The 554336-nt window shown below is 39.4% G+C and overlaps 3 protein-coding genes across 5 annotated transcripts; 1 reads left to right on the forward strand and 2 right to left on the reverse strand.

Annotated features, from left to right (window-relative positions):
• Positions 1–94711: 94711 nt before the first annotated feature.
• HIBADH (3-hydroxyisobutyrate dehydrogenase) lies at positions 94712–179735 on the reverse strand. The gene is made up of 8 exons (XM_032182883.1): positions 179662–179735; positions 173087–173247; positions 167541–167650; positions 164289–164410; positions 108457–108590; positions 108010–108086; positions 100716–100872; positions 94712–95704 (listed from the first exon to the last, which is right to left on the reverse strand). Exons 1-8 carry the CDS (start codon positions 179723–179725, stop codon positions 95546–95548), a joined length of 984 nt encoding a protein of 327 aa, XP_032038774.1. The 5' UTR covers positions 179726–179735; the 3' UTR covers positions 94712–95545.
• Positions 179736–194646: 14911 nt separating this feature from the next.
• On the forward strand, positions 194647–250387 carry TAX1BP1 (Tax1 binding protein 1). 3 transcript variants are annotated; one of them, XM_032181392.1, is made up of 18 exons: positions 194647–194729; positions 197155–197338; positions 211083–211185; positions 213493–213680; positions 214738–214896; positions 225969–226117; positions 226255–226345; positions 227852–228037; positions 230288–230515; positions 230750–230896; positions 231676–231769; positions 232979–233097; positions 234533–234658; positions 236624–236695; positions 241244–241418; positions 241759–241907; positions 249161–249246; positions 249923–250387. In XM_032181392.1, the coding sequence occupies exons 2-18, from the start codon at positions 197162–197164 to the stop codon at positions 250122–250124; spliced, it is 2451 nt and encodes an 816-aa protein (XP_032037283.1). In that variant the 5' UTR covers positions 194647–194729; positions 197155–197161; the 3' UTR covers positions 250125–250387. The 3 variants fall into 3 exon arrangements, with proteins under 3 accessions (XP_032037283.1, XP_032037284.1, XP_032037285.1); XM_032181393.1 differs by lacking the exon at positions 227852–228037; XM_032181394.1 differs by lacking the exons at positions 231676–231769; positions 232979–233097.
• Positions 250388–253817: 3430 nt separating this feature from the next.
• JAZF1 (JAZF zinc finger 1) lies at positions 253818–437558 on the reverse strand. The gene is made up of 5 exons (XM_032181958.1): positions 437388–437558; positions 337566–337638; positions 281600–281796; positions 261108–261277; positions 253818–254522 (listed from the first exon to the last, which is right to left on the reverse strand). Exons 1-5 carry the CDS (start codon positions 437500–437502, stop codon positions 254346–254348), a joined length of 732 nt encoding a protein of 243 aa, XP_032037849.1. The 5' UTR covers positions 437503–437558; the 3' UTR covers positions 253818–254345.
• Between the last annotated feature and the right edge of the window lie 116778 nt (positions 437559–554336).

A 554336-nucleotide genomic window follows, 5' to 3' on the forward strand; every position in this document is an offset into this window, starting at 1 on the left:
TGCTGAAAACACTGGCTGACAAATTTAATGTACGTCCCTTTAAATAGCCATCAGATGGTAGCATCATTGACTGTTATTGTTAAAAAGAGAAATAGACAATGAATGCTCTACTGAGAAATGTATTTGAATTATTTTAATAAATTATGCATTTTTTTTTAATGTAGGTGATCATCTGGCAAAGGTTAGGTTGAGCCCATCACTCATTTCACTTGTGGCCTGTCAGGCACATTAAAATACTAACATCTACCAGCAAAAAGCTAATGCCTTAGACTACAGCAGCTCCTCACAGCATACTCTGAAGTTCCCAAATGAAATACCAGGTCATTTCCAATAATGGCCACACAATCAAATGATCAAGTATAATTAAAACAAGAGATTCATCATTTTTGCCTGCGTCTGCACTCCTGCTTAAACACTGTCCACACGCCGCTATGTAATTAAGCACCTAACTGCCAAACTCTCTTTTTGAAGCCAGCATTTCTCTCTTTATCTCTCCCTCTCACCCTCCTGACTTGCATATTAACATCAGATTGGAAACCGGCATAGAACCAGTGTTTGCCCTCATAGAAGCAATGGCAAAACTCCTACTAGTTCCAAAGCTTACTTCCCTGACGTGTACATGCTTACCTGCCCATGGCTTCATAATTAAGATAAGTATTTCTCTAAAATACTTAGTTATATCTAATTTAAAGGGAAGACACAAACAACCATACAGCAGTCTTTGTTGTATCTCAGCAAATGCTATTCTTTTTAATAAAAGATTAAGATCCATTAACCCAAGAACTGTCAAATCTTATCCAGAATAACAGTGCCTAATGCTAAAGCTGGCTTATAAAGTGTGGGAGGACAGACAAACTGTCTTTTCCCCTGGGGTCTCTCTTTTTATTTCCCTTTCCTTTTCAAATGACCCTCCCCAAATAATAGAACACAGCGCTTTATGTTTCAAATGTACCATATGGCATGACGTGAGTGCAGTTTAATTACATATTAGCATATTCTTACAACGAGGGTTGGCTGTTTAAAGCAGCTTGACAAAACATGAATTAAAATATTTGCATGAACACTTTTGGACCAAATCTGTCTTTGTTATTATGAATACTTTTAAAATTGTGAATGTGTGATGATCTCACTAAACTTTCACAGCATGATATTGTGAAACAACAAGAGAAATTAAATCATGCTTTTCCTGTTTGGTATTTTAACAGTTATATTAAGGGCCACTGAAATACACAAATGACAGCAGCTCTCAACTCAATATGATTATATGATTTTAACACTTTCTTCAGATTCTAAAGTAAAAATAAAGTAAAATTAATGCCAAGGTCAATATTCCTTTAAAATACAAAGTATGGAAATTTGCTGGTCAAGATTTTCCCTGCTTTCTGTCTCATTAAGAATGTTTCTTTACTGATACATTTAACCATCCTTGTGCTGTCCTCAGCACTTGCAAATGATCAATGGCATCATTTGGTGTCTTAAGAAGAAGGAAGCAATTAGCAGCAAATTTATATGAAAGATTTCTCTGAACGTGAACCCTCTCCTACACTCTGCCTTCTCTTCTATTATTGCCTCTACTGTTGCTGAAGCATCACATCTTAAAATACCTTTTAAACAAAACAAACTAAAAAATACCTACCCAGACTGCCTGTACATTGTGGGCTGTCCTCAAATGTTACTGGGAACATGCTTCCTTTTTCTGACTGAAAAACAGTTCTGGGCATTTTTATTGCAAATATTTATACACGAGTTTCATGGAATTACTGATAATCACTCACACAAGTAATTGTTTGAAGGCTCAGACCCAGTGTTTGTTAAGTGGTCCAGCTCTTTCCCGTACTGACATTTCAACTCCCCAGTGCTCAATGAATTAGGGGCATTCTCCAAACATGCTCCTGCAATCCTTTATCAGTGACATTTTCCTCACAGTTTGTCTTGAATTGTTTTTATTTTGCTCCCCATGGGTAAAATTCTTGGTTTTCTACAGTCTGGACAAAGCCTATATACCCCTGAAGCTTACAGAAGAGGGATTATGTGGAATTCGTACAGTGCATTGGCCTGGTGCTGGCTCCATGTGCATGGATGAATGGCATCCATGTCCAATTGTTAGTCTCCCCAGAATGCTCTCTCCAGTGATAAAGATGACTCATGTTTCATGGCGATTGGTGGGCCAGCAACATCTGATCAGACTTTTCCCATCATTTGTTCCAGCCACCCTTGGGCTGAAAGTTATCTTCAGAGATTTTTTTTTTTTTTTAATATAAAAGCAGCATTCAAGAGTTTGCCAGTAAAATGTATATCTAATTCAATTTATGGGATAATTTCCATTTTAAACCTGATTTTAGCCTTGTCTAATTTTCTGAAAACAAAATAAAAGCTACTTTTTTTTTTTTTTCACACAAGCCTTGCAAAAATAATACACTTTCCACTGGTAAGTTGTGTGGGAAGAGGAGCACTGCTATTGGAAAGAGTCAGCCATCTTAGAGTGACCCCTTTATAGGTGATCTTGGTCCTAATTACATAGGTTTACAATTTAAAACTTGTTCTTTGTCCTCAGCCTCTAATTAGTACAGTACATTGATTTTCCCAAACCTGAGGTATATATGAGAGCAATATTCTTTTCTTTCCATTCATGTTTGGGGGTACTGTCCTTCCATATGGTCCATGTGTGGTGTGATGGGCAGGGCTGGAGGCAGGAATTGAACCAATTTGAAACCACAGTGCCAGAGCTCTGCCTCTGTTGGCAGAGAAAGGGGAAAAGAAAGCAGAGCCTGACAGGGCAACGTTTGTAGCCCTTGGGACAGAGCTTCCTGGTAGTTTCAATCTCACTCCTTGTCCCCACCCTGGTAGAGCAACAGGCAGTCTGGGCTCTGGCACAAATAGCAGGCTGTGGGGTTGCTGCAAACGCTCTGCCATTTTCTGTCCTGTCCTCTTTCCCGTAATCTGGAGGCAAACCTGGTTAAGACGTCTCTACTCAGAAAGGTCATGGTTAAGACATCTACACCTCTGAAAAGCCACTCATAATCATGGCAAGCCAAATTCCGTTTCCTCTTTGATAGCATGAACTAGTACTAGGGTCGTGCTTGTTCTCCTAGAGGACAAGGCCAGGGAGCACACAGAGGCTAGAGGGTGAGGAGAGGATGATATTTCCTCCCCATCCCACCCTCAAGTAGGGAAGAGCACTGGCATATAGGGCTGTGTGACAGTGAGGGCAAATGGGTAAGATTTTCTGGGAGACCTTGGCAAAGTGCTGTGGGGCTCTAGGTTGGATTAGAAACATCACAACTCATCCAGGAAAGACTCCAGGTAATTGTGCATCTCTACCACCTCTCTAGGTATGTAAGGCAATGAGATATATGGAGCCACAGGACCATCCACAGGGCATCAGATCTCCATGGTCAGAGAGGGTATACCTGAATGTGCTCACAAGCACAGGGTATGCTCAATATTTTCCCCTAGGAAATACCACTCAGGTCCCTAGGGCTGTTGCTCTGCAGGTAGCTGTGCAGACTGCCTCCAATATCATCCTCTGGCCATATCTGCATGGCGGACCAACACAGGTTCTTCCTTTAGGACTTCTCCACCAAAACTAATAGGATCTCTGAGCAATTGAGTGCGTTCACTATCTCCCTTCATGCCAGGGAAGATAAAACTGTTTCTTTGGACAGGTTGAAGTGTTAGTGGGGCCACGCTTATCAAAGAGTCACATTACTAAAAGTTCAGCTAAATCAAGTTTTACATTAGTAGAGCTTTGAAAATGGGCTGTATGTGGGCTGTACAGTTTGACTCAAGCACCACTCAGGAGTATTCGAAGTTTAAAGTGGGGTTTCAGTTCTACAGTATATTTCTGAGACTTCTGCTTATGACAGCAGAAATCTCACAAAGTCCATTATTTATTGAAGGATGTTAGAGACACCTAAAGCTGAACCAGAAAATATGATTCACAACTGAAGTTGTACCAGTTGGTTCATACCTGAAAGTTTGCAGGTGAAATGTCTCAGCTCCTGGAAACACAGGTAAATTCAGGTTTGAAGTTCTGGCTTTGACCAGTTTCTTTGTAAATGGTACTTTTTAGTGGTGTAAGTTATTTGGAGAGTAAAGATGCAATAATACTGAGTTATAGACCTTATTTTTAACTTCTGAGGTCTCAAACAAAGCCATAAATGTGCATTCCATAGTTCCCAGACAAAAATAAACAGAGCCTGAAATTTCTAATCCATTCCTCCTTTCCCTGGGTGCTGATTAGATTGCATATCCTGGAAGGGATGAATTCAGGCTTTTCTGAAGTTATTTCTTAGAGGTTCATTTGTGATTTAATGCAAATGTTTTGTAGATTTGAAATATATATGGAACAGCTGTTCCTTCTGCATAGGGCAACTTTTGTGTAAACTCTTCAGAAGGAAAAAAAACAACAAACAACACCACCAAAACCTCACAGCTATTCAGTTGCCACAGGACACCATGGCCTTCTTAAAGCCTGAAGAACATCCTCTCATTCCAGAGTCTCAGATAGGGGATGATTTTGACCATCACTTATCTGACACTAATTCCATGTTTAGAATACTGAGGGCTGGTATGTTTTTATCTTCTCTCTTAAAAAAAGGAAAGACATTTCCTGGGCCAAAATGAAATATCTTGCAATGAGTTCTGATAAGCCCAGAGTAACTAAATAAATTTCAGGGCTTTACAAGTAATTCAAATATCAGTGTTTAAAATAAAATAACACTTAAGAATGTTTCCACAAAAACAATTTCACCATGTGACTGAGCTGAGCCTGTGCTGCTGGCAACTGTTCATGTTCTCCCCTTAGATGTTACATTTGTGCTTCAAACCCAAGTGGTTAACACCAAGCTTTCTGTTTCTTCCTTTGTGCTCCTGTCAACCTATTCAAATGCAAAATAGCACTCTACTGCCTAATCCCTGATCTGCATTGAAATCCAGAGTAGCATTTTCAGGTTTATGGGTCATCTTTAACCTGGTAAAACTGTGGGTGGTGCGTCCAGAGCCTTTTCCCACTTAGTAGACCTCTAACGGATTATTACATTAATAACACAAGGGGTGTTTTATAAAGGCCAGTGCTCCCAGCAGTCTGAAGGTAGATGGGTGCTTCTTTACCCTCAGTGATCTGACTCATAGACAATATGGGTGTTTTGACTTTTCCTGGTGAGAATCAATATACATTAGACTGAAGGACAAAAGCATGACACAGCATCAAATGCCATTAAACAATACATGGATTAAAATAATTGAATACATCATGGGAGTGGCAAAAATCTCAGGCTAATAAGTTATGTATACAAAGGCTTATTCAACACTTCCTATCTGAATAGACCTTAGGGGCCAAAAAGCATTAGAATTTGGTGACATTTAAAAACATGCATTGATAATACGAGAGCACTTATAGTTGTGCTATAATCGTTGCAAGCACAGGAACTTTATGGTTAAAATGTGCTCCAAAGCTATACAAACACATAAAGATATGTAAATACAAGTCTAAGTAACAACAGCTCTGCTCTTTTCTAACAGTAACATGATGGAATAATGAAAGTTATAAGGAGGACAAAATTGTGTTTTTAGTTTCAGGTGTACTAAAAAGATTTACAGTGACTTTTTGGAGATACCTCTCTCTTCTCTGAAGGAGCAGAAGGACAATCTTTGATATTTAACTGCAAACATTCGCAAAAGCTACCTGAGATATTAATCTGATGCTCATCTCTTCTAAAATGATAACAGTTAGCCAAAGTAATCATTGACAGCTACCTGCTTCCTCCAAATGTAGACTGTATCGTTGACTTATATTAAATTGAATTGCATTTGTAATTTAAGATATTGACACTATTCTGCTTTTTACTACCTTTGAGACTGAAAATACCTGACAAGTATTCCATCATTTACTGATTTATTTAACTGTTGATTAGCAAATGGTTAAAAGAATTGCTTGAAAATTATGACAAAATCATCCAGTTTCCAGAGTTATAGTACCACAAATGGAGGCCAACATCTGAATGGGGGTTTGGATTCTTTCTTGGATGATACAGCAGTAGACTACCAAAAATAACTAGCTACTCCAGAGTACGTGCTCTTTGCCTGTGACGACATTTTCCCTTGATCTTATAGGCCCTGCTTTGCATCAGGTAAATTCCCCTGCCTCTCAGGCAAATCAGAGTAAACCTAATTAAAAATATATATACTTAAATTTAAATTTTAATTTAACTTTTTATTGAGAGGGGAAACTCAAAACAGAGGGAGATGCATGTTTCATACTGGAATTTTGGTGGTCTAAATTGTGTTAGTAGTTTCTAGGATCCTTCTCTAGGTGCCTCCTGAAGCACCTATATTACTAAATTATGAAAAGAAAAGGATTCCTGAACCTTCTGGCATGGAAACAGCTGTTTCCATACATGCTTTTTCTCAGCAGCATGGAGAGACACAGCTCTCATAAGCACTTGTGAGCTCTACACTTTGTTGTGTTCAGAAAGAAAGGAATCTGAGGTTCTGTCTGAATTTCAGAAAACACTTTTTTTTTTTTTTTTTTTTTTTTTTTAAGCTGTGAAGGTGACTGTGCACTGACAGTTTGTCCATAGAGTTTATGGAGTCTCTATCCTTGGAGATATCCAAAAACTGCTTGGACATGGCCCCAGACAAGCAGCTCTTGTTGGCCCTGCTTGAGCAGGAGGGTTGGACAGTATGACGTCCAGTGGTCCCTTCCAACCTCTACCATTCTGCAAGAAGATTTTGGCACAGGTGTACTTATTTTACACAGGTCTAATTCAAGATTCCAGTCCTACTTTACAAAATCACCCTCATTTTGAGAACTACCAATCATTTCAACCTGAAAATTATATTATTTTACGTGAAGCTGTGACAAATATCTTTTGCACAGAGAATGTGAATATATGGGCCTGTAATATTTCTTACACAAGCAATGGTTTTGTCTTTGGTCTTTGGGTGCTTTGGTTAATGCTCATGGACTGTGTTGGAATCATGCATATCATTCACACCAAGGTAGGTACTGGCTATATGATTCACTCCAATTAATCTTCTGAAAGCCTTTTATTTCTCTATTACATCAAAAAAAGTCACTGTAGTATTGCAAACACTGACCTCACAGATAAGTAAATTCTGGATCTTAGGTTAGTTTTTCTGGGTAAATAAAGTAAGAAAACACATACCCAAAGAAAAAATATAACAATTTACATGGGATAAGAGCATGTTAATGTCTGGTTACATGTACACTAAGGGACTTGATTTCACCTGGTCTTAGCTCATTACAGTATTTCTTTCATGTATTTTACTTATTGCACTTTAATTGACCTAGCCAAATGCTGCAAAAATGGTTCACACAGCTCAAAATTAGTCTTGTTCTTTCTTCTTCACAAGCCAGAGGATGAAGAGAATAATTGTAGAGGCTTAATCCTGTGGAAATGTACTCCATTAGATACTAGCATTAGGAAATAGCTGGGAAAAATTCCCATACTGACATGAGAATAGAGCAAAAGCATGTGTTTTATTAATTCAATCTAATTACATTATTCACCCCTTATCTATGCAGCTAGTCAAAATCACTGTTATGCTCCACAAAGACAAGAGTCTTAATAAAAACCAAATATTAGAAGTGTTGTTTGACAAGATGCAGCTTATGACAGAAAATGGTTTTCTTTGCTTGAAAAGGATGTCATCATGGTCATGTTCAGTGATGATTAATTGTAATTATTGTGTTTATTTCACTTAATTCCCTCTAGATGGGCTCATTGGATTTCTGCTGTGCATGTGTGTCAGTGTGCATGTGTGTGAATTTATTTTTTTGCTGGACCTCTCACTCAAATAAGAATGATGTAAATCTTCTATGTCTCTGTTTGGAAATGGTAGCCAGCTTTGTTGAAATGCAGAACATCACCCAGCTGGCATAGTGAAAGCAAATGACACTCAAGCTTCAGAGTCTTTCTGAGTATGCTAGAAAACCATTTCCTTTATATTTTCTAATGCTTCACAGCATTGCCTCTAATCATAACTAACACTTACTTTGTGCCTAATGGTGCAAATATCATGTATGATGGCATTTTATCTGAGGTGGCATAAAAACAGTGCAAGAAATCATTAAAGAAAATGCTAAGCAAATGTGAAAAATCAGCAAAGTTTAAAATGAAATGTTCTCTCTTGATTTCATACATTCCTGGCATAATAATACTGTAGCATATCATTATCATTAGTTGTGCTGCTTGAATTAAGGTTATATAAACCAGTTGGATATATCCTTGTGTTAGGAGGCGTTCTTGTCGGTCTGATTCCATCACAGCTGTCTGAGCTGCACTTTTATAAGAAGGCCCAAAATGAAAGATAATATATCTAACCACCAGTTTGACCCTTCCTTCATTTTGGTTGTGGGTTTGATGCAGAAAAAGATGGAGAGAAAACTTGCATTTTTACAACTCTTCAAACAGGCCAGGAATGGTAAGAAATATGTTTGCTACAGGTGATTCAGAGACTGCTTGTAAGGAGATGACCCAAGTACCCGGGTGTTATAGCTAAAATGGCAGTCCTAGCTGGGAAAGGAAAGATTTAATTATGATGACTTTCCTGCTTTACTTATTTATTTATTCATTTATTCATTCATTCATTCATTCATTCATTCATTCATTCATTCATTCATTCATTTATTTATTTTTCTAATTCCAAACTGTGGTGAACTTTCAGTTGAAGTCAATGTAGTCACAGGAAGAAACTGGTATGATTGTGACTTTGTGTGTTTATTTTAGCCTTTGCAAACAACAGCTGAAAGAATAATACAGTAGTTAAATCATATTTCCCCCTCTCCTCTTTTCTGTTTTCTCTCCTCAGAATTATCAGGAATTTGTTCTTATGTCCATAATGCTGTTTCATCGCATTCAGCCATTTCAAAAAAAAAATAAAAAATAAATGAAATAGATAGATGAGCTACTTTGAGCCCAGAGTTAAAATTCTTATCTTCAGACAACAATCCACGTACCCTCTTCATATAATAATTTCAAAGTTAATATTTCTTTCTACATAAACATTTAGTACACTCATAAATGTAGGAAGGTGTATATTACTAGGAGAAAACAAAAACAAAACAAAACAAGCAAAAAACAATACCCCAAAAGGTACCATGCTTCTAAATTACTGGTGCTGTATTATATGTATTGTCAGTGTGTCATGAAAGTTCCCTTCTGAGAATAAACACAGATTTGCACACAGACAGAAACGTATAGGACTTTCCCAGGATATTAACTTGTCTTGTCACTCTTACACATATACAGATAAGGCATGTGCTCAGATTAGTGCTCAGCAGGTATCACATGTACTTCGACAACATCACTTGAGATAGTTCTGTTTGGTACAGGATCTTTAAAAGAACACTGAATTATTTTGTTTCAAAATAGTTTTCTCAGATTTCAGTGCATTTGCTGCACTTAACAGAACCTGCTGGCCTAAGCATAACGAGGCAGTGAGATGTTGATAGTGGCCTCTCAGAATCAGATCAAGAAGACAGCTGTAACGATTAGCCAGACCAGCCTTATAGGCATAGAGTAAGCACATACACAGAACAAGTATTCAGGAATGTCAAAGCCTGTTGGATTCATTCTTGTGATGTTTGTATATGTATGTATACCAATATATTTACAATGACTCATTTCTGTTTCACAGCTTTGGATGATGTGGCAGAGAGACCACTGATGTAAGCTGAATCAGGTCTTCTGATGAAGGTATTGTTGAAATGGAAGAACTGGTTTTAAATGGGATCTGTATTCTAAGTGAGGCAAGAGCATGTTCAAAAGAAGCAGAGCCCTATTAAAAAACTCTGTTTGTTTTGCAGAGGAAGTTTATATCAAATAACAGAGCTATTTTCTTTTTGTGGTAACAATATCCATGGCAAAGTTTTCAGAGCTGGAAGTGCTGAAGAACAAGGAGAGGAAACAGAACCTGCAATGCAATTCCTTCGTACACACTTTTGGCTGAACTTAATTTTAATTTTATGTAGAAAATACTTGCACCATATCAATACCTTGTTATATTCCCAGGCATTCTCTCAAAAAGAAAACCAACAGCACAATGCAAATTTTTATGCACCTAAGTGATATGTGCTCAGAATAGTGATTGGCCCCCTGTGGTATAGAGAAAAAATGAAAATCTTTGCTAATTAGACACCTTTATAATAAGGAAATTTAATGGTTACTGTTATGCAATCAAGAATGAGAATCTCTTCCATTACAAAGAGCTATTCTTCACAACTATGCCAGAGCAACCACTAATTTTATTTTCAGATCAATAGCTTGTATGTTGAGTTAATAAATGTGAAATGTTAATGCAGTATCAAACAGCAATCTAGGCCTCTGGGTCCTAGTAACATCCCTTCTAATCAGCACATTCTGCAGTGATATATAGGGCTATCTATAGGGACAGATGAATCATACAATACAGAAAGCTGCTGTTAGCTCTCATAATAATTCCAAGCTGGACAGGAATCTCGAAAGAGGAGCTGACCATACATGCTTTTTATCTTATTTGTCTAATAAAATTTGTGTAATTGTGAAACTTGTTTTCTCAAGAGATATAATGCATATTCATTCTCTGTCTCAGGCCAGTTGAGCTAATAATGATTGCAATCAATAAGAAAGTCTTTCATCAGTATAGTTTTCTAATAGACACTTTAAGGGTATCCAGCTATCAGATGAACCCACTTATATCTTGCGGGTAATTTACCAGAGATATCTTGCGAAAATTACTTAGAGGAGTTAACACTTATTTTCATTTGAAGCTTGTGAAAACCCTGTGAGATCAAGGGATAGAAAACTGTTTTATCTCTGCAATAGAATGGTAACTAGCAGATTCAGTTTTCAAAGGCCCCTCTTTACAGCCTCTGAAATTACACGAGGAATGGTCTCATGCCAGCTTTCACATGCCTCTCAACACAAAAACATGAGTTTTACACAGGCCAAAAACTTTCATATGAAAACCAGGCATGCAACTTTGCATTAAAAGTTAAGGGAACACATTTGAAAATTTGCCCCTAATTGTCTAGTTTGCTGCGCTTGCAAATGGATTCATTGCCAAGGTATATTTATGGGACACGTGAAAGTCATTGTTATTCTCTTTTTATTCCTTTTGTCTGCTTTAGTAATTTGGGTTCTCTAACATTTTCCATATGTAAGCAAGGGCAGCAGAAGGCCTCAGTGCGAGGCCTTGGGAGTGCTTCTAGCTCTTATTGACAGCCAGGTTCTTCCTTGAAGTGCAGCAGTGCTCAGAGCACACCCATGGACTACATGAAGTCCAGGTTCGCACATTGTATTATAGATAAAACTAATACACATAAAGGTTTCATGGTGCCACATGGCTGCTAGCTTTCCTGACTACACTGTGATTTCTGTAATGTTCTATGTTTTATTTAAAGCTCCAGGACCAAGAGGGTGTTGGCTTTTCTATGCAGAAAATGAGTTTCCAGTCCTCTTCTTTGCTAAGGAAAACTTAAAATACATTCAAAGGCATACATTGAAGTGTGGAGCTTGAGACCAGAACATTTGTTTCAAAATTCCATTGTTTCTAAAAAGATCTCATTTTTAAAGACTAACTCCTGATTTTGGAATTATATTCAATAATGATACCACAAGGTTTATAAGTACATCATTACCTTTCCTGAGTTGTTTTTATTAATATATTTTTTTCTATCTCATTGTTTATACTAGTTCTTGAAGGGCAGCCAAGCTGAAGTTCGTTCACATTAAATTTTATTTAAACAATTGCAAATAATGATCTGTCCCAAATGTATTCAAAAGATACTATCTAGGATTTCTTATGTAAAAATGTCTCTTTATGTCTTTTTCTTATGTAAAATTATGTCTTTTTTAATGAAAGATGAAAGTAAAAGATGTTGATAAACTGAGCCAAAGGTGCAGACACTCAACCTGCATGTGTTGCTGTGAATGCTTTTCCCCTTACTAATGAAAAAAAAAAAAAAAAGGAAAAAACACCTTACATTCTTTAAACAGAGCAAGCAGAGGACTTGTCTTTGCAGAACAAGTCATTTTAAAACCATTTACAGTGTTTCCATACAAATTATAAGCATGTGTTTGAGTTTCAGTGGGAGGGCACACACTTCATTGTGTACAGGATAGCACGTGATAGATGAATTAGAGTGGAAAGAAATTCACACTTAAATGTTTTATTGATGAGAGACCTCAAATATTAAATAAGATCAAGAAGGTATTACATAATTATATAGACCAAGTTAGTTGAAAACAGAATCATTCAGAATATTTGTCATTCTCTTTTTAAACCTGGATAGTAGGCAAAAAGCTATCAAGGAGAGAGAATTTTCTATGTTAAATACAGGGAATATAAAGGCTAAATATCCTCACAAGCAGAGGTAGATAATTTTAGATAACTGAAATCAAAATATATTCCAAGCTCCAAGTGCTACAAATTCAGTGTTAGCTTTGTAAATTAGTACAATTCTAGCATCATTACCAAAGAGGTACATTTTTTGCCTGTGTGTTATTTTTGTAGAGATTGTTAGGATCTTGTAATAGTGATAACAGAAGATGCAGTTGAAAGTGTAACTTCCCTCCTCTGACTGTATGAGTACTCATGCGGAGCTCAGACATCAAATTCAAAACTTGATGGCAATTTGAGAAAAATTACATTTCAGTCTAAGTCCAGGAGGAATCAGCCATTGCAATAGTCAATCAGAACACCAGCACAATATTTAAGCCAGCATAGCATAGCATGATAGCCCTGTCATCATGCTAAAATATAAACTAATGACAAACTTTAAAAGATAGAAGTCAATAATACAACTTTAGGTCAGCAAAATGATTTTGAAAATTATCCTTGGAGATAATTTTTCTCATGGAGATCTGAGGCAAATATTTGCCTCTGAGAATGGCTGCCTGTGTAGGATGAATCTTCACATAAAACAATGATTCCTGCTTATTTACCCACTTAATAATAACACTAATCTCCAGTGGAGCTGTACTGACACTTATTCTAACATGGTGGCTAGAAGTACCTTAGACCACAACAATAGCCATTTGTAGGCATTCTTCTTTATAACCTTTAGACCTACATTTTATGGTCTTTTGCTTACATAATATCAAACTGTGAAATTAGAGTCCTGGGTAGGACCTTGCTGCTTAGATTAACTTTCCCTGTAAGGGCCTTCAAACATACCTGCCTCTCACCACTGAGACAGTGATATAGATAACTTAGGCTCTCATTTTAGATTGTCTATATTTTGTGTGAGAAAGATACCTGAATGCAATTAAGATGCTGGTTAGGTGGACTCCAACCCAATTGTTTTCCTGCTTTTACATGAAGATGTAGACACTGAAAGAGGAAACCACTGCTAAATATTAATTAAGCATTGATGTATAATAAGGGGAGTAATTGAAAAAGAGATTTATTATTTATAAATTACTGCATTTTAATTATACCTAGAAAACTCTAATATTTCCTTTGAAGGTTTATGAGCTTTACTCCTGTGCAAATAAGCATTCAAACATGTCTTTCCAACATGTCTTTTCCACAGGCCCTTTGGTTTAATAATTGTAAATACTGGCGCTCTTTTTGTGTCAGTTATCTGCATTAGATCTTGCAAAGTCTGGGTTCAGTTGAAAATTTTTTGGACCTTGCTTGCATCTCCTGTGAGAACAAGACATTCATACTTTGAGGAACATAACATTGAATATCATGTTAAGTATAAATAAACTTTCTACCTGGAGAGTATCTATGATAAGTCCTTTTGTAAAAAATATTCCTTAAAAGGAAGATTCTAAGGAAGGAGATCATCAGTTTGTCAATGGGCTTGCAGAACAAAGGCCATGTTTGTGATAATTGGTGAAAAGCATGGACAACTTTTCAGACTGCTCTGAAATAACAGCAGTCTTACAGACCAGTTCTCAGAAGATATTAGGTTTTATTTGGACTGGAAGGGATGTAGTCTGGGGATTGGCTGCTGAGGGCTTTCTCTTGAGAAGATATCCCAAGATCTGACCAGCTCTATGGTAAGGAAATCGTCTTTTGGTTTCTGTGGGCAGGTGTGGCATGCCAAATCTCTGCAGTGTTGCCAGCTTTCTGAGTGACTTCATTTTCATGGGGCTGTTTGTGAAACCAGCACAATTGCGTCTTCCTCTAAATACATAGTTAGAGAGTAGGGAGAAAGGAGTGTCCCACCAGGTGAAGGTTTTGGACAACTGCAAAACATGTGACTGGCAGATAAAGAAGAACCTGTTAGCTCACATCCTTGCAGATATGGGAAAGGCAATATAGAAGAGGTTGAAAAATGGTACCATCCCTTAAACTGAGCAAAATCTTGCCTTGTTTATAGTGGCATCATGGATCCAAGACACACCAAAAATAGGCTCTATCTTCCCCATGCAAACAAGTCTTGTTTGAGATGGAGAGAGGATGCCTCAGTATGATGAAACCCCTTTAAATCATGCTGAAAATGGCAGCTGGGTAAGCAGTAGGTATCACACTACAGAGAAGTGAATTGCAGATTTCACAGGTGTCCCAAGGCTTTCTATGATTTTTATTTAAGAGTAAGAATAAATTATAGACCAGATTTTGAGTAAACTGAGGAGAGCTCACTGAGCTGGGAAGAAAAGGTGTTATGAGGGATCCTCAGCAAACTGTGCTGTCATTACACTCCCCTCCTAATCTGACTTTGAAAGAAGACAGAAGATAGTACAGCCCTTTCTCTACACATGATGAAATCCTTCCCTTTTCCCATCATATTTTATGTTGTGTTTTGTTAAGGGCATACATTCCTTGTTTAGGAAAGAACTTCATTTAGAAGCCTGCCCTCCTGATACAGTCACATCTGGGAAATCTGGGAAGCTGTAGCTACATACCTTAATCACCATTTTAAAGACAGTGCTGAGGTTAAATTTCCAAAAGTAACATTTGAGCAAGAAATGAACAAGAAAACCAAGAAAACTACTTTTTTTTTTTTTTTTTTTTTTTTTCCTGCACCAACTGGAAGGAAAAAAAAAAAGATCAATCATTATGACTAGTTTATTATAAAATGTGGTACTCCTTGTGGAGATGCACATCAGCAAAAATTTATTCTGCCACCAATCCTTTGATACATTTGTAGGAAAATATTTACAATGAAAATACTGCCTATTCAGTAAACTGTAATTTTACAACAAGAACAACACTGCTGCAATTACTTTCCTATCAAGTAATTCTGTGGATTTATACCATAATTTAGCAGGTGGCCTGCCGACCTTCAACCACTGGATAGTTCTATGTGGTGTAAAGTGGACATCCTTAAAACATAACATCTACCTGCTGAGGACAACATTATGCTATTTATGAAACCATATAATTTCAATAGCCAAACTCAGCAAGATTTTATTGCTCTCCCCACCTGTAATTGAGGGAGAGCTGACATCATTCCATAATCACCCCTCACCAATGAATGGCTTCACTAAAAGTCTTGAAGTGACTTGTTTTCTCATTATTCCTGTGCCCATTGTCTCTCCCATACAAGACCTTCACTCAAAAAGTTATAATTAATTACAGTTCAGATTAACACCAGGGAAACATCCATGTGAAAAACTCTTCACTGCCTTGTTGATCAGAACAATGTATACTTTTAGTAGCATGAAGATAATTAAAATTCATTAATATATATAAAGAAATGCAGCTGTTTTAACAGTAAACTTCCCTTTTGTCTAAGATGTAACAATGTAAACATTCCTCCAAGGATGGAGATATTTTCCTCTGTTTTTCCTCATTAACTATAGCTCTTTATTAATACAGGACTGTAGTCAAGTCCTGCTTCAGGGTTTTCGTGAGTTAGTTGCAAGGATCAGGAAGGAATACTTGGCACTATGGTATGCAACTCGAATTTGGATTTGGATTATTTTTCCCCTTCTGTTTAGGCATTTGCTTTGACAATAACTGGGTTGGGCCACTAGGTAGGACGGCACAGCACTTTGAGCCTCCTTTCTCAGGTGTTTCCTGGTACATGGCCTTATGGCTTAGACAAACTAGTAACCCAAGCTGGAATGAGGGAAGGGCTGGCAGAAACCCCATTTTTTTCAACATAGAATATAGGTCACCTGTCAGAATAATCTGATTCTAACAAATTCCCTGCCCTGCAGCAAGACGAACTGTTAAACTGAAGAGCATGGTCATATCTGCAGAGCAGTAAATTAATGCTCTTCAGCAGATAAATGGTTGGATAGTTCACCATAAATACCTCAGACTACCTGTTTTCTACTTATGGCGTACAATCAGTGTGTGACTGATGAACTGAAATGCTTCAGATTCACCTAAGCCATTGGACTCAATCTGTCAACAACTGTACTAAACTGCCTGGCTTGAGCTCTGCAAAAGGTCAGGCTGAACAATGCAAAAAATCCCCCATGGCAAGAGGCTCTGAGTCTGGGGGATTTGTACAATAGAATTTTAATCTCTTGTTTATGGTTGCAAGGGAAGAAGAATAGGATCAGAGGGACTAAAGAAAAGCCACAGTAGAATTCAGCATGGATGTCTCAGTTAATACAGGATCCTGGCTTCAAGAAGGACTCTTGATGCCACAGCAGGGGGTCCCCTTTCTCTCTCTCTCTCTTTTTTTTTTTTTTTTCTTTTTTCTTTTTTTCAGTAGAGCATATAGCTGTTGCACTTGACCAGATCATCATGTTAGATATGTCACTAAAACCAAGTAAGGGTTGGTTATTGCTTTGAAAAGTGATACCTACCTTTTTAGATGTTTTCCTAAACTCACCCTTTAACAATGATTGCTTGGAAATCTTACTATTATTTTTTCGATAGTACTGCTTGTGAGACTGGGCTTTTCAGGTAAGTAGGGTCTTGTATTGGCAGAGTGTGTGAAAGAGCAGTTTGCTGGAGCTGAGAACCTCTCCATGAGCTCCTTGGCACATCTTTGTCTCTCAACCACACGCCTAAATCAGAGCAGTTTGCCTCCTGCTCTAGTCAGTGTCAAAGTGACACCCACAATGATCATTTTATATTTCACGCTCCTTCCTCCTTCATCCCATACCTTCTCTTGATAAGGGGGAGGTGATGTTTGACTTTTATAATTTTCTTGCCAAAACATCTCTGAAAATAACAAACATTATTTGTTTTATTCCCTTCACAAAATGACATATTTCTGTGGTACTGGCTTGTGACACATGGCTCAAATAAAATAAGATGAATTTTATTTGAGTCATAGCTACATCTGAAGTGCTAAGTGGTGCCTAAAGGAACAAAAAAAAAGATGGATAATACAGATGGGGTCAGACTCTCAGCAAGTAAAATTGTCATATCCTCACTGCTTTTGAGTGAATTTGCACCAGCTGAAGATTTGACCCATGCATTAAAACTGCTGGGAAAGCCAGTTTATTAGTCATCTCAGGTAAATGGAAAGAATGCTCAGAAATGAAAGACAACACTCTTTATTTGACTTCTTCAAAACATTTTTAGGCTTTATTGTTAATAAGATTAAAAAGGAGATGAGCAATAAAGATATTGGAGCTGAGTTTATTATGAGAAAAAGTACACTTCAGGAAGAGTGCTCTCCCACCACTTAGCCTGAAAGTTTGTGTACACATCCTTCCATTCACATTTTTTTATTGCTGTTTGCCTAGAAAAAAAGTCGCCATTAAAAGAATGTGAGCAGGAGTGCATTGCCTCCCTTCTCCAGGTTACTCTAGATGCACTGATCCACGCATTTCCCATAACTATGTAATTTTCTGCCAGTCATGACTGTAGACCCTTCAGTGGGTGAAACCCTATACTTCCTTAAAAATAAAGCAAGTCATCTGACAAACTGTATTCCTCCTTCCTTTTGTGGGCCATTCAGTGACTTTATTTTACTGAGGGAACAAGGGGAAGTTTATAATAGGATCAGTTTTGTTTGCAATTTGTTTCTAATAGATGCCAATAAGCCGGTTAACTAGGCTCTAGTTAATGGAAATTTTATTGTTTTTCCCCCTGCAGTGCACATGACCTTTTCTTACAAGAGTTTGTGATTCTTGAAAACATGTATCTGCTGCCTTGCCTCAGGGTCTGCTTACAACAGCAGGGATATGACCATAGGCTCTTCTGAACTTGTTCACCAGCCCTCTGCTTTGAGTAGACCAAAATACTTTGATCATCCTGTCAGTGGCAAATTTACAGCAACATACTGGCTTTTGTTCCATGCGTATTTCTCCAAATATAATATCTCCCTCAAGAAATCAATGATAAGCTGTTAAACTAAAGAGCATGGTAACATCCACAGAGCAGTAAATTAATGGTCTTTTGTGGATAGATGGTTACAGATTTCATCATAAAAAATGGATAAAAGATTACATATCACACAGAGCGAAACTTTTAATAACTCAACATGACTTTTCTTAATGGGTTTTATTCATTTTAATCATTATAGTGTCAATGATGATTATAGCCTTATTAGATTCTGGTGATTGAGGAGCCTGTTTATGAGATATTGAAAATCTTCGTCTGCTCAGAAGTGGAGTTGCAGGCTTTGTAGGTTTGATGTGTAACTTCATCTGTAGAAGTAGGGCTTGCCAGAAGAGTTTCAATTAATACTTTTACTAAATTGCTCCTGTCTGTAGTGACCTAGGTCACAGATGACTTAAGGATTCCACAACATTGGCTTCTCAAAACAGTAGACCAGAGACAGTGTAAATCAAAGAGAGCTGAGGAACTAAAAAAAAGAAGAAAAGAAGGGGGGGTGGAGTAACATCGTGGCAAAAAGAAACTGATCATCTCTCTCTAGCAGCCACACAAGAATCTAACCTTATGCTATCACTCCAGGTTAACTTTCCTTCCTAGTGATGGAGCTTTTCACATAGACTTGAGCACGTATGAACGTTCAAAATTAGAATGGCTCTTAATATTATCTGGGACATGAACAGAATAAACAAAAACAGGTGTAACAATGCTGTGTAATTATCTTTGCATTTAGAGGAAGAATTACAGTATCACTAAAAAACCACAGCTTTTAAAAAAGTACATATCTATGTTAACTCCCTTTAATGTGGACCAGAATACAAAAGGCCACCATTTTGATTTTGTTTGGCTCTTGCTTAAAGCTGGTTAAACGAACCCTTTTCCTTGTGAGGGCACAGTTATGATCTAGAAGCTACCAAGTGAAAATGGTGTCATAAGTTCATTTATCATTACAATGGAATATTTCTACTAGTCACATATCTCTCTCTCTCTTTCTCTCTCTCTCTGCAAGAGGAGTTACAACTTCCTCCTACAAATCCACAGCGTAATTAAGTAAGGTTTAGATACCACATAGATCCACATACATCTATCTAAATCATCCTGAATTGATTCATCTTTTGAGTCCTGAAAATGTGAATACTTAGACATATCCTGCCTCCTAGCCTTACTCTGCCTTGTGGCACTCTATCTCACTGTCAGATGTGCAGAGCTTTCAGGCTAGCTGGGATCCTGCAGGTGCTAGCCAGACACCTGGCTTGGTCACTTCTACCAGCTCTCAAATATTACAGGAGCTGGGAAATCTTTCTTTACTAGGGAAATTAGCAGGACATCTCAGAAATGCCCATGCCCTCCTCCTTCCTTTTACTTTGCTGAGTATGTTCCAGGAGCAACCATGGCCAAGTCCCTAGCTTCACTTCATTGTCCGGCAGCTGGTTCTGGGCAGTGTCATGCCTCTTTCAGAGCTCAGACTAAATTCTGTGGAATCACTGCAAGTTCATCCTGAATAAGGATTTCAGGATTTGTCCTACTAAAAATCCAGTAAGATCTTGCAGTGACACTGGATTAATTCCCTTTTGCTTCTTTTCATCCCTAAAGCAGCACTAGCAATCTTCAAAGATGTAGGATGTAGGAGGCATGTCTGACAGAATTGCAACATGACTTATAGAATGGCTAAGGTTGGGAGGGACCTTAAAGATCATCTAGTTCCAAACTTCCTGCCATAAAAAATAACATTTTCTGTGTCCATTGGGGATAAAACAGTGAGTGTTGGGTTTAAATTACAGGAATGATGTTGACTAGGCAGCAGAACAAGGCAGTATAGATGGCTAAGAGTGCAGACTGTTAGGGATTGCTGTTGGTTATGTAGGGAAGTTGTGGAAACATCATCTCTGGAGTTTTTTTAAACCATTAGGGAAAGAACTAGACAATTTTCGGAGTCCCTTTTAGCCCTGTTCTTGATGATTTCTAAGATTTTCTTCCTTGTTCACAAGTTTGCACTATTTTTTTTCTTCTTTTCATAAAAATCCAGGTAGGCAAACATGTTCTTAGTAAATTACCTAAACTTACTCCAGATTTGAGTTTTTCAAATCGAGTTTTTCAAGTATTGTATTTTCTTTTCTATCTGTTCAAACTGTATGAATCATCACAATTGGCTATCAGTACTTTCTAAAATCACTGTATTGGTAAATGAATAACCATACTTGCATTAGAAAATTACAAAAAAAAATTTCTCACATTTCCTAAGAAACAGTGACACAAACAGATGCTGGAGGAATCCTATATGAAGAAGAGTCTGTCAAAAACTCTTTGACATAGTCAGTATGAGGTCACAGTTACATACAAAAGCTAGGTGGGTCTGTTGTTCTTGATTCACTCTTCTATTATGCCATTTGCATTGCAGACAATGCTCAAACTGCAGACCAAGGAAATCAGTGAGCTAGCATTTGCTATATTCTTACAGATATCAAGGGCTGGCAGGAGATAAAACACAGACTGAAATCCCACTGTTCCTTTTCACCGTTCCCGGTGTCATGCATTGCTTCAGACAGCCAAGAAAACATCATTCTTGCTTTGCTGTGTTAGGCAACACACAAGCACACAATCAAGGTAAGGAAGCAGGCTTCCAGAATTACCATTTCCACAGTTCATTTACTTGATTCCTCTTTTCTTTCTAAGTGTATCAGAAAGGTAACAAACTTCTCAAAGGACAAGAAGAAATGACAAAGCATGTTTGTTTTATAAATGTCTGGGGATTTTTTTTTAATTAATATGACGATCACCTAGTGAGCTGCAGGGCAGACTCAGTAGCCAGGACAATCCAAATAAAGCCCACATGCTCCTGTTTTAGTCACCTCCCTTTCCGCAGGGCAAGCTTATTAACTCATAAATGGGAAATCAAGGTTTAAGGTAGTGCTACACCCTTAAAAGCAGAAATCTTTCTAGCACTGCACAGATGAAAAGTTGGGAATCAGCCTGGCTCCCTCTTGATGTCTCTATCTGGGCCATCTGGTAGCTTCTTTGCTAATCCCAAGTCTCTCCTGCTCCCTTCTATCTGCTCTTGTTTCGCTGGAAAGCTGTTACACCTTAGGAAGGGCACGCAGAAAGGACCAGTAAATATGCCTCACAGTTTTCCATGCCCCCTGAAACCCCCAAAAAAGGGGCAAAGAGATTTTGTTGCCTTGGAGCTGTTGCATGGCTCTGTCTGGATCCTTCCCACCCTGCTCATGAGGCAGCGCTCCCTCCCCAAAGGCAGCAGAAGAGCTGCTCTCAGCTGTGCTGCCCCAGGAGCCGGGCAACGATATACTTTAGTCTGTGGTTCTCCCATTAATCAGAGAGAAAAGCAGACTGCTCCTGGCCCGGATCACCAGTAAATTACTTCCCGCTGCGTGCTGGGGTGGGGGAGCAGCAGGCTGGGGCTCTGCTGGCTCCCTGGCAGCCTGCTCTGCCCGTCAGGCACAGACGAGGGATGCACAGAGGCCACCCAGGGAGACTTTCACTTCCTTATTCCCTGGCGTGGGTGCGTGGGGCAACCTTGCCCTGTACTAGCAGGAAACATTCAGCAAATATATCAAAAGCACCAAGGCAGAAACTTGCAAACCGCAGTCTCTTTATCCTTATGGGAAAGGCTGATAGCATTTAATAGAAAACAAATACCTTTCTGAACTCTCCTATCAAGTTTCATAGGGATTTCTACAGACTGGGCTTCACAGACGAACATGGAGATTAACATGGCTACAGGACTCATCAGAGAAGTATGAAAGCCAGATACTCTTCTTATTCTAACCATCTATTGAGTTCTCTAAGTTTTGTCTTCATCAGACATTAGGATACACCAACTTCACATCATCCCATCAGAAGATGGACCAAGCTTTCCTGGCGTGGATGTATTATATTAGAATGCACAGGATTTGGCCAAGCATGCTAAGTCTACATGTAGTAACTAGCCAGGGTACATTTCCACATGTTCTACACAACTGCTTCCTTTTCATGTGATGTATTAGGAGACTTTTAATGCAAGCAAATAAATGATGATTTATCAAAGTGACTAATCAAAGCCTTTGTATCAATATAAAAATATATCTGTAGTAAATTGGGTGATTAAAAAAAAAGGCATTAATTTATTTAGAGAGATGCACCAAAAACATCTACCCCCAGTATTTGTTTGTTTGTTTGTTTGTTTGCTTTTCATTAAGGTCAAACAGCCTATCTTGTTTCCTGGAATTTGGCTTGTAGGTTCACGGTCCCATCTTTTTTTCTTTTATTGAGGTAATAACTAATCGTTTCTACTCCATACCTTTGTCATATGTAATTGCTATTTTATTGTTCCCTAAGGTCAATTTTACTAAGACTTTTAAAAAGCTGAATTTAAAATGACTAATGCTGATTAAAAGTAGGAATTTGAGGTTGCAAAGCCTATCACAGCCTTATGCCATTTCCTGTGGCTGTATTTTAAGGTAATTAAGAGCAGATCTCCCTGTAGTGCATCTTTGTAAAGTAACTGCAAGTGCATTAAGGCACTGGCTGACCTAGTAAATATTCACACTTGTTTGTGAGGTGGGAAGCTTTTCCCTATTTTTTTTTTTTCTCCTAAGTTCTTCAGTTCTGCATGTCTACCTACAAAAGTTCTTCCAATTGGCTACCACCAGATTTACTTTAAACCTCCTCCTCCCCTGCCTCCCCACCTCATAAAATCCAGGGACAACAGCATGTCATATATAGTAGCGGTGTAATCCTGCCATCTCTTACTCACATGAACAAAGCCGACACAATTTCTGGTGGGGTGCCAGTGGCTCTTCTTCTACTCAGGATGGGGTGGAAAGATCCCTCTCCAGATCTTCCTATTCAGCTGCTTTCAAACTAACATCTTGGCAACTTCTCTGGATCTGCTAGTGCCAGCATCTTTGGAAATCAGAACTACTGGTTTACAAAGGTAGTGAGGGGTTTTGAACCTTTGAAATTCTTAAACTGAGAAAAAACAGTCTGTAAGTAAGCTTGACGGAGTTAATGAGCCCAGTCTCTGGGTGTGGAACTGTTAGCAAAGGTAACGAGTTTTACCTTTCAGCAGAGCTTGCCAGATTTTGTCTATTTCTGCTCTTACTCCAAAGGTTTTACTTCTCAACCCAGAATTCACAGCTGAGGAAAATGAAGGTACATACTAAAAGCTTCTGGAAAGACACTGGTCACCCTGTGAAAGAAAGCTGGCTAAAGTATGATATAGAGGAAATATTTTTTATCATAATTATTATGATTTTTTTTTTTCAGTTCTATGATGCCTCTTTTTAAAGGTACTATAAACATTATTTGAACCAGGTTTCCATTACTAGGAAAGGTCAAATCTTACAGTAGACTCACAAAGTCAGGCTAGCCATTAGTAAATAAGGGTTTATGGAAAACTCATAAAGCACCTAAAGTGCCAGCTTATGTAATGTATCTAACATAATAAACACTCTGAGGGGAGTCTAGGAGTGGAAAAAATGCAGTTTTTTATTATGAAATATTTGAGCATAGTTGAGACTTTACAAATTGATGAAACTGTGTGAGCCAGAAGGCTTGAATCCATGAAGCTTGAAAACTCAGGAGACCTTTAGCTTGCTGAGAGGAAGAATTTTAACAGACCCTACAGGGTGAATTGTTAATACAATCATATTCACTATGTGTTCAAAACTTGTGTAGGAGAGTTATCTGGCACAGACTTTGTGAGATTCACGTTGCACTAACTAGTGTACAAGCAACTGCATGGTTTTAGATTACAACTACTACACTGTACTGCCAGTGAAATGTGGGTAGAATGGAGCATATCACTCATTTTGTTGCATAGATGCCTTTTAAAGAGAGCCACTGAGAAAGCCAGTCATTGATGGCTATTTGGCACCGAATTGGACTGTTTTCCTGAGCGAGGGTATTCCCACAACAGTTATAGTCACCTGGTATTGTACAAACTACCTGCACAGAGGCGTTTGATTTGACACACCATCATTGTGCTATTTTTGGCACACTCCTTCCTAATTTGTGATTAACAAGGATTAGGTTGTTTTCACTTTGTAAGGGCTATTTATAGTTCAATAGAAGATTTCCCCCCACCCCTTCCTGCCCCTATAGTGCTTCAATGGCACGATTTAGTCTTAACATGTGACTACTGTTACACAGTCATGTTATGTAATTAGAAAAAAAAAAAAAAAAAAAAAAAAGAGCTGTTTATGAAATACAAATGACTATGTCAATGGCATGCTAAAATATACAGATAACTAAAAACATATGAACAATACACTACATATACACAACATGTATTTCACCTAAGAGAACCAGATCCTGACAAGATTTTGCACAATGCTTTCACAACTAACATGCCTTTTTAAGTGGCATACACCATTTAGCAGGTCCAAAACAGGAGCAGTAGGATAAACCTGAACGTGAAATAATGAGAGTTTTATGACTGAGTTCAGTGGGAGCATGAGCAAGCCTGGAAAGTAATTATCTAAAATTGAATTTGACTGGGAACAGAGAGCTATGATGCATTTGTAAATTTGCAAGAGAGATCCATGTGGCATAGGAGAGTGCCCATAACAAATTAGCTGGGAGATATTCTAAGTAACCAGTACACAATCTTGATTAGGATGAAATTATTAAAAGGACTGAATGCTGGACCAGCTGTACACCCACTGAAGTCAGTAAAATTAAATCATTTTATTGTTTCTTTAAAAGCCGAATATTTGTGAATCTTCAAATACGGACAGAAAATTGTGTTTAACCTGCCTTAATCTATAATGCAATCCCCTAAAAACAACACTGTCATGTGAAAGACATCCAAAGAATGGCTCTACCCAGAAATTACTGCAATATACGGGTCATCTATTCCGATTACTCTTATCAGTATTTTCCAATAGAAAACAGTTGTATCAGCCTGAGATACTTAGCAAGTGAGCATGAGAATAGCAAGAAGAAACAGCTGTGGAATTAGAAAAAGTATCATATGTAATGAAGCTAAGTATTTTATGTAATGAAGTCTTCCCATCTTCTTCCATCACTGAAGTAAAAGGGCTTTCAAAGTAAGTCGTGTGATGCAGAAGTGATGGAGACAGTGGCCACTGTCTGAGAGAATTGTCAGTAGCAGGCTGCTGATATAAATGGTTCTGACTTCTTCAACAGGTCAGATGTGTGTACTAAGGATGAGATCCAAATCTGGTAGAGTCTCCTATGTAAAAAATTAGGTTTCTAGTCTAGCTAACAATTGAGAGAGAGGTGGCTTTTCACTCCTTTGCAAGACCAGCATGAGAAGAGGTGTGATGTAATGTTTTCTGAAAGCGCTTGTCTCCTTCCTGGGACTACTATAGGACTCTAGGCAGCCAAGATGCCAAGATTCTGGACTGGTCATGGTGCATGAGATGCACCTAACGCCAATAGCTGCAAAATGCCTGCCTGGAATTTCCCTCCTCCCTTGCTGTGCATGCTTGTCTAGTTTGCTGCAGCCATATGTTGTTAATGGGTAACTCAAGCCTGAACAGCTAGTGAGCTGGATCTGTACTTGCCTGCTTAGATTCCTGTCTTTGTTTGCTTTCCCAGTTGTGCTATCTTCATACCCATTTAACTGCTGCATGCAATCCGTTATGCTTGCCCTACTGAGCCAAACTTGTGCTGTACTGTTGCAATTATCATTTACTCTTCCTCTGTTCCTCTGTCAGCAGATGGGTCTGTTACCAAGGCTGCATGTGTTGGTGCCAGATACCCTCTTTCCCCATCATTGTTCTGTACAGGGATGCAGTATGCTTTGCTGGAGGTGTGCTCCTTTGTTGAGCCCCAGGAATACACTGAAAATAAAGCACTGGGGCTTCAGAGAACAAAAATCTGTTGGACAGCCCTACATGTGATTGACAATGAGCATTTTAGTTCCTTGCAGTCCCTTTCTCCCAGTTTCCAGTTCTTCATCTCCTTTGAGTATATTTCTCTGTTCAGCCCTCCCGTTTTTCTTCTGGGCTTTCCTCCCACACTGCACAGCCTGTCTGGCAGCCTTCAAACCAACCCACTTTCTACCTCAGGGTCTTCTGCTCTTGTGACAATTATACTCGAAGAAATGCAGTGGCCCTGGAAAGTCAGTATCAGGCTGCAGACCAATAATAAAATGGCCACTCTTTTTATCTGCTACAAACCTTTCCCCTACTTGCTCCTTTTCTGTTTTGTCCTCTTAGTAGATACGCCCTTTGGTGCAGAGATGCAAATCTCAGCTAGCTTTGATGTCATGAATACAAATGTCTTTTTTATTAACCTTCCAAATGACTGTTACTCTGGGCCGCATCCTGCTTTTAGTTAGTCAAATGCAAGCAGTGTTTCTGCTTGATTTCCTTCTGTTTTCCAGATTCTTGTGTTGCGCTGATATCATTTTACACAACAATGTTCTTATTTTCATGTGTCTTTTTGATTAGTTGGTCACTTACATATTATTCTCCTTCAGTGATAATTCCTTTGCCTTTACTGTATATTTTCCTACCTTTACTAAAAACTGAAACATGAATAAAAACCATTAAGCATAACCAAATATAATGCAATGTACTTTAGGAAGTCATTACACTTGTTCATTTGCATTCTTTATTGCTTGTTTTTCTTACAAAATATCAGGAAACATGTAGATTACCATTTGGTTTTATTACTTAAGAGCTCCAGCTATCCTTACTTAAGATTAAAGTCATTGTTGCCACAATAGCTCTTCCACTTCACAGAAAAGAATTGAGCTTGCAGAGAAACGCACTCAGTATAAATGGGTTCTGCTGGATCTCCAAGTCTCCTGCCTAGATTAGAGCAGGGTTTTAAGTTGGGAAATGACATATCTGAGCTGTGATCAGTTGTGCTATCCAGGCAAGTCTATTTAAAAGCACTTTCCATTTTAAATATGGCAATAAAATACCACACTAGCAAACCTTCTTGATAAGGGTAAAAGCAATACATCCAAATCCAATCTAAATTTGACATTGCCTAGAACAAGAATTCACATTGATAACTCAGGACTCATTTACAAGGCCATAAATGGGTGGGTAGCTATAATTTGGGTATTAAACTTGTAAAATATATTGATGGCATACAAGGGCTAAATAAATAATTTACTACAAGAAAATTGGAAATCTTTACACAGTACTTAATTGACCAGCCACTCTCCCATGTTCTTGATAGCTTCCTATTTTGCATTTTTTTTAATTTTTCACACACTGAAATTTCCCCCATGTGTATTTTTTCCAACTTCAGTGAATGTTCATAAGTTGCTATATATCTGCAAACATAACCTGTTTCCATCCTTGTTTCATCAGTCAATTACTTTCTTTTTGACATTTTCATTTGTTTGTTTAAAGGCTTGAATTAATCAAATGCCTTCTCTTAGCATGGCTCAGCTGGTGTTATTCTTAAAACTAAAATGAAATCGCCTCAGTGATCAGCCTAACTTTGCATGTTAGTTAACACCATTTTCAGTGCAGAGCTGATTGAGATATTGTAGTTAATGGGTATTCCAGTGACCACAGTTAGGGTGATATTGGTGACTTTATACAAGCTTATAAAAATTCATATGACCACTTCACTGGCCAGTGCAAGCCAGGGTAGTTACTGTAAGGCCAATGAATTTAGGCTTTAAAGGAGATTTGCCATCCGTAGATATTGCAAAGCTGGTTTTGAGTTTCCACACAAGCCCTTGGTTGACCCTGCTCTCCAAAACACCCCCATGAGTCATGAATCTGATCCATGAAATTTATAAGATTTTATTTTTAACATCTAACACTTGCTTTTTGTTAGAATTTTACTCTGAAACCAGACCTCTGGGGTACATTTCCACTACCTTTTCCTGTGACCCCAGGAAGAAAAGCTTTCCACCCCATCTCTCTAGCTCTTGTGGTTTCCCTGGGGGACCATAGCAGTACTGTACATGCTCGTATCCTTTTGATGTTCCTGTGGGGCCTCTCCTCTCTGCCACAGCAGTGAGAGGACAGAAATGTGCCTTTCTCTTCCCTGTTATGGGTGCTATGGTCTTTCTGTACAGTGAAATTCACTGAGTACAAATAAACAGTTATGTGACATAGCATATTAGAAGGCTTTTTAGGGGAAGAGGAAGTGCATTTGAAGTCAGGTTCCTCCTAGCCATGTTTTGTCTCATTCTCATCTTTAGCCATCCACAACAACCTATAGTGCTCTAGACTGGCAGAGGTCACGCTTCTTTGTGAACACATCCATCTTCTTACCAGGGAGCTTCTTACCAGAGCTACTGCTCATGTGAGTAGCCGAGTTATGTTGTTGGTACACCTCGTGCAAGTTTCCCAGGATATATGATGCAGTGTGCCAAAGGAGTCTTGGCCATTAGTGCTTCTCTGTGAGGGTTTTTGCCAGGATGAAATGCCATGATGAAACTCATGCCATAACACCCTGAGTCATATACCGGACCCAAGCATAGGTAAACACCACAGAGATAAAGGAGCAGATCAGGAGGGAGCAAGGCAAATTCAGGTTAACTAGAGTGAGAGTTTGCTCCAGCTGCTCTGGGCCACTGCCATCTACTTCCCTGTTGTTATAGGCACCCTGAGACTCCCATCTAATTCCACTTTCCACCTGCCCTTCCCAATAAATTCCTTTTAAAATGGTAGTTATTTTTGCTCAAAATATTTCCATTGTTTCCTCAGGAATGTCACCCCCCTCCCAGCTGCCCCCCGGGTTGGTTGACAGCACTCTGCTTAGCAGCCTTATGACCATTTTGGAGCCCAGGGGTAGCTTCACAGTAAAATACTTGGGGGGAGGAGGGAAAAACCTCTATTCAATGGACTGTGATAAGGTGGGATGAGGGTTAAGGTTTTTAAGCAAGAGCTGCTGTACCCAAGTTCAGATGTGAAAGAAGTCTCTTGGCTACAGGAGAAAGGGTACATGCTGGCGTAACACACGTGAGAGAGCCAGAAGAAAGCAAAACTGAAAGGCTCTGCTTTACATGTGTGTAGTATGCTGATGCCCGAGGGAGTAAGAACCCGCTTACAACCCTACATGGATTACCCAGGCTTTGTCCAGGTGCATGAAACAAGCAGGGCCACACATCTGCTTATTTCCTCTCTGGGGATTAGAAATTGGAGGGTGGGAAATGAGTAGAGCCTGGGGTCCATTCTCACTCGCCAGCTCAGATGAGCTGGTGAGTGCTTGAGGGGGCTGGGGGAAGAAGGGGGGGCAGTATTATTTTATTTCTGGCTTAGGCCAGAGGTAAATGACTGCCTGAGGGAATAGGAGAGGAGAAGGTGTGCCGCTGAGTTACGGTGCCTCAGGGGGCTCCTGCTGCAATGGCACAGCTATGTAACGTGCTCCCTTGGGGACTGCATCTGAAATAAAAATGTAGCCTGTTACTTATTGGCATTAATGTTCACTTACTAACGTCTTTTATTGCTTAACTCTTCTATTTTGGCGCCTGGGTAACTACTTAGGCTCTTTTAAATTCACTGGACCAAATTCAGAGATCACATATCCAGAGATCTAAGTAGAGTTCACAGCTGGCAGGGTAGTGTGGATTAAAAGTAGTATGTTTAAGAAAGTCTAGAGAGAGAGTCATAATTTATAAAAGGGCCAAGGTAGGTAGGTTTCCTCCTCCCACCCTTTTTACTTTCAGTGAGCTTGGCTTGAGTGTGGCATTGTGTCTCCCAGGCCCTTTTAAAAAGTATGAATTTGTTTTGGATCTGAGGTGTCTCTCAATGAAGGAGATTCTGACTGAGAGTCAGGAGCTGCTTGTGGTCTCAGCACACTCAAGAAACCTTTGCATAATGCTTTGTAGTGTAACATGGAGACACTAGCTCACCAGTAATGCAAAGCTCACAGGCAAAACAACATTATGATGACCTTATATGAAGTTTATCTTGAACTATCCCACCAGTAAACCCGTTCTCAATCTGAAAAAAATGAGTCCTTAAAATATTCAGTACATTTCCAGAACATAATATCTAAGCTCTATTTCCTTATTTAATTACAGGAAGCACATCACCACCCTGGCTGGGCTCTAGTCCATAACAGACACTATTTTTTTAGTAGGCATTTCTCTGTGTGCTTGCATACAGACTACATGCAGAGAAAACCTAAGGAACAGCCTTCCTCACCCAGTTCTCATGTGACTATTACAACAGTGGCGTTGGCTCAACCCCAAACACTCCCCATGCACAGCATGGGCATGAATGCCAAGGCAGGGTTGTCTTATTTCCTGGACATAGCCAGCAGACTTGTGGCTGGTTATTGGCCATCAGGAATGCTGCTGTCAGGTTTTCTTCCACAGCCTACTATTTTTTTTCTATGACACCTGCTGAATATCACCCATTTTCATTTTCAGATACCCTCACACGATGTTCTCTGTCTTTCACATCACTTTCTAGTACTTCCAGCTCCCATTTCCCGTCAGCATGCCTTCCTTACAAGTATTGTGTGCTTTCTCACCTATTTTCCTTCAGATATAGAAGGTATGTCCACATATCCTTACCAATCTACAGTTGAATATTGTCTCAAAGCTCTGCTCTGCCACTCTATTCTCAGGAAGTGAGGCAGCAGAGAGGATGCTACTGGACCCACCACCCACAGTGAGCACCCCTGCTCCCCTATTTGTGTCTACCCAACTGCTGCCCCATGTCCTGTGAGAGACAGAAAAGACCATCTTTTCACTGCTTGTACAGCTCCTTGCACCATGGGACTGACCTCATTGCTCTAACCACACAAATTGCATGTAACTGTATCTTCCTCAAAAGCCATGGCCATATTCCATGAGATTTAAAATTACATGCCAGCCCCAGGATCCTCCCTTGCTGCTGAGCCACGGCACGGCAGCTGGGAAGGAGAGGGAGGGAGAAGAACCAGCTCTGTATATTTAGTTACAGTTAATTATAAGTTTATGACCTTATGATGCAATTGTTGTATCCCTTGCTCAATATATTTTTCAGGCTGAACATACAGAGGGGGTGTATTTTATGGCTGCAGTGTTTGCTTGAGCTGTGCAGATAAGAGAGCTGCAGCGAGGTCTCTGTGCAGGATGAAGCAGAGACATTATGGCCTTGTAGTATTGGCAGGGTCTGAATGTCTCTGCCAAAAGAGCTCACGAAGCGTAGGTGTAAGCCATGCTGATCTGCTGTCCCCTGCTTTCTCTGGCAGCAGGGGTTGAATTATCTTGCACTTTCAGAAGGGAGGAAAGCTAAGGAAGGGAGTAGGTGAGTAGGTGTCATTAACGTGTAAGGGAAACTAGAATAGGATTTTTTTTTTTTTTTTTTAAGGGACGCAGCTTTGGAATTTGACATTCGCTTCACCCAAAGATTTCCAAATATTGCACTTTTTTTTTTTTTTTTTTTTTTCCCACACACACTTCATTCATATTATGCCTGTTTTATGGATAAATTAACTGATCTCAAAAGTGAACAGTAAATAGAGAGTCCTTTGCAGGTCTATGAATAGATTCAAAGACCCTTGAAACCTTAATCCACTTGATCCCACTTAATGCTTTCAAGATGCATTAAAAGGACAAAAAGAAGTTTAATCAAAAAACATTAAACTCAATTTAGGAACTGTAACCCTTCTGCTTAAAAGAGCAGCAACGTAAAGAAAAATAAAGAAACATCAGTTTGCATTTCCCTGGAAAATAAGTAAGCAGGAATGTATGCCTTATTCTGGCTGGCATTTTAATCTCATCAAAACTGAGCTTTAAAAATGGCTGTTCTCCTACTGTGCTTTCCAGGATGCACAGCACAAATGTGCTGTGAACACTACAGAACTAATTGAACAATCACAGCAAAGGAGGTCAAAACCCAACAAACAGCGTAGCATCTAAAATGACTCTGGAGGATTTTAACAGATGGACACTTGTAAATCTAACAGGATTTCCTACTGGTGAGAATGCCTTAGGTAAAATTCAGAATGTCTCATTAAATTGTCAGCCAGCTATGAGGCATTGCTCATGTGAATATGAACAGCTATGCAGCTTTACTGTAAATACACACAGCCATACATTAACAAAGGCCTGAAGAGCAATGTTTGGATGTGAGTTCGGTTAGAAAACTCTTTCAAAACTGAAGGAAGATCAGATGTAATGTTTCTGGATAGGATCCATTGGAGATGCAGTAAGGGAAATGAAGCCAGGGGTCAGTTTTTTTTCTGTCTTCATTCTTGAAGTCGTATAGTTTTGCCTGTGTGTGCACTTCCATGCAAATTTGCAAATCAGTGCAGCTTAGACTTCTCTGACTGCTTTTTCTATTGCTTTTTTGTAACCGTCTGTGTTCTTGCGTTGTTGATAAAATGCATCAACAGACCCAACACAGGTATAAATACATTCTGTGTCTCCCAAGTAGATGCCCTCGTGCCAAGAATTTGAGTGTGGGTTAGTACAATGCAACAACACAGCAGTTACACATTTCCATTTTTACACGTTTGTTTTACACAGTGCCAGCAATCTGGATAAGAGCAATTAGTCTGTTTCTCACCAAAACGCTGTGTGTGCCCCTTTACCTCATCCAGTAACCCTACTGCTCACGAGATCTGTGAGCCTGTTGTTCAAACCCACATTCCTGTACAGTCCCACTTTCTCGGTAAGAAATAGTCTCTGCTGGGTTTATTGGCATTTCTCACAGTATCTGAGTTCAAAGAAAATGATTACAAGTTAAGACAGAGCTCTGTTCTTTAAAGCGCCACAGTGTATAGATCTGTTGAGTGATATATAACATGGAACAACTTCCAACTGAGGAAAGCTTAACACAGCTCGGGCTAGCTTGCTGATAGCTGCTCAGCTCCTAGAATTACTGCTTACAAACCATAAAGGCCCCAGCTTGAGTTTCATGGCGGGTGGGGGGGGTGATGTGTGTTGCACACACCGCAAATACAGCCACAGGGCGGGTAACCCGCCAACTCCCTAACCTCAGCCAAAAAATCTGGCCACTGCCTGACAGGCGGAGTGTGTGAATTTGCTGTCTATCAGTGGCAGCAAAACAACTTAAAGTCAAAAAAGAATCGTGTGAAACCACTGAGTTCACTTGTGGGAGTATTTGTGTGCCAAATCGACAGGCTTGGTATCTGTTAAAACTGCCCTTCATTGCTGTGATATTTTTGGCAAGGAAGCAGCCCATAAATATAAACAGATCGCTCCTCTCCCTACTGAAAAGCAGGCACCTCGGAGGGAGGAAGCACAGTGCATGTTTATCAGAGCCATAAATCCTGCACGAGGTTTTAGAACCAGCACGCAGGGGCAAATATCTTGATGGAGAGAAGACAGTTGACGAAGGACAAGTTAACTACAAGAGAAAAACATGTGCAGTGTATCCCACAGACCACAGAATACACCTCTGTTTGCTTTAAGGTGAGTGGGGGAATTGTGTCAGGACAGGACACATGGGCCTGTGATTACTGACCCAATCCTTCATCAGAGAACAGGCACAGCCGTCCTGGGCTGGAGTAGTAACTGGAGTTGCATTCCCATCCAGCTGGAGAGCCTCCATATCCCTGACACTCTTCTCCCACTCCCAAGGCTCTTGTGTTCGATCTGACACTGGAGAAAGAGCATTCAGTGTGTATGCATGCAAATGGGTTATGGTCAGATGCCCACATCAATATGGAAATTGTGCATGGTGACACTGTAACTCCAAGGGAAATAGTGTGTAGTGTATTGTTACAATAAATAAAGCAGATATAATCTTGATTAGAGCTTCAGCAAAGTGGATAGACTGCAAAAGTTATGCAAGATATGTCACATTATGTTATATGAATACTTCGTATTTACTGCAGTTGATCAGAAGTACAAAATATTTTTAACGGAAAATTGTAGGAGGCCATGTATTCCAAAGGATTTTGCTTAAAAAATTAAAAAGTTTTGAAAATCAGTCATTTAAGAACTATTTTCTGTAGAGGATACTATTTTTTTCAAGTTTAAATTTTAATATTTTTCCCAATTTTCCCCATATTAACTGCTCACCTTTGTTTGAATTCTGCCGTCATCAAGCATACACTTGTATTATTGTGCATTATTGTTATATAAGAAACTTAATGTCTTCAACTAATCTATGCACCTTTTATCTTTCATCATCCTTCTCCTTTCTTCATATTTAAAAGTGTCTTTCTTCCCACATGTTTCTAGAATGAGCCTGAAGGAGAGAAGAAAGAAAATTACTAGAGTATTAATGACAGAATATATACTAAACTTTTAAAATGAGAAGGTTCTAAAACCAGACATAAATGTGGAGTTCCTATATATGTCTATCCACGCTCAGTGTGTTGAGTTCCTCTTCATGAAAACCCCCTCAAAACTTTGTGTCTCTTACACTGAAGCAATCCTTGCTGATGTGGATATGAAGTTGCAGTGGCAAAGCAAGAGGGAGTTAGGCACCAAACCTCTGCAGTGGAAGAAACACCTCCAGCAGCCCTCAGACCTGCAGCTGTATTCTGCCCTGGCATGCTGCTGTCCTGGGTGTGCTTGACAGAGGACAGAGCCACACACTTTTCTCTTATACTTAAGCAAATCAAAGAACTCTAAAAGATTTGTGAGATGTGACTTCTTCTAGAAAAGCCTTGTTGTCTCTTCTCTTTATGACACATTTACCTGCGTAGCTGCTATCTCTCCCCTGTTTTACAAACTTTAGCAGGGTGCATGGCAGATAGGTCAGACCCACTGATCTGTAATTCCTATGATTACCCCAAGAAACCTTTCTGTTATCATATTTGCTACTTCATACTCATCTGGGATAAAGGGTATATGATCAGTAAATTACCTGTACTGCAATTAATAAAGAAATTTCACACTTAAGTTCATTTAGACCTCGTCTGACTTTAGCAATTTCTTGCTGTTCAATGTATTGGGTTGTCCTATAGCCTGGATTATTAACACTATAATGTAAAAATACTCCTTAGATTCATCTCCTTTAAAGAACAGTTCTGTTGTAAGGACCTCACTGAGCTCCAATTAGTGAGCACAAGAACAAGGGGTTCATTTAGATTATCAGTAACAGTCCTATCTCTCCTAACTGTTCCTTTTATATTTTGTTAACGTTTTCACCATGCCAGGTCTCTGGAAGGCATCCTGTTTCCGATGACTTTGTTATTATTAGTTTTTATGGCTGTAGCATAAAATCTGAATCCAGATCTGAACTTTCCCAGATTTTAGAGGTTCAGATTTGGACTGTTATAAAAATAGGATCAAGATGTGGGGCCTGAGGCATAGCCTTGAGCCTAATGTTTCTTGAAAACATGGCTGTGCTTTTCAAGGTGAGTCAGTAGTAGGGCACGGTGTAGATCCATTTGTGGTGCTCATTTTCAGCTTCTTTATTCCACGTTGGACTTCTCATAAGAAAAAATACATTTTTCATGCCCTGCAAATGAAACACAGAACCTGGGTTATTTGCTCTTTAGGTGTAAACATGATCAGGGTTGCACAAAAACAAATAACAAACAAACAAAAAATGAAACAAAACAAACAAACAAACAAACAAACAAAAACAAACAACCCATGGAGTACAAGGTGTCTGGAAGTTCTTTACTATTGATGGTCACATAGGAAAAGCAAAAGACCCACCTATGAGACAAAGCCTTTGTGTTTGTCTCTTGCAGGTCTGTTGGCCAACAGGTGTTGGATCATCTACAGAGAGAACCTACCCATTTGCTCTGTTGTGTTACAAGTCATTGTCAGCTCACTCCAGCCAACTTCTGAGACAGCTACCAGCCATGCAGCTGCAGGGAGGATAGTGCCGTAACTAATTAAAACCTTCTGAGACAGGTATAATTCCAGTAAATTGTGATGACACAGCTTTTAACTATTTTGTGGTGTAGTCTTATACCTGTGGACTTACACTACTTAGGATATTCTGCAGAGAGGTTTATGAACCCACCTTTAGAAATATGGCTGAATGACTGACTTCTGAGGCTGTCGTCCAATCCAGCAACTTTGTGTTATTTTTCTACAATCTGCTAAAAACAAAAGATGACTTCTCAGATGAGTGTCTGTCTTTTTTCTTTGCCATCTTCTCCTTCACTGTTATATCATGTGCTTTCACTGTATGAAGAATATGTAACTTTATATTCTTTCCTTAAAACAAGCACACAAGTGGCAAAAGAAAAAAAATGAGATGGCATTGTGTTTGTGAACGGTATTATGATGAGCTGTGCTCTTTCTTTCACACCATTTAACATGGAAGGTAAGGAGAAGTTAGACTTGCTCCTAGGAAGCTGGCTTAACAAAAATCAAGGGTGGAGAAGGTTAAATATTGATGAACTATTTTTTTTCCTAACCATATACTTCAAATGAGTAAATAAGCTCAACAGCAAATTCTCATTGTGTGACATTTCCCTTGCTTGTCCTATTATTAATTGTTAGAAGAATAAGAAGGAAGAAGTGAAGAAAGAAAGGAGGATAGAAGCTAGTCCAAGAGGGCTTATTCTGGGGAAAAAAAATGCTAATTTGCAACTTCTGCTCATGCATTATGTTTTTCCTGAAAACTCATGGCTTAACACTAAATACAGGAGAACCAAAGACCTGATTTACTCTGTACATCAAATATAGCGAATAACTCCACTATGTAAAGAGAAGAAAGCTTTTCTGTAATTGAACTCTCACTGGGAAAAAAAAGTAGAAAAGACAGGGAAAGATACTATTCCTGATATTATTCACTTATTATAGCCAAATTTAGAAGATTATGCAGCTAAAGAACCATGATTTTTGCCTATGTGTTTTTAGAAAAAATTGACCATTCTATTGGTGGAAAATATTCAAATACAAAGTGGCAAACTTTGAAGAAATACATTGTGTTTTTCAGTAATGGTATTTTTGACCATTAATTAAAGACAGAAAGCTTTATCTTGTAGGAAAAACAGTATGTAAAAGCAATACAAACAGTATGAAGCAGAAAATGCTTGGATTGGGGTGGAGAAAAGTGTCACAAACAACTCAGTTTGTACTGAATAGATGCCATTAAAAAGACACAATACACACAGGCAGATTTTTTTCTGATTAAATCTAGGCAAGCAGCATCTTTGGTGTCCTTACTCATTCAGTGTCTTGTCAAAAAGAAAAGTAAGAGCTAAATTGTATGTCTAACATGAATGCAGTTGGAATGGATGCATACTATCTTTGCAAAACAAATACATCTCATTTGGCTTTCCCTGGTTAGGAAGCATTCTCCCAAGGAGGGTTGATCCTTAGAGTGGAAAGCCAAGAGAAGTGCCATGCATCCTGAGACTCCTCCCCACCATGTGTTTATGGTGAGAAAATGTTGGGAATAGGGAGGACTTGCATGGCCATTCTGCATTGTTCATTGAGCAAAGTCTTCTAGCTGCTGTAAACCACTGTTCATGTGTGTGTTAAGCAGGTCCTACTTGGTGACAACATACGTTTTTTCTTTGAGTATTGAACTGGACATGCCAGTAAACTGTTCCTTTGTGGCCATCATAAGGCATGCAGTGGAAATTTGTGACAAAAATATTTTGGCAATCTATTGATGCTTGTAATAATCCTTCCAGGTAGCACTTGTGGGAGAAGACCTGATACTACCCCATAGGCCAGCCTGGCCCTCTGATTAAACCCAGTAATAGGAGAAAATAAAATGTCGTGAGACTGTGTTGGCTTCACCAGGTTTTGGGACTTGGATTAGAGGAGCTTAACTAGACCCCAGAACTGCAAACTGGTGCAAAGTCCGTATCATCCTAAAGCTTAGTAAGTGTTGCATATTAAACATTAACTAAAAGCTCTCTTTTAATTAAAAGAACATTTAATTCTCCAGGTGAAATCAGTCCCCTACTTGTACTCTCAAACTAAGTGGGTATTATAAATGCTTAGTATTTAGGCCCCTTTCCACTCACTCTGTGCCTGAGCATATCCAGTGTAGCCAGCAAGGGTTGCCACTGTTTCACACTTACCTTTTGGTCAGGAAACGAAGGAATTTGGGCTGCCTGCTGAGAACTGAATGACCTTGGAACAAATCCTTCTTCTGCCCCCTGAGACAAAGAGTCTTAGAATTACAAAGATTGGAAAAGATCTTCAAGATCATCTGGTCTAACTATTACCTTACTACCAATGTCACCCACTAAACCATGTCCCTAAGCACCAGGTCCAACCTTTCCGTGAACTCCCCCAGGGACAGTGACTCTACCACCTCCCTGGGCTACCTGTTCCAGTGCCTGACTGCTCTCTCTGAGAAAAAATGTCTCCTCATTTCCAACCTAAACCTCCCCTGGCCAACTTGAGGCCATTCCCTCTAGTCCTATCACTAGTTATCTGTGAGAAGAGGTCAGCCCCCAGATCCCCACACCTTACTTTCAGGTAGTTGTAGAGAGCAAATAGGTCTCCCCTGAGCCTCCTCTTCTCCAGACCAAACAATCCCAGTTCCCTCAGATGCTCCTCACAGAACTTTTTCCAGGCCCTTCACCAGCTTCATAGCCCTTATCTGGATGCGTATCCTCTCTGAAAGAAACAATTACCCTAGGCTATGAGGGAAGATAGATTTATCTACTTCTGCTGAAGCTGTTCTGTTGTACATAGGATGGCTAAATATGCATGGTGATGAAGGAGGGAGAAAGACTATACTGGACTGACTGGACAGGGTCTTCAGCCCAGGGTCTCTACAGGTTATCACAGCTTTTACCAGTAAGGAGGAGAGTTCATTATCCTAAATGTGATTTAATTCAAATACAAAGTGCATCTGCTTTAAGAGGAGAAAGTGCAGCTTTCGCACCTTTGAGCCTAAGAGTTGATGGACAGAAAGGGCATGCCCTGGGATGATATGTATCCAGATCCCCTTGGGTTTGAGGTACTTAATGTAGCTGTGGCACCTAAGTCCTCTAGCAGAACCAGCTGTATTTCCCTACTAGCTGAAAAACAAACCCATTTCAAGTAATTATACATGTGTTTACAGCTTCCAGAGGGAAAATAAATACAGCAATTAATGTAATTTATGAAAACAAAGCGACTCATTCACATTAGGAACAACTCACTTGACAAAAAATATTTTCTGAAGCGATCCATTTTTAATAGTTCAGAAACCATAGAAATAATGAAGTAATTAATTATATTCTTTTGTTTTAAAAAAGGGGTAAAATTACTTAATGCCATCAGGATAACAAAAAAAAAAAAAAAAAAAAAAAAAAAAGCTGAATTTTTACCTTACAAACATTTTACTTTCAGAGATTTTAAAGTCTCTGAAATTAGTAGAAAATCTAGCATATCCCAGATTCGTGGGCTGTGGCACATACATCCGTAAACAGCTATCAAACACAATGCATATATAGAATCTTATGCAGTAATCCTGCATCAAGGGAAATGCTCTCTTTGACTTCTGTGGGAATCAGAGACTTCCTTAAGGAGTAGAAGAGTATACCATAAACGAAACAAAGCTTAGTTTAGATGTAAATCACAATGCTGCCATTGAGTTTATGCTCAGTTTAACCTATTAAACAACGGAAGATGGGCAAAAATTACTAATTTACATACTGCTGATTTTGCAGGCTTCAGAAACCCTGAGTGTGAAATAAATAACTTGCTCTTAATAAATGTCTACTTTCAGTGTGGATAATATATTTAAATGTAGGAAGATGTAAATGATGTTTTTTATTGCATTGCTGGTTACATTTCTATATGAATTCAGATAAATGCAGAAGTTTAAAATTACAGTGAATGGCCTATTTTTTTTTCCATTCATCACAAGTAGCACATTGGCTACAACATGTTATAATGGAAAGTTCTGAAGATTGAGTCAACTGTATCAATATAATCAGTACTTTATTTCTTGAATGTCTGGCCTGGTTGTATAGCTATGCCTGTATCACAAAAAAGCAATGATAAAATTGCACAGAGGAAAAGACTAATTCACTGCACACAAATTTAAGCAACATTCTTCTACATTATTCTTCATTAGATGGATTTCCTGTATCAGTATACCATGTTTATTCCTACAAAGAATACTCTGAAAAGACAAGATCATTCTAAAGTGTTCTTAGCACTTGAGAAGTGTGTAGCTTCTGGATCAATATATATATATATATATTATGTTAAATGAACATTTCTTATAACCAATGCTTTGGGAGTCTAAAAGATAAATTATTCATATTGCAAGACAGGATGTAAAGAACTAATTTATCTGACATATTAGAGAGCAGTAGGGAAATTGGTGATTATGAAATTTGTTTGCTTTTCTGCTGGCTACTTTGCTGCTATGATAAATTTTTATGAAATATTCTTTATGCTTAGGTAAAACTGTGGTCACTTGCTGCACAGCTGCTTACCTTTGTGAAGTCTTTTCACCTCTTTTTCTTCTAGTCATAGTCTAGGATCCTTTTCACTGTCAAATCTCAATTCCACTTACAAAACTCACTAAATAATAGAATACACAAAAGCTTCTAATCTCTTCTAATTCCTCTCATCAGGCATATTTTATCTCTTTTCTTCCTTTTAATATGTTTTTCTTCCAACTTATTTTTCCTCTACATGTTTTTTCTTGCCCTGATCATGGATTTGAATTGAGAGAGGGACAAAGATGTGCTCAGTATCTGCAAACATAAAATCTCTATGCAGAGCTGAGTCCATCACCCCCATTACCATCTTACTCCAAAATCATATAATCATAGAATGGTTTGGATTGGAAGGGACCTTAACAATCAAATAATTCCAACCCTCTGCCATGGGCCTCCCACCAGACCAGGTTGCTCAAAGCCCCATCAAGCCTGGCCTTGGACATCTCCATGGACATCCACAGCTTCTCTGGGCAACCTGTTCCACTGCCTCTCCACCTTCTGAGTAAAGAATTTCCTCCTGGTACCTAAGATAAACCTGCCCTCTCTTAGTTTGAAACTGTTACCACTTGTCACTACACTCCCTGATAAAAAGTCCCTCTCCAGCATCTTTCCTTTCTAGTGTTCCCTGTGAATGTAGCTGCTCTGGCAGAGGAAAAATGGTTGATAGGTTCTTAGGAAGCATTTCACAAACAGCCCAAACTATCAGGGGACTACTAGTATTATTGGAGGCCATTAAAATGTATGAGTCTACAGTTCAATGTTCTTCTGAATAACTGATGCTTGGAAATGGAGCTGCTGCATTTGTTCTAGTCTCCATGTAGCTTCTTTCCATAATTCCAGTGATCATACATTTCTTCCTCCTGAGCTCCTGCACCAATAGATCTGTATCTGTTTTGAGGTTTGTTCTCTTTGGCTTTGGCTTACTAGAAAAATGAGTAATTTCTAGCAACAGGAGCTGGCAGTGGAGGTAACAGTTCTGTGGCCTCTACGAGTTCAGACAGAGGTTCAAACTTCATAGGCACACAAAATCCTTCCATGAGACACTGAACAGCACAGACTTGTTTCATGTAGGTAAAAAAGCTTTTGGGAAAACTGTGATTTCCAGAGCTTTGGAAATATTTAACTTCTTTCTGAGGTCAGGGCACAGCAACCCCCTGAACTGAAAATGATCTGTTCCTGGATATGAGCTTCTTCAGTGGCTTGCCATTGTGGAGGAGCTGAGCTCATGCACAGTAACTCATTCTGCATGACCTATTATTTCTGAAAAAGTCAACATTCAGAGGGTTGAGAAAAAAAACCACAAATGATAAATGGCAAGTGAAAAAAAAATACTTAATGTGCTTCTAGGATTTGGGATTTGAATCTCACTGAAAAAAGGAGAGAGGAGCAGAAAGATGGAGGGGGGAACACATTGCCAAGTCTACAATAATAAAAGTCCTCCTGAGCTTTCAAACTCTCTCCTCTCAGTGTGACTTCATTGTTTTATTTACAACAGAAATACTGGATTATAATGTGGATTATAATATGTAAACCAACCTATAAACTTAATAGATATCATATATGGGCCATCTTATACCAAATCTAGTTATCTGGATCAGTGCTGTAATCCACTTGGGTAAGGATCCAATTATTTGGGAAACAGATGTTGATTTTATTTCAGATATGATTCTGGAATTATTGCTCCCTGTTTACAAATAATAAATTAAATTGAATTTTAAGATACAGCATGTTTTGTTGTGATTTCCATTGTAAAACATGTGGAATACATGTTAAATTCCTGCTTTCTTATTAGGAGATATATATACATTTTTTTTTTGTCAATATAGAAAAAAATGTATGAATTAACAGCATGTATGAATTAAACTTGGAAACTTGGAATCACCTTTCAGAATAAGCTGGGAAACCTATAGCTAAATGAATGACAAAAAAAATCTGCAAAAGTGTCGGGAGATGAGCTTAATAAGACTGCAAATTACATAGCCTTTTTATTAGTAGTGACTAATATTTTTTGGAATGGATGAAGATCTGATTTGAAGCAGTTAAATCATAACAGATATATTAAACAAGTTTATATACAAAGACCACTCTGCATTAGCTGTTGCTTCCTTAAAGTTCTTTTTGTTTTCCATCCGCTTTTTATCTGATCAGCAAGTGCATAATGAGAAGGGTTGTATGAAAGGCATGTAGCAGGAGCTTCTCCGCCCCATTGAAAAGACTCAGTAAATTGGGCCAAATGTTAAGAGCTCACTGAAAAAGTTTTCAGCATTCTGTGCTGTTACTTTCAAATCACCATTTCCAAGTTCTCACTTCTCTTACTCACTCTTCTTTCCTAAACTGGCTTTCTGAATTGTGAGTGTCAAAGCTCTAAGTTGTTTCAGCCTGATCACAATATAAGACCAATTTTAGCTTTAGGTGACTGTGCAGTTTCCATTAGGCCCACAAAATCACTTTGATCCCCCATTCTTAAATGATAACAACAAATATTTGCAGAGGTCTTTAAATGCTGCCTTTTAAATAGAGGTGGTTCTGTTAAGCAAGACCACAGTAAAATCAAATGAAATTTTGTTCACAAGACGTGTAAACAAACTCAAGAAATAGCTTCATATATTTCCTACTGTATTGATCCCATGAATATCCCCCATTAATGACCATGTGTGTATGAATGCTCCTCTGGCCAGGATTTCTTTCTACATGTCATTTAAAGTGTGTTCCTTCCATGGCCTCTTTGGTACTGGGATGGGGGGCTGACTGGTCCCAGCAGCATGAGACCCTTCTCTGCTGCCCCTGTGGCTGGGAGGTAAGGCTGTGGTATGTCCTAAAGCTGACTTTAACTCTTACTGAAATAAAAAAGTGGACTTGGTGGCACTTGGTGATCCAGAGGCAGACTGGAGAAAATGTCTCACCTTACCAAAGAAGCTAACTGGTATACTTTTTGTTTTGTTTTGTTTTCATTTGGGCTAGGCCCCCATGCTTATACTGATGCTATTCTCAAACCTAAAAGATTGAGCATTTTCTCTGTGCCTTCAGGGACAACTACAGTTCAGAGCATGGAGGCTAGTCCTATCTTTCCACTAGCACATGTGCTGCTAAGCCCCATATGAAGCTCGTACCAGCTCGCACATTGTCCCATGTTTCAGTATGGACAGGGATTGCCTTCCCAGGCTGATTCATGGAGCTAGGCAGAAGCTGGCTTTAGCCTTCTGTGTCATAAGGAATGATATCAAAAGGATGAAAATATCCATCAGAGTGATGATCCTCCCTAAGATGAAATCCAGCATGTTCTGAAGTCTGAAATAAAGGCACTTTCAGCTTGGCAGTGATCTCTTACACAGACGGGTTAAGCCTAAGAATAAAAGATAAGCCCAAGAATAAAAGACAGGGACTAGACATTAGGGGGTTATCAGGCATGACAATTTTCACATTTTTAAGGTAATCCAATATATTTTTTACACTTTATGTACAAAGCTGCATGGTTTACTATATATTTGAAAATCTCTTCATGTTACCAGCCATGTTCGTATGCATTTTTTTTCCCTTGGTGAAGCAGACAAAATTTTAGAGAGGAAAGTTGCCTTCAGCAACAGAAGATAAAGTTATCTGCAGTAACAAACCCTAATGTTTCCTGCTGCTGCAATTGCCATAGAAACAGAAATGCCACCGCTCTCCCTCGTCTGTAATGAAATTTAGAGGGTTAGATGAAAAGACCTTGATCCTACCAGGTGCTGAACACCCCTCGTGAGGTGCTGTTCACCTTTTAACACTTGCTGAAAGGGCTGAGGGTTTAGGATTTAACTTGTTTTCCACTGGTACTGTCTGGGACATTTGCTGTTCAAATGATAATAGGTCCAGGCCCTTCATAAGTTTACCTGGTATTTTTCTGAGGTCAGAGGCATTTATCTGAGGCAGCCACTGAGGCAACACAGACATACGTCGGCATAGCCCTAAGCATGTTGGTTTAACTTGCCCAGTTCTTGCTATTTTCATATCCTTACTTCAGTTCTATCCAGTCAGATGGCTGAGGCATGATATATTCCATACTTAATGCTGATAGTACCAGAAACTATCCAGAACAAGTGGCCAGATAACAGTCTACAAGTTAAATAAAATCTGGGATTTCTTTTAGATCCATTAAGGGATCTCATTTTTTACAGAGAAAGCAGACTGGGGCAATAATAATCAAAGTAAAATTTACCCCTTAATAACTGCCTATTTTTATACTGGTGCTAGAGGTTAATAGCACTGTTATTTACTCCTCTGCCAAAAAGTACTGAAGGATGTGAAATGTAGCAGTCAATAAAGCTGAGCCGTCAGATAAATAACATTCATATTACTTTTTGACAAATTCTTTTGCTACACGGGGATATAAATAACACTAAGAAAGCAATTCCTACATTACAAGTTTACTGATGTGTAAAATGTAATTTTAAAAAGAGCCCAAAGCACCAGGAGCTTGACTTGCCGTAACAAGATGTATAGAAAGAGATATATGGCAAATCTAGCACCTGTAATGAGAAGAAACAGGGAGAGTGAGACATCTTTGTGAAGGTGGGATGCAGCACTAAGGCAGAAAAGGTTGTAAGAGAGCAACTCCCATTTAGAGAGGTAAAGATAGCCTTATGTACTGAACAGAGCTTCACAGCAATAATGATAACGTTTCTGTGCTCACAGTCCTCAGAGAGACAGACTGGCCAGCAACAGACTGGCTCTCAAAGCAAAACTGCATTTAAGTTGTGTTTATACTCAGAAATAGAGGGAATTATGAGCTCCTGGCACAACTCAGATTTACATCCAAGGGCTTTCTCTTCCATAAGCACCCAGGGATGGATCAGACTGCACCTCCAGCAGTGAAGAGGCTCAAGGAGGGACACAGTGGTGCTGTTGTGATCAAATCATCTGACCTTGGAATAATACCGCCTGTTCAGCCACTTGAAAAGGGTGGCTGTAGAAAAGCATGCTGTTTGCAATTTTACGTTGGGTTCTTGAGTGCCTCAGTAACAAGAGATGTAGGTATGTAGATAGATAGATAGACAGACAGACAAATAGATAGATGGTTAGATAGATAGACAGGTAAATTGATAAACAGAGGAGTGTGAGTCCTAAACTAACCAGGTATACAATACTGCTATCAGAAAAAATGGATGTGGAAAACGGCAACATACATGAAATGAGTGTCAGGGAAAGAAAGAAATGTGGGAATGGTCTTCAGTGTTGTAAATGTTTCATGCAGACCTGTATCCCTTGGCAGTCTGTGTGATGGAGAAAGAAGGAGTCACTTCATCCAGGAGAAAAGTAAAATTACTTTTAATTGGTCTGCCTTCTGTTTCTCTACTGCTCACTCTTTCAGAAGGCTTTCCTTGGAGTCCATTGGATTCAAAGTTACAGTGACTGAGCTACTTATGTGGAGAACATTAAAAACCAGTGAAATCTTTAGTTTCATATAGCATAGATCATTGAAATTATGTTCATACCATTAGTATGGAGAAGCCATGCAGTTCTGCTTGCACACTTCTGTGCCTTCAGTCCCTGGCTGGGGAGAGCCCCTGTTGTCCTGATCCACATCTGTCCTGCCTGGGGACAACTGAGCAGTTTGGCAGCTCCATAGTTCCAGAGATACTCTGCAAGATGGCTTTGTGGCCATGCTTTAAATGCTGTATAAAACTCCACCCATTGGATGACAGCTTCTAACAGGTTTCTTTTTAGAGCTTATTGAATGACTACTTTCCCTGGCAGACTGTGTGTTGTGTATTTACAGGAGTTCTTGTCCTGCAAATGGGTGTATGTTGCTTTGTGTCATTAAAGAGAATTTCTACACTGTGTTACCTATCAATATGTGTAAATTATAAAGCTTTCAACTTCCTGAAAATCTGATTTGGGAAAATGTCAGTATTGTCTAATGTTTGGTGCAATAAACAAGCTTCTCTGCTGTCACCCATCAAAGGCTCCAGTGACATCTGCTCAGTGCCTGTCTTTTGTAGGATAGACAGAGAAGCAAGAGAAGGACAGAGGGAAAAAAGAACGGTGGACTGTCTGCTTTCAACTGACCTTATAGCTGAGCTTGGCTGTTGCTGAGGTAGATGGACATTCTTGAATAGCCCTAGATTATTCTTATTTTTTTATGAGAAATAATAAAAAGATAATTTGGGCTTGTTGTCCACAATATTAATATTTTGAATCTTCTTGGAAATATTATGTTGACATTTTAAGGTTTATGTTTCTGGAACAATTGTATGTGTCTCCTCTTGGATTCCAAATGATAATCCTAAGAGCATTAACAATCACCCAAAGAAATGAGAGTAGGAAAGCCATTTCTAAAATATCAGAAATGTCCTTTTCCAACTAAGAAAATTTGTAGCACAAACCAGAGGAGTATTTAAACCGTAGTAGCATAATGACAAAAATTGTCATGTCATGTACTTATACATGTAGTTTGCAGTAAATATTTAAGCAATACATTTCAATCAGATCTTGATGTTGTGGGATAATTTAGATGCAAGTGGAAAGATATCTTATCAGAATTTTCCTTAATAATTGCAAAAGCATTTTTGTAATCCAAACAAGTTTATGTTGTATCTTCTTCCAAGAAAATAGAAATTACTCAAATTATAATTAATTAAGGGTGTGTGGGAAAATACTTCTAAAGCAGAGGAGTGAGACCTCTCTAATTTTTAAAAATGTGTTTCATATATGGTAACTGCCATAACCAAAAGGACAAATTTTGCAGACATTAGGAACATATCCTTTTGGGAAGTCAAAACAAATATCATGTGGATCAGGCTTTTGTCATAGATAAATATATATATATTTGTAAACCCTAGAGTATTTAGAGCAACCTGGCAAAGTCCAATGAAGTGTCAACTCAAGCCAGAAGCATTATTATTTATTGTCAGTTAGTACCTTCATCACTTTCAGACATCACTGGAAATATTACTGGTGATTGATACTGATGGCAATGATGATTACTCTTGCAATAAGCTTAATTAAAATAATGAAGTACTGTTGCACAGTACTTGGTTGCTGCCCAGGCAGGATAATGTATAAGCAGCTCAAAGAAGTCATCAGCTCTGAGAATGCTTCACATTTCAAGTGTGGCATGGCTAGGGAATCAAAGAGGCATTGTGTGTTGTTTCACCACTATTCATGCTCCATCTCCTGCCTGTGTTCAACAAATAATTGCTGGAGTAGACAATGTGGAGAAGACACTGCAGTGATTGCCTCTTACATGTTAATCATAGAATCATAGAATAGTTTGGGTTGGAAGGGATCCCTTAAGTATCATCTGGTTCCAACCCCCTGTCATGGGCAGGGACACCTCCCACCAGATTAGGTTGCCCAAAACCCCATCTAGCCTGACCTTCAACACCTCCAGGGATAGGCCATCCACAACTTCTCTGTTCCAGTGCTTTGCCACCCTCTGAGTAAAAAACGTCTTCCTTATATCTAATCTAAACCTATTCTCTTTTAGTTTAAAGCCATTACCACTTATTCTATTACTACACTCCCTGCCCAAGAGTCCCTCCCCAGCTTTTGTAGGCCCCCTTTAGGTACTGGAAGGCCGCTGTAAGGTCTCCCCAGAGCCTTCTCTTCTCCAGGATGAACGACCCCAACTCCCCTAGCCTGTTCTCACAGGAAAGGTACTCCAGCCCCTTGATCACTTCTGTGGCCCTCCTCTGGACTCATTCCAATACATCCATGTTCTTCTTGTGCTGGAAGCCTCAGAGCTGAACACAGTGCTCCAGGTAATCTTGACTCTCTGCTATAACAAAGGGTGTATTGGTCATAATGGGGGTATTGCTGTTTTTATAAGATACTGCATGTCTCCAGTAACTATTTTTGGTCATTATTGTTCAGGGAGTTCTTCTTTGAGCACTTGGTTGTGACAGTTTAATTGATCTTCTGCCACAATAAGTAATCCATGCAATCAAAGGTTATAAGATACCTAGAGTGAGGAAGGTCATTCCTGACCTTTCTTGTTCTAGGTAGCTGATGTCAGGAAAAAAACAAGCAACAACGTGTAACATCACCTTATTATTCTTTTATAGGCAACTGAAGCTACTAGTACTGCAGTTAGATGCTCAGCATATGGAAACTCTGTAAACTCTGAACCATTCAGGCTGTGGGCACAGGTCTTCATTGCATGGCAACTCTAGAGAATATAGGCAGCTCCAATCCCAGAATAGGAGGGTGTGCATTCATAGAGCCCTGCATTCTAGGCTGATTGGATTGTGTTAATTAAAACAGTAAGCTGTATAAATATTTAAGGTCAAATTTTATTATAAAGGTTTCTGTAACAAGATTTGTACTTCTGTCTGGTGTGGCCTAATTATTCAAAGTGATGTAGGGAGCATTTAGAAATCCTTTAAAGAATGACACATCTGTTTTATCTAATAAGACAAGTATATACACTTAGAAGGAAATTTCATAAAAGCTTAGAAAAATCATTTTGTGAACAGGTGAAATGCAAACATGCAGTCAAATTAGGAGCTGAGTCTGGAATAGGTACCACATTTTGTCATTGAGACACTCTAATTTTGGATATTCTGTCACTTGTCCTTCCCTTTTCTAGGTCAAAGACGGATGATGTTTAACATTTTGCATGGAAGCTTGCACCTTGTCCCTTTGTCTCTCCAAAGCTCATGAAACATGTCAAATGTTTGTGTTTCTTCCCTGTTACTTTCAATTTACTTAAATTCACTGAGCACTTTCCTTTGCATTCACACCAAAGTTTTGAATATAACCTTCCTCTTGAATGAGAAATACTGTAAAGCTAAGCAGTATTTTGTATAAATTACACACTCTGCAAGTGAAAAGGAAAAGAGACAGATGATGTCCAGATGAAGGCAGAAGGGCATGACTTAGGCACTTGTCTTACTTGCATAGACCTGCAGGGACTCCTCAGGCACTGCTGGGGATGCGTCCCCACCAGTACCATTCCCATTCCAATTCCTGTGGCCCCTATGTCCTCTCAACTGATACCAATAAATGATCTTGCCCAAATAAATTATCTTTTCTTGTTAGTTAAGCCTCAATCCCATCTCAGTTAAGAAGAAGGGAGCTACAAAAGAGATATGCAATCAGCTGAACAGAGTTGGTTGTAAAACTGGTTTCACATAAGATGGTATCAGGGCTCAAATTATCTTGTGCATACCAAGAAAATATATTTGCCTTTTCAATGAGATGTTTTGCCTATTAAACAAGATAAAAAAGATAAAATGCCAGTTGCAAAGTGGGAAATCACCTGAAACCTCTCTTCTAGTTGTTACAGGCAATCACGCACGTTGGGGTCTAATATTTCTTAAGTAGGGGAAGAATTGTTCAATTAACACAGATGTAGTTTGCTAAGCATCCTATTCTCAGCAGAAAGCAGGGTGACATTTTCTGAAATTACATCTGACCTATTTTTGTAGGAAAAAAGATTTCTGTGGCTTTGTGTCTTGACATATCAGAAAGATGTTGAGAAAAATATTGCCCCTATTAGGCCATTTGAAAAACTTACAGGGAAATGTATTCAGCAGTAGTTTCTAAAAAATTGTGTCAGGATTGGAGCAGCAGAGAGAGACAAGAAGGGAAAGAGCAGAGGAACATTGGTATGTGTGCCCAGGTATGGATATAGGAAGCAGGCATGCCTGCCATATTGATCTCCCTAACCTATTCCAGCTGAGACAAGACTCTTGCAAGCAGAAGTACTCAGAGGAGAGGCACAAGAAGAATATGAAATTTATTTGGTTAAAGTACATAAGATCTGTTGAGTAAACCAAAACTTAAAGCTTTGGCTGGTATGGGGAAGGAGTTGGAAAAAAAAAATCAAACTTCTATGAAGCATCTCTGCTCTCAAGACTGTAAGTTTGGTGACAAGATAAAGCAAGACCACAGTCACAAAACAGGCAGGAGACAAACTTTAAATAAATATGCATAATGTTTTATTGAATGTGGAAGAAAATAGGCAATATTTAAATGTCTTCCTACTCAGCATATTGGTGCATATAATACAAATAAGATTTCAAAGAGATTCAAAAGAAAATGTAGTCAGCGTAGCTAAGGGAAGGATGGGACTGCACAAACCTTTCACTGCTCACTGCTTTCTCCTCTAGAGGACCAGAGATGGTTCCCATGAGCTACAGCTGTTCCCACTTGTCCTGAGTTCAGCTGGGATTGAGTTAATATTCTAGTAGCTGATACGGTGCTGTGTTTTGGATTTAGGAGGAAAATAATGTTGATAACACAGCAATATTTTAGCTGCTGCTCAGCAGTGTTTGCACTAAGTCAAGGAGTCTTCAGCTTCTCACACTGCCCAGCCAGCAACGAGGCTGGGGGTGCACAAGGAGCTGGGAGGTGACACAGCCAGGACCACAGGGATATCCCATACCATGTGGCATCATGATGAACAGTAGATCTGGGGACTTGGCTGGGGGTCTGCCATTGCTTGGGGATGGGATGGGCATTGGTCAGCTGGTGGTGAGCAGCTGTGTTGTGTATCACCTTTATATATATATATATATATATATATATTTTCCCCCTCCCCCTTCTTATTAAACTGTCCTTATCTCAACTAGCGAGTTCTCGCCCTTGTACCTTTTCCGATTCTCTTCCCTATGCCACTTGTGAGGAGTGAGCGAATGGCTGCATGGTGCTTATCTGCTTGCCAGGTTAAAATACAACACCACCTCTCCCATTAGGGTTAGAGTTCAGTGAGTGACAAAGCTTAGAGCTGCAGGGCCCGTGGGGCTGGAAAAGGGAAGCTTGGGTCTCTGTGAGTCCTATTTTTTATTGAAATTCATGTATTCATTCATACATTTTTTTCTTCATTAGTAGAATTATGACTGTGTAATAGATTTTTTAAAAAAGTCAATCACTTTTTACTCTGACAAATTTTGAAAGGAAAAATACTACCAGCATTTTTTATTGTATTTTATTTTTTTAACCCCTTTGGTACAGGATATTCACATTTCTTGCAGTCCTGTCATTTGAAATCAGGTCTTAGTTGAAGATCTTGAATATTACCTAACAGTATTATCTCAAAGCAGAATTTTAAATGAATTATGAAGAACATGTGAGAGTGTTTCTGGCAGAGCTCTGTGGGAATTGGTTCTATGTTAAGAACTTTTTAATTTAGTACACAAAGAAATACTGTGAAACATGTCCAATAAGAATGTACATTTCTTTATAAGAAAATTATTATAACATGGGCAGGTCAGGTGCTACTGTAATCTTGATAATGTGATGAAAAAGTATGCAGTATAACATAATCATTTATAAGGTCATATATGTAGAAGGAAATGTAGAGTATACTGTTAACACTTAGAAATGTTGTTTTGGAAAAGACTGAGAAGTCACAGCAGACAGATAACTAAATATGATTTCTCAATATAAAACTATTGCCAAAAAAGATTATGTGATATTTTGATATATAACTGTGAATAAGAGTGTAATATTGTCTAGAATCATTTCAGTTGTATCATATTGTGTCTCTTTATCAGTCTTTCCTCAATGAGGATACGTAAGCATTGGTTAAGAGTTAAGAAAATATCTACAAGGATAATCTGAGGCCTGGAGAGTTTGGCTTATGAAATAAATTCCTTATATTTAGCTTATGAAGGTGAAATTTAAGTGCTAACATGCTAACATAGCTTTAGTTTATAAACATCTACCAAAAAAAAAAAAAAAAAAAAAAAGGAAAGAAAAAAGATCCAGGTAGCAGAAGACAAAAGCAGAAGTGAAACTAGAAGCATGCAGATTTTATGGTGAAAATGGTAGCTCTTGCAACAGCTCTTACAGGCTGACAATAAAGGAAAAAGTTTTTTATCACCTGATGTTTCTAAATTGAGATCAGATTGTTCACTACAATTTGTGCTCTAGTTGAACCAAAACCAGGTATCACCACCTGCGTATCATACAGTCTATCCAGAAAAGACAAAATGATTTAGGAACAGGAGATAGAGTCCCATTCAAATTAGATGAAAAAGCAGTATGCTGATAATAATTCTAAGTGATAAATATGAAGTAATACATATAGGAAAGATTAATATGAACTATACAAACATACCTGATTCTGATCCCACTGTAGATATTCTGTTATCACTCAGCACTACCTGAAATATGGAAAAAAAAAAAAAGAAAAAAAAAAAAAAAAAAAAGAGAGGATAGAGACCAGAAAAATGGCAGGATATAAATCTTACTAGGATACTTTTTTTTCCAATCCGAAGTATGACTTAAAAGAAATTGGGTAACTTGGAAATAGCTAAGGATGATAAGAAGTATGTAAAAGCTTCTTATTTTGAAAGGATTTACATTATGGAGAAGATGAACACTTATAATACGATATACCAGACATGATCCTATAAAGAAGATGGGACACTGCGTAGCTTTGTTTACCATATATCTTAATTAAAAAATGAAAGGTAATCAATAAAATTAAAGGGCAACTTTGTGTGTGTGTATGTGACAGACCCTCATTTTAACTAAGTACTTGATAGCACTGAAAAAGTTAAGACATATATTGCCTAAAAGAATGTGTAGCATCAACTTAAGCTGAATTTTAAAAAATATTTTTTCTTAAGCACGCAAATAAATCCTGATACCCAAGGACAAAAGCCAGCCGGCAGATGTCAGAGGCTAACAAGCGGCATCCCTAATGGAGCAGTTACTCCATAAGCCCAGCAGTTTGTCACTCTTTAGGAAAACATGTTGAGTGGAAATTTTCAAAGGGGTAGAGAACAACGAGGTGTGTAACTCCCATTCAAAGCTGGGGGGAGGAGAGGTGAATGCCAGACTTCCACTTAGGCTGTTGAAAATCTTCCCATAGCTAAAGTTAAGCATGTGCTTAAACACCTTGGACTTTCATGGTACAGACAGGACCCTCGATTAGACGACTCATGGAGTGGATCAAGTATGGGGAGACCTATGCTGCTGTACAATAAATTTGAAGTCTCCTTTCCTGTTGTTAATCTCTTTCCTGTCTGTTAGCCTCAAGGCACAGTGAAGAGTTAATTGATTTTCATCCAGGAAAAGAGGACTTCACTGAGAAGTGCAGTCATGGAATTTTTTATTTTATTTTAAGCACCAGGCACACCTGCCAGGCCTCCAATTATTCCTCAGGAGGAGAAAGTCTACTGTTTTTCCTGTGAGGAAACCCTCTGATCCAAGCACTTGTCAGAGGTTTGTACTTCATCTATGCACTGTGTTAATCTGTCTTCCCTTTTAAAACCCAGCTGCTGGTGGAGGTTTGAGGATGCCTGTCCTTTTGTGTAGGTGTTTAGTGGTTAGAGTATTTAACCAGAGAAAGAGAAAGCCAGGGCTGTTTTCCTCAGCTGGGATGCTAAAAACCTGGGGAAATGTCCCCTGGAGGCCTGCGGGTTGCCAAGACTCTTTTTAGTTGTGCCCATTGCCAGGACAAGAGGCTATAGGCACAAACTGGAACACGTAAAGTGCAATTTGAGTATCAGGGAACACCTTTTTCACTGTGTAGGTGACTGAACACTGGCATGGGTTGTCCAGAGAGGTTGTGGAGTCTCCCTCCTTGGAGATATTCAGAAGCCATCTTGGCATTGTCCGGAGCAACCTGCTCTGGGTGGCCCTGCTTGAGCAGGGGGGGCTGGACAAGATGACCTCCAGAGGTCCCTTCCAACCATAATATAGTTCTGTGAGGTGATGGGGGAGATGAGGTTTTTGAACCCCTTGGGCCAGGTGGTTATCTAACCTGGTCCCATCCTTCCTGGGGAGGCTAGCCTGCTGCAGAAAAGGGGCAATTCTTCTATAAAGTATCTTCAAATAAAAAAGCCTTTTGTGAGGAACCTAACCCTACTCCTGAGGGTTGGGAGACTCATCATGCCTCCTTGTCGAGATAGGGAGCAGACCTGATGCAAACACACACTAGGGCAGAGCTAAACTCAGAGTCATGCAAGGAGAATTGTGATCTGATGACTGGGAACCACCATTAGGAACCAAGGGCTGAAAAGAGCAATTTTGCACCATTTTGCCCAGCAGCATTGTCCTGCTGTTTAGCCCCAGAAGGGATCATTGAGTCTGCCTCTTCACAAAACCTGGACCATTTTTAGTGAAACCAAACTGAAAAGTGTCCTCCAGAGAGCACAGAGCACTCCAGTCACTCATGGATGCCTACTGCACAGGAGCATTGCTGGTCTGAAAGCTCCTCAATTTGTCTCCCTGATATGACATGGACACTGGGTCCTCAGTATCAACAATTTCTCACTAAGGATCTCACTAAGGCTTCTCTTCCACTACCTTACACTTAGATTAAGTCTTAGGTGTTCAAAATCATTCCAATTCTTATTTGAGGTACCTCTGTGATTTTTGTTTAGTTTTCAACAGTTGTATTTTGAGTCACTATTGCAGTGCTCTGCCAGAATAATTTTTATACTACTATATGGGGAAATGAGACCCACTCTGCTGAGGTTTGAAATAAAGTTAAAAAATAAAAATAAAAGTAAAAACAAACAATGAAGAAAAAAAAAAAAAAACAAAAAACATACAACAACAACAAAAAAACACAACACAAAATGTTTGTACTGAAGTCAAAATTGCACAGAAGGCTATAATGGTTCTACATTTTTTTTAAATACCAGCATGAGTTCTGTTGTGTGTCCTGTACCCACTAATGGATTTTAACTTTATTACTATCCAGTTTTATTGGAACTAATCAGAAGACTGTAGGAATGAAAGGACTCCCACATTACTGAAACAGTTAATTTTTTTAAAGCCAGGCTACTGAAGTGCAAGTTAAAAGGGAGGAGCAGATCAAATCCATGTGCAGGTCATTTAAGAGCTCAGTCTCATTTTTGAGATATAGATTATCCAGGATAACATGAATTCAGCATTTCTATGTAATGTTGTTTCATTGATTGATCCCTTAGGCCAACAGGATTTGGCTGCAGATAGATACCTAAAAATGAGGTTTAAAATTTTACCATCTTTTAATATTTATAACCTGCCAAAAAAAAAAAAAATTCAGTCAGAAGCTCTGCTTTTTCTCAAGTTCTGATATCACGGCAGCAGATCTTTAGCAGAAATAAGTTTTTTTTTTCATGCAGCTAAATGGTAGTTGCCACAGAGGCACATCGTGAGTCATGACTCCAAAGAGATTCCTGGATGAACAGTTGCAGAGGTGAAACGAATGGCTAACACCTGCCAAAACCTGCATGTAGAGTGCTGATGTCATCAGCTGGGCCATCATTTCGCAGGCAAAGCCTCCGCTCAGGTCTTGACAGGTAAGGGTAGGAGGCTATGACCTTCAAATGGTCTATTTTAAGATGCATTTTCTGTGTGGTCTTTTTAAGTCTCACTGAAGCCTGGGCAGGACCCAGCCTTTTACTCATCAGGTCCTTATTTATGTTTATTTATAAGCTTTTCCATGGAGGTCATCCTGGTACTATGCGAGTGCATTATGTATATTAATGGCCTTGTCCTTAAGCTATGCTGGGAGTGATGAAAGTGCGATGCCTCCTTTTAACCGCAGGGAACTGATGCAAAGAGGGGTGAGGTGACGGGCCAAGGTCATGCACAGCATCTGAGGAGGCATCTCCTGTGCCCCAGCCTCAGCCTTAACTACTGCCCTCATTTTTGTTAAGTTACAGCTATTCACTTCAGTGGGAGATGGAGGTTTTCATAACATTTCCCAGGGTCAAGTCTAAAGTGGTTACAACAAGTCAGTAATGAGCTAGATGGATGGATAGATGGATGCACAAACACACACATGTGCCATGCTACCCCCGAGGATTGAAGTCTCACGACCAGTTTCACAAACATCCCTTGAGCTCTACCGGTAGATGGATGCACAAACACACACATGTGCCATGCTACCCCCGAGGATTGAAGTCTCACGACCAGTTTCACAAACATCCCTTGAGCTCTACCGGGCACATTGTGTGAGCAAGACGGAGTCAATGTCATCCAACAGGCAGCACTGGGGATAGATTTCTGGCTCTGCCATAGGCCCAGCATGAGAGGTTTGGCAATTCGTTTAATTTCACTGCAGCATACCGTAAAACATAAATACTGACACTAGAGCCAACCTGCCAAAACTTTTTTGATTCAGGTTAAAAGCAGTTGTTCAGATTTTTGGTATCCTTCAAGAAACAGTCATCTTTTCAAACCTTTGTTTCCTAAAAAAAAAAAACAAAACACCACAATGTATCCCAGAAAACTATCCACCTGAGCACTGGGAATGCCCCATGCCTCACAATGATGCTTAATGCAGCTTAGTAGCAGGAGCAGCAACAACAATATTGTGCAATATTTGCCCGTTTGCCAAGGCCACCACTCAGGACAAACCTGCACATGGAAGTAGTTAACCTGCGTGACAGTAAAATACTAGCAATCTTTATTATGTTGACTTTTAATAACCATCAAGAAAGATGAGAAAACACACAGGAAATAGCAATCTGCTCTGAAGTATACTGAGAAGAAACACGTATTGCTCTCATCTCTTAAAAGCCTAGAGTGTTACAGCGTCAGAACAGATAGCCCAGGTTAACTGGCAATGGATTTAAGATTTCAGGACACACATCAGCTGAAATTGAAAGTAATGTGAAGGAAGGTGATGTGTTTAGCCTCAGGAAGCATGGAATTAAACTGTCTGCTGGTAGGAGGTGAGAGGGGGAAAAGCAGGGAATGCAGCAGTCCCTCGTTTCAGCAACAGCAACCCACAGGAAGGTGGGAGGGGGGTGGGAAGAGGGGGATGAAATCACAGCAAGTTTTCCCTTCAGTGTACCTAGCAGGAGATTAACAAAGAATATGCTTAATTATTGCTTCCTGCCCACCTGCCTAGCTCCTTCAAGAACCAGAGCTCGCTCACTCAAATAACATATGCTCCCTTGGCAAATGCCCTCCTAATGGAAGCGGTTACAAATTAACCAAGTCCATTCACTTCTTTTACCTAAAAGGCATTACAATTATTACCCTCTACCTTTTTTTTCAGACCTGCTGGTGGACTTTCAGTTTTCATGGATCGCAATCTAGACGTCATGCTGGGGTAAATCAGCATAACTTTTGTTCAAGGCAGCGATATCATACCCATTTACACCAGTCAGTCATCTATCAGTTCTGGATGATCAAACTCACTGTCCTAGTTACTGCCTTCAGTAATTCTGTTGTATCCTAGCTGGTGCTGGATTTATTTTTTTAATAATTCATGTGTTGCCTTCAACTTACAGCTCTCTGTGCTACACGAATGATGTGGGATAATTAAAATACCTTTAAAGCACCTTGAGTGCTGTTGGCAGGAACATTGGCAAGTATTTAAAAGAATATTTAATATCATACACTATCGGCATGCATGCTGGGAAACAAGCTCACATCCCAAAGCCTACCCTGGGCCAATCATAGGAGAATGGCTTAATTGGTTAATCATATAAATTACAGTCACTTAATCATTTTAATCACCATCAGCCAATTAGCTCAGAGTTATGGGCTCTGAGGTAACAGTTATGCAAATGTTTGTTCCACTGAAAGCTATTAACAGCCATATTTTCTATATCAAGCTGACAGTGACTGATGTGAAGAGGGAAGTGAATGAAAGTGAGCATTTGTTTAATATAAACTTCTCTCTTTCTGCTTAGAATGAAGCAAAATACAGGAATAGTCTTAAAATGGAACAGTTGTCTTTTCAGCATGGATAGCAGACTACGTGGGTTGTGCTGGTGTGGGCGTGCTAAGGTGCTCTCCTCGTTTTTGCAGAATGCTACTGTGATTGTGTCAGTGTCCTAGCATTGCTGTCATGCCTAATGAACTGCTTCGCTACAAGGATGGGAATAAATGTTAGCATTTGGCTGCTGGAAATCTGCAATACCAAATGAAGGCTAGTAGTTCAACAACACTGGATAATTTTAAAAAAGAGAGACATGAAATCTTCACTGAGTGGTTTTGGGTTTCACCTGCTCTGTTTCTGCCAAAGTCACCCCAAAACCTCATCTCCATTACTGCAGAAGCATCATGCTGGTTTGAGTGGAGATATTCGCTACTCAAGGTAGGTCTTAGCCCCACATCACAGCTGAAAAAGCATGCATGAGATTTTTCAGTGCAGTATGGCTCCTTTACACTGTTTGGGTAAAAGTGGGCAGCGCAGCAAGAACACATACAGGAAGTACAGATCAAGAGAAGTATGTCCAGTACAGTAGGATCCATGGTGCATTGGAGGTGGGACATGCAGGTCATGACCAGAAAACCAGTGGTATTAGGTCTGTTCAGGAAGTACATGGCCATTCTGTCCCATCGCCTGTTTGGTCTCCCTTGATAGGTAGCTCTGAAACTTCTGCACGCATTGCTATAATAAAGCTAATATGGAGGAGGGGAAAATTTGGTGATTTTACTTCCAACAGTATATATTTATCAACCAAAAGTACGCTTAGATACCTAGCAGATAAGGAGGGTGCAACTGACATGATTCTCTGGACTACGCACAAGTCTCATCTCAGTTTGTCATTAGTGGAATGACGCTACCTTGGAGAAACACTGAGGAGATGCAAAGCCTCATAGGAAATGCAGTTGTTATACCTAATGTGAGAAGACACAAACTATTCATTCTCAAAAATGCCTCGCTACTGTCGAGAATCTGAGCTAAAAGCTACTCCACTAGCCTCATACTATTTTGGTTTGATTTGTGTGTGCTTTTGTGTGTTTTAAAAAAATGTGGGTTGCAAACTTCCATAATTGAGGCACTAAAAGTAGTGACTAAATATATACACATATCACAGCCACCAGAGTTATGTATTATGGCTTAGATGAAATGTACATATGAAGGACATCAGCAGACGGGGTTATAAACAGTTTTAAGCCATGGTTATTTGAAAGCAATTAACCTGTTGGTCTTTGTAATACTCAATTAACAAATTATTACATCTATTAACCGTTTATTAGTCCTTTATCAGTTACTCATAAATAGAACCTTAACATAAAGCACAACTTTTTTGGCCTTTTAGATTAACAGTTAGTTTGGGGAGATGATGTATGAGTTAATAGTAACATATTTCTGGACTGAAGGGCTGATCTTGTCAGGTACAGAGAAGAAAAATCAACCCCTCCACTGATTACTAACCAACATAGTAAAAGTTTTGCACAAGGCGTTTCCTCTTGGGTGCTGGGGAAGAGGAAAGAAATGTTTTCTGAGTCTCAGCGATGCTGCAAATAAAGGGGCTGTGCATATACTTGAAGTACCTTGATGAACAAAGAGCTACAAATAGGTTGCCACCTCTGACATGCAAAAATACCTGGCGGAGCTGGGGAAAAATGGCTGCTACAGCTGCAGATGGGTCTGTACATGCAGAACGCCTCTGATGCCAACCAGTAAAGTCTACAGTAAAGGCAGCCAAGCTAAATGGCAACCACCCAGAGGGCAATCTCATTCATAATAGCTCTGTGAGCTAGGAAAATATTTGCATACAAATTTTATGGAGGAAACTGAAATTGAGATTAAAGCCTTGATCTTATAAAGAGACTTGGCCAAACAGTGGTCTGTGCCTATAGAGACAGGATCTCTGTGGTACTCCACACACACAGGGCATGGCCCTGAGCAGCTGTGAAATCAGTACCACACCTGCAGGAAAGCCTAGACCCATGGCTCAATCCTGAAAAAGGAGACCAGGTTGGAAGTGGCATGTCCTGTCCTTGCAGATGAATGAAATGCTTCAGGTCATTCTCTGGTGTTGTTATATCTTTTGATGATATAATTTAGGAGAAATCCTGATAAATACTTAAGGATTACTTTTACGTTTGTGTCTTTGAGCAAAACCTTATATTTCTGCAGTACCAAAGAAGCTACCACTGCTGGCATTGTCTTTCAACTGTATTGACAGGGTGTGTTGGTCTTTGCCATGCCCTCAGCGGAGATACTTATGCCTGGTAAGCACTGCTTCCTGTCAAGGTCATTCTGCAGCTTCACAGACACACTCTGCCCAAAATAAATTAATAACAGAGCACACCTATCAATATTTATTACAATTACTCAGGCAGAATATAAAACAAAGGCTTCATCCCTGAGCAATGTCTAGTCAGACAAGCAATGACCCCAGGACCAGGCCCCCCAAACCTTCACCCCCTGTAAACCATGTCATATCCCAAGAGAAACAAGGATTGGAGCTGCTCTTCTGCTTCTGTAAGGAAGATGGAGCCAGGAGGAGATCTTCCCACAGAAGAGGGAGAAAGCTGATAGGGCTCTAATTAACCTTTCAATAAAATATTTCCTGGTGCCAAAGAGGATTGTTGTCTAGGATATTCATTTATGCTGTCAGGCTGAAATCCTCTAAAACCTTTCTAAGGCCATGACCCACATACCAAAGGATACGTTTAAGATGGTGGTTGTACAAAACTGCTCTCTTCAGTAACTAAGTGGTCATATTACAGCCTGTTGCTTTTCAAATTTAAAAAATAGGTACAGCTGTGATTTTGGTGTGTAGGTTCACTTTTTAAAAGCACTTAGGAGAAGAAAAAAATGTATTGTTGTTAGCTTATCAAATGATGACCAACTTTCATATTTTGTGGATGCTACTGAAAAAAAAGCTTTTTTTTTTGTGGATGCTTAAATAGTTGTTTTAATGTCAGATTTTCTTTACCAGCTCTATTGTTTTTGTAGTTCTTCATTCACTTCAGCCAAGCACTGTGCGAGGAATGCCAGATCAGGCTTCCTGAAAATTAAGCTCAATTAAGCCAGGTGGCCTTTGATTGTTAACGATTGATTAGAAAGGAAAAGACAGATTTACAGCAAATTAGTCAATAACTGAACATTTTTTCTTAGTAAGAGAGATCTCCTTTCTGCCTGTTGTTATTTTAGGTATTCCATTAAGATCCCTTTATTTATGTTGCCATGCCGAGATAGAAAGGCTTTTTTTATTCTATTGACAAACCTGTCACTTAGAAAAGAACATAATGCTGCTGGTGGCTTTACTGATTAGTGGTGGCGTTGACTATATTAAATACGATAATGATGTTAATATATTGCCATTTAGGTACACAGTGGTGCTTGCTTTCTACGTGAGGGGAGGTCACACTCAACCACACTATTTGTTTTCATTAGTGCGGTGAGGGCGGAGAGGTACATCAGTGCGTAACCCCAGAGCAGGAGCAATCTCCAGGCAGGAGCAGTGCTGCACAAATGTTTTCCCTCTGATATTTCTAACCTTACAAAGAGCCCAATGAATCTTTGACCTGACTTAAGCAACAGTGTGCCTAAGGAGTGGCTTGCATCACAAACTCGATCAATATTTGTTTCAGGCATTTTATTCCAGACAGGCAAGTTTTCTGAGGTTGTGAATAGCAGCAAACACAGGTGGATGGCTAAACGCAAGGAAAGGCCATGGCAGCAAAGTGTACCACCAGTAGAAGCTTAGGCACCTCAGAGAACAGCATCTGAATAGGGGCTTTCTGAATCTCAGTTTTGGCCTGAATTCCTGTTTGAGTTGAAGCTTGGATGCTGCTACATCCACTAACCATAATACCAATCCCAACTTAGTAGCAAAGTACCTCAGAGAAAAAATGCTAGCCACTTCTGGTTTTAGAAGCCTAAATACTTTTGAAAAGTTGGCTCTATAATCAGCTGCACAGAGAAGCATCTTGCAGCCCATCACCAAAGCACAGTGAGTAGACATGTACAAGATTTTTTCTCTGTTTTCCTCCCTGTCCCTTTGTCTCTGGCATCTTCACCAGGCTGAGGGAAACAATGAGCAGATGAACCACACAGAAACCCAAAAAATGCATGAGTGGGAGCAGATAATGAAATGTGTAAGGAAAACAGTTGGAGCCTGGTTTTCAGTCAGAGTCAGTACCAGAACCTTAAAGAACCAGTATGGCTGGGTGAGCCTTATCCAGGGCTTGTCAAGGTCTTGAGTGTACCCAAGGACCATTCATTCCACTTCGGTACAAGACACATCTTCTCTGCTGGTAGTGCTAAAGCAGTGTAGCACAGCAATTTTCTTTAGGCCACCAGAAGCCGCAAATTCTCCTTTTCTCCATTTGTAGTTGTTGCATGTATGGATTTGGTTGTTGTTTAAGTGTGACAGGGAAACTAAGACAAAATCACAGCTGTATTGCTTAAGAACCATAGGAATAGAAAGGACATGGTTAAATTAATAGGGGTGTTCTGTTGTTCAGATCTGGGAACATGGAATACAAGCCAGGTCTGGGCAGTGAATGTTAAAGCAGCAGTAAAATGGGCAACATTAAAAGTATAAAAGGACTATTATAAACTCCTGATTTAACCTTCTTAATAAAAACTGAAAGCTGGCATTGGTTCCAGTAAGGGCTACTGAAAGTGTGACTGTGTTAGTACAGGTGGGGCCAGAGAGAGGGAAAGGAAGAGAAAACAGAGCATCAGGCGAAAGTGTGCTTTTATTGTCCAATTTTGTTTTTTTATTAACAAAGCTTGTAATGAAAAAGGGGTAGGTGGACTCCTCCACTTTATGTAGTGAAGAGGAGTCTGAAGAGTCCCCACAAAGAAGGACCTTGTCTTTTTGACATGCTCCCTTTTCCATCTTTGACTCCAGATGTTTCAGGCACTGGGTATCTGTCAGGTCAGAAGTTAAACTGAGAAGACGGAAAAGCTTCCCTTCTTGTCTTTGCACTGTCCATAAGTGATATGTCATCTTACTTCTCCTAATGTTCTTTTATTTTTCATTGAGGTAAGTCAAATGACATTGCCCTACCTGTGGGCTGAAAAAAAAAAAAAAAAAAAAAAACCAAAACAAAAAAAACAAACAAACAAACAAAACAAATACACTACTCTTATCCCACAGAGAATTGACCTCATTCTCCAGAGGGTTCCTTGCTTTTTCCCCCATTGACTACATGAGGGCTCTTAGCTACATGCCCAACTAAGTTGCTGTGAACCTGGAGGCGCTGAGGGACAAAACATAACCTCTTGGTATGCTGTGAGTGGTTCTTGTCAGTGCCATTTCTATTGAAGATGACAACCTCTTCTGCTTGTACACTAGGGTTCTGGAAACATGTCACCAGTCAGAAATTCAGAATGCTGAAGGCCTGTTCCTACCCCAGAAATTGGCTAGAGACTATTATTAACTTATTTCCAGGAGAACCCTGTTCTGTCCGTTCTTTTCTCATATGCCATATATTTAACTAACTGATGAATTTTCCCCTGAAGATCTCTGTCTTCTTCCCATTGCTCTTTCTCCTTTAACCCTTAAGCATAACATCTAAAATGATTGAGAACTAGAAATAAAATGTCTAAAAATGAAACATCTGTTGACCGTGATCTCTCAACTATTTCCTTCAATTTTGGTTACTCTTGTAAAGACCTTTAATGAGGGACATAATGTATTTTTATTATTTTAACTAATTCCAGTGATTTTCTTAGTTGTGTCATGCAGTGTGCTGCTACTGATTAAGTTAATGCAGATTTTTTTTTTTCTCAGAAAGAAGTAGGCTAGATACATTTGTGTCTGACTGAGAGATCTGAAATGTAAGTAAACTAGAGAAATAATTGGAAGACCATTTCATAACAGGTTTGAGTTGGATAATGGATTGACCTAAGTCTGAAGTACTGCAGATGTGAATTAGGATCACTGTGTATGATTTATTTCTGCTTCTTCAATGAATGATAAAAACCGTATTTTTCTGTATATATTTCTCCATTTACAGTGTAGGACTTCATGAATGAATTGTCAGATCAGGTTCAGATAAATCATGTGATCTGATGACACAAAGAATGAGGTAGGTGGAATAGAGTACATCCCCTCCCACTCAGTGTGCAACATCTTGCAGGATTAATCCCAAACTGAGGGCTGTTATAGTTCACGTTTATTAGGATGAGTTGGTCATTATAAGAAACAAACAATGTGTCAAACTTGATCAAAATTAACTTGGCTGCTGGCCAGTTAAACAGAAATTAGATCATTGCTCACTGGGCCAAAGACATCAACAGTATGTTGACGCATTTCTCAATAGCAATTTCTTGAAACCTCTCAGCTGTAGTCAGAGAAGGAAAGGGTTTAATTTCTCTGCTTTCTTGTAGCTCTGTCCCATGCAGGTCCAAGAGAAGGCAGCTGTGATGGCACTCTGGTGCATGGAAGCCCTGGAGATGTGGGGCTCTGCACAAGGAAATCTGCATGATGAATGGAAGGAATAAGGTGACAATTTGCAAACAGTGTTTTCTTATGCTACACTTGAGCAGGGTCTCATGCCTCCCAGGCTGGAAGAAAAAGTCTGTTTTAAGGAGCTAGATTTAACAAAAATCTCACTGTGAGGTAGGGTGTGGAGACAAGAGTAAGAATTTCTTTGGATTTAGCCCCATAGAGATGAAAAAGTGTGGTAAGGCATCATAGGAGAAAATGTCCTAATCACTCCTTAAATTTTAACCAAATAAATTATGGGAAGAGGTGAGGAATCAGCATCAAGGTCACCAGTGCAGTAAATACAGTAATTGTTCACTGAGGAGTATATTCATGTCAGGAACACTTTGTACAGGGCAGGAAAAGCAACCGTTTGATCCTGTGTTCATGAGTAATACATGTCTTTCAGGTCTGTGACTGCTTACTATGCATCATGTTCTCTGTATTTCCATTTTTATTTTATTCCAGATAATTAAAAATGGCTAATATTCCCACAAGTACAAAGCCACGGTGATGTACTTTCATCTCCTTCTGAGGGCTTCATGTCATTTTAAAAATAAGAAAACCTCCCCCAGCTGGATCAAGTGTTTACTGCAGGAAAAAAAAAAAATTAAATATATATCCATAACTGTAAGAGAATGTCTCCCAGTCCAAAGGCTGTCTGAAGATTCCTGTCAAAGATCAAAGGACTGTGCAAGGGGCCAGGCATATATGGGAATCTATGTGCAGTTTATGCTCTCTGCTGGATAAGAAATGCTGTGAGCCAAGTTACAAAGAAATTAGAAATTCCCTTTTGATTGTGTTAACCTGGTTTGTACCTCATATATCATCATCTTACCTTTGCTTTGAATTGAAAGTGGCAAGGACTACAGGTAGAAAAATAATATTAGAGAATTGTTAAAATGAACAATTATCCACTAGAGGCATCCATTTCAGTGACCTAGGAATTGCCATGAAGATTCAAAAACCATGTATCACCATATTTCCAAAAAAACCCCACCACCCTACCTCTGGTCAGAGTTGTGTACCAAGGTAAAGGCAAAGGTTAAGCCAGGATAGTTCAGCATCAGCGACCGTCCTTTCTGGCTTTATGGAAGAGGGAGGAAAGGATGTTTGGGGGAAAGTGGAACAGTGGTTTTAATACAGACAATTTGGCATTGGAGGCTGGTGAGGAAATGTGGAAAAGTATCTGTGAAGACAAGGCAGAAGGCAACAAGCTGCCTAGCTGAGGGATGAGGGTCCTGGGGTTGGAGGATACTGCAGTCTGACAGGGAGGCTGCAGGAAACCTGGCAAAGGGTTGTGCTTGAGAAGAGGAGAAGATGAGGAAGATGCTTACAGAACCACAAGTGGTACCTGAGTTCTTACTCCAAGGCTCGCTATTCCTCTGTCAGCAAATAACTAAAAAAAATGGTAAATATTTCTAGTACTGGTCTCCCAGAAGGATGACAGCTTAGTAGTATTATCTGTTACTCCATTAACTCACTTGCCAGAGGTCTAAAGGTCCAGCTCTGCTGATGACCCATAGGAGTGTCAGTGTGACGCCATGTGATGGAGTTTGTTTTTCCTTGCACCTTCCTTAAAGCCCTAGGAAATTACTCTCATGAAAACTTATTAAAAGGACTTTATTAATATAACAGAGTTAATCAGAGTATAAGCTAGGAAATACCAGAAGTGCCACAACCAGCCGACTGTTACTCCTCTGGGGTATCGCAGTCCCCACTAATAAAATATCACAACCAAAATTATAATAAAAAAAGCAAACAGATTTGTTTTGGTCAGTCATGCTGTGTTCGCTTTGAAAATGACTGCATGGTAAGGCGAGATTTTAAAAGTTCCAAACAGAAGCAATTAAGTTGGTGAAAGAAAATATGGCTATTTGCAAATATGCCTTATCCTCCTTCACTCTCCAGTGCAAGAGTGCTCCTAAGGGACCAGTTAATTTCTGCATGTGTATGTACTGTTCTTTAGGTCACAGTACAGCAGACTGAGACACAGAAGTTCAAGCCAAAATTGTTTTGCAATTAAGAAAGTGTTGCAAGGTGAAGTTGTGAGGGGAAATAATAAAAAAGGAGGTCTTCAGTATCATGTGTGTATATATACATATATATATATATACATATATATATATAATATATATACTTCAGTGGGTCTGAAGCATGTGTTTTAACCTGAAGTACATGCTTGAGAAATACTGTTTTGAATTTGGCCAGATTTGGCTGTTTAAGAGAATTCATAAACAAGAGGCAAAGCTACATGCTACACATTTTATAATGCTTTGGTTTAAGGGTCTCTGGCTGTCAGAGGATAAAACTGATATGAATCGTGTTAGGCACGTACATGAGGAGGAAAACATGAGAAAGGACTGACTGAGGAGCAACCTTCATTGCCTTACAACTAATAGAGTCCTTGCCTTACCACAAGAAACTCTTTTCCAGCATGCCAGTGAGATACCAGCACAAATTAAGTGACTTTTCCACTGTCAGAAAGAGCACTTTGGATTAAACCAGGGTCTCCCAAGGCCTAGCCCAAACTTCACAGCTCTAAGTAGTTGTACGTAACCCCCTCCGTGCTAACTAAAAATAAGCTAAATATATTTTAAATGGCAAGCTTTTGAGAATTGTATTTTCTCAACAACCAGCCATGGAATACAGAACAAAGCAGAGCCCAAGTGTTAATTGCTCCAACCCCATAATTAAATGCAGACGTACTGTACTCTGTGATTCTTGAAAGCTTGCCCACTTTTTTTTTTTTTTTGTCCAATAAAAAAGAACACCATCAAATTTTTGTTTGAGTAAATGCAATCGCTGACGTGACAATAGGTCATTGGCATAATTATGATTAGAAATGCCTTCATGCGTTAGCCACAAGATTAAAAAAAAAAAAAAAAAGGCAGTAGTCAAGCCACTGCAAATTATTCTGCTTATTAACATCCGGTATGCTTTAAAAAGCAGTGAATGCGCATGTGTTTATTTTGCGGTTCTGTCGGGGAATGGCCTTGGGATCTGACTGGGTGCACGCCTGCCCGCATGAGCCCGTGCTCTTAGTTGGACGGGTGCAAGGCTGTCTGGCCCAGAAGCCAAACCCTCACATCAGCACAGTATCGGGAGCAACCTAGTGCACGTCGCTTCTTTACTGGCGTGTCTTCAGAGCTCTGGACCAAAGGCCAGGCTGCTTCCATCCGGACCAAAGTATCTGCAGCTAGAGGCAGTGCCACTCTGCGTCCATTCCCGCCCTGTGATCTGAGCCAACGTGAGCAGTTTTCCCCCAGCCCACAGCAGGTAGGTCCTGCTGTCCCTCTCCAGACCTGACCTTCACTGTTGGCCCCGTTTAGGAATTAAACGCATGTTGAATATTTATGATTTAGACGTGCCAAGACTGAGCCTTTACTTCCCAGTAAAAATCAAGTGGCTGGTTTAATAAACAATAAATCTGTTCCAAAAACTGAATCAACACATTATACGCCTTCAGGGCTTGGACCCCCTAGGCTACCTTCTGCTTCTTTATTATTAGCAACCTGCACATTTTCTTTGCAGACCTAGACACTTACAAACAAAACAAAAGCTGAGGTTTTCTTAGCATCTCTCATGGATTCTTAAATCAGACACCAAGTTTGATAGGCCACCATAAATTGACAGCAATCATTTTCATTTCAGGACATTGATCTCATGACCACCTGTAGGTCAGTGAGTCCCTTGGGTGGGTAGGAGGGCAGGAGTACTGCAGGTCTCACTGCAGGGTTCATCCGAGGGAATCCTGGAAGCCTTGCCCCAGCACTGAATGGAAATGCAGGTTATCCGTGCCCAAGATCCGCCTCAATCCCTCACTGGCAGCATCTGTCTTTCGGGCATTTACCTTCTGCCTCCAGATTCCCATGCAGAGAGGTGCTAAAAGCATTGCTACGCTCATCTTATAGTAAACGGACCTTGTACCACAGTGGTAACTGCTGTGCCCCAGCAGCACTGACTGGTAATTTGAAAGGTGCTTTACGATCCCTGCAGAGTGAAATAAACTCGTAAGTGAGAGGTAAAGCCTTGAGCCTGAATAGCGCAATAAAGCTGTTTAACTCTAGCCAGTTCGACAGTCTCAAATAATATCCCCTTGGGGGCCGAGCACATTCCTGTGGGAGAGGAAGAAGAGGATCAAGATGCTCTCTAGGTGCTGTGCTGCCGGCGGTGTTGGTGCTTTGGCCGTCAATGCAGAATGTGCTGCCCTTTGTCCCCAGATCCACGGGCTACCAGGCTGTATACACACCAGTCACAAAGCCACCCTCCAGGACAGTGACAAGGTCTTCTGGTGCTAATTCAAATCTCCAAAGGATTTCTCAACCTGATCTGCTGATTTGCTGACTATCCCAGTATACCTGCTTTTGTTTTTCTTGTTTCTTTTTTTCCCTTGGTATCCAAATATAATACAAGTGGCGGATTAATTGATTTTTTTTTCCTTCTATATCAGTACTGCATCCTACTGTCACATTTGCATTCTGCCTTAGATATTCCCTTATAAATAAGATGCTCAATCTGAGGAAGCTGTGGTTGTTTTAGGGAGCCTCTGACACACTTCAAACATATTCCCAGAAAAATATAAATTGTTCCTTTCTAAATTTATCCTGCAGTTTCAGACCAGAAAAAAAATCATTCTTCTGAAGCCATTAAATATGATGCAATTACTAAAAGGCTGTGGTATGCTCAACCAAGACACAATAGCATCAGTCTGAACAGGTAAACCAGCCCTGCAGAACGTCTTAGAGATCCTTATAAATAAAAGTAAATAATTAATATTGGTTCTATAACCAAACTGTTTCGGGCCCATGGGAATACAGGGAGAGAGCCGACTTCTTCAGTGAGAGCTGTAGCCATTATTTTGGCAGCATTGAACCTAGATTTATGGTATTCCATTAAGAAGGAATGCATTAACTCTACAACTGTCACCACTGCATTGATGTCAAAGGAAGTGCTCTGCCTGGCTTTGCTGACTTGATTGATGGAAAATAGTATATCAGTCTAGTTGCTTTATCTCTGATGAGAAAGGCAAGTATCCTGGATCCCTGAAGCTACAGAGAAACTCCATTTTTTTTTTCTTACTCTTGGATAATTTTCCTGCATTCTTTGGCCCTGGTCATGGAAAAGGAAAAACAGGACAGTTGACTTTTTTTTTTTACATTGCCCAGAAAGGAAGCAACCCAATAGGCAGGGCAATGAAGTTGAACCTTTCTCCCCTTCCACTCCAGTTCCAAGCTCGAACATTGCACCAGTGCTCTCACCACAGCAGACCAAACTGAAGCAACTACAGATTCTGAGGTAACCACAGATTGAAACCCAGTCAAAATCCTGATTGTAACACAGACATTTCTCACCATGTATCCACTGTCCCAGTGGGCTGCAAAAAATATTGGATTAATCTCTGGCAAGCACTTAAAATAACACCTATTCCTGCAGCACATTAAAAAGGCACTTATTTTTTGCAAAGCAGGGAAGTGCTGCTATTGCTCTTGAACAGACGGAGAATTAAGACACACAGGAAATGTCTAGTAAGTAAAATAACCAGGGACCATTCTGCAGCCCCGAGGCCAAGCAGCACAGCATGGCTCAGCTCTACATACCGTGGTCTCTTCTTTCCCTTCCCCACCCCCTCCAAACCAGGGTATTTGAGACGAAATTGCCTGCTGGGAGCGGTCCCTGGCACATGCTCTCCCCTGAAGCGTGTCTGTGTGTTGTCTGGAGGAGCAGCAATCAGCACAGCCAGAGCTGTGGTGCTCGGGAGTGTGCTAGCAATTAAAGAGCACGGACAACCACCAGCCTGTGCTGCCGCCCCGGTCCGTCTGGCAGGCTACAGAGAGCAAAGGAGAGGCATGCCTTGTTACAGACCCATAAAGGACTTGGCAGGACAGGGGCATTCAAGTCCATAAATGCAATCCTTGAAATTTACCTCTAACCCTATTGGCATTTAAATTTTTGACAGCAAGCTGCCCCAGATGGGTAACATCCTGCATCTGTGTGTTTTCCCGGCTGCTTTGGCTGTGGTGACCTGGGACCTGAGCCTTTCTGCTCTGAAAGACTTTGGTCAGGGTACTCTTTTTGTCAGGGAGCAATGTAAAGAAGAGATTGGAGCCATGATCAGCTTGATCAGATCTGCAAATGAGATCCCCAAGCACACACACATGTGCACAAGCACACACAGACCTGTGCACACATGCATGCACAATCTGAGCGACATTGCCAGGTAAAAATTTTCAGATGCACCTAATATAAACACAGGCAGACACGTCTTGCACGAAACAGTGCCCAAGTCTCTTCTTGCCCCAAGTACCAAGTGATGTCCCCAGTGGCATATTGGGGTTTTAATCCTTCCCATGTCTACCCTTGCTCCTGTCTGAAGAAGGCACAGTGGTGATGGTGCTGACTGAGGACTTGAAAAACCTGAATTCCACCAAAAAATAAAAAAATAAAAAAATAGAGCCACACCTAAAATACATACAGTACATAAGAGACTGACAGATCAACAGAACGTGGTTTTCTTTTTTTTTTTTTTTTTTTTTTTTAATTTTTATTTTTAAACTTTGGGCCAGAGAAGAAAAGCCATATTGTGAAAGATACAATTTTATCAGTATCTTGCCCATTGAGGTTTTGATTCCATTCAAAAGGAAATCAGGATGCTTTCTGTTCGTTTTCTTCCTGTGTTATTATTAGAAATTGTCCCTGTAGACTTAAAACTAATGTTCTCTTTACAGAAATAATCTCTATTATTCATAGTTTTGGCTTGAAATTAGTCCTTCCACAAAGCCTTCCCATCTCAGCTGAAAGATTAGTCTCTCTACTGTCTTGTTTCACTGCCCTCTTCTGTTACTCATCTGCTCATACTTCATCTCATCCAGAGCTTTTGCAAAATCAAGGGGCTTACAGCGAATTCATTAATCAATGTTTCTGGAGTTTAGATGTGGGGAAGTCTCACCCCTGCACATCCTCTCATCATTGCTGCGCTTATCATCATTTTAAATTGGTTTGTCAGCCAGCCACTCACCTCAGTTGCTGTTTCTTTCTATGCCAGCATCACATTCCCTGTGAGAAATCACAAATTATGGTACGTAGCAAGGTTCATATACCATTCAGTCAAAATAATCACTTAGTATTGTTACCTACGTCCATAGATTTTTTCCCTCAAAGACTCCTGAACAAATAGACATTTCTAACTCAAGATTTTGCATTCTCTATCAGCCAGTTTTCATTCCAGTCTCATCCTTTTATTAAATGTAAGCTATTGAACTAACTCAGTTCACTGCGTTATTTCACAAATGATTAACGCAGATTATTCTAAAAACCATCATCCCTTAACTCCTTACCATCTCAAATGCATTTACATATTCGGTTTCTCTGAATTACTCCTGTGTAAGAATTGAGACTGCAGCTTTCTGGTGGTGCTACTGGAAGAACACTTGTATTCACAGCATGGGAAATTCAACATAAAAGATCATAGACATAGCCATGCATAGAGCAGTTAAAAGACTGGAGTTTTCCACTACAGGGAGCTGTTTTCTCTGCATTTGCTGGACTACCATCTTGCCCTTTCTAATGCACTTAGTCATCACTCTTTGAGAGTACCAGGCAATGTGATTCAGCAATCTTCAGGCGAAATGCAGCACAGATGTGTTTGGTCAGTCTGCTGGCTAATTGATAATATATCAGCTGGCAGCCTGAGGGGGAATTGTCTGCAGATGTCTTGTACTGAGAGCCATGTAGCTGTGATGACCATTAGGAGTGCATTAAACTTCCCATTTTGTATTCTTGTAAGGAACTCTGATAGCCTGATAGGCATTTAAATATTCTGAAATAAATATGCTAAACATATTCCTGACTATCAGGTTTTATTATTGAAAACTGCAATTTTCAAGGACTTCTTTTTAATGTAGTCATAGGAGGTATAGATGGAAAGAAGTATAAGCTTTATTTGATAGTATATATTTTTAATTGTTTGCATAAACCCTAGTAGGAAACAACTCTGCACAAACTCTCATCTTTCAGTTTGATTGCAGACGTCCAAACAACCATTGGCAGAACACAACAAGCATCTGTGTCTCTGCTTCAGTTTCTATTGCCATGACAATTATCTGTGCGAAGCTGGTTCTTTATGATAATATGTGCTCTACCATAACAGACCCAGTCAGTTTGTTACAATGACTCTTCAGAGGATTTAACTTTTTATTATATTGAATCAAAAAGAAAGAAGCAATGTGACTGAATAGCTGACTCTTGAGCTAAAACATGTTTTATCCATTCATTTTTCAACAGGCTCTCAAGACTGTACTGCATAAAGTTTATTTTAGCTATCAAAAAGGCTATCAAGATGTGTTACTCATTTTAAACAAATGCTCCTATTGTAGTGTCAGATTTACATGTTTTTCTGACTCTATCTGACTCAGATGCATTCTTCATGGGGATCAAAGTGATAAAGTTCCTTACATCAGAAAACTCACTTAGATCAACTTACAGTACTTCAATGAAAGCGGGTTTCCTTTGCTGGAACAACTTAAAGTACATGCATATATTTTGATGTTCCTGGTCCTAGTCCTGTGATGTTCTCAGCCCAAACACTCAGAGACAAAGTCTCCAGAGACACAGGAAAATTCATGCAAATATTCCAGAGTTATACCCATATAAACACAGGACACGATATTGAAAGCTTTAACAGAAACTGAAATTAACATTCTACCAAGAGTGCAATATGTCATTCAGGATGATTTTTACTGTCTTCAGTGGGTTCATGATTTTGTCAGAATACAGACACAGATTAGGTTGCATATTTAATGAGCTATATAATTTTTGGTTTATTACAGCCAGTTTTTCCTACAGAGTATTGTCCAAACAGTAACATATCTTCACACATACTCACCTATTTATGGAAAAGGAAGTAAGATCAGGTAAATAATTTTTTAGGTTGTTTTTAGTGGTAAAAATGCAGATATATCATTCAGAATGTTTTGTGAGAAATATGTCATTTACATAAATATCACAAAGACTGGGGGCTCCAGAATGGGAATGGCCATTGAGAGGGAACAGAATAATTTGTGAACATACAGGTTTAAATCCCTGAACATCTATACTTGCCAGGTTTGCCTCAAGATTGAAATGTTGGATCTTCTAAGCTGGATTTTTTTTCCTTGTAAAGTGGATTGAACTTGAAGCTTCACTCCAATGCATGACAAAAGCAAATGCCAAACATTTTTGTTGTTGTTGTTGTTTGTTTGTTTGTTTTCCCAAAAAACAGAATTCCTTTTTTTCCAGCCAGTCCTACCTAAGTGAGTAAAACTGATAGCAGAATTGACACCTTAATCTTTTTATTTGCACAAGCTTTCTGATTTCATACCACATTATTTAGTTGGAAAGTATTTCTACCTGAGCTGATCACTGTAATTCATGATTTACTAGTCAACTATGTTTCCAAATAGCCAAATATTTTCTTAGCACTCATGTAGACTATGATACAGCTGTCTGAGTTATCCTCAAATTAGCCTTTTACACCACATGCTCCTTAACTGCTGGAGGGAAATTTTCTTTGACATGCTTACCTATGAAATCACTCTCTGGCAATTGCCATTTAGCAATTCCATTTTGTCCCCAAATTTCAATTTCTCTGCCACAGATCCTACAGTAAATGGAGGATATGAGGCAAGGACAAGCTTGAGGCACAGGCTGTTTCATGCCGTGATTACAGATAATGTCGATCCAGTACTATATTGCCCAGACAAGTACTGCCAGCCCGTGTGACAGAAATGTGCTGACCTGTGCAAAGACAAGTTAAGTGCTCAGCAAAATGGATTATTGCAGAGTTAGAAAGTGATGGGTTGAAGGCATGTGTTTCAATGTGTTTCCAAAGTGCTAGCTGTGAATATTTTTAAATGATGCGTAGATAGTTTAGATCTAAGCCTAAGCGCTGTCTAAGCACCTACACAGTTTTGCTTACCAAGTGGCTCTTAGAAATGGCCAGTGAAGACTTTGAGAGTTATGCTAAATAGAGAGCAGCCAATCTACATGATATTCTGTAGCACTTTCCCCTGTTTTTAATTCCAAACCTATTTCTATGTCTGGCATTAGAACCGAACCTGAGTGAGACTACTGGCCATGAATCCCTTCCATCCAGATCTTAGTGTTAAGTCTCATTCAAAGATATTTGTTTTTCACAACCTGGGGAGAAGGATCCTTTCTGAAGATGAGGGCAAATATGAGAATCTCAGGAGAACAGGCGATTTTGTGAATTTTTCACAATATTGAGATGAAATCTTATTGGACACCCTTAGGTGATTTCTACAGCATTAAACTACAATGTGAACCTCAGCCAAGGTTCAGCCTTTAACTTGAAACCCAAACCCTGATTTAAAGCTGATCTTGACCCACATCTGGTCACGATCTTCTGAGTTTGCATGCTGAAAAAAATCAAGCTGGTTTTGTTCTTTGTAAAGGTGATGTGCTCCTGTTTGAAGAGCGAAGAGAATGATTTCATTTTATTATTATAGGAATTTACATTTATATAGTATGTTTTCATCCCAAAAGATCCTAAAGTGCTCTAGAAAGCATACAAAGGGATCTCTTAATCCAGTTCTGAAATACAACACTTAATGCGATACCATATAACAGTTTAGGAGAGGATGTATGCCAGAAGTCTTTAATGACCACAGACAAACAGGACCTTGGTTTTAAGTTTCATCCCAAACACAGTAGCTCCATTGGCATGGTCTCGTAAACTCCAGGCTCAGTTGGCAGTTCAATTCTGACTCCAAAGATTTCCACCTACTAAATCATGGATGCCAGTTCAGCAGCACCGATGCATTCCACAGAGCCCTTCTGCTCAAGACGTTCTTGGCCACAAATACTCTCTAAGCTGTAAGACATGATATGCCTACACTGGAAAGTGTAAGAAGGAGTGACAAAGTGGGAAAGAGTATCAGAGAAAAAATGCTTGCCACCCAATCTACATTTTCTTCTTGCCAGACTGCAGTCAACCTGCCAGATCTACTTTCAGTTATCTTGTTTACAAAAAGCCTAGAAAGAAACTTGCTTAAAACACAATACCACTGAGGCATAAAAGTCAAGCTGTTAGCAAATAAAGTTTAATCAATAAATTACATTAATTCACATATTGATCACATCATCTAACTTAAAAATAAGCATAACAACCCCTCTGGTAATATAAAGTGTGAACAAAAAGAGTATACATTTCATATGGTACCTGAATTTTCTCTCTCCCTAGAAATCCTAGATTCATCCAATAACCCTGGAAATTCGCTGAGACTGTCTTCATCTAAAAAATAATTTCCTCAACCACAATGAATATGTTGATGAACTCTAAAGAACTCTACAAGCATTGTGATGCAACTCTGACTTAGGTCCTTAGTATTTTTTAGTTACCACTCTTCGAAAAAATATGCAGAGATGAAAAACAATCCACAGAATATTTATCATATATGTGAATACAAGTCCTACCACTGAAGTATTACAAAAAGCAAAAATGAGAACTGACAAAAGGGCAGATGAGGAGACCAGCAAACAAGGCCAAAATATGTTTCAAACAACAAGAGTTTCATTTGCTAGACCTGAAGGTTAAGTCTTCCAAGAGTGACTAGCAAAGGGGAAAGTCTCATTTTTGGTATTTCCAACTAGATATGCCTCTAATTTTTGCTAGAGATCTTGAATTTGGCACTCTAAATTTTAAATACTATTTGAATATTTTAGCTGGAAAGTGAGGTAAAATAAAAGAATGAGTTATTTTTGTGGATCGTATCTGTGATAAGAAAGTGGAAGGAACAAACAAATATGAACATTTTCTGCAAGTTTCGGACTCAGCCATTTTCATTTTCCTAGTAGATGACCATGAGGATAATAAAAGAATTGGGTCCACTTGCATGAAACTGGAAGGCTATGACCACAATATCAGGCTAAGGCAGCTGCAGAGGAAGAGACCCAAGCAAGAAGCAGGAATAATGCTGGAATTTGAGAGCTAATGAATTTAGTCTCATTTAATTCCCTTCAAATTGATTGTATATTTTTCCTGTAAAGTAATTTCAGAAGAGCTTAGCCTGGCCCACAAAAAAAAAAAAAAAAAAAAAAAAACAAAACACGAATACGGCACTAAAATAGGAGCAACAGAATCAAGTCAGCTTTTCTCCTTGGTAAACAATGCAAAACCTTATTGTACCATTAAGGTACACAATCCAATTACTAAAATATGTAAAATTGAAATAATAAACATGTAGTTTGATTAGACGAGGATATAAAAGTTGTGGTAGTAAAGTCAACGTTTGAATCAATCATATTTATGAAAATTAAACTAGCAGAGCATGCATATATTAGTTAAGCAGGCAAGCATTACCAAAGTATTCAGCATTTATTAGGGAGAATAATGGAAGTTTTGTTTTCATTTAAAATGATATCACATAAAACATGAGCTCTATCACCTTTTCAGTGCTAAGTAAGTAAGTGAGTTTAGTGGCAAATGACTCCAGTAATTTTCATTTTTTACTATTTACCATCATAGAAACTTTCAGGATATTATTTTTGGTGCTGCAAAGCATTAAAATGATCACAATTTTACCCAAGCAAACAATGACTAACGTTTTTGCACACAGAAAGTGCAAAAGAAGGTCCACTGTGCCAGACTGCCTAACTCGTGCTGAACACAGCAATGTTGTTCCTGAGCTATGAATGCCTGTTTCAATGAGAGAATGTTTCTAAGTGAAACTGTTCAGATTTCAGCCCTGAAGCTTTCTCACTTTCCAGATTTTGGCCTCTACTGGTTGCAAGAGAAAAAGGAAATGCAAAATCAAAATTTCAGGTTTGGCTTTACATTCCATTTGGAAAAATGCATTCATAAAAATATATATTTAGAATCTGAATGAACCAAAACAGATGGAGTGTGAATAATTTCCCCCCACATGTTCACATTTCTATCCCAAGATTGTTTCATACACAAAAGCAAAGGGTCATATATTATGCAAATGCTAATAAGAAAAAAATGCAGTATCAAGTCTGAGAACCCATCATGTGTAACAACACCTTGAGGGCCACTGTCAATTGCTGAAAGGAAAAAAGGTGGCTGCTGCCTAGGGATGCATATTTGCTCTATTTATGGCCCTTCTGCTTCCTTTATTAGCCCAAATTGACACATTTTCCTTGATCTCTTTCTCCTGCTCCAGAGATCCATTCAAAGGTTATTTTCCCGATGAGGAAGCAAGTCTTTAGGCAGATTTGTTATCCTGAGTTTAGCAACTGTAAGGCTAATTCATCCCTCTACTTGCAGGGGAGATATCTGCTCATCTGCCGACCACCTCAGACTGCTTTTTCAACCCTTCGCTGTAGCCTCTGGCAACAGATTTGTGTCTCCTGTCTTCCTATCGGGCAAGTTAGGCTATCTCCTCTAAACCCTGAACAGCGATGCCCAATTGCTCGAGGGTTTAAAACAGTTAAAAGGGACATGTTTTTTCTTTCTTCTTAGTAGCTGCTATTAGCCTTATCCTCATGTTTCAGTGAGTTTTCTCCCAGCAGGGAAACTGCCTGCTGCAGGGTGCTTTGTTGCTTTCATAAATCTCTAATTAGGTCCCTATCTGATTTAACAAGAAGTCAGTCCTGTCCCCAGTCGTCTTGAAAGCTTTACAAATCTTTGCTTTTTGAAGATTCCAGTGAGAAAACAGCTTCCCACCTATCCCACAGCAAATCTTTTCTATTTGCTTTGAAGGTATTTCCTAATGCCCTAACCTCCTATCTAAATAAAATCAGAGCAATTAAATAGGAAGACATTGTGACATACATTTCCATGCTCAAAGGATGTCTGTCCAGTGGTTGGGAATGGTTCCTCACTGAGGGTAAGGCCCTGAACTGGCAATAATAGGTTTCATAAAACAGGTACAGTTCCACTAGTGCTTTGGCAGTGTCAAGATATTATCTGAATATCAGAACCTTTCCTTCTTTTTTTTAAAGGTTAATTTATTCTATTTTTTTTTTTTTTTTAAATTTAAATATTTTAAATTTTGGTCATTCCTTGCTTAGGGAGTACAAGAAGAAAACGGAACAAGTAGCTGTTTAAAATCTTGAAACACAGTCTGGAAATTGAGATCAGTAGAATACAAGCATTGATTGTGTGTGTGTGCTTGAGTTCCCCCCCGGGCTTTTAAAAGGAAATGTAACATTTCCAGAGTCTGAAGAGATTATTTCTGTACATATAACACAAGTGGGATAAGAACAAGAAGTTTCCCTGACAGCAAAAACTAAAGTAGCAATACGCATGTTTACCTCCCTAAAACTTACATGACCACTTTTGTCCCCAAGGGAAGTCCATCCCAACTCAGTGGTTGCCCACGAGGCACAACTTCTTATGCAGCTTTCAGCTCAAATGTCAGGGACCAGAAAAGATTAATACTTCTTTCATGAAATCATATAAAGCACCTTGTGAGAGGTGTTGAGTGCCTTCATCTCACAGGATCAGGTCCATAGAAAACTAGAAAAATGTGTACAAAACACGAAGAGTTCAGGAAAGCAGACTGGAAAAATACCACACTGTGCTCTCCTTGTTGCCACACTCTTCTCTCCACATCCATCACTTACTGCTGTCCATGACAGGAGGCAGAACTGTAGTCAGACCCAATGTAGTGCTTTTTTTATTCTTGCACAAGACCACAATTCAAAGAGAACTACTTTGCATGAATTGTTTCACTGCAACTACATGAACAGTCATTCACATAGGAAATAAATCACAGCATTTATATGAACAGCCAAATTTCTGAGCTGTAAACTTTGAATTTAAAAAAAAATTCTTGTCCAATCAATTCTACAAGCATGGCTGAGTCTAAACAGGGAGGAAGGAAGAGCTGGAGACACGGCTGAGAATGTAATTCATGTCAGTAAGAACTTCAGCTCTTGACACCTCTGAGAAGATAGACCCAGAAATAGCTTTTATTGCTATGACATAGCAGTAAATGCCAAAATCCATCAGCAATGCACCTGCATCTCACATCTAGCTATCATTGGGTATCAGTACCACAAACCATTAGTAAAAAAATGAAAAAAAAAAGTGTCCAAATCCTAAAGGACAAAAAATATTGAACAGTAATTACTGCATATTTACAAGGCCAGAGCCCCTGTTTAATGCAGAATGCAAAGACAAAGACCCAGGGATGCTGTCGCACAGCCTGTAGTGATCCTGACTTTGAAACCCAGTAGCAGGGTGACTGAGCTATAATAGGTTGTTAAAAGCCTTCACAAGGATGAATTTGTCACTTTTCCTCATGAGCTGTTTGATGATCAGTTACTGTCACTGCCATCAAACAACAATTTTATTTACCTCACTTGAATTCCTCAGTATTGCAGTGGGCTGGATGGGACTATAGCTCACCCCAATGCTGGGCTGGAGGGCCTGCCAGTCTTGGACATTTTCTCTCCATGTAGATCTCCCCATCATAACCAGATTGCTCTTAACTTCCTCTTTGGAAACCCAGCTGACTTGTTCTTCCTGAATATTGCCCTTTAGGTTTGCTTTCCACACACTAAGGCCATACCCGTGCAGCAGGATTCTGCTGGGACAGACGGGCTGGGGACAGAGGTGCCAAAGTAGTGGTGCTGGCAGAAGCTCCAGTGTAGGTGATGCTCCAGCAGTGAAGTTATGCTTCTGCTGGTGTAATCTGTCACACTAAGGCTGTCCAAGGCACGTCTTTGCCTGTGACAGTGCATGCATGTGATGAACACTTTCCAGGCTGTCGTTTTTACCAGTGTCATTAATACATGCCCAGCGCAGCTGGCCAAAACCCTCCTGGAACTTTTGCCAGGATCACATCCAGCTTTCTAATGTGCGCATCTCTCTAAATATCAAAGCTAGCCACCTTATCCTAAAAGTATCACCAAAACATCACCAGTGCTAAAGAGGAGCGTGAGGATATTGATGTGCAAATGAGCAGTCTGGCTGAAATCTCAGGTTAACTCTAATTTAAAAGCCACTTGATATAGAAGTTGTTGGACACAGCAGGTCACTTCTTCGGAGCTTGGTTTTGCATGTCAATGCACAGCATGCTCCCACCTTAAAGGGATATAGTGACTGAGGAGGGAAGGTAAGGTGGCAAGCAGCTCTTTTGGGGAGGGTCTCTATGAAAATGAGACTTGATTTGGGAGGGTATAAGGTCTGTGAGTAAAGACACTGGAAAATTTCTGCATAGTGAACATGCAGAGTGACAGTGCAATAACAATGAGATTTGTCACCTGGACTGTTTCGGAAGCACCTCAGGTACATTGCAAGTCACCCTTTTGATCTAAATCAGAAGAAACAAGCAAAGTATAAGGCCAGCTCATCAGCACACTAAAGGCTCAGGAATGCTGTAGACATATTCACACATTACAGCTACACTGAAGTCATGTGTGACAGTGATGAGCTGCAAAGCAGGGGTTGGAGAATACACCCATTCATGATCCCTCATAGAAAAGCTCTATGAATGCTCGAAGAAAACAAGAAATCTGTTAAAATGCATTGGGTCTGTTAAAAAACTTGCATTCCACATTAAGGTGATAACAGAAAACAGTGACATTTCTGCTGCCTGGCTCTTACCTCCTGTTAGGTACGTTGTATTACTTCCAAGCAGTGACAAACAAAATTGAACATTTCTCCAAAGGTCACATCTATCTCAGTTTTTATTTTCTCATTTGATTCCGTGTATTAGGGTCTTGTTATTTATTCTATTTCACCTGTTCAGTGAAGTAAATCATTCCTCCTCTGGATAGAAACCAAATGTTATTTATAGAGTTGAGTGAATATTTCACAGCAAATAGCCTATCCAGTCAATTCAAATTTTCTTTCTGTTCATTACTTGTTTATGATCAGCTTGCTATTTGTTATCTCAAATTAGGGATAGTAGTTCAGCCTAGATCAATGGGAAGTTTAGGCTGCCAAGCACAAAATCATTGTACTTCAACAACTTACAGCAAATGAAATTATTTCCAGTTGAATTTGAAGTACATTCTTCTGCCCATTATCAGAAAAGCCTCCAGGCAGGACATTGCCCCTACATTCAGGGTGGCATGGAGAGGTTTGCATTTCACCTTGATTATGACTATCACTGCTCACTGGGCTATGCTGTCAAGGGAAACAGATACAGACAGCCTAATTTGCAGCACCTGGTACAGATTCAGACATAAGCCATTTCCCACAGTAAAAAATAAAATAAAATAAAATAAAATAAAATAAAATAAAATAAAATAAAATAAAATAAAATAAAATAAAATAAAATAAAATAAAATAAAATAAAATAAAATAAATTAACAGCTAAAGCCACTGCATGCTAGGGTGATTTTCCAACTTGGAGCTCTACCTACATTCACTGTTTCTGCTTTTACGCAGCCTGTTTGGGCACCAGCACAGATCTATCACCTAAAGCCTGACATTTTCTTTTTTTTTACCTGGTTCTGGTTAAACTATGAATAGAACAAGAAGGACTTCTTTTAGAAGTGATGGTTTAGTCTTTCATGGAGGACTCAGGGACCTGTGAAGTTGTGTAGGTAGAATGCTGCCGTGAAGCCGCAGGTTTCTGACGTCGCCATCTCTTCCCACAGACCTAGGTGTGCCTGGGTGTCTGTGGAAAAGGTCTTGGTTGAGAACATGCTGAGAACAACCAGGGCTCTAACCCCTGTCCCTCCCCAGAGAAGCTCTGCTTTTGGGAATTATGTCAACATGTGCTTTTGGGTTAGGAAAATAGCAGGCAACATCTTCCATTTGGAGTAAAACATCTTCCCCACTTTGTTATTGTGGAAAACCAAATACATCCTTGGAGACACAAGCTGGGCTTGGAGACACATGCTTTGAGAAACTGAAAAATAAATATATATATACCACTTACAAAATGTTACAGCATTTTCACCCTGTCATTTTTAGACCAAGCCACAGCCTAGCTTCAATAACCATATGTGACATTCAGCAACAGCCCCAGTACGTTGGACATGAAAAGAGAATGGTTTATTGGCACAGCAGAATATTTAAGTTCATCTGCTTTTCATCTATAGGCAAGACAGATGACCAAAATGCTACTGAACCCACCTGTAATATGGCTATTGACAGCACAGAGCGCTGCCTGAAAGGACATGCAGTAAATACATAATGGTGGCAAGCAGGGACTTCTCCTCCACCTTCAGGATCTCACTGAGATTTCTTCCACATGCCTGAGGCTGCAGGGGATGACAGAATGATGCTCAGCACAGCAATATCTGCAAAGGCCAACAACAGGTTCTTGTTGTTTGCTTCTTCATATGTGGAAAGGTTGAACAAGGCAGTTTCCTAATTGTGACCCCAAAATTTCTGACTTCTAGTTATTTAATATTTGGCTGTATTTCATCAACAAATGTACTGATCTTCACTCAACTTTCAAGTTGAGACAATGTGAGACAGGTTTTTTTTTTCATTTTTGAGACATTTGGGGTCATACACTAATACAATTCAGAAGTCAAGCTCGCCCTTCACGTTAATTATTTCTTGCAAAAAATATTTTCATTATCTGATCAGATTTTTATAAAATTCCTGACACATTTTGTAAACTGAAGAGCCTTATTCCAATCTGAATTGCACCCAAACAATTAGATACATGTGAGAAAAAGTTACATCCTACCAAAATAAATGGCAAAATTTCCATTAACTCCAGAAGCACTCAGATTTTTTGAGTTGCTTAAGGTAGAATCATGTCCAAGTGGCACAACCAAAATCGAAGAAGGAAGGAGGTATGCATGTTTCAAATACTCCCACAGTAGTTTTTTTTGCCTTCATATTCATAAAAACACTACTTCTCAGGTCTGCCTTACACCACAGCTGATTAATATGCCTAATGCTATGACATTTTTTCCCATAGAGATAAGAAAGTCCACGAGAAGTGGATTTTCTTTCAATATCATATGCTTTTTAGCAAATACTTTGGCAATATTTTTTTAGTACAGTACAATTTGTTAGCCTTTATGGCATGCAGTAAATTAGTAAGACCTACACACTGATTTTTATTACTTTAGGTAGAAAGATCACAGCCTTCTCAACATAACTGAGCATCTGTAAATTACTGTTAACAACTACATGAGAGAGAAGGAAGTGGAAAAGTCACCTCTACAGTAATGATTGTTTTCTATTCTTCCTTTGTGGGTTTTGGGAAGGGAAGCTTTCAAATAAAATGAATAAATAAAATAAAGGGGACACTAATGGTTTGGAAGCCCTGTATCCCTACCAGGGCTGCTGAAGACTTTGTAGCTCACCATCAAAGGAATTCTTTGCAGCTAACAGATTGCCAGCCATTATGTTGTTACAATACATTTTTCATGAATGTGAATGTATTTTGAAATCTTTAAAAATCCAGAGTCATAAAAACAACCCCCCGCAGAGAACAGATTTTAAATAATTACTATATCTTGTTTCCACAATAATAACCTGGTTATCTCCATTAAAATAAAAAGCTAGCTGAGTGCTGCTACTTGTATTAGAAAAGTAACTGATTTATATTTAGGCCAGTATCAGAGCATTTGCAAAATGCAGAATATGGTCATGAGCATGACATTTCACCAAGCAAGATACATTTCAGTTTGGATCTCACTTTGGATACTATAAAGAGAATCCCCATAGAAGTCTATGAGCATGCTTGGATACAAAACCAGTGTGGTAAGAAGAAGATCAGCCCCACACTGCTGGAAGGCTAAGGCTTGTAATCTCACACTCCTCTGATGTGACACAGACAGACTTCAGATGTTGCAACAAATAGATGTTTCCCATGGCAGTGAAAACTCAGTGAAAAATCAGTGAAAAAAGCTCCTCTGAATGGACATTCAAGAAATGTCTACATCATCAGCAAAATGGGTGCAAGTATGGAATGCCAAACAGTTGGTTTTGAGGAGCTGGTGTCCACACTCTGTGTGTTTTACATCTGGAGTTTTCTCCAGACTAGCTGCAGGCTGGGCCTGTGATCAGAAGGCCCATGAGCAAGTCAGAGTGCATGGGACAGACCTGGAGCATGATCCTGCAGCTTTGCTTCATCTGAAACCCACTCCCACACTGTGGGATTGCTCTGCAACGTGAATTTAGGTATGGTAAACAAGTAAGGTCAAAAAATACGCTGTAAAGGAGATTCATGCTTCAGACTGGATCACTGGTTTAGACATAGCCTTAGAGGCTGATATTAATGCAGCTGTTTTTGGATGAGAAGTGAGAGGACACTTGATGCTCATTTAGTCAAAAAGACAATTCTGGGAGCTAGAGCAAGGCACAAGATGTGAAAACAAGAGTGAATGTGGCAACATGAAATCCAGCCTCCTCGATGCCTTAAATATAGTCTATTGCGGCTCTTCAAACTGACTACACAGCATGTGTAACAGCTGTGTGAGTAGTAGAGGTTGCAAAAGTACAAGAAAATGGGAGTGCAGTTCAAATGGAGCAGAAGAGCTGAGGGAGACAAAACATGATAGGTAAAAAGGAAAAGAAAAGGAAGAGAAAACAAACATTGGTTGTGGCAGAGTCATATGCTGTTTTTAGGGATGATAGTGGCATGTCTCTGTGGATCATGGATGTGCACATTTAAGTGTGATGGGAGAAGCCAGAAGAAGACCATGTTGCACACCGGCTGTGGGAGGAGGCAACTGAGTGATTATTATTATTACTATTTTTTACAGACTGAGGTCTAGAGGCAACCAGCAAAGTCTGTCAGAGAGGAAGAAGTGAGAACCAGCAGTAAGAGAAACAAAACATGGGTCAGGTTTATGTAGACTTAATTGAAGAGGCCTCTTTGTCCACCTTGGAGGTGACTTGAAAATGAGCAGATACAGACCCCTAAGACGTGGCTGAAGAGGGTTCCAGAAAGCTCAGAAAGATGCGGGTGTTTGGGTACTGGTGGACATGTGGAGAGCTGATGTGTGAAGCCAGGCAGGTCCCTGAGCCCACTGCTGCCCTTGGTTGGACTCTGGAGGTTGGTGGGATTTGCACTGAAAATGAAGGTGGCAGTAGCTGTAGGGCTCATGGGCAGAGCAGCACAACAGAGGATTTCCCACCCTAGGCTCTACTTTTTGCCCTTAGCCATACTCAGCACTCACAGCACCAGAAAAGCAAGCCTTCCGATGCTTTGCGATGCATGTTGAGTAGACGTGGTCTAAAGGAGCTAGAGATAAAATAAACCTCTGCCTCCTATTTATATCCTTAAATGTAAGATTTTACTACAGCTTGCTGGAATAGCTACATATTTTACCAAGGCCTTTAAAATAATTCCAAGAATTTGACACACTGGTCTCCAAGAAGAGAGCAAAGAATTCCAAAAGGTGTTTTACATGCTGTGAAATTGCAGGTTCTCTCCTTTGTTCTAAATTTACTAGTAATTAATTTCCTCTAGCAATCCCATATTTGAATCTTGGCACTATAAAACTGAGGGACTGAACACAAGCCTTCAAAGGCAGACGGCTGATGGACTAATGCAGAGTGCCCTGTAATAATGTAGATTTTATTTTTTTTGAGGAAGTGTGTGGGTAATATTCTTATCATAGCCTAAGCGAAAAACTAGCATCTGGCTGGTGAAATAAATAAATGAAAACTGAACAGGGATTTACAGGGAAGAGTTTATAACCATATTCAGCCTGTCTGAGAGAAGGATATGTATTTTCCTTAGTTCTGTCTTCCACCCTATTTTTTCAGGCACAAAGACACTAACCAATGTTTACTTTTCAAGCAAAAGGGGTCACAAAATGGAAAGAGTGTAAGCAGTGAAAAAACAAACTCATAACATTTTTCAGTGTCACTAGAGTAAGACAGAACTACACGATTAACTTTCCTGCATCCAACACTGGTATTGTCTCTAAAACACACGTACCTCTGTTCTACCCCTAACTATATACCTGTCGCCTCAAAGTTTGTGGGATCATTAATGCAGAAATAATCTATCCTATCATTTTTAAGGCCTTTCCAGCTGCAGCAGGTTTGCTCTGAAAGTGCTCACACTAGTTTCAGCAATACTTCATGTTATTTTCCCCCCCTTTCAGTGGCTTTGTCCCCATCAGAAAAAAAAAGGTTGCATTTTTGCTGCTTTCTTGATTCAGAAGAGTGTCAAACTATTGGCCAGGCTGAAGTCAACTGAGAAGTAATGCACTTTAAAATGCAAAAGACACTGAAGTACTGTAGCTCTCCTATACTCTAGGGTTAATCTCACCATCTGCTATGTCTGTGGCTAAGAAAGGCTGACTTCCCTTTGTATTAGGGAAAAAAAAAAAAAAAAAAAAAAAAAAAAAAGTAATTGTGTGGATCAAAAGAAGTTTAAACAGGGAAAATGTAGCTACCAAATTCAGGGGTTGCACACAATTTCTGCACACAAAACAGTGAGCATCCACGAGGAATTTATTTTTATTCTAAGGTGATGAGTATTTTACAGCCCAGAGAAATCCTCCTCAGTGAGCGCTTCAGCTCTGGGATCCTTCTCACTCAGACACTAATGTCTGCTTCGCAGTCCCCTCCCATGTATGCTCTTTATCAACCAGGATGAAGCAGACTTCCCTCTGCTTGTTGGTGGCTTTCATCTGCTTTTTTCCAAATGTCCAGGTACGAGCTATTTGTGAAATTCCCACACTCCGACATTAAAGATGTTCAGAAAACACGTTGGACCATCAGTCACCACTTGCCTGCTAACATCTTTGCAAGGGAAAGGCACTGTTCCTAAATCACGATCCTGCCCCTTCTCACAAAGCAATTTTCGACTGAGATTGCTAACTAAAAGGAACCCAGTAGCTTTCCTGCAAGTAAATAGCTCGTTAATGCTGGAAGTAGGGCTTGTGTGCAAAGACTGTCCTATGCAAATCAGAGCTGATGAGCACTTAACTAATCTGTTTACAGACCAGAGCTGCTGGGCAGGCCTCAGCGATTTTCTATCAAAGCAAAGAACCATTCTTTATGGGCATCTGGTTGTCCCTGAATTGGTAGTTTAAGCATATACCCTTGCTTCAAAGAAAGATCAAAGGATTTATTACTTCTAAATGAGTGCATTATTTCCACTTACTACTTTCTTGTTTGCAATGTGTTATTAACAGCACCGTGGCAGGGTTACCTCAAGACTCTAGTTTCTCATAGATTCCTGAACGTGATTTTAGATGTTATATGTAGCCAGTAATATGCAGGCTGTTACCTAGATGGAGAAGGAAGTAGAAAACAGATTAGAGCAGACAGTTATTGAAAATGGATTTAAAAACACAAAGCAAAACAGAGACAACTTAATACATGAAAATGGCTATTTATCGCTTACGCTGTAAAGGACACAATGAGCCTGTTTCAAGATGACAGCCACAGTTGTGTGGACAGAGCCAGTTCTGGCTCTTCCTCATGTGAAAGGAAACACAGATCACTCCTGCTTGCAGAAAAAGCTGAGATGCCGCAGTCTCGAAGTAGCACAACGACCGGTTCAATGAACAAATTCCTATTACCCCATAAATGCCTACCATCCCCATCCTTTTGGCTTACTGTTTATAGCTCCGCTTACTTATTAAGTCTGGAAGAAACAAGGGAGACACATTCATTATGTGCTTTCTGGCACTACTGGGAGCACATGGAAAGCGAGTAAGACCTAACATCTTATTTGCACACACACTGAAGGCCCACAGTCAGCTCAGGCACAGAGCTGGAAAGGGGATTTTAAGGAGGAAGTGCAGAAGTAGATTCCAGGCAGCGAGGGCCAAGTCAGACAAAGCTGCCAAAACTATAGCCACAAGTGGCCCCAGGGAGAGTTTGGAGAGGCTGGTGTGATGTTTATTGCTCAGACTTCAGTGTTGGGTGGTGCAGTGGGGGACAGAAACTGCATGCTGCTGCCTGGGAGCTCAGTAGCAGTATCTAAAGATATCTGTGGGCTCAGCGTCTCCATCTTTATCATGGTGCTTGAGGGAGCAGACTGTGGTTCCCTTATCAGTTTTACAAGGAACCACCTTTGCCTGATAGGCCGAGCAAGTCACACAGCCACAAGGCTCTGCCTCGTTCTTCTCTTTTTGCTGAACACAGACTCAGTTTGCATCCCCATTAGCTAACAGTTCCCTATCCAGGGACAAGCAGAAATAAAGTGTCATAGCAATGGAAGGTGCAACGTGGTATTAGCTCCTGAGAGAGCTGAAGACCTACTGGACACCATTTGTTTTGCAGTGTTTTTCTCCACTTTTCCTGGCACACATTGGCTATTTTTGAGCTCTAACAGTAAATGTGACTCCAACACAGACAAATGCAGTGGTGGGATAATGTAACAGCCTTGTTTGGGCGTCTGCATCAGACCTCAAAGCAGCACCAAACTCTTTGGAGAAAGTTGATTTTTTATTTTTTTTTTTTTAAATTAATTTTATTTATTTATTTATTTTTTTACAAGTGGAAAAAAACAACTGATATACTGCAGTCTCCTGGTTCCATGCAATATATAGGCACAAACAAGGTAGAGCTTGTATTGAAACCTGACTGCACAGGAATCCAAGCGTGTGTCTTAAATCCACCTGTCTGAAGCTCTAGCTTCCATCTCCAGTGAGTAACTGCAGTTAGTCTTTTTTTTTTTTGTGGACTATAGAGTGACTGGCTGCCTGACACTGTTACACTACACCAACAATTCACATCATGGATACCCATAACATATAATGAATTTTAAATCAGCAAAATCCTGTCATGCATAGTACAGGTGTACACATATAAAGGCACTGGAAATAGCTACTCACAGGCAAGAAGAAGAACAGGGTTAGAATATTTAGCCAAACAAGTACCCATATGGTATGTGAAGATATGGCACTAAGAGACATGGTTTAGTGCTGGGACTCAGTTGGTCAGCTGGGTGGTTGGACCTGATGATCTTGAAGCTCTTTTCCAACCTAGATGATTCTATGAACCTATTCTATGATTCTAGAGATATCCAGAATATGTCAGGAATATGGTGGGAAGCTGGGGATCTGAAAACCATTGAATAGGCCACGGTGTGAATTCCAAGAGACTGAGCATCAATGAAACAATCAGGCAGGTGACTCGTCCTGGGTATAGTGCAAACAGAGGAAGAAGAAATGGGGCACAGACTGCCAAGATGATGCTGTAAAACAGACAACAGCAACAACATCCAACACATTATCTTACTAAATATCTTGGTCATTGACAGCTAACAGCCTCTACAGCCATGGAAAAACATACGCTGGAGTCCTACATAAGTGGAATTCTACTATTGCTAGCCACAGACTAGCCAGTTTAGGTACTGGAAACAGCCTGTCTAGGTTCAGGTTAGCTGTTCAAGTATTTACCCAGGGAAGTCTCTGGGACTAGAGATATGTAAGCAAGGTACAGTTGGCTCAGGTATGCCTGCAACCAGTGACTGCAGCCCAGTTAACATTTTTAAATCATTTGGAAGAAGGCATCAAGACCAAAGTATGCAGCTCAGAGATTTTACAAAGCATTCTTTAAGTTACTTTCCAAATCATTTTCCAAATTGCTATTCTTTTGTTTTACTTGTCTGGTTTCTCCTTTGAATTTCAACAACGCAATTTTTTCAAAGCACAATTCATTTCATTTCTAAAAATACTCTAAAGATTGAAATATATTGTAACAATATTTGCTTTTCTTTCCAGGGTAGTTGCATTTCAGGTACCAGCAAACTTTTATATAAGTTGGTTTTGTCGAGCACTCCAAGTCATTTTGAAACCAGTGAAATTCATAATACATGCTAGAAGATTTATTATTTCCAGACCTACCATTTAGTTTACCAAGCAGAACACTGTCACCACTAATGGGAGTCTTAGCAAAGCTAAATGAAGAAACAGACTGAGTTATCTCTGACCTCAAACAAAAATCAAGACCCCATCTCAGGGTCAAGGTCAAAAGGAAGAGTTGGGTGTAAATGCGGAAAGAGCCAGACAGCTTTTTATCATGCAGTTGTTATAATGAGACATTTACTGCTTTAAAAAGGTTTATCCACCTGTTTCAATTTATTGCAAGTGCTCACAATCTATGATGAATACCAACAACAACGAAAAATCGTTGCCATATGGATGCCTAATTCTATGTCATACATCTACTGAACACACAAACCATAAAAATACTCATTCTCTGTCCACCTAAGAAAATTTTCTAAGTGTTGCTATTACTCTTATTGGAAAAAAATAATATGTAACTGTGCCAGCAGACAGGATGGTCTTGACAAATCATATATATAAAGCAACAAACCTTAAAAAATATCAGTAGCCTTTAAAGACCATACATCTGTTATGCTATTGCACAGAATGTCAAAGATTATCTTTGCTATTGAAAGCTCGAGCTTTTCAAAAGCAGTGCTTATTCATTTGTAGATGTTGAATTCAATTTCTCCCACTACTAAAGTATAGTTTTTCAATTTTGCAAGGCTTGCAGAAAGTTCTAAGGGCTTGATACTGAAGTCAATAAAAAGGCTTCTCCTTTTAAAGTCCCCTCACCTTAAGAGGGTCTTATCCAACCAGAAGTCTAAAACACTGCTGAGGACCCTAGCTCCACACATTGCTTCAATGCACCAAGAAAACACAATACAGACTTCTAAATTGCATCAAAGTGTCTATAACTTATTAGACAACCTTGTCTAAATTAAAAATAGACAATGTTCTCAGCTTTTCTTGACCAAAATTGAATTACATCTGTTTTATACAGCGTAAGAGAGAGTAAGGATGACATAAAGGGAAATCAAAAGCAATAGGTATCACTGCAGTCGAGTTAGTACCTTTTGAGTTGGGCCTGGATAGCTAAAGTCTTGCAAATCAAGGTGGAAGACAAAAAACACAGAAAGACATATTTTGCATAAATACAGTAGCCTTTGTGTGGTGGTAGCCCTCCTCTGCTTGCTCTAGGGGCAGCCCCAGTCTTTTTGTCCCATAAATCATTTAGTAAGATCATTTTGGGCAAAGAGATGTCAGATTTAAACAGATGAAAAGGTGAGTAGCTCTCTTCTCAGGATGGACGTGACAACAGCTATTCTGTCATCAGCAGCTCTATCATCCGCTGTAGGACAAGGCCGGGACAGAGACTGGCAATATCAACTTCAGGGGCTCCTGCTGGCTCCTTCCTCTCGCAAACAGCACCCCAGCTTTTCAGAATCCCAAAGCCAGCAGCATGGCACAACCCCTGCCTGAGGGATGCCCTTGAGCTATTCCAGAGCTGCATTTTGGCTGCATCTGTACTGGAATTACATGGTCATTCAACAAATGCTGTGAAATCTTGGCAGTATTGTGTAGTTAATGGCAAAATTCCCATTGATTAAAACAGAGCCAGAATACCCTGTACAATAATTTTACTTGGTCAGAATGCCTCCTCTTCCTCCTGAGGCTTGTAAGAGCCATAAATAAAGTTAGAGCAACATAGTACTCAGCAGTTTTAATAGAAGGCCTCCTCTGTTAAACGACCACCAAAAATAGTTGCTTAAGATGGGTTACACTGAATCATAAATGAGAGAAGACTGCTTATTTTTTTTTTAAACCATCACTATTTTTATTGGTTGTCAATGTTTCCCTGCTAGTCAATAAATGCATTTGGGATAGGTGAATTTCCAAACTAAGCATGATGGGAGGGCGTGTTTAACATTCAAACTAATTTAGAAAGAAGTTACCTCAAGATTCCCTTTGGGACATTTAGAAAATATGCAGTTAATTTGCTGCACCTAATTTGTGTGCATGCACTGGGAGGTAATTAGTGTAGAAATTTAACCAATTTTAGTGTCTTTCTGTTCAGCTCAACAAATTGCTGTTTTCAACACCTGTTTCTGTCAGTGACAATAGTTTTAGTCCTTGCTTAATTTCCAGAGAGCATAAGTATATCCCATGCAGAGCAAAAGATACATTACGTACACATGTACATGCAGAATAGATGTAGCTAGCATGAATACCATCACCATTATACATACCCAGTAATACAATATTCCCCTGCAGAATTAGGAAAAAATGTGTATTCTACTATAAATTGCATTACTGGCTTCAGGTATTGGATACTATTAAAGCTTTCAAGGCACTTTCCACAATAAGACCTATTTTAAAAGTTGTTTCTAACTTTGCCAAACTAACTGCTTGGTCTAAAATTTTACATGCTGGCTCTGTGCCCCAAAGCTGGTATTTTTTTGGTTTTTGTTTTTAATTTAATCCAAAATCCTCCTTTAAGAAGCAGACCAGAAAACATTTTGTAGGTTTGCCATAACAGCATTCTGGCAACTTGAGCACCTTATGCTTTGGAGTAGAAATTTAAAATTTGATCAGAGATTGTGAGAAAGGAGAAATGAACCCCAAGAAGCTTAAGCTGCAAGCCTTTGGGACAAACATAAAAATAATATGATGTTTCCACATGCTTAGCAGAGACTTTATGATTTCAGAAGCTAAAAGCTTCAAAGAAGCATATTCCTTTCCTTTGTGGCTCCCAACATTTATGTGAGCATGTAACATATTCAAAAAGCAAATGATTATGCTTTCTGCAAGCCCAGAGTTACCAGCAAACACGTGCAAGGTAACTGAGGCTCCAGGCTGTGGTGGACACTAGAAGGATGCCTCTCTCAGCAGTCCTGCTGCCAGCCAGCTCTCCAAGTCAAATTCAGAGGAGACAACTTTAACCAGGCCTCTCTCTCCTACCACTCCTTAACTCATCCATTTTAAATAAGGATCCTACCAGCAAAAACATCCTTTATTATGTGACCCAGATTCAGTATGAGACTAGGTCCCACCCTTTGTATTCTATGAGGCAGGAGTCCCATGGAAAAACAAGTTACACTGTGAGCTTGAAATACACATCTCATGTGGAACAATTTTAATCGTTTTTATTGCAGCTAGTTTTGTGTCTAATTTCAAGGAATGAACGGAATCCTACAGAAACCGTAGTTTTATCAAATGAGAGGGGAATGATTTTTAAAAAGTAAGATTGTTCCCAGTAGTCCCAGACTTGTATATAACATCAATGCACCCAAAAACAAACTCTGCATAACCTAGAAAGTCATACAGTCTTCAAACCAAACTGAAAGGAGATCAGATCAAGGGACCTTAAAGACCATACAGTTCCAATGCCCCTGCCACGGGCAGGGACACCTCCCACCAGACCAGATTGCCCAAAGCCCCATCCAGCCTGGCCTTGAACACCTCCAGGGATGGGGCATCCACAGCTTCTCTGGGCAGCCTGTGCCAGGGCCTCACCACTCTCACAGTAAATAATTTCTTCCAAATACCTAATACTCTCCTCTGTTAGTTCAAAGCCACCAGCCTGTGCCAGGGCCTCACCACTCTCACAGTAAATAATTTCTTCCAAATACCTAATACTCTCCTCTGTTAGTTCAAAGCCACTACCCCTTGTCCTATCCCTACAATTTTTGACAGAGTCCCTCCCGTGCTCTCCTGTAGGCCCCCTTTAGGTACTGGAAGGTCTCCCCAGAGCCTTCTCTTCTCCAGGCTGAACAACCCCAGCTCCCTCAGCCTATCTTTATAGGAGAGGTGCTCCAGCCCCTTGATCATCCTCATGGCCCTCCTCTGGACTCGTTCTAATAGGTCCATGGCCTTCTTGTGCTGGGGGCCCCAGAGCTGAATGCAGTGCTTCAGGAGGGGTCTCACGAGCAGAGCAGAGGGGAAGAGTCCTGTCCGTTGCCCTGCTGGCCACACTTCTTTTGATGCAGCCCAGGATACGGGTGGCTTTCTGGGCTGCAGGCACTCATTGCTGGCTCATGTTGAGCTTCTCATCAACAAACACCCCAAGGTCCTTCTCTTCAGGGCTGCTTTCAATCCATTCTCTACCCAGACTGTATTTGTGCTTGGGATTGCCCTAACCTAGGTGCAGGACCTTCCACTTGGTCTTGTTGAACTTCTCAGAAGTTCTCAGAAGATTACTGAATTGAGCTAATTCAACCACACAATTGTCTTATCTGAACGTGCATATATAAAAGGATCCATCTAACAACAAAAATTGAAATGTAAGTGCATGATTGACCTAGAGGCCAGAAATAAGTCTGAACTTAAGCAGATCTAGTGAAATCAGGAGTACTTATATTCATAATACTAAGTTTGCACCTCTATTTTGCAAGAAACAGTGAACAGCTAAGGTAATACATAGGCATATATATTACTATATGAATTTTACAATCACAAAAGCCTACTTTTGCAAGATAATCTGTGGAAAACCAAGCAAATTAAAATATAAGGCCACTTAGTATGTTTTTAGGTAATTGTGTATGAGAGTGCATCAAAATAAAAAGCAAATAATTATACAGAAAGAATTTACCAGTATAGATTTTTATTTCTTTTCAAAATAACGGGGTTTGAGGTTTATATTACTGCAATAGTTTCTTAAAGCAGATGTACACTTTGTTTAGAACTTCTACTAAGTGCTGTTCTTGATCTCTCAAAATGTGTGACAGAATACAAGAAAATACAAAATTGGGTTAGCAAAATACAATAATGGAGTTTTACGGGAGAGACACACATACTATGTTATTTTAACTAAGTCTATCAGATAAACATGCTGTAACAGCTCTCCACTTAGTAGCATGTGTCTATAAACTTAATCTGCAACCTGAACCCCAGGAAAAAATTCACTACTGATCAATCCAAGGCTAGTAGGTGCAAGGAAAAAAAATCCATCTCAAGCTGTTTCTGCATTGAAAAAAATAATCTTCCCTTTTTCCATAAAGTATTCACTTTCATTTTTAATAGATCACTATGTATCGTTAAATCACTATATAACTTTCCCATACTATTCAAGATTCACATAAGTTTTCAGCCATAATGTAAGTTATTTTATATGCAAACAATTAAGTGTTTAATAAAAAAAAATATTTACTTTATTTATTGCATCTAATGGAAAAACCATTGATGGTTCTTAAAAAAAGTGAAATTACTGTCTGGCTAAGTGCCAAACAACCCCTTCTTCTGGCTTGCTTTTTCAAGAACTGATGAAAAAATCCTGGAGTTCGTTGTGATCTAGACAACCAAAGATGATTAGTCTTATGTGATCAGGATGCACAGTATTTGATTAAACCCATATACTTCACAAACGAGCTGTAAGGATTAAAAAATGTGGTTTGTTATTGTGTCCATTGCCAAAGGACAGCTCACAAGGTTTCCTCCTCACGTAAAAACTGGAACACAGCTGAGAAGTCTTTCAGGGCATAGCCTTTTGCACACATCATCCTGTAGATCTGATGTGCCTGGGATCCCAAAGGAACTGGTGTCTTTGTGTTGGTGGCAGAAATCTGGGCCAGGCCAAGATCCTGGGAGGAAGAAGGAAAGAGAGGATGAGGGTAGAGAGGAAGAAGGGAAGGAAAGAAAAGGAGAAAAGATCAAGAAAACAAACAAACAAACAAATAAAAATGACAAGGTTATACATAGCCACATATGTATTATAGGTTATTGAGAAGAGCAGTCCACTGCCAACAAGTACAATACACCAGCCTGAAAATTTGAGTCCTGGCAGAAGGGAGCCTTGTTTGATTTTTCATTTTTAAACAGTAAACCAGGGTTATTCAACAGGAAGACACATAAACAAACGAAAACCCACAGCTCTGCAAGGCAAACAAAAAAATTTGGGACAGAGGGAATTTTAAGATTCTAGATCACCGACTGTGCAACCTGGTAGGAAGGCTCAGTCTTGTTTTCCCCACTTTATTATATCATCTCCATAAACAAGATTCCTCTGGCTATTCACTTAAGCATTTCACATCTGTTTTAATGGCATCATTTCCCTGTTTGGGTGAGAGGAGATTTCTTTCTACAAACAGATTAAAAACAAAGCTGGAGGTAGTTGAATAACAACGAAATTGAAGCCACTTATATTACATAGATTTACTGTAATGTGACCGTACAATTAATAGAAAAATGATAGGCATAGGTCACTTTGTGAATATGAATGTTTTGCAGCCTAACTGGAAGGATTTATTAAAGAATACTCTAGGGGACTGTCCTGGGTCTGTTACAACCTGAGATTTTCTTTAATGACTGAAGATAAAGAGATACAGAGAATAAGTCAACTGCAATTTTAAATACTAAGTTTGGGGCAAAAAAGAAGGGGAGGTTACAAAGAAGGTGAATTTGAAACCTGTCCTCCAAGAGTACTTGGTCAACTGTATAGCTGTAATTTGAAATAAATAGGACAGAAATCAAAGGCAAGTATCTGGTATGATGACTAACTACAGCTAGTTAGAAATAACCAGCTTCATGCATGCTGGACAGAAATGATGAGCCAGGCTAGAAGATGTCTTGAATTCTAAGCTGAATCAGGTATTAAGATCACCAAAGAAAGAACAGCTAACAAGGTCCTGGTTATATAACCAGATCTCTTTTCCAAGTATGAAAGCAATGCTTGCACACAAGGTTGCCTTTATAAGGTTTTGCTAGAGAAGAGAACTTGATTTTGAGGTCCACATTTGAAAAAAGCTGCGGAAGAATTCCAGTGTTACTAGTAAGTGCCTAGATTTGCTGTCCATCCAAGACTGTGTTTTTTAATAAAATTTGCAGTCTTTATTTTTTTCCTTTTCTTTTTAAAATAACAAATCTTTGATGCAGAAGAACTGAGAGACTGTAGTACTGCTGAGAGCACCTTTGGCTTCTCAAGGATGACTTACAAGACAGGTCTTTACTTTCTGTGCGTCTGTATTTGAATTAGCACAAGGAAATTCAAGATCTTACTCTGCTCTCTAAATGTCACTTCGATCTGTAAATCGGCTCTATAAAGGTCATTCTGATACAAATCAGAATTATAGTTACTTTTCCTATTACCCTTGAATGACTTCAAGATCTAGGAAAATGGGAAAAACATGCGTATCAGATGCCACAGGACCCAAAATACTCTTCATCTGCATCAGGGCAGATCACTCCTTTATGTCCAGCAATAACCGATGATCTAACAAATCTAAGAATAGTTACTTTAGCCTAACTTACAATAAGATATTCTATGACATATTCCTAACCTCTCCTAATCCATCCTTGTGAAATCTGTTGCCACGTTGCTCGTTTTATTCAAGACAGCTTAAATCATATAATGCAACAGTAGAATGGCAAAGGCATCCAACTCCAAACTAGTGAAGGTGCTTCGTTTTGGTAGCAGTGAGCTATTTTTCTCTGAAGGGGCCAGCACAGAAGCAATCCCTGAAAATTCTGAATAGACTGCCAGCACATGTACCATTTTATAAAGCAGGTGTGTTCACTTTTTAAATGAAACTCAGGCTCCAAGATGGTTGAAACATTAGACAGCATCTTAACGTTTATATAGACAAGGACTCCTGACTCCAAAGTGCAGGAAGATCATGGTTTTGTTTTATTTATTTATTTTAAAATCATTCTATAAATTATAGATTTGAAGGAAAAAATAATACAAACTATAAGTAAAACTTATCTTTAACTTCAAGTTGTGAAGTATTTTGCACCTTTTCTCATGAAGCTGGAGACTCCCTGAGTGAACTGATACAAAACAGCTCCGAAAGAGATTTGCCTTCTGCTGAACTTTTTGGAGAAGTAAAAATCAGAGAGCATAGTTTATGGCTCATTTCATACTCTTTGGAACTGATATAATCTTCCAGATGTCTCACTGTACCAACTATTCTGTTCTCCTTTTCTCAGCTTGGAATAGGGAAACAGATTCTCTTTCAGGAAACAGTTGCCAAAATATTTTTTAAAAATGCCAAAAAATGATCATGGTAAAAATACATGGATCCTTAGACTTATTTTGCAGTTGATGTAACTGAAACTCTGCCATTCGGAACAAAGCTTGAAGGCAGTCTTGTCATCAGTCAAGAATACCATGATATAAATCTCACTCTTCTCAAGATTCAAGACATTTAATCAGTAACTATGCTGTGAATATAGTTGGTTTTTTGACTCTTTTAAGTGGCAAAAGCATGCTTTGTACTTCCCACAAAAAAGTCCCCAACCCAAATAACCCACAAACTACATGATCTGTCACATACCAGGATGAAAGGGATTGTAGGAAAAGTAAGGAGGAATGTCTTAAAAAGGTCACCACTGCAAAACATAATACCCCAAACATGATCAGCTTTGTCTTGACTCCTTACTCATTCAAGTAATCTTCCATCTATACTGAAAAACATAGCATTGTTGAAGAGGCATGAGAGGAATTTATTGTCTTCTTATTGAGGATTTCAGCCTGAAGAAGGCAATCTTTAGGCTGCTTAGCAGGCAGGATGGGCAAGAAAGGCATAGTCAGAAGAGGTCAACAGCGATTATAAAATCTCTGAGGAACAATCCTCTTAGGTATCGATGATAATTTATAACCCAAAGCTAGCAGTTTCAACGGACACAAGCCAAGCTGCTATTACTCCTACAGCAGGAAACTTCCTGAGGAGATGAAGGTCCCTCTTAGAAGTGGAAAAATCACTTTTACAGAGAAAGTTAATGGGAGGGAAGAAGGGAGAGGAATATGTGCCTCCATCCCATTTATATTTTGAGGTTATTCTGGACGAGACTAACAGGTCTGAATCACAAGAGAAGAGTTTACAGTGTGAAGCAGGGCACAATAGGCTGAACATACTCTGAAAATGGCAGATGATGAAAACAAGAGCTTTGAGGCAGGGCCAAGACCAGGTTTCTTATCTATAATTGATAACCCTGCCAAACTCCAAACAGTAACCTGAAGCATTTTATAAATTAGTAATTTAAATAATGCTTTCTTGTCCCCTATGTCCAATGACATGAACATGATGTAAATACTGCTGTTTTCCAATATTTTAACACATACCTCAAAGGGATGAAAGCTCCTGGCTGTTAGTGCGTAAGTGTAAAATGCTGAAGGCCAACCACTGAGGGATTTTGAGCTGCACAGTATTAGTGAAATTTTTTGGTGCTGCCACACACCAAAACACATAGGACACTTGGATTGACAGAATTTGGCTAATTCCACTGAAGTTAGGGCAAACACACTAACATAAATCAACTGCATAACTACAGGAGCAATCGTTTTCTATCAGTAGGCAGGCATTACATACAGGAAATGCAGCACTGTGGAGATTTGCATGGCAATATCTGTTTTATAGCCACCTCTTAGAACAGCGTTTTAGTTTTAAGTGCTTAATCCATTCACACAGTACATGGATAAGCTGAAAATGGCCAGAATGCCTAACCAGTTGGGAGCACTCACAAACTGGTAACCATGAAACTTGTCCTGTGCGAATTCAAATTCCTCCCTCAGAATAGTATCCCCATGAAACCAATCTTCAGAGTGTGAAATGGTTTCCTGCACTTATATGCTTACATAATAGATCTCTTCCAGGACTGTTTTTGTAATTTACCTTAGGCAACCACTGTGCTAAAAGCAGAAGCAGTTCAAAAGTCAGAGCCTAACAGCTCTTTCTTCCAACTACGTGTCCTCATCAGTAGGATGCATAGTCCTGACCTCCTTGCCTACTTTCCTCTGGCCTCTAAGAATTTTGCTTTCCTGACCACAGAGTGACTCAGGACAGTGCTTTTCCTAGAACAGCCAAGACTGTGGCAGTGAGTGTATCCTCCTGGGATGGGACTGCTGTAAATTACAACTTCCTTGTGCTGAGAAGGACCTAAACCCCAGATCTCTCACTTTGTAGAAAAGTAATTTAGATTGCTAGGTTATTACTTGCACGAAAGCACTACTTCTTCCACCACCACCACCAATTCAAGAGAGGTCAGAGCACGGTGTGTGAGCACCTGCAGAAAATCATAGTCTGCAGAGGGTTGGGGTTGAAACCTGTCTGCCTTCTCCATTCTACATGACCTTAAGCAAAAAGACAAACACTTAAGCAGTTGGCTCAGCAAGGAAGAGGATGCTAGAGGGGACGTCTGGTGGCACAGCTTAAGGTATCTGGAAGAGATTGGGCCAAAAGACTTGGACGGTTATGCCATCACTGGCACATAATCAGATCAGCAGGATTTTCCTGAACTGGTAGCTTGAGCTTAGGCTCCTAAGTTCTAGAGAAGTCATGTGAGAGCCACCTAAATGGCTTTCTGAATGCTGCCTTATACTCACGTCCATCAGGAGTCCTCAGACAAGTTAGAACTCAAGCAGACAGTGCATACAAACTCACTGAGTGGCTTTGCAGTAATAGCGGCTAGGAAGAGACTGGAGGTTAAAGAAAAAACCCCTTACGCTATTCATTAATTCAGAGCTACAATAAAAGGTTGGGTTCCCTTCTATTTACACACATACATTTCCCTGTAATTATTACTTTTCACTAAGAAGAACGTTTGCTAGAAGCCCAGAGAGAAGCAACTGCGCCTTTACATGCCAGTATTACGTACCTTAGCCATGAGTGTTGTTCCAAAGCCGCCTTGATAATTATTAGCAGACGGTACTCCTTCCATCACTCCAGGAACAGGGTTGTATGTATCGCTTGACCAACAGCGACCTGAGCTCATATTTAGGATTTTGGCCAGCAGCTTTGGGTCAAGCCCTAATCTGTCAAAGGTCAAGGAAGAGAAGTGTTAATGTCAAAATGCGCAAGACATGGGTGACTTGTTTTATATCTTAGGACCCTACCATCATTTCTCTCCCTTTATTATAAGCCATGAAAAATGACACAGTATTGATATTGGGGGTAGGGATGTTGTATCTTAAATTAAAGAGCATCAATCCACCATTTAAGCAGTAGGTTTTCAAAGCTTTTTTCCTTTTGCACTAAGCAAAGCCCCTTCACCTAGCAATTCTGAAAGTGCAAGTGAAATAAAGGTCCTCTCAGAAGTGCAGTTCACCTGTATTTCAATTACAATAAGGCATTCTCTGTGCTGCTAGCTACTAGGTCACATATCTGTTCTTCGTAGCAAAATTATATTCTCTAAAGCTGAACAAAGCAAAGGATTCACAAGCAAGTGAGGCAGTGTTAAAATATTTTTACAGTATGTTTATACATGCACACTAATGTATCTTCATGCAAGCAAGATGACACCAATGATCCTGATCTAAAAAGAAAAAAAAGATACCACACCTGCTAATGTTTCTGAAAAAATATTACTACTTTACACATCTGTATGCTCTTTGCTTTGTTATTACTAAATCTTCATTATATACGCTTGCTTCTGAGGCACAGACATATGTTATCTATTCACAAATATACATTATAGTTCTGGGTCAACTGTTGATAAGGTTACTGATCCTGATAAAACAAAGCTTGTCCAAGTAGAAACACCATTTGTTCTATCACAGAGCTGATGGCATAAGCTGCTGTTCAATAAAAACCCTGAAGGTATTTTAACATTACAATTAACCATCTTCGGTATTTGTATTTTTGGGGGGTGGAAGGGATCATGGAATTTGGGTTTATGCTTTGGAATTTGTATTTATGCTGATATCAAGCTATAAATATAATTTTACACCAAAATAATTTATAGAAACAAAGCATTTACCAACAATTATACCTACAATTTTATTTTACACCATTTGTGTTTATACCAGCATGTACAGCAACAATGACAAGCAGCAGTCTATCTGGCCCTGTACAAATGTTCAGCTACAGTCATACAAAAATAATTAAATAAATAAATCAAAATAACTATCTTCAGTAACTATCTTCAGAAACAATCAAAGAGGAGAAAAGGACATTTTAAAATGGATATATCACAACCTACTCCGGCATGGATAAGCAAGCAAGTTAACAATAAAACACCTTTTCCACACAGTTCCAGTGGAGCTTTAACCTACACAGAAGTCAAGACTCTTTATGTTAACTTTTAGCACATACTTTTTGCAGATCTCCAGAGCCATGGGGATCTTAACATGGCTTCCAGGCTCTGTAGAGCCCAAGGTTAATTTCTAGGTGATTAAAGCTCATTACCAATGGAATAGTTGCTAAATTATATATCTATTTATTCTGATAGGCATTTAAGGCTTGAAAAATCTATGTCAAATAATTGCCAAAGCAAGATCACTGTCTGTACTGCAAAGTTACGTGTTTAGCATTACTGCTGTACAGTCTTTTTTTTATGACTTGCTGCACCAGCCCCTGTAATTCAATGGGAAGTCCCCTGCTGGCCTGAATGGGATCACACTTTATTCTCTTCCTCCATTTTGAACCCTCTGACTCAAATGAATGTTTTCAATTGCCATTTATTTTTTAAAAACAAAACAAAACAAAACATCTTCCAGCACCAATATGTCTTCACAGTATTTTAGTTGTACTTATATCCTGCAAAATGCATCAAAATCTTCATCAAGAACCTCTTGGAATAAATTCTCTAATTGTTGTCACCCCCCCCCCAAAACAAAACAAAACAAAAACAACCCCAAACGCATTGGGAACAGACAATGCCTGAGCTTTCAAGTACAAAGAAGTTGATTTTTTTGGTTTAAACAAATCTCTTGGCTTGTTTGCTTCCTTATTGTTGTTACATCCCGATCAGTATTTTTAGCAATCTAGCTACATGCAGAGGTCCGTAATTACAGCTGCAAGACGGAGAGCTTATTATTTCAAGATGCATATAGCCCTCCAGAAGAATGCTCTCCTCACAGTATTCCAGCTACCTCTCTGTAAAAATACACTTAAAAAGATATATATATGTTTGTTAAATACGTAAAATATTGTCTGCACTAGATCTGGCATATTTTTGCTCTAGCAAAAGAAAAAGATAGTGTCAGTTTAAATCCCTGCTTCTTCAAACTTCGTTGCTCTTAAAACACCACACAGATTCTCTTCAGGAGACCTGAGCCTATTTTTTTTTCCCCTCCTTTGCAGCAAGTGTATCATTAATAAGAGCAAGTTAGAAGTGCTTTGCATTTCATCTTTCTGAGGATTCATCCACTGGTGCATATATAACTGACAGTTAAAATTAGACATATATTAAAATCAGTTACTGAAGAAGTCCTCTGTCTTCCACTGTGCCCAAAGCTTGTAATGGTCTGAAACCAGCTAGAATATACAGTAATTGTCATTCAGTGAGAGTCTATCCTAGAAAGTCATGCTTCAGTGGAGAAGACTGAGTTTCCATTTGAAATCAACAAATTAATCCAAGACAGGTATCTGAAAGGGCAAGTTTAATAGGAAGCAGCTACTGGGCTCTCAACCATGATAAAATGTTATTGCTGTTTCCCTGTAAATTGGCTGGGAACATATGATACTCTCTGCATAAGAGCTCCATTGCTGTTCGGGAGATATACTGCTCAAGCTATCAAAATGATGACAGTCTGCCAGTCCCCATAACAACTTGCCATTGGACGTGGCAAGAGCTTGTGCATGCGCATGTGAATTTACAATTACCAAAATGTTCTTCTCCCTTATAAGCAGAATAGAAGTCCATGCATTAACTGTACTTGTAATAGAGCACAAAAGCAATTCCTTGCCTTGAATTAATGCTTCTTCAATAACATTCATAATGAACTGAACAGCAGAAACGAAGCAGTGGGCACACATATACACACACAAAAAAAGGTGAAAATAGGATCCATCCCTTTGAACCACTTCTCAAAACTCAAGTTTTGCTGAGCTTTAATAAAATAATGTACTGAAATTTTCACACACTCCTCCTCCAAGAGCTCAGTCTGGAAAAGAGATAAAAATTCTAATGGCATTTTAGAAAAAAAAAAAAAAAAAAAAAAAAAAAAAAAAAAAGATACCTCCTGGTCTCATTTTGGGGTGTAACAACCAAAGTAGCTGAACTGTTGAGTTTCCCATCTTGAGGTGTTTCTGCTAAATACCACATGAAGATGCAAATATTAAAGCAGAACCCTAAGACCCTTCTACCACAGCTAAAAATTATTTTGCCCGTGTCATGCTAAACAAGATACTTGCTTTCAAGTGTCATTAGAAACCTGAGCAAGACTTGGCTGTAGCCCCATGTGGAATAGAGCAGAGCCACAGTGCTCTTGGAGGGATTCTGTTTCAAGACATTCTTTCTAAAATTTTCAGTGGAGATGTGTTCAGGGCTATATGCCTCAGACTGCAGCACAGGCTCCTTTCTATACTGTCAACTCCCTTTTCTGCTCCTTTCTTCCATCTATAGCCCAGGGATGCTCACAGAAACCAGATCTAGAGACTGAAACTATGTATAGACTTGACATCAGAGGGTGAAGTCTTCCTACTTTATAGATCTAAAAAAAGCAAGCAGGCACAAAACTAATACGCAGTAAGATTACTTAGGAAAGAGCACTCTTTGCAGCTTTTGACACAAATCTGGGTGCTACCATAGTCCCTTCTAGTAGAGAAGACTTTTCTCTGCTGTTAGAAGCCCACAAGTGATTTTTGCAGCAAGGCTACTGCCAAAGACCACTTACTGCTGTCCTGGTCCTTTATATCCCAACCATATTAAACAATCTTGTACTGTCATGTGGCAGCACATGAAGCCCTTCTCTGCATCTCTAAAGGGACTGCAAGCTGCCTGACAGGCAGCAACTTCCATCTGACCCAAACATAAACTAGGTATCAGCAATAACTCATTTCCAAGCTTTATTTTGCTAGTATTAGACATTGTTACACTGGAACTGAGAGCTTGGTAAATTACTGACATGGAGATGATCAGCAAAAAGAAAAAGAAAAAATAGTCTCCGGCTGTGGACAGTATCAATTAATGTTTTTATTTCTTATTTGTGAAGTTCACATGTATTCTGCGTATTGGTCTGACACTACAGCATTTTGCAACATGTACGTTATCCATAAAACTAATAGCAGTAAAAGCTACTCAAGAGATTTTTTTTGTACCGTTCAGTTGCATTATGATGCTAGAAAGAACACACAAATGAAAATGTAAATTAATTTCCAGAATGTCTGCCACACCTTCAATAACTTTTAATGGCAACATTCATAAAGCATCAGGAAAGTAATGGGAAAACAAAACAAAACCATTTCAATAGTCAAAACTCAGACTGTATTTTTTTTTTTAATAGTTACAGAATCTAAACTAAAGCACTTCCAGTGAAAGTGGACATCTTCATTAGTAAATTAAGTAATTAGTAAATTAAGACATCTTAATTAGGTAATGAAGATGATATTAAAATAAAATAGAAAAGCAAGTAGAATATAAAAGAAATAACTACGTAGCAATATTGCCCGTTTTTCTGAGAGTTTATTGCAGAATTTTTATTCACTAATGCCAGTTTTCCTTCCTCCTCACAATAATCAGTTTGCTGAAGTTCAGAAAAATTCTACAATTTCAAATATAAATAAAACAATAGCAAATGTAATTTGAACACCTGAAATTAATAAAATGAAAATTTAGGCTGCATGGTTAATGAAAACAATAGAGAAGTGGTTTATTAACAGAATTAATGCCACACTGTTCTGAAGACTTAAGCACAGATATATATCGATTCCTGAAAGGCCCTGTGGTATGACTTTCTAGTTACATCTAGTTTAGTCAGCAATATTTTGAATAACTAATTATCCAAAGTCCCACAAATTCAAGATTTAAATGATACAGCAGGTAAATATAATGCATGACATGAAGGTATTTTATATTCTGTCTAAAAGTTAAGAACGTGTATAAGCTCCAGTATTTCTATTACAAGGTTTTTAGGTTTGCAGAGTCTTTTACCATTATTAGGTTAGAATTGGACTTTTTTTTTTTTTTTTAACAGATAAGCATCAATCTAATAAACCAAGTTCCGCTTCTAAATCTCTCCGGACTGTGTAGTCAAATCATCCTCTCAGTTTTAGACTTGGAAAAACAAATCTAATTAATTCATTTAAAAGGGAAAACTTAACAATTAGAATTACAACTGTAACTTGCATGTTAGAAATTTGTAAACACCAGAAGTGGAAAGCGCTTATTCTACTTACATGCAGAAGTCATCTCCAGGATTTAAATCATAGCACATTAAAATTAATGCAAGGGTTCCAAATTACTTCACTTAAAATTATTGCCTGTATCTTAAACTTGATACAGTTTTTGACTAACAGATTCTATTCTTCATGTTATTCTGGATACAATCAGCAGGTTTCTTCTACAGTAAGTGCAATTCCTTCTTGATTACCGTGATAGTAAGGTAGGAAAGTTAGTATCTTGTCACCTCCACATTTCTGATTTTTGGTCAGAAATGCTGAATATAAATTCAGCCAAAAATGATAAAATGAAAAATAAAAATTCCAAAACCTTAAAGCTAAAGTAGCTTCAGACATAAGTCATTCTGCATTCAGGGATTACATGCCCAGAATATTTGTGTTCCAAACCTCTTGATTTTATTTTTAACTATAATAATTCCTACAAACTTAAGACAAAAATTTAATGAAAAATCAGTTGTATATGCTTTATTAAGTGAAGCATGACTTAAAACAGAACCTGATGAAAGCTTTACACCATACTGGTTTGCAATACTTGTATACAATGCTACTGTTTTTATTATGGGTTGATACAGACGTGCTTCAGTATCTTACAGACTCTCAATTTTAAAATGTAAATGGTACAGGATATTGATAAACCAATTAGCACTGATGCAAAGCAAATTCCTCTTTTATCTCAATTACAACATGACAACTTAATAGGTCAAGATAGTCTAACATCTGAGACAAGGGCAATTCAATAAAACAACTGCATCTTGATATGGTAATTAAGAGGAAATGTGAATCCATTACACTGCCTCGTGTATGTGTGCACATGTAGGCATTCTTTTTTTTATTATTTATTTAAGCATTTGATGCCCTCTTGCTGTTTTTATAGTATATCAAATCCACATGAGCACACAGTCTAAAGCTCAGTTGATAACTATCTACAATATCTGTAGTTTTAGCAGGCCAATTGTAAGGATGCAACTGTGCAGATGAATAATTCATGAAGAACACTTGAAAGATACACAATTGCAAGATAATCTCTTCAAACATAAGACTGCATATAAACTTACAAATGATTTAGATCTGGCTAAAAGAATTTATGAAGATTCAAATACTGTGATAGTGAACTGGTTCTTGCATGCCCTGTATTTGAAAAATCTTAAACACCAGAGCAAAATAAATAAGCTACTATTGGATAGGATATTTTTTTTTTTTAATACATTGCTGTACGAGCAGCAAGTCAAATGCACCGCCTGTTAAAAAAGAAATGGTGCTTTTAGCATGGAAAAGAGCATAGTGGAACATACTCCAGCTTTTCAACAAAGTAGTAGTTTTGGCAATTACATTAAACAACAATGACAAAGTCTGACAAAAATGTTATGTTCTTTTGTATGCTTTAATTTGATACATGCACCGTATTGGAAATTTTACTTTATTTTGGAACAATTTCCCAAAGATAAACAAACCAACAAGAGTATCATACTCAGAATACATTGTACATAAGCTTAGAATCCAATAGTTACCTCTGTATTACCTCTGCTTATATATATAATGTAAGACAAACATTATTGTACAGTGCGCTATAACAGAATAAACAAATTCTTATCTTCAGGTGCAGAATGGAATGATCTATACAGTCAATACAAGAGAATATTTCTGTTCTGAAGAGCCCTACCTTAGTTAAATAGTATCTTTAGCACGTTAATGACTTTTATAAGAGAATTTCTGGGCAAAGTGTATCTATGCTGTCTAATCACCTTTGTCTCAGCAACAGTCAGCTGTAAAACACAAGATTGTGAACACAGAAAAAAATCCCTTCAATCCAGTATAAGAATCAAACAAACCTGATTCCAAGATTCATAGCCTCAGCAGTTCCAATCATACTGATGGCCAAAAGCATGTTGTTGCAGATCTTTGCAGCCTGAAAAAAAGGTAAACAGTCTATTAGTTCTTGCATTTTCTAACATAAACATGTTAAGTTTATGCATAGGTAAAATTAAGTAAACCTAAATTTAGAAGAAACAAAGTTAAAATCCACGTCCTCTAAGAAGTATAATTTAACAAAGCAATGTGAAAAAACACTGGGTCAGATGTTTTGGCACTAAGCTACACAACATACTAGAGAACAGTGCCAAAAGATTATTTTATAAACATGTGGTTGAAGAATAAGGAAACGTGAGAAGATAATACATGCATTTAGTTCTGGAATAAAAAAGTGGATATCATTCAAGAAAAATAAAGCACCAAAAATAAAAGACTGAGATAACTATCAAGCCCTCAGCAAGCATTACCTGTCCAGTTCCAACCTCTCCACAATACACCACATTAGAACCCATGCATGTTAGCAATTCTTTGGCAGCATCAAATTCCTGTTCCACTCCACCAACCATGAAAGTAAGGTTTCCAGCTCGAGCAGCTCCAACACCTGAATCAAGACAACATTGGATTTAATAGCAATATTTTTTTTCTTCACAAAAATCTTAACAACTTCATCTTATCAGGAAGGGTCTGATGATGCAAAATTTATGTGTTTAATACTTCCCTTATGATGAATCCCTCAGATGATGTAAAAGTAAGCCTATATCCTAAACACTTACAGGATCTTAATTCTCAAGCATTTGATGAAGATAAAGCCACCTTATGAAAGGCTGTATCTTCAGGAATACTGGCAGATAAACAATTCACAAGAATTACAGAAAAGTGGCTCTATAATTTCTTATGAAGAAACAATCAACCCTTTCTGCAACCTTGAACTCCATAAAATTAATTGTATCTGAATAACTAAATAACATTTCTGTTTTGTCAAACTACTCTGAATATGTGAATATGACTATTCACAAACAATTGCTCAAAGTTAACTCCACTTTTATCAGCTTTTCCAAACCCCAGGCTAAGTTTTATCAGTGCTTGCTGATTTTTACATAACTGAATATCTAAAAGCCACAGACATGTAAAACAAAGTGCTTGCCTTCTGAATCTTTGCAGTTTGTTAAGTCTCTCATCTAAAGCAAAGTTCTACTTAATTTCAGAAATGTTTAGTTTTCTATGCATAAACTTAACACATATACAACTACATAAAGAGCTATGCAAAACCGATGTAAAGATGATTGACATTAGCACACATATGAACATATTATTCCCAGTTTTATTCTGAAAAGTCTATCGTATCTTTACCATGGGTCGGGAAGAACATACCCCAAAACTGACCAACACAACAACTTCCTCACTGTTTTTCACTTCAGCAAGAGGTACAGACAATATGAATTCTCTGTGTTATGCATCAAACTTTGACCTATTAAAACGTACAGCTGTAGAGAATGGCCCGTTTTCAAATAAAACATGCTCAACTAATTACAGTGGTCCTTCAAACGATGCCCAGGTGAAATGGTTTGTTCTTCTGTATGGGATGGACCATTCTGCTTCTACAGTAACGGAAACTGCTCTCCAGCTATGATTCACACTTCTTTTTCGGCAACTATCTACTATAATAACCATTAATAGCTGTTTATATAGAAATAGTTTCCAGGGTGTAACTGGAAGAGCCTTCACTGAGCTAGATGTTATGTAGTGACAAATGAAAACGCACTCCTAAAATGGGATTTCACAAGTTTTCATTTGTACCTGTTACCTCCTGCCCTGTCACTGGGTACCACTGAGAAAAGTTTGGCTCCCTCCCTCCCATCAAATACTTCTAAATGTGGATGAGATCCCCGAGCCTTCTCCTCTCGCTGCTAAACAGTGTCAGTTCTCTCAACCACTGCTCACAAGGAAGATGCTCCAGTCCCTTCATTTTCTTGTAGCGGGGAGTCCAGAACGGGAACATCCAGAACAACTCAGGCAGACGCAAGCTTTAACCAAATCCGTCCATACATGCCCAACACTCATTGCTGCTCCTAAAACAACACTTGTAATATATACAGTGGTGGAGGCCTTTCTGTTCTGGTTAAGAAACACCCTATTTGTAGCCAATCCTTAACCTCACTTGAACAACTCCTCTGCAGCCAACTCATGTGGCAAAACCCAGGAACTGAAGGAAGAGCAAAACCTAGACTTTGAGCTAACACAAACACGTCATTGTCATCTTGTTGGCTACCAATTTACTACATACATGACCGCAAAGATTGCTACGTTAATAAACACAATGATTTTCATTCCGTTCCTCCAGCTATTTTTATTCAAACCACATAATGGCCTTTACCACTAATCCTGTGATCTGACCTGCAGCAAATTAAGTAGACAATTTAAGTCAAAGCTTACAAACAAAATCCAGTACTATCCATCATAGGTCAATAGCCTTGTATCTAGATTACAGACTGCTAAATAGCTTCAGAGAGTCATTTATTAGAGCAAAATTAATGCTGACAATAGTTTTCAGCTGGTTAATCTTCTGACAGCTGCACTCTCTCACTTGTTCAAACGCTTACATTTCAAGTAGAAAAAATAAATTAGCTAACTAGAAAAAAAAGAGCAATTTGTTGTATAATGCAGAAGGCTTGGAAAATTCTGTTTTTAAAAACAAAAACCTGTTTACTTTGTGCTAAATTTTATCATCCAGGATCCTTGCCAACTATCAGCTATTTTATCAAAATTAAACAAGCAACGCTGCAAATCTTCTACACTGGCAATTTCTGGAAGTTTTGGCAGAGAGTCTAGGCATACAAGAACTGTAACTTCAGCTAAAAATAGAAATCAAAAGTCATTAGAAAAGAATGCAAAGCTTTATTTCAGAAATCACCAATTCCACACCAACAACACAGGCCAGTAAAGTATTATCAGCTTCTAACATTAAAGAGAGCAAGGGAGAAAGCAAAGCAGCTCAATTAAATCATAAAGCTAATGATTATTTTTCATCTTTTGGCTTTTGAAAGATTGTTCACTACCTAAAATAGTGCTATATATACACCACTGCTGATTAGGGTCATAAGTCCATAAAGCCTTCAGAATCTATTTGCTCTTTCTAAAATACAGAAAGCTTCTCATTGTCAGGGAAGAGTTTTGGAGAAACTGCATTTGTGAGCAGCACACGTTTAAGATCTTCTTTCCTGCAAAGCAAGACTGCTGGAGCCCATGGCTGCAGTCCTATGCTTGGCTTCTCTAGGATGATCCCCCCATCCCATCTCTTCTTTAAAACATCCCGTCACTTCTGACCAAGTTACCCATGGGGCAAGGATGAGTTCAATCCATGGGATTCTCACTTCAGTTGCCATTGATTGCAATGAATGGACCTGAGGCAGAGCAGTTCCCAAGTTCAAACCTTTAGACAAAAATGTGAATGGAGCCCTCATATGACAGCAGCAACTGGTTGCGGCTGTCCTGGGATAGTCTGGATTTGGATGACCTCAAGTTTCAGGTTCCCAGCCAGGCAGCCTAGTTCAGTAGCCACCCTACCCTTCCATATCTGGTTTTCCTTGCTTAGTACAACTCCGACAACATTTAACACCTTGAAAAAAGTCTTGCAGTTTGCAACTGATATTTCCAGCTCCAAAAACTAAGGTCGTACCTCTAGAGCTGCATCAGTAAAAGCAGTTTGGCTAAATGCAGCTGATTACTAAGAATACAAATTGCTAGAAAAAAAGATGTTAATATAAAGATGTTATATAAAAATTATCTGCTTTCAGTTTCAGTTGTATTACATTTCTGTAAGAACAGCAGGGTGGAGATCACTTAAAAAAAAGAAAAGTGATACTGTACGGCTACTCATTGGAGCACCATTAGTTACACTGCTGAAAACACAGAGCACCCTATGCCAAAAATATTTAAATCACTGTTGTGTTGCATCTGCACATAACATTTTTTGTTGCTGACAAAGTTGAGAACAAAAAACTAAAACTAAATGCTACTCCAAAGGACAGGCTAAAGATGAGGGCTATAACATCAAAAAGCTTAGATGGCAAACATCCATTTTATCATTGATCTATTCAACACCTAGTCTACTGAGCAAGGCAGAATTTCAGCAACTAGTTTATGATCTAAAAAGGATGTAAAAATAAACAAGAAAAATACTGTTAGAGTTTTAATCCTCTCTTCTGTTTTACAATGTTGTACTTTCACACATAAGAACCGAAGCTTTGCCTGTTACGTTTTGGGAAGTGCAAGGAAACACTGGTCCCTTATTCCAATATTTTTGCAAAAATACAACTTAAGTGACTATGGTATCTTCAAACAAGCAGTTTCTTGTCATGTTTGCTCTCCTTCAGATAGGTTGAGCTTGAGAGCCTGCATCTGTGTAGCTTGTGTGTGTGCATGATTATAAGCTCTAAGCAATTCCTTTTAAGTACCTGCCAGCTTGCATGAAATACTTTGTCTTTTGCGACTCACCAAAAGTTAAACCAAGATACACAAGGAAAGATTAGCTGTAAAGGTTACTATTGTTTTGCTACGTATATAAATCCAAAACCAATTAAAAGGCACGTATAGGCAACATCGTCTACAAATCCCTACTGGAAATGAAAGCAGGATATTTAAAATGATACCATAAATTTAAAATAGCCACAAGGAAGCTAGTTATTTTTATAAAATACAAGTAGGGTATCATTTTCTTCTAGTTGCTTCACAGACAAAGTCTGACATCCTCAATCTATTTCTAGGGAACGAGTAAACAGACCAGTCTCAGAAAATTAAAAAAAAAAAACAAAAAAACAACAAAAACCACAAAACACCACTCAAAGGGATTGGGCTTCTCCCTATTATAAAAACCAGCATCAAAGGTAGAGCTATGAAGCTATTCTACTGCTGTATAACCAAAACACAGTAAATCACTTAATTTGCTCAAAAGAACTTAAATGTTTTAACCAGTCTGCCATCAACGCAGATAAAGAAGAGGGCCGATGGGACTGGGCTGCGATGTGAGCCGTCTTTAAAATGCAATTGTTCTAATCATTTTCTACAGATGCAGCCTCACAAGGGGCTGCTGTCACAGGGACCATTTACGACTTGTTATGGTGTCTCTATTGTTTACCAGCGACATTCGCTAAAAAGGCGACAGCTGGGACAGAAAGCTGCTACTCAACGAACAATATAATCCCGTGAAAGTAATCAACAAATTTAAGGGTGTTAATTAACTTTACACTTTATCATGTTCAATTAGTTGTCCTTTCTCGAAAAGATTGCCGTGCACAATCGGTTTAGAGCGTGCCATGTTTGATTTGTAAGTGATCACTGTTTCTGTTTCAAAGTCCATGTCAGATGTCCTCTTGGGTTTTGGTGACACAGATGAATGGCTCTGCACATGTTAGGGGTGATCTGGTTTAACATAAACCAGCACAACGTAACCCCTTGTTAACGCAGCGCTGGCCTTGCTGGCACAGGAGCGCCCACGCTCACGGCCGCACGCCGTACGTGCACGAGCCCCTTCCAGCAGGGCCGCAGACAACAATCCCAACTTTGGTTTTTGCTGAAACACAAAGACACAAATAAACGGGCAATTTTTCATCATTATATCTCAAAGCAAGACTTGTCTTTTAGGGGCACGCTTGGGATCATTTCTTCCCAGCAAGATCCCGAGCTCCGCCGCATTATGCGCCGTGCACAAGCACGTTTGCGCATTTTACATAATGCACGCTGCCTTTTAATGGCAGCTGAGCAAATGCCGGGGAGATGGGCTAAGTTCTAGTGGGTATCAAATTCTGCGCTGACTTTTAAATGTCTGTGCTGCATTTCTAATGGCAGACATTCTAGAAGAGAGTTAATTTAATTTATTATTAAAATTTGCCATTTTCCCTTTAGCGCACCCGTTCCTGCTTGCTAATGGGACAAGGCAAAGCTCATGATGAAGCGACAATGTACTTGGAAGTATGCCTTAATGAAAGTCATTGCTATTTCTCTCTTCTGATAAATCGAGCCTCGCATCACCATACCTCATAAACTACTGATGTTTGAACAAAAATGGAAATGGAGGTTCAGGTCAGTGCTTTGAAGATTTATACAACGAGTACGCAATATTACTCTAGGAAAAAAAACACACTTAAGGAAGTAGAAGCATCGCTCTTACAGCACAAACCAATTATCAAATGTGCAAAATTATGGCTGTGCGAAGAAAAAAAAACTAGTTGATTTTTATTCTGCAGCAACAGGCAAATTAAATACACATTATCATAATTATTTAAGCAGTTACGTTGTACAGAAAAAGCAAACTGCAAAAAAAAAAAAAAAAATCCACAAAACAAAACAAAATAAAAATGCAAAGAAAGCCCAATGGAAAAGTTGTTAACTCTGAAAGCTAATAATGGAGTAGGTTAAATATTTAAGAGGAAATTATAGACTATATCAGAAATAGCTGAAACCACAAAACAAAGCAGTAGAAAACATTAGTTTTCTGCTAGGAAGAAGATCTGCAGGGAGAAGGGAAGCGGTCGATAGATCCTTAAATTGGACGCAATAGCTGTTCTTCTATCCCAAGTTGGCAGCTGCTACATTTGCAGACCTGGTTCATTATTTACCCATAATGACCATCAAGCTCCAGTCAAAGTCAGATCACAACAACTGTCAGCAGCTCTTTTAATTAGCCTTGTTTGAATTCAGATAAATATCACAATGGCCCAGCTTCTGCTGAAAAAGCAACAGAAGACTGCAGAGAGTAAGCTGCTCTGACTTCTGAACAAACAGGATTGTGAAAAAGTCTGGGGAACAAAAGTTTTTTGTATGTTTTTCAACTGAGGAAGGAATGGTGATGTGCACATTATTAATTTTCCCTCATGAGATATTCATATCTCGACCTACAGTTCCTGTTTATGGGCAAATTTCTGCATCTCAAATGCCAACTCAAAGCATTACCCCACAATCTATAAGGCAAACTTAAAGAAATGGTTTACAGGTACTAATTAAATCTCTAACCTCTGCGAAACCGTACGTTTTGAAAAACTGAATCAGAATTAAGGAATGCACATATTAACAGGATTATCCCCTCTCCTAATTTATCTCCTTCTGTTTGTTTATCCTCAGGGAACATAATCTTCTGTTGCATCAAGCCACTCTCATTCTCCCTGTGTCAGCAGCAGAATAATAATTCCCTCCTCCTCCTCCACCCCCGCCTCCCACAAGCACAGGCAAGACCGAGGAGTGGATCTGACTGTGTGCATCAGCATTAATGCTCCATGCAGCTATTTTCATAACAGTGGCGTAGATTGAAAGAAAGATGCAAGAGAGGTGTGCAATATGCTACCTGTTCTGGAGAGCCCAGCGTGACAGGCAGTAATTAAACAGATTTTCCCTCCTACAATAATACGAAGGCAGAAGGTACGGACAGAGAATGCTTTAATACCCTTTCTTTAGCACTTCTGTTGGTGTTGTGGTTGAGTGTATTTTGCTAGCTGCTGTATGAAGACAAAAGCCAGCACCAAACTCTCCAGTCCCGCGTGGCAATCTGAGATGTGCTGCTGTACATGCAGGGATCCTCAGGGGCCTCAAGGAGAACGTACTTAGGGATTTACATGAATCAAGAGGATACACGTATGTAAACAATAGGTACACTTGAGTTACCGTAGCACAGGATATCCCTTTTGGGCACACACTCAAAATTATTTAAACATCATCAGGAAGGTAGCAAAGAAGGAAGGGTAGAGAACTGATTAAACAAAAAAGGCAACGAGAGGCTCTATGCTTTTAAAGGAAGAAGAGTGCAATTCTATAGGGATTAGTACTTGAACTTGGCCGTGGACACCAGAATAAAAATCTTCAGTCTGATTTAGATGTACTATAGCAGGATGCCAAAACGCAGAAAACAATATGTCCTCTCAATAAATCATGAAAAACCAGAGTGGAAGCTATTGTTAAGATGGTTTAATATAAAGCAAATGCATCAGAAAAATTTATGAGATGATATTGAGTAGCAACTGACACCTCCAAAATGATTAGCCAAAGAAAATAAGTTGCAAAAGGCAAATGCACACAGAAGGCACTTTAACTTTTTTTTAACAGAAGTACAAAGTGAAAGAAAGGCCTGAAGAGATCACTCTGTTGGCAGCACTGCTTTTAGTTCTGGTCATTGTAATGGCAAAGTGAAATATCAGAGTAGCAGGAAAGTCACCAAGGAAAAAGGTTAACAGCCTTGCAACAAGAAAGGAAATAAAATACAATTGATTAAATAAGTTGCTTATTTTTAATACCTCAAATACTGTATCAAATACATTTTTCATGCCAGTCATCTCTCCTATGCCCTCTTTTTAAACCCTACTCCACTATAAAAAGCCACAGACAACAGAAAAAGCCGTTCGGTGTTTTTGCTGGAGTACCAGATTTAGCTACTCCTTTATCCATCCCTAACATTTGTATATACAGTATAAATCTCATTTGGGTCTGCAGGCTGATATAGAAATATTAAAACTTAACAACAACCGCAAGTATCTGCTGTCTTGGGCAGCAAAGGTAGCTGCACAGAGCTCAGCAGAATCGAAAAGTATTTCAGTTTTTATCCAAACATTAGCAGGAAGGCTGGTAGGTCAGTGCACGACTGAAGCAGTATATTCCAGGCATCCAATAAAGCACGGTTCCAAAGCAGGCTTCAGGACAGCCCAAATACAAAGCACGTGCCGCTAAGCTATCTGCTTAACCTTAGCTCAGTTCCGAGGGAGTGCAGCATAAATACGAGAGAAATATCAAATGCAAAAGAAACAAAGAAAATAACCCCTGATCTTCTTGGCCAGCACTACTGTTTGAAACTCCAGTGTTTTAGTGGAAGTCTGAAAACGAAACATGAACATGCACACAGTTTCTCAACTACGTGGGCCAATGTTATCCTTCCATGCAACAAAAATTGAGCAGGCAGGCTCCAGCACAATTCCCATGTTGGCTGGCTTATGTACCAAGTCCTAAAACCAAAACAATTTCTCAGCCACATGTTGCAAAACCAAAAACATTTTCTAGCATTAGAAAGGTGACGGAGCCAAGTATTAAACATACACTGAGGACATCACAACTCTATGCTACACAGAAGATCAGCAACCAGGAAACAGACTGTGGGGACTGCATGAGAAGAAGCTCAAAGGGATGCGCATTTGCAATGTTGTCTTTAGAAAATGTAAAATCTCAGAACAGCTATTTTAGCTGCTCTAACTAAAATCAACAGACAGTATCAAAATGAACAACAACAATAACAAAGACACCCCAGAATCGTAACAGCTGTGAGGGGCAGCAAAAGCCACGACTGGAACCCAAAGCCCAGCTTGGCATTGCAGCTTTCGATCTCATCTACCTTAACTGAGCAACACGCAATTGCTGTGCAATTTTGTGACCAACAAAAACAGACGTTTGGCCAAACTTGCTGAGCCTTGCAAATTACAAAAAGCAGTTAGCCATACACCACCTCATTTGCAGATTTTGCTAGTTGGACTTGAATGTCTGTACCTAGAAGGCATGAAATCCTCACGTATTCTAACGTGAGCCCACAGCAAAATGCAGGTATGTTGACACTTCATTGTGGAATAAATATGCAATAGCTGAAACCCTGTATTGTAAGAGAAAACCGATTTTCTCAGAAAGGAAAAATAAACAGGACATTTTAATATTATTTTTACATATTTCTCCAGTATCAATACAACTGTAACAAGATATTAACCCCCTTTTACATAAACCAAAATATTTAAATGATTTAATCCTTTATGCTTTTCTTTACCATGTCACCCTCAGACAGACTCCCAAAAGCAACAAAGCACGGCAACATTTTTTTTTTTCTGAATAAAGAAAGCATTAAGCACATTGCTAAAAAAAATAAAAAATCAATTCAGATGGAGGTATGCATTGAAACTGCATTGCTCAACAGGTACGGGTTCAAGTGCCCTGCTCAATAAAAGGTTCCCTTTGGAGAAAGGCAGCTGCAGAAGCCTAAAATCATACAGACAAATTTCTGTTGATGCATTCATTGGTCCTTTCCTCTGATATTATAAAATAAAAGCATTGTAAACACAGAAACAAAAAATAAAACAAAAAGCATTCATATGGGTGTGGAACTGCATAACATACTGATCCCTAAGCATTTCTGGTTTATCTCGCACTTGAAGATGTAGCAATGCCAACGCCGAGCAGTAGGAGCACATTTACATTTACAACATTTAAAATGCATCCACTGTATAACAGCAGCAACCTAATGAAATTCTAAACTGAAATAGGCAACAACATATAGTCAGAAGGAAGTGTCCGACAAGTTATTTAAAAAGAATCCAGTATTTTCTGCTGGAGACTTGCCCGGCTGCGAGTTTTAATTTTGCCTATTTAGGGTACAGCCTGTGACGGGACAACTGACACAGTTTCACCAACTGCAATGGGAAAGAAATGCCTAAAAAAATAGTAGGACCAAGGACTGCAAGGAACATTTCTGAACAAACTTTGGAACTTTGTACCTTAAATTGTTATGAGCAGTATAAGGACCAATAAATTTTTTCATTCAGGTGAACAACTGCCACAGTGCATTGCTTTCAATGCGGCTCTCCTTTCTGCAACCACTTTGTCATTGAATCTTGCTGCAGGATACAGTATAAGAGTCCAGATATTCTGTCTTGCATTTTCTTCTAAAAATATGTGCTGATTTTTAAGCAAGCCTAAGTTTATATCCATAAACACTTCCTGCTGCCTTATTTCAGCATGTTCATGGTTAATTCGAGAAGCCTTTATTCGGAGATAAAAAAGCAAAGTAGAATAGGCAAGCTGACAAGGACTGCAAGAAAAGCAGACCAATTTGGAAGGATGCAGACCTTCCATTTAAGGCATCCTTCATTATACGGCCGTTCTCATATCTATTTCCTGCTTAGGAACCCTCCACACATCATTCTATTATTACTCCTTTGCAAAACAAAAAATATATCTCTTCCGTAGGACTGGATTTAGCATTTCCCTCCAGCCCAAAACGTAACGTCCTATTCAGTGTTCTCAAATGTATTTGATGCCTCGTACCCAATGAGTTCAAAACATGCAATTTAAAATCATTTTACATCACGCTAATTCTAAGTTTAATATGGAAATATCTTTAAAAAGAGATAATCTTTTTCTTGCTGCTTTTATTGTTTCCGGAAGGGCAAATATGCAATCATATGGTTTAAATTTACAAATCTTTACATGCTCTAAATGCTGCACTTAAATGAAACAAAATATTTTCACGTTTAATGGTACTGAGTGACAGCTTAAAGAAATCCACTATACAATTATTCTTGTACTTCTTTTTTCCCAACTAACTATAACTATTCCAGCACTACAACTTAAGCAATTTTGTACAAAACAAATTAACCTTTTTTCTTTAATGTAAAGGTATCTGAAGTCAATGCATGTCCTAGTGTTCCATAAGGAAAAGGAAAGAAAAAGACTGCATTTTGCCTATGAAAAGAATCAAGAGGGTAACAAAGTTAATTATTCCTCATAATCAGTAATTATGATTAGATAAGAGAGTCTTTGGTAATGAACTGCTCTAATGATGGAGGACCTCCATCCTAAGAAATATAATAGTACATTAACATAACTGTGTATGCAAAGTACATAGAACCACCGCCACAGTTAACTTGTCATTGAATGATTAAATAGGAATTCATAATTAGAAAAATCCACAGTGTAATTTATTGGCCTTCCTGACAGTTCTGGTTCATTAGAAGTTGATTACCAAACAGTGACCTCTAGTGGCCCACAGGTTTTTCATGCTATCGTGTTTCTCTGAACTGCTACTAGCTGCGATTTAACCTAAAAAAAATAAAAATTAAAAAAATGCAATTTGAGGAATTTAAAATGTTTCCCTCGATCAGTCCTTTCTCACTTCTCTTAAAGTCTGTAGTGTGTTAATTGTTTCAGAAAAAGGTTTCCCTTTCTGTGACCAGTTATAAATGTGTAAATTTATATAAAAGTAAATATAAATGTACACATATTTGGGAAAAAACAAACTTCTCAGCTTTAAAGTTAATACTGAGGTTAACACAGCTCTCATGTTAATTAACATTTATATACTGATTAAACATAATGTTTTCCAAAACTATAAAAAGCAAACAAACAAACAAAAACCTCTTCTCCAGTGTCAGAAATAGAGACCTTCAGGATCTCACACTCCAAGCAAGCCTTCCTATCTGAAAGGAAAGCGCCTCTGCGCACTGCCTGCAAGCATTCACTTCTGAACTAAACCAAATTGTACTGGCTCAGATGGAGAGGACAGAGGACGGGAAAGCTGAAAACTCCCCAGTTCTCTGTTCCAAATTGAGAAAAAAAAAGCCCCATGGTTCATACTAATTGCTGAACTTGTGATGATTTTAATTCAAAATTCATTTTGAAAGGATACAACTTAAATTTAAGTAAGATTTGCATTTAGCTGCAAAATCTTTTAAGCGTTAGGGAGTGGAATTTCCTCTCACTCACCATAATGAAGCCACTGTTCAGCTATTTAGGCAGTCTTCTATTTTAAGTTTTTCCATTATGATATATATGCTTTTTCTTGCAATAGGACAGTGGCTAATGTTTTTTTAATCCAAATATTTTTAACAGGAAGTAGCACATCTGAAACTAATATAGAAGTTACTCAAACACAGCGTTAAACAAAAATCCATATTCAGGGCACACAAGCAATTGAGATTTCAAATGTTTTCATTTTGCATCTTGTTCTGGTTTCCAAGACTAACATTTTAGAAGGGACGTGCGTGTATTTTTCTTTGTTTTGGTCTAACACGGAACTGGCCACAAAAAATAATGTCCTCTTATCAGAGAGAAGCTGGAAAATAAACTGCGTAGTCCTGTTTCATACACAAACAGATTTTTCAGAGAGAACTACTTCAGCCTCTCAAATGAGGTGAAGTCTGTCATCCCGGTATGCTGGAAACAGCTTTAACAATTGCAATAAACAGAGAAACGGATAGCTGCAGGACAGAGCTCCCCACCTCTGATTTTCCCATGCACGAGTGAGTGTGTGTGTGTGTGTGTGTGTGTGTGTGTGTGTGTGCATATGCGTGTGTGCACATGCTAGGTCCTAGCTGTTTGTGGCGATGATTTAATATAGTGACTGGATAATGAGCTGTGCTCCCCGCAGCAAGTGAATCACCATTTAATGCTATTATCAACAGTTCATGACCCACCGGCATGAAATGTCAGCCTGATTAATCTGAACACTACTGACCTCGGAGAGCAAAAGCTACCTTATTGCCAGAATTTAATATATAATAAAATCATACACGGAATATAAATATCTGATAAAGCAAAGCCATTAATAGAAAATCTACTTAATTCTAGTCTACTGTTTCTTTTACGTTTGCTAAGACACAATTTATTTTTTTCCTTAATAAATACTTTTGTCTAGTCAAGCAGGAAGCAATCCATTAGGACCCATTATTTTGATGTACAGTGAAACACTTCAAAATGGCTGTCCAAATACAAACCCCCGGTTGATACAAATAAGAAGAAAATTAGAATATGCTAGTGTAGGACTTGCTACTGTCAATTCATATCAGGAAATGATCAGAAATTGTTCTTGCTTTTCTAAGGTCAACGAGGCAATAAAAATACCGATCTGTAAACAGAAACAGTTTGTATGAGTGATGCTGCATGGCTCAGAGAAGAAAGCTACCTTAGCCTAATAAGACCAATATGCCTCAAGTAGATTAGAAACTTGTGTCAGTTGAATATAAAGGGAAAAAAAACACAATGTATTTTATTATAAGCACAATGAAGATTTTTCCTTATATAATTAAACCTCACAATACAGCCCCACTCAACACAATTATTATAAATTTATCGATTCTCCATGGAGAATCATGGAGAATTCATGAAACCATGAAAAAAGGGAAAAACAAAAACAAAGAAAAACAAAACAAAACAAACTTTCTCCAATCACAATTAGGTTAATGCAATTGTGCTGTATCTTCTCCAAATCTCTTTCTAATTTAACCTGGTCAGGATTCTGATTAAACAAAACATACAAACAAACAAACACAAACCAACCAAACCCTTTTAAGGCAGCTTTTGAGGATTCTGTACATCACAGTATATAAATAACCCAGATTGAAGCTGGTAGGACTATGTGGCATTTATTTATGTAAAATTATACTAACTTATGCAAGTATAGTAACTACTATGGTTTATTGTTAAAACACCATACTGCAAAATAAGTGAAAACTGCTGCAATTACTATTAAAATTAGAAAAAAAAAATGCTTAATCTCTCATTTTGCATTGTTGTCACCTGGTACTGAAAGGGTTAAGGGATTTTTCAGCACAAGGGACTGGAAAAGAACTGGGACTGCAATCCCCAGAAGTGTCCACATATGAATGGAATGACCGTGGGTGAGACAAGAGAGTGATCCTTCCAAGTACTAACTTATAACAACTGGCAGCCAAGGAAAGAAGAACATGTCAAACCGACTTGACTAAAACTTGGACAAAACAAGAACCCTGGTGTCTGAACTCCCAGTTAAGAGCTCTGCTGGAAACGTAAAGAAGGGATAAAGGAATTCTGGACACTTATGCAGGAAAGTCATTTACGCTGCCAGCACAGACATATGTTTAAGCTTCGCTTTTCCATTCAGAAACCAAGAAGTTTTTGTGTGCCAGTTGACTAGTAAATGCTGGCTTGTTTCGCAAAAGCTCTCCTGTGTAGCTGCAAATAGTGCTAGCTGCAGCGTGCCCAAATGGGTAAGGGTGATAATGATAGCAGTTTGTAACCTCTTCCACACCCCTCCTCTGAACTTACTGGGAGAAAGAGGAGGTTGCCATACAGTAGCACGGCCATGGTGCACTGACTCTTGGAAACATCAGACCTAGCAGTAAGAAGTGTTAATGCAGAGTGGCTCCATCAAACACAGACTGTATGCCTGTAGGATGTCCAGAATCCTCTCATTTATCTGCAGCTGAGCATCCCCACAATCATGGGGACACTCTTCCTCTACTGCCGATCAGCCCACCTACTGCTCTTGAAGTTAGATCGCATCTTCTGCTGCTACAAAGCCTTCTGCTATCCAAAGCTTTTTATCTCTGTGGTTTCTCACTGCCCACTCATTCTACAAGGCCCTTTAAAGATGCTGTTTTAGTCATTTCTACTCTGAGCAAACATCATTTTCACTACTTTTGCCCCTTGGAGAGGCAGAGGAATGAGGGAGTGGAGACTTGTTTTACCAACCAGGTGCATGATACAACCAAGTCCAGCAAAAAAGCACAAAGGTAATGAGGGATAACTACAGTTTGCAAGAGAGTTTCATCTGCACAGAGGTGGGGAGGCACAGTTAGGTCTTATTTACAAGGATGAAGGACAGAACTGCATCCTGTCTAGGAATACAGTTGAAGCAAGGACCAAACACAAAGCAGAGATTCAGTAGAGCAATGACTGTTCCTAAATAAAAGAACAGTGAAAGCATAAAGGAACTGATGAGAGATCGGTTTTCAATTGGTGGTGATGGCTGTACATACGATTGCACATGTATGTGCTCACAGATGACACAAATAAAGATAAGAAGGATGACCAATGTGAAATACGGAATCTCAAATCGATTTATATCATATGAAAATAAAAGCTGTAACTTGGAAATAAAAACATAGCCCATGTAAGCCACCTCAACAAGAGTAAATGAGGAAAAAAAATCCACAAAAACAAAACAAAACCTAAGTATGTAAGTCTGCTAAAAAATAAAAAATAAATTTAAAAAATCAGATACATTAAGCATGGAAAATGTACTAGTGGACAAGATTTAATTGTTACTGCTCAGAGCAGTCCATACAACAAGGAAAAGGCAGCCAATGAGGGCCCATAAACATTTCTTAAGAGAAGAGAAAAAGAACATTAGCATTGAAATCTAAATAAATAACATTTCGTTACAAAAGCCACATGTTGAGAAAAACAACCTGCTATCTAGTAAGACTTCCATGATGCATACACTGGAAGGAAAGAAGCTGCCATTCTTGAGGATAAATTATTTTCTCATCTTGAGCCATATTTATTTTTTATTCTCAAAATTTTACACAAATCAAATTGCATTAGAAATAAATTGGATCATATGCACTGAAGAGATGCAGCTATTGTCAATGCTGACGAAAGAAGTCACAGAGTAGCCCAAAACTTGCCATTTTCAAGGGTTCCATAGAATATTTTGGCATGCATATAAATTGTTCAATAGACTGCTTTTTTTCCTCTTCATTCATGAAAAAAAATAAATCATGAGGAAGCAAGAACCTGAAAAACACAATGTTATTTGGCATGTTTTCTACTCTGTTTATAACTATTTATAAAATGCCCAAGAAATGTTAGTAAAAGAGAAAACAGTGGCTAGAATCACTTTTTAAAGTATGCTTTTAAAAAACTCTTAAAAGTAAAATAAATACATTTGCCATCATAAGAAGGTAACATTACAGTTTCAAATTAACTTTTTAATTAAACCCTGGAATGAAGATGAAGAAAGAACTGCCCTTGTCTGATATAAACACAGAAAATAGTTTTTAAGCGGTTATACTGCAACCCTTCTGTGCTTACTCTGGTCTCAGAATACGTAACTAGGATTTTTTTGTTTGTTTGTTTGTTTTGTTTTGTTTTGTTTTGTTCCCCAAATGTAGCCCAATCAGAGATTTGGGCTTTCATTCATAAAGAGTGATATGGCTCTGGCTCCAGCTGTAAATACTCCATATTTACAAACATACTACAGTTCAGTGGGTGCTCAGCAGGGAAAATACAGAAAGCTGGTCAAAACAGTCCTGAATGTAGACTTTTTTTTGGCTAAATATCCAGATTCTAAGTGGGAAGTCAGTCTGTGTTCTCTGCACTCAGAAATCTCAAAGTAGAGACTGTGATGACACCTCCATCTCCCTTTCCTAGAAAGTGGGGAAAGAAGGAAGAGAGAAGGGAGTCGTTTACTGAGAAACTTACAAAATATATTTATATATATATAAATAAAAAACTGCTCCAAATTTGAATTGAATATTCTAAATAACATCAGAAATTAAACTCATGAACCGGCTACTAAGGAAGTGGCATAAAAGTAAAGCATCCACTAACACTGGCACAGACAACACAGAGACAATAATCAGATCTGCTAAACACAACCTGACGTTACACTCTTATCGGGGAAGCTAATCATGCCAGCCACAACATTTGAAATGCCAGCTCCTTAATCACTTTTGGCTAAACATATGAGGTGTTCTTTTGCATTTTAACAATTCCTCTTGATTTCTGTGGAGCACTTTTTCAGACAACACTCCTTGCCTCTTTGTAGGCTCTATATCCATCTCAAGTAAAACTCCTCACTTTCTTTGTGCAAAATACACACAGAAGTAGGAAAGTCAATGGATCAAGATCTTCTAGAGAAAACAAAGATGCAGCACTTTCTTTTAAAAAGTTTATTTTTTTTAACACCTTGTATCAAGGGTTCGCTAGATGTCAATACATGAAACAGTAAAATAATTATGTAAGCATCTCAAAATATTGCCAAATCTCCCTTCTCGAGGTCGCTGTTCTGTGTTTTCAGTGTGAGGAAAACCTGTTTAAATAACAGTATTTCTCAATATTATATTTAAATTCACACACACACACACACACACAAATAATAAATTACCTAAAAAGGACATTTCCAGAATCAGGTAAGAGTGCACTCAAAGGCTTTTGTTTATTTACTATATAGACTTACAGGGATATATGCACATCATACTTAAAACATTTCTCCATCCAAAAGCAGCGTATGTAACAAAAAACTCAGGTGGCAAGGGATGACAGTTTGTCAACTATGTTCTCTATATGTTTTTTTTTTTTTTTTTTTTTTTTTTTAAATCTGATGGACACAAACCAGTGATTTGCTCTGTCATCACTGCTGTCTGAACAGAAATGCCTTGAGGCTACCATTCTGCAAGTCAAATCTTGCAAGTTTTATGTTGCAGCGTCACAGGATTCAACTAAAATTGTAACTTTTTATTTCAGCCTTCTCTCATGAATAGATATACAATTAATTAAAAGGCTTAATGACACAATTTCACTTCTTTCAAAGTAAAACTAAGCCAACAGATGATAAGAAAAAATATAACTGAAAATGTCTACAGGCTATAAAACAGAGTGGTCTTTATTTTGACAAATGTCTCTTATTCATTCTCCATTCAAATGGGGTTATTTTAACATGGAGAACCCTTTCCAGACTGTCTATGAAGTGCTACCAAAATGCTCTTGATAAAAAGACATCCTCCATGAAAAAATCTGAAATTTTTAATATTCTTTTAATAGTCTAGACTATATATTCTTGAGACAAAAGGGAACACATACATACTGCAACAGAACAAGATGGATTAAACAGATAAATTACAATGGGACACCATACAGTTGATTCCAGATGCTGCCAGAGAGGCACCAGCCTGTTAAAGTTCAGGCAGGGAATTCCAGATAGCCTACAGGGAAGTGAATGAGGGACCCAGAAGACCCAAAAAACTGGGTGACTGGAATGGTTCACAAGGCTGTTTTCACACTTCTTTTGCCAATATAGTCCACTGTGTGCAAGGAGGCCTTTCCTGCTAACAAGTGTCCTGAAAGCAGTTGGGTACAACATCCTCCCTCATCAAGGACAGGTTCTAGCCTGACTAAAGCCATGGTGCAGAAGTCCAGACAGGGAATCCCAGCCCACCTGGGGAGATATGAACCACTGAATTTGTGAAGGAGCCTTCAGGGAGTGCCCCTTATCTCCAAATTATGAAGTGGGTGGGGAAGAGCCAACAGCCAGGTTGCCCTGAGCTGAGATTGCTAACGGAGCATGGCTACACCAGGATTAGGGACGCCCATTAAAGGTACCCAAATTTTCAGAGGAGGAAGGTAGGGGGTGGATAAAGGTTGTGATAAGTTAAATAATAATCAAAAACCACAGTACTATTCAAGTCACAAATGCAGGAAAGATGGTGGCAGGATCTACTGCCACGTTTATAAAGGCTAAAAATTTCTCTCCAGTAAAAAGAGAAAACACAATAAGAACGAAGAAACTGATGTTTGATTTTGACATGCTGTTTTTCAGAAGAAAGGTAGAAGTTAGGGCTAGTGACTTGGCAAAAGTCTGTGGATGACCACCTAATAGTGACATTGCAGACACCAGTACTTGAAGAACACTAGGTAATGGATCTCTCCTCTAGCATCCCCCAAGGAAGTAAATGAATAAACTTGGTGAAGCAAGAAGATCCTTAAGAAATTAAGAGATCTAGGGATACCGTGTCCAATAAAAAATTATTCTTGGTTCCCTCAGTTTGTGGTGGTTTGCATACATCAAAAAAGGGACTGCCCAAATCACTAGCCTGTATGTTAGACAGCAGCACCTACTTATTTCAACCATGGCACCTCTTAAAGAGGGAACATAACATCCATGGGCACAGAAAGAATAAGCCAGTGAGAGTGCACAGCTCTTGCTAGTGGTTTCATTACTATTTTGGGAGTGGACTGACCTGGACTATAAACTCCTAGTGAACAGGAACTTTCCTAAGCTTGAGAGGGGGGACAGAGTTTAAATCTAATAGCTTAATGCTAGGAGTCTGGGGCTGGGGAATGTTAGAAATAAGCAACTTGGAACAATAAAGGGGTAGGGTTGATATATATATTTTTTTAATATTATTTCTTGGAGGATGCCTGAGGAAGAGATTTCTACTGTTATGCATATTCTTTTCCTACCTATACCGAATATTTGTGCACGCTATTCAAGTATAATAGTTGTTGCCTGGATTGTTAGCAACAGTTTCCTTTACAGGGTATTTCCATAAACTGCTCCCGCTAACTGAACATGCTAAATCTAGAATACAGCAGTATTAGTTCAGATGGAAGGAATACAGGGGGGGAAAAGCTCCAGCATTTTGTCTTACAAATGTATTAAGCTCATAAAAATGCATTTCTGTCACTGACTGGGCATGCTTGGTTAGATGCATAAATATTGGTATTGAAACTAAACATGTAGAAACTAACACCAAGTGATAGATTTCAAAACAAAACGCTGGAGAACAGGTTCGTCCTGTCCTTGTTAAAGGATGGAAAAAGCTTTCAGAAGGTTTGCTCTCAGCGGTAAAGCAGCAGCTATTTAACAGAAGCAGGTTTCTGAAGCATCTTAACAACTCTCACTGGTGACTTGTTACATCTTACCACTGGTCCCTGCAGGTCCTGTACCCTGACAGGCAGAATGAAAAGATTCTCTAACGGGGCCACTGGCTGTCAGAAGCCACCAGCTGGCCTGCCAGGGCTTTGCAATTGCAGGGGCCAGCTGACAGTCTGGGTGTTGCTGACCATGCTGAGAAACGTGCCACCCAGCTGCTGTGTGGTCACGTCCATCTGGAGATCTCCAGCCAGACAAATCTCTGCGCCTGTCAGATCTCTTCAGCAAGCCTTGTTATGCAAATTCAATTACTCAAGTGTGCCCTATTACTGCTGGCTAACTGCTCCTAGAACCAATCTCACACTGACAGTCAGCTCACATTTTTACCCACCAAAAGTACCTCATTTATTCTTGCTCAACTATTCCCTTGTATCATTAAGACAGAACAGACAAAGTCCATAGTACTGTAACCTCTCTGCAGTGGGTTAGTATTCCTTGCAAAGAGCTTAGAGAGAAATTAATTTAAAAACATACAGCATCTAATCAAACATGAGTTAAAGCCACACTATCTACATAATTTACTCCTGGAAATGGGAACTAGTAAACTTTGATAGAATACTAGCTCATCCGGCAACTATTTGAAAAAGCAAAGAGATGAACATGAAACAGAGTACTCAGGAAAGAAATGAGTTGTGTTTGAAATATTATTTACTTTAACGCAGGGATACAGGTAATGAAAAGTAAGATTTCTCATTTTATCTACCACACTGGTGTTTAGATTTGTTCAATTAGCAGGATTGCTGCAGCAATAACCACCTACTTCTTTCACATATTTATTTAGTGAATCTAATTTAGAAGTCATCTGAGCCATTAGAAGTTTTCCCTCATGCAGAGATATGAAAGATGTTACTTAGAGAATTCATCATGTGAATATGACAATGTGTAATAAAAAAGTTTGGTGAAGAATCATAAAGGAAGAGCAAGGCACCATAGTATTGAGTTTTTCAGTATATAAATAAAAGTTTCTACTCAAAACATCATTGTCAAATTGCACAACTTCATTTAGCAAAATTATTCAAAATCTATCACAAGAAACTTTAGCAGATAAAACAGTTTGCTAGAACAAACTTATAAGGCAAATTTAAAATATTTCTATTTTCCACACTACCAATAAACTAAAGAAATATTGTTAGTGAGGAAGAATACTAATGAGTTTTCTGAAACAAAGAATTCAACTATAACAAGTACAAAGCTACAGCATGGTTATTTAGCTAGATCAATGTTCAGTGTGTTTTACAACTGATTCAGGTGTCAGGACAGATTGTAACAAATCAAACCAAGTTTCTCTAACCCTGTTCTCTTCCATTTCATAGGAATGAAGTTGCATTTCTAAGTGTTGATTTATCTCTCAACTCCTCACAAAAGTAGTTTTAGGTAAAGAGAAAAGGAATAGGAGGAGATTTACTTCAAAAACTTAACATTGCACTGAAATGGTTTTGTCTTTAAAAATGACTGCTAAACAAATTAAAGGAAGCATCAGCGTTGGAAGACTGTGGGGAAAAAATATTAAGATGCAATCATAAGATTATGAGTTGATTAATACATACGAACCCGAGCTTTTGTGAAGGAAGATATGAGTCAAGCTTTGGGAGAAACTGGAAAAATGGCACAGGACACAATGCTGGCAGAATTGCCAGCATGAGCAGAGCAGAGCTTGGCACAAGCAAGGGAGATGGGAAGAAAGATATGTCTGAGAGATAAGTGTTTTTGTGTTACGTTTTGAAAGGTGAAGATACATAATGCAGACAGAGATCAGAAACTAGGAAAAGGATTCCAGGAGCATACTTACAGCAGACTGCAAGAAACGAAGACCTTAGGTGAAAGATAGAAGGGAAACAAAGGATCATAAGAGGCCAAGGAAATTTAAAAAAGTACAGGTGTCAAGACCTGAGATAACTGGGTCATAGATCATGGTCATATCAATAGCATGGGATTCTAAAACAAATCTAAGTGAAATGTCAGCAATATTTAAAACACACCTTCTTAGAAGAAAAAAAAAAAAAGAGAGAGAAACAGAAGTCAAAAATGATAGTGGGATTGGAGTGTGAATAAAAGAAATACAAGTAATGGGGAGTAATGGTTTTGTAGAACAGCAGAACCTCTCTAAGATTGTAAAATGGTGAGAGGGAGATGCAAAGATGTTTCTTGCAAAACAGAGCAAATGATATAGAAAACAAGACACACCTGCAAATATATCAGAAAATGGATGGTTGAATTCAGAACAAAACTGTTAGACTCAGATCTGATTTTGAAAAAAGCTCAAGTTTATGCTTCAATTTTTATAACAGTACCCAGATTCAAATAAGCAAGGTAACTTAAGCATAAACTTAACTGCCTTACTGAAGGATTATTACAAATGGTGTAAATAACCCCAGAGAAGTAAAAAAATATTACTATTCCCAAAAGAAATTATTTCTGTTGATTCGAGCAGGGGTAGATGAGACAGAGAAAGAGAAATAGAATGGAAATGCACATCATTGGCACATCTGGTTTTTATTTAGGAGCATTGCTTTTAAAGGAGCTTTAAAAACCTCACTCCTAATCAAGACAACTATATTCTTGTGAAAATCAACTGAGGGATGGGCATGGAAGCCACATCCTTCTCCCCATCATTTCTTTCGAGAGGTGGCTTGAAAAATGACTTTTTTTTTTTTTTTTTCCTAAGATGGAAGACAAACAGTCTGAGAGAATACCAAATCTAAAATGAGTTTCATTCTATCAATACTTACACACAGGCCTACATTTTATCATCCAAAACCACAATACACCTAGTCAGGGATAAATTAGCTGTGTGGGAAAGTTCAGCTTCACTGAAGTCATCCAGAGTGACACCTTCCAGACAAAACAATACGGACAGCTCTGATGGTATCACCCCCAGGCTATTGGTGTCTGACAGAACCAAGTCAACTTTACACAAATTTTCGGAAACAATAATGTATATATTGTTCTCAGACTCAGTCTATTCCCTGTTTATGTGACATTAATATTTAGTTTACTACAAACCAAGATGCAACTGTATAAATGGATGCTAAAGAAGTAATAATAACCCACAGTTCATTGGCAACAAGACAAGGACAGATAATCCAAAGATACATGTAGGTATTTCAATAAGATGGAGCAAATATAAAGGCAACTAACTTGATGACCTGAGAAGTTGTGGTGGTTTCACAACAGTAGGTAGCTAAGCCCCACCACGCCACTTTCTCACCTCCTCTCCTCAGGAGGATAGGGAGAAAATATGATGAAAAAAATTGTGGGTTGAGATAAAGACAGGGATATCACTCACCAACTACCATCACAGGCAAAACAGGCTCAGCCTAAGGGATATTAATCTAATTTATTACCTATTGATAATAGACTAGAGCAATGAGAACTAAAAGCAAACTAAAACCGCCTTCCACCCACCTTTTTCTCCTGCCAAGAGGTGCAAAGGAATGGGAATGGGGGGTTGTGGTAAGTCCCTACCGTTTCACCTCCACCATCCCTCACGGTCCCTCCCATGGGATGCTATCTTTCCCAAACTGATCCTGCGGGGGCTGCCCACAGGCAGCAGCTCTCCAAGAAGTGCTCCCACACGGCTCTGTACCAAGGGGTCCATCCATCCCCCAGGAGCAAACTGTTCCAGCACGGGTCCCCCATGGGTGGGCGGCAGCTCCCCCCAGACCCCCTGCTCCTGCGGGGGCTCCTCTCCACGGGCTGCAGCTCCGGCCCGGGGCCTGCTCCTACAGGGGCTCTCCATGGGCCGCAGCCTCCTCCAGGCCACATCCACCTGCTCCACCAGGGGCTCCTCCACGGGCTGCAGCTCCGGCCCGGGGCCTGCTCCTACAGGGGCTCTCCATGGGCCGCAGCCTCCTCCAGGCCACATCCACCTGCTCCACCAGGGGCTCCTCCACGGGCTGCAGCGCGGAGATCTGCTCCATGTGGGACCCATGGGCTGCAGGGGGACAGCCTGCTCCACCAGGGGCCTCTCCACGGGCCGCAGGGGAACTGCTGCTGCCTGCCTGGAGCACCTCCTGCCCTCCTGCTGCACTCACCTTGGGAGCTGCAGGGCTGCTTCTCACCCCTCTCTCCCAGCTGCTGTTGTGCGGCAGTTTTTTCCCCTTTCTTTAATCTGCTCTCCCAGAGGCCCATCCAGCATCACCTCTGGCCAGCAGCGGGTCCCTTTGGAGCTGGCTGGAGCTGGCTCTGACCTGACATGGGGCAGCTGCTGGGCTCTGCTCACAGAGGCTACCCCTGCAGACCCCTGCTATGAAGCCTTTAAACATAAACCCAATACAGATGTACCATCAAGCCCATAGGATTCCAACACTTGGTATCATCCAGTACTGATCCACCTAACTACATAACTAGTAACTTGGGTTTTCTGTTTTACTTGGTCATGGCATGCCTCATTAGGAAGGCTCATTGTACTTGCAAAACTGACTGCCAGGCTCCTAATAGTTGTTGCTTGCTAAGAAAGGATGTAATAGTTTCCCACCAATACAATAAATATAAGGAGAAATATGAGGAAAAAATGCAAGTAGAAAGAATGAAGGCATGGAGAAAAAGCTCCTTTTGCTGACTCTTTCATTCCAATCTTTTGCTTCCTACCAGAAGTAAGAATATCTGTAACCACACAGATATTTCTAGACCAACAAGCTACAGAAGCCCTGTGGCTTTCCCCCCACCCCCTCAAAATGCCAAAGAAATCACAAATTCCTCTTCGTGGAATTCTCATGGCAAGCTTTATTCCTCTATGATGCAAGAGATTCTGTGCTGATGTTTTATAAAAAAAAAATACATTCAAAAATTCCAGAATCAAGAGGTGTTGGGAGAGGTTTTTTTTGTTTAATCTGAAAGCCTGAAATTATATATGGGAGTAATGTGAAAATTATTTATTATTAACCTCTATCATCTCTTAGACTGATGCAGTAAAGTATGAAAACATATATGTCTCATAGATTTCCGTTAATTGTGCCTAATGAAGCTGTGGGTGTAGCTGTATATACTGATATTCTTGGTAGCTGTATATACTGATTTAATTCTTTCATTTAATCCTAATAAGCTTCTGCCCTAAATGAAATTCACTCCATACATTAATACTGAACTGCCATAGGAAAAAACTGAGTACTAGTTTCTAGTTTGTTGCCTTACAATTTGACTGAAGTCCCTTTATCATCATACCTTGAGAAAACCCAAACATGTATGGGCTCTTTATTCAGTCTATACTCTGCCACCATATACTTCCACCATCGCTTAGTTTGGGAGATATAATTTTGGAAAGGAAGCTATTACTATTTTCTTCTTTTTCCTATGTTTCAAATACCATTTCATCAGTCTGAAAGTCTCCTCCATTTTAGCTGCAGCCTTGTGAGAGCAGTGCAACCAGAATATATTATGCATAAAGCTCATGTGGCACATCACTCATTTCTATATTGAAATTACATTTCAGTATTATTTTTTCAGACCTGCTTCTCATATAAACCAACATTTATTTGTTTTGTATGTTGATCCATATTAAACAGAAGCTTTCACTAATTAGCATGCAAGGATATACAGTTAGTGGCTTAAAAAAGGGAAAACGTCTTAAGTGCATTCAGCTAATTCAAAATCAGGCAGCAATGAGGAGTTAATCAAGTGTTTTTTTCCTTAGTGATTACCACTTTATATTTATCAACACTGAACTGCGTTTGACTCCATGCTGCTTGATCACGTATCTTAATTTGGTGCCTTACAATTTAATTGAATGTACGTTTGTCACCATATCCCCCCAAAAGCCAAAGTACCTTGATCTTTTCTACTCTCAAGTGACCAGAAGAATTCGGACAGACTTGTAAAAGATGGATTTTTATTTTTATTTTTAATTTCCCTCAGATAATAAGTTTACCACACGGAGATGAAATTGTGTGCTGGGGCTGGTAGCGTAGAACTCCACCATGTGTAATATATCTGGATTCACAGAGTGGCAGCAGGTAGCAAAAGGTGCAGAGCAGAAAGGAAGAATAAGACAGCTGTCGTTTTCCTATCATGAAAGCAGAAACAGATCTTAGAGAGATTAGAGAAGTAAATCTCTCAGTAGATCAGAATCAGTTTACTCAGGGTCACTGCCACTAATTAAAGGGCATTTTAAAGGGTTAAAAAGAGCAACCTTTCTGTCTAGCCAGAGCTTTCCATTCATCCAGACTGCCAGAAAAAGTTCGGTCCTTTTTTTAAACAAAACAAATCAACAATTGACTTCAGCTACCAGCTCCATCACAAAACAGTCACTGCTGGCAGCCAAGTTTTTTTTTGCTGGACTCACTGAAATAGTATTGAGAGATAAGAGATCATTTGTATTAAAGGTGATTTCTGCATGGTGATGGGATCCTTTACACAGCAGCTGTTGGTTATCTGCTGTCCCTCCCACATTCCCAGTAACCACCATGCTTATTCTCAGACCCTGTTCCCATAAAGGAATTAAGGGTATACCCAATTTATACACAAATATATTAAAAGCAGATTTCAAATGGGCCTGGGAAAGGAGAACACATGTGTGTGGACCTGAATGCAATTATTTTACTACTTATTTGGTGTAAAATATTAGACAACCTGGCTCGAATGCTTCTGCGAAATTAAATCCCTTTCTATCAAAAAACAAACCAAAGGAAGAAGATAAAGTAGAACACATATGTTCCATGCTTCAGTTCATTATAAGAAGGGTGCTGAATGCTTTCTTTGAAAACCATTCCTTTATGTACGTGAGATTAATAATGGAGTCTGTAAGGTCATTCTTCAGCAGTTTTCAAGTTCTCTGAAAACCGAAGTGGTCAAGTCAGAAATATAATCAAGTCAGAAACAGAAGGATGTCTATGACAAGTGTTCACCTTGTAAAGACACTATGACAACTAATTTATTCCAAAACAGATGGGAGCCGTTATTTCCATATAGCAAGCTTCCATCCAACTCACACTAAAAAACACAAATACAGTTAATGTGCAATATTTTAATGCATGTGATGAATGAAAAGAATATATAATAAACATTTTCCAACATTTCACAGAACTTGCACAAAGGTGAACTGCAGACCTGAGACACTGGATGAAAAAAAAAAATGCAGACACAGACAAGGACATGGCCTAACAGACACCTGTAAAGCACTGGCAACAGACAAAAATTCTTTGGACTGTGCAGTTAAGAAGGCTGCCTCCAAAATATATAAAACTTTTAAATACACAAAAGAATCAGAAGTTGGTCCTTCTAGCATTAGGTGAAAATTCAGGAGAAGGCTTTTTTACCATATTTTTCTCCATAAAACTTATTTTGATACTTGCCTCCTATTCCACCTACATTAAATGAACACTTAAGAAAACTAAAACACATGGCTGCAAAAACGTTTACTACAGGTATATCTCTTCAATACTGTTCTGAGGATAACAACTGTATTACAATAGTAAATGCTTGATAAAAATGCACTACACTGATGGAGATCTGCCTGGTAAAATTCTGACCTTGACTGTTTTTGTCCCAAACTTTCATTTATGTAATTTTGACATGACAATAGTCATATCATTCATTAATTTGTAAAAAGAAATTTGGGCCAGAAATACATAAATCTACTCTGCACACAGGGTTCTCTTTTCTTTCAGAACTGCCCTTCAGTTTCATATTTAAATATTATCAAGAATGGTTAATAAAGACACATTAATCGTACTGAATAATTTTCCATTTTTTTTTTATCTTGTGTACTGTCACTACTTTTCTGTTTTGAGGATGCCTACAGCACCTTCTACATTTCATGTCAGATAAACAAGCCAACTACAAAACATGTTAACTTACGTACTCAGATACTCAGAATGTTTAACCAGCAACATAAAGTTCCTCCTTTTTACAGCTAACTCAGGTATTTCTGTAGTACAACAGTCTGACATCTAAATACAACTTCAAACTACTCTCAATAATGCAATCAACCAACAATGCAATTAGTTTCCTTCTGAAAACAATTACCTTGAGAAAATTGTAATTCTGATCAAGACATAAAGCACAGAAGATCAGACACAATGGAGACATGGGAGCACTCCTGGTAGCAAGAATTATTATTATTACCTTGATGAAAAAAGGACAAGTGATACATCAGCCAATTATTAGGCTGATGCCAATCATAAATACATCTTTCCATTTCAACCGTGTTCTCTGGAACAACAAATCCTTCAAACAGAGTCTCTGAGGTCACAAATGATATAAGTTTATGCTAAGAAATGTGGATTTGGCATTTATTTTTGTTGTCTGAGCTAAAAGTACAAGCCACATTTTCCTTTGTGAGATTGACTCAGACTGCTATTTGAGATGTGAATTTCAACAATTTAATGGCCAGCATTAAGTTGGAAGATTTAAGTGAACCATTATTGGTATACTTCTCAGACCTGGCAAGCCATCTTTTCTTTATGACAGAGGAAACCCTTAGTTTCTCCACTGCTCCCAGCATCTTCTACTGTATGTTGATGAACTGTAGAAAAGAAGTTACAATTCCACAGTAACATCATAAGTTCTGACCAAGTTGTAAGTCACAAAACCTATGAGTGAGGAGATGAACATGGAAAAAAAATGCAGTGAAAGATTTGCAAATAGGAAACTGGGAGGAGGAAAGTGCAGAGTCACAATCAGACACGGGAGACTCAAGTCACGAATAGAAGATGGAGAAATTGAAGAGATTCATACTGTATGAATCTCTCATGGAGAGAGAGATTCATACTGTATATAGTTTTTCTTGCCCAGGAGAAGAACTTTCACTTGAAACACTTCCCTAAAGGAAGTTAAAATGAAGCCATATGGCCACCTGGTCAAGGCAAGGAAGAGTGGGCCATTGGAGGGCTATCATTAACGAGGTCAAGAGACACATACAATTAAACTGTCAAAGTGATAGCTATAGCACAGATAAGATAACGTAGGGAAAAAAAAAAGAAAAAAAAAAAAGAACAGTAGATCAGAGAATTTAATCTCGTGGAATGACAGGCAGGATCGTTTTAGTCACAATTTTCAATCATCCTAGATAAAGCAAGCTTCCTTCTGACCCCTTGAATGGCTTCTTTGCAATTTGCTTTGTCACTCTTCCAATCAGTTTTTCTACTCTGGCTGCTTCCACTTTACCATGGAGTACAGCCTGCTGCATCAGTTTCCAAGCAAAATGAAATCCTACAACAGGCTCATCTTAGCTTCAAAGCAGGAAGAATCGTATTAAATTTATTGCCACTTAATACACTCCCTTTTGAAGTCCTTCTGAACACAAAGACTGGGAGTCATAGATTTGGAATAGCAGTACAACAAATCATGGGCCAGTCTCTTGCAATTCACCCCAAACCTCTACCAGTGTAGGTGTACCGAAATGGCAGCCTGATACCACCCCCTTTCAGTATAACAGCCAAGACCTTCCTCTTGTGCTGTCATTCTGTTCTCTTGATTATTATGTTGGTCAAGCCTCTACCCTAGCCGTATTAGCTGAGGGATCTAATCAAAATTATAGTTGCTCTGGACAGGCACCCCAAAGCTATGCTGGATACTTAAATAATTGCAGCAAGTGCAAGAGAATAATAATTACTAGAATAAACGCTCTCTTGCACTCCTAGGAAGAATAGAGATGGAAATGGACTTTTTTAATTACTCATTTCCCTTCTTTCTTGACAGCAACATTACAAATCTGCCCTCGTACTAAATTATTTTCTTTCATGTTTAATGACTCAAAGTAGATATGCTGGTCTTGGATGTAAGGTAGAGATACTGCCAAAAGTGGAAGCAACAGGAGCATTTCTATAAACATTTCCCCAGCCACCAGAGAAGGCATCAGATGAACTCCAGTAAAGTCACCTTAGCTCTTAAGTATAATTGTATGAGTTACATAAAGAAGAGTGCTTGTGCTCTAGTTACTCTGGAAATGCCAATAAATGTCAGGTACCAGAACTTGAGAGTATGTCAGGAGAAATGAATTGAAATGTTCCGTAAGATTCATCACCCCAATGAGTCGTGACATTTACCCAGGCAGTGCTTCTCCAGCAAGAGTTTCAAACAACTACAACAAAATTTTCTTCACTGGAAGATCCTACAGTAATCCCCGTATCTTTGCATAGCACCAACTCTATTAAGCTGAAGAGGCATATACGCTCCTTCCTACAGACCTGCTAAGGAGATTATTTCCTATGAGAAGAAGCTGTATCGATGTCACCAAACCAGACAGACATCAGCTCTATTCATCATAAAGTATGAAAAAACATCTCTAAGATTTGTATTTCAACTCTGGAGTAAGAGAGGGTCCATGAGTCTAAATCTTCTGCTACTTTTTGATGCTTTCATTGAATAATAAAACTAACCATTTACACAAGATGTCAAATGTCACTCTGCAAAGCTCTCGCTCAAACACTGTTTATGACCTGTAGGAAGTCACTGGGAAAACCAGTGAAACCACATGGGCTTAAGCACCAGGAATATGTGAAGAGAAGCTCAGAGGTACGTCTTAGTATTTATTCTTGACAATCACCAGTCTTTCCCAGTTGAAGGGAGGCAAACCAGCACCAGTCCTCAAATAAAAAACAGCTGACTGAAAATAAATGCCACTAACAACAAGTATTTACAGTTATCAGAATATGGAAACGGTCTGAAAAACCTGCACTCTGTGGCATCAGTGCAATGAAAGAGACAAATAAAGGAGAGTACCAGAGCTACCAAATCCTGCCAAACCTCTGGCAGCAGAATATATACACACGATGTGTGGCTGGCCAGAAGTCTGCCTGTCTAGCCAGGATTTGGACACAGCATCAGACACTGAAGATACAAATCAGGCCATAATACCCACTGCACAGAAGTGAGGTGGGATCAGAGAAGGAACAAGGTCCAGCAGAGCCATGGAAAAAAAAACCCCACCACACAGCACAATTCAGAAACTCCAACCAATGCTCATATACATATTATCTCTCCCCTAATAACATATGTAGGAGCATAAGGGACTGTGAGCAAACATACCCTAACTACCTTCCATTCCTGCACGCCACTACCTTAGATCCTCACTGAACAGAGCTGATTTCACAATCATTACAATTTTTTCTAAGAGGTATTCCTACTTGTGGATTTAGCTATCCATGAGACATTCCCTCCAATTGGTAAATACAGTTCCCAACCAATACCATCCACTACGTACATCTGCCAACACTAGATGCATAACTACAAGTATCAAAAATGTATGGTAGTTACTCCAAGATTATGGATTTCAATCCTCTGAAAATTAAAAGAATAGAATAGAATAGAATAGAATAGAATAGAATAGAATAGAATAGAATAGAATAGAATAGAATAGAATAGAATAGAATAGAATAGGAGGTGATCCACTATTTACAATGCATTCTGAGCTAAAAGAGATTATGTGCTTTTCCCTACATATAAATAAAAATAAACCCTTATAAACCAAGCAAGCTTCAAATATAGACAGTTAATGTATTTTCTACTTTAAAAAGAACTAGAAGTAGCTCGGTTATTATGGCCATGGACAGAGGAGGAATGTCTCTAATACTGACATGTAGGAGTAATTACAGGTCACGTATTGTTTAAAGTCAGAAAAAGGCTTGAGTATTTGACCTGTAGCAAAATACATCGGTACTGCTGGTAAAACTGGTAATGCATACATATTTACTTTAGGCAGTGTCTCTGCTGAAAAATTATGCCAGACATTTTCCAGAATCAGTTCTCACCATCTTTTACCTCTAGGTCATTCAGAAATTATCAGTTTTCAATTTCTGGGACAGTAATAAAAGTGCTCCAGGTAGCTTTTTTTTTTTATTCTTTCCCCTCTCCCCCCAATATTACTTTTATCTATCTTGCATCTATTACTCATGTGTCAGTTCATGACAAAAAGTAATTCCTTTGTTCATCCATTCCTAAATACCATAAAGTCAAAGATGTGATATCAATAGCTTGCATTATGTAGGGCCTCTGTGACACTGTTTTTTCTTTATCTGGCCACTTAATATCTTCTAACAGTCAAAAAGGTCTTCAGCAAAAGTTATTTAGTATTTCCACATTACACCGGTAGCATGGCAAGACCCTTTATTTTAAATATCATGTATAATTAGGTGGAAAGCATTACAAAATAATACAATCTGATCTCATTACACTTGCTACCAGACAGCAAAAAAACAAAAATGTAGCAAACTAAATTTCTGGGGAGAGATAATATAGCATCTCTTAATATCATTGTGTTAAGAGGGTTACTGAAGTATCCCCTCAACATATGTAAAAATGTGGTCACTGTGCCATAAATTCAGTATGTGGGAAGTGTTGGTACTAATTACTGGTATAGAACCTTGACATTAGACATTGCAAAAACCAAGCATCAAGTAGACCAGCTCTCTGACAGCAAAGAGATAATTATTAGGCTTCTACTCTTATGGAATTCCCAGGACTTATTAATGCTAGTGCGCGCACACACACAACTCATCAAAGAAGAACAGAAGCTTTTCTCATTGTGATTAGATGACTCACATCTAAAAGAAAAAAGAAAAAAAGAAAAAAACATTACATGTGATCAGACACTAAAAGACTCACTTAACAATTGATTTGTTACGGGTTTGTTAAAGATGTCCTAGTCATATAGTCTTTTTTAATTTTCACAGGAGTATCCAAGGAGGTAATTGACTAAGTATGTCAACAGTTTCTTGCAAGCTGCAGACTTTGAAAAAGAGCTATGCATTGCCTATTTACTTTCCTTTAGCAGTTGTCACTATCCAGACAAAAACAAGCCTTATTGCTCTCTACAACTACATGAAAGTAAGATGTGGAGAGCTGGGGGTTGGCCCCTTCTCACAGGTAAACAGTGATAGGACTAGAGGGAATGGCCTCAAGTTGTGCCAGGAGAGGTTTTGGTTAGAAATGAGGAGACATTTCTTCTCAGAAAGAGCAGTCAGGCATTGGGACGTGTTGCCTAGGGAGGTGGTGGCGTCACCATCCCTGGGGGTGTTCAAGTAAAGGTTGGACGTGGTGCTTAGGGACATGTTTTCGTGGGTGACATTGGTGGTAAGGTGATGGTTGAACCAGATGAGCTTGAAGGTCTTTTCCAACCCTAATGATTCTATGATTCTAAGCCACCAAATTTGTGACTGAATTAATTCTGCAAAAAACATATGCTCAAGGAAATTGTGGATTCGTGCACAACTTTTCTTTATTCTGGATCCCAAATGCAACTTGACATGAAAAACTTGGTTTCAAATCCAGTTAAATACTGAGAAACTGAAGTTCAGCTACTTTTTCTTTGGATCACTGGCACTGTTAAATACATTAAGAACAATTCTGGTGCTCTCAGAACTATTATTTTTAAAATTCCAACAACACATCCAAGGTATAGTGTTCATCAGATAAGACACAAAAGTTTCAAACCTGCCACCACTCAAAAATATCAGAACTGACTAGAAAAGCATGCCTGGAAAGTGTTTTCATTATTCCATTCATCTTTTCCCTATCATTTTGGGATCTGACTGGCATCTGTACCTGATCCCTGCATGCTGGCTACAATAGCTCTTGACTGAGAGGAGAGTGTGGCAGGGGACCTGGTGAATCAGACAGTGGTGTGGTGATGGAATCTTCATCCTTGAAGGTTTTCAAGACTTGGCAGAAGAAAGCCACAGCCCACTTCATCCAGTCTTGGCAACAGTCTTGCTTCAAATGGCAGTCTGGACTAAAAGACCTCCATAAGTCACGATAAATCAGGACTTCTCTGAAAATGAGACACCAGGACAGTACATTGGTATTTCCTTCCCAGTGAGTGACAGAAAACGTCCCCCTTAAGGAAACCAGAACCTTGGCCTGACTGAAGCAGTCTGGGATTGTTGCTGTCTGGGATTGTTTGCCAGTATTGCTTTCTAGGTTTTCCAGTCTTGCAATACTTTCTCATGTTGTCTGTGCCCATGACTAAGCTTTGGGTCCTTGAGGAAATCTTATACTTCCTCCAATAGGTCTATAAATGAAGTCATATTATTGAAAGCAACCTTAACATTAATAAAGCTATTCCTTTATGGTACAATATACTCATTCAAACAAATCCCTCCCACAAAAGAAGACGTAAAATCTCCTCATTCGTGATTTAGAGAGGGACATAAACCCTTGGCACTTTGAGTTCATCAGTACAGAACCTTCCAGGCTAGCACCCATATGTGCACAGTCCTTTCTTTTTTCCTGTATGCTCCATACTGCTTCCAGTTAGTAATTCTAGCACTGTTTGTGAATGGCACTTCAGCTTTTTCTTGGGCAGTCCACAGTCCAGCAGTGTCCTACTCTCCTACCAGTACACATTACAGCATTTTCTAATTAAACTTTTCTGCAGAGTTCACCTGTCTAGGAGAGCTACATGCTTCAGAGACTACATAAAAGAAAACACAGGTGAAGTAAGGCATCGTCTTCAGCATGCTGCTCTCACATTCACTTTTTTTTTTTTTCTCCCCAAGAAAGCTCAAACAAATTTTGTTCCCCATGAAATTTTATGAGAAAATTTTAGGCTAACCTAAGACTTCTAGGACAGTGAGGCTGATCTTACTTCTCTTCTCCTTGTGACTTTCTTTCTTTAAAGAATCTTGTTCCTTCATTATAGTTTCCAACATCTTGCTTGCCTGTTCATTTTTACTGGTAAGCACATAGTTTTCCATCCTCACTGTCTTTCACCAAGTGTATTCATGCCCTCAGTCTTTCAAACTGGCCTGTCTGTAGAAGAAAACCACATTGTTTATAGCCATTCGATATCTACAGCTCTCAAAGGCTATCTTCTAGCTGATTGGATAAAGTATTGATAACTTCTACTTTGAAGACTATATTGGTCTTCAAAGGATACAGGTAATTTTTATAATACAGGACACAAAGTGTGTCAATCAAAAGGAAAATATGAGCGTTAACAAATGAATACAGATACATTCTACAATTAGGTCAATCAGCCTTAAAAAAACATAAGGAATATTGCTAAGTCTTAAATAATAAAATCTAATTCTCTATTCTTGAGAAAATAGTTTCCTCTAATGTATCAATTTGTATTATGCTGGTTAATTTTTTCTTTAAAACTATCACAATGATATCAAGTTTGCTATACTTTTGTGGTATGAATAAAAATAGTTTTGATTTTTAATTTAAAATGAATTGATATTTAACTCAAATTTTATAAAAACTGACACTACTAAAAAAGGCAAAGCATTGATATTACATAGAGAACACAAACATCCCTCATTCAATGTATTATGTGGAATAAGCAGTTCATTATAAAGCAATGTCAGTTTTGCATAAAATGATAACATTTTTTTCCCCCATGTCTAATCATATAATCTACATTCCATATAATAAGCATATATACAAAAAAACCTACTTATATATAAATAATTACAAAGTCCTCTCAGTCTTGTGAGGCATTACAGTGTTGTAACTTTTAACCATCAAAAGACTTTACACAGACAAAACATTTGAGATCACAACACAATTAAGTTACTGACAAACTGAAAATCTACCAGTTCTCCTTTCTGTAAAAGGTTTATAGTTGCAACAAAAATTAATTCACTGGATAATCATTAATGTAACAGAAATAATTCAGCAAGAAGGTAAGGTGTACACTTCTACAATTACTGTCATTTTATGGCTTTGATACATATTTGTGTGGAAGGCTGAATGCAGTAAACACATCAGAGAATATCTTATTACCCAATAATGCACACAGTCAATTACCTCATTGGCATTATAAAATGGTTATTTTAGGTTCTTGTTGTTGTAAGGAAATTTTACACTTTTTGTTGTTCATTTTATTGGGTCATTTCTGATAATGTAAGGTAGGGCACTAAAAGATAAGAGAAGAGAACACGGATATAAATGTACACATGCATACCATTTAACGTGTCCTATCTATTGAACACCTAAAAAAAAATATGGTTCATAGGTGAGAACTTTAAACAGTTTGTGCACTACTACTTGCTTTAAATGTTATTCCCGAAGTCATTAAAAAGAGCCAAATATGAACATGCAATGATGTACTTAGAATAAAATTTCAAGACTTTTTTTTCAGCTAACTGGTTGTCACCCTAATTGTGTTTTATTTTAAAGCAAACAAAGAAGCCCAAAAATGCTTATATCACCTATATCATTTACAAACCCATAAAAGAAATGCCTGCTATTCCAGAATGCATATTACTCCTCCAGAGAGGAAACCCCTTGCCTGTTGCTCTAGTGAACAATTTTCTTTTTGGTCTTTCAGTAGAGTACTACTCTGATATACCACCAAATGAGTAACACACATAAAACATTCTCCAACGCATTCCCTTGTCAAATGATGTAAGTCACAAGAAGACTAGAAAAGAATTAGGATTTTATATTCAAGTTGCTCTTGAATTCTTCTTTACTCCGACAGCCATATTTCTTTCCCTCACCATTCAACAGTCCAATCCACTCATTTCATAGACCCTCCAGCCTACATCCCATTTCCTCAAAGAGCATTTTTCTTCCGTTTCTTTGTTCTCTCACTTCTTGCCCAGGGAATATTACTGCTTTTGCACTGTAAAATGAAATTAGTACCTGGATGCCAATGTCCCATTCTGTGACACAACGCATCTGTGAAGACCTATTTTTTGTGATAGTACTCGTTTAACCATTTGCAGTAGGCAAAGAAACACAGAAAATTTCCCAGAACCACAGAGCTGCGAAGAGAGATTTACTTCTTATAGTTACTCAGTGTCCTGGGAGGAAGATGTTCTGCAATCTTATCACCCTGTGTCCAGTCAGGTACAGCCCTGAGCAAAGGTGCAGGAAACTACAAATACAGAAGAAACTCTTTTGAGATGAGTAACAGGACTGACCTTTGAAAAGTTGCTACACTTCTTTAAGATATGGCTTGTAACTATTCGCAGTCATGCTCCATTATCCAGCAGACGCCAGCCACGAATCCTGCTTTGAAAGCAGATTCTGCCGATTTAATTCCTGAAACTAGTCAGGGCTTCCACAGTTTTACCTTCTAAACTCTTTACTTATCTATTTTACACCTAGTTTGCAAAATGATTATTCTCTAATCCCAGAAAAGGATGAAGCCAATGCTCTTGGGCATCTACTTCAAAAGCTCAAGGGTGTTTTCTACACAAGCAGCTTCAATTTCTTCCTCTACATTTACTTCCAAGCATGTATCAGATGGAGTTTTAACTATAGGTCAAAAGTGTCGTATGTTACCATTACTGTGGTATCTTACTTTGCCACTAACTAGCTTTGGGCTAAAAAGAAATAACTGGATTTGATTTCATTTTAGTAGTGGGATCCCAGTGCATCTGCTATGAATCTAAGAGTCCTTGGCAGTGTGCAGGAACTTTTTTATTCCCATAGGAAAAGCCCGTTCTGTACTTTTTGAAATTTCATGGAGGGTTAGAAAAAATATTACTAGAAACATCAACTACAAAAGATCATATGCATAGCCACATCCTTTATCTTAAAAAAAAACAAAAAACAAAAAACAAAAAAAAAAAACACTTTTGACAATAAAGTAGCCAAACACTTTTCAAATTTTCTAAGTACCACATGCTGTGTACTTAAGCATTTCCATTTTTACTGACCCAAGCCAAAAACATTTACAAACAGAAAGAAGAAAAAAAATCACAAGTGTCTATGTAGGAAATAATTCTTGTAAAGTTTAAAGCAGTAAGTATACAAATACTATAAAAGCCAGCCACTCTAAAATGACTGTAGCTGTAACTGATTATAGTAATTAAACATTCCCATTATACACTTTTATTGAATTTTCTATTTAAAAAAAATCCGTTTCTCAAAGTGCTTTAAAAATGTGCAAAGCAATACGCAACATTACCATGGTTTTGACACAGTATTCATACACACATAGTACTTAAGTCAAATGAAAAGTCAAAGAAAATTCTCTTTTCTAAAGACATCAAAAAGCATTTTGTTTCTTCTTCTCCCTTTCTCATCCAATCCCCAATTTTTACCTAGCTAGCTGAACCAGTGCATCGGATGTTAAATGGATGCTCTTATTTTATTTTTCCTTTAACTCAGAGATTCTTGATTTTCACTTCTGTGCTGTGACTCCCATCCCAGCTCTCAGTAGCAGTGCTGTCACGCTGGCCTGAACTGGCAGACGCAGAATCAAAACTGTGTTATGATTAAACAGGTCTATAAGAAAAACACTCCAACTTGCAGAGATTCTTTTCTCAGCAACCATTATTTTTAATGAGGCCAGTTTACTTTTGGAATCTTGGCAAAAAACAGTCATTTACTCTAGTCCTAGAGCAATGGCTGCAAACTGGGCAAATATAAAGATTACATGCGATGTAAAATCTGCATGTGCATATCATTACACAAGAAAAGCATGATGTGCTGGGAAAGAGGCCTGTCAAACCATCGTGTTTGCTAATGAAAAGAACAGTTTTATTCCAGTCTACTGTATCAGATTTGATAGAGCAAGTGTTAACTAAACGTCGTGCTTAAAAGCTTTGATGAGAAAATCTAACACGTTAAACCAAGAAACAGTTCAAGGACAGCAGGAGGCAATTCCAGAACACAGGCGCAATCTATAAAGGCAAACTACCACAGCTTTTTGATGTTAAGTAAGTAGCAATATCAGTATACAACAAAGCTTAGAGGCAGACTGTTGTATCAAGTTTAAAAGTCTAATATCCAGGGTCAAAAGCCTCAATTACCTATTCTGCTACTACTCCTCTTAGTGAAGAGATCAATACTAGCTTTAAATTATGATTTGCTTAAAACATTACCTAAATTATCACATTTTTGTCTTCTTCCATTATTATCTGGATTTTTAGCATTTTTATTATGCTGCATCTCAGATACTCAGACTAGGGCAAAACCCGTATGTTTGGACTTCAACAAGGTGGGAGGTCAGAGACACACTTACTTTGAAAACATATACATTTCTAAAAATGGGCTCTGCCCATTAAATGCACCAAGAAAAAGGGCAATGACACATGAGGAGTGGCACTTAGTAAAACTGCAGAGAAATGACTGCAATAGCATTTTAAAGTCATCCATTTAGAGTGAAAGCATAAAAGTACACATTCAAAAAATACAAAACCGGGAAAAAAATCCACTTTTACTCAAACTAGGGATTTATTATATTTTTGACAAATTTAATACAGTAACAGGCCACATGACACATGTTGTTAGCTACCTGATAATTTAGTTACGTGGTGAAAGATGATTTTCTAGTTATTTTTATTGGGCATGTGATTTCTTTTGTCCCTTTACAAAACAGTATGGAGGGTATGATTAAATGGTAATTGGAAAAGGAAAAAACATTCTTAAAGCAAAAGAGGATTAAAAAACAACTTCATAATAGTCCTTTTTTCTTCAATATAGTAAGATCTTCACACTTGATTCAGGAAACCTCAGATTCCTCTACATATTCTTCTGTGCCTCTGCACTCCTGAGCTTTTATAAAATTACTGTGACCTTCTCAGTGGATGAATCTACGCTGATTCATTAATTAAATAGGAACATAATTCTGTTGTTACTACATTACCAAAGGAGAAAAAACAAAAACAAACTGCGACATTTTGCAAATACCCTGGTGAGGCAATTTTACCACTTTTTAAACTTTTGTAAACAAAATGTATGACTTAAGTCATTCTGATTATTTGTTTTAATGGAATATTAATTATCATTATCAGATACTACAAATTAAGCTGTGAAAGCTAGAGAAAATAAATGGGGTGGAGGGGAGAAATGTCTTCTGTACAAATTTTTATAAATTATCAAGTGTCTCTTTTGAGCAGGCTAGGCTGCAATGCCACCTGGTGGTTTAGAAAAAATAACAGGATTCTGTCTGAACAGTGCTTAATGGCTTGGAAAATATGCAATATTCTATAAAATACCAAACATGGCAACAACGTTTAAGTTAATCATTTTAATTTCTTAGTATTTTTTATTCTGTTGCTTTCAGTGTGCAGTGCTTTAGTTAAGTTTTAAAGCTCACATGTCCAAATCTAACTTCAGCAAGAATTTTACAAATGTCTTAAACTGTGAGTTGAACTTGCCAGTGAGTGCATTATACTGTATACAGTTGTACCCACACACAGTCTAGTTCACACAACTAACCCCTAAAATTGAATTCTTCCCCATTTCAGGAAAAATCAAATGCAGCAGAAGTCTAAAAGGAGGGTTACTGAAATGCTTTGTAAAATTACACTGTATAATTAATTCCATAGTAAGAACGTTTTTATGGTGTGTGTTGGTGACCTTTTATTACCATCAAGTTCACAATGCTGGTGGGCTGCCTTTTAATCCCTCCGCAGACAAAGGCCCTAAATAAACACAGATCCCTTCCTGGGAAAAAGTCCTCTCTGGTTAAATGGTAAGGAAATGAGTAAATCATTAGTAATCTTTAAAGCCAAAGCTATAAACTCAAGTTACCTTAAGTTAAAATGAAAGTGTCCTGCAAGAGTTTCAAAGTTCTGTCACAGATAGAAATCTCCAGCTCTTGACTCCAGACTAGGCGCCAGCTGATAAACAAACAATTTAAGTCAAGAGCTGGAGAATTCCCAGCTTTTTCATTTAATGGCTTTGGCCAAGAGTATTTATTGCCTCCAGTTTTATTCTCACTTAGCTCTAAGAGGAAATTTAAACTCATCATTATCTTAAAGCCCCATATGGGCCACAGTCAGCTCACCTGATAGAGCTCCTTTTACTCTGCATAAGTTCTACTCCCCACTACAAGTGATGTAATAGTGTAAACTAATTAAATGTAGTTTTAGGCTGACTTTTTAATAGGCTAAATAAATTTTGTTCAATATGGTTTATATTCCCACTTGGGGCAGTAACGATTCCAAGAAGTTTAACTTTACAGTTTCCAGCCTAAACTACTTGTAGTTTACTCCACAAAGGACAATTGAAACAAACAAACAAATAAACAGTCTTTGGAACAAGAGCATCCACCCAAGTACTTTGGAAATTCTTTGCCGTAAATTCATTCAAAAAGGCACCAGAAGATACACTGAATCATGAAAAAGCAGACTGCACAACAATTCTGATACTTCTAGCAAAGCATTTCAGGAATGCAAGGACACACGTGCAATTACAACTCTGCATTTAGCACTTGTTCTGGTTTTAGAATGAAAGTAAGCAAAGCGATGGAGGTGGAAATCAAATATTAACCAGGCATTAGTGGTTAAGCTACGGTGTTAAATGCAGTGAGCAAGTCCAACATGAAAATACTTTATCGTAACTGAACAGAAAGATAGCATCATCCCGTGTCTCAGACGACACCTTCCTTCTTCTAGTCTAAAAATGTACACCCTGGAGGAGGATAGAGTTCTTTAATATAGATTCTAGTGCTTACTTCACTTCAGAGATTTTTAAACCTATCATGAGTTAGATTCAGTCCTTGCTATCTCATCCCAGGGATCTCTCCCTAATAAAATTTTTGTCCTATATATTAATAGCTTAGAATCTTCTTTAGAAATCAATTTCACAAATGTTAGAGACAGAGAACTGCACTTAGCAGAAAGTCTGACTACCATTCCTAAAGGGTTAATAGAAGTCAAACTTGAAGCCAGGAGGTTGTATTCCCCTCCCACCCAGCCCCCTCCCCACAAAATACTTTCCTAACCTGACTTGGCTGAAAAAGCCAATTAATTGTTCCACTGTCTGCCAAGACTTCTTATTCCTTTAAAAATGCGGATAGTGTTTGAGACAGCTGGCTATTCCAAACCCAGGTAACACCCCTAAATGTGGAAAGAATGAGGGAACATGAATTATGATTAGTATTTTAAATGGATTTGTAATGATACAGACAGACAGGTATCTTAAAGCTACTATAGTTCCAGCATCCACTATTTAAAAAGAAAAAGATGGGATCTAGATGTGTCTGCTGCTTGGAAGCAGTTTAATGTAAATTGCATTAAAATATGTGGAGTTAGTTTTTCCATCTTTGTTAGATACTAACAGTACAGACAATTTGAAACATACACACACATACACAAAGCAACCACCAAGTGACAGACAAGAACCCTTCCGAACCTGAGCCACTGCAATCCCAACAGAAAGTAGTGATTTTAGGTCAAGTTAAGGTCATTGCAAGGCAGAGAAGAGAAACCCTTATGACAGTTGTCTGCCAAGTATCTGGCTTAGCACTGAGCAGAGAGCTGCAATTAAACCCTTATTTACTTTTCTACAAGAATGAGAGGTCTAAAAGATACTACAGTACAAGGACAAATAAGGAAAAAGTCCATAAAACTCATTTTGCAACATTTCTGCTCATGAAGAAGCTCATAATAAGAAATTGCTGGCTGACTATATGGAGTCAATGTGAAAAGGAACATTCGTCACTTGCAGGAGAGACATCCAAATATTATTAAATAACTAAAAAATTGTAATTTATATAAATTTATGATTATGTTGCACTATTGTAATAATATAAACTACTTTTATAATCTCTTCTATTTTAGAAGGGACAGCACTTATTTATATCTTATGATAGCACTTCCATTATCACCAATTAAACACACCAAATTTATTTTATGTCTTTCCTGTAACCTCAGTTTAAACCCGCAGGTTGTACTTTGGGTAAAAAAAAACCTGTTTACTTAAACAGGAACACCTGCATGTTATGTGTTTTGTGCACTTTTGATAGTCATTCTTTAATGAACGCGTACACTAATAAACAGGAAAGTGTGAGCCAATACAGACAATTTCTAAATCCTGGAAAAAAACATTAAATCAAAAGGTTCCACAAATATATGAAAACTAGCACAAGAAAATAAAATCAGAGACATCTTTCTGTCCATTTTTAATTTGCTTGCTTCTATTTGTTTTTTAAGAAAAGCATTACGAATGTGCAACACTTGCATACATTGCATTTACATCTGACCTGTGACTTCTCCAACTTAAATTTCTCTCTTGCTACCCTTGATTTCCATGCAGTTTATTTCAGTACATAAAAGGTACAGAGTTTTATCTCATCATACTGAGTACTTTTACATGTTGATATTGGTTGGTTTTCACATTAACTATAAGATGCAAGGTAAACAAGGGCTGCACAGGTCATCTGAGTTCTAAGGGATGCAAGTTATATGGCCATCAGAAAACACGTTCTAAGCTTAGGAAGGTCAAAAAAAAAAAAGGTATACCATTCACTTAAGCAACACATGCAAGTAACCACGAGCAGGTAGGTACCTTCCTAGTGAGAGCTGTCAGAAGAGTTACGAATTTTAATAACACTTGACAAAATTGCAGGCAAAGTCCCATGGTTTCAGCAACCTACGTGAGCATTAGGAACACCTGAAGCTGCACACTAAAGCCACACACCTATAAAAGCAACACTCCTGGTTGCTTTGTTTGCAACTGCTGTCTATTCCAGGTACTTACAGAAATGTACCTTTTAGCTAGTAAACCTTCTCCAGTTCTCTTTCTCCTCAAAAGCCCTGTATACTTTGTCATTGGAAATCCAGGGCAACAATTGGAATTCAGAAAATGTGTTTTATTTCATGAGCCAGTGTGGAAGACACTCAAGTTGTTATAGAATCAAGTAACAGAGATTCAAGAATGCTCATTCCCAGCTGCAACCTCATTAAAAACAGCAGTATACATACCACAGTGGATGAAGGGAGGGGGGAAAATGGACATTATTTCTGCTTCAGTTACAAAACTGGGAGGTAAGAGGCAGTATTTAAAGTGAGCCAAATATTGTTGTGTTGAAGAGATGTAAATATAGTAGTAATGAAACATTACAACTTGTAAAGCCAAAATACAGAATTCTGCTTCAAGATCATGTTTGCAGGAGACATTGCTTTGAAAATAACCATAAAATACTCTAACCCTATACTATCGCATTTCTAAGAAAGGCAGAAAGGAATAGAATTCACCGTGCTAAACTATACTTCAACAAGGTTTAAATTATATATCAACAAGACTAAATATAGAAAATAAAAAATGTGCAACCCTTGAACAGTGGTGACATTAAATAAAAAATGCTCTATATTTAGTTCAGGATGAAGGATATTTCCAAATAACTAAATCAATTAGATGTACATCGTCCCTCGTACTACTTAAAAGAAACACAGGTCCATTAAAGAGCAGTGTCTGATTATGCTTGTGCAGCTTTTGCCAAATAAAAATGTTGCTTGAAATGTCTGGCCAAATCATGCCTAGAATATCAGTCCACATAGTGCTTTGAAACCCCCGAGTTTCATAGATAGTAACTTAGTAGTGTAAGAGACGCACAGATTGCCACAGACACTTAACATCCACTGTGGATGCTACCCCTCCAACCACTAATTAATTCCCATTGAAACAGATGGGCTTAGGTAGGTGCTTAAGAGTTTTATGCTGAATTGGAGCTTTACAGATGTTCTCTGCTATGGGCTACCATATAGCTACTTCTAATAATGTTGTCCCATGACTGCATGTAGTTTGAATTTCTTGATTCTTAGCAATAAAGGAATACCAGTAATGATGTTATTGAAATCAAAGTTTCAATAGTGAACTGATCATGTATTTTGTGACACTTTCATTTTTTGGAAGCTTCTGTTTGCATAATCCAAAATTTAAAATAGTGGGGTTTAATATATACTACAGTTTTAGCCTTCAGTGCTTTTAAACATTAATGCCAACAAGCTAAAAATAAACTAATAAAATTTAAAATGAGTTGTCTCTGAAACATTCAAGATTTGGAACACTTAACCTATGAATTTGTTAACATCTGGAGTTAGGGAAAAAAAAAAAAAAAAAAAAAAAAAGAAAAAGAAAGAAATATGTAGACTTTCAAATGCTTCAGTGGGATCCAGTGCCCCATGGTTCAGTAAGCTGCTGCTAGCTGCCTCCATAGTCAATTTTACTTCTGCTTCCCTTCTCCTTCTTGTCAAGAAGAGAGAATATAAAATAGAGCAAGGCAGTTTTATTATGTTTGTCCAATCAGTAAGAATTACTCTACAAACCTGCATGAATACCTGAAAATAGAAGACACCAAAGGATGAGTACCCAAGAAGTTGCCAAACCATGTAAGCCCTCCCCACTTTGCTTTCCACCAATTCTTTTTTCTTCTGAGTAATTCAATAACAAAGGGAAAAAAAAGCTATTGTACTTTACTGCTTCTTGCATAACGTGATGAAAGAACTGAGAAAGAAACTTGCTTTCCATTTTCTACTGTATTATTTGGTCTAATAAAAGCTTCTGCCTCTCTGCACACAATTCCCCTTCTTTGTATTCTTAAACCACCATGTAAAAGAACACTGGTGCTGCGTTACTATGATTAGTACTGAAACATTATAGATATGTGTTATTTGTGTGGCAAGAATTTAATTAGCATAATAATACACTACTATGGTAAGAATTTATGACTAGAAGGAGCTGAAATTTCTCTGTGGTTCAGCGTTCAGGGCCATGTGAAAACAGCAATGCACACCACTTTTAGACTCAGAGGATTACTGCACCCAAGTAGTAATTCACCCGCATCCCACAAGGAATGGCAGAGCCCTAGCAAATGCCACTCGTAGCCACATAGGGTTACATTTGACTGACAACTGCATTTGGCCTCTCTTTTTCCAATTAAGCTCCATCTGTTTGCTCTGCTGAACCGGCTGGCTTTCGGCCCCTCAACAGAACATCCACTGTATGCTATTGCATCCACTTCCCCAAAACTGTTCAACGCCAGAAGCCTGGAGATGCTTCCTCACAGCGTGTCATTGGGAAGGGGCAGACAAGATGGGTGGTGGGGTGGGAGAGGACATTTGGCCTGTGAGTAATGGGAGCAAGTTGAAAAAGCATGGTTTTAATACCTTTGGCACATCCAAGGAAGGGTTAAGTGCCTACATTAAAAAAAAAAAAAAAAAAAAAAAAAAAGAGCAGCACCATTTTTCTTTCATTATATAGTCTGACCAAAAAGCCTCTGAAACCAAAATTAAATACTATGTTCCCCTCCACTCCCCAACGTACACACTCTAAAATAAATAATGGCCAAACTGATTTAAATGAAATTCTGTAGAAGAATTTGTGCTTGGATGAAAATGGCACATTTGAGCCTGAAGCAAAAAGTAAAACCGCCAAGTTATAAACCTCTCAAAAGGAAGGTTTATAATGGAAATGCCAACAGACCCTTAACTATAGTGGAGCTGTTAGGTGCCAACGTATAAATAATTTTAGCTTTTGTGGTCAACTTACGATAAATTAGATACAGTGCAAGTGGAAACAGTAGGGTTCTGATTCAGTAAACAGTAACGGCCAAGAGTGCATGTTTGGATTTTTAGACAAGTATAGCATAGATTTGATGCTGGCTCTGAAATGGAGTCTATAAGGGACGTTTGGACTTTTTTAAGTAGTAAGCAAGCCATATTCTGAATTCTTGAGGGCTTGTAAAATAAAAACTCCTTAACAAGCTTTGCTGCCTACTGTTTCAATCTTCTTAGAGTCCTTTAACCCCGTTACCAAAAATGCTCTGTTTAAGTTTGGTATAATTGTCTGCTAAGGAAAACAACACACTAAGTAAATGCACATAACCACATTTAGCAGTAAGAATTGCTAAGCATACCAGTACAGTCCAAAAAAAGTGCCAATAACTGAACAGTAACAGATTATTCACCTTCTTCTTTATTAGGTGTGTCAGTCGCTCCAGTGCTAATAGAAATGCCTTCCTACAGTCCAGTTCGGTTTAGCACAGGGATGTTTGGGTGATCAGGTACGTTCCTCTTGGCCCTGGGAGGCAGTTATTGCATTGTTTCACAGCAGTCGAACCCCATGCCTTAGCGTGACATGTTGAGGCAGTGAGTGATGCTATTAGCCTTCTCTGTGGGAACTTCCATCTTGGAGAGGGTGGGAGCCCTCGGAGGCAGCCAGGATTCAGGCCGAGGCTGCTAAGAGGATGCTCCAAGTCAGGAAGTTGTCCTGCTTTGCCAAACCCACATCAGCTTCTCATTTGGTACTTCCGCTGCAACAGCTTCCCACTGCCCCAGCATCACCCCGAGCTCCCCACTAAAGTAAAGGCTAAGACGAGTATCTCCAGAGAGAGGAAAGCTGTAATACATTCTTGGGTTTGCTCTAAACCAGAGCTATACTACAGTGCCTCACATACTGATAATGATAGTGAAAACTGCTTTTTCTATCTGTCTTCTAGCTTCTAAAAAAGAAAAATGTCTACTCTTCCAGCATACTCAATGTGACTTTATTTAGGGAAAAAAGCATTTAGCTGATCCCAGATATTGCTTTTGGAGGACTGGCAATTGCAACAACTTTGGGAAAATGTTTTGTGTCAGACAAATGTGGAACATCAGAAATCAACTAAGTTCAAAAACCTAACTATTCATAGTTATATACCTGTATGGATTATCTATAGTTACATTTACACTGGTTGCTGAAAAGTCATGATTGTAAGCAAAACCAATAAATCTAACGTAAGCAAACTACAAGAAGTACACTTCTCAGACAGAATCTGTGAGCCAACGTCAAAGTGACCTTCTCTGTACTCACAATGGCAAATACACCAAGTGCCATAAGTCACGCATTCCCACCATGTATTCTCAGAAAGCAGAGGAAATATACAGATTGATAACAAACTGACAGCAAAGATGTGTTGTTTCTGACTGTGTATGGTTGAACTATATAGTTGCTGACTAAGAGCAAGAGTTTGCAGCAACGCATATCAAATAAAGTAAATTAATAATAATCATGTCAGATTAGTATTATTGCCAGTGACCTAAATTACACACTAAAAAGCCCCAGAGGTTTGCAAAGAGTTAAACAAAATAGAGGGATACCATCAAATCATTACGTGATTTAAAATACATAAAGGATTTAATAAAGTGTTACACAGTGTTTCACACTTTCCCCCCATTTTACTGCAGACAAATTTAATATTCTTCCACAGTTGTTCTTCCAGCTAAATTAACTACGGGAATGAAAAGGATAACTAAGTTTTAAGGGTTAAAGTTGTAGGTCAAATACAGTGCAGTAAGTCATTTTGTTTTCACTTCAGGTTGTATGTTGTACTTGGCACGAACAGAGCTGTAGTTAAAAACTGTATCTTTTCAGCTCAGGAACTGCCTGACTCTCATTTGTCCTTTGCATTTCAGTAGATTGAAGCAGTGAGCCAACAGGACTAAATACTGTTGGACAGACTGAAAGGTGAACATTTACATAGTTCATATGCTCACAAGCTGAATTCTAAGTGCATATCGACAATAAGAGGCTATATTGCTTCTCTTATGCTTTTATTTAATTATACTAATCATGGATTTTTAAGATGTGTTAGGAGCAGAAAGAATTAAGAAGCCTTGGTATTTCTATTTGATCTCTGAGGATTAATCAAAAGTAGTCCTCCTACAGAAAAAAGCTTAAACTGCTGAATTGTCTCAAAGCTGGCAATACTAAAATACTTTTAAAATTCATTGTTTTCCAGGTGTTTGTTTAAATTGTGGCGGGAATACTTCTGTGAGAACAATTTTCCTCTTTTTTTATTGGCACAATTTAAGAAACTTGTCAAAACACGAAGATGCCCCACACTATACGACAACTTTCTGCAACAAATCAGCATCTTAGAATGGCTCAGGATCTTCAGATGATTCCCACATAAATCCCAACCTTGTCCAACATGTCACCATGATTTTAAAAACAAAACAGAAGTCACTCATAATACTGGCATCCTCAGATGAAGGTCAACTGAAGATCAACTTTCCTTCCCTTCTATTCATCTTGGATTCAGCCATTTAGAGGATCAATGAACAATGTACTTTCAAAGGCCTGCCTCAAAGGTCTCTGCACTATAAAACAAAGAACAGTTGTCCTTATCTGTAAAGTTTCTCCCATCTGTTTATTTTCTTTCCACTCCTTTAAAGTAGTTTGTGTTTAATGTGCCTACAAAGAAGCAAAAGAGAGTAGTTTGCATGACGTGTCCCACGACATTGGTTCAGGTACTTAGGATGTTCTCATGTGTCTAGTGTAAAATCTGCCAATGTGTCTTGCTAAGTAAAACACAAATTAAAACCTGTAATTTAAGTCTTCAGCAGCCAAATCCACTTAACCAAGTCAGGTTTCTTTGGATTGGTGTGGGTTTTGTTTTTTTTTTTTTTTCCTTTTTGTTTGTTTAAACGACAGGAACGTGCATCTGCAGACTGAAAAAGTCTGCTGAAGGCAGCACTGAATTGGTGCCAGTACATTGACTTTGCATTAAGATTCAGAATCAGCTGTATTTTCTCCAGTGGCACCTCCAGTGCTTGCAGCTAGTTAGGGTTGTCCTCATGCTGATGGCTGTTGTGAAGGCACAGCGTACTTACGGGTCTGCTCTGTGCTACCTATTCCAGTTTAGGTATCTTGCCCTGGTGTGCTGTGGTGCTGGGTTCAGTGTCGATGTGTGCCATCCACATTCAGCATTGTACAGGATGATTCAGGAGGAGTCAGGGCATTATTAAGGTCTGGTACTGATCATCCCCACCATCCCAAGCATGAGAGTCATGTTAGGTTCTTTGACTAGATGAAAAATACTGTTTGAATAAAACAGTCTATTTAATAAGAAAGAAAGAAAAAAAAAAAAAAAAAAAAAAAACTTATGAACATTTAAAAACAAAACAAATCTTGTAGAAAGCTTCAAAGCTATCACTGCATTCCAGAAACATTTCCAAACAACACCTGCATCTCCTTAACTTTAAAAGGTCTCTAGAAGAAGCAATCAAAATTTTAAAAATGAAAATAATTAGTTTTTATTCCCTAGGATTTATGACTGGCTGAAATTTGAAGATCTCTCTTACTCTGTATATCTCAGAAAGCTCGATGGGATGAGCATTAAAGTAACCACAAGTAAATAGAACAGCTATTAGGAATTCAGTAACAGCTCGCATGCAGCCATGGATATTAGAAACAGTTTTACTGAGAAAAGGAATGTTGGCCATAATTCCACAATTATCCCTTGCTCTTTTTCAAAGAGTGCCACAGGGATTTTCAACTTCCATCTGGACAGCTTTCCTTTAACTGTTTTTGAACACCATGTGTGAGAACACAACAGAATTGTAGACATTAGAGATGGAAAAGACCTATTAGATCATGTAGCCATCCTTCTGCCAGTTAAAGATTTTTCCCTACAGAATAGTTCCTAGCACTTTGCCCGGTACAGTTTAAAGCATGTCAAGATACTTGGCTTCAACCAGCCCTTTTGGAAAAATATTCCACAGTGTATGAAGAATGTTGTTAGGAAGTTTTTCCTGGTAGACACAGCATGCATTTTTCTTTCCTTAATAATTTCCAGCCTATTATTCCTGGTTATATCCCATTGGGCCAGCCTGAATAACTCATCTTTACACCTTTGAATAAATGGAGACAGATACGTTTCCCTACACATTGGTCACTAGTTGGCCAGACTACACACGGTTTTATAGCCAAGATATACACTACACTTCAATAAAATCACTCATTCCACCCTTTTAGTCATTGTAGGAATGATTGTCTCCACCCCGGTGAACATTTTCAGATGATACTCTCAACAAATCTGTTTGTTCTTGGTTAGCCGTGTACTATCTTTTGCATTCTCCATAAAAGTAAAATAAAAAGCGTAACAGACTCACAGAAGAAAAATACCCTCACAAAGTCAGCACAGCAGTAAATGCACTATCTCATCCTTCTGCAATGGCAGCTGCTGTGATTTCTCCCCAGTGTCATAATATGCAGTTTGACAATGTGTATATTTTCAAGATCTCCGTTCTCTTCCATCTTCTCTCCAAGAAAACAGAGGCCTGTTTTATTAAACAGCCTTTATTTTGACAAACACAAGAATTGTTAAATAGTTTCAAATTTTTTTTTTTTAATTTATTAGGAATCAGAGGCTTTTAAAGCATCTCAGATTTCAAAGTATTTCTTTGTCCTCATTTCAGCCTCCTTAAATGAGGGTACACCTGATCCTTCCCTTTGTTATCAGTTACTTCCTGTACTAGTTTCACCTCATTTAAGTTTCAGAATTACTCAATAACATTTTTCATACTACCTTAGTATTAAGGTTGCATGCTGAAAATTTTACTATTGTCCCTAAATCAAAAAGCTTTGTGATAAAGTAATAAGATCTGTTGCATTCAGCTAAAATGTGAACAGAAGTCATAAGATTGCATTTCTCTAAAAATGCACAAAGCTATGAAAACAAAGCAGATACAACCTAGGAAAGCCAAGAATAAGTAGCTCTATTGAGGTTCTCCAACAAATGAGAGGTCTATGAAACCAGCTTTGTTTAATATACAAACATGTTGATGATGATGATGCTTTATTAGATAAATAACATATATATTTGTTATTATATAAATAACATAGATATATGATATATAACATACACTCTAAGAGCTGCAATGTGTGAACCACTCATTACTATTTTTCATTAGTCTTGTCTTAAAACATCTTTCAAATCATCTTTGAAAGCATTAGTGTGCATAGACATACTCCCAAGTCTTCTGTAAGGCCCTCTCCTCTACTTCGTTTGGAAAAGCATTAAACCTTCTGTGTCTGAGTAAGAGAAATATACACCAGTTTTTCAAGTTGGCCTATTTAATTTCTTCCATCAGTCCAGTCATGCAATTGAATACATTCATCCCTCAAGTTTGGAGATGTTCTCATTTATGGAGAGGAGAGGAGCCATGAAATATAGTGTTATTAGACTGAAAAATCAAAGAAAAAAATCTCCACAGCATTGCTAAATAGTGTTTTTCTTTACTCCATATGAAGGACAGACTTGGCCACACAAGTCTGTAGTTCATGCTTCAAGGTCTCCATTACCAGAGAGCAGAAGTCTCATTTTGTAATTATTATTGGTAATATTCTTTCCACCACTTAATGGTTAACTGGAGCTTATGGAAGTACTACTGTAAGATGAAACAGTTTGAAATGACAGCTGGAATAGAAATTCCAACTTTTTCTAATCTACTCCAGCCCACAGTTGCTAAAAAAAAAAATGTGTTGTTGTAGTGTTTATTACTGTTTTAGCATGACTGCAGCTCTCTCTGACAGCTATTAACAATTAGCAGGATGACTTATTGACTACTATCTCAGCTAAAGTAGACAGCGAGGAGAAAGACCTACCTAAATTTCCTTATCAGATCCACAGAACCGTACCTACAACAGAATTTAAAACTTTACCTGTAACTCCAAAAACATAAAAGGTAATCAAGCTGGCACATCTTCTTGTGAAGTCCCAGCAAAATGCAGTACAACGTGTTTTGAGCAGAACAGGAGCTGACATTAATTTCAAAGTTGGTGGAAATGGAAAAAGTTGCAAAGATACTATCTGAACACTAACAGTGTTTACAATGAAGAAACCATCTCATCAGAAATTAAATTAAAAACCAAACAACCAACATTTTGTCCACTGTACTTTTGTGGTGGTTTTACCGTGCTGGGCAGCTAAACCCCACAACCGCTCTCTCACTCCCCCTCCTTTAGATGAGGAGGGGGAGAAGTAAAGCAAAGAACAACTCACGGGTTGAGATAAGGATAATTTAATTAAAGGGAAATAATTATAATAATTAAATAAAGACTACCATGAACTAAACAATTTAACTAAGGGGAAATAAAAGGGAAAGGGGAAAAAGGGAGGAAAACAAACAAACAAAATAAATGAAAGCTATATGGAAGTGCAAAGGAAAGAAATTACTCTCTACTTTCCACAAATGAGTGATGATTGACCACGTCCTTGAAGCAAGGCCTCAACGCACGCAGCCGGTGTTCGAGAGGAGGATCGACGTCTTCTCAATGAGAGCCCACCCCTCCCCTCTTCTTCCTGTTTCCACCTTTTATTGCTGAGTGTGACACCACATGGTATGGAATATCCCTTTGATTGGTTTAGGTCAGCTGCCCTAGTGATGTTTCTCTCCTCACTTTTTTGCCCACCCCCTAGGAGGGTTAGAGAAGGCCCAATGCTGTGCCACTGCTGCTCAGCAGTAGACACAACACTGGTGTGATAACACTGCTGTTCCAGCTACAAGTACAGAGTACGGCACTGTATGGGCTGCTGCCGGGAAAGTTAACATTCCAGCCAGACCCAGTACAACTTTAGACAATGCATATTTTATGTACTGAATTCAACAACAATAGATGTTACAGCAGCATCAGTGAAACCACCAGTAAAATTTGCTCTGAACTGCCAGGTAAGAATCATACTTCCAGTGAAATCAATGGGAAGACTCTCTTGACCCAATTCTTAAAGGTTAAATTGAGATCTCGTGCTAAGCCAACAGCCCTTTCAGTAGCAACAGAAGTCAGTTTTAAATATGCTTCTGTCATGATCTGTACTTTAAAAGCCTTTTACGTGTACAAAGATGCAGAATCCAATCTTTGCAAGAAGATAAATTTACCCCTCTATGTTTAAAAAATATATATTAAATAAACATGGATTGTGAAGATTTTTCTTCATTTGTCTGTGCTCACAAAGAGCTCACAAAGGGCAGCACTGGGAACTGTGGCACAACTTTCTCAGGGGGACCTACAAGAGATCCTAATCCCAGGATTAAGTGACTGCTATCTCTAAACAGCATTAGCAGCATAATCTGCATGCTACTGCTGGGCTGAGAAGTATTTTCCAGAGTTAGTTAATACAAAATAACACTACAGTAATGTGGTGTATTATCTTGTACTTAATGGGTCTTGACTATAAGCTGCAAGTAAATGCTGTAGGCCAATCATATGAAGAGCACAGCACTACTACACAGGCAGCATAGGCCCATCTGAAAAGGGTTAAGGGGGAATAACCTTTAAGAAGTAAGGCTGCAAACAAGCCACCGTAATCCAGCACTAACTCTAGGCCTTAAAATACTTTATTTGCAATGTCAGAACAGGAATAAAATTACCACTATTTCTCCATGAGGTTTATAGACCAAGCAACTTTCAAAATATTATTTAGTTTGTGAAACGATTTGTTTTCAGTGCAGATGAATATTAATGTCCACTAGGCATACCCAAAATACCCAAACCCACCAGTGGAATCACCTGCCAATAACAGCTAGTAAACACACAGGTCTAAAGATGACAGTTCAGGCTTGCTGATTCCTCTTCCTCCTCACTCTATCCCACAAACTCCCTCACTGACGCTCCTGCCAAGTCTGTTGCATTTCACAGCAACACAATAACGCCTGCCAATTTCTAGAGAGCTGAGCATACTTCTCCATTTAGCACTTTGTCTAATGGCCAACAATGCAGTCAGGACATACAAAAATACCCCAAAGACATGATGTGTAAGGCTCTAAAAGACACAAAACCCAAAGCATAACATTAATGTTTTTCTAGCATACTTAACTTCTCCATTTGTCTAGCAACTGCCCGCTTTAACTATGATTTGTACAAAGTGCTACTTGGCATTCACAAGCGTATTATATACCAGAAAGATAAACATCAATTCTTTCCCCCTTCTTCATAATACCACTCAATCTGTAACTCACAATAAACACCAAATAATTTGTATTCAGACAAACCACTAAACACCAAAACAGCCATCTGTATTCAGACTAGTCAACTGTATTTTATCACATTAACCCAGTCTCAGTATTAACATTTTCTCAAGAAACAAAACCCAAAAACCTGCTAGGGTTGTTTTGGAATCAATTTTTTCTTTCTTTCTTTGTAGTTATAGCATAAACAGCCTCAAAGCAAAAAATATAGGAAAAAAACAAATTACAGATGTTTCCAAAAGATAAATAATTCCCTCAGGTAAACAACATATTTGGGGGAAAGGGATTGAAAAGAACCACATAAAAGCTGTCACGATTGCCAATCTAGTAAGTATAAGGCCATGCAATGTTTAGAAAATGATCAGATAGATATATACTCCACCCACAATGTACTTTTTTTCTGTGGTTTTTATTCCCATGCTGACAAGTTATCTAACTTTATAAAGCAAGGACTAATATTTTGGCTGGAAGCAAGAATCCTATCTTCCCATTAGCCTTGAATATGCTCTGACTCTTCCTATTTTCTTTTCACATTAGAATTGTGGTGAACACTTTGTCTTCTATTGTGTTACCAAATCATACCTAAGTTTTCACTTGAAAATTAAAAAGATGATTAGGTTTTGAACCTCACCCACGCTCATCTTCATGATTTGACATATAGGCTCGGTATTCTTTCTAGCTTGTGCACCATACCTTTGATAAACTCTGTAAGACCAAATTTTCTCATACCTGTTTCATTTTTATTCTCTTTCAGGTATAGCTATCTGAATTACCTCAATTAAAACAGTAAAATAGAGGACTCACAATGCCATTTAGATTAATTTTTACAGTGGATTGTAAAAACAAACAAACCAACCAACCAACCAAACCAAACCAAACCAATAACAGGAATCCGTAAGATTTTTCCACAGAAAATGGGTTTTCCTCGTCTTCTAATTCTATAGGTTTTAGATAACAGTTCAACGATAATAACAGTTAGCTACAGTTCTGTTTTCAAAACCTTAATTTTATGCTTCTACTCTCCTCTATCCACAAAATGAAAGACTTCCCTGCTCTAAATTATTTCTCACAATAGATGCAATACTCAGATATTAGTAGGTACCAACTTCCAACTTCAAGAATAGATAAATATCTCTCATACACAGAATTTAACTGTTATAAAACCAGAGGAAGCTAAATAGTCTTTCCTAGCAGAAATAAACAGATGGAGACTGAAGAGATGTTGACCACCTGCATCATAATACAACACTCTGAAAGAACTAAAAGAACCACTATACCATACCATGTGAAAATTCAGTTTGTGCAGGTGTATCACAAAGCATATTTGTAAGCCTAAAAAAATTCCTAAATTAACATGTAACTTCTTAAACACCAATGTTTCTCATCTGCTCCTAAAAAGACAGTAATACAACTGCATCAAAGAATAAAAAATACAGCACACTGAAAGATCAGGTTAACCAGCCTGAGCTCCCTTACCGCAACAGCACTGCCTTCAGGCGAGAGATGACAAACAGCATTGTGCTTCATAGAAAGCATTAAACTCTTTACACAGAGGTAAACATGCACACATCACAGAGAAAACAGGCAGCCCTTTCTTTAATGTAATGGAACAAAAAAGGAATACCATACATCTAGCAAAGACAACCAGCTGTACCAGTAAGGGCACAGAGTGGTGGCTAAGATTGCTAGCAAGAAGACAAGCTGTCCAATATGAGGTAAACTGTTAATGAAGACTTACCTCCAGAAACCGGAGCATCCATGAAAACAGCTCCCATTTTTTCAACTGCTTTAGCTAATTCTTTTGAAACTGCAGGGTCTATAGTACTGGAATCTATTAATAATGAGCCTTTCTTCACTTTCCTAGAATAAAGATTTATTATTATTAAATATCTGTTGCACTAGGTATCTACAACTACTACCATGGAAATGACTTTCCTCAGCATGACAACCACACAAATATTATTTGGTACACTACTAATTAAATGTAATGCTTTAAATTCTACTGAGCAAGATCTGCTCAGTGTGTATACTCCTAAGTATATATGTTACAATGTTTTGATTGACTCAAAACACAATAAAAAATGAACAAACAAAAACACACAGGCACATACACAATTTTTTTTTTTCCTAAATGCTATTGTAAAAGAAATTACACGAAAGGAGTACACTTGGAAAATCTGCAAGCTTGAACAATATATCATATACAGATCACTGAAGATGCATCCTAAGCAATGGAACTAAACACCAATGTAGCTTAAAATTTCAAATATAGCTTAACAGAGTTTTCTTTCTATATACATTGTATTAAGCATCTTATTAGAAGAGCCTGTTTGTATTCTTTTGATTATTGTTACAATTTGTTCTGTATAAAGATAGTAACTAAAACCACAAAAGCCCATTACAGACTTAAAAGCAAAGAATGGCACAAAGTTTCCACGCTGACAGCAAGTAAATTTAGGCAGAAGAATTGTATCCCAAATGGCAGAACATGAGAAGCTGTATATGTGATTAAAAAATGCAATTAAATTAAATTTTAAAAATGCCTACACAACAAAAACGTTGATTATATCTTTAGCCATCTTTCCATTCAATTGCACTGTGATTTAATGTCCACTGGACCCGCAAGCACTATGAAATCAAACTGCATAATTTTTCAGTCATAAAAAGGTGAGTTATTTAAAGCTACATGTTACATTAGACAAAGAGCCTCCCTGCACCTCGCGTGCTGTTGGGACTACAGTGAGGTTCACTGCACTGAATTAGCTGGATTGCTGGAAATAGTCTCTCAATACACACATGTGGCTGTGAACCCCACTACAGCTCCAGATTAAAGCAGTGCCATATACAGAGTCCTTTTTCACAGGATAGATGAGCTGCTGCAGTTAATTTGCACACATGCAAACAAAAACCAGCTTAGCAGATACAGCACATCACCTCCTCTTACGTTCAGCACTACATGCAGTGGCACAGACTCCCTGGTCACCCAGCAGGATGGCTACGTTAACCCTTAATGTCAATGTTTTCTTCAGTGAAGCTCAAAAAGCTTCAGAAAATGAGTGAGGTCTAACCAGTTATCAATGAACTAGTCACTCAGGGCAACGATTAACCACTACTGTAAAATGACACTTCCTTTTCTTAAATATGGAGGCTGAGAAACTGCAGCAGCAAGACTGCTTACTATATCTTCTGTTCTCCTCAGAAGATTATCTGCCTGCATTATACCAGTAAGCACTGCCAATCAGTCTTCAAAGCACTGCCATCCTGAGTACAATTCTCCCACAGCTGTTTGTCTAGCTTTGTGGGACTGATCCAATTACCCTTCTTCCTGAAGGGCATAAGCTACAGACTTCGATCTGCTCAGTCCTGCTTTGTGAGGAATTAGAGGATGGACAGTAAGGGAAGAAAGCAGCTATTGTTTCCTGTGTTGGAAGGAAAAAAGAAAAATCCCTCTCCTCTATTTCATTTTCTAATCACTGCACCTTAGTATAGACTACAATCAATAACTACAATTTTACCAGTTTTAGATGATCTACTATATTTTTGTCTTCTGTATGTTTCTTCACCTACATTATCAAGCTGGATAGCAGTAAGATCCTGCAAGATCCTCACAGGTGCTGAGTAGCCTCAGTCATCCTGCTAAGAGCAATGCACATGTGGCCACAAGAGCTTTTAAAACACTATTAATTTATTTGGCAAGTCCAAAAACTCTGAGTATTTCCACTATTAGAATTCTGCAAATAATGGATTTTAGGCTCAGTTGGAATCCCTCCATAAAAGCTAATAAAACCATTGTTACAGATTAAACAAACTCTTCAGATATTTTCTTGTTAATAAACATGGAAGAATAAACCAAAATGAAACAGTTTTCTCACCAAATCTAAAGACTAAAGCCTATCTGAATTAGAAACATGCCAAAGCAAAACTGAGGTTTTGGACAAATTCCTTTTACATTTTTTTCCCTCGTCAAATCAATTGGGTATAAAAATGGTAATCTGAAGACAATCATCTCTGAAACAGACTAATTTCATGGTTTGGGGAACGGGGAGCATGTCTGCCCTTTCAGGTATTCAGAAGCCTTATGGTAAAATGTATGACACTGAATCTTGAAGCAAACCAACAGTCTACTGCTTCAGTACAAGATCCACTTTAAAGGCCTGAAACCACTGAACCTCAAGGCATTTAGAACGTATTACTGTTAAAAATACCTCTGTGTATAAAAGTATATTCCAATAAGCCAAAATGGAAAGCTGATTAAGTCACCTTCTATACTCAAAAAAGAAAACCCTATCATCTCCAATAAAATAATGAGACAACTGTAATGGTGATATTCATTCTTAAGTATGAATAGATGGAGACATTGCTATAGTTTATCCAATATGAGGATTTGGTTTCAAGTGAAATATAACACTACATAAATCCCTGGCTCTTACTGCTCAATAGTCCATTTTTGCCTACAAATCCTAGAATTCCTTTATCAACAGTAAGGAGTCTGCCAAGATAATGGACAACAAGAGTAGAAATCAATAAAGTCTTGTCAGCTATTCTATGTCAGCACTTTAATACTATGAGACACAACAGCAGCTCTTCAGAACATTTCATTTATAGGATTTCATGTCAAAGAAAAAAGCATTTGAGCAAGTAATTGTTGCCAGCAAATATTCCACTTGCACTTACTGTAGTACATTAGCTTAATGGTAAAAGACACATGCAACTGAGAAGTTAGGTAGGTCAGTTGGGTTGTCGCAAATTCACATAAATTATTATTCTACTGGAAATAAAATTTGACTTTAGTCACAAGCCATTCAGGAGAAAGCATAGGTGAAGAGAACTCATGTAATTAGAAATACCAACAATAAGAAAATAGAGGAGAGCATCAAGTTAAGTGCCCTGAAGGTGCAGCAAGGGTTACAGCAATAATGATCATTTGACAAGCAGTGTAATACAGGCTTGAGTACAAGAGGGAATTCTTCAGACTACAGCAAATCCTTACTTTAGAATTCCATTTGCTCCTGTGTAAACTTCTATTGCATTGGGACTAGAAGGCAGCATGGTAATAATTCTGTCTGCTTTTTCTGCTACATCTGCTGGGGAATCCGTTACCTTTAAAAGAAAAGAAAAGAAAAAAAAGGAAGTAAGCTTCCACTTCTTGAGAAAGAAACATCAGCTGAGTCTGTTTTAAGTATTTGCAGGTCATCAGACACAATTAAGTTAGGTAAAAAAGCTAGAATGCAAGACAAACTTTGCCCTCATAATGGAAAATGTCAATTAATGGATCCAGTAACAAAAAAAAATGAAAAAAAAAAAAAAAAAAAAAAAGGATGTCCTGTTATGGAAGTTCCTTCAGAACATCACAAGTGGATGTCTGCAACCCATTCATGAATCTTCAACTCACTAATAAGCCATGCCTCTGTACAAAATACAGTTCTATACTGTTCTATAATGTTTCTAAGGAGGAACAACACTAAGTATGATCTCACTTTTATTTTCTTGGCTTACATACAGTGTTGAAAGAAAGAAAGACTGAGGAAAAAAGAAAAAAAAAGACTTAATGTACCTCCAAGCATCACCTTATAAAAGTCAGATAAACTAACTGATGTTTCTCATGATATCTTGATTGACATCTTTGAAGAAGAAAATGATCAGCTCAAGCATCCTTCACCAAAATGTCTAAACAAGTTTCAAAACATATTTGTAGCTATTTGTTGCTACATAAACATATTTAACTTTAAAGGTGTCATACCTTCACCACTTCATTCTCAATGGTATGGTATTTAAGGTATGTACACAACAAGTGAATTACTGACAGCTAAGTAGTGAGTTTTGCCAATTAACTCCAAGAAGGCATATGCCAGTAGGATTTTTGTCTAATATTAGTTTTAAATAATTTATTTTTAAAAAATGCATTGTTAATATAGCTTAAGGAAAATAGCAACAAAAAACTACAGCTTATTCTTTTATCATCAGCACAAGAGGTTTAAATATGATTTTATTAATTCAGGTATTCTACTGAAAGGAGAAGTTCCAAGCAGGAATTAAAACGAGAAAATGAGGAATTAAGATTCTCCCCCTCTTCTCTGCTCTCATGAGACCCCACCTGGAGCACTGTGTTCAGCTTTGGGGCCCCCACCACAAGAAGGCCATGGACCTATTAGAGCGAGTCCAGAGGAGGGCCATGAGGATGATCAAGGGGCTGGAGCACCTCTCCTATGAAGCCAGGCTGAGGGAGTTGGGGTTGTTCAGCCTGGAGAAGATTCTGGGGAGACTTTACAGTGGCCTTCTCGTTCCTAAAGAGGCCTACAGGAGAGCTGGGGAGGGACTCTGTCAAAGATTGTAGGGATAAGACAATGGATGATGGCTTTAAACTATCAGAGAGTAGATTTTTATTAGATATTTGGAAAAAATTAATTACTGTACGGGTGGGGAGGCACTGGAAAATCCCTGGAAGGGTTTAAGGCCAAGTTGGATGGGGCTTTGAGCAACCTGGTCTAGTGGAAGGTGTCCTTGCCCACGGCAGAGGCATTGGAATTAGGTGATCTTTAAGGGCTCTTTCAAACTAAACCATTCTGTGATTCTGTGAGCAGAAAGTAGGTTTTGTTTGCGGATAAGGTTTGTAGTATCATGCTGTTACTGGATGATAAAGAGTAACCTTAATGTTACAATGATCTATTCTGCTAGATCTATTATGTGCCTTGAGTCTCTAAATTATAAGGAATGTCTTAAATACAATTTCATATGCATTTATTCAGTATGGGTAAATCACAATTTCCATATCACATGGAATTAGGGTTAAGGAAATTGCAGTTTGAAAGCTACTTGAAAATTTGATTCCTTTCTATAAGGTAGACAAATGAACAAATCGATGATCTCATTTCACCACACCCAATCTGTTTCCAAGTACAGGTATTTGTTATCATTTTGTGTTAGTTTTGATACTCAAGGCAATTATATCTTAATATATTATATTCTAATATACAATGTTCTTATAAATTCTCAGCATCTAAGAGAGCATGTAATACACACATTTGGAAGAAATGATGAGCAACATCTTAAAGGACTTCTGGAACACAGCAAAATAAACTTCCTGATTACTATTTATTGTAAAATAAGTGAAAGAAGAGAAGACTGTATATTCACTGAAAAGAGCTCTCTCTCAAAAAAAAAAAAACTGTCTTAGATGGGACTTAACCTTTTTTTTTTTTTTTAAGTATAAATTAATATTACATTAAAACATCTGGTATAACACACAGATACAAAAAGGAAACATATCCTAGTCCAAAGAACAAACATTAGGAAGAATAAATGAGGCAATTACAAGCAGAAAAACATCTATACCTGATTAGTTAAGTTTATGACTCTCTTCCCTGGAGACCGGAGAGCCTAGCTCTTTATGTAGGAGTATGACACCTTTGTCTTTAGTTCAGAGTATCTCTGGTTCAGTTCAGTCCCAATGTGTGTTATTAGAGGAGTAGAGAGGAAGTGTGTAATTAGAACCTGGATTTATATACACCTTCTTGATCTGAAAATATTATCTCCAGTGTTCTCAAAGGTTTGCAAGTTAACAGGTGAAGACTCTGTAGCCCATTTCAACAAGAAATTGAAAAACACGCTATATTGGGCACACAACTTTAAAACTACATCAGCTTCATATTTCCACTCTGTTATGTAGATAGGACACAACTGTTTTATTGTTGTCTTACAGTTTGAAACAAAGCTTAAGCAATACATACAGAAGACATAGTAGAGCAGTCCTCTGTACAGAAATTCATTTTTTCCATCCACATCTTTCAAAATACTAAAATGTCTTTAAAATGAAGAAAATGAGATTAGGAGTGCACACTGACTGTGACAGTTACTTCCACAACCGTATGAAGGAAAATCATTTCACTAACCTGTATTAGGTAGCAAAAAAAAGTGGTAATTATAATGAGAATTGTCATTCTTGGCTTTTTGATACTGTAATAAATATGATTAATAATCCCAGAGGAAACCTACCTAGATGGTTCTTAAATAAACTCCTTTTATTTGGAACTTCCTGCATAAGAATGATCATTGAACTTGAATGTTTTGAATGCTATTAAGAAGCAGTAAGCATTTGAAGTTATTAAGAATATGTGTGTAACTAAAAAATGTACCAAATACTAGTTGCTGATTGCTAACACAGATCATACCAGGTAAGACTAGCAGCCCACCAAGTCCCATACATGTTCTGATACCAGTCAGTTCAAGCAAATTTTTGCAGTATGCATCTGGATAGGGGAAACTTCTTCATACTTGTCATCAGCTTATGCCCTCCAACATGCACATCTGCTTATATTTCTTCCAAATGTTTTCCTGTATTTTTCTTTACATTTACTGTAAGCCAATTAACAGAGCTACTTGTCTGCAATGCTATTCTCACTAAATACACTGAAGAAAGCTCCACTTTTTGCTGCTTGACTCATCAGATGACTTCAGTAGCTTTTCTAAATTTGATATATGATTTGAAGATATGTAAACTGAAGCAAAGTAACTGTGATATATATGCACTTCACTGTGTGAGGAAGAAAATGTTAACTATGAGGCAGACAAAAGAGACAGTACAGAATGAAGGCACAGGCAACTTACAGAACTACTCTGTGTTCTCTCTTGTTTGTCCCCTTGCACCTTCATCCAAGTTTCTACCCAGCTGATGGAGGGGTGAATAGCTCTTGCTCAGGCAGTTTTCCCCTTACTAGTCATCATCAGTAGGCAGGTGGCTGCCTCCTGACACACCTCCCAGTTCTTACTTCGGAGGATAATGAAGTGGAGTCACAGAATATGTAGACTTACAATCAAACATTTGTCATCCACCATATACCTTAGCAATAGCGCTGACTTTAAACAATGGGCATTTGACAACATTTACTGTCTCTTGGGGGACATCTTTTCACCTCCATAACACTCCTGACAGTTTCACCCTACAAGCCACAACAAAGAAAAAGCAGCCCTTGGAGCCCAATGTTCCTTCTACATCAGTTTCTACAAGGCCCACTGGACCCACAAGTTTCTAAGTTCTGAAAAAAACACTGGGGTAGGATTTACACCTGTAGATCAAAAAGAGGGAGTTATGTTAAAATATTTTCTTAAAGTGTGTTTTATTTGTATTTAAGCCTACCCACGTATTCTGTTAGTGATTTACGATCTTAAAACATACTTTGGGCTTTATTTTCAAAAACATTACAGTTCACCTTTAATATCATACATGAAGTCTTGCAGTGGATGCTAAGGATTCTACTGCTATGGCAATAAATCATCCAAGGGGGCAGCCACAGCAAAGAGAGCCCACTGCAGAAAGTGAATTAAAATATAGCCAGTTGTTCAAACCATTCCAATTGCAAGGCCTCTTGCTCAACATAGATCTGGTTCATGCCCAAGGGTCTCAGCTACTTTAAGGAAATGAAAATAGTAGCTAGGAAAACAAGCTGAAAAGCCTCCTTTCCCACATAAAGCCAAGATGCTGTAATTATTTAAGGGCAACTGCAATTAATTATCAACAGGTGCACTTTATCATTTTACCTTTCAGAAATTATTTAAAACAATTGTAATTAGCTCCACCAGTTTAGACTTTCAAGGCATACAGTTCCTTTATCTAGATCTACCTCAAAGTTCCTTGCCCTGCTAGAAAACTTCTTTCACGTATTATTTTTGCATTGGTTTCTCCTTACTCAAACACGTTCTTTGTTTCAGTGCTTTATGTACCTATCTATTCACCCATGCTGTCTACACTACTATAGCTTTGAAGTATGTCAAAAACATACAAATACATTTCAGACACTCAGAAAAGACTGCCCCAACCGTGTGAGGAACTGAATGGGTTGCTGGCTGTATTAACAGATCAACAAAAGCAATAGCACTGACTGGAACAGGGCCAAGATTTCACAGGGTATATGGCAGGAAGGTAAACCTCCTTAATGTGATCAATTTCCTTCTCTCCTTTTTCCTTTTCATTCCTTCCTCTTCTCTCACCATAACCTTCCTTGCCTCCTAGAGAATAAGCACTTAAATAATTAGATTTTTCCCCAGCCCCTGAGGACTGCACCTTGAAGCAGCAGGAAAGCTCATATGTCCCTATAACCCTTACAGCTATGCCAGCAGGAATTTTTAACTAGGGTCGTCTAACCTGAAAAGGTCAAAGTAGGAACCAGATGAAAAGCAGCCCACTGGCCATCTAGACCTGTGGGAGGAGGAAGCAGCAGAAGGAAGGTGAAAGAATAGGCCATCAACCTACTCTCATAAAAGGAAAATAAATAAATAAATAACAGCTAGAGAAGTTCAACAGAGTAGCAATTCTGGTTAGCAGCATGAAAATAACTTAGGGTGGAATCATGTCTTTGTTCCAAGTAAAATCTGAAGAGATTCTGACTGTATTCACTAAAGCTGTTTAGTTTTGAATGAGAACTTAACCTAAACCAAAAACAAACAAACAAACAAACAAAAATATAATTTTAAAAACATCACATGCAAGCACGATCCAATAAATACAGTTATTGTGGGTATAAAGGAAGTTTATTACTATACCTGAGCACCCAAGTCTTGAAATTCTTTGCAGGCTTCTGGGAACACATCATATGCAATAACTGGATATCCATGTTTTACCAGGTTTTTTGCCATTGGATTTCCCATGTTACCCAGCCCAATGAATCCAACAGGGGTTTTGGAAGCCATTGCCCTAGAACACACTGATTTCAAAACAAGAAATATCAATATTTTCATACTTTAAAGTGTAAAAATAACACAATAAAAGCTAGCATGTAATCAGTTTGCAATGGTTTAGACAACTTAAATATTTAAAAATATTTAAAAGGGCAGAAATGTGAATCCTATTCCACATAATTTAAACTGTAAAGCTAACATTGGGCCACAAATACCATCCCAAAATGACTTTCTACATGTCAAAGAAAATCAATTATGAAAGCATGGCTGTTTCAAAAACTGTAGTAACAATCAAGCTTCGGCGACATCCCTGAAAGCTAACGTCTAAGTTTTGGTCTGAGAGAAGCTCCAACACAGACTTAAAACAAACAGCCTTGTCTATGTTTTGTTAGCATCTAAATCCTAAACTGGATAATCACAATCAATTTTCATGTATGTATATTTTGTAGACTCCTTATTTGCAACTTTGGATACAGCCCTAGGACATAGCACCTGCTCTCTAGAAATGGACTGAGGCTGCTCCTGTGTTTCCTGCGGCTCCTCACAGATAATAACTGGTCTCTTCGCATCCTGCAGTCAGACATAAAGCCCAAATCTAACAGTGAGAGTCTCCCTAATAAGTCAGTGCCAAACCTTTGAGCCACGTAATCACTTGTGCTGCTGTTAAAAGCAAACGCTGAAAAATAGAATAGATTACAGTATGAATGCAAAATGAAGTCCTTGCAAGGATAGCTGCTGTATTCTATTTGCTGTGCTACAAGGCAGATCTGGAAGGCATGATCTACACCCAGCAGAAAACAGGACAGTTTCAGTCAGTTACTTTTTACAAGTAGTTAGTGAGTATCAAATGCTGGCTAGTCAGTAGCTTTGCAGGCATATCAAATGCTGGATAGAAAGCAGTGTGGCAGGCATTCATGTACTGTAATCACTCTCATCACTCTAAACACTCCTAATTCGATGTTAACACATTTGGTGGTTCCTCGATTTCTTTGCTGATGACACAAGATAATGTCTCCTTTGTGGCAAGGGAAAAAGTTATGCAGAATAAACACGAAGGCACGTGGCAGCTAAGCAGACAGAAAGAAGGCAAACTACAGAGCTACCGCCGCTCAGAAGCGCACACAGAAGTGCCTAAGCTGGATCTAGGCTCTAAGAGGTCTCAATGCTTAGCGAAGAATCCTCCTTAGGCCAATAACACTTGATTAATCATTTCAAAGTCTTTCTGCCTTTAAGCTCCTTCTTAGCCAGCAATGGTCATGCTCTTTCATCTCCAGCACTATTCTGGAAGTGCCACGTTTAATAAATCAGGTTCGTTGAGAGAACTTGGGTCTGAGACAGTTTCCACAGATGCCGGCAGCAATTACATAGCTGGAGAAGTAGCACAATTTACAAGAAAACTGCCTGGGAAAATGCTTAGTGCAAACTGAGATAAGTCACAAAAAAAGAACATGTTGCTTTTTTAAGAAGTGCTACATGTCAAGTCTTGGAAACATACGAACAAAGAGCTTAAAACACCATCATCAGTCACAGTAATCATCTTGAAGTCTCTTTCTTCTCATAGTTTCTATGAGTCAGACTTCCCCAGTACATCACTTACATTGATCTAAACTGCTCTGTTATTAGCCAGAAGCCTCCAGCTTCTCGTGGAGCTTCAAGTCCCGGTTTTCAGCATCTTTCCTTTTTTGCCCCTTAATACCAGTGGATCTTATCTACCAGTAAAGCTTTCATGCCATGTGAGATACAGCTTTTCTCTCTCCACTGTCCACAAAGATCTCAGCTACATCAACACTTGGCCACCTGCCTCAACAGATGTAATTCTGTCTTGTTCTTCCAGGAACTACTGGGAACAGAGAAGGGCATTTTGCTAGTGCTGCTTTGTGTCGTCCCTTCTCTGCATCCTGCCTTGCTTTTCTCTACCGTGTCACACAAGGCTGCTTTGCTTTGATGACGTTGTGTGGTTGCCTACCACGTCTTATGATAAAGACGTGAAAACCCCCTGGTAACTGGACTGCAACAACAGACCTATTGCCAACGAGCACGTGTATTACTTCTCAAAGCAGCTCCTCTCGGTGTAAATACCCAAGAAACCAACTCATTCTTCTACTATAATTCCTTCCTTAAAACCGTTTATTACGCAATATCCCCAAAATAGCTAGCAGTGGATTGGCTGGAGTATGAGGCAACATCCAGATCAGTCTTAATAGTCATGTGTCACCCCATTCTACTATTTCCACTTTCAACTGTCGGTGTTGATTACATCTTTTCTTAAAGGCTCATCAGTCACGTGCCATTTTCTGTTCTCTGTTAATTACAACACATTCAAGCCCATGGGAAGTGGGACTTTTTAGAGTAACAGTCCAAATCCTGACTCATTTTCTGACTTCTTAGTTTGCTTTAACTTCTCCCAGTCCAACACTAAGTTACCCACTTAAAATTATATAACTTGACTAACAGCTTTAAAACACCTCCCGGTCCCCAAGCATTCAGATGCAGGAAAACTCTTTTAAAGGACTGATTAGCTCACAGACATAAATCACAGAGCTGATTTCAATTAAATTTGAATCAACTATGTTTTAAATCCTGGCATGTATTTCAATGGCTATTTACGACAGCGGGGGCTTGCCAGACAGAGGCTGTTTAAGAAGGCTTGGTTCTTCAGATCTTCACATTAGATGAAACTCCACAGTTTCACAGAGAAAGTGGTGTTCAGTTTGAATACCTAGGCACTGCTCACAGCTCCAGATACACAGCACAGGACTGTTTTCTAAACAAGTGCATAATTCAATAATCTGTGGATTCGTATTCTGCAAACCCACATGCACATGTACTTAACTAATCCCATTAATTGCATAAGCGTTGCCAGAAATTGTCCCTGTGGTATCGAGTCCATTTTACTTTCCTCTGAACATCTACAGGAACCTGCTGGAATTGCATGGCTGGAAAAATGCCCAGGCCACATTCAACTTGTAATTTATGCAATTAATACGCCTTCACTGGAAACAGAATCAGCAACATAAATTAATCTGTACATCAAATTAATTGTCAGCAAAACCAGCTACAGCTACATTGACTTCAAAGAATTTGGGCTTTTCCCAGGAGATTCTTCATTTGTCTATTGAGGGAATTAGTGCTCAGAGAGCCTCGAGCCTATGAAGACTCCACTGATGAGGAGGATCTGTTCACGACCCTCTTGCCATACTGGAGGCTTACAGACAATACAGATAAAAATGTTTTGCTTTGAAAAGCTACCCTATGATACAAGCACTTGATTTAATTCTATGTAATCACATAAAAATTTTCTCTTAAAAATAATTTAATAAAGAAACTCAGTACAAGGTCATGAATTTCTGAATTCTTTTTCTCGACCAAAGTAAGAGAGGAAATTGAGAAATGCACAGGCTGCATCCTGTCCTTAATCCTGTCCTCAAAATACCTGGCCCGTCAGTGACCTTACACACAAGTCTTCTCAAGCTACTATGTAAAGATGCTTAAAGTCACTTTCTTCTTAACCTGAATGATGGCAGCTACAGGTTTAGGAGATCATTTCAGAGGCTTACATTTCATTTTACACTATAAAGTAATGATTTTTAGAACTTTTAGGAAGGATTTCAGTTCCAGTGGTACCTTGGATTCACTGCAAATAGTAGAGTGACCAGACACTGTAACATGCAGTGCAGGGTATGTCTTTCTGTACTCAAAGATAAAAGAACTAGTAGCTGGATAGGATCACAGACAGTGGGCCTGAAAAGGTCCAATATGCCTGTACTCTGAAAGAAAGCACAGCCTACATGGCCAACAACAGGACTGAGAAATCAGTAATTCTCCAGTTCTAATCTCAGCTGTTTTACTTACTTTATGGCTGTATCAAATATATCTTAAACTATGTTCACCACAAGTGCCTAGCTCCTGCAATGGAATCCCTAGCTCCAGAGTCAAATGTAATCAATATATCCAGCACAAGGGATAAGAGCCCACAAATTCCTGTCCCACATGAATGCCCTAATCAGAGCAGCTGCAAGTCACACTAATGTTTTTGATCCCTCTGCATCAGTGAATCCTGAGTTAACTCAAGAGAGATTTAACATGAATACGGGCAGATGACCATGGCGGGATGAAGCTCAGACACTGAAGTTACTCATTTTGCTTTATGAGAAAGTACAGTTGCATATGAAGAAGTTTGACAAGGACAGTGTCATGATGATGGTTCAGCATGAGCCACATTAGGGCTCTTGCCAAATTCAGCACCTGAAATTCTGGTATAAGTACAGGAGAAAACACCACTCTTTTCTCTTTCCCACTTTGAAACAAAGGCTCAGAGAAAGCTTCTGTGCTTTGTGCAGAGTTCTCTGCGGAAACTCGTGCAGCCTCTACTGAAGTAGATCCTGGAGGGAACTGGATGGAGAAGCATAGAAGTTCGTGCGGTCAGCTGCACACAGGCAGAATCAGGTCTTCCTGCTCCTAGAAGCCTTTGCCAATGGAATTTAAATTGCCTGGGGGTCAGAGGCTGTTAAAGGTTATGCAATGATTTTGAGAACTGCACTCTGCCAAAATCATAATTTAAGATTACAAGACTAAATTTGGCCAGCTTTACACAGAAAATGTCCTACTTGGTTCTTCTTGACTCTGTAAAGGCCCACTGATGAAAAACAGACACACTATCTTGTAATGGTCAGTCTTCTTACCTCATTTTTCTTATCTGTGGCTATACCTCATTAAATGTTTGTTAATGTACTAAAGACAAAAGCGTGTAGTAAGTACTTTTCATCTAAAAAGAGCATCAAGCGTACACTTGATCCCTTAATTAAGTAATGTGCTGGACTTCAGAGCAGCAGGTCTTTCCGTTGTAATCCTTGCTTAGTAATTAATACTTCTCTGCACCAGAGCATGGAATCATTTGACAATTCAAGCAAAGCTAGTGCATCAACAGACGTACTATTAGGCTGTTAATTGAATCGGTCCCTTTTACTCATCCGAAAGTGTTTGCAAGGACACTTGCATGCTCCAGCAGGGTACTCTCTTCTGCAATGAACAGCTCCGTCAGCTGCTGAATCTTCGTTTACTTTCTCAGCCATGTTACCTCATCAACACCACCAGCCCTCACCATCCCTGGAAGTATTTGAGGAAAGGTTGGACCTGGTACTTAGGGATATGGCTTAGTGGGTGATATTGGTGGTAGGGGATGGTTGGACCAGGTGATCTTGATGATAGAATCATTCGATGATCTAGATAGATAGATGATAGAATCATTAAGACTATCTTAATGATTCTATGATTCACCCCTGCTAGCAGTCCCCAGGAAGGATTCCTCCACACCCTTAAAGATGTATTTTAAGCAAAGTCACATGCACCCTATCCAAGAAACACCTTTGTAAGCGACTCCCAGCTGCGGATCGCAAGACAAGACACCACGGTCTCTGTCAACTCTCCAGTTTGCCAACACACAAACACACATAACCAAGATGCTTCTCCAAAGTCTGCCCTCATCTATCTTCCTTATACGAGTTTTGAGAGTCTGGTATAAAGGTACAAAAGAAGCAATCCATCGTGGTTTGTTGTCTAAGTGGAACTCACCATGTAGCCAGTAAGTGAGCAACAAAAGGCCACTGACAGAGCTGTCACGCTGGACACGTCCCGTGCTGTTGTCAGGCTGGACAGCTCTGTCACAGCTCCTTCACGAGCACGGCCTTTCCCTCAGAACGACGCTCAATGAAACCTCCACTCAAAACACAGCTCCTAGACTACTCCAGCAAAGGCTGGCCAACCCAACGCAGACATTCGAGATGAGGAAACCTGGATGAAAACGAGCTTAGCCGGTAAGCAGCCTTACAGCTTAGTCCTTCATCCCATAAACGCCTCTCGGAGTCGACGGGACTTTCAGCGCGGCTGCCGCTAAGTCAGCGCTTCAACACCGCGGGCAAACCTTCAGCCACAGCTCCTTCCTCGTGTCTTTGGGCACCGCATTTTGGAGTTTTAGGGGTCAGCGGGGTGCTCTGGGCTGGTTTTCACAGCCGTGCCCACCACCACCAAACCAGGCGCGCGTCCTTCTCAAGGCTAAGCACGACCAGAGAGCTACCTGATGGCCACCACGCACAGGAAGATCAAAAACACGTCGCAGGCTGCTGTTAGTGGACCTGTGGTGAACGAAGGGTGCTCAGCACACACGCAGGTCTCTCGTATTTCAATTTTGGCACCGCACAACCCACGCCCGCTGCACCTCAGCGACTGCTGCTCTCCACACCTGCCTGTCAGAGGGATAAAACTGCGCCACGCAAACCTGACCCCCAAAATCCAAGGAAAACCCAGCTGTCACAAGGCATTTTTTTAAAGTTCCAGGCTCGGCAGGCAGCGGGGCGGCGGGCCCAGCCGGGGGCACCGCTCCGGGCCCGGGGCCAGCCCGCTGCCCGCTCCCCGCTCCCGCCGCGATCCAGGCCGGTCCTTACCCATCACCCGCCCGTGCCAGCGCCGCCAGCCCGCCGCTCCCCTGCGCACCACGGCCGCGGCCATGCTGCGCCCGGCCACCTCCGCCCAACCGCCGCCCGCCCGCCGAGCGGCAGCCGCGCCAGCCAACCAGCGCCCTCCCCGCGGCGCCGCGCAGCCAATCGGCAGCGCGCTGACGGGAAAAGGCCCCGCCCTCCCGCCCCGTGACGGGAGGGGAGGGGCGGGGCGGGGGCCGGGCGGCCGCCGGGGAGCCCCATTGGGGAGCGGGGGGGGCGGGGGGAGCCTCGCCCCTGAGGGGAGGGGGCGGGCAGCCCGCCCAAAATGGCGGCGCGGCCGGGAGGGGCGAGGCCTAGTGTCTAGCCGCGGGGAGGGCGGGGGTGGCTTCGTCGTGCTGGGCTCCCCGAGGGGCTGCCCGCCTCGGGGGGGGTTGTGTGGAGCAACAGGGCTTGCTGCAGCCTGGGAGAGCTCCAGGCTGGGGAGTGAAATATTTCCCTGCTTTTATGGAGTAAAAGAGAGTGAAACACAAAACAGTTCCATTCTTTCCTTGAGTGAAACACAAAACACTTCCTCACTCTTCCTGAGTGAAGGAAAGAGAGTGAAACACAAAATAGTTCCTTCCCTGAGAATGAAACTCACCATAGTTTGGTGTGGTGACACTAGAGCAGTGCTGGGAACACCACCAGTCATTAGGTTACTTGTTCTGTGTCAGAGGTCTTTTTTTTTTTTAGCTGTTATGTAGTACCGCTGATAGACTTCTGGGAGGTGGGAGATATCAGGAGCAGGTCTCAGGTTTCACAAAGTCAGCTATTCACTTGGTTATATGTTAGCACAGAAAGAATAGTCTCGGTATATTTCCTTGGCTCTTCTGTCAGTACCATAGTGTATTTTTGTATGCTGGCCCCTATAAAACAGTGGATGATACATAGTTAAATTAACCCAGCTCAACATAAAAGAATTTTGTGGGCAGGAAACAAGGCTGTGGTTATATAGTTGCTTTAATCTAGGACGCCTGAATGCTACCACTCGCCAGGCTGATCTCAGACCTTCACCCAGTTGCTTCTTTCTCTCATTGCCCTTCAGCTGTGCACTGAGACAGAGCATGACCTCACAAGAAAAAGATTCCTGCACCTCAGGCAATGAAAAGAGACACACAAGATCAGAAACTCTTCAATATGCTAGCACTTTGCAAGCGTTTTGAAGGTCCAGAGACTCCATGCCAATGTTTTCCTTAAGCTCACTCATCTCTTCCACCCTACCTACCATTTGAAGAGTGCCAAGTGAATGAAGCTACTGCACTGTGTTACTTTCTTCCTCAGGGGGGCAAAGACTGACAAATACCATGAGCACCAATTCTGCGTGGATGGGAGGAGGTGTGATCCTCCGTCGATGCAGCTATGCTGGCAGAATTTTGTACTAGCTCAAATAAGGTCTTTGGAAATCATTAAAAGATGAATTTTACACATAATTACATATACCTTTAACTTTGCTTGTTAATGTGTTTTTTGCCTTCCTGGGTGAGTTTTCACTGCCTTGCATTCATGCATTTCAGTCATTTACCTTTTTTCCAGCTGACTTCAAATTCTTATTAAATCTGAACTGAATTAGAAAAATGATTTATTTAATGTTTTGGAGGGAGGGGAACAAGTGAGCAGGATCTGTTGGATGCCATTCATTGTACTGACTGCATTCAGAATTGTAATTCTCATTACAAGATGAAGCTTTGCCTGCATAGCCGCATCTTTTTCTAGAACTTTGTCCTATCTAAGGGTTTTATTTGTGTATGTCTATGAGCAGAATTTCACTTTATCCCAGCAAAACAAAAATACAGCACAATTATTTCCAAACAAATCATGAGAAACTGCAAAAATGAGAGTCCTGTTGCTAAAAGTGTAGTAGATTTAGCCTTAAATTACTTTGCCAGTGTACCTGAGAATACTCTATTGCTACAGTCATGCCCACTGTTATCTTGCTATGCTTTTTACATGGCTTTTGTACAGAACATGGTTTTGCAGACAACATATGAAATTTGATATATAAATATGAAATATAATCCCTGCTTGTGTACTAAACATGGATACAACTGCTATTAGTAGATTAGTATTTTTAAGATAGCCACTATGAGAAGGAAGCCTTTGCAGGACTACACTACAGTATTGCAGTGCATTTGCGGGAAAAGGGACCAAAACAAATTAAAAGCTTGCTATTTTTTTTTCCTTTTCTTGAAATGCCCTCCGGTGATGTTTGAACTTATAGCAAGCCTATAGTAAATTTGGCTTATTTTATAGTAAAGTTGGCTCATTTTGTTAAAAATGATTTTGCCCTTCACAAAAGCTTATCTCACTATAAATTAAGCCTTTCTAGTTAATTTTATTTTGTGTTTCTTCTTTGCCAACCTAATTACATTCTTTCCACACAAACTGAAGAAAAAGGGGTTGTTAAGATTCAGATATTTTTGTTTTAAGTAAATAGCCACAAAAGCTTTTATTTATATTAAATCCAGGATGTTTTGAATGTTCTGAATTTTTTCCAGTAGAGCAGTGATATCTCCTTACTCACATCTACTAAGACAGTGTTTATAAAGATTTGTATAAGATGATTTCTGAAATTTTTAGCTAGTTAAAATGCAAATAAATTATTATTTGTATAGCTAGGTTCTACATATTAAAGAGTATTTTCCCTTGTGTTAAAATGTAGATACATACCTCATTTGAGTGCATAAAAGCCCTATTTTTAAAGTAAGATGCTTTGAAGTACTCTGAGTAAAGTCTAAAATTGTTCATAAAAACAAATTCATTAGATATTTCAAAATATCTTGAAGTGCCAAAAAAGCTTTCCAGAAATCAGTGATTGCACTGCAAACATGCTACAAAGGGGAACTGTTAACAAGGGTGACTTTGCCAGTGGTAGGAAGATTGCCAAAATTTAATTGGCTTTAAAGTTTTGTTCTATCAATGGTGTATTGTATCTTAAAAGCAGTAATACCAACCTTATGATTTAGGCATGAGAAGGGACCTCAAAACATCTGACTGATTATGGAAGGAAGGAACAGTTTTCTCAAGGCAACCTCGGCAGTCTGCTTGTTGCTCTACTGTTAGTAAAGAGTTCATTTCGTACAACACAGTAAAAAGTATAGCATAAAAATTATATATGAGAACGACAACTAGTAAACATATAACTCATATGTATCAGTTTTCATTGGTAGATCTTACACTGCCTTATCAAAAAGAGTACAGTTGTCATAAAAAGTGATCTTCTGGCTGCCAGACCAATCTTAAGTTGTTCTTGTTCCCCAAAGCTCGGTATATCCTGCAGGCTCTCTCTTTCCTCCCTAGTCAGCCCACTGAGTTCAATGGTATTTTGACAGCTTTCTGCACTGGAGCTGTAAAATGAGCAGGATTTTAAAGAAATCCCAACTGCTTTTATCCTGTTTGTGCATCCCTATCCTCACATTACAGTTCTCAGGTGTGCCAATATAACTGCTGTTAACCCACATGCTTCCTCTCATCATCCATTTTACAACCAGCCCCAACAAGTGCTCACGCTGCCACATTGCTCCTTGCTCTGTCCAGAGTGGGCCAAGATGGAATGAATGAGTGGATCAGAAAGCTTAGATCTTGCACTACACAGTACTGGTTAATGTGGAACCAAATTCTGGATCATAGGAAGATAGCTGAAGTTCCTGGTGTCATGCAACACGTCCATAACAGCAAAGGGAAAGAAAATATGGCTTTCTTGACTGTCATTATCATATAACCATGGTATATCCATTACCATTATTACCATGTTAATTAAGCCACATTTCCTTGCTATTATTAATGCATAGTTACCATATTATCTTGCTTTGTAGATTGGTGCAGGTTCATTTCTCTAGAACCCCTACAAATGCAGAGAAAAAGATACAGTGCCTTGATACTGAATGGTCCTGCTGTCATCTCATGGTCTATTAGATCATCAACAATTTCTGTGTATTTACTTGAATCATACCCAACAAATGCTTAGTGACTTTGTAAATCAAGACCTTTGAGTTTAAGTGACCAAGATTTATGTTCTTACTCTCTAAGAAATACGTGTAGAGCTTAGGTGTACTCCATAATATTTGTGACTTGTAACATGGATGCTGAGAGAACTGGTAGAGCACTCATAATACAGAAAGCAGCTGCTGTCAATATGTTGGTATTGTAGTTGTTGGTACATTATGCCTACTAACTTCAGAGACATGTAAAAAAACAGAAAATAATGTAAAAGGTACTATTTTATTCTTAGTGTTGAAAATGTGACCATCTCAGTTTGTTTTAAAGATCTGATATAAAAAGACAAAACACATATGAAGAATTTTAAAAATATATAGAACATTTATAGCATATTTTTGGCAATTTGCATTTTCTTGTATATAAGGTTTTTTCCCCCTTAAAAAGAATCTCTTAAAACTGAAGGGAAATGTAAAATTATGCTAAGAGTCTCTAGATTCACATTCAGAGCCTTCCCCTGACTTAAGGTGTATTGATGTGGGATAATTACAGTTGATCGTATTTATTTTTTTTTAAGTTTCCATCACTCTGGGGAGATTTTCTTCTTTAGGATATTGAGCTTTATGGCCCATGCTGATAACTATGCACTATGTTCACTGAATTTAGCAAGTTACAGGCATACAACACCTGTAAAACTGGCCCCTCATTGCAGAGTGATATTTAAATTCAACATTAACACTACTTGGTGTAGCCAAAAGAAACTACAACAGATGCAACGGCACATTTGAGACTTGAATCAAAATGAATTGGCAGCCCAGCTTACAGTGTTTTATTCCTAATTTCTAACCTTTCATCTTGCGTTTGTTGTGTCTGCTCCTCTGCATTGGAGAGCTTTCATCATGTTTGTAAAATGTGCTAAAAGTGCAGTGAAACTGCTCAGGAATCCCTGAGCTGCAAATAGCCAGAGGTGGGAGTGCATTCCAGAAAAATATCCCCGCATATTTCCTCTCTGTTTGGCCACTGCTAGAGACAGACTACTGGGCTAGAGGGACCTTGAGCCCAGCAAAATAGGACATTCTTCATGCTTGTAAATGCTACAGTTAGGATTCTCAGGGCAGCATTCGTTTCCTAGTCACTGTGTGTACTTCACCAGATCACTCACTGGAATGTATAAGCAGCACTGCAAGAGCTTATTTTTGCCCAGAGGGGGGGGGGGGGGGAAAAATAAGTGTGTAATTTGAACTGATTTATTTCTTTCAGAATTGTGTGATATATTCTGCAGCAGTATGTAATCCAGTAATCAACCATGAGCTGAGTATGTGCAATATTCTGACTACTGCATATATGTGTACACAGGGCAGCACATTCCAGGCTTCTGTGGGAATGTAGTGCCCTGGGGGATCATTGACACTTTTTTTGGTATGAAGAATTATTGTCTGTTTTGTCAGAAGCATTCCTACTGTTGTTTGGAATGGGGTTGCATCTCATTTGGACATCAGCTGAATGTAGGGTGGGCAGGTTGCAGAAGGGTAGCAGCACATGCATATTTGTTCTAATTGACACCAAGATCAGTTAAACATTGTTTTTTCCCCTTTTTTGCCTTTTTCAAAATCCCACCCAAGTAAAATGCAATAGAGATACTTCATCTAACTGAATTGCACTGGAAAATGTTCAGGGAACAAGTCCTTTTAAGCACAGCATTTTGCTCAATAGAACATGTTGCAGTTCTGGTTATGAGCAACTTCAATCACTACTATCTTTTACAAATCAGTAGGAAGCTGTACGTAGGTGACTGTGTATAGGTTGTACCATGAACAAGAGAGAGGTTGTTCCATTTGGAGGACTGGCCCAAAAACATACAAACAAAACAAAAACAAACCAATAACAAACCAAACCAAACAAACAAAACACCAGAGTGTAAGGGCAGTTACCTGTATAATATCCAACAGCAATTTGAGGTTGGTTTCATTTTTGTTTTAACTGAAAACTATGTTTCAGATTATTTTAGTCGTTTTACAATCTGTCAGTGCTTGTGTACACTGCCTTATTTTTACATGCTCACTTCATGTGACACAGAAGTGCAAAGAGGAGGATGACTTTGATTCAGATGTGGAAGAGCTTTTGTGAAAGCAGTTAAAGAAGGAAAGAAATTCCCAAAGAAATATTGCTACATGTGATAAATAATTGGTATTAATCATATTCATTTTATTTTGACCTCTACCTGTAGTGCACTACATACAGAACCCACTGAATCATGTAGGAATTGTCCAAAACAGTCACTTGATGCCTTTCTGTCACTTATGGGATACTGACATAGGAAAAGAAAATGAACGTGCTAAGGCAACATGGAAAAACAATGTGGAAAAGCAACATGGTAAGTTGATCTCAAATATAAGGGGCCCAAGCAAGGAGGCATGCATATAATATGCAGAAAAAAAAAAAAAAATTACATTTTTTCCAACTAACATGCATATATCAGTATAAAAGCATCAAATTCACATTACTCTGATAAAATCCTGAACTAACCTCATTATGATATAGAAAGAGGCATACTGGCAAAAACTCAGTTCTTGGGTTTTCCTATACAAAAGTGTAGAGCACAGTGCTTTAGAAACAGTTTTTTTTTTGTTAGTGGCATGCTCCTGAGCAAACCCTTGACTTTGCCAAAATGGGAGGTGATGTTGGTTGTATTTACGTTCTTAGGAATTTGCTACTGAATTTAGAAGAAGGAATATAAGATCCTCAGAGGAGTAAGGTATGTGGGGATATTCCTCATCACTGGCTTGAAAAAAAAAAAAAAAAAAAAAAAAAGTACCCAGGAACACAACCTACTGCAGTTCAAGAGAGATATTAGCTAACTTGTGACATAGAAACACAGCTACTGAAGTAATACATGCCAACACAGAAGAAGAAGGTGGCTTTCTAGGCTATTAAGAAGAAGGCTTTAAGAAGGCTATTTTTCATTCTTGGGCATTTTCTATTCTTGTTCATTGAAGTATTTTAGATGGAACCTGTAATAGGAGATTTGGAATGTAAGCTGTAATTTTCATGGATTACTTTTAAGTAAAAGCAATTAAGTAATTGTCACCTTAAGTGAAAAAATGCTGAAGAAATTATCAGACAACAACACTTTTTTTTAGGAGGAATATGCTGTTTGTTCATAAAAAAAGATGCATGCTTCATCTGTGCTGACTGTGGTATGAATTCCAACAGAGCAGTCACTACAGTGTCAGTCACCAAAACAATAGGACCACTTTGTGAAGGTCAGCATTACAGTGGCAGTACTCTCCCTCCTTCCCCCCCCACCCCCCCCAAAAAAAAAAAAAAAAAAGAAAAAAAAAAAAAGAGAGTTACAATAATTTGGTTTCCTAAAGTAAGGAAAGGCAAACCTCTTGTTAATGTACAACTTAGTGAAGTTAAAAAGTAATTTGATTTTTGTTACCTGAGCTGGGAGATAAAATAAGAACACACATTACACGGAGAGATGTTGATTACACCAGAAGCAACCAGTAAATCTAGTCAAGACATGCACTTAAGAGCCTTCCCTGACACACAGGATACTAAACCAAAACTTGGCTATGGTATTAATCTTAATATCACCAATTATAAAAAATAGTGCTACTAATAATATTAATTAACACTGCTGATAACAAATGAATCTACTGTGGACTCCTCGAATATAACTGAATACAATTGAAATGCAAATCTGGTCTCTTGCATCTGTCTTTTGATATGTGACCAAATGTAGGAAAAGATACACACAAAAAAAACCCACATCATGACCAGCTTCCAAAATCCAGGGCTGTTGACTTAGGGAAACCAGAGCTTTCTGAGTTTTCCTCATTATTATTATTTCTGTAAAACTGGCACAGTGTGCCTGCTTATATACACAAACTGAAGCTTTGATTTACAAATAAGACAGACTAAGAAATATTTTCCATGACTGATTTGCTTGAAAGAAAAATATTTTTTGAATGGTTTGTTTTTTTCCCCTGTAACACATTATCTTCACCGAACATGAAATCAAACTTTGCTTTGTTACTATTAAAAATGAACGTAGCCGTACCATTATCACTAGGGGAATATAATCCCATTATCATTTTACTAGATAAGCGGTGACAATGTTGTGTTTGTAATAGCCCCTAGAGATACAATAAATCTAGCCAGGGAATGTCAGCCTGGTCCAAGACAGATTAAATGGAGAGAACTAGAATATAGTTCCCAGTAAACAAACACTTGGAGGTCAGGAGGTCGTACTTGCTCAGCTGTTCTTCATAAGCCCTATTGGAAATAACTTTCATACCATCACTGAGGATATTTCATGCTACCTAATAATACCAAAGGCCAAGTACAGTTGTGATAGAAACGATTCCTAAGTTAAATATTGAGTGTAAGATGATCAAGACACAAGACTTAAATGGCAAACCAGGATGATGTTAGATGTTCAGGGGTGCGATTCATGAGATCTGCTCTTTTGTGGGGGAAAATTCATTCCACTCAAAAATTTCTGCAAATTCCCATTGACAAATGAGCTGAATTTGGCCCTGGCAATGCTGTGAATAATAGCACCAACTAAGGCTAACAATGCTTGAATCCAGAAGAGGGCTAGGCAGAACATACAGCCAAGCAACTCTCCCATGGCAGTTGACTAAGTGCCGCAGAATGGGGACTGCGAGTCAACAAAGGTCTGGGAAGAAGGGAGAGCTGCATACTCAGCTTTTGGCATTTCTTCTGAGAGCAAAAAAAAAAAAAAAAAAATAATGCCTGGACTCTGGGAATGCTAAAATAAATATATATCAATGTGTTGTTTATTATGGGTAAAGTTCCCAAAAACTTTTAAGATCACTCGGTGCCTTTCAGAGGGACTCATACACCTCAATCACCCCGCTGCAGGGAAATGCCACACCACTTACAGGCAGTTCTGGGAATATTTGTGACAGATACTGTTGACAAGCTCACTTAGGGCTCAGTGGTAGATTTCAGCAGGCACTTTCACAAAGCCTGAAAAAGTCCCCTTTAGCACTAACATGCTGTATTCAGAATATGGAGGTATAGGGACCAAATACTGCACTGACACAAAATACGCACTTTAAAACCAGATCCTAACCACAGTGTTTGTATACAAAACACTATTACTGGACCAACAAATCCTTGCCCTGTAGTGAACTAAAGCCATATGTCATGGTTGTGACATGATCTTATTTTTTAAAAGACAAAGAGCTGTTACCCATGTTGTTGATGTGAAGCACCTTTTGCTTGAAAGACTCCAGTTCTAACACACAACACACAACTGCACTTTGGACAAAATTGCTCACTTTCCTACCTTATAACAAAAAATATTTATTAGCAAAAAGGAGGGTCACTTGCTAAATATGTTTCTTCTTCTAGAAAGTAGTAGAAATGTGAGCACTGTAGTATTCTGCTCTTTTATAGTCCTTATACAAGGAAACTCATTTGTGAAGTAAGAAAAGGTACATAAGTTTTCCAAAAAATGATAGGCTATGTGCCTATACAGTTTGCATTTCTAAGTGAAATTGTGCTGATATAATAAAATCAAAAAGACTGCATTACCTTCTGTATGCAAACTTGCATGACAAATCCAGTATATTCTACTCTGTACAACATTATTAGACAAAATAGAATAGCAAGTAATCAGGGAGATGAATTAGAGACAAATTTTAATTTTAGCGCTGCATTTCCAAGCTTCCTAGTAATAGATTTGTATGTAATGTGTTTAAGAACACAGTTATTATTTTTCCACAGAATGTAAGAACTCCTTATGTCACAGCTTAAGAACTCAAGCAGCAGGAGGATGAGAGAAGCTGGACTCCAGACCTGCTGGCTGAGATGTTTTCCATACACACAGGAACACAGCAGGTTTAGACCCCTCTCCAAGGTGAACGTGAGGCTATGGAGAAAAAAGCAGGGCGAGTGGCTGTCTGTCTCAAGTCCCAGGTCAGTTACAGTGCCATTAGTATGAGGACTCAGACATCTTTAGATCCTCTGAGAAAAATATATACCTTTATGAGAGAACAGGAAAGCTGCCAAGCTCCTTACAGATAGAGTACACAGCCACTCCTGTACTCTGTCAGTGAGGGCAGCCAGTGCTGGAGGGGGACCCAGAAGGGGATACAAGCAGCACGCTGGGTAGCTATGGAAAGTGTCTCTCTGCTCTCCATCCCTCAGGGTTCGGTATTGTGCCCTGAGGTATAAGGGCTTTGAAATCTCCTTGCTTGTTTGTTTCCTGCCACAGGCAGTTCTCATGCCTCTGAAAACAAAATGTTGGTCATTTGGGAGCTTCCTATTACTTTAGGATAGCAAAGATAAAAGGCTTGGAGAAACAGTAAATCTACCAAAGCATACAAAACAAAGGTATTTACCTGTTTAGTATCTGTTAAGATTTAAATGACACCTACTCAGTGGTCATGTACATGCAGTTCTGTGTATGCCTGTAAGAGGTACGCAAAAGGGAAAAAAAAAAAAAAATCCAACCCTGCAAACATCATAAATAAGAAATGAAACACTCCCTGAGACCTGGGTCTCCAATGCACCTATATTAATTACACACCAGAGAGCAAAGCCTCAGTGTGTGCAAGCATTTAATTCGTTATTTGCATTTATTAAAAACATTCCTTTTCACTTCAACAATACAGTAAGCCAACAGTGAAATAACAGCAATTCAAATGCGGTCATTTGCAGACATGCGGTTTCTTGTGCCCATTGTACAGTGCAACGCTGCCAAGTCTCACACCTTAGGAGTAAGCTCTTGCTCCCTCCCCTCTCTGTCACACGCACACATGCACACACATACAAAATTTACATGTCTGCTCTCACCTACGCTCTTTTGGGAAAAGCCACAAATTTCATCAATCTCACTCATACAGATCTAAAAATCCTGGCAGCTTTTGAATAGCTTTTCTTCATCACCTGCAATTAAGTGTTGGAAAAGAAATCCAAAATATACAGAGAGAGACTTTCTCCTTAATAGGAAATGTTAGCAATAGTATGTGATTTCTAATATGTTCCAAAGTTCTGCCACTCCATCTTACTGGAAGGCAAAGTCTGCGTACCCCATGATTAGATTTCCTTAAACGCTGGGCAATTCAGTGTTGTCAGCTGTAATATAAAACATTATTTATAACTATTTAACTGTTTTAAGAGTATAGTTAATAGCTTTCTGTAACATGATCTTAAAGAAATTGATTAAGTGTGCTTTACAACGTGACCAGAAAGAGCTTCCGATTAGTGACATCAATATATATATATATATATATGTATTACATCTCATATGGCCCATACTCTTAAAAGTTGGGAGTGTTGAAATAGGAGTTGAAGCAAAATGAAATCAAGCCATTAGAACCTAAGCGTTCCCTTACCACACTTCATCAATATCGTCATGTCATGCCAATAGATCGAATACCCATGACAAAAAGTACCTTTCTCTGGTCATAAAAACTAGAAATCCACAGTTTTTCTGTCACTCATACAAAGCAAAGATGGGCCTCAGAGGAATAATTCAGGTCTGGATCCAAAACTCATCACGGCTTTGCTTCAGGCTGTAATGCAGACAGTAAACAGAAAATACACTGGGCTCCAAATCTGAACACGAGTTCAAACGCAGCTAAGGTTAAACACATGTGATGGGGACGCATTTCTAATTTTAAGGCTATAAATCGCTAAAGGAGCTCACAGGATTAAAAAGATTGTGTAGTTATGAAAATAGTAAATGATTTCCAAACATGCAAGACTGTTTCCCAAGAGTCTGAAACCTGCCCCACGCTTCCTTTGGCAATCCTGGTTAGCTGCGGCTTACAGATTTTACTCTTCTTTTGTCTAATGCCTGAAGACGGAGTTGTGCAGATCTCAGACTTGGCAGGGAAAGTCTCTGTAATTACAAAGCAGGGAGACTGTCATGTCTCAGCCTGAATTTCAAACTTCAGGATCCAGTAATGCTCAAATCCAGATATTGCATTCACATACATTTTTACCTTATTTAACATTTCTTGCAAAACCACAAACGCTAACTTGCCATTGCTTATTTACCCTTTATTTATACACTTAAGGAATTTGGAAAATAAGAAAAGGGTTCTGCCAGCTTTCTATTTAAAAAAAATATACTGTGGTGAAATGTATTTCACAAAATGAGAGATATACTCTCTGGGAATTTTATATATATTCTCAGAAACAGAACTGATTTTTCTTCAGCCTTAAGAAGAGAAGGCCACAGGCAGACCCTACTGCTATCTACAACTAAGCAGGGGGTGTAGAAAAGATGGAAACAAACTCTTTGCAGAGAAGCACAGTGAAAAGAGAAGTCGCAACAGACAAAACCGAAACACAGGGAATTCTAACCTGATATAAAGAAACTTTTTTTTTTTTTTTTTCAATGACTGTTGTCATGCACCAGAGCAGGTTCTCTAAGTGATGGTGGAATTTCCATCCTTGCAGATATCCTACCTGATTCTATGACATATATAGAGAGAACCATATCAGAAAGACATTTCACATTCATCGTCTCTTCCTTATTAAAAAAAAAAAAAAAAAAAAAAAAAGGTTGGCTAAACAATGTTTCTACATGCTTAGAGTACAATTCTGGTATACATGACAAGCCTGTAATTTGTTGGAAAATACTGTCTTGAATGACAACAATTTCCTGTATTCTCCTTGAAGTCCACGTGGTTGGAAAGGTGGAAGTCTAGTCAGAAGGAGATAGGATTATTGTCATCTTACCCGTAATAAGCTTTTCTAATTGAATTAGAGTATTAGTGTTAGAGAGTCTCACATGACTAGGCATTCACCAGAAATGCTGGTATCTGACTTTGTGTTTTAAGAAATTAAATGTTTTGCAAAGAATATAAGCAAAAACAGAAAAATAACATTGTTTTTCTACTCAAGAGCAAGTTTCCCCAAAGTTTTATGGATGAATTCATGGATAAATTTCAGAAGATAGTACCTTACAATCCCTGCCTAGAGTATTCAGATTAATTAAAGCACTCAAGCATTAATGGAAAGACCAAGTGCAAGTTTTACCAGTTCCAACCACAATTTTTGTTGTCCAAATCTTTCTTTGTACCAGTACAAGCCTAATGTTGATCTTGGGGTCATGGTGTATAGCCTTGTAAATGTGGGTAAAGTCCTTCAATTCTCAAAGTAGCAAAAAAAAAACACGAGAAAAAACTCAACATGAGACACAGTCAAAGCTCCTACAGGGATAAGACTGCTATCTAAACTTAGGATACAAATATGTAAATGAGAATGATTTTCATAGTTTCATTTCAGTAAGAAATGCTCTTAATTTGAATAATTAATTAAACATTTCCAGACTTATGTGGTTAAGGTACAGAGTTAAATGCATTTTTTCCCTGAAAATTGTGGACAATTACAAGAAAAGACAAAATTATTCTCAACTTATTACCCTTAATATTTACCTTGTACACGTGACAACTGCAATATGTAGGTTTTTTTGACTCATATAGACACATTTAGCAATAAAAATAATAACTTAATATTGAATTATGACTAAGCCATATCTAGTTCTTTTGACTGAATAAATATTTATGAACTGAGCACAGAAATACCTCAAGATTCTTTAAAACTCAGAATTGTAGATATATATATATTTTTTATTAAGAAACCAAGGATTTTTTTTTCAGGCATTTACTGTAAAAATTGTCAGCTGCCAAAGAACACCTTTATTTCAAACCTCCCACTATATTCCATTAACTAGCATTACAAATGATGTTCAGTGAAAGCAAAACTACTTGTTAGTCTCATCAACATTTATATTTCCCAGCTACCGACAATGAAACTGAAGTTCTTTCCAAGTCCCAGCCCACAAGAGAACAGCATCTTGTGACTCTTACACAGCCCTTTATCATGCCATGTGGTGCAAAGGGCAGTGACGAGAAGAAATGGAAGCTAGAGATAAGAAAGTATAGCTCTTTCCACCTCCCCAGAAAAATGTATTGCTTTTCAGATTATCATACCAATTTCATTTGCCACTACAAAATTTCGTCTGGTCTTAAAGGAGAAAAAGAACTTCACGCACACTTCTTATGTCTTATAAAACAATTTATTAGTATATAATGCAGGCAATTTATTGCTTTCCATGGAAAATGGAATATATGAATAGTATAAGAAATTATTATGTACCTAAATCAAATGGTTACCTAATAACCTGTGGTACACATGAAGACGTAAGGTTGGTTTCTGAAACGAGAAGTGCAAAGTAGAAGCATGTTCAGCCATTAACCTTCATTACTTGAAAGGGGAGTTTCTATGCTCCACATTGGTTTCATTTCCATTACAAGTGACCATAAACAAACCAGTGATCTTGTCAATAACTTAAGTCATAGGTTTATGACCTAAACATGGCCTGTTCACTGATAATACCAATGAAAATACAGAAGAAACAGCAGCAGTAAAGAGGCAAAGGTGACTTTGAAGACCATTTGCGGGAGCCGTCCAAGCTCAGCGTACTTGGACACGTCCAGCGTGCCACTGGCGATTACTCATCGCTGCTGGTTGTTACTCAGCCCCATTGTTCTGGTGAATGTCCTACAACTCGACTTTGGATAGAAACCCGGCAGAATCAGCGCATTTATGAGGTGACGTACTTCAACGGGGCTTTACCCATTTGCGCAAGCAGAACCGTGCTCGCATTTACAACCACTCTCCACCTCACTCTTCCCTCGGCTGCACGCCTTGCAGGTCCCAGGACAGACCTGCAGAGAGTGGGAGACAGCGGGACACCGACACAAGGTGCCAGCGCTCAGTGTTTTGGGAGCGGGATGGAGGAGGACAACACGGCTGAATCGGGGTACGCCAGCATTACACGAGGCGTGCTGTAACCACCCTCACGCATTGAGGGGGCTTGGGCAGGGGTCTGATGAAAGCAACAGCCCCGTACCAAGCCCTAAACCCTTAGCAGGGTCTGCCTATCCCCAACCACCCCCGGCTGCCCACCGGGCTGAGGCGGCCGCTTCCCCGCCCCCGGCTGAGGCAGGGCCGGCGCTGGAAGTGACGCGGGGCGGGCGGAGCTGCTTGGCGCTGATGGCGGAGGCCCCATGTTGATGTCCCCGGCGTCCTCCGCGCCTGCCGAGGTGAGGGGAGCCGCGGGGGCCGGGCTGAGGGCAGGGCACGGCTCGGCGACCCCTTCCCCACCGCCTCCCTCCGGCCGCCGGGCTGGAGGGGGGGGGCCGGGCAGCGGGCAGCCGTGCTGCGCCACCGGGAAGCCGGCCCCCCGGCGGCTGCCTGGGGCTGGGGGAGGGAGAGGGGAGCCGTGCCGGGGCTCCCAGGGAGGGAACGGGGCAGAGGAGGGAGGCAGCAGCGGGGTCCCCCCGTCCCCGAGGGCTGAGGAGGGGTGGGGAGCGCGGGCAGGCAGCGCTGGGGGCTCCGGGAGGAGCTGGGCTGCGGCTTCGGCGCTTTCCTGCCCGACCTGCTTTTCCTCCTGTCGGCGTGTAAAGGCCAGCGGCCGCCTGCCCCCGCCAGAAAATCGCTTGTCATGGCAGTGATGGGGCCCTAACGTGGCCCTTCCTCCTCCTCCTCCTCCTCCTCCTCATCCCCACCGCCGCGAGGAGACGGCCTCACCTCGGCCCCGGGGATTTTCCTGACGGGGAGCGCTAATCCCCAGGCTTAAAGTTCGCCGTAGTTCAGCTTCGGGCCTGGAAACCAGGCCAACTGCGCCAAAAAATTACTTATTTATCGCTTGCTTCTTCGTAATGCGTACTCATAATAGATCTACCGTTTTATATAGATCTGTTTATAAGCAGATCTTCCGTGTAAATTTTACATGTCATCAGATGCTGCTCAGTTACTAAAGTGAAGGAATTTGTTACACCTGATGAAAAAATAAACCTGAAGGTTGTTTTGTTTCTTTTGGAATTGTAGAAGCTCAATCTTCTTACCATTTATTAGTTTGGGATGGGCTTGTGAGGTGTCTCGTGTGCCATCTTCTGCTTTGAAAACTCGGTGGGACTTTTGAGGGTTTTACTATGCTGGAAAATTTCCTTCACTTCTGTGCTCAGAAGTTCTGTAACAGGTGGGGTTTGAGTGAAACTTGCTGTTTTTAAAAACGTCTTTTGTTGTTTACCTTATTTTTTTGTGTAAGTTCTTGTGAAAATTAACAGATACGAAAGGACCGAAGACAAGAATTTAGGCATTTAATCTTTATAGCTGTGTCATTCAGGGCACAAAACTGCTGGCTTGTGCTTTGTGTCACTCTGTTTTGGGGAGTAATAAGCTGGTTCTGAGTGACGAATACCTGTTGGCTTCAGAGTGCGCTTTATTTCCGAAAACACGAGTTCTTTGCTACTTATTTCCTGACTGTTGAAAACAACTTTTAAAAGGCTGTGGGAAATATGCAGACAGCCTTTAATCTTTGAACTTTGTGAGACTTGCAGTGGCCCGTCCCTTTTTGGGATTGGTTTCCACATATATCTTAATAAAACTGGTGTATTATGTCACTTGCTTGGCAGTTACCTCATTCTGTCAGTGTGTTTGCTTGGTCAGTGTAAAATAACTTTTAATAGCAATGGCAAGAATAGGATGCCTCTTCTTTCTAGAAATATGCTAGATATCCAAGGCCCCAGTCCAACTAGTACAAAACATTTTGACAAACTTGTGGTTGTAGATTTAAATCAGGCACCTGAAGCTTATCAGTTGCCTATCTTTTTGACAGATATTGCTCAATCTGAGAGAGGAACGTTTTTGGTGTGCTTGTGAAGCCTCTGGCAATGCTGTAATTTTTAGCTCAATGTATCCTGAATGAGGTGGTGAATAGAAAGGGTGCTTAAAAGCTTTCACAATCCAACTGAATTAGCGTTAATCCGTCAAACTGCATGCAGACATAAATGTTCTCACTGTCAACGTAGTCCATTGTTTATGGTAAACATGCAGGACTGGGGACATGTGGGTTACAGTGGGAACAATAAAAGATGCCCACAGACTGCTAAAGAGACAAGATTAGAATCTTTTGAAGAAAAGGAAAAAAAAAGGCTTTTTAACTAAACTTTCTTGTTTGTTAAAATGTCTTTAAAGTGGAGCTTTGTTATTTTCACTGAGAGGGGAACAATAATTTCATTTATGAAAATGCTGTCAAAAGTACTGAGCATTACAGATTCTGAGAAGTGTTTGAAGTTAAGGGAAACCACGGAACTTTGTTTCTCCTTCCCTGAAGCATCCAGAACCATTAAGGACATTTCATCCCTACCCTGCTTCGTTTTCCCACCACTTTTATTTCCCACTTTCTGATATTCTATCTGTGATACAATACTAGGGACGTCTTGCTAAGCGATGCTGTCCCCATCTTGATGTCATCACTAAAGTGCCTGTGCTTTCATTCTGAGAAGTGATTGTTTTGGAGTGTAGCTGAGGCAATGTATTTTGTTGGGCTTGGTCTATAGCTGTCTGTTCTCAGAACAGAAGAACAAATTGTTTGTTTGTCTCGGTCTGGTATATTTCAAATAGATTTCTAGCTGATTTCATTCCACTATATTGAAGCAACAACTTATATGATTTTTGTTGCAGATCAATCATGTCATCCTTTCAAGAAGTTCCATCTTCAGCTAATGCTTTACAGACTTCCAATTTTGCACATGTGATTTTTCAAAATGTGGCGAAAAGCTATCTTCCAAACACACACCTTGAATGTCACTACACTCTGACCCAGTTTATCCATCCTCATCAGAAAGACTGGGTTGGTATTTTCAAGGTAAGTAAAGTTTGTTCTATTCATATTTCTCACATGTTCACTGTCTTCTCTTACCAATTAAAAAAGGAAGAATCCAACAATAGAAGTGCTCTCATAAACTCAAGTGGAACATCACTTAAGTGATGTATAAGTAGCTGCAATTAGAGTCAGAGGTTTTTTGACAGAGATGAGACTGGATACCAAAACTAGAGTAATGAGTATAGTACGTGTGTGCTGGAGTAAAGGGAAGCTCTCATAAAGTGGTGTGGTGTAGAATTAAATGGAGATGATACAGGAAGAAATGTGTGGTCATAGAATGACACTGTGAGCATGACTCTATGAAAAGTGTGAGACAGAGTAAATGTGAAGTGTGTGTGGAAAGAATAAAGCTAAGCTGAAGATGGTGTGACCCAGGCCCCTGACTCATCTGTGTTGCTAGAGCAGGATGAACCCTGTAGATCACAAAAGCTGTTCAAAACAAACCCTTGAGTAAAGGAGGAGAAGAGAGGCCATATCAGTTGCCTCACATCAGCGACTTATTTGGAGTTGCTTTTAAAGGTAGTCTCGAGGGATTAGAAATGAATTCTTACATCTGCTCCTATTTAAGATGTTGATTACATTTCTTTGTTGATTCAGCTCATAGTAGATGATGCTTGTATGCCTTATTTGAATAGTTAATAGCAGCTTTTTGGGGGGCTTTAAAGAGGAGATACTTTGGTGGGGAGGGGCTAAATGTAACAGACTCTTTTGTTATTGAAATCCCTTAGAACTGTCCACCGATAGCTGAAGAATATAAAATCTTGACTGTTGTCATTAAATTATGTGAAGGAGGCAGTAACTACATGCAGGCGGATTTCTCTAGTGAGAAGTGTTTAAAAATATGTACATGTGTTTTGATTTTCTGGTAAGTTTTGACAAATAGGAGTGTGACTCAGCATGCTTGGTGTTCAGTTGACAAAAACAAAAAACATTATCAAAACTTTAAAGGGAGTGCTCTTGAAGTTACACGAGTGTTATGAAATTATTTAAATGTATGTTGAGAAATGAATGTTGTGGCTCTGTGTGTGTTGGTCTAAGTGAGGCAGGCAAGTAGGACCCTAAAAATACTGATTAAAAAGTAAAGTAAAAAAGTGTGAAACAGTTTTTCAGTGACCGCATGAAATGCTGTGTACAGAGTACAGATAACCTTGATTTCATCATGTCTGTGATGGTAGATTTCATAACCTGTTGAGGTATGAGTTGTTTTTTTTTTGTTTTTTTTTTTTTCTTTCTGCTTTGGTAATGGCAGGTAATACGGCTTTGGCAGTTGTTTGAGGAAGGCTTTGAGATGACGTGAGGTAGCAGTGCTGCTGGAAGAAACGCTTTCCCTTTCTTTTTACTCAGAGTGGTTTATTTCTTGTGTTTCCTGTCCTTTGCTTGAAGCATGCTCTTGCGTGATGGACCAAATTAGGAAATTGATTGAGGTTAAGACCAACGTTTTGGATTATTTTTAATAGAATTCCCCAGCAGAATTTCCAGTTCACCCCGTTCTCATCAACACAAGGGAAGGAAGCATTGCGAAATAGGGAAAAGGAAGAAAGTTGTTTTCTGTTTGTGACTGTGTCATATTCACTGTTACGAATATACCATCTTACTATAGTTGCATTAAATGAAGCCAGCTGTATCCTTGCCTATGAATATATATCAGATTAGTACAGAAAACTAAGTGTGAACTAAGATTTTTCCTGTGCATGTTTTGTTGGTGGTGGTTCTAATGTGGACTTCCCATTTTAGGGGGCAGTGGATTTAACAGTATTGTCTCCTGTGTTTGCTCAAACGGTTACTTAAGAATTTTTTTACTGAACTGAACAAAATTCATAGGAACCTTTTTAAGTGATGGTTTTCATTTAGATTGCAAGTCCGTTTCTTCAGTGGCAATGATGTCTTAATTGTTCATTATTTGTATCTTTATACCATTCTGCTTGTTTTGCTAATCTAGCTGTTTTTGCAGCTGCACAGTGAAATGGATCAGGGAAGTGATCTGACAGAAAAATGCCATCCCTCCTTTCCCCGTTTTTTTCCACCTCGTTTCCCAGCTGCTTTTGGTTCCTCACCATGTGACGAAATGGGCAGCTCTGTTGGCATCACTGTGATGGGAACAAGTAGATCAGGAAGGACAGGGGCTAGGCCTGATTAATTGGCATAGTTGCTTAATGTGGAATGACAATCTAAGTTCATTTTTCAAATCTTTTCAAAATTCTTTGAAACCCTTAAAAAACTTGTAAGGGTTTGGTTTGTCGATTTGTTTCCTTTTTAAAGGGGAATTAAGCTAGTAGTTCCAGAAGCAAAAACTATTTCCTATACTGACTCCTAAATTCTAGCTTGCGAGTTTTTTAAATGTTTCAGTAGTGTGCACCACATGTCAAATAGCCCATTTTTATTGTATGTGTGATTACTGTAGGATTTAATTTTGCCATAGTGTTGTGCAGCGTATGTGAAAAAGAGATATTAAAAATTGAATGCTTGGTGGAAGCCAGAAATTACTTATAGGTGTGTGTGTGTGTGTGTTTTTTTTTTCCTCCTGTGTGGCTTACTGTGGTTATTTACTTGTTTATAGATTTTTTTTTCCCACTTTGTTATCTCAGTCTTTTCCACCCGGTATGTGTTACTTTCGGTTTTTATTTTTAACCCCCTCTCCAAATGTTACCAGTTCTCGGTGTCCACTGAATGTTCCATTTTCATCACTGAGTACAGTTTCTGTTTAGAACTGTGATATGAAAATGACTTCAATGAAAGGGTACCACAGCTGGTTACTTCATGTTGCAGTAGTTTATTTACAGATATCCTTTTAAGGTTATTTTACAAAGCTTAAAATAAGGGGCAAGAGCAAGATAATGCACTTCCTAGCTGTTTGCAATCAGAGGCATTAAAAAGTCTTGTTGGGAGGCAGAATAGGTCTGGAATGTCAGACCTGAGCTAGGGATTTGTACAATATTATTACAAAGAGCTGAATAAATCCCTAAACTTCTTCTGAAACTTAACAGATTCTATCAATTCTCTCTATGTGCTGTAGATAGAATGTCCTTTTTCTGTTGTTGCTGGTGTAATTTAAATTGCTAAATGCTGAAATTTCGTAATGCTGAACAAAAGGCATTCCTTGGTGGATATGAAACTGTTCCCAAGAAAATTGTCTTCTATTCTTAATGGAAGCGTGGTGTTTAATTTTTACACATAATTTTTAACCAGAATTAAAGTCTCTGCTACTAACCTGGTACTCAGCATAAATTAAAAGGATAGTGTCGTATATGTACCAATTACTGTGTAGCAGGATAGTTCAGTCATACCAGTTTCCTTATAAAATAGGTGTATATAAAGGCCATAAACATGGGACTGCAATTCTGGCAACATTTTTTTTGGAAAAAGTACTGTCGTGAAGATGATGTTACCCTTGTCTTTGTCATTTGAGTGTAAGTTTAGAGTATACAGCCTTTTTATTCTTTCTGTACATATCCTTCTTTTTCTTCCTTGTTCCCTACAGGATGCTTGAAAACAGTTTTAAATTGATTCTCCCAATCTGTTGTCGTTCATTGCTGCTATTTCTTTTCTGCTTTTGTGGTGTTTTGGAGGACCATCTGCTATCAAGCACCAAGTTCTCCATCAGTTTTATTGCTGCTTGTTACTAAAGGGGGGGACAAAAAAATGTTACAGCTGAGTACTGGTTTAGTGCTCAGCATGTACTTTCTTACCCTGAATCTCTCTTTGGGATATTTTGTGGGAGCTATGATTTGAGATCTGCTTTCCCTCTATTGGATGTTTCTGTGCAGAAGAACCAGAGTTACTAGTGTGGAGTTGGAGAGGAGAAGGCTTGTTCTTCCTGAAAGTGTTGATAAGAGATCTGTATTCCCAGAATGATCTAAGCCCAGTGCCCCCCATCATCCTCTTCTCTCCTTCTGTTTTGACTAATTGAAATCTGGAAAGGCTCCTAGGGCAATCTAAATCTAAACCTTTGAAATGAGGAAAACCAATTAATATGTATACTGCATCTGTTTGCAAAAATTGGCTGGTAGGTGGTCCTCATCTCCGGATGGGAAGTCTACAGTTTGTTACTTTATTTTGCAATAAAGTGAAATAATCATGTGGCCACATGATATTTTTTTCATTATTAATACATAATGCCCAGACTTGCAGAAGTGTTTGAAAAAAAGTGTTTGGCTTTTAGGAAGAATTGCTTATGCCTCTGTTTAGGGCATGTGTGGGCAAGTAGGACTCACAGATGTTCAGTATACAATAGATGCATGTTTACTGTGCATCTCAAAGGCACAATGAAGTCATGGTTGGGATGTGATAAGATATTGCTCCAAGAGAGTAGAGTTACAGATGTATGTGTTTATGGCGTGCATCGTAATAGCATCTAGGTTTCTGAAGATTTAATTTTGCTGAGGTCGGCACGCTGGAAAAGTCTGTAATATCAGCTGGGAATCTTACATGTTTAAAGATAATGGTTTCAGTTTTGCTTTCTCGTTAGTTACCTAGTCCCTCAAACCTCTCAGTTCCCACTGTTATCTTTTTCTTAAGTCATCCGCATTGCTGTTCTTCTAGGGTGTTGACTTTAATTTTAGACATAGTTTGGTATTGACTGTCTCAGCGTACCCCTAGAGAAGAAAAGGAAATTCGTTCCTAATGTATACATTTTTAATATCCACAAATTAAAAACAGTGATCTGGCTTTCTGGTATCTTAATGTATATATATACACATTATATATAAATTAAAAAAAGGATTGGGAAAATCTTGAAAGATTATTTGTACACAGTAAGCACAGACTTGCTCTGAAAGGCTACTCATTATTTAAGAGGCCACACCTCAGCTACTGTTTATATATTGGTACAATGCATGTGCTTACGTGCACCTTCATTTCTCGCTCTGCAGTTCCCTGATTTATAGTGGACCTCAAATTTAGCTGTCTGTGCTCAGAACCTCTGTAAAATCAGCAGTGGGTTGAATGGACAGCTAACAAATGGCTTGGTTGCTGTGTTGTAGCAAAGCAACATAGATAGGCTTTTGTGTAGTCCTCTGGGTTAGTTTGCTTTGAACTTTGACTACAAATACCAGCACAACTTGTGTGAGCAGTTTCAAAGTCCTGGTTTTGTCAGAGATTGATATTCCAGATAAGAATTACTTCCATATCTACAGATCAATTGTGAAGTGTAGGGCAACAGCTGGATGTGTTATTGACCACATGCATGCTGTAATACAATTTTTCTGGCATGGAATCATCACTGCACAACAGGATATGATGGATACAGAAATGAGTAGTGAACAGTATGTGCTGTTTTTAAAATAGTAGGGAATAGAATTACCGGAATTCGGAGTGTTTCGAGAATTACGATGGCCGCCAATTAGAGCGATTCTCTTCTGGTTTGCCTTCTTTGGAAGGATGCCTCAAATAGCTGAGATAATATTTTTCTTTAAAATAAAATTAAAAAAATAAAACTCCGCGATACCGTCATTCACTGTTTCCTAACTAGACAGAGAAAGATTAGCTGGGTTTACGTGGTGCTACCTTTGATAAGAAGTTCTGACATTCAATCCAAAGTGTCACTGATTTTCTAAAAATATTTATTGTGGTAGGTTTGTGTGTTAAGAGACAAAAATGGCATAACAAAGTGGCCAGTAGAAATAATAATAATAAGAAGAAAAAAAAAGTTGTGCTACTTTATAGTTTTCACGAAATGTGATGGTATAATAATACTTGATTAATCACCCTTTTTACTACCTTTCTATGCTTATCTTTTAAAGCAAACAGTAACTTTGTTGCTCTTTGATCTGTCATAACATTTCCTTGGGCAGTCATTTACATATGTATCAGGTTTTCTTTTTAGAGCATTCCTATTTTTTCTGTATTTATTTTGATTTATACCCAATAGGAGAGAAAGTCGATCCGATGGTCTAGGCACTTTGTCAATGCTATTTTGACATATTCCTCTGAACTATGAGGTAGAAATACAACCAACAAGAGATGATAATAGGGTAGGAACCTGATAGTACCTTGATACAGCAAGAAATGCCATATGTTCTCAATAGCCTGGGTTAAAAGATTACCTGTACGTGTTTATAACATTCAGCAGAGATGGACAACTTTGGGTTTGGGCATGCAATTTTCTTCTTTCAGAGGCAGTTCATGTATTCTTGCCGTACTGAAGAGTACTTTGCCAAATTACATTCTAAACTGCATGGTTTCCCTTCTGAATTACAAAAAGGACATAATAACATCAACAGAGATAAAATTATTATTATTATTTTAGAATTGCATCATACTAGGTATTTACAATAAAGGCCAACTGGTTATGCCTGCATTGGTTCGGCTAAACAAGTGTTTCCTGGGTTTGCTTCTTTGCTCTGCTGCTGTTACCTCTCTGCACAACGCATGTACCAAGCTGCTACCTTATGTGAATAAAAGCTGCTGCTCGTCCAGTTGCACGACAGCTTTCTGAGGTTAGTGGAGCAAGGGCCGAATTAGCTTTTCTTGCAGTCGTGTTGCCTTAAAGCTGTCATGTTCAAGACCAAGTTGCCTGACTTTGTGAAGGCATTATAAGGGAAAGCACAACATTAGTGTGGAGGGATGGAAGTATTCATTCCCCATATTCATCTAAAACTCAAGAAATTAAAAAGGAAGCTTGAAAGTATTTTTACACTGTAAACTGTGCAGTTGTAAGACAGTAAGTCTTACACTCTTTAAGTCTGTACACTCTTTAAGATAAATCAGATGTAAGTTAAAGGAAACAGAGCAAAACTAGAAGAGTTGGTTGTTACTTTTCCTCAGTAGTATATTATTGAGAAACAGACAATTCCTAACTCTATGACTTTTTTTTTTTTGTGTGTGATTTTAATCATTTAGTTTACTAGTTAGCTAATTTTCTTCTAGCTACTTGGTGGGAATGTACTGCGGGTGAAATGTAAAAATTGCACTGTGGGCTGTTCTAATGAGAGAAGGGTTTGTACGTGGGGGGCAGCACAGAAGAAGAAAGAACTGTGACACCTACGTAGCTACTGGTAAAGGAAGCGCTGCCTGGTGTGAGTATTGCAGACGGTTCAGTTGTCCCCACTCACCCAGCCAGTGTTAGACATATTAAACTTTGTTAAACTTCAGCATTTCCATTGTGACTACAGATTTGGTTTACATAACTAAAAAGTAGTTTATGATGTCTTAAAATGAAATAAGCCCTTTTGCTCAGAAGTAGGAAACAGGAATATAGCGAATGGATTACTCTGTAATGACCTATTAAAACTTTCAGTTTTATGGGAACAAAGTGAACTACATAAACTAAGTATTGTTTGAGTAACACATTGTACATAATAAACTAAACTCATTATGACACGATGTTTAGTCATATATTTTGTGTTTGGTTTAAAAACATGGGTAGGGACGGTGAACGTAGGGTTTGGATTCTGGACTATTAATCTGTTGGTTAACGTATGGAAGGCAAGAGCATTGGCACGTATACACAGCTTTTCCTTTTGAAAAAGGATTGCTGAGCAGAGCTTGTGAGAATTAAAAGTAGAGAAGTGGAGGGGCTAGAAGGGTGTGCTGAGTACCAGGTTAGTAGCAGAGACTTTAATTCTGGTTAAAAACTATGTGTAAAAATTAAATATATGTTTATGTATATATGTACGGTTTAGGGGAGTTGCATCATCTAAGTCTTGTTTGTTCTTTTTGCCAAGAAATAAGGACATCAATAATATTTCAAGTTTTTAACTCTGAGCAAAATACTTTCAGGGTTTTCAGTGAATTCCTTAAAAAGTGATTCCTTTATAGCATCAGCACAGCCAGGCAGTGCATTGGATGTTGGGCTTGAGGTCAGAGTTCACAACAGGTCTTGTGTTCAGTTTGATGGGCTGTTCTCTGTTTTCCTCCTCTGAACTTCAGAAACTAATATGCTAGATTTCTTGTGTACTTTATAATGTTTGTGTACTCGAATGTGGATGTTGTAATATCTGCTGTTGCCACACTTTTAAATTAGACTAGTAGTAGACTGTGCCTTTTGCACTCCTCCTTGCTCACAGGAAGGTCTACTGTATGTCCTGTCAAGATTTCTCATTTATGTAATATTTCTGATGGGAAGAAAGTGTATATTTGATAGCGTATGCTTCTTTCAGTTTTAACACTTTGGAACTTGGCTTTGTTAGTAGTTGACAGTGCTTTATTTTTTATTTATTATTATTTTTTTCCATAGTTACTATTATTAAGGGTATCCCAACCGACTTCTCGTACATCAACAAATTCTGTAACTGTTCTGATCGAAATACTGTTTTACGTGATGGTGCTCTCATATTGAAGGTCTTATTCCAATTTTTCAGATTTTTGTTTGTTTTGAGGGAGGACTGGTTTTTGTTGCCTTTTTTTTTGTTTAAATGCAAAATACTATTCCAGTTAATAGTATCAACTAAAAAAAATATATAAAATTATTTGTCTGACTTGTTTATGTGCCATTTTAGTCAGTATTCTAATGAAAGTTTTTGTTTTGTTTTTACTTTTGTGTATGTTAGAGTACATTCTTCATAGGAGAACAGGGCTGAAACTTTGTGTGAGGCCTAAACAGGAGTTAAGTGTGAATTTCCATCTCTTTCCCTCCAGTTCCTTTTTTTTTTTTTTTTCTTTGGACAGCTTTTATGTTCAAGATACTGATGTCAGTAAATATGTTTGCAGCTTGAATAGTTAGATCGTAACTTTTTAGAACTTGGTCAGTAACTGCAGGAAGCAAAAAATGAACCGATGTGATCTGCGATCAGAGTTCTCTGAGGCATTTAAATAGCATGTAAACAGCACCTGTATTTACTTCTAATGTGCACTCATCTTGTAGTTCCAGTAGAGTACTGGAGAGAGTTTGGACAGGCACTAAAGAAGGCCTGCTTCTTTCTGTTTTCCTGCTGATGGCTTCTCAAATATTGGAGGATTTCTTTGCATCTGCTTGTTACAGCAATTTCCAATTCTTTATGTAAAATCTGTTTGAAGCTTTTCTTCTGTTACTGTTCAGGGATTTTCCTGGGTACCCCTGCATAGATAAGTTTGTAGATATGAATAAAGAAAACAGATTTAGGGTTGGATTTTTTTTTTTTTTTGTTCTCTTATCAAAGTAGTTTATTTGCTGCTGCTGTAAGTGCAAATGCAGCAGGGTCAAAGGAGCCACGTCACCGCAAGAACAGGGGCATAAGTTGCAAAAGGTTTGCAGGGTGGCAGGATAGCCCTCACCTGCTACTTGAACATCATTCTATGGAGAATATATTTCTGAAAATGAAGCATTAGGTCTACTTTATTTGTTTTTAACTTAACAAATCTTAGCTTTTGAGTTTAAATTAAAAGAATTCAATTAAATGCTGTGTTGGCCCAGGAACTCTTTGTTTTAGTCTGTGCTCAGTTATTGCTTCTTACAGGTTCTACAAGTCTCACAGAAGGTGTCATTTAAAGAAGTATAGGTATTCAATAAGTAAATACATTTTTTAATAAACTCTTTCTTCAGGTTTTCTCTGATATATACAACTGATTGCCACAACTGTTGATGCATGTTGATTACTTCTCGAGTCCTGCACTATTAACAGGAAGATGCACAATTTTTTCTTTTGGCAAGAAAAGCTTCAGCTTGCCATTTTTCACTGCATCCCAAACAGTTTAATTGGTTCACTTGCCATAATGGTCTTTTTAATTAAAACCAACAAAACCAAGCAAAAGCACCTTCATGGACATTACCTTAGATAAAGATCTTTTTCCTGCCAGTGTAACCCAGAAAACATCTTTACAACAAATGGCTTCTTGTAGGGGCTTTGAAGGGTGTCACCCCTGTGCCCTAGTGGAGTCTGACCTTAGAAGTAGTCTATATGAGTTGTTTCTGGTATGTTTTGTCATGCTGATCAGTGGTCAGAGAAATGGTTTAGCATTTCTCATCCCTGTCATTAAAATGAAGGTAGTTTTTCCAAGCCAATATGCTTGAGGAGGATGCTGTTCTCCATTTTGCTCTTAGAAGTAGTTTCCTTTTTTTTTTTTTTTTTTTTTTTTTAATTAAAAAAAAATCCCTCCCTCCCCCCCATGCAAATTTGTTGTGGGCTGGTTGACAAGTGTTCCCATCTTTCTCTTCATCATTTTTACTCTTGGTTGATTTCCTCTGTAGTTTTTCCCCCTACTTTCAGTTGACAGTATTTCTGTTTTTATTTTCTGTCCCTCAAGCAATTCTAAAAATTCTTTATAAAGTTTTAGTCCTACTTTAGGCAACTATTAGCTTTCTTGCTGAGGTGAATGAAACACACGCACACATATATGTATATATTCTTTTATATATATATATATATGTATATATATAAAAGAATATATATATATATATATATACAGTATATATATATATATACAGTATATATATATATATACTGTTGAGCAAAAAAAAAGAATACATACATGTGTATATATATATATACACATGTATGTATTCTTTTTTTTTATATATATATATATACACATGTATGTATTCTTTTTTTTTTTTTGCTCAACAGTTACATCTAGGCCATTGTGAAGTCTTTCAGCGTGCTCGTACAGTCTGTGACTGTATAATCTGTTGCCATAGAGAAGGTTATGAACATGGAAGACTCTATTTGTAAATCACTGTGTACTTCGTGTTTAATTAAAACCTATTGATAGAAAAATGTTTTAAAGATCTAGATTGTTGACCTAAAATATCTATTACTTACTCTTATTGTTGTTTTCTTCTTGGAATGTCATTTACCTTGGTTTTACTCCTTGTTTTTGTCACCATAGAAATAATCCTATGAAAATGGATGACAATCATTGTTCAGTAAAAAAGACATTGAATGATGTTACTAATTCAGCTTTTTTGCTGCACTATACACAAACTTCTCATATTTTAATTCATGCAGGTGTGAGAATGATATTTGTTCCTATTTTCTTTGCAACAGTGTCACATTTTGATATGTATAACCCCTAGCAGGGAAGCCCATCCTCTGAAGTCATGTGTGAGAAGAGCCGCTTGCATGTGCCCTGTTAAGTAGCTTCGTTTCTAAGAATCAAGACAGTATGAGATGGGGAGCTTTGGTAGGGGAAGCAGATGATGGGTGACAGGAAATAGGGCAAATTGATTGTGAAAATACGTGCCTGGTAAACTTCCCAGGGTATTGCCCACTAGCTGGTGATGTGTCACGGTTCTGACTTTACCAATAACCCACAGATTGGAGTTACACATGAAAATACAGTACCAGCTCAGAAACAGGCCAGAAGATTTGGGTAATTTGCTTTCTACATAATTTGTCTCTTTTTATTAATATGAATAGAATTTCAAATGACCTAAAAAAAAAACCACAAACCTACGTGCATTACTTTTAGAGATAAAGTATTCCTAGAACTTTTGGTTTCAGGATAGAGGAAAAATTGAATTGGAAGCTGAATTGATCACCTAGGAAAGAGATTGAATATAAAACCAAAAATGGTTGCTAGCACATATATTTATATGGATTTTGCTCCCTCTCTCTACACTTTCTGAAGTTTTCATTTTCAGAAGGAATGCTCATTTTATTCAGGAAAATAGAATGTGTGTGTACATTGGTTCTTTTTTGTTTGCTTACTTTTTTCCTTTTTATTTTATTTCTTTGTTTAAAACAGAATTAGAAACTAGAGTAGGATGAAGAGATTGCTTCAGTTCTTTACCATATTTGTTCTGAACACAGTAAGTCAGTTTCCCTTCTGAAATTAAAAAGAATGAGAGAGGCTTTTCACTCCTTAACAACCTGCTTTCTGTGTTTAAAAAGCTCTCTGCTTTCTGCGTCGTATACAAGTAATGGTAATCTAAAGGGAAGCAATTTCACTTCCCTTTACAGAGGTGAAAGTACCTTCAGTGAAAAAGGGGTCTTAACATCTGAATTGGATATGAAAACATAACTAATGTGAAAATTTACAAAATTTTCTGTGGATTTTTATTACAGAAAAATTTCTTTTATTCCCTCTTCCACCTGCCCTGTACCTCCCAATGTCACTGACATCCCAAGGCACGAGAGGAACTTCCCTTCCTATTTCTAAAAGTGTGGGAATGACAACCTCAGGAGTTCTCATTTCATTCATGTTTTTAAAAGTTCCTCAGTAGGGGATATCACAGAATCATTATTGTCTAAGAATAGGCTTAAGATACAGTAGTTGGTTCCGTTTTGGTTGTTTTATTGAGTCAGCAGAACAGTCGTAAGCTGTTCTGTCTAATGAATATTGCCTTAAAAAAGTGACTATAGCTAGCAAAAGAAAGTTTTGAACTGCTTTTGCTGTTGTTCATCTTTGCTTTTTATTAATTGTAAAAAAGGCCAGGTTATAGAGCAATTACTTTTCCCCAAACAGTAGCTATTGCCATGCTTTTAATACAAAGTGGAGAAGTAGTTTTGTAAATGGCAGCTATGGAATAGTCTTCAGATTTTTTTTTTTCCAATGCTAATTATTAATTTTCATACTACTTGAAATCTGTAGCTGTAGAAATACTATTTAATTACTTTGGGCTCTACTGTTCTCATTACCCATATAAACATTTTTTTTCTCTCCTTTTTGTTTTTGTAAAGCTGACAGCCTCTTAGGAAACAGTTCTTAGTCCTTGCAAGATACACTATTGCAATGTATCCTTTATAAAGGAGGATTTGATATGAACTTAAAGTTTAGAAATCTTGTCCAATGAAATAATAGAAGTCATGATTACCAACTCCATCTTTTTTGTCATGTTCCCCTCCCCAATAGTGTTGATAAAATTGGTGTATAATTTGCCCTCTTTCCTTCTTAACTCTTCCAAGACACCATACACAGTTACTGACAAAACACGTTAATACTTTTTGACCAGGTTTTCGATATTTTCTTTTAGTTAGAACAAATACATCTGTTTCATCGCACTCCTTTATCATTACACTATTATTGTTCTATGCTGCTTTATAGTAACTGGTTGCTCAGGGTTTCAGGTTTAGATGCATGTATTTCAAGCTTGTTGGAATATATTTCTTTGGGGGATATCATTTCTTATTTCAAGGAACTGCAGGCTTTATGAAACATTAGAAAGTAGGTGTTTATTGAAGTTACTGGGGAAACTGCACTAACTTAGCTGAGTTAGCTTTTAATGCATTTTTTTTTTTTTTGTTCCCTGCAGTTACATCATGTAGTATATATGGAAGAGTTAGCATTCTGGTGAAATGCTGGTCTTTAGTTAGTATTGCAGAAGTTGTCAAGCAAACAAAAAGCTAGCTTAGACCTGTCAAATTTGGCATGTTCAGTAGGGAAGTGGTGTGTTCTCCTTCCTTCTCCTTGTTTTCTGATGAACCTGTTGGATTGTGGACACCAAACAGTCGGTATTGGCAGAAATTGCCCTAAGAAAATCTCAGTATAAACTTCTGAATTAATCTTTTTCTATTGTCAATGTATAATAGTATATCTTTATAGAAAAAAAATGTAAATGTACCAAATAATAGTCTAAAAGTATAGTGAAAACTGTCTGGTGTTTTAATTTATATAGACCCTTTTATTGCCTTAGACCCATTTATTGCCTTAGGTAACAAGCTTAATAAAATTCATGCTAAATCTTTGACATGCTTGTTAAAAATATTCTTGATTTGTAAACATTGTTAAATATCTTTTTATTGCATGTTGAAGCAGAAATATTCATATTACAGTATGTTGTAAAGGCCAGGCTGTGATATCTTAACTATATGAAGCAATTTTTTCTGCCTAATTTTTTCTTTTCTTTTTGTTGTTGTGGTTTATTTTATTTTAGGTTGGTTGGAGTACTGCAAGAGATTATTACACGTTTCTTTGGTCACCTATGCCAGAAAACTATGTGGAAGGATCAACTGTTAACTGTGTGCTGACTTTTCAAGGTGAATTGAAATAATGCAGTATCTACCTGTATTTTCTAGCTTCCATAGTTTTTAAATACTTATCTATGTGTTAAGATATTGAGGGATGCAAAACAGCTTTAGATCTTTAGAAACGCAAATTGTAGGAAGGAAAGTTTACCACGTCAGTCTTTTGTGTGCTCTTTTTGTTACCTGTGTAAAGTTCATTTTTATTTCAGATGTCAACGAAATTGTGTGAGTAATTGTGTGACTCAGCATATTTTTACATAATAAAATGGACAGTGTTCAGGACTGATGGAAAGAGGAAGCTCTGCTGGAAATTATTCAGACACCAAAAGTGATGCTGTTTAATCATTGGAAGTCTTTTTTTAAATCTTGGCATCTCATAAAGCACTGTGTCTTTACATTGTCTGTTTTCAGTCTCTGAACTTTAGACCATTTCAGTGTAAAGTCATTCTTGTCAAAGAAAGAAAAAGATAAATAATGTAAGTGACAGTTTGGTGAAGGTTCAGTTCTGTTCAGAGCTGCAGAAGACCTTTTGATAGTGAGGAATTGCTGAAAATCACTAAATTTTAAGAGAAGAATAAAGAACAAAACAGAAAATGGTACACCACTATACAAGTACACCACTACACAAGTCTATATTATAACTGCATTTTCAGTGCTGTGTGGAAATCAGATGCTCTACCTTCCCTTGCGAGTCTCAAACATGTAGCACAACTAGGAAATGAACAAGGAAGACATTTTTAAAACCAGCTACCCATGGAACAAGTCAATTTTCCATTGTTCATGTTGAAAGAAGCAGGGGCTGTCAGTGTAAACTACCAGTGAGAGGTTCATAACAGAGATAGAGATGGTACACAGTCAGGTGCAGAACTTCTTGCAACAGGATGTTATGGATGTTAGAAGATCTACACATGTTCAAACCTGCAAGTAAGAAGATAGTAAGATATTATTCCCTAAGCTATAGTTAATAAAGTACAAGGCTGATGGAAATACGAAGCCCGTTATATAAATGCCTGTATAGCAGATGTAATGAGTTCTACCGTTTTCAGGAAGAGCAGCTAAGATTACTTGAAGAAGTCCTCCAGTAGTCTGGAATGAAAACTTAAAAAACAGCAACAACAAAACAAACAAAAAATTCCCCCCAAACCAACATAGTGATTGAAATAGGGATTTTAATGTTATAGTTCAGTCAGAACTGAGGGAGTATCTGAGAAGGCGCATGAATTAAGTTTCTAGCCTACGTTCATTTACTTAGCTGCTGTTAGAATTTTATCAAACACTTTGTTGGTTTTTTTTTGTTTTGTTTTGGTTTTTTTTGGGTGGTGCTGAAAAGTAACTTCAGAAATATATATTATGCTCACTTCTCTTGCTTTTTTTTTGTATCTTTCTCATCTGCGATAAAGGAGGTAAGCGGATTTTAAGCAAGCTGATGGAAAGAGGACAAAGTGTGAGGGACGGTGTTAGAAAAAAGTACTCATGCCAAAATTGTTGTGGAATTCAGTATCTGTTTCTGGAAGTACTGGACTTTTAGTTGGTGAATGCAATTTAATGATGAGGAAGTTGTAAAGGGGGCAGATTAAATTGTGGTGAGATATGGATAGAAATGGGTGACATCACCTGCTAGGTGAGGATTTGTTATGCTGGTGTCTTAAGTGAGCTAAAGTGTCTGACAATTAAGTATTCTACATAAAAACCAAGTGGTTTTCTTACCATTAAGTTGGGTTTCTTGCATTTACTAATAAAGATAAAAATCTCATTAGTTCTGAAAATGGTTGCTTAACATGTTATTGTTTTTTTTCTTTTTTTTTTTTTTTCTCTCTTGTCTTTTGGCTGTAGAGGTATTCCCAGTCCCCAAATCACTTACTCTTTGTTCTCTTATTGTACAACAGTTATGTAATAATGTAGTCCTGTTCCATGTTTAGATCTTCAGGGCATCTTGATGTGTATGAGTCTTTGTATTCAATAAGAATATAATCATCAGCCATTACCTAACGTATGTAAGGTGATAGTTATATATAGTTCTATAGTGTTGTTACTTTTTACTGTCCTAGGCCTGGTACAGTAAGAAGTAAAGAAAAAAAAGAAATAAAAAACAAAAACAGAAGAACTAGGAGAACTAGGAGAAATTAGGGGGTGGGATCAAAATTAGTGAAAAGGGTAACTTTTCCTTTGTATTGCTGTGATCATGTCTGTGTCTTCTGGAAATGATGAGGGTGAAAATCATAAGTCAAATATGATCTGATAATGTATTTCCACATGGAGAATTGCATAATAGATTTGTTAGTGCCAAATGTTTCTTCAAATACGAATTTATTTTGATAGGATATTACCTACCAAATGATGATGGAGAATTCTACCAGTTCTGTTACGTGACTCATAAAGGAGAAATACGTGGAGCGAGCACACCTTTCCAGTTTCGTACCTCTTCTCCTGTTGAAGAATTGCTCACTATGGAGGATGAAGGAAACTCTGATATGTTAGTGGTGACCACAAAAGCTGGACTTCTCGAGGTTTGATTCAAAAATTCTTAAAATGTTATCAGTCTTTCCACTTAGTTTTTGTATGTACATATCTTTCCACTTAGTTTTTATATGTACATACCTACACGCATACATGAGTACATAGAATATAATATTCAAGAACAAGCCAGGAAAAAAAACTATGCTATGTGTATATATAATGCATATTTCTGGCTTGATTTTCAATTGTTGAATGGAGTTAAGAACATTTGCAGATCAAATGAATAAATATTTAAACTACCTACAGGTATGGCATAACACTTGGTATAAACTGGGAAATCATAAGACAGTAGCTAGTTGTCCATCTCTGCCATCTGTACTCTCCAACTTAAGTGGGTTGGGGGCACAGGGGGAAGATTCCTTACAGTGAATAACCTTTGTGTGCAAGAGTACTCACTGTAAGGAAAAAAGGAACTGATATGCTTTTAGTTGTGCACAAGAAGCACATGTATTTGATTTACAGCTTTTGAAATTTAGGATGAGAGACACAGTACAGAGGTACAGCTGGGATGTTTTTTCATTTAAAGTCTTAGGGTATGTACCCATAGTACTAAATAGTACTAAATACTAAAAAGAAAAAGGATTTTTCAAACTTCTGTGATTATCTTGATTTCTGTGCCAGTCCTTACGTTTGGCAATGTTTGTATTTAAAAAAAAAATTTCTTCAACATTGTTCTAGTGTGTGTGTGTGCGCATGCATACGCTCAGCGGCCATTTCGTCACCAAGCTGTCATCATGTTAATTGGCTTTTCCATAGTTGCTGTCACTTGGGAACAGTAAAAACACTTCACTTACGGAGGAAGAACAAGCAGAAATTAACATTGTACAAAATGTGCTGTCTAATGATAATGTAGTACTGTAATGGTAATGTAGTTAGAGTAGTGAAACTTCAGAAATTTGTGAAGAAGGACAAAACTGTAACATCACCTGGCCAGAAGGCACATGTTTTGTGATTCTGCCCAAACACTGGAGTAATTTGTCATCCATGTATTGGACTGAAATCAAGGAGAGAAAAGATGCCAAGAAAGAATGTTTTTGTGTTTTACAGTTTAAAATTGAAAAGATAATAAAAGAAAAAGAAGAGCTATTAAAAGTAACTTCTGTTCTGGAGAAGGAAACAACACAACTCAGAGATCAAGTTGAAAGACTGGAAAAAGAACTTAACCATGAAAAGCAGAGATGTGACCAACTGCAAACAGAGCAAAAGGTTAGTTGTTTTACTGATTAAAGCTGACTCATAATGTCTGTAATCCTTCTTTTTCGAGAACCAGTTAAACTGGGTGAAAATCAGCTATCAAAACCTCTCAGCAGTTAGATAGACATTTACACTAGAATAGGTCAGTTCCTATTAACCTCCTGCCACTATTCCTTTTATGTCGTAAAATGGTTAAAATATTTAAGGCTTTTGGTACCAGGCTTGGTAAGATAATCGATGACAACTGTTACCAGATGTTTGACATTTAATTGTGAAATTCATAGTGGAAAAGTAGTTGACAGTTAAAGGTTTGCTTATGTTAGTTTAAAATGGAGGATGGCTTTTCAAATAATGCCTGTTAAGGAATAATTTCACAGAACACAGGATATTGAAAATGGTAATAAAGCAAAAAAAAAAAAAAAAAAAAAAAAAAAAAAAGGTTGGTATTTAAAAAAAAAATCAAGACTGAACAGAGTGCTACTGTCAGAACATACTAAGAGTGGAAAGTTAACTGTGGCTTCTCTTAAAGATTTCAGAAAGGCCTAAAGATTTTGAAAGGGAAAAGAACAAACCTAAAAATTAAGTTACATTTTTAATTGGTAGTGGAAATATAAATCTAGCCTGCACCAAAGCAGGCTAGAACTTTACTTTGGAACGCTACAAACAGTGAGGAAATACAGTATTATAAAAAAGGCACACAAAAGTTCGACTTAGTATATATTTCAGCTGATGCTTAAAAAAAACCAATAACAACAACAACCTTTTAGGAGAAGATTAAAAACATGTGGGAGGGAGGTGGTGACATGGACAAATTTGAAGTAATGGAGCCTATATAATTTAGCTGTGGACAGCAGTTAATAGGCTATTTCTAAGTACTGGTTATGTGTATGTCAACAGTTCTGCACGATACACCTTTGGTAGAAAGGAATTTGTTGAAGGAATTTGAAACTGTTGAAATTTCATAGTCTACTTTTCAACAGTCATAATTAAATGAGCTATAACATTAGGTAAGGAAAAAGTCAATGATAAGATCTATTTTAGGGGAAAAAAGTGTAAAATCTTTCATATAAAAGAATTATTTTAATTTCAAGCACATGGGAGCACCAGTTTAACAAGACTAGAATTAAATACTTAAAAGTACACATTTAATGTATCTACAGAATTAGAAGCTTGATGAATAAATTTGAATAAGCTATATAGAAATCTTTTATTATTTGAGGTTCTTATTTAAAAATAGCTTGAAAGATTGTCAGTTGTGATCCACATGAGCTCTAGAATGTGTTTTTTGAACAATTTGTCAAATGGGACTTTGATAACTGTCTAGCAAAGGTAGTGAAACAATAGTTGATCAAACGCTTCACCTATCTGGAATACTATAGCAGTTTCCTAACCCAGGCACATACTTTGTCTCTCAAGTCTTTGGCATTTTCTTATTTTACTACTTTTATGTTTTCTGTTTTTCACTTTTAAAAGAGTTTCTGAGTTGAAACTTGCATTTGTTTCTATGTATATTACAATATGTATATAATAAATGCTTACATATATTAGCGGAAAATAAATCCAGTGTTATTTCTGAAAATTCAGCTTGCATATTCTAAATCAGATGCATTAATTTAACTTGTTCATCATCAGAAAGTTTAATAAAGAGCACTTTATATGCAGCTTTCTCTCTAGCTGTTCCAAGTCTAAAGATGACTTTCCTTCTTTCTTGCTCTTCTTACATCCCTATCCCAGTACTTGAAATACAGAAGCAGGCCAACAGGCTATATGATTTATCTTTGCTGGGAGCATTGTACAGTGGGTTAATAGATTGATTTAAAGATTCCTGAGCAGCAGTTATGCAGCACTCATTTCAATTACAATAGCTAGGTTTTATTTTCCTTCTGGTTTGTTTAAAATAAATGAAGTCAGCTAATCTAGTCAGCTTCATGTGATGTGAATAATTGTTATTGGCAATAAACCTAAACAGTCCATTAATCCAAATCTTGTTTGTAAGACCACAAGGGATAACCTTGAAATGTTACGTAATCAAAATATAGTTATATTTTATATAACAGCAGAGGTTTCACCTGTGCTTAGGATGAAGTAGGTGATTTTGTTTTTGAATTGTTTTTGTTGTTGTTTGGTTTCACTTCTAAGTTACAGAATGACTGCTTTAACAAAGTGATTCTGTGGGTTCTTTTTCTTCTTTTACTCCTAGTCCTCTGGTGCAAGTCACATGCAGCTGGATATTTAGTTATGGTCTAAACCTTTGACACAAAAATCTTAATTTCATCAACTCCACTTTTTAATCTATTTATTTTTAAAAAAATGTTTAGTTTATTCATTAAATAAATTAATTAACAACAGACAACTTTCAATATACTTAGAGCACATTAAGTTAAGAAAAACGATTACTTACAAGTAGATAAGTCTGTATAGATGTACACAATTGATTTGGAGTGCAGAGCTCTTTATTCTTCTGGTGTGTTGGTAACTGTTACACATTTATTGCCATTAAATTCAGATACAAATAATCACGAACCCCTTTATATAACATACTTGTCAATCTGTTTTCCTCTTTTCTAAAAACAAACAAACAAAAAAAACTCAATTTCCTCAGAGCAAATAGTGTGGATATCTGACCTAGTATCCTTGTCTTTTAATGATATGTATTATTAAGCCACCCTGTATTTTTTTTTTACCATAGAATCACAGAATGGTTGATGTTGGAAGGGATTGTTAAAGATTATCTAGTTCCAGTCCACCTGATGCAGACAGGGACATCTTCCACTAGACTTGCTCAAAAGCCCCATTCAGCCTGGTCTTGAGCATTTTCAGAGATGGGGCATCCACAACTTGTCTGGGTAGCCTGTTCCAGTGTCTCACCACCTTCGTAGTAAAGAATTTCTTCTTTAATCTAAATCTACCTTACTTTAGTTTAGAATTGAGATCATTCATGCTACTGTAGTTTGTTAAAACAGTTTTCTTAATATCTCCTGTGTATTTATATTTTTTCATATGTGTTTAAGATATTTTTCTCTTTTTAGTACTGACTTTTTTCAGTCTTCACAAATAGCTCAGGAGTATTTGGGACTATTGAGAAATATCCATAGAAACATTGCTTTCCTGATACAGGCAGGGTAGTTGTTGATGGACTATGTCACAGCTCTATCCAAATTAAAGTTTCCCTCCCACTCTTAAACATTTGCTCTCTTCTCTTCCTAGTTACTGTCATGGAGTTCTGGGCATTGGGGTATTGTCTTCTGTGTCTGATTTTCGACTGGTTGGGATGCTTTTAAAGTGGTTCTTTAGAGGCTCTTTGGGACAAATATTAGGAAGAAACACACTAAAGTTAGATTCAATCTTTTAGGAACAAAGTCTGTGCCAAAATAAATCTGTATAAATATATCTATATCTGTATAAATAAATAAGATAAATAAATCTGTTCAGGTATAATGCAGTCAGTATTCCACACAGTTTGAATATTGGGCAGTATGCATGCTTCTAAGTGATGCAAAGATTGGCTTTCTTGAATTTCAAGAACAGGTGAGTCCCTGTGTATCACTCCTGACAGGTTACAGTAAAGGTCACAACAAACTACAGATTTTGGTTTGCTAAGTGTTCTTGCTGTTCAGGAGATACAGGCTTTTGTTGCCTTCTTACAAGATTTCTATCTCATTTCATACCAAAAATGGGCAGAATAAATGAATTCAAGGCATAAAGTGATTGTTTATTTGAGTTGTTGAAACATTGCTTCTCATTCAAGTCCTGCATATTACAGTACTCCAATTCCCTTCTTATTTCTAAAGGCTTTTATTTTAGGGTTAGCATCTTATTTTACCACATTGGAGTAAAAAAAAAAAAGTGTATTTTTTCTGGTATTCAACACAGTGGTTCTGCAGACCTAGTTTTCTCAGTTTGTCATCACCACCATCACAGAAGAAGAATATCTGCAAGACGCACAGCTTTGTGCTTGCCAGTGTTTGTGCTCACAGGGACCATATGCTCCAGCCCTGCTGTTGTGCTTCATATGGAATCCCTAGCTTTGTGCTGCAAGTGGATAGATATTCAGTTCTTTCAGCAGTTCTGTCTACTGAAATTATCTGTTGCCCTTTATATAGAAAAGGAGATGGCTTGAGGCATGTTTGTATTCTCCAGTATATGGAGTGAAGTTTGGAAAACTTCACCAGGTCTCCACTTGAAACACGCATATTCTTATTTTCCTTTAGTGGATCACAAGTGCAAAAAGCAGGATGGATTTTACACAATATTTTGGTAGACTAGATTAGTACACACTGCTACTGTGGTTTAACCCTGATAGGCAGCTGAGCACCACCCAACCACTTTTTCGCCTTCCCCTCCAGGGGGAGGGGGGAAGAGAATCAGACGGGTAAAAGTTAGCAGACTCATGGGATGAGATATAGTCCATCTAATAAGTAAAAAAAAGAAAACAAAAACAAGAAGAAACAAGTGATGGGCAACACAGTTGTTCACCACCAGTTGACTGATGCCCAGACAGTTTCTGAGCAACTGCAGTCCTACATTTTTTTTTTTTTAATTTATTTTTATTTTAAATTGCCAAGCATGCTGTCATATGGCGTGGTCAGTTTGGTCAGTGTGGGTCAGCTGTCCTGGCTGTGTTTCCTCCCAGCTTCTTGTGGATCCCCAGCCTGCTCACTTGCAGGGCAGTGTGAGTAGCAAAAGGCCTTGTTGCTGTGTAAGCACTGCTCAGCAATAACTACACGATCAGTGTGTTGTCAACACTGTTTTCATCACAAATCCAAACCACAGCATCATACAAACCACTAGGAAGAAAAGTATTTCTGTCCCAGTCAAAACCAGTACAGCTTCATGTCTTGTAATTGCCACTGTGGGCCCCTTAGCCAACCTTTCCCCCCAGCCACTAAATATGTGAAGCTATTGTAGAATTTCAGTCTCCAAATTCAGTCTTAACTGTGTTAGGTTGGTCTCTTCCTCCTCTCTCATCTAAAGGCCTTTTAGCAGATGCAGTATGTAGCTGTTAGAACAAGATCAGATTTGGGGGAAGGAAGCAATTCTTTCCAGTTGACCCCCACCTTCTCCTGCCCCCCAACATGCACATTCTTTTTAGTCTCGAAAAGGGCTGCATGTCCTGGTACAGAAATACACTCTATCCTTCTGCAGCCTGTTTTCATGCCAGTTAAACCACTCCTATGCTTAATTTCATGCCATCTGGGGAATAAAATGAAGTAATATTTTTACAAGGATGATGTTCCCTGATAACTTTTTTTTTTTTTTTTAATTTTGAATCATATTGCATATATAGCTTGCAACTCTAGTAATACAACACTGTTAAAATAATGATGCGCTTACTCACTATGATAATTTTACTTACAAAGACACAAGATGCATGGTCACCAGAACTCTTCCAGGTTTCTTTTAACATTTAATTTTTTCCTTTGGTTTCCTACTGAGATCACTTTTTACTGGTACACACCCTGGTGTGAGAGCTGCACTGCTAAGCTGCTTTTACCTGAAAATACTTTCCTTTCAAGAAAGTTGAAGAACATTGAATCAAAAAATCAGTTGCATTTTTATATATAAAAAAGGCAATACAAATAAAATAGCAACACAAATATTTCTCCTATATATCTTACATGCTATTTATATAAAAAATATATATATACCTGTGTAAATAAAAACAATGCATTTTTTTGTGTTCTCTGGCAGCACTGCCCTTGTCTACTCCCTCAAGGTTTAATATTACTTTCTTGAAGGGGGGGGAATATACAGTAGCTATAGTATCGCTCATGCATTTGCTTGTCTGACACTGAGCAACCATTCAGATTTGTACACACGGGTTTTAAACGTTTTTGTAGAGAGCACAGCTTGCACATCAGATCCTTTTGCAGTCATTTGTCTCCCTCTAGTGGGCAAAGAGCACTTCTGGACTGATTTCTATCAGGTTAGAGTGGTGACAAGTCATATTTCTGTGGCAGTGGTGTTCTCTAAGGTTTAACTTCAGACAGAAGCAGCAGATTTATTAATTATCCTGCACATTATTTGACCCTGGGTATATTTGAAAAGTGTTTCCATTATGACACTGACATAAAGTGAGGCATGAGTGAACTTACTGACTCAATAACTTGTTCTCTCATCAGCTTTTGAAAGTTTACTTCACCATTTAACTTCTCAAAACTGGGCTAATTCATCTATTTGATAGGCAGTTTTAATGGGATATCCATCCAAATCCCAATTCTACTAAGGTATTTTTCCTGCATAGTAGCTTTATACACGAAAGAGTTAGGGAGTTTCTCTGGTCAGACAGTGACAGAAGGATGCCGTGCAGTGCAGTGTGTCTGCAGTACAAGTGCCCGGTTCGTAAAAGTAAACAAATTGAGTATTTTTTTCTGTAGCTCTTTAAATCAAGTTATGTTGGTTTTGTTTGTACAAAAAGCCAAGAGTCAGGGAAATGCATCGTTTGTAAAACAAAACAAAGCCCCATCATGTAAAATAATGACTTAAAGATACAAAGAAAACGTTCAGAAATGCTTGGGTTGGAACCAGCAGTTATAGGACCGACGGGTGCTGTAAACATTCGGTAAAGAGCAAACCCAGTTTTAAGGTGTCAGTGATTGTTCGGTATATGAATATGTCCTAAACTGATCAATTTATATTTATTTCACTGAGTGATTGGAGATGCTCTTACATGTTTTAGTTAGGTATTCTGCCTGTACTTTAATTCAAATTATATGTTTGTGAGAGTGATTTTTTGCAGTTTAAAGTGAAATTATAAGAAACGTTAAGCATCTAACATTCTGAAATGTAAGTGCATGCTGCAGAATCAGTGTGTGTGTAACCACTTTGGCTGCCTCCTGCAAAAACTTGTATGTCTGTAGTCAGTTCATGAAAGTAATGGTATGACTGATGTTGCTTAGATGAACTTTTACCGAGTTAGGCCTTAGTTTTGGAGAGAGAGAGAGTTTTTATTCTGTTCAGTAACGTTAATTTTATATCACTGCTGCTGTGATGTATTAAATTTTGTATTAGAGGTGTTTAGTGCGGTATTTCTGTGGCCAACCATAGCGACAAAGATAAAAACTTAAAATCAGGCAGTATGTTTGGGATTGGTTTCCTGTTTTACTTTGCTGCATTATTAAATTTTACTTGGGAGAGGAAACACAATTTGAGGTTTCCTTTCAGAACATTTGGGCCCTGTGTCATGAGAATACTCAGACAGCTTTGCGGTGGCTGCAGTGGTACTGTGTTGTGTTCATCACTTGTCCTCAGAGGTCCTTTAAACGGGGCATGATGTCAGCCAAGTGTTTTACACAATTCTGTTGGAGCTCCTACGATGTCAGGGGGGTAAACAAAAGGCTCCAGCAGATAATTAATCTCGATCTCCTAAATTCTCTATGGGATATGAAGGGTAATGGTTCCCCTGACAGTAAGTTACGTCCAAATGAATCAATCCGGCTAAAACTTGAAAAGTGATGGCAGTTTTTATTTTTATTATTATTATTTTGAAGTCATCTTGCATTTGGTGAATTGACCTCTTTAGTCTGAGAGTTTCATAGGTCGCTTTTAGCCTTTCATTCTTCTTTCATAATGGATGAATTCTGTAAAAAATGAAATCCAGGTTGCAGATACTAGCTGTTACTCAAAGGTGACACTTTCTGGTATAGAATAGCTTTTAAAACATGGGTAGGGGTATTAGATGTATTTATCAGGATACACTAGATGATGTAAAATCACTGTTCTTATAGCATCTTTTTGTAATGAAGTGTAAATAAGTAAATGAAGTGTAATAAGTAAATTATCTATAATGGCAGTTTTTGCACCAGGGGGACAGTTTGTCATGTGATTTCAATAAAATTAATTTTACAATAATCAGTTTAAAGTCTTTTGCCACTTTAGAATAGCAATAAAAAAATAAATATATTGATGTCTCATCTTTCTTTCCCTTCCCTATCTGGGGGTGGTACATCAGACTTTTCAATGTAGGATTTTGATTCTGGGAAAACAGATCCACTTAACAGCTACCTTAATTTTTTTTTTGTTGCATTTCATTAGTGAGACTCTGGGTAATTACAGGAGTTTTTGTTCTGATAGCTTTTGTTTTGCAGCAGTGAAGCTGACTTAAGTAACTTCTGGCTTCTTATTCTGCCCCTTGTGATGCAGTTTGCTTTTCCCCTCCACCCATAATACTCTTGCAACTCTTTTGGAGGAGGGGGTGCATTTCTAAGTTGAATTAAAGATAAGATCCAATGTAAAAATAATCTCGAAACTGTCACATGTTTTTAAACCGATTCATTGAAATGATCCATGCTCTTGGTTTGTTTTTCTTTCTGTTAAAACAGTGGAAGGAAAGATATATTTGTAGATGTTTCAGATAAATTAAAAGAAATTAATTAAGCAGCAGTTTAATTATCATCTTGGTAGCAGTGGTTGTATGTGTTGATACGTTTATTATATTCTTCCACTTGAGACTCTGCCTAAAACACAGCCGACCTTTACCTGTAAAATAGTCTGAGAGTACTCATTTTAAATTTTATAGGCTCTGAAACCACCGTAACCAGAGTGTATGGGACTGGGACTGCAGCATCTAAATTGAATTGCTAAGAATTCTGTAAAATAACAAGTCGTCTCTAAAAATTAATCCTTTCTTCTTTCAAAACTGTGGGCTTTAGTTGTATCTAAACAAGTTTATTAGGTGAGAATCTGTTAAGTATGGAACTTTTACATTTTAATACCATGTCCCTTTAGAATAACTAGCAAAGCAGCATCAATTGTAATGCTGTTTGTGGAGTGTATTTTTTCAGGCTATTAATTCCTTTTAATATATGTTACCTTTGGCAGCCTGTTTGAACTGTTTGTACAGTTTGTATATATAATGTATCAGATTAAATTCTTTTGAAGGCACTTGGGTTACAGCAGTTACAGTTATGCCAAAGTGGTGTTTAGAGAAAACAGATATGCATTGAAATAGGCTTTTTACTATACTAGACTTTCAAAACAGGGGCAGGTAATTAGTCTCCACTGCACTAGAGAAGGACAAGCAGTTGTAATGTGTGTTGTTGCTGCTGGTTATATAGCAAGTTTTACTTGGAATACCGACTTTAATTAAAATATCCTGCCTTCATTACACCAAAGTACGTGCACTTTTGTTTGCAGGGAACTGATAGCTCTTCAAAAATGAAAGCCTTGCAGGAGTTCTTGGTCTTGTCTTTAATACTGTTTTCAACAAACAGTGCATTCATGATCCCTTCTCTAAATACTTTATTCTATTAAGGCATATAATAAAGCCAATTAAGAGTTCAAATAGTTGGAATGGATTGGTCCTCTTCCTTTTTAATAGTATCTGTAACAAAAATTAAAATCTACTTTAGGTGCCTGTTTAGGGTTCAGGAAGTATTTGAGACATCAGTTACATTTGCCACCCTCACAATTCACTGCCCCCCGCCCCCAAATCATAATACCCAAACCTCTGTTTAGTTGCTTGTAAAAGCAGGGCTTAATTACACTTGCAAACAGCGTATTTTTGACAATTAATGAGTAAAAACAGTCCTCATTATATTTTATTGTACTTAAAACATTGTTAGTTAAGTGGAATCTGGCCAGTAGGGGTTCTCCATGAACTCTGCTTGATGTGTTTCTCATGATGTAACAGTACAGTTTTGTTGTTTCAGGGCATTAAGTTTTGTTTAAAAATGATGAACAGATGAACTAGCGCTTTAATCTTCCAAATGCAGGGTGAAAAGACAATTTGTACCTTAGTGTACGCTGTAGTCAGTTGTGTTGGTCAGTCTGTCTTGACCTTGTTTACACTTTGATTTTTATCACTGCCACGGGGAAGCTTTATTGAATTTTGATAACAGAAATGGTAATGTATTTAGTGTTTCTGATTTATTTTCTCAGGAAAATAGCATTATATTAAAAATCACGTTTTTCTGGCTTAAGATGGCCTGTTTTTAAATGGTCGTTTTACTGTGGTGAAGATGACTTTTAACTGTGCGCTGCCTTGGATGGTATAGATAGACATTACAGTAATTAGAGTAACGAATGCATGCTGTACTTGCAGTGACTGCTCATCTTGTATCTGTGAGTGTTACAAGGGAATCCGTACTGGGTGTGGTAATCATCCAGTTTTAGCTTCCAATCTCTATGACTTGAATCCTGCAATTGTTTCGTGGTCCTCTGTGAGCTTTATGAGGCCTTCCAAATGGGCTAGCTGGTAGAATGTAACCTTATAGCTAACTGCTCATCATCAGGAGTATCACTGCTTCCATTTTTTCTCCTTCTTGCTTGCAGTTGTCTTTACTGTGGCTTGCTTGAGTCCCTAGTCCTGCCGGCTGGGCTATTTCTGATGCCGGCCAGGATGCTGTTGGCCTTCTTGGCCACCTTGGTTATAGTCCAATACCCCCAGGTCCTTTTCTGATGGGCAGCTTTCCAGCCTCTCTTCCAATAGTCTCTGCAAAACTGAATGCTTGCACTGAAACAAACGCCTTATTGACTCATTATTTTTATTAAATAAGCACAGTGAATTTAATGTTTGTAAATACCAGGTAGGAGGTTCAAAATGGGCCTGTCATACAGCTTACAGAAGAGAAGAAATCTAATGACCATCTGCCTTATGTTATAGCTTTATATGTATTCTAAACTAAAAGCACTGAGTAATTTCAAATATTGTACATTTTTAGAAAGTTTTAAATCATGTAATTTATTTTAGTTGATAAATGTGATACTGTTTAAGCAGAAAGTTCAAGTTCATATATGGATGCTGCATTGCTTATTGCATTAATAGATGATTGAGAATGCTAAATGTTACTTGAAATGTGAATTTTGATCTTTTTTTCTGATAGTAAATTAATAGGTATTATTGAATATTTATAGAAACAATGTTTTGTGTAGAAAGCTTAAAAAACTTGAAGTAAATAATGGAATGTTTGTGAAATATTCCCTTATTTGAAATAAAATATATATGATGCATATATATATATATATATATATACATATAACCTAGAAATTAACAGAATTTATATATTTGAGCATTAATTCAAGTAGCATTTTGTAGTTCTGGAGAAGTGCATTATTAAATGAAATATTTGCAATTGTTTTTGAAGGCTAATATTCAAGCATCAGAAACTCTTAAAACTGAAAATGATGATTTGAAGAAAAAGCATGAAGAGGCTGCTTCAAAAGTTCTCCAGCTTGAAGAAGACATCATGACTGTTACTCAAAAAGCCATTGCGAAAGAAACAGAGTTAGACAGGTATTTAGTCATTTTGACCCTTACCTTCCTTATTTTATGGTTTCTTTCCATGTGTGTTTTTTAAACTATCACTTTTTAATATATGTATGATTTTTCTGCATTAATAATTCTGTACCATTAATTTGCTTATTTCTTAGTATGAAGGACAAACTAAAGAAAGTGATGCTTGAGAAGGAGCAACTTGAATGTGTGTTAAAGACAGAAAAGGATGAAAAAGAACTTTATAAGGTAACTTTATTCCTTGTACCTGTGTACACTGAAATGAAGTGGTTTGAAATAAAGGTAATAATGTTTTACAGAGAGATCTGATAAATGATATTTATTAAGGAATAAGTGAAAAGGGGCATTTCTGTGAATAGATTTTTAAGAGTTACAGAAGTTGTTACATAAGAATGAATGGGGAAAATGGCATTTGAATTCGTCCCATCATGTAAAAAAGTTTTGTAAGGAGAATGTACCAACAGTTTGTTGAAATGCAAGCACAGTAACCTAAAATTCTTAGGTTCTTTAGGTATATGCAGTGCATCATCCAGTAACTGGTTATCTTAACATACCTATGAAAAAATAAATTAATTTTTACTCTTACAAGCTCTCTCCCAAGAGTATGTTTTCTAGGTCCTGAGTCCTTTGAGTAACTTTGAGAAAGTATAGGAGGAGTTGTGCTGCACTGATTTTTCACTAGCATAAATGATTTCTTTTGGTGGTGTTGAGAAACATCCGTATTTAAAACAAACAAACAAACAAAAAGTCTTGTAAATAGTCTTCAACTCAACTAGACAGAAGTTCTGAATTAAGTGGACTGCTGGAACCATCCTTACAGCAAACATGTATGTTTAATTTTTGTAGGAGCTTGCTGTACTGCCCTGCCTAATTTGATGTGTCCATTTGCTTAGAAAAGTAAATAGAGAAACTGATCAGGCTTTGCCAGTGTGACCCCCTAACTTGTCTTGAGATGATCACTGTTAGTTTTCTTACTCCTTCTTTTGAAGAAAAAATCCTGTGTCTGGTTTACTTATTGTAATAAGGAAATCCTTGGGTTGTGTAAAACAAATTGGATATGTTTAAAAGATTATTTACGTTCATAGGAAAACATCTTGTATGTGGCAGGCAACATTAGATTTGTACCAGAAGTCATCTTAAAATTTCAAAATGTTTTTTGTAAGCATGGAATTTGGCTGTAAATAAGCAACTCAAATCTTGCAGTCTTTGAACAGCACTTGAATACAACAGTTACCATTTTTAGGCATTATATGATAGACTTGGTGACATCTTAAAAACAGCTTTAGGGTTGTTAAAGTAGTTTGCTGTCTTGGTAACTGGATATTGGTGGTATAGTCCTGTTTGCTTAGACATCTTCAAGTAGATACTACCAGAAGATTCATTTCTCTGTAGCTTTAAGTCATTTTCTTGCTTGTGTTTCCTTTTACTGCATTTGTGAAGAGAAGAGTTAGTTTTGAAAAGCTTAGTGTGTTTTGTATAGAAAATGAGAGCTTACCTTCAACCTGTAGAGTGGAGGAGCTGTTGTTAGAGCTGAAATCAAGCTGAAAGGATTCCAACCAGAAATCTTCTGCTGTGAGGGCAGTGATATTATCAAATGTTTAATTTTTTTTTCTTTTCCTGTCCTAATCTGTCTCAGAGATGAGCTAGAATTTAGCAAACACTTAAATGGACAGATAAACAGCAGTTTTTTTTTATTGTGGAAGAAGAGTTTGACATTTTTTAGCATCATTACAGATACACTTGAAGAATACAGAAATAGAAAACACCAAACTAGTAAAAGAGATCCAGACGTTTAAGAATTTGGATGCAAACAAAGAAAACATGATATCGTATTATAAAGAGGAGGTTGGCAGATTACAGCTATTTATAGCTGAAAAAGAAAATATGAAGAAAGCTTTTTTGCTCTCCTCATCAAATAAGGTAAGCATTGCTACTACTATAATTGGCCTACTTTAAAATAAATATATCCAGGGTAGTATGTGCTTTACAAGAGAAAGGAAGAATTGATATTTCCTATGTATAGGTTGAGAGCCAGGAGGATTGTGGTGTTCTCAGCAGATGCAGAAAATAAACAAAGGAGAAAGTAAATTCAGTTTTGTTTTGCTCACTCTGAGTTTCTTGAGGTGTCTCACATGAGACAGCTTGAGGTGAACTCTGTGTGGAAAAAGTAATTTATGAGCTCAGTAAAAGTGGTGCACTCCTCTGAGTTGCTAAGAGCTTCATGAAAGAGGAAAGAAAATGAAGAATAGAGAAAAGAATGCGGCCGTGTTTAGAATGAAGAGGATGATGGTGGGAAAAAAAGAGGAAAATTCAGAAGATGTACTGAGGGACTCAGGTGCTGTCAAGATATGATGATGTAAAACCTGAGGAGGGATAAGATGTCACATAAATGGACTAAACCAACTGACAAGTTAGCAGTATGAGTGTCCGTAGGACATATAAAGAGGAGGTGACTTCTGCTATTCAGTGTGACAGGATTATGGTTAGCAAGTAGTGTGGTGCAACACGATAGTGAATGTGCTGAAGAACTGGTATCCATGCTGCCTGTGGTCTGGGAAGGGTACTTCAGATTAGTTTTAGTGTGGTGCTGTGGTTGGAGTGCATTAGGTTTGTCCTTGATTAGCATCTATCTTCCTGTTTCATTTCATCTGAAAGGAGCCCAGTGTCTGTGCCTTGAGACTGTTCTGTGATGTGATCTAGCATGATAGGTAATGGTGGAATGACTGGGGGGTTTGCTTCAGAAATGTGCTCTTGATCCAAACCAGAGTTAATTTAGACACAGTTTTAGGAGCCAGCATGGAAAAGTCAGGTCATCCAGGTGATGCACTGACTTCATTTCCATCTCGTGTGTCTTGTCTGTTGTCTTACTGAAAAAGCAATCTAGTTTTTGAAAGAAGAGACGTTGTGTTAAAGTTAGAAATGTAAAATACAAGTGCTAATAAGAGTGGAAGCAGCAAGAACACAAAAAGAACCCACTATTTTGCTTAAATTACAGTTTACATTCTTTTTGTCTTGTGACTGCTCTACAGTTTTGTTTCAGAATATGTTAAGCTACTACACTATTTTACTTGAGAATTAAAAACGTAGCGTGTGTACTGGAGGAAACAAACGTCATCTGGTTATCTTGAGAAGCATTTATAACTTTTCTGGTGGGATCATTAACATTTTTGCCTTACACCGAAATTGTTTACTGGAAACAATACGTTTACTGAAACATGTAACTGATGTAGGATTTGCTGTAAAAAATAGTTAAGGTATAGTTCTTTAGGGCACCTACTAGTTCATCCATCTTTTTAAATGATTACAGGATGTATTACTATTCTACTGGACTTGCTGTGCAATCTTCTATGTGATTATTAGAAATGAACAAATAGTGGACTAGAGATGCTTGAATTTATGTCTAGACTCAAGAATATGAGCTCATAATGTCTTCAGGAAGCCCAATGGCTGCAACTGGTTTATAACAGCTTTTATTTTTTATGTTATTTTTTTTATAATTCTGGGCTTTTCTGGGTGTTGAGAGACCAGTTTCACAGTTTGGTCAGTGGGCCCTTGGTCTGCTTTATCGAGCTGCAGCGATGCCAAGAGCCTTATAGTGCTGCATGCTGCAGCTAATTCTCTGTTAATTCTTCTCTTTTCCTTCTGAAACGCTTATTATTCAAGATCTTGGGACATGGAGTTGTTTGGAAAAACATTCCAACGCTCTATTCTGTGTTGTTTGACATAAACCACTTGTAGGCATTGTAAGGCTTCCTATTCTGCTGGAACCTGCAGTGTCTTACTCTGGGATCAACTCTGTTTTTGAAGCTGGATGGCCATTTATGCCTGTTAGGAGCTCTGTGGTAATAAGATGTTCTGCAATAAGCTTAAACTAAAGCTGAAACTACAACAAAAATCCAATATAGGTAAAATGATGATGCCTAAACATGTGTTTTGAAATGGTGATTGTGCAAAGACCTTTATATCCTAGTGAAATATGGATACCATTGTTGGCAAAGAAGGCAAATGGGGAAAATGATACTAGTGCACAAACTTCTGGATTTGGTATTTTTGCCAGAGCCACCAGAACAAGCTGATTTTTCTTGTGAATGTTTCTCCTACCTTTAACAATCTTGATTTAAATGTTGAATTAAAATTTGATCAATTCTCTTTCCCTTCTCTCTTTCACAGGAGGATGCAAGTATTTTAAAAGAACAGCTGAGGAAAGCTGAGGATCAGATTCAGGCTAGCAAACAAGAAGCTGTCCTAATGTCAAAAGAGTTGAGCGATGCTGTAAACGTGAGAGATAAGACAATGGCAGATCTTCACAGTGCACGTCTGGAAAATGAAAAGTTGAAAAAGCAGCTTGCTGATGCTTTAGCTGAACTTAAAAAAATCACAGCTTTGAAAAATGAACAGGTAATTGTTAGTTTTCCTTACTGGAGTTTATATGTATTCACAAAATCTGTCAGTCAGCTTAGTTAATCCTGGAGTTTAAAATATGCTTTTTTGGGTAATTATTACAAAATAGGACAGCCTTTTGTACTTACATAGACTACTTTGCTTTCTTTAATAATAATAATAATAAAAAAAGGCTTTTCAGGGAGTAGTACTATTTGAACAAAAGGGATAACAGTTTTTATTTTTTAAAAGGAAACTTCAAACACAGTGGAGCAGGAACTGCGCAGAGAAGTTGAAGATCTGAAGCTTCGTCTACAAATGGCTGCTGACCATTACAAGGAAAAATTCAAAGAATGTCAGAAACTTCAAAAACAAGTAAACAAGTTCACAGAACAGGCAGTAAGTAGAATGGAGAAATTGCAGTTATTTTGTAGCTTTTCAGCAACTGTTTAACTTCTTTCTGCAAAAAAAAACCCTGATTTTAGAGCAGAGTTCTTAAAAAATCTGGGGAAATCTGGGACCGAGTAGCAGAGAGACTTCAGTGGGCAAAATGTCAATGGCAAGATGTACAAACGTGATTTCTTAGGACAAAGTCTTTATTATTTCTGTGATCTCCAGAACAAACAGGGAAGCTACCCAGTTTTGATCCACAAATTACTTTCAGAGTTTGATTCTCATCCAGAAGGTCAATGGTGAACGAGGTATCATATCATAATGACTGTGGCTTCTCCTTAAAAATGTTCTGTATCTTTGGCTATATTGCAGATCTGATAGAAACACTGAATATTACTAATTTGACTTAGGGCACCAGAAGTGCCCTATAATTATTCATTAGTAATACTGATTACATTTTCTAATGAAATGTTAGATTTAAGTTGATGGATTTAAGTATAACCTATTATCTAGAGAACAAGATTTTCTAATAATTTCCTTTAAAATTGCTATTTCTAGGGAAGGAAAAAAAAGATCTTTATGAAATAAGATTATAAAAATCATTGTCTGAGACTGTTTCAGTGTTAGTAGAATAAATTATGTTTACATATTTATTACTTTCTCCTGTTTTCATGAGCAGTTCTTCCTCATCCAATTTTGGAGGAGGTGATAGTGGAATAAATATGTTACTTTGTGCTTTGGTTTTCATTTAATAAAATACCAAAACAAAATTTCTTTTCACCAAGAAAATTGCAGGGAGTCAACAGAAACTGACAGATGCATCTAACATTGAGACAGCTACTGCCGTCGTTACAGACAAAAAGTTGTCTGCATCTCCAGGTATCAACAGCTTAAATTTTGTATGTTTATATCATCCTGAAAGCGTTGTCTATGTGAAGTAGTCCCTAATAGTTTTTCTACTATAAACTAGGTGAAGTCGTTCAGTCTACTTTGAAGTAAAGGAAGCTGGTTAGAAATGTGAGAATGCATCAAAAAAGCTGATTTTTTTCCAAGTACTAGCATTCATAAGTTATTTTATTGTATCTTTTCAAAACAGTTCAATTAATATTATTAATATTAATGCAAGTAGGACTGAAATAATAAATTTTGCTTGATAGTTAACAGAGTGTGTTTAGCCAAGCTAACAGAGTTCATTTAGGAAAAAAAAAATTCCACCCCAAATTCTCAGTTTGTGTACAGTAGTGTGAAAATTTTGCAGTCACCGTACAATGAACGTTCACTGGAGCATTCTGCTGTAAAATCAAATCCACAGTAAAGTTCTGATTATTTGATGACAAGGTCAAGTCTACAGACTGTTCTTGTGATTTATAGGCAATAGTAGTTTATTAGAAAATTAACTAGGTTATAATCTTTATGAACTATTAAGTTCTTACAAAACTAATCTTCTAAAATAAACATATAATAGGTTATAACTGAACCTAGTTTAATATTCAATTTAAATCGATAAATGCTAGTAAACGATGACTAATTTTGTTGTTGCCTTACAAGGTCACACATTCTTTCTCTGTGTGGAGACTCTAGGGTGTAATTTCTGGTCACTTTCATCCCATCTTAATTAAATACAAGTGTTTCCTAAAACAAATAAAATCCCAGTAAGTCTAGTTATAATATGTGATGGGATGAAGTAGGTTGCTGAGGAATTTAATGATTTTGCAGAAGAATAAAGTATCTAGAATAATATTGATAAGAAGGTATTCTGGTGTTTACTTTCTTGGGAGCTCATGGGAGAGATAACTATATAACTATATATAACTAGATAACTATATATACTGCACAGATCAATGTAAAAAAGTTATGTTCATCTGCAGTATGAGAGAGGGTGCTGAACACTGCCTTGCTGATATGACTGCTGATCCTTCAGTGTCATGTGGCTACTGATGTGTTTGTCTCTGAATAAGTATTTATTGGATGACATGGAGCACTCTGTTCTTGATGCATTGTCAAATTTAGCCTATCATCTCTTTTGATGCATACTTTATTTATGGAACAAAAAATCAATGTTCATGTTTTTTTCTTCAATGTTCACAGTTAGCCCCATTTCACCTGATGTAGTTTCGGAATTCATGGTAAAGGAGCAAGTACGTGAAATGAATAAAGAAATTGCTGAGAAAACAGAGAAGTATAAGAAATGCAAGCAAATGTTGGCAGTAAGTAAATGGCTGCTTCGGAAAGCTGAACAGAAAGCTCTAGGTGCTAAATCTTAAAACCACAAAGCCTACCCAACTGAGTTGCCTTGCTGCTTATTTGTGTGATACTCCATGCTTAAGGTAGAAATGTTGACGTTAGAAAACACATTTTTATTGAGTCAGCTCTCAATTACCTGTGGTGTTAGGGAGTCCAGATGGAGACTGCTCAGGATAACTCAAATGCAGGAAAAACAAACGAACAAAACTATTGCTACTTCTGTGCTCAAGCTTTTGAACACGTTTTTTAACTGTATATGTTAAATGTAATTGCTTTAATACATCAAATACAGCACGTTGCTCTAAGCAAGTTGATGTTTGGAAAAAGCAGAGCAGTTATTAAGCTGAAGTGATGTTCAAGTGCAATAATTCCCTCCAAATCCGACTGTCCTGGGTTTTTATATGGTTTTGATATCCAGGTGGGTGGGGCTTAGTAGCTTAGGCTCAGTGGTACATAAGTGCACTTGCGCTGTTCTCTGAACCAACGTTGGCACTAGCAGTGCCATAATAGTAAGACCCCTCAAATGTTAATACATCTCAGTATGAGTTTGATTTTCACGCAGCTAGTTTGGATGTATGTGTAATGATGGAGTGTTTCATTAGTAGTGATCATGAAAAACTGATGGCTGTAGAAGTGTTTAAGAAATGCCATCTGGGTGCTGGATTGTCTCGTCTCTTCAGTTGTTTGCTTCTCCTTTGGGGATTAAAAAATAACATTATGAAGTCAGAACAGTTAGAGTTAAGTTTAGAATTAAAAACTGTGGTGTTTTTTTTTCTCTACACCAATGTGTTTTCTTCTCAAATGGTCATAACACATTCCTAAACTGCCATGAACTCAGCTTATCATCTTGTTTCTCTTACTTACCAGAAGGAGATTACTTTTTTAATGTGCTCTCCAGGATGTAATAACTACCATGTAATTCTGCTCACTGCCCTGTCTAAAGAAAGCCTTCAGTGGCTTCCACTGGCTATTTCTTCTGTAGTAGTGCTTGAGTAAAGCCTTGCCTTTGACCTTCTGGATGAAAGATATTTAGGGTGATTGTAAAAGTATCATGGGGGAAGGTTTTGTATTGAAGCGAGACACTGGAAAGGGTAAGCATGATTACAGTATGGTGTTAGGATTGTGTTTGTACAACGAAACTCGAAACAGTTAAGTTAAAGAGGAATAGCAGCTTGTTGGAAACTTAAGCAAGAAAAAAAAGTGTATTAAACATCATGTTCACAATTTTCTATGCTCAAAGCCTTGTAATTGAGTCAGGCTAGATTTGTTGAAGACTTCTGTAAATGGTAAAAATCGGTAAAATAGTAATAATGAGGTAAGTAGTTCTGAAAGCATAGAGTTATTCAGTGTCATTGTTTGGAAAAAAAATGCTTAATGCTGTGCTATGAACCACTATAGGGTGAAAAGATGAAATGCAGTGTTTATGCTGATGAACTTGCTAAACTGGAGCTGAAGTGGAAAGAACAAGTGAAAATCAATGAGGGTATAAAATTACAGCTGGCAGCAAAGGAGGATCAGTATAAAGTAAGTTATGGATTTTGTTTGTGACAATGAATGGTGTCCTGTTCTTAACTTACATGCTCATTTCTGATAGTTGGAGTAATAAGGGTTTTAATGAGACAAAAACACTACATATACTTTTGCCCTGAATAGAAAATCTGTAGGAACAACATGTTCTTTTAATGCTTCTTTTAAAGTAAGACAGACCTGCTAAGTAATATGCTTACTAAATGGCTATCAGTCTTCTCATATTGTGGATTTAAAGAAACCTTTAAATGACTTTAATCTTGTGTTACAGGAAAAAAGGGCTAGAGAGTTCTAATTTCTGTTGCTTACAATAATACTAGCAGGAATATCGGTTGGCATATTTATCTAAAATCTTCCTACTGCATGCAACATTACCAGTGTACTAACATCTAATGCATTTCACCTGAATTAATGAGAGATTCACTATAAATAATAGGTTGTTTTTAAAACGTTTTTGAGAGATTTAATTTAGAGGAGCTCAACTATAATCTTGGTACGGTGACGTAACGTGCATGCACCAGAAAGTCAAGCGTAATGGACAGCTTTCTTACACAGAACTTTAATCGTTGAGGCTGTGATACTGGAACATATGTTGCGGTGGCTTGCTGGGTAAACAAGGGAAAGATAAATGCAATGGATTTCCCCAAGACCAGCTTTTATGCTTCTGCTCAATCTAATGGTGATTGTTAGTGCAGTAGGGTAGAAATGCTCTATATTGCCCATCTTTACCCATTGCAATGAACAGGATTTAAACACAATTGTGATTATATTAGTTCTAGTAGGAGCCCTACCTCGTTAGAAATTACCACACTTTTTCTTTATAAAATACTGAAATACTCTATGGAGCATTTCAGCACTATGTAGGCTGTGTAGTCACTGTGTGATTTTCAATACTTCTTTTAAAGCTCTAATTTCACTTTAATAAAATGCATGACTCTTCCAAATTTATTTAACTTCATTAATTAACGGTGATCAGTTGCCACACATAATTTAATGAAAAAACAGTTTCTTTTTTAACTTCTCAACAGCAGGAGTAATAAATAATTGGTTCCAGAACTGAAAGTATTTTGGCTGCAATTCAAAACTGCTTCTTATTCAGGAGGGTGCAAGGAGGGGAGGAAAAAATGAGCTTTTTGTCCCAGTCAGTATGAACTCTACTAAGGGAGAAAATTTCAGAATTAAAAAAAGGACAACCAACCAACCAAAAAAAACTCGAACAAACAAAAACATAAAAACAAAAAGATATTTAACTATACAAAGTATTGCATTTATATGCCAGATAAATAAGTGGAAAGGTGGTTTTCAAAGTAAACCAGGATCCAAATAAAACAGCACTTTGAAGAGAAAGGTTATTTAAGTAATAATTTGGAAACAAAGAGGAAAAAGCTTTCTGTAATATGTCAGTTGCATCTGTCTTCTCCCTGATCACCCAACAGGGCCACGTGGTGGATGTTTGTGAAACAAATGTAGTCTCTTTGAGTTGGGAGGGTGGTTTGGTTCTCTCAGTTCTGTTGTGGGACATGAGATGGAGAGAAGTGAATGGAAGAAATCACTGAAGTACTTGCTGGCAAATTCCTTAGAAATAGTGTGATGAAGCTTGCAAACCTGCAGCTGTTTCTAGAGAGCAGTGTCCCTCTGCCTTCAGTAACACTGGTGTTCCTCTTGTGTTTTTTTTTTTTTTTTTTTTTTACCTGGGATTTCATCGTTCCATGTCTGTTTTCTGAAAACTGACAAGAGAAGGTTGCCAGTGTCTTGCTGTTACCCCATAGATAAACTTATGGAGAATGTTTGATTATTTGTAGTAGTAGTAGGTGTTTCATGTGAATGTAGTAGACAAGTTCTTTTTCCATCTGAAAGCTGAACTGAAGTAATTGAATGCACTGTTTTCACAATATATTATGCAGGGAAGTAATGTCTATTCAGTAATATAAGAACTGTAAACTGAATCTGATTTTCATATAGGTTCAGCTGGCGGAAAAAGAGAGACGAATAAAGGAACTGGCATCACAGCTGGAACTCTTTACCAGTGAGAAGGTATTGTCAGGACTGCTGTTAAATATTGTAAACTGGCAGCTGTGGGGCTCTTTGATTTGAGGAATTGCAGTTTACTTTTAAGTGATAATTTGTTTACAGTTCAAAGGTACTTCTCCATGTTTGAATATTTTGCCAAAACGAATTAGCATTTTAAACTGCAAGTTCAGATGGTAACACTAAAAAGAAAAAAGTAAACCACAGAATACCAATTTCCCAAAACTGACTCAACCTTTGAAAATAGTTGTTACTGTTCTGTAATAGTGTTCTAGAACATTTTCTAGATAAACTCTAACATTTCTAAATGTTAGATAAACTCTAACATTTCTACATAAATTTCTACATAAACTCTAACAAAAACATTACAGTGCTACAAGTTTTCTTCCATTCTGTCTAGAATAATACTCTATCTAGGATCTAAAATAATTTTCTGATTGCAGATTGTGCTGTAAGTTAATAATTTCAGATTGCAGTTAGCTCCACATTTTACCAAATGTTCGGATTTCTGTCACTTTTTCCTTTCTCACCTCAGTAGCATCCCTGCTTTTCAGCAGGTTTTCAGTGAACTTTGAGCCTCCTTCCTGTTCTACTCCTTGGTATCCCTCATTGAAAGAGGTTCACTCCTTTTGTGGCTAGAGGCTGATGTCTGATGCGTGCATGTGCTTCCTGGCCAAACAGAAAAGATAATTCTTGGCTTCATGCTGCAGCTGTTCTCTCCTCTTAACAGAGCATAAAGTTGGAAGAATTTCATTTCTTTGCGAGAGACACTCTCTGATATTTTCAGGAGTTACTGGCTGACAGGCAGCATGATTAGTAAACCCTATTCCCTTTGAAATCTTGGTGTAAGATGTCAATACTACATACCTAGCCTGACAGTTTATTTTTTCCATCACTGGTTAGGGTTGTTTTTGCTTTTATCCAGTCGTGGCCTATAACTAGAGATGCACATGTTTCAGCAGTAAAATCTGTAGGTTTTTCATGATGTGTGCATACAACCAAGTCCGTTTGACATCTGCGGTTCTCTTTGTTGACCACTTGTAATAATAAGAGCAGCTTGACATATGTGGCAGCAGTGACTTAAGTAAACTACAACTGAAAAAAATACCTTTATCAGAGAAGAAGGATAAACAAGCAGTACTCTGCTTTTTAACTATATGATAGAAAATGGGATGCTGCTTTCAAGAGCTCTCTGTCTAATCAAATTCATTACCATTACTGTAAAAATCAGACAAGTGCATTCTGAAATATTAATGCTAATGTGCTACTGCTGGAAGTACCTCTTAGGTATTATATGGCAATTAATCAAAACGGTGTTTTTGTGAAAAGCGAAGCAATAAAATCAATTCACATTCAGACAGTATTGCATGATATTGTGGAAAAGTTATGATTGTTCAGACTACTTAAACACATCCTGTGAAAAAAAAAATCCAGTATGAACAGATATCTGTTAAACACAGAAATTTACACACTGGTAAATTGAAATTGAACTAATTTCAGATTAAGATACCGTTTTGTAGAACTCTAGAATCTCAAGTAGTTGGTATTTAAATTCTCTTTGTTTAAACAATGATGTAATTTTAATACAGCTTTCATATTTTTCTAATTCAAAAGAAAGCACAATAAAAGTTAAGTTTTAATTAATCTAGTTTAGCTGGAGGCAGTAATTCTAAACACCACACATAAGAAGGAGAGCAACTGTAATAATAATGTATGGAACTTATAAAACCTTGGAACTTTGTCTACCAAATTTATAGATATTTACATTACAAAGAAGAATCAAAGTGCCTTGCTAGACTGGAACCATGATTTAAAAGGTTAAACACAGTATAGTAAACAGCTTTTCAATTTATGCTCCATTATCAGTGTTTGTTTATAAATGTCACCAAACATAGCATGCTAAAAATGTTCATTTGCTGTCTCTTCAAGCCTATAAAATTACTTGGTTTCTATTTTATTTACATACTTACAGCCTTTGATTTTTAATCGGTCTCTACCCTAGCTGTCCAACTTCTGGCTAAGACTATTTTACAGCACCTTTTTACAATCACTTTGATCTACACTCCGTTTTAATCTTACGTGATGCTAAAATTAAAGTATTAATGCCATTGCTTCTCATTCTAAACTGCTTCCATATTGCAGGAGAAATTGATTTTAAAAAGGAAAGTCTTAATTTCACTGATAATTAATTGTTCCTGCTTTGTATTGAGTAAAGATTAATTATTTAGATTTTACATGCTCACTAAAATTTTAAGACGTAATCCTAACCATTTAACCCTAACCATTTCAATCATATATGGAATTTAGTCTATAAATCTAAAGTAACATTAGCTTAGTTTTATGTCATATCAACAGGAGGATATTTTACTTGAAGGGTGTTGTGCAGAAAATCTGCTGTCCTCTTTTAGAATGTTTTTTAAAAGAACATAAAAAGTAATTGAAGTATTGTGTTTACAGCCAGCACTCAAAAAAAAAAGATAATTTTCTGTAAGCTGCCTTTCTTGTTTGTGGATAGCACTTCTATCCTATTTGAAAAAGACTTCATTGTTGCTGTTGGGAGTCCAAGCCCTCAATGTCTGAAACCTGATAGTATGTAGAATTGTGGAGTGGTTTGGGTTGGAAGGGACCTTAAAAATCATCTGGTTCCAACCCCCTGCCATGGGCAGGGACACCTCCCACCAGACCAGGTTGCTCAAAGCCCCATCTGGCCTGGCCTTGAACACCTCCAGGGATGGGGCATCCACAGCTGCTCTGGGCAACCTGTGCCAGTGCCTGATGTAAATGTGTAGTTTCCATCTTTTTTCATTTGAGTGTTTACTGTTTCAGAGACTGAAAGCTGATGTTGCATTTTTGGGCTCTAGAGTTTGGGCTGATGCTTACCTGTTTGTTGTTAAGAAAAACGTTTTGGGTTGTTCCTTTTAATAGCTGAGACATTTTACTTCTCGTGTAGTTAAATAAGTGTTTTAGGTCTTGGTTTTAAGTTTAAATTGAAAGCCTTCTGGGGAAAAGACACACTTCTGGGTTAGAGGTTTTTGTTAACATTACATTAGCACATGTTAAATGAGAACCTAAAAGAAAATGCTAACCAGAAAGGAAAAAAAATTGATCAGGAAACCTCTGTCTTAAAAACATTTATTATTATTTTTATTCTTATATCAGAAATTTTTGTCTGGCTCTGAACTGTAAATGACATTTTTTTTTTGGGGTTTGTGACATGAGCTCTTTGCAGAACTCATTTTATTAAATTGAAGGAAAAGAAAAAGACTTTTCTTTGGATGAATTATAGCTGAGGCGCTGGCTTAGTCACTGCTCAATTAAGTCATTTTAATTTCTGTCTTTTAATGTATATATTGGCTTAGAGTTTTGATGGTATGTAAGTTATTTAAATCCTTTAGTAGCTCGTAATAATTACTGTCTGTATGGCTTATATGTAACAATTCATGATTTTACATATATGAATATTTTGAAGAGTTCTGCTTGAGCTTTTCTGGAAAATTTAATTGCCTTTCTGATACAAATAATTAAATAAAGCAGGTTCTTGGAGCCCCTGAATAAATTCAGCAATTTAATATTTTGGATGAAAACATTGAATTTTAGAAGTAAGATACACGTTTACTTTTGTTAAACTGCAAGTTCACACATATTAAAATAGTTGAGGAAAATGATTTTCATTTTAACTTTACAAAATAAATGTAGTGAGGGATAAATATGGATGAGTTAGAACTTTGCTCATCAAACCTTTAAAGTGCAAATTATTTTTCAGAGGAAGTGCAATAACTTTGAAATCTATGTATGAAAATATACAACTTCCCATTGAGAAGCTGCTCATTTGAAATTGTGTAGTAATATACATGCAGTTTTGTTCTGTATGATGCTTAAAAATATAAATATTATACTTTAAATAACTAACCTGATCTGGATTATCTTTGTGAAAACTGACAATAATTTCTATTTGTTAATATAAACAAGAATAACCAAACTTGAGTAATAGGTTTTACTTCCGCGAATCAGTTGTCTGAAAAATTTGTCTGAATTTTATCAATGGTTGAGAATGAGTTATCAGTCTAATAGGGCTGGTGTTGAACATACATTCATATATAAATATATATGTGTATATGTATATGTGTGTGTATATATATATGTATGTATGTCATAAAATCATTAAGGTTGGAAAGACCTCCAAGATCATCTGGTTCAACCACCAATGTCACCCGCTAAACCATGTCCCTAAGGACCATGTCCAACCTTTCCTCGAACACCTCCATTCTTTACTTGTTTCACTGATCTTTCTTCATTTCGTAAGATGCAGATACTTCTTGAAAAACGTGGCAGTTGAGTTGATGCAATTTGAATTAAGTGACAACAAAACAGAAGAATTTTTCAAAATATCCTGTGTTTTCTTTTCTTTGTTCATCTGACTCTAGATCAAGAAGAAAGGAGGGTGTGAAGATTAGCAGATGTGTTTTTAAAAACCAATCTAAATATTTCATAAAAATCTAAAACTTTTGCTGTGACTCCATAGAGTAATTACATTTTAAACTTTGTATTATTTAGAAACTTGGCAATACACCAGGAAATCAAGCTGGAAGGATGATGGAAGGACAGATTTCACAGCCAACATTGCATTTTCGCAACCCATACTCAGAAGAAAATGGACCAGTTCCTGCAGTGACAAGTAGGCTACCAGTATTGCAATATGGAAACCCTTATGCAATTCAGGAAAGACGAGGTAAGTAAGGGGGCGTGAGTATTTTTTTTTCCCCCAAATATAACTTCTCTCTTACCATTTCAAAAACCATGTTTCATTCAGTGCAGCTTAAGTACCAACCATCTGTACACTGATGTACAGTTTCTTTATTGGCTACTGAATACCATTAAGGACCTTTATTTTATTGATGAGAATCAGTAAGGGAAACAAAATTTTAGAGACACCTTTAGAAAAAAGATTTCTCTTCTTTTATCCTATCAAAGCCAAAAATGTTTGAAAGCCCTGATTTTAAATGTAACGTAGCACATCTGTAATCTCAAAATACTACTGAACAAAGATGAGCTAATTAATTTTTCTTCAGATGGAGCAGATGGCGCCTTTAATCCTGATGAGATCCAAAGACCACCTGTTAGAACTTCCTTTTGGGAACTGGAAGATGATGTAGTGTGTAGTCAGCCTTCACGCAATCTCAGTCGGCCTGATGGTTTAGAAGATCCTGAGGACAGCAATGTAAGTTAACCTTTTATATCATCTTCATTTTTCGTTGATGATATGTTCACTACTGAGTATTCAAGAGTTGCCCATAGGTTTTCAGTATCTAAGAAGCGTGATCCTATTTTTTAAATATGGATTTTTTTTTTTTAATCACTTCCTAGTTTGTATGTGGAAAGTGGGTTGTATCAGAACAAATGAAAACTTAAAGGATTCTGGTACTGGTATTTTCAGTTAAACACTGAAAGAAAATTCCCGTAGTATTAGATATTTTATCCCTATATATTAATCTCTCTTTCTGTCTTTTATGAATCTGTACTTGTTAAATTCATTGTTTTATTTTATTTTATTTTTTTCCTGTTAAGCATCTATTTGGAAGAGCCGCTAATTGACTGTTATCTAAAACTGGTGAAACTGAAAGTGACAGATTCTCACTGATTCCTTTTTTTTTATGTTTTAAGTGGAAACTGGTTAGCTTTCTTTCTAATACAGTTAACTTTTGTATTCCACTATAAGATACACTTTTAGTAAATTGGCTTCTGTAATGAACTGGACCATATGTCTTCATTTGAACAGGAACAGGCTTATTATTCTTTTTTTATTCCAAGAACCCTTGCACCTTCAAAAATATTAAACAAGAAATACTTTTCTGCAAAGTATTGTGCTCTTTGCAAGTACAGTGGTATCATGACCTGTTTCTCATTTAGTCTAGTTTGCCACATTTAATTGCTATTAACCTTTGCAGAAGCTGATCAGTGTTCAGACAGGCATGATTTTAGCCCTGGTGCTCAGCACCTATAATGGAGAAAAATGTATTTCTCCCTCCTACCTTTTGCCCCCAATGTCCATTACTGTGAATAATTAGAAAAACTGTCAGTACTTCTCCAGCCTGTTTAAGATCTAGAATGTGAGCTTAACGCTGTTGCCCACCTTTACTTCACATTTTGCATATTTAAACTGATCATTCTTGACGTAGATACTACATATGACAAGCTCTTCTCTTCTTTAGTCATCTGCTTCAGTTTAATTAGCAGGGTGTTCTTTCTGATCTATGTGCTTTGCCCTCTTGCAAACCCAAGAGAAACAGTGCTAGAGTCTTGTGCTCATTTGCTGACACAGCTTAGATTTTTGTAATGAGATGGAATATAACAGGCTTAAATAAAGTTCAACTTGTGAAAAGGTGCCTTTAAATCAAGTAATTTATATATATATTTTTTACTTTCAAATGAGAATCCGTTACTTTCTCACCCCAAAAATAGGCTATATGTATAGAGTGTACATGGAAATGAGCAGTTGCAAAAATCTTTCTAGAGAGATCTAGTAATATGCTAAAGATAAAATAGTTCTAATGCAAAACTTAAGTAATGAGGGAGAATTTCCATATGTGTAGGTAAGTTCTGCAGAAATGACAGGCTCTACCTCATGAAGAATCACAAAATGGCTGAGGTAGGAAGGGACCTCTGGAGAACACATAGTCCAACCCCCTGCTGAGCAGGATCACCTAGAGCATGTAGTGCAGGATGGCATCCTGTCAATTTTGGAATATCTCCAGAGAGAGAGACTCTACAACCTCTCTGGGCAACCAGTGCGCTGTCACCCTCACAGTAAAGAAGTGCCCCCTCATACTGAGCAGGAACTTCCTTTGCTGCAGTTTGTGCCTGTTGCCTCTTCTCCTGGGCACCGCTGAAAAGATCCTGGCCCCATCCTCTTGACATCTTCCCCTCAATTCCCCATTTGTACACATGGATGAGATCCCCTCTTGGTCTTTCCCAGGCTCAGCAGGCCCAGCTCTCTCCAGGTGAGGCTTCACCAGGGCTGAGCAGAAGCGGAGGATCACCACCCTCAACATGCTGGCAGCACTTTTCCTAATGCTCCCCAGGATACCATTGCCTTCTTGGCCACAAGGGCACATGACTGACTCAAATCAGCAGATACAAATATACACATATGAAGATTACTGTTTCTTTTACTGGTTTTCAAAATAAGCTGTATGAAATGTAATTATGTGCATTTTAAAACCGAAAACATACAGAGTTCTTTGTTGGCAGAAGGTTCCCTCCCAGAAGAAAAACTCTGGTAGTCTTGCTGCTGTGTTACCATTGTATGGACTGGTTGTCTTCCCCTCTGCACTGCTATTACTGCATCTTATGTTAGGTTAAGAGCTTGAGGATACTGTCGCTTCCACCACAGCATGGATGTTTTGGTGGTATCACATGTACGGTGATGAAAACGCCTACAATATTTATCTTGTCTAAGAGGAGGTATCTTCTGGGCCCTGAGACTATGATACGTATGGGATTTGAAGTAGAAGCTGTATACACACAACTGTAATACGCAGATTTGACCAAAATTGACTTTTTTTCAGTCTGTAAGGCAAGGGGGTGGAAGTGCATGCATACATGTTTAAGAAACCTTTTCCACTTGCTTCTCCAGAATGGGGAAGAACAGGAATGGCACTTCGTTTTCTTTCAGGTATCCGTCTAACGTAAGGAATAGTTCAGCAAACTGAGGCAGCCTAGCAAGTCAGACTTACCTGCTGTAGTTGCTGCTCTCATTTCCGTGCAGTTGAGTAACTTTATAAGCTTTATTAATCTGGATGGCAGAGGAGAAATTCTGAATGCTTCTCCACACCGTGTTTTCTGACAGGAGATGAGGTAGAATCGCTCCTCTGCAACTGTATTACTACCTAGGGCCAGTTAAACAGTGGTTTCTGAGAGGGATAAGCTGCCCTGTGTTAATCATGGCAGATAAGCATGCATGTGGTGTTGATTTTGTATAGAGTATTTGACTTGCCACAAGTTCCTGCCATCATCTGCTCAGCACTGGCTTTCCATTTGCTCATGCTCTTGTAACTGAACCAAATGTAATCATTTGGAGCAAGTCACTTCTAGAAGCAGGTATGCATGGGAGAGATCCATAAACAAAAATATATTTTTAATAATAAAGTGAGTTTTAGAAACACAGACCTGATTACGGTTGGCAGTAAGCCCAGAATAACTGTCCCGAGACTCTTAAAGAATGTTGTGAGTCACAGGAAAAGTGTGGAGTGTAACATTTGGCAACTGATGGCCAGGTGAGGATATCACAGAATTTCACAGAATTTCTAGGTTGGAAGAGACCTCAAGATCATCAAGTCCAACCTCTGACCTAACGCTAACAGTCCCCACTAAACCATTTCCCTAAGCTCTACATCTAAACGTCTTTTGAAGACTTCCAGGGATATTTCTTGAGATGAATCCACAATGGTCTTTCTTTTAGCCAAATAACATTAAAAAAAACACACAACCACTTAACTACTTTCATACTTTTTTGATGGTTTAGAGCTTGAGATGGTGTCACCTTGCTGATGGTCGTGTGTGAACGCTCTCTGCAACCTGGAGACGGGGATGGATCAGGTCTGGGGGTTTTGTTTGGGGTCACAGGGCCCAGTTGCTAATTTCCATCTGGCAGCCTTGGAACTGATTACGTGAGCTTTTGATTGTAATCAGTAAAGCAGTACGTATTACCTGAGACAGTGTTGGTTAGTTTTGGTAAAATAAGGTGAGTTGTGGTTGTATTTGACTATTAATGTCTACTTTCCCTTCATTTTTTGATGGCAAACAAACTTTTTTTTTTTTTTTTTTTTAAATCACACTTTATTGTGTGTAATTGTCTAAGTGCTGTGTGATAATGCAGTTATTGCCAAACTCCTTCTGTAAAGCGGCTTCAGCTGGCCTTTCTGCTTTGGCTTTGTGGTTTTCAGGGGGTGCTTGGTTTTACTACGGGAGAGTGGCCGGTTTTAAAATGTTACACAGTGCTTTCCAACCTGACATCCTTTGTAGGAATGAGGAATGCATCACTGGTTTTACTAACTGGAAGAAACCAGGCCCTCAGTGACTGTGGACCTGTAAGAGCTGTCCTCCCTTCATATAGGCCTGACTTTTATGGGGTGCACTTTGGGAGTTTTGTCTATCTGAAATGCTAGAAATAGACTGCTGGATGAATCCAATAAAACGGCACATTTTCCTGTTTTTTTTTTCCTCCAAGTTACCTCTAGGGGAATGTCTGAGAATTCTTGGTTATTGTTCATTGTGTATTCCTTAAGCATAAGTTGAGATCAGAATAGCTGTGAAATACTGCCAGGCAGTGATGAAGTCCTGTATTAGAGCCCCATATGAACTTCTAGATAAGGAACTCTTTGCTAGTGATGTATTTGGTGTCCAAACAGAAGACAGTTACCATTATGTTACCAGTTACTGTCTGTTCTTAATGTACTGTTCCTTAATTATACAGTGATCCCTGTGATATGTACTGCGAGGGGTGCTCTGTATAGATTTGCTTTCTTCTTTTTTGGGTTAAGCTTAAGAAAAGGTTAAGAATTGATCTTCCCATACATACTTACTTGGCCAAGAGCAAAAGTACGGTGAGTAGACAGACTCTCTATATCTCAAGATACCTCGCTGTTTAATATGGCCCTTTCTGCATGGTGCACAGGTCAGAAGGTACGGGAAGGAGGTCACAGTATGATTTTTATCATTAATTGAACTGGTTCCTGAGAACTTATATCCTTGGGAGGCACAGAACAATGTTATTCTGACATGAAAAAAGCCTTTTTGAAACTTCGTAATTCAAACCTTTGTTGGAGCCAGTGCCTGCAAGGCACTGCCACTCACTGTTTTTGTATTTGAGTAATGCACGCCTAAAGACTTAGATATTCTCTTTCGCAATAGGGAAGACTCTGATTTTTGTGGTAGTGTAACCTTCAGGTGGAAAATGAATTGCTTCAGAAATGCTCAGTCGTGAATGCTGGTACAGTTGGGCATCCAGGTGAGCAGTTTCTTTCAGGTCCATGTAAAGACCTGTTCCAAAAGTTGTTTTTTTGTTGTTGTATCCATTGGTACTTTTGAATGGGAGAGGAGACCCATCACATCAGTCACATAGTTACGGTTAATGCCCTCACACCTAGTTGATATTTGGTATTGGTAAATCCTGACTACTTGCTCAAATAGCTGAACAGTTAATAACCCTTCATAAAACAAATAGCCTGTGCACTTGTCGTTGGGTCTGCTCATCTGTCCTACACAAAGGTTACTGCAGGGCCTGAAGGTGTTGAAGGAGCTCTTTCACCAGAGGAGCACCTTGTCCACCTTGCCATTTTTAGCCAAGTGTTAACAAGTAAGTGCTGACAAAAAATGCCTCGTGGTCAAGAAACAACTGAGTGACAAACAGTAAAGGATTATAAGCAAGTATTTTCTAAAGTATTAATTGAGCCTGTATTTGCAGTGAAAGTATTTTTTCCCCAAGAAAGATGCAGATTCATTTTTTCAGATAAGTCCTGGTGAACTTACAAGTCTGGTATTCAACAAATTTGTCATGTTTCTGGCACCACGTAAGCTGTAGCATTGTAGTATGAGAGTACTTTAAATAGTTTTTCTTCTTTAATACATACATCCTACCTCTTCCGTGACAAAAGGAACAAATAGTATTTTAAAACCCATATGCCCTTTTTACTGCAGGTGCAAAGCAAGCAAGTTAGACAGGAAAATATGTCTGTTACTAGCATCTGTCACAGCAAGCCCCACTAGCTGCTTAATGGAAATGTTAAATGGTTGAAGCTAAACAGCTGTTGTCAGGAGAAGAAAAATATTGAGGGAATCTTCCCATCCTGCCCTATTTCCATTAACTCTTCATAAGGACAAAGTACGTTAGCCTTAAAGTGAAATACGTTTGACTGTACTTGTTAGCTACCTGTATGAAACATACTGCGTGTTATATATGCTCCCTTGCATCTGTTTTTGCAGACCAGCTAAATAATTCATAATTCTGGCATGTACTGTGTCTTTGAAATGAGAAGGAAAATTATTTAGGAGTTGGAGTTTCAAAAATCTTGCTGAATGTACCTGTTTTCCCGCCTTGAGATTAATAGGTTTGTGCTGCGTTATCGTAGAACAGAACCACGGTGCTGTATATTAGTTCGGTGCTGCATAAAGAATTGACTTAAAAACACAGTTCTCATTTTCTTCCCCTTCCTTCAATTTATTTTCCTGTTGCTGGTTTCTTCCCCTAAATGTGTTTGCTTAAATCGCTGTGCTTGTGTAAATCTTGATTCCTAAAAATATCACATATATAAAACATATAAATATATATACTAAATATCATATTAAATACATATAATAATATTCACATGACATAAATTATAATAATTATATTAAAAATCATACCTATCTTTTAAATAAATATACCTACGATATATACTATATTAAATATATATCATATCAAATATAAATATATATTTATATATATTATATAATGTATAATAATAATATATAATAAACATTATATATATATTTATGTATTTATTTGTATTTTATATGTACACAAATAAAAATAAAAATAAATATATAAAATATATAAAAACCAAAGACCAACAAAAAATTGTGGCCCTGAGCATGTCAGAAAGGAAGTTTTCAGAATCAGTCCCTGTTGGTATTCTTCATTTTTCTGCTTAGGAGTTCCCCATTCCTGTTACGATCAGATTTCTTCTCTCATGAGCAGCGAGGAGCAGCGCTCACATTCTCTGGAGGCTGAGCTGCCTTCCTCCTGTGCTTGATGGAGGCTCTGAGGCAAACCTGAGAGGCGTCAGCCCCACCATCCTCATCAGCATGCGCTGCAGCTGCAGCTCCTCACGTGCTGGTGGTGGTGGTGGCGGGAGCACAACTGACAGGGCTGATGTGGGAAGCAGCCCAACAGGGCAATTTAGCTGATGCGCCTGACTGCGGCGCGCAGCGCGGGGCATGCTTGGCTGGCGATGGCAGCCCAGGCAGATCTATCTATCTATCTATCTATCTATCTATCTTTACTGTTACTGTAATTTAAGATTGACAGATTTTAAGAACCTGACTTGATGTTCTATTGTGTAGAATCCATTTTTGAATTTTGGCTCTTGGTAGCAGGCTATTACAGTATGTAGCGCGGTGCCCTGTACGTGGTTAAACACAGGTTTTTCTGTTCTGGTTGAGCCCCCAGGCAGTAACAGTGAGGTGACCTGCATTTCCGTAGTTACTCTATCAGTAGAAGCTTTCTAGTAGTCCTGGCACAGGTTTCTGTTACATGGACGTGGTCAAAAGGCAGTCTGTTTGGCTCCCTTTTGTACACCGAAGTAAAACTCGTCCTGCAGAGATTATAACATGGAAGGTTAAGTTTCAGCCATGTTCTGCTTGATAGCAAGAAGATCTATTGAGAGGGGGGAAAGTAGCTGCCTCTTATTTAAAATACCACTGTTTTTTTAACAGGACGATGACAACACCGTACCTTCTGCTCCCAATCCTCCCAGCCTTCTTTTGCATGAGCGTGGAACAGGTTTTTGCTTTGATTCCAGGTAAATGTTTATCTTTTATTGCTCTTTAATGGGATGGATCGGCTTCTATATCGATGGAGTCCTTTACTCAAGTTGGGGAAGAGGGGTTGGAAAAGGAAGGAGAAATACTTTTAAGCATTTTCAATTGATGTGTGGTTTACAATTAACCATCAGAATTCGCTGTTCCACAGGGCAGACTATTTGTTGTACCTTATTTTGACTGAATGTCAAATGTCGTTTGGTGAATGAATGAGTAACTTTTGTTTTCTTTCTCCCTTTTTCCAACCTAATTGTGAACCTAAGTTTAGAGCTTTTATAAAGTGTTATGTTTGCTAAGAGCAAGCATTTATGAGCAGAGAGAGTGGTTTCCCATGAAACCGCTTGGCCATTAAGACATTCAATAGATTTGTATTCAGTGGAGGTTGGAATTATGTCAAAATGATGTAACTTTTTAAGCGCCAAGTTACTTTGGAATCCCTGTATAAAAAACTACATTAACCGTATTGAAGGCTTATGGCTAAGACATTTTAATTAACTGTGTGATACGTACACAGATACCAAGTCTGCTCAAATTTAAATTAGTAGTACAGCAGCAGCAGGAGCCTACCTCTGTATTTTATTTGGCAGTAACAGATTAAATAACTTTCCTTTTTTTTTCTTTTCTTTTTTTTCCCTTTCTCTCCACCTCTTCGTGAAGCTTTGATGTGCACAAGAAATGCCCCCTTTGTGATGTGATGTTTCCCCCTAACTATGATCAGAGCAAGTTTGAGGAGCACGTGGAAAGTCACTGGAAGGTGTGCCCCATGTGCAGCGAGCAGTTCCCGCCTGACTACGACCAGCAGGGCTTTGAGAGGCACGTCCAGACACACTTTGATCAGAACGTTTTAAATTTTGATTAAATCTTTTGTTTGCAGTGTAGCTTAAAAAGAAACAACTTTGAGTAGTCCACCTATGGAAAAACAAACCACAAAACAACAGTACAGCTTTTCTTTAACAGTGCAGATTTCTGATTAAAAGGTAGTGTACTCTAACGGGAGCCATGATAAATCCTGGCTGTAAGCTGCTATTTGAGGTACCTTCTCCCTCTACCTAACATTATACTAAAAAAAAAAACAAAAAAAAAGACCTTGTTGTGTATGTAGCTATTTATTCCCCTATCCAGTAGAATTTGGAATTTGTAAGGACACAGGAACGACTCAGCCTCAGAACAAAGGAGACCAGCTTCGTGATGCTCTTCAGCGGTGTAAAACAACACCAAAGCTCCTATGGTTTATCTTGACCGTGAGAACTGAGGTGTGATTAAAAACGTAATAAACAGGTGTTTCTCCTAGCAAAGTTGTGTAGTCTCTTTTCACCAGTAACAGTTAAACCAGGGAGTTGCATAATTTACATAATTTACCCAATGAAACTATAGTTTTCTAGCACATTTCTGAAATGTAGATGCACGTACTGTGAGATTACATGCCTGCAACAAAGGTAATGGCAGATCCTTCAGTTTTACATATGCAGTGTTTGCCTTAAGGAATAATGTTCAGTGAAGTACGTTATACTTTAAGGCAGAATTTTTGAGTTGAAAGAAACCGTTGTGCTTAAATGCCTAGAAATTAATTGTTTAAAAAGTCATTGCCATTATGTTGCAATTGCATTCAGTAGAAAATATTGTTATATTTTCACAACAGTGAATTGTGTTCATTTTTGCTTAGGGCTTTTAAAACCTTCTGCATTTTAACTTTATGTATTTCTTTCCAGTAAGTAAAAACATGTGTGTATATCTAAACATTTTATATTTACCTAACTGTATTAAGTAAATTGCTTTCCACTTGTTGTACAGTAGTCTTGTTACATTAAAAGCAGAATTATTCATGGAGTCAGTGGTCGTTTTTTTCCCCACTGCTTATTTCGACATAAAATAAGCTGGAGTTTAGGCTTTACATAATTGCAGTAAATGATGGTTCAGTTTTGTATGACAAAGTAACTGCTGCTCACATCTATTTATGTGCCTTGTTTTAGGGAGACTTGGGGATTTAGTGTTTGAGTAACTTCTGTTGTGTGCAGCTCTTACTTGTGAACACAGGCAATATCCTGTTCAGTGCAGGGTTTATTAAAAGCTGCATGACACAGATAGACTGCAGGGCACTGAGCAGCAGCTACTACAGCAGTCCTCTGCATTCCAGGTTAGGTTTTTACGTTTTTTTTAAACTCCCAAACTCCTGTCAGTAGACAGTCCAAGGTAAGGCATGGAAGTACTGAAACAATATTTTACCATTTTTTTTTAATAACTCAGTAGTGTATGAAAACAGAACTCGCTATAAAAAATAAACATTATTCAAGTTACAGTCACATTAGTAAAGGTGTCTGAAGTCTCAGATGTTGGTATCCTACACAGGCAAGACAACCTCACACCCTGGTTGTGCCAAAGCAGACTTCTTTGAGGTGCATACACAGGGAATTGCTGAAGTTTCCCTATTAAATAGCCACCCTCACACAGCCACTTAAAATAGCAATTTGGATTTTAAGGATTCCTCTTTTCTTAGGGCTAGAGGCTTCATTTGTGAAAAACCTTCACAAGAAAGGTTCTCATACCCTACCATTAGAAGGGGAGGGTTCAGAAGCATCACCACCACCTCTTACCTGGCAGGCTGAGCCCTGGTGTGATGCTGGTAGGAAGCATCCTCTGCAACCTGAGTGTCCTTTTGGCTGCTTACATCCAAATGCTCCGTTTTCTCCTCCCGGCTGCAGCACCCTGTGTATTTGGCTGTGTGAAGGGTGCAGCTCTCGAGCTGCTGCAGGTGTTACAGAACAGAGTTTGATGAGCCCAAAGTAAAAATACACAAATACAACAGTAGACAGCCCAAGAGCTTCACTCCATGTTAGTGACAAGTAGAGAGCAGTCATTTTAGGTCAGAGGCAGTTTATTTTAAATGTGATTTGATTTACATTTATAAGCAGCTTTCTTGACAGGAATTCGTTAAGTTGCCTTCAGTTCTAAAACAAACCTCTGTCACTTTCAAACTTAAAGTACTTTGTCCCCAACAAAACATATGAAAATATAATTTAAAGCACACTTTTTCACAGACACAGTACAATACATTCACTATACACAGTATAACAAAATAGTCCCATCTTTACCTGTTTAATAATACTGTCACAATGAATAGGTAAATAGAAACTGGAATTTTGTTTTTATAGTTGAAAGGAATTTACATGCAACAATGACATTTTACGACTGTTTAGCTGTTGAATTTACTTACCCAGCCTGTAGTTTCTTGCACTAGGAGCAGAGCCAAAACATAGTTGTTGGCCACGTCTGTTGCCAAAACTGCAGAAGGTAGGAAATGGCCCCATGGGGCCTTTTGTGTACCAATAATTCTCATGTCTGGATCATCCTCAAAACCCAGCTGACAGCACTGTGCAATACAACCACTGTCATCTCTTTAGGATTTGAAAAAGTGGTGTTTTGTTTAAATACAGATGTTCGAACCTTAGCGTTTAGGATGATTCCCAGTTTTTAGAGAGATTTTTTTTTTACTCAGCTGAAAAAATAGGCAATTGTCATCCTTAAAACATTTTCCTTTAAAGCTTTGGAAAAAAATAATAAAGGGAAAGGCTTATTCCTCACGTTTTGAGCTTTCTTTTGCACTTAAAAGGATGGGAAATAAGCAAAGGCGATTACTGTACTGAACGTTTTGCATTCCTCCCTGACCCTTGCCACGTGAGCAGTGTTTCAAGGTTGGGGCAGGGCGGGGGGTGCCCCCTTGATGCAACTGGCCAGCTCAATTCCAAGAATAGCACTTGTGAGAGAAGAATGCTCAAGGCAGGATGGTAAGCAACAAATGTTCAGGTATGGCCCAGACACGAAGCTCTCTCATGCTGACTTTAGCTCTAAGACACTCTCTGACCACCTGCTGCAAGAAGCACTTAAATCTTCGATAAGGCTCATATGTCATATTTCAGCAAAATTAACTGTAAAGCTAAACAGACACTTCCAAATGGAATGCAGTGACCTACAACGAGAAGCAAAAAACGTACAAAGAAAACCTCAAAATACAATGAACAGGAGGGAGCGGCATTGGCAGCTCCCTGAGCACAAATAATGGACCTCCTTAAACCATGCGCAGAATTTTTAATTTTTATTTGCAACCACAGGCACATGCTAGTACAGTAGTTGCAAGAATTGGCAACACATAAAACATTAAATCTGTTGGCAATAGAGAACTACAAAGTGCTTTAAGACTTCATCTGAGATGAAGATAATTCTTTCTCACACACACATAAATTTGCACTTAAGTATTTCCAAATGTCTTTCTAACAGATATTTCAGGGGTAAATATTTAGTTGGACTGGGATATTGGTCCTCAAAAGTTTGATGGGCATGAACATAATATAACATCTTGTACAAAAAAAAAAAAAAAGAAAAAAAAAAAAAAAAAAAAGTAATTCCTAACACTAAAGTGATTGTTTACTAGTTCAAATGGCAAGATTTTCAGCATTTCAAGAGGGGAAAAAAAAAAAAAAAAAAAGATTTGCAAGATAATATAAAATACAGCAAGCACACATTTTTATGTATGTTATTTAAGTATGAAAATATTTTTAGCATATTATGTTAAACATTCTTTCTTATTTATATTTCCATTACCTAAAAGACTTGCTACTCCACTGATAACTCCATAATGTAAGGCATGTTAACTATAGTTTGACAATGGTGGTATTGTTTTGGTTTTGCACACACACTGACAGATGCATCGGAAGTCTTCATCACATTACAATCTTGAAATTACATCAGTGCCAAGCTCTCCTCCCCTTACTCCTATTCAACACTTCAGTACAACTAAATACGCGACGCCCCCTAATTTTTTTGTTTTTGGAGAAAAAAGTTCTGAAGAACCTATAGCTTTTATAGCACCTTATCTCAAAGTAATGAAAATGGGTATGATGATTACATGTGCAAATGTACAAAATCATTAACTCTACAAAGATACATCATTCCAAAATTACAGAAAATTTTAAAGCATGCATTTAATTGTTTAAAGGGTTGCTGAATGCTTCCCCTGAAAAAGGTGGCTGTTCTCAAAATCAGCAACTGCTGGTGAGGATTTCTTGGCACATTTGTGACCAGCATGTTATTGCTGCATCTTCCTGATAATCTCAGCAGACACGGGGGGATGGAAATTGATTGTGTGGTGCCGCAGGCCCTGAGCTGTCTTGTAACTCTTTCCACAGCGACATTTGAATGGTTTGCGTACGCGGATTTGCGTTCTGTGGCCGTTCTTGGCGTGGTACTTTATGCCATTCACATTCTGCGAGCGAGAAAGCAGAGCGTTAGTGGTCGATTGGCCTCGAAACGCCTCGGTGTCTGCTGAAAAACACAACCCGGCTAATGGTTACGGGCAGAATTACTCAAATTGCTAGGAACCCTCCAGGTGTTGTGCATGTGTTGTGCTCCAAGACAGGGTGGGACAGGAAGGAGAGTGATCTGTGCAGTCCTAATGTATCACACCTGGGTAGTTCTGATTGTTATCTCCCAGCGCATGGCACTTTCCAGAAATATTGCTTGCTTAGTGGGATCATACATAAATGTTCTTTGCTTCCTGCCATTTTTTATTTATTTATTTATTTTTTTCATATAGCATTGAAAAATGTTATCCCGAGGTTCATTTACAAGCAAACAAAGGTTTGGCATCAAGACTCAAGTCACACTTCTTCAAAAAGCTGGAGCTCCCCCCATGGTGTTTTTGTTCCGCTCTGTGTCATTGTTTGTAGATATGTCTTTAGGCACCAGCAACTTCTGATAGTTTACACATTGTCTCCAAAGAATTAACTGCAGGGAGCAGCTAACTCGGAGTTGCGCAGGGCACTCAGAAAATAATCCAGAGAAGCAGTCTTCAAAACAGCTATTGTTTGGGAAGATCCTACAGCTAAAACTGGAGGATCCTGCAGCTAAAACCTACCACTGCTCTCCTCGCATCTTTCTGGCAAAAATGGAAGGAGCTGTTGTGGTCTAACCAGCACGTGATACCGCTTTCTCTAGGGTTCATCCTAACAGAGTCCCTTTCACACAGTATACACCAGCTTCCACCAAGAGAGCTTGGATTTTTTGGGGAAAAAAAGGGAGAGGAGAGGGGAATGCAAACTGTGTTTCATTAGAGCTTCTCCTAGCAAGAAAACCAAAAAAGAAGCCAAGACAACTTGTAGCAAAGGTACAGCTCTGAGGCTCTACCATATCCTGTCTAAAGTTTCTAGATGTCTGCCTCAGATTATTATTATTTTTTTTAACTAAGAAAAGCCAAAATCAATTAACAGCCTAGATATTAATTAATTTAGCCCACTAAGTAACAGCTTAAGGAATTTTGTCTTTGCTGAGCCCTGGGCTGTTGTTACACATGACAAAATGTCCCCGTGGCTCTTGGAGCAGCAAGCTCAGCTGTGTTAGCAGGCAGCTTACGGGGGAAGCTCCAGCTGGGAACTCGCAGCAATTGGACGAGGAAGAAGAAAAGAGAAGGAGAAAGAGAAAAAAAGACTTAAAAGCCTTCTGTAAACAGAACCGAGCTGAAACTCCTCGAACTTCACCAGACTCCACACGTATCACAAATCTAACATCAGAGAGTCACGAGGTAACCACCCTTGGTACCACTCTACTGCCAACACTTTCCTTCTCTTCCCCTCCCTCCTAACCCAATTTACTCTGCATCAAAATCCCAAGTGCTCGGTGATGCTCCTGGCAGTCCCCTCCACATGCTGCCCACACAACGCTGAGCAAGAAAGGGCCGAGAGGAACTTGTGGCCCCCATCACGAAGCCGGGAGGAGCGCGGCTGCAGCAGCCACCGCCCAGTGCCCCGATGGTGCTGATCAGAGGGCGACCTGCTAAATGTTGCTGCTGCAGTGAAATTTTAAAAACAAAGTAAACCCCAAACCCTCTATTTATCTTGGAAACTACATAAGCCTGCTCAGACTTCCACTCTTTATAAGCAGTCATTTTGAGGTACTTTTAAGCGACCAGCACCAATTGTTATGGACTCCCCAGATCACGAACACCCTCACTGCTCCGTGCCAACTGTGCTCTTCTCCTCTTCCAGATTTTTTTTAATGATCCACTCAGCCTCAAGTACGGGACGCACCACATGCTTTGATGAAAGGGGAAAGTAATTTCAGGCAGAAAAATTTAAGGAAATGCTAAAACAGCAACCTGTGTGGAATTAATTGGGCCGTGGAAGGTTTGAGAAATAGTAAAACACGCGGGGTATGAGGAGCCAGTGTAAGATGAAATCCGATCTGCACTTGTGTCTAAAAGAAAGCTGTTGTTAGAATTACAGTCAACTCTTCAGCACTTTTTCCACTGCTGCAATGTAAACACTTTGTTGTATGTCTGGGTTGAGTTTGTTGAGGTATGGCAAAAAACGCTGCCAAACCCATACATCACTTTTATTGCTCCGGTTACTTGGGTTGCTCGTTATTTACTCTCACAAGTGATTGAGGAAGAAGATGGCAGCATGGAAGGGCACTCACAAACCTTCACCAGGAGGAAACAATTATTAACCCGGGACCAGATCAGGAGGAGGCGGGGGAGTTCAGCCTGGCACTGCCCGGTCTGCAGGGACACGAGGACACTGGATGGACCCACGAAGCCACCACACGCCAGAAGCCACATGAGCATGCCACACTCTTCAAGTAGGGCTGGTTCAGGTGGATTTCTTTTTCCAGACTCATCTCCGGGCTGTTCCTTCACAAAAATCCCACCCAGCCTAGCAGCCTGGCCTACCTGCTTCTCAGTGTCCTCGGAGGGAGGGCAGGGAAACGGGAACATCCTCGTGTCCCCTCCCTCCTCCTCGCCCCATAACTGTGCTGCTCTGGCTTCTCACGCAACTTGTGCCCTACTGAGCACTACCATGAGTAAGGGAACACGCCAAATATATCTAAGTGAGACAATCTGGAACAACCGTAACTACCAACACACCAACAGTAATTAAAAAAACACCCTTGCAAAGGCAATGTACGGACAGAGATGAGCCATGGTTTATACGCCCTTTCAAACACCATCATAAACCGGGTGCACTCAGGAAAGCACCTCTACCACCCCAGTGAATTTCAGTCCTGGGTAATGCACCCACACCGATAAACTGTTAGCTTTTCATGTAGGAAGAGCACGTAACTTCAGGAATAATCCACAGACTGCACAGAGAAACCAACCTTGTACCTTCTGGGTAGCTAGAAATTTTACAAAGGCCAAGAGAAGCTTAGGCTAATTTGCTTTTCTAGAGTGCCTGTAGGTGAGAGATGAGAACTGAGGGTTGCTTTGATGAGATCAGCTGCTGACGTCTTTTGTATTTCATGATTGCACTGATAGAGATGCATATAACTACATTTTGGGTGTATGTACAACTATTCTCGTGTTATTGTATTTGCACAGTCTGCAAAAACTATGACAAATACTCCAGGGTTTTGTCCGTAGTAGTATATACACATAATTTATGGCATTTTTGTCTTTATTGTGCATTGAACTTTTATTGGAAGTTGCCTGAATCAGTTTATCTACATCACACACGCATTTTGAATGTCCTTCTCCTGAGTTGGCACCCAAGTAACTGATACAAACAGGTGGGGTGTACTAAAAGGAAAGCCAATCGCCAGCTTCACCAATCCACACTTCAGCTCCCACAGGTGGCATCTTGCAAAGCACGTTAAGAACTCATCACCCACCGACTACTGGAGAGGTCACCTAAATGTCAATGTGAAGCCTGAATTTGGCCAGGGTGAACTCTGAAGAAACAAGATGTTAAGGTTCCTTTCAATCACTTGGATGATTTTCTAAAATCAAATTAATGGCTTCAAATGCAAAGCAGATAAATCACAGTGAAACAGCAAATGACAAACTCTTAGATACTCAACATTTCCTCTCTCAGCAACTGTAAAATGACAAAGAAAGCAAGCTCCAGAAACTACTTCAGAGGGTGTTAGGCACCTAGAAGTCAGCGTGCTCCAGATGCCTTTAGCTGTTTCAGAATATCCCAACAAACAAGTTTACAAGCCACTAAAGTTGTTTTCTTTTTCTTTTTCTTTTTTTTTCTCTCCAGAATCTTTGGCCCTTCAAGAAAAATCTGTGCCATACTGTACAGAGGGCTTAGTACCAATGCATTTTATAAGCAAGCAATTTTATTTTCTTAAAAAAATAAAAGTTCCTGAAGAACAATTAAATGTTTATGACTGCCTTCTGCTGCAGTGCCTATGGGAAACTGCCAGCAGATAGCAGCTGGGCAGAAGGCCAGTAGGGTCTTCTGATACTCATCTGGGCTTGTGTATAAACATGTTCTTATTACAGTTTCCATTGTCCGCCCCAACCCACTCCTTGGGAGTATTTGTTGTACTCATTCTTGTTGTATTTACCTTTCCATAATGACTTTTCAGTGCAGAGGCCATCTTTTATCCTTGTACATTGTTTGCAAAAAGGAGCCCCAAACCCTACCGGGTCCTTTGGGCAGTCCTGCAGTACAAATAACACACCTAAAAATAACATCTCTGCTTCTCAAACGTACGTCACCTAGGGCCAGACAAAAGAAAACTGTGTACATTCTCCTTTCCTCCTCACTCCCTAAAAGAATGCATCCTTTCTCAGCCGTGAAGGGAGCCTGGCAATTACTGTATGTGCATGTCCGTGTTCCTGTTTGTGGCTCTATAATTGTTTTACAGCCCTGGCTGTGATTATCCAGTACCCACCAGAAAATCCCAGCGCTTTGATCACAGGACTCCCTACCCAGACTCAGCAAATAATTCATCTGAGGAGGGGGTTAAGTAGGAGGAAGACGAAGAGGAAACAAGAAACACAGCTGACACGAAACTAAAAGGAAGGAAACAAAGATAAAAATGTAAAAAGCAGAAAAAAAATAAGGCTGAAAAGAAAAAAAGGAAGGAAGCAGAGCCCACAGAAAAGAGAGATGAGGTGAGGCAGAGCTAAAGGAAATGTATTTTCCTATCTGGATTGAACAGAGGTGAGTCTCTGAGGAAAATACAGCACTTTTTATTTGCTGCTGCTCTCTGTCTGCCAGCCTCTCTCTGGGTCATTAATTTGTTCCCTGTCCGACTGCTCAAACATTAATGGTGTACGAGATATCCCTTAGACAGTCCTCATGCATTTGAGATGAAGGTAGTGAGATAGCAGAAGCAGGCAGGAACAGCTTGCTTATTTGGGCAATAAAAAGACAGAGGGCTGGCAGTCAAACAGAGAACAGACAGGATATAGCAAATTACAGGGTTCTCCTTCTAGCCTGTGCCATTAAATGAATGTTTTCTGCAACGCATAGATGCCCTGTGGGCATACTGACTTCTAACAATCACCATGGCTTGTTTGCTTCCTGAGCTAGGGGTTTAGCATTTATGCCATACCCTCCGTCCGACACAGCTTCTGCCACGCACAGGAAAAGTATTAATCTCACTTAAAGCGGTTTTATCTGCAAAGTAATACTTGGAAAATAGGCTCACAACATCTTTCCCTCTGCCCTGCCTCCTGAGATGGAGAATAATCATTGCACAGGTCAGACGCAGCTCTGCAAAACCAGGCTTGTCCGTCGCTAAGAAGGGAGCACGCTGCTTCCCTGCTCGCGTTACCAGGATTTTAGGCAAGCATTAGCTGATCCCCGAGCACCGTGCACGAGCCCCAGTCTCGTGACCTGCTGCTAACGGCGAAGGCGCAGCCCAGAACAGCTGCAGGATCGCTGCAACACATTTTCATCCACTACACGTTTTCACGCACAGTTTATTCGTTCTTGTCACAACTGTTTTATCTCAAACGTTATTGGTCTTCCTATATTTCTCTTTCATATTTCTGCTCTCTTTTAAGTCCCTGCTTTTCAGTTATTTAAAGGCAAAGCCATAAAATAGAACAAGTATAAAAACAAAGCCCACCACTACCGGTTTTTCTAGGGTGTAGGTCAGTGGTTGAATTTTCTAGGACTTCATGCACGAAGTTATTTAAAGGAATTGCAGCCAGTACACGATTTCTGATCCCAAATTTCAGTGTCTATACAATACTGAAGTCCAAAGTGGTCAATAAAACCTAATCTGCCCCCGCACCCGTTCACGTGAAGCAATATTCCTGTCCTCGCACCGTCACAGCGTGTTCTTTACCAGCCAGCTCAAGGTTCAAAGTTAAAGACGTTTCACTCCCATAAACAGAGAAAATTTTCTCATGATGGAGTGTAATCAGAAAAGGGAAAAAAAAAAGTTTCCCAGCATGTCACGCAGAGGGACGCAAGCCCAGCGCTCAGGGCCAGACACAGCGACTGCTGCGCACATGAGTCACTGGGACACTGACCCAGCACAGAAGGATGCCAGAACTTCTCCAAGGCTCTGCCTTCTCGAGGTGACCTCTGACTCGTGAAACATTAACCACCACCTTCCCGCACATCGCCTGTACCAGAAGGAGTACGCCGGGCACGGTGTCTGTGCAGGAGAGGCAGCATCCCTCTCAGTTTACTTACACAGAAGGATTTCATCCCGGCACTGACGGGCAGAAGCTTTTTACTTAGTGCCTCTGAAAGGGACCCATGAGATCATTTTGCTGGTATTGCCTCCTGGGTTCTGCACTTAATTTGTCTGAATTATAGAAAACTAATTAAAAAGTGGAAAGCGTAAGTCCTAGGAAAGTCACCATACGTAATCCCGTTTGACAGACCAGGATGCAAAGGCCACATTTAAAAACCTTATAACTTGGCTGCGCTTCAGAGGAAAGCGGTGAATAAAATACATACTCTGCTAAAATACCACAAAAATAAATATGATAAGTCTATTAAACAAGAAGGGTATAAAGTGATTTTACAGGCTTTCCTTTTTTTTTTTTCCCCTCGCCTCTCTGCAGCAGCTGGAAGTAAGATAGGTTTGCACTACTGCTTACCTTATATCTTTTTTTACATCCAGGAACAGGACAGGCAAAAGGTTTCTCATCCCCTCCATTCATGCACATTGAACTAAGGATAGCTTCAGAGCTGATAGCACTTTCTGTAGTCCAGGACTCATCACTGTCTGATTCTTCATAGTCTACTTCCTCCTCATCATATTCACTACCTAGAAAAGCAGGGTGGTGAGATAAGGATAAAGGAGCACGGCAAGATAACGCATTCTGTATTTATCACATCAGTTACAATGACTTGTAATTTCCCCACTTTTGTCTTTGCTGGAAGACAGTTTTAATTTCATAAACCTCTCCTCCTTATAGCCATTTTTTCTTTCCTGAAGGCACCGGTGGCTCTTTTTCTGATAACTGAGACAGGCATTATTCCTGTTATTTTCATAAACAGTTAACTGTGTGGCGCAGGAAGTTCAAAGGATTGATTTTAAACTGCAGTTTCATTACCCCGCAAACAACAGGATCCCTCCTTCTTTCCCAGGGCCCAAACAGAAAATGTGTTTTTCCTCCCCCCTGCAATTAAAGCTAATTTTAAGGCTTTTCTTTATGCAATACAATACTGAGGAGCGTAATTCTACAGATCATAAACAGTGTAAAATAATATGTTGACAAGTCCTAATGCATTTACTAGCCCTTTGGAATTAATAGGAATTATAGCACAACATTAATAAGAATTATATTGTAGCAATTATAGTTGTGAAATTCATTCCCTCAGGTGTGGGGATAAATTGCATTGTGTGGCTGCCCTGCGCAGACCACATTATGTTCCAGATATGCTACAAGAGCCGTTTGAGCAGCTGGTGCTGAGTTTATTTATTATTTTTAATTGCAATAACTATTAATGAAATTCTCTGAAGAAGTTAAATGTGAAACAAGAGAAATTGGGAAAGCAGAATTCCAACTGTAAAAATACAGTTAAAAAAAAAAAAAAAAAGGCAAGGGAGGGAAGAGCCCCAGCTGATTAAAAAGAAAATATATACACAGAGGGAGAGAGAGGGAAAGCTTAGGGAAACTTCTGTGGTGTCAGCAGGAGGTGGTGCTGTGTTTCCCCTCCCCTTTATTCTTTCCCTTTCCCAGCTCTGCTAAATTTTATCCTTTCTGCTGAAAGACGATTTGGCTCCGAGTGCTGGAATAGCTCCCGTTATTAAAGACAGTTATATGACACTTGCATGGCTCTATTTGCTTCCCTCATTTGCCCTTTAAGTGCATGCCTCCGAGCAGCTCGAGGCAGCGAGGGGAAGGCGCAGACAGATGCCTTATGGCACTTTAAAAAAGAAACATCACGACTTCACACAGAAAACCCGTGCAGCACTGTACAATGGAGGCTTTGTTTTTCTCGCTTCTCATGAAACTGGATCCGCACCTATCGCCTTCATTTTTCTCTCCCGATATCCCCCTCCTCCCCATGCGCTCCCCCCCTCTTGCTCGGCACCTCCCCGTCATTAAGCGCAAAACGCATGTCAACTGGTAGCTGGGAGCGCTTCGGGCTCCCGAGCTTTAATCAGATATTGGAAGTCAGCTTACAGATGTCAGGCCATTCACGGTTCTTTCCTGCGGCTCCCATCCTGGCGGGGTGGTGTGCAGATGAGGGAGGAGGGATCCCTTCCCACCACCGCCAAGCGCGGCCGCGGGCGCACGCACACGGCTTTCTGCGGGACAGCTGGAACAGCGCGCCGCTGCCCCAGGTCCCCCATCCCACACAGAAGGACTGAACGCCAAGGAAAGCATTATTGACCTCTTAAAATATTCCTGAACTCTAGGAACAGTTAACCTAAAATGAAGTTAAGAGTTGTTATAGTTTAATTAACCAATAAAAAAAAAAAAAGGAGGCAAAACCACAACTCTGCTTCTACGATTTCCTGCCCTTGATTGTATCTCGATGGAAAAAATTCCTCAAGCTGTTCCTTTCAAACTTTTTAGCTCACTTTTTTTTTTTTTTTTTTTTTTGGCAAATGCAACAGAAAAAACTATTGTAAATAGATACACGCATTTCTAGGATGAGAACATATTCAACCCCTCTGGACGCCGATACCAATGATTTCTGCCATTGTAAACAGCCCCTTAAAAGGGGGCTGATTTCCCCACGAATAGGATTTTGTCCTCCCCCCAAAATATCACCCAAGACCATGATGTCACTAAGGATATCACCACTTTCAGAGGTAACGAGGAGCATGCTTTTATAAAACAACCATCGGTGCATTAGAAATCCTAATGTGCAATGCGTTGCACAAGAAAAAAAGGTACGTGGAGCAGTAGGAAGTGGAAGTAATCGTAATTATACATCTCCATAGGCTTTCCTTTACGTTAAGGCATCCTTTAAGTTTTCTAGTAACTTTGTATAGACCCAATTCTGTAACAACTTCTGCCTGCGCTTCACTTACAGGTAGGCTCACTGTGGTGGTTTTAAGGAAAAAAAAAGAGAGGAGCAGTCAAAAAGGATGCACAAGCATCTATCTGCAAGGTCAGAGCATCCCTATGGTTTCACTTTAATTAGCTTACCTGAACAGAAATGCAAGATTTTGTCTAGTACAGTGAAAAGAGTTGTTTAAACAGTACAAACAAATTCTCTAGTGCCTCGGGTCTCTAAACCAAGACCTGCCATTAGGGATTTTACAAGCAGGATGGTATGAATAACCATAGGGATATGCTTTCCTTCTTTCCTTAGCCAGGCATCCCGCTAATGATGCGAAGCACCTTGAAGGCACAGCGCTTTGTACGAGCTGGAACTGCAGGGCCCATCGCTGCTCTTATCTGACAGCATCCTACTGAACTCATGGCTTCTACTCTCTTCTAAAAAAAAATATAAACAAATCCCAAAATGTCTTTAAGAGGGGCCCTGATATAAACAAAATGTAAAAACTTACTGTCTTAAAAAAAAATAATAAAATTCATTAGCAATAAAAATTTATCCTTTAAATAATGATGTTGTTTCAGTTGCCATAGGAAAACAACACGGATTCAGCCGGGCTTTTACCCGATTCCACCTCAGAATTTAATTTCCTCCGCTGTTGGTGCCTACGCGCAGCGGGGCCGGCGGCTGGGCCAAGCGGTTCCCACGGCGAGCGGGGTCCCCGGCCCCGGGCCGCACGTCAGGTGTAGGAGCTGCAACACCACCACGGCTGCAACTCGAGCCGGCGGCGGCGCCTCGATCCCTCCGGGCAGCCGGCCAGGGCGGCGGCACTGCGCGGGGAAGCACGCAGCACCGTGCTTTGATCCGTGAGAGGGCTCCTGCTTGCCTTAAAAAAAAGAAAAAGGAAAAGGACCGGGGTGGTGTCGCACGATATTAAGTGTAAATATTTGATCTGAAGAGGGAAGGCAAATGTTTAAGCATGTTTGCATCTAACCTGTGGCCTGTTTTGGGGTATGACAGCCCGACCATCGGACTCGGAGAGGCATCTGAAGGAACTGTTAAAGGAGCTCCTGGTGACCCGGCTCGCTGAGCTCTGCCAGGGTGCTGCCCTGTGCGTGGGAAAGGGGCCGGGATGCTCTGCTGGGGCACGCTGCTCCTTTGGGGGACCGAGCAGAGCAGCTCGGCATGTCAGCTCACCATATTATTACCGTAACCAAATACTAGTTCTGCAACAGCAAAATCCTGCCTTCTCCATCTCTCTCCTCTAGCAATGGTCTTTCCGAGTCTCCTTGCTAGCTCACTGCTTCTTACCAAGCCAGCTGTACCACAGAGCTTTCATTTTGGGACCCTGCCCAGCTGTAGCTCAGCCAGCCGAGACCCCGTGCTGCACCCTCCCAGAGCCCAGGTGACATCCTCCCGGCGCTGCCCCTGCCCTCGCACACAGCAGCGTGCTCCAGTCCCGGCCCCCAAAGCTGTTTCCTCCGTCCTCACTCCAGCAGCTGTGCCAAAAGTTTGCTCACTTCATCTGGGCCGCCCCTAGATGATTAAAAACCAAAACAAAACAACACAAAAGCATGGAAAGAATGCTATGGTTGTGTATTTTTTTTCCCTTTTTTTTCCACGTTGCACACTATGCCACTGCCCCTCAAGCAAGAGGTGGGCTCCACTGGTGGAGAAGGATACCACGAGGCGCAGCTGGCATCGACTGCCCTGTCAGATGCCAGGTGTGACAGAAAATTACCAGCTAGGAAAAGGCAGAAATTACCCAGGCTCACAGAACTACACCACCAAGTTATTTTCCTTTCAATTTTTATACTGCGTTTAAACAAAAGCCATCGCAAGTGAGATGGCTGGCGGCACCATGGCAGCTTATTTGCCAAAAGAAAACACGCACTAAAAGGGATTATGATTACTGCTAAAACGTCTTTGTAGTGTAACGAAGAGCAAAGTTGTACCATCAAGACTTGCTCTACCTCTTCCTCCAGTCGGTTTTGCCACTGAAGGCAGTGAGAATGCCGCTTACGCCTACAGCAAAGACCTGACCTCTTGAACGCCTATCTTCTTCTCTTCGTTCCTCCAGCAGATGAAGTCAGCACTTTAAATAGCTCAAAAGCATCTGGCAGGGAGTTAATCATCTGACATTCTGGAATTGACAACATCCCCATTACCCTGCTGAGGATCTGGAGCCTTATCTTTTAGACTTGTTAAGGGTACTTGGCATTGATGCCATGGTGGCCAAGACCCAGTTCTACCTTTTGTGTCCATGCACTCTTTCTACCGTGAGATTTACAAAGGCAGTTTTTTCCTCAACTTCCCATGAAGCTTGGTTCTAGCAGGTGCACATCATTTGTAGTTGTTTGATGTGTAAAATCTAAAGACTTCTGTAGTGTGCACTGGAAAATAAAAAAGACAAAGTTGATTAAAACCAGCACAACCTGCGTGCGCCATTACGACGAATATGATCCGTCTTGATCTAAAATCAAGAACATTACGAGTTCTTCCTTTCTCCTCCCAAGGAAAAAAAAAAAGCAAAACAAAACATCCTTGCCAATTGCCTTTGTGACCAGAAAGCACACATTCAAGTATACAATGAATAACTAAGAGCAAATAGCTTACTGCAGCGGGAAGCAACATCGCCAATGTCACCGAAAGTTCACGGTTGTTCCAATGATCTCTCATAAAAATTCAGCTTCACACTTTGTCCCATGCGGGACTCGCAGTTTGTATTTCACAGAACCAGTTTTATGAGAGCACTTCTTATGTTAAGAAGCTTGCATTCCCATATACCGTGACAGCTTCCTTGATTTAAAAAAAAAAAAAAAAAAAAAAAAAAGCGAATTATTGATGTTATGTGAATTTTGGTCTACCACTAAAGCACATTGGCGAGTTTGTTGAAGTCCTTCCCTACATGTCCATGGATGCGCCCAGCCTCCCTCCGTGCTCGCCAGCAGGGAGAACATTCCCACAGCTGACACTCGCTGGTGATCCCAGGGCTTATCGAGTCATTCGAAACAAAATATTCTTCCTTCACAGAAAGCACAGGAAATAAATGCTAGGAGCAATGAAACACAAAGCAGTTAAATAACACGTGTCACAGCTGCTAGGCAAGGCTTTAGTTTAGGGGCTGCAGCAGGACCAGGAGCTGGTACAAGTGGCACAACGCATTGGGCTCTGGAAACTGCAACAAATTCCCAACAATGGATCATCCCAAGAGCCTACGATGGGTTGTTCTTTTGGGGGTTGGGAGGAGAAGGGACTGAGAGGACAAAAATGCTTTTCAGCCTTGGTGACAGGTCTATTTAGATTGAGATTTTGTATTTCCAAAACCATTTTAATCACTGATGTCCACAAAAAATGATGTGCGCACGTGGAATACAAGAAAAAAAGAACAAAAAAAGGGTAGCTTAAGCAGCCCAGGGCGTAGTGCTGGTATTTTAGACTGCCAGTGCAGTGTTGGCGTTTGGATTAAGCCCCTTCATGAAGTGAGTGCTAGGTTCCCCGTGGTGAGGCTGGACTTTCATCATCCGGGCACAACGCACACCGTTGCCTTCGCTCTTACCCCAGCCAGCATCTCTGAACCTCGCTCCCGAGCGAGAGGCAGATTTGCTCTCCGAGCCAGCTGAAGGCTTGGCAGCCCTGCTGTCACTTGAGGGAGCTGCTTGAGATGGTTATGGTTTGTCAAATGGGCGCCTGCCAAGGCTGGCAGAGACCTCCATCCCTCGGCGCGATCACAAAAGAGCCATCAAAACAGCAATTACTGCTTATTACTGACTTGGACCCTCACGAAGCTGTGTGGCCGCGAGGGGCATGCCCTGGGGATGCTGCCAGCCCCCTCGCAGCGGGTCCCGGTGGCTGTGTGGTCTGCGGTGCCGCTGCCGGGCAGCGCGCTCGTGCCAGCTCCATCCGCCTCCTGCCCTTCCTCACAACGCTAGTCAGAGCAGGATTTGGCCAGAAAAATGGCTTCTGGAGTACCCGCCCTTCCTCCCAGCCCTCTCCGAGCAGAGATCAAGTGTCAGGCGCTAAGTAACGAGCTGTTTAGGAACGACGACTATTTAGAGGAACTAATTTTCTATTGTTTCTGGCTGCAGCATGGCTGGGTTAGTGAATAAGCACCACGAGCATTTCAAAAATGTGCCTCGTGTAATGATGTGCATACGGACTCAAACACAAAGAGCAGTATGACTTTCAACATTATTTAAACGCACAAAGTACTTAAAAAAATGGCTCTGGAGAATTGTTAGACAAAAAATGACTTTTTCTCATTTGGTTGCCTCAATTGAAGAGTAGCTTTCAGCCACCAGGGCCTGCTCCACTGAGGGGGAACATTAAAGTAGGCAAGAAGGTATTTTGGGGTTTCTGGACTTCCTCTGAGGCATGTGAAGTAGCCATAGAAATGGCAACTGCAACTTGGACAGTCACAGAGAGGGCCTGAAAAGCTGGTCTGTGTTGTGGTACCTCAACCAGGACTGACCCACAAGTACAGTGATGCACCCACTGACAACCTCAGTGCTTTAAATAACATGGTAGACTGGTCTATTCCCCAATTTTAAATCACCTTTAGGTTTCATTCAAACGCTCAGCGTAAGCACATGCTGAGTTTTAAGTGACCTAAGACGCATTCAATTTTACTACGTCTGAATCTGCTTTGGAAATCACAGGAAGACCTCAGATCCTGGAGGTGTAACAGAAGCGCAGGCTGTATTTTCACGTAGAATGGTTTCAGCTGAGCAAGTCCACTTGGGAAATCATTCTAAAATCCTGGAGGTAAAGCTATGAAAACAACAATGGTAAAAAATAAACATCATGCTGTTTCTTTGAAGTACTATTAGTATGATATCAGCATTATATATTTTTATTTGCTGTCAGTAAAATTGGGAACTCCTTCCAAATTAGATCTGTTCAACTTTCTGGGCTACAAAAAAATCAAAGCTAATCAAGCTAGGGTTAAAAAAATTCTGCTAGAGCCAATATAGGGGTAAGGTGGATATCTGTCTTTGTATAAATGTGTCGATATACACGTACCAAAGGGCACTCTCTTTGAAAGTAAAACACAGAAAATCCCAACCCAGAGATTATAAATCCATTACGAGCAGTTTGCACACCCCTATAAACAGACACGCTGTAACTTACTGAATGTCTAAATGCAAATAAAACATACATGCAACAAGCTGGATAAAAAAAATAAATCTCTATTTTCAATTAGTAGTGAAACGGCAACTAATCACAAAAACATGCATGTAAAGAACCAATTCTGGCAAAAACAGTCAACTGATACCGTGGCATGTGTTTTGGAGAACAGGACTTTCTGAAAAACGCTGCAGAGGTGCTAAAGCAAATTGTTGTAATGTCACTGCACAATGTGCTGTTGAGGTTTTATGGTCACACTGCGCCAATAGTCTCGGGAAGTTATTTTGCATTCTTATATAAACTTTTTTTCCCAATCCTGTTTTCCACAAAAAAGGGCTTTCAATAATGTACAATCTTCTGTTTATACGTAGTACAGGAAAAACACGATAAACCCAAGAACACAATCTCGACTTTAAACATATTTTAAACGTAGATTTCTACAACTTCGTATAAACAAGAATAAGCTATTAAACGCTCACCAAAAGAGAGCATAAGCTTCCTGTAATTAAACGGCAGTGTTTTACATGGCAATTTTTTTTTTTTTTAAATCATGAAAATAAAAAAGTAAATAAATAAATCAATCCAGCAGACCCCTCCCAACTCAAGGCTTAACCTGTAAATTAATGTAGCAGCAATAAAACCTGTGCCAGCTGGAATCCTTTCTTTCTCTGGCTTTGGCATGAGCCACACGAGCAGGTATACGTTTGAAGAAAAACAAAGCAGGACATTTTCCACCTTTAGTCACGGGATGTTAATTGAACTCTGGCAAATGTTTAAAGATAGTCTCAAAACGTTCAAGAAAGAATTAAAACCAGTTGGGGCTGAGAAAAAAAAAATAAATTCATCCTTCTTCCCCCTTGCTCTCCTCCCCCCTCAAACATCTGTTCCAAACTTATACTCCACAAACCACAGCGAAGAACATCCATAATTAATGTTATTTTGGCTTTTTTAGTTGCTAGGCCTGCATTCTGAGGTTACAGACACAAAAATACAAGTTCAGGGCACTGTTACTGTACTTTAGGACTCTCCCGATGCATATAACAAAAAGGCAGATTTTCTTTTCTTTTTCTTTCCCGTTTTTTTTTCATAAAAAGGAGGGAAAAAAAATAGAAACAGTATCAGGAAACAGTTTCATGTTTAAGATAAAGGATTACAATAAAAAGTACCTACATAAATGAACTGCAGTTTATGAAGCTATGAAAACGCATTGGAGACGTGTTTTATAACACCAGGTTAAACATGCTTTACAGCTGCACAAAAGCCATTCAGCCACTTAGAGCACAGGCCATAAAACCCGCAACGCGCACAGCCCTCACCTACCCCAACTGCTCGGGGCTTCCCATTTCTCAGCGGGCAACCCCAAAAAGGATGCACCAAGCTGGTGCAACCAAGGGGCTGAATCGTGCCAACCCCTCCTGCAGCAGCCTGCCCGTGGAGGACCATGGTATAGTGAAGCTGTGGAGACCCGAGGTGGCTCAGCACTCTTTAAGAAGTTTGAGGCAGGAGGAATTTCACACCCTGGGAGGATTACAGACCCTTGCCCAGCAACGAGGGAGGCAATGGCAGATTCTCCACCTCAATGCACTGAAGGCCGGGAGGGTTTATTTTGCACAAAAATATACTTAGCACTTTCTTCTACCTGCCTTCAGATGCTCCGACCACCTAGATTTAAGAAACTCCCTAACTTTTGAAAGCTAACCCAGAATAACTCATAAACAAGAACAAGGACTAAGTTCATTACTGAGTCAGGATTTTGTCCTCCTACCTACACATAAAGTCTACAAGAGAGATGTTAACTTTTTACAATTAAACCTATGTTCTTCTTCTTAAAAAGATACTCATTTTTAACATCCAAACGTAAGAACACATTCAATAGGGAGTCACGACTCCCATCTCTTTTTTTGATGAAATAAAATCTGCACTACTTTTTGGTATGCTGTCACAAACCTTTCTTTGAAGCTCTCACAGTTTCAGTCAGGTGCACGGAACACATGTGAGCAGGTGTGAGTTGTTTCAGATGATATATCACTGGCCTACGGTTGAAATTAAAGTACTTTTCAAGTTGTTATTTTCCACTGCTCCTTGGCTTCTTGTATCCTTTGGCATTAGAGGCAGAAGTGTTGGGAAACTGCTCTGATTGATGCTGTCTGACTACGTTAGGAAAAACTTCACGAGACAGAGGCTATGCTAGTGTGGAGAAAGCATCAGATCTGATCTTCAGCAAGAGTTGGGGTGGTGTCCCTCAACTGCAAGGCCACAACTGCTAAAAAGACAGGAGAATATTTAGTTTTGGGGTCAGCAAGCCCATACCTCGCTTGGTAACGTATGAGAGCTAAACCACTGTTTTTCCTGGCATTTTACATCACTTTGGTGATCACGTACTGGCTAACATCAACTCATAATACACCGTTTCCCCTGTGAAATAAACCTCTCTGTGTTTCAAGTCATCAAGTGTGAAATGGTACGTTAGCCCTTGCTTTTTTCTACTTCTGATTTGCTTTGGCTAAAGTGCAAGGAAAACTCAAACATTTGCTTAAGTTTCACCATCTTCAGCACATTGAAGTGCTGGCCTAAGTAAGTAGGATTTTTTTTTTTTTTTTTTCAGCTAAAAAGCTTTGAAAACCCTAACTGCTTTCAGTATGCAGACGTACAGCACTAGTATTGCTCAAGCGTTTTCTTCAGTTCACTCTCTTCTGTACTATAATGGTGCAAATAAATCCCATTCAATCTCACAGTGTAGTGTTTTATGTGAACGTGTGCGTGTATATACGTGTGCATATACAGATACACATTTTAAATAAGCACCTAAAGGTTCCCTGTGCCCAACTCCAGTTTCCAGCTTTCTGAAATACATTTGTGCTTTCAGTTAGTGATTTTCAAGGTAATTAGCACATTATTCATAAATCTAAATAGTTTTTTTTTTTTTTTTTTTCTTTTTAAGATCTTTCCACCAGTTGGACCTTGCAGCGTAGACACACAAACCTGAATGCTGGCATTGTTACCCAGAACCACCAAAATTCCTTTTTGACTGTCAAGCTATTCCTACATTAAACCAATTATGCCACAAACCATGGAAAGCAGTAACATTCAGACAACATGCATTCTACAAAACTTATGTCCTTTTTTTTTTTTGTTGTTTTGTTTTACACATTTGGGGAAAGAGATCCATGTGCAATGGAGGCACTTCTACACCAAAAACAAACCCCAAACCCTACCACAAATTAACACAGAGATAACCTTTACTTTCAGCTTATTGTACATTTTCTGTTCTTGACCCTGTTAATAATGGTTTGCCAGGTTAGACCACTAAGATGGGGATTATAAAACAGTTCCTGCACTTGAAAGTACTTTAAAATCTATGAGCCACAGTTCTGTTACTGCCTTGTAGCTCAAAAATCAAAACTAGTGATGATTTTATGAGTTGCTATAGTCTAGACAACATGGTTACTTTTCAATGAAATTGTTCCTCAGGGAGAGTACTGTGAAAATTCCCATACAATTAATTACAGGTACGTGCTACTAAAATACAAATCTACTGCACAGTAGCTCTACATTTGCTGGCCCATTTATGTCTGTATCAAGCAAGAATGAACTGGGAAGAGGAAATATAATGAACAGGTTACATGCAAAGCTACCCAAAGTGAGGGAGATGAGACAAATAGGATGCGACGTGGAATTTTTGATGCACCTTCTCCTCTAGCAAGACGCAGAGTTCTACTGGAGAGCACAAAATCAGAAGGCTGAGTCAATCTTTCCAGAACATATTCTTACAGAAAACTGTGTTCAACACATTTTTCCTGCCAAGTTAAAGAAAAGATCAGAAATTTAACAGAATTTTAAGGGAAATGCACCCATAAAGCAGAAAAAAAGAAAGCGCAGAAGAAAGCTACAAGAAAAATTGGGAATAAAAAAAATAGCCTTCATGTATTTTCTCCTCATAGCACAGCCCTATTTTCCTCTATCAGCTATTTAAAATAATTTGATTTCCTGAATGTAGTGTACTTTTTGTACTTTATAAATTGGTTATAAACTGGTTTAGGATGAAGTTAAATAAAGGACTAAGCAGGGGAGGTCATCATGATATGTGTCCTTGATAAACCTGATAAAGGTTCTGACTTCTTCTGCAGAAGAACAAGCCCAGGGCAGCCCACCAGCCGGCCAGTTTGCAGCTTTTAGTCCAAACAACTTCCCACAGGTCACAGGGACACTGCTGTGCTGCAGAAACCTTCCTCTGTTCCTCCTTGCAAACATTTCTCCAACACTCCTCTTTCACCTGGGCCATCCTCAGCTGAAAGGAGCCGCCTCTGGAAGTTCCAAGTTCAGTGTAAACCAAACCAATTAATTCCTGTAAGGCAGATGGGGGCTGTGGTTTGCAGGGTGCTTAAAGACTCCAGTTTTGTCCGGAAGACAATAAAAAAACAAAACAAAACAAAACCAACACCACATGGGTAGGCCTCCCTGGCACCCTGGTAAGAAAAATTGCCATCAGGCCTGGGCCAGCTCTCATCCTTCTTTTTAGGGTCCAGCCAAACCACAGAGCAGGTACCCAGGTAACACAGCTACGTTTCATTAAATGCCAAAAACTTTTGTCCTGTCTGTACTTTTAGGTCAAGCCCTTTCCTTTCTGTACACCTATTCCGCTTCCCATCCTGACTCCTGACCCTCAGCAACATCTTGTTGCCAGAGTTCCCTCCACAATCTCGCTGGATGTTGTTGCTTACCTCCAGCAATAGGGATGAGAAATTAATCCGTCACTGGAAGTTGCTTTTACCTACTGCTGTGCTTTATTAGAATTCCACAAGAATTTCAACAGAAATTGGAATTTCTAAAAATTTTTCTTCGGAAATAGGAGCAGCAAGAGTTAGAGCAGAACTGTAACTCCAGTCGCTTTGGTGTTCACTGTGTGAGAGGACATCAAGATATTCTTGTAGATTTGACTAAGTGTTCTTGGCCTTCATGACAATTTCCAGCTGCTTGATTTGGGGCTTTAAGATGAGTTATTAATTACTGTTTGCCACGCAGTCATCCGCAAGCACATGACAAAAGCACTGGGGCCATGCATGCTATACAAAATCATCTCTGCTTGTGAGATCCTCCAAGCCCAAGTTTCCCTGTGTCCTGAGAATATTTATATATATATAAAATAATATATATATATACATATATATATTTATATTTGTTTTTTGATGTGCTTTTGCCAGTGAGTAACCAACACAACATTCTTGCCTCTTTAAGGGACCTGTATGGCCATTTGACAGCAGGTGACTGCTGGAAAGACAAATCCCTTTCTGAAGTACTCAGCCAAACACACACAGCGATGGGCACTTGTGCATTTTTCACTCTGTGGAAAGAAAGAGTTGGATATGGACAAGGTTAAAGCCTGGCTTCCTAGAAGTCAGGGAAATGTGGCATCAAGCTCTGAAAAAAAAAAAAAAAAAACAAAATTCTTTATAGCTGGTGCTGGGAACAAATCCCACCTGTGCTAAGAAAATGCCTATAGGAAATAATTGCACTTTTACTTATTATTTTTCATTGTTATTGGAAACCTCCCACCATAGCTTTATTCCTTAAGGCAGAAACTAGAAACTACCCCAGATTTTACTTATTATTCATGCTCAGGCGCGACCTCAGCCAAAAGCTTGTGCTAAAATCTCATACCAACTCTCAACACACACATATATTATAGTCAACTCATATGTAGATCAACTGTTTTGCACAATGTCCCTCATTATTTTTTTTAATTATTATTTATGCATTTACTTTTTACAAGAACACCCATAAGGCTCTGTTAGAATAGACGCCTCAGACTGCTAAATGCTGGGCAAACACATGTATATATTAATTAGCGTGCAGGACTAATATAGGCCCCCAAACCTGCAATTAGATGGAACCATTTTGGCTCCCATAATTATAAACAAAGTTCTCTTTCGTCATCTGCACAGAAAATGTGAAATCTTGGCACCAGTGGAGTCCCTCGGAGGGAAGCTTTGCCACAGACCACAATGCAGTTGCCTCAAGATATTTTATCATATATTTTATCGTCCTTTGCAGGCCTGAAATACCGAACGCATTCAGACAAACTTCCATTATGCTAGAGAACAGAATTTGGTCTGGTCTTCATTTTGCGAAGCATGGCTTAGTTATTTGCTCTTTCTGTTTATACAAGAGTGGGTCTATATATCTAATTTTTTAATAAAAACATACCATACAAGTTCTTCAGTCTTCAGAACGAGCAATTAAGCGAGTAGAAACCTCTGTCAATCGGAACAACTAATGAGATGGTTCCTCAGACATCTGAAAGTGTGTTTTTTCAAGTTACAGTAGAACTTGGTTGGTTCGTGCTTTACTACCCTAGACACCCCATAAGTCATACACACAAAAATGTAGCACTCAACCCGCTTCTCAGCGACAATTTAATTAAAGAGCCCTGGGATTTGCGCTCATATTTCTACTTTTCATTATTTTTTTCAATTACATCTGCATGATACTATAATACATTAACATAGGGTGTAATAATTAAACCTGAGCATTTCAAAGACGCTAATTCAGGTGAAGATTATTTTTTTTTTTTTGAAACGAATGGCTAAAGTTAGGTTTTTGTGCTTATATAAATTTTTGAGTTTGCAAGTCTGCAAAGTGCAGGAGACTTTATTCCACTCTGACAAAACGCTTGTTAAATGCTCAGAGTGAGGCATTCACCTCCTCAGTGAGCAGTCTGTTGCTTATCACTAATCCTGTGCTTAAGTGTGTAGGAGCTGAATTTGTAGCATGATTTACAAAAAACAAAACGAAGCAAAACAAAAACCAAACTACCCATCAACTCGTACTTGTTTCCATTGACTTGGTTGTCCTGACTCTCAAAGCTAATTTCAAGCACATACAAAATCTTAATCGTGGAATATTTTGCTGCATACTATCTTTAAAAAAAAGCAGCAGACCACAAAAGAGCAAGCTCCCTCTACGGATACCAGCATTGAGCCAATCTGCATGGCTCAAGGAAAAAGCTGTTGCAGATTATCATGTGAACAGTGGATTTAATGGTTCACAGTCTACTCTGATTCACCCTAACATGGAGTTCAGAAATACCACCTGCTGACAGAAACTAAAGAGATTCTGATATAAATAGCAGTTCTGCTCCAAATTCAGATTCATTTGGCTACACACTGACAGGACAGCCATAAACAGAAAAGGTTCGAACACTGAATTCCTCCCCCTTTCAGTCCTCAGTTCATTCTGGGGGGAGGAACCCAGTTATTTTACATTTCTACTGTCCACTTGAAACTCACAAAGTAGCTTAGCTGCGCAGATCTCTTTCTTTGCTGGACGGACTCTGTTTAACGTGCTGTTATGGCACTCTGCACAACAGCTGCCTGTGCCATATGATTACTTCATTGTTGAAAGCATAACATATGGAAACTGTACTAAAATGTTAGTTGCTTTGATACCTATGAAGAGGAATGAGCTTTCGCATTACAAAAAGACAACGTATTTTTCAAACAACTCCGAGAAACAAAAATTAAACACACATTTAGAATCTAAACCATATTAGTTTCTGGCATGTCTCTCGCTCTGTTTCAGTGCCCAGTTCCAGTTCCAGTTACTGTTGTGTTTTTGATCGCTATTACCAGCAAACAATGGGTGGCTTGCTTTTAACTTCTGCATTCCCAAAAAAAGAAAATGAATAGGTCCAAGAGAAGGCCCTTGGGATCCCTTCATGAGTTATCCAAGGAGGAAAATGCTATACAGGCAAATTGTATACGTAATATCTCATGTCACTGAGATAATATTACTTGAGTTAATCAGGCTTATTGGGAAAACACCCAAATTGCCACACACTGCTTTGCAATCTTCTCCAAACCAAAGCTGCCACAATAAATGAGTCCCTGATGGACCAGCAGTGAGGTGGATCCTTACTGATTTCATTTCTGAGTCCCGATTCCCTTTGATGCAAGGAGAAAGGAGATCCTAAATCGTAACACAGAGTTTCCTCTCCTTTAGATTAGTCACCCGGAGAGGGAACAATGAAGCTCTAAATTATTTCATCAGTAGCAACACTCATTACCACGAGAAGGAAGCTGTAATTTTTTGGTCACTGTTTGGCCAGGAGTTGCATTTGAATACTGAAGCAAATCCAGCCGAATAAGAGGAAAGATTAATGGTCCGAGTTGTAAGAGTCTATTAACTTCATTGCATAGATGCTTACACATACATTATTTTAATCTTAGAAGATATTCTATAACGGTGTAAGTGGGGAACAATTCACCTGAAACTAAATTCACAACAAAACCAAAGATATTTAAAATCATTGTACAGATATAAGAATTCAGTCGTGCTGGGTATCAAAAGTACTTTTAATTACAATAAGCCACACTAGCTGAGGTCTTTTTTTTTTTTTTTTTTTTTTTTGACTGAAAATATATTCAATTTCACTTCCTTTCTTTAAGTCATGTACTGTATTTTAGAAAGGCATGGTTCACCACTGGTAAGATTTATTAGAAAAAAAAAGCCCATTTCACACAGTATGTTCTAAGTGGCTAAAATGATGCAGTTTTAGGGTTACTGACAAAGCTACAAAGCAGTGTTGAATACCCTCAGATGGTAAATATAAGGGTTTCTACATGAACAGCACTAATATGAAAGCCTGAGTTTTCTTTTCCTTTATGTCTAAAAATATTTCTGTTTTGAATCTTTGGGCATACTTGATTATAACTTCACTCTTCACATCTTAGATTCATTAAACGTTAAAGGCAATTCTACAAAGTAAAAATAATAATAATTATTGATTTCATATTGCATTAAAAAAAAAAAAAGAAAGAAAAAGAAAAGGAGGAGGTTGAAAAGTTACAGTTTTCCTGTGGGTGGGAAATTGGGCCATTTTTGTAAATACTAGTGCAAATTTCAAAGAAGTTGGCCATGGTATAGAAAAGTAAAACCTCCTCATGCAGTCAATCAGAAAGGACTGCACATATACGACTCCCCAGAAAGGCATTTATCCTAATTAATAAGATAAACCAACAGTTAGTCAGCTATTTAAATGACAGCTGCAAATCAAAATGGGCCTTGCCAACTCTCTCCTAGGGTCAGCTCTGACCACCCAGGAGAACTTCGCCCTTTCATCTCCTTTACAAGTGGAAGGACTGACAGACGGCTGCAGCTCTTGCAGCCAACCACAGCATCCTCGGCGCTAGCTGCCAGGACTCGCTGCCATCAGCTGCCCAACGCGATCAGGCAGTAAGTAGGTTTATAAACCTATTAAAACTGCATAAATGTTATACCTTGCAATCTATTAAAATCAAAATAAACAGGAAAGGAGGTCTGAGAGCCAATTTCTTCAGAGCAAAATGCAATGCCAATTATGAGGTTTTCAAATATTCCAGCCTTTTTTCTGGGGGGGATGTAGGGGTGAAGGGGACAAGACTTAGGGTCGAACCATTAAAAAACCAGTTGGTAGTGTTAAACCCTTTCTTGAAGATTTATAAGGCCAAACATTCACTCCAGGCTTAAATCTAGAATCCCACGCCCGGAATCATTAAGGAAAAAAAAAAAAAAGTTTTCATAAAGATGAAAATCATACAGAAGAAAAACAAACAAACACAAAACAGTGGTTTCAGATGAGTTCTGATTTTTGGCACTTCTTCAATGCAAAAGTGGCTTTATTTTATTTTATAAGCCTGAGACTCATTACTATGAATTACTTTTGTAACTAAAATCGGGACCAGGTTGTTTTTTGTAATGAATTACCAGTAAGTCACTATCACTGAATCTTTTCTAAAGCTTTTCAGCATGACCAGATATCACAGTTTTAAATGGAATGTCAATGCTCTGACTTGCGCTCAAAAGCCAGGAAATTAGGGGTGGAAATTTCATCTGTGAGCCACACAGATGTATAAAAATGTTTAAGAAATTAACAGCGTATGTTAAAGATGCAATGTCAGCCCCATTTTTATCCATAACTAGACTTCATTAGCTTTGTGGCTTTAAAATTGACATTTAAAAATAAAGGCAACACAAGTTTTTGTGACTTAATTGAGCACTTCTTAAATAAAGAGATATTTCAATGTTTGCAGAATGTTAATGCCTTTCCAAAATAAGCTATGTGCTGCTGCTACTTAGCTGTACTTCCCTCGCACCCTAAGGAGTCTATTACTGATGGAAGCCATTTCTTTCACTAAATCCTGCCCGCGAATCCTAACAAGAGCTTTAAGCCTTAAACAATGTCTCCTGGGAGACACTATTGTTGCAACAAAAAATGGAAGAAATTTCTTAAAGTGAACGTTAGGCAATTACTAGAGGATGTAGGTCTTCGGAAGAAGAGAAAACTTGTTACAGCAGAGGGAACAAAAAGCCAAATGTAAGCAGAGAGCACATGCCAGTCACCCCTGAGGGAACAGAGGGGAGGTATAGAAAATTAACTGCTGCATTTCTACTTCCCACCAAAACCACAAATGGGCCATTTCAGGGGACTAACACACACAGAGCTTGCAGATAAATACGTGTCTACCTCATTACCTGGGAAGAGCCTTCAAGAGCACACTTCTTTGCTGAATATTTCTGCTTCTACGTGAATAATCCCATTTATACAGAAGAAGGTGCTGTACATACGCATGCAACGTTTGCAGCATGTATGTGTGTCAGCTTGGAAGCTGCTCAGCTCCGTCTGAGAATTTGGCCCCTAGTCCTTTGGCACAGATTTTTACTGCTAAACTTAAATGTTCTCTGCAGCCAAGCCACCTTGAACTGTTTCTTATCAAATTTCATAAGCAAAATGGGTTCGAGTCTGGTCAATATGTGGATGGGAGATCATTATACGAAATTTATTCAGCTTTGCTGAGAAATGACAACAGCAGCTTGACGGCATCAGGCAATGGCAGGACTTAGCTGTAAGGACGCAGACAGATGACAGATTCAGACAGCTTCATTCAAGACAAGACTACTACATCTAGAAAAGCCAAGACAAGTAGCAAACCTAAACAGAGGACGCAGGTCTGAAGGGTGAGGAGGACAACGATTATGTTTGGATTATACCACTTAACACCAACCCAGACAACACGCTGTCAGACAATCTAAGGAAAAACATCCTCTTTGTTGTCTGAACTCACCAGAAGTCACGTTTACCTGTATTTGAAGATGAGTTAACAGGATTTGCTAAGAGTACAAATCAAATAGGATTGCACAGAAGGAACACAGCAATATTCTTCATTTTCACTGGATGCAGCATGGGGCTTGAAGGTTGTGTAGGAACTGAGAGACTGAAGTGCAGGATGATTTACATACCTTGTCTCCCTGAAATGGATCTTGCCTGGCTATCCTTGGTTTTATCACCTTGCTAGTTGATTGCCATATGTATTTGCACTCAAGGGAAAAAAATTCACACCAGCTAACAACAGACGTGTGAACTGCTTATCTAGAATTAGCCTGCCTGCCTTCCTGGGCTCCCTCTGCAGGCACTGCACAGGGAGGAGGAGAGAGAGGGAGAAACTCAGCCAGATTGGACTGAGCACCTGACCTATGTATCAGAGAATCACCGAATGGTTAGGGCTGGAAGGGACCTCTGGAGGTCATCTGGTCCAACCTCCCTGCTCAAGCAAGGAGGCTTAGAGAAGGTTATCAGAAAAATCTCAATTCTGTCTATTTTAGGTCCAGAAAAACTTTAACCGGCAAAAATGGAAATTCTGGGGTGAGGCTGCTGAAATATAACTCAATTGATAGCTAACTAAAAAAAAAAAAGACCTCCAAGAAAGAGTATCTATTTTATATGTGGTTTTTGCTACCAGGCTATTCCAAATCCTAACCTTGTAATATGGCTCCAAGGGGAAAATTGGAACAAAGGATACAGAAAGTGGAAGCTGGTATTATTTATATCTTGGCAAGCAGGACTCGGTTAATCCAGAAACTCACTTGGCCAAAACAAGCTTATTCTCCTAACTACAGGTAAAACAACATTCTGAATAACTTTAAAAGTTTGAAAAAAATATATAAATAATAAAAATAGATTTTTTTTAGTAGACTTTTTTTTTCTTTCATGTTTGATGGAGTGTATTTCAAAGATCATATAGTTAACCAATGTTACTGATAAATGTGCAAAGTCGTATTACCTAACCACATCATAAATTAGGCTGCTCAGTAAGAGCTGAACAAAAAGCAAAGCAAAAGAAAGGAGAAATTCCTTCACATCTGTAGTGAAGGAATTTAATCAGTTCATTCCAAATGGGAGATAATTAACAAATTCTTACTTCTAAAATTTCCTGTATTACATTAGGACTTCATCATTTAGCTGTACTCAACATGTTTCCCTTTTTCATGCCCCAGGGACATACTGAACAAATGATTCGTTTCAGAACTTCCACACAGAGTGTCTCAACTACAACTTTTCCACTTCATCATTAATACCAAAATGTTAACTAGCTTATGCAAAACACATGGCAAGGCAGTTTATCAAGGCAGGGATGCTCATGTTATTTCCTAGTAAGAAGAATATGTTGAGCCTATTTATTACAAAATAGCATAGATAAATGTGTCCATCTTTTTAGAAGAAAAAAAAAGTTATTTAGCCTGAAGTGTATCACCACAGCCTGACAAGATCTACCTAATGTAAGCCAGAATGACTTGGGCTACAAGATCTGATTTAACACAGAAAGCAAATTTTAGTTTCTTCAGTTCCTTGGAATTTTAATACCTGGGAGAACCTGAGGAAGACTTGGTTTTGAAGAAAACACAGATCACTTTTTTCATACATTGCTTTTTATTTCCTTTTTTTACTCAGTGGATGTAATACGTTAATACCACCAACAAAGAGAAGATGGAAGAGTGTTCAACACTTAGCTATTCTGTAATCTGTGTGAGAAAAATTACCTATGATTTTGGCCCTCTCAAAGCCTAAAGCTTTTCTGTTTTACTTTTAGAGGTTCTTCTTCCTGATGCCTCAGTACATCTACTGTTCTCTGAAAGCCACACAGAAAAAACGCTAGCTGATGTGGGGATAAACAACACAGTATATGCTTACCTGTAGGAGTACTACTACGAAACGAAGAGGAAGGAGTGATTGGAGGGGTAACTGGAGGAGTAAGGCTTCCACTGCTGTGGCGAGGTGGAGTAGATACATTCCCACGGGATACTGTGCTTGACAAAGTCAAAGAGAGTTTTGGCTGAATCTTTTTCTTCAAAGATTCCTGCTCACGTCGAGCTGCATCAGTCATAAATCTAGAACAAGGACAATCATGAGGATGAGAGGCTTGAAACACTATCAGCACACAAGCTATAGGTAAAGAAAAAAATAAGTATATTTTGCTTTCTGTAGCAAAATGGAGCTTCATATTCAGCCACGACAAGTTCCTCCAGAATACAGAGAGATTTCAAGAATACAAACCTCTCTTATCAACTTTATTCACATAGAGTTCAAGATCTGGGGCATTTGTTTCTGATTTTGATATAATTTACATTAGACATTCGCATCGTGCACAAGCTTTTTGAATCTCCAACCAAAGATCAGTCTTGCACATATCACACTAACTACACTTAATCCTTCCATTAAAAAGTAGCTGAGTAGCTCTAGTGGAGACAAATGTTAGGGGCAAACATACTGAGTAAGAATGTCAAAATGGTATTAGGAATTACATTGTGCACATCGTTTCCAGCTTTGGATAATCACATCTTTTTTTCTTAAGAGTTTTAGACAGTGTTGCCTGATATAAAACATGTCCAATTAAACTGTAATTCCTCAAACAGGAGCTCCCATCTCCTGAAAACTGAATTAGACCTCTGTGCAGAGCTTTGGTACATGCTGCTGAATGCCTAATGCAACTCAAGGTTCATCTCAGTGGGGTGCTAAGAGGAAATTCCACCAGCACAATGCAAGGTGTATGCTAGTAGTACCCTAATTCCAGCAGTGCAACTTCACGCATGGGTTCTCTCACTTGGAACAAAAATAGTTTTTTTTTCACTTTTTATTCTGATTCCTTCCAAAAAAAATAACAGCTGGAAGGAAAATGCCACTTTTATTCTAAGTGAAAGTGCCTACACACAGTTACACCAGAACATCCGATGCTGACATTTCAAAGCATCACCACTGGCACCTGTGTTAAACCTCACTTGAAAGAACTGGGGATCCCCCAAATGACCTCTGCAACCAGAGATCATGCACCGAGGGTTCCTTTCTTTCACTTCCACTGCACAAGGAGCCATCCTGAAGGATTCCTAAAAAGAAAGCCTGGAGTAAATCACCTTTTCTATACAGTCCTCTGTACTTTGTGCTAAAGTATGAACTATGCCTCTCAGTAAATAATACAATACACAACAGTACGTGATACTGAATTATGCCTAAGTTACAACCAGACATTTGTCTGACTTCAGTTAGACGGAATAAGCCAGGTTTTAGTCAAGATACCAGGTTTAAACGACAAGCAACCTGGGCAAATGGTGAAGGCTGTATTCAGCTGAGAACTGGGCTCAGCCTGTGTGCTGCAGTCACCTTGGAGCCAGCTGTCACCCAGAAACTCGTATTTGCAATCCACTAAGGAAACAGATGACAAAAATTACCAGCAATTATTTGTATTGGACTAAGGAAAGGCAACCTGGCTTTCTTTCAATAGTCACACTCTTCTCAGAGGAGCCTAAGAGAATGAGGCAGACCCAGGGATGGAAACAGCAGCAGAGTACACATCCGCAGAGGAAATAATGAAGATGCTGAGTTGCTGTACTGGGCGTAGGTGGCACGGTTTTGGTGGCAGGGCGAGGTGCTGGGGACCTCTGTGAGAAGAGCTTGGAGGCCACCCTGTGCTGGACACGGCCCATTCCAGCCAGCCCCAGCGCTGACCCACTGCAAAACACAGCTGAGCCCAGCAGCAAAGGTGGCGGCACCTCTGTGAAAGCACATTTAAGAAGAGGTAGGAAATGCTGGAGGGAGAGAGAGAGGAGGAAACTGAGGGAATGAGAGAAAAAAAAGGTCAGAGGAGTGGGAGATGGGGTGCTCCTGGGTGGAGAGCAAGCACAGCCCCGAAGCGACTGCAGCCTGTGGACAACCAACATCAGGAAAATGGTGTGGAACAAGGAGCAGCAGAGAAAATCCATTACATCCTGACCCCAGCTCCACTTGTTCCCTCACTGAAGGGAGTGAGTGTGACCATCAGTGGTAACAGCGTGGCAGAAGAGGTGTCTGAGTGAAGCAGTGCCCTGGGGACCAGAAAGGCAGGCACGAGAGGGGAGTGATGTGAAGTGAGCCTGCAAAAAGTGGCTCCCTCCCCAAATGTTTTAGTGCTTGGCTTTTGCTTCTTAATAACCAATACCTGAATCAAGAGTTAAATATTTCTGCTAGTTGGCAATAAATTAAGTTTAATTCCCCAAAGTGACTCTGTTTTGCTTGTGACGGCGCTTGGTAAATCATCTCCCTCTCTTCATTTCAAGCCAGGCATTTTCCCTCTCCTGTTCCTCCTGTTTTCTCCCCATCCTGCTGGGGCTGGGGGTCAGGCAGGGGCTCAGTGAGCGAGCATCTCCGCGGGTGCTTGGTGGCTAGCAGGGGCTAACCCAGCCCTCCACCAAATTCTTGGCACTCTACCTGCTGTGTGACTTGACACACCTCATCGTGAGAGAAGACATGGAAGCAAGCCCTGATCTACATCTTGAATCCAACATAGGACAGGGAGATCTAGTTGGGCTCCATGGAAACCCCGCATTTTGCGACTGCTTACAGCCCCCGGGCTGTTGAGTGGAAGCTGTGTAGACTCTGCTGGCCATCAGTCCAGACCTGATAGCATTTATGGAGAGGTCACTAAGAGAAAATAGCTCCTGGGGAAGGAACTGTAAAGGGTGCACAGGGAAAGGGAGGGGAGGAAGAAAGAAATCAGGCTTTTAGGTACGTGCGCCAAATATGAAAGAAAAAATTGGCCCGGATCTCCAAAAATTGCTCTTTTGAAAAAGAAATTTAGGTACTTTAACACAGCCTCAAAACACTAGGGCATAAAAATTTAACTACCCGTAGAGCAATAAAGCTGTATCCTGTCCAACCATGCCATGAAGGCATTAATAAGTGGATCTTTGCCATGATAGCATCATGCACACAAACTGCAGACTTTAATAAACAGGTATATGACATGACGGCTTATCTTCTTTCAAACAGGGACAATGCATCATGTCAAACCCAGATATGGCAGTTTTATGAAGTTAATATTTAAAAAGCAGATATCCATAGTAACGGCTCAGTTTTATATTTTTCTTCTCTCAACAAGGGTGCAGATATTGGCAAAACAGTCCCCAAAGAGAACTCTACATTTCATTAAAGAAAAAAAAAAAAAAGGATCTCAATAAAACGGCCATTCAGTACACATTTGCTTTTCCTCTAACCAGGAAACATCTAATTCACTATTTTTGGAATTTGTAGCACGATGTGTGCTTGCTTCTGGATGGGAAGCCTTATTCCTCATGAAAACGTTATGGCAACATTATAAATCCTTGAAAACTTGGATGATAACCTCAAGTGTGAGATGTTAAAAGCACCGGCATGAACGCCGTTATTTAATAAACTCAGCCACAAATAACAATGTTAAAATAATATTGAGGTATAACCAGTCTGGTTGAGGTCCATAAAAATCAGGAAAATTTGAAGTTATAGCTGAGACTTCTCCCTGTCCTCTTAACTCACTCCCCTTCGGGCTGAGCAGGCTGGGTACGTTCCAGAAGGTCGTTTGTTGTCTACACTGTGAACCTGGGAGAAACGGAGGGCAGAGTCTGCTGAGAAGGTCAGTTCCTGATACGTGAAGTACGAAATTAACTTCTTCAGATCCAAATCGTCCCTTACGCGTGTTTGCTGAAGCACTAACAGTGCTCACCTTTTGAAAAGAAAGCTTGTCTAAATGGATTAAAATATAACATTTTAATTGAAACACAATATTATACTCATGCTTAATGATGGTGGTGTTCTTCAAAGCCTATAATATAAGCATTTTAATGATGGGTATTGGATGACATTTCCGACTAAACCTTTAATTTTCATGTTGAAGGTACATTACGGTTGCAGCATCAAGTGCACGGAAATGAAACATATTGGATTTAAGGTTGAATATTGGTCTCTAAATTACACAACTGCATAAAATTTTCCCTGCCTCATTTAAATGCACCAAGATGTATGGGACACAGACAATGAACTGTAACTAAAAAGGGCTGCCATAAGACCACTTAGGTCATATCTCACCTCCTTGCTTAATAGTCCCTCTCGCTATCTTTTTGCTGAGCAAGTCTCCCTCTGCTCTTCTCAAGCCTTATTCCCAGCTCCATAACCTTGCCCTCCAAATCTTATAGCCGTGTTCCCTATTGCAGAGGATTGTGTTTGCACCTCATAATTCTCTCTCTCTCTCTCCAAGTGCAACATACCACATAGGTGCAGCGGAACGGGGAGAATAATCATTCAGTTCCCTGCCACTCACTGATCCTGTTTTGACAAGTAATTTTTTTTTTTTTTTGTGTGCTTCCTTGAAGATGGTTCACAACATTTGGAAGAAGCCTATTCCTTAGAAAGAAACCTCTTCTAGCCCGTTTTTTCTTTCCTCTCCCTTTCACCTTCCTAGTAATTCAAATCCCTGCTCCAAAACACGTAGGTGCAATGATTTCCGAACCAAGTGCTTGCAGCAAACTTTAATAAACATGAGCAAAATATAGTATTTCCCCCTCCTCTCATTCCCTGGAATGGTTCAAGTATTTTTATTGAAACTTTCCCAACAAATTCTGCCTGAAGGAGACACCCAGCACGGAAAAATTCAGCCCAAACAGCTGAATGTTGGCAACATAATAAGCAACCGAAACAGCCTTATAATGGAAAGTATTGCACAACCTTCCATATAGGTGGCAATGCGATACAAACAGCACGAACTGTTGTTAACAACAATAACAAAAGTCACAAAAAAGCAGAGGTGACATCCAAATTAAAACACTTTTTAAAAATCAACCCTTTGCAATGTTTGTGAGTATTCCTCCCTCCCAGCCCCCATGCCAAAACCAGCTTCGCAATCAAGAGGGAGCAGAAGCAGAAGCCTGCTCCCAGAAATCTCTGCTAAATATACTCGCACGGACTGCTTCAGGATCATGCCCCCGTGTGACTCACACCGTGACGCCAGGGTTAGTTTAGCATAAACCTCTTCCTGCGCTCAATTCTGAGATAGCTGAAGCGTTCTGCACTCATACACCCGAACCGAGGGCAAGGGCAGTCATAAAAATAGGCTGCCCTGCAGAATCTATCTTCTTACTGATGGTCAGTAGGGTAGGAGGTGCTCTTTCCTCCTCCTTCTCACTGTTGCAGCTTGTTGATGTGGGAAGCTAGCCCTCTTTGGCCAGATCTACATCCACAGACATTCATATGGACAGTGAGAATGGTGCATTACAGCTACTTTGTGCAACTGAATATTGATTTTCTAGCCTTGGTTTCTTCATGATCTAGACTCTAAAACATACCAACAGTCAAGATGACACAATCACAAGTCTATCATCCTCCAACTCCTGCACACCCACACAAGAGAGGGGAGAGGGAATATGCTGAGCTTGCAGAACAAACAGTTTATATGGCAGAGATGCTCATGCCTAGGACTGCTCCGTAACATTGTGTGATTGCACCCAAGCTTAAAATAATATTAATAATAATAACAGCACTACTTGACAGTAATAGATATACACCTTGTCCTGTGCCTCACCAATAACATGTTGTACTAGACCATAATAGTAAAAGGGAGTAGAACAGAATTAGTTCTGACCCTTCTTCTCATTATCACACAGATAATTATGGAAAAACGCTGATACTGATATTCAGCTCAGCTTCATGTTTGCCTAATTTTGTTAGCCTGCACTGGGAAAAGCTCCTCACCTTTCCCAGAACACGAGAAACCAAGCGGCTGTGCTTCCACCACTCTTATTTCAGCAGGCTGCTCCCTAACCCAACAGTTGGTCAACTTCAAGATTGATTGGAAAGAGGAAAAAAAAAACAACACAAGGTGCTTCATAGCAGATTTGTGCTGTCTTCTGGTGGTATTATATTTAGGTTAGAAATGGTGAAATTTGCTTGTCAGATGGGCCACACACTAGCTTAACTACATACTGAAGGCCACATATTGATTCTCCTGCTAGGCTTTACACCTACCAAAGTGCTCGTTATGTATTTGATTTTCCCCTCAATCTTTTTCCACTTTTGTCCCCAGATGTGCGTGCAGTTCTTTGTCACTGCTGTATGAGGAGAAAGGAGGAGGTGGGGATGCTAAGTTTAGCTCCTAGCATTCCTCCTATTAGTAGTGTTTAGGAATTTAAAAAATGCTAGGTGTGAAGCCCCTCTAGTAGTACAGTATGTTAAAACTTCAGGAGACCTCTACGTTGAGGAGGGGGTTAGGAGGGTCCATTTCTCATGGTGGGACCCTATTTCAGGAGGGTGGGGCTCTCCAAACCCTTGAACTTCTTAGTCAGGAACTGTCTCTCCCCCACACCCTTTGCTGCCCCTACAAAGCAGCAAGGTTTGGTTCAGCTAACACCGGGAAAAGGAGTCAATTGTTAAGTTGAACTGTTATCGGGTTAAGTAGAGATCTGATGAAACCTACACTGCTGGAGCTCGGCAGTAGGCTGCCTTGTCTCCTGGGAAGGATGGAAGGCTTTTCTCAGCTGAACTTCACAAAACTGGGCCGAAGCAAAGACAATCCATGTCCTCAGTAATGCCTTGCACACTATTTACGTGATAATGAGGAAAGAAATAGATAAGCAAGTTTCATACCATTACTCAAATTATTTGAGGAATCTCCTGAGCACTTTCACATACCTTTCTTTGTAGTCTGGGAGAAACAGAAATATCCTGCAAAAACACTCTGGAAAAAAAAACCACGTTGCTTCACAGAAGCTATCAACCATTTTTTCCTTTAGAGATCTTCCATTACAGTCTTAGCAAAACCCTAAAAAGAAGTGTCAGTGTGACAAAGCCCAATAAAGACGCGTGCATAATCACACACATTCCTCCGCCAGTATCCGCGCATGCTAAAATGTGTGATTTATACGAAACTCCCTCTACCTTTTTTTCTGATTTCACAAAAACATCCAAAAATGGGGAAGAAAAAACACAAAATAATAATTCTCAATTATTTCCTAAAACCTGTATTTCATAACAGACCCTAAGCAGACCGAACAACTCGTTAAAGGGCTTTTCTAAGTTTCAGGAAAAGAATTCTTCCAGCCCAAGATGCAGTATAGAAACACAAGGCATCTGTGTTGGGCTTCAGCATGGCACATTCACGAGATCAGGTCTTACAAAGGAATTCAGTGTTCATTCTCCATGCAAGTCTTACCAAGACTGATCTGTTAAAAGCCTTCCCTATGTCCTAAATAAGGAATATTTCTGACAAACTGATGACTATCTTAGATAGACAGGCCAAAATCAGATTTCTTTTTATTATTAGTCCTAGGAATAATTTAGTGCTGGTACAAGTCTTTCATTTCCATTATTCAGACTATTTTCTCACGATGTTAATATTATTATCACCACAAAACCAGATATAATGGAATACAAAAACATTTTTCTGAATACGTGCACCTTCAGCAGTTGTATTACAGGTTATGAGGATGCCCACGTAACAAAAAAAAAAAAAAAGGTGAAAAAACAGACTTTGCATTGCATTTTTGCTGCAGCACTGATAAGACTAGGACACAACATGCAGTCTTGTTCACATTGCTGTCACTACACTCAGGGTGCAACCTGGGGAAATCTGTTCAATATGAGCAAGAGTTCACTGCATTTAATTTAATTGTCTGCTCGTCACACACATTCTTAAAATATACAATAAAATACCCACCAAGTACATGTTTTGTGCTTCCAGCATGGAAAATTGATTCAAAAGATTGAGTAATTTCACATTTAAACATATGTAAGTAGAGCTAATGGACGGTGACATGCCAAATAATCTATTATCACTCCAAATGAATGAAAATAAAGCAGCAATTACTTAATCATCCCAAACCATATACTTCCCCAGAGTAAAATGTGTGTTTATTTGCTGTTGGTCAATACAAGCAGGGTTAAAAGTACAGAAAAGGAATTTAGTCTCTCTCTCTTTCATGAATAAACAGACAAACTTCAGTGTGAATTACACGTCATATTTAGGTTAGTGTAAATAATTAACACTGGACATAAGCCCTACCTTCCCATTTTTCTACATTAATATTTTTTGTTTTGGTTATTTTTTTTTCTGCCTTTTTTTCCCTCCATTCTTTTTGTAAGACACTTATATTTACTGTACTGTATCAACTTTTCACAGGGCAACAAAGTAATTAAATTAATTAAAAAAATAATAACACAAAATCAGTGTTGTACATTTCCCCACCATAAAAGCAGCTGTTTACTTAGAAATGTTTTGTTCTGAACCTTCCAAAAAAGGATATTGTTTATTTATAGCAAAAATGGTATTTTGACCTTTTCTTCCTTCAATTTGTGTAGGTCATGCAGAAAATGCAAAATCCAGGACTATGTCTGATTTATTTATTTATAATTACATTGACAGAAAAATTCTGCCCTGCACAGAAAACATTAGAACAATAATGTTACCAGAGAAGATGAAGTCTTTTTTCAGATATTTCATTCATAATGAAAATTCATTACTTGTGCTGTGGACTGACGATGGGGACTAGAAGAAGACAAGAGCCCACAAGGGTTTTCTGCTTTTGTTAAAATAAACAAATAATATTTCTATGCTTAAAAAAAACAACACACAACAGCAACAAAAAACAACAGAGCTCACGGAAATCAACTTAAGAAAGCTTCCCAAACATTAGAAACATATTTCTATCTCTTTGTTTCTCTGCCACTCTTTTTCCACTCTATTTTGATGTGAAAGAGCAAGTTACAGAAAGGAGCTATAACTTATCTGCAACTTCAGATTTCTGTAATTTCCATAGCGAGATGCAGGAAGGCAACCACCATTTGTCATGATAGTGTCACCTCTTTCACAAATAAAGAGTTTACAAAGTTGTGATAACCCTCTCAAGCATATCCTATCAGCATGATACTATGCTGTGCTCTACCTCTAGGTTGAGTTATTAGTTATCAAACTAATTCTAGAATTTTGCTGTTGGCAAAAAAGAAGCATTTGGATGGCATGAAACATTTGCAAGGTTTCTCATATTTGGGCTAGGTTTCCAAACACTGCAGCAAACCCTTGCCTTTAGCGTAATGTAGCAGTTGTCATTTCATAAAACATCCTCCCTGCATTTACTGACTGCCTCGTTAGGGCACTCCGTCAGCCGTGGCTTTGCTTAAGGTCATTAATGAACAAACCAGTCATCGCCCGCTTCTAACAACAGACATGGATTAGTGCTTAATTAATTGTTAAATATAACTTCACAAATCCTTACATTTCAGTTTATATCCTAGCTAATACACAAGAATAATCTAATATTATAGCCATAAAATATTACAAAACCCCAAATTAGAATTTTAATTGACATCAGTAATGTGAAATACAAAGTTTCACTAATAAGAGTTTTTCCAATAAGACATATATTAAAGTATTTTTAAAATAAGACTTTAAAAATCCACACTGTCACTTTTTAAATTTGCATCACATATGCAAAATGAACAAATTCATTTTCTTGGCAGGAAGTTACTATACTGACTAAAGATGATCTCACATGAAAGACTACTGATGGTATCTTTTCAGTAATACTCTAACTTAACATATCACTTATCCAATTTAAATATTTTAAAGACTACTATTCTGTTATTTTTATTTTTTTTTTTTTACTTGTTAGGCTAATCTGTGCTTTAACATGAACTAAATGCAAAATTCTTGAAGGCAGAATAAAAATGTAACATTTATGTTAATGGGAAGGAAGTACAGGGGAATGATTTATTTATTTCTTTTTTCATTTGTAGAAATTCTAATCTTTAACGCCCAGTCTCTTTGAAGACGGTGAAATTAGGCTGCTCATAGAATAAAAAATAATGAGTCTGTATCTCCTGAGTTTGACTCAAATCTGAAAATAGTTCTTATGTGAGACTTAAGTAGTGTACCAGCCCTGCTCTGGCTCACTGCACAGGCTCGAGTACTGTCAAATTGCCTAGTTCCAGTAGGACATTTTACTTTCAGATGTGCTTAACCTAGAATACCATATTTTTTTCCATTACTGGTCCACCCTCTTTCCTTCTTGAAGAGTTTATTGTAACTATTTATGTAAAAACAAGTTCTTGCAGTCAGCCCTACAGAGAAATAGATCTGTGTATTCGTGACATCCACTTTTACTGTTGGACTTTATTGATGCCTCCAGGACTTTTAACTTTAAGAAGCAGGGAGCTGAAATGTCAAGTATTTTATTCCTGTAATGTTCCATTTATGTCACGGTATTTTTGTGTCATTTCATACCAAGTTCTTCTGAGAATTCAAGTCAACACCCAAAGACAGATTCATCAAGGAAGAAGTCAAAAATAGATCCTACCACAAATCACTGCTTATTAGCTATAAGGATGTCTAATATCATCTGCATAAATAAGCCAGTCTTCAATAATTTATACAGTATTAGTCGAATGCACTAACCAACACATTTTCCGGTCTTGCAGAAATGCATCACATACTGCCTATAGTGGCTCCATCAGTAGCATCTCTACAGTAAGAAATCCAAGATACTCGTTCACTGAAATATGACAAAAAGAAGCTCTGGTAATAATAACCTGCATAATAAAAAAACTCTTAAGACCTATAGTTGCTGATTGTCTTTTAAATACAAAGACCCCTAAAATTTCTTACAATGCAGTCACCATTTAATTTTATTTTTAAACAAAATACTGCATCTATCTGGGAGGACAATGATACAAAATACAATTCTCCCATTAAGAAGGATCATTCAGCTCAGAAGATGCTGTTCCAAGCTTAAAACCTAAGTGAAGATTTAGATGGAAAAACATTTTTAAAAACTGATTTATAAATCTGTATTCAGAAGACTGGGTGGGGTGAAGCTTATAATGGAAAATTGCAGCAATCTTAACATTAGGAATGTGAAATGTCTGGTCTTAATAAACCAAATTTTCAGGCATCGTGAGTTGTTTGGAAGGACGATAGCAACTTGCTAACAACTCACCCTTGCTGAAATGGCAAACTGAACAGTCCCAGTGTTCCAGACTCTGCAGCAATTAGTCACACATCTGTAAAATAGCTGATGTCAAAGATTCCTCCTAAAAGAAACTTCAAGGTGAAGGTAGACAAGGGAAAGCAGAGTGGGAAGAAGATAACCATCATTCATGGGTTTTGCTCTTTCATGCAAAAAGAATGAACTCTCATTTCTGTAATTACATGCTATTTTTAAAATATACCTTTCTACACTTCAAGCTGATTTGCCTGGAGGAACGAATGACTGACAAAGTTAACAGTTCATTATGTAATCACTGTATTAGGAAGGAAAAAAAAAAAAAAAAGTACCTAAGAATCAAGAATAACTCCCGAGGTCCCCTTATTCAGCTGTGAGGTACAAAAGGAGATTTGCATTTTGAAACTTTGGTGTCCCATTTGTCCCATTAAGTCTCGGGGTGTGCTATCGCACCAGAACCAGGCACGTACACGAAAGCAGTAAACTCCCTGGTTTCGCCCGGTCTGACAGAAACCATTTCCATCGCTTCCCTCCCACCTCCAGCTCGCAGCGAGCTGCTGAAAGCAGCGAGACCCTGCGAGGATGCGGAAGAAAGGCCTGACATCTGAACAAGGCACAAGGCGCTGCCTCTCAGGCAGACAGCAGGGAAGTTCCTTCAGCCCTGTTTGATCTGCTTCGCTGGCGTGGCTGCAGAAAGCCGGGTTTTCATTAGGTAAGGGGGAAAAAAAAAAACAAAAACACAACAACGTTGAGATGCTGCCCGCTAAGCGAGGTTACAAATGCACCGTAACACAAAGAGCAAAGAGAAAATATATGGTGTAATACAGAAAGGCCTAATACTTGTCAGTGGAAAAAAAGTATAAATGACTATTTTAATTAATTTCCTAATGTAAAACACAGCTGTAGTAATGTTGGCAAATATCACCTGCCTGTTTTAAGTTTGTTAAATGAAATCATGCTCTTTAATTGGGTCTTAATGTACAAAAGTATGTTTTATTTACTTTTTATTACAATATCAGCATTTTAACTTTCAGTTTGCTTGTGCAAAAGCTTTATAAATTACTTGAATCACTTAAATCCGAATACTATAATCTGCAGTTACAATGTACCAGTTTGAGTTTCAACAATTAAATGCCTTTTTTGTGGACTCCCGCTGCTATGTGAACTAGCTGTAGGCTATTAAAATAATGAGTCCGGACTGAGTCATCTGATCTCGGGCTCGGTGCAAAGCCTGAGGAAAAGGACTTAGCCCACAATTCCTACTCTGTTTACCAGACTGCGACCAGACCGCTGGCAGCCGCGCCGCCGCTCCCTCCCCCTCACGCCGCCCCAAAGGCGGTCTCACAGAGCCCTCTGCAGGCCGCCCCGGCCCCAAGCCACAGGCCCACCTGCTAAGGGACGGGCCCCAAAGAGCCCAGAGCACCCCAAGATGCAGGGCTGGCACCGACCAGGCTGCCCCTGCCGAGCTGGGGTGGCTGGGGAGCTGTGGGGAGGATTTTGGAGGTGCTCCGCACAGCGCCTGCCTGATGCCAGGGGGTGGGAGGGAAGGGGGCTGGTGGCCCCAGCCATGTGGTGGTGTTCTCCATGACCTCCTTCATGTTGTACATCGGTTCAGAAACATCACCAGCAGTGCCTATTCGCGACAGGAATGGTGAAACTGCCGACCCTGTCACGCACTGACATGCAATTTCCCCACCACACCGTGTGTCTGCCTACCAAATCCCCACAGCACGTGCACATTACTACGTTGCCTGAAGCAGTGTCTGCCTACCTCGGCTCAAACGCCCAGCTGGTACCCAGGGGGTGCTGGTGTAATTTTCCTGTATTATTTTTAAGTTGGTTTGTGTGCCAAGAACTGTACTTTATCCACTTCCTTGATCTTTGCAGTTTGTGCTTTACGTAATCTTACAGCATCAAAGATAAAGGGAGAGCTTTCTCTAACTAATCTCCATAGCTCTTTCGGTAGATTTACCATCATCATTTCCACTTACTACTCTTCTGGAAAAGAAAAGAGCTCTACAGGTACAGTTGTTCCTTTACACCCCCGTTAGGTTTACACGTATTACCAATCCATACCTGCAATTCTGGCTCTCCAAGTGACACGTGTGCCCTATGCGTCATTCCACCACTCCTCCTCACATAAGGTCCTTTTAATTCCTGCCCTCTCCAAACCACACTGCTGCTCTGCTTCGAGTCATCAGCCCTCATTAAAAATCGATTTCCCCAATTTAGGTAGCACTGTATTTTCGGCTTCTTCATGTGTATTTATAAATACACACATACAAATACGTACATGTATGCACATATACACTATTGCATGCATATTTAATAGATAGAAATGAAATATATGTACACTCACTATGCATCTATGTATATTCTTTTTGCATTTTAATAGCCTAGTGAAATCACTGCTTTCAAGTGTCAAAGTAATCAAATAAGGAAGTTTAAAAAAAAAAACAAAAAAAAAAAAAACGCGGCCAAGATAAAACAGCTTGTGGAGTGCTCTTACTCACAGTGTGCAGATAATGAGATTCAGCACACACAACAAAGTTACCAACCTGTATGACTCCAAGTCTGCCAGTGTTTCTCTAAGGTAAGTCCTGATGAAAGAATCAATGTGGAGAGGAGAACCATGGCAGTTATATAAAGAAGGAAAATGATCTAACCTCTATAGATGCACAAATATATTTATTTTTAAACTTGGTTTAAACTCTAGAGACAATTTGAAACACTAGAGACAACACAGTGAAAACATCTGAAAAGTTCACAAACCAGAAAGTAAGCAAAGAGAAACTTTGCTATTAGTCAACTTTTGAACCATAGTAACTTGTGATCAGGTCTGATGTGATTTTTGAATTTCTGATGTTGTCTATTCTGAAACACATTACCAGACAAGCACAACACTTCCCTGCATCCATTTCTGCTTCCAGAAATACTGTCAAGCAGAGGGAACATGCCATGGCAAATTCAGAAACACCCTCAAACCACCACTACACCAGCACCACCAGTGTTCAGTCAGTGCTCAAGACACTATCCGACTGCAATTCCTATTTCATTGTGCCTACCTGCAAATAGCAGGCATAATAAAATGCCTCACATTCAAATTACTGCTCATCCTGCATAGATTCTAAAACCCACCAACAAGCTCTGTGTAAATATCAGCTGTGTTTAATAGCTGACCTGGCTGACTACAGGGACTTGAAACTTTCCTCTGGCCCTGTCAACTAGCACAGTGGTTCCACAGCGTATGCTTAGTGGTAACTTGATGGTCTACAAAATTATATTAACCAGTTGTTCATTAGAAACCAGAGGGCAAGATTTGGTGCATTATGGTCTGGGAAAAATATTGAGGGTTGGCTCTGGTCTGCTGAACTCCTACACTGGAGAATTGCTGTGCTGGTGGAAAGGCGCAGGTCCAGGCCTTGCTGCCACTTCTGCCCCAAGCATCACAGACACATCCATGAGGGCATTTCTCACTCACATGCTTGCTCCACATCAAGCCCAGGCCAAGTGGCCCTTCGGCCAGGGAGCAGCACGGGAGGGGCAGGCTGCCAGCATCAGCGACATCAAGGAGGTAGAGAGAGTTAAAAAGCAGACAATGAAATAACTTCTTGTTGCTTTCTTCTCACAACAGTTTCCACAAAATTTACTTTGCATATTATTAGGACACTACTGCCTTTGGAGAGGGAAGGACTCCCCCCCCCTAATGTTTTAGATACTCATTTTTTAAACTTAATTTTGTTACAGGCTAAAAACCTGTTAAGCCCTACACACACACACTCTGTCCACTTTCCAGTCTCATTTGCTGTATTCTTATTGCATAAACTACCCCAAAAATGCTAAGAAACAGATGAGCTGCATGAACTTTTCATTTCCTAAAACCTGTGTCAAGCACCAGAGCAGTCATTTTACAATTTACAATTTGCCCTTGGAAACAACCTATGGACTGCTGTCACTGCAAGCCAGTGCCAGCTGATTCTAAGGCTTTTTATTTACAGATGAACTACTACATAAATCTGCATGCTTTTAGGATGGTGCACCAACACAAAACACTTTTCATCTTGCAAATTGTTAAGCAAGAGCTTTTAATCCTCAAGCATAGTCCCTGGATTTAATCCAAGTCCTCAGGTGCTCCTAAGAGTAACTTCTTAAAATTTCTTTCAAATTTTATAAATTTATCAAGAATAATAATAATGATGATGATGATATAAAATTTACAGGCTGTTCTATTCATAAGCTTTAAAGCAAACCTCAGATCACAGTTCAGAATGACTAAAAGATAATTACAATCCATCTTTCCCAAGTAGAGAGGGACAAAGAAACTTTGTTGCTTTGAACATTTCAAAGGTGGCAAAAGGAATTTTGTTTAACACCTACAAATGCAAAGGTTGTGTGATGAAGCGTCTTCCCATAATCATTAGCTTTTTCCTTCCATGCTAACATCCTTTTTTTTTTTTTTTTTTTTTTTTTACTGTCCAAGCCAATTTTATGAACAGTTTTCATTCACAGAAACCAATTTCTACTTGAATTGCCACTTCTTTATAAGAAACTCACAGCATGACTAAACAATATAGGAACAGTGCGTTTTCCAACGAATTTTATTCAAGAATTTTTAAAGCCACTGGGATTTTCTAGATTGCTTGGATATGCTTACCCCTTGACGCAAATCCCTTTCTATAAAGGGAAGAGCTCTGAAACTGCCTTTGTAGTATTTTCCTACATAAGTTGTGAAGTGAATGCTCACTTATAATCAATTATAATAGTTAAATTCCTCACTATCTCATAATAAATAGTATCTATTGTGCTACATAATTGAGAGGAACAAATAAAATCCTCTATGCAGGGTTCACACCCCTCCCCACAAAAAGTCTCATAAAGGTCTGAATTTTTAAAAAACAAAATGTAAATTTAAGAAAGATATGAATTTTAATGACAACGATGAAAATGAGAGTAATAAAATATACTAATTTAAATGTTAAAAGCATCTTAAATTGATTTTGGTATTGTCCAAAAGCACTGGATGTCCCATGCAACCTAAGAGGTTCGGTTCAGGGAATTTTTCAATAGCTGCAGAATAATTATTGCAAAGCTTAACTTAATCCTACTTTGATAACTCTAAATGATATTTTCAGATGAAATACATTGGAATGGAGTTGGAACATACTGCTCAACTGGAAAATTCTTTACGCTAGGAGAGTCAGAAGACTTAAGTAGATGCAGTATTTTTACTTGCTTTTGCTGGAAATTGTTGTAAAGCATTGTAGTTCACCAACTACAGTAAAAATGAGAAGTAAAAATTGAGAAATATGTATTTGCAGTAAAAACTGTGACACTTCGCACTGAACTTCACCAGCAGCGTCCCCCCCAAAGTTAACTTCTTCCCTCTTCAGCAATAATAAACTTGACAGCGATGCAGGCTGGCCTATTTTCAGTGGCAACATAGCAGCAACATGCTGGAGCAGCTCAGCACCATTTTTATCCTCATCTCCCACTGACATCGGAGTAATTGAAAACACTTGCCCGAGGTGCTCAGCAACTCGCAGAATCTAACACAAACACAAGCGAGCCTCAGCGCTGCTAGAGGCCTTCATGCAGAGGAGCAAAACCATCGGGGTCACCGCAGCGCTTGACTGGGAGCCAAGGTAAGTAGAATAAAATGGGAGTGCTACCATAAAAGGGCTCAGTACCATGGGTGTTAACATTCTTGTCAGCAGCAATTCAAAACAGCAGGGACAAACTTTGCAGGACAAGACGCCGCGAAGGTGGATTGAAATGAGCAGAACTGGGCTGAGGAAGGGTGGAGAGGAAAGTCAGGAGTGGTGCAGCTGGGTGCACCGCTGGCAACAGCCCCACAGTGACAGGAATGGAGAAGGGTTAAAGCTCAGCAATAATAAACAAATAGGAAAAATGAGACTCTCATTCCAAACTACTGGCCTCGTGTAAGTGTCCTGAAATCTCAAGGTAAGGCACTGCCCAGCTCTCCAGCTAAGGACGGCACTGGCTGTGTCCGCATGCAGTGAGCTCAGCGAGGAAACTCTTCCAGACCAACACCCTCAGCTCTCCCAGCTGGAGGGGAGCATCGCCCTCGCTTGGTCTGCTCTGACAGCGCACGACTGGAGAAGCACTTTAGCACACCACATGCCTCGGCGTACCAGACTGCCAAGAGAACAGGAGCTGAGTAAGAGCTGGCATGGTTTATGGGATTAAAGTCCCAGCAATGCTTACAGACTGCTCCCCCATCCTCCCCAAAGCATTGCTGCTTAACTCTTATGGACCAAAGAGCAGTTTCAACAACACCGATGCTTTCCTCGTGCAGAATATGGGAGAGGACAGGTGATGAGGATTAAGAGAAAATAAAATTTGCATGTCTTCAGCATAGCTGAGGAAAACCACACCGCAGTGTCATGATTTAATGGCAGAAACATGAACAGGAAAAGCATAAAATTCAAAGCAAACTCTGAGGGAGCAGAAAAAGAACCAAAAACCCTGAACACCAACCCTCCCATCCACCAGCCCACACAACTGGTGTAGGAGTGGAGGAGGGAAGCTGCTCAGTGTAATATTGGCAGTGATGAACAGACGAGAGCTAATGGAAGAAACAGAGCTAGCAGTTCAATCACCGATGACATCAGGCTATCAAAAACAATCTGGTCACTATCACATTAAAAATCTATAAAGCAAACAAAACAAAAATAGAGATGAGAACAGAGAGCTTAAGACTCACTTTAGCAATGGACTAATGATTGTCATTATTAGTTCATAACACTCTGAAAAACAATGTATGCAAGCTAAAAATTATTACCCATATTAACCGATTTACTATCAAAAATGCTGCCTCTCTGCCAAGATCTGGTGCTAAACCAGATAGAGATGCTCTGCTGATTTCCTTTCCAAGAGCTGATGCAGTGGTTGACTTGTCTTCCTAAGCCTTTGGCTATCCCAGCAAGCTAGAAATTGGAAAGTAATTCTTCATAGTTTTTAGCCACTAAAGAAAGAGCCTTCACCAGAGCACGCAAGCACCACAACATTTTAGAGGCAGCATTTTAAATAACTCTTAATTTTTCAAAGAATAACTTTGTAATTCATTCACTGGGCATTATAAACATACATAAAGGTCCATACATTTAAATAAGCAAAGGGATAACATGATCTAATGGATGGGAGCTGGAAACATTCTGACTTTGAATAAAAATAAAAATTTAAAAAAAATCTAATTAGTTGTGAGGAAAAAAAAGTTTGTCATTTGGCTTCAAACCATTATTGGATGCTTTTCTAAAACGTATGCTCTATTTCAAGGCACACTGTACAAAATTTGGTCTATACTCACTCATGCAGCAAACTTACTTCATGAAACTCCTTTGCGGAAGCAGAGAGGAAACTCCCTTGCTTGTGTCATGCCTCAGGTAAGGATCCCTCCTGTACTATCAAATGCTTTGTAAATTCTGATACACAATCTTAATCACAGCTCTTAATTGGGAATGTCTCTCTAGAGCCATTCAGGAAATGAGAGCAGGAAACAACCATTATGTGGCAGGAACCTCCGTAGATCAAACACAAACCAAGTTCATCTTTCCAAGTCCCTACCAACTCATCTCCATGCAATATGGATAAACCTACTAATCTACCGAGTCCACTGTACTTCAATTTGCCAGGGAAATTGCACAGAACAAGTAAGATAAGAAGGCCAAACTGAACCTCTGAAATCATTTTTTGCATACTGTACAAATAAGACAAGCAGCAAGTATCACTGCTGTTAGTGCCTACAGAGCGTTGGCTTCTAACCTGTGTGTTGCCTGAATATGAATATGACATTGAATATGAGGCTGCATGTAAAAAGGTGGCCACAAGTTTAACAACATAAATTTCCAAGAGCCCACATTTCCATGTGAGCACCCATCTGCTCTCAGATTCTTAGAAAAAAGTGCAATTATTCAGAGAAAATAAGGAAAGACCACACCACCAAGAGAAATCTGTAGTGCTGTCCTGGGAGAGCTGTGGTTGGGTTGCCTCATGTCAAAGCTCCTGCTGCACACTGACATGAATCTATTTCCTCCCCCATTCCCCGAACCATAACAAATATCTTCTGCCTTTCTGATGGTGAAGTAGGAAGGGACCAAAACTCATTTGCAAATTCAGGATTACTAAGAATGACACCTTCTTCTGGTAGTCACAATGTAAATACCCCAGAGCATGGATTTTCTACTTACACATTTAGGTTTGCTAGGGCCTATTGACAATACTGATACAACTTATACATATGCAAAATAAATGACCACATTTTTGCACTTTGGGCAAATTTTGGAGAGATTCCTCAAACACAAAAGACATGCAGTAAGAATTTTAACTCCAAAATGCAAAATTACAGACTAGAAAAGATGTGTAACATCAACACTGCAGTTCTCTTCCCATGACAGCTCTCTACTGTCATCATAAACTTAATTCCACAGGTAAACAAAAGAGATGTTTTGATGTACAAACCTAGCCTTTTAAAAATCAGGACCTGGTCTTGAAGGATTAGTTGTTTCTGTGTTGTTGTTTGCTTTTGTTTCTGAAACAAAAAATACCAAGAAAATCAGCAGGAAGAAAGAACCATAAAGATTTAATTCTTGACACGTCTCATTTATTTCCACTTTGGAATAAAGCACTTTCAAGTATTCTGGCTATTTTACCAGTGTTGTTCTTGGTTTTGCAATTCTTAGTCAAGGAAACGAACATCACTAAGAAACTAGTAACTACATGTGGGAATAAACAGCTGAATCAGAACGTACTTTTCCCATTCCTCTATCATCATCGTCCAGGAACTGACGAAAGAGCCCACAACTGGTTTCTCTGTTGGGATAATCATCACCTCTGGGTTCACAAGATACTATCTCAGTGTCATCTTTTCAAAACGAAAAAACATTAAATAATTAAAACCAGGACACGTAGGACTCTGATGAGAGAAGAAAAAAAAAAAAAAAAAAAAGGATGAGAACTAGTTGGAAATTTTGGTATAAAGGTTAAGTCAAATTTGGGAAGTTCTGAGTTTTTCCTCACATATAGTAGTGGAACGGGGCCTTACAGCGTAGAGAGAAGCCAGCTCAGAGAAAGCAGCAGCTAACTTCATGTCCTCTGGAGGAAATCTCTCTCTACTGGTGTTTGAAACCAAGCTAGTTTCTATTTTATTTGCTTGCAGGAGTTACTGCAATGCAAGAAAGCATTCAAATCTCTCTTTCCTACCTGTTGCACCTAAGACTGGCTGCAGCTCAGCTGGGGCAACGCACTCCATCTGTCCTGTAGGCACAGAGTTGGAGAAGGGCAATCGCACCCTAAAATAAGCAACCCCAACCAACCTCTGGGATGACTTGCCCACTCTTTCAATCTTTGTTTTTCAGCAATAACCCATTCAGTTGAGTTTTTGAGTGTGGCTACTAGCCCCTACATACACCTATGGGCTTTTGTAATGCTTTTGTAAAGGCAAGCATTTTCCTCAAGTTTATTTATATAGTTCTAGGTTTCCTCCGGCTCTTCAGTACTTCTTATCTAGAAACCCATTACTGTTCACATGCTTCCGAAAGCCAAGATGACAAAGCCTACACCGAACAACTCATCACCTCCAATGACAACAAACACGCAGCCCATGTAACGAGCTCTTTCAGGAAATTGCTTGGCCTCCAAAGTCAGGACTTGCCTTGTACAAACAGATTCTGAAAAGTTATCTGTTTTAATGCAAGGTCATAATAGAATCTGAAAAGAATCATTTGCTCTCTTCCTAACGTTAATGGGATTATTTATATATTTAACAGTTAAATAGCATTTCTTCAGGTCTTTCCTAAGTTTAAGGCTATCTGTTTTCACTTAAGCAACAGTCTTCTGCCAAATTTTTTTGGTACATTTGCAACTGCTGAACAATGAAGTGAAAATGTAATTGCTAACGTGGCTTAAGTCTAGAATACACACACGATTAATAATATTTTATTTAGGTTTAGCCACATTTTACTCAACCTTTATAGAAATCTTGAATCATGGCATATTAATGATTTTTATTAGATTTCACAAGTTGTAGAAGGTGTCTTTTATCAAGTTAATTCCAAATTTATTGCTGACAATCTTTTGCAATTTACACTCTAATGAGAAATAAAACCTAATTGTAACAGGGGCTGCTCTTGCTACCTTTTAGCCTAATCCAATGCGGCGGATTTTATTTGGCCCTTAAGTATTGAGCTTCCCATCTAGAACTCCTCAGCTATTCACACGCAAAAGACCACACTAACAACGGATTTCGGTAAAGAATGCAAGGGGACCTCTTGTTCTGCTTTTGCCCTTTCAGGGCTTGATTATTCTCATATGTTATAAATTGCATCTGGAACTAGGCAGTGGTATACGCATTTTCAGGTCCCAAGTTCCCTCTCCACTTGCTCACGTGGTCCTCCACTTACCTAAAAGCATGGCAGGGCTCCCCCCACTGCCCAGGCAGCAGGGCTGGCTGAACTGAAGCCAATTAATATAAATAGATAAATAAAGGACGTATTTGTCTTTAAAGATTCCCATGCCTCTTCTAGGGAAACCGAGGAGAAGCCGCTCTACAGGACAAGTCACACATTCCTCAAGTAAACTCCCTGATCCAGTTCACATGGGAAAGCAACAAAGGAAAGGTAAGATCAGAGCCTCAGGCTGTCTCTGTTCTCCCCATTTTCATTTCTCAAGAGCTTGAAAACCATCTTACAACCGTGTATCGATCCTCCCCTCCAGCTCTCAGATAACTCTACACAGCCTTTGTGTAATTTCAGGGGAAATCTGAAAACCAGCAGACCTAACCAAGTTACTTTGCTAGTTTTACTGCTTCTTCATTTTTCAGTGTCTCTACTGCCAGCCAAGGCTTCATGATAACCGGCATTCTGCTTCACAAAAGAGATAGAAGCTTGCAAAAAGTCACTCAAGAAGAGCTGAAAACAGGGCACAGATTTCCGCATCCGCATTGCTTTTCAGGAAGCAAATTGCAGAAATATATGCCTATTACCCTCTAGCACTTACTCTAGCACTGTAACTCTCTCTCTATAAGGTTACATACAGAGATTTGCAATCTTACTAATGCCTCCCAGCTGACAGACCTGCTATTTTTTTTTTTTTCATAATGAAACAGCCAAAAATATTTAAATCCCTACCACCGCCAGGTCCCAGACCCCCCAGTCGCTGCAGGAGCAGTGTCACTGTGATGTGGGGCTGTTCCCTCAGAAAGGATCAGGCCCCAAGAAATCTCCCCCTGGTGAGAATGACATCCAATATCTGATGGTCGCCAGGAACTCTACCCTACTGTCAGCTCATCTTCCATCAGGAACAGAAGACAGGCGTCTACATCACGAGCAGTACCTCACTGTGATGTGGAAATATATCATGAGCAACGTCAACCAACTGTAGTAAGTCTTCTGTTAGCATCCTGCTTTACTGCAGCTTGGTCTCTGTATTTCAGGTAGTGGCATTAAAACCACGGAGCACTTCTCTGCAATGTAACTGGCATTCTAAATATTAGGAAATTTGGTTTGCTTGCATGCAGTTCAAATCTAACCCTGAATTTATCTTTTCTGAAAACTCAACCTAACTGTCAAGATGCCTTGAACCCAAGTAAGAGATAACATCTCTGAGACAACTAAGGGGCTTTTTCTTGGATGTTTCCACCTATTTCAGACTAGTTCATCTCAGTGAAAACTAGTCCTTACAAAAAAAAAAAACAAACAACCAAAACCAAAGTTGCCATCTAACACCTGCTGGCAAACCTATTTGGATGTTCCAAGGGTCTTTTATCCAATTCCCAAAGTCCCTACTTGGCATCATGGTTTGCACTATAGGCTCTAAGGTCTCAGGGCAAGAAATGTCTTTTAATACAGATTTTACCCCCAAGTACAATGCTCCTAAATCCTAAAGAAGTGCTCTAACGGGAGTCAATAAAGAGAGAAAAAAAGAGAAAGTGAGGGGAGGAAAAAGGGCTCAGTATTATGCTATCAATATTAAATGTCAGGAGTCAATAAATCTATAATTACTGAACATGGGTTGGAGAGAAAGATAGACTTTTTTTTTTTTTAATAACAGTAACAAAACAACAGTACGAACCCCAAATATCTTTTTTTACAAAATATGAACAAGGAGAAACACACACATGAACAACTCATTTGGGAGAACAAACTTCACACAGTCACAAGGACTCTTCGTAGGTTTTGATCTTCTGGGAAAAAAGGGGAGGGGAATAAAGAGAAGCAAGAACCAGATGACTGCCAAAGATGCATCACCTTCTTGCTAAATCTACCCACCTCTTTGTCTTGCTTGGGTCCAGGTAGGAATACTCAACTGCTTTTTACTTGAGGATGGTGAAACACAGGCACAGAAATACTGATGCTATAGTAAACACAGTGTAAATATTAAAAAATCAAGAACTTCAGCGATACAACATGTGATTTTAATGGCTTTAAGAAGGCCTAAAAATGCCCGGACCCTCCTGCTGCCCCTTTGGAGGTGCTGGTTTCACAATGTTGGAGCTGGCGCAACGCCCCGCTGCTGCCCGGGCACGGCGCGCGGCTCCACCTTGCTCCCACCCCAACCTGCCCGTTCTCACCACCGCTCCTTCCTCCTTCCCAGCAGCAGTGTTTGCGCACTTGTGGGCAAGCTGGAACACGGCCCTGGATCCGAGTGAAAACCAACCCCAGCAAAACCGCATCGGATGCGCGCAGGCAGCACCCGAAGGGAGCGGGCAGCCCAGGCGGGGAGAGGCAATCATCCCCTTCTGCGGCACCACCAGCCCGCGCCAAATGGAAGTGATGACAGCCTCAGACTGACTTGCCTCATCACGGACTCTCTCCAACTATTCCCCAAATAAATTTTGTGCATGACAAGCCTTTCCATTGCCTGTTCCCATACCCTGATCCAGGCATGGGGCTGGAAGGATACCATGGGAACAATTTCTAAGATACGCTGGAGAAAAAAGAAAGGGCTTCCACTGTGCAAAAGCCTAGAAGCTGTTTGTCACCACGTCATTCCCAAATTGTGAGTCCACTACCCATCCAGCTTAAATTAAAAAGTTATGTAAAGAACAGAACCCACGAAGCTGGATTTCCTATGGACAAGCAAACCACTTCCTTCAACTTCCTACTGCAATAAACACCAGCTCCTTCTGTGTCTTCTGCCACTCACCCCCCTTCAGCTTCATTTTCCTCCACAGGACCCATTTCACAGGCTTCCCTCCACATTCAGGTCCACCCTCTCTTGCTGTGTTTAAAGCTGGTTCAACCTCAGCTGGAACCTCAGACAAATCTCTGTATGTTCTCTGTAGCCCACTGACTTTAGATAGCTCCAGAAGCAGCCTTGTTTTCTGAAAATAGCAATATTCTCTGAAAGTCAGGCCTTTGCAAAAAGGCACCTAGAGTTGGCTTCTCCAAACCGCTAGTCACTTCGAAATCCTCATGCAGAATCCTGACTGCTGGTCTTGAGCCCAAAACCCCCACCCGCCCCAGCCGGTACCCCAGGAAGCCTTCTGAGGCTGGGCTGGGCTTTGCGCTGCAGCCCGAGCTTGGCTCCCCTCCCAGCTGCGTGCAGCAAGCTGTGCAGATAGCGCAGCGTGCAGCTTCCAGCCCACGGCGGGGAGAGAAAGCTTAAAGCTGGGCTGCTTTCACACGGGGAACTCGAGAGAGACCCGGCTGTAAGGCACGGAAGAGGTGGTCAGACCCCTGCCATTTACTACCTTCTGTGCTGGAGCAAAATCCCACCATCTACACTGGGAAGTCCAGCTGGGATCTTTCTTTGAAGAAGCTGACCTTGCGTGGCCTCGCAGCCCAGAGCTATGCAGGATGCTGAGCCCTCGATCAGGGCACGTGTGCTGCTCGCTCCTCAGAAACATGCAGCTGACGGGTTGCAAAGACAGAGACACGGGGGCTCGCAGAGGATGCTGTGCCTCAGCCACACCGCACCGTACGTCACACGTGCAGAAGCAGCTTTGCCTCGTTAAGCTTTTGAGGTGTATCAGAAGGGTAATTAAGCAGCCAAACCCAGTAATTAACTTTAATGATATGTAGTTATAGAATCCTTGTATTGGCTAGATAATGTAACAGCGATTAAAAAGGAAAAAAAGGAAAAAAAATACACAACACCTTTCCTAACGATTTGTTATTTAAAAAGATGTTTCCAGCAGAAAAAAATATATATCACTCTAACACTTTAATACATACTGTCCAACATACAATCTCAAGGGCAAATATTTTAACAGAATATTTAAGATACTTGCTTAAGAAATCTGGGTCTTTGATATTAAATTTATGACCAGTCATTGCTTGACAATTGGAATTAATATGCTGGGTGATTTTCTGACTTGCTCTTCCAAGAGACATTATTATTTGTAGTCTGCCAGTACAACACATAAATTATGAGCCATGTTCACCTGTAATAGACTGAAATGAAACTTCAAAATTGACATTTATGAAGAAAAATGAAAAAGTCCTTTTCCATCAGGAGAATGGGCGCAGCCCACAATCTGCAGCAGACTCAGAGCAGAAGAAAGTTAAGTTCTGTATTTTGAAATACCTGCCTGCCAAAAACAATTACATACTTAGAAATAGATTACTCTTTAGACCCAAGATCTCATAAACTGGGCAATGTCATGCATGATCAAGGAGACTTTTATGTAGATGGTAATTTTTTTCTTGCATACTGAACACCAGCATGCAGTCATTTTTCACTCCTTTATGAGATCTTTCTTGATGCACTGCTATGCATGACTATAAAATTACCTCCCTGCAATAGAGCATAAACTATTCATAAGACAATCCCCTAAAACATAACAGGTTTCATCTTTTTTTAAAAAGAAAAAAAAATCAAGATAATCTTCTCTTCCCATTACACTGCTATCCCAAAATTCAGTTTTTTAATCATGTGAAATTTCAAACCAAAATGCATAAGGACAAAAGCAGAAAAGCAGAAGCTGTTTACACCAACCACACACCAACTATATGCTTGGATGATCCAGATATGAAAGGCATTGTATGGAAAAACATGCCCGAACATCTCCCAGATATTAATTTGCACATTTGAAACAGTCAAAGACTCTTTCAAAGCTGCTGATCATTAAATCTGAAAAAAAATAAAATAATAATAATGTATGTACAGGCTACGTAAATGAAGAATATGTAATACGTACTTGCCAAGTAAAAGTGTGGATTTTTTTTGTTGATATTCCTTTTTTTTTTTTTTTCTAACCAAATGAAATGTCTGAAGTAAGTGCTGTGAATCAGTATTACTGAAGAAGTTCAGGTATGTCAAGCATCCCCAGATTACAGTAACTTCTGATGGAACCACAATGGCAATTTTGCAAAATCAGATAAGGCCCTTATAAGGCACAAATCAGGAGGAAAAAAAGTATCAGTAGAAAATATTTATGTTGACCAAGCCTAAAAGAACCTAGAGGAGGCAACTGGTGCTCAAAGGTTACCTCTGCAGAAGATGGATGCTAGTGCAGGAAATGCTCTGGAGCCCAGGTGTCACAGGTGTCACACGGGGAAGGACAGTGGCACCCGAGCCAGGCATATTAAGGCAAATCCTATGGAAAGATGCTCTTTAAAATAAAGAGGGAACCTACCTACAGGGCTCACCAAGAGAGCTGTATGAATCAGCAGGAGTTCTCATCTTGATCAGAAGTGAAGATATACCTTAGTCACTATGTGCACCAGTACGTGTAATGTAACAGTTCTCAACTTCTTACCAAAAAAAACCACCAAACAACGCTCCAAATCTGATAGATAAAAGTTTAAACCACAAGCCCAGACTGGTAAGACCAGAGTGAAACTAAACCAAATTCCATCCCTTTTCGTAATTTAGCCTAAATTAAGTGAAAGCATCAAAATTTAGCCTCAACTTTTGTGTCAATATTTTGGTTTGTTCACACAGGAAAATCTAATTTTAATACTTGCAAGTTTTAAACTAATCAGAACACTTAAACAATTTCAGTTTGGAAAATATGAGGCATACAGAGTTCCAGGGAACAACCCTGCAGGGCTTCATTATTATTTTTTACTTTATATTTTTTATTTTTATTTTTATGTGTTATGCAACCAGCTTTGCCTCAATCACTTATGTCAGAGTTCAGAGTACCAGAGCCTGGTTTAAGATTATCTGTCGCTAGTAGCCCTCTCTGTCTATACATTATCCCTTCCCTCCCTCCTCATATGCACAGGACATAGGAACAGAGCAAAAACAACCACTTTGTAGGGAGGTCTGGGCTAACTATGGGCTGAACCTACAGCATCATTCCTTGCTAGCCCACAGTCTTGGGGTTACATTCGTTGTCCAGCTTGCAGAGACTAAAATAGCAGCGACAAAACCCCTGAAGTTACAGATGCCAACAGAATTACTGTAAATACAGGGGAAGGAAAAGTCTGACCAAACGGTCTCAGATTAACAAATACATCTGCAGCTTACCCCTATTGATAGCAGTGTTGGTATTCTAACGATATAATTATTTTTGCCTGGTTTTAAAAGATTTAGTCTTTGAATTAGTACAGTCGATGCATTCAGCCTACAAAAACACGTCTGTCCAGATTGAGGATATTTTTTTTGCACACTTGTGGACAAGATGTTGGCTTCATTTTACAACCAACATCTTGTCCACATCAGGGGAGCGTTCTCACACAGACATGCATACCATGTGGGCTACCTGCTGAGTTTTGGCAAGCTTGGCAGACTGCAGAACATAAAGGGTAGGCAGTTGTAGTGGAAAAAACCTTCATGGGAATTTTTTTTATGTTGTGAAAAAAAAGAAAAAGGAAAAAAAAAAAGCAAACTGTTTCCCAATGAACCACACTGTGAGCTGGCATAAGGAAGATAAGGGCAGGAAATTGGATGTAAAACTTGTGCATAGGTCCTTTAACAGAGGAGGCACTCTGTGAGTTGCCAATGTGACATACACATTTCTGTTCTAAAATTCAGCCACTTTTTTCTTTTTAATTAGCCATATGGAAAGTTGAAAGACTTGTGAACTTACAGCATCAATCCCACATGTTGAGCTTAATTTCTGAGAGGTTTTACTCAATCTTGTGTCTTTAATTTGTTTTTATACTCACAGATATACACCGTTAGGCAAAACAACACACGTGGAACAAGATACTCCTTATGCTCGGAACGTGGGTCGGTATTACTTCCTTCTTATATAAAGGTGCTAAAGTGTTTCCAATTAAGAAACGAAATTCACCTACAAGTGGTTACGTTTTAGTGTTCCACCTTGGTAAATTTTACAAATATCAGCGTAGCCAACTATTCTTAATTTCCTAGCATGATCTAAAAAGCAAAGCAGAATAAAAATGACTGAAGCTTTAAAAACAGCAGCAGCTGAAAGCAAAAAAATGCAACAGCACCACCTAAGGTCCAGCTAAAACAGTGCAAAAAGTCATCCAAGATGTTACGGATTCCTTATTCGTATTTATACAGCTGTAACACGCGTTATAAAATTTTAACACAGCATTTCTTCATCGCTGGAGTATTGGCTAACCAACTCCCGATACATATTTTCTCACATTCAGATTTCCATGCAGCTCACAGTACCGTATGAATCAAAGGGCGGGGGTTCAACGCTGAATACATTTATACTCCTGTTTTTTCCACTCTGTAATTAAGTGATATTGTATTTCAAGCACAGCAAGGACAAGAGCATTTTTAGAAGTGTCTGAAGCAGTCGTGACAAACTATCTAGCCTAATTGTAGCTGGTGAAGTTTCGGAGCACACAAGTGTACGCAGATGCAGACTTTGTTTTCTAACCTAGCTGAAGTGTCAAGGTCACTAAAACTTCACCTCAGATAGTTGTTCTCCTCTCTGCTCGTTTACTCTCCACATAGCACTTAAAAGCAAAGCTGTTCCCTCCCAGACTTTGATCGCCTCTAAACGAGATCTAACCTTCCCTTACACGACTGTTTTCCCCGCAACCTGCTGCCCCACGCCCTGTCCCAAATGAGTCTCCATGTCCACTGCGACAGCTCTGACCTTACCTTACTTCCCCTGCAAACCCTTCCAGCGTATCTGACCCTCTGGCTTGTACTTATACACCAACTGCTGTACTGCAGGGTGACTGAATGGTGCTCTGAAATACAATGAAATCTGTTCCTACCGGGGAGCACAAACGTGCTCAAGTCACTTTTGATTTTATTCCCCCATTATTTTATAAGGAATTAATTTGTCATAACATATGGTATCAAGTAAGTTTAAGACTTCATCAATTCATCAGCGTGAGACCACTACAGAAGACAGACAAATGTTATCTCTTCCTCTGACCCACCAACATCCTTTTTCTTTCCTTGTTTGTAAATTAACAAGGCACTCCCAAAACCAAGCAACCTTTTTGACAAACCCGCCTGTAAGTGCTGTAACAGATTTCAGGGAGTTCCCCTAACATAGGAGCGATATTAGAAATAGATCATCACACGGCAGAAAGGGAGGTCGATACCACATCTTCTGCCAATACTGCCACAGGTTACGTGCGCTCCTCAGCTCGTCAGCTGCGAAGTCTCACATTGTCAAAAACAGGGCTTTCAGAGATGTGTGCGTGCTGAAAGCAAAGGCACTGAGGGCATTTGTCTACACCTCTAGCAGGGTGGGTGTGCTTAAGGCACCCCCGCGTGAGTTGGGGGCCACACGGAGCAGGGTGAGCTGCGGGAAGGAGGGGAGAGGACTCCACAAAGAGACACCCAAGAGGCAGACCTTTGGGTCAGCCAAGCCCGACCTAATTTGCTCTCTTCACTGCCCAGGCACTCGGCCCCCCGCCCTGCTGCCCCCCTCTTCTTACCTGCCAGAGGCACCCCAAGGAAGCAGCAGGCAGCGGGCTTGCAGGCGCGGAGCTGCCAGGGAGTGGCCTCCTCCTCCTTCCTATTTTATTCCAGGCACGACTCCAGCCACTGTCCCTTGTACTTGGACTATGAAAGGAACTATTTGAAACCGAATTCCTAAATAATGCCCTCTGAGCAGATGTGATTCCCAACCTGCTTGCAAACACAGCTCGTTCACTGTGTAGATTTGAACTCACACCTCCCCAGGAGTTGTTTACATTATTAACACAAAATTAACAATACATTAACAATGTTCATCTGAAAACTCGACCCCGGCCTGGGGCAGGGTAGGTTGCTGGGCCCATAAAAGCTTGCAGCCTGTATCTATGTTTTAGTGGTCTTCGGCACCCGCAGACCGATGGCAATAGCAGCAAACTGTTCACGTGCTGCAGCCAACATTGTGCTCGGCTCTCCTGCCTGGCCTCAGCCTCGGCTTTAATATCCTGTGGCCCGAGCAAGAGCCTCACACACAGCGTGGTGTTCCCACAAGGCAAGGGCTGAATGCTACACCGATATACCCGGCTGCTCCCCGTTGTTTAAGTGGGGCAGCAAGTCACTTCGTTACCTAGAAAATAATCTTAAAATAGTGTTCGGGGAATGTCATTCTGGCAGTCGTACAAGTAACACAACGCTGCCTGCAATGAGATATTTCGAAGGATTACAGGCTAAAGGAGGTAGAGGAGAAGAGCCGGTGCCACAGAAGTTTTATTTCAAGTGCCTGCTGTGAGGGAGGCTTGCATGATGGTAGAGACACTTGGATGCTTTATGCTCCACAAACGAGTTACTTGTTATTGATGCACCTACCAAAACGCCTCGTTGCTTTCATTGCTTCAAGAGGAAACATTTCCTACCTATGCTTTACAGAGGCAACACCGAGGAACTCCTCATCCCTGATCCAAAGGCTGTGTTCTCACACAGCGACATCGACCTCCCTTTCTCTCTCCTAAGAAAAAAGCAGAGACCATCTCGTGACAAAACTGTCCTGCATGCCCACGCAAAAGAGAATAATATATGCTCAAAGATTATTCAGACTTTTAACAACTGAAAATCATCTACTTACTTTCTAGAACCAAAAATTACTTCAACATATTTTATATTCCCCATGGTTACCCTTAAAATGTATGTTATCAAATCTTAGGAATACATTTATTATTATTATTTTTTTTTAAATTTCAGTACTTCATTCTTTCAATTTCACCCCAAAGAATTCCACAGTAATTATTGCTCTCTTTAAACACATAATTAGTGGAGGGCTATCGTTATAAAGGCCCCCAAGCCCTGTTTCCACCACAGTAATGAGTTAGCCACGAACGCTGCTGACCAAGAAGTGGAAACATCAGCCACTCTGCATGAAATATTCAGTGCCACAAATCAAACCAAAAAGGACTCTAAAATGCAAGTGTGTTAATCTCAAAACACACACCCATCATCTAAATGTGGCAGCTAAAGCTGCTTTCTATTGCTGAAGAGGCACGAGAGGCCTAACTGGGAAAAGCAGGCTCCCTGGGTAGCTCCTGCATTTCAGCAGCTCTTGAAATGCCTTTCGGATGCAGCACCCATGGATTAATTGGTCATCTTTGCACTAGCTTTTCTCACAAAAGCATAGGTGCTGATGTTCTCATCTGATTTTGCACCCTTCGGAAGCCCTAGGTGCATGTGTGCTGTGCGAAACGTGGTGGTTTGCAAATGGCTTTCAAAAGCGTTTCTGGATGTCGCCTATTTTAATAAATGGGTTTCTTTAATTAAATGAGAGTGCCATAAACTGTCCATGTGTGAACCACAAACAAGAGCTGTGTTAAATTAAAAGCACAGTATCGTACTAATGCTAACAAATTAGGTCTGCCTCCAGGATGGAGGATTTTTTTCCTTTAAAGTGTCAAATAATTACGGTGGTGATAGGAACGGAACAGTTGTGCTAAATCACCTTTTCAAAATTAATATTTCTTTGCAATCAATTAGGAATTAAATTTAAGACTTAAACAGATACGGAGGACAGACGCTCCTGCACAGCATTCCCTTCTTTCATAAATAAGCTTATTTTAGAGGCATGATCTTCCTGCCAATATTACATGAAATTAGCATGGTAAATATTGAAATAAAATGTTTCTTAAGTACTACTTGGCCTAATTTTTTTGCAGGCTGCACTTAATCTTTATTCTTCCATAATCAGTATTTATTGTGTGACCCTGACAGCTTGCTACTGCTGTGATAAATTATCTGACTCAAGTCAGATTAAAAATGCAACCCTGAATCCTAATTATCTCAGCAGATCCGCTTAGTAATAGCATTTCTTGTCAATTATGGAATCACAGCATGGGTGTCAATTGCAACGAGCGCGCGGGGCCGTCTCAAAGGCAGGCTTCCCATGATGCTTTCTTATCTGCCATATGTAAATCTTGGGTTCTTTGTACCTTTGCTGACCTTTTATTAGCAAACTGACAAAATGATAAAGCTAGTCATGGCAAAACTCCCACCACTAGACAATTATCCGCTGCAGCTCCAGTCAGTGGGAGATCAACAAGACATAGTTAATTGTGATGCATTTTATTGACTTCCCCTGCTAATGGACCCTACAGGTCATCCAAACTGGTAGGGCTGGGCATTTATTTCACATCAGAAGGGGACAGCAATGCAATTTTGACCCATGTGAGGAGAGGTTCTTCCATCCTTTGTTCTTCCTCTTCAGTATGACCCCATCATCTGTTTTTAAAAAGACGTGTGAAATCGTTTATAGATATATAAAAGTAGAAGTGCTAGCAAAGACTGATCGGCTTCAAGATTTTACAAAGCTGAGATACTGTATGCAGAAGAACACCAGTTAGATCAAAACCACACTGAACTCCCTGCTCCCACTGCCACCCTCCAGGTGAGGATTCAGACCCCAGCACACCTCTGGCAACATTTTGAGGCAGGCAAAAGTATGCCAGCAAGTACCAGAAACATGAAAATCAAACAACCAAACAACCATAACCAAATGTTCTGCACATTTAAGGCTAGCACTTACAGTAAAGAGAGAAAAGTTCAGAACTGCTCAGCACAGTTCAACCTTCCTGCTCCCTCAGAGCTGTTCAGGGACGCCTATAGCAGAGGATCCTGCAAGAAGCTTACAGCACACCCCCAGATGTTGCACTGGAGATTGAAAATTGGAAAAGTCTGCTCCAATTTTGGCACTAGTCATTCCACTCCAGCTACCTTCTGGCTGCCTGCAGTTGATAAAAGCATCAGGCTCTGCAGAATGCAATATCAGTCAAAGCCCTGTCATTTACGAAGCTGATGCATATTTGCTTTGTAATATCATTTATTTCTGAGAGCACAAGTTGGCACAAAAATCACTTAGATTTTTCCCAATTGCACGGAATGAGATTTTTGGAGAGTGCACGCCGAGCTACATCTCCTACAGTGCTGTTACCAAGGATATGGTTGTTTAAACAGGGCGAGAACTGAACTGTGATGATGTGTTGTATTTGGGGGAGATATTCTTGAATAACTCCGACAACCGGCACTCCCATGTCATCAGCTCCTGCAAAAGAGCTGTGTGCAGCAGGAAGAAGGCAAAAAGAAGGGGAAAAAATGTTTCCGTTCAACAAACATCTTGTTCAGCCAATTCCCCAAACGCATTTGCTACTCTTAAGTGGGTAAAATTCATGTCTTCTTGAAGAAAGGGCAAGACTGATGAATTCTTCAGACTGATCCCAAAGTAAATGAGAAAGGTAAAACCACAATGTCATTTCTTACCATAAACAGAAGCAAAGAAAAACGAAGCTTATAGGAAGATAGGAAACCTGTGAAGCACATGAGGAGAAAAATAAAGCCAAGAAGTGGGCACTGAATACTTTAGCTAAGATTTGGGCTTAAGAAAAAACCCTGACACACACACAAAAAAGCCTTTTGTGACATTTTGTGATGGTCACTGTGCCCACGGTAGTTCTGATTAATGCAGCTCTATTCTCTGCTTGGATCGTTCTTTTCTTCTTCAGTTTTAAGCACGCAAGGCACAGTAACAGCACCCTGCAGGATTAAAGACCATTCCAGACCGACAACCAAGATTCATACTTGCGAAGCAAAACTAAAATAGCGCCCAGTCTTGCACACAAGTTTGCAGGCTAAGTTCCTCGCTCAGTTAAATGATTCCAAATGCTGAGAAACCAGCCTATCTCACTACAAATGAAAAACTTGTGAAGATTGTGTCAGTTTATAAATCAAGAAGATGGAACGGATTCAAATGTCTATATCAAGTTGCATAACATTCTTCCAATAACATAGCCTCTGAAACAGTCCCGCAGCAGAGAGGAATATTTGGTTCAGCCGCGATGGTTCTCTGAAATGAAGCAAGGAGATTGCAATCCCAGCTGTAAATGAAATGAAATGAATCCCCAAACTTTGAAAAAAAATTAAAAAAATATATATATATAAAGCTTTGAAAGAAGATATTTCAGTGCTGCGTTATTTCTTCCCTCATCAGTGAGCTCAGTGCAATGACCCGATCTTTGTGCCAATAGTTTGTCAAATTAGTACAGCAAATATTGAAATCAAATGTTTCACAAGTTCTACATGGCCTGGTTTTCTTTCAGGCTGCACTTAACCTTTAGTGATCACCCTTTCTAAGCATTCTTTGTTTCTCTGCGAAGAAAATGTTCTTGATTGCTCTTTAACCATTGTCTAAAAGCCCCCTCTGCTGAGCTGCTAGGTGCTTCAGAGGTGTGCAGCCGTAACCATCGTCCTTCAAACAGATGAAGCTGAATACCAAGGGGAAGATTTCACACCATTTTGCCCTGACATAAAACCACGATTTCTCTTTGTTCTTTGGAAGCTGAACTAGTTGCTGTGACGATACAGTAGAGTTTCTATATCCTCCAGTAGAGCTGACCCAAAAATATTAGATAGCACCAAACCATTCAAAGAAGAAATACGAAAGTCGTGTAACCAGGTATCTTTCACACTCCTGTTGAAAACACATCAATCTGGAAGTTTCACACCCACGATCAGACTAAGCATACTACACCGTTCCCTTTTCTCTTTTGCTTACACGCATTCAAAAGAAATAATGAGAATGCTCTTGATTCACATCGACACGTAGCAAACAGCAGACTTTGTGCAACAAGCTGTAGCTGTATTAATTAAGATACTTTTATTGTCAGGCTACGTTCAAATCAGGTTCCAATTTGTATTCTTTAAATATGAGATTACTGCAACCATGTTTGGCGTCTAGAAGCGCTGATCTCTCCAGAAAATACCATGCTGTTCGTCTCACTGCTCGACTTATTTTTATATACATTATAATGCACACACCCAACATGGTTTGTATTCCACGTAACGCAGCTCAGCCAGTGAAATCTACAGCGCAGGCTCTGTAGGAAGGTTTCTCCATCTAGACTTCAAACCTATTAGCCCAGCTCCACTGGCTCTCTAATACTGCATCTGTGGTCTTCCACCAGACACGGGGAAGGGAGGGGGATTCCTCGGCTGCAGAAGGGGAAACTAAAAGAGCCAGTGCTGAAGGAAGGCAGTCCTTTGCTGGTTTACTGCTTCCTTTCCCCTCGGTAGCACAGTGCATGTATAAAAGTTTGCCTTTGACCTGACTCCTCCCATGCTGCTGTAGACCACACACCCTTGCCTGCAGCCGGCGGTTCACTCGTGCTTCTGCAGATGGATGGAGGGGCTACACACAGACACACACAAGATTTTACAGCAAAATAACGTATCTGTGAAGTTCACTGCCTGGGAGAACACATGGCCCTTAATCCTTCATGATTTTTTAAACCATTAGTGATGTACGCATCAGAATCCTTAGTGGTTTTATCTGTAATGGAAATAAATTTCATGGAAGATGTAAGCTCACCAGGTTACCCGAGCTGTTCTTACAACACAGCCCTCAGAGAGGCACCAACCTAAGAAAAACCCTCAAAGAAGTTCAGGTTGGTTGGCAACCGAAAATCTGATGCCCGAGTGCCCAGTTTCTGGTGCTTACCAGCAAGCCACATACAACAGACATCTTGTCATCTACCCCTGCCTGAGCTTCCATCTTTTTTATTTCTTCACTTTTAACTTTTCTCTAGATGTTTATATATAGTTACGTACAGCATTTTGAAGATCATTGCTGTCAGCAAGATCTCAGAAAATACAAAGACCTGATGACGGAAGAGCAGCATTTTAACACTGCAAAAGACACCCTTCCCCTTTTAAACAAAATAGTGAACTGATCGCAGCCCCGCAGCAGCAATCTCCTGTGCTCAAACGCAGCCTTTAGAGCTGCTAAATAACAGGGCATCATCTCAAGAGTGACAGGAGGCTATCGAATTTCTCCCGCTGATCCCTTATAAAGTCACAGCTTTCCTTTTGCAATGTTCTGCTGTCTGCAGGATTTCCCCTGAGGTCTGGAAAAAGCCACAGCTGGTGGAGTCGCTCCGCAGCACTGCCAGCACTTGGGCACTTTCAACAAATCTGTACCGAGCACTGTAACGCAAGCCTCACTTCGCCTCTCATTGGAGGCTTTCTTAAAAAAAGAGACTGCCCTCCCACTGATCCCAGCGGGTTTCTTGGCAAAGACGACTGCAGAGCCTTGTACCTGGGACAGAATAAGCCTATGCTGAGGTACACGCTGTGGGCTGGCACGGTGAGCAGCAGCACTTTGAAAAAGCTCCCAGGGATTCTGGTGGTCAGGGAGGGGATGAGCCAGCAGGGCAGCACGGCTGTGATTCGGGCTAGCAACGCCCTGGTTACATTAAGGAAGATTGCAGGCAGCAGGTCGAGAGGAGCCCTTACTCCCTTCTTTGTGGCACTCAGGAGGCCAGATCTGGAAGGCTGTGTCCTCTTCTGCAACATGAATAAGGAGGGCAATTGATAAACGGGAAGGGAAACGCTTCAGCAGGGAAGCACTAAGATGGTCGAGGCCTGGGACATGGAAGATGTGAAGAAGCTGGGAAAGCTGGCTGGCTGCAAGGTTGAACCAGGCTCTTCTCAGAGGTTTGTGCACGGCAGAAGCAGCAAACACCACCGGATGCAAGTTGTAGCACAGAAAATATCAACTTTAATCCTGGTTTGAGCACAGGGCTGGACCATCTCAAGGGATCCTTTTCAACCTAAATTATTTGGTGTATGAAGGGGGAGATGTCTGTCCTTTCCTAGAGGGAAAAGGTCATCTGAGCGTCTTTCTCACCCAACCCTAACATTTATGTAGCTATTCAGCGCTGGACTTTATCTTAAAACCAAACAAATTCGAAATTCAAGGGCCTGAAATACAGAGATCTGTGATTGGAGTATCATCCTAAAAAAACTACTCGAAAACTTCCACCGTATTCTTTGGTCCAGTCAAGAGCCCCAGCTTCCTGCTACGGTCTGGGTATTCCTATTACCCGGGCTCTACCAACTCCTCTATCAAAACACAGCTCCTCTTTGATGTGAAGTACTTTGAGATCCTCACATGGAAGGCAAAGCAAAGTTCAGCCCAAGCTGCTATGTGTAAAACGTTACTTAGTGAGTTATTTTCCTAGCCCTGTATTCCTCCTCTGCTGTTTCACCATGTGACATTTTCACTCATTCCAATATAAAGTAGGTTTCAGAGCATTCAGAGCTGTAACACACAGACACATTAATCACCAGCCTAATACATGTCCTGTGTAGTAGCTTTATTATCTTTTCAAAGCAGGCTTGTAAAAACAGAGAAACTGTGATCTTTTATGCTATCCCTTAATAAAGTTATTTTAAAAATGCTATAAAAATGGTTTCAGTTTTTTTTTTTTTTCCAAGCTACAGCTTAATGCAACTAACTCTTGTACATCCAAAACAGTAAAGTCTGAATAAGTAGTTTTAAAAGTCCCTGTGGACTTGTAATCTAGCAAGAGTGAAGAATTCTAACCACTGGAGACAGAAATGGGAAAGAATCCTGAGTTTCAAGTTACAAAACATGCCTGTTCCTTTGTCATTCTGACGGGCACCGCCTCGCAAAGCGCTCTCGCTTCTGCGATAAATTTTAAACGTCTGTTCCTGTATGCCAATATTTACATGTTTAGGGCAAGGGTGGGTTTTTCTTTTTTTTTTCTTCTTCCTTTTTTTTCTTTTTACTTTTCCTAATTCCTTCTTCTTCAGGCTCAGTGACAGCCTAAATCCTTATCCACTTAAGTTAATGACTATTTTATGCTGGCCAAGACTGTGGCGATGTAACACAGCCCTAGCAGCCTTGTGTTCTCTTTCACGCACGGCATGAAGAAGGACCAGTCACCGAGGCTGAGCATCTTGCACCCTGTCAAAGCCAGCAGCAGCAACTTTAGCAGAGCACCTTGCACATCATGGGAGGTGTGAAGTGTCCTTCCAGTGGTGTAGGCTGACACTGTTTCCTTCCCTCCTTCCAGAGATGCAAGAGTGCACATCCACGTGTTTATGGCTTTCAAAAATGGCACTTTGGAAGACAGACCTGAAATCTCAACACAATTTGGAACAAAGCCAAAATGTTCCAAAAATCCGTGCTGGTAATAAACACGGCGATTGACAGCAAGTAGGCTTCAAACCTGGTCTGGTTATCCCACACCACTGTTTGTCCTCATCTCCTCAGGTGGAAGCAAGGCACATTAATTGAAGGGAAACCTGTACACTTGAGTTTTGTGCAACTTTCACACCTTTGCCTTGGGCAGCCTAGCACTCTTGGACAAAAATCTGCTGCAACTGGTACAAACCCAACAATGGCAGACGCAGATGGGTTATCTGCATCAGCTGAAGTCAGCCTTGAAAGAAAGGCTTTCTGACTACATAAAGCTGATTCATTAATACAGACCCAATAATATGTCAACAGACCTTCACCAATCCAGCAGGGAACAGCCTCTCAGCTCCATATGTTACGGCCAATCAACCAACTGCACATTTGCAGTGTCAGGGAGGAAGGCCCTGCATGGCATTCTGGTGGCCTTTGCGTGGCCACTAACCCAAAGCAAGAAACATTGCTGCCATTTCATGCAGATTGACAAAATTTCTCAAGTTTCCCGCCAATGAAAACTAGATCTTCTAAAATTAAAACAGCAGAAGCGGAATAAAACCTTGCATCTCACCAAGTGTAATTTAAAATCAGTCACTCAACAGGTGTCACTTTCAATATCCAGCAATTTCAGCCATGACCCAAAAAGTTTCCTTCCCAAAGGTCCAATAGAAAACTGCAGGCTTTTGTAGCAAGTTGTGGTTTGGGTAAACCAAGATCTTTGTTAGAGATGCGTGTAGATGAAAAACATCACAGATGACGACACGTTATCCCAAAGTAGAAACACCTCCAGAAAAGTTGCGAGTGGTTAATTCCCTCAAAGAACCATTTCAAGACCGCTGCTATCAGCACCCTAGGAAGCTTGTGACCAAGACTGTCCCCACTCTCATGGCAAACCGAAAAGGTGGCCAAATGGAAAAGGTGGCTGTGCTCTTAGGGTACGCCGCTCCCCTGACGTCCCCAAGGAGCTGGGGGTATTTGGTGTTCTGTAAGGCAGAAACTTGCACGTCATTATGCTCATCAGCAGTACCCCACCTTCCCCTCGACACCATCCCCGCTGCCCCCTGACTGCTATTATTATTATTATTTTAAAATCAGAGCTATTCTGAAGCTGCAAAACCGAAAGCAATTTATCAAAACAAGGACATGTTTTAAATCATACTTTATTGGACCCTCTAATGGGGGAAGAAAAAAAAAAAAAAGCCGAATTCTTTCGCTTTTATTTCTACATCTGGTAAAAAGTATGGAATTCAGCAACGCTGTGCCAAGTTTTGACTAGAAATGAATTTTTAAATCCAAGTAATAGATGACTGGGGAAATGGAGTGGTTTAAAATGCAAATGTGGGGATATTAATTATTGTTGTTATTGGGGCATTTACAAGAATAGCGTGGCACTAGCTTAGAACCAGTAATTTCTAATCTTTTAAAACTGCCATAACAAAAATAGAACTAGAATTAAAAAAAAAAAAAAAAAAAGCACTAAGAAGTGAATTTCCATAATACTTTAGTTTGTTTTGTCTGAAAATTTATTTGAAGTCTGGAGATGGCTGGTGCACGTATTCGGCATTTTATAACTTAATTTGTTCGACGAGAACTGCAGTATTTTAACAAGGTGAAACAACTTCACGATTAAAGCAGTGCCTGCTCCATCAGTGCTAAAGAGCTCACTGAAACATATCTAATCTTTGCAAGGCAGAGACTCATAATTTAACTGCTGAGAACAAATGAAAAGTGTAATTCTTTTTTCTGCTGCTTTAGTGGTAGCATGTGGCGATAGCAAAGTATTAGCATAAGCCTGAACTTGCTCACACTTTCCTTTCCAGGCATGTAACAAATATCTGGTGTCTATGCAAATTGCACCCAGAGCTGAGCTGTCCCAGCTGGCAAGCCATACATTAAAAGGTAAATTACACAAAGCTGAGGCCATCTGGACTAAAACACTCACCATCAATAGGATCTGAAACCCACTAATTCCACAGAACTGAGGATAATACATTAAGTATGCATAATGATATTTTGAGGCGTTTACTAAACACTATTTAAAAACAAAGCAAAAAAGAAATGATGATAATAGACTACAAATTGATTTTGTTTTCTTGGAATCTAACTTTTGAAGTGTGCATAGCCTAAATTTAGTGGTATTTTAAACGTACCATACATTCAAGTTCATAAATGCCCATTTTCTGACAAATGGCAGGTTCAGGGAGCCAGCAAATCTAAGCCATTACACGAATGCCACGTACAGGCAACTCCACTCAAATGACAGTATTTTAAATCGCAAGCTGGATCTCTCAGCACTAATGGACAGATCAGTACGTACTCAAGTAGTACATTCAAGTAAAGGCATCACCGAGGCATTTCATTACCTGTGTTCACCAAAGCAGCCTACAGTTTTCTAAAAGTGCTGAAAAACAAAATAAAAATAATAAAAAATTTCAAATTTTGAATTTGCAAGAAGCCCCCCAGCATAGGCATTCCCACACAGCTGTTGGTACTGCATGCGTCTGTGCAGGCTGTTAATAGACTGCAAACCTTGACAGGACACCTTCACTATTTTCTTTCATTTTTAAACCACACTACCAATGAGGAAGAAATGTGTAGGAAAATGAACATATGAGGGAAGAAAAGCTGACCAAATGACGGCAGAGTCTCCATTTAAGTTTGTGGAGATTCCTACATTGAATTCACTTTACATTGCTCATCTTGTCCACTCTTGAAAAACTTATCTCCGTGTCATGTATTAGGGAATTTAAAGCAACATCTGCTTCATTGAAATTAAATTAACACACTTGTATTTGATTAGCTTATTAACTGCAATCCTCAATATGCCGCAGAAACAGACACCAACTAGAGAAATGCAATTGACAACACCACCTGTCTGATAATAAAGTACTTCTTCTAATAGACATGGAGAAATCTGTCAACAGGCAGCCGAAGCACCAGATTAGGACGTGACCCAAGGGCAGAAAAATGACTTGCCTCCGCTCACGACACAGATAATTGATGGGACGGGGAGAAAACCTGAGCGTCTTGGCTTACGGCCTTGTACCTTTGCTAATGGCTTTCCCCAAAATCAAATGATGCAAGGAAAGAGCAGTTTGTAACTTGTGTGAGGTTAACTGAGGAAGCGTTTGAGGAAAAATACATTTAGGTGTTTTATGTGCTGCTGTGAATATTTATTATACCAGTCCTCTAATTTACATATTAAACATTTCCCATTTCATCCCCCCAACATGATAAACAGAAGACCTGCGAGCGTACATTCATCTTCAGCTGGCTGCTGCCAGCATGATTCCCTTTAGTACAGTGACTGGAAGAGTTTCTTCTACAAAAGGGGGACACCAGGAGAGATTTCATGCAAAACACCTCCCTAGCAGGGCTCTAAAAATACACGTGCTCAGTCTCAAAGTTACGATGCACGAACAAGGGTAATGAACAAACATGGCCTCTGGGCAGTCCCCACTCTCTTTCCCTACCTGGTGAAATCCTACACACCTCCTCACAGCAGGGAGACCTTATTATCCCACCACCTCCTCTTAACCTACAGGACACTGCTCCAATCACCCAGCATCTCAGCAGGTCAATTCCAAGCCATCAGGTCTGTCCCTACAGACAATTTCAGTACGCTGAGAGCTATAAATGCTCTCAAGTTATTCAGGAACAACAACAACAAATTGCATTAGTTACGTTTTCACAAGAAATCAGGAGAAAAAGAGAATACAAATACATGTAGGCATTCAGGCTGCCAAAACAACCAGGGTAATGGTGGCTAGTCCTTACAACTCAGAGCCACTTTGGCTGAAAAAAAACCCTCAGGAACTCTGGTTTTGTTCTCCTCAAAGCTGCATCACAGACGTGATCATCAAGATGCTACTTTCTGCTGCTCTCATCTAGAAGTTTTCTCCGAATGCCATCCATCTTTACGTATATAGTTTTTAGGCTCGACACCCCAAAGTAGATGTTAATGTGATTATCTAGCGGAGTCAACTGTATCCTTCACCTGAAACCACGCTGTATTTCAGCTCCTGTGGACCATTTGTTGGAAGGCAGCATACATTTTTGGCTACAAATGAAATAAGTACACTGCCCACTGATCCTTTTAGATGCTGCTCCCTATCACAGTTACCAGGGGATTCCCAATCCCAATTCTAGCTCCACAGACTGTGTACGCTTGCCTGCAGCACACAGAATCTTCAGGAATACAGATGGCAGAGAGATAACTTGAGGAGTTAATTTGGCAGGCTTCTTCATTAATCTGGGTGATGCAGCTTCTTACAAGTTCTCCCCAGACCTGCTTCTATCTTACCAAACAGAAGGCTACAGAGAGTTTTGCATTAGATGATACGAACGGAAAACAAATTGCCTACGACCAACAAAAATACCAGAAGGCTGCTTTCTTAAAGCACTTACATGTACGTGCCAAGGCTGGTCCAGGGCCACGCTGCCAGACAACAGCTGAGTCCTTTCCTCAGTACACAGAGCATTCGTAGGGGACGTTCTCGCTCAGCCAAGAATTTATTAGATGAAGACGAGATTAATTTATCTAACTTTAAGACCTCTATCCTACTGGTACGCTTGGCCAAAAAGGGCCTAAATGTTCCACAACTCTGATTAGCATGAAGTATGGTGGGTTCCCAAAAACCAGGCTTCTTACGTATCTCTTGGGAGATCGCTTACTGAATTTTCTTTTGCCACTTATAGTTCATCTCCAGTATGTAGAAATAAAGCAAACTCCAGCAGCTTCAAGTGCTACCTAAGCTGATTTCAGCACAGCTGACAGAGAAACAGAAAGGGAACAATTTGTTAGTGGCATAACCTCAGCAGCATGATACCAAGCCCTGGATGTTCAAACAAGCATCCACCCAACTCGTTCCTGCGACACGGAGTTCACCACAGAGAGCTGCAGGCATCACCACCAGCAAGTATCTGCTGAGGACAAAGAAATAAAGAGTGGGGTTTTTGTTTGTTTGTCTTTTTTTAAGAGATGCCCAGCAGCCAGAAGATTAGATATACTAGAGATAATCCAAACTATAAAGTTTCCTTTTACATTTATCCAGAAATACCCTTCAATGAGAAACCGAGCCCCTCCCTCCTCTAACTGCCCAAAAGAGATGCTGGCCCCCACCCACCACACTGAGGTACTCCTTCTGGAGGCACTTTGTGTCCCCTCCCTTGAATTCTCCTTTATATATTTCCGCCATCGTGTACCTCATCTCATTCCATCCTTCATTCCCCCCAAACACTCATCTCCCTCCGTTACAATTTCCCATTTCCCCCTGTCTCCAAGAGACCTCCCACAAAACTCCCACATTTGTATCTGGGAGGGGAAGCTACGTCATCTCCATTTCCACTCCTCAGCTTTTCCTTGTCACCAAAACCCCAACGTGCCTGCACGGTCCTCTCCTGCCACGTTGTCCTACAGCCCAGCAACGACGAAGTGGGAGCTTCTCAAACACGGTGGGATGGTGCCTACACATGCCCTTCCTCTGCATGCTTCTGGCAGTGCCAAAGCCTCTTGCTATCTGCACCTCCTTCCTACCTGAGTTCACTTCCCAGAGTTGGAAGAAGGGATGTCCAGCTCTTCCTGAAGACACCAGTCGTGTGGAATGACTGAAGGCTGGAGCCATATGAAACCAATCCAGCTCTCATGGTTCTTTCGACACACAGTAAGTGAGCACAGATTGGCTGCAAATTCAACCCAGACTTACAAACCTCAGCAAACGTTCTTGTGAACTGGATCCAACCTTCAGGTTTGTTTCATCCAGTTTCAGGTTGCATCGTGAAAGTTTCACTGTGCTCTACATGCTGCCCCAATAAATGATGTCTCAAACAGAATGAGGACATCAGCAAAAATGAAGAACTCTTCAGATAGCAATGTTTTAGTTTTATACCATATGTGAGAACATGCACTGACAAGCAGCATGCATACAATTACTGCTGTTACAAATCAGAAATTGTTCACAGTTAATGGACTTCTACTTTATTGCAATTTTTGCCAAGAAACTACTTTCAAGAAGTACCTCTGCGCCATATACCACCCCCCCCCCCCCCATCATCATCATTTACAAAGCAACTGGGAGCCTTTTCATCACAACATGAGCACAAAAAAAGCCAGCGTGCTTTTCAGACATTCTGGATGTGAAACAACCAAGCCCAGTTTACTGAAGCTATATTGTCTGCCTCCATACATCATCACTGAGGTAACAACAGGGAAGGAAAAATAATGCTGAGGAAACGACGTCTTTTATGGATCGCATGAATACAATGCCAAAATGCACTTAACTGCCTAGCTCATTGAACATATCAGATCTTTTCCTATAAAGCTGTTACTACTGGCCATGTTTCCTTACTTCTCTTCAAGTATACTTTAACAATGATTGAAGTAAGTAGTTGCTAGACTTACTATACTTTTGGGAAAGGATGTAGGTTTTTCTTTTTTTCTTTTTACATTGCACATCACACAGGCAAAGTACTGTAAATTTTGTAGTCAGAGGTCAAAACTAAACCTGTGCTATAATCAGTTTGGGGAATGGTTTAATCCGTGCATGAAAATATTATTAAAGAATATTATTAAAGAAAAAATAAGCCCAATAAAACTAGAGGTTCAAGTCATATAGGAACTACGTAAGCCACAAGATAGCCCACTCCGACCTCCCACAAGCAGCACTCTGCTGAGATCACTAGGGGAAGTCCTCATTTCTGCAGATGTCATTTGTAAAAGAAGGCACTGGAGAGACTGCAACAGGAAACTTCCATAGCAGATTTGGAGGCTGACACACCTGAAGTCAGTGCAGCACGCCAGCTGCCCTTACAGGCCCTTACTGGACTGGCCCCTAAATCTGAAGGGAAATCACTGACTGAAGGGAATGTACACGCTGCTTTCCAGCGGGGCAGCTATACTGCCTGCAATTCCAGGTTTAGCTGTGCTGAATTACACTGCTCTTACTAAACCAGATGGACAAAATCAAAAGGAGTTCCAAACACACAGTGACATCTCACAGGTCCTTAAAACGTACCATGCAAATGATCAGTTACGTGCACAGGACCTTAGGTACCAGTAAAAATAAATGAGGTTGCACTAAATGTAGAATTTAAAAAAATAAATTGTTACCTTTTGATTGTATGTTTCTTTCTAAGATATTAATTTCATACAACGCTGCAGATTTCTACAAATCCTTTCTACATTAAACAGAGAACAAGAACAACAAAAAGGGCAATATGTGAGTATATAATGACTAAAAACTATGAAAGAGGTATAAGAATAAAACTTATAAAAATTAAAGGAATAGGTTTTGGAAAACAAAACAAATGGGAAGAGGAATCCTAACTACTCTCCTTCATGCACTTGAAGTCCCCCACAAAGTTTTCACTGTGTTTTCCGTGGATGATCAGAATTACATTTAGCAAAAGATCATTTCTCATTACTGAAAATGGTTAACACTCTTGGTTTGTTTTCTTTTTATTGAATGACTGCTACGTAGCACAGAGTGCAAATTCAGGGAATTTCTAGGATATCAACATAGCTGAAGATATTCAAAACAGGCTCTTGTATTCAAGCTCTGTGGGTATAAAGCCAGCTGTTATAAAGTTGGAATCATCCCTGCTAATCATGTATATATAGGACAGGAACCTCTTCCGTCACCTCTTTCACCTCTTGCAAACAGCACTGCCCAGCTGACCTGGTGTAAACTGCTTAACAAATTCTGGTAAATATTGACCTTCTAGAAATGGGATGTGAGCAAGTGAGATAAGAAATAATACAAAAGGAGGTCACAGATAAATGCATAGAATCAACATTTTGAAGAGAGGGAGGTTTTTTGGTTGGTTGGTTTTTAATCCTTTTTTTTTTTTTTTTTTTTTTTTTAAGTAGTGCTTTGTGTTGGAAGTCAGTGCAGGGAAGGAAAACGCTTGTTAACTCAACTCTGTTTTTGTTGAAATTACTTTGTATTGTGTGTAGCAGGGGAACTTAATCACAAATTGTCAAAGAATGCACCACCACAGGGGTAACTAGATGTCAAGAGGAATGCTCCCCATGTCAAAAATACAAGGCATAAAACCAAAAAAATCCCAGCCCAAGGTTTTTTTTTTTTTTTTTTTTTTTAATGCATGTTAATGATTTAAGACACATGGTTAATCCCCAACATTGACACTGGCAAAGAAGAAATGTGACTTATACGCAACTGTGGAACAACTTTCCTCTTCTGCACCTCCATCCAGAACTCCCTTTCATCAGGGAAACTTGAAGAGGCTGGGGGCAGGAGGAAGAACAGAAGCCAGCAGAAGCAGAAGCCAAAGTGTTAGAAGTTCTTGAGGTTCACCATTAAAAGCAAAACAGGCTGCAGGCCTCGTTAGAACAGTTTCATTAGAAATAGAGATTAACACATCTGACACATTAAGAAAGTCCAGGAAGGGACTGTGTGGAGAAGAAGCTAGAAGAACAACTAAAACATACCAAAAAGACTATCTACATCTGTAAATGGAATTTCAGTTGTAATAATTTCTGTCTCTGCCTCTATCCTCATCATACACCACTTTTCGGAAAACAATGTGCCTGATTTTAGAAAAGCAAACAAAGCCCCAGCAATAATAAAGAAGGAAAACCTTTCTCAATTCACCAGGAAATTAGAACAAGAAATCTGGTGTCCTCAAATGAATTGCTCCAGGGAAACCAAGATTTGGAAAGTATTAAGTCAGCCTGATTAATTGGTCTACAGTCAAACCAAATTAATTGAATAAAGCCTCCTTTCAATAGCGTTTGCTCAGTGAACCAAGCAAATGATTTGTTAAACTACTTCAGGCCACCTTAATTCAACATAGGTCACTTAGACAACACGTAATGCCAACGTACAAAATAACTATTGTTAAAACACAATGAATTATGTTTTAGAGCTAGATTTTCTTAAGTCAAAAGTATGTAAGTGTCCACCCGTATTCACAAATAATTCCAACAGTTGTGTATCACAAGAAGCTCATGTATGTGCACCCGAGTGTGCATGTTTACCTCCAGTTAAGTGCCAGTTGTGGTACTCACACATCGCTCCATAAAGATTTCCATTCTGCGGTGCTATTTCTACTTTGTTGTGCAAATCCTTCACTTCTACCACCTTGTACAGCGTCCTCCCTTTCTGAGGTGGGGACCAGAAACTTCAGAAAAATTCAAGGTCAAGATCTGAACAATGCATCCCCAGTTTTTGCATTTATGAAAAAGAAATGAAGTCCTATGGTTTTGTATATTTTTCTACTCTGCTGAAAAAGTATTTTCTGATTAAGTGATGCCATGCTATCTTAGCAAAAACAACTAGATCAAAAAGGATTTTCCACAGATGACATGCCAAGGCTTCCTCCTCTTAGCATTAACAACACTTTGCCTGTTTATGAGAGCAGCTCCAAAGGAAACTCAAAAGCCAAACAAAATTCAGTTACACAGGAACCTTTCTTATTCTGTTGTTCTGACCCTATTAAAAGTTCTTTCACTATAAAACACGTGCTCACAATCCAAGTGGTCAAGCATCACTGATTCCTTGCCACATGTTGCTGATGTTGTGTATCTCATGGGGTAACGAGATACTGCATACTTCATTGCTAGTTTACTCTCACATTTCATGGATGGATATCAGGTGCTTTCAGCTGACTTCAGTTTCAACCTTTGGATTTTGTCTGGCATTTCCGTGACATGAGCCAGAGTTTAGATTCCAGCCCACAGCACAGGTTGCTTGCAGTTTGGTATTAAAGGTGTGTGGTGACTGTTACAAACCGTGTTGCTCTTCTCACAGATCGGAGAAATGCTTCTGGGAGATAGTTCTCAGAGGAGGCCTGCAAAGTCCCTTGCTGGCTGCCGAACGCACTCCTCTCCTGTTATTAGGGAATAAGGGAAGAAGCCAGCTCCATCAAGCTCTCCACCTGGCCTTCATTTCTTTGGACACTGGAGTATTGCAGAGGAAGTGGTGGGATAATGAATGCATCCTTGCAGGGATACACAAACTTTCTTTCTGGCTCACAATCAAATTGAGAGGTCAACTCAACCGCAAAAATATTTAATGAAAATTAAGGCTGAAGCTAACACTTTGGAGTAGATTTTATGGAGCGCAAGATGACATCAATATTCTTTCTTCACGAGCCAAGTTCTCCAGGACTGAGTATGGTCTCTCATGGGCACTTAATCCCTACAACTGGCTGCTCTAAAGGATGTCCTGGGCAGGCTCCGTGTAAAACCTCCAAACTGCAGCCGTAATTCTGCATGTCTGCAAGAAGGTACACAGACACTGTGCTACGACTCACCTGGCAGGCCCCCTCCCTCCCTACACACTAAGTTATCATCCATGTAAGTAAACTTCAGATTATTAAATAAATTAAAATTTCAAATATCAGACCACAGTCAACATCTACTACAACTGGCTGGTCTGGACCACCTTGGGATTTAAGAGGGATGCTAAAATTTCCCAATCTGTAAGTCATTACATTTAGCTAAAATGGTTGTGACAAGCGTTGAGCAAAAACACTGGCCAGGGAGGAACTTTCCTAGAAAGTCTGTAATTTCCTGTGTGCAATGTTTTGCTGTTGATGGCGATTTAAAACAAAATACAAAACACAACAACTAACAGACAGGAGATAACTAGCTGTCTGCTGCAGCCATTTCTGTGCATGAAAGGTGGGAAGAACAGCTGCTGTTCTCAGCTATTTTACCTCTGATTATACCTGAAAGAAAACTAAGGCACCAATGATTCAATGTAAAATCTTTGATCATTTTTCACTCTGAAACAAAAGCGTAAGTTTCCACAGCTTGTTACTACTGCAGAGGATATGAACATGGCACATTAGTGTGGTTTTCAAATAGCTCTTCAAACACGTTAAATAGCTATAATATAAATAATGTGCATACTTTATTACCAGAATCTAATGAGAATAAGGGCCTCACTGTGCTAGCATACACAAATGATACTGAGAGAGTTGTTATCCCACAAATGAATGACAATGAAATATCTGAATATGTGTTTTTCATAAGGCAAACACGCAGTCCTTCTGAAAGCACTACTACCGCTTAAGTTTAAACGTGCTTATTTTAAAAAAACAGAGAAAATATATTTTTTTTCTTTCTTAAGAAGTGAAAGAAATTGAAGAATTACTTCCCCTCTTCTCCACAATGAAATGACCTGTGCAGGAGTAAATGGAAAATGTATGTAGAAAACTGGGAATTGAAACAGGATCTGCCAAGACAAAGTCCAGTGCCAGAAAGAAAAGACTTTTCTTTTTTTTGGTATATCACATTGACCAAAGATGACAAAAATCCTGATAAAGATAAGAACCCTGAAAGCCTTGACGATTTATACTGATGGCTCTAGCATTTGCTAACCAAACTACACACACACAGAGGTGTGCATAGACACACTCCCAAGGAACGATGAGGACTTGGCAACACTTCTTTCACCTGAGATTTCTGTGTGCATCAGAAATCGTGAGATGGAATTTTTTTTTCTGTCTCTGCGTTTTCCACATGAACGCTGCCAGAAGAAAGCTAATCACCTCTCAATTAAAAACAAAAAACAACCCCACCACTAAAACATATTCTTTTGGTGTCCTACACGTTTTAATTCATCTTGTAATTTTTATTTCAGGGCATGGCATTAGGGCTTTCCTTAAAATGCCAATCTGCTTTTTGATCTTTACTGCTGACATGAAATAAAAGAGCTGTACATTAAATAAATCTTCAGTTTCGCTTAGCTTGAAACTGATAAAAAGAGAAAAGAGAAAACAAAGCCAACTGCATAAATCCTTCCAAACCAAAAGGCATTCCCCTTACCCTAACTAAAATTCATTTCTGCACAGCTTGTTTGAATTATCGTCTGAAGTTTGTCTTGTTCCATCTCCAGAACAAGTCAAATAGCAGAGCATAAAGATATGGCTACATGAATAAAAACACATGATCTACTTGGTCACTACAAACATAAAAATAAGCTCAGGCAGAAAAATATTATCTGGCAAATGACATGTTACTTTGATCCCTTCGTTTCTGTAGTCTGTCACATGCATTCAATCCAGCAGCTACTGGAAGCATTGGCACGCATCTCCAAGGAGATGCGAATCAATAGTCTGAGGGAATCACTACACTTTTACAACACCGTGATATTTAATTCAAATAGGACAGCATCATGTTACAGAAAAGTTAAATTTCAAGACAAAGGGCAAGAAGTGTGGTAATAAGCACTACAAAATGTATCAAGTCCAAACAGGTGGCAGAGAAAGAGTTTATCGGATTCACAAGCTCTGATTTTCTTGTGTGGAAAAACTGATCTCCAGCAGGATTCGTAAAATGGAAAAATCTTTCTGGACCCTACCCCTTTTCTTCTGAATCACAGTGTGAGAATTAAGATGGTTTATGTGAGAGGTTGGAAGAATCTGAAGAAGAGGTCAGGTTGTTTTCTTTTAGTTACCTTTCTTTTTCATTTTGCTTTTACATTCAAAAAGTCAAATTAACTATTCTGAGATTAAAAATCAGTTTTTAAGGGTTCTCATATTTCCTTGTAGCATGCCTGAATGAATCTACAAGGTACCACCAATAATATACCTTCAAAGTTGAGATCTCTGGCCTGAATTTGAAAGAATCGATTTGAATTCTGACCTCCTGCTTATCAGGTGAATGCTGAAGTGAGTATTTATTTTAGAAGGAGATTCTCACTACTTCAGAATGGTTCAATTTTGCATATATTTGCTGAAAAAAAAAAAACAACCCATGAAACAAAACATTAAGAGAGTAAGCAAAGAGAAAAAAATATACGACCAGCCTCACGATTTTAGTAGTTTCCAAGCTGTGCTCCAACAGAAGGTACATAGAAATCAAGAGAACAAGATAAGAAACATCAAGAGAAGAAGTAATATCCTATCTGAAGACAATAGTCTTAAGATTAAAACAATCTTAGCGATCAAAGAGGAGGAAACCGAATCTTGGTTTTCCACACAGTATACAAAAACTTATCCTCTTAGATAAGAGGAACCAGGAAGAAAGCGCACTGCCACTCAGAAAGCATCCTACTGAGCTTTTTGGTGGCATGTACAGTTAGCAGGTAGGACCTCTGAGAGGTTAGAGTCTTTCATTAGCTTCTTATTTTACTGCTACTGGCAGCTTACCTCAGGAAAATCTGTTAGAGCAAAACTACAGGAAGAAGTTCAATGTGCTGCTGAAGCTGAGGATGCTGCTGGGTAGCTTTAACAAATTGCTCTACTTACTGAAGAGCATGGTTACTGTTATAACTAAATGCATGCACAGAACTAACTGGCAGAGGAAACCCAATAAACGCACAGCACAGGCTGTCCCCAGGGACAGAGGATGGAGATGAATGGAAGTGATCAATGGCAAGAGTTTACATCCTGTACAGAAAGGAATAAGAAAGACTTTAAAATTTCTATCAAGCACTGAACACAAGACCTTAAAAAAAAAAGTAAAGGTCAGTGACAAAGAAATAAAAGACCAGTATTGTGCAGATTGGATACTCTGCTATGAAACCACAGGAATATAGTCAGAGAGCCATGTCTCCAAATCCAAAACATTCCTGTTATTGAATTAGCAAAATGCTGTATACTAAATATACTGCTACCTGAAGACTTACCACTTCTTAAAATAACTCTCAAGAGAACATTAAATCCTGTAATTAATAGCAGTAGAACCAAAATTAGTGTGCTAGACATGACATGGGGATGGTTTGCAGTGGTTAGAATTTTATACGCAATTAATTCCTTTCACAAAAGCACATGTTCACAGAAATGATGGATTTTACTCCTAGCAGTATGAAAGGAAGCTGAGTGGGGAAATATGTTCTGGAGAAGTCAATGACTATTGAGAGAAAAGGGAAAGGAGGGGAAAAGCCTGGAGCCTACAGGAATTTCAAATGCCAACAGTGAGGCAAAATCTTGCTAGTTAAAAATAAATTCTGGATAAAAATAAATTCTGGATAAATTCAAAAAATGTCAGGACCAGCTCAGAGATGTACTCGGGTCTACCGACCCAAGAGTGACATTCAGTTTTGATCACAGGCTTCGTCTGCACTCCTCCCATTTGTGCATAAGAATAAACTTTATAGACATTCAACAGCCTGCTCACAGGCAACACTGAGAACATTCACCCTACTACTCTGTAACTGCTTGTAGGGTCAATATTTTATTATAACTTTCCTTGAATGACCTCAGTTGTCAATAGAAAACTATGCTTAAAAAAAAAAAGATCCTAGGATTAATGTAATTAACTTAATGCTATAAGTATTGTATCTAAGTAATAGCATTTACAATAATTAGTACTGCTTCTGATCACTTTATTTCACTGCAATGAGAAATATAAAGGTGTCTTGAACTGTACACAAAGGAAGTACCTCTAAGTAGTACTGGAGGATGTAGTCCAAAGGGTTGTAGGCAACTACTACAGATCACAGCCAGGATCCCACTCAGGTAGTTGCACCTCCGAACAACTTGCAGGCAAACTACTCCTGTATTTACAGGATGAAAGCAGATTTATTGCATCTGCTTTGGTAGTAGTGACTTCAATGTTGACTTTGAAGAAAGAAAAAAAGTAAATAGGAAAATCATCAATACTGGGGACCGCATTAGGACTATGTTAAATTTTGTTTGAGGAAAGGACTTGCTGCAATTCAGACAGTGACCATTACAAGCATTTGATGGAGAGACGGTAAACCATTATGACCTGTAATTTATGCTTTGTCCCTCAGCTTGAAAAGGAACGTTATCAGTCTACATGAGGATCGCACACTATGGAAACGGCATCTGTGTGTAGTTACTGAAGGCTGTGGTGGCAGTAAATCTCCAGCAGAGAAAGAGGCTGAGCCTTACAGACATCCGCAATCCGAAGGTTGTTTCAGAATGTAAGTGCACGCACAGTATTGCCATATTAATGTGCCTGAGAAAATAACCTGGGAGTAAAGGGGAAATGGATGCAGGAGTATGTTTCAGGTTGTCTCCTTTACCTTTTCATCTCTGTCTGCTCTACTGATACTTTACCCTCCCAGCTATCCAACCAGACAACCCCAATTTATGTTTTGCTTTAGCTTACAATGACCACCATACCGTAAGGCTACGAGCAGAGCATAGCACACACCCACTTAATCATTCTCCTGCATTTTTCCACCTCTACATATACTAAGTATACATCTTATACAATTTTGACAGGCCCTGAGAATCACAAGTCCCCGTTTTCCCAGGCTCCATGAGAACGTATGGCCCACACAGAACATATTGAATATACAGACCTGCAGAGGGAGATTGGTTTAAGGCCTGGAACTCACAGCAGGAACCGAGCTAAGTTCAGTTCCACTTGGAAGCTATAAAAGCACGGGTTTAAAAAAAGTGCAGCAGTATCTGGTGTTTGATATCTAACAGTATGCAACATGTTTATGACATGTATTAGGCTACAAAATCTGAGTTCATAGCCTGGGACAACAAAGCAGAACCCAGCTCTGGCATATGTAGCGGGAAATAGAAAGGCATGTCTCGGAGTGTAATGGATATCGCTGCTCCCTCAAGAGCTTGAGCTGCGCAGAGCAGGTGGTTCAATGAAAGACATCAGCACTTTTAGAAAAAATTAAAAGACAGTTACAAGACAGCTAAATAGCAGCTGGTTTAAGTAAGAGTCAATTAAGGTTGGGTTTTTGCTATAAGAACACAAATTCTGCACAATTATTTCCCAAAATTAAAAGGGGAAGAAAGTTTGTGGGCAAAACGTAGTAAGCAAAACAGTCTCACTCAGTTAAATAGGGTAACAAAATTGTGAAATTTGAACAGGGTATCACTTTCACACTACTTTTAAAAGCAGTTTCCAATTCTGAATCAGACAATCAAGTCCCATGGTACTTCCTGTGATCTTACAACAGCTTTTCCCTAATTTTTTATTTTTATTTTTTATAAAACTTTCCGCTCTCTCACGTTAAGTAAAATAACCACAGAGGCAACAAGGGAAAACGCCCAAGTATATAATGGAAAAAGGGAAACACACCAACATACATGACAACATACCAAGCCTACATATTGCAAAAAAAGTTTTATACATTAAATGAGATCAACAGAAGTAAGTGTAAAAGAGGGTCACGGTTAATTTCAAAGTATGCATTAAAAGGTAGGACTGTCTCCAGGAAGAACAGCAGTCACTTGCCAAATAGGAAATCATGTCAATACCAGCTATTCGTAATCGTAACAGTATCATACAATGGAGAAAATGTAGTCACTTTACCAAGTGAACATCACTTCTTCCTTTCATACATCAGTCTTTCTTTTTCCCCCGACTGCCACCTTTTTTCTATAGCAAATATTAAGCCAAACGGTGGATTCGTTTTTACAAAAGTGTGCTTTCTTTCCCCTCACTTTTAACATGAAGTAGAATTAAAATGAAAAAAATTACTTTATGTATGACCAATGAGAGTTCAAACAAACTCAGTTTATCCTGAATTAAATTCCGGGTTAACCTTTCAGGCTTGTGAGTTTGTATCTCATGCACTAGGATAGCAAAGATACAAAAGGAAGCTCAGATACCATAGATAAAAGCCAATAACCCCATACACAATATTTTCCAAAAATGCATTTCCAAGAGACAACTGACTCCAATTTTTAACCACAGTACATCTGATTGAAAAACAAAACAAACACGATACATAAAAGAAGGCAAAGTAAACCCAGAATAACAGCATGTTGAATTACAGAAAACAGGAAAAAAAAGGGTTTTAAATGAGGAATAGCCCTTCATGTATAATGCTTGCTTAGGAGTAAAAGATAACTTGGAAGACATGCTGAGAAAGGGGCACTGCAACTCCACAAAAACTCACCATCTCTTCCTTCCATGCAGCATGCTGCATGGGTCAATTCTCCCAGAGGAAAAGCAATCTGAGGTACCTCTGTTGAATTCTGTTATAGGCTTAAGTGAGAAGTAAACTAAGGAGCTACTCTCAGGTTGCTCTTTACCATAGTTCAGCCCAAGACACAAGCAGCCCTTCCATTCCTGCATTCTGGAGGTTTCAGTTCTGCTACCAGTCAATAAATGAAAAGTCAAGTCTATTTTCTGTTATTTAGATTAGTGTTTTAAAAGCTGTTTAAGTTTCTTAAATTTTTCAGGTCTTAGGTTATATAGGTCTGGTAAGCAAGTTTTTGTGTTTTTTTTTTTTTTTATACACTGTAGCTGAAAAACTTTCAAAGTCCTATAAAAAAAAACTCATATATCGTACTATTATCAGTTGAATTTAAATATTTATTGTAAAAAAAAAATCTTTTTCCACTCATTTGCATGGAGTACAAGAAAGTGAAAAAAATAAGCAATGAGAAATTATCTTGCTTTGCACAAGATTTAGCTTCAGCATAAAACATTAAAACCTCATCCCCTAAGTATTTGAACAGTGCAACTGAAGGGCTGCTCATGTCCTATATTAAAGTGGTTTAAAATTTAGTTGAATTTTAATTCAGCTGTCCTTGTAAAACATGTGTTATCACAGTGTCTTATAACATAAAACAAATTAATCATAATGAACACAGAAGTGTATCATTTTGGCATGTGCATATACACACACACTGTGCAAACCATGATCAATTCTACTTGAAAAATAACCACGCTTACCTGTTAATATAACTTAGAGCAACATAGGTTGGCTGCTGAAGTTCTTGTTTCTCTAATACACGTGGGTCTGTATCTGGAATTAAAAAAATAGATATACTGAATTCAATCTTCTGTATTTACCATGAAACATACAAGACTGCATAGTGCAAAGTAACGTAGGTGAAGACAAGAGATCTAACAGCTCAACCCAGTTCATCCATATACAGTATGCTTAGCACAGCACAATCATTTGTTCATTCATAAACACAGTATTGCATTACTTTACACAAGAATTTAAAACATCAACAGTGATGTAATTTCCAACTGTCACACAAGCTTTCACAATCTCCCTCATAAATATTAGTTTTCACTGCTTTCCATGATTTACAGTGTTAAAAGGGTTTAGCTTTCTTGTTTTTTTAATGTAGTTATTTCTAAATATTGTTGACACATTTTGAGATGTTTCAAGACCCATTAAATCTCTTCAGCTGGGACTTGACTTTTCTTCTCCATCTCTGAGTTTTGCTTTCTCCCTTCTCTGCAGCTTATTTTTGAAGCTGTCTATCAGAAGTCATATAAAAACACGCTCGAATTAAAATGCCTGCCAAGCAGATCACTGCCCACCAAAAGCCCTGAAACAAGCACAATCCAAATCCCTCGACTACCAACTCTCATTCAAATGAAAGAAGGTTTTCAATCACTATTTTCAACGTCCCTTTTAAGTTTTGCATTTTTTTTCTGACAAAGAAATAGCTTAAACCAGTTTAAAATTCTGAAACCAAAACTATGTATGCCCATAGTCTAAGTAGTTTACTCATACAAAATTTAGACTGTATTGAGACTTCAAATACAACATTCCCCACATTGTAGAATGCATCTTTAGGAGGTGATTATGAACAGACTTCAAAAGTTCCCAATGGAACATGTGCATCATGCCTGTGCACATTACTACATATTCATTAACAACGTATTTTATGCATGACTTTAAAAGCAGTTCTAAGTTCACCTTTTGCTTTTTCAACTATAAAGAACACAAACTGTTTTTACTAAATGGCTGTCCGTAGCGCTGCTGCTATCTTTTATGTCAGAGAAAGCATCTATTTTGTGTTTGGGGAAGGAGAAAAAAATAAGCGAAACCCACCCAAGAACAAACAAACACGGGAAGATCTTACAGTCAGGATGTATTTTGGATTGTTCTCACTTCTTGCTGCAACTTTAAGCAAAGCTGATCGCAGAAAGCTCATTATCTTGACAGCCACATTTGTTTGACCTCATCAGTTGCTTCTGGTGGGATTTGCGGTTTTTGTTTTGTTTTTAAAACCTGATAAAAGTTGTTTTGGAATCTGCCTCAGCTACCCTATCTTTAGCAAGATTTTTAACTGAAATGAATGGGGACTGTGCTTGAAATAGGTACAGTAGTTACCCTACTGCCCAAAGCTGATGTCTTCATTCTGTGTGCAGAGAATTCCCTGTCTCACCCCCTCAGAGCTCAGATCGATGCTAATCTTTCTTCCCACATTTCAGTTCCTACAAAGCTCATACTCCAGGATTTGCTAGCATGCCTTATCAAAATGTCCATAAAGAGATAAACACCTTCAAGGAAGGTCAGAGAGGGGAGATAAAAGCCCAAGTACGAGCTCAGCCACCAACCCCAGCCTACTTTCCTTGCCTTTCTGGTGCCTGGGGAAATCCTGCAGCAATTATCAGCACACCACTCTCTGCATTAAACTAACCCAAGACAGCAAAGCATTGGCTATCCTCCCCTTTATCTTTGTAATTCCCTTCCCCTCTCTGAGGAACTGGGGTTTACAGGACACACAAAGATCTTTTCCTTGTCTTTGTTTCCACAAAACACACAGTCATTTAGCAGGCCAAGCACACAACCGCTGTCACGGTGAACTTTGTTAGATTTACATCTCTGCGGTGCAGGGCCTGCCATGAAACTGTCTCGATACTGCATGTCTGCAGAGCCCTAATCCCTGCCAGGACTGACTGAACACCGCCTCAGCCCACATTTAGGCCTCTGTGGTTAAATGACTACGTCTTCGCTAATCCGGTTCTTAAATGGGATTAACCTCCACCTATAAACAACTGTTTCTGCGACTGAAGTAGGCAAAAATAAGGTTGGTTTACATCAGCGTGTTGTCCTCTCCCACAGATAGGAGCAAGGGAAAGCTCCGATGAAGCTTTCACACTTCATCTGCCTGCCAGCAGCCCACCATAATGCTCGCTAAAGATGGAAAAACAAAGACGAAACCCAAAAAACTCATAATTTTTGTAGGAGCTGGTTAGCAAAGCACATCATCTGCTAGTCAGCACCTGTGCAGAGGAACCCCATCTCTCAGGAGATGCCATCTGACACACACTGCTTGGCTGGCTTGTCCTTTGGCTGCCCTCAGAGCACCCACACCTGCCTGCGGCAATTTCCAGCCACCACCACCAGCTTTTTGGTCACTGCTACAAAATGCCACTGGTTTGCTCCTTCCTGTCTCACCGTGCTCCTCCTCGCCCTCTGCCTTTCTCCTCCCCTGCCCCTTCCTTCACACAGCCCACTTCCCACTACTCCTCCATCCTCCCCTGCCGCCATCTCGGCCCTTGCTGAGGAGGCCATCACAGGCTGCGCGCCTTCCCTCCCCTCAAAACCCCCTGCTGTGTGAACAAAACCTGCAGAGATGTGTATAGCTGCCTGTTCGCCTTGTGCCCCAAGACTTAACACCTACACAATGCACACACGAAATGGTTTCCCCATACCGCCCTCTCACTAGCCTCCCTGCTGTTCACAAAATGGCCCTGTAAAAATGTTTGGTCAATGTTTCCTCAAGCACGCATAGGCTGGTCAAGGCAGCCAAAAGTTGCCTAAATAGTTTCCAAACAGACACCTATAATGGATTAAACACTCACTAATGACAAATCTCTTTCTAAAAAAGTATTTATGCAGTATAACCATGGACTGATCTGAGCTCCCTTTCTTATACTGAAAGAAAAACATCCAGACAGCACGCACAAAAACCACCACAAAATTTGTTTTGAAGGGACTGATCAACAGCTGGGTTTAACTGGTTACTCTGGCTTCCTGAACTGACACGGGATATTGAAGCCTCACTGCTGCATTATTTTTGCTGTATTGCTTTAAATCTAGCAGAACAAATTGCCACCCGCTGTCCATTAGCTGCCTTCATTACTTGTCTCTTCTCATAAGCATTACGTTCCACTGAGTCCATTTCACAACGGGAAGACAGAAAGCACTACGTACTTTCTGTAATGCTCAGGATGTTTCTGGGTTTTGATTTATTTTTTTAAAACTTATGGTCTCTTATTTTACTATGGTGTTTGATGTTGAAAACCCTGTTGTTTTTTCTTCCTCTAACAAAGTGTTATAAAAATAATTTTTTTGTTGTTGTTCTGGGCTTCCCCATCTCGCTATTTAAAGACTGAAGGGTGGGTGCCAACACCCACAAGAGATACAGTTGCTCAAGTAATCAGGGATTAGACACTTTCAATTTCTCACGTCCACAGAGTGCTCCACACTGGGCAACCAGACAAGTAGCATGAATACATAATTAAGGCTAAAACCATAAATTGCACTACACCTCCTTTAAACTGCTCGACTGAAGCCAGGCATTTTCTGCAGAGCATGTGCTAACAAAATGAATCACTGACTGCTGAACCAAGCTACCATTACTAAATCACCTCACTCTATGTAGCAATAGCTTTCAGCTTGAAAACGTTGCAAAATCCTAACCTGGCAAAGCATTTGAAAGAGAGCAAATAATAGAAAAGTATACCCATCCTGTTCAAGTACAGTCTCCATCAGATGCGTAACTTTGTTCTATGTGAGTATTCATGCACAAAATACATGCCACATCTTAGCTACAAAATGGAGCAGTGAATTTTGCCCTACCTCTGTACAAGAAATTTATCAAAAGCAACTTCGTGTGAGAGAATTCTCATAAAGTTCCTGCAATTAAATAACTGAAAAATCACCTTTCACCTATAAGGCACATAGAGGACAAACAAATTTCAGTAGCATTATTTGAAAACTGCAAGCATTCTTCTCGTAGTGACTAGGAAAAATGCAAAGTGGCAAAGCTGGTCTCAGATTAAAGGAGGTAAAATTTAAACTACTCTTCCACGTCTTAAATATGAAGTGTCCAGTGCTGCTTCTACTTCATTGTGCTACCACTGAACGAATGAGCAGAAGCTGAGGTCAATCCTGATAAGAGTCCAGGACATCTAAATCCCTATTCACATACAAATGAAGTGACCAGACTTTGAAGATGTTTTCGTAGCTATAATCCTCCAACAGATTTTACTGACACTGTAGAAACAACATTTCTGGGGTAGAAAAAAAAAGGATGAATTCATATCTTCAAAAGATGTAGGTTTGAAAAAATTGCCATGTCATTACTTCAGCCAGATAGCTGCAACAAAAGCAACAAGATAAAACTCCCCTTGTCAGCCCAAGGGTATTTTTTCTCCCTGTTTCATCTCAAAAAGAGCAACAAAACTCCACAAATGTTAGGAAAATAATGGCCCTACAAAGGATTTTGAAAACACTACAACTCATATTTAAAAGGACCATGGACTTGAAGTATGATCCATCTCCCAAGTCACTTGGAGATGTTTACGGTAATCTCACCTTTTTGTACGAGATCGGTGCATGTAAGTGCTGGACCAAACAGCAAATGCAGAGGTTCTCTAGACTCACAACTTGCCTGCTAGAGCAGTCCTACACACATCCCACGCGCCCACCACTGGGTTCGCAGAGTGTCTGTCTTATATTTCACTTGGCCTTAAAAACTGGCTGATACAAGTCTGCTCAGCTAATTAATTAAAACCTACACTTCCCTTGAAACTAGCTCCCTTCACTAATGATGCCAAGGCAAACATTTCTGTTGGCTTCCTCCAAAGTTCACAATTGTTCTTACGCGGGCATAGCTTAAAAAGCCAGAAACAGATAAATTCAGTGTTACTGGAAACTGTTCCCAATCCCACACTTCCACTGCAAGGAAGCCACTAGGAATTTCACGGTTTCGATTCCAGATGCAGTGTTATGAATTTGAAGAGCAGGATCACAGACAACTATGATTTCACGGGTGTCAACATGGCTTCCTGGTAGTATCTTTACAGACAAATATACATATTTAACTTGCCAGCCTATGACACATGCATTTAGAGTTTGTTCAGTTAAGGGCTTCACTCAAAATCCAGCAGGGACATTATTTGCTCCATGCAGTACTTCAATTCATCTCTAAAAGGGAAGCAACTTGTGTCTCAGCAGGTAGTGCTCTATCTCAGAAACAGAAGACTGGAGATAAATACCATGAGTCTGCAAGAGTTTTAAACCCACCTGACTGCAAGAACACCTTATATAAACACAAGTTTAACTTCTTTCCAAGGGTGCCAAATGCCAGATGGACTTAACAAAATGTATAAATCGGATAAGATGCTAAATGCTTCCACGCTTCCAGATAAGCTCTCATTAAGCAGATGACTAAGAAAGCTATATTCAGGCAAGTTCTAACACAAAAACACTATAGTTATTTCAACTCACATTTTCAATGAACACTGGAGACTCCATACTACCTTTTTTTTTTTTTTTTAAGCACATACGTCTCCCGATTTGGACTACTCAAGACTTGCCAACCTTTCTCAGCTGCCAACAGTTTGTTTCTCCTGTCAAATTGCTCTTAAGTTCATGAAGCCATGGAAAAGAAAACTGACAGTCACAGGCCACCGAAATACAAATGAAAGTTCAGATCAAAGCAGTGTCCAGTGTAGACAAAAGCAATACGGTAGGTGATCTATCACGGCCCTTTTCTAAGGCCTTGCAAGCACAAGACAGTGTAAATCTTAACAGTGGCAGATTTCTTACTGCAGATGTAGGCAAGTGGTTATCGAAAAGAAATACCAAACAGAAGACTTATTTAAATGAAGGAAGCCCCAGGAAAGTAAAAAAGAAAAGTCTCTTCTTAGGAAAAGCACCCAATCCCAAGGACATCACTCCAGCATTTCCCCTTCACTTGTGTTAGTACTGCAGAAGCCGTGAGGCTCAGTCACAGGATGTCACTGCAAGAGGGACCATCCAAAAAAAAAAAAAGGGGGGGACAAAAGTTCAAAGCAGTCTGCTGAAAATTAAAGCACAAAAAACTCCAAGACAACCATAACAAAGAGCATCAATTCACTGCTGCAGCTTAGCACATCTGAAACTCCATTTTATGGACACAAGAACTCAGAGCTCTGTGGTATGAGAAAATGGTTTCTTACTGGTGTTAAAATAATATATGCTATTTTAGATAACCTATACAGAAACCAGCCACTTCTTTACTCTCACAGCAACAGAATAGTAGAACATTTTTATATAACACTATTATTGAGCAATACCGCTTCATCCTCGCATGCAGCCACTACTGAATTCAGACTGTGAGTTCTCAGAAGCAACAGCCATCCTGTACCTCCCACAGTCCAGCCACACCGGGTTCTGATTGCAGCTTCAAATGTACTAATTTAATGTATAATTATATTCAAAGGATTACTGGTTTAAAATCGTAGCTCAGTAACACGACAGAGATCATTTGACATTAGTTTATATATATACATATTTATACATGTATATATACTTGTGATATAACTGTGGACACGAAAAAGATATTTCAGATACAGAAAACAGAAAAGAAAAAGAATGCATGGAATCCAATTGTGGTTCCCAGTTCTGTAAGATTTTTAAATTTCTGCAATTAAGTTAATTATCACATACTAGTAAGCAACCACAGCACTCCTTGGCTGCTGAAGTCAACCTTTGATTCTGTCACGCTGTCTTCAAAAAGGCAATTAAAGTGAAAAATGAGAGTGTGCATAACTTTCCAGTGCCACAGATTATATATAAATAACATAACACAACTAAGAACAGGACAGAAGTTCCCAATCCAAATACTTGATCAGCTAAGCCATGTCTTTATTTGTTTATTTGAAAATATACTACTTTGCTACTCTTGTGGTTCTTGTTATTTACTACCTACTGCCTTATGAAGAGTTTTTCCTTGCTAGAAATTAAAAGAATTTTCCATCCCTCTATCCCCAAAATAATTTAAATTAATCAAGGTTAGCCAGTATCAAATATGCTAGAATAACTAAGAGGTAGTGGCCAGACCCAATAAATTTGTCTGTTCCTTCCCTTCTCAACGGGACAATCTGGTTGACCAGAACTTGTTGAGGTTGCCTACATAGTTAGTCTCTTGCTTCTCACCAATTTACAGCACTGTAAACCAAGTACAGAATTTGTGAAATTCTTTATTTAAAAGTGAAAACAAAGTAGCGTATGCTTTAAGTGTTCTCAGTGGGAAGCTTGAGAAGCATGTGCATCCTGCGAGGAACACCATGCGTGCTCTCTGCATGCCACCCTGCATCCTCATCACTTTCCCCAGCCCACTCTTTCCAGCACAGAAACACAACCAGCATCGTCTTCAGCAGATAAATTCAAATGGTGGCTTCTCCTGATTCCATTAGAAGGGGCCCCAATTAGAAATACAGCCCAGAACTCAAGCACAACTGAACAACTTGCTGCCGCCTACTTCAGCCTGCCTTTGACAGAATGGATGGTGCTTGACCAACCATTTTTTAACCCATCTCTCATGCATGCCCTCCTCCAAAAACGTACCCAAAACTCCAGCAGCAACTGTGAAGCAGGGAGCTGTGTAGGAGAGTACAGCCGTAATTATTTAGAAGAGCATTACCGTGCACTGTGATTACTTCACCCTCATAATATTCTCAGTAGCTCATGTCTCGGATTATAAAGAGCAATGCTGTAAATCAGATACTTGATTTCTATCCGAACGGAAAGTAATTGCTGGTAACTAGCTGCAGAGCCACAGATGTCAAAAAGGCGTCTCGTGATCTTTCAGATGTAGTGAACTGCGAGCACACTTCATGTGCTATGATGCTTTTCCACTTATGTTAATTAGATTTTATTTGAAACATATAATTATCGCAGCAACCAAATGCAATAAGTAATGGTTATTTTTAATAGGTAAAATATTCATTAATCACATCAATTGGAGACTAGCAAATTGCTGGAAAGATCCCTCAGAGAAGGAAAAGAACACGTGTCTGCTGCTACTTTATTTTCCTTTTTAAATCGTGAGATGTATTCCATTTTTAAGTATTTGAAATGTTAACATCTTGCTTGCAACTTCTAAGTGCAAATATAAGTAATGAAGCTTGAAATAGAGAAAAATTAGAATGCCATTTTCACTAAATTTCCCAGCATTTAATTCAAGTCACATAATCTCAGGAGGTGCCACTGAGGAGTGCGAAAATAAAGGGTCCATTCTCACTTAACAGTCAAGTAAGCACACAGGACATAACATGTAGCGTTAGCATTCCCTAAATGACCACATTTCAATAACGAAATGAACCTTTTTTCCCCCCTCCACTCTGTGATCAGTGTTTTTTTTTTTTTTTTTTTTTTTTTTTTGTCTGAGAGTTTTAAAAATGCACATACCATGGAAAGACACTCACCTTTACTTCACCCAAATCTAAAGTAAAAGAGAAATTAAAAAAAAAAAAAAGTGATTTAGGGATATTATTCTATTCTGAAACCAACAAAGCCAGCTTCATGGCATATAGCACGCCCCACCAAACACACACATCAACATGATGCTCTTGTTAATCGTGCTGTAGGTCCTGGCCACGCTCCCTGCCCTCTGCACCAGCTGTAAGAGCACAGCTATGTTGGCAGAGCCCTCTGATGGGGACACAGCAAGAGTACATCAAAAGGCCTTCTCCTGTTGACATAGTTGTATCACCTCCCCAAACGACATGCGAGGCCAATAAAAACATGCTGCCAGCATAGCTGTGACCGCCCCAGGGGTGAGCGGGTATGGAGCTGCTGGTCAGGGAAAGCATTTTTCATTCCTTGCGCTGACAGCCTGGAGAGAAAGGGAGAAAAAGGCAGGAGGTTGTTCTCCAACACAGAGACATGAATTTTCTAGGTACACAGGCAACCCCCCCCCCCATTTCCAAAATTTGTACATTTCTCCACTCTCTAAGATCCTCTGCATCATTTCCCATTACATTTGGAACAAAAAAAGAGAAGGGAGGAACATTTGTCTTGTGGTCAGCATTTTGCCAAAACTGTAAGGAAATAAATTTTGGAATTGGCATTGGATTGATTTAGGGTTGAGTGTAGAAGGTTTCTATGAGAACCAGGTTCTGGCTTGGGCAAATCCATTGGGAAGTTTGGCCTTTTTGGGCAAAACCTGGTGACTACTAGTAACAGAACAACCTTTACAGAAAACCAACTAGAATCCCACGTCTTCTCAAATCCAGGGTATAAGGTAAGTACATGCTTAAATCCATATTCTAAGATAAACAGTTTTGCATAAAGCAGGCAGTTATTTCAAAACAGCTAGTTTTCCTATTAAAAAAAAATTGAAAATTTATAGGTTTGTGTTTTGCCTTTTTATTATTATTACTTTAATACTCAAAGTCTTGTTCTAGTCTAGTTTTAATAATGAAAACCTGGCTAAGCATTCCAAAATAAATAAAAGCCAGTATTACTTTAAATAAAAGTTCAAAATATATATCTTGACAGTTTTGATGCTTAGGGGTTTTATTTCCCAAAGTAGTAATGATCTCCAGGAGTTAAAATAATATAATTATATCCCAACTCCATAGCCAACTAAACCACAACTGAACTTCAGTGGCACATATTTCATCCGCAATGTCAGAAGATCTTCATTTCAGACTATCAACATAGCACTAAATTTTCAAGTGTCATTGAAAACAGGCCACTTTTAATTTTGGCTGGAAACACTAAAATCAACCACTACAGGCAAGGCAGCTAGTATTTCACAAATTAAACCTCTTCATCTTTACCAGGAATCAAGAAGGAAAGCCTTTACTGTGTTATTTACTGTCTCTTCACTGCTCTGCAAACAATATTTTTGTTTGTTTGTTTTGTTGGTTGGTTTTGTTTTAGAGAAAGGGTTGTAATTAGAAGGAAACAATACATATTTTTCCTGTGACTCACTGAAGCTGCTGTAAGAAACTTATCTTCTGGGCTACTGCTTTGCACAATGTTATAGGATGCAGCCTGGGTTCCCGATCTTCAGTTCCTGCTGACAGGGAGTGCACAAAACGAAGCAATTTCCTGTAAGGATGAAGGGAATGGCATCACAGCACAGCGATGCCAGCTGTTTCAGGATTGCTTGGCACTGCCCTCCAGAAGGCAGCAACCAAACCTGGTGGAGCTGGAGGCTGATGGTGCACAGATGGGAACCAGCTGTGTAAGAATACCAGGTGCTCAGATAACCTTTGTTTCCTGAAACTGCTCTGCCAAATTCATTTGGACATACTCTATCTTGCACAATTTTATTTCACTGAAAATAATTTCACCACCAATGTGCCTTATCCAAGACTGTGAGCAACTCCACATTTATGCCGAGTGCCACCCATGAAATATCCAGCAACAAGCCTACCGCAGGGAACAAGAAACAACCCCACATCATCACTCAATACATTTCTTACAAGGCTTTTCCCCCTTTCTCTCAGAGGGATCCAACATCACTGAATATATTAGGTTCACATTGGTGTGCTGCTGTGAGATGAAAAATCCATTTCTCTGCACAAAAACTGACAATTTTTATTTAGTTTTACTGTATGTCTTCTGTATTAGCTTTTTAAAGCTCAGTATTCAATCACTGGGACAACAAGGACTAGTGTGGAAGAAATTCTTCACGTGCTACCAACCAACCTCGACCTGTTTGTTAGCCCTGAAGCACTAACGGTGGAGCAGATCCCCTACACCTTTAAGATCTGTTCTTTTAAGAGATAATCTTCAAAGCATCTCCTCCTCCTGAGGAGTACCAGGGTGGAATAGGTTATTTAATGCATTGAGGTTACCACTTCAACTCTAGGATCTCCAGGCATTGACCGCCTTGGTGTCCTCACCTGGATGAAACCGAGCCACCTTGGCCCAGCTCCGAGCAGACACTGGTTTGCAGAACTGGGACGAGGGGAGATGTCCCAGCCTGACTCCGCAACCATCTCTAACACCACACCGGGAGCCGACCCGTGCCATGCTCCAGGGCTGGGCCGCCTCGTGGCCGCCATGTCACCACCTCGTGGTGGCCCCCGCGCTGCTCCCCTGCCGCCATTTGCCATCCCGCTAAGGCGGCAGGCATTATTTCACCTCAGGTAATGGGAAGGTGTTTCCAGCCCAGGTGGTTTTCCTGTCGTTTGTGGCAGGCGTGTAGCCCTCGGTGCTGGCATCTCTGCTGGCTCATCTCGCAGAAGAGGGGGGCATTCAGCAGCTTTGGTCTTTACCTCCATGCCACATCCTCCAGTCAACTTAGGACTTGCAGCATTCTCCGCTGCTTACCTACAAGTTTTATTGTCCCAGCATTTAGCTACTTCTTTGCTATTGTTTCTTGGAAAGGGAAAGGTTTTGAGATACTTTTGCTAATTGTAACGGCTCTAACATAGAGAAAACCCTGATCACAATGAATTAAACTAAGCCATCATGTCTTTAAAAGAAAAAACTTAAGGCAGGGGATGAAAAAAATAAGTAAAAAAAGATGAAGATAAGCCTGAAATGTTGACAGTAGGTAGGAATTTAAGGAAATCAAAAGACTTAATATCAAAGGTGCTTTAAGGCCAAGGCTCATTCTTAAATACATTTCACTTTATTACCCCAATCAAATGCTGTCTTCAACAAATAAACATTTGTGGGAAGACAAAGGAAATGCTGCAAGGTGTCAATTCCTTTAGAATTACAGTATTATTTTTTGCTCACATGTAGACTTTGAATATAGAATCATTAATCTAATAATCATGCTAGTGAACACAAAGTTAATTTACCATAATATATTTTTTAAAAATGTTTACAGATAAAACAACTGGATGAGTACTCACTAAAGAAGATAACAAAACATCACATTCAGTTTCTGAGCTTCCATTTTTTCCCCTGACATTCATGCAAGCCAAACCATCTACATTTCCTTCACGTTGTCATATAATAGAAAGCAACAGTAGGACACCACATTTTTGGCAGGTTAAATTGGTGCTCGAGATTCAGAACACTCAAGATTTCCTGAGAATGCTTCTCAGCACAGAAAGCTCCCTCTTCTGCTCTGAAGCACCTGACAGGATTAAACAATCTAATATGTATATTCATTTTTGCACACCCGAGCTTTCTGTGTTGTAATTTCTGATGCAAGATGCAGAGAAACAATGCCTCACTCTTAGCTCAGTACAACTTCAAGAAGTAGTGTTGATCTGTTTCAAAACAGTGATGAATTTACTGTATTTACATGTTTGTAGCCATCTGAAAACTTCATTATTCAGACTCACCAAAACATCTGTTTAACTCTACTGAAGCACTATACGTAACTAGAATCAAGAGGAAGTTGGAAACAGGGTTGGTGGGAAATGGAGGACATCAGCTGTTCTGAAAACTCAAGCAAGGCTGTCTTAGATCAGGATACATAAATATATACAGTATATAGACATGTTTCCTGATAGCAGTATATATCTCGAAGAAAATACGCACATTCCTCTGAAAATCCTGCTGCTAATTATATATTTAACTGCTGCCAAAAAAATTACTTCATGCAATGATGGTTCACTGTCTTCTAAATTCTACTATTGTTGTTACTAAACAGCAATTAACTGCTGCAAGCTGATGGACAGTACTAAATATTTTTCCTGTACTATTTCTCCTCTGATCAGCAGCTGACTATGAAAGAAAAAACATTACATACATTTATCAGAATGATTAGGGAATAAGATACCACAGAATCACTTAGTAAACAAAGGTTCTGATGCTGAATTTAAGAACAAATTAAATTCTGATGAATTCAGCTAAACCTATGCTGTTACTTGCTCTGTTGGAGTTATTTTTAGAATGTGATTTTTGAAAATTCCCTAAGGTACATTAAATAATTTTGCTTCAAAGGACTAACAAGAGTATACGAAGACACTTTCAACTTTAAAAATAGTAGTGCTTTCTCAAGGCATATTTCAGTAATAATCTTACAAGTGTAATTGCATATGCATCAGAAAAATAACATCACCTTTCCAAGTCTGCTACTATATGCAACAGCAGATGGCTTTCCCTTTGTTGGCAGTTTCTCTCTCCTTGAGAAATAGCTTAAAAAGTTTAACCAAACTCTTTAAAATATTTCCATATAACAGTTAAAAGGGTAAGGCCTATTAAAAGGCTATGTGTTCAGAGAGAGCTTGTTTGGTTTGCTGTTTCCAAACAAACGAATGAAAGAATCTATTTGGCAACTAAGTCATTTTCCAGATTCAACAGACACCTGCATGTCAGCATCAGGACAATATAACTGCATTCCTGCCAGGATTAGTTCAAGGTACTTGACTGAAGTTGCTTTGAACTCTCTTCATATTCAGGACTAAGAGTAAGTAAATATGGTTGTTGGGTTACAAGGAAATTAAGACCACCAGCACCAATACTACACCCACGCCACCCCCTGTACTCCAAAATTCCTTAAGCATTTTCCCTGCCATTTACTAAGGCTAGCTGAAGTATCTCCATTTCCATTCTATTTGAATTTTAGTAGCTTTTAATATTCATTGCTTAATGCAGTGTCAGTGTGCTCACCCCTTGCTCTGCAGAATGGTATTGATTTGCAGTGAGAAGCAGAGAAATGCCTAGTAACTCCTCTGTAATTTATTCTAGCTCTAAAGCTTTTCACTACAGTTAGTAGACTACCTAATAACCTAGTCAAAACAAAGACAAATATCTTCTATGACAGAAAACTGCGGGGAAGGTGGCATGAATTAAAGAGTATGGAAATAAACACCTTAAACAAACCACCTCAGTGGGAGACTGACATTGCCTGTCTGCCAATGAACCACAGACAAGATGCTTAGAAAAACCCTGAAACAAAGAAAAAGCTGCATATTGTTCCAGGGTTCCCATGTCAGCACCACCCCTGAAGCCAGAAACATTAATAATTTTTCTTTTGCTTTTCTTTTATTCTATTCCAGGGAGAAGGGAATTGAAATTAAAACAAACAAAAAAGTATCTAAATAAGATTGCCTTTTTTTTTTTTTTTTTTTTTTTTTTGTCTTTTGCTGGTTGAAATCTGCCTGTGCCAAGTGCTAATGCAAAATGCTGGGGTTAAAGATTTCTTGGTTTTGTTTTGAAATGGGTAAGTAACAGTCCTACAACTTGGCTGACTCATAAAAAGCTTCAGACATTCCTTATGAGAGGCTCTCTACTCCATCAACTCAGAAACCAAGCTTGCCCATTTGATGAGGTAACTAATTGTCCCTGCTTAACATCAGCTACTTTTTCTACCTCTTTCACCTATATGTACTTGAAAAACTGTTTACTAAACTCAGTACCATTGAAACACACCAGACTGACAGCAGTCAAAAACAAACAACAAAAGACCCTCACCAAATTGCTTTGGTAAGGAGAAATTCAATATGAGCAGTCAAAATGCAGGTTTTCCTATTCTTATTATCACTAGGATGAACACATTCTAACTTCCAGGTCTGAAAGCACATCATGGTGTGTCATTCCAAAACAGGCTGTGACCCACGCACTCGTGCATCCCCCTGCAATCTGAATTCAACAGGAAAGAAATCTGCTGGAGTGGGCTGTGGGAGGAGGCATGGGAAGCTACAACTCGCTCCTAACATTCCTCAGTCTAAATCATCAATGGACCAGGACAGAGGTGCATGACAGGAGGCAGACTGCGCTACAGTCATGATGCGGCCTGAGGTAGTGTCTGCTGGAAAGACAAGTCCATTCCCTACACACACACACAGTAAGTGGCCTTCTCTCTGCAGCTACCAGCTAAGATTATAAATCAGCATGTTTTTGCAACATTAAAAGCCACTACAGCTGCATAGGAACCAAGATCATAAATTTTTTTTTCAATGAACCTTTGAACAGCATCAGGCAATAGCAAGGCTTTCCACACAGTGTTAGACTGCTGTAAAATATTCACTTCAAATTAAGTTTCTATTACAGGAGACGGAAGACACCTGTATGAATTAATTAATTGACCAAGCCAGTACGACTCACAAGAGTCTTACTTTCAGCTCATAACAACGTGTTTTAGCTCTATTTCTTAAAAAGATTTTATAATCTCTTGAATGCTTTCTACTTGGACGGTAGCATGAGCTGAAGAACATCTCCAGATCTGGTCTTCGTGTTTCTATTAGTTTATGTCAAGTGAACAGCAGGTAACTGAAGTATTTGTCTAATGGATCAACGTGTCAGCTGGAGGTGTGGGGAGACCACGTGCCAGATCTTCTTTACACAGCCACGGAGAAGGTGTTCATGGCTGTGTGAAGAAGCTCATGAAAAAGCTAATCAGTTTATTTGCTCACAGAGTCAAAAAAGGTCTTCTTTTCCAGCTGATCATTTAATTTAACAAAAAAAAAGAAAGAGCAGACTACTTTTTCTACAGCTCAATAGAGTTGTAGTTCCCCTCATATTACCCATGCAAATTGCACCCCTGGTATACACCAGACATAGGGCAGCGTTAGAGTGGTAGAGAAAAAGAAGATTGCAGTGTCTGCCATGACCATTACAGGCTCCTTGAATTGTCTGGATAATTATGGCCAATAGCTGCAACTATTGCTCAGCTCTTCCAGTGGGACTTAGGCTCTGAATGTGATAAGAAGAGGATGTTATAAAATCTGAGCGGATGGCATCAGTAGAAGAACCAGAGTTATGTTTCTTTTGTGGAAGTGAGCATCCACAAACATGTTTCTGGGGAATTTAATTCCAGTCAAGCTTGGCAGAAATGAAGAATGAAGCCCACTGGCTAGCATGTTGTCTGGAGCAGTGGACATGGAGACAGTAACATCTAAGACCATTAAGAAGAGAAACAGATCTGAGAGTTTCCTGGACTCTGCTGAACAGACTTGGCGATGACACAGCATATTCTGTCCTTTTTTGCTTCTTAGAGCAATTCTGGACACAGTCCTGGTCTCCACTGTAACCAAGATGTTTTGGATACTGTTTTCCATCCAGATGTAAACATCTTTGTATAACCAGGAGCAGCTTCATTCCTCCGTGTATACAGCAAAGATAAAAAAAGAACTTTCACATTGCATACAATATTTTGTTTTAACTTACCGCTGCTAATGGTAAAGATCATCTTAAAATAATTAAGTACCAAAGTTAATTTTGATCCCAATTTTAAATAACAGAGTGAAGGTTCTGCGCTGGCTAGGATCAAGGGCTACAGGTTCCATTTCCAGCTAGGCTACACACTGCTTAATGGTCCTGACAAACTCCTTTCTTTGCTCAGTGCACCAAGAGTCTCCTGTCCCTTCTATCATTTGTCTGCTGCATTTGTTTACCTACTTCATTTTCCAAGACCACAACTTCCACTTGAAATGTCTGTCTGATCTGCAGGACCTTGTGAAATGAGAAGGAAGTGGGCATGTGATCCATCTGTTTTCATCTCAAAGCTATGCTCTAAATGGCATGAATTCCAGCAACAGAGCGACGAGACATACACAGTACAGCCAGTCTCCACTTAGCATTTTTAATTCAAGGGGCATTATGTTTGCTTGTTGCTTACTATAAACAAAAACACGCCTCAACCCCACTCCCGTGCTATGGACAAAATGAGATTCCTTATGCTGTTTTATAGTTGCTGGCACAACTGATTAACCAGACAGTGAGACGTGAGAATAACTGTATTAAAAAACCTTGCTGTAAACACACTTCTTTTTATAGTTCCAACAAAACCAAAATGCCACTTGCCTACATTATTACCAGTAGTGTTAAAACATTCATACTTTGCAGTGCACCACTGTAAATAAAGACACAAGGAACTCAGGCTGTAAGATACAACACTGAGGAGAAAATGCAGGAGATCCATCCTGTGAATGCATGTAACACCAGGCACTGACTGCATCCAAGCATTAAGAGCTCTTCAAGTCCTTGGAGCCACCAAAGCAGAGATCAGGGAGAGGGGGACGGAGGATGACACCCAAAAAAACTACCATGAAGAAATCAAGAGAAGCACTCAGTTTGAGTTCACTGTGATATTCCTGACAAAATGTCTGCTGAAGCACTGCAGAGGATTTTATAGACCGAGAGGAGACACTGAAGAAATACAAACAAATCAATGAATACCAGCAGTGAGAGATAAACAGTTTCAAATGCTTCATACAACCAGAATCACTTTGCAGCCAGATTCATTGCCAAGACGAAGACTTGGAAAGCTTCTGTCAGACTATTTCCAATTACAGTGCTTTATGAAAACACTAGGGATACTGTATGCCTTGATGAGAAAAACCAGTGTATATATAGGCTCATCGTCCTCGAGCAGAAAGCACTGAGGTAAGTACTAGTTGTTATGGATACGTCTGCATAAGTAATGGGTGTTATTGCATCCAACCTTCAGGTTTCATTTATTTTGTATTGGGGGGCGAGATTTACATTTGATGTTATAAACTATTGTCTGCCATCCTGTGCGACTGAAAAATATATTCAAGGGATGAGTTTAGTGTAAAACTAGGAGTCAAATACTGTATTTAGAAGGCTTTGGAAGATTTTGAAAAGTGCATTGCTGATATTTCTTTTAATCAATGAACACACACACAAAATTAAATGTGAACAGGTTTCATGACAGAACAGATGCACAACTCATTTGTGCATTCCTTGTGCCAACTGACCTCCTTTGCCAAGAGCTGTTTTTCTATTAGTGACACTATGCTGGGGAAAAAATAAAATAAATCACTGATGACCTCACATTTACTACATAAGGCACACACATGCTAGAAACACCACCATATTTTATATATTTTCCTTTATATCCATAAAACAAAGAGGAAAGATCAAAAACCAAAAATTAAACAAAACTCTAAATCAGTTTCAGTACTGATACCACTCTGGTAATATGAGATATTAGAGATATGAGATATTTAAGATATTCTATGATCCAACCTAGGAAATTCTGTGATTCTGTGATATACATCAGAAAACGTTTGTTTTAAAGTAAATTTTGAATGTCAGTGTGAATCTCATGGTTATTAACGAAAGAGTCTATGTTCCAAGTCTTTCTCTTACAGGCAAATCTGACAGCTCCAGAAAAAGTTTAGGTTTTGTACTTAGAAACTAAAACCACAACTTTCTTTGTCCTATTTAGGCAACAATTGAATATAAGTACATACGTTAACCCCAGTATACCAGATCTCAAAATCAGTCAAGTGAAAAATCAGTTTCCTAAATTTTTATCCCACTTAAATCAACTTTACAAATATAACTTGTACAGACAGCGTACAGAGTTTAGAAGCTATGGGCCTACACATCTCAAAGGTCATGATCTTAAAAAAAGCACTATGTTAAATTAAAACCTTTCTTCGTTTTCCTTAGTCCTCCATTTCCTTTACACTTAAGCTTGAGAAACGTCCTCCTCTCCTTCACTCTTGACCTGCCCGAAGTCCATAAGGGCAGTTTGTGCTGCCATGCATACTCTGGTCAGATGAAAACAGAGGAACACGAGAGCGAGCCTACAGTTCTCTCATCCAATACCTGGAGCTCAAGAGGTTCCAGTAGTCTAGAAGAGGAGTCGCAAGAAAGTCCTGCTTCAATCTCTGCAATAAAAGCCTTCAAACTTGAATTTTTAGAGACTTCTGCTTCTTTACAATGTCTAGCAAACCTACTGTGTTAAAACAGCAACCAATTTTCTGAGACCTGCCACCTTGCCAAATTTGAATGATTTTCATAGAAACAAGTCCTCTTCACCCTCCGCTGAATTCCAAAACTTGTTCCAAAACAGAGATACGGATCATCTGAATGAAATGGAATTCCTTTCTTTAACATCAGGGAAACACATTTTTTCCTAGCTTTCTGTTAAAATCACATAAAACTTGTTATTAAATATTACAAACAAAGCGTGTTTGCAAAAGCAGACACAGAACACAGAACCGTCAGTCGAAATGGTTGAGATATGGAAACGCTGTAACTAAAAACAGTCTTGCAATGGAAAATGGAAGCTCAGTGTGAGATCTTTCCACCATTTCTTTACAAATCTCAGGTGGCTCGGTATTTTAGAAGCCGTCTGCCACACATGTATAGAACAAGGAACTGTCAAACAAAGTCTTTTACTAACAAAACAAGAACATCTTGAAAACAATAACACAGAAGGAGATATTATCTAGCAAAACCTTTCTTTTGTCTTTTTTTTTTTTTTTTTAAACAAACCTTTAACCCTGCTTCTTTACTTTGAAGCAAGAGTAGAGGGAATAACCTGCCAGATAACTTTGCACTTATCTGTTTAATTGAAACCAATTTCTGAAAGTCCCTCCCAAGTTCAAAACGTCTCAGCTTAGTTTGTGCCAGCCTGTGGCACCATCAGCATTTATTTCTTGTTCTATTTTTCCAATGTTCCTTTAACTTTCTGAATGCTCCCCACATTTGTTTCTTGCAAAACTCACGATTTCAGCTACCTCTAACCTGAAACATTCTCGAAGTACAGATTTGACAAAGGGAATCAGTTCAAACCAAAAGGACATTAAGTGGTTAGGTGTACGGATTTCTCTGATCTAATTTCAAGTTTGTTTTGTCATCACAATTAGTTGGACTACTACTACTACTTCTGCAAATCAGGATCGGGTAAACTTCTTTTAACACAAGTCCTGCTATTTTTAAAGCCTTAATGAGGCTCCCAAGTAATTTACCATGAAAAACAATTTGGGAAGGATTACTGAAATCAAAGTGACTAAAAAACAAACAAACAAAATCAGAGCAATACAAAATTAACATTTTGAATAGGACTTCGGGCTGCACAAAGAAGTAGGAACTAGATTATATCTCTAATTCCAAAATTATAGCACATACTTCAGAATACTCAACTCCAACACACCATTTACATCAGCCACTCAGAAACCTGTGGCAAAAATATTGTTTTGACTTGGCAAAAATCATTGTTTCAATCAAAAAAGAATGCTTTTAATAGTTTGTTTAATTAATTGTGTATTTTAACCGTTTATTTGTATACTTTAACTGCACAATTAAAAAAAAAAAAACAACTAAAGGTGCATATGTTCCAAAACTAGCTAAAGAGCATCAAGAAAGTTTAAGCAAGGAATCTCAAAGTCAGCCTACAGAAACAAGCAGCAGGCCTCCTGAAAACACCAGGCCCAAAAGATCTGCATCTTCTAGGTGGTGATAAGTTCTTCAGCTCTCATCACTGAAGCAGTTCTTCCTTGTTCTCAGCAGTTATCAGGTCACAAGGACCTTCCTGCTGCACTGAATAAGCAGCAGCACTTCTTCCCCCTCCCTGCCTCCTGCACATCTCACAGAAACCCCCTGTTCCTGGGAGGACTCCCAGCTTCAGGGCTTGGTACATTCAGTGCGATTGCTGCAGTCTTGCTATGCCTGGAACTCCGTGCACCCGACAAGCTCCTGGCAGCTGCCCCAGGCCCACCCAGAATATACTTCAGTGAGTGAGAACCACTGTAACTCTTGTTTAGGTTGCCCATTTGAATGTGTTCTCTGTCTCCCCTCTCACCTGCTTATGGCAGCTATGCAGCATTTTTTATTATTTTTTTATGTTTTAATTCAGAGGAAACCTGAAGATGAACAGAAAGTGGCCTACCAGTAACAAAATTCAGCTCTGTATTTGACCTGCCAAATGAACAGGTACTTTCCCAACAGGCAAGCCAGACATTTGGACTCCTAAACATTGCCAGGACAGAAAGCAGCTCTCCTTTTCAGATGAGTATCCAGTCTTTTGAGACTTCAGAAATAAACCAGACAAAGTGCTGGACTGGAACAAAAGGTACAGGAACAGTGCGCAAGAGCTGCAGCCCAAGGTAAGGGCACAAACAGGAGAAAAAACAACTTTTTGAATTTAATAATTTTGCCAAGCCAAGTTTAATTCCTACAAGTAAATAATTTGGAGCTGAACTTAAGATTTTATCCTTCATTCCCTGTGACTTCTGGAAATTAGAGAGCACATCATACCAACTTACCATTGCAGAATGAATTATTGAAACACTGTCTGTACTTTGATACTTTCTCTGCCACAAGTTTGGAAAGAATGCGACTATGCAAATGAAACAAAGTGGGATATATATAATATGTATAGGGATAAACTTCTGCATGTTACATGGACAAATATCTCCAACTTTGTTGCTGTTTCCTGCCTAGGCTATGAGAAAGTAAGCAATACCTACCATACAAAACCAAAATGAACAAAGAAAACAAGAGATACAAGAAAGGAACAGATATTTACAAAACAATTTTCCAGGTATTTTAGAAAGTCATTAAGATAGATTTGTTTTCTATGCTATAGCCTCGGGCACAAGCTTAGAAGAACAAATGGCTTGTTCCTGCAAACTTTCTTCGCAGAGTTTAATCTTACTGCCTTTAAGGAGTAATGTACACAGCAAGAGGGTAAACGATGGAGGCCCTGAGATCAAATAACACAGACAGACAAAGTGAAAACAGCACTGAAATAACCAAGTCTAACTAAGAACTGGGTGCAAACAGGACTACAGACATTTGGTTTTAGACTTCTTGGGATGCACTACATTCATCTTTTGGGCTATTGAGCAAAGATAACAGCACTGGCAGCAGCAGGCAGAAGATGAAGTTCAAGGATGCTCTTGTCAGATGCTTTCCCTTCCTGCAAACAATCACGGCAGCAGTGGCAGACAGACAGACAGACGTCGGCTGCCCTGTGAAATCAGGCACCGCAAGCCAGGCAGCACTGCAGCGTATTGGTAACTGCGGTAAAAGTTCAACTCTTGAGACAGCTGCCATAGAGGAAAGGAGGTAGACTGTGCTGGGCAACAGCTACAGAATGGGAGCAGAGATTTTTCCCTTTCAAAATACTACTGCTGTCACGCAGAAGGACTCCGGGGTCAGACCTCTCCAGTGAAGCAGTCAAAAATGGAAGCAATTCATTTGTCATTACTGAGTTTATCGGCCGGGATAAAATGAAGCGTGCAGGAACTGTACCCTACAAAGCCTACGATAAATGGTAATTTGCTCTGTGAAAAGTTCATGAGGCAAAAACAAGACCTCTGGTACATAATACATCGTGGCTAAGAGAGGACAGCATGGCAGTGCCTCTGCGAGCAAGCTTCCTTCTGAGGCAGAATCCACTCAAAGTCTCAACCAAGATCAATGTTTTTCAATGTTTTTCAGTTTTATTTTTTAATCTCTGCTCACACTTGTGCCAAATGATTACACAGCCAGCACAGAGTGAAAAATGATGCAGATGAGAACTTGCAAGAAGATGAGCGCATGCCATTACTGAGGAGCAGGAAATCAGCAGCCCAACAAAAACGACAAGGAAATAATTGTCAGGGACAACAGCAGGCTTTGACATAAGCACTGAGATGTACGAGTATGCCCATAAATACTGTGAGCTCACTAGCTATTATGACCTTAATTTTTACAGAGTATTTGTAAGTTTTTGTCCCACTTTCATGATTTTCACTCATTTTCCACTTCCTAGGTACCCAATGGAACCTCCCCTCCTGAATTGAGAAAGCCTGTGCATTCAGCCCCTCCATGTGGTTCATGATGGCATGCCACAGCTGCCTGAACTCCTGCCATGGCCATACACCCTTCAGGAATGGGATATGACATCTTTCAGAAGAGCATTTTTGAATAGAAATGGTTTGTCCTCAGGGTCTCAATACAGAACGGCAGGGTTTCAGGAATCCTTGAAGAGATGGAAATACCTGCTGCCAACAAGCACTTTATCTGATTTCTATTAAATACCGTACTGTGTATGTCCTGCTCTGCATCTTTATCACATAGGCCGTACTTCCACATAGACAAGAAGTGCTGTACGAACAGTATCTTGTTTCAGCTCACTTGTTTTCTGTATGACCATACTGCAGCTAGGTATGTTCCAGCAATCTCTATTTGCAGTGGACATTGTTTGGGAGGCTGGAGAGAACTAAAGCAGCTTGTGGCACTCCTCCGAGACCATTACCAAGGATGTCTTTATGCTGGTGGTGTGTTCTACGTGGGTTAAACATGATGAGGATAAATACACTATCAAGAAAGGCAGACAGTAATGAAGTTTTCTATAATTTTTATTAAAAATACATACCTACTTTCTGGTGCTAAATATCAGTACAAACCCAACTGACAGGCAGTGGCTTCAGTTACAAAGGTAAGTTTGCACTTGGGAGCATCAAAAAAAATGCACTTTCCACTTTTCATTACATTTGCAATGGAATCTGGTTATGATGTTTTGACAACACGAGCACTTAGATCACTTAGATGCTTTATTTATCAGCTTTTGTAAACGGAGTTTAACAATTTACTTTGGAGTGAAAAAACTGTTTTAATGAACACAGCAAAATGAGCTGATTGTTCAGGTGATTGGCCATTTTTGGGGTCACATTTCAAAAGGCACAGAGCTATGATACAAACCTAGAGATGTTAAATGTGTCACAAAGACATTATTTTAAGAAAAACTAATGTTTCAGGGAGTAAGTGACAAAATTCTGAATCACATTTAAGAAATAAATAAATAATGGCAGATATTACTCTATGCAGCTGGTCCTTTTTTTTTTTTTTTTTTTTATCTTTCCTCCTGGATTTTATTTAAACACTCTGCCTCCTCCTTTCCCCATGCATACTCCTAACATCTGATCTTTTTACAGTTTACTTGCCAAGCCCCTATAGAAGTCTCAAAATCATAGTCAAAACTCTGAATTTCAGAGTAACACAGAGGGTTATTGGGAAAAAAAAAAAGTTTGTCTCAAGTTCTTCATAATTTGTGATCTTATATATGTATTTCATCAGTTTTACATACAAAAGAACTTCATTAATAACTTCCCAAAGTCGTCTAGAGGTAATACCACATGAAGTAGTTTCTTCCTTATACTCGGTTTCTTTTAAGACTAATAATTCAAGTACCTTATTTGGAGAACTGAGCAATGAGCAAACACAACCAGTTCTACCCCATCACCCGCTCTCCTTCTTAGGAATGAGAAAGCTTTCCAGGAAGCTCAGCAGACTTTACTTTCAAGAATCATGATGTAGAGATAACCCACCATTTGTACAAGATATTCTTAGGGAGAGCCAAATAATCTGTTCTATACAGATTGTAGAGAAGTGCATGCTATAAGGCACACAGTTGTAATTCAGTGGAGTTGAGGCACATCACAGATGTAATGTGATGCTTCTCAGTGTGTTTATAAAGGAACTATGGTTTCCTCTCTAAGGAAAGAATATAGTTGCATAAACACATACCGTGGTGCCCAAAGATAAAATTATCTCAATTTCCAAAGCAGTCACACAACCTCAGACAGAGCCCTAAGTTTCCTGCCAGCATTTCTTTCAGAACCATTGCTCTGCATCAGAGCTCCAAACTCCGAATCGAACCAGGGTAGACAATAATTAAAAGGACACAAGGTAAGGCAAACAAAGTAGAAATCAAACTGGATGTCTGCTTTATGAGCCACAGAAAGAAACAACAAAAACTTCTTTATCTTTTACCCCCAGGTCCCTTTGTTTTCTCCCCTCTCTTAGTCCATCAGCATTATAACACTTTATGTTTCCAAGCTGAGATGTAGCAGACTGAAGATGAATCTCACACTACCGAGGTAAACGTATACATTTTATTCTAGTGTATTACCTGACACAGGATATAATAACATAAACATTTATTTTCCAGAGAAGATGTTACAGAAGTAAAGCTATGGAAACAGATGAGTAGGGTCTCTGTTTCCAGTCTAAGCAGCCTCACACCTGCTACCATAACACACGAAAAATGCTGGTAAAGGTATCAGCTAAAAAATGAACTCTCCCACAGCAGCCTAGTTCAGAAGTCAGCAAAGGCTTTTGTGTCAGCTTTGGACCACGCCTCAGGAGACTACCATGGTTATTAAGCTTCTCTTTGGGTGCCCGAGAGTTAGAAATGCAAATGGAGTTTCAAGAAGAACAAACACATACTCTAACCCTATTAAAATAATTTAGGGAGCACTAAATACTGTAATTCCTTCTTGCAATTATATTAATGATGGTGAAAGGGAATTTCACATCAAGAAGCCTCAGAAAAGCCTAACAGTAGTTAAATACATTGGAAGGCTATTAAAGGAAATCTGCATTTATTTTATTTAAACCAGCTGCACGCAGTTCTGAAGGAGTAAGATGCAGTTATTATACCATAAGCAGAGCTAAAAGTTGCTCGGATTCAATTTGTAGCCATTTTCAATTGAAATACCGACACTCAAGAGCCAAGTAGGAGATATTATAATCTCAGCGCAGTTTTATATATTTATTTAAAGTTGTACAACAGTCCTCTGAACATTTTCAAGGAAATATTTTCAAACAAAACATTAATGTATTTTTCCCCAAGAGTAAAACAATTAGCACAGCAGGTTTTAATCAAGTGCTCTACATTCCTCTACCCCAAACTCTCCAGCGACAAGTGTCACAAATAATCTCTCTTTTCAGGTATCAACAGGCTAAGAAATGCCAGTTGTAATTACAAACTTTATGAAGTTGACAAATGAATTAATGGTAACAACTGCTCCTAACCCCTGTGAACTCTCATAAACCTGGACTAAACCTAATGGATCCAGCTCTTCTGTAACCATATTCCAGCAGTACTCGAGAGAGTCCCAAATACTCTCCTATAGTAGACTAATTGAACAACATCAATCTAGCAGGTTACTTGTAATCTAGGAATGCTTTAGAGGATGAGATACCTAATTCAATAGACATTCAAACCAGGGAGCTGTAATTCAAAAAGCAGGACCTCTAATGTTCATTTAAGAAAGACTATAATCAGTAAGCTCATTTTGCAGACCTCCAGGAATTACATGGGAGGAGCACCAGGACTTGTTTCCAAGTTCTGTGTCAGATCTGAGCAGTGCTGTTTTATCCCTCAATAGCAGAATTTCAGAGCACTTAAAATTCCCGACTGCCTCCCCGAGATTTTGCTTTAGAGACCAAATAATGCATCTGTTTTTACCTCTCAAAAGCGTTTCCATGGGTAATTCTAGGTTGCTCTTTCTAGAATGAAACCTCCCCGACCTGAATCCACATGACCGTACCCCCAAAATTCATCCTAAGAGACCAATTGCTTTATGAACACGAGGAAAAAAAAAAAAAAAAAAGTATCTGTTGGTTTTTTACATCCCTTCTACATTTGTCTCCACTTGAGCAAGCACCCTACCTTCCAGGGTAGTACCTCTGGTTAGGGAGTATTCAACATTACGAGCTGTAGCAGGTTTTTTCCATCTCCCTTCTCTTAAGACTTCAGCTTTAGGGGCAATACACCAAAGGAAAAAGATACCATTCTCTATTTCACACCCTGAAGTGGATGCTAAAGGCTGTGGGAGAAGTGGGACCATGGCCCTACTTTTAAAACTGAGGCCTTGTCTATTCTAGCAGACCACTCTGACAAAGAACCAGGGAAACAATGAAATCGCAATATGAAGCAGCAGAGTGAATTATAATTAAGTTCTGTTTCACTGCTGTCTTCTTCCCAAACCCAACATCTAACCAACATTTTGGAAAAGTGATCTGTGTTACTGGTTCAACAATTCAGACCCTGAGTTTGAGACCCCACAGTAATGATCTGAGTCCTATAACAGGTTGTCTATTAGGACTATACCTAATATCACGCCACCACCACATGAAGCAGAAATTCAATTTAAAACAAAATTGCCCAATAGAGTAGTTACTCCACCTGACTCTTAAGGCAAAATCCCTTATATTCTACATTACAAATCTGAGGCAGAAAACACTTAAAAACATATTCAATCTTTTCTTTATGATGGAGTACTTCCAGCTCTACAACAAGTACTACCATTTTAAGTGATTGTTAAATAAAAAGAACAAAAGAACAAATCAGGGCTTCTTGTATCTGTTATAGTGATTTGCTATGTACTGATTTCTGTAATGTTGCTCAATAGCAAAGTGGTTGTAACAAGACTTGCAAAGAACCCCTCTACTCTGCAACACACATCACTGAACACTCCATAGTTTTCATTAAAAATATGGTAAGCATATTTAATTTTGATGATTTATTGCATTCCTCCATGGATTTTTTTTCTGGTGAGAACTACTGATGAGTAGTTGTTCATAAGAGATGCTTCAGCTCCTTCTAGCAACTTCACTCCTGCAGTATAAACTTTTATGTTTGTCAAACAAAATCCAGCTTTGTGGTCTAGATAAGTCCATTTAGGACAAAGACTAATGGCCATTTCCCTGTCTGGTCAATTAAGTCATTTTCCTGAGTCTGGAAACAACAGTACATAGACAGCAAAGTCTCTTAGCTGGGGTGAAATGACCTTTTATAAATCATATGATGCAGTCCTGATCATTACCTCCTCTCAGCAGAATGCAAAATAAAGATGTCAGCATGAAAGAGAGTGCCACAGTGCAAGGAAGATAAGGAAAAAACAACAACTACCCAGTGAGAAGGGACTAGTGTGGAAATCAGAAGACCATGCTTCAGCCTTAATCTGCCCATTCTAAAAAAGTAGGATGAATTCCTTCCTGTATTTGTCCTACCTCAAAAAAACTCGTGATAGCTATCCCACTCAAAATCAGCTTAATTTATGGGAAGATGGATAGAGTGTAAGCATATCATAGAAGAAATTGCTATTGTGAGCCAAAGACTTCAGTTACTGCTAGCACTAAACTGGCTGTATCCCCAGGGCACAGTATTTTCGCATGTAACACACATTTTCCCTCAGAAAAAAAGGAGAACAGAGCATAGCAGAGATACTGAATAGAGACAAGGCGGGGAGCAGAGAGATCAGAAGCAGTTTCCTCATGTTTCCCTCCTACCTGCTCTACCACAGAACTGCAGGCTATGTTTTTGCTGTTGCTTTTATCTGCAGATAAACCTTGAGATGATTCAAGAGGAAACACAATGCTAGTTTAACCATCCTGGGCACAGAAGTTCCTAATTCCCCGTTAGCCCTAAAGGATATCTTCTGAGTAAATTCAGAAGCAGCACCAAAGCCACAGTAGCAAAATCTTCCATTTATTAAAGCAACGAAAACACACTAACTCTGCACGTCAGCCTGCAGTAATGGGCACTGAAGTAGCGTTTTGCTTCCTAAAAGAAGTGCACTCCCCCAGCGCTAATGACAGCAGCGAGACACCGCAGACTCTTTACCACTTCACTTGCATGCCACCAAAGTAAAACACCTCTAGCACTTTCAGATACATTCATCTGAACTACTGTCACAGATTATTCTGCTTAACACACGAGACAGCAGCCATCCCTGGAAGTAGTGGGAGAGAAGCACTTGTCTATAGCGTGCCGCCTACATACTCCATTCCTGCTCTTGTGCACTGGGCTTCTGCTGGCATCACACCTGCACTTCAAACTCAGCAGCACAAGCACCATCTTTACAACACTTCTTATTTATTCCCAGAGAGCACACAGAACATCCTCGACGAGGTATCAGTGAGGGTTTTATCCGGAGCTGCCACCCAGAAGTAAAAGAAGAATCCCCAATTCCTCTGTACTACACACCAGTGCTTTTTCCCCCTCACATTATTCAGTATACGACTAAGGTTTAGCTTACTACCCTTTCCTTTTCCCTACTGCCTCTTCATCTAGGAAAATACTCTGTCTCCTTTATCAGCCCTCCCCCATTCCGCCCCCTCCTTTTTTAAAAAAAATATCTTTACATGCAATTTATGGGAACAACACATCTCTGATATTTCTGCTCTAGAAGCAGGCTTGGTTGAAACTAGCCAATGGACTTTAAAGTTGGAGGTGGAGGGAGAAAAAGAGCGAGAAAGCATGCGACTTGCCTTGCTTCCCAGAAAATCAGAAAATAAACAAAACCAAGGGAACACAGACAGACATCTAATGTCATCCTACCCAAAGGAGAGAGCAGGAGGAGGAGGGAAAAAAAAAGAAAACAGGTTGGAACAGGCTTCTAAGAAGTACAGCAAAGAGAGACTAAGATGAGAAAGTTCTGTTCTTGTCCGGCCATAAATTAGCGAAGACCAAATGAGTTCATGTTTTTCTAACTTGAAACTGTTGAGTTGTATCTTTCCAAGAGGGAAAGGGGGTCATCTTGTTCTCTGAGATGAGTTCCTGATGTTATCAACTTTCAGCAAGGAGGGTAAATTTACGCTAGTTACAACATCCCAGTCTAAGCATTAAGCTTTCGCGTGACCTGCCCTATTTGCTAGAAAACCCGAGATTCAAAAATTGCATGGAGTGGAGGGGGCCAAAAAATGAAGGACTGCCAGTGCTTGCCAACCTCATGTCCCTTCAAAAAGGGCAGAGCAGCTTCAACTCAGACAACATCAGGCAAACAAGCAAGAACATAGAAAAGTGATTCTTTGATATTTTGGCTACTGCCACTGAATATAATCAAAGCAAGCCATTAGTTCTGAACTTCCAGCTCTAATTTAGGTTTGGAATGAACATAAACATGGTTGTGACCACCCTGGAGTTAAATCCAATGTGCTCTGCCTTGTTCCACGTTTTTGCAGCCTGTGCCAGCTACCCGCTGCCATGGATAGACAGCCTCCTGTTAGCACACTTGAGCTGAGCACATCTAAAACTACCTTCGGTTTATTACACGCTATCACGACACTGCAACAAATGCCATTTCCTTATCTCCATCATCTTTTTGCAACCCCCCCCTTTTTTTTTTTTTTTTTTTTTTTGGCTCTTTTGCTGCTTGTTGACTTCTTGCAAAATAAGCAGAGAGCTCTTCCACATATCCAGTGCAAGGCCCAGTCCTGCTTTTTTGAACTTAAGTATACTCACGCACAGTGAGGTGAACATAAAGAACTTAATATAGCTGTCAGTTCTGCAGCAACTTCACAGAAGACACACGATATCTTGGACAAAACTTACTCATTTCCACAGGGTAACCAATAAAGCCTCTATGGGGTGACGTGGGTTTTTTTTTGCACATCAGTCTGTACAGGATACACTTCCCATCGAACAAATCAATAAGAAAAGTACCACAACTGAGATTATATCAAGTGTTAGTCTACAAGAGTTGGGCAAAATTCAGTTTATGTCCGGGGGGGGAAAAAAAAAAAAAAAAAGGAAAGGAAACAAGAAATTACATTCACTGGGGTCACTGCATTTAGCCATCTGCATTAGCAGAGTTTCTGTGTCAGTTTGTAAACATTTTGAAATGTTTTTATCTATAGCGCAACCAGATTTTTATAGTGTTGCTTTAATCAGAAAGCCATACTTCTGGATGCTAATTTTTATTGCCAGCTTCACTTGCATGCATAAAACAGAACAACCAAAGCCCAGTGAAAACATGTATGAAATTCCCCTATGAAGGTCACTGTGCAATGAAAAAGGGTTATAAATGACACAGTCCATCAACATTTAAAGCCTGCAAATAAGAACAATTAAGATCAACTACAAAAGGGAAGTCAAACAAAAATCACAGGGAAAGGAATCACACCTTCAATTGATTTAAAAGGGCAGTAGAAACCCTGGCATGTGATTTACTGGCAGAAACTAAACACTCTAGTGTGGGCTAGTTGTAAATAAAAAATATTGTCATTTTTTTTTCCCCCAGTTTGAAATCTAGTGGGCTGAATCTTAAGAAAGAACAGGTTCACTCAAAGTGCAAGCTTCTTTTGATGTTAAAGGGGAAAAAATTAACCTCCTCCATTTCTTCTATATTAAAAAGTTCATTAATGAAAGCCTAAACGTTTAATTCACTGGGATGGTTCTGTTTTTTGTCATTTTTGTATAGTTAACAAGATCATAATTCAAATAGGTCACACATTGTAAATATCCTCACTATATTGTTTTCCTTTCCTCTATAATTAGACCACCTTTTGTTACCGAGAATCCTATAAACTGTTTAAATGTGAATGGTTGTAAACTGCTCGTATTAAAAATTAGGCATCTCCTCCTCCCAACTTGGTACAATGAGAACTGCATCCAGAAAGAAAGAAAAATCTACAGCACATAAAATCAACATTACATCTCTGACACCTCCTTCTGCAGGGGTTTGACCCACATTACATCATCTGCACACTTTACGCAGCTTCTGTCCTTTTCTCCATCCACACAAATTACTCTCGCCTAAACATCCAGTAACAAAGGGAGATGTACAAGCTCGCTGACAGCACAACCGACTCGAGCAGTCCAGCTGCCATGGAAAGAAAACCACTCCGTCTCCACCAGGGCTACAGGAAGGGCAGCACAGCCCTACTCTTCCAGCAGCTTTCTGGGGGCACACGCAGACTGAGCCCTTGCTCCTGCTGCCCAAGAAGGGGATTGCCTGCATGAGAGCAGCTAGATAGAGCCCAAGAGAAAAGACAGGGCTTCCCAGGAGCTGAAGCATCTCCATAATGCTCTGCTCCTCTCTACACTATTTTTCTTAATTGCCAGAGGTGCTTTCTGTAAACTCTAAATTACAAATGTGAAAGGGGAATTATGGCCCTGCTCCTGAGTGAACTGAGCAACTGCTGCCCCCCCAAGGTATTCCCAAGATTTTACCCAGTGAACTTGCTTCCCACTTCAACTTTTTGCCATCCCTTCTCTCCCCCTTGGAACCAAGCAGCAGCAGCACTGCAGGTTCTCCTGCAGTACCAGTTACACTGTATGCTTGGTGGAATAAGCAGGGTCACGAGATCGAGCGAGAATTATTTTAGCATAGGGGTATTAAAACCCAATGAACTGACAAGGTTCACACTCATCATTAGTAGGATTAATGGATCCTACACACGGATTTTCAGGCAGACTCCTTATGAATGCTGCAGTCCTCCTAAACACACACATTTTATGGAAAGGATCATTTGAACCGATTAACCAGGGACAGCACAATCAGAACCGCTTCCTCCACTGCTAATGGTTTGATCGATGATGTACAGCAAAATGCTGATGAAAACTCTCAGACAGAAAGCTGGCATCTCACACTAAATGGGCCCAAATGGGCAGCTCTAGGAAACACAGCACTGCCAGCTTACCCTTCCCTGCCTCATCTGAAAGAGAAATAATAATTAAAATTAAATGCCCAAATTAGTAAAATGTTTTCAAAAGGTTAGTTTAAAACGAAGCCTGAATTAACTGAAGTTCTTAAAATCCAGCTTTTTTTTCTCATATTTGTTTGGATTGGGAGTTGTGGATGTTTTCCAAAATACACAGCAATCTGTATGGGTGATTACATCATACACCCACCTACAGGAGATTAAGTAATTTTTCTGAAGTTAAACACAGATTTGATTTATTTTTTTTTTTAAGCTCCAATTTTGACAACTGCTGTTTGACACATGCTGCATAAAAAATGATGCCGTGGGCAACTGTTTTCCAACAGCACACACTGAGCTCTCCTCCACTATTCAATGGCAGCCTACAGAAGCCCACGTTACTGCCTGTTAATTCAAAATCCACCTTTTATAAAAAGGCTCTTATATTCCACAGAAAAACACAATTGCAGAAGCAACTTTAGCTCTCAAGTTTCATGTCATTCGGTCAGAGAACAGACTGAATTTCCCTAACCCCGAGGAAGAGCTGCAGCCTGCTTTTCCTCCTGGTTGCACAGACAGCACTGCAAGTGAGGCGGATAGAAAGGGAAGTGCAGACAGACAGAATCCTTCAGTGCCAGACAGATTGCAGTTTCCACTGTGGTGTTAGGGGCAACAGGGAACAACCAAACCCACCCAAACCTAGAGGATTTGGTTCAGATGGAATAGCATTATTATGCAGAAGGAGAATGGAATAAAAAGGAAAATAATATTAACCAGTTTTGAAAGAATCTAAATCCCAGAGGGGATTATAGCCCCAATGAAGTACTATAGAAACTACATATAGTACTATACTATAGAAAGACAGCATAATTTTTCAGTAAGTACATCTCTGCCTGATTAACTTGCCCAGGACTTTGCCACAACAGAAAGCACAGAGGAAAACTCCACAGGGATTTGCTCTGAGGTTCATGGGCTGTCTCCCAGCACGTTCCACTAAAGGGGTCGGGCAGCTCCGCGACCACAGTGGGTGCAGGTACCAGGCAACACAGCCCCACTGCTACGAAAGGTATTTTAAAAAGGGTGCCAAGCTGCTGCCTTTCATGACATCCCAAAACAATCGTGAAGCACAGTCTAACACCCATTTGTATACTTCAAAGGATATTTTTAAAGCATTTCATTATCTAACAAAAATTTGAGATGTTTCCTCTTGCTATTCTCTACAGTATTTCAGTTTAAAAAAAAAAAAAAGAGAAAAGCTCCTATAAAAATAAAATGCTATTTGATGCACTACCATCATTACAATAACTAAAAGAAAACTAAATCTCTCCATTGCAAACTACTTTCCACTTGCAATAAAAACCCTGGTTTTCTCCTTTTAACCCCCATTAAAAGATCAGAGGGAATGCTGACATACAAGATTTGGCAGGCACTCAAGAAAGAGTGGGTACCCCATCAGACATCTCTTGTTCTTAAAGACTAGACATCAAGTAAAAATGAATCTTGGCCCGATATCAAACCTTAACAGTAATCTATGGTAATTTAGCTGTTCATAAACGAAAACGTTCAACCTTTTTTAATTTTACCTTCAGGACAAGTGAAGTGAAAGGGAAGAGTAATTTAATATTGAAAAAACAGCTTGCTAAAGGGGTAATTTCATTATTAGACTCTTTTAATCTTGTTCAGAACACCAATATGGTTTATGGATAAGGAACCCTATTTGGATAAGGTGATTTACATCAATCTCTAAATCACCAATATTTCCCTTGAACTTTGGTTCATATCCCATTTTCCACTGATATTAAGACATGCCAGGGTTTCTTTCCTAGCACTGTTGGTCTTCTCTTTCAAGAGAATTATCTGCTAACAATAAATATGTTTCACCATACTCTGTCACAGAATATGAAGTATTTCTTGCATAATCATAATAAACATCCTGACTAGAAGCTGGTAAGTCACCTTTACCTTTGTTATAGAAAAAAGCTTAATACCAGCACTATAAATAACGTCACTATTGAATGACAGCTAGCTTTCTGGCGTGATTAACAACGTTAACATATCACATGCCTTGTAAACCTAAGTTATTCCAATTTCACATTATTCAAGCTAGTTCCAACAAACCTTCAGGCTTCACTGAATGGCGTGCCCTTTGTTTCTGGCATCAAAACCCAGGAGCTATGGAGTCAGCTAAAGGCAACCACAACCACTATGGATAGCACTTGGCGCATCTCACACTGCTGCCTCCTCCCCTCGCATGGAGGCTTCTGCCTCACACGCTAGGTAGGCTCATGGTCAGCAGAGCAAGGAATCTGATCTGTCTCAGACTAACCTAAAACTAGCCATTTTTTTCCCCAACGGCAGCTCCAAAGTCCAAACCATGGTATATGCAGAATGCAGCTGGTTAGACTTCAGCCACTGCTGAACAGACAGACCAGTTGTATCCCCTGCCATAGCGACATCCCTAACAAAATGTCTGCAAACAGACACGTTGAGTTTATTACAACCCTGCAATAACCATAAAAGCTAATCCTAGAAAGACTTATCTAGGATCTTCAGAAATGTTATATTTTAATAGAAAGTGGACTTTCCTCTTCCAGCACCATGAAGAACGTGGACCTTTTGACGGTTATTCCAGTTCTAGTATCAATGATGGAAAAAAGGTACATCTGAACAAATTTGCTAATTTATTATTAAAGTCACTACATTGGCACTAAACGTGCCTCATTTTTACACATGGAATTACTGTAGCATATACATGTTCTACCTTACATTTCTTGGCAAATAACGTACAGAATGGGAGTGGGTATTGTGGAGATTCTCAAGGTCACAACACCAATTAAAGTCAAAGGACTCACTAGAATCCAATGGGAACTGATATCTAGCTAAAATATACATCTCAAAAATAGCCATCCATCACTATATCAACTTGGGAAAGATATCAACAAACATGTAAAGAAATTCAAGTATCACCACCAATTTAATTATGGTGGCTAATGTTACATTAAAACTCTCATTCCATGACAAGATTTATATGTATTTATGTATAAATATATATAGCACAGTCTTTGAAAGAGATTTTTGTTAATGCGTATCATAAAGTACTGAAGGTATCTAATACAAACATCTAAAAGGTACTTCTATTAAAGACTCAAGCTACTTATGAGAAAGCATTTTAATGAACTCGGTTAGACAAACTACAAAAAAATATTAGAATGAAGATTTTTATGGAAACAGCACTGTAAATGTATGCTGATACATTTTTTTTCTAATAAGTATTTTTTCTTTAAAAAGAAGTATTAATATAAGTAATAATAAGTATTAATATAAGTATTAATAAGTATTTTTCTAATAAGTATATAAGTTATAAGTATTTCTACTGTGAATTTGTCTTTTGAAATACTAAAATATATCCATTATATACAAATACAGTGAACTTAGTGCAATTTGTAATAGAGTTGAGTAATGTTGTCACTATATAGCACACAAAGGGTCAAACAGGGAAGAACTGAGGAGATGAAGACATAAGAAACACAACAGAAGTTGACCATATGTTTATACGCACACAAACACACCTATCTCTCCACAACTTAATAAGGACACTCCTTGAAATCAAAAGGCAACATATTTTATTATGAATTTTATGAAAAAATGAACTAAACCAAAATGAGCATCTGAAGCTGGAGCAGCTGTAATAATACCAAAACAGCCAACAGTTGTTGCTGTCAAGCATACAATGACTATTCTGCCTTTGACAATTAAAGGCAGTGTAGGAGTTTTATAGTCCCTGTGGTAAAAAGGGAGAGTTCGCCTGTTAGAAACATACTTTTTAGAATAAAATACTGTATGGAAACAAATATGACAGTTCAGATTCTAAATTGCTTCTCTTCACTTTGATCAACGCATGAATGCTTCCAAACGGTCCCAGTAACTGCAGTGGAACGAAGAAAAATCAATTCTCAGTACATGAAAATGCATTTAACATAGATGAGTTTTGCCCATAATCTAATTTACTCACAAAACAATGTATTATTCTCTTTGTACTGAAATCCTTGGGGCATCCTCCATACATACAATAAATACCAAACGTGGAGTATCACTCTTATGTTCAGTGTTATTAGAATACACTGTGACTTGGAATTAGAGGTAGTATTTATCTGCATTTTTTCTTCTTCAGATGCAGAGGAGACTTCATTTTGAAAGACTAAAATTACAAGTCCTGGTTGGGAACCTCCCAGCAGTACAGACATTGAGCAAATAGGCATGGCATGGCTACCCAAAGGATTAAAAGAAATGGCATCAATTAGATTTTGCAAACTCTGCCCAAATTTAGGACATCCATACAGAAGGAGTAGGTGTTAATAATCACACTATGAAGAGCATGAAACTATTTTCTGTTTGTACAATAGCTACAAACACAACCGTGAAGAATGCATTGTGAAGTACTGAAGAGTATTTGCTCTGACTCCAGGTCTAACTTTCCTTCGAAGCACTAAGGAAGGAGACTCCAACCAGGCAGCCCACAAGGTTCAGTTTAAAATAGCATCGCATGGCTGAAGAAGGTATTCCACAAAGGAGGTAATGTGCTGCTTCTTGTGAGTGGGAGAATTATCCCAAGACAGGCATGCTTTATTTATTTTGGGCAAAACTCTCCCTAAATCACAAGTGCAGACACGTTTAATGCTTCCCTTCTTCCCGCTCCAGCGCTGCATGCTAGAAGGCTACAAAGTCTACCTAAGAAACTTTTAACGAGGTACTAGTGTACCGTGGGTTTCCACGCCCTGCCCTACTGCAGATGGCACCGCTATTACTGCCGGCAGACTTACAGTAGCTGCTCGCTGCCCTGGCTGGAAGCCGGATCTCCTGCCCTACAACCCCCCCCAGCACACCTTTCCCGCTTTTCCCTGCGTCCTGGGATTGGGATAAGGATTCACAGTGCTGCCACCTCTTACAACAGAGGCTGCCTGGTTGGAAAGGGCACGGGACAGCCTGTCTTGAAGGCATCTCGAAACTCCCATCGCTCCTGCCCACAGCAGGGGATGGATGGATGGATGTGTTTGGCATTTCGAGCCCTGCAGTTATCCCCACACTGACAGTGTCCAGGAGAGGGAAGGAAGGGAGGGAATTTCCTTCCAGGACTATCGTGCAGAAAGTGAGGAGCGGTTGCACCGCGTTTATGGACACAGTCAAACGAAGAAGGAATGTCAGCTATTTGGCAGTTTCTGCTCAAGAGAGAGCCAAAATTAGAGAATAAAAGTGGTATTTTGCAAAGCTCAGGTGCAGTCACAGCATGAAAGCAGAAACCTGCAAGAACTCATTTTGTGCTTACATTGTTAAAGTCATAATAAAAGGTATTTTTTAAAGTAAATATTTATGCAACAGAGAAACATTAGAAGAACTAAGGATTACAGCAAATATGACAGGCTGGAGCATTAGCTATCTAAGGTATACAGAAATGTTAATGACTTCAGACATGTTACACAACAAGCTGCTGTAACATTTTAAAAACAAGTCAAACCACAAACACAAAATCAACCTACAAATTACAGAAATCTTTATAATCACTGCAGTTGTACACTATCAAAACAACATGATAGAATTACTAAGATCACCAAATACAGCCTCCTACACATTCATCTTTGCCTGTGGGAATGAAAAAAAGAAAACATCTACAATGGAGGGGTAACTTTGAAACGTTCATCCAATACGGGTTGCAAATGCTGCTGAATTTTTGTCTTTCAGGCAAACAGAATGAGGGGAGAAAATTCTTCCTATCAAGATAGTGGAAGTGGAGGTACACTACCACACAAGCGGAAAGACACTCACACTTAAAATGGTAATAGGATTAAGTTTGGGTTACGTACAAAATAACAGACAGCACATGTGCACACAAAAAAACATTGCCAAAAATACCTACAACAAATAATGCCAAGGAAAAGTTGAACAATCATTTGCATGTGCTTTAGCTAATTAAAGTACATTTATTTCTGTCTTTCTATCTATATACTTGAACCTTTTGCAGTTCTATTGGCCAGCTAGGATACCTAAGCATTTTACACAAAAATGCACACACACACCGCATTTCAAAATATCAAGGAAAATAAATCTGGAATTGTAGGTATGTAAACAGTTTCCAAATACTTAGCAAAAATTCTGTGCACCAGTACATTCTCTTGTTGCTTTTGTGTGAACAACCCAAACCAGGTTTTACAGTAGCATGATTTGGCTCCCTCTGAATTCATATCACAGCTTTCTTTCAGTGGCATTTGTTAAACTTTCATTGATTTATTTTCAATAAATGAGCACTTTTTTTTTTTAATGGCTGCTCTATTACCTAACATCATTTGCATCACCAAGCACTGTTGAGATGCAAACCACTAAACTGAGAAATATCTGTAACAGAGGGATGGCCTTGAAGTTTCATTTGCATGTTTTTGAAAACTTGACTGGTCCCTATAAGAGTTCAAGAAGTCCATTATCAACCCATGCACACACACACAAAAAAAAAAAAAAAAAACAAACTACAACCAACAAACATAAACCAGGAAACACACACCTCCCCTTAATTTTCTTTCTTTAGGATCTTTTTGAGGCTTTTATCTCACACATACACAAAACCTCCACCTCTTCTCTTTATGCATAAATGTCAAGCAGAGTTAGCCTGGCCTACTCATCCTTCATCAAATCACCTTTTTTCTGGTTAAGAGCAATTAATTTCTTATGCACAAAACAACTGACAGGTACATGGAATAAACATTATACGTCAATTTCTGCCATTAGTCATCTTTCTGTGATGGGTTGAAATGAACTTCGATTGTCTCTTGTCCCTCCATTGTGCATTCAGTTAGCTTGTTTTCTCTTCCTTTGCAGTCAGTATATAGTTCAAGTTCAGTGTAGTTCATATGTTGCTTTTTTTTTTTTTTAATGTACTTGTCTGTGGTATGTACACGACAGCTTATGCTTATCTACATGTTAATATGATCCACAGTTACACCAGTTAAAATTTATGCAGTGCTTCAACTTTTTTGGAGAGGTGTAAGTGAAGTCTGATTCTAAGAAAGAAATTCAATGGGAACTGCAGGTGCTTATAACCTCAGGAAAAAAATAAAACTCACTCCTAGTAGAGTGTGCTCTCAAGATCCCCCCACCCCCATCACATCTCATCAGCCTAACCTTCTGAGCCCTCCATTGCCAAATCCCATCACAGCAGGACAGATGTCTCTAATTGTTTGGGGGGTGGTGTGTGCATATATTTTGTAGTACTTTGCATGTTATTGAGATAAATCCAGCAATTTAGAGGTGCAGAGTAGGCTTTTCTTCAAGGAATGGATATTTGTTAAGTCCTTACCTGCATATAGATGCTTATTTATGATCCTATTACTTGCAAAATTGTGACCAGCATTTCTCAAATATTCCTTAGGGTTTCAATTGTGAGAGTTAACAGGCTAGAATAAAAGCAGCATTTTAAATAGTCCATGTTGGAATTTTATGCCTACTATGAATTGCTCTCAAAGAAGTGCCCAAAAATAACCAGGAAAAGAACATTAATTTGAGGTACAAAATGGTGTCCAGAAAAAAAACAGCCGCCAACTCCAGAGTCCTTTACACCACAGTCCCTTGTCAAACTGCACGGCAGCTTCCCCTCTGACAGTATATTAACAGGAAACTTCAAAACAACGTCACAGCTTTGAAACTGTAGTTTAATGGCAGAAGATAATTTTAGAAGGAACGGTGTTTTCAGCAGGACTACCAGAGAGAACAATAAATTCAGATACTGCAATACAATGATGGTAACATTAAAGTGGTAAGCAGCGATGAAATACTAAATCCAAACAATATGTGCACATACCACACACAAACACAAAATTGTAACTAATCTTTTAATATCACCAGAATAAATGCACCTTCTTAAAAAAAATCAGAAACCTCTTGTCCATATCAATTATTGCATCCTGCCAATCCAAAGAGGTGAAAGTGGATGGACGAAAGGAAGATGCTAAATCCCCAAAAATGGGCAATATACCAAAACAGACAATCAAACAAAAAAGCTATCACAGCTTATTTTGGGGGAAAAAAAAGTGACACAATGCTGTGAAGTAACAAGCAGTTCAACACGAGTTTGCCTCACTTGTAAAGCAATGTAAAACGTTGTTGAGTGAAAACGCTGCATTCACTCAACAGAAGAAAGCCCAAGAACCTAATGACCTTCTATTTATCCTCTCAGGAGTATTTTTGAAATGAGTATGTAAATACATATTTTTAAAACACAGAGACATTATGACAGTAAGTATTCACCTTCTTAGTCAAGGTTTTGCAACTTAAAACCATCCATTCCTCACCCATCAGAGAACATTCTCCCCGAGTACAAGCTACCAGTGAATTCTGGACAGGAGATCCCAGTCCTTATTTCATTTTCCTTTTTTCATTTCATTTTCTACTAGCATGCTTGCCAAAAGTTCTCACGGAGAGCAAATCATATATCGCACCAATGTGGAGTGTTCACTTACAGATTACACATCATATCAGGGCTCTCCCATGAAAGGGCACGTCCACACAGGCTTGTGAAAGACCTTACACATATTTATTTATCTCCGTAGAATATTATTTTGGAGTTACACCAATGTTCATGATTTTTATTGCCTTTAAGGTTATCTTTCCTTCTAAATTTCTTTCAAGTGTCTTTATCATTTTAATGCATCTTGGCAAGCCTGCTACTTCCTGATATTCTGAAATAACTTCAGAGTTTGAAGACTCTGATGTAGAGAGATATTTATAACAACTAACAAAGAAGCATGTCTTTAATTAATGCCTTTCTTTTGGTAACTGGAGTAAGTTTTGCTATGGATAATGTACTTCTCTGGACTCCAAATTTCCAACCAATTGCATGAGAGTTTTCACAAAATGAATGCCAAAACTTTTTCAGTGACATCTATCAACACCACACATTTTTAACATAAACACCTTGCCAATATACCTATATATCTTTTTTTGAAGCTGCTTACTGCGTATATTTCTTGCAATCTTTTCACCTTTTATTCTCGCTCTAAGTTTACCTCAAAACCCTCTGTTTTGTTTCAAATAGGAGACTGCTAGGCACTGACCGATAAAGAATGCTTTGGTACTTTCCTGTAGAAAAGCTATTATTTGTTATTATTGCATGTTTTCCTCTTGAAATGCTAAAAACAGCTGTCAAGGAAAACAAACGTCTTCCAGAAAGTCTTTGACCCATCTCAGCTATGAAGTATTATTTCCAGTGAGGTATCCTCTGAACTACGTACTCCAATTCCATCCGATCCCGTCCAGTTTACCCACAGCAGTGTTAATTTTCCTCTAGCGTGGAAGATGACAAGAAAGTAAATAAAGCGTATCATCTCATGGTCTTGCTAACAGTTTCCTTAGCAATTGGAGACACTGAGTTGGTGGGTATAAAGGAAAGCTTTATACACCTAAGCTTATACAACTTTATTTTAGTTGGGCCTGAACCTGCTAAGTGATGCCCTGACATTTTACACACAAAATAATTGTGAAACCAGGCAAGTCTGACTTCAATGTGGATCTTTGTTCGCAAACATTAGCATGACTTTCTTATATTCAGATCCCTACTACTACCTTGCCCCACAGTTACAGTGCTTCTTTTTCAACCCAAAGGAGCATTTTCAACAAAATCAGCTCTCATCCCTCGGAGCAGACTTCCATGTGCTCACACAAAATTCATGGCAAAGGTAGAAAACTTTCCACAAGCTTTCACTTGTTCTGTTCAGAGGGAAAAGAGAAGATCATATATGTTCAAAGCCCTCTAAATGGAAACGCTTGACTTCAGTGGCTTCTGTAAGCCATATGGAACCAACTATAAAAGTTCCAAAAGGAATTTTTCTTTCTGTAAAGATAAGTATCAGCTACGTGAACAAAAATACGCTCATTTTGGTGGCCGCAGCAGTCTTAACTCAATATGACTGCGGGCCTGTCTCTTCATAAATATACACGCAGGCACTACCTCTGAGCCTGATGAGCATTAAAGGTTGCATGCAAGAATGTACCAACAAACCAGAATTTGAAGGATTTCTTTGATATCCTTCCTGAAGTTAAAATTAAGGTTACTCACTGTAGTGTAAACCCTATTAAACATAACTATATATTAATTTTTTCATAAAACTAACACTGATGGCTGTATTTCCCCATGGGACTCCTGCAATTAGTAATTTTAAACAAGAACCACACCTTCACATTTTAACAGTCTGCTAAAAGTTAATGCTGCTGAAGTTACGGTTTTGTTTCTTAAATCCGTAATGATTTTACTTTTATTATCTATTTATTCTTCTTCACCTAATTTAATTCTCTTATCAGTTTTCTTGTTCTCTTGTTGCTGATAGGAATACATGCCTGGTCTTCCGATTTGTGTCGCTTTCTTTTGAGAACTATCAGATTACTTGTGGTAAAACTGTCGCAAAGCAATACCAATAGCTAAGCTGAGTAGAACTACAGACTTTCTACCAGTTGTTACAGAAATTTCAGTCATCTACCACTACTGCATATATACACTTGTGGGTTTTATTCTTGTGGGTTTTTTAAACTGTAAATAAAGGGTACTTACTCAGAGTGAACAGCCATTCAAAAACACTACGCAGAAATTTTTGTTGAACATGCATCAGGAGATTTTAAAATGGTTTTCAGGGAGAGTACAAAGTTTCAGTTTAAATGACACAAATTCAAGACTTGAGGAGTTTCAGGAGTTTAAAACAGACAAAAGAAGAGGTTAGTTCAGAAATCCAGGAACCAACAGGTTGAGAGCTGCAGTTATTGATGAAAATTCATTAGGTGCCAAATTAAGGCAATGGGTTTTGTGCTCTATTTAACCTGCACTGAAGAACAAAGTGAGCTCCTTGTTTACCCAGCCAACAACCAGAAAGACTTCTAATGTTACCTCAGACAATATTTTTCATTATAACATGGTTGTATTCTCTACCTCAGTGCCACGCACACAAAACACTGAAAACTGTATTGTCTCCTGACGAGGTAAGAGCTTGCATGAGGGTGTGTGCACACCTACACTACATTAATACATAAAGACATACAGACTTATTTACACATGTACATTTGCATGCACTCGCTCATTAATAGGGAAATGACCATTTCAAAAGCCCTGAGTTATCAGGACAGCATTAAGAGAATTACAGTGCTTGAGACATGAAGACATAGCATTCCTGTGGCACTGGGAGCTGAACAAAGAGTATAATGTAAATGTGGAACCTCGGAAAATATAGACTGAGTAATTCTATCTTTACTATTTCAATAACTTCCAGCCTTTGTAGAGGTACCATCAAACTGAACTTACAATTCAAATGTTCTGTAGGTGTATGTATAGAGAAAGGTCAATACATTAGATATTACAGCTTCCAAGATATAGCTCATAGTAGTATTAAGTAGAAGAGCTTGCACATTTCATCAAGGGCTCACTGCCCTACAAATGCTAAATCACTGGTGCCCGTATTTCTGCAGATGGTTAAATCAAGCCGTACAACAGCAGAAGCACAGAATTACTTAATACTGTTGTACACTAAGCAGAAGGCATTGTTGGATATACTGCTGTAGCAGAAAAGGCAATGTTAAATGTAATGTAAAGCTATTCCCTATGTATCCTTCTTAAACCACAGCTACTGCTTAGACTATATGAACCACTGCTAAGTTCAGCAAAGGGGATTAAAAAGAGGACAGCCAACTATTTAACATGTGGGCATGCATGTCTGACAGGAACCATCCCTACTTACCATCTCCTGACTGACACTAGGCAAACAACCACCCTTAGCCGTGTATCATATTCTGCAAGGCAGGGACTTTCTACCTTCTGATCTCAACTTGCTAAAAGGCACGGAGGGCCTGCCTCCTGACATCCTCCTCCTCTCTGCCACTCAGGATAACCTCCCCATCTCTGCATCAGACAAGCAGTATAGTTTGGAAACCACCTCTGCTATGCAGTGTCTGCTAAGAAAGACTTATTACAGCAGATCCTGAGTATACTTCTGTTTGCAGAGCCCCAGGCTACACAACTCCAACACTTTATTTGCTTTGGAGCATGGAAGAACTGATAATTTGACCTGTCAAAGCTACTTGTGCTTCTCTGCCACTTCCAAATATTTTTCCCGCAGTTCCTTTCCTCTTTTTGTGCCCTCCTGCACTACAAATATTCTAATCCACAGTGACAGCACTTAGGGCTGATTAAAGTATTTGCAAGTGATGACAAAAATATGCCCAAACAGCAGTCGGCTTGCAAGGACAGATCTGCAACAGAAAAGGAAAAAAAATTTATGAGCAGAACCTGCTTTGAATTTGCAGTAGAATCATTACCTTCACCATCCTCAATACATCAGGAAAGCAAATAATTGCAATTATGGATGGGACACAGCTCTTGCATATTTAACATACCTGGTAATTACTGGAGTGAACAAAGTCAAGTCAAATGCAGCAAGTAATTTTTTCTTCCACAGAAATGAAACAGATTTAATATCACCCTTGCTTAACATTCATCCCGTTCTTTAATATTTGTTTAAATGACAATAGTCATTTTGTTTTAATAGTCTTTTAAAACAACCCTGACTCCTGAAGTTAAAAAAAATAAAAATAAAAATAAAACTGCTTTAGGGAGATGTAATGAACTTATAACACAGACTTTTTTTTTTTTTTTTTTTTTTTGCAAATGGGAGATTGATAGCACTTGTTAGAGCCAGGCACTAGGCCTGTGGGCAACGTGCTGGCTTCAAGAGGCAGCCATACAGCAGGGCCCTGTCAGGCACCGCGCCAGGCAAGGCCTCACCCTGAGGAACTACGAATGGCCTGCTGATTTCACCAGTAAAATTGCCCCAGCTGGGCTTACTGGTTTTAAGACAATCCTCTGGTACAGTCTGAGTACTGTCCTTGCAAAGGACAGGCTCTCTGCAATGACACGCAAACAAGTTGTGCTTTGGGAGCTCCAGTGAGGCTCAGAAACCCTCCCATGGACTCTTCTCTTGTGGCCAAGAAACTCTGACTGAGATGAGAACGTGAGCAAACACCAGAGAACTGGGATGCAGAGGAACATTGCTTGGGAAGATTGTTCTTTGATACTTTACACACCATGAATTCCTTCTCAATACTCCCCTGTGCCTCCAGCACTCATCACCTCTCCATCACATGGATGATGAGCTAAGGTGGCAGGCATGGCCTTTCCATCATCTGCAGACATAAACGGCATCTTTCCCTGGAAAAGGTAATAGGAACACCACCTCTATGACATCTTCATCCCAATGGCAAACTTGGTTACAAGTGGCCAAAAGATGAGACAAAAACCAGAAAAATAAAATACATGTAGAATTAGCACAGCTGGGTCAAGTCTTGTTTCATAACAAAATAAGGCTACGAGCAGACGCAAAACAGACCCCATAAAAACCTTACAGCAGAAGCAGCCCAGCAAGCCTCCAATCACTGACCTAGATACCAAAGAAGCATCAGGAAGTTTCTTTTATTACAGGCAAAAATCAGAGCATAACAGAAGACAGGATGAGAGGGGACCTCAGATGTTTAACTAGTCCACTCATCTGCCAGAAGGATCAGCTATATTATTCCTAATATTTTGATAAATAACTGCTAGAAATGAAGATACCAGTCTGAAACTATTTCCATCACACCTGAACCATTGTTACTGTAAATTCACGTGGTCAATTTTTGTGCTGCATGCATCTAGGGACTGAAAAGGACACCCATTTCTCCCCCAGTTCTTACAAGGTGCCAGGCCCAAGTCTGACCCACTCAGTGCTATTCTGGGAGCTGCGACAAAACCCAGCTGCCCCACTGCTTTTGTTAACTCAAAACCTGACTTCAAATTCCAGCTCTGGCCTCCTCAACGTCACCAAAAGCAGAAGGATTTTCAGTGCTCCACACGTAACTGCATTCCTATTTCTTACCATCTTCTGTTTTGCTTCCTTCAAAATACAAGACACAACTGCTCCAGGTGCTGCTGAGGTGCCACAAGATCACAGACCATTTTCTGAAATCTTTTTCTTAACAAGTTTTTCCCTTTCCAGGATCATGCAGTTTGTACACGTAGGCCTTTTGCACATTCAGTTACTGAAGAGCACTCAACCCTTTCCAGACCAACCCATTGAGATCTTGCTGAATATTAAATTAAGCCTTCAACAAGCCCTCATCTTCACTCTTACCTGAGAACAAAGAACACAGTCTATATTTGAAATAGTGTGGAAAAAGCCCAGATACCACTGGATACGGTCAAGAATTAGCCATTAGCAGTAGCACAGGCAGCAGTGGGAACTAATGGAAGAGTTTATTGATTTGCTCCCTGATGCATCACAAAAGCAAGCACAGAACTAGCACTGGGTCCAGAATCCAGCCTGCACTTCACTGCTTGGAGGCATTTTCCTTCCCTTTTACATACACCATGGCTCACTCTCTCCTAAGAAAGGCTTAGTACAGACAAGACAAGGCAACAAGTAATGGAAGGAAAGAAGAAGACAGCTCCTGAGAGGAAGTAGACATTGGTCAAGGACAAATACCAAAGTTCATTACTCTTTCTGTTATTCAGTTGTTTGTCCCAATATCTTCTAAGCAATCATAACTCATAATAAGACAACCAAAGTTTTAACTCACTAATGCTATTGATTTAACAAAGATAAAGCAAAACAAAATGTGGTCAAGCAAGTCCCAGACACACCAAATTCACTTTCTGCATCCTTCTCCACTTTAACGTGAAAATATAGAATTTCCTAAGAAGGCATCAAAACAAACAGTTCTTATTTTTTTGTTCTTTAAGTAGGTCTAGAAAATCAGACTATGCAAAAGATCATTACAAACAAATAAGAAAAACAAACCAAAAAAACCAACCAAACTACTAATGGAAAAAAAAAATCCCCAACATAAGGAGACTACCAAAAATCCCTTTCCATTATCTGCTTTCATGACCTATTTTGCAAGTCAGTGAGGCTGAAAACAGGTAACTGAGCTACAACTTCACTAACAAAGGAAAAGCAGGGAAACAAATGGAACATCCAGCTGAGGAGTAACCCTCAAGGAAACATCAATTCCTAACACTAAGAAATGGAAGAAGCAACCAACAAACTTCGAAGTACTAAATAAAAATTAAAAAAAAAAAAAAAAAAGGAAAAAAAGAAAAATGGATGAGCCTGCAACTTTTTCACCCTTTTCTTTTAGTATCAGCAAATCACACCTGCTTTTGAAATTAACTCCAACTAACTCTTCAGTAAAAATGTACCTTATTGTAATACTGTCTACTTTCTAGAGTTTTTTTCCCCCCTACATAATTCATAAGTTGTGATCTGTACTGACATTCCCTTTTCTTTCAACAGGCAAACCTGGAAAACCTAGTGATGAACTGCCTATGAATTTACCTAATCTGTGGTTTATGTAAAGGCATAGGCACTTTTGACATTTAAAAATGCATTTTAAACCTTAATTTGACAATAAATGCTTTGAACCACAAGTATTAACAGTGTCATAAAGACAAAGCTAACAGATAAAATACCAGTGACCTGGTAAGGAATGGGAGTATCTTCCCCAGTATTTAAAAAAAACAACACACACACACAAAAAATAACACAAAACCACAGTGTGTGGGAATGACAGATCCACTCTGACTAAGACAACGAACTTGACGTGCTTAAAATACCTGTTTAGGATCCTAGACTTGGCTTAACTCAAACAGCTTTGATTGGATGGGGTCCCTCAACAGTATTAAAACTGCTCTAATTGCATTCTTCAAGCCAGCTGAAGGCTGACAGCTTCCGCTCGCCGGCTCGCTATCAGGGCACATCAAGGAGCTCTATTATGAGAGGAGCACCTGGTCCAAATTTATTTCAACGGCCCAGAGCAAAATGGGAAGGTGCTTAATGTTCAGCCACAATGGTGACATTTTTACGATACATCCAAAGTTCAGAAACAAACAAATGAAGGATTTGAAAGGCACATGAACAGAAACCGTGACAATAAAAATTCAACATTAATATATCAATTTTAAAACATATACCACCCATATTCTTGAGGGCAAGGCCAAAAGTTCAAGGCAGAGAAAAAAGAGAAGCTAGCCTGGAAGAAGAAGAAAAATCTCTGGAAATTTTTGAAAGAAACGCTGACCTTTTACCAAAACCGACATACTTAATTTCATTCCATGTTTGACGACTACAAGTAGTAGCAGTCATTCCACCCAAAAGTAAGGGGTGGCACATTGCAGCTTGAGCAGAGTAACAACTGATATGAACTGAAAGCCTTGTGCTCTTTCTGTTAACATCTGTCCCTGTAGTTTTTCCTCCCCTCTTTTTACGTTAAAAATCAAAGCGGGGGAATGCTGCTGCATGCACACGGGCTGATACTGTACAGTTTTCAGATCAGGAGAGATGAATGAATAATTATCACCAAATTTATTACAGTATTAAAGAAGCTTTAACAATATGTCACAATTTCTTTGAAAAATAGCACTATTTTTAACCAAACCTTTATGACCAAAGCAGTCTTATTCACTCAAGACGAGGCCAAGATTATTTTTGCAGCTCCAACTCCATGGAAATTAAGGTCATTATGTACATTTACAGAATTCTCATGCACAAAATGACTGAAGACTGGATAATGCACTTTAAAAAAAACACACTAAAATTACATCAAAATAACCACTAATCACAGTAAAGCAAAGACTACATAAAAACTCACAACTACGCAATGACACAGTGTCAATTAACTCTACAATTACAGCATTTGGGAACAATTATATATGTATGCTTCAAAAACAAGAAACAAATTATTCTGAATTAAACAATTCCATACTATTTATAGCAAAGATCAGAAGTTTGACGCTTTGGAAATTTCAATTTAGGTACAACAATATACTGAGAAAGTAAATTCTGTAATTGGTATCTTGGCTTTTCTGCTGCAGTAGAAAGCATCTATTTCCTCCTACTTAGTAATTACAGACAGGCTCACTTTCTAGTCAGTACATACTACCAGATTCACTGCCTCGTATGAAGTTATTAGCAAAGCACAGGTGTGGCATTTTTATTTATCAAACAGATAAAAGCGTCATTTAGCAACTGAGAAAATCTGCAGTACAAGCTAAACTGCAAGAAAAAGAAAAGACCTCGTTCAAGAAAGACTGAAATACATAACTCTAGTGGTAAAAATACACCGTCTTCAGAAATGAATCACAACTGATTTATAGAACCCCTAATTATAGCGATTTCTTTTTCTCTTAACTTGCAGCTCTGCCTCCTCATGCGATTTCCCCTGCTATACTGTATGGTAAATTAGAGAACAATGCACAAGTGCAGCTTTTTCTCAATGCAGTCTGCTGATACCAATCATTATTATTGTCATGGTGATTGTGCTTGATCAGCAGCATGCTTCTCAGAAATATTTGCCTTCTGCTTTCTTCCTATTAACTGGGACAAGTTTGCTTAAGGTTTTTCTCAACAACAGCTTGGCCTCATGAAACATCACACTTCCTTATTTCACCTACGTAAGACTTATATTGAAAATTTTCAGATTCAGTGTACTAGCAAATATCTTGTTTCTACTAAAGCAAATTATTTTTATTAAGTGGAATTCAACAGCATTTAACGCTCTTTAAAAATCCAAATCCCAAACCTACTTTACCCAAGCCCCTAATATATATATATATAAACACACACTTTTTAAAATAATAAAAAAATCTCATGAAGAAGGAAGGACAACATGCCAGTGGAAATAGATGGATAGAGGAACAAAGAGTTAACAAAAACTGCAGTATACCTCAAAATTAGCTATAAAAGTTCAATAATGAACCTTCTAAGTCCTGAACTATCTCTCAGGCGCATTCATTTAGATTTCTTTATGCAGTCATCTCTCACTGCAAGTATAACAAGAAAGTTAAAATGTAATTTTACATGTAGGTATATCACCTCAAATTAGCAACATAAAATTACTGACATTTATTCTAAAAAAAGGCCTACTGGCTAGAGGTAAAATGCTGAACTAGCATCTGTCAGTACTGCTAATTGAGGTAAGGTTGGGAACTATAAAGTACTATTAAAGGAGTAAAATAATACCAAATGGAAATGCTGAGAAGGTACACTACCCTTTTGACACTCTAAATTATTATCCCGATTAAAGTAGCTAGTATGTTTGACTCTTAAAAGTGCCATGAACAGTAATGCTCTTCAGAATTGCAAGGAACGTTCTTATGCCCCACATACCTGAATAAATACATTAACAAATTCTTGCAGTATAATACCTATAAGCTTGATGTGTTTTTAATGAACTATTCATTTTTCTCTATTTTTAAAAAGCATCTGTGTTTTTATGAAAAAAAAAAAAAAGTCTTGAATGCCACATTTTCACCTCCAGGTTCAGCAGTTCCACCTGGTCCTCTTTAGCCTGAGCTTTCAGCAGATCCTTGGACCACAAGCTGCTTACAAGGTTCTTGCCATCACCTTGTGAATAAAATCCAACGTTGGACTCAAAACGTAAAACAATTAAATCTTAAAGAATACTGGCAGAACTGATTCAACTTTATTTATTTATTATTTTTTTTTGGCGTATCTACCCCTGTGACAACACAGCATGACAAAATCTGTGGAGCTCTGCCGATTCATTTGGAAACATGCATCAAATTTTACAGTGACATCTAGAAGTCTTTTAAATAAACTATATTCCTCAGTTTATCAAACAGACATTCCTCCTTTCTCTTCCAGGGCAAACAGCAGGGGAAGAAAAATCAAAGACTCTCTTCTGGATCCTTTTAGTCTGATCTATGCCTATAATTTGTTGCTAGCCACAGCTTTTAGAAATTCAAAGACTTCCAAAGCATCAGCAGACATGGTGCAAAATAAAGGCAATTTGGAGAATATTCAGAGATGAAAAAGGACTGTGTTGCATTTATTTCTGTGCACCTAAGCGCGGTGGGTTCATTTACCAGCAGCTACCTACTCTCTGGGGAAAATGCTGAAACCTGAGGGCAAAGCAGGTACAGTAGTACGCCTGCTTTGCTGGTATTCTTGAAAGTATTAAGCTGCATAAGTTTAAAAGCAAACATTTACAGTTGGATCCTACGGGATTTGTTTTTGTACAGACTGCTCACATTAGAGAAAAAGAAAAAAGCACAGAGTTTTGCCTTGCTAAACTTTCACAGCAACACCAGTTAACAAAGAAAAAGGTTGTGCCTTCCTCTTGATTCCCCAGATAGACTGAAACATTTCACCCGGTTTAACATTTTGACATACTAAAATGAAGCCAGATAGAGCATACTTTACAGCTGAGTATGGAAATTATTCCATCTTATGAAACGTATGTAGGTTGTTTGCAGGGTGCTTTAAAAAAAAAACTTTACAATTTTCTTGGACACTTTACACTCACCAAGTACTTTCCATATTCCAAGTGATCTGAAAGTCAGTTTTCATAAGCGAGACTGCATGTATGCATGCAACATATACATACACACACAAAAACATCCTCACTCCTTCTAAAGCAAAGATGGTAGCATATTGAATTCTTTTTCCATCTCTTATCTCAAAAATTCCACATCCCAAGGCCTTCCAAAAAACACCTAACTCGAAAAGTCATGGTGAATCAACTGCATATGAGGAGTTTTGAGAGGGCAAAAGGACACAGTTTTTCTTGAGTTCAGAATGTCAGAACAGTCCATCAAGCTAATGAAGGACTTGTCTGCTGTAAAAAACATCCCTGATTTCACAAAAAGGATAAAGAAAAGCTTAAAAGCCACTGAAGTTCTCTCCTGTATTTTGTCAGCATTCAAGTGACATCCATACTTTAGAAAGAACAGAAACATAAATGGGGTATTAAAGCAACCTCTGCAGAGCTGGACAGTTTGTAAAGTTCATTAGCACCCAGATTACCTTCCTACAGACTCTCTGAGTCCCTCACAATCATCTTAAAGATCATTAGATTCTGACACATCCTTCTCATATATCTAAATGACCTTTCAGATATGCTCTTCAGATTCTCACAGTTAATACTGCATGCCAAATGTCACCAAAATTTTTTGAAGCAAGTGTCACCAAAAAGACATTTTGACAGGCCGCTTTGTTGCTGGATACAGCCACAGAATTTTATTATGCTGCAGGCAGGGGGCTGAAAGAGCAGAAGCATCGGATCCCTGCTCAGGTACACCCTTACTTCGGGTACCTGGCGGATGCATCAGCATGCACACAGAGCCTTAAAGAAAGAGGAGAGGCCGCTACCCCAAAGCTAGAGGCTCTCCTGAGAGCCTGGCATCCTCAATTACATCGTGTGTTTTAAAGAAAATAGGAGAAAATAGGCAGGATGGGCCACATCAGAGGGCAGCTCCCCAGCCTATGCTCCCAGTGTCAAGGGTGGCCAGTCTTAACTATTGCCCTGTTTTACCAGAGCTCACACACCTTAGTGTATGACCTCTGAATAATCTTGCCTCTCCCGAGGAGCAGGCTCAGCGTATGCCCCATCGCATAAGCAAAACAGGGCATACACCACGTAGTGCTCCGAGGCAGCTTATCCTGTCAGCATAAACATATCCACTCCTTCCTGCTTAGTCATGACTGCAAGCCCACCATACCTCTGGGTGAAAAAAAAAAGCAGACATACATTACTTTAGGATGAGGGATGCTGAGAAGAACCGTCAGTGAGCCTGTTTATATTGAAGGGAAAAAAGCACATAGCTTTATCTCTACCAGTTCGAGTGGCCTTCTTTTCACTTGCCTTCCCAAAAGACTTGATAGCAGTATGACCTGGCCCAAACAAATCCCAGAAAAAGCTTGCCACATTTTCTGGATCAATCAGTACGAACGGAAACCATGAGAGAGTGGATGTGAATGAGCACAGAAGCATCAAAAGGCAGGAGCTCGCATGGTTTACACACCACAGGCTCAGAGAAGTTTCAATAAAAGGAGATCCTAGTAAATTGCAAAAAAACTGAAATGTTGCTGAGAACTACTCAGCAACTGGAAGAGTGGGAGACCTTGGGTCCAAACTGCTCTTTAATGCATATTCCCTTCCCCTTTGAAAATGTTGTCTTTTTTTATCAGCACTATCTATCGCACCATGAGTACTAGGCACCATGAGCTTAGACAGCAGGAGACGAAAAAGCTCCCTTGTCCTCGGCGGCGTGGCCACGCCTGATTTCAAGGCTCATCCGATCGCTGTCAAGATTACAAGATGCTCAATGCATTAAAATAATGTTAGAAAAACACGAAACGCCACAGAATTCAGACTTCTTAGAGCCCTGCGATTCACAGCGGTAATTTACTATTAGGCAAATAGCTTACCAAGGGAATTTTAATGAGCAAGTAATTAACAATCATGACTGCCGTAAAACAACATTTTTATGCAAACAAGCAAATTATAACATCGTAGGACTTGCATGAAATTTCACACGACACAGACCGAACGCAGGAACTAGACAGGGGCGTGTGTCTGTCTGCTCTGCACGCTGCTCGTCAGAGTCGACTGTCTGCAGCTTACTCAGGAGGAGACTTTAAAAACCTTGTGAAAACACAGATGATAAGAGGAACCGAGAGCGTGGTACAAAGAAACCAGCTTCTCCAAATAAATAGTCTCCACAGCTGTAAACTGGATTTAAGTTCCTGGGGAAGCAGGAACAAATCCGCAGATAAAAACCACATCTACTTAATGAATAGATATGTGGGAGCAAAGAAAGGCTGACATTTCTATAGCAACAGAGTTAATGGTGCGTGGAAGTATTTAATTCCACGTTTTCAATTAAATTTGCTGGCTTTCACTGTTTGTTTTCTAGTTCCAATACAAACTACCTAGGATACTCTTCAGGGTTTGGGGGTGTACAGATTTGAAATTCTGAAGCAAGAACTAAAGCGTAGCAGTCAGCAAAACTGGGTGGACTTTATTCCATCTACACCCAGAAAAGTTTCCAGAAACAAGAGCTGAACCTTGAAGTTTGTTAGATGCTCTTTCCCAGGCCTTTATAAAGCAGAGGCAATAAAACACTGTAGGCAAAGCATTCTGATCTCAGACACCATGTACTGTACTTACAGCAACCACCCTCTGCAAGTCTTGTTATTGCTGCCTATTAAAAAAAATAAATAAATCTGAAAACCAGAAAGTTAAAGCCTTGCTGCTGTGGAGTAAAAGAATGCCCTTTTTATGGTGTGCTACTGCTGCCTTAAGGGGTAAATCCTGTTTAGGGCAAACCCTAGTAACAAAAAAGCCCAGCATCGCTGTTGTATTAAACAGATCCCTCTTTTTGCTGATTTTATGGCACACGTAGAGCCAAAAACCTCCTTATCAGACCAAATGCTCAACTACTTACTTTGGAGCCAATTAAAAAGGATTGTAAGATGACTTTTAAATTAAGACTTTCAAGATACCCAACCAGCCAAGTAAACTGTGAGAGCCGGATGCCCACCCTCAAAAGGTTTAGTGCTAGCGTCCCACCACCCACTCCCTCTGCTTTTATAAATAAAGTTATTCGAGAGTCCAGGTTCTTTCTTTGATATATCCAAGCTGCTTTCGGGGAGGATTGGGCTTTTTATTTGCAGATAGGGTGGGGGGAGGAGAAGGCTAGGAGGGGGAAGAGAGAGAAAGGAGGGAATCAAAACCACTCTATGCAGCTTCGATTCACATCACAAATGGAAATTTTGTAGGATCCTAAAAATCATGGTTGTGCTAGAACTTATATGCTTAAGCCCCTACAGTGAACAACAAACTGGAGCACTAATGTCAGTAAAAGAAGTGAAGGCATCTGTCTGATGTGAACTAGTATCTTTTAAAAACATAAAAGCCCAAATCTTTACCAAAGCTGTGGTACTTCGAAACAGCAAGACTTTCAGCAGTGGAAACAACCACGATCCAGACATGTCTGGATTTTTTTTTTTTTTTTTTTAAGGTGGTGCTTAGAGAAGCAAGCATCTTCTAAAGGATTTTTCCTCAGCTATTTCTATCTTTAATTCTTAAAAATAAGAGAGCACTGAATATCTTAGTTTTGCTTAAACCACTAACAAAGGGAAGGATTGGGGGAAAAAGTGATGAAGCTTTCCTTTCTCTTTTTCAGTAGTGTTTGATGAGCATGCAACCTGCTCAGTTACCTGGAGGGTAAGAAAAATTTAATACAACTTAAGACACCCTAATTAATTACATGGTAATAGGAACAAAAGAAAAACTACTTGTAAATGCATCCCCATTGGGAAGATGTCACACATTAAGGTCCAAACATTATTTGTCATATCAGCAGCTTTGAATATAGAAACACCACTCTGGTATGGTACAGATACAATTTATGCAGTTTTCTTTAAAATACAAACACTAGTTTTACAATCTATAAAAGTGAAGATAAAAAAAATCCAAGCCACAAATATGTATTTATTTAAAACAAAGGAAGAAAATGCATTTAATATTGAGGGAATGACTAAGAGAGACCACTAAAGAAACATTCAAAATTCTATCATAATTTAAAAAATAGACATCTTACAGTGCTTTTTTTTTTTTTTTTTTTTTTAACCACCAACAGCACAGAAACCTCTCTGGGGTCTAACGCAGTAGAACAGACCTAAACACAAAGCATAACTAAAGTAAAATCTCTAGCACGTAATCATAAGTATTCCAAAATGTTTGTGTTTTTAAGATAAAAAATTACAGCCTGATCAAAGTAAACTTTTTAAAAGTTAAGCCTTAAAAAGAGAGGAGAAAAAAAACAAAGATATTTTGCTAACAGATGTCTACATAGGTTTACAGAAGTTAACTTAGCCCAGGTGAGGATCATGCCCAGATCCCCTTATTTAACTGAATATGTTTTTAATGCTTTTCCCCCTGACCTTCACACTCCATTGCAGTAATTATATTTTATCTATAAATTGGTGTTTATTGTTGGTTTATGTTGTGGATAAAAACTTCAAGGTATTAACGCTATAAGAATTTTTTGAAAAAGTTATTGCACACATACTGTGTTTTAAAAATATTTATGACAGAAGTGTATACATGTATATATGTGTATAAATGTACACACACACACACTGAGTCTAACATCCACTAGGGAGCAAAATGTAGCTACCTTTCATCTCAAAAAAAAAACAAAGACACTTTTCAGTTTCAGAAAAAAAACAGGTATAGATGAAAAATTAGCAAGTCTGAGCTTTCTGAGTTTGTTCAACTTGTGTTTTTTTGTTTGTTTTAGTATATCTGTATTTTAAATTACTTGCTTACAGTCTAGAAGCCGATAGTATAAATTTCATCCCAGAGTGAATTTTTATGATGGAGTTATAAACCCCTAAAGAAACAGGGTTTACAATGGAAGTGCTGACATAACTAACTATAGCAGCACTAACAGTGCCTCTGTAATCAAGGCACATTATATTTATGAGGTAGGTAAAAGTCTGTAACCATTAATCACTAGAATCATATTGACAGATTCTAAGTTTGAGGTCCACCAGAATTAATGTATTCAGTTTCTCACACCATTGATATGAAGGGGAGAATTTGCAGGCGCTTTTATGGCCTTAGGCTTTGACATCTTTACAGAAATCAGTGAGGGGCTGTCCTGCTGAAACATTGCATTAATCTGCTGTCTCAGCATTTCTAGGTTTTGTACCAACCTTTTTGCAAAATGCTAGAGAAGTAGGCTGTCCAGAAACCAAACGTGACCTTATTCACACAAGTATGTAATGACTGAATTGTGAAGCAAACATTAATTCTTTGTATATCCACCAGACATTTAAATTATACCTAAAAATGATTAATCACCCATAGAATATCCAACTCCTAAATTATAACTCCACATCCCTATATAAAACAATCTAAAATGTCAGCACCTCACTCTTTATGATATCACACCATTCCAATAATTCTGTTTTACAAGTAAATTCCTATTATACATTAATAAGTGCTGTTGGTGGCTAAACTTCATGCCTTTGAGTAATGACCAGGTTGAAGGCAATTAGGCCGGCCAGGTGCAGCTGGGTTAGGTACTAATAAAAAGTTTTAAAATTTTACTATTTCCGTTTGGATTTTGGGGATGCATTCCAATCTGCCCAAATTAGGGAGGAAATTGTTTCCATGTTTTCAGCTGTTCCATGGTTCGACTATTACTGACCGATAACCCTCATGGATTTTTTTTGGCTCTCCCCTCCACACACACACGTGGATGAGTTCCTGGACCCGACACCTTTATTGTTCAACTTGACAGAGCAGTACAACAGAAAAATTAAGAAATTTTTTTGCTGAATTAAAAAAAAAATTTCAAGTCAGCTACAGATTTAGCCAGCCTGTCTGAATCTTGTCAGAAAACAGAAATTCTTTTTTTTTTTTTCAAAGCCTTTAATCATATATAAGTGTATATATAGACACACACACACACAATATGAATGAAATAGGAATGAAACCAGTCTGTCTTCCTCCTTTCATTCAGTCCTCATAAAGTCCAGATTATTGTCAATTTATCTTCCATAGCATGTCAATAAAAAGTAAAAACAATAAAAACAAAAAAATCACACAGACACACAAAACAACACCCAAAGAACAACACGCACCACAACTACCTGAAATGCTTTTTTTTTTTTGAACTAAGATGACTTAACGTTATTTACTCTGAATTTAAAAGCTGTGTTTTTATTAAAGTATATTTAGAACGTGTAAATTGCTGGTGCTTGTGGTTTAAGTCAAAGGATGAAGGTTCTTTGAAGAGATAGCATTGCAATCAGTTTGCAAGAGGTTTTTCCATGGGTATATGCACATGTTTACATTTGCCTTCCTGCCCTCTTGCCCTCCAACACATCTTCATACACGCATCTAATTCCAGCATGGCCTGAATTTCTGCACAGACAGCATCATACAGCCCATCGCCAGATGGATGAGGAAACCTCTAATATTTTTTCCCAAAATTTTCTCAGACAGCAAAGCTACTGACAGGGACTTGAGAAGCTTTGGGACAGAAGAGCTGTTCTGTTCCTCACAGATGAGTCCCGAGGCCTTGCCTTCTCCACAGCACTATAAAGCTCTCTCTCACACGAGGCTGTACAGCTAAAAGATGTGACAGGGCAAGGGGGAATGGCTTTAAACTTTCAAGGACAGATTTAGATTAGAGATTAGGAAGAAGTTCTTTGTATGAGGGCAGTGAGGCCCTGGCACAGGCTGCCCAGAGAAGCTGTGGATGCCCCATCCCTGGAGGTGTTCAAGGCCAGGCTGGGTGAGGCCTTGGCCAACCTGATCTAAAAGGTGGCATCCCTGCCTATGGGGATGAAGTTAGATGATCTTTAAGGTCCCTTCCAGCCCAAAGCATCTGCGATTATATGATTCTAAGATGCACACTGGAGTCATGGGTTCTGTTCAGATGCTTACTGCAGCATTTGTTAGTTTACATTCACTACTTGTAAGGCATACAGAGATGCCACCTTGGTACAAGATGGCCTTGAACCATGGCTCGGAGGTAACTGGCAAACTATCCTCCAGCAGGATCAATACAAGCTTGCCCTAGAAACACACACTTGGTGAAGCCTGTGCCAAAATACCACAGAACCCTGTCCGACTCCACTAACTGGACAGCATCACCAGAACTGACAGGATTTAGCCACAATTAAACCACCTCCTCTGCTCCTTCTGTAGCTTTTGAACTGTTGTGAGTCTAGAAAATAAAATCAGACTTTGGAAATCAGAACAAAAGCATCGTTTTATGTGCCAATTAAAAAAAAAAGCCATCATTAATTCCTCTGGCTCAATGACCTGAAAGTAAACAAGGCATATATTTAATTTTTTGAGGCCATTATGTTGCAGACAAAATGAAATAGCACTGCAGCGTGTGGATGCAGGCACACAGGGAGCTCAAAGAAAACGACCTGCCTTACTTCTCACAAACATGCAGCGCCCTGAGGAGGGCAGCATGCAGGCACATATTTAAATACGCAGGAAACTGCTCGGAAGCCCATGCACTGCTGAACTGCCCCTCCTTTCAAAGGACTTGTACCACACACACAGTCAAACTTAAGAGTCAAACGTAGGTAGGAAGACAGCAGGATATTAAAAAAAAGCTTACTGAAAAATGCCACAGCACTTGCTTCAAGAGGAACAGATTCTTGGTATCTGTGATACTCTCAGTACCTCTTCAATATAAAGCATTGCCAGCCTGGCTTTAAATGTGTGCTTAACTGAAGCACGAGACTTGAGAAACAGATCATCTAATACTGATCACACAAATAAAATGTAAACAATTACCAAAATCTGAAAAACCACAGCAATACTGTCATATTTTTAAATAGTATCCTCTTAAAAAAAAAAAAAAAAAAAGTATATTCAGTTTTCAGGCAAGCCAGTTTGATAACAAACATGACAAAGCATGTGATCTCCAAAAAAAAAAAAAAAAAAAAGCTTACTGAAAAAGCCCACACATTTAAAATTAAAACACTTAGTCTGGTTATTAGTAAACTTCATGAAAATAAAGCCACTGAAAAATAATTTTTAAAAAAGGGAGGAACAAGTATTAGTTTCCAGGTATTCTCAACTGCTTATAATTCAGTCATGTTGTCTTAAATGTTACAGGAAAGAGTACGCTTTCCAGTTATATAGATTGTTAAAAGTAGTTGTGATGCTTGGAGAAAGCAAGATTACAGAGGTATGTCCCACACATTCATTCTCTTCATAAATAAAACTGGAGAATTTTTTTAAGGACTTTTAATATGGCACTGTCTTAAGCACCCAGGCAGTCTTTTCTTACCAGTCCTATTTTTTGTCAGTGGCCTCAGGATGATTGATATTTTGAGGTGATAAATAAAAGTGCATTGTAAATGGCATTGAGTTTTGTTTTTTAATAATTAATTTTAAAATATTTTTTAAAGTGTAGCAAAAGTTTGAAATCTAGAAGTCTGGGTAGTATGAGCAGCAAAAGCAATGCTGAGTTTCTGAGAGGGAATTACCCGACTCAAGGCACAGAGTGGCTCTGTCAGCATTTTAAAGCAGATTACAGGGCTGGCAGCAACATGAGGAACTCGCAGCAACCTGGAGATGTATTTCAGGCCGGGCCATACGCTGCCTTGCAGTGCCCTCTGCTGCTGTACAGGCAGAAGTGGAACAGCTCGAAACGGCTCTGACAGCACCCACACCAACCTGAACGTGGCCCTGAGAAAGCCCCCATCGAAAATCCTGCAGCCGCTCCATAATCACGCACACATATTTAATGCAAGGAGCGTAACTGCGGGAAAAGCACCAAATTACACGGGCTGTCACTTGAACAAAATTCCAAGGAAATACAAACCTACAACACAACTGTTCCCTGAAAAAGAAACATCAAGCAAGTTATCTGAGAATATAAAAACATACAGTGAGGGAAGGTCAGAATTATATTTCAGCCTGCTCAGAGACTCCAGCTCCCATATTCCTTTGTTTTTGGAATCCATAAATAATGCAATCCTTTTCTCCCCAGCAGTGAGTACTGGTGCTTCAGTCCTTAAAGTCACCTGCAATATTGTGACGAGCATGTAGGAAGCAGAGAGGAATTGTCCCCAGATGCCATAGGCCAGATGAACTCAGGCCAAATGCTCACAGCAACATGTCATCCAGCCAGGAAAAGCTTCAGCTCACCATGCTGTTGGGAAACAACCTCCTCCACATCTCCATGCCTCCTGACCTCCACTTATTCATACGCACTGTCAGGAACATTGATTAAAAAGCCCAACAACTTTCTTCCGTGTATCTCAAGTTTTCTGTAGCTACATGGGAAGGTCACGTGTATTTTTTCCAGCATTAAGCTAAGTTTTGCTACCAAAGTTGGAGCAAAGATGTTAGCCACCAATCACGAACCATGGTTTGATGCAAAGTTAAATCTTCTGAAGTTATTTGTTACAAGCATCTAAATAAGAAGTATTTCTAAATTTAGTTACACCGCAACATTCTCAAATCAAAGATTACATGCACTTCAAGCCGCAAGCAATGGTAGGCACAAGTACTTAAGGTTTCTGGACTACTCAAACTGTTCAAACAGAATTTAATATATTAAGTTCTCTCTTAATATTAGCTCTCTTCCTATGCTGAACAAAAATGTACGTCCTTTCCTAAGCTGTGTGTATTTTACTGGAATACAGTGTACACCATGAAACATGTCTTTCAATTACTGCCACAAGTACTTCCAATAAATGCCTCATCCACTTCAGTGAAGGATGGTCCAGTATCTTCAAACTGTGTTTCTTCCTGTTACAATAATTCTTCCCAATTGTATTATTTCAATGTAGCTTCAGAATTCTAGACAGCAAAAACATGACAGAATCTTTATAAAACAGACAATAAAACTGCTAGTAATGTCAGATCTACTGCAGTCACTGTGTTTTATATCTGTAAAAATCCAGGTTAGGAGGACAAAAAAGACAAGGAAAAAAGGATCACTGTCCAAAATGATTAGTAATGGATTGCAAAGAATGCTGTTACCTTTGGTGGGTCATAAAAAATAAAAATAAGTAAAATGTAAGAATCTAACACTTACGTGACAAAGCACACACACTTCAACACATCAAGCACTAAAATGCATGCTTTTTAAGATGTCATTTTGCAGAACTCTGCAAAAAGTGTCCCTTCTAAGCAGCAGGTCGCAATATTTTCTTAGTAGAAGGCACCTGCCTACATTGATGCAGGGCTGTAACGGGGTAAAGGCAATGATCTAGGACGCATAATCATGCTTCCAGAAAATACATGTTCCAAAAAATAGTGATTTTTCTGCATCTTCCCAAGAATAAATGTGGGCAAGCAGCCCAGCACAATTCCTTTTTTTCTCTCTCTTAAAGCTGAGGCTATTAGAAGCTAGTACAACATTACACATGAAAAATAATTATCTCAAAAGTAGGAGTGACAAGCAGTGGTTTTAAAGTTCAGTAAATAGAACTAATGGTTCAATAACCATAACTGTTAGAGTAGGAACTTCATTAGAATAAATCTCAGTGACTAACTGCAGCTTGAAATACATAAGCTGAGGACTGACAAATTATTCTTCACGTCTCAGAAGATGACTATCAGAAAGACTGACAAACACCTGGAGTTTCAGCCCTCTATCTTGGGCACCAACATTTTCCTATCCCACCTTTTACCCTGCTCAAAGAAGTTCTTGCTATGGTATCTGGAGACGAGTTTCACTTTTTTCACCTTCTTTTCTCTAAGACAGAAAAGACTGCTTCCAACCATTTACAAGTTAACAAATAGAATAGTCTTAAAAAAAAAAAAAAAAAAAAAAAAAAAAGGACAGTAGACAAGATGTTTCTCACTTTTAATTTTAAGTACATCAACCTGCAGTTCACTGAAGCCATTCCAAGATAGCCAGATGGTTGCTCTGTAAAGTTCTACCACCACAGGTCTTTCCTTCTCTGTCCTCAAAGTTGCTGTAACTCTGCTTAGAGGAGAATTAAGTGGAATATAGTGGAATGAGAGCAAAAATAAAACCACCGTGATGTTTAATTTTAAAAATGAAATTGAAAAATAAAAACGTATTGCATGCATCATTGATCCCTAACATCTTACGTCAACCACACAAATCTGAGAGCTACCCAGGTGTCACTACAGGTGTGGGGGCTATCAGAGGTGCAACTGCAACTGATTTGGACACAGCCAAGCAAGCTGTGACCTTGCTAGGGACAGACCTGACATAACAGCAGTGCCAGCATCAACCATTCCTGAGAAAGTCCCAAGGATGTCATTTGTTCTGCAGCACTGGCATTTTTGGTATCAAAGATGGGAGGACTTGAACTCACTTGACTGCGTTATGGCACAATGCCATTTACTTTAGGAGGAAAATGAATACCTTCATATCCACAGTGCCCTAAAGAACAAACACACAAGTTGAGAAGACAGAGGATTGATTCTTTACCTGCTCTTAAACCTCATCTACCTGCAGCATTTCTCCCTAGACAGGACACAGGGGTCTAAAATATTATACCTGACCTTCTTGTCCTAAGCTACAATAACAGGGCTCTCAATGCTCTACAGCTTAAAGATTTAGTATTGAGAAGAACTTAGAATACATTATCATCATATCACAGCTTAAGCTGGTAAAAAGGAAAAGGCTTATCATTACATTCAGCACTCAAAATGAAAAAAATAATCAAAAAGCTGTTTTTTTTTCTAGCTGCAAGTGTAAATTCAGGAGCCGAATCTACTTGCTATTATGATAGACTCATTATCGGCCTGCATGTATCTATCTTTCAGATCCACTGTAGCTGAGCATCTACTTTGACAGGACTTGGAAGCAAATGATGAAAAAAATCGCAAGGAGACGCAGAAAATAGAGGTGGGGGGCAGGTAAGGAGGCAGTTCAAATACGATTCAAATACACTTGTGTCAAAATGGCAGAAACCATTCTCACCATACTTCATCATTATACAACCAGTAGCAACTAGTAACACTGTGAAACCGTGACAGAATAAAAAAAACACAAAACTTGCCTTTTAACTCTCATAGCCTTTCTTTTAGTCTGCTCCTGGATTAAAAGAACATGCTCAATCACTGCTGATTACAGGATATTTCTAATGAAAATTTATTCCTTAATAAAAATTGATTTTTAAAAGAAAACTTTAGAATTTTAGAAATCTTCAAATGACAATGGCAAATATGAAAAAGCAGAAACCTGAAACAGAGAAAAAAATCTTCATACAGGTCTCTTACCAGAAGATCTGCTGATCATCTGGGGCAAAGTTATTTGCAGTTTTTATTTTTAAAGAATGCAAGCAATTTTCTTGAGGATTAAAAACATTTAACAGTGCCACAGAAATCTGTCTTACCTTTGGTAATAAAATTCCATTAAGGATGGTATTTGTGTTTCTTTTCTAAACATAACACTACAACTAGCCAAGCCATTTCACACGTATTTAGTACGCATGTTATCTGTTAGTAGAAACAGATTAAGAAAAATTTCATCCAAATTTAGTTGAACAATAAAAAAACCTTCAAGGGTTTTCAGAAAATTGAGAGTACATGTCAGTCTGGGGATAGAGAAGGGATATATGTGTAAAAAACACTTTCCCCCCACCGTCCCCAGCAGATCAAGGAGAAAATTGTTGTCTACCTGCTTAATTTTCACAGCTAGAATAAGATTTTGCCACTAGGACATGTGGCTGCTCTTAACTCTGCATTTATAAACATGAACCAATTTTAAAGCCATGCCTCCTTGAAGCTGACAAAAATAGCAATAGCTCTGCCGTCTCACACTGCATGCAAAAAACTGCAAAGCATTAACCTTTTTCACCATTAAAATGAAGTGAGAACGAAGCATTTCATTCATGCTAGAGAGAAAGCATCCACCACAGACAGAAGCGCATGGGCCACTGAGTGACTGCCAGTTGCCAGCACTACCCAGTATGTGACTAGACACAAAATAAGGGAGCAGAGTGATCACCCCATGTGGCTCCTGAGCCTGCTGAGAGCCCTTTACTATCCTAACAATACGCACGGGTATCCTAAAGGGGTGGTGGTAGACACCCTACTGAAAGCTGTGGAAATTCATTTCAGAAATACTCTTCTCCAGTGTAGTCTTCAGGAAATTTCTTTCAGAAACTCTTCTAATTGTCATCCATACAGCTGCCGTATTCTCTGGAGAGATGGACTGCAATGGCATTTCAAGCCTTTTTGCAAATGGCTGCTTAGGAAACTTGAAACACTTCTTAGCTATTAGAAGCTCTCCTTCACTGTCAGTTTTAGAAAAAAAAGCAACAATCTTCACTGTGTCACTACAATTTATATTCAACAAGTCAAAGAACGTAGAAAAAAAAATCAGAAAATTTGAAAGAAAACATTTCAAAAAGGTAACACATGTAGTTAACATATTATCCTGACGCTGACTAAAGCAGCATTCTATACATACAGATATAAAGGAAGCCAACAATTACTGCCAATCACTAAAGACTTACACAAAGAAGATCATACCCAACTTGTTAACAGCTCTTTGCTTTGATAATGTTGAACTTCTTGTTGATAGTCAGTAGCATTCCTGTCACATACAGAACTCCACAGCGGGTTCTTCTGCTGCTATCCAGGGATGTGCAGGATGTGGGGCAAAGGGTGCACAGAAAGAAAATCAGCAACCCCAGAAGAATACCCTTAAAGCCTTGAAGTCATCACTGAGCAGGTGAGTGTCCAGCAGTACTGTGGCCATGCGAATTCTCAGCCCCTTATTATGCAACTTTTTAAAGTTAACCTTTTTAAGTAAGTTACTACTGACATGTTTACAGACTCTGAACATCCCAAGATACAGAGAGAAATTGCTGATGGGAATCAGGATGCAGGAAACCAAAAGAAGGCTGTGTGTCAGAAGAACCTAACGTGAAATTACCTCAAATATGCCTGCAATATTAACAGGGTGGTGGAGAAGGGGATGTCTGCCCAGGAAACTTTTGTTCTGGAAAGCCTGGAGAACCATGAAGAATAGCTACTGGGGAGTGGGGTGTGAAGACTGAATTAGAAAGATTTCACAGCTGAATTCAGCGGGGACCAAGCTCCTAATAAAGCACATGTTTTTAATAGTGAGAATAAACCACTGAAACGGCTTACTAAGTATCAAGGTGACTGGTGCTAGAAATGTTAAGCTCAGGATGGGAGGATACTTGCTTTCAGAAGTCCTGTAAACTGTGCTCTGCTCAGTGTAGATCAACACAGTGAAGTTCCCTTGTCTGCAAACCAAATTTTTATAGCGGTTCTATGTTTTTTTGTTTGTTTGTTTGTTTTTGTTTTTTTTTTTCCCCTTTTCTTTTTTCTTTTTTAAATAAAATTTAAAACTTGAAAGAGTTGCTGCACCCAAGGGAAGAGCATACAGCTGGCTAATCACTCTGCTCCAAAGCCTAAACATAAATCTCAGTTGCACACAGTCACTTTTATCTGTGCCTCTGAACCAGGATTATCTACAGAAGCAAGTTGAGCAGTGCTAGCTCTCTGTTCGCACTGTCAAGCCCAGAAGATTCTTACCCCACAACTCATTTCTCTGGAGCATGGGGTCAGCCCGGGTACAGCTGAGACTTCCCTTATGCAGCAGAGATCCAAAAACATTAATAAAAAGAAGGCTTTGCCACTTGAAAGCAACCTTGGCAGACTGGGGAATCCCAGTCAACAGCATACTGTTACTTGCCTACCAGTTCCAACACGCAATGCTTTTTTTCTTGATGTGAGACCTCACTACAACAAAAACAGTCCAAAAATAAAAATACAAAACACCCACACCCAGAGGCATGAACCTTTTCCTCCTTCCCCCTACACAGACAAAACCCACCCAATGTCACCACTCTTCTGGACCCTTCCCATGTCACTGATGATGTACAAATGTGTGCCCATGAAAAAGCAAGGACTTGCCAGAGACAAAAACCCATTGCAAACAGGCACCCTTCCACTTGTGCATTCCCATGTATACTGCAGCTGCATGCGTGGTATTTATTTCAGTGTTCAGTTTACACTCTTTCCCTTACCTAAGTGTTGTCCTGCTCTCCCAAATTTGATTTGTTGAAAGAAATTCAAGGTTGAGGTAGGAAGTACAGATTTTGCTGCCTGACATGCAAGTAAAGACGTTCAGCCTATAGTTTTCCTATATGCTGTAAAACTTTACTAATCTTCATTATTAAACGGAGGGAAGAGTTTGCTAACAGCTCAGTTTGGTCACATAGCGAAAAGCCCAAACCATTAAAAAGGTGAAATTCACCACAAACGTACGTTTGCCTGTTCATTTTGAGAGCTGCCATTTATAACAGTATTTAACAGCTGGGAAGTCTGAGGCTCAAAACTTGCTGACTTTATTCATGTGCTTAACCTGGCAATGAGGTCCCAAACTGGCATCGAATGCCTAGCAAAGTTGAAGGTCAAATTAACATTTTTACAAACCAGACTATTCAAAGCCACGTCCAGGCTGGAGTCTTTACACGTGCAGTGGTCACACTCAGGAATCTTCTGGGCACTGACTCTTCCCAGAGCATCATTATCACCTGCTCCCATTGCATATCCAGTAACAAATTTGCAAAATATTTTTGGTAATCTTGCCCTATACAAGAAACTTAAGAATGGCTTGCTCTTCTTAAAGCTTTAGTCACAGACATAATAAAAGCAAAGCAAGGTATAAACAAGGCTCTGAGTTAAGAACAGAGTTATTATTGCCCAGACCTACTGCATAAACTAAGACCACCACCTAGGTTTGCTTTAAGACATTCTTCTTGGGATTAAAGACTCCCACAATACTCTTTTGAATTTATATTATTCTCAGCTAAATTGGTCATACTGACATCAGTTTAGGTAATCCAAATTAGCATCAATACCTAGGACAGTACCTCCTTGGAAGTCATGTGTGAATCCGTTTTTTCACCAAAGAAAGAATATGGCATTTCCAAAAACATACATTTAAAGCATCGTGACTGGCATAAAACAATAGTTCAAACACAAGAAACAATCCAAGTCACATGTGAGGTATAACAATGCTGTTCTTTGTGTCAAATGAAGAAGACTGATCTCAGAGAACAGAAGGTGCTTTTTTGTGAGCATGAACTGAAAACGTTCCTGGTACCCACAGTCACGACACTTCTTACACCCTGGGCTTCCAAGACAACACTCTTTAGCAGCATCCCATATGATGTACAAGATGTGGAAGCCAACCAAATGTACTCCAAGCAACTAAACTGAAACCGCTGACAGCTGCGCTTCAACAGAAGGCAGGCACATGCCAGAATGCTCACGAAAACACAGTCCGTGGGTGTACCTGGGTATTTTCAGTTAGCCCCCAAACGGAGAAAGAAGCCAAGCAAGAAGTGAGAGACACCACCTGGCTAACAGAACAGAAATATTTAAGAACACTACATGGCTTACAAGATGCAGACATGAGAAAGGTTTGCTGCTTCAACATCAATAGTCATATAAATTTATAACCTTAGCTCTTTGATAATAGTGCTGGTAAGACACAGAACTGAACATGGGAAAGAATAATACTTAGCCATGCCCACTTCCAGTTCTTGCAGCAAGGCATAAGAAATCAGCAACTGTTTAAGTGATAAGGCTAACGAAAAACATGGAGGCTGCCTTCGAAATAGAAAAAACTTAGAAGACACGGTTGAAAGAGCTGAAACACTACAGACTGCAGGAAAGAAAGCAGAAATAAAGGCCAATGAAAGGTTATTCATGCTTGCACATACAGCAGATCACCCAGTTGCAATTGAAGGAGCTTTTCAAAACGGTACCAAAATAGCAGCGTCCTCTACAGCCAGGAAAGAACAAGAAACAGGGGCTGGGAAAATGGAGGGGGGTAGGGAGAAAGAGAAACTTTCCACCTCCACCTGGGGGAATCAAGACTAAATCTTAATTGACTCAATTAAGTCTGCAGAGAACAGATACTGTAAATACTAAAACTCACTAGGAAAAAGGAAAAAAGAAAAAACCTCCAAGACAAAGCATTCTTTTATTCTATGATCTCTGTTGTGCTGCGCAATTCAGAAGACAGAGGTTTGCCCTAGGGCTGTATTAGGGGTTATGCTTTGTGGTTTACAATTTTGATACGCCATTTCTGAGGTTTCTCAGAATATCTCATGAGAGGGCAGGATTACAGAGTATGACAGAAACACTTGTTCTGGTACAGAAATTCGAATCTAGGGAAGAACACATTATAATACACCAAGCTGTCACTCAAGCTGCCCGTTTCTTCCGATTTGTGGTACACAGAAAAACAGAGCCCTCACTGCTTTTCTTAAGCTATTAAATAATTTCACAACATATAAGGGGAAAACCATGCAGCGCCTTTCTCTCTTGCATGTTAACTAAAGGACAGGGGCAGGCACTATTTTTGGTATTCCCACTGCTACATAAATAAAGCCTACCACCATCCTGCGATTTGCTCTCCTGACTAAGCATCAAAGAGAGATGCTTTATATGAAAGAGCTTCACAGCCACAGCAGACAGAAAGCAATAACGGAACTGGCAATCTCATTACAAAGTGTGTCCTCACTCCCACACATTAGCTGGGGAATTTTAACATTTTAGCTCCAAAAATATATACTAAACCTATGACGGGGGATAAGAATACTCTAATAAATATCGCAAGTGTCATTCCACTCAACAGCAGAACGAGAAACCTGAGTTTAAAGAAAGGGATTTAAAACCCATGCGTAGTTTATGAAGTGTACAGAATAACGTGAAAGTTTAGCCTCAGAAATACATTATCTAAACCAGATGTTGGCTTCACAACACTCAATTTATGATAAATTGTTTTAATATTTATACCTAGACCAAGCTCTATAATAAATCAGACAGAGCCAAAACATAACGAGCACTCTGAAGTGAAGAAATTACATGCCCCCTTCTCTGTAAAACCAGTTTGTTTGGAAAGCAGCGAGAATAAATCTCACGGTGGCTTAACGATGTTTTTCTTCACCTGCCTTATCGAGCACCGGGAAGCCAAGACAGCAAACCTGAGAAACCAATTACTACGAACAGGAGCTGAATGCCAGCTCCCCCTCCGCAGAGTATCTCCCGCTGGATTTAGCGCTGCTGCAGCCTCACCTTGATTACTGTGCATGGCGCTGGGCTCTACAATATAGCATGGGTGGTCAGATCTCCTAAAATATGCCCATAGGAGGGCACCCAAGCTGCCTGTAAGAGGTGGGAAGGCATGCCCTGTGAGGAGAGGCTGAGGACACCGGGTTGTATGGGCTGGAGAGCAGTAGGCCGAGGGGCGGCCTCCATGCTCCCTGCTGCTTCCCAGGGAGGGCAGCGCACTGATGCACACAGGCAGCAGCAAGGCCCAGAGATGAGTTTTACCATTTCACATGGCTCCAGAGCAAACTGAACGTGAAGATCACGCCCACAAAAACATCATTTTGGTGGAACGACCTTTTGGTTCAGTGCACAGCTGAGTCACAGCGTCAGACCACTTATGTCAGGAGCAGATACTGCAAAGCAAACTTCTTCCCCTATAAAACCAGCTGTTTTAAGCATGTTTTGCCATCAAGAGACTTTCTTCAGAGCTCTTTCTCTACTTCACCTCCATCCCCTTCACCCCCTCCCAAAAAAAGGCTCAGGGAGCTACTGGTGAAGTGCCAAGCATCTGCTCTGCCACCAAAGGCTGTGAGGAAAGAATACTTGTATGATCTGTACAGCCTACATAACAAGAGCTGTGAAGACTGAATGAGTTTGCATTATACAGTATTCAAGAGAAAAAATACCTCCTTTTCCGCCTGAAACCATCTCTCTGACAGAGTAGTGAAGCAGGAAGTACTCACCACCTCCCCAGCCTGAAGGAGGCTTCCATTTTTCCTGCATCTAGGAATAGAGGGTGCCACCACCACACTAAAATGTTGCTTTCAGCACTCCTGGCTTTCCATGCTGCACGCCGTGTATAGAGGATCAGAAGGAAACAATGAAAAGTAAGGAGAAGAGAACAGAGAAAATCTCCAGGTAGGTTTCAGAAGCCCACAGTGATACGAAGAAGTTTTTAACTTTTCAGGAGAGTCTCATAACCCTGGAGAGGGCCAAGGCAGCTTTGCCTCGGTTAGTGGCAGGCAGTGCATGCCTCAATCTTACTTTACTGTGCGTTTGCACTGTCAGCAAGAAGCCAGGCAGATAGGGAGCCACAGCAAGTAGCAGGGGGATCCCTTAGCTTTTAAATTTAGGAGCATTTTATGTTGCTAGTTTTACATTTCCCCTTCCTTCGACTTAACACATTTCTACTGGCACCGCTCTGTAATCAACTTAAAATAAAACAGAACAGAAAAGCACCCCCTTACCCTACCCCCCGCCCCAACATAAAGGCTTATATCCTGTTGGGAGCCACACTGGAAAGCTGTGCTTTCATGTTCTAGGTGCAATTCACAGGGGGCTCTCCCGATGACAACACAGACAAGTGCAGAGGGGAGAAATACCAGATCAGAATAAAAGCAGTAACAAAGAGCACCGATGCGTATTTAAGTCTGCAGCTTAGTTCACTCTAGCCCACTTGTCTGGTTTTGCAACTCTTCTCATCTTTCTGTACTGTAGACGAACAGCAGCACTGACCCACTGATTGACATGTTGCTAGAGATTTGAACAAACCAGAGCAGTATTCTGGAAATGAATAGTTTTGATTCTATTCACTCGGAGAAAAACCAAAGCCTGTATTCCACTTGCTATCTATGCCACTCAATAACAGGATGTCCCATTACCGGGTAGCGCTTTATTGACACGCCTGTGCTGCTGGGTAACGTTGCAGCTCAGCGGCCGAGCACTCAGCACTTCAGTTCGATGCATGAGCAGGCTGAGTCAGGAAGCGGAGCTGCCACAGGCACCGCGTTACCTTGATAACTACTGCTTGTGGCTGCTGTGGCCTTCTGGCTGCTTTTGGGACTGCCAGGAGTACAACAGGCACCGACAAAACTGAGACGTGCTCCCAAATCTGTTACAAAAGCAAAATGTCAGCAGCAGGCATGGGAGAGTACTGCCAGAACGAAGTCGGAAAAGCAGGTCTCAGGCTGACGTAAAACCTGTTTGAGTAAGTCATCCTTAGGAAACTGCAGGTGTTGCTGTTATTGCATTAGCTTTATTTTCTAGAGCAATCAGGCAGTACGTTGTGTGCCGGGCTGCCACCAGCCTGAAGAACAGCATGTGCTTTAGGACAACAAGAGCTGACCAGGCTGGCTTCAAAGCATGGGAACTCCTCGGGCCTGGGATTGCACTTTCACGTTTACAAGCTCAGCAGCTAAAAGGAGCCCAGGTACAGACACTGAGAGGACCGTGGGGTACATTTCAGGCAAGAGGTGCAATGCCCTGAAAGATTACCTCAGCCAATGCAGACAGCAAGTAAAGTTCAGACACTACCATGATAACCTCACCTGAACTCAGTGTTGACCCTCCCCTCTGCAGAGGAAGTTGGATTCCCCAAGTTCTCCAAGTCCCTTCCAACCTAAGGGACTCAGGGATCTTAACAGGCCATGATTCAGTAGGAACAGGAACAGGACATACTTCCCATACATCAGACATTGGGACATACAGCCCATCTTCACAGGTTCCTAATGTCTAAGGCTTTCAGGCCCCAGGTAGCTCTGTTTTGTAGAGGGTTCATACAAGTGCAAGGCTGGCAGTTTAGCAGATACTCTCCTTAGGCATTTAAAAATCAGCCCGTGAGGGAAAGAGTTTCTGTGCTTAGCTGAAAGTCAGAAAGGGATGGCACCCACTCAGAAGCTTTCTAAATGTCTGAAATTAGGCTCTCCCACAGGTTTACTTACATGAGAGTTACACTCTAGTCAGAAGATTGTTCAAGTTTTCCTGCTAGGTTGGACATGTAAGGAGACAGGCCAATCAAATGGTAAAATATTAACAATTAAAAACAATATATATCACTTGATACTGAAGTTTTATCAACTCCAAGGTGAACTAGTTCAGTTATCTTATCTTTCCCAGTTCATGCAGGAGCCACACAAAACAAGTAGGTGGTTGGGTACATAAGTTTTGTGCTGGGCCCACAAAAAGCAGAAGAGCCGTGATTGTGCCTGCTGGCAGAACTGCATGCCTGTGGTGCAGCATCAAAGGCAGCAACTTAGCCCACAGGCTACAGCAACAGTCATCTCTCAAACAGCCATCCAACAATATACATTTAAGGAAGAACAATGTTACAATTCTTCCTGGTATGGGAATAAAATGGAAAACTGGGGTCTTGCATCCTTTTTTGCATTATCCATTCTGCTGCTGAAGAGGGCACGTCACTTTTTCACCTACCTGAAGCTCATCACATCACGTATCAAGTTCAGTTATGAGGTTGTAATTAAAGCTACAACTATGCAGAACATGATTTGAACAATAACTGGGAGGAAAAAAAAAAGATGAGGAAAACCACACTGCACATAGAAATGCCCATGAAAAGCAGCCTCCATACACCAGAGAAAGCATGTGAAATCAGCCTGGAGGAAACAAAAAAATCCCTGATTCATCATCGTGCTAGCCAAACATTTGAAAAGTGAGGCAGTGCAGTCATGAGATGATGTCACACACAGTGCTCGAATCCAGTTCGTTGCCACAGCCAAGACCAGAAGGAAATAATTAAATGATCATTATCACACAGCAAAGTGGTATGCACTGAAACACAGGGAACAGCCAGTCCAGAACCCATAAGAACACACAGGAGTCAAGCTGCTGGACTATGCATACCCCACAGTACAATCAAACTTCCTGCTCTTCCACTGATCATCACTGTTAACTGAACACTTTATTAGGGTCTCCAGACACAGTCATAAAGCACAAGTCCCTTGCTTGAGCCCTGGACAGTTTGCACTGAATACATGTGGATATAAATTCTTTGAGGGGGTTGTGGTTTGCCATCTAAGTATCACACTTCAAGCTTTTGCCACCCTTGCACACATCAGAATCAAATGTGCAACTCCAAGCACATCTGCAAGGTAACAAGGACAGGAAATTGTCCCTTTCCACTGACCCAGAATGACCAGTGGCAGCAAACCCCAGCATATGAGAGCAGACAAAATTACCAAAACAGCAGATAATTGAAAAGGTTATCTTTTCGGCTACACAGGTGTGTACACAATACTGTCTCATATATAATATACATGTATATACATATATATATATATATATATGTATATACATATATGTATATTTGTATACATATATGTATATGTATATATATGTATATATATAATATACATGTATATATATAATATAATGTGTGTATATATGTATATATATATATATATATATATATATATACACGCTATAAGGTGCTTCACCTTTACAGTATGCCTTCAGACATACTCATACAAATTGGATATAAAATACTGTTTGATAATTGTTCTCACATCACGGTGCCTAAATCTGACTTTTGGCAAAGCAACAAGAGAATGACCAAAGTAGTAATCTAGCAAAAGCTAAACTTAGCAACCATCTCAAAGTCTTCATTCCCATATAAAAGAGGTTCAGATTATAATTAGAACTCCTACAAAAATAATTATATGGATTTAACATTGTGTTATAGCATAATGAGCATGCACATCTACACATTAAAATGTAAGTTAACAAAATTTTCTTTTAAATGAAGCTGGAAAAAGTAAGGCTTGAATAATATCTTAGGGAGCCAAAACCAAATACACATCAGCATTTGAATACAGTAAGCACCTGATGAACAGTGAGCATTTTGTGATATCTTGAAATGTCCTTTCTGTCCCCTTTTCTTCTCCCACCTTTTTTGAGCCTAGTCTCAGTACCTACTTACACATTGTCGACCATGAAGAATTTGGGCTTCTGAGAAAGAAATTGAAGAGACTTAAAAAGCTCAAGCAGATTAAAAGCTATCAACTAAAAAATCACTAGAACTAATCTAATTTTGCTTCTCATCTCATCCACACATGCAATTTCATCATTATAATGCAGCCAATGTATTTGCCTTCAATAATGAGCTTTTCCCTCTCCCCCGCATTGAAGACCTTGCTCAAACATAACCTGCTTGTAGTATTAATAGCATACATGAGCACTCTGGAGAAGTCATCTCTAGCCAAGAATCAGTGACAGGCTTTAAAGAGATGGGAAGATTTTCCTTTTCTCTGTGTAGCTTGAAGTACACATGGAGCTGAATTTTACAGATTTCTTTTTCAAACAGAATCACTGATGTTACTGCAGTAGAGGTAAGAAGGGTAGCCCCTGCCTTTTAGACCCCATAGCCTGCAATATGTTATGGGGCTGGGGAATGAAGTTGGAAATCCTTTTACTTTTGTGTTAGAGTGTGCTTCCTATGTTGCAGCCATTCAAATAAAACATACCAAATATCTCAAGATGCAAACAGATCTATGATGTATTAGAATTGCTATTAACAATTGCTTTATCACCAAGAAGGAAGAACATCAGTTTTTAGAGTTAAACAGTGATGCTTACCTCCTGTGAAGTCTTAACACAAAGGAACACACCGATGAAATACAAATACTGCTTATACATCAAAAACAAACAGCTGCCTGTTTCCCCCACATTTAAACTACAGTTATAATAAACCTAGTCAGTCATTACTCTCAAAACCTGTCTAACTATGACAGTAAATATTGTAAACTCCAGTTCATTCTTTCAGCTGCATTAAGGGTTCCCTTGGATGTCTGCTGCTGCTGCACTTCTCTTCATTCAACAGACGGGTACTTGCAAAAAAATTAGGCTCACTAAAATCACGTAAGCTTCTACCTGCCAGCAGCTAGCATCAATAGCAAACTAGAAACTCACATGATATAGGTGTATACAAGCACCTGGAAATTTAGCAAGATGAAAGCTATACCATAAGGAGAAAGTAAATGCAGTAGCATCACTTGACAGTCAGCAACCTCTGTAATAACTAGAGCAATAGAAACTAATTCCTACAACACGAATGGCAAGGAGAGCTCTTTGCAAGTAAAACAAAACATTGCTGTAGACCCACAGAAAGAACAGTAACAGAGGTTCAGAGATGGTGCTGAAAACAATGCAAAAAAAAACCTAAACAGGTGTATTTTATAACTAATGATGAAAATTTAGAGGTAAACCAGTGAGTTCACCTACTTAAAGAAACTTTGTAAGGCCAAGAAACCTTTCTAAAGAAGCAAAGTATAACACAAGTTGCTTTTGTGCATCCAACTTCATGTTATCCTCCCCCTTCCCAGAACAAAGGTGGGCAACGGACCAATTACAGGATAACAAAAAATTCAACTGAGCACCCAGAATAAAACTTAAACACACAGAATTAATCAAGTAAGAATATTTTTTTTTTGTGCATCTCCATGCCTGTAAAAATCAGCCAACATTTAAATCTCTAGAACAATACTGTCCAGGAAAAGCAAACAACAAAACCAAACAAACAAATCCACCCTGTTCTATATTGCAGTTACTGCTCCAGGAAAAAAAAAAAAAAAGGGGGAGGGGGGCAACAGAAGTTCTAAAGGAATTAAAAGCATCCAGTTAGCACAAGCTAGCACACACCGTGATCTTTGCCCACAGAAGCTGTGGGTGCCCCATCCCTGGAGGTGTTCCAGGCCAGGCTGGATGGGACTTTGAGCAACCTGGTCTGGTGGGAGGTGTCCCTGCCCATAGCAGAGGGTTAGAATTAGGTGATCTTTAAGGTCCCTTCCAGCCCAAGCCTTTCTTTCTGTGATTCTGTGATCCCAGAAGTGACAGCAATGGCCAGCCTCCCAAAAGACAACTGCAGGTGCCTTTTGAACATTTTGTGTAAAACATAGAAGCAGTAGGTTTCTACAGGTTTTAAAGTATCTTGGAAAATAACAGTGACTTAAAATAACATTTAAGCAGAATTAATAGATGGCTTTGCTAAGTGATAGCTCCTATATTCTGCTGTGCACTCCTTCTAAAGACACTATCCATACATGAAGACTATTAACTTCAGCATGGATTGAAAAAATAATAATTTCTACGTAGAGACGGCTAATTTTCTGCTATGCACTTACATGAAGTTTTATGTAGATGCAGCTAAGATCATTTTGCCTCCACTTGAATTTCACCCTAAGAAACCTAAAAAGCTTTCTCTTGAAGAAAGGAAACCCAAGCAAGGCACAAAGGCTACCACAGGGGCGCACACACACACTACATGCATACTGATTCAAAGATCGAAGCCGTAATTCCTTTAAGTGGTATATTCTTTATTGCAGCGCTGGATGCACGGGGGATCTCTCCACCTATCGTGCATACCTAAAGCGGAAAGCAGTCTTGAATTTATACAATCAATCTATCAATATTCTACAAGCACCTATACATATGCATTACCTATCCCCGCCTTCCCTCGCTTCTCATGCTAATTAGCCTTTTGGCACCTTGCGCCTGCGTAGAGCCTCCCAAGAATTGTGGGCAGGGGTCTTTGGGACGTGGGCAGGGGTCTTTGGGAGGAAGACCCCGAGTCTTCCTCACAGTGTACTTTTCACCTTTGGTCAGGAATCTGCTGAATTGGCAGGTTTCTTAATTGCAAGAGCTGGTTGTTGCTAATTCTTCCGTTTGTTGTATCTTTATAATGAATTCCAATGTCCAGTTTTGAGATTTATAGTCCTTACGTTAGTTTCTCTGTCCGTCTGCCGCTTCCTTATCATGAGTTCCAGTGTCTTGTTTCGAGATATACAGTCCATGTCTGGGGATTGTCCTTGCCTCCCCAATGCCTCCTTAATCAATACCACCCTCCACAGTCTTCAATATTCTGCTCAAATTTGCTCAGTTTCCTGTACTTAGCCTGAGCATTTTAAGAAGCTGGCTGTTAAAAAAAAATTACCTGGTTATTTCAAGTTACTAGGATTCACTACATATCAGTGAGGGGTTTTGACGTTCCCATCTTTGCTCTACAAACAAGCAGTTTGTTTTTTTTTTTCCCCTATGTGGAATTTTTCCCTGCATTGAAGTACAGATATAAACCTTCATCTTTTCTCCACCTTCTTCCAATGAGGTAGCCCATGCTCCCTCCATAAACACAGCTCCCTGTTGCTCCATGGTGGGGCTCAAGCTCCATACCTTGTCCTCCTCTCCTGTCAGAGCTGGAAGGCAATGAGAGCTTGCTGAAGGACTGCAGGCTCACAAGTACCAACACCTGAAACGTGGGAGTATGCAAATGAGAATTAGCCTCCTGAGCTTTCTTTCCAACCACACTGCACCACACAGACTTTTTATTTTTTTTAAAAAAAGGCAAATAAAGTAAGTAGTGAGAAAAAGCTATTTTAATCCGTATTTTCCAGTAAGGAATGCAACAGGTGCTGAGTGCTGAAGGAAAACCACATCTGCTCCCTTGAGACAGCAGGCCCTGCCTGATTACATTTTATAATACATATTTTGCAGACGCACAGATTGCCCAGAATCCCAGGAATGTGGCCCATACCTCTGCGAGACTGTAAAAAAACATAAGGAATCTGCGGGTTTTCTTGCAGCAGGGATCCAGAATGCCCGTGGTGTTTGCGCAGCGTTATAATGGTAGTCCCCAAACTATTGTCAACGTGATTAAACCCAGTAGCTTTCCTCGTCCTGGCCAGGAAGCCAGGCGGTTTGCATGTCACACTTGTAAACCCTGAATCCTTTTAGTTCTGCACGCAAGGTGGAAGCCCATTCACCCACTTAGCTTGACCATGAAGGTGGAAAGATGAGAATTAGGGCTGTTTTCTGAAGGGATTAAGGAGGGATAACAATTGAAATTGGGCCAGCCCTCTGCCCGGGCTTAGAGAAGTTTGAATGTCCAAGGATGTTTGTGAGCTATTGACGGGTGAATAATGGCTGCTATGTTTGCCTACAGAGTCACCGTAGGACCAGCCTCTGGCGGAAGGCTTTGCAAAAAGCCCTGGGGTCTGTGAAGCAAAGAAAACGGTGTATCTCAAACAAAATCATATTGTCTGGTCCAGCAGGGCATGGAGGCAAGAGGGTCTCTCATCCATCCACCGTGCAAGGAGCCACATTCCTTCAATCACGTTGTTGCAGCAAGTTTCAGGGAATTGCCACATTTATATGCGCCACACAGATAATGCACTCGAAATGCTTTGAGACTGATATGAATAGGAACTATTCTTCCCTTTAATTAGCATTTTTGCCAGATGAACACTGCAAAGTGCCAAGCTGTGGAATGCTATTACGAGTTCAAGTCGATAGACAGTTGACTGCCAGAATACAGCCAAAATCGGGAGATTTCGTTTCCCACCTATGACTTGGTTCTGTCTACTTAAATGAAAATAACTCGGTCATCCTGTCACAGGACAAAAAGTGTGCCACACAAACCCTGAAAAAAGTCTTATATAAAACTTGTCTGAACTCTTACACAGCTGTATGATGTTCTTTGGTTCGCATATTGTCACTATCCATCAACCATTAAAAAAAATAAATGAGTTAATACACTTCCTAAAAGGTAGTTTATCATAAAAATACCCAGATTTTTTTCTGCATGTCAAACAACTGATGTTAACTAAAAGAAGACCATTTACAAACATATTTCTAACTTATTTCTCCAATGCTTCACTCTAAGTTCTGACCAGGAGGAAAACTGAGCATCCAGCAACGTAGCAAAGACACTAGTTATATTGTTTGCGTTTTGGTGTTCTTGCATTACCAGATGAATTGCCAATTAAATAAGAAGACATTATAGATTAAAAAAAAAAAAAAACACAAAACATTGGCTTGTTTCCTAGCAACAGCTCAGCTAAAATTACTTAACATTTCTACTCAATCAAATGTAAATTTGACTATGTTATCCCTTAAATGTTGATTATAACAGCCCTTTTCAAATGCAAATTCAATGTGTAAAGTGAATGTAAACGTTGACAAAGCTGATACCAAAATCTCCTGATTAACATCATTTGCATGTACACAGCAACATTATTACAAACCTTCAAAAGACAGAAGGAAATGGAAATTGGATAGAGAATCACCTTCTCCATCATCTCCTTCCTTCCCACTTTGTTAAAGACCAAAGCAGACAAAAATATAGAGCCTTCTGGACTGTGTGCAAGATTCCAACAGTTTAAAAGTGCAAAGCATCAGCAGTATCTGAATGCCGTACCTTGTTTTGTTAGCAAATACAATAGAGTGACAAAATCTGCTTTATTTCTCAGTCACAGAACATGCTGATTATAGTAAATATATACAGCACAAGGCAGACTGTGATGCTTATAATACCATTCAGACATTGATAGCTTGCAAGTTTTCCTCCCTCTTTTAGCTGGAATTTTGCATGGAAAAAAAAAAAAACATAACTGAAGGTACAGGACAAATGAACATGGATTGCTCCCTTCCAAAGTATGAAAGTTTGTCCTGCACTATTAATCAGCTTTAAGATTCAAACACATTAGTCAGGTATGTGTACACTCAGGACTAGATAATGATGTTTCACCAGGAATGTTAAAAAACTTTTCTTCTTATTGCAGCATTCCACAATTAGGGTATTAAAACACACCATTTTACAACACGCACATTGTAACTACTGCTACTCAACCAAAAGTCAGCAGGAAGCCAAGAACAGATGCACTGCACCTTCAGCACATTGCAAGTAATCAGAATTAACATCTTCAATTGAGAATATTTTCTAGTAGTAAACATCTTTTCTTCTTAATCATCTCAATAAAGACACTAGGCTCAAACACTAGATATATATCTACAGATATAAATGTTAAACAGACTCGTATTTGGCAATTTGGCAATTTTTTCATACTGATGTAACACGGTACCTTGATAGCTCGCTGTGACAAATGTGCTTCTCCAGCACATTTACACTATAACAACTTGCACAGCATCAACTACATCAGTGCAAAATGGATAACTTAGTATACAGCACCATGAGACATTAGGAGATGGATGATATGTTCCTGAAGAAAGCAGATGTACTTTCTTCCTCCACTAAACATTCTTAATATAGTTATCACAAGCCTGTTGAGGATTATCTATTCTATTCCAGATTAGAGTTGTTACTCTAAGTATTTTAAACAGGACATAATCCTGACCCTCTACAGCCCCAGCCTGCAAACTTTAGCAATGTCAGGTTCTACAGGCTGAGGCAGAAGCCTTCATAACAAATAGTACAACACAGCAGATGAGTATTGGAAAGAACAACTGATAAAAGTGTTTATATCCATATCAAGCTCAAATCATTCCCTTATCAAAAAAGCCAATCCCACTTCAAAACGATGGGTCTGAAACAGAGACAAAAGTGAGTTTTGGAACTGACCAAGAGCTGGGAAGGGAGGGACACCCAGGATGGTGCATCCAACAATTCATCCTCCTGTGCCATTCCTGCCTGCTCCCTCACTATGTACAAACTTCTTATGTTTGCCAGACAACTATTAGCCAAAGTCAGTTTCAAGGATATAGCCCACGTCTGGAGAAGCATCCTGAATCAGATATGGGTGAGTCTTCAGCAAAGCATGAAGCAGCAGGAGATCTGCACCTTACTTCACAATGTCCTTCACTCCTATGCTGCATGTTTGCTGCCAAACAATATGCCAAATCTAGCTTCTGGTAGGAGAAACAAGGAGATTAATTCAAACTTTTGTGAAAATTTTGAGATACTATAGTTCATTTTTGTTTGGAAAGATTCCAGAAACCCTTCTAGTGCACTATATGCACAGGAAAATACTATTATATCCTTATTAATATGTATTTTCAAGTAACTTCCACAGTTTGAAAGCCAGGGTCGGTCACAATGATTTACTGCACAGAAAAAGTAGCCTTAGCTGACTATATGGTACTATAATTAAACACACAGCAAAATACTCTTTGATTTTATGACTCTCACCAAATACATGGTTCACAACCATATTTTTCCAACCCATATTTTTAGCTGTAACTCTGCAGAAATACGATCAACAATTTTCCAACCATAAACAGTGAAACTAAAGACAACAAATTCTGCTCAACGTCTTACATCACTGACTGTATGATTTACCATTAAATATACCATCAGTGTACGTGATATGACAGCTGACGGACAATCAGCCTGTGATGAGCCTGTGATGGAGTAGCTACAGAAGCAGCAATGATCAGGTGATTGGACTCTCACCTCAAGATCACGACACAACAGGTTGCAAGTTCATATCCACTACAGTGACTAGGAGAGATAACACAGTATTTGTTGAACATGCTGGACAATTGATCTGGGAACTAAAATAAATTACTCATGCACTCACAGAGTTCCTGGAAAAAAGGCACATTTACAAGTAACATGAGAAACATTTGCTACAGAACACAAGTATGTAAACAAAACACAGGCAAAACGTGCATACAGTTACCCTATACCATATGGAGCATCCCTGCCAAGAAAGTTCGAGTTACAAAGATTTTAAACAACTGAAACTTAAAAACGAGCAGAAGTTAGTTAAATGCAGACAAAGAACCAACAAACAACTGTTACTTGTGTACACAGCCCTTACCCACAGAAATCACTTCAAAGGAATTGTTCAGCCTTAGGTGAGGCGCTGCAGGGACTTTAAAAAACATAGTGCAGCTATTCAAACTGCACGAGGCACTAAGATCCATGATTTAGAGGAAGATACCTTTCCTTCAACTCGCCAGTGGCCCAACTTTAAACCACTCTTTTCCTTAATTCTGAATAAAACACACAAACAAGGTCCATAGCTATATACAACTGCCTTTTGCCTTTCACATTTTGATGACCCAGAAGAGCCCTTTCAGCCCTGTGCAGGGGGAACAAGTAAAAGCAAGGAGGATTAAAACCAGAGCAATGCAAGAGCAGTCCAGGGTGGGGGAGCAGCAAAGCCACAGAAGGGAAGAAAAGAGACCAGAGGACAAGCAAAACGAATTACTGCAAAAGTATCAGTCCAAGTTCCTAGCTCTCCTAGGGAGTTATACTAGGAAACAGTACAGCTGCAAGCAGCTACAGCCCAGAGAACCAACAACCTGTTCTCATCTATGAGGTAAATGTGGTCAAGGTAATGTCACTCTCATGCTATCCTTCTGATACTGTGGGCAACATTTACCTGTAACATCACCTACAAGTCAAAAGAAAAGCCTCTTTTGACCCTCGAGTATTAACATTCAGGTGAAAAAACAAGGACTGAGAAGGGGCAGAGCTGCAGTTTGCAAAGAAACTTGGTTATAACCGTACACATGCTGCGTAACCCTGGCAAGTGCTTTCATCTTTTACCTTGTAGGCAAACCACTCTAGATTTACAGAAAGAAAAAAAAAAAAAAAAGAAAAACCACACACCTGTGAATGAACGAACACGACAGCGCGATGACCTAGAAATACCGCCCTGCCTCGTGATGTGCAAGACCTCAGACAGCCACCATCCATCTCTGCAGAAGGCAGGAGTGGCGGGGGGGGGGGGTAGAAAGCAGAAGAGAAAATAAATAGAAGCAGCCTTCACGGCGGTGTCAGACTCCACGAGCAGGCCTTCAGCCAGACCACAATCTGGTTTATGATTCATAGTAAAAGAAACTACGTTACGTTCACAGACCGTCATTTCTGCCACAGCTTCTTTTATGGGCAGTGGTTTTGGTAGATAAACCATATCTGAGTCAAGAAGCAGCTTCAGTAAGCACCTCGGCATCGACCTAAGTCGTCAGCACGCTCCTCTCCAGCTCACTGCAGCACTGTGCACCGCCACGCAGGTGGCTTCAGAGAAAAGTGACCCCATCACTGCCCCCTGTTCGGGGAAAGGCAGATTCTGATAAGCATACTGAGAGTACAAGGATGAGACAAGTGACATTCACGAAGGAACCAGTTGCTAATCAGCACTCACTGGGATCCTCAGTGACTTCACAATTTGACATTACTTTCTGGGTGGGAAACAATTATTCGGGATCCTAACTAATCTGCTCTGACGAGCAAACGTATCAAGTGGCATACGTGACCTTTTCCCCCTGCAGCAGACTCCGCTTACTCAAATTCTTGAAGAACAGACAGTATACACAAGGCATGAAAAAAAAAAAAATCAATAAAAACAAAATAAAAGACAGGAAGAAGATTTGCTATCTGCAGGAAAGAGCATCCCTTTCAGTCCCACCACTGCTTACATTTTATTTGTCAATTTTCTCTTCATCCAGTTTCTCTCTCTCTGCAGAGACAACCTGGCAGCAGCACATTCTTAGTATTCAACACAAAGTCAAATATAATCCCAGATGATTAAAAAGCAATAAAGCACTCCTTCAACAGATAAAACAATAGAAACAGAGTCAGAAACAGCACTCTTGCTCATCTGGAATCTCTCTCCCTCGCTTTCTTAGGGCCATTTCTGGCACATTCTTATGGTCCAAATACACACAGAAGAGGAAAGGTTACAAAAGAAAATAAATATGTATTTATAAAGTAGAAAAGTCAAAAGACAGCAAGAAATAACTATAAATATTGCAGCTAATATAAATAAGAAGTTCTTGAGCACTTAATCGACTTTGGATTCAGAAATGGTCTCACAGATACTGCTCTGATTATTAAAGCTCGCAGACAAAACACAAAGCTTAGAAATTAAATTACTTGGCTGCTGGAATAAATATTTATGGTTCACCTCACCTGCCCACATATTTCGATCATTTAAGATTTTCTCCTTCACAATCAATTGAGCCGAGATAACTATCAAAGGCCCAACAGCAGGATTTGTGTGATACAGAAAAACAATGGCAAGAGTTACTGTAAATGTGTTTAAAAAAAAGAACAGTAATCAGAAATGTAAAGTATTTGTATACTCCTCTGAGTAAAACTCCATTTTAATTCTATGGTGTCCCCTCCTGGAAAGAGAAATTAGATGTCAGTTTCCTATCCAAAACAAAGTATTTATTTGAATGCAACAAAGGAAAAGTGAACATTCTTCATGCAGATATATGTTCATTTTTATACACTTAGGCATAGGCTTTGTTACGAGGCTACATCTCCTGATGCACAGATCAGGATCTTTTCAGTGGAGAAGTCACCTGTGCACAATCCAAAAGTGTCTGGGGTCACAAAAAGACTGTTTTCAGAAGTGCAAATTACCTCCCTGTTTTGTAAGCGTGTGAATCCTTCCTGCCCACACACCTGAGGCATCTCCAAACAACTCTTGTCACTGGGAGGCAACCCAGCCTCACTGCCAGTATTTTCACTGGTACAGTGGTTACATACAGAAAGTCTGAGAATTACGATTTTCACCAGTTTTACTATAGGTTGAAAGATTTAGGAAAAAAGGGAAGGTGCCAGTACTAAAAAAAAAAAAGAGCATACCCAGAACACAACCCACCACACAGATTTACCATTTTATTCTCCTACTGTATTGGTGCCAAAGTGGAAGTTCAAGATCTGTTACACCAAGCGGAATTGCCATGAAGGAGGAGATCAGATGGCAAATCAAGCAATTCAAATCTTGCAATAGCCTGGACCCATTAACATTGTGTAGACAAGAATGGCTTTTATCTTATTCCAGTCTGCTTTGCAACAGGCCTTCCTATTTCCTCTACCCCCCTGGACAGAATCCACAACAGCAATGCTGGTTCACGGTTACATGAAGTTAAAAACATGCAAATTCCACTGTATGCTGTATTTGATAAGCAGATTAATCTCTGTAGTCCACATGCACAGCAATGTGTTGGCCATCTCTTACAGGCAGTATGATCTGTTCATCGTGTCAGTGGAAGCAGGGGGAAATGTCAAACCATAGAGGACTAAATCCTCGATCCACAGCAACTGTGTACAACTCCAAAGCTGTACACAGAGAAGATGAAGTCGAAACAATGCAGAAATCTCTATCTAGTGGTAAGGCACTGGTGATCTTCAGAAGTCATCTCTGGCATATTCATTTCTATAGGAACACTGGATATATGCTGAAAAGGAAAATGTAAAGCCAGACCCCTCATGCTCACAGTTAGCTACAGAGTGCAGTGCTAGTAAGCCACGTTCAGGAAATAAGGAGCACTGTTTTCATTTTCCCACATCTAGTTCAAGCTGGTAGTATTGACACCACCACAAGTGCACGCTAGCAGAAAAAGACTGCATGGATCTCAAAATCTTCGCTCCTGCATGAGCTGCTCCCTCAGAACTAAAACATGAATATCAGCTGATCACATACATGCACATGCCTGGCATGAGACCCAAAGACCACAAAACGTGTAAGAACATGTTCAATCTCAGGAAATGCCCACAATCAGTCCTCAAATTCAATCCCCACAAGCCACTATTCCATTTATCTAATTCCTTAAACCGGGCCCATCACTGTTGTCATCTGAGTTCTTGAACACAACTGACAAGTATGCACTTCACAGCCTATCTCATTATTACTACATGTTTGTGACAGGCAGATACACAGGCTTTTTTTTCCTCAGTTCTCCTCCAACCAAGATATCTGTTAAAAAGTCTGTGTCTCCCCAAGCCAGCCACTGTGTTATTCAAGCCGTTCTGGTAAGGTCACGTCATCGTTACTGGATGTCTTTCACATTGCAACACATCCTAAGCAACAGAAACAAGGTTACAGCTAAACAAGATTCTGGTATATTAACATGTCCATCAAATAACTTGTAAATGTAATGATTAGGAAAACTTTTGTAAGTCATGTAATGTTCTCGAATCTCTTCCACAGCATAGAAATAACTCTGTGCGCTCTCTGCACTGCCTCCATTCTCAACATCCATGAAGGGAGGATGGAGCAATAAATAAATCAACCTACCTCTCACTACCACATCTTCTCTTTACCCAGGTCATCAGATTGGAATAGCTTCCAAGCTTGATTTATCTTCCAGTATAAGCGCTTCCTACAGCTCCGCCACATAATGATGAAACAGCTTTGTTTAACTAAACCACGTATGTCTATTTTAAAAAGCAGTCAGTACCAAAAGACGGCACTGCAAAAGGCAATGTGGCTTTCAAACGATGAAGAACTCAGCAGTCCCTAGATATAAACCCTTCTACTAGAAAGTATCTTATGGTGATTGTGCAAGAACTGCAATACTCCTCTCCCTTCTAACACAAATCACTACTTCTCCCTTCCTAAAGGGAAGAAAACTCAGAGAGTACCTATAGATATAAGACAAAGTATTACAGTTGTGCTTTTCTTTTGGATGCACAGCCCAGAAATGACCTATGCAACTGGAGATAATATACAGTGAATATATCCCACTGTAAGACATAATGTGAGATACCATACAGATAAGCTACTGTTTGTCTAAGTCACATGGATATACGTGCAACTGGAAGGGGCAGTATTTTATTCTGGCCAGGTGAACTCACGACTGTCAGGACATGATGAGCTGTTGTGTTTGTAGGAGTCCTTTTTCACATCCCGCTGCATAGCCATGGCACTGTAAGACCAACTAGCAGCGTACAAGGAGACAGAATTACTGTGAGACTTCAGCTTCATCTACTTAAGCATCGACAACAGTGTACAATACTTAAGAGGAGACCACTGCGCAGCATGGATACCAACTGCAAAAGCAAACCTCCTTTGCCATGCTGTAAAACATCCTGGGGTTCGAAACAAACAATATAGAGCAGTTCACACTGTTGCATTGTATTAACCTGGGGGAAGCCAGTTCCTTGCCTCAGACACATGAGATGGAAGTCTCACCTTCCATCTCCTTCAAAGGTCCCTGTGCTTATGTTCTGCTTCTAGTGAGAAGTCAAAAACATAAAAAAAAATAAATCCAAACCTTTGCTTTCCCAAACGCTTGTCATCAGTTCTGCCTAATACATTCTAACTTCCGTCATCCAAGATGTGTGGTTGCTTCACTTCAGAGGTGGAAAGCTGTAATGGACTCATGATGAGGAAATCAGTCAAAAAAAAAAAAAAGTCAGGACAGGAGGTTCACATAAGCAGTCACTGAACTAGCTGCAGACTGCCTTCCAGAGAGGCTATTATTAGGAAGTCTAATCTTGGAAAGGGATCTATTCTGCTGTGGAATCACTGGGAGAATAGGAGAGTGGGGAGGAGACAGAAAGAAAAAAAAAGCAGGTCTGCTACAACAGCAATGGAACAATGTTTGTTTAGAAGGGATGGGCAACTGCCTGTCCAACTTACAACAAATCCAAGGACTCCAAACACGATGACTTTAAAACTGACCTTAAGGGAAAGTTTACTGTGTTCGTGAAAGAACAGGAAAAGGGTACAACCTATCTGACCAGGAGATGCACTATTTCTTCATGAGGAGTGCTTAGGAGTATCTAGACAGACCACCTGCAGAGGAGAGAAATTTAAAATACCAAGAGGGATTCAGCTTGAAAACTAAGGTAGATAAAATAACCTATAGAGATGATCCAATGTGAAAATTTATAGTAATATGGACTATAGGAGTTTTCAAAGTTGATTGACTGTGAGGGCAGGATACTGAGGATATTTCAGGCATGTTTTAAGAACTCTGAATCTCAGTCAAGTACGCTCCCCAAGCAGACTGTGTGAACATCCCTGACCATACACTCCCAAAGCGAGCCTGCAGAAAATGAGTAGCCAGAATAGTTGTTCCTGAATTGGGGGTGCCTCCAGATGGCAAGAAAAAACATGGATTCTATTCAGGCAGGTAACTCTGCCCAGCTTTTGGGATTCAAAACTGCAGCCAGACTGCCTGTTAAAGAGCTTATTAAAAAAAAAAAAAAAAAAAAAAGCACAGTTGTCATTCACAAACTCCTTCTGTTCCTTGCTTCAACTTCGAATTTCTTCCTTCTTTACCGCTTGCTATATTCTGATTTTTGCTTTCTCTAGAAGGTTGAAAATCAGGAAAAAGTTGTCAGGCATTAGTAGAGAATGCACCCAATATATATATGCACGTGGTATATTAAGACTGGAGTCTCTTTGATCCTGAAACTTGGTATTTCAGCATTAGTTCTTCAAATTGAGAGACTAACATCATACACACTTGGTGAAGATGGAAAAGGAACCTTCTGGGTTTACAGGGTTCACGTAGTAACACAGGGGCCTTATCAGTACAAATGAAGTATATTATACTATTATACCTGTGTAAGCAACCTGTTCCTACTTGCACTTGCTCCATAGAGAATCAAAACTAAATAAATCAGAACAATGAGCACTGACAACTAAAGAAGGCTTTGAGATTTTACACGATGAAGTGGTTCAGTGGTTCCAGGACAGAGGAGCAGCAGCAGCTGTGACAGAATGGCTCCAACTCTGATGGGGAAAAATAAACCACTCACCTATGGAGCAGCATAGAACAAAAAGAACAACCAGAAGGGTTAGCAACAGGTGAGCAGAACCACAGGCTAGGGGTTTTCTGAAATTCAGGAACAGAACAGTAGACTATTTCTCACTTGCCTAAAAATCCTAAAACATGTCTACCAGCTCTAAAACAGAATACATGCATAATGCCTTTCTCCGTGGACATTTATTATGCAAATTTGGTGACCCACCTTGGGTCACCAAAACCCATGGTCTGTGTGGGTACCAGAACTACTGAACATAATTGCTTATCAAAGGCTATACAGTGCCTGAGCAGACCCTCCTACATGGAGAGCAATAGGTACATGTGGAATTTATCATCCCTCTCCTTCCGTCAGGGTTTGACACAAGAAAGGTCAGGTGGCAGGTTACGAGTGGGGCAGCATCTTCCTAGTTTAGGAAACAGCTAGGAGATTAATAGAAGAGAGATGTAAAGGTCTGTCTTTGTTCCACACATCAACACAGATTAAGAAAAAATATTTTTTTATGCCAACCCCCCACTACATATAGGGTTTTTGTTGCTGTGTTGTGAAAGGGTGACTAATCCTACATAACTGTCTTCCCAAAATGCAGGTACTGGAATTTTTTTTCTTCTTACTTCTGCAATTTATTATCCTGTGTCAATTTGCCAGCAACAAACTAAGTATCTGGGCTCTTCTGCTCTCACTTTTCATCCTAACCACCTGCATCTCTCCAGGCTTCTGAAAGAAACATTTAGCTGGTCTTCAGTTAGAATTAATATTTTTAAATTACACATGCAGAAAGATCAACATCAATTATTTTCCCTAACTATTGATGTAAGTCTAGTAAAACAAAATGGCTGTAAAAAACGTTGGATTATTTCACCGCATAAGTTAACAAAACTGTCTAGACAACTGTATGCTCAGTTACACACCCCAGTTCTAGCCACACATAGCGGAGAGCTACTAACAAATACTAATATTATACGAGGTGCCAAGGATCTTAAGCAGTCACTTGTACCACTGCAGGCAAAATTCCTCTCCTTTGCAGTATTAAAGAGGGCTGGGGGAAGCAAGGTGGCGGAGGATTCACTTTTCAAATGTAAATGCGATGGCTTCTCAATAAGCAGAGACAGGGAAGAAGCATTCCTTCACTTCCAGAACGCTTCCTGGCAGTAAGGAGTCCCGCTGCTGGCACACTGTGCTGTTTGCAAGAGCAGAAGGGGTCAGGAGCTATATGTACAGTACATTTCAGAGGTCAGTGGAACTGCACAAAATTAGGGTAATACTGCTACAGGAACTGGATTTTTTTTTCCTTCCTTTTTTAAATAATTCAGATTGCCATTGAGGGGAAAAGATGCAGCTACAGAACAACTCGGTATATCTCAGTAACACTCATTAAGCTAATAAATTAATGTTCATTTTTATTATACCCATTTCCATATCTGACATGCATTTAAGGGTATGCCTACAGTTCAGGTAAAGCAACAGCAGATACAGATATTCTCGCTGATCTCTTTCACAATGGTTTCAGACTCTAATATGAAAATTGCTCCAGAGCTGAAATCCATTAGGTAACGGCAGCTCATAGGTAATTTCTTCTACAGAGTGATTAAAATCCAAGCAGGTCATATTAAAATACAAGAATGCAATCAACATTATCCACAAAAGGTAACAGCAACAAATACCTTTTCCCCATCCTGGGTATCCAGTTATCATCTCACCTTAACAAGCTTTGCTTTCAGGCTCTTGATATTTACCCTGGCCTGGAAGCAGGTTCAGAGAGCCACTAAAACTCCCTGGCATATAACTTTGTTCCAGATCACCGTGTCCAGTGCAGACTTTATCTCCCCACTGAATCTGGCCTAAAGAGAGCCCTGGTAACCGCCCCAAGATAACTGTGAGCAGACAGGATTATTTGCTCTGTTTGGAAGACTCACTCTTCACAATCTCACCAAAAATTGCCAGTGAGAAAGGGGTCATTCTGGATAGCTGAAAGAAGAACACGATATTACATCCAGATAACTAACTCTCTGGATAGCTGCCCTGGGACAGAGAACAGTATTTGGAAGTCCTGATAAGCGTGACCACGAAAAGATAAAGCATGAGGACTGACACAGCTACAGCAGCTGCATTTCTCATCTATAGTAGCATTTGCATGGTTCAGGATTATTTAGTCAATGTAAGAGATTTTCTGAGATGCAAGGAAACTGCTGCAATGCTAGGTCTGTGTGGGAAAGGTCCTACAGCACAGGTATTGAGCACCTCTAGAAAATGAGATTCCCTAGCATAGTCCTCTGAAATGGAAATGCATACAAGAAAAAGCAAAAATCAAACAACAACAAAGCCCCACATGTAACAGTTTCCCACCCTCTACCATGCTCTGTCTCTTCCCAGGAACACACAGTGCTTCTAACTCCACTAGAGGACCCTAGGCCACCCCAATTTCTCCCTGGAAGGCTGTGCAAACCACAGAGGTTTATTGTAAATACCTCACAGCTAGGTCCATGGCACTCTGTGCTTGGATGAACAAGCCCCAGCTCGAGAGCACAAAGCAGCATATTCCTGCTTTTTCATGTCACAGCTGCGGAGAAGTTTAACTCCCCTATCCACAAATCCATCTTTTTCACATTAGCAAACACATTAAACGAGTCAGGAAGTTCTTGCAATGCAGCCTAAGCAAATCTATGGGGAAGAGGAGCTATTTGGGGGTTTCTCTGGAACTCTACAGCATTTATTTCTGTCCCCCTCTATCCTAATCATGAAGAGTTCACATGATGAAGCCTCAGTAGAAAAGTTCTGCTTAACCTGGCCCCAAACTGAAATGCAGGTGAGTGGGTTTTTGTTTGTTTTTATACATCAAAACTGGAACCTTAATAACTCTCAGAGCGCTCAGGTAACCCAATGTAAGAAATAATGATGCCTGCGAGGTAGCAGACGCTCCTCTGCAAGTTACAGACACCACAACACTTCTACAGGTTGTTACAAAAAGATGTAAAAAGACCTGGAAAAATTACAAGTTTTTAGAAAAAGATGTAAATTTTCCAGGTCTTTTTACAAGTTTGTTGCCAAATTTACTCAAATCAAAGTCAGTACTTTGAACTGAACACAAAAGCAAACGGGAAGCAAGGGCAGACCTCAATAATCTGGTGTGCAGACTTCACCTGCAAGCATGTAAGCATCTGAAGTCTCCACGAAGCCCTTAAATGAATTCCTGTACCACACACACGCTGATGAAGATGCTCAGAACGATTACAGCAAAAAGAAATGAGTGCAATACCGACGGACAGTTTTGTCCCCTGAATGCCCCAGTCATCTATCACAACATGGGGCCGAGTTCACATTCACGTGCCCATGCCAATCTCAGACAGCAGTGAAACTGGATCTCTGGCATCTTAGATGTACCAATGTGCCTGCAATTTCTGTGTTACAGCTCCACTTACAGCTTCTGTCTGGATACCTCCTACAAAGTAAGATGACCACTTTACACATTACTCAAGAAGGACGCGATATTTTACATCTCCTTGTTTCCACAGCACACTCAGATATTCGGTAGTTCTATTTTTATTCAATGAATATTTACTCTTTGTCAGAATATGTTGGAAAAAAATATGTATTTCCAGAAGGAACAGAAACATTTGCAGCTTAGTCAAGTTTGACAATGTAGTCTTCGAAAAAAAGCAAAAAGTGCATGTGGGGAGAGAAATCTCAGCAGTGTCCAAGTATTTCCTAAATTAAAAAAACATTTTGTTGGAGCAATTTCAGAAATGTCAACATTTCAAAATGAAAGTGCTCAGCTCTGCACAAAAATCTCTTAAAAAATCTTTATAATTCAAAGTCAGAAGAAATGTTTCAAAATACATCCGAACTAAATTCTGATCTTTGGGTCATAAGACAGCCAAGCTTGGCTTCAAATCCTATTGTTTTTTTTCCTCTGCTTTTTCCAGTAAACTGATAAATTCTACTTAAACTAATAAATTCTCTTTCTACTTCATCCTTCTACTACAAGACAGAAATGAGACTAACAGCTGTATTTCAGTCTTTTTTTTTTTTATTATTATTCTTTAATGTATTATTATATCTTAAATGAAAGTCCACAGTAGTAATGTACTCTAGTGTGGGCTCTCATCAGAGATGCAAACAGCACTGCAGTCTCTTTGGTCAAGTAATCCACTCCCTGTCTTTGTCACAGCAAATAATTCAGAAAGAGCACCCTAAGAGTTCAGGGTGAAAAATGCAAAAATCAATATCAAAGAAAATCATTAGACTATAAGTGGGAATACTTCTTGTATTCCACAGGTCAGAATATTACTCTAGCCTCTCATAACTAAAAGAAAGTCTAATAAATAAAGCATTTGCAAATGTCTTGGTGTAGAATCAGACACTGAATAACCGTAATTGGTTGCTTAATTTTAATTGTGAAATTATTCACAGACCCTTAAAACCAAGGACCTTTTTGGACCTTTTTTGTTAACTACAGCTAATTTATCAAATCTATTCTTTAATTGTCACTGTTTCAAATTAACACTAAAATCTTAGTCTGTGACTTTCTCAATGTGTATCTGGCTATCTACTTGGATTTTTATCAAATTTTGAATCACTGGTGTTTACTAGAGACAAATGAAATAAATTCTTAGTAAATCATAGCTTGCTCAAGAAAAGAAATTATAAATGAAGAAAAAAGCACATTCAGGGGCAATTCAAGAAGTACACTGAAAGCAGCTGGCCTCCAGTGCTTATTTGTTTTGCATGAAAGTATTCTGCAGCGTGTCACAAAGTATCTCTGATAACTTGTTTATATTTACACCAAATCATGCAGGAAGAAGGAACAGTAAAAGAGTTTGCCTCCAGATCCAGATCAGGCGTGTTTCCTTGTCTTTTTAGCATCACCTCTTCCTCGATTATTTTTTATTATTCACATCATCTTCTCACATTCCCCAGGTAAAGATGAGGTAAAAAACAGAAGATTTGACCTGACTACTTTACATTCCTCATAAGGACTGCTGCTCAGCTACAAAACTGTTCTCTCATGCCCTGAAGAGCAGACACAATAATCGCTACACATTTTCGCCCCCAAATACAACACGTATGCCCAGCTCAAATGAAGTATGACACAACCACTACAAGTTACCTGATGTTTCTTCGACTTGTTTCACATGCTGAGTTGTATTTATTTAGGTTTGCTCTTGTACAAGATGAACTGTCCCTGCAAACCGCCGGTACACAGCCCCGCAACAGGCCTCACCCGAAGCCACTCGAGTAGGCAGAGGAAAAAGAGAACATTCCTATTGACTTTATACAAGGCCTTCAAACTTAAAAAAGGAAAAATGTGTTTGTAACACGTTAACAGATGTTTGTTTTCAGCCCTGTCTTCCTAGAAAATAGGAGACTGAAACTGTAAGCCCTGAAAATATTTTATGCCTTAGCCCCTCCATGTAATCAGTAACCTCAGAACAAGAACATATTTTGTGTCATAGCAGTATCAAAAATCATGTTTTAGTTGAAGTTTAATGGCAATTCCATTTACCTCCATATGATTAATATAATCTAGGCTTTGTCACAAATGTTACGCTTAATGTTTTATCACAATTTAAATTCAAACACAAAGAGCAAAGGAAACCAGACCTGGAAATGAAACAGAATCCCAAAATCCGCTCTGCTCAAGATTACACGTGGGGAAGAGAAAAAAAAAAAAGGTGCTGATCAGAACTGTTAGTCACAAAAGACTATTTAAGAGAAAAAAACCTTCCCGAAATAGAATGGCCTTTCTCACCACACCAACTTGCAAAGCGAGTAAGCAACATCCTTGGAACATACATCCTTCTACATCACTGTCAAATGCATTTTCTGTAAATAAATTAAAAAAAAAATATTACAGCTGGACAGAAGATTAAATTAAGATAAATACTGCCACAATTAGGTTTCTCTAGTTGCTTCCAATGAACAATAATTGGTACTGCTGCTGAGGTAAATAAGTGTAATTGCTCATTTATTTTGCAAGGCCACACATTTATGCCCATTACATAGCATAGCAACTGAGCACAGGCGTGTCCTCCAATTTCCAGGTACTGGACAAAGCATCCCATATGCTGACTACTTTACCTCATTTCCTCATAGGGGCTGCTGCTTGGCTAGAAAAATGTTCCCTCATGCCCCAAAAAGCAGACATGATAACCATTATATATTTTCTCCCCCAAACTGTCCCATATATTTGCCACATCGTTTGCGGTATGTAAGAAGCCTTCGGATAAGAACTATCACGTCTTAATAGAGGCAAATCTGAACTCCAAATTTTAATGTATACATTAAGCAAAATGCTAAAATAGAGCTGCATGACGCTAATTGCTTATCTTCCTATTCTTCTGAAGAACTCTGCTTGAAGTTAACAAAATCCTTCCAGGCTCCAGTTTGCTAGGCCTCCCGTCAGTGCTAACATGCACAGCCCCTTGTCCTCATCACGAGCAACATGAAAGAGTTGCATCTTTCTGTGCTTGTTTTACACAGCGTACTGCGAACTCCAGTATAGGAGCTGTCACTGTCATCCCACTGCACTTTATCCAATATGCTGGTGGAAGTTTCCCCAACACAAAGGGGAGCAAAGCAAACATCTCAGCAATACCAAATGCCATTTTTTTTTGCGTGTGCCTGCAGCCAGCTTGTAACTCAACACCTCGCAGCTAAAGTGAGGACATGGCCCAACCTTTATTAGCATTTCTGAGAAAATATTGAAAGGGCCAACTTCAAGCAAGCTACACGCATTCACCCGATGGATTATGAAACCACTTGAACTCCTTGCTGCAGAATTTACCCCCCTGACTGCCTAATATTAAGCACAAAGTGAAGTCACTGAAGGCAGCAGATGCCGAAGTTTCAGGCAGAATTTCAGAAGCCTCTTTCCTCCTCTATATGACCTGAACTTTTCAGATGCGTGGTATTTTATACGCAGCTTTTGGTCCATCTTCTGCAACTATTCTTTTGTTGAAGTTGTGTTTTTCTTGCTAATCCTACTACTTGGAAAAACAGCTGCCTGTGCTCTCACAGCAAGTACTGTTCTGTTGCAGGAGCCATCCTAGTATTTGGGAACCAGTCAACTTTAATGAGAAGCACCACAGCTCAGCTCTGACAGCCAAGGCCACTATACAAATACCTTGCTGGAAGCTATTCAATAACAGGACTGTGTGTGCGCAGCGCCAATAGATCATCTTAGTTTGTGTGACTATTCTATACACAAATATTTGGGGTTTTTCTCCCTTCAAGATCTGCTAGCCATTTTCAGCACAATACAATTAACAACTTCTATCTCCATTAATGTGCCTTCTTATTCATCTTTTGCATCTGCTCCTATACGCAGTGTTGCTTCTTCAGGCCCACTGTTGTATGTTCAGACACTCATTTCATTCACATCCATTTCTCAGCAATCAACAGGTCTCAGGAAAAGCAGAGCTGTCCAGGTAAGCCATACAGCTGCACAGGTATGTCATGTCAATATTTGCCATGAAACAAGGGAGCACATCAGAGCACATACTGGCTCAAACAAGCAACAAACTCATCTGCACACATGATTAAAAATACCCAAAATAAATGTATATCAAATTAGATATATATGTTGTCAAAATCTGATAAAGTGACTCAGCTAACGTCCTGTCTCTGTTTTCAGACTAAACATTACATTAGGAACTAGCTTTAAGGAGGTACTGACCCTCCTCTCTAAAGGATACAGATCAGCTATGGGCAGATTAATGAAAATGATCAAACTATGGGAAAAAAGTGTGTAGCCCTCCAGACTTCTGAGAACAGATGACAAAGCCCCAGAAGATTACTTATACCAAAATTAGACTTGGATGTAATTTCAGAAATGCTCTGTGGAACCAGAACTGCTGTTCCTAGCGTCACAACCTTACCACACGGTCCAACTTGTGATGAAGGCATCACCTGGACAGAAGAAATGCAATAGAAATTGCCATGTTGCCACATCTGAGTAATTAGCAGTTAGGTTTTTCAGATGTTTCCCCCACTGCCCCACCCTCTTCTACACAGTACTTGTTGGGGAAATAACTGACTTGGACTGATATAGCCTATTCTATAGGGTGAATCCAGCAAAGAGTGGTAAGTTGGGCCTTTTGCTCCCACCCCAGAGATACCAGAAAATAAACCAGGCTACCTGAAAATGGATAGAGTATCTAAAAATCAAGAGACAGGGAGACCGCCTACTAAAGCAGACTAAAAGACACCCTCGTTGGCATGCTTACAGGGAAGGTGACAGCACTTCAGGTTGCACGAACAAAGTCCTGGTAGAAAAAGCTCACGGAGAAACATTGCAAAAATTACTAACCAACAGTTTTGAATCAATGTCTATTTTCAGCTGTGAGCTGCAGAAAATGAGAATACAGCCTGCTTGGTAGTCAGCACTGCCACAGAATTACAAAAGTTCCTCCTGCAGAACACACTCTCATTGCATAGAGCACCGTTAGGGCCCTCTGAAAGGCCCAAGAGCAATATTCCTGATTTAGCATAACTATTCAGTGCAACAGAACACACAAAGGTAATACTTAAATGTAAAAACAGAAAACGCAGCAGCCGATCACCACCTCAGATGTGAATGTTTCATCCAACAGGCAAAACTCTCCCAGGTTACCTGCACTGATTTTCTTTTTTACGGTACTGGTCATATATCAGGTGGTCCCTAAGATGTAAGGGGGGAAAAAAAAAAAACACAAAGAACTGCACAATGAATTACTTCATTACTATATCATTATTCATGAATATTATACTACAAGTAAGAAGAAAGCGAACTATAGAACCCCTCAGAAACCAACTGCATTTCATCCCCAAAATGCCACAAGTGTTTCTTTATAGTAAGTTGAGCTTTGCTGGCAAGGCTGATGAAAAAGACCCTTGGGTAAGTATTTGTTTTTTCAGGGACAACTGAGTTCTGAAAAAGTGACCAAATCCTCACCAGCACTCTGCTGAGGATGTGAATGACTGCTAACCCACCCCGTGGAATGTGACACAGCAGCAGCACTGCAGCAACTGGAGCTACACGGAGGGAGCATCAAAAGCCGATGCCATAGAGGTCTCCCCACACAGATCTGTTCACAGCATCAGGTTTGTTACCTGCACTGCAACACCGTTTGCTTTGCAACCTCCCACTTCAGTTTAAACTAATAGCAGAAAATAACTCAATTGAGTTTTCTTTTTCTTGCAGCACACACGGAATGTCCCAAGCAACGTATGTTTTACATGGCACGTTACCCTGCTCTGCATGCCAAAAGCTACAGTTATTTTTTAACATGACAAATTTTGGTGCACATTTCTAGACCTGCGTGACAGAAAGCATTGGATTCTGTTTGCATCAGACTTACTGTGGAAATAGTTCCAACACAAGCTCCTGTTCAGGCATTTGCTCCTTTATTTCAAAGCTGCCTTCGGAAACGTTAATCATTTTCTGGCAGAATCCATATCATGTGAGTTTTCATCCTCCGATCCTTCAAGCTGCTCCAGGAGCACATCACAGGCACCACCCTGTACAGCCGAGGCCTCTATGTGAGGACTGGGATCCATTTTGGTGTAACAGGTGCAACTCCCAGCTGATTTGTCAGGTGTTTGATAAAGGTGAGTAACACAACATACCTGTGCCTCGTACCCACAAACAGGTCAAGTTTAACCTACCTTCACGCCAAGGTGAAGTGTTAAAGCATGAGCAACCTTACAGCATTTTGCACCACTTACTACACCATCAGACGCATGCGTGATGTCTTATGTGCAAAGTGTCTGTTCTGCATACTCCAATTGTTGGCCAATGCCACGTAACATGTATGTGCACATGCTGAATCAGTAGCACTTTATTAACTTCAAGATAGGGGAAAAAAAAAACAAGTAATATTTGAAACAGAATTAAATATACAGTTATTAAGGAATTACAGTATTTCCAGATAAAGTTCTCCTCTCTGCTGAGGAGTCTGAGAACTGCTGAGCAGCGATTACAGCGCAACGCACAGACCGCGTGGGCTGGCCTCTATCTTTCCTGACACCCTGCGGGCTGTGACACCTACGGGCCGATAACCCATTTGAGGGGCACACCAGATGACTTACGAGCTTTCACTTGGGGTAACTGCTTCCCCTGAGCTTTTCCGTCACGCGGGGCATAGGAAGAGTGAAGATTATGAGATTCGAGAGGAAACCCCCCAAAAGCCAGCAGCATCACAGCAGTGCAGTGCTAGCGCGCCGAGTCATAAGTTGCAGAGTCTTGTGGTGTGTGGTTTTGTTACTTCATCCCAGACACTGTGGTAACGAGGAGCAGCACACCTTTCATCCTTCTGACCCGTAACGTGAAATGAGTGTGATGTTACACTTGCAATTTGAAGTTTGGTGGTTTTTTGGGGGGGATATTTAGGCCTGCCTATTAGAATATAGTTACACTGATGAAACCTGCGTGCGTTTCGGTTTGTGGCAGCACTTTATTTCCTTCCACTTCCACCAAAGCTCGCCAGCCTGCGGCCCACAGCCACCCACTTCAAACTTCAGCATCCCCCATCCCACCACCCCTACGGCTCCGGGACCCGCTCTGCTTGGCAGCACCACCCCGGGCGCGCCTCAGCTCCGAGCCCACACCTGCCGGAGCAGCACAACCCAGGGAAGGGAGAACCGGGGAGGGGGCAGAACCGAGGGGCCGGGGCCGAGCCGCGGGGCGCTGCCTCCCCGGCGGGCACGCCTCGGGCCTAGCCGCCGCCGGAGCAAGGCCGCCGGAGGGGGGCGAGGGAAAGTTGGCGAGCACGGCCGGCAGCCGCGCCGCCCCCTGCCCGCCGCGCCGCCCGCCCGGCGGCCCCTGCGCACGCTCCCGCCCGCCCACGAGGCCCCCCTGGCCCTGGCCCTGGCCGGGCGGGCAGCGGAGAGGGAGGGAAGGAGGGAGGCAGCGCCCCGCGGGGCTGAGCGGGGGGGAGGCAGGGAGCGGGGAGGAGGAGGAGGAGGAGGAGGAGGGTGGGGGGGAGCCCGCAGGTGATGGGCTGAGGGCGCGGAGCCCGGCTCCGTCCCGGCGCTGCCCCGGCCTCCCCTCGCACGCCGCCCCATCCTCGCCGCCACACCTAGCAACGGCGCTGACAGGACGCAGCGGCGGGAGGAGGAGGAGGAGGAGGAGGAGGAGGAGGAGGAAGCGGAATGGCTGCCGCGGCGGCGGCTCCCTCCCTCCCTGCTCTCCCTCCCTCCCTCCTTCCCCGGAGCCCTGACAGCCAGAGCCGGGGCGGAAGCAGCAGGCGGCGTGCTGTGCCCGTCCTCTCCTCCTCCTCCTCCTCCTCCTCCGGGGCTCCGCACTCCCTCCTGCCCATGCAAACTAACTCCCCCTGGCCGCAGCCACCACGCGTCCACCCGCCCGTCCCTCCACGTCGCCCTCCCGCTGCACCTTGTGCCCCCACGCCCCCTACCCCGGCTCCTTCCCCCCCTTCCCCTTCCACCCTGCCCTGCCCCTGCCCCGGGCGCTCACCGATGTGGTTGTCCTCGATGTGCTCGATGAGCTCCGCCAGGGTGGGGAAGTGCAGCCCGCAGCCCCCGAACCTGCAGGCGTTGGAGAAGAAGGAGGCGGCGGCGATGCCTGTCATGGTGTTACATCGAGATCCCCCCGCCGTGCCTGCTCTGCCAGGGCGGGGAGAGGCGGGGGCCGGGGGGAACGGGACGGCGAGAGGGAGATGGGGAGGGAGAGAGAGGAGAGAGAGAGAGAGGCTGGGGGTGGGGAGACGACGACGAGGAGGAGGAGGAGGAGGAGGAGGTGGCGGCGGCGGCAGCGTCGGGAGCGGCGGAGGGGAGGGGAGGGCCGGGCTGGGTGGGGGGAGATGAGGCAGCCGCAGCTGGGAGGAGGGACCAGCGCCGCTCCGTAACAGCTGGGCTACCCCGGCGGCAGCGGCAGCGGGAGCGGGGCAGCCCCGCACCGCCCTGCACCGCCCCGCACCGCGCCGGGGGTGGGTGCTGCAAGGCAGGCACCGGCAGCGCCCCGCCGACAACTTTCGCCCTGCAGCGGGGACGGGGCGGGGGGCGGCGCGGCGCGGCGAGACGGCCGCCCCTGAGGGGAGGGGAGGGGAAGGGAGGCGAGGGGAGCCGCCCGCCCGCAGCCCCATGCAGGGGGCTCGCCCTCTTCTCCCACCCCAAGGGTTTACCTGCGTGGGCAGGGGGCACCTGCAGCCGGGCCAGGCCTCCTGGGGTTCGCCCCCCCACCCCCGGGCACAGGGCCCACCCCGGGGCCTGATCCCTGGGCTGCAGCCCCGGGGGTGTAAAGGAGGAGGAGGAGGAGGAAGGAGAGAGCAGGAGGCACGCACCTCGCTCTGGAAACCTATTTTGACTTTTTGTCTCCAGAAAGCTATTCAGCGGAGAGGCTGACTGATTAATTGATTTTAATGAAGGTCTCCCTAGGCTCAAATTCGCAGACAGCTTTATTTAAAATTAAAAGGGAAAAAAAAAATAAAAGAGTACTTGTCAGGAAGCCTCTTCGCCCCCCCCCCCCCCCACTTCTGTTTTATAATCATCTTTTTCCATATTTATATAGTCCTACAATACTATTAATGATTTCGAGGAGAAGTGTAACTAAAAAAATCTCAAAATCTGTATAAAGCTCTCTTAATTGTCTAGACATAAATAACTGCACTGATCCCACTGATGGATAACAGCCCTAGACAGTTCTCATCTCTATAAAATTAACCATGTGTATAAGGATAAGCAGGATCCACATGTGTTTTATTCATTGTATTGCAGGTGGAGATGTTCTTAGCATTGCTGCAGGAGCTAAAGAACAGCCAAGCCTAAAAAGACAGTAGAATGATTAGTGGATGGAAAGATAAGTACTTGCCCATTTAAAAAGGAAAAATCCTGGGCTGTGATGATAGTGCCCCATGTATCACAGAACTTACCATTTGTGGTGACAGAAAAAAGCTTTATCTTGTACGTTATTTTAGTCATCTCCTTACACATTCACTTTAATAGTCATGATTTTTTTTTTTTCTATTCTAGTTGTATGTTTCTTAATGCAAGCACAAACCCTATTTTCTGGAAAAAATAACGTGACGCAACCTTTTACTTTGATATATAGAACCAGAATTTGTAAACAGAGTTTGCAAATAAACTTTGCATAGCCATGGGATGTTGAACCGCAGAACAATGTTGTACAGTTCACGCATTAAAAAAGGTAACAGACACATGGTAGTGCACAGAATGCTTTCAGGATGGAGGGCAGCAATCAACCTGTAGCCTAGAAGGTTGGGGAGCTGATGCTATGAAACGTTATATGAAAATATGTAACTTCTTTGAGTAATGCTTCTTTTGAGAGTGTTTGGTATCAGACATCTCCCTTTTGATCCGCCAGTTTTGAGCGTAACTGTTTTAGAGGTAACTAGTCTCAAACAAATAGTCTCCATCGTCTTTCTGTTACTGAAGAAACTTGCTCACGAAGAGTTGACTCAGAAAAGGAGTTGTTCCTGGACCATGTTCCTGGAAGCTCATGCTGCACGAGTTGCTGTCATGAATAATGCCACAAAGTTAAGTACATGCAAGTGTCCATGTGATCAAGGCATAAAGCAACAGTGGGTGGGGAAGAGGAGTAATATGGCAAGGTAAGCATCTTCTCTAGGAAGTTGCAGTTTTGGAAGGTAATTTGTGTAGTCAGGCACATAGGCCTTTTTCAACCTGCAGTGGTTTTGGTAAGCATGGGTCCTCTGCACAGTTAACAAGATCAGGACTGTAGAGTTTATATTTTTCTTTGTGCATGAGTAGGCACTGTCTCAGTGTAGATCAGCATAAATCAAATAGAAAATTTCTGAGGTAGGAAATCAAGATTAATTTGAATGTACATTAAATATAAGAATTTTCTCAGGGCTGATCTACCACGTTCAACAGATGTATGATTAAGTCTGTTAAAAAACAAAACTGTGATGGACATTGGGTTGGTGTCAATAGCTGGTTATAGCTGTTAATAAGGAACACTTGCTACCTACAAAGAAATTAAAGTAGTTTTGTAGCTATCAAGTAATAAACATTCAGAGTTAACCACCTGCTTGTAACAGACAATATTGTGATTGCTTTCTGATGTGTGAACTTGGTCAGTTAGCTGCAGGTCTCTTTTCATTCACTGTTTGCTAAATTCTCTGGAATTTTTAGACCTTTTGAGTACTTAACTCTTGTAGCGGTTGTGAGGAGCTGGAAAGTCAGGAGCCATTCAATATCCCATAGGGTAAATATTCAGGTCGGTATAGTTTTATGTAATTATTCCTCTTACTCTGTAGGGCTTGATTTTACAGATATTCAGCCTTAATGGCTTCACTAGAACTTGCTGGTTAAGTCACTTATTTTATTTTTTTTCCCCCCTGATTTGAGCTATGGGCCTGGTTTCAATGTAAGGATAAGGGACTAGATTCAAGACACGGGCATGAAAAACCACAACAAAGAACGTCCTACACTCAACACTTCTTATCCCAGATTCACTGATCTTTTTGTCACCATCTGTGTATTACAGATGTGGAAAATACATTATGTTCATGTAATAAATAATTGTTGTAGAATAAACTACTACTCTTCCTCACTTGTACTTTTTGTTTTGTTGTTTCCTAAGTATTACCTGGGAATCCTTTTTAACAAACTTAATATCACTAGTTTACCCAATCCAATATATCTTTAAGTCCTTTATTATGAATAATCATTTTCTTATTCAGGTTTTCCTGGGATAGAAACTGTGGTGCTCATACAACAAACTAAGAGAAGGAACTCAGAACTTACTCCCTTGTTGGTTTGTTCTGTGGGAGAAATAAATGCAAATTGGACCCAAATGATTTGTCAAGCTGGGACTAATTGCTGAGTAGATCCATTTCAGGGGTGATAATAGTTGTCTTAAAGGATACTTTAAATAAATGGAGCTGAGAAAAAAGCTCAAATGGCTGGTAGGCCGCGCTTTATTTATTTTTGAAGAAGTTAATTTGAAGGCCACTAAGAAGACCCTTAGTTCAACAACCACTTCTGCTTAGGCAGATGCTTGCACGCAGCAGAGAGCAGGGCTGTATACAAGGAAAAGGATGTGTTATTCAGACCTCATTACAAGACTGAGGGGTGGGTAGATTCCTAGGTCATCTGATTACCTGCTTAGAAATACGTGTGTTAGGTCTGTGTCTTTTCTTCACTAACACTATACCTTTGTGCCCCATTTAAACTCCATCTTGGTAAGTAAACATGTTTAGAGTAATTTTAATTAATTTCTTCCTTAAGCTGATGGTTTATAGTCATGGTTTGGTAAGATCCCTTATTTCTTTAGATCTCTCTTAGACCTATTCAACAACTTTTGACCGCTGGTCTTTCTAATACCAATTTCTACTAATGACTTAGTGGTTACATTGTGCTAATTAACTGCTGTAGCATAACTGCTGGGCCTTATCTGAAGATAGATTGCTACCATCCAATCACACTGTTCTGGATTCCTGAAAGCTGCTTATTCTATCCTCATGCTCTCTGGACTGCTAGAGGTCAGAATTGGGAACACTTGGTAGTTGCTGTCCTTGGCTCTCCGAGGGTGATAAAACTTTTGTTGAAAATATCACCCCCTGCCAAATATTAAGGAAAACCTAATACTTGGTTCAGAGCTTTATTTACAGTATCGTTTATGTAAAGTTCTTGTTTTCAGCTGCGTTTATAATAGAGCATTACTGAGAAGATTGTTATGACTCTTGTACAAGAATGACGTGAATCTGTGAAACTTTAAAATTACAGTCTTAATACAGTTCTGATTGTTAAACTATTGAAGTCATACTTGAAACATTTACTTTTTTTTTTTCCCCTAAAGAAAAAATAGTTCAAGGATAATTGAGTATTACAGAGAAATAGTTGGCAACACTTTCCCCTAAAAATCACTTGTTCATCTTTCAGTAACATTTTTTAACATTTCATTTTTGCTTCCCTCTACAAACTGGCAATGTAAAACACATCTCACAAGTTGAGAAGAATTCACAACAGAGACACATCACTGCTGCAGAGTCATTATACAAGTAAAACATATTTATGCAGTTTGTGTCACGAGAATCCTATTTTTAATTTATACTGCTGAATTAGTTTTCTCTTGGCAGTGCACAGTGTAGCTTCAGGGTGCAATGGAAAAATAAAATGTTAAGCTGGGAAAGTACTGTATTCCCCACTAGTTCCAGATGCCCCAAAACAATAGATAGAAATCCTGCTTAGCTGAACTTTTTGAGAGACTTGCACATTTTCAGAAGGACAAAGCTTCAGATAAACAGGAGATCAAAGCTGCCTCTGTACTTCCAGTTACCTGTAATCTAGAAAGAAAAAAAAAAAAAAAACAAAAACAAACAATGAATCTTGTCTTATTTTGACTACTTCAGGAAATTTGGAGCTTACATGATGTTATAGCATAAACTGCTCTTACAGTGTTAGCCTGCCTTGGAGTTTTAAAATACAAGCTGTTTCAATGGTCTCTTCAAAGAACCTGCAATTACATCGGTATTAAATAGCCTACTCTATTCTTACTATGGGTTATAGCAGCATACTTTTCTAAAACCTTTTATACTTTTTTACTCAGACAATTGGAGATAATTAACGTATACTTTTTGAAATAACTGGTTAGAGAAATAACACAATTTTGTATGCTTACCTCAATGAAAGGTAAACTTGTTCTTTAATTAAAGCTAATAGTCCAGAGTGAAACTTTCAGTCTAATAGTTTTTACAGCCTCTCAAAAATACAGAAGTGTCTCCCATTCTGAAATTTTTGTCTTTTCCACTTTCACTTCCTAAATTGAGGACCCAACTCATAACTGGATTCCGTGGCATCTACTGACATAATAGTTTATGAAGTCAGTCAAAAAAAAGATGTTCACTCCAAAATGTATTAAGATTATAGTATCATTTTCACAAAAAAATAATTCTAAATTAAAACAAGCCTTTACTTGTTTTCTTTGTTTGAGTAGAAGCGTCATCAAAACTCAGAACTGCCAGAAAGTCAAACTCTCTTATCCTCTGACCCTGAAGATCATTTATGATGCTATAGTTACAGGATGATTTAAAGCGATCCTTAAGGCTGTTCTGTCTTACATCAGTGATCTGGAGTGCAAAGACATGGGACACGGCAGTGGTTTAGTGCCATCTCACATTTTCCTTCCAATTTCTCTGCACTAAATCAAAATTTAGTTAAGACAACCCAGGTCCTTCATTTCTGGATCTCCTCACAGAGAACTGTGTATTTTAGAGCCTGCAAATTCAGTACAGACTCCCCTCTGTTTAGCCTGAGAATTTCCCATTAAAGAAAAAAAAAATCCTTCATTGAGCCAAGAATACCAGCAATACAGAGAATTCTGCACCAAGGCATAGGTTCCAGAAAAAATGCACTTGCTAAAAAGTACAGAGGGTCAGAGAGTCCCCTGTGTTCAAGCAGGAGTGCAGGGAATTCTTCCGGTTCACAAAAGATGTGTCCTTCTGGCATCCCTAAATTAACTTAGGGAGAAGAAGGCTTTGACATAAAGTCAACTGCTAGCTCTAGGGATGGTTTGCAGTTCCTAAGAGTAGAAAGTCAGGTAACTTTGTTAACAGGAGGATTGGCAGTTGTTGATCCAGAGCCTGACATTGCTGGAAAGGAGATCCATGGGACAGTGTTCAGAGTAAGATCAGTTTTCAAATAAAAGAAAACCCTACCTTAGAAAACCTCTCAAATGGTCTTCCATGACAAACAGACTGTCAGAAGTTCAGTGGCAAGAATGTTGTGAATCCCTCACAATCACCGCCATTGGTTTGTCAAATAAATGCGGATCTCTTGTGACGGCTTTAATAAGCAATACAAATAACATGCCCATTATATGGATCAAGAGGACTGAATATTGCCACTGCAATACCGAATAAAAGAACGAGAACATCCATCTACTAGTGAAAATGTACATGGGTTTTGAGTAGTAGCCTAGGATCTCTGAACAGGCTCTCCCCTCCACTGAGCAGATTGCTGCTACACGTGGTTAACTTAGAATCACTCGTTCAAATCCACCAATGCATTGCATCACTAGAAGCAGATACTGGACAGGAATAAAAGAAGCAGAATCTCTACAATACTAAAGTGGAATATTAAAATGGTTCCACACAAAGAAATCCAAACTGAAAAAACTCACAGGTCGATAGTACAATATTAAGAAAAAATAAAAAGGAACAGGGAGAAACTGTGGAGATTTATCTGAGAGAAACATGGAAAAGGGCAGATGATCGAGAATAGGGTTCTAACACTTCCACAAAGACAGTATTTGCTGTCTGCCATATCAGGCAAGGGATGCAACTCCATATCAAAGAAAAGGAGAATTCCCATCTCCACAAAGGCCCAAAGATTCTCTCATTTCCTTTCACGGAGTACATAGTTGTAAAGGCTTCAGAATTCCTCTGATACCTTCCACGTGTATTATATCATAAAATTTAGGTTAAAGAAAAACAAATTTGGTACATTTCCATGAAATTTACCCTTTTCCTCATCTGCATAACAATGTGTAAGGGTTGAAAGCTGTGAGATCTGATTTCTTTTGAAGCCCCACTTATTCTGTGTATGTTCTGACTTGTGTATGCCCACTGTCTGCAGTGTAATTTTAGGTATTCAGCTCTTTGCAGAATTTCATCTGTAAACAGCTGCGGAAGCTCCTGCTTTACATAAACAAAAACTACTCATCATAGTCTCAGAAAGTCATGGGTCTGTTTTATAAACAAACAAACAAAAAATGCCTATGCATAATGCAGTGTTTGGAAACAAACTTGGACATTACTCACTCTTCAGAACATCTCCTGATTTAGTTATCTTGCACAGAAGAAGCTGACATGCCTCTCTGCATTAGATGCCAGGAGCTCTTAATGAGGGGTTTTATTTTGAAATAAAAGAGCATAGGTTTGTGATGTTTTAGTAAGATATTATAAAGCCCAGGCAAACTGTTAGAATATCTTACCTCTTAGTTTCAGCTGCATCCTGAAAAATCACCATATTTCAAACTAAACAGGTTACTAACTGACCAATAACAACTTTTTCAAACTGCAGTAAGTAAAAGAAAAAACACTATTCCATGGGCATAATGGGCATAGATATACTTAATCTTATAGAAGGAAAAAAAAAAAAAAAAGATGGAAAAAAAAACGTGTATCTCTAAAGCCCTATTTATTTTTTTATTTTTTTATTTTTTTCTTACAAAATCTGAATGGAATTATATCTTTGCAATAGTGTCTGTATATATCTACAGAAAACAGGCCCAATGTCTTCAGTTATTTTTCCTGTTTCTGTGTGTTTATATTGTAACTAGACCGTGGCCAGCCCCACAAAGGGAATAGCGAAATACATACACTTCTGTAAAGGGACATATCAGAACAGATATTTTTTGCAAGAGCCCACTCGCTTTTTTTCTTCTCTCTGTTTGTGCTTAGGTTACTTGTGCTTAATTCATTTTCTGTACATATCTACCTTCCAGCATATAATTTGAACACGCAGAACTGTACCAATAAATAAATAAATACATAAATAAATAAGACTTGGGAGTTCAATAAACCAAAGCTTTCCTATCTTTTCTCTGAAGGATGTTCACCAACTCATAGATGCGATGTTTATTATTGCTACCTCTATTTTCAGTATTTCCTTTTGCATAGTTTTGGGCATACAGACGTGTGAATCTGTCAAAGAGTAGAACTGGAGGCCTCGTACATGTTTAGCAGACACGCCATGACTCCTTGTGATGCTAGTAAAAATGTACTGAAAAGCACTGGCAGGTTTTCACTTCATCTTCAACGGGTTTGTGTGGCACATTGCCAGCTTAGCTGTACCGCAAGAAACTGCCTGCCCACATTGGGGTGCTTCAGGACTAGTAGCACCCACAAGTAGCACCCACAAGTAGCGCCTCCTAAATTTTAAACCTGAAATGATTATTTTAAAATGTATATTCATAGAAAATGATTATTTTTATATATGGATAAAAGAGTAATTAACTCTGTAAACTTAGTATATTGTGTATATTAGGGTACAGTGGAAGTGAATTATCATAGATCTGTTAAAATTGCCTGAGCTTTCATTCAAGGTAGTATTTCAAATAAAAGAGTATGCTGCCTCAGACTATATGACGTGAAAGTGTGGCCATACCTAACCTCCACCCTGCAGGTTTCCCACCACCAATTCAGGCCCTGATCATAGAAAGCAGATGGATCGCTTCCCTTAACCAACCCCAGCTGAAGTCAGGGGGGTTCCACACCTACATGGGTTTACATGCAATTCACATCTGCTTCCCAGCGTTAACGTTTTCTGATCTGCAGTGTCAAACCTAAAAGATTGGCAGTAGGGAATTTATGATTCACTTTGTTTCACGTTTGTTCTGATTTTCTTTGTTTCTGCTGCCTGGCAAAACCGGAGCCAAATATTTTTCTCCTCTCTCCTCTGGGATGATGGTTTGTTTGATAAACATATTTAAAGGACTGCTAATACTCAGGCAACATTCTCAGTTCTGCAGTGGCTGCCTTGTGCTCCTTTGATGCTACACAACAGCTACGATGGTGGCTCAACCTGACTCTCGAGAACATCATTTCCTTGGTGGAGCTTGGAATAGTGATGAGTCCATAGCAGGGTCTCCATCCCTACATTGCCCCTGCCTCCTGGCAGTGCTCCTGAGAGAACCAGGGATGGTCTCTGGAGGGCCATAGAAGGACAGCGTAGGTTACAATATTTCTCTAGCTGCTCTAAGTGTGTCACCTTTATAGGCTAGGACAAATCAAAACCAGAATGAACGGCAGCTCTTTGGTCTGCAGGAGAAGAAGACAGATGGACCAAGTGGAAAAAAATGCCCTTTCTTTTACTCACCACTATTCAAGTTCCAGGTGGGAGCAGTTGACATGATAGCGAGTTTTAAGGACCTTAATGAGTCAAAGAATTATTTATCTTTGAAAACTGCTGCAATTATTAAGCAAGTTTCCAGTGCCTGTTTTCATTTTACAAAGTAGACTTTGACTCGAGCAGGCTATTTTCAGGTGAGAGGTCTGTCTCATAGAGAGCTCTAGGCTAGATCTATTTCTGGAATCATCAGGCCAGACTTCTCATGCTTAGGAAATGGGGAAGTTAATGCTCTCACCACAGCATCTGCATAATCAGCAGATTTGATTCTGCTGGACAGGTTAAGTTAGTCCAGAGCGGTATTGCTCATCGAAATTGTTTGAATATCCTTTGCTGCCAGAAAGCTGCCTCTGTGAACGATGTTCAATTCTGTCAGAACTGTTCATTTGCAGGGGAGGAGTAGCATTGCTAAGAGGGCCACATCCTTACTACCAGAATTTTTCAGTCAAATAACAGAAGTTTTTGGAGCACTTCTAATGCACTCTTATGCTTGAGACTCATCTCCTTTTCACTTCTTGAAGTGTATGGGAAAGTGCTGGGTCCATAGTGGTGGCAGGAACTTCTTTAAGGGACATGAACTCTGAACTTCACGTGAAAAAGCACACGTTTTCCGTACTGGTTACTAATAAACCTGCTAACTATTAGCAAGAATAGTTGGAATACACTGGTATCTCCTCCTGGAGGTGACAAAGATCTGTGCCAAGGCTCTCAGTGACTTGTATTGCAAAATGTTTTTTTCTTCTTTGCTAAAGAAAATGAAAATATCCTTTGAAGAAAGGACAAAAAGCATCCATTGGCTGGTGGTATTCTTGCCTTACTGAGTATTTCCAATGGCTAAAATTTGTTTCCTCAATGAGTTCTGTACAGTACCTGCTTGTTTCCCTTCATTTAATACACATATCTGGTCACAGAGAGTACACATTCAGTATCTTTTGTACTCCCTTCCATACTTGATTACTAAGCCGGCTGTTAGGAGCAGAAGAAAGTGACCAGGATGGATAAGGATGAGCAGCTCTGACTTTGTCACGGCAAGAGCCAGGTGGTACAACTAGAAGTGATGAAGATGATTTATGTTTTATTGTTTTCAGGGGGTTACCCCATTACACACCTAACTGCTCATTCTTTCCTCTCAGCAGAGATAGAAGCTGCCTGTTTAAGGATGTAGGCAAGACTACATATTTCTTTTGGGCAATCTCATTTCCTCTTAAGATGTGAGCCCATGGGACAGAGGGCCCAGTGCAAAGGGGAGCAGACAGCTCATACAAAGAAGATTGCAAGGATGTTATAAGTCAGTAGGTTAGGACAGTTCTGTAATCTGCCTCACACACTGGTCATTTTCCCCTAGATTACTCCATTATGAAATTTCATCTCAAACAGAGTTTGAAGCCACTATAGAAAATATCAACGGTTTGCTTACTGGGGAACGTCTCTTTCCTAGCTATATTAGAAATCTTTCTTATGGTCTGAATTGTCTGGCTTCTGGTTTCTGGACTCAGTTTTAACTGTTAGCTGTGATCTGTAAAACCATAAATGACTTGAGTTCTACTTTGCTGCAATAGTTGATGGTTGAGTTAACACCCAACTCTGCTTAGAGCTGTTTTTGCCAAGTGTTTTGTTGTTGTTGTTGTTGTTGTTTTTCTCCTGTTTGCAGGTCCTTTTTAATAGAGGCACAGACAAAAGCAATGTTTTTTCTTAGTTTCCTTCTTTGGATTCATTACAAGTAACACAAGGTTTCCCCCAGGTCCCTGAATTAAAGGTGTGTTGAGAATGGTGTAATGAAAGAGTTGCGACTATGACAAGTCAGTCTTCTTTAGGGCACTGGGCCACTGGATTGTCTCCTTTTTATAATAAGACGAAGCTTATTATATTTCTGGACTACATTTTCTTCCTTGCTTATAGGAGCCGAATGCCATTTGAGTAGGGATTGAGCTTTGGGATTCTGGAAACTGTTGGCCAAGTCAGTTTTTTATAGTGTGTGTATATATATATATATATGTATATATACAAACACATGCTTACATTATTTGTGATAATGTTTTTTGGTCTGCTTATTTGTTAATGGTGCTCCAAGGGTAAAGCTGACATAATAATAATATATAACCTAACAGGGAGAGGGGATCATAGTTTATAATTCTGGACTGCAGAATGGATGCCTTGCTCCTTCTCACAGCTCTAACTGGAGAGTCAAGAAATAATCCTATTAGAAAGCCTCAATAATGCCAGAGAATAGGAGAAATTGAAAACAATGTTGCAGTGGTCCTATACAGGAAAAAGAGTAGAGTTTATAAACTTATAAAATATGTAAATGTGAATAAATCTATATAAAATATTGCAAATATATTTTGAATTAGGCTTGTATGTTGCCAAATACAGACAAAACACACTTTAGTCACTGTATTTTTGAGTACCTATTATTAATTTCACATTCAAAAAATTCCTTCAGCAAGATCCTAAAGCCTTTTAAACAAGAAAAAAAAAAATCTAAATCTCTATAAAGAGGAATTTTGTTCACCTACAGCTAAAATTGTTTCTTTCAGTTCCTTCTCAAACAAAAGAAAGCAATCAGGTTGCATGCTCATGAAGCAATTGGTTACAGCTGTACAGCTTTAGTAGTGGGAAGAGGCGCTTCCTTCTAAACGTGAGGCTTCCTTCCCTGAAAGTAAAATTAGGTGGAGGGAATTTGCCAGGCTTGATTTACTCAGAAATGCAGCTTCTTAAAGTTTTTATTATTTTTTTTTTAAACACAAGTTTTTGTGTTGATTTTTTTCCCAGTAAAGTATTTCAAGTTTATATAGCTAAAGATTAAGATTATCTAAAAGTTTCCAACCAGGAATTAGCACTGACCTAAAAACATTTAACTCAAGCCAATGCAGCTTCTTTGTACAAACAATCTTTGTATAATCACTGAACAAGAACAGGCATTAATAAGTACCCAATCGAGGTGCAGTATACTTCAGAAATCTTTTCTTTCAAAAATGAATGAAGGCCAGATTACTGGTTTGACCAGAAATAGAAAAAGGAATTAGAGAAATAATTTTTAAAAAGAAAGAAAATATGCAGGATCTAGTTTTGCCCCTGGAAAATACTTACAGTACCATCTCAAACATCTCTGCAAAGACCTGTGTTACTATTCTGGCCCCATTTAAATCTGTGGAAGTGATGCATAGATGATAAACAAAAAGGAACAGAAAACAAAAAGGAACAGAAGTATCTCTACAAGTAAAATATTTGGAAGTTTCTTGACATTTTCATAAAGGCAGTGTTAAGTGTATTCTCATTCATTACTGAATGTTAATAGGAAAAAAAAAAAAAAAAGAAAGTAAATAAGAGCAAAATGGAGATTTACTCCATAATGTTCACCTTGACCAGTTCAATTTTTATTCATCTATGTAAAGTCTTACATGATTTAGCCTACTGGATTGTATCCACCCCAATCTGCTCTGCTTAGGCTTCACAGTTACAAACCTCTACAGAGGCAACATATTTGCATTAGAAATGTCTTGGTCTCATTTGGTTAAAGCAGTTGATGTAACACAGAGTGAAATAAGCCTAGCCTGAACCAGAATAAGACTGTCCTCACCACTTTTTACACAAGGTAATTTATATCACTTAAGAAAAGAGTTGCCCCTCACAGTCAGGATAATAGTTCTTGGAAGGATATTAACCACGAAATTGAAAACAAGCTCTTTGGACAGACCTCATCTGCAGCTGGCAAAGGCAAGAAGCCATCCTATCTTAGAAGGAAGAGAACTTCAGAAAGGGCCTTCTCTCCGCAGGGGAATGCTCTAGCTTGTTCCTGCCAGCCCACATTACTAAACGTTGGTGGTTTTTTGGTTTCGTTTGTTATGTGTGGTGACTGTATGAACATTCACTGTGTGTGTTCTGGAATAATGGTGTGGTTAATGTTAATTTCCCAAACACTTAATGGTTTTTAAAATAATTTTCAAAGTTTGGCTTTCACCTTTTCACCTTCAGCTGGGAAAAGCAACTGGAGTGTGCATGATTTTTCACTTATAATTCTATTTATATACAGCTTAAGACCCACAGACACCTGCTTTTTTTTTTTTTTTTCCCCCCTCAGGTACAATCATTTATTTAAATGAAAATTAATTTTCCTTAAAATTAAATTTCCTAGCGACAATAATTGAATAGAATTAATCTGGGTGTAAAAATGAAGGTCTAATCAAAATACTTTGGAATACAATGCATTTTTCACTTTCCTGTATATATACATATGTTTTTATATATGTATGTGCATATGTATGTGTAGCACATGTATATGTGAATATGTAGTAGGTTTTATTTGTTACATTTGAGTTTTGGATTCTCTATTCTAAGGACATGACATACATTAGTGGGTCCAGTGGGGGGCCACCAACTGGAGCGTGTGATGTAAAAGGAGAGGCTTTCTTCAGCCTGTAGATGAGAAAGCTAAGATCTTATTGCTCTCAAACACCACCCAGGGGGTGGATACAAAAAATAGAGAGCCCAACTCTTCTCAGAAGAGTATGGTGACAGGAAAAGAGACAGCAGACAGAAATTGAAACATGGGAAATGACGATTAGATATTGGGAATATCTTTTTCCCCGTGAAGGTGGTCAAATACTAGAACAAGTGCACAGAGAGGCTGAGGAGCATCCATCCTTGGAGACAGGTAGAACTTGGCTGGACAAGGCCACAAGCAACCTACACCACTCAGGTCTGCTCTTGGCCCCTTATAATCTCAGTTATTCTGTGATTTTGTGCTTTTAATGATGGATTAAATTTTTTTTTCTCTGATTAAGTTCTAAGCCTGAATAACCAGGCAACTCTATACATAATCTTTTCTTTAAAAAAAAAAAAAAAGTAAAAAAAAAAAAAGTTGTTTTTTAAGCTTTTTAAAATGAAGAGAAGAGAAAGAGTAAAGAAAAATATGATTCTTTCTATACAATAAAACTGGCCCAGGAAAAATCACAATATTTTACAACATACAACCCGGGACTGTTATTTTTTAAAGTCTGGTTAGGAGTTGCAATCACTAAACTGGTATCTACTAATCTGTTACTGAGACAGGTGTTGGTGACCTTTAAGTTACTAGGGGAAAGGGTTCTCTCATGAAGTACAGTTCTCCCTCAGAAAATCTTTTTTTTTTTTTTTTTTTTTTCCTTCCAGTGGAAAAGCTGGCCTATGGAATTTTATTTCAGATGTCTGCTGAAATAGTACATTCAGTATACTTCACATTCCTTAAGTGTTGTTCATGCTTGTAGCCCCTGGAAACCATGGGAGTTCAGATTGCTGTATGGCCTAAGAAAATCAGTTTGAATATTTTGCGAGCATAGATCCCTGCCTTTTATATTTTCACTGCAAGTTCCAGTTAAAACTAAAATCCTGTCAGGTTTTCTAAAGAAGTAAGACTATTTCTTGTGGCATATGCACCTCTGAATGATCTTCTCTAATATGGAAACTGGAATATAAATGTATTGAGTAATGTCCCATTGATCTTCAGTATTTATCAAAGGGCTGTGCTGAATTTCATAGTCCAATACATTTTATCTTCCTTATTTTTTCTGCTAGGAATGACAATGTGACTGAAGCAAAAACTGCATTGTACTGTAAATAGGCTGTATAACTTGTTCAGAGCATTCAAGGCCCACAGGAGCTTTCAGTCTGTGCTCTAGGACACATTTTCAACTCCTAAGATCTTAGGAGCTGGACTTGGTTTTATTTTTGTGGTGGGTTAAAGGTGGCTCCATTTTTGTGCCTCAGGTTTTGCAAATAAATGCTGGCCCACGCATTTTCTGTGAAATTTTCATAGCTGTTTCATGGATTTGCAAATTAACTGCATATAGTAAACTTCATCTTCACTGTCAAAAGAGTTGCAGAAGCTGCTGAGTGAGAAGGTGAATTGAGTCAGTTTGCAGAAGTGAAGGCCATTCAGCTGGCTTTAGACATTGCTGAACGAGAAAAATGGCCAGTTCTCTATCTCTACACTGATTCATGGATGGTAGCAAATGCCCTTTGGGGGTGGTTACAACAATGGGAGCAAAACAACTGGCAGCACAGGGGCAAACCCATCTGGGCTGCTGCAGTGTGACAAGATATTGCTGCTCGGGTAGAGAACCTGGCTGTAAAGGTACACCACGTAGATGCTCATGTGCCCATGAATCGGGCTACTGAAGAACATCAAAACAACCAGCAGGTGGATCAGGCTGCTCAGATTGAAGTGGCTCAGGTGGACCTGGACTGGCAACATAAAGGTGAATTATTTATAGCCCGATGGGCCCATGACACCTGAGGCCATCAAGGTAGAGATGCAACATACAGATGGGCTCGTGATCGAGGGGTGGACCTGACCATGGACGCTATAGCACAGGTTATTCATGACTGTGAAACATGTGCTGCAATTAAGCAAGCCAAAAGGTCAAAGCCTCTTTGATATGGAGGACAATGGCTGAAATAAATAAATAAATAAATAGATAGATAGATAGATAAATAAATAAATATGGAGAGGCCTGGCAGATTGATTACATTACACTCCCTCAAACCCACAACAGCAAGCGCCACGTACTTACAATGGTGGAAGCAACCACCGGATGACTGGAAACATATCCTGTGCCCTATGCCACTGCCCGGAACACTATCCTGGGCCTTGAAAAGCAAGTCCTATGGTGACGTGGCACCCCAGGAAGAATTGAGTCAGGCAATGGGACTCATTTCTGAAAAAACCTTATAGACACTTGGGCCAAAGAGCATGGTATTGAGTGGGTGTATCACATCCCCTATCATGCACCAGCCTCTGGGAAAATTGAATGATACAATGGATTGTTAAAGACTACACTGAAAGCGATGGGTGCTGGGACATTCAAAAATTGGGATGTGCATTTGGCAAAGGCCACTTGGTTAGTCAATACTAGGGGATCTGCCCAATCAAACCTGTTATGTACTGTAGAAGGGGATAACGTTCCTGTAGTGCATGTAAGAAATATGCTGGGTAAAACAGTCTGGGCTACTCCTGCCTCAGGAAAAGGGCAAACCCATTTGTGGAATTGCTTTTGCTCAGGGACATGGATGCACTTGGTGGGTAATGCAAAAGAATGGGGAGGTCTGGTGTGTACCTCAAGGGGATTTAATACTGGGTGAGAATAGCCCATGAGTTGAATTGTACCATGTTAATTATTATATAATACTGTATGTCATCACTACCGTGATTACTACATATCCTAGATGAAAATGGTGATTAATTAGAATGTATAGGAAAGAGTGTAACCTGAGCATGGCATAAATGGTATGGAATAGGAGGTGGATACATGTCCTGGTTTCAGTTAGGACAGAGTTAATTTTCTTCCTAGTAGCTGGTAGGGTGCTATGTTTTGGCTTAGGATGAGAAGAGTGCTGATAATATGCTGATGTTTTAATTGTTGCAGAGCAGTGCTTACACCAAGCCAAGGACGTTTCAACTTCTCACTCTGTCCTGCCAGGGGGCAGGCTGGGGGTGCAGCAAGAGCTGGGAGGGGACAGACCCAGGACAGCTGACCCAAACTGGCCAAAGAGGCATTCCATACCTTATGGTGTCATGCTAAACAATATATAGGGGTGGCTAGCCGGGGAGAGGAGGGCTGGACTGCTCGGGGTTAGGCTGGGCATCGGTCAGCAGGTGGTGAGCAATTGCATTGCACATCACTTGTTTTGTACACATTGTTATTAGTAGTACTATTATCATCATTATTGTTATTATTGTTGTTGTTATTATTAGTTTTCTGTCTTATTAAACTGTCTTTATCTCAACTCACGGGCTTCACTTTCCCGTTTCTCTCCCCCATCCCAGAGAGGGAGGGGGGAGGGTGAGTGAACGGCTGTGTGGTGTTTAGCTGCCGGCTGGGTTAAACCACAACAAGTAAACTTCATCTTCACTGTCAAAAGACTGCACCTTTAGTGCTGAAGAAAATAGTCCATTTTTGCTGCAAGATAGGTGAAAAGAATAGATGACAAAAATGGACTGGTGTCATCTAAGCATGTGAGACAACTTAAACATTTCCAGTGTTGGAGACAAAATGGTATGTGACACAGGAGCAACTATTATTGCAAGGATTTCTCAAAGAAAGCAGGGAGCCACTTTCTGGATGAATAAATAAACGCACCAGAGAGAAGAAAAAAAAAAAATTACTGTCACAAATGACTTCTGTGGGCTTAAGTCCATCTGGACAAGCCTTGGTGAAGATACCAAATCCTTGGAAAATACTGTCCTCTATGTATTTACAGGACAGCTGTTGCACTAATCTTCCTATACTGTTTGCTTTAACAGCATGCCTGAAACTTTTATGGGAACAGTTTAACTTCTGTAGAACTGTTGGCTCTCTGCTGAATATGCCAGAGTTCAAAACTTGTTGTGTTAATTCTCTTGTTTTGGCTTCTCCAACTATCACATCTCCTAGAAGGAACAGGAAGCATCAAATGAATAGCGTAGGCTTGACTCAGATTAGTAAATTATACCTCATTTGCAGTACTAACACATAACATCCACAAGTAAATGCTAACTTTATTCTCCCTGCATTGCTGTCATGAAATGCAAGTTTATTAAATCAAGCTTTGCCTTTTTCTGTTTATAAAGTCCACCTCATGAATACACAACCAAGACCACCTACAAATATTTGTCTTATGTAAATGGTTTGTACAACTGGGTGTGCCATGCTTTTCTTTAAAGGGATGTGTTGCTTATGCAGGATATAAAATAACTTATAAAATAGTAAAATTACAAGCTCAAATAGATAGTATAGTCAGTATTCATTATATGGTACATTACTCAGTGTATGCCTCCCTGTAGCTTTAAAAAGGAAGGTTACATTAAAAAAAAACAGAAACCTAACCAGCAAGCTTCCATAGAATAAATGCTAACCTAGGTACTCTCAAACAATACAATCATGGAAATAAATGTAATTAATTTCTGACTCTAGTACTGCTAGAATCTCATTTAGAGTCATAGGAAAACACTACATCATCTTATTTTTACGTTTATTCACACATCACAAGAATAAACTGTGTGACATGAGAGTTCATGCATTTCAATTCCAATTTTCACCTTGTTTCACAACTCAATGTAAGGAATAATTCACAAACTTTTGAGAAATGTGGTGTGTTTTGTATGGTTTTTTAATGTCTGAAGAAATTCTTTCATATCATACACAATAGTAGAAAAAGAGTTTTTAACACAAAGTTGTTATAAACTACAATTTCAAAGTGAAATGACTTAGTTTTCTGATAGTCATGCAACTAAAAGTATCATTTACCATAGCTTTGTATATTAAATACAAAATTAGATTGTTCCTACAGGCAAAATAGTTGCCTTAATTCACAGGGAAATTCATTGATGGTGAAGGAGAATGTGGTGCATCCTGTGAACACTACCCGAGGGCTTTCGTGAAGAAGTTGTGTGGAGCCTGAGGTGTACATGTATAAGTGGATGTGCTACAAATTGTGTAACGATCATTATCTCAGCAGGATCTCGCATGGATGCTTCCTTTGTACTAAGAAAACTCCCTGAGATGGAAGGATTTTCTGTGATCAGTGGTTCAAGGTATGCAATCTGGCCCCAGACCAAGATTTCTTCACCTTGTGTATGAGGCACTTCAAGGCGTCTTGAAGCCAGAGACAACGCAGAGTCATAGTCCTGTATTCCTATCTCACCTCTGCTTGGGAAAAAGTCTTCTTTAGCTGTATCAGGAGGAAAGGGAAGGGAAGGGAGTATAGGAAACAATAGAAAAGCAGTGTGTTTTTTTTTTTTTCCTTTGAAAATACCCATCCATGAATAATTACTGTGCTGCATAAAGCTAAACTGGTTCTATCTTTATATAAGAATTTAGGAAAAATGGTTGTTATGATAGTTCAGAGGTGAAGCAGCTAATGAGACAGCATCTTGGGGCCAAGCCCAGCCATCTACAGACCTTGTAGGCAAAACCCTTGACAACATGCAAAAATAAAACAAACAACCAAAAAACACATTATAATGTTAAGCTTTTAAAATCAAGTTTGCTTCATTCAGTACATGTCAAAATTAAGGGAACAACAAATGTAAGTCAATTCACACTTTTTAACTTGTGGTCTGATGAACTATTGCAAAAAAATTATTCACCCATATTCCTGTACATACAACAAAGCAAGCAATATGGCTGAAAACAAACTCTGAGTGTTTAGTTGTTAACTAAAATGAAACAATTATGGATGATCCTAGGATTTTTTTTATTTTTTTTTCAAGAAGCTTAGGTGGTCCTTTGACTAAAACATAGAAAAGTACCTTCATGATGATATCCTGTATAACATCTTTGTGGCAGAATCAGGGAAAGAAACAGATCTCCTGGAGCCAGTCCAGTGCCTTAAAGAGAGTATCTTATTGTTTGCCTTATGCAATAAATGAATTACTGAAAAAATACTATGTGATAGCCTGTTTTCTGCTATACATAGAGGGTCAGAGTTAATTCTGACATTTTTAGTATTTATTACACAGGCAACTTAACTTAATTAACATTGTTTTGACTGCAGCAAAATTATGAACAACTGAAAGCAGAAACTTGAAACAGAATATTAGTGTCTTGTATAAACTTGTTTGTTACAGCCCTACAAGAAAAAAGAAAGAAAAAGGTACCCAGTGTAGCTATCCAGTTGGTAAACTATATTTGCTACCCTACAGATATCCTATAACTTGGTCTGGATGCAGATTTTGGTTCATTTCCTGAACTAAATCATTATCAGCTAAGAAGTGACCACACACCAGTCCTTTCCCCAGTTTTCCTTTCCCCTCATCCTTTTGAGTGGAAGATGAGAAGTAGTGATTTTATTTGTTTGTTTGTTTGTTTGTTTGTTTGTTTATTTATTTATTTATTTTCTGTACTGCTTTAGAGAGAGATCTCTGTGGATCCTTCATTTTCAGAAAGTGCCCTGTGTGGGAACATAGCGCAGTGCTGGGATTGCTGAAGACTCTATTGCTGCATGAAAAGGATCTGCATGAAAAGGACAGCAAGTTGTGAGGAGAAACATCCCGTCCAAACTGTCTCAGACTCCTTAGGTCCTCCATTACCCTGGAATATATACAAATAATTTAACCTACTTTTTTTCATCAATCCCATCAGACGTGCCACAGTGATATCCCCTGACATTCCAAGTCCCATGGCATGGATAATATGAATGGAAATCAGCAATGCGGGATTTTCTGTTTTGCCCCATGAATCTCTCTCATATCTCACCTGCTGAGGCTCTTTCTCAGGCTGAAGTGCTAGCCTGAAGTTTAGCAAAAAAAACCTCAGGTATGCTGGTATTTTTGTCAGATACTCACTAGCAACAGAGCTAATGACAAGCTCGTTTTTACAGGAGTCATGAGAAAGCTGTGGGCTACTGACTGGTTCAAAAGACTAGATTGGTACAAGGCACTGAGAGCCAAAGTGACTCAGGTCCCATCTCCAGTAATGTAAAGCCTTCATTCCTTTGGTTCTATGTTTTTGTACATGACATTGCAAATACATTGTGTAAACATAATTTACAAGGGACTAAGCTGAATTATTTTCTGAAACACTCTGTGTCAAATCTGACATTTAAAGTATTGTATACCTAATGAAATGAGCTTGAATGATTTTTTTTTCCCTTGTAAAACAGGGAAGAATTCAGCCTTACACTGCTTTTCCAATATTTACAATCTCATTTCTAGATCTCTCTATACAAGAGATGCCATGTTATGATAAGGATACTTCCCACTTTTACACCTAGTATGAGCCCCTTCCAAATAGTGTGTCTGCAGATGTTGGTGTTAGCACAGTTGTTACCACAAACTGTGCCATACTGCAAATAGTTGTATAGTTGAGAGAACATTACCTTTACATTATCATCTTTGTAGCAATGTGAACTGATGTCAAGTAATGTGGGTTTAAATCTAAAAGCTTTTTTTTTTTTTTTTTTTAAACATTCCCCTTTTGGAATTGGATCCCTTCCCTCTGAAGTCAGGGGAAAACTAATGAATTAAAGCAGGACTTGGACTGAATCTTTAGCATAGGCATGTGTTTCTTCTTTAATATATGTATTTAAGATAAAAAGGGTAGTAAGAATAAGAGAATACAAAGGACAGTAGAATGAACATTACAAAAATGGGAAGCTTTGAAATCAGAAGTTTTACAGATTACTCAAATACATTTACAATAAATTACATAGCAGGTAGAAAATGTGATTGGGAGTTTTTGTAATGTTTTAATGTAGAGAACATAGCCACATTTAATGAAAGATGAACAAGAACAGGCTGCCTTTAGTAGAAATAGCAGATGCTGGTTTTAGGCTTTTCTAATCAAGGACCCTGGAAACAGCTAAGCACACATCTGCTGACATCTTTCAGGTTATAAATTGAACTTGCTCTCTCTTCTCCACATCAGAGTACCAATTTGGCACAATTTCCTTTTTAAGAAAGCTTCAGAATGACCAGATTGCCTTAGCAGGAAAGCAGCAGGTCAGGGCTATTTCGCTGAGCAAAGCAACAGTGGGAGCTGGTGTGCTCCCTTCTGCAGAGTGCCCAGAACTGAATGTCCCCTCAAGAATTCAAAATATGTGAGGGCCTGGTCTCCAGAGCTCAAGCACTTTAAAGAAAACAAAAAGATGCTAAATACTTCATGTACTCTGGATGACTAACCCTCTAAGAGTGGAGTGGATGCAAGTAAATGCAAGCCCCACTGAATTAAGAGTGTTTTAAGATAGCCTTCAGGAAGACCACGGTGTTGCCCATAAATGAAGTCTCTGTCAGCACATGGTGCCAGCCAGGTATGTCTCCTTCCCACAAGTAATCCCTTTCACAACAAGTTTCCTTCTGAATGGTGAGGTTCCTCTGTGTGAATACAGACTTGGCTGCCTGTCATCTGAGCTCTGATTTCAGTGCTGGTGTGTATTTAAGTGTCTCTGTCACAAGACCAAGGACTTAATTGTCACTTTGCTTGCCAGTGCCTGCAGAGAGGCTAAAGTGTGTGGGAACAAAGGTGTGTGTGTGTGTCAGTTGTTCCCTTGGATAGCTGGACGATCTCCAAATCTCCATAACCATAGATATAACTGTTCAGCTACTAAAAATTCCAGTCTTTAAGTGGAACAAGTAGACTTCTCCTCATGCCCTTAACTTAGTCTTCTGCATAAAATACTTATTTCCCCAAATGAGGTTTCTCTTAAGAGATAGGACACCTTCCCTTCTTTCCCTTCTGCTTTTAATCATTTCATCACCCATTATGTAGTCTATCTGCCCTCTTGTGGTTTCCTTTTTGATCTTTCCACTTTTACTTTGCATTTTTTCAGAGACTTCTTGACTCTTTTATATTTCCTGTTCTCTAAATGTGGGATGAGCTCATGAATCATGTTTCACCTTGCTGTGTATTTTCCTAGTCTGACTGATTCTGAAATCCATTTTTAGCATCAGATCAGACTGGGAATTAGTTACTGGAAAGACATCCAGTGTAATGGTCAGTTCTTAGAAGTCTTCCCACTTGTTCTAACAGTCTGAGGGGAAAGCCTTTTCTCCTAATTTTAGAAATTCTCCATTTGAAATGGATTTTTATTTTTATTATTTATTTATTTATTTTCAGCTGACTGACCTCTTTTAGGGGATAGTAAATGAGCATTGAGGGCATTGAGGGGTGCAGTTCTGAGAGGGGTGAAACTATGGAATTAGAAAAAAAGATGCTTTCTATTAGAAATAGTGTTGGACTAAGATGCAGGCAGATTTAATGATCACTTAGCCTGAGTTACTCTTAGTCTAGTGAGCACAACATTCTATGCAGTAATATCATTGCTGTCAATAGAGATATTTGTTTAAAAAAATCCTTTAAAGAGAGGCATTGCATTCACCTTGGCAAACTGGACTCTGTAGGGCAATAAGAGGAGGGCTCTGTGTGCATGGTTGTATCATGCGTGACTGTATCAGGTAATGCAGAGATGCTCATTGCATCAGTCGATGACAAAGAGAAAAAGTGTATTCTTCCTCATTATCCTGTGTTCATCAAAAGGAGTAATTACTAAATCCCAAGCACTTCCATCATCACAGAAGGATGCATGAGAACAGAAATACTTCCTAGTGTATTGCTGTCTGGTCCCGTGTATGGTTGAACAAAAAGATGTCAAGGATTTGACTCCTGTTTTCTTGCCCTTTTGAGCTTTTTCAAATGCTTTTCATATCTCTTGTCTCTGATTGTGCAGCTGAGGTGTGTGCACTGGTGGCCAACAGGAGGAACCCAGGAGGTGTTCTGCAGCTCTTCAGGAGGACAAGGTGTCTCAGTGGTTCTCTTCCGAACACCACACTTTACAAGCTGTTCCAAAACCACTAGATCTATCTAAACTGCGTGCTAGAGCCTGCTGAATGACATACTAAGACTTAACCATTTTGGCATTTTTCTTCTTATTATTTTAGTTTCCAGGAATGCTTACTCTCCTTCTGTACCCCATATCCCACAAAAAAAAAAAAGCATGCACAGTGCCATGAACATCTCCCATTCTTCTTGGCTGCTTTGAAACTTGCAAGGAAGCGGAGTGACACTGTATCTCACTTGATGAGACTTGCTAAGTGTTGGTGGGAAGTTCAGTGATGAAAAGTTCAAGTGTTTGTCTAAGGTTCCCAGGACAGAGAGTAGAAAGTGAGAGAAATAAGAATGTGCTACTACTGCATTTTGACATTCCTTAGCTTGGAAATAATAATTAAATATTGTAGATAAAAGTACCCCATAGGCTTTTATAAGCCTGTATGAGCTCTGGAAATTGAGGAAGCTGGAAGCTGCTTCCAGGAAGCTTCACGGTATATCCATACAGAGAGCTGCAGACAGACGGAGGGTGCTCCTCCCACACTCTAAGTTCACTGGCTGCCATCCAGCTGTGAACAAGGGCCAGGTACAGCAATTTTAGTACAGTCCTAGGCTTCATCTAATGGTGCCTTCTGCCCCTGGGATGGCAGGCGCTTGTGTCAAGAGCGATTTGTTTCCCTTCACAAGTTCCTCAGCTACTCTCTTAACCACTGAAAACTGCATTCTCACTGTTAGCTTCTGCATCACAAATACAAAGCATTTCCTTCCCCCCCTCAAGATTTGTAGTAAATGTAGTAAAAATATAATTCAGGCTTATTTAAAAGTGTAACAGAAACAAAATTGCAAGAGCTCTTCACTACTGATCCCTTGCACAATGAACACCATTCTGGCTTCACTAAGCAAACCTCAAAGCATTTGATAACAGAAGAGTAAGATCTCTTCTTTATTGGAGTAGGAAGTTTACTTATTTCAGGGTTTCGTTTGCCAGCACATTTGAATACTGAGTTGTGATTTGACACAGAAGAAATTCTGAAAACAGAGACATAATAAAGAAATGATTGTATTGTATTGTATTTATCTATTAATAAAGTCAAGTTCTTTTCAACCAAACCACAAAAAAAAATCCCCAAAAGCTGATGCCTGGCCTCCCAAAGTCAGGCATGAACACTAGCAGACATATAATGCCACACCTCAATTTCAGTTTAACTTTAGTAAATCATAGGTGTCTGCTATCTGTGATTGTTTATTGTTCATGATGAGGACTTGATGAGGACATTGAGCTCCAGAAAGAGAGCACATAATTATTACTCTTGCCCTTCTTTCCCAAAGCAAAAATAAAGTTACAGCATCAGAGTGATATGCCCTTCTGAAAGAAGCTCCTCTAGCTTGAGCTGTAAAGCACAGCCAGTTCTTCCTACAGAAAGATGCTCCAGGTGCGTAGGTGTAGGGAAAGAAGCATACATACAATCTGTGGAACAAGCAAACAAAAACAAAACAAAATCCTATTCTGCAGACTTTCAGAATAGAATTGTTCTTGCCCTTTTATCTGGAAAGCTTAACTATTTCCCTCAGAAGTTAGGGAGTAGGGAGGACCAATAGAAAGTAATTTCATTTTCTCAATCTGGTTTGAAAGCCTATGTAACTTAACTTTTGGAAGAAGTTATTTTGTGTTTATTTTAGGACAAAACTCAAATTTTATGTCCCACATCTTGGCTACAAAATATGACATCTATTGGTTTTTCTAAGCTTTTTCTAATAGTGAAATTTTACACTTAACTGGAATATTATAAGCCTGCAGAGGTTTCAGTATTCATGAGAAGAAACTTGGTCAGCAAAGGTTACTTAATACTACCCAAAAGTCACAGTAATGTTTAGAAATTCTGGGCTGAATTCTGTATTGAAGTAACCAGCAGGTAACTCTACTAATTTCTTTGAAAACTCAGCAATGTTTGCTACCACGAAGATCTATCTAGATTTTTTAAAATAAAAATCTTCACCTGGCTTCTGTGAAATATAACACTTTTTTTTTTTTTTTTTTTCAAAAGTGGATTGTAACATTTTATTGGTCCTATGAGACACCCCGTTGGCTAGGCCTATGGTTATGCAGATTGTACAATACTTAAATTTTGTTACTGAAAAGTTAGTTTTCCTAAGTCATTGCAGGGCAGTAAACTGGAATTCCAGGCATTTTTCCAGGGCTGTCTTTATTTATTTATTTATTTTTAAGAAATGCCCAAGTTTGTATATAAAAAAAAAAAAAGAGGGAAATTTGTTTTTCTCAATAGTTCTTGTGACAGCATATGAAAAATTAAAGGCTTTCCAACTGTTTACATTACAGCTTCTGTTTACGGCTGCAATATTTCTAAGCTTAAGCAGAAGTATTATTTGTCAAGAAAATGCAGGTGGCAAATGGTTCTTTCCTGCTGTTTATTATACTCATAAATGATGTAACAAATATTATGACATCATAATTTCATAATTCAAGGTAGATTAGCATTACATTTTTGCTGCTTCTATGGCTGCTGATACAAATGGTTTGTGATTTTTGTGTACAGAAATTGTTTTATTTAGTTAATGCACACTAGTGTCAGTACTCAGTACTGGGTACTCATAGATATAGCAGAATCATAAGATTATTACAGAATTTATATAATCTTGGAATTGCAGAAGCCTTGCACCTGTAAAATGTAGGTATGGGAAAAAAAAAAAAAAAGTCCTATTTTTGAAGTCAGTCTAGACCAGTACACTTGGAGTTTAGCTGACCTTGGGAACCCAGAAACAGCCTAAGCAGTAACAGCTGTGACAATTCATTGGTACCCTAAAAACAGCAGTGTGATAGAGGCAGAACTCATCTCATTCATATTATGTCTATCAGAATGAAATTAATGTGATTTTAGAACAGTGTAATTAAACCCAGGTATGTCAGTTTTCATCACCTTGCACTGATAAGAATAATTAAGACTATATCATCTGATAGCCTAAATTGCTATCACCATCTTTGGCAGGACTGTGATAATTTACACCAGAGGACCTTTAAATTTAGCTGGAATCTAATCTATGTCAAGTATTATTCTTTAAACCCACTCATGTAAAACTCTACACTAACCGAATGCCGAAAAACACTCGGGTTTAGGAAGAAATGGACTACATCAGTGCTCACGTTCAACGTGGTTTGATTCTATTTAGTAACAATAGATGGAAATTAAAAAATAGCTGATTCTAACTTTTTTTTTTTCATTATGGAGATGTAAAAACACCTTGAAGAAAATGATTAAAAGACAGGTAACTCAAAAACAGTGTATTTTCTTTTTGAGAGTTTTGTGCCAGTTCTAATCAAAAATAAGACTGGTAGCTAAGAGGGGGTAAGATGTATAATTACTGTAAAAACCTGTTGAGCCTTCTGCTTGTTTATTAAGTAAAGATTGCACCAGGGCTGTTACAAATGTTACTACCTATGGTGGTCTTTACTAAAAACTAAAAGATTCCCATATATCACCCTTTTCTCTTCCATTTCTTTGAGACACTTTCTAGTTCCCAGTACTTCTCAGAGGCTCATTCTTTCATCTCGCCTCCTAGTAACCTTTCCACTCTCCTAAATCACTCATTTCTTCCTCAGTCCATCACTAAGGGACAAAGCAGGACCTTCTGGACTCATACTAGATGGTCTGATTAAGTTTTTAGGATCATTAATATTTTCAGCCTAGTTCTGTGATATCTATTCAGATGATCCCAAAATAACTCCAAAAGATTGGCAATGACACAAATGCTTAATCTGTTTTTGATGAGTTTTATAACAAGTGGTGCACTTAAATAAATTATTTTCATTGAGGTCATTTTTGAATCTCACTGTTTGAAGATGTACAATATGTAGCAGCAAAGTTAGTGCAGCTGCATTTCTCTGGTAGCTGTTTTCATGTCACATGTAGTGATTTGCAGAGAACCCAAATCTCATTAATTCTGACAGGGCAGCTAACACTTTCAGCACAGAAATCAAACACTGAATGGACTTCATAAAAACACTATTTTTTCTTTATGGTATGAGGTCGGATCATGGCTAAAGCAGATTGGAAAGGAAGGGAGAGTTTTCCTTGTGCCATCCCAGGATGAACCACTGGAAAGCCTTTCCTTCAGAGAGAGAGGAGGAGGAGTACACCTCTGCCTCATGCAAAGGAACAAGAATGACATTTCTTTTGCTGTAAACAATTTTAATTCTTGTAGTACTCTTGGTCATGTTGGGAGTGCAGCAAAACAAGCCTCTTTATATGACCATGCTCTTCCCTTTTGGAACCTTTAGTCTCCAGAGCACCAACTGAGGACTTTCTCCAGCTGCTGCATTTACACAAAGAAGCAGTATAAACGAAAGCTTTACTGATGCCAGTCATCAGACCCTCTGAAGGAGCTTCTGTCCTCCCTGAATACCAGGGGGCACAAACATTGATAACTATTGAGTATTGTATTTTTAAGGTTTAACACTGTAAATGCCACAATTTTGAAGAGATGGAGATAAATAGAGTTATAACAACTGGACTAACTACATCAGAGATGTCCTGGTTTTTATAAACATGCATCCTTCTCTATCTGATGTTGTGCCACTGTGGGAAACACCTCTCACTCTCCGGCTGGCTCCAGATTATTTTTCACACTTGCTTAGAAGATCTGTCTGAATTCTTACTCCTGTGGGTTTCCCTTGGCCAGTTATGGCCCAGTAGTAAATTCAGTCAGCAAAATGCCACCTCAGGACCAGATTCAGTGCTAAGTGAGAAGAATGGGCAACCTGGAAGCATTTTTCTGGGGGGAGAAAGGGCGAGGAAGGAGCATTCTAACTCAACAACTTCTACTTACTTACATCTTACCACCATTATCTTCCTCCCCTTGTCTTCTCCCAGGACTCCTGTGATGATCCCTGAGCAGTCTAATCACTTCAGCCAGTTTGGGCTGTGAGCAGATATTCTTGTGTGGGCACTCCTCGGTTTTCTTGAGAAATGTGTCAGCAACTAAGTGCTATTTAACTAAATCATCATGCTCTTCCCCTAGACCCACACGTATATAATTTGGTGTGGTCAAATAGTAAACATCCCAATACAGTGCTGCATACCTCAGCTGTTAGCTTTCACAGGGCTGTTTTGTTTTCTATCACAAGAAGTATGGTTGAACTTCCAACATCAGTCAAGAAGGCTGCATCAACACAGAGAACTGTTTCATTATAGAAGGGGGCATATGTTGACAAATCTACAGAAGAGAGGATCATATCTGGGTGAAGATCTTGCTTTTTATGGATTATTCAAAGAGGAGGTGAGGGGGGCACTGCACTACGTCTCAGGCAAAGCAGAATAAGCTTCAAATCACTGCACCTGTATATTTAAACACAGGTAGCTCCCAATTTCTCTCATTTTTCATTTGTACCATGAAATATTAAAATAGAAGCTGATGTTTTAGGCAAAAGAGAATCAATGGCCATCATTTGGAAACCACAGAAGGAAATTCTACCTCAAAAATCTTTGGTTTTACTATCTTTATATTTATCCTCCTATGTCAGAGACAGTTGTTATATCTACTCTGCCTTTTCACACAAGACTTCACAGAAAGCTAAAAAGGCATTCAAGGCTCCTGGATGAACGCAAATGTGATTGAAGGATCTCAGCAGCATATTTACTTGAAGCTATTGCTTATTAAATCCCTTTAGCTTTAACAATGTACTTCTAGGAAAAACAAAAACAAAAACAAAAACAAAAACAAACAAACCAAACCAAACCAAACAAACAAACAAAAAAAAACCAACAACCAAACAAAAAACACATACACATTTAAGTGCATCTTATCAGCATTGCAAAATCAATACAGATGTCTTGATCAGATTTGTTTACTATCACTCATTTGAGTCAGACTGCAATATGCCCAAAGGATAATGGCTTTTAAAACTAAGCATATAAATCCTCAGTGGCCTGGTCACCATTTGTCATACTGCTAGATTAAATTGATGCTGTTTCAATAAAGTGAGTCCATGGACTGGTCTTGAATACCAAAATAGTTGTGGTTTTAATTCACTTAAGTTTGCCACCTGAATTACTCTCAGTTTAGTTAGACTTAACACTTCCCACCCTCCTTAAAATAAGTCCAGAAGATTTCTGCTACAGTTAGTAGGTCCCCTCTAGCACAAGACATTGCTATTTGTGCACCTATGGAAAGATGGAAAGGGCACAAGGCAGCACCTGCACCTCCAGGCCCAGTGCTGTCCTCCCTGCAGCACAGTGCAGATACACTGACAGCATCTGTCCTGGCTGTTATGGATTTATCCTGAATTGAATACACTATAGTGTCCCTGAAAGGATAAGTAAGTGGCCTTGGTGAATTTTGCTAGGAATGGTGAACAAGAGAGTGTAGGCAAGCCTGCTGTGGTGTGCTTTCACCTCTGGTAAAAGTGCATCCCGCCCCCAGGCAGGACTGAGTGGATGGCTGCTCTCCTGTTGATTTAATGCAGGACTTTGACAAAAGTGTGACTGAAAAAAGTAAAGCTTTGTTAATGGCTTACCTCTGTGTGATCAATATGAGAATAAAATTAGCTGAAGTTAACGAGCAGTTGATACCTTTAGAGAGGTCATCTAGAGTATTTCAAGGAAATCTAATGATCTAAGGAATCATCTAAGTAGAATTTAAAAATGAATGTTTTTCTTGAGGAAAAGTAAAGAAAGAAAAGCAAAGAGAGAATTAAAATTTGCTAAAACCCAAAGATGAGAAGGCTTGAAAAAGTTCATTTTCATTCTTTATCAAAATTTAATCTTACTTCTAATCTTTTGGCCATTAGTGCGAAGTACCGTGCACTCTTCTGAATGTAAAATGTAAAATTACATCTCATCGTGTAGGTCTTCAGAATAGTAATGTGCAGTCCAGCTATATTCATATGTCACAAGCTGTCAAAATACTGATGAGGGATACTGACCCCGAGATCCCTATTGGGAAAAAAATGTTGCCACTAAATGGCTGTGCTATAAATAGTTAAAGCTGACTATATTTCTGCAAGGTGGCTCCTGCTGGCTGTCCGTGCACTGCCTGAGAACAACATTTCAGACAGGGCACGTTTCCTGCTCTGGTGCCAAGCAGAGAAGAACCCAGGGGCCTCTGAGGACCACCAGAAGAGGTTGCCACATGGTGGCACACTTTGTCGTGCAGAGAAAAATGCCTTGGCTGCCATCACCAGAGAGAATTTATTACCCAATAATAAGCAGCCGTTCGGCAGCTATACCAAAGAAAGTTGCCCATAGTGTTGTCAGAAAGTTGTTACTATTGTTTTCCCAGGTGTTTAGCAAAGTTAAAGGTTTAATAAACAAGCCGCTATGTGATTTAATTTCTTTTAAGAGAAGCTCATTTGTAAAAGGCACCCTTTTTAATGGGGTGTATTAAATTAAATATATATATATATAGAAGCAACACCAAACTATTAAGATTGCATTTTCCAAAGCCCAGAACAATTGCTGACAACCTAAGTGAATTTATGTTGTACTTTCCCTCCTCCCATTTCAATGCCACATAAATCCAGGGTAGGATCCAACATGGGATAAGGCACCTAGAACCCTAGCACACTCTAAGCTTATTATTTGGCTTTCTTGTTTGTGAAGCTGTTTCTGTCTTGAATGTTGATGGAGGGGACAGAGTTTCTCCTGCTGTTGAGTTCATGCCCTTTCTATATCCCCTACTCCACAGTCAGAGATATAAGTGTAGTCTGAATTTTATACATATAGGAATGAACTCTTGTGCCTAAAAAGAACCTAGAGACTACAGGTAGACTTGTGAGACACAGGATCAGGACTCAAATAGCCTCGTTCAGATCTTAACACTATTACAGTCTTCTTATTTGCTGCACTGGGCAAGTCACTGAGAATAGGTATACTCCTATCCGAAGGTGTAATTGCAGCTTGAGTTTACTTACGTGAGCTAACCTTAAATTAGCTCAAGCAGACATAGCTGTTAAGAAGTGCAGCGTGGACTTCAGTGCACTATCAAAACCCCTTTGTGTCTGTGGATAGATGGTCAGCAGGTATCGTGATTAAAGTGCTGTGCACCACAACCCAAACCTAGTTAGAAGTTCTGATCTGGTGTGGGTTGCACTCGTAATTTGAATGGTATTTCAGGAGTACAATGGATTCCACCAGTTACTGCTGCAGTTCCCTACTGTGTTAGGGAAACATAAATATTATTCTTGCCTGAGCTTTTGTCTGTCTTGTCTGCTTAAGTGGTGACCTCTTTGGGGCAGGAAATGTCTATTATTTTTTGTTTATACAGCAAATAAGGCTTGGATCTTCATTGTGATTTGGAGTACACTGAAGGTATGGAGTCACATCTTGTCCACTTCTGATAGTATGTTGTTTCATGATTCTGTTGCACAAAGCTTTCCTTAGGATGTACAGCTGAACTGTCTTCTGCTTGGAAAGGCTCTGGGCAAACGAAAGCCATCCTCACATTTCTCAGGTTCACCAGCAAGATTTCAGCTGCCATTGTTACAATTCTTGCCAAATTGAATTGAGTCAACTGTCTTCAGTGAAGCAGAAGAAGTCCAATTTTAAGCCTTTGGCTGCAAATTGAAAGCTCTATACCAAAATGGAGTGTTATAATCCAGAAAATGACTGCAGGAGTTTTGTAGCATCCACGCTAAAACCTCTTGCAAAATTCTCAGCTTGAAAGTTCAAGGGCAAGATCTACATTATCAGGGGATTCACTGCAAGAGACAGGGATATAAACATTTTATGGTACTGTCACACTTCTGGACCAACTGTGAACTCTCTGATATCCATGGTCACAGACAACAGATGCTCTCTGTTGAAGAAATAATATATCTGGTAGGGTGTTGTACCAAACTAAAAATACAGCCAAAGTGAGGTTACTTGTGTGCTCTTGCCTGTTCTCTTCTGTTTTTGTCCAAAAAAGTGCTTTGGACTGTAGAAAAAAGCATGCAGGCATACATTTAATAAGGGAAATAGTGTTGCTCTGTTTTTATTTGGAGTTCCATGAAAAAATAATAATTTACATCTCCTTGAAACCACACTCTCCTCTGTCAGGTGATAGTGACCATTGTCTTCCTCTTTTCCCAACATCTCTATGAACGTAACCTTACCGGTCAAAAATACTTCCAAGTAATGCAGTTACTGTGTTTATCAAATCACTTACAGAAAACTCCTTTTGTCACGGTAATGCCCTCTTGTCAATGGCAATGCAACAAGTGGCTCTTGGCAAAGTACGTTTTAAAATCTGCTCTTCTTGCAGATTACTGAATATGAATTAATTATTATTATTATTATTTATTTTCTATTTTTCTCTTCTTAGCTGAAACTCAGTGGAGATTTTAAGGAAAAATAGCACAGGGTGAACATGTGACCAAAAGGAGCACTGAAGACTTGGGGCACAACCAGTTCTGTTGTAATATTGTATTTTGTGACTTTTGGAGGGCACTTCTGAGAGAAAGGAATGTTTATTGCAGTTGTGTGTGTATGTGGAGAAGAGTGGATAAATCAACAACTTCCCAGAAATACTGTTTTTATTTATTTATTTATTTTTAATTTTTTTCTTAACTCCTTTCCAAGCATCCTTTCTCTCAACACCCCATGAATTCACCCTTCTCATCCCCTTCTCTAACATAGAAACTTACTTACCTGCCCTCCTCCTTTAAATATTTGTTGCCATCACTATAGTTTACATCACCTTCCCAAGACAAAAATAAATAAGTAAATAAATAAACAAACAAACAAACCCAAGACCAGTATATTTGCTTCTCAGCTCAGCCTCTTCTAAGCCCCTATTTTCTATCTTATTACCCTGAAGGTCCAGGTTTTCTTCCTTCCATTACCCTCAAACCACACAAAATCTTCACGCTTCCTGAGGAGGGCTCCTGCAGCTCTCCAACTTCACCCCTTCTCTCCTTGGTAGTTTGGTTTTCCTAGCTGAAGAAAATGAAATGAAAGTATTGGCTGCACCTTACAGTGGAAAGAAACTTACACAATTAACTGTCTGCTTTCTATTTTAATTAGGATTTTTATAGTTGAACCAAAAATACTTGCTGTTCTGAACAGGTTCTAGATATTTCAGACTTTTTGTATATTAGCATTGTTAGCTCTGATAGAAAAATAAAGTAAAAAGTTTCCATTTCCACTATTTATGAGAATGATTCAAAAGCATTAGTGCTGTAAATCATGTGCCACAAGTGAAATGTGTTATTAAATACCTTATAATATTGTAACTTTGTCTTTGGAAACTATTGCCTAGCTAGGAAGAGAAACCTGGGTGGGCCACAGGTTATGGTAGATGGGCAATGACAAAAGGTCTGACTTTACAACAGATCATTTATATCACAAATGACTTAGAACAGACTCAGATTTGGACAGGCTTGGGTCAAACTGAAAGAGCTGCTGCCCACCCATGGCTGCGCCTTTTGTTAGAAGAACTGGTGAGCACACTGGTTTAAAAAAATGTTTCTGATGAAGCTGCTATCCAAAGCAATGAAAGATTTACCTGGTACAACGCATTTCATCTTCATGAGAAAGCTCAAGCCCATTAATAGATTTAGGACATGTGCAAGGACATGGATATCTGAAGTCAGCACACCTGTTTGTGTCAATGTCATCCTACGCTCTGTGAGTGCAATATGTCTGGGCATTCATTTTGCACAGAGATGGTGTTTGGTACTCACAGGGCTTTCCTTTTCCCAAAATTTGTAAGGGATCTGTGAAACAGTGTTTGGTCTGCAGAGTAGCCGTACCCAATGCCTTGAAGGAAAGACAAAACATTTTTTGTTTGTTTGTTTTGTTTTGTTTGTTTGTTTCTTTTTAGGAGAGCAAGATAAAGCTCAGGACTGGCTATCTCTGGAGTTGTATGAATGTTCTGTGTTTGCTTTATTCAATTACTTTAAATTGTTATTAGTTCTGTAACTTGGTTTGTACTGACAGATTCAGTAATGACATACTGTTTTAATACTTGGGTATTACATTTGTTATATTATATAATATGTATTGTATTATATGATATTATATATTATTTCCCTTCCCTTCACTTCCTTTTATTCCTGAAACGCAATGTACACTACTGAATAAAAGAAGATCTAAAAATAGAAGGAAATATTTTACATCCAGGTTTTGTGAAAACATGAAAACATTATCCCACAAGAATTATTATCTTATTTATTAAACATATATGTGCTGTTATATATGGAGTGGTAATTCGTGTCGAGAAAATGGTTGATGTTAATAAAGAAGGGGGAGATTTGGGAATGTGGCCATGGGGGTTGGAAAGCCCCATAGTTGAGATAACATTAGACTCTTAACGACGAGGCCATCAGGAATATAAAAGAGTTTAGAGGGAACAAAGAAGGGTGATTCAGGAGACTCCATGCAGTCTCCGTGGTTTCTTGTTCTCCAGCCATTAAGGCATGGAAGTTTCTGGGTGTTTGCTGTTGTTGTTACATTCAAAGTTGTTTGACCAATGAAAAGTTGTTTCGAAAAGAACTGCTGTGGAGAGAAGGGTATAAGAGGGGAGCCTGCCCTCAAGAGAAAAAATAAGAAGAAAGGCAGCATGATGAGGTTATGTCATCAATAAAGAAGCAGGAAAAAGAAGTGAAGAGGAACAGGCTAGCAGAATGGAGACCAGGACGGGAGCAGGCACATTGATCGCCTCATGAAGACAGGTTTGGCCAAACTCAGCAAACAGCTCAGAGAAGCTTGTACAGAAAGTCGCTGGAAACAGGCACACTGGAGCTGGAGAGAAGCTCGAGCTGAGAGAAGCGGACCTGTGCACACAGCTGCCCCTCGCTGGTAAGCAGTTGCGCATTATGGGGAATCATACGTCCTTAGGAACAAAGACTGTCCTGGTAGCCTTACAGCTTATTCTCCTTATTAACAATCGGACAGATTATGAGCCTGAAATATGGAACCAAACTGAGGTCAAGGTGTGGGACTCTGCAACTAAAAACGACAAGGTTGCAGTGGGATTGCTCGGCACCTGGCGAGCAATCTCTGAGGCCTTAAAGAGCCATGTGGAGCCACAGTCAGAAGCGTGTGGTTTGCCAGTGAGGGAGCTGCGGGCTCCTTTACTGATCCGACTGCTACACCATCGGCCCCTCTCCTGCTACAGCCATCGAGGGCTTTTGCTGTTACGCCCCCTGCTGACCTGGACGTGCCTTTTGACCCAGGCCTATTGGCCTTGAAAAGGAGATGGATATGCTTTCCTTCAATCTGGGAAGAACGGAATACATAAGGCCTGAAGACCGAGTTGCTTGACAACTTAAAGCGAGACATATTGTTCAAAAGGAATGGAAAATGGAGACTTGTTAGTAATCAAGAAAAGGAATGGAAAATGGAGACTGTTAAGTCATGGAACTTGAAGGATTGTTTGTTACCTTTTATGTATAGGCGTACTGGATTTTTTTAAGTTATGGAACTTAAAGGATTGTTTGTTACCTATCCTGATTGTACGTATGTATAGGCATACTCGGGTTTAGTATGTAAAGCAATGTTCTGTATATTTAGAAAGTTTGATGTTCGTTTGTGCATGTTGGTGGAGCGTAGAGTCCCCACACACCCAGCGCTGTTTACTTGCCTTTTATATGTTTTAGAAATATTTGTTTTATAAATATTACAAAATTCAGATTGAGTTGAGACCTCATTCATAACATGTGCCATCTCAGTCTTAAACATGGTACTGCTATAAAGTTGCTATTAAAACTGAAATGCACTTTTACCTTGATGAAGCTTATATGCAAACCAGAAACAGAATTTTATTGTCTTCTCCACACATGATGTTTTAGTCTTCACTGAGAAGACCAAGCATTCACTCTGCCAAGTCCTGTGTCTCAGGAAACAGTAGCCTTCAGCTAAAAAGGCAGTAATTAGCAGGTAAACAGAGTAATTTCATTTACTGTTCTCAGTCATACCACAAGTCTCCTAGTCTGTCTTGAACTTTGCTGACTGCAGCTTGCTGGGGAAAATGATGTTGCCAACATTTGACCTAAGTCAAACTATTACATTTTATAACCTATAAAACAAACAAAAAAGCAAGCAAGCAAGCAACCAACAAAAACAAAAGAAAACAGAAAAAAAAACAACAAACACAAAAAAAAATGAACAAAAAAGCCAGCAACACAACAATCCTGGCAATAATGTCACCCTTTGCATTGTCTTATTATATTTCATGATGTGTGCCAGTATTTTGTACAAGCAAAACCAGACTCGTTCACTCACTCACTTACTCACCCCCCCCAAACAAAAACAAAGCCAAGAATAACTCTGTTGCAAAATACTGCTTTAAAATTCATATTACAATTGGGTGTTTATGGTAGTTCATTGAAATGAGTTACACAGGATTAGTGAACACTTGCAATGTGAGCAAATGCCACTGTCCTCTAAAAATCATACATCATGACTTTACCTGTGCAGGTTACCCCATAAGATGAAGAAGTTAGAATTAAATGCTCATAGCCTCTACACCACAGTGCACAAACCTTACTATTTATTCTCCAAGAACTACTTATTCTCCAAATGCATGAGCAAGGTAACCTGTTATCAAGCCCCCATCTGAATCTGAATGATTGTCCACGTGAGTATGACAAGCCCACAGCAAATGCAAGGTAACATATCTATTGACAACTAAGGTAAGCTGCATTATGCTGTGTTGGCTGAGGGCTAGGAGTGTCTGTGTAGGTTAATAGCTCAGTTCTGCTGGTGTGCAGTAATGTGTTAAATCTTCCCAACCTGATTTATGTTCAGCTGCTAATTAATTACTTTTTTGTTTCTTTATTTTTTTATGAGTGTTTAGGAAGCAAAATGCTGCAATTTTAAACTATGTATGTGTAACTACACAGCATAACTCTTTTAACATCAGTCTGTTTTGAAAGTATGTTTATAGTTAATCTTTTTTTTTCTATGACAACTTGTGCAAGCTTTTTTTGTTGTTGTTTTCTTTTTCTTTCTTGCTTGCTTGCTTGCTTTCTTGCCTTTTTTTTTTTTTTCTTTCTTTCTTTTTTTTTTTTTCTCTAAAATAACAAGTTTTCTAATACCTGTACAGCACTGGTCAGCCAGCTGCTGGAGAGAGGATACAGCAAAATCCCAAAACTTGATTTGTCTTTCTTTCCTTAATCCATCCTGTTCCTTTCACAGGAAGCAATCTTGTTACAGCCTTTACAGTCCCTGTCCCATGCCAAGGCAGTATCACTTCTCTGCATAGCTGGTCTGCTAAGGCACCTAACTAAGCAGCTCACCAAAAGTGCTGTACTTTCACTGTGGAGTTTAGCCAAAGTTTGCATCCTTTTTAGCCATTAACTACAACATTTTTTGATGTACATCCCAAGTATTTACAGTTTTTGCATGACAAATGTTTTCAGTCTTAACATAACCCACACTCCTCTGTAGTGTCTATGAATTGTCCAGGTCTAACATTTCAAAGGTTTGCAAGATCTCCTTATGTCTGAGAGGATATAAATAGCATTCAAGTTAATTAACATCAGCAAAGGCATGCTACAGATAGATTTGTTCTTTAACTGTCTTTCTCAATAGTCTTAATTTCAAGATGTTAAGCTTTCCAAAATAAATGCATCAATTTATTTAGTAGGAGGAAAAGAAATCTCTTCCTTTTTTTTTTTTTTTTTTTTTTTTCCAATAGAGAAGGGTTATTTCAACTCAAATGTTCACTTATTGGTGAGAAAGTAGTGAGGAAGGTTGTTGCTGTGATGGACTAAGGAAGTAAAACAGGTGAGATTGTGTGCAAGGGGTGAATCAGCCAAAGTGGTATAATACAATTACTACATTTCCCTACAAACCTTTGTCTTTTAAGAGGTGAGGTTTGCTTCCTTTTGTAGCACCATTTAGTAGAGAAAAGAGGAAAAAAAATGTTAAGGCTTGAGCCTGTTGACATATCTGAAGATCTTGTATTACAACAGTGTAAGCAGAGCTCATGACAGAGGGCTGGACAATCTTGATTCTGGATAGAGTAGATGCCAGGCCAGATCTCATCATAATTAAAACCAGTTTGGAAGCTGTTTCCAATTATGGCAGCTGCCATCGGACCACGTTCTTCTCCCTGCCCACACCCCCTCCTGGTCATGGAGGAATGGGGTTGTCACTGGGGCAGCTCCACGCATACCCACGAGATGCTTTTGCTGCGGGGACCCTCACGGAGCGTGGGAGGAAGCCTTCTGCTCCAGAGAAAGGACATAGTGTGTAGCTGCAATCATGAGTCGCAACTGAAAGGTTACTTAGGAGGCAAGTGCTCCGGTTTCCCAAAAGCAGGCTTAAAAGGCTGTAGGGTACATTTTCAAAGCACTGTGCAGGGTTTCAGCCATGTGACTCATTAATGTCAATGGGAATCATGTTGTTAAAACTTTGGGCAATGCTTTGAAAATGTATCCCTATATGTCAATTCTCTTTTCTAGGCAAAATTATCAAAACCAGACCTTGTGGGCCATTTTTTTTTAAAGAAAGTTTTCAGGATTATATGCTAATAAATCAACAGTTTAGCAGGCTTGATCTGCTCTCATTCCTTCTTCCTCCCTCCCCACTTTCCATTTTATCATTGACTTTGATTTTATGCAGAGTTATAGCAACGTATAGTTTTTACAGACATCGCCTGCAGGAAGAGTGCTGGAGTCTCAGAGACCTGACTAAAAATAGTGTGAAAAGTTGTGATATAGAGGGGTAATAATATTTGTTTTGTCATTTCAGCTACAAGGCAACCTCAGTAAGGAAAAATAGTCTATTTAGATTTTTATGACAGTTTTCATTAGCAAATTACAATAAATCATCCCTTATTAAAAATAAATAAAAAAGCTGGAAGTATTTGCACTTACATTTTTCAGGATAATTCTGGGATCTGCTAATAACAAAATATCAGATAGGATCATGGGTTTAGAAAAAAAAATCCCCAACAAACTAATAGATCTCTCTTTTCCCAGGAAGAATTATGCTTCCCTTGATTCCGTTGAATACAGTGGGAATTACCACGAAATGCCTGTAAGCTCTGAACTACAACAGAGGGATGAATTACGTGTTCCTATTAGCTGCGTTTGGTATTTGTTCAGAACACGCTGCTACAATTTTGGTCCTTCCTCCAGAAGTTAGAGACACCTCCAACATGCAGTTTACTACTTGTTCAGTAAAGAGGTGCATCATTTCTATAACATCCATAGCTTTTCACCTTTAGATCACCAGTTCATGTCTGTCCTTGGAACCATATCTTAATTTGAATTAATCCCTGGAATAAAATGATTGCTTTCTGTATGGACAGCATATCATATGCTTCTGCAGCTCCATTTCTCAGTCAGCAGCTGTTCCATTCAGTAATCACGCTTTTACAAGTCTCAGCAAAGACAGAGGACTAGAATTACACCCTCTTTCTCTCTTGAAAGTCACTGTTGTGGAACTGTTTTGAGATAGTGTTGTTAAGAAAGCTTGTCTGCTGCTTCTTTGTGATTGCACATGGCAACTAGTGGTCAATCAGAGCAGGAATCTCTCCTAGATAATCCAACCCGAAAAGAAAACAGATCTGTCTTTATGATTGCTAAATAAGGGAGTAAGAGAATGCCAAAATTCACCAGATAATTAGACAAAGGTAAATGGAAGTATTCTTAGAGAGAGGATAAACAAAGTGCACCCACTCACTTACCTGCTTATTTTTATCTTCATTTTTCCTTTGCAGAAATAAATTACAGTTTTGTCCAGTCTGCTATGTTTCCTAACTTCCTGACAATATTGGGTGTCAGCTTATGTAATGTTCTAACTTAAAAGAGTAGGATCATTTTATTTAATGATAATTTTGTGTAATGATGTCCTCCTATGTTCCAAGACCCCACTATTTATATAGCTTAAAACATACTCCCTTTTATGACTTCACAGAAGATGGCATAGTGCCACTGAAAAGTGGATATCTGGATTATAACACCAAATACAAGGATGCCACAAGGCTTACTTTGAGAGAGACGAGTTCCAGTGCATTTTCCAGTAGTCACATTTCCTCCTTTTTCATTTCTAACTTTTTTTTTTTTTTCCCCTGTTTGCTCTGGGAATTAGAGCTGTTCTGTTATTATAGTAGTCTACTTAATAAAATGGCAACAGAGGAATGTCTGATTTTGTTTTAGAATATTGTGTTACTAGAGGCAAGATGGCATCCAAAAGCTTTTTAATATGCACACCCTGAAGTGCTTAGGAAGGTCTAATGTCCGTATTATCTTGTAGCATTGTATTGGTTTGGGGGAAGACAATTGTTAAAGAGTGAGTCAGGGAATATAACAGTCAGTGAAAAATTTGGAACTCTGTTCTGTGTCCTGTATTCAGTAGACATCCAAAATAAAACGAGTAGGAAAAACCTGAACCAAATGAGTTTGTTGATTTGTTGCTTTGTAAAGTATGTTCAAGAGCATTTATTCCAACGTTATCAGCAAAAATGGGAGAGAAAGTGAGAGCAAGTTGAGAAAGGTTGGTATACCTTCTTCAAATAGAGGTGTGGAGATTCAGCGTGAGTAGCACTATTAAAACAACAAAGAAGGGCTCTTTTTCCCTTCATTATCTTGATTGTAATTGGTAAAGTAATAGTTTTTGTTTCCATGCTGATTTTGCTCTGCAAAGCTTAAAGCTCTCTAGAAAGGTGGTTGAACTCTGTGAGCTTTTTATTCAGGTGGAAAAACTGACACAGAGAGAGGTCTGTCTTCTGACACGCTACCCTGAAATCCCACTTTTCCCCCATGCAGTCATTAACGTCCTCACTCTCACCCTTCCTGTACTCCCAAGGCTTCTGTTTTGTTCCCTGCAGAACACCAAAAGCTCCTACAGAGAGATTTTAAAAGTCTTTTGTGTTTGGTGTTTGGATAGCATTGTGATAAGTATAATATAAATATTCAGAGAGAGAACAAGTACTAAGAATTTCTAAATTTTAGGTAGCAGTAACAGAAATTGTAATAGATTTGTAAGCACAAAGGTGGCAAAGGTGGCAAAGTCACTTTTCTAGACTAATTTGATGTGCTGTGAATCTCTTTACAGTTATTACCAATATGATTAATTAATCCTACCAAATACTTTTGATATTAAGCTCTAGAAATGATAATAAGATGTATATTTTGCAGCTGTAGAAGTAATTTTAAAACATGAACACTGTTATCCAGTAGATTTTCCTTCTCTCACCAGGTGTGCATGCTGCCTCATTGCCTCCTTATGTGTCTGATATATGAGTTAACACTCAAGGTAAAGCAAAATTTCTCAATCTTTAATGAAATCCTAGGCAACCCATATTTTGTCTAATTAAGTCTAGTTAGTAAAATCAACAAAATACGTAGTTGCCTTAGTCTTTCCGGGGGTTAATGGCTCTCTGCTTCACATATACTCTTCCTCTGTCAAAACACTGAAACTTCTGTTATTTTTATTATTTAGGTAACTTCAGATTAGATTTTGAGTTTATCCTCCACTTGTCTGTCTGGTGGAAGAAGAAAGATGTCCTTTGTGTTTGCCCTCTGAGTTTAAAAACTTCTTTCCTGTGAACCTCTGGAAGTGCCCTGACAGCTCGCCCTGATGATTGTACTGCTTTTCCTTGGATCTGGGTACGTTCCAGCCACATTACTCCACATATTGTATGATTGGGCTGACACAAAAAGTGAATGCAAGTGTTGAGGAGAACCACAGTCCAATTTTCTAAGATCTTATTATATCATGCCTGTACAAGTCATTAAGTTGCCCCAGACTCCTTTTTCTGGGGCTCAGTTACCTGAGAGACAGTAGACACTGTGCCTATCATCACCAGGTCAACAGGACTGCTTTAGAGGCCTCAAGATTATCTCTATATGACTGATGAAAACTGAACTGCTCGTGTAGGTGAAGCAGATTGAATGGAGATGCCAACTGAGCTACCAGTTTGATCAAAAGCATGATTAAATCAGGTATGAGGGCAGCAGGTTGAAAGATGGACACAAAACTTTTCAGTGATAACCCATGAATTCTGTATTCTAACCTATTATGGAGAGAATTATAGTAGGTACTGAGTTAAGTCAACTTGTTTATAAAGAAAATAACAGAAAGAGAAAAATAGCTCAAGACCAGTCACCCCTTTGGCAAATTCAATTTAACCTCAATTAATGGAAAACCTGGAAAGGCACGGAGAGCTCCCACACCTCAAAGCTTAGCACCCCACGGACCCATGGGTCTGCCAAAGTCTGGCACTCTGCCTGGGCTAATAAACTCTCTGACAAGCAGGAGCACTGGGGATCTGTGTGCCGAGATACCCTTGTGGCTCATGTCTGGCAGAGCTTAATGATTCAGGCTCAGCATCGTGTGAGAGCAGCTGCACTGCTGCTGGACCTGGTCCCAGAGCTGGCTCAAAGTTTCTCAGCAGCATAATGACTCAGTCTTGCAGTGGTGGCTGAGAAATTTTGGAGCAGGTAAAAGAGTGGGGGAGTGGGAAGGAGGGTTGGATACAGTTATTGCATTTTTTGTAGCACTGTTCGTAGAGAGCAAGCTGTGAAATTTTGCATTATGATTTTGCTGGGGAGGGGGGCTGGTGTAGTTGGTAATATTTTGGGTGGAGGAGTCCAAGATAGAGCTGACAGATTTGGGGGCTTAAGAGAAACTTTCTCCTTCCTCTGCTTCTGGGAACCCCTTTCTGTTTTGTTTCACGAGCGTGGAGCCTCTTCCTCCTTAGCCTATCCCCTGTGAGGATCACAGACCTTCACTCCCCCCTAACGCAGCCCCCTGTTCAGAACCACCCTACCAGGCAGCCACTTCTCCTCTGGGGTGGGAAGCAGGATGAGAAGGACAACAAGGGACATCCCACTGATCATGGCCCCCACCCATGGGCCAATATCCAGGCCCAGCCCCAGGGGGTTCCCCCAGCCACCCCACTTCCCATCTGGGGTGGTGGGATGGGAGGAACCAACCTACAGTAGCTCAACACTAGTGCTGCAAGATCTTCTCCCTCCCTAACTGCAGGGTAACTCAAGACCATTTCCCTTACATTGATTAAAAATGTTTTTTTTTTTTTTTTATTTTTTTTTTTAAATGCCAATGGATCCATTTTAAAGCATTTTCCTAAATAATGCTGGAAATTTTATGGAGTCATTTTAGATTCAAGATTATCTCAGCTTTCGGTACCTACAGTATTTATCATATTTCTAGCCGTTCATGAAAACAGCCATTGTTGCCTTACTTTTTTTCTTGTGTCAGATTTTATTTTTCTTTTAGTTTTCACAGCTCTTTCTGTCTTTTTTTTTTCCCCCAGGCTTTACTTTCTTTCCAAGGTTTCTTTCCCTCCCATAATCTTAACTTCTGTTAATTTAGAGTTCATTGAGCATGTATGAGTGGGTATGCGTGTTCATTCTTCTGCAAATACTGTTAATTATTATTTCTGAAACAGTTTTCTGTGGTTATATCTATTTTTTTTTTCACTCAGTAATAAGTTAGGAAAGGAAATAAGGGTAGGGGAAAACTCCCTAAGCAAAAAAGGGTTTCAGTACTTGGTGAAAAACTGGCAAAGTAATTTGTGTTGGTGCAAAATTGTGGTAAGCAAACTGTAGAATCCTTTTAGCTGTAGAGCATGGTGAATGAAACTTAGCCCTTTGGGGAAGGTGAGCTGGAGGTCAATGGGCCATAGAAATCCCTCTCTGACTTCAAAAAACAGGGTTCAAGATGAAATGTCACTTCACGTGTAGATAAAACATTGGTTTCTCTCACTCTCTCTTTATTTTTTTCTAGACATTGCTGTCTCCTTCATTTCTTCTCACTTTCTTTCATTTCCTATTTCTTGTGCTGTTTGCTCTTTTCTCCCACCTGGTGCCTTTCTCCACCTGGCCGATCAGCACTAGAGATAAAGATTCACATGATGCTTATTCTGAACATAAAGAAAAATTGATTTTTCTGTTAGTCAAATAAGGTACAAATAGTTTCCCTTTTTTGTGAAGACGGTTTTCACACCTCCAACTCACTGGGAGACAATGATATTAGGATTTGAAGTAATGAAGGTTTTGATCCAGTTGCTGCGTAGATTGAGCTGTATAATTATATCTGTTGTTGTTTTTTAATGCCAGTTTTTCTATGAGTGCTTGCAAATTTTACCAATCTGTTTTATTTTCAGGTGCTTCTGAGTACTGTTTTCAGTAATGGTGTTATTACATTTAGTTCTTTCCCCATATTTCATGAAAACTACCAGCCAAAAGATCAAAAGCTTTTCTGTGCAAAACAGATTGTTTAAACAGCTGAAATACTTCTTACATGTGTCTGCGTCTACTGTATATTTCTATGAAGTACTAAGTATCACACATTTAGGCATCTGCCATCTTAGAAGTGATTTCTGAGTAATGGATGTGAACAAGTCATCTCTTCAGATGGCAACTTTCCATAACTGCATTCAATTTTGGGAGTGCTGTTATTTGATATTTCTTCTTATTCTGTTAAATTTTATTTCCAAATTTCATTTTCATTATGTTTCTTTTTATACCATTTCCATCATATATCCCACGGGAGAAACTAAGACAAGTACTTTTGAAATAATAATAACATAGAAACTGCATTTGTATTCTTTTAAAGATGGAATTTATATCCTCTCTCACAAATCATGGAAATTCATAACAATAGGCTCATCTGAGTTCAAGACGAATAGAAAAACATTCCATTGACCTCAGAAAGTTTTGAATCAGGACTTGTACTATGTTATCTACAGTATCAATGAAGCATTTGTGCTTGCAATTATTTCTATAAAATTTTTGTCTTGCATTTGTCTTTTTATTTCCTTTCTGAGCTTTTGGATTCAGAAAGTTCTGCATGGAGAACTGCACAAACTGTGCATGGAGAAAATTCCACTCTTACCAGTTTTACACTTATGACCTTTTGTTTTTACTACTTGCCTACTTGTCTTGTATAATGTAAATTAAAGTCTATTATTTATTTTTCTAGGTGACTAATATTTTCTTATTGTGCCTTCTAGTTAGTTTGCTCTCTCAAGCAGACAGCTGCAAACATTTTCAGGTTCTCATTGTATGAGATCTTTCTTCATGTCTTTTTTTCACTTTCATTTCTTAATTCCATCTAACTGTCCTCTACCTTTATTGAGGTAGATGGATTTTAATAGTGCAATACTGCTGATTGTGTCTGCAGAGGAACATGAACTAGTGATATAAATAATTTACATGGCAACATTTATCATCTCCCCCCTCCCCCCCCCCCCTTTTTTGTGTGCCTTCTTTTATTTGCTTTTATGGGCATTGAAGTGGCTCAGCTGTCCAGGGCAACGTCTGGGTCCCTCTCTTTAAAAAAAGTTATCAATTTAGAAACCAGCAGTGTTTAGGGAATTATTTTAAAATCTATCTACCCTCAGATGGTGGATTCTAGTAAAACTCCCTGACTGCTCTTTTATGTATCACTTAAGAAGCTTCCTAATGGTTTTAAATATTTCTCACAGTAACCAGTCAATAAACCTCCTAAGTAAGTTGGTGGGAAGATCTTACTCCTGAGAGAGGAGTTCTTTTTTCCATAGGCTCAGAAGTTTAACAGCATTATGCATAAGGATGGTAGTGCTGTACTTGGCTCTGATTCAGTAAACAATTTTCTCAGATGTTAACATAAAGTTTGCTTTAGGTATCTCATTTCCAAACTGAAATTCAGGTGATTTATTTCTTGTATAGATACTAATTACATTATTATTATTATTATTATTATTATTATTATTATTATTATTATTATTATTATTATTATTATTATTATTATTATTATTATTAAAATTTGCTTAGAGTGCAGGAGGGAAAGTAAAAAAGGCACCAGGATTTTCAGGTCTTGTGTGTGTGCACATATCTATAGTTAAAATAGAACAGAGAAAGTCCTTCTCTATTTTTCTCAGAGTATGGGGAAAGCAAATTCTGTCCAGCTGAAAGCACAGTAAATAAATTACATTCCTGGAGGGAATTTTTATTCCCAATGTTTAACATTGGAGTAACACAGCAATTCCCACTCAAAGGTAGGAATTCAGTTGTTAACCTTTTTTTTTCACATGAGGGGGGAGAGAACAAACTCCCTTGTCATATGTGAATTTGCTGACTCAGTTCCTTTAAGGATTAACAACCCTCCTCAGTGCTAATGGTGAAACTTTTCTTGATACCACTGGTGTATGGCAGTGCCCTTTAAACAGTTCAACACTGCTCTTCGTTTCCTGAAGGCAAAGTAAGAGTAAATTGCTCAACCTTTCCAAAAGCATGGTATCAAACTGGGCTAATTAAGAGTTGCACTTGCTGATTCTAGAGACTAAATCCTGATTTCAGTTAAATCAACGTAAATTTTCCCTGAAAGCAGGTCAGCTATTTCAGATTTACACCAATGTAGCAGAGCAGATTTTGGCTACAGGTCTAACTTTGGCTGACATGCTGTAATGTAATTATGTAATTAGTTACGGAAACTCTAAAAATAATAACAGATGCTTTACCACTTGTTTAACCAGTAGATTTTGGGACAACAGTCTCTTTAAGAACAAAATAATTCAAAAGTTTATAGAAACTCATTCGTCTGATTATCTGGAAGAAAAAAAAAAAGTTACATTTTTGCTTGTGTCTGCTATTAGTGATTGACAGGGCAGCTTCATTTAAAGACTAGCTTGTCTAGCTTCTTATAACTTGGCCATAGGTTTTGGAGGACATCTGCAAATAATTCCATGAATCAGAAAAGTACAAATTCACAACAGTTCTACTCTCTTGAGTTGCGTTTGATATTTCCTGTTTTTAAGGTTTCCTTGGTATCTAACACATAGGCTGCTAAACACCAGCTGCTCCTAGTGACTCAGATCTGTGACCTTTGATCAATTTATCTTGTCCTGATTAACCAATTTCTATACTGGAGGGAGGATGTACTTACATTTCTTTGTAAGTCTAAATATTGAGCAAACATCTTCTGCATTTCTGTGTAGTACAAACCTGTGTCTTCAGTGTGTCTTGTAACAACTTCTGTAACTGAGGCTAGTTTGTTATAACTGCAAACTAACCTTCTTCCTTTCCATTTCCCCAAATTCTATCAAGGACAACATTAGCAAAGTTTTATTCTGAAACTAAGATACTGATAGGTTGGAATTGAAGCTGTGTAACTGAACTGGGCTATTTTTCTTTCTATTTTTTGAGCACCCATTTTCTTCTAATTTTGTTTAAATGCATTGATTTTTTCTTTGGATTGATCAAGGAAGGAAAAGATAAAAATTAAGCACTTATGCTGTGGTGAATTTAACCTGCTTTTTAGAAAATAAGACACTTTATTTTTTGTTCATTAGATCTCTCTCTGAGTGGAGAGTTTTTGACTTTTGTTGGAATTTTTTAGATCTGCAAATGTATCTAATGAACATGGAGATCCCTGTGCAATTACAGTACCAATTTCCTTCAGAAGCCGTGGACCATGACCAAGAAATACTTCTATGGAGCATAATACATAAGAGACAGGTAGACAATGATTGATACATATATGTAAGTATCCATATGTATATATGCACACGTAGTTTATCTGTTAATCGTTTTCCATGAGATGTAGTAAATTCCAAGAGTCTCCTGAAATTCAGAAAGGTTACAGGTACTACGGGTAACAGTATGCATGTTAAACCTCTTCTTTATTTGGGTCTACATGCAAGTTTATTTCAGTTGTTTGGATTATGTCAGGCAAGACATAAGACGGGCATCATTCTCTTTCTCTGTCATAGATAGTTATCCACCATTCACATTTAATTGATTTGAAGATAGCCATTTACCTGTGATGTTTTAAAATCCCCTAACAGCAATCCAGACTTTGCTGGTAGCGTGTATCTATCTAGCCAGTGTATTTGTCTGTCTGTGTCATCCTGTGGACTCTTTTACTTCATTTATTTATTAATTTATTTAGAGCATGCTTAATATGCTAGTGCTCATATTGCTTCAAATACCAAATTTAATAATGTGACTGTTTTATATAGTTTCATATAGTTTCATGATGTAACTTTTTTTTTTTTTTTTTTTTTTTTTTTTTTACAGTACTGCTTCCTAGAATGGACACTAGCCCAAAATGCAAAGGTTTCAAAAAGTTAAAAAAAACCACAGGATTATGTTGGGAATTCTATAGAAGATGTTATTGAATGACTGTGATGTGTTAGCTGTGCCAAAGCTTTCAAAGTGCACAGGTCATATCTAGGACATTTGCTTGATCCATGATGCTTGTCATAATTATAGACTAAGCTTTTATTCCATCAGGAGTTCAGCTCTCAGGTGAAGGGCTCAGCTCCAACGTGATGTTCCCTCTCCTCTTCATCCCAGGGTGCTGAACTTCCCATTTACCAGTCACTGTGGCTGTCCCATGTGGGTCTGGCATCAGGAATTCTCTTTGCTTAGCCTATGATCTAGTCAGTTAATATCCTTTTTGTTCACACCAACTATTATTTATCTGTCTATAGGTGTCTGTCTACAGGTATCTGCCAAAAAAGAAGATGAAATCAACTGATTCTTTACTAAATCTTATTTTTCATTGTAAAGGCAAGTGAATTCTACTTAGTGGATTTTATATATATATATAAATACATTTTATTTTTATATTGTATATATAAAAATATATATATACAATATATATATTTTATATATATAAAATATATATTATATATATAATTTTTATATACAATATATATTATATAATATATAATATATATTAATATATAAATATATAAATTATATATTATATTTTATTTATATAGTATTAATTATATATATTATTTTAATATATTTATATATATATTATATATATACTTATATGTATATATATTTGAGTTAGGACATTGTCTTAGGCCTGAGAAAAGTAGATAGTATAGACAGAGTACCTTAAAAATTGTTGGGGTTTAGCTCTTGTTTTCTTCTTGTAGTAACCCCTTCAGATATAACTCCAAGTAGACAAACAAGTCAGTAATAAGGGATGTTTAGAATATTAATTAAAAGTAGTAGAGAGATTTCTTTTATTCCGCAGTTTTCCCTTTGTCCTTCTTCCCTTTACCTTCCTGCAGAGAAAAGAAGAGAATAGAGTTGGTTCTTTAGGGAATTCCTAGCTCTTCATTCCTAGTTAGGGTATCTGCTGTTTTCACATGCCTATTGTCCTGATGTTTGACCATGATCCCATGTTTGACTGTCCAACTCTACTTTCACAGGTTGTTATTAGATTCTCTTGTTTGATGCAAGTGTTAGTCTATAAAGTTCATGACCCGAACAGTGTAAATGCATTTTAAACATCGACATTCTGCACCGATGGGCTGAGGTCAACTGCATGAAGTTCAACAAGGCCAAGTGCCAGGTCCTGCACCTGGGGCGCAATAACCCCAAGCAGAGCTACAGGCTGGGAGATGAGTGGTTGGAGAGCTGCCAGGCGGAGAAGGGCCTGGGAGTGATGGTGGATAGTCGGCTGAATATGAGCCAGCAGTGTGCTCAGGTGGCCAAGAAGGCCAACGGCATCCTGGCTTGTATAAGAAGCAGTGTGACCAGCAGGGCTAGGGAGGTGATTGTCCCCCTGTACTCGGCTCTGGTGAGGCCGCACCTTGAGTACTGTGTTCAGTTTTGGGCCCCTCGCTACAAGAGGGACATCGAGGTGCTTGAGCGGGTCCAGAGAAGGGTGACGAAGCTGGTGAGGGGCCTGGAGAACAAGTCCTACAAGGAGCGGCTGGGGGAGCTGGGCTTGTTCAGCCTGGAGAAGAGGAGGCTCAGGGGCAACCTTATCACTCTCTATAGATACCTCAAGGGAGGCTGTAGCGAGGTGGCGGTTGGTCTGTTCTCCCACGTGCCTGGACGAGGGGGAATGGGCTTAAGTTGAGCCAGGGGAGTTTTAGGTTGGATGTTAGGAAGAACTTCTTTACCGAGAGGGTTGTTAGACACTGGAACAGGCTGCCCAGGGAAGTGGTGGAGTCACCATCCCTGGAAGTCTTTAAAAGACGTTTAGATGTAGAGCTTAGGGATATGGTTTAGTGGGGACTGTTAGCGTTAGGTCAGAGGTTGTACTCGATGATCTTGAGGTCTCTTCCAACCTAGAAATTCTGTGATTCTGTGATTCTGTGATTATACCAAGGCTTTCTTCCTCCAGAGTAGAATATTTTCTGTTCTGACCAAAAAGTGTCTTGCCCAGATGTGAACTGTGTACTGCTGCTCAAGTATTAGCATAGCACCAAGTCCTTGCTCAGGGCTCGATGGGAAAATGTTTCTAAGAGCTTGTCAGGTCTTATGAGAGCTTTACCACTTGGTTGGGTCCCTTTACTACATTTAGTTTGTTATTCTTGCACATTTTGTTGGTGATGTAGACAGTCAAAGAGGTAACATTTTAATACATGGTTTTTGATAATATTTACTGCTAAATGAAAAGGCTTTTTTTTTTTTTTTTTAATTTCTACACTAGTGTAATGATCCACTTCTGTTCTCTTATTTTTCTTCATCCATTAAGTCAGCTCTGCACTTGAATACTTCTTCAGTACTTCATGCTCATCTTTTTTTTTTTTTTTTTAGTTGGCTGAAATGATCAGTTGTGCCATATGCCAAGACAAATCCCCCCATCCTTTTCAAAAGGCAGACAATCCAGATGTTAAGAAGTAGCTGAAGAATATTAGTGTTCAAAGTATAAAACCAGTAAACGGAGAAGACCTACACATGTTCTGAATGCTGATAGTTTGGCTGGAGTGCTCCAAATCCTTTCACACTGTAATTTCTAGTCCGTGCCCAACAGCAGCATGAGTCGCACATCAGCACTCAGTTCATGTTAATCCACTCCAAGGCTGATAATCCCAGCCACATGGGCATCTGCATCTTTGGTGATGTGCACTGACTCTTTTACTGTGAATTGATCTCCAAATCCAGCATTGCTCTAAATATTGAGCTAATTAACTGGTAATCTGTCAGCCCTTGCTTAGCACATTGGATTTTGTTTCCAGCAAGTGAAGCTGACTCAGCAGGCCTGCTGTGCAGCTCTGATGTTTTTGCTTGCTTTTCCTTTTTATTTTTAACTTTTTTTTTTTTTTTTAATTCTGCTTTAATTTCTGCTATATTCTGAGAAAAGACATTCTGAGATTACTGCAGGAGTCTGTAAGGCCATGAAGCATCTTCACCTGATTCATCCTGCTTGAAAAAATGATTTTTCAAGAGATACCCAAGAACTGTGAAGTCCTCTTCCCCCTTCAGAAATATTTCCCAGCTTCTCATTGTAAAAGACCTGTCAGTTGATTCTTATGTGTCATGAAGAAAGGACCACTATTCGGCTTTTCCTAAAGCTTCCTTGTTGCAAAATCTATGTCAGTTACCATGATGAAACAAATTCCAAAGAAACATCACCTGCTTACCTTGGCAGCAATGTGGAGGTGATCTTTCAAGTATGTTTTTGTTTGTTTGTTTTGCAGTACCTATTCCATAACTGGGAATTTTAAATGAAAGGATGGGGAATATCTCTGAAAACTGTCATGACTGACTTGCTGGTTTCTGTCAATGGTTCTTATGTTATTGTCAACTCATCATCCTTTCATATTCACATTCATGTTGTTAGACCCAAATTAGCCAACCTCTACCAGAAATTCCCAATGAAACAATGTTCTTGGCAGTGTACTCTTGTGATAGTTACATTACATTGCCTTTTTCATGGGAAAAAAATCAGCATAACAATTTTCTTATGGCTGATATTTATATTGTATCCAACGTACTACCTCATTTTCATGCATGGTTTCTTAAGGGATTTGGCAATGAAAAAGTAAATCAGATTTGCTCTGATAACAAGTTTTGCCAATAGCCACATACCATAAGGCTGTAAAACAGAATCCCATGACAGCAGCCCTTTCAATCATGGGCCACGTGTGAGTGCTTCAGCCAGGTGTATCAGGCATCTGTGTTAATTTTATCACACATTAGTTTAATAAAACAAAACCTTTAATTATTGGCTATTGATTAAGATCTCTCTTTGTTTTAAGGAGCTCTGCAAATGCTGAAGGGAAGCAAGAACTCTAAGAAACTGGATATCCAGGTCTTTGAATATCAATACAGACTTTTCATACTTCACTTTGCTGGGTCACATTAGTTCACTTTAGATTTTGTTACACTGTAATAGTCTTCAAGAATTTTTCTAAAATTAGACCTGCAGAAATATTTGATGTGAAATTACTTAGATTTGAATATGAAAACTGTCTGCAAATCTGCACATTTTGGACAATGTTTTGCAATGTCTGTGAAAAATGCCGTGAGAACTGGGTATGAATATCATTTTACATTGTCTGAAGTCTGGAAACATTTATAAGTAGATTATATTGATGCATTTTACTTTCAGTGTTTGGGCAGCGAGTGGACAAGTGAAAGAATTTGCAAGCCTAAAACTATATGTTATCCATTTCAAGTCTACCTGCTTTCAGAAAAGGTGACTGAAGATTGTTTGATTTCTTTTCTCCATGGAAATACTGTCTTGGATTTTTACAGCGTAATAGTGGAATCAACAAAAATAAGTAAGGAGATTTTTTTATTATTATTATTTTATTTTTTTTAGATGGTAGAGACAACAGTGTTTCTAAGAGACAGTAAAAGAGGTTTACCAATATGCTTACCAATGAAGCTCAAAGATGGGAAAGATGGGCAGGGAGGGAGGGAAGAATGGAATTGTCCTGCTCTTGACATAAATGAGTTACGGTGGATAAACTGGATTTATTCCTGCATGCAAGAACTTTTAGCAGTGGTATTTGTGATGGGAACAGGTGAGAACAAGAAGACCGTGGGGAAGAGGCACGATATTCCAGTGTGAGACTTTGTAGATACATATAAATATTTAGATTTTCCGCCAAAATAACCTTTGACCACTTTGGGCTTTTATCTTATTTGTATCTTAAAATTTTTCTTATTTTATTTTTATATATAGCTGAGCATAAGGGAAGCTGTTCTTCTCTGAAAGGCTCAGCATGTCTTTAAAGCCAAATACCTCCAGTTCTGTGAAGAAATGGGACGAGGAAGCAATGCATTTTGGGATGCAGGACAGAGGAAACTGTGGACAGCATTAAAAAAAAAAAAAAAAAAAAGAAAGACTTACGTAAAATCTTCCTTCCCTTCTGCTTCTGCTCCCTGGGTCTTCTCAGAGGAGCATATGACTTCTGTGAATGGACAGGTCACACACTGAGTCATGTTTTGGATCTGTGTTTACAATAGAGGTAATGGATCCTGGCAGGGGAGCACACCGGGAGATCTGTCCCATCTGTTCAGATCTGCTACAGGCTCTATCGGAGATAGTTCAGTGCATGATCTTTCTATGAATCATCACTGCTCCTCTAACAGTGTGTAGAATTCAGTTCATCATAGCTGGTAATGACACATTACACATTAGGTAAGAAAGCTATTTTCTACAGTTCCTGTTCTGTGCTGCTGCTCTACGTGCTTTAGTGTTTCAGTTCATTCCTACATTATTCTCATCAGAGATCTGCGTCTGTGTTACCTTGTAGACTCTTACCTACTTGTAGCAGCAGAGCAAGTTTGTGGCATTTTAATAAAAGGCTCTGTGATATGTTTTCTTTCTCTTTGTTCTAGTTTTACTTGGTTCTAAGCAAATATAGGCACTCTGAGTGACATTTTCCCAAGTTCGAGAGTCCTAGGGGTGAATTTGGCTTGAAGACAGAACATAATATAATGGACAGAACGTGAGTTATTAACTTGGAGGTTAATGAAATCTGAATGACCAGTGGAGTTTCTCCAAACACACTTTTTAAATATAAAAAGTGAGTTCTTTCTCTCTTTAATCAGATCATTGGCTAAGGTTCAGGAATCATTTGGCAAAATTATGTAGCTTGTTCAAACAAAGTTTACATAATAGTTCATAATAGAGGAAAACCTTGTATCATGATCAACCTTCAAAATCACTGTGAGCCTTCAAAATTCCAAACTAAAGTATACAGAACCACAGAAACGGATGTAGTAGTACCCAGAGAAATACCTCTGTTCTCAAATAGCTCAGCAGCAGTGAGCAGAGCTTATTTTAAATAGAAGATTTTAACCTTCAGAAGACCATGATTTTAACACGAGACTATAATCTTGTTTTGTGTTCACATAATATAGTTCTTTTCCTAAGAAGGTTAATTTTTGGATAGATAAATATTAATTTATATTGATTTACAATTAAAGTTTGCTTTTATGCTTCTATTTTCCTTTTTGCTAACCAGCAGAATGCTTATTTTCATATATAACTGAAAATGGAACTTGCCTTTTAAACCTTAAGCAAAATTCCTAACTGTTATTATGTTATGAAATAGTAAATGATATCTCTTGTTTATGGGAATACTTGTTCTTATTAATGCTTGGATAGAAATGCTTTTGGAAAGATAGGGAAATTTAAGTAACAGTGCAGAAAGCTAGCTTTCTGAAAACAATCTGATCTGCCAAAAAATAAAAAGTGTGTGGAATGTGCTGGATGCATAGAAAAAATGAGTCATTTCAAACTGCGTTCTGTTAAAGAAATTTTACCAATAAGTGGTCAACTTATTATTTCTGCCCAGGAAGTCCTTCAGAATTTTAGAATTAGCACATCCAAGCCCCTCAGACTTTTTATTCATGGCTTGGAAAAGGAAAACAAATTTTCCTACTCTCCGAGTCCAAATCTGTTTCTTGGTTTAAATGAATTCATTATTGACTGAGCAAAACTGAATAACTGGGAATGAGGAGGATGTTACTGCCTTCATCAGCCACTCAGAAGCTCACTAAAACTTGCAAACCATCCATGAGAGCACACTCTGACTCTAGCCACAAGCAGGCAGAGGTCTTTTAATATTTTTGTATCAAAAGGAATTAACAGCTTGTGCATTAGGTGTCACTGCTGCCTAATCACTTGGGATGAAACTTTCTGCATAGTGAACTAAGATACAGTGTGGCAACACAAGCAGGGGTAAGCTGTGGATAGGCTTTTTTTCCTTTTTTCCTTTTTTTTTTTTTCTTCTTTTCTCTCTCTTTTTTTTTTTTTTCTTCTTTTTTCCTTTTGTCCAAGCTTTTCCTTAAGTGAGGTTTACTTACGTTGAACCAGACATTTTTTTTCAGTTTGTGGCCTTGGGCTAGCATGTCCCATGTGTGATGCTCTAAAAAGCTTTTGGAGAGACAGCCTCATCACATTGGCCTGGGAGGTCTGGGCAGTGCTGCACAACTCACCTGAGATTTTTTACATCCCAATGAATCAAAAGTTACTGCACTCTATCAAGGGGCTTACATTTTGCAAATAAATAAATCACACACAAATAACTGATGAGAAAAACATTTTGTTCCAAAAAAAAAAAAAAAAAAAAAAAAAAGAACATATAAGGCAAAAAGGAATGGCCGGATAGAGGAAAAATGTAGTATCAAAGGGTAAATACGTATGTGTAAAACAGCAGGAAAGTTGTCTTGTGTTTGTCCATGAAGTATTAAAGCTTCCTAAGTGTTTTCATTGCAGTCTCATAACCGTAGGTTTGGAGCTGTTAAAGGTCATACTCTCTTGCCTGTTTGAGAGTGAAAGTTAGAAGCCAGCTTGCAGTTTGGGCTGTAACTCCTTTGCCTGATAATGCTCAATGGTGCAGATAAAAACTACTTTCCTTAGTGCCAAAAGCATTTCATTAGCTTCCCATGATTCCTCTAGAGCTGTGTTTTCCTGATGTCCTTCTTGTTCTCTGATTGCAGGTGCATCTGCTGGGTGATTGAGCCTGTGCAACTGTCTGTGTTTCTGCATAGCTCTTCAGCGGAGAGGCCTTTGAGAAACCTTCATCCAAGCATGCTGCTCATTAACCAGAGGCTCTCCCCAGGGATCAGGTGGGCTTCTGAAGGTGACTCAGTAAGTCCTGCAAATGAGGACTAGTAGCCCACCATCAACATGCCTGCTAGGATGTCTTTAAAAGTTTGGCAGCAGAGGCAGCTTCAGTAGACACCAATTAAGTGCAGGGAAAGAACAAAACTCCCTTTGGAATCTGTGTTTAAAAACAAAAGTTTTTTGTTAAAATTTCTTTATTGAGGCCAAATCAAAGGACAATGAATATTTTGGCCCAGGAAAGTATGATTAAACCATGCCTTTAATCATCTTATATAATTTCATACTTGATTTTTTGTTTTCTTTCCTTTGTGAACATGTGTTTCACAGATACAGCTCTTAAAGCTAGCTGCAGACCTTAGTTTTTTTTCACTGGAGTTTAAATCTCTTTGCTTTTTTTAGCATTATAGTAACCATGCAGTCTGTACACATGAACAAGGATGCACAGCTGTGAATGAGAGCAGAGTATGTTCCCAAATGCTGTAGGAGATGGAACCTTTTACTTTTATCTCTTTCAGAGGTGAGAGTTCTGTCTAGTCATGTGCTTCCAGGGCTATAGGGCTTCTAGGACCATACAGAAAAATCTCCTCTGGGCAACCGAGGATCTGGAATCTGGTTAAAAACTATTTTAAGACCCTCCTTGTGGACTTGCCTTTGCCAGTCTTTGGTAGCTTTGCATCTGGGACCCAACCTGCAGTGCACGCTGCTTGGTAGGAAGGGGTCTGCACCCAGTGCCTGTGTGCTGGCACATCCCAGAGAATATACCTCTTTTCTGGTGTATTTAGGAATATCTGATCTGCTGAATATCAGAGATGTTTGTATATGGTCTTTATCTGTGGCACCTCTGGCCTGGAACAGCTTTACTATATTGTGGTAGCTCATCGCCTTATAAATTTCCTCTGAGAGCATTTTTTCACCTTTCACTGTGATTATTTTTCCTCCCCCACTAGTAGTTATTTTCTTTAGCAAATTTATCCTGCCTCAGGACAGAGAGAGGAACTAAGTGACTCGATGCATCTTACTGCTGTGAAGTTATATGTTTTTGTAACTCTTTCTTGCAGTTATATTGTTTTAGCTTTTAGACTACACATTTAGTTTTAATATTAGATACCTGATGCTGTACCTCTGATTTAAGATACCTACCTTAGATGAGAGGAGTTGTGACCTAAAAGAACTTCTTTCTTCCCACTGAAAGTTAGAGCCCTTTAAACTCAGATATGTTTTGGAGTTGATTAGAGGAATCCCATACTTGGAAATTTGAATCACCAGTTTTAACAATGATATAAGCAGTAAGCTTCTATTTTTAAAATAGTGATATTTAAACTTGTTCTGTTTCTTTTTTCTTTTTTTTTTTTTTTTCTCCTTAGTGCTTTTCCTATAAAAGGTTCATCTTCATTGGTTAGAAAAGTAATTAAAGCAAATGAACTCTTCATGCTTAATTTGGTATGTGGGTGTTTTTTTTTTTTGTTTTTTTTTTTTTTAGCCAAAAAGGACACACTATATCTCTAAATATTTATTTAAGTGATTAAATATCTTGAGGTTTATCCAGATTCTCAGCGTTAACATTTTCCCATCATAAGGAAGAGCAAAATGAAGCATTTCTCATTTACCAAACTGTACTTTTTACTGTGGATTTTATCAATCTGCATTTATTAATTTATTTGTCAGAAAGCAGAATAAACAAGAAAATAACTTACAAAATCATTGTTTCACATGAAAAATGAATAAAATTAATGATTACAAAATGAAAGATGCAATAACTAGAGTTAATGATATTACAGACTAGGTCCATGCGTGACAGACATGGTGTCTAAGAAGTAGTCTCTGTCCTTGGAAGGATTTCTGAAAGTGCCCAGCCACCTTAATGCCCAAACACTTTCATACTAATCAATGTCAATAGAAATCCTTGTGTCTTCTGATGCTTTTGAAAAGTGGGTGCTGTTTTCACAAGAACTGGTCCTGATGAAGGATAGGTTCTGCTTGATTATTTCAAAAGGGAAATCATTTTTTTTTTTTCCATCTGTCTCATATATTTCTCAGTAGTGCAACTGAAGAAAAGATTCTCCCCACTCCTGTGAGCTAACTTAAATCCTCAGGGCAAATTCAGGAAAACTCTTTTTTTTTTTTTTTTGTACAACAGAACCTGAAAGTGCTTTCAGTCAGGAGAAATGTAAATATCAGAACTTGCTCAATTGCAAAGACTGAAAATAATGTAAATATTTAATGTAGTGCATGACTTTGCAACATATTTATAAGGTGAGCTGACCTCAAAAGTTTCTTTAACTGCATATAACTAAAGAATAGCACCTTTTATCTCATTAGAGTTTAAGGAGAGCTCATTGATTCAGAATATTTTTAAAGTGTACTTAAACAGTTTTCAGGTATTAAATCTTGGCCTTAATATAGGGTGTTGCAAAATCAAATGTAACTTTGAGCAGGCCTATTTTTTTATAATAAAAATATGTTTAAATAGGAAAAATACTAGCTGTTATAAAGCTGCAAATGTTATCCATACTGCTAGAATTATTTAAAAATGCATCAGTTTTATGAGTTATTTTGGCTCGTGTAAATTAAAATGTATCAGCTGGCGATGCTGATTGCCAGTGTCCTGCTGTCCAAGGGACTAAAGGCCTGGTAGTTATATGGTTAGTATAGTGTAGGTGTTTTGAGTGTGGAGAATGATCTGGCTGAGGTTCTTAGACAGAGAGGCCATTTGTTGCCTCAGTTGGGAAAATAAGAGACTGTTGCAGAAGATGGTAGACTGACTGGAAAATAGAGGCTGTGTTCTTGACTCCTGGGGGATCAGAGCCCTGTCTTCTCAACAGGAGATGGTTGATCAGGTTTGGAAACTAACCCACACCTTCATCAAAGGAAGAGCAAGGTGGGCACAGCATGGCTTCTGTGACTGTGGTTTGCCTTCTCTGCTGATGTCCCCTGCCACCCAAATCGCTCCTTGCTCCCTTCACCTGCAGGGAGTAGACTGGGCAGTGGGTGCCATGGCAGTGCCAGCCCAGGGGGCTCTGACATCCATGTGAGGTGGGGAAGAGAGGCCTGCGAAGAAGGTATGTGCACCATGTCCTTTACTCAGCAGGAGCAGTGCAGGTAACACCCAACATGGCTCAGTCACTTTTGTCTCCATGAAGCTTGGTGTACCAAACTTTTTACACTGCTGTTACAACAGCCCTCAGTGGGTGAGTAAATGGACATGAAGAAGCTCAAGCTGAGCACTTTCCCAGCCTCTTCTTAAGCTTCAGTATCTGCTAGCGCCTACAGTAGGGCCTTTGCTCTGGAGGACATATTTCCTTCAGAAAGGCCGACCTGAAGACTGTTATGTCTGGAGAAAATACTGTTTTTCTTTGCAGACATTCCTTTTAAGAGAAAGGTGTTTCGAAGAAAAGTTAAACTCAGCATATTAAGCCTGCCTCAAATGGATGTGTCACTTTTATTGGAATTCTAATTAAATGTAGACTCATAAAAAGTATACCTTCCCAATTTAAATATGGCTGGCTCTCACGTCTATACGGTTCCAAAACTTATGACGACAGATTAATGACTAGGCTGAAAGTCTGTCATAACCTGGTAGGATAAAGCTAATCCAAATCGACTATATGCCACGATTTTATGACACAAAGTTATTGAAAAGTACAAGAATAATTAAGTGGAAATATAATAGAGGAAGCGTTTTCTGAGCTCTGGCACTGTGGCAGAGCCTGCCACCTGATATGGTTGGTTAGAATAGCAGGTCTAGAGTAGTAACACATTTTAAACTACTTTTTTAAAGAAACTGTGGCTCGAGTAGTCCATCACTGAAATTCATTTTGAAAAAAAAAAAAAAAAAAAAAAAAAGTGACAGCTTTGGCAGTTATAAAACAGAGGTGCCTTGTTTAACTGGGTGACACTAATTATAGGTAAGAGCTCTATAAACACACTCCTTTGTTCTCTGGGAGCTGGACAACATATAATATAACTCTGGCCTAGCAAAAATGTCATCTATAAATAAATAGAAAATAACTGCTCTTGTTTAACTGAACACAGATAAGAAAATAAGTTGGGACCACTCAGGCTTATTTTTCAGACTTTGTTTTTGCTTTCAATAATGCTATTTAAATGGTCTTTGGAATACATCTTTCTGTGGCGTAACTTACATAGAAGATCAGCTGTGCACTGGTCAAAGCTGGTCAGCTTCCTAAATTCAAGGTAGCAATTTTGGTCTAAATTTCTGTATCTCTTTCAGACTGCCTACAGGTATAGTGCAAATGCCTGGGCTAATGATGCCCACTCCTGCTCCAAAATCAGAGGCAGGTTAGTCACGTCAGCATTATGTTCTGCCTGAGCCAATACATCCTAATGAGGCTGAATTTACAGCCTACACATGGTTTCAAGACAGAGCTGTGATCTTTGCATGGGGTCTGTACCACTCCATGCAAGCATTCCAGCTTAGGTAATGCTAGCCGGCTTTGCCAGCCTAGTGCCTTTCCATTGCACAGGGGAGATGTATGCTAAATGCATTCTTACTTGGAGGTGAGACTGGCCAAATATAGATGCCTACTGGTACAGATAAATCAGATTTTAAGGGACAGTATTTAAGTGCAAGTATGATATAAACTACAGGTGAGATTCATCCACACTATCGTGTATGTCTGAAACCTACAGGAAGCTCATCTGTGCTATTCATGCAGACTTCTCTGGTTGCTGGAGGGAGTTGTACTTTTCCAGGGGATGAATTACCAGGAGTCATAGACCCTGTGCTACACTGTGTTGCTTTCATGTGTTCACAGCAATGCGTGTTATTTCTGATGGCAGCAGAAACATTGGCATCAAGAAAACCCAAGCAACTCTAGAACCGTTTTTTAATTACTTGAAAATGCATCACATGTTGTAGGTATGACTTGTTTAGTTTCTTGTCACTACTATAGACAACATCTATAACATCATATAGTAACATATTTCAGGTACTCTGGTACAAATGGTATTTTAAACTGCCATACTGAATATTGCATTCATGTAGCATGAAAGAAACAATCTAAATCACAAAGGTGTTCTGGTTTGTGGTTGGGAATAATGTGTTCTGAGACGGTGAAGCATGTTTGGGACTGGTGATGGAGGTCAGGGCAGCAGATGGAACTCCCCTGGCAGGTGCTGTGGCATTGCAGTGCTGAGCCCAGTGTGTGCACCCCTAGAGCAGGCTGGGATTTACCAGTGAGGCCAAAATTTCAGCACCCAAATGCAGGGTGAGGGAACGGGGATGCTGCTCCTGCTCAGCCGTGAAAGCCTGAGCTTAAACTCTCTCTTACAACTCCTGCAGAAGCGCTAACTCCAAGACACTCTGAGACACCACTCTCACCCCAAATCTACCTCTCCTTTTGTCTGTGTTTTGGAAATCCACCTGCTGATCTCTGTGGTGGTGGTGAAGAAGCGTGCCAGTAAGTTCAAGAACAGCACAACTGTGCGGCTGAAACTGCTGTGGACAACGCTAGGAATTTGCTTTCCTTCAGCTTCTCCAGAGCAGACATGCCAGGGCTTTTTGCTGCCTTTTCCACGCCAGAGGAAGAAGCAGGGCAGCGCTGGCCGTGTGCATCCAGATGTGCGTGCTGATGTTGGGGTGAAGGCCAGGCTCCCCAGCAGCTGCCCCGGGCTCCCTCTAGAGGGAGCCCGCTGATGAGGAATAGCCCAGGAGGCAGCGCAGAGCCGAACTTGAACTTGCTCAGCTTTACAAAAGCTTGCCCGAGGATTAAGCGAGCTTTTTGGGGAGTGTTTGCTTTAGAAACAGCCCCAGCCCTGTTGCAAACCTACCCTTCTGACTGCAAAATATATAGCATCACAGTCCTTTACTTACCCAGCACCAGGACCGCCAATGCATCCTAACCATTCTGAAATTGGGAATATTGATACGGTTTCAGGTCTTTGCCAGTTTGCCGCTCTGGCATGCTCCACAGAAAGCCTGCTCGAAGATGGCATTTGCATAGAGAGATATTGACTGTGTGATTTCAGGGTTAGAGCTGATGAGTCAGAGGTGCTGTCAGCAGGCAGATGCAGCAGGGAGTGCTCTGTGGTTTGTACACGGTGCACATTTTGAGCGTGAGACATAAGGTCAAAGGCCAAGTAGCTTTAATTGCAATTGCAGGAGAACAATCGGCAGCCTGAATGCTTTCCTGGGATCAGAAAATATGCTTGCATTGTTAGGGAAGAAAGAAGAATATAGACAAAGGTATTCAATAAGTTAGTTTTTAATTATTTATTTTATTTTTTAATATGTATTTTGAAAGCATTTTCATGCCATTTCAATTACTGTACTTAACTTGACAGATGTATCTCTCTTTTTCATCATAGACTCCACCCATTTTTCAAATAAAATTTACTGATATTTAATTTCTTCTAAACTCCTTACTACAGAGCAACAACAAAATTTTAAAATAACTTTATAAAGCAGAGCCAAACTCTGCAGCTTACTCCTTAAAGAAGCTGAAATAACTGAAGTACTGGCAGCTAAGCAGTTTGCAAAAAGTGAGCTGCTGAGATCTTTGCAACATGGAAATAAACATGGAGTTTTATGTGCCTTTCCTACATTATTAAGTAGCTTATTTTAAAACTCCAGTTTGCCCTGGAGTTGTGAAGAACATCAAATATGTTGCCAGTTGGAAATATGACTGTTTACTTTAAGAGGCACCTGTAAATTAAAAATAAAAAATGAAATCAAACTGAAAAGAGAAATTCATTAAATTGAAATAAGCCTGAGTGAATAAGTGCAGTATCTCACTGAAATGAAAAAGCTCAGGGCAGGAGCTTGTTTGCTGGAGATTTTCTGGCCTCCCTATGTAGTTTTTAGTCCTATGTTTCTAAATGGTGTAAATACTTAAAAGTTCTGGGTATTTTCAATTACTATTGTTAGACAGAAAACAAGCTCCGGTTTCTTCAAACCTTATTTCGTTGAATGTGTCTGAGTCATAGGAAAAGTCATTCCATCATGTCTAGAAACTGTTTTTATTCAGAGTACTTGTCAGGAAAGAAAATAAACAAGTATTAGTTCCTGCCACCATTCATTTCAGAACAGTTACAACCGATATAATTAGGTCTCAGATTTAAAAAAAAAAAAAAAAAAAAAAAAAGGTCTGAATGAAAAGATATAAGATTATATATGTCAGTTGCTGAGCATTTGGCATGAACAACTTTTCCAACACTTGCTCTGGTTATTATAAGTTTTGAGTTGTAAATGACTGCATTCAGCAGCAAACCTGTCAGGTTGGAGAGCTTTTCATTAAATGTTTGATCTAGAAATTTTTAATCAGCACACAAATAAAACAAATTATTAAAGCACTACATCAGCTACGGTGTATGTAATTGGGATGAACGGGGTGATGTAACTGGTGGGGAACAGCACAAGCATTCTTAGCAGAAGGCCTGGAGCTACAGAACTTGTTACCACTGGAGATGAAGCAGAGCCTGAGTCTTAACCTGTGTCTTGAAAATGGTAAGATACACCTATTAGGTATATTTCCAAATAACTTGCTGATAAATCAGATATGTTGTACAGCTTTGCTGGGGAGACTGGGGAGGGATCACTTTTTTTTAATAATGCCTTGTGTTCATGAAATAATGCTGTGATGAACAAAGTACAAAGAACACAGCAGATTTTATTTAATAAAAGGAAAAGTGTTTTACATTCTCAGCGTTTTACCACTGTTCTCCACCCTATATGAAAGCAAAGCGGTAAGATATACTTTAAGAAGTTATCTAATGAAAACTATTTTGTGACGTTAACACATTAATCAGGGGTAGCAGTTGTAACTGTGGTGATATCAATGTACCTACTCTTGACTTTCTGAGCTGATACAGCTTATTGACACTTTAGCTTGAAAAAAGCAGTTCGTTTAGCTAGTCTGGTTAGTGACATTTCTGCATATGTCAGCAACAAGGTGTTGCAGCTGGGCTGACAATTAAACGGGGGGTTGATTTACATATATCAAATTAAAAACCACCAGCATAAAACAATCAGAAGCAGTACTACTCTGCTCATCCTAGCAATGCAGATTTCTTAGGGTGGTTTTTGTTTGACATTTATATCTCGACAGATATAAAACTTCTGCTTATTTAATTTTTGTTTCCTGTCTTTGAAGAAATTAACCTAGGCAAGCTAATACAAAAGCGGGGGGTTATATATTGCTCTGAGGGCTGTGAGGAAGTTAATGTTTCGTGGCTGAGAAGCCTGCCTTATGTCAGTATATCAGTCGCCAAGACTTTTGCCTGCAGGTTTGTGTGCCTCGAGTCAGCATCTGAGGCAGGTCAGTGAGTATTCCCATGATCATGCTCATTGATGAAACCTTACCTCCATCCAGATCACCAGAAACATTGCTGCTGTTTTCAGAGGAACCAGAGCTGTGTTCAAAACATTGGATTTGGCAGCAGGGAATGCCAGTGATCCATGTATCACGGGGGTTGCATGCCAAACAAACGTCTGTCGGCTTCGTCTTGGGCTGTGTAGACATCCGTTTGCACGTTTTCATCTTCTTTCTCCGATGTGGCATATGCAGAAACTAGCTCTGCTTCTGGTCTCAAGCTCTGAAGCAACAGGAGGTGAAATACATCCTGAAAATGGTTAAACACAGTCCTCATGACAAAAATTCAGTGCAGCAAACAAATCTGTCTCCTGGTCTCTAGCCACATATGCTAGCTAATGCTCACCTCGCAGGAAAGCACCAAAGAAAAAGGAAAGAAATCTTTGCTAAAAAGGATCTTTCAGTTCTCAGACCTTAAATCTCATAGCTGCCAGGCTTTGGTGGTGCTTTGGTGCAGGGTGCAGGACCTGGAGGTGCTGGAGCACTGACCACAGGGACAGGACTGGTCCAGGGAGGTTGCTTTCAGGTGTTTGTGGCAAATGTGCCTTGAGTACTCTGTAGGATGAGGGAATTAAGGGGGTTTACTAATTGCTGTACAATGGAAGCTGGGTCTGCTGTGGAGCCCTGGGCCACAGGCAGCCCCATGCTCAGCCCCACAGCCTCAGCTGGCTCTGTGGCTCCCATGGGAGGTGCTGTACCTCGCTCCTGCTTGTCTTCCTGGGGACTGTGGGGACAGAAAACGTACATAATATCCGTTTCTCTCCCTTTTAGTCTTTAACTGTTGTTGTGCCTTTAAAATAAAATGATTCTTTTCTTCCTTCCCTCCCCCCCCCCTTTTTTTTTTAATCCCTTGCCTTTCATACAGCAATTTATATCCTCTGTGCCTTATCTCAGGTAAGATAAAAATAGTGGCTTTGCTCCATCAACATAATCGGTTGTGTTAATATCTCTGATAGCAGGCTTGGCTCGGAGTTTACATTGCCCCATATGGGCTTTGTCTGTGCGGGCACAGCCTATGGATTCTGCTAAACCCCCCCCGCACATCTAAAAAAACAAATCAAAACAAAACAAACACCACCTCATGATGAGATAGTAGATTTTAAGAGCTGTTTTAAAACAATACAAAACAAAAAATGAAAGTGTTTTCCTTCAATTTACAATAGTTATTAAAACACAAATATTTATTTTCATATTAAATAACTTAATGTATTTTGTTTCATTTTTATTCTGCTTTTTGAACACTAACAAAGTTCAAGATCATGCTTATAAACACTGAAAAAGTTCTCAGTTACAAAGTGTGAGAAGTTGTCATGTGTTTCTCTAAAGATGGTGAACAAATATGTAATTATATGCTAGCATTCACCATCTTCAAAGAAGGTTGACTGGTACAATCAAGTGTCTAATAACCCCTGTAAGGTCTGATCAGTTGTACTTCTCTGATTCCCTGAAGATGTCCTTGCATGCTACATCTCATGGATTGCCAAGCTATTTTCTGCTCTGTTTTCAAGCCTAATGCTTCCCCAAGAAATTAAACTCCTTAGGAAATGCTAAGCTCCTGGTTCCAATATTACTGGTCTTTCTCTTCTAGAAATATTTAGCAACAACAGTATTTGAGACAAACTTTCTCTTCTTAATTTCAATCCTGAGTCATCAATGGCCTTGGCATTTATCTGTGTGTATATTCCAGTAACTCACAGCTCTTCTTCCATGCCTCTGATCATCTTACCTGGTGTGTCCCGTACGTCCTCCTCAGTGGGGGAAAAACTAGGAAGCAAACACCGAGTCAGCAATTAACAGTAAAACTTGTATGAGCATCACTGGGTCTAGGATTTCAGCATAAGTGTTTCCCCCTGTGTTTTCAGCAGGCTTTTTGTCATCTCTTAGGGCTTTTCACAAACAAATGGATGTCTCAGTTGAGATTGAATTATTTTTGTTCTACTGTCCTGCACACAAATAAGCTGTTACGTTTTTGTGTTCTTCCAGGTATTTTTTTTTTTTTTTTTTTTTCTAAAGAAACCCAGCTCTATCATTGTCCAACCATTTAATTTCCACTCTCACCCCAGTGCTGCTGGGTTACTCAGCTAGGTTGAGCTGAGTGTCATCAGATCTTCTGGCAGCAGTTGCGTCGGTTTTCTCTGTTGACATGAGCTATTTATCTTAGCCACTAAAACAATGCTCAGAACAGTTTAGAATTACAGCTTCAGAAAAACAAGTTCTCTCTTTTTCCATGATGCACCTGCATTTCCTAAAGGTGTTTCTAGTCAGCCTTAGTATAGCTGAATGATTTTTAGTGGTGCTGTTTGCTTAAAGGAACTAGGTGATCCATCCTAGATATTTAAGTGTGTTCATGTTTTCTAGGAGCAGAGAATATGAAAAGCTGTCTTATTCCCCATTCTGGTTCTTCTTCAGACTCTGATATGTCTGTCCTAGTTATATGAGTGGGGACCATTGGTACTGTGTGCGTTTCATATAGCAGTTATTCAAGTAAAATTCCCTTGAATGTAAGGTGGCCTTTATTGAGCTGGAAAGATGAGATAAAATTTCCATGCTTCGCTGTTATTTACTCATATAAAGCACCCTATCCACCCATGCTTCCTTGTAATTTATTGTGGGGGCCTTGGAAGACTTTTATGATGACAAATATATTGGGAATTATCTTTTATTGTTGTTCTTCCGAATGAAATACATCACTTTCAAAAGCAGGAATTAATTTACTGTATCACTCTGATTTACTCGCTTACCCCCTGAGAAGTCTGAATTGGAATTTTTTGTTTATTTACATAACGCTAATTTGGTTGCTAGTGTTTCTGTTAGCTAAAGTTCAACTATGTCTGAATAACTGTCTTATTTGTAACTTTGTGTAATATATATGAAAGAACTCTCCTTGCAGCTTTCATTGCACTTCATGTACCTTTTATTTTAGAAACCCTGGACAGCCTTTTTAATTTGCCTGCCTTAAATATTATGTAAATATAACTGTCTTTGGAACATACGGCATGTTGCTTGATCTGCGATAGATGGGGGAGGAGAAGAGGAAAATAGTCTTCATGCCATGTACTTTGTAGTCCTACTTCTCAATTTTCTGTTGCTTTCATATGTCATTTCTTCTTTTTCATACTACTGTGCTGAACTTCAGAGACAAACTTAATGCTTGGCAAAATAAAACTCTTTACTTTACAAATACTCATCTGTCTTGCTTTCTTGCATTGTCCTCTGAGATTAATTAATTTCTCCATCTAGGAAGTGAAGATATTAGAATCATCCTCCTTTGCAAACAAAGAATGAAATGTGCAACAGAAACTTACAAAAGTAACAAGGGAATCACTGAGAAAGACGTGGAGTTAAAGCTGATGTATTTTTAAATGTCAAATACAGAACACACTTTGCAAATACAATCTGGAAGTCACCTACATGCAAGTACTAGTTTTGTAAATGTTTTTCTAGGAGTAACTAGGAGAGGCATTATTCCTGAGTCTCAAGTCTCTAAAATATTTGCAAACTACTCAAAGTATTCTGCTGTAATTTTTTTCCTGTGTAGTCACTCATTGGAGCCTGCTGCATTTTAATGATTGATTGCAGACACGGGATGAAATGTTGGCCTCCTTGAATCCAAGGGAGTTTTCCTATTGACTTTGTTGAAGCCAGGATTTTACCCATGGATTTACAGCAGCAAAATGCAACAAACACAATTCTGTACTTCAGCTAAAGTAAAACATACGACACATTTTGCATTACAAGAATGAAAGCAAAGCTATACCCTTTCTAAAAATGGCATTGTGCATCTATAAGCTTTTGATTAAACCAATGTTTTTGCACCTGTTGGGGTAAAAGTACTAAAAAGTCATACTGCTGTCGTTGTTTTGGCATGTGTGTCTAATTTTATAATACATACTGCAGTAGTTCATCCTAAATTAAAAATCGGAAGTTAAAAGGTTTTTTTTTTTTCTTTCCATGCAGTAGTAATATAATCTCTATGTCACATGTGAAAGTACCATGTAATTTATACAGTCATGATGTCAGCAGTATATTATGTAAGTTCTTAGTGGCAGATGAGGTTTAGTAGAGCAGACTGATTTTTGTTTTACTTATGTGATTTTTAGTCATTTTCTTTTAGAAGAAAATATTTTAACCCTTGGGCTGCTGTGGCTTTTTATTTCTTCCTGATCTTCACACGTGTGAAGGACTGCTCTTCACATGTGTCAAAGTCAAATCCCACCAGAAAGTCATTATTGATTTTTGTCACCAAGGTTTGTCTGGAATCATGGCACTGCTGACGGGTAGCAAACCTTTTACCTTCTGCTGCATTGTCACAATTATTAGCTTAGCCACTGCATGGGAACTGCTGGAGTTATTACTTTACATCTTCTCAACTCTTAGGCTGGAAAAATAAGGCAGAAATTTGACTCTCCCTGCACAAAGCCTAACTCAGCAGACTATGCAAAGAACTGTAATGGGTGTTATAAACCAAGGGCTGTGGGGAGGCTCCATTACAATCCCTCTGCAACCCTTGTCCTGGGCTAGAGAAGGAGCCCTTAACACACCTTTACCCTTGATCAACAAAACTGAGTTTCGGTGGGACTTCTCTGTTAAGGACAGGTCACATATTTCTCCCTGCCTCTTGGGATTTTAAGCAGCTTGATGTGATCAGCATTGTTAGTAGAAACATTTGAAATAGAGTATCTCATGAATAATATTTTCCCCTCCTTCTGTTTTGAGCAGCAAAAATTTAAAGTGAGTCATATGAAGGTGTGAGTAACATTATATCACATTTAAAGGAGGAAGAGCAACCTTTGTATCTGACATTTTTGACATCTGCAAGAACAGAAGTGGTAAGACAGAGTCTGATTTAAAACAAAAAAACAAACAAACAAACAAACAAACAAAAAACTTAATTGCACTTACAATTTCTTTAAGATCTTTCTGTGACATGAGCCCATGGGTTTTATGGATAAATATTCCATCCATTAATAAGAGATGTGACAAAAGGAAGCAGATTAGAGTTTGTAGAAGTTTGTGGGTTTTCCTCCTTGTTGAAATATAGTTTCCAGATTAGACTCTCAGAAACATACAAAAATGTCATCTCCTCCACCTATTACTTCTCATTCTACTCCTAAGACTAAAGAAAACAACAACAATGGACAACAGAAAAGACCCCCCCAAAAAACAGCCAAACAGCAATTATCTATATAAGCCTCCATATGTGTCTGATTGGAGCTATATTACCCAGAAAATGTGTATCAAACCAGATTTCCATATTCATGCACTAAACAACAATATCAGAATATAACTAGTTATCCAAGAAGCATAGCATTAAAAAGGGTAAATTAAATGTAAAAGAAGCGATGCAGGAGCTCTGTGGGGGAGTAATAATGTGAATAATTTTGTAATTTCATCCCACAAAACATGAAATAATGGTGTCCAAGTATGGAGCAAACAGACTTTCTTTTATTTTTTATGGATGTAGAAGGAAACATAGTCTTTCTTTTCAAACTCCCTGCAACAGACCACATGGCATACTGCTGCAACAGAGACTGGTTGGGAGAACCCCTAGTCATACACAAGAGATGAGGGGCTAAAATGGGCATCCAGCACTGACATTGCCTGTCAGAGCTGAGAGAACAGGCATCAAGAACAGACGTGTGCTGAGATCTGGAGGAGATAAGGTCAGAGAAACAGTGTGCTTCTGGACCTGCGGGGATGTCTCTGGAGTGGAGCAAGAGAAATGATGAGAAAGAGGAGAGCTGACTCTCAGTCTTGCAGTTATCGGCCTTGCATGTGCCCTGGCTACTCTCACTGGTCTGCACACAGCCTTCTCCATACATTAGCTTCCACCAGCATCTTATCTGCAGAAAGGACTATGCCTCCCTGCTCTCCTGCCCTTTTCTACACGGCACAAACATAAACCATGGCTCCACTAAGCATCCCAAGAGTAAAGAGAAACAAGGAATAAGTTATTACATTTTGGGTAATGTTGGAAGAGCTAAATCTGTCATTGAAGTGTTTCTCAAAGTTCAGTTGTATCTACCTGAGCAGCACATCTCTAACATGAGTTAGAATTCAACATGGCTACAGAGAGCCTCCTTCCAACATGTATTACATACATCCTTCCGACACCTAGCTCTATTGCTCCTCAGTAGTCATGCACACTGGCTTTGTCATACCATCACTCAGCAGTTTAATTCAGACAAGGAGTTTGAGATTTAGTGGTCTGATCCTTCACAGGATCAGGGAATGGAAAAGAAATGGCAACATTTCTGGTCTGTGGCTTCCACAGCATAGATGTGGCAAGAGGCAGACAGCTCTCATTTGACACATACAAATTCAAGTCAGTTTGCCATTGCAGATAAATGCTGTCAAAGAAACATTAATCCCTTATTAGATCCATTATCGGTGTCACACACTATCTGTCATAGTGCCACAGCCTAGGGCATCATTCAGAGATAGAAGAGAATTAAGATTTCATTGTTGCAAAACCCAGGAGGTGCTACTAGGCATGTTTATTTCCAGAAAACATAAAACTCCAGCAATTAATGCTGTCACAAAACCAAATATTTTCCCTTGTAAATCCATATTAAAAGTACATGTAGAAGGAGCAGGGCAAATTAATCTTCTTTCAAAAAGCTCTTCTGTTGCCTTGTAACTGCTCCTGCTGAGATCTGAGTCCCTTTAGTTCATGTCACCTGCTTAAGACAGAGAAATGTCATTCAGTACAGGTGAGTCCATCAGATGAATGGGTGAAGAGATGTACTCAGAATGAAGAAATGCAGATATGACACATTTGGTATCCCACATAACTGTTTCACATCCCTGCAATATATCACACTTCCTTTCCTCTCCGGCCCATTGGAGAAATGACAAAGGTGAACACGAACATTGCTTACTGTTTAAATTTCAGCTAATAGAAATTTTTCTTTATGTTGAATGCCCTCTAACTTTTGGTTAACTCTACTCATCCTCCACTTTCTGTCTCAGCTTTAAGATTAATCTGGTACTTCCTAGTGAGCCCCTGAAACTGCAGTGAGTACTTGGTTCTCTTTGCTCATATCCCTTTCAGTCTGTCAGTAAAAAAGTAGAGTTGAGATCTGAACAGAGATGCAATAATTAAGGAACCAAGCGTTGCACTAAAAATACCAGATTTACATTAGTTCAGGATATTATTAGGATTACTACATATAAAATAGCATAATTTGTATCCCCTTTTAAAATGCATTTTACTATGGCCATGGGTTAAAGAACATGTTAAGATCTAGAAATGACTTTTCCCCTTACCATTTCTTATCTAAGTCTTCGTTTCTGTGTGAGTACTATAGATCTTTATGAAAAGAGAAAAGAGCTTTGAATGCCATTTTTTAAACCTTTTTTTTTTTTTTTTTTTTTTTTTTTTTTTTTTTCAGATAGTTTCACATGATAAATGTGGAGATCTGAAGTGTTTGGTAGCATGTAAGGAGGTGAATAAATTACTGTTCAATTAGAGCAAAAGACATTGCTGAAAAGTACTTGTAATGAGATAATTGCAAGGGCCAAAGCTGAGAGTAACACTCAGTGCTGGCAGCAGCTTAGTTAAACATGTGGTTAATGATGTTATAGGAAGAACAGGTATGTACAATATTCATCTGTGCCAGCAGTAAATATTAATTTTATGTGACAGCAATAGTGTCTTACTGAGACTGATATTTGACATACAAAACTCCCATAATTATTTTAATATCTTCACTTACCAGTGATTTTAATGATATGACAAAGATTTTAGGTGTTTGCTGAAACAGCACTACTGTCATTTACTATCAATCAAGTAAAATATCATTCTAATTCATTTCACTGCAAAAATCAGAGCAGTTTTCATACCAATTAAGCTACTGCTGTAAAGAGTATGTTCTTCTTTTTGGGTTTTATAATTAAAGAATCAAAATGGCAAAGACCTATCTGGGAACACTGATTAGAACATATAATATATAGAAGTCTTTAAGTAGTGATTTTGCCATCAGAAGAAAGCAGCTTTATAAAAGCCTGGGTGTAAAAACAGCAAAGAGGCATGTGACTTTATACCTTTAAATTAATTATGAAACAACATTACAGATAAAACAGGTAGTGCCTCACGTAGTTGATTACTTAGTACGTTTCATTATGTGTTTCTTTAATCACTGAAAAACATTGCCAAGTTTGGAGCTGTTCAGGATGAAGCTTTCCATGCCAGGTGTGTGCCCTAGGCTGGAGAATTTTGGAAAGCTGCTTCTAAAATTCAGTCATACCAGAAACAATATTCCTGAAAAAGTGAATGTGCCTGCCTAACGTTACCCCAGCCCCCACAAGTCTGTTGCTGGGAACATCTCTCCCTTTTGGAGAAGGAACTCCAAGTTTTGCAGAAATCGTTTCATTGTTTCGGGACGTGCCTTTGATTAGCCTCTAAGATTTGCCCAAATTTGTCCCCAGTACAGAGCGCGGTCTCAAGTTACAGCTCGTCAGCTGAGCTGTGCTCGCTGGCTCTGCGTGCACTTCTGATTTGCCGAGCAGAATATGCTAATCTAAACCACCTTCCCAGAAGCTGGCATTAAAGTGCTGTTCTTCACGTCGGCAACACGCAAACGCCCATCAGCTCAGCGGGAAGGCAGCAGCTCTGCAGGCAGGGTCCTTCCTCGTGCCATAGGGCACCCCTCAGTTTGCATCACGAACTCAGCAGGTACATGTCCTGAGCATCCCTTCTCTGCTCCCTGTGCTCTGTCCTGGAGGATCGAGGCAATTTCTCACTCTCCTTTGTGAGCTGCTCAGCCGCCAGGCAGCGAAGTGAATGCAGAACAAAATGGGGCTGCACCTCTCGGTGCTGCTTTTCACATCCCCATTCGGAGGTTGGTGTGTGGTAAGAAACTAGCTAGTTTAGGATGGAGAGAAGGTGGGTGACAGGCAAGAGGAAACCAGAAACAGGGAAGGGAAGAGCTAGAAGAGGGCAACAGGAGCTGGCGGTGACAACTGAAGCAGAAGTTGGGCATGGGGGGAAGCAACAAGCAGTGACATACTGCAGCAGATCTTAACCAGAGAGGAACTGGGGCCCTATTCTGTGCTCATCTCCCCCAAGGACCTACAGCTCATTTCAAGAGTCAAGAATCTCCCCTCGGGACCTGAGACTCATTTCAGGAATCCAGAGTCACTCTGCTCTGCTGTCAGTGAAAACCAACACTGACACGTACCAGAGCATTCGTCACCCCCTTCCCATGGCAGACACTCAGAGCGCTGCAGCGAGCTACCCGGCTGCTCGAGTGAGTGGCAGGCGTTTGTCCAAATAGGTCTGGGGCACATAAGAGGACTGATCTGACTCAGGCAGTGGTCTTGTTTCATCTTGCTGTTAAAGTTTTTTTCCACAAACACTCTGGACAGGGCAAAAAGATATGCAGAATGGTCAAGTCAGGGACTTTAAATGCAATTTCTTAAGTTGAAGTGCACTGCACACCCAAAGTCTTATTTAATCACTGTAATTTGTCACTGGTGGTCTGTAATATCATTTGTAAGAAAGCCACACCAGTAGGTCAGTAACATGAAGCTATGGCTCATATTCCATCTAGCATTTGTTTTTTTTCTACGTGTGTCCAGTTTGCCATAACATCCCAACTACACGGGTATCTGAGGGGTTTGGGCCCTGTTACCCTTTTCTGGCAGCTGAATTCTCCATCGTGGGTTTCATTTTGGTCTCAGAGAGAAACCTGCAGAAGGAACTGCTCTGCCCACCACAGGAAAAGTCACAGTAATAGACAGCCCTGCTGTGCATCTGTGAAAGGTGCAGGTACCCAGACTGCGTGGTGATATTCCAACGAGAGATACAGAGCTGCTTCCTGCCCTTAAATCTTTTGCCATGTCCTTAAATAACTCTGTGGTGCTTCTGTATGCTAAAAACCTTCCTGTGTGGCAGAAGTAACTGTGATTCTTAGTTTAGTCATTGCCATAGTTTATCATTTTGGGACGTTCAGAAGGAAGATGCCTTGCACGCCTTGATGTGCAGTTTGCAGGGATAACACCTGGCAAAACACTTCTAGGGACAGCATCACTGAGCCTTACCGTAAGCAGCTGAATGAGCTCGAAACCTACTGATAGTCACTGATAGGATCTACTTCTACCTGCTTAAATCCTGCATAAAGTGCCAGTGCCAAGGACAACTATTAGATACCCTGAGGAGAAGGGTACAACTGGGAGTAGTGCCCCGTATTACTGCCATTTGTGATGTAGCTCCTGCTCATGGCACTGCCTGCTGTATCACTCTCTCCTGTGTTAACTGAGTGCCAAACCCAGCAGCGCCTGTGCAGATCCCAAGAGCCTGCATTGTAATGCTGAGGTTTCCTCACTGCTCACCCCAGGGGCTAAAGCCCTGCAGGGAAATAAAGCGGGGCCCTGGCACCGGAGCAGCAAGCACCCGGCTGATGCCCGTGTGTCCCTTCAGGCACAGCATCTCTGTGTGAGGGGAACCTGTGGGCTTGGGGCTGCAGCTTTATGAGCCAGGATAAACTCTGGGCACAAGGAAACCCCAAAAGGGGTTTCCCCAGGGGCAGTGCTGTGGGGCTGGCAGGACACATGTAGGGCTGGGCACAGGGGGGTGGGTGGGGTGTGTCTCCCCCCCACAGTGTATCCTCTTTTTGGATTTTCCTCTGTTTCTAGGAAAAAAATTAAAAAGAAAATAGAAAATAAAAAAAAAAAAGAGAAAAAAGGGAAAAAAAGAAAAAGAATGAAAAAAAGATAAATAAAAAAAGAAAAATAAATAATAAAAAGAAAAAAGGAAAAAGGAAAAAAGGAAAAAGGAAAAAATACAAAGGAAAAGAAAAAGAAAAAGAAAAAGAAAAAGAAAAAGAAAAAGAAAAAGAAAAAGAAAAAGAAAAAGAAAAAGAAAAAGAAAAAGAAAAAGAAAAAGAAAAAGAAAAAGAAAAAGAGAAAAGAATAAAGGAAAAGGAAAAAAGAAAAAATAAAAATGGAAAAAGATAAAAGAAAAAGGAAAAAGGAAAAAAGAGAAAGGAAAAGGGAAAAAGGAATGAGGAAAAAGGAGAAAGGAAAAAGAAAAAAAAATAAAAAAGGAAAGAAGAAAAAAGGAAAGAAGAAATAAAGGAAAAAAGAAAAAAGAAAAAGGAAAAAAGAAAAAAAATAAAAAGGAAAAAGAGGAAAAAAAAAAGGAAAAAACAAGAAAAAAAAAGGAAAGGAAAAAAAAGGAAAAGAAAAAGTTCTTCTGGAAGCTCCCCACCGCGGACAGACGGCCGGCCGGACAGACGTCCCCGCGGGGCGGGGGGGGGGGGGAGCAGGCAGGGGGCGTGCCCTCCCTTCCCGATGACTCACCCCGCGGGGGGCGTGGCTTACTCAGACCCCGCCCCCCCAGCTCTCCCCGTCCCCCCCCTTCTCCCTCCCCTCTCCGCCCCCCCCCCCCTCCCCGCGCCGGCCCGCAATGATTTAGAAGTTCAGGAATCCCACGTGACGTCACGGCGGGTGATGTAATGGTGCTGTAAATAGCACGCATTGTAACCTTCCCTCAGTACAACGTGGTTCCTCCGCCCGCGCCGCCGGTCCCGTCCCCGCCGCGCCGCGCCGCGCTGCGCCGCGCCGTGCCGGGCGGTAAGTTCCTGCAAACACCGCGCTGCCCCGCACGGCTCCGCGCCGGGGGTCGCTTCTCGCAGCCCCCCGCCGCCGCACGGGTTGGTGCTCCGCCGGGACGGAGCGCGGAGAGGGGGCGTGCGCGACCCCCGAGGGGCAGGGCAGCGGCGGCGGGGCAGGGGGCGCACGGCACCTGGGGATGGGATGGGATGGGGAGGGGTTGGGAGGGGATGGGGCAGCCTGCGGTGGGATGGGGTAGGGTAGGATCGGGTAGGGTGGCATGGGATGGGATGGAGTAGGATGGGGTAACGTGGGATGGGGTAGGATGGGACGGGATAACATGGCACGGCACGGGATGGGGTGTCACGGGATGGGGATGGCATGGGAAGGGGTGGCATGGGATGGGGAAGGCGCTGCCCGGCGCTGACAGCTGCCCCCAGCTCCCCGCCGGCTCCCCAAAACTTCTGGGCGACTTCAGCAGCGGTGGGCGCCCCTCGGCCGCCGTGCCCGCGGGGAGATCCCGGTGCCGGCCCTCACGTCACGCCGCGGGCCGGTGCCCCCCGGGGATGCTCCGCTGGGATTCCGCCGGCACCGGGGCGGGGGAGATCCCTTAGAGGACCCCCTTACACTGACCCCACTTCCAGCCCCGTTTGTCACCCCCCGGCCAGCTCTGCGCCCCCTGCCTCTGCCCGGGGTCTCTCTGTGCCCCCGGAGGAGTTTTGGGGAGGCTGAGAGCCGCGGGGGTTTGGGGGGAGACCCGCTCAACTCTGCCTGCTCCATTATTTGTGTCCCGGCACCGGCAGCGATCCCTCGGCTCCGGGGCTCAGTCGGAAAGAGGGAGGTCGTGCGAAGGAGTGGGTAGGAATAAAGGGAAAATGTGCGTTTCTGTGAAACCCCAGAGCGATATCAGGAGTTTGCTGAGCGGCCAGCTTAAAAGATTTCCATATTTTATCGGCGAGAAGCGGTGCTTAGCCCGATGCAATCAAAGCTCGGGGGGAAGGCTGCTAATTGCTGCGAAGCATCTCGCTGGGGCTTTGCCTTGCGACCGTGCAGTTTTCAGAGATCCTCACCCGCTGGCTTGCACCAGACTTTCCCCGTCTGGCCGTTTGGACAACGAGCAGTGCGTCAAGCAGCAGCGGTGGAGGGAAACTTTCTTGTAAGGAACTGTCACGCAGAAATAATCCAGAAACCGGGCTGTAAGAAATTTGGGAGTCGGAGGGTGAGAGCCGAAGGAAAAAGCGAAGCGCAATTCGTGGGGGTTTTGCGGGAGGAGGGAGGCTTTCCTAAGAGGATGGTTTATTTTCAGTAGGAAAGTGTACGGTGTATGAAAGCCCCCGCCTGGCATTTCGTGACTTTCATGTGGTGAATGCGGTTGCCGGTATCAAAAGCTGGGAATTCTTCCTAAGAAATGGCTAAAATCCTTGTTTGTGACTCCTTAATCCCAAGGGGAGCTGTGCAGGTCGCAAAGCACCGGGGAGAAGTGTGATTAATGATCAGTGATTAGTGATAAGTGATTAGTGGTTTTATTCAAACTGTTACCTCTGACCAGAAGCACACATCAGAGGATTAACAGGCTCTTTAGATAAATGCTCATTAGTGGAAGGGGGAAAGCAAAGATAATAGGCATGCACACAGGGACAACTTTCTAGGAAAATCATTCCCGTCTCTGGCATAATAAGCTCGATTAGCAGAAAAGCTCTTTAATTTAAAAGTTGCTTTTATCTTGTAAATCAAAGATAGATGCACAAGTTCGCCGCGCTATTATAGCCTAAATTTTCCCATATCCACGGGACGTGGATTATCTCGGTGGCGATATTTCATGAAAAAAAAACAAACACGCACGCACAAGACACTTGTATCGTTAGCGAACGGAACGCTGCCAAGTGCTGAAGCCCCGCATCCTGAGGCATCCATCCCTCCATCCCTCCGTCCGTCTGTCCGTCCGTCCGTCCCCTCCCCGCAGGGCAGGGCAGGGCAGGGGCTGCCGGCAGCGAACTAGATGGCGCAGTCCTGCGCTGTGTGTGCACATCCAGCGCTGGGTTATGAACCCAGCAAGTAGCAGCTTGCTAGGTGTCCTTCAACACTTCCAACAAAGTTGATTCTGTGCTGGCTCGGAGGCTAGACAGCGCTGCGAGTTTTTAGTCACATTTTCCATGCCGGTTAATCTGGGGAGTTAAAGGCTACTGGAAAAATTAGCCTCATTTACTCAAAGACCCGGTGAGCCGGAGGAGAGGACGAGAGGGGCAAAACACTGCACCCTGGGACCTGACTCTTGACTGTGCTGTTTTCCACCCCCTTAATGAAGCACGGTTCTGATGGCCTTCGTTACTGAAGCCTAAAAGCTCTCGGTAGCTTTTCCCCCAGCTATCACTGGCAAAGGGAGGTGTTTGGAAGTGTGGCTTTTTTTATTTTTTTTTTTAATATTTTTTTTTAAGTCACGAATTAGAAAGAGCAGTTGGTGTGGTGGCTGAACAAAGCGACTTGGACCTCGTTGTACTCTACAGATAATGGTAAGGAGCCTGTTTTTACGATAACTAACCAGGGATTTCTCATTCCTCTTCATCACACGTGGACCTTGAAGTGCTGATACCTACTGCTGCCCACAGACTTTGGGATGTTTTTGCTGCCATGTTAACTTAGATGGGATTTATGTTTGTTTGCATCTGTTGAGATCATCAAAGTCTCAAAACTTAAAATGCATTGAAGCAAGAAATAGAAATAATTAATTTATGGCATAAAAAAGAAACTGCTGCCGTCTCCAAGTGTTACTGTTTTAATTGGAGACTCTCAGGCTATCAGTTAATATCAAAAAGTTTCACATTAACCTATAAAAAAAGCAATAAGCTCTGTTTGCCACTCTTGAATATTGAATGGCACTCCTCCAGAAGTTACAACTACAGGATTTGTAAAACTTTACACATTTAGAACAATCAGAACCCTCTCCCCCTATTCAAAATATCTGCTCATCTTTTAGCTTCAATTAATCGAACTCTATTTCTGCTAATTTAACATAAAAGGGAAGCAAACTGCGTATGTAGATAGTAGAAAAGATAGCGGTGAGATTGTATTTGCCATTTTATATATATCACCATTTATCAGAACTATTTTCATAGATAAAGAGTAGTATGTGCTTTTTAATTTGACGTTCGCTTCCTCACTTTGTGAATCTAAAATACACTGCGACTGCTTACGTTTATCCTGAGCGCCTCAGGGGAGTCTTCTGTAAAAGATTGTTTCTGGGAGAGCTGGAGTTTGTTCTGGAGTTGATAAGGTGGAGGAAATCTCACGTTGCCTTTAGAAGGTAATTTTAAGTACTGAAACTTTTAGTTTTGTGTGGGCAGAGTCCTCCCTGAGATGAGTAAGTATCGCAATGATTTGAGACTTCGTAACTTGTCTGCGTGTAGCCCCCGGTAATAATCTGTTTCTGAGACCGTAATTGTGGCATGAGGATCTTTAATATTAGAAGAGCTCTTGCAAGATTGTTATTGCTTCTAAAACAATTTACTTAATCAAAGATATCCCCTAGTCTTTGTCATCCCATTTCTGCTGTTAGTTAACTTTTTGGATTTTCTGGAAACCTGTTGCTTTGAGGACTTACCGCTTTCTTTTCATACTATTAGCTGTCTTTAGAGCTCAATTTTAGTTCCAGTGAACATTTCTCTTATAAACCCTTTATTATGAGAAAAATATTCTGGATAAGATTTTGCAATAAAAGAAAAGCAAAACTGTTGTGGCTTTAAGCATCTTTTCATTATCAAGGACCATACGATTTATTCTTGGAGCAAGACTACATTTTTTCTCAAGGCCCACAGATACTGATTTTTCTTGTAACTTGTTACAGGAATACTCTATTCAGTAGACTCTATTGCTTGAAACATCTATATTTGTATAAAGCAATGGGTCTTGCAGTTCTGCTTCATATGTCCAAGTGATTCTTTTGTTTTGGCTTTGGTATCCCGTACTAATCAAATTAATAGGTAGGCATATATAATTAAGAGAGTTTACTTGGCTTAATCTTTCATGTATAGATTCTCACTGCAGTGAATGCATGAGTCCTAGTGGAAATATTTGAAATGTTTTGAGATTCTGTCAGTCGTAGGCACTAATGCTAGGGCCGATCAGATATCTTGGTACGTTGCTGCCACTCTGCAACATCTCCAAACAATTTCTGTTGATTCACCCTCACCCCTTCTCCATGCTGCATGCTGTTTAACCCCTGAAATAAAAATGATTTCTAGTGAAATGATGCATTCTGCTTTGTAAATTATAATGCTCTGGAGCTTTTCATATACCTCTCTAATTTTTGGGGCTTTTGCATTCTTCTGCCTTGAGAAATGCTTGAAGTTGATCACAAAATTAAAGCAAAGGTTTGGATGAAGTACTATGAGAACACTTTTTCCTCTTACTAAAACTTACATTACTATGTTAATTTGAAACTTTTACGGTGTAGTGTTCTTTGACACAGACAAAACAATGATCTCAGACAATATCTTACCACGCTGCGTTTGAACACGAGCCATATTACAGGAATAAGTACAGAAATTAGCTTTCGTAGACTTGACACATAAAAACAAAGTGCTGTTATGGAAATAGTTTTTTTTGTTATACTCAAAGAAATGATTTAAATCACCTCAGGTATACATAACAAGCACACATAACATGCATAAAATCATTATGCCAGTGATGCGGTGAGAAGACTTGTTGAAGCAGAAAAGCTGTTGTGCCTTGTTGCATCCAAGGAGCTGTTCTGTTGCTTTGCGGACTGAGCGTTTGCTCACATCGTGGCTCTGGTTGAAGGGGCAACCCTGACACTTTTGAAATAATAGTATGCCTACTATTTTACACTCAGGTGTTATTTTACTCTGTAATTAAAAATGTGGAGAGTCAGCATTTTTTTATTAGCCACCACATGGGAAATGCAGCTGTTACTTGGCTTTAGAGAGTTTAGGAAGGGTTGGTTGCGCTGCTTTGTACGTTTCTAGATGGTGATATCAAATGCTATTTTATAAACACGAAGAGATTTTCCAAGGATTTTGCTGAAGGCTGTAGGATTTTCAAAGTAAAACATTGAAAGCTTACTACAATTTCCTTAGCTTAAAAGTTGTTTTGCTTTTGGTTCTTGTTTCCGTCCCCTTTTTTGAGAATTTGTTCCAGAAGTCAGTCCTGCACACAACTTCCAAATAAATACCTCAAAACATTGCAATTAGCAGTGTTTATGTAGGTGTCCCACATTTATAATCGCATCCTTTGAGACAGTTCATGTCACCACTGTGGCAGTGTTCCAGGTAAGGGGATGTGGAGGTGTGGGGTGCAGCCCCACTTGGCCAGAGAGCTCCACTCGCTGGGTGATGAAAAGGGCAATGTCTTTAGAAGAAGACGGGAGGAATGAGATTTGAATTTAATTGGGGGAAAATACTGCAAATCCAGTACTACCTTTGCCAGAACCAGGAGTTGGTTCCACTTTTCTTTGGCTCTGAATGTTTTCATTACTCTTACTCGGGTACTGAGACCTCTGGTAATAACTCAGGATCTGGGCATTGTTTGATCTCACCCTCAGCTTTCTACCTGCATAAACTCTTCAAATAGTTTCTATTGCCTTCTCATCCCCTGCAGGATTTTCTCTGAGGGCTTTCTTTGTGTGCCCTCATCCCAGTTTCTTACCTTTCTGAGGGCCTCATCTTTGGGTGCCCCTGTCACTTAATAGCCTGATACAGTTTCAGAACTCAATCCCAGTGTCAGTGTACTTCTGTACTTTTAAGTTGTTTGTTTGTTTGTTTTTTGTTTGTCCAAGGATGTGCTGAGCTTAAACTAGTTGTCCTTGAGCATGCTCCCTAAATCTAATACAGGAGTTATTAGAGAAATATATTTAATTAGAGCAATCTTTTCCTTATTTAGTGGCAGAAATGTTTTTTCCCCTGTTTACTTTGTGGGTTTGTGCCTTCAGTTACTTTTTTACAGCATGTAGTATAGCACAGTGGTGTTTAGAGCCAGCTTTTTTGAGCTATTTGCTCAGTACTTGGGAATTAATTTGCCTAAGGTGAGTAATTAACCTGGACCAGTGGTTCCTAGATTTAACATCTGAGGGGTTTTGAATATGTAAGTAATGTTAGTTAGTATGTAATGCTCAACACAGGGGGCTCTGTAGCACAACAAATGGAATTAGAGATTGGGGTTAGGATGTGTTGTGTGAGCGGCTACAGTAAGCACTAATTTGAGAGGTTATCACGTCGCCCTCCATATGTATTTTTTCCTCTATTGTGCTTTAAATGTTTCAGTTCTGGAGTGCTGAGTTGGTACGGTGGTTACCCACAGAATAGCACTTGGTCTAGGCAAGCAACAAAACCCTCCAAGATACAGGCGATGTTATCATCAGGTTGCTGTGTTGTGCACTGATTCTGCAAACCAACTACCAGTAACTCAGTGTTGTATGAACTAGTTTACCATTATTCCCTGTCCAAATATACCTCTTATTTTACTTTAAACAACAACTTATATTTAATAGCAATAGTGAGCTGCTAGGTGAGGAGCTTCAAATTGTGAATAGTAAACCCTACCTCCGCAGGAGCTACTCTGAACTGATTTTAGCCAGTGGGTTTAATCTTGGCCTGCTCCTGGTTTTGGTCAGGTCAAGGGATTAATTTGTCACTAAATATTTTTAGGAGCCAAACAGGAACTCCAAAGGTGATCTGAGAGTGTGACAGCAAAGGACCTGGAATTATGCCGGTCCAACAATGAGCACTGTGTGTGTTAGAAATTTGGGCATGAGAATACCTCACTTATAGGAAACTTCTGTTCTTGGAACTGAAGTAGTTTATAACCTGAAGAAACTAAAAGCTGAGCAGTGGAGTACAGAAAACATAATCAATCACTTTGTTCAGGACTGTCTTTTACCACCTGCTGTTTAACTTAATTCCTGAGTGAATGTTTTAGGAGGAAGAAATATTTTAAAGGTTTTGTGAGAATTTCAACCACCACATCAACTTACATTTTTTTGTGACTAAAAAAAAAAAAAAAACCAAACACTTTTTTTGCTTGTGAAAACTTGGGGGGTGGTAGTGTTGCACTTTTTTTTTTTTTCTTTTGAGGTTGATGAGATCAGAATCTACAACTGTTTCCACAACGGTGTGCAAAATGAGGGGAAAAATAGATTTTGTAATTAAAAACATGTTAAGGAATTTTCCTTCTTTCCTCACTTCCATATCCTTAAGTGCGTCTGTGTAGTGTGTGAAGATTATTATTATTATTATTATTATTATTATTATTATTATTATTATTATTTTAACTGGCTGTGTAATGGAAAGGCATTTAAAAAGGCAGTAGAGGAAAAAATGAACGATGTTACTACAACATTTTCTAAAATCTTTGTACTACTTTTTCATTCTTCAGTACTAATAAAGCTAATATGGACTCAAGAACAGAAATAAGTAAAATTTGAGTAATTGCTGGTTTAACGCAAAAAATGAGAGAAAGCAGGAATTTGATGTGAATCTTTAAAAGACAAGTTCCTCTAAATAACCCGCTATGAAAGTAGAAAAGATCAAAAGAGTATGACTGGGTAAGGAGAATTACATTCTTGCGGATTTAAAAAAAAAAAAAAAAATCATAGTAAAGCCTAATTCTCCACTCACCCTGATACAAATCTGGAGCAACTCTATTGAAATCTGTGGAGTTACAGGCTGGTGTAACACTCATTGAGGAGAAAATTAGATTCACGGGGTCCATTCTGCATGTAGCCTATCAGTCGTGCGCTGTGCAAATCCCATTATTAAAGTGCTAGCCTGACATGTCACGTTAAGGGCGGCTGTTTCCCCAGGATGAACATGTTTGTAGCGCTCCTTGTCTCGTGGCCACTTTTAAGGGGGCAGGGGGATATTCAGGATACTTATTTTGTGCTCAATTAATATTCCTTCCGTGCGCTCTCCTTCCTCTCACGAGCTTTATGTGTGGGTGCGCAGTCTGCACTCTCCATCATCTATCTGTCTGTGTCTCGTTGGCTGTGACAGTCGCCACTCCGGCCTCAGGCTTGCACAACGTAGGCGAAAAGCCCACCAAGTGTTTCAGTTAGATGTGACACTGGCTGATTTTAACACTGATGTGCCTTTTCTCTCTTGATAATGCTGTTATGAATTGGGAGTGACACCTTATAGCTTAGTCATGTTTTGTTTGTGAAGTTTTGTGGGGTTTTTCCTTTTCCTCTAAAAAAAAGAGAGAGGTGGAGGGGGAAAGAAATGGGAAGACAGTGGAGCCCTAGGCCACAAACGAGAACAAAGTTTTTCCAAAATTCTGAAAAATCTTGTCACTACCAGAGCCACTCTGATTTTTTTTTCTATTTTTTTTTTTTTTTAAGAGCAATCAACAGGAGTTTTAAATAAGAAAAACACTATAAAGAGTAGTAAATAGACGATGTTCAGCCCCACAGTCCCCCAGTCTCTAATCATGTACATCCAATTACAACTTTCTTGAACTGGCCCAGGGTACATGGGGTCAGCTCTGAAACTTCTGAAATTGGTATTGCTCCATGGATTGCACTGAAATTGTGTGGAGTGGGGATAAGCTACCCCTGTTTGATAATGGTACACAACAAACAGCATCTGCATATACCCTTCGTAGGAGGATATAATAAGAAGTTTCAGGCCCTACAATTGTCTCTGGTGTGGAAAGGTCCACTGGACCCTTAACAATCCAGAGGTTAATTTATTTAAAAAAAAAAAAAAAAGAAACAAAGCCACAACTATTATTTCATTGTCAAACATTTTTAAAAAGCACTATTTATGTAGGGCCTATATAAGCACACATTGTTTTATGTTCCTTCTGCTGCTTTGCAGTTGACTAAACCATTATTCTCGGAGCACTGCTGTGCTGAGATCATCAGTGATGATGGTGTGAAAACAAACAAGTTTCATCAGGAGTAGTCACTATATAATTTGACAGAGACATTGTCAGCACCAAAACATCTATATTAATTTCATCTCCAGTCAAACCAAAATACAAATTGGATGGTTAGTGGGAAAAATTCATTCCTAGGAGGGAGGGGAAGGGCAATCTAATACGGTGAGGTGCTATGTCAACTAAAATGAGGACATTTCTCAATGCCTGTTGAAGTCAATGGGCATTGAGGGCACTCAGGGACTGGTGGCATTGAGTCCTTTTTCTCCAAAGTGTAGTAAAACTGCTGAGATGCAACTTAATTCCTCATTAATTCAAACTCCTAGCAAGTTCTTGGGAGAAAAGCTCTCTTTGTTGCAGATCGAGATACCCTCCATCTCTTCAAAAGAGAGCTAAAAAAGTATGTTCTCTACTTCTGAAGCCTTCAAGGCATTCTTCAACATGATGAGTGACAATTAGTGCTGATATTCTGCATGTACCTTAAAGTTGCAAAAATGGTGTTTTGGAGAAAAACATTTCTGGCCTCTTACGTTAAATAAGGACACAGCTGTCTATTTTATGCCTTTGAAGGCAATTTTTAATATCATCCAGAATGATACTATATTCCTCAGTGTATATTAAAACAGTATTTATTAAACAGATTTGAGAGAAACAAATACGTGTAGTCAAATATGTCAAACAGTGAATAACCATGCATATTATATCTCCACCCCTCTCCAGCCCCCCATTTTTTTTTCCTTCATCAGTGGAAAAATATGGGAGGGTCTTTTTAATACAAAGTCAATGAATCTCAGATGAGACAATCAATTTAATAATATCCTAAAAATGAGGTTCCAGATATTTCATTTTACTGCTATACTGTGGCCATACACCTGAACCTCTTACTGGATTACCCAAATTAAGTGAGGCTTGTAGGATAGACAGGGAAACACCTTAGAAACACTGCACCCTCTGTAGCAGTTAGGATGTTTTCTTCTGTTTTTTCTCCTGCACTGTCTGATTCCATACATTTTTTCTTGCCAAAATGCTGTTATCCCAAAATATAAGGATAGCCTATTTCTAGGCTGTCAGTCTTCCAGTTTTCAGTTCAGTTTTTAGTCCATACACTGTCAGCCAAATGCTTTTCAACAGACTGAAAGTTTTTGGGGGCAGAATAAGATGAGGATAAATATTTAGAACATCATAATTAATGCCAAATTATTTTATAATAAGGACAATAAGAGATACAATAATGACTATCTTATGATAAAAGTCATGGAAATAGATTTTTATTTTCACATTTGAATTTTCTACATTGGTTTCAGATAGCTTAAGCATAGTGAGGATGCCTTGGCAGCAAAGTGAGTTTGCCATGCTGCATACAATGAGGTCCTTGCTGTGTCTTTTCCTTTGAGGAGGCTTTCTTCAGAAAGGAGAAGATGCAGCACCGGGAGAGCCACTGAGCCGCATGGCATGGGAGCATACGCCGTGCAGTGTGTGCTAATGCAGCAGCAGAAGTCACCTTGCGCCTTTCCAACTACAAAAATTGCCAGCTACCCAGGTCCGGGTGTTCTTTTGTCTTCAGAGAGCCCTTGTAAAATTTCAAGCAAATTTCTTACTCAGCTCCAAGGCCTAGGAAATACTGGCAGGAAATGTCCATGTCTACATTTACCAAGGCTTTAGTGCCACGTAGCACCTGACAAGGGCAGGCATCACATGGGGAATGTGTTTTATAAAATATCGACTGTTTTTAGTCTGACGTGGCAGAACTCTATGACCAAAACCAAGGCTGCAAGCAGGCATGCTGATTTGTATTGAGAAGCTCTTGCATGTATAGTAAATGTTACACAGCAATACACTGTGCAGCATATTGCTGGGGAAAAGAAGGGCAAAAGCAAGTGCTTAATGCTATGGAAATAAAAATATTTGTGAAAGACTTAAATGAAAATGCAAATAGCTGTGCTTTTTTAGCCTTTTACAATTCTGAGGGTAGCATCTTCCTCGTGTACCCACTGTCTTCTCAATAGCTATCTCAACAATTTATGCTAAAACAGTGTGATCCTTTTGGTGCCCACAGAAAAAACACAGGTTATTTGTCCATCTGAAGACCAGCTCTGCTTAGAGCAGCCTGCGCTCTCGAGCATGGTGCATGTGAGATGGCCTCTAATATGGCAAGGTCCTGAGAGAACCTCTTCTCTCTCGCCAAACCCTGTATTTAGCACAGAGGGGATTTCCTTTCCGTTGTGCAGAAGAGACAGTTGGGCCACACGGTTTCTCTGCTGCCCCATTTCGTCCTGAGTTAAGGCAAGCAGCAGTTGCCAGGGGTAAGATTGGTGTCCTGCGGTTGGAGAAACAGCAGCAGCTCTGGGGGAAAATGCTTGCTATGTGCAAGGCAGGCCAGGGGCTTTTCTGGAGGAAAAACATGCTCACCCAAGACTTTCATGAGAAGAAAGTCACTGAAGAACATGGTATGTGGAGGCCTGAAGCTGTTCACAGATCAAGTTCTGTGAGTAGCTTCTGCCAAAATGAAAGGGAAGGAAAATATTCAAAAAAGTCAGAATACCCGATTTCAACATTTTTTCAAAGTGAGATGCATCTCCTTTGAAAATAACTTATTTTAAGGACGACACGAAGCAATAAATCACTCAGAAATAAGTATTTGCTTTGTGCTGTATAACGCCATTCAGGATGATGCAAAACAATTTTGTGTTTATCCATCTATCACTATTTGTTTGCTCTCTCAGTTTAGGGAGGGTTTCTTTAACTTTGCTGTCTACCTGCACTGCACGTGTGTGTGTGTATAGACAGAACAGTGCTGTGTGTATTAAGCAGGAGCAAGCTTCTGGAGAGCTGGGCTGGCTGAGAACTTCAAAATGCTGGGTAGAAGCCTTTTGTTGGCAGAAGTGCCAGATCTCCAGAACATTTTCTATAACTTCATCTGATCTGGTTTGATCTGACTGGGTCAGAGACTTCAACTGCCGTCCACAGAGTGCAACAATGTCCTCATCAACTGATGGAGCTGTTAAAAACTAGTTGGGAGGAGCCAAGACTTTGCATGGCAACTTCATTGAGAATAAAGTTAGCAGAGTCTGTCCTCTGAAAACACTGTAAATAAAAATAAAAATAAAATATATATATATCTCCCATTAAACCTTTGCATAATTGTTAAAGTCAGAAATTGAGGTACATGGGGAAATAATCATTCTTAGTTATGCTACTGCCTTAGGTTTTTAGGGTCTTCTATTTTCATCTCTTTAAAGGAAATGTGGGTGTCTTAAATGGGAACCTATTATTGTGAATTAGCATCTGGTGGAAGATCTGGTACAAGGTTAGATTTATTTAAATGTTCTAAATTGGATCAAAAGGCAGCTGAAGGAAAAATTAATTTTTTTTAGGTACATAATTTTTGTTTGCTGTTGAGTAAATTAGTTTCTCAGTTTTTATCATGAGACTTACAAGTGCTTTTTTTTTTTTTTTTTTTTTTTTGGTGGGGGGAGAAGATATTCTTACTTAATCCCATTAGGTGTGGAATTGCATTTCTTACAGCTTTTCTTAAATCAAGTGCAGTATATAATCTCTGTGTGATGGCTCTTTAATTTGTCTTTTCAAGTGTGCTTTTTGGTGGCTTGATGTTATGTAGAACATTTCCTTCCTGTACTCTAGCATTTCTAACCAAAATCTGAGTATGTTTGAAACCTTAGCTTATTCACACTTCCTAATCATAATCCCCTTGGTTTCCTTGTCAGCACCTTTTTGTGGTATTTCTCTGGACACCTCTATCTAATATCTCCAGAGGTTATTCTACAGAGCAACCTTTGACAAGATCTATTACTTACTACTTACTGCTTTTAACAAGGTGAAAAGAGGTCAACCTCTGTAAAAGGCAGGCATTATTAGAAGACTGCCGTAGAGTCTCTCGGTGGCTTGGCCATCTCTTGTGGCAGCACTGTCTGTGAATCAGTTCAGGAGCCTCATCTAAAGTGCAAACAAAATACATGACTGGGTATGAGCATACGCAGATAAGGTATGTCCTCAGGAAAGCATTACAAAGCTCTGGGCCCTTTCAAGGTCATAGACTTGAAAGACCGTAGTTCCTTTTTCAAGGTCATAGACTGATAGACCCACTGGAATCTGGGAGTTTTGCTGTCAGCTTCAAGTGTAACAGGATTTAAGGTTATTAGTTTTTGTGTGATCCATTTAATTGAGCCTCATGACCAATGCTAATGACTTTTGCTGCTGGAAGAATTGAATTGGTAATTTGGTTACCTCTCCTCCTAGAACTCAGGATCTTCTAAATTAGAGTTGGTGTTGTCTATTTTTGTAACCATATTAAGATGCAAAACCAACCTCTTCATGATTTGAAAAAGCAGATTGCAAAATCTCACTTTGTCAAAATAGTAACTGCAAGATCCTTTTGGCTGACATAGAAAATCTTAAAAAATTAGAGAAAACATATTTTCCCCCAAATTAATTAAAAAGCTGAGAAATTGTACAGAAGAGCTTAGACAGATCCCAGAAGTATTTAAAATAACACTTAAAAATGGCTTGTTGATGAATGAAAAATCTTTCTAGGGTGCCTTGATGCATGTGAGTGTAGGCTTAGTCAATGAACAAAGATGACTTCTTTTTGTTGAGTCTATCAGTTTTGTTGAGTCTATCAGTTTTGTTGAGTCTATCAGTTGCATACTGTAGCTTACTCCCTCATGATTTCTGTATATGCAGAACCTACAAAAACTGCTGGTTTATCTTGCTGTATCTTTCAGATGCAAACAACTATAGTGCAGGGAAAACAACACAACAACAACAACAAAAAACACCCTAAACAAAACAAACAAAACAAAAACAAACAAACAAACAAAAGCCAACCTGAGGCTTGACAATAAATTATACAGATTTTTTCTCTCATCCCCAAACACTGAAAGCCAGACTAACTTGTTGCTAACATAGGTTTCACTTTCTGTCCAGAGTTGAACAATCAATCACATGCAGCCAGTGACCAAAGTGCTCTGTCTTGGATAGAATTTAAATTTGATTTACCTAATGGGAAGCAATTGCCACATGACGCATGTATGTTTACAGCTGAGCCCTTTGCAGAAACTAGGCATGATAACTATCTTGAGAGTATCTAGAGGTGTAGAGGGAGAGTAGGGTGTAAATGTGGAATGTAGATTGCTTGTTTTCTCTTCAAGCAAGAAAGTGAAATGAAAAGAAGCTTATTCTTGGTATCACACAGAGGTTAAAACATGTACCATCTAGGCAAAACCACTGTATGCAAGATGTAGAAGAGGCTTCCTTGGTGTGTTTTGATTCCTGATGTTCTGTTTGTTTCCCATGTTGGCAATATCCCAAAAGTTCATTCAGTAAAAATTTACATGTAGGAGTGTCTTCGCATATTCTCATCCTTTATTTTTCCTTTATGCCAGCAAGTCCCATTTTTGTTGTTGTCGTTTGCTTGTTTGGTACTGGTTTATGTTTTTTTTTTTTTTAAATTATTTTTATTTGTTTATTATTATTATTATTATTATTTGTGTCATCGCCTTCAGTTCAAACACTTTGTAACTGGACATTCAGTAACTTACTAAGGGAGTTGGCCTTATTCAAATGCTGACATTGAAAGCTGTATCCTGTGGGCTCTCTCTGTGCTCAGATGAGTAAGTGTTTGCAAAATGTTCCTCTCAGTCTGAACCCTAGAGAATGAGATGAACAGGCTGCATGGTGTTCGGATGCAACAACACGGCAGAGCAGGAGAGGGATAAACAAATCCTTACTACCTGGGAAGACTGGGGACTGGTTTTCTTGTCTGTTTTTGGAATGAGAAAGATGAAGTCTGTCTACTGAGGGCTTAGTGGGAGGAGGTGGAATATAGCCATGGTCGGGCTAAATGGCCATGAGGTGGGATCTGCTTTTCACTCAAAGCCTTATGTATTTGTGAAGGTCTTTGAAATAAAACATGTAGTCAGCCTCTGCAGGTTGAAGCCATCCCTGCTGGAAACTGTTGACCTTATAGAGTAAACCCAAGTCTTAACACAAGTTTAGTACAATGATCCTAATATTAGGATTTGTACGTTTTAAGTTACAGCTATAAGAGTAAGGTGCTACCAAAACAAAAAGGAATTAGTTTCCCCTCTTTACTTTTATGACTATAAGTGACAACATGCAGTTGATGGATAACATCTGATTTACATTTTGTCAGAGAAGTTTGTATATGTGCTTCTTTTGTTTTATTTCCCCCCAAACTGTCCACAAAAGCCCTACTGCTCATCTCTGTAAAACCCTGCATTGACTTCAAGGGGAATTCCATGTACAATTGCAGAAAAAGATGCAGAGCCTATAGTGTGGCAACGTCTTAAAGCAAAAAGGGCTATGCTTTCTCTTTCTCTGCACTTCTGCTTTCATGCTTGCTTTTATTCATTTTTTTCTTCAAATACTAGCACTATTAGAAATGTTATATGTCACATTCTTGTTGCATTAAAGCTATAAAGAGGATTTGCACAGATTTTGCAGTCTCTCTCAGATGAGACAGAAGAGTGTGCATGACATGCAAACTATCACTGAAAAACAAACTCCTTTGCTGTACTCTTAGCCAAGTTCTAGAGGGCACCCAGCTCTACATCCAGCCAACAATCTGGAGGCTGAAAAGCCTCTCTTCTGATCCACTGAACTTCTTGTTAAGTGTAGATGGCTGTGAAGCTGTAAATACAGAAAGACCGAGTACTTGGAGTGCTCAGAAAAGGTCAAAGACATTTAGGAAGCCCAATGAATCCTTGTGGGTGTGGTGACTGAGCAGTTAATTCCCCTGACTGTTAAATTTTGTTTGTACATAGTCTGTTTGAGAGAGTACAGCTCAAATTAAATGCATTTTAGATTTTCTGTGAGGTACCTGAGTGAGGGTCAACTTTATGCAGATGAAATTACATCTACAAATCTGTTAGCAGTTGAGAAACTCACAAGTGACAACCTCTTCTCCTCATGTACCTCTGTAGAGATTAAAAAATAAAATAATAATTAAAAAAAAAAAGGTGGTTGCATGTCTTTTTGTCCAAACTCATTGCTTTCATTTTAAGATTCCAAACTAGGAATGAAGAAATGTGCTTGGCCTAGAGGGGAGCTTGCTTGCCACCATGGATATAGGGTTTTCAAGTGGTGGTTGAAGGTGTGGCCTGTTTGCATCTGCTGGAGCAGAAATGTGGGACCTGCTGGGAGTAGAGGCTCTTTGTCAAGAGTTTGGGCTATGTTACCTCTTCCCACTCATTTGAATCCTGCCGAGGAGACCTGTGAGGTGCACCTGTCCTGTCATAGGTACCCACTGGACAGGGATAAGGCAACTCTCCTGCCCTGCCTTTTCCTTTGTCTAACATTCCCCCTTTCCCTTTCTTCCATTCCCCGTCCCCCCCCCCCCCCCTCCGTCAGAGCACTTTAGCCAAATCCAACTTCCTGTTAGCAGATCGTACCAGGCCTATTGGGAAAGGCTTTTGTGACTGCCTTGAAGCAGAGGATGTTCTTGGTACGCGGTCTGCCTGGGCAACCTGCACAAGTAGGGGCATGTGTGTAAGGAATTCCCCCAAGTTTTGGGTCATCAAAATTATGTCTAAACATGGTGTGCTACAGTGTTTCTAACAGGAAACACCAGCTTAGCAGAGCAGAAGAGGTATTTGTAGGTTTCTGGAGGAATTTGATAGTAGTAGGAGCTGTCATATGTGGTTTACTATTCCTTCCCGATGATCCAGACAGAGTTTGGAGGGTGGCATTTTCCTCCCTGGCAGGCCATGTTCACAAGCACACTGCTCCTAAATAAATAAATAAATAAATAAATAAAAACTACCACAGGTGAATTGCAAGAATGGCAAAAGTGTGGAAATGTCTTTTTTCCCAGTCTGTGATGCTCTCAGCCCTTCCCACATCTCCAGGTTTGCTATCAGATAGGGTAGGCTCTCTTATCATGAGCAGAATACTCCAAAACAACAGTGGATTTAATTTCAAAGAGAAGGGAAAATGCTAGTTCAGATGAATCTGTAAGTCAGTGGAGGTATTTTGTGTTCAAAAGACAAGCCCTTTTCTGGCTGTAAACACTGTTACACTATTTGATATAATACTTTTGTTTACGTTATGGTTTTTCCAATTAGTATAAATTTACTTTCAAGATGATGAAATGCTTTTATTTCTTTAACATTTTTTTTAACTGTTTGTGGTGTGATGGTGATTTCCTATGAAATAAGTGTCTCTGGGTAGATGATTCTCCTGTGCTGAATGGATAAAAAGTCTCGCAGTAAATTGGTATGGTATTAAACCAGATTGCTGCTGTTTCTGCTGTTGTGCTGGGACTCTGCTCTCAGGCACTTGTAAGTTCTGCATTTCCAAAGGCTTGGAAAAATACTCTCACGAAAAACCAAACATGGTGGGTAATGAAGGCTAAAATTGTTTATCCTGATCACATCAATCGGAAAATGATCTTCACTCAGCAACTCTTTTACCAGCAAATTAAGGCACCAGTGTTGATGCTGGGGACTGGGGTTTGCTGCAACTTCTGGTGGGCTCCTGCTCTGTGCTCTGCCCCTGGCCCATGAAAATGTTGCTTCTTTCTCTCTGCGGAAGGGCTTTTCTCCTCGCTTACGTGCTTTGTGTAAAGAAATTACTCCGCTCACGCTGTAATTTGTTGCAGCGTGTCCGGTAAAAGCCGAGGGTTGCTGCCTTAAGATGTCACCTTAAGAGCGCAGGCAGCGCGCAGCTGCCCTCGCTTTGCGCGCTGCCTCCCGACATCGCCGACCCCAGCGATGCTGCTCGCGGGTTCCTTCGGGAGAAGCTGGGGTTACAGAGGAGTCCCTCTTGTTCCTTTCGGGCCGTCCAGAAGGGAGGAAAAGCCCAGCGCCCCGCAGCAATCCCCTCTGCTCGGCGCCGCGAGCGGGGCTCCCTGCGCGGCCTCGCCGCCAGAGGCTGCTGCCAGCCCGCGCTGCGGGCACGGCCCCTGCGGGCCCCGTGCTCGTGGGATGCTTCGGGACAGAAAACAGTAAACGGGAGGCTAAACGAGCAAACGGCAAAACCCCAAACGCAAAACAACCTCCCCCGAAAAACAAACAAACAAACAAAAGCAACATCAAAACTCCAGGCGCACACCAACCCCCGACCCCCCCCCCCCCCAAAAAAAAAAAAAAAAAAATCCTCAAAAGCTAATCAAACAAAATTTTTAAAAAAGCCTAAAAAAATAAAAAGGTGAAAAGTGTCTTGTGAACAGAGCTCCCGAATTACATTAAGGATCTTGGAGCATTCTTCTCCTGTGTAATCTTTACATTTTCTGCAGCAATATTTGGTCTGAAGCAAAGTCTTTAATCTGTCGGTTTCATGCCTGCAAGCCTGCAGAAATAACTCCAGGGACACAAAGTCAAACGTGTATAAATCACTCTGAAGAGCAGGGGAGCTACCCAGAGAATAGAGCGTTTGCGAGATCAAGATTAAAAGGAATTGGATTAACATGTTTCTGCCATGGGGCATTAAAAGCAGTGTAGACATTAATAGCCATCCTAACACCTTTGTGATCATACATGACTCTTTAAACAAACCAAGCATTGTAGGTGTCAGTGATTATTTCATATAGACGTACAAGAGCTCAGGTTTTTCCCAGCAGTACCTTGGAGTTTAATCAGCGAGGTTTAGATCCTCGGCTTATTCTCTCAGCATAGCTGTAAATCATCCCTAAATCTTAAGGAGATGCTCCACAAATTCTGCTGACTATCAGTGTAAGCCTTCATTTCCAACAACATTGATTTATCTAAGTATAGGTTTTGTGCCTTTTAAGAGCATACCATCTGCTTAAACTGTGTTTACTGTATGTAAGAAGTCAGCATTTTACCGGGGAATTATAGAAAAATGATAGCCTGACTTATTCTTTCAGTGACACCTGTTTAGGAATAATTTCTTAATTGCTACTTTGAGGCTGATTCTTCTGTTCTTCAAATGAATAGGTTCGGTTAATATCACATACTAATTTACTGAATAGCTACTCACTCTAATGCAGCAATAATAACTCGTAATTACCTGCTACAGTTACTCCAGCCTGCTTGAAGGATCCAGCCCTGGAGGAGAGAGAGGCAGGGATGCGTGGGACAGACAGGAGGTTGTACTCTTTGCTGGTGTAAAGCCACGTTTTCCACTCACATTGAGGGACTGCAGTTTGTAAATCCACCACCCACATGCCCCGTGTTGAAAGCCTTTCTCAGGAGGAGCTCTGGTGAGGTGCAGTCCCAGCATCCTGCAAAGAGGGCTTGCTAGACTCAGCCCATGGCCATAGTGCTGGTGTTTGCACAACTGCTGTTCTGAAGCATGTAACAGAAACGTTTTAGTCTAATTACAGTTTTTACAGCTGGCCCATGCTGAAAATGATTGTAACTTTTTCCTAATGAGATAAGGGTAGTTAATTTTTATTTTTTAAAAAAATGTTTTTGGTTAAATAGTTCTGCCTGTCTTATTACTATGTACAGGTTGAAAAGGTATATGTATCTGACATTCTAGCAGGCTGTATATATGTGTGTGCATGTACTTTTGCTAATGTCTTCTTAGCATACGTGGAAATCTGTCAACTCTGAATATGAGACTTCAAAGGGAAGCTAGGCAAGTGAGTGAAAGCTGAAGGTACTGTGCTGGCTGCATACAGCAGTGGTGGTCAGCTGGAGCCCTGCGAGCTCATTCACATCAGGCCTGTGGACTGCTGCAGGCCACATTTCTGTTTCTGAAAAACTTCTGGCGATTGTAATGAGTGCTGTTACTGGTGAATATTTAGTTGTGCTATATAGTTTTCCTTGCACAGGACATAGTACCATATACACTAGTAACAGACACTGCATAGTGATAGCTCCCAGTTTAGTGGAAGACCCTTAAATTAACACATGTAAGAAACTTTATATTCTAACAATGCAGGAGAAAAGATACCATTACTTAATCACTTAACTGTAGGAAATATGTTTGCTTACTTTCAGGAGTATGTAAACAAATGTATGTAAACCTGTATGTTTACATACAGGAGGACGTGCAGTGTTGTACCTACAGGAGAGCAACAACTGTGATACTTGTCATCATTTCCCAGTTGCAAATGGTGGTAACACATTTGGCTACAAGAGTGACTTGGACAAAAAGCCTTCTGTTTTACAGCTCTCCCCTTCCATACAAAACATACCACTGGGAAATTAGAAAGATGTTCCTGCTGTAGAGGAGCAGTGGCCACTGCAGAGCATGTGGGTACTGTACTTAATGCACAGTATTCTGGATATTAACACGAATGGACACCATACTGCTAACATAAGCTACTTTCATTGAGGTAACTATTTACAGGAGTGCTGTGGCCTTGGCTATCACTAAATCCAGGTGCCCAAAAACTGCATTCATGAGCTGTAGTTGCTTGGTTGATCTCAGATGTGTATTTGGGTGGTTGTTTTTTGTTTGTTTGTTTGTCTGGGGACAGCTGGGTTGTTGCTCACCAGATGGGTGACCCGGTAGATGCCCATTCCTGGCTCAGGAGTGAACTGTTGGGGTTGCAGTATTTCGTCGCAGCCATTAGATCCTTTTCAATTTAGCATAGTCTTTTAATGTGTCTGCTAGGCATTACTAACAGAAGTCTGTGGGCTGCCAGCTTTGTATCTAGTTTATTCCTGGGCTTCTCTCTTCATGTTTTGCTCTGGCTGCTCGTCACACTTGTAGTACTCTAAAACAGGCATCTCCCAGCTGCCTTTGCCTTTTTTTCACTGTCTGTGCTTTGACTTCCAGGCGCAACCCTCTCTGCCTCCGTGCATTGCCGGTGATTAACTGAGTAAAAGCATCACACCGCTGATGCATATCAAATCTGGAACGATGGTCAAACTCTCTACCCACTTGTGCCTGGGTGTTTCTTGGAGGTTTTGGATTTCTTAGGATTTAGCCTTGAGTCCCCATGTCCAAAGCAGGAAGTCACATTGCTTTTCCATTTCAGCTTACTGGTTTTCAGCCTCCTACTCCACTTTTCTTTAAGAATAATTGAAACCAGTTCTTACAATCCTGAAATGCTTGTTTCTTAACATCTTCAACAATGAGAGCAACACTAAGATTTTGTTCACTTCTCATGCTGGGTTCAATTTACAGTGGACATGGCTGGTGCTCTTGGTGTTTATATTTGGTAACTGATAGATGCAGTGTTGTGCCAGACTTACTTTTTTCACAACAGATAAAGATGCTCCGATGCTCTCGATATATCTTGGTATTATTGCCACAGTTGGTGCTAATGGGATTTGACCTCTTCATTGTTCCTTTTTTTCCTCAGCATTTCTGAACTGGTGTACATCCTCTGCTTTTTTTTTTTTTTTTTTTTTTTTTTTTTCTTCTTTCTCTCTCTCTCTCTCTCTCTCTTTTTTTTTTTTTTTTTTTTTTTTTTTTTTTTTTTATGAGGCTGCTGATCTAGTTTTTACTGGTTTCTACAGGTACAATGCCTTTTTGCAGGGTTGCTGGATTCAGTCATTCTCCTAAAGCACGAAAAGCTCTGCATTTTAGTTTTTTACTTGCCTCTACCTTATTTTCTAGGTGTTCTTGTCTTTGAAACTTAACCTATGTGTTCAGTCAGAGCACTGGGTGTCCCACAGTGCCTATTCATCCTCAGGATATGAGACAAAGGAGTTGTGGTGTTGTGCTGCATTCAGATCTGTGTCTTGCTCTGCCCCGGTGCCCAGAGGTGGGTGGTACTTCTCTGAGTCATCTGCTATAAATGCCAAATGATAACATCTTTTGCTTCATGATGTTCTTATTGGCAGCATCGTGCATCACCACTGCTTGGTCACATTTCTCCCGTCTAATATTGCTGCTCATCGTGATTGTGGTGATCATATTGCAGCAGGCTCCCCGGTTCCAGCTGGAATCTAGCTAACTGTTTGATCCACTGGCATGGTTGTGGATATGGTTGACAGTTTTCTTGTGTAGTATTAGAACATGGACAGTCTTTGCTTAAGTTACATGCCGTATTTTCTTCTCCTATAGGAAATTTTTCTGTCCTCAATCACTGTCTCTACAACTACACGTACTTCCCTCTTGCTGCCTGCCCTGGGATTACCGCAGCATTAGTATATAAAGCAGTTCTCTTTCCCACAGTTGTCCATAGTCTGTACATTTTTTTTTCTTTCAGTCTTTCCTGATGTTTTCCAGATCCTGTGCACAGGATAAGGGTGCCAGCAATCTCAGTTAGCCTGTCTTTGTTCTGCCCCCCTAAATTCTTCAAACGTGTCTCTACGTACTTAATCTTCACTAGAATTTATCATTGTTTTGGTCCTTTCCCTGTGTAATTCAGCTGCCCATGAAGTTTGCAGATATTTAGCTTGGGTTAAATTTGTTCCTTTCTATTGATTGTTCTACAAATGATCTCGCCCTGATTAATGGTGTTTGTCTCTCTAAACCTGAAGTGGATGACAGCAGCCTTAGTTCTCTAATGCAAGCATCTATTTGCTCTTAATGTCTCATGGCATAAGGTTAAATACTTTTTCTACAGTATCATTTTATGTGAGGTCACAGAACTCACTGTACACAATTTATCACCTTTTGCAATATTTCCTGCATGTTTAACATAATTTGCTCATTCACTTTTTGTCTAATTCTTCTCTACACTCTACTATTAGGCTGATGGAATGATGGGACAATAAATAGTAAACCTTTTAAAAATTCATACAAGTTCAGGTCACACTCCTGTAGCTGGGCAATATATTTTGTCTGAAAGTCTATCTTTTCTGGTAGTCTGCATCCCTCCACAATGCCTGTACTTTCTGTTTGTAAAAGTTGTATGTGTCTTTGTTTTTGCCTCCTTCCATTGCAACTATCTCACTAGGCTGGTTGTTGCCAAGTTTGCGAAGTTATTAATGCTAGAAAATCGTATTTCTAAAATCATTTTTTAAACAAATTAAAAATAGCCTGCTTCTTTTGTTCATGCAAAATGCTACATAATGCCTCTTTAACTCTGCAAACCTGCGGACAGTTTTGGTAAAGTCAATGGGAATCAACAGTTCTTCATTTCCTAGCCTACTGGTGCATGGGGTTACTCTCCATTCTCGGTATGCCTTGATGAAGGGATGCTGCAGTGCATCCCTGAAGGGATGCTTCAGTGCGGGGCAGGCCAGGTCTGACCCATGGTGAGCCTCACTGATGCAGACCTGGCTGTGGGAAATCTACTCATGTGTCTTTGAACCATTTTTTATGGTGCTCTGATTTCCATGGGTGTAATCTGATACAGTGTGCAAAGTTGGATCTGTGTGTTTTTACTCTCTTATCTGTTTGGCTTCCTTAGGAACCCAGAGTTTATAGGAATTGCAGCACAAAGGGGCAACATCATAGTTTCTCTGCAACATCATAATCTCTCTGGAGTCAACTCTTTTTCACTCAGGCACTTTCCACTCCTGTTGGACCCCAGGCCATGCTTCCTGGGCTCTTGGCTATGGCAAAGCTTGCTTGCTCAATGGGGCTGCTGAAGCAGCGCTGACTCTCCGTGTTTGTATGGTTCTACATTGATCTGCAACACCCAACACCCAATCCTCACAATCCCTTTTTTGAGTGTGAGGATACTCATGGCTTTCTGTAGAGTTGGTGCTGACATAGCAAGGGGTCAGTGTGATTGTAGAGATATATGTGCTTTTGTACCATGCTCCCCTCATATGCCCAGTTTGGGGGCTGAAATACTGGGACCAATCTTCATTGGTCCCACCATAATAGCTCAAGCAGGACAGCAGCGTTGGAGCCATCAGCCTGACCTACAAGCCCTGCCAGAGCCTCAGGGGTTCTGTGTAGCTCCAGGTATGAAGTTTCTCCATCTGAAGCACGGTTAATCCACTGAATCTGGTTAAACTACCCATGGATAATTGAGAGCTGAGAGTGCTTGTGTGTGCTGAAACTTTAGCATGCAATCGAGTGCTTTGGTGACTCAGGGGCACTAACGATTACCCAGGGTGCAAAACAGTGGGGAACTGGAACCAGGATTCTTGGGACTTCTGTGGGAATGTGGAGAAAAAAAAGCAAGTAGCCAGCCTTAAAGGAGATTTACAGCAGCAGATGTGCTAGTCCTGCAACCTCTTTACTCAAGTTATTAGCCTGGAAAGACCAAAAATACTAATACTGCTACTGTCCTTTCCATAAACTTGTCTCTCCTTAACTTTTAAACTTTGAAACCTATCTCATTTTTATCTGTTGTGGACACAAAAATTCATGGCTCATCATCTGTTGTTTTACTTTGCCCTGGTACTCATGCCATCTCTTACCTTTGCTCATATGCTTTATCAGTAGAGCAGAGATAATATCACCTGCATGTCTTCCTGATGCTGAAAGCTGATGAATTGTAAGCTCTTTGCAACTGAAAAGTACTTAGTGTTATTACAGCATTATTTTACTGTGGATCTCCTAAAAGTTTTTAACTTTTCCAACTTATTTCCAAACTTGCATTTTTCCTACATTTGCCAAATCTTGAGACTCATTCCAGGTTCAGAGCCAATGACATTATCTCTGTTAGTCAGAACTTGCTTGGAAAAGGGGATTTCTTCCATACTGGCCAGTGCTGTCATGGCATTGAACATTTGGAACATCTTGGCCCTTTTTCTGAGCATTGTTTCAAACACATTAGTGCCAAAGGAAGAAAAGTAATTGGCTAAAAATAAGTGATCATAGTACTTTTTTTTTTTTTTTTTTTTTTTTTCCTTTAAGTCATAATGTTAATTTTCCTTGAGGGACTTCTCTTTGTATTGTTCTGTAACTTAATTAAAAGACAAATCTTGGTTCAAGCTCTCTCACTGGCTATGGAGGGCTCGGTACTTTGTGTATAATGAAATTTTCTTTCTTTCTCTCTCTCTCTCTTTTTTTTTTTTTTTTTTTTTTTTTTCCTGTGCACCAGAAGGCAATATTCCCTTGTGTTGGAGGGATATATTTCCGGGGAGAAACCAGGCCAGGAGTGGATTTCAAACTTCTAAATCTGTTTTATGTGGTGTATAAGAGATTGCTGTCATCACCCAGATGCAGGAAATACCAGTGCTGGGCTTAAGGGGGACAAAGTAAACTCGACAATGGACTGAAAAGAAAAATAAACAATCGACCAACCATTTTTATAGCTTGTTTTTTTCTCTTGCTTTAACAGTAACATTCACCTTCATTTACCAGAGTTCTGTGAAACATCTGTATCAAGCCTTAAACTTGCTTGACCTTAGTTTAGGTTCAAAGTTCAATATATTCCATGTGCAAGATGATTTTACAAATCCATGAGAGCTCTGACTCTATGCAAACCCTTTTTCCCTGTCCCAGATTTGGCCTCCTTCTTGCTAAATAAATCCAAGGACAACTTTCTCTCTCTGTCTTTCTTTCTCTGAAGACTGCTGCAGGGATGCCCTTGGGGCTTGCATGGTGTTACAGGGCTTAAGAATAAAGAGGAAAAGTTGCCTTAGAGGATGAAGTCAACCTACTGTAACAGCTTCCCCGATGGAGTATTTTATAACTTGAAGAATGAAATTTAAAGGGTTCATTTTGCTAAATCTTCCCAAACAGATGGCTCGGCATTTGTATAATTTTAAAATCTGTACTTCTTATCTCATTTATAAAATCAGGACAGATCTCTAAGTGACTTCGAACAAGTAAGTCTCAGAGCTGAACAATTTCTCTCCTCCAGCTGCCAGGCTCTGCCAGGCTGTATTTCTTCTCAAGGCTCCTGTGGGTTACTGTAAAATTACATAACAAATATTTGCATGCATAGAGTACAAAATTTGGGATAACTGTGGAAAAGCCTTATAGAACCCGATGGTAGCCAAAACATGAGGCTGGAAACATGAACGAAATGTTATGAATTTGTTACAGCTTCCCAACACAAGTTATATTGGTAATGTTATCACTTAAATATAGTTAAAAGAAACTTTTCCCTATCCTGCAAATTAAGAGCAAAACCACACAAGCTCTCCTGCTATCTAAAATGAAGTCTTTTGCAGCTATTATCTGACAGGAGAGCTGGAGTTTGGAGAGAGAAGGATGAGAAAACAGTCCCTGTTTTCTGCGGCTAAGAGAGTCTCTGTGCTGAACTGCCCCTGCAGCGCACCTCAGCCCACCCTGCTCGCGGTCCCTCCCGCATGGCAGCCGTTAGCCGCGTGAGGAAGGCCTGCCTGTACTCAGCTGCAGAGTTGCTCTTGATCAGGCAGGTCACTGTGAGCAGCGCGAGGCATTCCTTTCCCCTTGGATGGTGCAGGATATTTCCTCTCGCTAATTCTAGCCAGTCCCAGGGGCTGCAAGTGCCAAGTGAACGCAAGTGCGGAGATTGGAGCCAGGCTTTTACTCCAGTGGCAGCAAAACATGATCCGGTTGCAAAAAAAAAAAAAAAGAAAAAAAAGAAAAAAAAAAAAGTGACAGATCTTGGACACTTTATTAGCCTATCGCTTTCTCTCTAGTCTGTGCTTTAAGAATATGAATAGCAACACTGTCATGCATTTTTTTTTTTTTTTCCCAGCACATTGCCATCCAGAGATTTAAAGGCACTGTATGAACAGGCAGCTGGTTATTATCCCAACTCAGACTGCTGCGGTAAATTCAGGTATGGAGGAATGGGGTTTTCTGACCACATGCAGGCATCTGTGTGGTGTGTGAGCTAATCCTCCAGGCATCTTTCACAGTCAGAAGAGAGAAAGTGGCAATTCTAGCTCACAGTTCCTCTCTTCACAATAGAGATGTCTACATCAATGAATCGTGCCTATTCATGTGCATATTTTTCTTCATTGATTATGGAGGGAGTTTGGGATGATTGAACAAGGTGGAGATGTTGAGGATGTTTAAAGTCAATTTGATTATGTACATATCACACAACGTGGGCACATTTCTAGCTGGAAGGGACATATCCACATCAGTAGAGTTTTGCGTGTGGATTAGCTAGCCATGGTGAAAGACATGGCTGATCAGCTCAAAAGCAATGTTGAGCTGATGTTACTCACCGGTATGAGCTAGCATCACTGCTAAGTTCTGTATGGTTCCACATAAATAGGCATGGTATTTCATGTGGCACAGCAGAGACATACAATTAGTCAAGGTATAATTTTTGGATGCAACAGACTTAAAAGTTAACTTGTGATTTTCACCTACCTATAGGCATGCTGTTAAATCGAAGGCCTTGCTCTCCAGAGGGCAGGAGTTTTGTTGCAGAAGTGTATAAAGCACCGGTAATTGTTCTTCTCCCCACAAGTGAAAAATGTCTCCTTGCAGTCTGGCAGAAGACCATTCTCCTCTTGCAATGATTTTGATATCATGAAATGCAGGCCTTATTTATCAACACACCTCTGGGAAACTACAAGATCTCCCCTCTTTTCCACTCTCAAAATCAGTTCATTTTTTTGCCTTGAAGTAAATAAACTTTCTGAACAACTAGGGTTTATGGAAGAGGGTTCATGGAGCTGTGATAAAGCACTTCAGGCTGTAACTTACACTTGTGTCTGAGGCTTCAATTTTATTGCTTTAAAAATTCTCATATGATCTCATTTTAGAATTGGGTACTTCAAAGGTTGTACAGTCCGTATTCCTTCGAGGCTGCCTATGCAGCCCTATAATTTTTTTCCCATGTTCTGTTCTCTCCTTTTTTTTTTTTTTTTTTTTTTTTTTTTTTTTTCCCCTTTCATCCTTATTAACTGGAAAACACCAAAGGGATTTTCACACACCAAAATGAGTAGTCTTACAATATTCTGTAAAAGTTACTGTAAAATCACAGTCCATGGTGGATATGTGTTCTCATGTTCATGCTCTATCAGCAAGTACCTGAACTAGTCTTACTACACACGATCACTTACCACTGATCTGTGAGCATAACTATTCTGGTAAAGCCCTCCAAAAGGGATTTGATCTAAATGAGAAATAGTTGTTTTACTACCTGTGATTTATCACACAATTAAAGCCTTCCATGAAAAAATGCAAGCTACAAAGACTTTTTGAATAAAGATGAAGGAAAGAAGGTATCTTTGCCAGCATGTATGTAGCCTGATCATCTCTGCTTCCTCCTCCCTGTCTGCCAAATATAAGGTCATATCCAGTAGTGGAATGGGCCTGACCTCTCCAACAGATCTTGAAACTGGGATCTTCACCACTGTGAGGTTTGACTGCCTGAGTCATGGGACTGCATTCTCTGGAAGTTGTGATGGGCTAACAAACATTGCCTTGTCAGCTCCTACAAAATGGATTTTGTAGTCAGTTGTGTCATGTGTGTGGACAGAAAAGCTGATCTGGAATTGTAAAATTTGCCAAAGACTGCACTGAGGAAGAAACCCAAATATTTCCATAGTTTTACACCAAACTCCGTCACACAAACATCCTCCCCAAAGTATTTTTCCCTGTGGTTTCAGTTTATTTTCCCCATCCTTTTTTAGGAAGAAAATAGGAGAAAAATGGGAATGAGATTGCCAGAGAAAGTCATTTAGAAAGCAGGAAGAGCCTTCTTAAAAAAATTAAGTACATTCCCTAAATTTCTTCTGTGTGAAGGTCCATAATGACTGGTTTATTTATTTATTTTTCTTTTCTTTTTTCTGTGGTAGTTACCTACCAAAGTGATTCATCTGACCCTTTTCACAGCTAAGTTGTAAATCTATGAAGAAAAACATAGAGTCTACTTAAAGAGCTAAGCAGTAATGCTAGAAGCAAGACAACCTGTGAAAACTTCTCACAGATAATTGAAAGGAAATACTCTTTCAATGTATTTGTCTCTGCAGTTCTAAGGTTGTTACCACCTAGGTAATGATAAGTGAATTTTTTCTGGGTTAACTTTAAATAGAAGATGCAGCCTGTATCTCAACATATGCTTTTTTGTTATTGTGAAGTGACACTAGGAGAGAGTCTTGTATTTTTGATTGGTTCATTAGCTCAGATGTTCTCTTAGGGTGTTTTTTTTTTTTTTTTTTTTTTTATTTTTTTTCTGCTTCTTTTCCTGTCCTCATCTACCTAAAGAAGCTAACTTCTAAGGTATACAGCATAGACAAAACACTACCAAAAGCGTTGGTGTAACATCAAAGTACCTCAGAGAAGGACCTAAATCTTTTAAAACACCATAACAACAAATGGCAAAAGTGTTAATACATTGTGTACTATAGCAACGTGTGTTATGAAGTAATATAAAATGCATCGAATAAAATGTTATGTGTGTAAATGGAAAATGAACAGTCAAAGATCTGAGGCTTCTTCAAGTGAGACCAAACCAGTATGTGAGAAATGAGAAAGTGAAAAGGAGGAAGTGTAGCACAGGAGTCTGCTAAAGTAGCTAGATGAAAGCCCATAGAAGATACACCATAGTCCCATTTTTTTTTTTTTTCGTGATGCTCTTCAAATGTTTTATGTTCTATAGATTTATGCAAACAATGGTGTTGTTTGGATGAGCCAACCAAAATGACTGTCAAGCATTTTCTTCGCCCATTTTGACATATGAGAAGATAGTGAAACCTATCTGCAATTGCTACTAACTGTTCTGAAAGAAAATCAAGCAGTAATAATAATCAAAATTGCTGCTCTTGGACAACTTGCTCTAGGTGTCTCTGCTTGAGAAGGGGACTTAGACCAGATGACCTCCAGAGGTCCCTTTCAACCAAAATCATTTTGTTTTTCTGTGAAAAAGCTCTCTGTAGCGCGGATAAACATAAAAGCAGTAGTCAGTATCTGAAACTTCATATAAATATCTCTCTCTGTGAAGAAAACCTAGCCTTTGCCTGTGTAGTTGTAAAAATGTTGGGTAGTATGTCAGGCAAAATTATGACAGCTAGAGTATACAGCTTTAATGACCTTCATATTGTTAGCGTACACTTGGAAAGAAGTATCCTGCAGTAATATGGCTTTCTGAGAAGAACTACTGACTCTCCTCAGATGTCTGGTCAGCGGCAGGTGGTGCACTGTGAGGATGTGTCAAGCTCAGGGTGAAAGCATCTTTCCAAAAGTGCTCTGCAGTTCCAAATACTGACTCCCCAACTTACAATTACTTTATCAGAGGCAATCACTGATTTTGCTAACTGGTAAAATCTGTTTTTGCAGGAATTCTGCTATATCAATTATACCATTATTTTGTGATGGTTATTACCTCAACAGAATAAGTACTCTGAGGCATAATTAGACCCGGTCAGTTGTTAGAAGACACCCACAGCATGTTTGTTTTATTGGCAGGCAGATTGCAATAAGGTTAGTGATTCTGTGTGCAAAGATCCTTGGATTGACTCTTTGGGTTTTCTGTGTACTGGGTTATATTTATAACATTAGAGGATGTAAATGCTTACATTCTAATTACTTTTGAAATAAGAGTATTTTTTCACTGTCCTTGTACAAATCTCAGTGAACATTTCTTCCTGCAAGAGAGGACAGGGGAATTATGCATTCATAGGCTTACTAGACCATCAAAAAGCTTACGTAAGAAATCCTCTTTTTAGAAACTGAGGCAACTGTATATTGAGATAGCTTTTTATTTTTTTATTTTTTATAAAATTCTATTTTAACTTCTCGTACAAAGAATTTGTTAATCATAATTCTGCATACTAGTGAAAAATGAGATAAGTTATATTAATTAAAAAAAAGCAAAAAAAACAAGCAAACAAACAAACCAAAGACAAAAACAAAAACAAAAAAACAGATCAGTCTATGGAGTCCAATCCCAAAAGAATGACCTTGTAGTTATGTATTCGTAGTTACCTTGTGACTATAAATATGTATGTGTTTATTTCCTGGCTTTGCCACCAACTTTGTGTGGCTTGGGATATATCATATAAACTGGGATTTTTCAGATGAGGCTACATATACTATATACTTAAATCTTGTTGCAATTAATAAGATTTTGGACATCTCTAGGCTCTGTTTAAAAATTCTGTCTTTAAATTTGTGGTCTTTAGCTTCTTGTCTGTAATTTTGACATAGCATTACATCTTCATTTCAGAGAGAATACTGAGAGAAGAATGAACAAAATAATGTGTGCGTGTGTCTGACTTTTCCTTATTTGCTTACTTTTTAGGATAAATATTCCCTAAAGGGATATGATTTGGAGAGGGTGTGTGCAGCATGGCTTGAAAATGAAGCCCTTTTAAAGTATTTCTGATTGGACACTTAAAAACTGGAGGCACTCAGTATCACTACTTGCTCTTGGAAACCTCAGCCAAGATTTTTTCATTTTTCCCAGAAGAGCTATGGCCAGGATGGCTGAGGCTTGAAAGCTGTGTATTTACATAAGCGCAAGTTACAAATCTGTGGTTTTGAAAGATGTTTGAATTTCACCGCTTTACACTTGCAGCATGTTATAAGTTGCTGTGAGTTGTTCACAGATTGTGAATGTACAGCCTATGGAGAATTACTTCTTACTTTGCCTCCTTCTTTTTAGGAAAGTAATATTTTTTTCATGTGTGCTGGTTTTTAATATTCTTGTTTGTAGTTATGGATTGGTCAGTGCCAGAACTTTGTGGCTAGTGACTGGCTGGGAATTTTTTCATCTTGATATACTGCCTCCTTAATGGAGACAATAATCCACTGGCCAGAAAGACTGCTTTTTTAATGCAATGTGGCAGTCTTTCCTGAGATGAGTTCTGGAGAGTTTTGTACTGCTGGGAAATACTTGCAGTCTTTTAGGAGGGAGAGAAATGTTCCTTTTCACACTCACACCTGGATTTGCACGTGCACACACAGACCCACACACCACATTCATTCCTGTAGTGTAGAGCTCTCCTCCATACCTATAAGCAGATCTCTCTGGAGATCTGAGCAGATCAAGCAGATCTCTCTGCTCGGCTGGTCACCTCCCTGCACAGTCACCTCCCTGCCTGTCTTGGGGCTTCTCTCTGATGCTGATATTGGAGCTGCTGTTCATGGGTGTGGAGAGAAGCCAGTTGTTTGTCTTTCACATGCAGCAGATGTATTTGCAGGGCACAGCTGGTGTCACGGGCTGGAGGAACGAGCGCTGCCGGCCCTCGCAAATACCTCTGGGTGCTCTCCCTGAGTGGTGGGGAAGGTCAGGATCACCGCTTCTGTGCTCAGGGGAGGCAGATATTTGAGAAAAAGTCTTTGAAGATCTGTTTTGGACTGTCTTCAAAGGTAGCCCCTCTCCTGGGTCCTGTCCTCGTGCCTGACTCAAGAGTTGCAGGCCCTTCCAGGGTGTACACCAGAGCCAGCATGGAGGGTTTGTGGGAGCGGGGAGTAGCACAAAACCCTGTATTTTTTTTTTTTGCTTGTTTGGGATGTCTGCAGGCAATCTGTGGGTTGTTCTGTGCTCTCTTCTGGTCAGATACCTGAATTTCCAGGGCAGAGACCTCAGTTGTGAAGAAAAGCCTTGGCATGGCCAAGGACTCTGAGCTGCTGCCATGCACAGCTGGGGAGTGGGGGCAGAGGAGGGAGCTGCAGTGCCAGGCCTGCCTGCCCCGGGTATCCCTTGGTCCTCACAGCATTTGTCTTTATTTATTTATTTATTGGCTTCAGACCTTGGTATAGTTGCAGAGTGCCTCATAAACGGTCAAGGATGAACACAGTTGAACCCTGCAACAGGGCCTATTGTGTTGGTGGTATCTGCACTGGACATGCCTTGTGACTGCTGGTGTATCTTCAGGTATTCCAGCATATGTAGGCTAAAAGACCTGGCTAAAAAAAAAAAAAAAAAAAAAAAAGATTTTGGTTAAATGTTGTGAGTAGTACTTCTGGTCCTTAGTTTTGGCTGTTTTGACGGGGTGAAAACCTCCAGAAGGAGCTGGTTGCAATGTCTAAAAGGGCCACCAGAATACAGAAGCTCTCACTTTGACATCTGCATCTTCTCTGAGTATATATGTTTTTTTCTGAGTTGCTGATTAGTTTGAGCAAATCCTTGCTTACTCCTTATGGCCCTCTTTAAGTCCAGTTGTGCTGTGCTATATATTCAATACAAATAACAAGAATGAGGTGGAAACAGTTTTCTAACCTGGTTCCCAAACTCAAAAACTAGAATTTTAATTAAAATATTTTAACAGCGTGATGACCCCATCTTGTTATTCCTAAAAACAAGGATAAGCCTATATCCAAATGAAACTCACCTGAAGTAGGTTGTTAAGCTGCTGTTAGTAAATCTTGTTATGTGATGGTGAGAAACTAACAGTGAATAAAAGAGGTATGTATTGGAGATTTCCAGTAGTAGTTTTGCGAATACAAAGTTTAAACTGTTGCAGATCAGCCTGCCCTTGATCGTTGGGGCTGAAGAGAAGAGTTTTCAGATTTTAATGTCTAAGACTTTCTTGTGCTGAGTGCTGCCTGAGGGGACATACAAGCTGCCAGTGTTCCCAGCAGAGATTTGTTACCCTAGAGGATTTTATCTTATGCTAAGAACAGTGAATGCTGAGGCTTGATTCAGGAATTTTGGTCATTTTGAAGAGAGAGAAGTTCCCATTAAAAAAAAAATCTTTAAAAATTGTAATTATAAAAGGGTAAAAGTTAATAATTAATGGCTTGTAGCAGTTATTAATGGCCTCATTTTTCTATGTAATGAAAGTAATGAAAGTCTTAAGTTGTCCTGTATGTTAGTTATAAAGCCAAAAAAAAAAAAAAAAAAAAAAAAAAAAAGCAAGGTTGGCCTTAATTTAAACTTATTTTAAATATACAGAATTGCAGAATTGTATCCATAAAGTGTAGAAAGTTGGTTTGCAGAGTTCTGGTTTAAGGATTATTTTATATAATAAACCAGAAGGAAAATTTGGGCTGGCAGAATTTTCAAAGCCTCTGTTTAAGCCCCTAACCGCTTCTGGTATGAAAGTCAGCTAAGCAGCCTTGTGTTGTTTCCCCCAGGATATCTTTTATGCTTTCTTTTTTTTTTCTTCCTTCCCTTTGGAAATCTAAGTGTTTATTTGCATGCAAGGTAGGTGAATTCTTTTATCTATTTGTGTATCGTAAACCAAAGCAATTAGCATACTGCAGTTACAGTACACTTAAAAAACAAAACAACCCTTCAAAACCTTCAGTCAATATTATTCCTGGAGGGAAAACTCTTAATTAAATTGTATGCAAACTATAACAATAGGCAAAGTTGTTTGGTGTTTAAGAATAACTGTTGGGGGCGGGGGAAAGCGTGAAAAAAAGTAACTGTAGCACAGAGCTTTGCATGCCATTAACCCAAGGATAGAAATGAGGTCAGCCTTTGAAGGGACAGACAACATGCTTATCTGCCAACATTGGAAAGTCCCAAAAGATTAGCTTATTTGCCAGATGTTACTGGGAGTTCATCAATGACACCCTCTGCTTCATGGGCTTCATTTCTCGCCACAGTTGCAGTTGCCTTTTCTGCCCTTTACAGGCTTCCTGTAGATCTTCTCCAGTGCATAACACTTGAACTTTTCCTTGAAGTGTTTTTATTTTATTTTATTTTATTTTTATTTTATTTATTTATTTTTGCTTCACAGCAATAGGCATGATGAACCATCTTAACTTGTGAAGATGATCCGAAGACTCTTTGTTTTTCTTTTGTACACCCACGATAAAGCTCTTGGCATAAGAACTACTGAAGCACAGCAGCTTCCACAGCTCTGGGAATGATGCAGTGCTTGTGAAAAGGGTTTGCAGAAGACAGAGCACCCACCTCACTTAATGCTATTAACCTTTGGGAGAAGAGTGAATATTGGGGCAGACTGTCTGACAAGCCATGCATTTTCTGTTCTTCTCTCTCCCCCCCCCCTCTTTCTGCCAAATAGCTGTAGATACAATTTTGAGCAGCCTGTTCTTATGTTATTTGTAACTCATTAGGACATCAAATACTGCATTGTGTGTAACCTTCAAAAATTAGCAGTGAGAGAGTAGGTGCTATTGGATTCATGTTAATAATGTCCGTAGGAGTCCAGAATGGAATTCTCTCTGTATTTCTTCTCCTTTAAACCTTTCAAGTGTTTGCTAGTAAATATCGATTTCAGCTAATGGTGGTTTTAACTCCTGTGTTCATGTTCTATGCCCCAAGGGACTGTGTCCCAAACAGGGAGAAGCCAAAACTTGCTCATAAAGAAAGAACAGAGCAAATACATTTTTTCCTTTAAAATACTAGTCGTTAGTGTTTGTCTCTTGAAACAAGATTCCTGCCACTTGTGTTACTGCACCTTCCTTTGTACAGAACAAATTGTGAGATTGACAGTGACTTATCTAAAGACAGGTATTATCACCACCGTGGGCAACCTAACTACGAACTCTAATGTTTGAACCTTTGAGATAGTGGGGAGTCCTTTTTTAGCAGACCATATAAAGCATCTGCTGCATGCTGCCTTTCATTTTTTTTTTCTTTCCCTTTGCTATCCCAAGACCCACATCAGTCTAACTTAACCTTCTAGCATGAGCATTTACTTTGAATGCCTGATGAAATATTCATTCACATCGAGATAAACATGAAATTTAGATGCTGTTTGACTACCCTTAGACACTTGACATTCTCCTTAGTGTTTGGCAAATTAAAACTATACATGTAGACATAGATGTTGGTTTTACTTAGTAGGTCTGGGTTTTTCCAGCGCTGAAAACGCTAGCAGAAGAATTGCATGTAGGTAAAATGGAGAAGTGATACAGGTGTTCTTTCTGTCTGACGGGGTGTTCAATGTTCATTGTCAAATAGCGATTTTTCCTTTCATTGCCTGCATCTGTGGTTGTATTGCTACAGCTTGTGTTGGCGCCGCTGCATGTTCTGTTAAGCAAACCTCTGCGTTGTCAGTAGTAGTGCATCCTGGTCACTCACGCTGTTTCAAACTTGTAACAAGGGAGAGCAGGTATTAGGGCTGCTCTGCAAATGACATCAGTGGGGGACAGTTGCAGAGCTACAAGCCTGGAAGTCTTCCAGGGGAGGCAGTCCCTATTTGGCCAGTTGCAGAGTGTAAAATAACCACATTATTCCTAGAAGTGTTTTTCCAGAGTTGAAGTAATAGCCATCTTTCCCTATAAAGATCTGATTTCTCCTATAGAATATTTCTGTGCTGAGATAACTCTCATGAACTTTTTTCAAAAGTGCTGTTTTTTTTTTTTTTTTTTTTTTTTTTTTTTTTTGGTCTTCTATTGCTTATGCTTAATAACCCCATGGTTATTTCTTTAAAACAGCAAATCCTTTCATAGATTAATCATTTAAACTTGTGTATATTTGCTAGATTTGATTTATGGCTCATCCAGTGCAGAGGACAAACAGAGCCCTCTACCAAATACTCCTGTCTTGCATGGATGGCATACAATGCTGGACTCTCACTTTGCTGTTATGTGGGAAGGCAGTAGGTCATCTGCTTTCTATTTTAAGTTTCTTCTTCAGAAGTGTCCTTTTACTCCCTCTTTCTTTCCTTGGTCCTGTACCTTGGTCTGCAGGCCTCGCTTCCATTTTCCTTCTCTATCCTGCTTCCACTGGTGGCTCATTGTTGCCAGAATCCCTTGGGGTTCTGCTTTCCCTCATTTTTCCCCCTCCTTAGCTCTTTAGGTTTTCAGACTTCATTCTTTTTCCCTTTTGAAATTTCTTATCCTTGCACCTTTTCTGTTTGGTTATCCTTAGTCCCGCACCTTCTTTCTTTCTTTCTTTCTTTAGAAGAAAGCAGCTCTGCATAAGTGGAAGATATGCAGGAGAAAGCTGTTAGGTTTCCCTTGATAACAAAAACAGTATTTTGTCATGGCCAAACTCTGAGTCGGGGAGCAAAACCACTTCACCCTCAGTTGATTTGGAGACAGATGAGTATACCTGGGAGAGAGAGATGGGATAAAACTCTCAGACTCCCGGGGAGCCTTCCCAGCGCTGGATCTTGTTCAGACAGACAGTAAACAGAGTGGATGTTTAACAAGAACCGAGGTGTCTGGCAAGTGTGAAACCAGAATCTTTTGAGTACTCTGTTTTCAGCTGATCCCGAAGCATGCCTCTGGCCAGCAATCACACAGGTGGCAGGGGCTGCAGCTACCCAGGAGGCACCCCCGTGCCACACAGCCGGTGCTTGCTGCTGCCAGCCACAGGGACAGGACCAAACGCCGCTCGCTGTTGAGGCAATTCACACATCAACCGCTTTTTGAGAGCGCTCCGCTCTGCCTGAAGATTTATGGGGCTCTCTCCTTTTAAAACAAATGAATAAAGGCCCAAGCTGAGTGTTTTTCCACATATAAATGTCATAAATGTAATCACAAAAACTTCACTGGAGTACCAGTGAGAGCTAGAGCCCCAGCTCAAATGTGTATCACATTAAAGGCCTTCTTGGGGACTCCAGACACAAATTGCTTTCCAGCATCCAGAACCATTTGGAAATGCTTTAATCCTGAAACGGGGGGTGGTTTCTAATGGAAATGCTGACAGACCCTCCGTTGTAGCAGCTGAAGCAGGCAGGGCCGTGATAATGAGCCCTGTATGTGTGCATGTGGAAAGCATGATGCTAGCTTCAGAAAACAGGCCTTTCCACTGAGCGGTCCATGCAGACGAAAAACACCATGCACCGTTTCAGCACAGCGATACTTAAAGTCGGCTTTGCTCATGCAAGGGCATATTGGGAACAACCGTCGGCATTAACCCTGCATGTGCTACACTTCCAAAACCAACAAGTCTTAATTGCATTTGTAATGACACTGCAATTACCTGCAAATAGTGTGGCACTGGATAGCCATGAGTAGCTGCATGCACCGATGGGGTTCTTAAATATGCACAAGTGCACCATAACCACATCTCCTCTCACTTCTTATACGCTGTGGCCATGACCCTAAGAAACAGGTGATGCTTCATTTATTGCTCATGTCTCCGCATACCGCTGCTAATGCTAGTGACTGTGGATTTTGTACATGTCTTTGGCAATCTCAGTGACCTGGGTCACACCAGCCTGAAGAAACCTGTCTTGCAAACATGCCCAGGTGATTAATTTCAACAAACAGGTTGCTTATATGAGTGTAATTACTCACTTGTGCAAGTGGCAAGATCGGTGCACTGACCTGTATTAGGCACATTGTTGTACACCTCCCCATCAGTTCTTTTTCACTGTTAATCAGAAGACTGAAAATCTTGCAACATTTAGACAGCTTGAGGTTGAAGGCTGAAATGTCACTTTTAAAGGAGGGTTAAAAAGGTCGCACAGCTGCAAATAATAATAGCCCAATGAAAATCAGACTCTTACTGCAGCCCACTTCAAGAATAACATTGAAACAGGAAACAAGCCTGCTTGATGTTTTTACCAGTAAGGCAATAAGATTACTGCTGAGTTTAAAAAGGGGGAGAGAGTCAGAAAGGAGCATGCTTTCTTGGTGTCAGTTGTTAGAGCTATTTTTCTGATCCAGAAGGGACAATCGTGGGGCTCTAAAAATCTCCTTGAGGAGCATGGGGTGTTTCCCCTGGATGCTGCTGAGAGGGGATGTAGTTTGTTGCTATGTTCTAAGCATGGTTTTGTATCTTTTGTTTGCTTTTTATTTCTTTGTTATGTTCTTGTATTCCTCACTGCAGGCTTCGTTTTTATTAATTCTAATAAAAATGTTTCGTAGCATCTTATGCAGAAATCAAGAAATGGAAGAATATTCTGGCTGGCTGAAGAGCTTACTTGTTTCCCTTCCATGTGACATGACTTGGATAAATCTTTCTCTGTTTCTTTTATATTTCTGTTTATTTATTTTTCTAATTGGAATACCTTAGCTGCTCCTAAGCAGGGTGATATTTCAGAAGAGTGGCAGGCTACAACAGCGTAGCAGATTTCCTCACTTACATATTCTGCCAATAAGGCTCTTTACGTGGTCACAATAGGGCAATAAATGCTGACAGATGTTGTTAACATCTCTATTAAAATTCAACCCCCCTCTTCTGCTGCATAATGCATTCATGCCTATTGTTAATAATATCAGAACTAATGCTGACATATCAACATAAGTGCTCACTTATAGATCTTGTATGTTGCTTTGAAGAGGCCATGAAGTTGCACCAAATTGAGTTATTGATAAAAGAAGTAAAAAACAAAACAAAAAGAGAAAAAACAAAACAAAACAAAACAAGGCCAAGCAATCCTTAAACTTTTCAGTCATCATAGGTTTACCTGATATTCTTTGTGTGCATTAATTTTGGCAGTCACGTAGCACCATAGAAGGTGCGTGAGTGTAACTTGAATATTTAAGACCCCAAAGGTTAATAAGCACCTTAATTTAGATGGAAAGGTTACTATGATTTATTTTTATTAGGTGAAGTAGAAATGTTGCCATTGGTTGCGTTATTTCCTTCGTGCATTCTGAACCACCTGCGAGCACGGTGAAAAAGGAGACTTGGGTTGTGTGGCCCTGCAACAGAAACAAGGTGCGCGAAGAGGTCTGGGTGCCAGGGGCAGCGTACGCCTGGCTTTAGTCTGAACTGCAGGATGGGAGATGCTCAACTGCATCTTGAAAAGGATGCTGTGCAAGTTGTGCTGTGCATAACAACAACAACAACAACAACAAAAAACACACAACAAAAACAAAAACAAACAAACAACAACAACAAAAAAAAACCACCTCTGCCATTGTGAACTCCCATCCTATGGTTGCAAACCAGGGGTTAGATCCCATGTTGCCTGCATTCACCTGCAGCTCTTGTAGGGTTCAGTTGGAAGGGGGGATGCAGGAGGTTCATGCTCATACTCTGGATTTTCAGCTGCTTGTTTCTGGTCAACATTCAGGCATAAAGCTTGAGTTACTGCCATAGGGTAGCCGGACACCCTTTCAAAAAGCTTTCACTCATTTACTCTCCTAAGAGAATCAACACCACTACAGTCACAACCGCAGTGATAGTGTTACATGTAAACACAAACTGTACGTTGCGCAGTTTGACTTGAGGGCATTGCACTATCTGGTAACTTGTTTTATGGGTCAAGTCATGCTAGGCAGTATCCTGGAGGGCACAGATGATGTAGCCATTCTGGATTATTACTTTCTTTCATTTTTTTTAAGTTTAACCTCTGAAAATCATCTACAAAGGGTGATTTTCATGGGAACCAGCAGCTGCTTGTACGTCTGTGGTAAATGACTAGATGTTGGATCTGACACCTTTTTGAAGTACTGAGAATAAAATCCAAGTTCACATTTTCCTGCAGTCAATCCTCATGCTCAGGATGCTACACTGAGCATGTTACTTTGGTGCTTACTTCACACTATTTACGTACATAACCCTGATAATTATTAAATCGTTATCAAAGCACGTACCTATGGACCTTGGGGCTAAATCTCAATGCTTAGGGAGGGGAGAGAAGTATTATATTTTTAGTACTCAAGTAGGAAACAAGATCCAAGTAATTCATGGCAACATTTTAAAATTCACTCGGACGCTTGGGACCAGAATTGTTGCTCTCTGTTTTCTTTAACTGAGTATCATCCATTGTTCTGCTATTGAAAATGCAGTTGTCACTGTCCCCCAAGGAGGGGAGGAAGAGGTAACATAAACATTTGGCAGTGCTTCAGTTGCAGGGGTAATTGAGACCTCAGATAAAGTCTTTTTCTTTCTCTTTTTATTCTGTGAAGAGGTCTTTAGGAAAGACAACATCCCAGGGTCACATACCATAAATAGAGGTGGATTTAAAAATCAAACTAGCTGGAGGTTTTGTTTTTGTTTTTGTAGGGGTTTGTTTGTTTAGTCAGTTATCTCTCCACTGGTTGTTTCTTTCAAGCAGAATAGCATTAATTCTGAGAATTTTTATTACTTCACCTCTGAAGAGCCTGTCTATGCACAGACTGGAACTGAAATAACTGAAATTAGAAGGAATTTAACACCTTTAGTTATTTTAGTATAAGCCTTGATGTAAACATGCTCTTTCATTTCTGATTATGAGTGTTCTATTTCAGTTTAACATAGATGTAAGTTAAATCAAAACAGGATATGAATAATCTTAAGGGGGTAAATTAGGTACAATTGTAGTTATTTCAG

Source organism: Aythya fuligula, chromosome 2 (assembly GCF_009819795.1).
Source record: "Aythya fuligula isolate bAytFul2 chromosome 2, bAytFul2.pri, whole genome shotgun sequence".
In the NCBI taxonomy this organism is placed as follows: Eukaryota; Metazoa; Chordata; class Aves; order Anseriformes; family Anatidae; genus Aythya; species Aythya fuligula.

Coding starts and splice junctions, on each gene's coding strand:
- HIBADH (XM_032182883.1), bottom strand. CDS start 179,725: ATGGCCGCGGCCGTGGTGCGCAGGGGAGCGGCGGGCTGGCGGCGCTGG. Junction 164,411..167,540: donor GGAGCAAATGGAATTCTAAA/GTAAGGATTTGC, acceptor TCTTTATTCTAG/GAAAGTGAAGAAAGGCTCAT. Junction 108,087..108,456: donor GAGAGGTTGGAACTGGACAG/GTAATGCTTGCT, acceptor CCTTTTTTTCAG/GCTGCAAAGATCTGCAACAA.
- TAX1BP1 (XM_032181392.1), top strand. CDS start 197,162: ATGTCATCCTTTCAAGAAGTTCCATCTTCAGCTAATGCTTTACAGACT. Junction 214,897..225,968: donor AACTGCAAACAGAGCAAAAG/GTTAGTTGTTTT, acceptor TTGTTTTTGAAG/GCTAATATTCAAGCATCAGA. Junction 230,897..231,675: donor ACAAGTTCACAGAACAGGCA/GTAAGTAGAATG, acceptor CTTTTCACCAAG/AAAATTGCAGGGAGTCAACA.
- JAZF1 (XM_032181958.1), bottom strand. CDS start 437,502: ATGACAGGCATCGCCGCCGCCTCCTTCTTCTCCAACGCCTGCAGGTTC. Junction 281,797..337,565: donor GCTCTAAGTTATATTAACAG/GTAAGCGTGGTT, acceptor TCCTTGTTCTAG/ATTTATGACTGATGCAGCTC. Junction 254,523..261,107: donor GATGTAAAAAAAGATATAAG/GTAAGCAGTAGT, acceptor TCTCGCTCGCAG/AATGTGAATGGCATAAAGTA.